The 551,277-nt window shown below is 45.1% G+C and overlaps 1 protein-coding gene across 2 annotated transcripts; it reads right to left on the bottom strand.

Moving 5' to 3' along the window:
• Nucleotides 1-141,250: 141,250 nt before the first annotated feature.
• On the bottom strand, nucleotides 141,251-417,389 carry CHST11 (carbohydrate sulfotransferase 11). 2 transcript variants are annotated; one of them, XM_073651552.1, is made up of 3 exons: nucleotides 416,895-417,389; nucleotides 252,013-252,098; nucleotides 141,251-144,644 (listed from the first exon to the last, which is right to left on the bottom strand). In XM_073651552.1, exons 1-3 carry the CDS (start codon nucleotides 416,995-416,997, stop codon nucleotides 143,790-143,792), a joined length of 1,044 nt encoding a protein of 347 aa, XP_073507653.1. In that variant the 5' UTR covers nucleotides 416,998-417,389; the 3' UTR covers nucleotides 141,251-143,789. The 2 variants fall into 2 exon arrangements, with proteins under 2 accessions (XP_073507653.1, XP_073507652.1); XM_073651551.1 differs by having other exon boundaries at nucleotides 141,252-144,644; nucleotides 416,880-417,388.
• Nucleotides 417,390-551,277: the final 133,888 nt, after the last annotated feature.

Here is a 551,277-nt window from a genome sequence, read left to right as displayed (position 1 = left end):
GAGTCAATGCATCAAAAGAAAATTGGAGAGAGAGATAGCTTGGAAATCAGAGGATTTGAATATGGAATTGTCCGCCCCAGTATCAACCATAAATTTAATCGGGCTGCCTGCCAGGGGTAGGATGATGGATGAACAGTGTCCCTTGGCAGAGCTGACCATTATGGTAGACTCTGGTTGGCCACAACTTCATTGCGGTCCTCGAGGGAAATTCTGGCGATGATACCCTCAGGGAGGGCATTGGGACTGTGGTGTATGACAATCTCTCTGGAAATGGCCTTGGGCTCTGCATCGCCAGCAGACCAATGAAGCATTATTGGAGTGCCTGTTTGTTCTCTGTGGTGGACCTTGATGGGGCGAGGGAGTGGGATACCACATCTGGGGCTGAGCCTGCGGGTTAGTAGGCATCAAAGATGGGTATGGTTGCTGCTGCATCTGTTGGTTACAGGGAGCCATTAATGGTGGCTGTACTGAAGCTAAAGCAGGCACTGGTTTAATCTTGGCCTTGGCGGTCGGCTGTTTGGCCATCATTTTTTGGAAACTTTTAGCAACAGTCAATATATCTTTCATGGGGATGGTGGCAATTTCAGGTCGGGTGAGCAATATAGTTTCCCTGAGCTCTGGACGCAGCCCTTCTATGAAGGCCCCACTCAGAAGCAGTTGCTGGGTGCAGTTATGGGTAGAAAACCCAAGGTCTTTAAAAATCTGCATCAGTCTGGTATAGAATTTTTCAACAAATTCTCCGTTTTCTTGTGTTACATCCCTAAGCATTGTGGATTGTTCAGCAAGTTGGTCTTGCGCCCAAAGCTTAAGGGCGGAGCAGAAATCAGCTCCGTTCTCATAAGTGGTGTCATCTAGGCTGTCATTATAGTATGCTTAACTTTATGGTAAAAAGGCATGGGATGGTGTTCTGGGTCTGGGAGTTGATTGGCGAGAGTGTTAACCTGTGTGGGGGTGAAGGGGACATATCTGGGTGTAGACACAGGCGCTTCCAGCAGTTCTTCGTCTTCTGACTCGAAATCATCCACAGCAGGCGCGATATGCGGAGCTGCTGGCGCTGGAGGGTTGGCAGGAGGTGGGGGCTGGTGTCGTGCAGCTTCCCGTCTCGCATGATGTACTGTGAGCTCTCCATATAACACTAAACGTATTTCTTCCAGCCTGAGGTTACTAGTCTGAATTTGATTTATGTAGCGTCGGCGTCCCTGCCTCCTGCTAGGCAGGGACGCTGTTCCCCTCACCTCTCCGCTCCGTGCCCGGCGTCCTCCTCCCGCTCTGCTGGCAGCGCGCGCTGCTTCCCGGCCACTGTGCTTAGGGCGCGCGCGCGCTCCCCCTCTCTTAAAGGGGCCGCGCGCGCCGTCCTAAGGAGTCCCCGGCCAATGGCTGGAGGACCTCACCATGTATATGGGAACCTCCTCCAAAATGGAGGTGCCCGAGCAATTTTGTTGCAAAGCCTTCACTCTGCTTCAGCCCTCAGGTCCCGTTACCTGTTACCTGCCAGTCACCTGCCAGATTCCTGCTTGTTACCTGCCAGTCACCTGCCAGATTCCTGCCTGTTACCTGCCAGTCACCTGCCAGTTTCCTGCTAGATAGCTGCCTGATATCCGCTTACCTGCTTGTAAGCCTGCGGTCCGACGGTCTGCCTTCCGACACCTGTCAGTCTGTCTATGGACCAGCCTGCCCGCTCACCTGGGAGCGCCCACCTGCTACCTGCCTGCTAGCCTACCTGGAGGCTCTGCCGTCACTTGCCGTGACCACCTGCCTGTCCAGAGACTCTTGCCCGCTCACCTGGGAGCGCCCACCTGCTACCTGCCTGCTAGCCTACCTGGAGGCTCTGCCGTCACTTGCCGTGACCACCTGCCTGTCCAGAGACTCTTGCCCGCTCACCTGGGAGCGCTCACCTGCTACCTGCCTGCTAGCCTACCTGGAGGCTCTGCCGTCACTTGCCGTGACCACCTGCCTGTCCAGAGACTCTTGCCCGCTCACCTGGGAGCGCTCACCTGCTACCTGCCTGCTAGTCTACCTGGAGGTTCTGCCGTCACTTGCCGTGACCACCTGCCTGTCCAGAGACTCTCGCCCGCTCACCTGGGAGCGCTCACCAGCCACCTGTCTGCTGCCCTTCTACCCAGAGACTGTCCCTGTCACTTGCCGTGACTACCTGCCCTTCTACCCAGAGACTGTCCCTGTCACTTGCCGTGAGTACCTGCCCGTCTTCCCTGGGAGCCACCCGCTTCCTCACAAGGACCGCCCCCTTGTAGAGTTGCTCAGAGGTTCCACCTCCCAGACCCGTTACAGTTTGCTCGGGCCATGGAACCCGGTGGCACCCAAGCTCCCTCGCTCTCGGACCTATGTCATGAAGTGTCCCGTCAGAGGTCCCAACAGGAGTCCATCCTGAGTCATCTGCGGAATGTCAACTCTTTCCTGGACACTCTGACTGCTCCACCAGCAACCACCGCTAGTGTTATGACTCGCAGCCCGGCAGCGCCGCTGCCCACCAATACCATGGCATCCTGCCCCGGACCCTGGCTTTCTACACCTCCACGCTTCGGAGGTGACCCCGCTCAAGCTCGGGGCTTCATAAACCAGTGCACCCTGCACTTTGAACTCCTGTCCCACCAGTTTATCTCCGACCGGGCCAAAGTAGCCTTCATCATGTCCCATCTCACGGGGGAGGCACTTGCTTGGCTAAATCCTCTATGGGAGAGAGGAGACCCCCTGGTGTCCAACCTGCCAGCCTTTCTCACGGCTTTCCGGAAAGTCTTCGACGAACCCGGACGGAAGACCTCATCCGCATCATCTCTGCTGCGCCTCCATCAAGGAAATCTCACCGTGGGCCAATATGCCATACGGTTCCGTACCCTTGCTTCGGAGTTGGCCTGGGATAACGACGCCCTGGTGTCTGTCTTTTGGGAGGGTCTGTCCGGCCGTATTAAAGATGAACTCGCCGGTCGGGACATACCTACCACTCTCGACGACTTAATAACTCTTGCCACCCGGATTGACATCCGGTTCCAGGAACGCGCCAAAGAGGTCACCCGTACATTTCAGAAACCTGTCACTTCTCCCGTTACTCCCCAGGCGCACTCACCCGAGCCTATGCAGGTCGACCAGACCAAGATGGTCAAAACCCGTCAAGAGTTACGCCGTGCCGAGGGGAGCTGCTTCTACTGTGGCAGTAAGGAGCACAGGATCCGTTCCTGCCCGGAGAGGTCGGGAAACGCCTGTGTCTAGGATCGCTCAGAGAGGTCGTCCTAGACAAGAGTAAACCCTCTCCATCTCTGTTGCTATCGGTCTCTATCATCTGCGGGGAGAACCGTTATTTTGAACTAGCCCAACTTGACTCTGGAGCTGCCGGAAATCTCATTTCTCAGTCTCTGGTAGAGAAATACCGCATTCCCACCAAACCTCTAGCTGTACCCTTATCTGTCGCTGCCGTGGATGGGGGCCTCTTACCACATCCCATCCAACTCATCACCGAATCCATAACCCTGCAGGTGGGAATGCTGCACTCTGAGAGCATCTTCTTTCATGTTCTGCCTGGACTCTCTCACGCCCTCTTACTAGGCCTACCTTGGCTTCAGAGACATGCTGGGGACAGGACTGCCATAAGACTTGTTTAGTTCCCGTCCATCCTGTCCGTCCTTCTCCTACTCCAGCCAATCTACCTGGTCTTCCGGCTCCTTATTGGTCGTTTGCGGACGTCTTTAATAAAAAGGAGGCAGAGACATTACCCCCTCATAGACCATACGACTGCCCAATCGACCTGATGCCCGGCGCTATTCCTCCCCGTGGGCGCATTTACCCTTTGTCCGCTGCTGAGACCCGATCCATGTCAGAATATATTGAGGAGAATCTGGCCCGGGGATTCATCCGGAAATCTACTTCCCCGGCGGGAGCAGGTTTCTTCTTCGTCAAAAAGAAGGACGGCTCACTCCGTCCCTGTATAGACTATAGAGGCCTTAACCAGATCACGGTGAAAAATAAATACCCCCTTCCGCTCATTCCGGAATTATTTGATCGTCTGAGGGGGGCTAGAATCTTCACCAAGCTGGACCTCCGTGGGGCGTATAACCTGGTCCGTATCCATCAGGGGGATGAATGGAAGACGGCATTCAACACCCGGGACGGCCACTATGAATACCTGGTAATGCCCTTCGGTCTCTGTAACGCTCCCGCCGTCTTTCAGGAGTTGGTCAATGACATCTTCCGGGACCTTCTCTACTCCTGCGTAGTGGTGTACCTGGACGACATCTTGGTCTTCTCTCCGGATCTCCCCACACACCGGAGGGATGTTCGTCAGGTTCTGCTCAGGCTCAGGCAGAACCACCTCTACGCCAAATATGAGAAGTGCCTCTTTGAGCAGACCTCGCTTCCGTTTTTGGGCTACATAATTTCTCAGACCGGCCTACGAATGGATCCTGAGAAACTGTCTGCCATCGAGAAGTGGCCTCGACCAGAGGGGTTGAAGGCTATTCAGCGGTTCCTGGGCTTCGCCAACTACTACCGCCTCTTCATACCGCACTTCTCTTCCCGGACTGCCCCAATCTCTGCGCTCACCCGTAAGGGCACTAATCCCAGAGAATGGCCGCCCGAAGCTGAGGAAGCCTTTCTTTCCTTAAAACAGGCTTTCTCTTCCGCCCCGGTGCTGCATCGCCCGGACGGCAACAAACAATTCTTCCTGGAAGTTGACGCCTCCTCCTCTGGAGCCGGAGCGGTACTTACCCAAAAATCGTCTTCCGGGAGAATGGTAACTTGCGGCTTCTTCTCCAAACTCTTCTCCTCTTCCGAGCGCAACTATTCTATAGGAGACCGAGAGTTATTGGCCATTAAGCTGGCATTGGAGGAGTGGCGTTACTTGCTCGAGGGGGCTCTTCACCCGGTAATAATTTACACGGACCATAAGAACTTGGCTTACCTCCAGAGTGCCCAGAGACTTAACCCGCGCCAAGCCCGGTGGTCCTTGTTTTTTGCTCGCTTTGATTTTGTTCTTCATTTTCGCCCGGCTGACAAAAACATCAAGGCTGACGCCTTGTCCCGATCCTTCCTGGTGTCTGATCTTGACGAGGAACCTAAACACATCATTGATCCCGCCAGAGTAATGCAGGTGGCTCCCGTGAGTCTAAATCGTCTCCCTCCCGGAAAGACGTTCGTAACGGTACCTGATCGGGAGAAGATCCTACACTGGGGTTACTTGTCTAAGCTTGCTGGCCATGCCGGTCAGAAAAAGACCCTCCAGCTTATCACCCGGCACTACTGGTGGCCTACCCTGCACAATGACGTAATAGACTTTGTTTCTGCCTGTGTGTCCTGCGCCCGCAACAAGGTTCCGAGACACCTGCCAGCCGGTCGCCTCCTTCCTTTTCCAGTACCTGCTGCTCCCTGGCAGCATATAGCTATGGACTTTATAACAGATCTCCCTGTCTCTGCCGGTTGTACGGTCATTTGGGTGGTCGCTGACCGCTTTTCCAAAATGGCTCATTTCATTCCCCTGCCAGGCCTCCCGTCTGCACCCGAGCTGGCTAAAGACTTTATCCGCCACATCTTCCGTCTCCATGGCCTGCCCCTCCACATCGTGTCAGATCGTGGGGTTCAGTTCACCTCACGCTTCTGGAGAGCCACATGTAAGCTGGTAGACGTCACCCTGGACTTCTCCTCCGCATACCACCCACAGTCCAATGGTCAAGTGGAGCGGATCAATCAGATCCTGACCAGTTACCTCCGGCACTTCGTTAATGCCCACCATTCAGACTGGGTGGATCTCCTGCCATGGGCCGAATTCTCTTACAATAATCACGAGAGCGAATCTTCCTCCAAATCCCTGTTTTTTGTAGTCTTCGGTCAGCATCCTCGGATCCCATTTCCCGTGTCCACCTCGGTGGACAATCCGGCTGCGGAATCTCTCGTTAGCAAATTTTCCTCCATTTGGGAGAGTACCCGATCCGCACTCCTTCAGTCGTCCGAGCGGATGAAAAAACACGCTGACAAAAAATGCCTGGATCCTCCACAATTCCGTCCTGGAGATAAAGTCTGGCTCTCGTCCAAGTATGTCCGGCTCAAGATTCCTTCCTACAAGTTAGGGCCTCGGTTCATCGGCCCACTAGAAGTTATCAAACAAATCAACCCAGTGGCCTATAAATTGAAACTCCCGGCCAACTTGCGGATCCCTAACTCCTTCCATGTATCTCTCCTCAAACCCGTGGTACTTAACTCTTTTTCCAAGTCTACAGGTACGCCTCCTGCTCCGGTTTCCGCTGAAAACGAGTTTGAGGTAGAGAACATTCTGGCCACCAAAAGGGTAAGAGGAAAAACCTTTTTTCTGGTAGATTGGAAGGGGTTTGGTCCTGAGGAGAGAACGTGGGAGCCCCGGGAGAACATCCATGCCCCTCTCATCCTTGATAAATTTCTGTCTGGCCTAAAAAAGGGGGGGCCTAAAGGGGGGGGTACTGTAGCGTTGGCGTCCCTGCCTCCTGCTAGGCAGGGACGCTGTTCCCCTCACCTCTCCGCTCTGTGCCCGGCGTCCTCCTCCCGCTTTGCTGGCAGCGCGCGCTGCTTCCCGGCCACTGTGCTTAGGGCGCGCGCGCTCCCCCTCTCTTAAAGGGGCCGCGCGCGCCGTCCTAAGGAGTCCCCGGCCAATGGCCGGAGGACCTCAGCATATATAAGGCACCTCCTCCAAAATAGAGGTGCCCGAGCAATGTTGTTGCAAAGCCTTCACTCTGCTTCAGCCCTCAGGTCCCATTACCTGTTACCTGCCAGTCACCTGCCAGATTCCTGCTTGTTACCTGCCAGTCACCTGCCAGATTCCTGCCTGTTACCTGCCATTCACCTGCCAGTTTCCTGCTAGATACCTGCCTGATATCCGCTTACCTGCTTGCAAGCCTGCGGTCCGACGGTCTGCCTTCCGACACCTGTCAGTCTGTCTATGGACCAGCCTGCCCGCTCACCTGGGAGCGCCCACCTGCTACCTGCCTGCTAGCCTACCTGGAGGCTCTGCCGTCACTTGCCGTGACCACCTGCCTGTCCAGAGACTCTTGCCCGCTCACCTGGGAGCGCTCACCTGCTACCTGCCTGCTAGCCTACCTGGAGGCTCTGCCGTCACTTGCCGTGACCACCTGCCTGTCCAGAGACTCTTGCCCGCTCACCTGGGAGCGCTCACCTGCTACCTGCCTGCTAGTCTACCTGGAGGTTCTGCCGTCACTTGCCGTGACCACCTGCCTGTCCAGAGACTCTCGCCCGCTCACCTGGGAGCGCTCACCAGCCACCTGTCTGCTGCCCTTCTACCCAGAGACTGTCCCTGTCACTTGCCGTGACTACCTGCCCTTCTACCCAGAGACTGTCCCTGTCACTTGCCGTGAGTACCTGCCCGTCTTCCCTGGGAGCCACCCGCTTCCTCACAAGGACCGCCCCCTTGTAGAGTTGCTCAGAGTTTCCGCCTCCCAGACCCGTTACAGTTTATAATTGCAGCCGCGATATTTTTGGCAGCCTCTTCCTTTGGGTATCCAAATATTCCACCAGAAATTAAGGGTATAGCCATAGATCTCTGGTGGAGGATCACGGGAGTCATATCAGATGTATATTGTATAGCATTACGTACATCTGTCTCAAGGATTTCTCATGACTCACCGGGATTCTGGGCATTATACCGAGACCCATGGCATGTATCACGTATACAGCAGGGAGGGCACCTGCTCTTGTCACTCCTATCTGTCCTGGAACAATAGGGCCATGTCGTTGTACGTATTCATTGGATTTGTGCTGAATGTTCAGGCCTCCTTGCGCTGATATGGTACAAGCTAGGCCGCTATGGTGCTGCAAAGTGGAGTTAGCAGAATTTTCTATGACTCCTACACACTGGGTGGGAAGGTCACCGATCCCAATCCTGAACAATATTCCAGCCCCATTAGGGCTTCTGAATATCTCCGAATACCGTGATGAGAAATATTCATGGTGCCTGAAATTGTATCCTCGCTATCAGCGGGGTCATGGTATAGAGGGGTGGCGGCAGCACTAGATTCTCGATCTAGAGGGAGGCTAGGCATAGCTGGCACCGGGGGAAGTAGTGGTGGTGGGGGTAATTAAATTTCTCCACTCCCAGGGATCGGGGGTCGGGGCACATAATATCCTCCATCAGGGGCTAACAAGGGAAAGGCAAGGGCTTTTAAGGTTCGGGGTGGGTGTGGACGGTGAGCTCCACAGTTGTAGCAAGTGTCCCGCCAGTCGGCATTCTGGCAGCCACACCTTTCGCGTGTCCAGCCAGCAGGATCGTACGGTGGGGGATTAGGGGCTGGGACTGACGGAGCAGCTGGTATGCTGGGGTACCGGGCGGCGGGCGGAGATGTTGTGGGTGTTGGCTCTAGGGGCGGGTTCACTTTAGGGGCGGGATTTGGGCCGGCAACGTCCACTAAGAGATCAGTGGGCGGATCAGGAGTAGGTATGGGCTGGGCAACAAAGCAACCTGCCTGAAGGTCTTTCTGTTGTCTTCCCCGTTTCCTGCTGCACGTAGTAGTACATGAATACGCCATTTTTGCCTTCTTCCTCAATCTCTACATATCCTTCTCGTTTCAATGCGCGCGCTACGGCAAAGAAAGTCTTCGCAACATCCAACAAACCCTCATCACTTAACTTTCCCTTCTTCTCATTAATGCCATTTTCCCACTCCATAGGTTGTAAGCGGCCACTCTTCGGCATGCCTAATAGTTTGAACAGTTTAGCACTGTTCTTCACCGCTTTCTTCCCCTCTCTATTGGCAACTAGAGTAATTACATCCTGTGGATCCTCTCGCTCGCTATCCCGCTTCTTACGCCACCTAAACATCCTGTCTATTCCTTGACTAAAATGACGATTTGACAAAAACGAAAGACTATTTTGGCGCATGCTACGATCCGGCCGGTACCGGGCGTTCCACCCCTACTCTAACTCCCTTCGCTAGGAAGGCAATCACGGTGGTCCGTGAAAGGAGGAGGAGTTCCTATACAGACATCTCCTCCAGGCGTGGCTAGATACGCCTTTTACAGCCCTTCCCAATCTTCGATCACAGACATCGGCTTGTCTCAAATACAGACAAGGAGAAACAAAATCTCAATGTTGTCAAACCATCAGCTTCAACCTATTACATTCAGAACCAACAACCACCTTGTGATCTTCTGTGACACTGTTTCACGTACACCTCGGGGAGTGTGTTCGTGCTACAGGGCCCCAAGCGGGCACCACGTACCGGGTCACTTCCGGTCACCCTGACTCGGCGAGATACGGTGGGCAGCAGTGTTTCACCACCTCTCTCTAAACCCAACAAACGGCAGTGAATACACAGCATGTAACACTTATCGTAGTTCGGGGGGTTGATCAGTCCCGCTTTGGAGAGAGGAGGCTTACGCCGCTCGACCGCGAGTTTCGCCGAGCTCCCGGGTTTTGGGGTGCTCCTTTTGGGGGCCCCATGTTGGGCGCCAGGCTGTTGGGGGGAACTCCAGGGGGTCCTCAAGGTCATCAAGGTGGTTTCCAGATATTTAGGCTCGAGCAGACAATAAGGAACCAGACAGAGACTGGTCTCAGTTTGGGAGGATCTCCGTGGAAATCCCTAACCCTTGTATTCCATAGGCAGGTTATATAGGTTTACAGACATTCCTTTCTAGTTCCCATCTCCCAATCACAACCCAGAGTTCAGTCCTTTGTCCATATTAGGAACAACAACGAAGCAGTTCATCTGGCTCTGGTGTTGTCTTGTCGTCATCCTGCGTGGTCACATTCCTTTACAAGGTGGATTCTGTATCTGTTAAACTGGTTTAGGCAGAAATATACAGTGCTTATGGAGGGGGGTCCTTCATAGATAAAAATATCGTTATCACCATGGAGAGCCAGTCCATACTTCACAATTAATGAAAGGCTTTTTTCTAGCTTTACATGACTTGAGGCCTGCCTCTAGGAGCCTGTTATGAACTGTTCTTGCCGTGCACTTCACCCCAACTGCAATTGGCCATTCCTTTTGTAGGTCATGAGATGTCATCCTGCGGTTGCTGAGTGACATTCGAATAAGATGACGGTCATCCCGGTCAGTGGAGAGTCACTTTCGTCCTCTGCCAGTCTGTAGCTTTGTTGTCCCCAATGTCTGCTGCTTGACCTTGTTGTAATGGACTGCCGTCTTTAAAATTTTAAGGATGGAGGCAACATGACGCTCACTGTATCCCTCTGCTAGTAAAGCCAGAATTGAGCCTTTCTTTTCCTCACTCAAGACTTTTCAACTCCTTTGGCATGGTTAAAAGTTATTTTTTCATTCAAATTACTTTTGAATGAAACAGTGTGTGCCAACCTTGTGAAGATTTACAGAAAATGTTTGACTTCTGTCATTGCCAACAAAGGATATATAACAAAGTATTGAGATGAACTTTTGTAATTGGCCAAATACTTATTTTTCCACCAAAATTTGAAAAAAAAATTCTTTCAAAATCAGACAATGTGATTTTCAGGATTTGTTTTCTCATTTAGTTGAGGGCTACCTATGATGTCAATTACAGGCCTCTCTCATCTTTTTAAGTGGGAGAACTTGCACAATTGGTGGCTGACTAATTACTTTTTTTCCCCACTGTGTGTGTATGTATGTATATGTACAGTGGTGGCAAAAGTATTGGCACCCCTGCAATTCTGTCAGATAATACTCAGTTTCTTCCTGAAAATGATTGCAATCACAAATTCTTTGGTATTATAATCATTTAATTTGCTTGCAAGGAAAAAACACAAAAGAGAATGAAGCAAAAATCAAATCATTGATCATTTCACACAAAACTCCAAAAATGGGCCAGACAAAAGTATTGGCACCCTCAGCCTAATACTTGGTTGCACAACCTTTAGCCAAAATAACTGCGAACAACCGCTTCCGGTAACCATCAATGAGTTTCTTACAATGCTCTGCTGGAATTGTAGACCATTCTTCTTTGGAAAACTGCTCCAGGTCCCTGATATTTGAAGGGTGCCTTCTCCAAACTGCCATTTTGAGATCTCTCCACAGGTGTTCTATGGGATTCAGGTCTGGACTCATTGCTGGCCACCTTAGAAGTCTCCAGTGCTTTCTCTCAATCAATTTTATAGTGCTTTTGGAAGTATGTTTTGGATCATTGTCCTGCTGGAAGACCCATGACCTCTGAGGGAGACCCAGCTTTCTCACACTGGGCCCTACATTATGCTGCAAAATTTGTTGGTAGTCTTCAGACTTCATAATGCCATGCACACGGTCAAGCAGTCCAGTGCCAGAGGCAGCAAAGCAACCCCAAAACATCAGGGAACCTCCGCCATGTTTGACTGTAGGGACCGTGTTCTTTTCTTTGAATGCCTCTTTTTTTTTCCTGTACACTCTATGTTGATGCTTTTTCCCAAAAAGCTCTACTTTTGTCTCATCTGACCAGAGAACATTCTTCCAAAACGTTTTAGGCTTTCTCAGGTAAGTTTTGGCAAACTCCAGCCTGGCTTTTTTATGTCTCGGGGTAAGAAGTGGGGTCTTCCTGGGTATCCTACCATACAGTCCCTTTTTATTCAGACGCCGACGGATAGTACGGGTTGACACTGTTGTACCCTCGGACTGCAGGGCAGCTTGAACTTGTTTAGATGCTAGTCGAGGTTCTTTATCCACCATCCGCACAATCTTGCGTTGAAATCTCTCGTCAATTTTTCTTTTCCGTCCACAGGGGAGGTTAGCCACAGTGCCATGGGCTTTAAACTTCTTGATGACACTGCGCACGGAAGACACAGGAACATTCAGGTCTTTGGAGATGGACTTGTAGCCTTGAGATTGCTCATGCTTCCTCACAATTTGGTTTCTCAAGTCCTCAGACAGTTCTTTGGTCTTCCTTCTTTTCTCCATGCTCAATGTGGTACACACAAGGACACAGGACAGAGGTTAAGTCAACTTTAATCCATGTTAACTGGCTGCAAGTGTGATTTAGTTATTGCCAACACCTGTTAGGTGCCACAGGTAAGTTACAGGTGCTGTTAATTACACGAATTAGAGAAGCATCACATGATTTTTCAAACAGTGCCAATACTTTTGTCCACCCCCTTTTTTTGGTTTGGTGTGGAATTGTATCCAATTTGGCTTTAGGACAATTCTCTTTGTGTTTTTTCATTGAAGACAAATTAAATGAAGATAATAATACCAAAGAATTTGTGATTGCAATCATTTTCAGGAAGAAACTGAGTATTATCTGACAGAATTGCAGGGGTGCCAATACTTTTGGCCACCACTGTACACTACCGTTCAAAAGTTTGGGGTCATTTAGAAAATTCATTATTTTTGAAAGAAAAGCACATTTTTTTCAATGAAGCTAATGACGCGCCCCCTGGGCCATATTCTTTAGTGGGAATATCCGGAGCCGGATCAGATGGGGGTTGTAGTCTTCCGAGTGGCTGTGACCCGGTCCGTGCCCAGGGTGTCAAGCTCAGTTGTATGTGGCAGTCCTACAGATGTTATAAGTTCTTTATTGTCGACTACGCCACCCGTTGTATTGCGGTCACTACGGCCGCCGCTGCAGCAGGGTCCGCTGAGGCTGATGGTGTAAGTGCAGCTTGTGATGGTATAACCCCCAACGGGTGGGGTATAGCCTCAGGGGGTCAGGTGCAGAGGATGGGGGTTGTGGTGGTGCAGCGTAGATGTAAAATGAAGACAGAGTCGGGTTGTGCAGTTTAGGGTATTTACTCACTGCTGATGTTCCGGTCACTCCAGCTTCAAGTGACCTCCCGAGCCGTGCTGCGTCCACCAGGTCCTGGATCCAGCCAACCCCCAAGCGAGTCCGGAGCGTGACCCTGAGCTCTCCTTCTGTCCTTTCTCTGGCCGTCCCCACTATTGATCCACCCAGGTCCAGCTCCCTCGGGCCTTCTGTTGGGTGACCCTTGGCCTTGGGTTCCCTGACCCTCCACGTGGTATGCCTTCGTGGTGGATGTGGTGGGTGGCCGTGGCAGACGCTGCCCACGGCCTCCGGTCTCTGGCTGGGGTGTGTTTTTGCCCCCACCAGCTTGGGTTCCGGTACCCTAATGCCGGCTCTTCACCCGTTGTTTGAATTTGGGGTCTTAGAGTCCTCTCTTCTGCTTCCCCCTCTGGGTCTCTCTTTCCTTCTCCTCTCTCTCTCTGGATCTGCTCTGCTCCTCTTCCTGTGACTCCTCTGCAAAGGCTGACAGACTGACCCTGTTCTCTGATGGTGCCCACCTTATATACACCCTCTATGTGTGAGCTCAGGTGACCAGCACCCAATGAGCTCCTATCTTTACCCAGGCTGCTCCCCCTATCTGCCCCTACACTACTTGGGATGTTCCACCCCCCTCCCACTCCAGCCAGGAACAGACTCGGTCGTACCTGCACATTTCTAAGTGGGAGTACCGTCGGCCTGTTCCTCGGAAATGGGATGTGTGTAGTGCATGCAGCCTACCGAGCTCAGTTCCACACTCCATCCTTACCCGGGAGTGGAATATCACACCTCTGGGTTGAGGTGCAATACCCCTGTAGCAGCCGAATCCTCAGGGTGCTACATTCCCCCCTGGTAAATCACAGCACGTCCTCGGGCTGTAAGACAAAAACAACACCAAAACATACAAATTTTTGCATAAACATAAACATAATAAAACATATAAAATATCATATATATATCAGCATCATCATAAAACTTTTCATAATAACATTCTCGTCGCCTCTGGCTCCTCCTCCGGTCACTGTGCAACTTGTGACCGGGTAAAGTGCGACAGTCTCTCTGGAAAACTGGTTTTCCCTATAAAACCGGTAGGGGGCGCTTTAGGACGCGCAACTATATACAGGGATATGGCCGCTCTCAGTCCTCGGCCAGGTATTGGGGAGGAATGACCGCTCTCAGTCCTCGGTCAGTGGGAATTAAGGGATAAACGGGTAACAGTTCACACTTGCTGGTCCCAACGGGGACTATATTAGCAGCAGTAACAGTTTCAGTTTCAGTTTCAATTCACTGTGCCCCGACGGGCAACTATATACAGCTCCTGCTTCGCTGTCCTTAGCGACGGCGTCCTCCTGCTCTTTCTTTATTGTTACCTTTAGCTCTAGTTTCAGACCCGTCCGGGTCCTCTTGTTCTTCCTCCTCACACCGCAGCTCTTCCTCCGTCAGGCGATGCACATGGAGGGCGTAGGGACCTTTGGCACACTTGTGCCAGGTGAAGGTGACCTCGTCCCCGATGTAAAGGTCACGACCTCTGTGTCCCTCCGGTAGGTGGGACTCAACGTCTCTCCTCGTCACGAAGACGTCGCCTAGGGTGCGGTGGTCTCGGATGAAGCCCCACCCATGCTGCATGTTAAACTTTATCACAGTCCTGGTGGTGCGGGGACTATGCGCTGCACGGGGGTCCCTCCTGGCCCGGCTCTTCTGCTCCGCGCTCCTTATTTGAGCTTGCTGTTCCCGGACCCGCCTCTCTCTCCGCTCCCTCTCAAAGTCCTCGAGCTGTTGGCGGCAGCACTCAGCACGCTCCGCTGCAGCTGCCCGAGTCTCTTGAGTGAACCCCATGAGATCTTCTCCGGTGGGGTCCCACTCGAACTGCGCTTCCGCTAGCGGGGGCGAGATCCTTATCACGGGCTTCGGAGCCGGAATCAGGGGTGCACACATGGCCCCAACTCTCCTCTGGTGCTCCAGTTCATAATATCTCTGGGGCCAGATGAAAGGCTGCCCGTCCGGCCACGTGTGCTGGGCAAACAAGTCCTCTCCCAGACGCGGCACCCTTGGTTTTACGGGTGCGGGCGCGGTGGTGGTGGCGCCCGGGTTGCCCAGGCCTTGCGGCCAGGCCTGGGGCACCTGGAAGGTGAAGGGCACCGTCAGGACGGCGGCGCCCTGGGCTACCTGGCCTTGCGGCCAGGCCGGAGGCTCCGCGGAGGTAGGGGGCGCTGTTGGTGATGCGACGCCCGGGAATTCTAGGCCCTGCGACCAGGCTGGTGTTACTTCCTGTTTTGCCACGCTCGGGGTCGGTGCGCATGGCGTCACAGGGGTCGCGGCGGCGGCTTCCGGTTGGGGCCTAGTCTGCGTCGGTGACATGGCGTTTTCGGGCACAGCAGGGGGACTTTCGGGCTCTGCGACGGGGAGCTGGGGCAGGTAAGCGGTGTCCTGGTTTGGGGTATAGACGTTCCCTTTACCTGCCTCCATGCGTTCGGCTCCCTTCTCGGCGCCGTCTCCGGCCTTGGGTCCTCCCGCGCCATCCTCAGAGGCGGTCTGTCTCCTCATCTTGGCTGGCGTGCTCCGGGTCTTGGTTTGCTGGGCCATCTCTCGGCTCCACTCCGCCAATGTCTCTCGCTGTACCCGGGCCATCCTCCGTGCGAGGCCCTCCAGGGCAGTCTGTGCACACTCCCGGTCTCGGGGGAGCTGTGCGAGGACCTCCACTAGGCCTAGTGGGGTCGTGGTTTCCAGCAGGCTCCTGACCAACGGGTCGGTGCTGCTCTGCTCTTCTTCCAGCAGGCTCCTGGCCAGCGGGCCGGTGCTGCTCTGCTCTCTGGCCATCTCCGGGTGAGCTTCTCTGCTACTCCTCTCCAGGCTTCTTGCCTCCGGGTGCGCTCGCTCTAGACTGCTCCAGGCGGCACCCATCTTTGTTCTCTCCTTTCGTCTCCTCCCCCTTCGAGGGCGGTCCCGGGGCCACTTGGTGACTGTCAGCTCCAGGGGCTGTTCTTTCACGCTGACAGACACCTCTAGCATCACAGTCTCTGTTGGTGGGGGCGGTTTCCACTTTTGGCGCCATTTTCGGTCCTGGCCCACGATGGGAGGTGGCCTCTTGCCATCCTCTGGCACGCCCATAATGGCGTCCGCTCTGACAAGGCGGGAAACCTTTGGAAATGGCGGGAATCGTCTCCCAGTGGCGGGAAACTCTGCAGATGGCGGGAAAAAGCTGTTAATGGCGGACAACCGGCGGGAATCGACTGGTGATGGGGTCCGATGGCGGGGACCCTCCGGAACTGGCAGGAGACTTCTTTTTGAGGTAAACTTGTCCTTTTCTTCAGGCACGCAGTACCCGGGTGTTGCGGGCACGTAATCCTGCCGACTACGCCAAAGTTGACGCGCCCCCTGGGCCATATTCTTTAGTGGGAATATCCGGAGCCGGATCAGATGGGGGTTGTAGTCTTCCGAGTGGCTGTGACCCGGTCCGTGCCCAGGGTGTCAAGCTCAGTTGTATGTGGCAGTCCTACAGATGTTATAAGTTCTTTATTGTCGACTACGCCACCCGTTGTATTGCGGTCACTACGGCCGCCGCTGCAGCAGGGTCCGCTGAGGCTGATGGTGTAAGTGCAGCTTGTGATGGTATAACCCCCAACGGGTGGGGTATAGCCTCAGGGGGTCAGGTGCAGAGGATGGGGGTTGTGGTGGTGCAGCGTAGATGTAAAATGAAGACAGAGTCGGGTTGTGCAGTTTAGGGTATTTACTCACTGCTGATGTTCCGGTCACTCCAGCTTCAAGTGACCTCCCGAGCCGTGCTGCGTCCACCAGGTCCTGGATCCAGCCAACCCCCAAGCGAGTCCGGAGCGTGACCCTGAGCTCTCCTTCTGTCCTTTCTCTGGCCGTCCCCACTATTGATCCACCCAGGTCCAGCTCCCTCGGGCCTTCTGTTGGGTGACCCTTGGCCTTGGGTTCCCTGACCCTCCACGTGGTATGCCTTCGTGGTGGATGTGGTGGGTGGCCGTGGCAGACGCTGCCCACGGCCTCCGGTCTCTGGCTGGGGTGTGTTTTTGCCCCCACCAGCTTGGGTTCCGGTACCCTAATGCCGGCTCTTCACCCGTTGTTTGAATTTGGGGTCTTAGAGTCCTCTCTTCTGCTTCCCCCTCTGGGTCTCTCTTTCCTTCTCCTCTCTCTCTCTGGATCTGCTCTGCTCCTCTTCCTGTGACTCCTCTGCAAAGGCTGACAGACTGACCCTGTTCTCTGATGGTGCCCACCTTATATACACCCTCTATGTGTGAGCTCAGGTGACCAGCACCCAATGAGCTCCTATCTTTACCCAGGCTGCTCCCCCTATCTGCCCCTACACTACTTGGGATGTTCCACCCTCCTCCCACTCCAGCCAGGAACAGACTCGGTCGTACCTGCACATTTCTAAGTGGGAGTACCGTCGGCCTGTTCCTCGGAAATGGGATGTGTGTAGTGCATGCAGCCTACCGAGCTCAGTTCCACACTCCATCCTTACCCGGGAGTGGAATATCACACCTCTGGGTTGAGGTGCAATACCCCTGTAGCAGCTGAATCCTCAGGGTGCTACACTAACATTAAATGAATCAGAAATACACTCTACATATTGTCAATGTGGTAAATGACTATTCTAGCTGCTAACGTCTTGTTTTTATTGCAATATCTACATAGGTGTATAAAGGCCCATTTCCAACAACCACTACTCCAGTGTTTTAATGGTACATTGTGTTTGCTAAATGTGTAAGAAGGCTAATGGATGTTTAGAAAACCCTTGCACAAGTATGTATGATTTGAGAAGCTATAAAATTGACCTTCCTTTGAGCTAGTTGAGAATCTGGAGCATTACATTTGTTTGTTCTATGAAACTCTCAAAATGGCCAGAAAAAGAGAACTTTCATGTGAAACTCGACAGTCTATTCTTGTTCTTAGAAATTAAGGCTATTCCATGCGAGACATTGCCAAGAAACTGAAGATTTCTTACAACGGTGTGTACTACTCTCTTCAGAGGAGAGCACAAACAGGCTCTAACCAGAGTAGAAAGAGAAGTGGGAGGCCCCGCTGCACAACTGAGCAACAAGACAAGTACATTAGAGTCTCTAGTTTGAGAAATCGACGCCTCACAGCTCCTCAACTGGCAGCTTCATTAAATAGTACACGCAAAACGCCAGTGTCAACGTCTACAGTGAAGAGGCGACTCCGGGATGCTGGCCTTCAGGGCAAAGTGGCAAAGAAAAAGCCATATCTGAGACTGGCTAATAAAAGGAAAAGATTAATATAGGCAAAAGAACACAGACATTGGATAGAGGAATATTGGAAAAAAGTTTTATGGACAGACGAATCAAAGTTTGAGGTGTTTGGATCACACAGAAGAACATATGTGAGACGCAGAACAACTGAAAGAAGCTGGAAGAGTGCCTGACGACATCTGTCAAGCATGATGGAGGTAATGTGATGGTCTGGGGTTGCTTTGGTGTTGGTAAAGTGGGAGATTTGTACAAGGTAAATGGGATTTTGAATAAGGAAGGCTATCACTCCATTTTGCAACGCCATGCCATACCCTGTGGACAGCGCTTGATTGGAGCCAATTTCATCCTACAACAGGACAATGACTCAAAGCACACCTCCAAATTATGCATGAACTATTTATGGAAGAAGCAGGCAGCTGGTATTCTATCTGTAATGAAGTGGCCAGCGCAGTCACCAGATCTCAACCCCATTGAGCTGTTGTGGGAGCAGCTTGACCATATGGTACGCAAAAAGTGCCCATCAAGCCAATCCAACTTGTGGGAGGGGCTTCAGGAAGCATGGGGTGAAATTTCTCAAGATTACCTCAGCAAATTAACAGCTAGAATGCCAAAGGTCTGCAATGCTGTAATTGCTGCAAATGGAGCATTCTTTGACGAAAGCAAAGTTTGAAGGAAAAAATTATTCTTTCAAATAAAAGTATGAGTTTTCATGGAAAACACAAAATTGTCTGGGTGGCCCCAAACTTTTGAACGGTAGCGTGTGTGTATGTATGTATATGTATATGTGTATACATATATATATATATGTGTGTGTGTGTATATATATATATATATATATATATATGTGTGTATGTGTGTGTGTGTGTGTGTGTATATATATATATGTGTGTATGTATATATATATATATATGTGTGTGTGTGCATATATACAGTACAGACCAAAAGTTTGGACACACCTTCTCATTTAAAGATTTTTCTGTATTTTCCTGACTATGAAAATTGTACATTCACACTGAAGGCATCAAAACTATCAATTAACACATGTGGAATTATATATTTAACAAAAAAAGTGTGAAACAACTGAAAATATGTCTTATATTCTAGGTTCTTCAAAGTAGCCACCTTTTGCTTTGATGAGTGCTTTGCACACTCTTGGCATTCTCTTGATGAGCTTCAAGAGGTAGTCACCGGAAATAGTCTTCCAACAATCTTGAAGGAGTTCCCAGAGATGCTTAGCACTTGTTGGCCCTTTTGCCTTCACTCTACGGTCCAGCTCACCCCAAACCATCTCGATAGGGTTCAGGTCTGGTGACTGTGGAGGCCAGGTCACCTGGCGTAGCACCCCATCACTCTCCTTCTTGGTCAAATAGCCCTTACACAAGCCTGGAGGTGTGTTTGGGGTCATTGTCCTGTTGAAAAATAAATGATGGTCCAGCTAAACGCAAACCGGATGGAATAGCATGCCGCTGCAAGATGCTGTGGTAGTCATGCTGGTTCAGTATGCCTTCAATTTTGAATAAATCCCCAACAGTGTCACCAGCCAAGCACCCCCACACCATCACACTTCCTCCTCCATGCTTCACGGTGGGAACCAGGCATGTAGAGTCCATCCGTTCACCTTTTCTGCGTTTCACAAAGACGCGGTGGTTGGAACCAAAGATCTCAAATTTGGACTCATCAGACCAAAGCACAGATTTCCACTGGTCTAATGTCCATTCCTTGTTTTCTTTAGCCCAAACAAGTCTCTTCTGCTTGTTGCCTGTCCTTAGCAGTGGTTTCCTAGCAGCCATTTTACCATGAAGGCCTGCTGCACAAAGTCTCCTCTTAACAGTTGTTGAAGAGATGTGTCTGCTGCTAGAACTGTGTGTGGCATTGACCTGGTCTCTAATCTGAGCTGCTGTTAACCTGCAATTTCTGAGGCTGGTGACTCGGATAAACTTATCCTTAGAAGCAGAGGTGACTTTTGGTCTTCCTTTCCTGGGGCGGTCCTCACGTGAGCCAGTTTCTTTGTAGCGCTTGATGGTTTTTGCAACTGCACTTGGGGACACTTTCAAAGTTTTCCCAATTTTTCGAACTGACTGACCTTCATTTCTTAAAGTAATGATGGCCACTCGTTTTTCTTTACTTAGCTGCTTTTTTCTTGCCATAATACAAATTCTAACAGTCTATTCAGTAGGACTATCAGCTGTGTATCCACCTGACTTCTGCACAACACAACTGATGGTCCCAACCCCATTTATAAGCAAGAAATCCCACTTATTAAACCTGACAGGGCACACCTGTGAAGTGAAAACCATTTCCGGTGACTACCTCTTGAAGCTCATCAAGAGAATGCCAAGAGTGTGCAAAGCAGTCATCAAAGCAAAAGGTGGCTACTTTGAAGAACCTAGAATATAAGACATATTTTCAGTTGTTTCACACTTTTTTGTTAAGTATATAATTCCACATGTGTTAATTCACAGTTTTGATGCCTTCAGTGTGAATGTACAATTTTCATAGTCAAGAAAATACAGAAAAATCTTTAAATGAGAAGATGTGTCCAAACTTTTGGTCTGTACTGTATATATATATATGTGTGTGTGTGTATGTGTGTGTGTATATATATATATATATATATATATATATATATATACAGTCATATGAAAAAGTTTGGGCACCCCTATTAATCTTAAGCTTAATGTTTTATAAAAATTAGTGTTTTTGCAACAGCTATTTCAGTTTGATATATGTAATAACTGTTGGACACAGTAATGTTTCTGCCTTGAAATGAGGTTTATTGTGCTAACAGAAAATGTGCAATCTGCATTCAAACAACATTTGACCGGTGCATAAGTATGGGCACCCTTATCATTTTCTTGTTTTAAATACTCCTGCCTACTTTTTACTGACTTACTAAAGCACTTTTTTTGGTTTTGTAACCTCATTGAGCTTTGAACTTTATAGCCAGGTGTATGCAATCATGAGAAAAGCTACTTAAAGTGGCCACTTGCAAGTTGTTCTCCTGTTTGAATCTCCTCTGAAGAGTGGCATCATGGGCTCCTCAAAACAACTGTCAAATGATCTGAAAACAAAGATTATTCAACATAGTTGTTCAGGGGAAGGATACAAAAAGCTGTCTCAGAGATTTAACCTGTCAGTTTCCACTGTGAGGAACATAGTAAGGAAATGGAAGAACATAGGGACAGTTCTTGTTAAGGCCAGAAGTGTCAGGACAAGAAAAACATCAGAAAGGCAGAGAAGAAGAATGGTGAGATCAGTCCAGGACAATCCTCAGACCACCTCCAGAGAGCTGCAGCATCAACTTGCTGCAGATGGTGTCACTGTGCATCGGTCAACTATACAACGCACTTTGCACAAGGAGAAGCTGTATGGGAGAGTGATGCGAAAGAAGCCGTTTCTGCAAGTACGCACAAACAGAGTCGGCTGAGGTATGCAAAAGCACATTTGAAGAAGCCTATTTCTTTTTGGAAGAAGGTCCTGTGGACTGATGAAACCAAGATTGAGTTGTTTGGTCATACAAAAAGGCGTTATGCATGGTGGCAAAAAAACACAGCATTCCAAGAAAAACACTTGCTACCCACAGTAAAATTTGGTGGAGGTTCCATCATGCTTTGGGGCTGTGTGGTCAATGCCGGCACTGGGAATCTTGTTAAAGTTGAGGGACGCATGGATTCCACTCAGTATCAGCAGATTCTTGGCAATAGTGTTCAAGAATCAGTGATAAAGTTGACGTTACGCAGTGGATGGATCTTTCAGCAATACAATGATCCAAAACACCGCTCCAAATCTACTCAGGCATTCATGCAGAGGAACAATTACAATGTTCTGGAATGGCCATCCCAGTCCCCAGACCTGAATATCATTGAACATCTGTGGGATCATTTGAAGAGGCTGTCCATGCTCGGCGACCATCAAACTTAACTGAACTGGAATTGTTTTGTAAAGAGGAATGGTCAAAAATACCTTCATCCAGGATCCAGGAACTCATTAAAAGCTACAGGAAGCGACTAGAGGCTGTTATTTTTGCAAAAGGAGGATCTACTAAATATTAATGTCACTTTTCTGGTGAGGTGCCCATACTTATGCACCTGTCAAATTTTGTTTGAATGCAGATTGCACATTTTCTGTTAGTACAATAAACCTCATTTCAAGGCAGAAACATTACTGTATCCAACAGTTATTACATATATCAAACTGAAATAGCTGTTGCAAAAACACCAATTTTTATAAAACATTAAGCTTAAGATTAATAGGGGTGCCCAAACTTTTTCATATGACTGTATATGTGTGTGTATATATGTGTGTGTGTGTATATATATATATGTGCGTGTATATATATATGTGTGTGTATATATATATATATGTGTGTGTGTGTATGTGTGTATATATATATATATATATATATATGTGTGTGTATGTGTGTGTATATACACTACTAAAAAAAATAAAGGGAACACTTAAACAACAGAATATAACTCCAAGTAAATCAAACTTCTGTGAAATCAAACTGTCCACTTAGGAAGCAACACTGATTAACAATCAATTTCACATGCTGTTGTGCAAATGGAATAGACAATAGATGGAAATTATTGGCAATTATCAAAACACCCTCAATAAAGGAGTGGTTCTGCAGGTGGGGACCATAGACCACATCTCAGTACCAATGCTTTCTGGCTGATGTTTTGGTCACTTTTGAATGTTGGTTGTGCTTTCACACTCGTGGTAGCATGAGACAGACTCTACAACCCACAGAAGTTGCTCAGGTAGTGCAGCTCATCCAGGATGGCACATCAATGCGAGCTGTGGCAAGAAGGTTTGCGTTGTCTGTCAGCGTAGTGTCCAGAGGCTGGAGGTGCTACCAGGAGACAGGCCAGTACACCAGGAGACGTGGAGGGGGCCGTAGGAGGGCAACAACCCAGCAGCAGGACCGCTACCTCCGCCTTTGTGCAAGGAGGAACAGGAGGAGCACTACCAGAGCCCTGCAAAATGACCTCCAGCAGGCCACAAATGTGCATGTGTCTGCACAAACGGTCTGAATCCAACTCCATGAGGGTGGTATGAGGGCCCGACGTCCACAGATGGGGGTTGTGCTCACAGCCCAACACCGTTCAGGATGCTTGGCATTTGCCACAGAACACCAGGATTGGCAAAGTCGCCACTGGCGCCCTGTGCTCTTCACAGATGAAAGCAGATTCACACTGAGCACATGTGACAGACATGACAGAGTCTGGAGACGCTGTGGAGAGAGATCTGCTGCCTGCAATATCCTTCAGCATGACCGTTTTGACAGTGGGTCAGTAATGGTGTGGGGTGCATTTCTTTGGAGGGCCACACAGCCCTCCATGTGCTTGCCAGAGGTAGCCTGACTGCCATTAGGTACCGAGATGAGATCCTCAGACCCCTTGTGAGACCATATGCTGGTGCGGTTAGCCCTGGGTTCCTCCTAATGCAGGACAATGCCAGGCCTCATGTGGCTGGAGTGTGTCAGCAGTTCCTGCAAGATGAAGGCATTGAAGCTATGGACTGGCCCGCCCGTTCCCCAGACCTGAATCCGATTGAGCACATCTGGGACATCATGTCTCGCTCCATCCACCAACGTCACGTTGCACCACAGACTGTCCAGGAGTTGGCGAATGTTTTAGTCCAGGTCTGGGAGGAGATCCCACAGGAGACCATCCGCAACCTCATCAGGAGCATGCCCTGGCGTTGTAGGGAGGTCATACAGGAACGTGGAGGTCACACATAATACTGAGCCTCATTTTGACTTGTTTTAAGGACATTACATCAAAGTTGGATCAGCCTGTAGTGTGTTTTTCCACTTTAATTTCGGGGGTGACTCCAAATCCAGGCCTCCATTGGTTAATAAATTTGATTTCCATTGATATTTTTGTGTGATTTTGTTGTCAGCACATTCAACTTTGTACAGAGCAAAGTATTCAATGAGAATATTTCATTCATTCAGATCTAGGATGTGTTATTTGAGTGTTCCCTTTATTTTTTTGAGCAGTGTATATAATATTATACACAGTCATGGCCAAAGTGTTGGCCCTTGAAACTGTTCCAGAAAATGAAGTATTTCCCCCAGAAAAAAAAGGCAAATTGTACATCATTTCACATAAAACCCCCAAAATGGGCCTGACAAAATTGTTGACACCCTCAGCTTAATATTTGGTTTCACACCCTTTCAAATAATAATTCCAATCAATTGCTTCCTATAACCATCAACAAGCTTCTAACACCTCTAAATTGGAATTTTGGTACCGCTCTTCTTTTGCAAATTGCTTCAGGTCTCTAATATTTGAAGGGTACCTTCTCCCAAGAGCAATTTTAAGATCTCTCCACAGGTGTTCAATGGGATTTAGATCCGGTCTCATTGCTGGCCACTTCAGAACTCTCCAGCGCTTTGTTTCCATGCAGTTCTGGGTGTTTCTTGAAGTATGTTTGGGGTCAATGTCCTGCTGGAACAGTGCTTTCTGACACTGGGCACTACATTGCAACCCAAAATCTGTTGATAATCTTCAGAATTCATGGCACACAGTGCCAAAGCCAGCACACTTCTTTGAACCTCCACCATATTTGATTGTAGGTACTGTGCTCATTTCTTTGTAGGCCTCAATCCGTTTTTAAGTAAACAGGGGAATGATGTGCTTTACCAAACAGCCCATCATACATTGTGGGGGCATCATCATACTTTGTGGGGGGGGACCTTATTACTGTTTAGGTGGAGGAATGTGTTAATATCATTCTGTGTGGGAGCAATTTTGGAGCTTCATACTTTGAGGGCCATGCTAGGGGTATTTTAGTGGGTGAGAACACTAAGGGGCTTCAGTAGGAGCAAATAGCTGTGTATGTGCCGCCATACATATCCCTCTCCGTGTCTACTGTGACTGCTCCTATGTGCCGTTATAAAACTTTTTCTGAGGGTCCCATTGATTTCTATGTATGTCCCCACTCGGGAGCATTATTACAATAAAGAGGTACTGAGAGTCATTATTCGGAGGTACAATGGGTGGTGGCATTGTTTATTATAAAAAAAAGCACAGGGAAGTGTTTGTATTATCATAAGAAGTTATGGATTCATTATTATTATAAGGGGTCAAAAGGAATTATTATTAAAGGAGGCACAGGGGGACATTTCTATATGGTGCTGAATAATTGTAAGGAGGCACAGTTGAGCATAATTACTATGAAGAAATACAGAAGGAACATTGTTACTGTGTAGGGGTACAGAGGACGCATTGTTATTGTGTGGTTCACAAAAGGAGGGTACTATTACTATACAGAGGGCACAAAGGAGCATTATTACTTTCTTCGGCACTGGTTAAAGCGCTATATGGTTTGTGTAGAGGTGGGGGAATGGTAGGAGGGAGGTGCAAAAATTGAATCAAAGAGGTCTCTGTGTTACATTTTGCACAGACAAGTTATAGATGGTAAAAGGGGTCATGGCGGTCTGGGCCAAATGGAAAAGAAAAGGGAAAATTAATTACTGCAATCACTGGAAACCTCACTGGTGACACCTTGTACAGTACACACATACAAGTGCTTCTCACTAAATTAGAATATCATCAAAAAGTTAATTTATTTAAGTTCTTCAATACTAAAAGTGAAACTCATATTATATACAGTCATTACAAACAGAGTGATCTATTTCAAGAGTTTATTTCTGTTAATGTTGATGATTATAAAGTAGTAAATCACTGCACTTCCTATATGTGGAGCAGGGTCCAACGCCAGTAGATATACACTGCTCAAAAAAATAAAGGGAACACTCAAATAACACATCCTAGATCTGAATGAATGAAATATTCTCATTGAATACTTTGTTCTGTACAAAGTTGAATGTGCTGACAACAAAATCACACAAAAATCATCAATGGAAATCAATTAACCAATGGAGTCCTGGATTTGGAGTCACCCCCAAAATTAAAGTGGACAAACACACTACAGGCTGATCCAACTTTGATGTAGTGTCCTTAAAACAAGTCAAAATGAGGCTCAGTATTGTGTGTGGCCTCCACGTGCTTGTATGACCTCCCTACAACGCCTGGGCATACTCCTGATGAGGTTGCGGATGGTCTCCTGTAGGATCTCCTCCCAAACCTGGACTAAAGCATCCGCCAACTCCTGGACAGTCTGTGGTGCAATGTGACGTTGATGGATGGAGCGAGACATGATGTCCCAGATATGCCCAATCGGATTCAGGTCTGGGGAATGGGCGGGCCAGTCCATAGCTTCAATGCCTTCATCTTGCAGGAACTGCTGACACACCCCAGCCACATGAGGTCTGGCATTGTCTTGCATTAGGAGAAACCCAGAGCCAACCACAACAGCATATGGTCTCACAAGGGCTCTGAGGATCTCATCTCGGTACCTAATGACAGTCAGGCTACGTCTGGCGAGCACATGGAGGGCTGTGCGGCCCTCCAAAGAAATGCCACCCCACACCATTACTGACCCACTGCCAAACCGGTCATGCTGAAGGATGTTGCAGGCAGCAGATCACTCTCCACGGCGTTTCCAGACTCTGTCACATCTGTCACATGTGCTCAGTGTGAAACTGCTTTCAACTGTGAAGAGCACAGGGCGCCAGTGGCGACTTTGCCAATCCTGGTGTTCTGTGGCAAATGCCAAGCATTCTGCACGGTGTTGGGCTGTGAGCACAACCCCCATCTGTGGACGTCAGGCCCTCATACCACCCTCATGGAGTCGCTTTCTAACCGTTTGTGCAGACACATGCACATTTGTGGCCTGCTGGAGGTCATTTTGGAGGGCTCTGGCAGTGCTCCTCCTGTCTCTCCTTGCACAAAGGCGGAGGTAGCGGTCCTGCTGCTGGGTTGTTGCCCTCCTACGGCCCCCTCCACATCTCCTGGTGTACTGGCCTGTCTCCTGGTAGTGCCTCCAGCCTCTGGACACTACATTGACATACACAGCAAACCTTCTTGCCACAGCTCTCACTGATGTGCCATCCTGGATGAGCTGCACTACCTGAGCAACTTCTGTGGGTTGTAGAGTCCGTCTCATGCTGCCACGAGTGTGAAAGCACAACCAACATTCAAAAGTGACCAAAACATCAGCCAGAAAGCATTGGTACTGAGATGTGGTCTGTGGTCCCCACCTGCAGAACCACTCCTTTATTGAGGGTGTCTTGATAATTGCCAATAATTTCCATCTATTGTCTATTCCATTTGCACAACAGCATGTGAAATTGATTGTCAATCAGTGTTGCTTCCTAAGTGGACAGTTTGATTTCACAGAAGTTTAATTTACTTGGAGTGATATTCTGTTGTTTAAGTGTTCCCTATATTTTTTTGAGCAGTGTATGATGCAAAACTCGGCACTCAAGGTAAATTTTCAAAAATTTAATTAACCAGTAAATAAAGAGTGTTTAAACAACAACGTTTCGGTCATATAGACCTTTATTGGTACACTCTGTATGGCTGCGTGTTGAGAGGGATAGGTGTGGGACTCAGTGTCTCACAAAAGAGAAGTAATTCATAAAGAATGTGTCAAGATGCTCTTACATACCCGACGTCCTAACGCTTGATGAAGGGCTATATCACCGAAACGTTGCTGTTTAAACACTCTTAATTTACGGGCTAATTAAATTTTTAATTGGCGTACACATAACGGAACAGGTATACTCTTTATTGGGGACATGCTCTCATGATATTCAGGATGGTTTATATATATTATCAGGTCTCCATGAACAATGCCTAAATATTACAATTGTGATTTACTGATGTCAGTTCAGGCGGCTGTGTATCTGTAGCTATATGTACATTTTACCTGATCCTGAGTCCCTCCATCTAATGTGTGCGCCATTTTAATACTTTGTATCTTATGTGTGTATCTTCACCCCTATTGTTAATAAATTTATACCTTTTTATTATGTTGTTGCTATGGATCATCATTTTTTGTGCTTCGGCCTCCCCCCCTCTTGTGTAGTGCTACACGATGATCCTTTACTGAATAGTCCTTAGGTGGGCAATTTGTTACTGACATGGAATATAGGGTGTGTACAAAGGCCACTATAACTATATTGCCTAAATCTACCAAGCTCTTCTTTCTAATTAAATTTTTGAAAATTTACCTTGAATGTTGATGATTATGGCTTACAGCCAATGAAAACACAAAAGTCATTATCTCAGTAAATTAGAATAATTAACAAAAAACATCTGCAAAGACTTTTGATGTGTTTAAAAAGGTCTCTTAGTCTGTTTCAGTAGGCTCCGCAATCATGGGGAAGACTGCAAACTTGACAGATGTCCAGAAGGCAGTCATTGATACACTCCATGAGGAGGGTAACCCACAAATGGTCATTGCTAAACAAGCTGGCTGTTCACAGAGTGCTATATCGAAGCATATTAATGGAAAGTTGAGTGGAAGGAAAAAGTGTGGTAGAAAAAGGTGCACAAGCAACCAGGATAACCGCAGCCTTGAAAGCAATGTTAAGAAAAGGTCATTCAAAAAAGTGGGGGAGATTCACAAGGAGTGGACTGCTGCTGGAGTCATTGCTTCAAGAGCCACCACACACGGACGTATCCAGGACATGGGCTACAAGTGTCGCATGCCTTGTGTCAAGCCACTCATGACCAATAGACCATGACAGAAGCGTCTTACCTTGGTCCAGGAGAAAAAGACCTGGACTGTTGCTCAGTGGTCCAAGATATTGTTTTCAGATGAAAGTAAATTTTGCATTTCATTTGGAAATCAAGGTCCCAGAGTCTGGAGGAATAGTGGAGAGGCACACAATCCAATATGCTTGAGGTCTAGTGTTAAGTTTCCACAATCAGTGATGGTTTGAGGAGCCATGTCATTTGTTGGTGTAGGTCCACTGTGTTTTATCAAGACCAAAATCAGCGCAGCCGTTTACCAGGAAATTTTGGAGCACTTCATGCTTCCCTTTGGCGACAAGCTTTTCGGAGATGGAAATTTCATTCTCCAGCAGGACTTGGCACCTGTCCACACTGCCAAAAGTACCAATACCTGGTTTAAAAACAATAGTATCACTGTGCTTGATTGTCCAGCAAACTCGCCTGACCTTAACCCCATAGAGAATCTATGGGGTATTGTCAAGAGGAAGATGAGAGACACCAGACCCAACAATGCAGACGAGCTGAAAGCTGCTATCAAAGCAACCTGGGCTTCCATAACACCTCAGCAGTGCCACAGGCTGATCGCCTCCATGCCATGCCGCATTGATGCAGTAATTGATGCAAAAGGAGCCCCGACCAAGTATTGAGTGCATTTACTGAATATACATTTCAGTAGGCCAACATTTCGGATTTTAAAAACATTTTTCAAGCGGTTATAAAGTATTCTAATTTACTGAGATAATGACTTTTGTGTTTTTATTGGCTGTAAGCCATAATCATCAACATTAACAGAAATAAACACTTGAAATATATCACTCTGTAATGACTCTATATGGTGGTAATATCAGTCATAGTACTGTTGTTTTCGTTAATGATCAGTATGGCGGTGTTCTCACTACAGTATATGCTAATAATATTTGTTTATGGTCTGGTGGTATTTGTCTATTAGGCTATGTTCCTTCCATGTGTATTTGGTGAGATTTTGATGTTGCAGATTTTCTGCCGCATTCTTGCACCTATTAGGTCACTAATGCTTTTATTGAGTTTTTGAAACACGCACCGCAGGTCAGTTTATACAGCATAAAAAAAGCACTGTGGTCATGAAATTCCTACAAATCCCATCCACTTTACTGAAATTGAAATTGCTGTTTTTTGTGCAGCGAAAATATGCAGCGTCAAAAGCTCATCATGGGAACTTAAAATAATATTTCAATATTATTATTACGGTAATATTATTATTAAATCTTAGAGTGGTATTATTAGAAATATTGGTCTTATAGTAAATCTTGATTTCCTCCAGACAGGGTAATATTAGTAGTAGAGACCGCAATCTGGGGAAAGGGGGGCAACATGGGCCTGGGTGCTTTCAAATGCCAAGGCTGAATTTTAGTCCTAGTTTGTCTCTAGATAGCGAAATAGATAGATTTCATACATATTTTACCTGCAGCTGTCACGGATCCAGTGCATAGCAGCAATAGACCAAGGATCTGGATCATGGTGGCTCCTTATGTGATGTAATGAGCGTCAGATTCTGCACTTATTATAAACCACCCCAACTCCTCCCTACGTCTTCTGTATAATGTCACTATTAGGGATGAGCAAGAGCAAGCACTAAAATGCTCGTTAGTTGAACCGAACAATTCCAATCAATGATACAAAACCTACATAGTCCAATTGGATAAACAAAAATAACCAGAAAAAAGTTTAACATATAATAATCAAATTATATTGAAGACACCACATGACAGTTAAAAAACATGAAAAGACATAATAAAAAGTGTGTGGTATTACCAGGGGGACTAGGGGCATCTACAATGACATGATCCAATCAAAGATAAAAAATTCATTGTGTGTGTGTTTATACAGTACAGACCAAAAGTTTGGACACACCTCATTTAAAGATTTTTCTGTGTTTTCATGACTATGAAAATTGTACATTCACACTGAAGGCATTAAAACTATCAATTAACACATGTGGAATTATATACTTAAGAAAAAAGTGTGAAACAACTGAAAATATGTCTTATATTCTAGGTTCTTCAAAGTAGCCACCTTTTGCTTTGATGACTGCTTTGCACACTCTTGGCATTCTCTTGATGAGCTTCAAGAGGTAGTCACGGGAAATGGTTTTCACTTAACAGGTGTGCCCTGTCAGGTTTAATAAGTGGGATTTCTTGCCTTATAAATGGGGTTGGGACCATCAGTTGTGTTGTGCAGAAGTCAGGTGGATACACAGCTCATAGTCCTACTGAATAGACTGTTAGCTGTTTTTTTCTTGCCATAATACAAATTCTAAGTAAGGAAAAACAAGTGGCCATCATTACTTTAAGAAATGAAGGTCAGTCAGTCCGAAAAATTGGGCAAACTTTGAAAGTGTCCCCAAGTGCAGTTGCAAAAGCCATCAAGCGCTACAAAGAAACTGGCTCACAGGAGGACCGCCCCAGGAAAGGAAGACCAAGAGTCACTCTGCTTCTGAGGATAAGTTTATCCGAGTCACCAGCCTCAGAAATCGCAGGTTAACAGCAGCTCAGGTTAGAGACCAGGTCAATGCCACACAGAGTTCTAGCAGCAGACACATCTCTACAACAACTGTTAAGAGGAGACTTTGTGCAGCAGGCCTTCATGGTAAAATAACTGCTAGGAAACCACTGCTAAGGACAGGCAACAAGCAGAAGAGACTTGTTTGGGCTAAAGAACACAAGGAATGGACATTAGACCAGTGGAAATCTGTGCTTTGGTCCGATGAGTCCAAATTTGAGATCTTTGGTTCCAACCACCGTGTCTTTGTGCGACACAGAAAAGGTGAACGGATGGACTCTACATGCCTGGTTCCCACCGTGAAGCATGGAGGAGGAGGTGTGATGGTGTGTGGGTGCTTTGCTGGTGATACTGTTGGGGATTTATTCAAAATTGAAGGCATACTGAACCAGCATGGCTACCACAGCATCTTGCAGCGGCATCCTATTCCATCCGGTTTGCGTTTAGCTGGACCATCATTTATTTTTCAACAGGACAATGACCCCAAACACACATCCAGGCTGTGTAAGGGCTTTTGACCAAGAAGGAGAGTGATGGGGTGCTACGCCAGATGACCTGACCTCCACAGTCACCAGACCTGAACCCAATCAAGATGGTTTGGGGTGAGCTGGACCGCAGAGTGAAGGCAAAAGGGCCAACAAGTGCTAAGAATCTCTGGGAACTCCTTCAAGATTGTTGGAAGACCATTTCCGGTGACTACCTCTTGAAGCTCATCAAGAGGATGCCAAGAGTGTGCAAAGCAGTCATCAAAGCAAAAGGTGGCTACTTTGAAGAACCTAGAATATAAGACATATTTTCAGTTGTTTCACACTTTTTTCTTAAGTATATAATTCCACATGTGTCAATTCATAGTTTTGATGCCTTCAGTGTGAATGTACAATTTTCATAGTCATGAAAATACAGAAAAATCTATAAATGAGAAGGTGTGTCCAAACTTTTGGTCTGTACTGTATATATTTATATGTGTATACAACCCCTGGCAAAAATTATGGAATCACCGTGCTCGGGGGATGTTCATTCAGTTGTTTAATGTTGTCGAAAAAAAGCAGATCACAGACATGGCACAAAACTAAAGTCATTTCAAATGGCAACTTTCGGGCTTTAAGAAACACTAAAAGAAATCAAGATAAAAAAATGTGGTACTCAGTAAGGGTATTTTTTTTCAGACCAGCAGAGGGAAAAAATTATGGAATCACTCAATTCTGAGGAAAAAATTATGGAATCACGCTGTGAATTTTCATTTCCAAAACTAACACCTGCATCAAATTAAATCTGATTGTTAGTCTGCATCTAAAAAGGAGTGATCACACCTTGGAGAGCTGTTGCACCAAGTGGACTGACCTGAATCAAGGCTCCAACATTATCAAACTCTTAAATGAAGGTAAATCATCACACAATGTTGCAAAAGATGTTATTGTTCACTGTCAGCTTTGTCTAAAATCTGGACCAAATACAAACAACATGGGAAGGTTGTGAAAGGCAAACATACTGGTAGACCAAGGAAGACATCAAAGAATCAAGACCGGAAACTTAAAACAATATGTCTCCAAAACAGGAGATGCAAAACAATTGGGGAACGAATGAGAGGAAACTGGAGTCAATGTCTGTGACCGAACTGTAAAAAACCGCCTAAAAGAAATGGGATATACATACAGAAAAGCTAAACATAAGCCATCATTAACACCTAAACAGGAAAAAACAAGGTTACAATGGGCTAAGGAAAAGCAATCGTGGACTGTGGATGACTGGCTGAAAGTCATATTCAGTGATGAATTACAAATCTGCATTGGGCAAGGTGATGATGCTGGAACTTTTGTTTGGTGCCGTTCCAATGAGATTTATAAAGATGACTGCATGAAGAGAACATGCAAATTTCCACAGTCATTGATGATATGGGGCTGCATGTCAGGTAAAGGCATTGGGGAGATGGCTGTCATTACATCTTCAATAAATGCCCAAGTTTGCATTGATATTTTGGACAGTTTTCTTATCCCACCAATTGAAAGGATGTTTGGGGATGATGACATCATTTTTCAAGATGATAATGCATCCTGCCATAGAGCAAAAACTGTGAAAACATTCCTTGAAAGAAGACACATAAGGTCAATGTCATGGCCTGCAAATAGTCCGGATCTCAATCAAATTTAAAATCTTTGGTGGAAGTTGAAGAAAATGGTCCATGACAAGGCTCCAACCTGCAAAGCTGATCTGGCAACAGCAATCAGAGAAAGTTGGAGCCAGATTGATGAAGAGTACTGTTTGTCACTCATTAAGTCCATGCCTCAGAGACTGCAAGCTGTTATTAAAGCCAGAGGTGGTGCAACAAAATACTAGTGATGTATTGGAGTGTTCTTTTGTGTGTTTGTTTTTCATGATTCCATAATTTTTTCCTCAGAATTGAGTGATTCCATAATTTTTTCCCTCTGCTTGGTCTGAAAAAAATTACCCTTACTGAGTACCACATTTTTTATCTTGATTTCTTTTAGTGTTTCTTAAAGCCCTAAAGTTGCAATTTGAAATGACTTTAGTTTTGTGCCATGTCTGTGATCTGCTTTTTTTCAACAACATTAAACAACTGAATGAACATCCTCCAAGCCCGGTGATTCCATAATTTTTGCCAGGGGTTGTATATATCATTAATACAAGGCATGATTCCATATAAAGTGCATAGAGCAAAAAGTGACTTTTAATTCATAGGATATGGGAATGCAATTTCATGTATTAATCCATAGGTGGTAGACAACGAGTTAGAGCTGTTATAATAACCAAAGTTCATATCGCTGAGATGCCCATGCCTGCCTCTCACTCCAAAGTCCCCCTCATGATACCACACACTTTTCATTATGTCTTTTCATGTTTTTTAGTTGTCATGTGGTGTCTTCAAAAAAATTAGATTATTATATTTTAAACTATTTCTGGTTATTTTTTGTTTATCCATAGACCCTTGAAGGCAACAACTTGGGGCCACATTAACATATGTTGAAAGTGTAGTTGATGTACTGCCACTAGCATTGTCTGATGGGAATATTTTCAACATATTTTCCACAATGGCCTTCTGGTATAGCACCATTTTAGTAGACCTCTCCACCTCAGGAAGGAGAGATGCAATGTATTCCTTGTAGCTTGGGTCTAGCAGGGTGAACAACCAGTACTCTGTTTTTGGACAAGATGAATATAACGTGAGGGTCACGGGAAAGGCAGCAGTACATAAAGTCTGCCATATGTGCCAAGGTCCCTACATCAAATACTCCCCTGTCTCTACCATGATGACTACTTTCCATCCCGTCTTCCTCCTCTATCTCTTCCTCCTCATTCCATCCACATAGAAGAGATAGGACAAAGCTTGTGTGGGTACTAGCATCTGTTCCGCTACCAGCCAGCTCCTGTTCCTCAGCCTCTACCTCCTCATTGTTACCCAATCCGCGCTGAGCGGATGAGATGACGCTGGGCTGGTTAGTATCTCTCCCTGTCTCATGTCTTCCTCCATCTCCACCTGGTCCGCATGAAAAGCTCCATGTTTAATTGTCAGAAGCGACTGTTTAAGTAGACACAGAAGAGGGATTCTTGTGCTGATGATGGCACCATCACCGCTCACCATCTTTGTGGAGTCCCCAAAGTCTTGGAGAACCACACAAATGTCAGACATCCATGCCGACTCTTCAGTTGTTATGTGCGGAGGCTGACTGTCTGGCCTCTGTTCAGCTGTGTCCTTTTCAGAGGTGAACAAAATTGTGTTTTATGCACGCTTATAAAGACGTACACCACTGTATCATAGGCCACACGGCGTCCACAGTGCCTCCATCTACCTCATTACAGGGAATCTTCCGCAGGTGGTTCTATCTGAATCGCATATTTCAGAGATTTACATGGAAACCCCGGTGTAAGTGCTCAGCGCAGAGCGCAGGATAAATGTGCACTGAGCCTCACAAATATCGGTGAGGCAGAATGAACTAATCACAATCTTATTGTGGTCCGAGGTGAATCCCCCGCAGCCCTATATCCTGATGATGGGACGGACCATAATAAGATGCCCTATCATGAGGCCGGGTCCCTATTGAATTATGTTTGAAAAACAGAAGGAGACAGATAAGTTATAATTTTTGATTATGAAGTCTGCCTAATTGATTACTCCTGATGAACCTTGTAAAAGGAGAAACGCGTCGAGTTGGCATTTGTATTGATTAGTAGTGTTGAGCCACCCCCGTAGTGTTCGAGTTCGGTTCGGTTCGTCGAACACCCGTGTGTTCGTCGAACTGTTCGTCGAACACCTTCGAACACCGTTAAAACCAATGGCAGGCAAACAAAAACACATAGAAACACATAGAAAACACCTTCAAAGGTGTCCAAAAGCTGACAAACTGCTCAGAAGACATAACTAACACATGGAAAAGTGACAAGTACATATAGTCATGCGAAAATAAAAGAGGTGGAGGAGTAAAAGGAGGGGGAGACACAGATATAGGCATGTCATGCCCTTCTAAAATCCAAAAAGTGAGAAGCCGACACGGCCAGTCCGCTCCTGCCCGTGCCACCTCCGTGTCGCCGGGTTTGTGCCAGAGCCGCGGTGAACCCTGACGGCCAGCCCCCCTCTCCCAATACTGGTGCCTGTCCGCTGGTGGGTCGAGCGAGCCCCACTGTGGTGGAGGCAGCGCTAAGCTTTTTAATTTAAATTGTCTCTCTAATTTGAATGAATACACTTTAAATCCATTTACAAGGATCTATTGGAGGGCAAGTCTCATGCCAGCAGCCGCGTAATTCCAGCTCCAGTAGCGTCCACTAAAGCTGCTGCAGTTAAAAAGCTTTTATAAGGATCGAGCTCGGCTGTCCACCGCAAGGCATCCTACTGCCAGTCCCAGCCCCTATGCCTTGGGGTGCCTCCTGATGCTCTTCACTAAGTATCCCATGGTCCCGAATCATTTCCTTTGAAAAAATTAAGTGTCTAAACTACAGGTGGTGTAGCTTGCTTAACAGCCGGGATAATCCACTGACTAGCAGACACTGCTACTAGGCACAAAGTATTTCCTGGGCTAGATGCAGTTAAAAATTTGTAATTAGATACTCTCGTTGGATGCTGAGAAAGCATTCCATAGAGTCTCCTGGCACGCCATATATGATTCTCTTAAAAAGCTTGGGGTAGGGGTCTAGGGGACCCTTTTATAGCCAAAATCACGGCCCTGTATCGCAATACGTCACCTAGGCTGAAGATAAATGGAACTGTAGCACCCTGAGGGCTCGGTTGCTACAGACGTATTGCACCTCACCCAGAGGTGTGATATCTCACTCTCAGGTAAGGATGGAGTGTGGATCAGGACCCGACACCTGCATGCATTACACCACATTGCCGTGGGGCAGGGCGACCAATATGCCCCTGAGATGGGCACGACAGTCCCTGTCCCTGGCTGGAGTGGGTGGAGGGAACACTGAGTAAGGGGAACCCTGTAGTGCAGGAGCAGGGAGGAAGCAGTTCCTGGGTGCATTGAGAAGGGAGTATAAAAGGTGGGCACCATCTTAGTTCAGTGCAGAGAAGTCTGAGCAGAAGTGGCAGGCAGCAGGGGCTCTGCATGAGCTCTGCTCCAGAGGCGGGCCTAGTAACAGAGGCCCAGGCCTGGAAGAGGGAGAAGGAAGGAAGAGGAGCGGAGAAGGCTCCAGGAACGAGGAATGAAGGGATCCCAGGGGTGTGGACGGGCGAGTCGCCACCGCACGCCCAAATCCACCTGCGTGGAGGGGTCAGGCCAAAGGGGGAGACCGGTCCCCGAACTAGTGGAGGCAGGAAACGACCCTCAGCTAGAAACCGGAGGCTCTGACATTTTATGTGGCGCAGCCCCTCGCTACACCCGCTAGGAAGGCACCACATAGGGTCAGGGAAACTGGCGCCAAGTTTACCAAGAGGAGGCCCGAGGCAGCCGGACAGAAGTGTTGGTAAGAAAGGCCAGACAAAGGACACACAAAGGGGGTCCTGTGAAGTGCTCCAAAGTTATCTGGGAGTTGTCTGAGCCCCTCACCTGGTGAGCACAGTACGACGTGGGCAGCCGTTACCTGCAGACGTGGTCTGGATAATAAGAACTGTGAGTAAAGGCCCTGGACTGCATCACTGACTCCGTGTCGTTACTGCTGCTGCCCTGCACCATCACCCCCATCCTCCGCATACACTGCCCTGAGGCTATACTCCTCCCGTGGGGAGTTATGCTACGCTCTGCTGCACCCACAACACCAGCCTCAGCGGTCTGCCCTGTAGCAGCGGTTCACTCTGACCGCAATCCACGGGTGGCGTAGTCGGACATTTAAACATCAAAACCACATAAATAGTTCCGCCACTGGTTTGACCGCCCTGAGCCACGGAACCGGGTCGCCGCCACGAAGACTACAACCACCAGCATCCACCAAAAAGGGTCCGGCTCCGGGTGTCCCAAGGCCCAGGGGGTGCGTCAGAACATTTTCATCACCTTTCACAATCACCAATGGGACAAGGCAGGGATGTCCTCTGTCCCCTCTCTTATACATCCTAGTGACGGAGCACCTGCTCTCATCAATTCGCCATAACCCCAATATTAGGTGGATTGAGGTGGGAGGCACCGAGTACAAGTGCTCTCTATTTGCTGATGATGTCCTAGTATATATCACTCAATCACATATATCCATCCCTGCTGTTATGGCTGAAATAGATCACTTTGTTACATGGTCAAATTTTAAAATCAATGCAGCGAAGTCTGAGGCCCTCGATGTCTCCCTCCCCAAATCCATATAGGATTCCATCCAGTCCAACTTTCCCTTTGCCTGTCCCTCACAGGGTATCAAATACTTAGGAATTCCTATTCATAGAGACCTCTCCCATCTATGTTATCTTAATTTTGGGCCCTTTATTGAACAACTCCATACAGACCACGGTTGGCAAGTTAGAACTGTAAGATTCACTACGTGAACCGCTGGTGTTTTGTGGAAAAGCACATGTACACTGCGTTCCAAATTATTATGCAAAAAGTGTTTAGGAGTGATAAGGGAAGAATTTGTTTCTTTGTCAGTTAAACTCATTGATGGTGATGTGTGTCAGGGCTCTTTATATCACTGTAAGCAATTGCAGACACCTGTGCTAATTAGTTTGGCAGGTGTGTCCAATGAAAGGCAAGACTACTTAAGAAGGCTCTCTCACATTATTAAGCAGCCTACATTTTCTGCCAAAATGGGAAAGAAAAAGGATGTGTCGGCTGCTGAGAAGCAACAAATTGTGGAGTGTTTAGGTCAAGGCATGACTACAATCAACATTGTGCGATGATCAGGATGAAGTGTCTTGGCAATCAAGAAGTATGTAGCTGATTCACAGTACACACGTGTGCGTGCTGATAAGGGCAAATTGAGGACTCTTTCCTACAGGCAATTACGTCAGGTTGAAAGAGCAGCGGCAAAAAAGCCTTGTCATAGCAGCAGACAAGTTTTTGAAGCTGCTTGTGCCTCCAACGTCCCCCGAACAACAAGATGCAGGGTTCTTCAGAGGTTTGCAGCTGTGCATACACCATCCTGTCGACCTCCTCTATCCACTTCACACAAGCAGAAACGGCTCCAGTGGGCCAAACATTACATGAAGACTGATTTCAAAACAGTTTTGTTCACGGATGAGTGCCGTGCAGCGCTCGATGGTCCAGATGAATGGAGTGGAGGATGGCTGGTTGATGGACACCCCACGCAAACACGGCTACAGCGCCAACAAGGAGGAGGTGGAGTAATGTTTTGGGCTGGAATCATGGGGAGAGAGATTGTCGGCCCCTTTAGGATCCCTGAAGGCGCTAAAGATGAACTCCATAATGTATGTGGATTTTCTCAAACAGCACTTCCTGCCATGGTTCAAGAAGAAGAACCGTGTATTTCACAGCAAGATCATTTTTCTGCATGATAATGCACCATCTCATGCTGCACATAAAACATCTGCATCTCTGGCTGATATGGGCATAAAAGGGGACAAACTTATGGTGTGACCCCCATGCTCCCCTGACCTCTACCCCATTCAGAACCTTTGGAGCATCATTAAAAGGAGTGTCTATGATGGCGGGAGGCAGTTCACATCTAAGCAACAGCTCTGGGAGGGTATTCTGTCCTCATGCAAAACAATTGAAGCAGAAACCATCCAAAACCTGACAAATTCAATGGACGAGAGAGTTCAGAAGCTCCTTTCGAACAAGGGGTCCTATGTGAAAATGTAACATCACCTAGAATAAAGTTTTGAGTTGAAAACTGTTTGATTTCAGTTTCTAACAACCTGCTAATGCTTAGAATTTCAAAAATGACCATTTTTTTGGTCTTTATTAAAATGAAAAGGTTGATCGAAAAGTTTGGGGGATCTAAGAGTGTGGCAACCCAGTAGTCATGATTACTTCGAATTCTGACAATATGAGGGTCATGCTGCAGGTAGTGCAGCAAGAAGGCACTTATGTGTCTTGCGCATCTCGGAGCCCCAAAATTATTTTCCGGGCTAGATGCAGCTAAAAATTATTTTTAATTTTAAATCTGGTGAAGCTTTAGTATAGATGGCCTAATAGGATCAGTGCTGCACACTGCTACAAAGCCCAAATTATTTTCCAGTCAAGATACAGATAAACATGATTAGTAATTTGAAAGCTTAAAACGGTTGGTAGGGTGATTTTAACCAATCATCAAGCTTTTACTCTCCCCAGGATGACACAGGGGTAGAAAAGTCGTTTCGGATCCATGATTTGTTCATCTTTATGAACGTGAGTCTGTCTACATTATCAGTGGAGAGCCGCGTGCGCTTATCTGTCAGCACACCACCAGCAGCGCTGAACACACGTTCAGACAGAACGCTGGCTGCGGGGCATGACAAGATCTCCAAGGCGTAAGTGGCTAGCTCCGGCCATTTATCCAGATTGGAAGCCCAAAAAGAGCAAGGGTCCAGTGACACAGTCGTGGCTTCAATGTTTACTTGGAGATACTCCTGTACCATCGTCTCTAGGCGTTGACTATGTGTCAGACTTCTTGTCTCCTGTGGCCTTGCAAAGGATGGGCTAAAAAAGTGGTGAAATGATTCCGCAAAATTGATGTTACCAGCAGATACTGTGGTTCTGTTACGGTTTGAGTGCTGAACACTTGACGGTCCCACGGTTGGCAAGTTGGAACTGTGAGATTCACTACGTGCACCACTGGTATTTTGTGGAAAAGCACATGTAAGATTCTGCAACAGTCTCTGCTGATACTCCTGCATGCGTGCATCCCTTTCTATGGCAGGAATAATTTCTGCAAATTTACTTTTGTACCGGGGATCTAACAGTGTGGCAACCCAGTAGTCAGGATTATTTCTAATTCTCACAATTCGAGGGTCATGTTGCAGGTAGTGCAGCAAGAAGGCACTCATGTGTGTTGCGCATCCAGGAGCACCAAGTCCCTGTTGTGTTGGTGGCGAGGTAACAATCATGCTTCCTTCCTCTGTCCTCTCCCCCCAACCTCGCACAACAGAAATGTGATCAAGGTCTCCCTCATCTGATGAGTCTTCCATCAGTTCGTCCTCCACTTCTTCCTGGGCTCCTGCACCTTCCTCACTAGTATGGCTGCGACCATGCGCCCTGGTAAAACCATCTCCCCCACCCTCACATGCCTGCCGCCTTGGTGCTTCCGACCGTCTGGACCTTGCAGATGTTAGCCCTTCCGCATACAACTCCTCCTCCTCTACTTCCTCCACCTCCTCTTGTGCCACCACCTGACTCCGAATTCTGTTTAACATGTGCTCCAGCATGTAAATCACCGGAATAGTCATGCTGATAATGGCATCGTCAGCACTAAACATCTTCTTCGCCATTTCAAAACTGTGCAGAAGGGTGCATAGGTCCCTGATCTGAGACCACTCCTCCAGCGTGATTTGCCCCACCTCTGAATCTCGTTGGCCCAGGCTATACGTCAGAACGTATTGCACCAGGGCTTGTCGGTGCTGCCACAGTCGCTGCAACATGTGCAGAGTTGAATTCCACCGGGTAGGCACATCGCATTTTAGCCGGTGAAGTGGCAGGCCCAACGACTTCTGTAGAGATGTAAGTCGCTGAGCTGCGGGATGCGAACGGCGGAAGTGAGCACACAGCGACCGTGCCCTCTGCAGAAGGCCATCTAGTCTGGGATAGTGGGCTAAAAATTGCTGGACAACCAGGTTCAACACGTGAGCCATACAAGGCACGTGTGTGACATTGCCCCGGCGAAGGGCCGCACCCAGGTTTGCAGCATTGTCGCACACGGCCTTCCCTGGTTTCAGGTCCAGTGGAGACAACCATTCATGAAATTGGTTCTCCAGAGCTGACCACAACTCCTCAGCTGTGTGACTCACATTTCCCAGACATTTCAATGTAAAAACCGCCTGATGACGTTGAGCCCTACTGCCAGCATAGTAAGGAGGTGTGCAGGATCCCTTCTGCGCAGTTAGAAAGCTTGTGGCATGACCAGACAGGCTTTGGGTGCAGGTGGAAGACCGAGAGGAGGTTGAGGAGGCAGAAGCAGTGGAGGAACTTTGACATAAAGAGGATTGACGCACAACTCGTGGGGACGGCAAGACTTGGACAGCAGCCCCTTGTCCTGCTGTCACCATAGTTACCCAGTGCCCAGTCAGCGACATGTAACGCCCCTGTCCATGCCTACTCGTCCAAGTGTCTGTGGTGAAATGCACCCTGTCACACACAGAGTTTCTCAAAGAAGCGGTGATGTTGTGTGCGACATGCTGGTGGAGCGCAGGCACACCTTTCTTTGAGAAGTAGTGCCGACTGGGCATCTGGTACTGGGGCACTGCGACGGACATAAGGTCTCGAAAATCCTCTGTGTCCACCAGGCGGAAAGGCAGCATTTCTGTAGCCAAGAGCTTGCAGATGGTGAAATTCAACCTCTTAGCTTTCTCATGGCTAGGAGGAAATGGTCTTTTACTTGTCCACATCTGAGGAACCGTGGGCTGGCTATTGTGCTTAGAAGGGGTTGATAAGGGTGTCCCCGGCAAACTGCCGGTCTGTGAGGAAGATGCAGGCGGACATGTTAGGTTGCCTTGATCCAAAGGTGGTGCTATCGATGTTGGACAGCGCTCAACACCAGCTGGTGTTCCCACCTCCAAAGAAAATGATGACCTGCCAATCACGCTGGCTGTTGCGGGTAAAGAGGTGGCAGGTCTGCGCCCCAAAACAGGTGTGACTGCTGTCCCCCCAGTCACAGAGGATGAAGAGGCCGCGGATGCACAAGATATGGCAGACGGTGGTTGGCCCGGCCGGCTAGGCCGCATTGTAGCACACTGAGCTTCCCACTGCAACTTATGCTTCATGTCCATGTGCCGGTTCATGCATGAAGTACTCAAACTATGTATTTTTTGGCCTCTACTTAGCTTTTGCTGACAAATGTTACAGATAACACGAGTTGGGTCATCTTTATCGATCTGAAAAAATGCCCAGGCTATGCAAGGCTTAGCACCCATGCGACCTGAAGAGCCACCACGACTTGTGGTGAGAGGCAGAGTTGTGTTTGAGGATGCAGTTGTTGACGTGCTTCCAGTACTACGTCTCTGTCCAGGAAGGCGCAACCTGACCTCGTCGTCACTAGCATCTTCCTCCACCTCCTCTGCTGACCTCATCTCTTGGCTGACTGTGGGTTGACAGTAAGTGGGATCTCCAACCTCATCATCATCACCCTGTGTGTTATCACACCCGTCGTCCTCAGAGCCAACCTGTTCCTGCCCTGACAAAAAACTAAAGTTGTCGCTCCAATCAGGTATTTGAGTCTTATCATCGTCTTCCTCATTGTCTCCACCAACAGGAGTTACAGTTTGGGAATGAGGGTCTACATTATGGTCAGAACCTTCTGCGTCTGGTCCTGGATCCGACTCATAAAGATTCTGGGCATCAGTGCAGATCATTTCCTCGTCTGGATTCACAGAAGCGCTGGAGTCGACCTCTGATTCCCAGGCTATAGTATGAGTAAACAGCTCTGCAGACTCAACCATCTGTTCTACCTCATACTCAGACGGGCAGCTGGAGATTTGGGAGCTGTGAGGAAGCAAGTGCGATTTGGGTGACACCTTTGAGGACTGGAGTATTTGTGATGTTGAAGTTGATGTGGAGGAGAGCCCACTTAAAGGAGCACTTGATATCCGTTGAAGCACCTGCTGTTTTTGTGCCTCATCTGGAATTTGTAGCGATTGGCGTGGCCGTAAGAAAGGGATCTTATCACATTGTCCGCTAAAAGAAGTAGACATTTTAGTTTGGCTGGAAGATGGTCTTTCTTCTGCAGATGTTACTGTTGCTTTAACACCTACCCCACGGACACAACCTTTTTTCCCCTTCCCAACACGCCTATTCCCCTTTCCACCAGCAGCAGGCCTTTTTCCACTCATTTTGGTGGTTAACTAATTCACAACTCTGGAGTTGTTTGCACAAAAAAACAATGGATGGTAACCGAGCAGAGCTGAGTGGCCAAACTGTGGTATTAGGCCAAAACTAATGGCTGGGTTAGATGCAGAAAAAAATTATATTCAATTTGCAACCTGATGGAGGTCAGTATAGATGGACTAATACAACAAGTCCCACACACAGCTAGAAGCCCAATATTTTTTCAGAGGTAGATGCAGAAAAAAATATATTCAGTTTGCAACCTGATGGAGGTCAGTATAGATGGACTAATACAACAAGTCCCACACACAGCTAGAAGCCCAAATATTTTTTCAGAGGTACTGTAGATGCAGATAAAAATTATTTTTAATTTGCAACCTGATGGAGGTCAGTATAGATGGACTAATAGAGAAAGTCCGACACACTACTAGAAGGCCAAATATTTTTTCAGAGCTAGATGCAGAAAAAAATTATATTCAGTTTGCAACCTGATGGAGGTCTGTATAGATGGATTAATAGAACAAGTCCCACACACAGCTAGAAGCCCAATATTTTTTCAGAGGTAGATGCAGAAAAAAATATATTCAGTTTGCAACCTGATGGAGGTCAGTATAGATGGACTAATACAACAAGTCCCACACACAGCTAGAAGCCCAAATATTTTTCCAGAGGTACTGTAGATGCAGATAAAAATTATTTTTAATTTGCAACCTGATGGAGGTCAGTATAGATGGACTAATAGAGAAAGTCCGACACACTACTAGAAGGCCAAATATTTTTTCAGAGCTAGATGCAGAAAAAAATTATATTCAGTTTGCAACCTGATGGAGGTCTGTATAGATGGATTAATAGAACAAGACCCACACACAGCTAGAAGCCCAATACTTTTTCAGAGGTAGATGCAGAAAAAAATATATTCAGTTTGCAACCTGATGGAGGTCAGTATAGATGGACTAATACAACAAGTCCCACACACAGCTAGAAGCCCAATATTTTTTCAGAGGTAGATGCAGAAAAAAATATATTCAGTTTGCAACCTGATGGAGGTCAGTATAGATGGACTAATACAACAAGTCCCACACACAGCTAGAAGCCCAATATTTTTTCAGAGGTAGATGCAGAAAAAAATATATTCAGTTTGCAACCTGATGGAGGTCAGTATAGGTGGACTAATAGAACAAGTCCCACACACTGCTAGAAGGCCAAATATTTTTTCAGAGCTAGATGCAGAAAAAAATTATATTCAGTTTGCAACCTGATGGAGGTCAGTATAGATGGATTAATAGAACAAGACCCACACACAGCTAGAAGCCCAATATTTTTTCAGAGGTAGATGCAGAAAAAAATTATATTCAGTTTGCAACCTGATGGAGGTCAGTATAGATGGATTAATAGAACAAGACCCACACACAGCTAGAAGCCCAATATTTTTTCAGAGCTAGATGCAGAAAAAAATTATATTCAGTTTGCAACGTGATGGAGGTCAGTATAGATGGATTAATAGAACAAGACCCACACACAGCTAGAAGCCCAATATTTTTTCAGAGGTAGATGCAGAAAAAAATATATTCAGTTTGCAACCTGATGGAGGTCAGTATAGATGGACTAATACAACAAGTCCCACACACAGCTAGAAGCCCAATATTTTTTCAGAGGTAGATGCAGAAAAAAATATATTCAGTTTGCAACCTGATGGAGGTCAGTATAGATGGACTAATACAACAAGTCCCACACACAGCTAGAAGCCCAATATTTTTTCAGAGGTAGATGCAGAAAAAAATATATTCAGTTTGCAACCTGATGGAGGTCAGTATAGATGGACTAATACAACAAGTCCCACACACAGCTAGAAGCCCAAATATTTTTTTCAGAGGTACTGTAGATGCAGATAAAAATTATTTTTAATTTGCAACCTGATGGAGGTCAGTATAGATGGACTAATAGAGAAAGTCCGACACACTACTAGAAGGCCAAATATTTTTTCAGAGCTAGATGCAGAAAAAAATTATATTCAGTTTGCAACCTGATGGAGGTCAGTATAGATGGATTAATAGAACAAGACCCACACACAGCAAGAAGCCCAATATTTTTTCAGAGGTAGATGCAGAAAAAAATATATTCAGTTTGCAACCTGATGGAGGTCAGTATAGATGGACTAATACAACAAGTCCCACACACAGCTAGAAGCCCAATATTTTTTCAGAGGTAGATGCAGAAAAAAATATATTCAGTTTGCAACCTGATGGAGGTCAGTATAGGTGGACTAATAGAACAAGTCCCACACACTGCTAGAAAGCCAAATATTTTTTCAGAGCTAGATGCAGAAAAAAATTATATTCAGTTTGCAACCTGATGGAGGTCAGTATAGATGGATTAATAGAACAAGACCCACACACAGGTAGAAGCCCAATATTTTTTCAGAGGTAGATGGAGAAAAAAATTATATTCAGTTTGCAACCTGATGGAGGTCAGTATAGATGGATTAATAGAACAAGACCCACACACAGCTAGAAGCCCAATATTTTTTCAGAGCTAGATGCAGAAAAAAATTAGATTCAGTTTGCAACCTGATGAAGGTCAGTATAGATGGATTAATAGAACAAGACCCACACACAACTAGAAGCCCAATATTTTTTCAGAGGTAGATGCAGAAAAAAATATATTCAGTTTGCAACCTGATGGAGGTCAGTATAGGTGGACTAATAGAACAAGTCCCACACACTGCTAGAAAGCCAAATATTTTTTCAGAGCTAGATGCAGAAAAAAATTATATTCAGTTTGCAACCTGATGGAGGTCAGTATAGATGGATTAATAGGAGAAGACCCACACACAGCTAGAAACCCAATATTTTTTCAGAGGTAGATGCAGAAAAAAATTATATTCAGTTTGCAACCTGATGGAGGTCAGTATAGATGGACTAATAGAACAAGACCCACACACAGCTAGAAGCCCAATATTTTTTCAGAGCTAGATGCAGAAAAAATTAGATTCAGTTTGCAACCTGATGGAGGTCAGTATAGATGGACTAATAGAATGATGCTATGCCCAAAAGATTTTACTTCACTAGGTGCAGTAAAAAATTGGTATTCTATACACAGGTGGTATATCTTGCAACACAGATAGGCTACTCCACTGACTAACACACTCTGCAATAGGCCAAAAAGGATTAGCTTTGCTAGATTCAGCCAAATGCTGTGAAAAAAACTTGCACAGCACTGGCACAGACCTGCCTGGCAAAAACTGATAGGAACTGATGTAACCTAGTCCTGAAAAGGACTCCAATTACAATTAGTCTTTACTCCCACAACCTATCTATTTAAGAGCACAGACCTGCCTGATAAAAGTCGTAGGAAATGCTGTAACCTAGTCCTTAAAAGGACTGCAATCACAACTATTCCCTACTCCCAAGCTATCTGTATATTTGTGCGAAAATTGGCTTGAAATTAACAAGGTATAGCGCACACAGCAACAGCGGTGCCGTCTAACACGCAGCTGCAGCAGTGAGAAAATGGTGGCGACGGGGAAAATGGCTTGGTCTTATAGGGCAAGGACATGTGACATACACTGCCAATGACACATGCCCTTGCTTGTGTGAAAAAAAGCACTTCGCTCCGTGTGTGCGCTGCTGATAGGCTGACAGATTGCACCTCCCCACTGTAAATGCGGGAAAGAGAAAAAAAAATGGAGATCTTCATTGTTCCTGCAGAGATCCATCCCCTGCCCCTCCCCCCACCCCGCTGTACACTCAAACTGCGTATTAACATTAATTTTCATCATTACTGAGAAAAAATCCAGTTATGATTTTGGTGCACGAACAGTTATCGAACATAACCTCGAACAGCCGAATTTTTCTCAAATTGTTCGTGTTCGCCGAACGGCTCGAACACCGCCCAAAACAGCTCGAATTTGAGATTGGCGAACAGTTCGAGTAGAACAACGCTCATCTCTATTGATTAGGCTACATGTTTTGATTAACCAGATCTGTTATGACACTGAGCCTGTATTTGTATAGACTAGGCTACACTGATCATGTTTTGATTAACCAAATCTGTTATGACACTGTACAGATTATCATTACCCTAAGAAGTATTGATTTTTTCCATGGAGAGTTGATATTTAACATTCTGTGAAGAAATATGTTGGCATTGAAATTTCTGTTATGCATTTGCCTATTATGGGTCTAGATGATCATATTTCTTATATCATTCTTCTGAGAATCTGTACTTAACACTATAACAAGAAATTGTCATTGGCTATATACTGGGGATACAAAGCATTCCCAACATAGATTTCTTCAGTCTCCTTTTTTATGCTGCTTAATTGGACTGATCAGAGCAGCTTATGTATATTTTTTTACCCTACCATTTGCTAATGGTTTGGAAATAGTTCTAATGTTTGCACTTTGCACTTTAACTTTTGGTCACTATAGGGTGATATAGGGAAAGCCGGGTGAGCCGTCGGTGAGCGGGGGCGCCATTGCGCAGGATATAGGGTGCCAACCTCCGCAGCAAGGTAGGGTAAGATAGTGCCATAATAGGGAAAGGCACGCCCCTTCTTTTCTTCATTTGCACTGATAATGTGCTTTGTTGTTTTTATGGTATCTAACGGTGTCTAATTTTAAGATATATATTAAAGGTTAAATTTTATATGCAAGTACAGTAAAGTGAGGGCTTGTTTTTTGCAGATGAGATGATTTTTTTATTGGTACCATTTTCGAGCACAAAACCATTTATTGATCACTTTTCTATTCTGATTTTTGGGAGGCAGAATGAACAAAAAAACAACAATTCAGGGATTATTTTTTTATGCCATTCACCATATGGTAAAATTGATAAAACTGTTTTATTCTTCTGGTCAGTCCGATTATAGCAATACCACATTTATATATATATGTTTTATATTTTGCCGCTTTTACACAATAAAAACTACTATATAGAAGAAAAAAGAATTGTGTTTGTGTGGCACCCCAGGGGTCTGGTTTTCCACAGTAATGTAATGTTATGTCTGAGAGCAGGTGGGAGGTCCTTTGGTCAGGGATCCTGTGCATGCCACACCTCCTGCCCAGTCTTGGGAGGGGAAGAACTTCCCCTGTATAAACCCGGGGCTGAGGCAGGGTGAGTCAGACAAGTGGAGTAGAGACAAGAAGCAGCATAGGAAACAGCAGAGTCACAAGGAGTCAGGGGCTGGCAGCTGCAGAGCTCGCCCTGACTAAGAAGACTTCTTTCCGGACCCGGAGTCCGAGGCTGTGGGGACTAACTCCTACCCAGCAGCAGAATCCGTCAGGCAGGGGATTTCAGGTCCTCTGGCCCAGAAGCCCGAAGGCACGGTCACACGCGTGGGACCAGCACCGCCATCGTGGAGCGGAAGCCATTAGAAGGCCCCGAGTCACCGGCCATACGGGTGAGCACCACACGGTACACTCAGGGACGTGGGCTACTTACATCAGCTTCTAGCAAGGTAGCCAGAAGAGTACAGTCAGTTTGGGAGGCCTACAACTACGCCTGGCCAGGGGAGATCCCATCTGCTCAAGGACTGACCAGGCCCCGTTCGCTAGCAAGTACTCCGGGAGGGTCTATCGTTGTTACCAGTAAAGACCCTGAACTACACCGTACCGTCTCTGAGTGGTTCCTGCTACCCCCATCATCCACGTCGGCTGCCCTGAGGCCATACCCCTCCCGTTGGGGGTTATACTATCACGCTGCATAATCCTACCATCGGCCTCAGCGGTCTGCCCCGCAGCAGCAGCTCTCTGGCTGCACTCAACGGGTGGCGTAGTCATCAACTATTTACTACTAATAGACTGCCGTCCAGTTTGACTCCCTGGGCACGGACCGGGTCACCGCCACGAGACTACAACCCTCCACGGATCCGGCTCCGGGTAAGCTCCCGCGTGCGCAACGCAGCGCGACACAGGCCCAGGGGCGCGTCAACTTTGGCGTAGTCGGCAGGATCTCGTGCCCGCAACCACCGGGTACTGCGTGCCTGAAAAGCAAAGACTGTTCAAACTTACCAGTGGTGAAGATTCCCGCTATCCGTGGAGGTTTTCCCGCCATCCGGCGCCATCTTCTACCTTCTTCCCGCCATCCGCGAAGTTTTCCCGCCATCCGGCGCCATCTTCGACCTTCTTCCCGCCATCCGTGGAGTTTTCCCGCCATTGGACGCCATCTTGAGGACGCCGCGCGGGAAGAAGAGGGGCGTGGACTCCGAAAGCGCGCGAGAACTGAAGCCCCGCCTCACGTCCGGACGTTGCGTAAGGTCCTGGAAGGAGCCCAGCAGACGCCGACGTCACAGGAGCGCGACGGAAGGTCCTCAACCCTGACGATCCACTGCGGAGCCGCGGCCTACGGAAGAGGATCATCGCAAGGTAGGCCACGGTCCACTAGGGGGGAGGAAGATGTCGGATACGGAGGAGAGCTTCACTGCCTCAACCCCCGCCAGCGCTACCGCTGCTGCAGTTATGCCCTTCACCATGCCCTATATCCCGGGAGCAGCTTGGCTACCCCAGTACTCAGGGGAGTCACATACCCTGCATGACTTTAGAGAAAAGCTGGATAGCCTCTTCCAGGTGTACCCCCTCACAGAAGAGCAAAAAGTGAGCATCCTGGTGGCCCAACTAACCGGGGCAGCCAAAAGGGAAGTAAAATCCTGGCCACCTGGGAGGAAGACTGTCGCAGGGATACTAACCCGGCTGAAGGACACCTTTGATACCCGCACCTCAGCCGAGATTAAGCTTAGATTCTACGGGTGCAAGCAGCGAGCGCATGAGAGTATAAGGGACTATGCACTAAACCTACAAGAGGCCCTGAGGGCCATAAAGCAGACCGATCCTGATGGGGTGGGAAACGAGGACAGGCTGTTGACTGAACAATTTATAGAGGGTTTATATTGCAATGCCCACCGAACCCAGTTGCGGGCAATGGCCTTACAGGATCCCCATCTGGACTTTGCACAGTTCAAGGACAGAGCCATCCGGGTGCTCCGAGAACCGGCACCGGGTGGCGTTGTGACCCACAGGCGCCCAGCTATCACTTACCACCAAGAGGCGGCGCCCTTGTCGGCAGGGCCTGTGGGAGCTGATGCGCAGGCTTTGGACAATGACCCGGCTCCAGACCTACGCCATCAGGTCCAAGAGCTAGCTAAGAGCGTTGCTGCGCTAATCCGAACTGTGCAGTCTTTACAGGTTTCCACCCCAGTGAAGATCCAGCTGGCATCCGGACCGGAGGACATCCCGTGGCGTCGACCAAGGAGGACCCCACCGGCCAGAGGAAGACCCAGTGACCGATACAGTGAGGACGGACGACCCATCTGCCGCCGCTGCAATCAACCCGGACATATGGCAAGGTACTGTTCTTTAAACGGGCACAACCTGGGGTAGAGGGCCAACCCCCAGGAAAAAGATCACCAGGCCCATCGAACTGGCGCGACAGATATGTGGGAGGACGTCCAGTCTTGCCTGTGGTACTGGATGGCATTCCCATGAGTGCCCTACTGGACACCGGGTCACAGGTCACCACCATCCCGTACGTGCTCTTCAAGCAGTACTGGAATGACTCGGATATTACCCGCTACCCCGACGACGACTTGAGTATCATCGCCAGCAATGGTCAGCCCGTGCCACAGATCGGATTTAAAGAGGTGACCATCAAAATTGGTAGAGTCGAACTGGCCGCACAGGGACTGATCATTGTAGATATTGATAAACATGAGAGTCACCCAAAAATAACTCTAGGAACTAATGTAATTGAAAATTGTCTTGCAGAGGTGATTTTCCTTTTACAGCAGGTTGCCAAGAATGCCAGCTCCGGCGAGCAGTGGGTGCTCCAGAAAGAGATCCGGGCACTGATGCAACGGCAACAAGTGGAACTCTCCGGCGGTGAGATTGGTAGCGTAAGAATGTGTGACCCTTTTCCTATTGCCATGCCCCCAAAAAGTGAAATGATGATTTGGTGCCGGGCAGCTATTGGTCTGAGAGGTAGAGATTACCAGGCAATGGTAGAACCAGTTTACTCAGACAGTAGGCCCACCATTTTGACAGCACGGGGGGTGGTCAATGTACGCCATGGGAGGGTGCCCGTTCGCATAATAAATATCGGGGAGAGGGAAGTGTACCTGCCCCGGTATGCCACGCTAGCCAAATTATATATCACTAATCAAAATTCTATACAATCTGTGGAACCCTTGCCTCCATCTCACCCGGAGGAAGGTAACGGCTCTAAGAAAGACATGGAGGACTGGTGTCAGCAACTACATCTGGGTACTGACTCCACTCCCTCACATCAGAAACAAGGAGTCTATCGGGTGGTTCAAGAGTATGAGAGAGTGTTTAGTAAACACCCGTTAGACTTCGGGCGAGTCAAGGGGGTAGAACATCGCATCCCCACGGGAGATCATCCTCCCATAAAAGAGAGGTATCGACCCGTACCCCCTGCACATTACCAACACGCCAAGGGGATGCTTAGAGACATGAAGGAGGCTGGGGTAATCCGGGATAGTTGTAGCCCCTGGGCAGCCCCATTAGTTTTAGTCAAAAAGAAAGACAACACCATGAGGATGTGTGTAGATTACCGGAAAATCAACCGTATCACACACAAGGATGCGTACCCCTTACCAAGGATAGAGGAGTCATTGGCTGCTTTAAGATCTGCTAACTTCTTCTCTACCTTGGATCTCACTAGCGGGTACTGGCAGGTTCCTGTAGCAGAGGCGGACCGGGAGAAGACCGCATTCACCACCCCGATGGGACTTAGCGAGTTCACCTGCATGCCGTTCGGACTCTGCAACGCACCAGGAACCTTCCAACGCCTAATGGAGTGTTGTCTGGGCCACAGAAACTTCGAGACGGTCCTGTTGTACCTGGACGATGTCATCGTATATTCCAAGACGTATGAGGACCACCTGAAACACCTGGCGGAAGTGTTCGAGGCTCTGGCGAGTTACGGCCTAAAGGTGAAACCCTCCAAGTGTCACCTCCTGAAACCAAAGGTGCAGTACCTGGGACACGTAGTGAGCGCTGACGGAGTGGCTCCCGACCCTGATAAAATCACCGCAATTAAGGAATGGCCAAGCCCCTCCAGCGTAAAAGAAGTGCGGCAGTTCCTCGGGTTGGTAGGCTACTACCGAAGGTTTATTCCCGGTTTCACCAAAAAGGCAGCACCTATGCAGGACCTCCTGATAGGCCAGTCCCGGAAGGCCAAGAACCAGAAGCCGCCCTTCAAATGGGAAGAGCTGGAAGAAGAGTCCTTCCGCCAGCTGAAGATGGCCCTCACGGGGGACGAAATCCTGGCGTACCCGGATTATAGCCAGCCCTTTATCCTCTACACCGACGCCAGTAACGTCGGGCTAGGAGCCGTACTGTCCCAGATCCAGCAGGGGAAGGAACGAGTAATCGCCTACGCCAGCCGAAAACTGCGACCCACCGAAAGGAACCCCGAGAATTACAGCTCATTTAAGTTAGAGTTCCTGGCCGTAGTATGGGCAATCACTGAGCGCTTTAAGCATTACCTCGCTTCTTCCCGGTTCACCGTGTACACGGATAACAACCCGCTGACACACCTGGACACGGCAAGACTCGGTGCCCTGGAGCAGAGGTGGATGGCCCGTCTGTCCAACTACGAGTTCACAATTAAATACCGGGCAGGACGCTCCAATACCAACGCGGACGCCCTGTCCAGGATGCCCAACCTGCCGGACGGAGGAGAAGATCCGGAGGGACTGGAAGAAGTTGAACTCCCTGCGTTCCACCGTCATGGGACTATTCAGTATTCCCACCGGGTAAGGAGTAAGCAGGCTGCTACGTTGAACCCCTTACCCCACTACAACTGGGCGGAAACGCAAGACAGCGACCCTGCCGTCCGACTGGTGAAGGAGATGCTGACTCGGCCGGAGGCTCGCCTTGAACCAGACGCTCCGGAGGAAGCCAAACAACTATGGGCAGAGAAGAGTCGACTGTTCCTTTACAAAGGGAAGTTGTGCCGCAGAATGGTTAACTCCCGGACGCATGAATTACTCTGGCAAGTAGTGGTGCCACGAAGAGACGCAGCCATGGTGATGGAGGCATACCACGACGGAGCTGGACACTTTGGGTGGAAAAAGCTGGAGTTCCTGCTGCGCGAGCGGTTCCACTGGGTAGGCATGAGGGGAACCATCGAGAAGTGGTGCAGAGATTGTGGCCCGTGCAACCTGAGAAGGAAGGACCAAGCCAGCCAGAAGACTCCCCTGCAGTCCATCGTCACCCGGCAACCGTTGGAACTGGTAGCCTTGGATCATGTAAAACTGACCCCAAGCAGAAGTGGCTACGTCTACGCGTTAACCATCGTGGATCATTACTCCCGGTTCTTGGTTGTCGTCCCCGTCAAGGACTTAACGGCTCAAACAGCAGCTAGAGCCTTCCAGCAGCACTTCTGCCGTCCACACGGGTACCCGGACCAAGTGCTGACGGACCAGGGACCTGCCTTTGAAGCGGAGGTCTTTCAGGAATTCTGCAATCTGTATGGCTGCCGGAAGATAAGGACGACACCCTACCATCCGCAGACTAATGGACTTTGTGAAAAAATGAACCAGGTGGTAATGGATCTTCTAAAAACGTTGCCCCTGGAAGAACGCAGTCTGTGGCCTGAAAAGTTGCCCGATCTGGTGGACCTATACAACCACATCCCGGTAGGTTCCACCAACTGTACCCCGGCTTACCTAATGAGGGCAAGACCTGGTAAGTTACCTGTTGACCTGGAAATGGGAGTCCTGACCCCCGAGGACACTTCACCAGAAACAGACTGGGACACAGAGAGGCAGCAGCAGTACCGGAGAGTACAGGAGAGCGTGGAGCGAAGTCTCTGTCAGGCTAGGGAAAGACAAGAGAAAACTTACAACCAGTATGCTCCCGCTGTTCCCCTGGAACCCGGAGAGCAGGTCTTGAAGAGGAAGAGACGGCTCCACAAGTTGGACGACCAGTGGGAGAAGGACCCGTACACCGTACTGCCCTCAAGCCACGAGAACCCGAAGGTCTGTACCATCAGTAAAGACGGAGGGGAAACCACAGCCATTGTATCCCGGGACCACCTGAAGAAGTGTCCCGAACAACTGAGGAACCCTGAAGAGGAACAAGAAGACCATCGACCTGTGGAAGAAAGGGAAGATATGGTTAGTACCGTGCTCGGGGACTTCCCTCAGTCTTGGACTCAAGTCAATGGTGCAGTTGTGGTACCCGTACTCACCTTCCTCCAACCATCATCCCAAGAACCTACGGAGCAACGGGTAGAGCTGGAAGAACAGCCGGTCCAGGAGGCAGAAGACTCCACACAAGCAGAACAGGAGAATCAACCCTCTGCTTATAGTGAGCCTGCCGTACCCCTAGTGAGACAAAGAGCCGGTAGACAGCTGCCCAGTTTACCCTTGACAGCTCCTACACCCTGTAGTTCAGGGCCAGACAGTCAGCTCCGTAGGTCCACTCGGGCCACTAGAGGCCAGTTACCCGCACGCTGGAGAATTTGAAGTGTATAAATTGTTTTATTTATGTTTTTCTGTGTCTTGTTGCTTGTGTATAATTTTGTGTTTCTAGTTAATTTTAGGGATCCTTGGTGGATTTACCGGGAATCCTTGTACATAGTTGGAGCGTAACCCAGGATGGACTAGAGACTGTTAAGGACTCGGGGTAGGACAGACCCCTACCTGGTTACGTCTCCCTGTGTTGGTGAAATGGACACCTTGCTTTCTTCAGAGACTGCACCCGGTTGCGGACACGCCGTAACCATCTTTATATGTTTTCTTATTGTATTATTAATGTTTTTGCCTTGTTATGTTTTTCTAAATGTGTTTAGTCCCGGAGTACTAAATTTCACTAGGGGGGAATGTGGCACCCCAGGGGTCTGGTTTTCCACAGTAATGTAATGTTATGTCTGAGAGCAGGTGGGAGGTCCTTTGGTCAGGGATCCTGTGCATGCCACACCTCCTGCCCAGTCTTGGGAGGGGAAGAACTTCCCCTGTATAAACCCGGGGCTGAGGCAGGGTGAGTCAGACAAGTGGAGTAGAGACAAGAAGCAGCATAGGAAACAGCAGAGTCACAAGGAGTCAGGGGCTGGCAGCTGCAGAGCTCGCCCTGACTAAGAAGACTTCTTTCCGGACCCGGAGTCCGAGGCTGTGGGGACTAACTCCTACCCAGCAGCAGAATCCGTCAGGCAGGGGATTTCAGGTCCTCTGGCCCAGAAGCCCGAAGGCACGGTCACACGCGTGGGACCAGCACCGCCATCGTGGAGCGGAAGCCATTAGAAGGCCCCGAGTCACCGGCCATACGGGTGAGCACCACACGGTACACTCAGGGACGTGGGCTACTTACATCAGCTTCTAGCAAGGTAGCCAGAAGAGTACAGTCAGTTTGGGAGGCCTACAACTACGCCTGGCCAGGGGAGATCCCATCTGCTCAAGGACTGACCAGGCCCCGTTCGCTAGCAAGTACTCCGGGAGGGTCTATCGTTGTTACCAGTAAAGACCCTGAACTACACCGTACCGTCTCTGAGTGGTTCCTGCTACCCCCATCATCCACGTCGGCTGCCCTGAGGCCATACCCCTCCCGTTGGGGGTTATACTATCACGCTGCATAATCCTACCATCGGCCTCAGCGGTCTGCCCCGCAGCAGCAGCTCTCTGGCTGCACTCAACGGGTGGCGTAGTCATCAACTATTTACTACTAATAGACTGCCGTCCAGTTTGACTCCCTGGGCACGGACCGGGTCACCGCCACGAGACTACAACCCTCCACGGATCCGGCTCCGGGTAAGCTCCCGCGTGCGCAACGCAGCGCGACACAGGCCCAGGGGCGCGTCATTTGCATCTCTATTTTTCAAGAGTTTTAACTTTTTTCTTTCTCTGCTGATGGAGCTGTATGGCGGCTTGTTTTTTTTTTCTGACTTTTTGATCATGTTTTATTCCAATTTTTTTGGTGGTATCATGAAAAAGCATTTTTTTGCCACTTTTTTTATAATTTTTTTACCGAGTTCACTGAAGGGGTTAAATAGTGTAAGGCTGTGTGCCCACGATGCAGTTTTTAAGCGTTTCCGCAGCGGCAAAAACACTGCAGAAACACTTAAAAAACACTTGGTAGAAGGCCTGCCATGTCCCCCAATGATAATCTGCATGTGCTGTGCACATGCTGCGGAAATTTCCGCTGCGGATTATCATTGCGGAAAAAAACACAGCACTACCAATTATTTTGCGGAAGTGCTGCGTTTTCGCCGCCATTGACTTGCATTAGAATGCATGGATTACGCATCACTGTATATGTAGATGTGCATTCCATGCGTTCAATGTGCGGATGGTACCCGGGTGTGGAGGACAGGAGACTCTCCTCCGGACCTGGGTACCATAGAAACTGTGAAAAAAAGAATAAAATAAAAAATAAATATTATACTAACCTTCTGATGGCCCCCGATGCGCTCCTCCTCCCTTGCCGGCAAATCGCGATGGACTGGAGGACCTGCTCTGACGTCATAGTCATGTGACGGGTCACGCAACATTGACGTCGGCAGGTCCTTCAGTGCAGTGTACCGCTATCTGTCGGCAGTCAGCACCGAGCAAAGCAAGACACCGGGGGCCATCAGAAGGTAAGTATAGATTTATTTTTTATTTTTTACCATTCTTTAAGGTCACACTATATAAATCCATGCCGTTTGCATGGATTTATATAGTGTGACCAAGTTGACAAGCACTTTCCAAGTGATGCTAAAATCGCTTGGAAAGCGCTTGTCAACCCGAATGCGGAAATGCATGTGAAGAACGCTTCACATCCGCTTGTCCCTGGCAGGAAAACGCATGTACAATCCGCATGCGTTTTTTTGCCAGGGAAGATGCAGAAACGCTCAGGAAAAATCCGGAGTATTTCTGCATCGTGGGCCTTACAGTTTTATAGGTCGGGTCATTCTGGTGGTGTCAATACTAAATATGTGTATTTTTTTTGCTTTGCATAAATTTACCTATTTATTGATTTAATATTTTTTGTTTATTTTATGATTTTTCTATTCTATATTTTTACAATTTTTTTTTACTTTTTTTCATACTTTTTTACTTAGTCCCTCTATGGGACTTTTTTTATTCTGATCACTAGTATAATGCATTGCCATGCACGAGCATTACAATGCATAATACCTGTCAGTGCTGCACTGGCAGGTTCCGCTTAGACCATGATCTCAGCATGATCTGACAGACTTGCCATAGCTGGCTGACCCAGAGGTCGTCATGACGACCTCGGGTTGCCATGGCAATGATTGGGCCCTCGCGACGACTTGATGATCTACCTTCTAAATGCTGCGATCTCTATTGATGGCTGCATTTAGGGGATTAAATGGTCCGGGGCGGTGCGGGCACCGCTCCTGGCAGAGACCGCCGAGATTCGGCTTTCACTTCTGTCATTCTGCAGGAACCCCTTCTCAACCATGGTGTAAAGTTACGTCAAATCTCGTGAAGGGATTAAAGAGTACCTGTCTTTTGTTATTTTATCGGCTGGTTTGTCAATATAATGTCTAAGAGAATGCTATAAAATAATGAGATCAGTCCACGAGAACTGTGTAGATTAGGTATTCTCTGTATTATTGAGTTTGGGGGTACCCCTCCTTCCAGAACAATAACTTCCGCCCGATATGCGTGCCTAAATTGTAAATATTTATACAATTCAGAGTGAGGTAGCCCATATTAGTTTTGCAGTTGTGAGAATTCCTTAATCACATCACCTATCAGCACTTGATTAAGTCTGTTTAAACCCTTGGAGCTCCAGGAGTGATATCCCACCAGTTGGTATAGATTTGGAAGCCATGGAGTGTTCCAGAATTAAGTAAATTGTGAAACACCTTCTATTCCTTGTAATTTTTTCACCGTCCCCCAAAGTTTGTGACATAACAGCATAATCAGTATTTTGCCTCTAAGTGTCCCAAACTTGTGTGCCTCCAATACCTCATAGAGTTTATCTGATTGGAAATAATGCTGTAGCAACATACGCTGAGCTCCCCCTCCCCCAGGGTCGACCTATCCCTGAATATGTTGAAGCTGAAATGCCACATAATATACCCATGGGTTAGGAATAGTGTTGAGCCACCCCCGTAGTGTTCGAGTTCGGTTCGGTTCGTCGAACACCCGTGTGTTCGCCGAACTGTTCGTCGAACTGTTCGTCGAACACCTTCGAACACTGTTAAAACCAATGGCAGGCAAACAAAAACACATAGAAACACATAGAAAACACCTTCAAAGGTGTCCAAAAGCTGACAAACTGCTCAGAAGACACAACTAACACATGGAAAAGTGACAAGTACATATAGTCATGCGAAAATAAAAGAGGTGGAGGAGTAAAAGGAGGGGGAGACACAGATATAGGCATGTCATGCCCTTCTAAAATCCAAAAAGTGAGAAGCCGAGACGGCCAGTCCGCTCCTGCCCGTGCCACCTCCGTGTCGCCGGGTTTGTGCCAGAGCCGCGGTGAACCCTGACGGCCAGCCCCCCTCTCCCAATACTGGTGCCTGTCCGCTGGTGGGTCGAGAGAGCCCCCCTGTGGTGGAGGCAGCTCTAAGCTTTTTAATTTAAATTGTCCCTCTAATTTGAATGAATACACTTTAAATCCATTTACAAGGATCTATTGGAGGGCAAGTCTCATGCCAGCAGCCGCGTAATTCCAGCTCCAGTAGCGTCCACTAAAGCTGCTGCAGTTAAAAAGCTTTTATAAGGATCGAGCTCGGCTGTCCACCGCAAGGCATCCTAGTGCCAGTCCCAGCCCCTATGCCTTGGGGTGCCTCCTGATGCTCTTCACTAAGTATCCCGTGGTCCCGAAGCATTTCCTTTGAAAAAATTAAGTGTCCAAACTACAGGTGGTGTAGCTTGCTTAACAGCCGGGATAATCCGCTGACTAGCAGACACTGCTACTAGGCACAAAGTATTTCCTGGGCTAGATGCAGTTAAAAATTTGTAAGTAGATACTCTCGTTGGATGCTGAGAAAGCATTCCATAGAGTCTCCTGGCACGCCATATATGATTCTCTTAAAAAGCTTGGGGTAGGGGTCTAGGGGACCCTTTTATAGCCAAAATCACGGCCCTGTATCACAATACGTCACCTAGGCTTAAGATAAATGGAACTGTAGCACCGAGGGCTCGGTTGCTACAGACGTATTGCACCTCACCCAGAGGTGTGATATCTCACTCTCAGATAAGGATGGAGTGTGGATCAGGACCCGACACCTGCATGCATTACACCACATTGCCGTGGGGCAGGGCGACCAATATGCCCCTGAGATGGGCACGACAGTCCCTGTCCCTGGCTGGAGTGGGGGGAGGGAACACTGAGGAAGGGGAACCCTGCAGTGCAGGAGCAGGGAGGAAGCAGTTCCTGGGTGCATTGAGAAGGGAGTATAAAAGGTGGGCACCATCTTAGTTCAGTGCAGAGAAGTCTGAGCAGAAGTGGCAGGGAGCAGGGGCTCTGCATGAGCTCTGCTCCGGAGGCGGGCCTAGTAACAGAGGCCCAGGCCTGCAAGAGGGAGAAGGAAGGAAGAGGAGCGGAGAAGGCTCCAGGAACGAGGAATGAAGGGATCCCAGGGGTGCGGACGGGCGAGTCGACACCGCACGCCCGAATCCACCTGCGTGGAGGGGTCAGGCCAAAGGGGGAGACCGGTCCCCGAACTAGTGGAGGCAGGAAACGACCCTCAGCTAGAAACCGGAGGCTCTGACATTTTATGTGGCGCAGCCCCTTGCTCCACCCGCTAGGAAGGCACCACATAGGGTCAGGGAAACTGGCGCCAAGTTTACCAAGAGGAGGCCCGAGGCAGCCGGACAGAAGTGTTGGTAAGAAAGGCCAGACAAAGGACACACAAAGGGGGTCCTGTGAAGCGCTCCAAAGTTATCTGGGAGTTGTCTGAGCCCCTCACCTGGTGAGCACAGTACGACGTGGGCAGCCGTTACCTGCAGACGTGGTCTGGATAATAAGAACTGTGAGTAAAGGCCCTGAACTGCATCACTGACTCCGTGTCGTTACTGCTGCTGCCCTGCACCATCACCCCCATCCTCCGCATACACTGCCCTGAGGCTATACTCCTCCCGTGGGGAGTTATGCTACGCTCTGCTGCACCCACAACACCAGCCTTAGCGGTCTGCCCTGTAGCGGCGGTTCACTCTGACCGCAATCCACGGGTGGCGTAGTCGGACATTTAAACATCAAAACCACATAAATAGTTCCGCCACTGGTTTGACCGCCCTGAGCCACGGAACCGGATCGCCGCCACGAAGACTACAACCACCAGCATCCACCAAAAAGGGTCCGGCTCCGGGTGTCCCAAGGCCCAGGGGGTGCGTCAGAACATTTTCATCACCTTTCACAATCACCAATGGGACAAGGCAGGGATGTCCTCTGTCCCCTCTCTTATACATCCTAGTGACGGAGCACCTGCTCTCATCAATTCGCCATAACCCCAATATTAGGTGGATTGAGGTGGGAGGCACCGAGTACAAGTGCTCTCTATTTGCTGATGATGTCCTAGTATATATCACTCAATCACATATATCCATCCCTGCTGTTATGGCTGAAATAGATCACTTTGTTACATGGTAAAATTTTAAAATCAATGCAGCGAAGTCTGAGGCCCTCGATGTCTCCCTCCCTAAATCCATATAGGATTCCATCCAGTCAAACTTTCTCTTTGCCTGGCCCTCACAGGGTATCAAATACTTAGGAATTCCTATTCATAGAGACCTCTCCCATCTATGTTATCTTAATTTTGGGCCCTTTATTGAACAATTCCATACAGACCACGGTTGGCAAGTTGGAACTGTGAGATTCACTACGTGCACCACTGGTATTTTGTGGAAAAGCACATGTAAGATTCTGCAACAGTCTCTGCTGATACTCCTGCATGCGTGCATCCCTTTCTATGGCAGGAATAATTTCTGCAAATTTACTTTTGTACCGGGGATCTAACAGTGTGGCAACCCAGTAGTCAGGATTATTTCTAATTCTCACAATTCGAGGGTCATGTTGCAGGTAGTGCAGCAAGAAGGCACTCATGTGTGTTGCGCATCCAGGAGCACCAAGTCCCTGTTGTGTTGGTGGCGAGGTAACAATCATGCTTCCTTCCTCTGTCCTCTCCCCCCAACCTCGCACAACAGAAATGTGATCAAGGTCTCCCTCATCTGATGAGTCTTCCATCAGTTCGTCCTCCACTTCTTCCTGGGCTCCTGCACCTTCCTCACTAGTTTGGCTGCTACCATGCGCCCTGGTAAAATCATCTCCCCCACCCTCACATGCCTGCCGCCCTGGTGCTGCCGACCGTCTGGACCTTGCAGATGTTAGCCCTTCCGCATACAACTCCTCCTCCTCTACTTCCTCCACCTCCTCTTGTGCCACCACCTGACTCCGAATTCTGTTTAACATGTGCTCCAGCATGTAAATCACCGGAATAGTCATGCTGATAATGGCATCGTCAGCACTAAACATCTTCGTCGCCATTTTAAAACTGTGCAGAAGGGTGCATAGGTCCCTGATCTGAGACCACTCCTCCAGCGTGATTTGCCCCACCTCTGAATCTCGTTGGCCCAGGCTATACGTCAGAACGTATTGCACCAGGGCTTGTCGGTGCTGCCACAGTCGCTGCAACATGTGCAGAGTTGAATTCCACCGGGTAGGCACATCGCATTTTAGCCGGTGAAGTGGCAGGCCCAACGACTTCTGTAGAGATGTAAGTCGCTGAGCTGCGGGATGCGAACGGCGGAAGTGAGCACACAGCGACCGTGCCCTCTGCAGAAGGCCATCTAGTCTGGGATAGTGGGCTAAAAATTGCTGGACAACCAGGTTCAACACGTGAGCCATACAAGGCACGTGTGTGACATTGCCCCGGCGAAGGGCCGCACCCAGGTTTGCAGCATTGTCGCACACGGCCTTCCCTGGTTTCAGGTCCAGTGGAGACAACCATTCATGAAATTGGTTCTCCAGAGCTGACCACAACTCCTCAGCTGTGTGACTCACATTTCCCAGACATTTCAATGTAAAAACCGCCTGATGACGTTGAGCCCTACTGCCAGCATAGTAAGAAGGTGTGCAGGATCCCTTCTGCGCAGTTAGAAAGCTTGTGGCATGACCAGACAGGCTTTGGGTGCAGGTGGAAGACCGAGAGGAGGTTGAGGAGGCAGAAGCAGTGGAGGAAAAATGACATAAAGAGGATTGACGCACAACTCGTGCGGACGGCAAGACTTGGACAGCAGCCCCTTGTCCTGCTGTCACCATAGTTACCCAGTGCCCAGTCAGCGACATGTAACGCCCCTGTCCATGCCTACTCGTCCAAGTGTCTGTGGTGAAATGCACCCTGTCACACACAGAGTTTCTCAAAGAAGCGGTGATGTTGTGTGCGACATGCTGGTGGAGCGCAGGCACACCTTTCTTTGAGAAGTAGTGCCGACTGGGCATCTGGTACTGGGGCACTGCGACGGACATAAGGTCTCGAAAATCCTCTGTGTCCACCAGGCGGAAAGGCAGCATTTCTGTAGCCAAGAGCTTGCAGATGGTGAAATTCAACCTCTTAGCTTTCTCATGGCTAGGAGGAAATGGTCTTTTACTTGTCCACATCTGAGGGACCGAGGGCTGGCTATTGTGCTTAGACGGGGTTGATAAGGGTGTCCCCGGCAAACTGCCGGTCTGTGAGGAAGATGCAGGCGGACATGTTAGGTTGCCTTGATCCAAAGGTGGTGCTATCGATGTCGGACAGCGCTCAAGACCAGCTGGTGTTACCACCTCCAAAGAAAATGATGACCTGCCAATCACGCTGGCTGTTGCGGGTAAAGAGGTGGCAGGTCTGCGCCCCAAAACAGGTGTGACTGCTGTCCCCCCAGTCACAGAGGATGAAGAGGCCGCGGATGCACAAGATATGGCAGACGGTGGTTGGCCCGGCCGGCTAGACCGCATTGTAGCACACTGAGCTTCCCACTGCAACTTATGCTTCATGTCCATGTGCCGGTTCATGCATGAAGTACTCAAACTATGTATTTTTTGGCCTCTACTTAGCTTTTGCTGACAAATGTTACAGATAACACGAGTTGGGTCATCTTTATCGATCTGAAAAAATGCCCAGGCTATGCAAGGCTTAGCACCCATGCGACCTGAAGAGCCACCACGACTTGTGGTAAGAGGCAGAGTTGTGTTTGAGGATGCAGTTGTTGACGTGCTTCCAGTACTACGTCTCTGTCCAGGAAGGCGCAACCTGACCTCGTCGTCACTAGCATCTTCCTCCACCTCCTCTGCTGACCTCATCTCTTGGCTGACTGTGGGTTGACAGTAAGTGGGATCTCCGACCTCATCATCATCACCCTGTGCGTTATCACACCCGTCGTCCTCAGAGCCAACCTGTTCCTGCCCTGACAAAAAACTAAAGTTGTCGCTCCAATCAGGTATTTGAGTCTTATCATCGTCTTCCTCATTGTCTCCACCAACAGGAGTTACAGTTTGGGAATGAGGGTCTACATTATGGTCAGAACCTTCTGCGTCTGGTCCTGGATCCGACTCATAAAGATTCTGGGCATCAGTGCAGATCATTTCCTCGTCTGGATTCACAGAAGCGCTGGAGTCGACCTCTGATTCCCAGGCTATAGTATGAGTAAACAGCTCTGCAGACTCAACCATCTGTTCTACCTCATACTCAGACGGGCAGCTGGAGATTTGGGAGCTGTGAGGAAGCAAGTGCGATTTGGGTGACACCTTTGAGGACTGGAGTATTTGTGATGTTGAAGTTGATGTGGAGGAGAGCCCACTTAAAGGAGCACTTGATATCCGTTGAAGCACCTGCTGTTTTTGTGCCTCATCTGGAATTTGTAGCGATTGGCGTGGCCGTAAGAAAGGGATCTTATCACATTGTCCGCTAAAAGAAGTAGACATTTTAGTTTGGCTGGAAGATGGTCTTTCTTCTGCACCTACCCCACGGACACAACCTTTTTTCCCCTTCCCAACACGCCTATTCCCCTTTCCACCAGCAGCAGGCCTTTTTCCACTCATTTTGGTGGTTAACTAATTCACAACTCTGGAGTTGTTTGCACAAAAAAACAATGGATGGTAACCGAGCAGAGCTGAGTGGCCAAACTGTGGTATTAGGCCAAAACTATTGGCTGGGTTAGATGCAGAAAAAAATTATTTTTAATTTGCAACCTGATGGAGGTCAGTATAGATGGACTAATAGACCAAGTCCCACATACCGCTAGAAGCCCAAATATTTTTTCAGAGCTAGATGCAGAAAAAAATTATTTTTAATTTGCAACCTGATGGAGGTCAGTATAGATGGACTAATAGACCAAGTCCCACACACCGCTAGAAGCCCAAATATTTTTTCAGAGCTAGATGCAGAAAAAAATTATATTCAATTTGCAACCTGCTGGACGTCAGTATAGAAGGACTAATAGAACAAGTCCCACACACTGCTAGAAGCCCAAATATTTTTTCAGAGCTAAATGAAGAAAAAAATTATTTTTAATTTGCAACCTGATGGAGGTCAGTATAGATGGACTAATAGACCAAATCCCACACACTGCTAGAAGCCCAAATATTTTTTCAGAGCTAGATGCAGAAAAAAATTATTTTTAATTTGCAACCTGATGGAGGTCAGTATAGATGGACTAATAGACCAAGTCCCACACACCGCTAGAAGCCCAAATATTTTTTCAGAGCTAGATGCAGAAAATTTTTTTATTCAATTTGCAACCTGATGGAGGTCAGTATAGATGGACTAATAGACCAAGTCCCACACACTGCTAGAAGCCCAAATATTTTTTCAGAGCTAGATGCAGAAAAAAATTATTTTTAATTTGCAACCTGATGGAGGTCAGTATAGATGGACTAATAGACCAAGTCCCACACACTGCTAGAAGCCCAAATATTTTTTCAGAGCTAGATGCAGAAAAAAATTATTTTTAATTTGCAACCTGATGGAGGTCAGTATAGATGGACTAATAGAACAAGTCCCACACGCTGCTAGAAGCCCAAATATTTTTTCAGAGATAAATGAAGAAAAAAATTATTTTTAATTTGCAACCTGATGGAGGTCAGTATAGATGGACTAATAGACCAAGTCCCACACACTGCTAGAAGCCCAAATATTTTTTCAGAGCTAGATGCAGAAAAAAATTATTTTTAATTTGCAACCTGATGGCGGTCAGTATAGATGGACTAATAGACCAAGTCCCACACACCGCTAGAAGCCCAAATATTTTTTCAGAGCTAGATGCAGAAAAAAATTATATTCAATTTGCAACCTGCTGGAGGTCAGTATAGAAGGACTAATAGAACAAGTCCCACACACTGCTAGAAGCCCAAATATTTTTTCAGAGCTAAATGAAGAAAAAAAATATTTTTAATTTGCAACCTGATGGAGGTCAGTATAGATGGACTAATAGACCAAGTCCCACACACTGCTAGAAGCCCAAATATTTTTTCAGAGCTAGATGCAGAAAAAAATTATATTCAGTTTGCAACCTGATGGAGGTCAGTATAGATGGACTAATAGAATGATGCTATGCCCAAAAGATTTTACTTCACTAGGTGCAGTAAAAAAATTGGTATTCTATACACAGGTGGTATATCTTGCAACACAGATAGGCTACTCCACTGACTAACACACTCTGCAATAGGCCAAAAAGGATTAGCTTTGCTAGATTCAGCCAAATGCTGTGAAAAAAACTTGCACAGCACTGGCACAGACCTGCCTGGCAAAAACTGATAGGAACTGATGTAACCTAGTCCTGAAAAGGACTCCAATTACAATTAGTCTTTACTCCCACAATCTATCTATTTAAGAGCACAGACCTGCCTGATAAAAGTCGTAGGAAATGCTGTAACCTAGTCCTTAAAAGGACTGCAATCACAACTATTCCCTACTCCCAAGCTATCTGTATATTTGTGCGAAAATTGGCTTGAAATTAACAAGGTATAGCGCACACAGCAACAGCGGTGCCGTCTAACACGCAGCTGCAGCAGTGAGAAAATGGTGGCGACGGGGAAAATGGCTTGGTCTTATAGGGCAAGGACATGTGACATACACTGCCAATGACACATGCCCTTGCTTGTGTGAAAAAAAGCACTTCACTCCGTGTGTGCGCTGCTGATAGGCTGACAGATTGCACCTCCCCACTGCAAATGCGGGAAAGAGAAAAAAAAATGGAGATCTTCATTGTTCCTGCAGAGATCCATCCCCTGCCCCTCCCCCCGCCCCGCTGTACACTCAAACTGCGTATTAACATTAATTTTCATCATTACTGAGAAAAAATCCAGTTATGATTTTGGTGCATGAACAGTTATCGAACATAACCTCGAACAGCCGAATTTTTCTCAAATTGTTCGTGTTCGCCGACCGGCTCGAACACCGCCCAAAACAGCTCGAATTTGAGATTGGCGAACAGTTCGAGTAGAACAACGCTCATCTCTAGTTAGGAACCTCAAGCCCTCCCATTGTTTTGTTTCCTGTTTAATTCTCGGAGTCTGCCCCATATTAATTTTCTAAACTCCTGACTGACTTTAAAGAAAAACCTCTGATTTATCCATATTGAGTTGTGTAGAACATACAGCAATTGTGGCATCCAGATCATTTTGACCAGGTTAGCATGGCCCACCACCGACAACGGTAACTTAGACCAGACGCCTAGTTTACCTCTAAATTTAATTAAGACTAGATCAAGATTCAACTTCTCATAATCATTTATTTTTGCCGATATATTGATGCCTAAATATTTAAACTCCGATACCATTTGTAAACCTGAATGTAGTGGGAAGCATTCTCATCTGTATTATCCAATGGAAGTATGACTGATTTGCTCCAGTTTATCTTCAGACCGGAGTATTTTCCAAATGTTTCTATCATTTCCATTACTATAGGAGGGAACTCAGAAGTTTAAGCCAGAAATAATAAAGAGTCATCATCGTATAACGCGACCTTCCCAATTGCTGAAGTTTTGGGACAGGAATGTCCCCCTCTTGTCTGATGTAGGATTCTAGCAAAACCAAAGAAATGAGCCAGAGCATAAGTTGGTATACTTGCAATGTGTAGGAGCATGTTCACACTGTGGTCATTTCACAGACAAAACCCAAGAAAAAAACAAAATGAGCATATACTATATAGTAAGTAAATAGTAATAGTACATGTAAATAACATAGGGTACTTAGTATATATGTTGTGGTGGGATGGATTTTACTCTTTTTTGATCAAAATAGTGTTAACCAAGTACCCGATGTTATTTACATGTATGGCTATAAGAGCTTTCCCAATCATTGCATTCTTGCTTTCTTTACATCTTACACAGCATTCCAACTTTTTTTTTAAAATTGGTAAGAATAGAAGCATTCTATAAGTGATCAATTTACTATATATAATGATAGATCCTATGTATGCATTACATGCAAATATGCATTAAGTAAATGATAATAATGGGGATCTTCATAATAAGAGCTACCATACAAGATCAATTAGTCATATAATAAATGGTAAATATAACCAAAATACAGGATAATTGTTTGAATAAGCAAGACCTATGTTTGCAGATATAAAGTGATCAGTACATAATATTACCTGTATTGACATTAGATCAGTTCCCCGTGTTGGTGTTAGCTCAAAACGCATCTCGCCATGGCTTCTTTGTGGGACACTTCATGTTTTATGGGGAGATGAGACCAACACTGATTTTTGACTGACAAAATGCTATGTTTAAATTAAGCTCATATAATAAAACATGAGAAAGTCCAGTCGGACGTGAATCATTTATTATTATAGGAACTTTATTTGGCTATATTGAAAAAATATAGACGTATAATGAAAAATCTAGCCATTGCAATATTAAGCTAAATCCAAAAGTAGAGATAAAATTAATGAGTACAATGGTGTCATTAATGATACTTTTGGTATAACAGGCCATTATTTTATGGAGATTCTCACATCATGACCCATATGAGGTGTGCTTTAAAATATCTTCCCTGCTAGGTAGATTGTTAAAGTTGGAGTATTTTGCCTGCACACACAAAATACCAGGCAGATGATTAGTTTAGTAATTTAATACTGTTCGTCCTTCTGCAGCTTCAAAGACTAAGCAGACAGAACGAGTGGTCCTGTCTCGTTACTCGCTGGAGTAAATCATTCCGCAGATGTTGGTGAATCACTGACCTGAACATCATATCTCAGTCAGTCTGCGGGCCATAGTCGTCGGGACCATGTAATGACTAATGTTTTGACAATGGAAGTATAGATAACATGTGGGGAAAATCTGTAGATTATAAACCCCTTGAGGCTGCTATTGCTGTATTCACATTTTCTGTGACTTCACATGTTCATACTAGATTTACGCCAGAGATGAACAAGTGCTTCTTATAGCTGGAAAACCACCAGGATAAAGTGCTGACATACTAGGGGCATTCTGGCATTGTCATCCCATAAGAGCGGCTCAAAAAGTAAATTAAAACCTATTAACTCTTCATTATAAAATAAAAGTTACAGTGTGTGCAGAATTATTAGGCAAATGCGTATTTTGATCACTTTGATACTTTTTATACATGTTGTCCTACTCCAAGCTGCATAGGCTTAAGAGCCAACTACCAATTAAGTAAATCTGGTGATGTGCATCTCTGTAATGAGGAGGGGTGTTGACTAATGACATCAACACCCTATATAAGGTGTGCTTAATTATTAGGCAACTTCCTTTCCTTTGACAAAATGGGTCAGAAGAGAGATTTGACGGGCTCTGAAAAGTCCAAAATTGTGAGATGTCTTGCAGAGGGATGCAGCAGTCTTGAAATTTCCAAACTTTTGAACCGTGATCACCGAACAATCAAGCGTTTCATGGCAAATAGCCAACAGGGTCACAAGAAGCGTGTTGGCCAAAAAAGGCGCAAAGTAACTGTCCATGAATTGAGGAAAATCAAGCGTGAAGCTGAGAATATGCCATTCGCCACCAGTTTTGCCATATTTCAGAGCTGCAACATTACTGGAGTATCAAAAAGCACAAGGTGTGCGATACTCAGGGACATGGCCAAGGTAAGGAAGGCTGAAAAACGACCACTTTTGTACAAGAAACATAAGATAAAACGTCAAGAATGGGCCAAGAAATATCTTAAGATTGATTTTTCAAAGGTTTTATGGACTGATGAAATGAGAGTGACTCTTGATGGGCCAGAGGCTGGATCAGTAGGTGGAGGTGGGGTTCTGGTATGGGCTGGTATCTTCAAAGATGAACTTGTGGGACCTTTTCAGGTTGAGGATGGAGTGAAGCTCAACTCCCAGACCTACTGCCAGTTTCTGGAAGACAACTTCTTTAAGCAGTGGTACAGGAAGAAGTCGGTATCATTCAAGAAAAACATGATTTTCATGCAGGACAATGCTCCATCACATGCATCCAACTACTCCACAGCGTGGCTGGCCAGTAAAGGTCTAAAAGAAGAAAAAATAATGACATGGCCCCCTTGTTCACCTGATCTGAACCCCATAGAGAACCTGTGGTCCATCATAAAATGTGAGATCTACAGGGAGGGAAAACAGTACACCTCTCGTAACAGTGTCTGGGAGGCTGTGGTGGCTGCTGCACACAATGTTGATCGAAAACAGATCAAGCAACTGACAGAATCTATGGATGGAAGGCTGTTGAGTGTCATCATAAAGAAAGGTGGCTATATTGATCACTATTTTTTTTTGTTTTTGTTTTTGCATGTCAGAAATGTTTATTTCTAAATTTTGTGCACTGATATTGGTTTACCTGGTAAAAATAAACAAGTGAGATGGGATTATATTTGGTTTTTATTACGTTGCCTAATATTTCTGTATAGTAATAGTTACCTGCACAAACAGATATCCTCCTAATATAGCCAAATCTAAAAAAAAAAACACTCCAACTTCCAAAAATATTAAGCTTGGATATTTATGAGTCTTTTGGGTTGATTGAGAACATAGCTGTTGATCAATAATAAAAATAATCCTCTAAAATGCAACTTGCCTAATAATTCTGCACACAGTGTATGGTTATTTCACTCTAAAATAGATGTACAGTATATTATAGGAAAACATATGAGTTACTTCCATACAACCGAAAGAGTGAAATTGTATGGTAATTGCCCATTAACATAATTGCTTAAAGATTTACCACCATCTCTTGTGATGGTAAGAGCTGCTTCTGGGCATCATCCTCGAGATCAAGGGCTACTCTACACTGGTTGTATACCATGACTCAAAACGAGCTGCGCTGTTGGCGAAGCTGCTCAGTTGCGGGAACATTGGAAACTCACTGTGTTACAGTGCTTCGGTAACCACCATCCATTTCAATGGGAGGTACACAAATAGCAGAGCACAGCTGTACCGGGCTGTTTTCACAACCCGGTCTCTTGTCCCCGACACCTGCACATAATTTTTACCATCTCTGTCATGAAATCCTTAGATGGGAATAAGGCTTCAAAATCAAAAGTTCCAATCACAAAACAATTACCAATAAAACGGACATTAACGTGACTAATAATTTATGCAGGCATAAAAATTGTCATTAGAACAATGTAATATGCAAATATGAATCCTCTGATTGCTAGTTGAGGTGACATTAGGCACTATTGAAAAGACCTTACAAATGTTGATGAATTTAGAACAATTGTTTAAATATTATTTGTAAATGTTCATTTGTAATAGCCAATAGGTCTCTTATAGTGACCATAATGGTTGATTGCTTACTCAAATATCTGCTTGTGTAAAGGGAATTTAGTCCTTGTGCTCAACTTTAAAGGGGTTCTTTGGGAATAAGAAAAAAATAACTAAATGAAATATAAATGAATTCATAAATAGTTTTAATTAACAAATCACACTGTTCTACATATTTTCAAAAGTTATCAGGTTCAGTTATGAAATGAGCCATTTCTTAATTATTTTGACCTCCTAAATTCACATCTGTCAATGAAATTTTTTATTTGACTTTTGTTTCTGTGATATCAAAGAGTTTTCCTTTTACTGCTACATTGTCACGCTAGGTGAGGGAAGGACCAAGTGTATGACGATGGGAAAAGGGAGAAAGCCCAACAACTAGGGAAAGGGAGATTGAGACCCCTAGGCAGATCTAATATCACCCTGACTCCCCTACCGTTCCTAAATAGGTTCCGCACCTATCGCCGAACAGGATACCTAATCCCTAACTGTCCCTAGAGCTAGGCCCTAAGTAGTGAGGGGGAGGGGTGAGCACTAGTCCGCCCCCATTGCACCTAAAGACAAACAAGAAAAACAGACAAGGGGATACACTTAGCTTGAGAAGACACCAGAGAGAAGACAATAATAATCCACCAAGAAACTCCAAGAAGAAACTAGCCGACTGCTAGTACTCCAGGCCTGAGCAGGGGAAAATAGTTTTATCTCCGGCAACTCTCTGGAGACACTGAGGGGTTTTATATATCAAGCAAAGGTGTTTCAATTAGCAGCAGAAGGTGGAGATCACTGCTGGGTCCTAGCGAAAGAAGGATACCACTGCACTCCAGAGATGAAAGGATTGAGAAGGTGTCTGCAAAGCCAAGCGCAGAGACATTCTACAGCCGGATCCACAACGACTGTCTGTCAAACCTGATACACCGGTGACATACATATAATTAATGCATAAAAGTTTCAGTACTTTGAAACATTATTATTTTTGCAAATATAAAGATGCAGAATATTTTGTTATGCCAATTTTCTGATATTTATTTAGAGGAAACTTAGCAACAATTCAAATAACTAAAACATGTCTAAACACTATTGCAAATTATAAAGTTGCAGAAACTGCACTACAAAATATGTTTCTGATTCAGTGAAAACTCTTTTTTGCTGGTCTCTTGTACTCCTGCATCAGATCATCTCTTACAATTGTCCAACAGTAATCTGCAAACATTGATGGATTCCATTTTCTTTGATATCTTTTCTCCATAGCTGCAATATCTTGGTGAAATCTCTCACTGTGCTCATCGCTCACTGCTCCGCAGTTTGGTGGATGAATCTTTAAGGACATGTTACAGCCAAAATCCTTAAATGTTTTGAGGAGATTTTCCACCAACTCTTCATAGTTATCTGCTCTTGAGTTTCCCAAAAAATTAGTTACCAATAATATAAATGCTACCCATGTAGCCTTTTCCTTGCCCTGCAACAAACTAAGAAGCTCCTCATCTTGAAGAAGCTTACGAATCTGAGATCCAATAAAGACTCCTTCCTTTATCTTTGCTTCACTCAACCTTGAAAATTTATCAAGGAGATACTTGAATGCTTTTGCATTTTCATCCATTGCCTTTACAAAGTTCTTCATTAGGCCCAACTTGGTTTGCAATGGTGTTTACAAAATTTTATGTGGGTCACCAAGAGCTGGATGCAGGACATTTTTACTCTCTAGCGGAAGTGAATGACGGAGAGGGCAGTCTTCTTTATTGTAGTAATAATCTCTTGCATGACTACCCCACTCACACAGAAAGTGGCAGTACTTTGTGCATCCACCCTGGAGACCAAGTAAGAGGGCATCCACCTTTCAGTCACCACAGAGGGGCCATAAATATTGGACATAGTTCAGGCACCTCAACAGCTGTTTCATGTTGTCATAGGTTTCTTTCATGCGCACTGCATAACCAACTGGAATTGAAGGTAGCGCATTGCCATTATGCAGCAAGACAGCTTTTAGGCTTGTTTTGGACAAATCGATGTAGAGCCTCCATTCCTCTGGATTATGACTTATCTTCAGAGCTTTCATTAAACTGTTGATGTTGCATGTCACAAGATTGTCCTCCATGAAGAAGTATTGGATAAGATCTTTATCACTGTTTCAGAACAAACAAATCCGCACATCGCCCATTGGAGATTCCACTGCTGTAGCCTAGAACCTAAGTGCTCAGCCTTACTCTTGGGCAAGTCCAAACTTTGTGTTAAAAGGAGTGGTTTAGATGAGGATGCTGACAGAAAGTCTGGATCGTGAGAGGAAGATGCTTCATGACACCAAGCGCCCTCTTCTTCTTCACTTGACTCGACTGAAAATGTTTCTGGTGCTTTTGGAGCCAGAAGTTCTTCTGTATGTGGTACTGGGTATATTGCAGATGGAATGTTTGGATACTGTAAAGTCCACTTCTACTTCCTTGCAACTCCTTTCCTAATGGGGGGTATGACAACTTGGCGTCAATGAGGAAAATCTGGCCACTTGTGTGGGAGGTGAACTATTCTTAATTATGCCAGACGTACTACTCCTTTGTTCAGTAAGTCAAGGGACATGAGCCATTGTTTCATGTGAGACTGTCCGGTGCCCATTTTTGGTTGCAAATTTGTGGAATGCCTGCTGATTACGGATAATATCAGCCCCCTGTGATGTATTAGTCTGCATCATTTGGAGGACAAATATGCAGTCTATTGAACTAGTGAACAATGAGTGATTATCTCCCCCCAATCCTGAAATAGGAGCTGAGTGATACAAAAAGAGGCTGCTCCTGTCACCGTTGTAATTCTATGGGACTTCAGCCTAAGGGTCATGGTTCCATCTGGTGGATTACAGAACTGCTCCACTGTCCAACACTAAGGCCAAAAATTTGTTTGGATAAGCCAGGTTGGCACAATCCGGTCACCTGGCCACATACCTCACTGTGCTTGGTCAGCTTCCTAAGCTTGCCGCTACTTTCTCTCAGTGAGTACCTGCCAAAAGCGGGATGCTACTGGTTGGGGTAGATGGTTCTGGATGCCATGAAGTCGTGGAGGTTCTAATCCATGCTGAGTCAGCGGAAGGGTGAGACTCTGTCACTTGCACAATCTTGTGTCCTTGCTTTGAATGTAATATATGCTATTAACTATTGGTAACCCAATAAATTCTTAATGGAGTGTGGTACTCTGTGTTGTCTGAGTACTGTTCTGCCCACGGGAAGAAGTATTGGCACTTAATGGTATGAGCCCCGGACAATGTGGTTTTTCTAAAGACAGCCAGGCCAGCGGACGAGAACACTCACTGACCCTCGTGTCTCCACAGTGGCTACCATGCAGAAATAGCAATCGGTAGTGTGAACAGTTGACTCTCTCAAGATCATTGGAATTGCAAAAGGCATAGATTGCCTCTTCCCATGTATCCATTGCAGCATATGTGTGGAGCCCATCTCTTGTCCTGATCTCCTATTCTGCATCCAAAATACAGGTTGTAGGCTTTCCTTATCATAGTAGTTAAGTTTCACATGTTTCGCATTGTGATGTAAAAGTGACTTCTCTGCATATGTCGCAAAAATTATCTTCTTTGTTAATGCAAGAATAACACAATCTGAAAAACATATAGAAACATGTCAATATGCTAAGAAACTAAGCTAAGAAAACCTAAAATTGTATACCTTACACAGAAAGCATTTATAAAAGTAGGTAATGCAAACATAATTAAGATTACGTTAACAGAGCTGAGTTGGTGTTTTTTGATTGGTCACCCTAAGATGATAGCATACTGAAGGCTTAATAAACTAAACAGATGATGTTTGATGACTAGCTACTAACAATGCAATAATGATGATGAAATAATAAAGATACAATTTTTCCATAAGCCTGCATGAAAGATGTCTTAAGTAATTACAACCTCCTCTGGATCTTGAAAATTAGAGTCAACCAGCAAATTTAAGCGCCATATTCATTTTCAGCACCACAAAATTAGTTACGTTCAACTGTTTTCGTCTCTGAACCAATTTGGCTGTAGAACAATATCACACTTGTTTCATCTAGGGAGGTAATCTCCATATAAGTAAAATGGCTGCCGCCTTATTACACTGACAGAAGCCTGTCCTAGAATGTTAGGTGTCTGTGAGCATGTGCAGTAGAATCCCCACTATTGTGGACTTAACATTCTAGGGTAGGATTCTGTCAGTGTAACAAGACGGGAGCCATTTTAATTCTATAGTGATTACCTAGACAAAACAAGTGTGATTTCCTAACAAAGATTAGGATTTTCTTTAGGGCTCGCTCACATCATGGTATAAATCAGATGACTGGTAGCCGATTTTTTTTTATCGGATAGCACTCGGACCAATGACAGAAACAGTCTGTGAAAAAAATCACAGCGCACTCTGATTTCACGCCGAAATCGGATGATTACGATAACAAAAACGGATGCTGCAGAATGGCATCCGATTTCCACGGATACTTTACAATTGTGTAGCAATGCAAACTGTAAATGGTCTGTAAAAGATTATTAGTTGCTGAGTAAAAAAGTGAATTGCACACGGACAGCGCACGGATGATAAGCGAGAAAAAAAATTGTACCACGTTTTTGGATGAAAATCGGACCGTTTTTTTTCATATGCTCATGTGACCCTAGCCTTATAATGACATTTTCTTTTTTTTTTTTCTGTTCTTGGAGAACGCCTTTTTAAAGGGTTTGAACACCTTTCTAGTGATTTGTATTGCTCAAATGAATCTAAAATTTGCTCATTCATTTTTATAGTGTAAATTTGGTTACAGACCAGAAACAAATTCTGTGTAATCTTAGTCATGTGTAATGCTTAATTCACATCTGAGTCACAGATTTTGTAATATATACTGGGAAAAATAGTGCTGCATGCAATACTTTTTAAAGTCATTCAGTCTGTCCAGCACCATTAATGGCCATCATGCTAATCTGTGTTTTTTTTTCAGTTTTGTTAAAAACAATAACAAAACCTGGATATCCATGCCAGTTTTAACCATAGTGTGACAGTGGGCTAAAATTAAAAGTTGGGGCCACCAGTGCTATCATATTGCACCATCACACAGATACATTTAGGGTATATTTACACAAATCAATTTCAGACCGTTAAGCAAGCGCCAATCGATTATATGCCAGTCGATCAGCACTTGTTTTCAACCCTCTTAACTAAGACTGATGGAGACAGAACGATCACTAAGACAATAGTTCTGTCACCATACAGCATAATCGGCAGCACATCCTGTTCACACCAGGCAATGTGCTGCCAAGAACAGTCGATTTTTGTTCCAGCATAATTGATCCAATCACCCAATGAATGAGTGTTTTGCTCATTCATTGTGCAATTGCTGACATGTTTACGCTCCAAATGCTAGTCTGCAGTACCAGTATTTTTGTGGATGCTACACACTGTATGTTACATACAAACTCCATATTACATACACTGTAAGTTACAGTGGTGTGAAAAAGTATTTGCCCCCTTCCTGATTTCTTATTCTTTTGCATGTTCGTCACACTTAAATGTTTCAGATCACAAAACAAATTAAAATATTAGACAAAGGTAACACAAGTAAACACAAAATGCTGTTTTTAAATGAAGGTCTTTATAATTAAGGGAAAAAGAAATCCAAACCAACAGGGCCCTATTTGAAAAAGTGATTGCCTCCTAAACCTAATAACTGGTTGGGCCACCCTTAGCAGCAACAACTGCAATCAAACGTTTGCGATAACTGGCAATGAGTCTTTTACAACACTCTGGAGGAATCTTGGCCCGCTCATCTTTGAGCAATTGTTGTAATTCAGCCACATTGTAGGGTTTCTGAGTATGATCCGCCTTTTGAAGGTCATGCCACAGCATCTTAATCGGATTAAGATCAGGACTTTGACTAGGCCACTCCAAAGTCTTAATTTTGTTTTTCTTAAGCCATTCAGAGGTGGACTTGCTGAAGTGTTTTGGATCATTGTCCTGCTTCATAACCCAAATGCGCTTCAGCTTGAGGTCACGAACAGATGGCCTGACATTCTCCTTAAAGATTTTTTGGTAGACAACAGAATTCATGGTTCCATTTACAACAGTAAGTCTTCCAGGTCCTGAAGCAGCAAAACAGCCCCAGACCATCACATTACCACCACCATATTTTACTGTTGGTATGATGTTCATTTTTTGAAATGCTGTGATACTTCTACGCCAGATGTCATAGGACATACACCTTCCAAAAAGTTAAACTTTTGTCTTGTCAGTCCACAGAGTATTCTCCCAAAAGTCTTGGCGATCATCAAGATGTTTTTTTGGAAAAACGAGATGAGCCTTTACCTTCTTTTTGCTCAGCAGCGGTTTTCATCATGAGCATTGACCTTAACTTAGGCAAGTGAGGCCTGCAGTTGTTTGGATGTTGTTGTGGGGTCTTTTGTGACCTCTTGGATGAGTCGTCAATGCGCTCTTGGGGTAATTTTGGTCGGCTGGCCACTTCTGGGAAGGTTCACCACTGTTCCATATTTTCGCAATTTATGGATAATGTCTCTCACTGTGGCTTGCTGGCATCCCAAAGCATTAGAAATGGCTTTATAACCTTTTCCAGACTGATAGATCTCAATTACTTTGGTTCTCATTTGTTGCTGAATTTCTTTGGATCGCAGCATGATGTCTAGCTTTTGAGGATCTTTTGGTCTACTTCACTTTGTCAGGTAGGTCCTATTAAAGTGATTTCTTGATTGAGAACAGGTGTGCCAGTAATCAGGCCTGTGTGTGGATAGGGAAATTAAATTCAGGTTCCCAAAGATCTGATAAACCACAGTTAGTTTATGTTTTAAGGGGGGGGGGGCAATCACTTTTTTTACACAGGACCCTGTAGGTTCAGATTTACTTTTCTCTTAATAATAAAGACCTTCAATTAAAAATTGCATTCTGTGTTTACTTGTATTATCTTTGTCTAAAATTTTCATTTGTTTTGTGATCTGAAACATTTAAGCGTGACAAACAAGCAAAAGAATAAGAAATCAGGAAGGGGGCAAACACTTTTTCACACCACTGTATATACACATGCACACTCCATGCTACATACACTGCATATTACACACAAACACTATGCTACCTAGTAATGATACCTACACACTAAGGGTATGTGCCCACGCAGCCTTTTTCAAGCGTATATGCTGCGGAATTTACGCAGCGTAAACGCTTGTGAAACGCTATGTAATCCGTCCCCCATGGTCCCCAAGGGGATTCCGCAAGTTCAATGCCCATGCTGCGGATTTTTCCGCAGCGTTTATGATGCGTGGAAAAATCCGCAGCATGTCATTTAATTTTGCGTTTCCGCAAGCGGAATTGCCTTTGCAATGCAATAAAAAACGCAAGGCAATTCCACATGTGGAAATCACGCGATAAACGCGGACGGAATTCCGCATGCGTTTATCCGGGAGAGAACATGCAGAAATGAAGCAGAAAATTTCTGCTTCATTTCCGCAGCGTGGGCACATAGCCATACTGTTTGTTACATATACACACTCAATGCTATATATAATAATAATCTTTATTTTTATATAGCGTCAACATATTCCGCAGTGCTTTACATACATTATCATCGCTGTCCCCATTGGAACTCACAATTTAAATTCCCTATCAGTATGTCTTTGGAGTGTTGGAGGAAACTGGAGTACCTGGAGGAAATGCCACGCAAACACGAGGAGAACATACAAACTCCTTGCAGATGTTGTTATTGGTGGGATTTGACCCCAGGACCCGAGCGCTGCAAGGCTGCAGTGCTAACCACTGAGCCACCGTGCTACTGTTTGTTACACATTGCATGTTAGACCCATAGTGTAAAATACATACCAGGCTCTCTTCCAATATCCAGTTTCTCAATTCCTTGTCAGAAGGATCTGTTACTACATTAATGTTGTCAGTTGCGAATGTAAATTGTCATTTTGTATAGAGACAACCTCAACACAACCAAGTTCCCAAATTATTTATAAGTTTCTTGTAACGATAACAGGGGACCAAGCCAATGTACACTGCTCAAAAAAATAAAGGGAACACTTAAAAGGGAACCTGTCAGGTCCCCAGAACCAGCAGCAGTTGTATATAGGTACATATATATATAAATTCCCTGCCTAACAGTCCTTGTGTTACATTACGTACATGAACAAATCTTTAGAAAAAGTATTTCTATAGTCTGTTTATGATATGCAAATGAGGACTTTGACTAGTCATGGGGGTGGCCCACTTACTATGTTATCACGCACATGTGAGTGTGATAACATAACTTGCAAGCGCAGCGTCATGGCAAGCGCTATACTTACTTTGTGCATGTGCACGGTTTCTTCCCCGCTCGTCATTGCTCCTCTGAAGCCGGGATCAAGCAGGGAATTTATATATACACACGCAACTGCTGCTGGTTCTGGGGCCACTGGGGACCTGACAGGTTCCCTTTAAACAACATAATGTAACTCCAAGTCAATCGCACTTCTGTGAAATCTACCTGTCCAGTTATGAAGCAACACTCATTGTGAATCAATTTCTCCTGCTGTTGTACAAATAAAACAGACAAGAGGTAGAAATGGTAGGCAATTAGCAAGAAACCCCCTATAAAGGAGTGGTTCTGCAGGTGGTAACCACAGACCATTTCCCTCTGTTCTCATACTTTTTGGCTGTTATTTTGGTCACTTTTGCATTGTAGTGGTACAGTAGCATGGGGCAGTGCCTACAATACAACCCACAGAAGTTGCTCAGGTAGTGCAGCTCATCCAGGATGGCACATCAACGCGAGCTGTGGCAAGAAGGGTAGCTGTGTCTGTCAGCACAGTGTCCCGAGCATGGTGCAGATATCAGTAGACAGGCCAGTAAACCAGGAGATGTGGAGGGGGCCGTAGGAGGGCAACAACCCAGCAGCAGGACCGCTATCTCCTCCTTTGTGCAAGGAGAAATTGGAGGAGCACTGCCAGAGCCCTGCAAAATGACCTCCAACAGGCTGCTAACATCCATGTGTCTGCAAAAACTGTCAGACACAGACTCCATGAGGGTGGTATGAGGGCCCGACGTCCACAAGGGGGTGTTTTGCTTACAGCTCAACACCGTGCAGGGCGATTGACATTTGCCAGAGAACACCAAGATTAGCTGACTTTACATTGGCGCGCAGTGCTCTTCACGGATGAGAGCAGGTTCACACTGAGCACATGTAACAGACTTGACAGAGTCTGGAGACGCCATGGAGAACGTTCTGCTGCCTGCAACATCCTCCAGCATGACCGGTTTGGCAGTGGGTCAGTAAAGGTGAGAAGAGGCATTTCTTTGAAGGGCCGCACAGCCCTCCATGTGCTAGCCAGAGGTACCCTGACTGCCATTAGGTACCAGGATGAGATCCTCAGACCCACTGTCAGACCATATGCAGGTGCAGTGGGCCTTGGGTTCCTTTTGATGCATGACAATGCTAGGCCTCATGTGGATGAAGTGTGTCAGCAGACCTGAAGCTGACTCACCCCCTGGGCCGTGGGGCACTTGAGACCGGACTTCAGGGCAATGCTGGGAGTAGTAGTGGCGACCCGGTCCCGTGGCTCAGGGTGGTCAGACCAGTGGTAGTCTATGATGTGTTTTTAGGTAATGTCCGACTACGCCACCCGTGGATTGCGGTTTGGGTGGACCGCCGCTGCAAGGCAGACCGCTGAGGCTGGTGTTGGGGATGCAGCAGGGAATAGTACAACTCCCCACGGGAGGAGTGTAGCCTCAGGGCAGTGTGATAGGATGCTGGGGGTGATGGTGCAGGCGCAGCAGTAACCACACAGAGTCCAATAATGCAGTCCAGGGTCTTTTACTGATCTTATCATAGACCCAACAGGAGTACAGGGTAGGAATGGACCTGGGTGTCTGAGGGCATTCGGGCGAGCTCCGCTGGTCAGGGTGAGTGGGTAAGCCTACCGTTCTCTTTCTGCCCTTGCTGATTATCTCCCCCTTTAGTGGTATGATAGCCCACGTCCCTGAGCTTGCCTTGTACTACGCCTGTATGGCTTGCGACTCGGGCCTTAGGTAACTCTAGCTTCTCCGTGCTGTACCGGTCCCTCTGTGTGGCGGAACCTCCAGGCTTCTTGGCCAAGGGACCTGCAATCCCTTGCGGGTTGGTTTTCTGCTGCAGGACTTGCAACCCTGACAGCCTCAGACCCCAGTGTCCGGTATGTAGTTTCTCTCTGTCAGGACCGGCTCTCGTCGCCTCTGTCCCTGACTTTCTGCTCCTCCTTTGCCTCCTGGATTCCTCAGCTGCGGCTGACCTGTCCCTCTGCTTCTGGGAACCCTTCTGGATACTTCAGAAGCGGGTCCTGGTCTCCCTAACCCTGCCCTCAGTACCAGTTTTTATAGGGGCAGCCTGCTTCCCCTACTGGCCTGGGACAGGAGGTGCGGCATGCAAATGGTCCATGACCAGAGAACCTCCCTCCTGCTCTCAGACACAGCCTTACAAGTTTGTGGCATCCAGGCCTGGGGTGACACATTCCCCCCTAAGAAAGCTTAGTACTCCGGGACTAAACAAGAAACACGATACAGGGTATAAATTACAACATAAACACAACAGGGGAAGAAATAACAAACAACACCACATATTGAGTTCTTTAGGTCACAGTATGGCCTGTGACCGAGTGTCCATATCACCAACACAAGAAGAGGGTCACAGTATGATCCGTGACCGGGTGTCCATTTCACTAACACAACGGGAGCCTTAACCAGGTGGGGGTCTGTCCTTGCCCCGAGTCCTTGACAGTCTTTATTCTTTCCTTTGGTTAGGCTCCGAACATATTTACAAGGAAGTCCTGGTTACTCAAAGTTCATAACCTTTTAGTCCATTTGTCACTATGAAAAACTGGAAAACAGTATTAATAACCAGGGTACAAACATAAAACATTAAATATATACATTATACATTTAGATCTTCCAGCGAGCTGGCATTTGACCCCTAGTGCTCCGGGTTGACCTCCTTAACCCATTGTCTGGTGGTGGTCTAACCTGGCTTTCCCCACTATCATTGAGGGTACAGATACTAGCTGGGTGTACAGGTAGGGCAGGTAGCTGTCTGCGGGTCCTTTGGCTTACCGCAGGCATGGCAGGCTCACTGTCAGTAGAGGGTAGACTCTCCTGGGCTGCTGGCGTGGGTTCTTCCGCCTCTGGGGCCGCTTGCTCTTCTTGTTCTTCCTGTCCTCCTGTAGGCTCCTGCTGGGTAGGCTGAAGGAAGTGTAGGACAGGTACCACTATTGCACCATTTATCTGAGTCCAGGTCCGGGGGAACTCTCCGAGAACTGTGCTGATCATCTCTTCCTTGTCCTCTGCGGGTTCAAGGTCATCTTGTTCTTCACTTGAACTCTGTAGTTGCTCGGGGCACCGTTTTAGGTGGTCTCTGGAGACGGTGCTAGTGGTTTCTCCTCCATCCTTGGTAATCACACATACCTTCAGGTTGTCGTGGTCGGACTGCAGTACTGTGTACGGGTCTCTCTCCCACTGGTCATCCAGCTTGTGAAGCCTTCTCTTCCGCTTCAGGACCTGCTCACCAGGTTCCAGGGGACCAGCAGGGGCGTGTTGGTTGAAGAGCCTCTCTTGCTTTTCTCTCGCTTGAGCCAGACTCCTCTCCACACTCTCCTGTACCTTCTTGTACTGTAGCCGCCGTTCTGTATCCCAGTCTGCGTCTGGGGAGGTGTCCTCAGGTGTCAGGACTCCCATTTCCAGGTCGATCGGCAGCTTACCTGGTCTTGCTCGCATCAGGTAAGCCGGGGTGCAATTTGTAGCATTCACCGGGATATGGTTGTACAAGTCAATCAGGTCTGGCAGCTTCTCCGGCCACAGGCTGCGTTCTTCCAGGGGTAACGTCTTGAGGAGATCAATGACGATATTGTTCATTTTCTCACACAGCCCGTTGGTTTGCGGGTGGTAAGGCGTTGTCCGAATTTTCCTACAGCTGTAGAGGTTGCAGAACTCCTGGAATACTTCAGCCTCAAACGCTGGACCTTGATTTGTCAAGACCTGTTCCGGATACCCATGTGGACGGCAGAAGTGTTGCTGGAAGGCTCTGGCCGCTGTTTGGGCTGTCAGGTCTTTAACAGGAACCACTACCAGGAATCGGGAGTAATGGTCCACAATTGTCAGGGCATAGACGTAGCCCGACCGGCTTGGAGCCAATTTCACATGGTCCAGAGCTACCAGCTCAAGAGGCTGCCTGGTGACGATGGGCCTCAAGGGTGTCTGCTGGCTGGTACGGTCCTTCCTTCTGAGGTGGCATGGGCCGCAGTCCCTGCTCCACTTCTCGATGGCCCTTCTCATGCCGACCCAGTAGAACCGCTCTCTCAGTAGGAACTCCAGTTTCTTCCACCCGAAGTGTCCCACTCTGTCATGGTAGGCCTCCAGGACCATTGCTGCATCTCGCCTTGGGACCACTATCTGCCAGGTTAGCTCGTGCGTCCGGTGGTTGACAAGCCTTCTGCACAGCTTACCCTCGTAGAGGAATAGCCTGCTTTTCTCCTTCCATATCTGCTTGGCTTCCTCTGGAGCGTCCGGGCCAGGGCTAGCGTCTTCCTGGGTTAACATGTCTTTCACCAGGCTTATTGCAGGGTCGCTATCTTGCGTTTCAGCCCAGCTGTGGTGGGGTAAGGCATTGAACATGACGGTGGTTAAGTCCTTGTCTCTTACCCGGTGAGAATGCTGAGTGGCCCCATACTGGTGGAGCGCAGGGAGCTCTATTTCCTCCAGCTCTTCCGAGTCGTCTTCTCCTTCGGGTAGGTGGGGCATTCTTGATAGGGCGTCTGCATTGGTGTTGGTTCTGCCTGCCCGGTATTTGATTGTGAAGTCATAATTGGATAGCCGGGCCATCCACCGCTGTTCTAGGGCACCTAGTCTTGCATTGTCCAGATGTGTCAACGGGTTGTTGTCCGTGTACACGGTGAACTTTGCGGAGGCCAGGTAATGCTTAAACCGTTCCGTGACGGCCCACACCACTGCCATGAATTCTAGCTTGAAGGAGCTGTAGTTCTCCGGGTTTCTTTCAGTGGGCCTCAGCTTCCGGCTGGCATACGCGATTACCCTTTCTCTGCCCTGTTGGCTCTGTGACAGTACAGCTCCCAGCCCCACATTACTGGCATCTGTGTGGAGGATAAAAGGCTGACCATAATCGGGGTAGGCCAGGATCTCATCCCCCCGTGAGGGCCATCTTCAACTGGCGGAAGGACTCCTCTTCCGGCTTGTCCCACTTGAAGGGTGGCTTGTGACTTCTGGATTTAGATTGCCCTATCAGGAGGTCCTGCATAGGGGCTGCCATCTTAGTGAACCCGGGGGAAACCTTCGGTAGTAGCCTACCAACCCGAGGAATTGCCTCACTTCCTTGATGTTAGAGGGGCTTGGCCAGCTCTTGATGGCTGTAACTTTGTCGGGGTCGGGGGCTACTCCCTCTGCACTCACCATGTGTCCTAGGTATTGGACCTTCGGTTTTAACAGGTGGCACTTTGAAGGCTTCACTTTCAGGCCATAGCCTGCCAGGGCTTCGAACACCTCGGCCAGGTGCTTTAGATGGTCCTCGTAAGTCTTCGAATAGACGATCACGTCGTCCAGGTAAAGGAGGACCGTCTCGAAGTTTCGGTGCCCTAGACAGCATTCCATCAGCCTCTGGAAGGTCCCTGGTGCGTTGCAGAGCCCGAAGGGCATACAGTTGAACTCGCTCAGTCCCATCGGGGTGGTGAAGGCGGTCTTCTCCTTGTCAGCCTCTGCCACAGAAACCTGCCAGTACCTGCTAGTAAGGTCCAAAGTAGAGAAGAAATTAGCTGATTTTAGAGCTGCTAAAGACTCCTCTATCCTAGGTAACGGGTATACATCTTTATGGGTGATACGATTGATTTGCCTATTGTGCACGCACATTCTCATGGTACCGTCTTTCTTTTTTACCAAAACTAAGGGAGCTGCCCAGGGGCTACAGCTATCTCTAATGACCCCAGCTTCTTTCATTTCTCTCAGCATACCCTTGGCGTTCTGATAATGTGCAGGGGGTACAGGCCTGTGCCTCTCTTTTATTGGTGGGTGGCTCCCCGTGGGGATATGGTGTTCTATCCCTTTTACTCTGCCGAAGTCCAGCGGGTGCTTACTAAAGATTCTTTCGTACTCCTGAACCACCCGGTAGACTCCTTGTTTTTGGTGCAGGGGAGTGGAGTCAGCACCCACATGGAGTTTCTGGCACCAGTCCTCATTTTGTTTCTGGGAGCCATTACCCTCCGCCTGAGGAGATGGAGGCAACGGTTCCACGTCCCTGATAGCATTGTGTTGGACGGCAAACAATTTGGCAAGTGTAGCATACCTGGGTAAGTGTTCCTCCCTCTCCCCAATGTTGAGAATGCGAACGGGCACCCTCCCATGACGGACATCAACCACCCCCCGGGCTGTCAAAATGGTGGGCCTGCTGTCTGAGTACACGGGTTCTACCATGGCTTGGTAGTCTCTGCCTCTCAACCCGATTGCAGTCCGACACCAGATCATCATTTCACTTTTGGGAGGCATGGAAATGGGGAATGGGTCACTCATTCTTACGCTACCGATCTCACCACCAGACAGTTCTACCTGCTGCCGTCTCATCAGGGCTCTTATCTCTTTCTGGAGGACCCTCTGTTGGCTGGAGCTCGCATTCATCGCCACCTGCTGTAAAATCACAATTACTTCTGAAAGACAGTTTTCAATCACATTAGTACCCACAGTTATTTTATGGTGACTTTCACGACGGTCAATGTCCACATTGATCACTCCCTGTGCCGGCAGTTCCACCTTACCAATCTTGATGGTCATCTCTCTGAACCCCACCTGCGGCACGGGTTGGCCATTGCTGGCAATGATGCTTAAGTCATCGTCTGGGTAGCGGGTTATGTCAGCATCACTCCAGTACCTCTTGAAAAGTACGTAGGGGATGGTAGTCACTTGAGACCCAGTGTCCAGCAGTGCACTCATGGGGATACCGTCAAGCACTACGGGTAAGACCGGGCGTCCTCCCACGTACTTATCACGCCAATTAGACGGACCTGATGACCTTATGCCTGGGGGTTGGCCCTCTGCCCCAGGTCGGACCCATTTAAAGTACAGTACCTTGCTATGTGTCCTGGCTGACTGCAACGGCGGCAAATCGGCTGTCCATCCTCAGCGTAGCGGTCGGCGGGCCTCCCTCTGAAAGGCGGGATCCTCCGCTGTCGACGCCACGGGACATCCTCCGGACTGGAAGCCAGCTCGATTGGTCTTGATGGTTCCACCTGCAACGACTGTACGGTCCTGGTTAATGCAGCCACACTCTTTGTTAGCTCCTGGACCTGATGGTGCAGGTCTGCAGGCTGGGATGGATTTAGGGCCTGTGCATCAGCCCCCACAAGGTCTGCAGGGTAGGGCGCTGCCCCCTGGTGGTAAGTGATGGCAGGGCGCCAGGGAAGCTACAGCGCCACCTGCTGCGGGTTCTCTGAGCACTCGGATGGCCCGATCCTTGAACTGCGCAAAAGTCAAATCGGGGTTCTGTAGGGCCATGAGGAGCAGCTGGGTTCTGTGGGAGCTGGACAGCAGACCTTCTATGAACTGGTCAGTCAACAGTTTATCAGAGTCCTGCACGCTACCAGAGTCAGCTTGTTTGATAGCTCTCAGGGCTTCTTGCAGGCTCAAGGCATTGTCTCTGATACTATCCTGGGCCCGCTGCTTACAGCCATAGAACCGCATTTTTATTTCTGCTGAAGTACGGGTATCAAAGGTACTCCGCAGCCGGGTCAGAATGTCCTTTACTGTCTTTTTCTCTTCATCTGACCATGATTTCACTTCCCGCTGGGCTGCACCGGTGAGCTGCCCCGTTAGAATGCTCACTTTCTGTTCTTCCGTCAGGGGATAAACTTTGAACAAACTGTGCAGTCTTTCCCTAAAGTCAGTTAAGGTATGGGAGTCCCCTGAGTATTGGGGCAGCCAGGCTGCTCCGGGGATGTAGGGCATAGAGAACGGCATCACCGCTGCTGCAGCCCTGCTGGTTGTAGAAGGCCCGTCCATGTCCGTCATCTTCCTCCCCCCTAGTTAAGCGTGGCCTACCTTCCAACGATCCTCTTCTGTAGGCCGCGGCTCCGCTGGTGCTGCTCCGAACGAGGACCTTGCGTCGCGTCTTGGTGACGTCAGCGTCGCTCTCTCTCCCTTCCAGGACCTTGCGCAGCGTCGGTGCGTAGGGCGGGGCTTCAAGTCTCGCGCGCTTTGGACGTCCACGCCCCTCTTCTTCCCGCGCGGCGTCCTGAAGATGGCGTCCGATGGCGGGAAAACGGCTGAAGATGGCGGGAACCGACGGAAGATGGCGGGAGACGGCTGAAAATGGCGGGAAACGGCTCCGGATGGCGGGAAACCTCTTCTTCAGGTACGTGTACAGTCTTTTTCAGGCACGCAATACCCGTTTGTGGCGGGTTGGTCTCAATCCTGCTGACTACGCCAAAGCTGACTCACCCCCTGGGCCGTGGGGCACTCGAGACCGGACTTCAGGGCAATGCTGGGAGTAGTAGTGGCGACCCGGTCCCGTGGCTCAGGGTGGTCAGACCAGTGGTAGTCTATGTTGTGTTTTTAGGTAATGTCCGACTACGCCACCCGTGGATTGCGGTCAGGGAGGACCGCCGCTGCAAGGCAGACCGCTGAGGCTGGTGTTGGGGATGCAGCACGGAATAGTACAACTCCCCACGGGAGGAGTGTAGCCTCAGGGCAGTGTGATAGGATGCTGGGGGTGATGGTGCAGGCGCAGCAGTAACCACACAGAGTCCAATAATGCAGTCCAGGGTCTTTTACTGATCTTATCATAGACCCAACAGGAGTACAGGGTAGGAATGGACCTAGGTGTCTGAGGGCATTCGGGTGAGCTCCGCTGGTCAGGGTGAGTGGGTAGGCCTACCGTTCTCTTTCTGCCCTTGCTGATTATCTCCCCCTTTAGTGGTATGATAGCCCACGTCCCTGAGCTTGCCGTGTACTACGTCTGTATGGCTTGCGACTCGGGCCTTAGGTACCTGTAGCTTCTCCGTGCTGTACCGGTCCCTCTGTGTGGCGGAACCTCCAGGCTTCTTGGCTAAGGGACCTGCAATCCCTTGCGGGTTGGTTTTCTGCTGTAGGACTTGCAACCCTGACAGCCTCGGACCCCAGTGTCCGGTATGTAGTTTCTCTCTGTCAGGACCGGCTCTCGTCGCCTCTGTCCCTGACTTTCTACTCCTCCTTTGCCTCACGGACTCCTCAGCTGCGGCTGACCTGTCCCTCTGCTTCTGGGAACCCTTCTGGATACTTCAGAAGCGGGTCCTGGTCTCCCTAACCCTGCCCTCAGTACCAGTTTTTATAGGGGCAGCCTGCTCCCCCTACTGGCCTGGGACAGGAGGTGCGGCATGCAAATGGTCCATGACCAGAGAACCTCCCTCCTGCTCTCAGACACAACCTTACAAGTTTGTGGCATCCAGGCCTGGGGTGACACAAATCCAATCGAGAACATCTAGGACATCATGTCTCGCTCCATCCACCAACGTCACGTTGCACCACAGACTGTCCAGGAGTTGGCGGATGCTTTAATCCAGGTCTGGTAGGAGATGCCTTAGGAGAACATCCGCAACCTCATCAGGAGCGTGCCCAGGCGTTATAAGGAGGTCATACAGGCACATGGGGGCCACACACACTACTGAGCATCATTTCCTTGTCTTGAGGCATTTCCACTGAAGTTGGATCAGCGTGTAATTTGATTTTCCACTTTGATTTTGAGGATCATTCCAAATCCAGACCTCCATGGGATATTAATTTTGATTTACATTGATCATTTTTATGTTTTATTGCTCTCAATACATTCCACTATATAATGAATAAAGATTTGCAGCTGGAATATTTCATTCAGTGATATCTAGGATATGGTATTTTCGTGATCCCTTTATTTTTTTGAGCACTGCATATTAGAAAAAATGTTCCAGAATTGTTGTTTAATGGGAATGCAATTATTTACTAAAAAGGCAGAAGATGTGATAGATCCTCCCTTCTGTAGAAGTTAGATGTTAAAATAACTTGATATTTGTATTTGACAAGATAAAAATGCATTATCTGAATGATTTTGCTGCTCTTTCTTATCAGTCTAAATCCCATAGACACTTAACTTAGAAAACAGAAGTGAAACGCCACTTTAGATATACCAAGTGTTTTGAGTAAATACTACTCAGTGATGAGCGAATAAATTTGCAGGACCCAGTCCAGCAGCGATATGAATATTCCATATCCACCGGAAGGGAGCACTGGGAACTGTCTTCTACCTGCCAGCATCCCCAGCTCCTCTTTTGATTACTCAGTCTAGCATGACATTATGGTTGCAGCATGACACGACATTTCCAGCTAATCGAATGAGGATCTGGGGATGACGGCAGGGAGGAGGAGGTTCACATGGCTCCCTTTCGGCGACCACAGAATATTGATGAGGCTGCTGAACCAGGATTGTGCAAATTTATTCACTGAATAAAACCTAAAAAATCTAATAAAAAAAAAACGACCCTATAATATTTTTTTTAAAGCAGATAAGAGTTTTATTGAATTTTTCCAAATACAACATAAACAAACATTAACACAAATTCCCATATAACCTCCCCCCACTCTTTGTTCGTTCTAGACCTTGTTGGTATAATTTAATCAATGGTACAAAAAATTAGAGGCTGCAATATTCTCCAAAGTTAATTACACCTATACTATTTATCACATTATCAATACAAAGACAATAAACATGTACATAGAAACGTGGGAGCAGATTGTTGTACTCTAGCATTTTGTGGTGTGCTCACATCCATTTTCCATAGACCCATATTCATCCTGTGTAACTTAGGTTGTTATATATTTAATGTAACATTCCAACGTATAGCAAATTAAAAGTGAGAAATTTACCCACATATAGAACCTAGTAATGATAAAATCAATGCACCATGATAGACTTTCCATCTTCCCCATATCTTATAATATTTGTGCAAAGCTTTGCTTTTTTTGTATACCCCTTCCTCTAGCCGAACCAATAAATACATCTTCTCACTAAATTCTCTACATTTTGGGGGAGAATTACTTAACCAGTGTGCTGCTATAATTTTTCTTATTTGGTAAAGTGCCCTTTTAATCGCCAATTTTTCATTTTCGTCTTCAGTTACTCTGTCTACATACCCCAGGACACAAACTGTAGGTTGCATTGGGATATTTGCATCAAAGACACCATTTAAGTAACCAACAGTGCGTTTCCAAAAATTTTATTTTCAAGAGAGCTACATACCAAAAACATGTGTAAAATATCAGCGGGACCCATCCCACACCTTGGACATACATCATCTGCTCTCACTCCTATTGAGGAGAAATTTAGGAGTTCTATACACCCGGCGTAATAGGTATAACTGTGACAATCTCTGGGCTTCACTAGTGGACAGCTGTGGAACTGAAGACAGTATTATGTCCCAATGATCAGGCTCAATTATACCAATATCCTTCTCCCATTTTTCTTTAAGGCTTAATGGATGTTTTGAAATAAAGTATTCTAGTAGTATTCTGTAGAATCTAGAGATGGCTCCTTTTATATGGCTCTGATTTGTAACCATAGAGAATAATAAATGATTATCTATTTTAAGTTTTTGGATTTTGTCTTGTTTAAGCCTAGAATGTTGTATTTGGAGATTTTGGAAGAAATACTTATTTGGGAGAAGAAATTCCTCTTTTAGCTGTTGGAAACTTTTAAATACCCCACTTAATTGGCGTTGGGCAATAGTAGCCAGACCAGCTTTTCTCCAGGGGCTAAAGCCCCCTAATCTAAACATCTCTGGAAATCTAGGGTTTTGTCATATAGGGGTAAGTGGTGTATATCCATCTATAGCTAACAACTGCTTAGCTTTTTCCTATGTCTTTATCATAACGAGCACTGTTGGAAGCTTCTTTTGCTGCCTCCCCTGGTAACCAACCTACTAAAAGGGGATAATCGGGATGCCTTCTGTATGATCTTCCAGCACGGTCACAATGTTAACCTGCAGTAGTTTGAACTGTTGAAGTTGCGTCGCTAAGAAATACAGCCATGGATTTGGTGCAGCTAGACCCCCCTCCTCTTTTTCCCTCTGCAACGTGTAATATTTAATGCGAGCACTCCCCTTCCTCCAAATCAGTTCCCTAAACATAGCCTGAAATTTGTAAAAGTGATTCAGGGGAAGCCATACCGGGGTGTTGTGGGATAATCTAAAGCAGTTGGGGCATCAGTATCATCTTAACCAGGTTCGTTCGTCCAATGACCGATAAGGGTATTTTGCACCAAGTATTGATTTTTTGTTGAAACTTGGCGTATAAGGGGAGCAGATTCAAAGATACAAAGGCTCTAATATTAACAGATATATGAATTCCTAGATATTTAAATTCCCGTCCCACTGTCAAGCGTGTTTGGTGTACTTTAGAGTTTTGAGATAATTAATTTACCGGCATTAATATAGACTTATCCCAATTGATTTGAAACCCTGAATGATCTCCAAACTCATTTACAATTGCAATAGTGTTTACCAGGGAACTATCAGTATCCCCAAGGAACATCAGAAGGTCATCTGCATGCAGTGCAACTTTTTCCTCTACTGTATTGTAGATAAAGCCTTTCACCTCTCTACTAGCTCGTAATTTAACAGCAAGTGGCTCTATAGCCAAGGCAAATAGCAAGGGAGAGAGGACACCCCTGTCTAGTCCCCCTACACAATTTAAGGGAGTTTGACAAGGAGCCATTAGCTCTGATTGTAGCTCTAGAATTAGAGTATAACAGTTTAATCCATGAGAGGAAGGATGTTCCAAATCCCATAGCCCTCAATACCGACCAAAGGTACTCCCACTCGACGTTGTTGAAAGCCTTCGCTGCATCGAATGAGAGCACAGCCCTCTCTCCCACATTTAGGGGCTGCATCTGGAGGCTAATGTATAGACGTCTCAGGTTTATTGAGGTCGATTTCATGGGCATGAATCCCGTCTGGTCTCCATGTACCAAATGTGTGATGACTTTAAGTTAAAGTCTCAAAGCCAGTGCCTTGGCTAGAATTTTTATTCCACTGACAATAATGAAATGGGCCTATATGAGTCTGTACATGTTGGATCTTTTCCTGATTTAGGGATTAGAACTATTGCTGCCTCACACATGGAATCTGGTAATGTCCCCACTCTGAATGCCTCTTGAAACACCTCCGGTAGCTTAGGCAGTATCACTGTACCCATTTCTTTGTATAATTCAGATGGGATCCCGTCCGTACCCGGGGCCTTAATGTTTTGGAGAGTGCTCAATGCTACTTCTAGCTCCGTTACCGAGAGGGGTGCATGACCCTATAATATTTAACAAAAAAAAACTATGTATACAGAAAAAAATGTGTGAATCATGCATTCAAGGCCACTTTTGCCCTTAATCCTTATAACTGTGGCCATAAATTATTTGTATACAGTGGGTACAGAAAGTATTCAGACCCCTTTAAATTATTCACTCTTTGTTTCATTGCAGCCATTTGGTAAATTCTAAAACGTTCATTTTTTTTCTCATTAAAGTACACTCTGCACCCTATCTTGACTGAAAAAAAACAGAAATGTAGAAATTTTTGCAAATTTATTAAAAAAGAGAAACTGAAATATCACATGGTCATAAGTATTCAGACTCTTTGCTCAGACACTCATATTTAAGCCACATGCTGTCCATTTCCTTGTGATCCTCCTTGAGATGGCTCTACTCCTTCATTGGAGTCCAGCTGTGTTTAATTAAACTGATAGGACTTGATTTAGAAAGGCACACACCTGTCTATATAAGACCTCACAGCTCACAGTGCATGGCAGACCAAATGAGAATCATGAGCTCAAAGGAACTGCCCAAGGAGCTCAGAGACAGAATTGTGGCAAGGCACAGATCTGGCCATGGTTACAGAAGAATTTCTGCATTACTCAAGGTTCTTAAGAGCACAGTGGCCTCCATAATCCTTAAATGGAAGAAGTTTGGGACCACCAGAAGTCTTCCTAGACCTGGCCGGCCAGCCAAACTGACCAATCGTGGGAGAAGAGCTTTGGTGAGAGAGGTAAAGAAGAACCCTAAGATCACTGTGGCTGAGCTCCAGAGATGTAGTAGGGAGATGGGAGAAAGTTCCACAAAGTCAACTATCACTGCAGCCCTCCACCAGTCGGGCCTTTATGGCTGAGTGGCCCGACAGAAGCCTCTCCTCAGTGCAAGACATTTGAAAGCCCGCATAGAGTTTGCTCAAAAACACATGAAGAACTTCCAGACTATGAAAAATAAGATTCTCTGGTCTGATGAGACGAAGATAGAACTTTTTGGTGATAATTCTAAGAGGTATGTGTGGAGAAAATCAGGCTCTGCTCATCACCTGCCCAATACAATCCCAACAGTGAAACATGGATGTGGCAGCATCATGCTGTGGGGGTGTTTTTCAGCTACAGGGACAGGACGACTGGTAGCAATTAAAGGAAACATGAATGCGGACAAGTACAGAGATATCCTGGATGAAAACCTCTTCCAGAGTGCTCTGGACCTCAGACTCTGCCGAAGATTCACCTTCCAACAAGACAATGACCCTAAGCACACAGCTAAAATAACAAAGGAGTGGCTTCAGAACAACTCTGAGGCCATTCTTGACTGGCCCAGCCAGAGCCCTGACCGAAACCCAATTGAGCATCTCTGGAGAGACCTGAAAATGGCTGTCCATCAATGTTCACCATCCAACCTGACGGAACTGGAGGATCTTCAAGGAAGAATGGCAGAGGATCCCCAAATCCAGGTGTGAAAAACTTGTTGCATCATTCCCAAGAAGACTCATGTCTGTACTAGCTCAAAAGGGGGCTTCTACTCAATACTGAGCAAAGGGTCTGAGTACTTATGACCATGTGATATTTCAGTTTTTCTTTTTTAATAAATTTGTAAAAATTTTTACATTTTTGTTTTTTTTTCAGTCAAGATGGCATGCAAAGTGTACTTTAATGAGAAAAAAATATGAACTTTTTAGAATTTACCAAATGGCTGCAATGAAACAAAGAGTGAAACATTTAAAGGGGTCTGAATACTTTCCGTACCCAGTGTATACTTTGTCTTTTATAAACCCTCCAGCTAGTTACTTTTTTCATAAATTTTCATTAATCAGAGAATACATACATTTTCTTATTGTTCACTCTGTTAAAGAAGCACTCCAATCAAAGTTTTTATCATCTTAATATATTGCAATCATCATATTATACAGCACTGCCTACTTACAATTGCTCGTTTTGCCTTTCTTCCCAGCTAATTATTCTCTTTTCTTTGCTCTGTGTAGAAAGAGGAAGCCTCTTTTCCCTGCATTTATCATTGCCTTCTTCAACTCCTGACCCAGCTGCCAGTGCAATTTAAGTGTCTCCAGTAACAACAGCACAATCTCCTTTGCAGCACAGTAGTACACAGCATATCCAGTAGCACAGTACAGCACAGTTTTAATGCATACACAACCACAGGCTTTTCCTTCACAATGACTCAATAGTATACAACATTCTTTAACCTGCATGGAGATGGAGGGGGGGGGGGGTTTGATGAGGGAGATGATTCCTATGAAAGGATTTCTTCCGGTTCTTATCTTTCTGTCTGATAATACTCCACACTGTTTGCTCAGGGAGTCTATCTGACCTGTGTTTAGCTTCCCTCTTGACCTGAATTCTGTTCCCTTGCCTTTTGTGAGATACAGATCATACACCACCTTTCTCTTCAGCTCTAGCCAGACAATAAACAATTTCCCCACAATCCTCCTGGGGCTCTGCTAAACACTCCCTGTCTCCTGTGACTGTGTTAACCCCTCTAGTTGCTGGATGCTTCTGGAGCACAACACTTTCTGTCTCCCGTGCTTGTGTTACTTCTAATAGTTGCTGGATGTTTTTGAAGCAACAGCGCTACTTCTGCATGTCACACTTCAATCATACACCAATCAGTAACCTTATTTTTCCAACTTACACATAATAGCAAGAACGAGGACATCTGCAATGCAGCCATGATTTGAAGTATATAAATAGATGTATACTTGGAGTGAATAGCTCTGTGGTTGCTGAGGCAGGAACCCTGTCTGCACGTCATCAGACTATGACAAAACCAACTTGTGGCATGGTGGTTACCAATCGTTCAAAAAGGAAGATTTCCTAACAAACAGATTTAGTTTTGCGTTTTAGGTCACAAAATGCCTGGAACTGTTGACATCTTTGCCAAATATGTCCAAGGACTCTCCTGGTGAACTTGAAGAATTTGAATGATGACTGTTTTGGAACTGTGAGTCATGTCTTCTGAAAACTTCAGAGGTTTCTTGGATTCCATCCCATACAATGCATAAAATGTGTCATCCTTATAATATGTGTGGAGCAGATAAAGGATATGCAATGAGAACTTGTAGGGAATATGTCTCCTCCAAACAGTGTCTTTAATAAACAGATGGCAACAAGTCCGATAATTTGGCTATTTTACAAACCACTTTCAACATTTCTTCAGGTTGCTTTGTATTATGCTACTGCTTGTATTTCCTCCCATATCAATGTTGCACCGACATGCTTTACACTGGGACAGTAATTATCTGTCTACTCTATAGTATTTATTCAGCGAAATCAAGAAATTATATTTATATTATTAGTTTTATTATGTTCCCTGGTAAAATCATCAGGGGAAATTTACTAACCGAAATTAAGCAAAATCCTTGCTTAAATTGAGCCAAAAACTGGTGTAAATATTGTGGTGCGCAAAATTTATTCTGTTTAAATAAAATCTACCAGGTCAATTTTACAATTAAGTTTCTTGGGGGAAAAATAAAAAGTTATAGCGCTCAAAATATGGCGATGCAAAACTCACAATGTTTTGTAAAATAGTGGCCCTGGTTCATAATTGTTTTACGCTAGAAAAGTGGCTTAAAAAGCTTAGAAAAGTCGCAAAATTTTTGTTCATGTCATTTTTGACAATTAAATGGACACAGCTGGGGTGGGACGGGGGCACGGCGAATCCCCACTTAAAAAATAAATTCATGACACCGATTTTACCTTGACAAGGTTAAGATTTGTGGTGAGCTGTACGCCACTTTGAGCCTTACTTAGTCATTAACAGACGTGCACATCTTAATGAATCAGACACTTCACTCTCCCACTTCATCAACATTGGTGTGAAAAATTATGAATTGGGCCATTGTACCCCAAAATGGTACCAATAAAAACATCAACACATTCCTCAAAAAAAAACAAGCCCTCGTACAGCTCTGTCCGCCAAAAAATCTAAAAGCTATGTTCTCAGAATATAGTGACGAAAAAAAAAAAATTCATTGTGAAGAATATTGGAGATATAATCCCATGTCAATCATTTTATCCTATTTGGCATGGGATTATAAACACTCCTTCAGTGTGCAGTTGTAACAGAACAGCTAGCAGTGGGGGGGGGGGAGTAGGGGAAGGTCAAGAGTCAAAAGACTGTGAGTGATAAATATCACACCTTGAGCCAGCTCAGCTCAGAACAAAGGACTTGTTTGCAATGTGGATACCATGTGGTCTGAGTCAGATAACATTTCATAAGGAGAATATGGACTTATCCTATGTCATAGCCATACATCTTATATGTCAGAGATCCCCAAACGGACTGCACGCCGTCCAGTGTCCCGAATCATTCTGGCCTCACAGGGTGGGGAGATACGTAGAATATCTGATAGGATACAGATAGTACAGTTGTGTTTAGTTTCCACGCGTTTCAGAGGTGCGGCTGGATCCGATGACACCAGAACCGCCTCCCTAGCACCGTCCATTATGGAGTTATGACCCATCTGAAGTTTTGGAGTTATTTTTTGCCAGGGGCATGGGGAGGGTACTCAGGTTCAGCCCAGAGGGCAAGAGGTACCCATAGGAGATATAAGTTAGAGTAAGGCCATGTCACTTTCTCTCTCTGATGCATGGGACCACTTCGAACAGGGGGGCTCACGTCGAGTAATGTGCTGCGAAGGACCCATGAACCCGCTGGTAGCTCAGGGCCCCATCTCCAGTAATTACCAAGATTCATCCGCTTATAGCTTTTGTCCTACCACTATTATATTTGCATCGATGACCATTTTATAGGTATAAATATAAATATCAAAAGACTGACCGTCACTTCCAAAACAGAAATAGTGCTACTTTATTTGTTGGTTACATATGGAGATGGCTACTCTTAGTAAGCACCTGTACACACTAGTTTTCTGTTTTGGAAGTGACGGTCAGTCTTTTGATATTTGTATACATAGGCATTCTGACTGAGCACTGCACCCCTAAGCCTCAGGTAGTTTTAATTATAGCAGGATCTTCCTTCCCATATACATGTAGACTTTAGTCTAAGACAGGATTCACACTAGGCAGGTTCCCAGCAATGAGAATCGCTTTATCACGGTTGCCGGCCAATTTCTGCACTAATAATTCTCATTTATTTCTGTTTTCTAGAGTAACTGCAGTAATGCAATTAAATTTCATATATTTCATGTTTGCATACTATAGCATTACAGAGTGCTGCTTTATTTGTTGGTTATATATGGTGATGGCTACTCTTAGTAAGCACCTGTACAGACCAGTTTTCTGTATTGGAAGTGACGGTCAGTCTTTTGATATTTGTATACATAGGCCTTCTGACTGAGCACTCCACCCCTAAGCCTCAGGCGGTTTTAGTTATAGCAGCATCCTTCCTTCCCATATGCATGTAGACTTTAGTCTAAGAGAGGATTCACACTAAGCAGGTTCCCAGCAATGAGAATCGCCTTATCGCGGCTGCCGAACAATTTATGCACTAATAATTCTCATTTATTTCTGTTTTTTAGAGTAATTGCAGTAATGCAATTAAAATTTCATATATTTCATGTTTGCATACTATAGTGCTACAGAGTGCTACCTTATTTGTTCATTAAATATGTATAATCCTTGTGTATATAGCGTATTGTCTAGTGCGCGCTTAAGGCATAGTTACATTGGGCTTTCATCTAAGTAACAGAATTTCTAGTTTTTGCAGTTAAAAAGGTTCACCATACCCCTAGATGAATTCCTTGAAGGGTTTTTGTTTCCAAAAGGGTTAATTTGTGGGGATTTCAGGGTTCTTTTTTTGGCACTTCAGGAGCTCTGCAAATGCAACATTACATCGGCAATCTATTCCAGCCAAATTTGCGCTCCAAAAATCCAAATAGTGCCTCTTCCTTTTCAAGTCCTACTGGGTGCACAAACAGTAATTTTCTAACACATATGAGGCATCACCGCATTCTGGAGAAATTGTTTAACAAACTGTGAAGTCCATTTTCTTCTATTACCCCTTGTAGAAAATGAAGAATTGTTGGTCTAAAATAACATTTTACTGGAAAAAAAACGTAATTTTTGATTTTCACATAAACATGTTAAAAAGTTCTGTGATGTACCAGTGGGTGAAAAATGTTCAACACACTCCTGGATGAATCCTTGAAGGGACTAGTTTACAGATTGGGCTCACTTGTGGGAATTTTCTGCTGTTTTGGCACCTGTACAGACTTTGCAAATGCAACTTGTTACCTGCAATCTTTTCCACCCAAATTTACGCTCCATGTGCCCAAATAGCACTTTTTGACCACATAGTGGGTATTGCTATGTTAGGGAGAAACGCCCGGTGCGACCGCTCTGGTCACAGGGCGCCTACTGACAGATATCAGAGTGGGGTGCCACAGGGAGACACCAAGACTGTTTCCCTTACTGCTCCTGCTCCACTTCACTGAGCATCTGCCATGCCTCTCACTCTGTTACTTTGCCTGCTGGAGAGGAGTGTGGGGACAGGAAAACCATCCTCCCCTACTTGCTGCGCCCCTGCCGTCCTGCTGCAGATGTAGCCTGTGACAGTCTGTGAGTGACAGGCCGACTGTGACCCAACAGACGCTAACCACACTGCTGGATAGTGTGTACGGTCACTCAGCAGGGGCATTGGGGGGGATGGAGAGGGGTGACATTACTGTCCAGGTAACATACCAATATATGTGCAGTTGTTACAAAGGAGGGAATAACTGCATATGCTTATACCTGAAATGTGGTGAGAGGGGCATTTTATTTCAAGGGGATCATATGAGTATGTTCCTGGAGTGGGGGAGGGGCTTCCTTGTGTGTATGAATCACAGCTAGGACCTACATAGCAGTATAATAACATACACCCATTGTTGTAAAATGACATGCTCCCTAATTAAATTATTAAATTAACCCCCTTTTCATGTAATCATAATATAAGCCCCCTTCCCTGTAGTAATGACATAGAATAACCCCCCCAGAGGAGTATAGTCACCCCCCCCCAGAGAAGTATAATCATAGAATAATGCTGCCACTCCCCGTATTATAATCAGGGCATAATGCCCCCTACCTGTAGTATAATCATGGAATAGCACCCCTTTCCCCTGGAATATAATCATAAAATAATGCCCCCTCTCCTGGAGTATAATCATAAAGTAATGCCCCCTCCCCCTCGTTATTTTTGTTTTTGTTTCGCCGTTTATCAATCGGGTTAATTCACATTAAATTTTGATAGATCAAACTTTTACGGACATAATGATACCACATATGTTTATTTATTCTAAATTGGCGGGAAATAGGGTGTGCTTCAACCTTTTATATTCTTTTTTACTTTTTTGATATTTCTAAAAAAAATATAGTTAAAAGGAAAAAAACGTTAAGTCCCATAATGGGACTTGAACCTGCGAATTGTTTGATAGCTTGTACTATAACCAGCAATACCACAATACTGCTGTGTGTAGGAAAACTCACGCTCTCCTATAAACACCAGCTACAGGCTGGCTTTCCTATGAAAACCGTCATGACAGGCACAGGGGTCTTCAGCAGACCCTTGGCTGCCATGGCTTCCAATCAAACCTGTAGCAGCGGCATACAATACTAACCGCCCACCAGTGCCCCACCACGCATCTGTAAATGCTGCTGTCACTGATTGACAGAGGCATATATCCGGATAGCAGCCATGGGCGGAGCTCTGCTACACTGGTGGCTGTTAGAGGCAGATGATGATAGAATTTCCTCTGGAAGCCAACACATGACGTACTAGTACGTCATATGTCGGTAAGTGGTTAAATAAGCCTCCCCACCACCAGAGTAAAATTATTAAATAATGCCCTCCTGGAATTTAATAAAATAACATCATCCTCGAGTATAACCACATAATAATTTGTCGTAAAAGAACACCCGCCTTGAGTATAACGTGTTCCTTCTGTGGGCATGTGCTAGCCATATTGCTGAGTATAATTCACTGACAGTTATTAGTTTCGCTATAAATATATTCATGAAATTATGTCATAGTACTATTGTACGCAATGTGTACATATATGATTATTGGAGGCAACTTGTGTTTTTAGCTTGATACGCCAGATATTTTGCCGAACGTCATTCACTGACAGCTATACATATATTAGGCTCAGAAAATGGCATTATAATGCTATAGTTCGCAATATGTAAATATATACTTACTGGAGGTAACTTACTTTATATCAAAGATATTGCTAAGTGCCATTAACAGCTTTTAATTTTGCTATGTATATGTAATACCAGCTCTTCTAAGATGTACAGTATATGGTTATATGTGTATGTGTATACATGTACTCAAGGTGGTTTTGGTGATGTAGTCTTATACTAATAGTGGTTCTGGTGATGTACTTTTGAACTGATGGTGGGGCTGGCGATGTATTCCTGTACTGATGGTGGTTCTGGCCATATATTAATTTACTGATGGTGGTTCTGGTGATATAATCCTGTACTGATGGTGGTTCTAGTGCTGTATTCCTGTACTGATGGTCTGATAGTGGTTCTGATGATATAATCCTGTACTGATGGAGTTCTGGTAATGTATTCCTCTACTGTTGCTGGTTCTTTGAACTACAATCATCTGAATCTTTTAGTCTAATGTGTAAGTAGACCGGCAAACTCTAACGCAAGACATGATGTGGGTGAGAATGATCCAGCACCTTGAAACTCTGTTGGCAGCTGTTCTTTCCTTGATAACAGAGGAGTGCTTGGCTGAGCTGAATGTTTCTGTGTATGGGGGCATCAGGGAAGAAAGCTGTTAGCTTTGGCAAACAGCTATTTAATATATATGGAAAGTTTAAAGGGTTTTCTCTTTTCAGAAAAACCTTTTCCCCAGTTCTAGTTCATTGTAAAAAAAAAAAAAGAAAATAAATGCTCCCTATTCACCTTCCCCAGGTCCTGTGTGTGGTGCTGTCGTCACTTTGGCAGTGCTGCAGCAAATCAGTGAGCTCAACTTCTCATGCCATTAACATGGGCAGAACTGCTGAGCTCACCGATTGGGTGCAGTGCTGTCAGTGTGATGTTAGTGCTGCAGACAAAAACAGACACCGGAGTAGGAGCAAAGACTCAGTGTCGGAATTGGGGAGGGTACTTAAGGCACTTTTTTTCCTTTTTTTTTTTTTTTTTAAGGAGATCCTTGCAAAAGATGACCTCAGGTGATGACGTCGAGGCGATTCTGACGGTTTTTGAAAGGGTGGCGGAACGGGAGAAATTGCCTCTGGAGCAGTGGGTGGAGGTTCTGGCGCCATATCTAACGGGAACCACAGAAGGCCTATTATAACCTGATCTTGTAGGACGCAAAAGAGTACGCCAAGTTAAAAACTGAGATCTTGGCATGCTTAGGAGTGACTCTGAATGTCAGGGTGCAACGGGTGCACCACTGGGCCTGTTGCAGTGACAAACCTCCCTGGTCCCAAATGTTCGGCCTCCTACACCTTGTCCAAAATTGGTTGCAACATGAATCTTCCTCCTCAGCACAGATGGTGGAGAAGGTCATCATGGACAGGTTCATACACTCCCTTCCGAGGCCGGTGCAATCCTGGGTCGGTACTGGGGTTCTCAAAGGGTGGATGACACCTAAATGAGGGGAACTAGAGCCAAATTTGGGGGGCGTCCAATAGCCTAGGACAGTGACGGCGAACCTTTTAGAGACCGAGTGCCCAAACTCCAACCCAAAACCCCCTTATTTATATAAAAGTGCCCAACATGGCAATTTAACCTGAATGCTGAAGTTTTATTTTAGAAAAAACAACTCTTACATTAGTACATCACTTGAGCACCCACAATACTCTGTGCATACCCGAGCAGCTGATGCAAACTCGAGTAGCGAGCACCTGCACTCAACACTAGTCGTCATATTGCCATCATTTTTTTTTACTTTTGAAAAAAAAAACAATCCTGACCCCAACCCTAACACAGCCCCAACCCTAAGACAGCTCCAACAGAGCCCTAACCCCAACTGTAACCCTAACACAACCCTATCCCCAACCCAAACCCTACTATAACACAACCCTAACACAGCCCTAACCCTAACACAGCCCTAACCCTAACACAGCCATAACCCTAACATAGCCCTATCCCCAACCCTAAAATAACCCTATCCCCAACCCTAGCACAACACTATCCCCAACCCTAACACAACCATATCCCCAACCCTAACACAACCATATCCCCAACACTAACACAACCATATCCCCAACCCTAATACAACCCTATCCCCAATCCTAACCTCAAAACACCCCTAACACAATCCTAAGACTAACCCCAACCCTAACTGAAAAGAATAAAAAATATATATTTTTTATTTTATAATTTTTACTTGACTAAGGGGATGACAAAGGGGTATTTGATTAATTGTTGCCTTTTGATCACTGTGATATCAATATCACAGTGATCAAAAGGAACCAATAGAAAAAAAAGATCTGCTGTTGCCGGGTACCGGCCAGCAGATCTCGGAGGGCGCACTGCGCATACGCCCATTTTCTTTTTTTTGGATGAGGCATAGCCCAGGGGATGGAGGTGGAGGGCCCAGGGATGGCGGGGGTACCGCAGGGGCATTATTTCTCTCTTCTCTGACATTTATATTATGTCAGAAGAAAGAGAAATCATTGTAACATCTGCACACTTTTTTTTTCTTTACTTGATTGCTGTTAATATCATGTGATCGGGAACTGGAAAAACCGTCCCTGATCATGTTCTCCAGGGTCTCAGCTAGGTAGCTGAAATTCTGGAGATTTTCTTACACTGGGAGGCGCTACAGCCTTATTCTTGATTGCCGTTTTAAAACGGCAATGAGGGAATAAGGTCCCTTAAAGAAGTTGTCCACTACTTTTTGATTAATGCCCTATCCGTATGATAGGGCATCAATGTATGATCGGCCAGGGTCCCGCACCCGGAACCAGCGCCAATTAGCTGTTATGTGTGCCGGCGGCGGCTGCTGCCGGCCGGAAGTGCTTACCCGCGGTGCTTGGCCGTCCATCTGTAGTGCCTGCAGGGGGGTACTGCACATCTGCCTTATATTCAATTGAATGGAAGGCGGATGTGTAGTACCATGCGATACTGGATGCTTTACGGAAGACGTGGTTTTTCATAAACCCGAAGAAATGTGCCATGGGGATGGAGGAAGCTAAATACTTGGGCTATGTCATAGGCAGAAGTGAGATAAAGCCCCAAATAAATAAAGTTGATGTGATCCAGAGTTGGCCACAACCCCTCTCAAAGAAGCAGGTCAGAGCATTCCTGGGCATTGTGGGCTACTAGTGTCGGTTTATCCCTAACTTTGCCATGGTAGCCCCCCCTCTAATGGACCTCCTTAAAGGGACGAAGTCGGCTATGGCTAAGTGGTCTCCAGAAGCTGAAATGGCCTTCCAGGAACTGAAGCCCCCGTCTCACATAGCGAGATCACTGTTTTGGTGACGCAACAGCGACCTCACCAGCGATGTCGCTATGTGTGACACTTTGCAACGATCAAGCCCCTGCTGTGAGGTCGCTGATCACTGCAAAGTGTCCTGGACCATTTTTTGGTCGTTGCTCTCCCGCTGGTCAGCACACATCGCTGTGTGTGACCAGCGGGAGCAGCGATCAGGCTGGTAACTATGGTAAACATCGGGTTACTATGGGCACACGCGCACTTAGTAACCCGCTGTTTATCATGGTTACGAGCCTGCTAAAGTGAGCGGTAACCTCCCGCTCACTGTAGCAGAGTGGTAACCATGATAAACAACGGGTTACTAGAAGCGCGTGTGCCCCTAGTAACCCGATGTTTACCATAGTTACCAGCCTGCTCCTGTTTCAGCAGGCTCGTAACCAGGAGCAGGACATCGTGGAAAGATTCTTTCCACGATGTTGCTGCTCCCCTGATCGTTGGTGAGCCTGCCTGTTTGACAGCTCACCAGCACCACATAGCGACGCAGCAACGATTCCTGACAGGTCATATCGTTGTCGGGATCGTTGCAGCGTTGCTAAGTGTGACGGGGCCTTGAAGATAGCCCTGTGTAAACAGCCAGTGTTGGTGGCACCAGGCTTCTTTAAGGAGTTTGTGGTCCAGACAGATGCATCAGGTGTTGTCCTGGGTGCTGTCTTGTCACAGGAGATGAACGGGGAAGAGCACCCCATAAGTCGAAAGCTGTCTTCCTGTGAGAAGAGCTACTCAATAGTGGAGAAGGAATGTTTAGCCATCAAGTGGGTGTTGGACAATCTAACGTACTATCTTTTAGGCAGAGATTTCAGGCTAGTGTCAGACCATGCCCCGCTGAGGTAGATACAGGAAAAGAAGTGGAACAATATCTGAGTGACAAGATGGTTCCTAGTACTTCAAGATTTTAGCTTCCATGTAGAGCATAGGCCTGGGAAACTACATGGCAATGCTGACGCTCTGTCGAGGGTCTACTGTTTGATGGCGCAAGGTGCCAAGCCCACCGTTTTGGGCAGAGGGGGGTATGTAGATGGCCACTGGACAGGTCCTTGAGGGAAATATGTATCATCGAGGTTGGTAGCTTCGGTGATGGAAGCCCAGGAAAGCAGGTTCCAGCACGTATAGTGCTGAGAGTTAATAGGGGGTATCAGGGCCGGGTTTACGAGCAGTCAAAGAGATGGGTCGGACTGGCTGCTCAGATATCCCCACCTCGGGGGCATGGTATGGCAGATAAAAAGGAGACCAGTTGTCTCATTCAGTGTCATTGGCCTATTTGGCTGCAGTTCTTGCATTGTCCGCATAGGCTTTGTGAGCTTCAGAGTCCCTCCTTCTTAAATTAAACAGGATGTGTCTGACCAAGTCACACACACATCACATGCCCAGATAAGGTAGTAAAATGTTAAAATTACACTTACCGGTGACTACTAGTGGGTGTAGTTTTATTTCCCCCTCTACTATGACATCTACTGTAGTCATAGGCAACGGGGAAATATGGTGGGAGTGCCAGGCTATTAAGGGGTGGAGGAGGCGTTTTTTTTTTCTTTTTAATTTTGCCTTATATACAAGTCATTATACAGGAAAGAATGTTTCCTACCATTTTTTCCTGTTAAATCTATTTGCAAGAACAATGCAAGAACTGAGGCCAAGTAGGTTATTATCTATCTCTATAGCATTCACTCATGCAAAAACACAAGCAAAGAAGCTACAAAAACGCAGCAAATCTGCAATCAATTTTATACCTGCGTTTTTATAGAGTTTTTGACTGACTTTGCTGAAGTCAATGAGTGAAAAAATGTTGCAAAAACGCTGATCGAATTGACATGCTGCGGATTACTTTCTGCACCAAATCTGCAAGTCACAAATAAGCAACATGTGCATGACACTTCAGGTTTCTCATTCTCTTTGCTGGCATCGGGATTCCCGTTAGGTTTTGTGGCAAAAATGCAACATGTGCACACTGCCTTAAATGTTGATGTATAAATACATATGCCACAAGAATGTCCACAATCATAATATACACTGATGGCACATGGAAGAAAATTGTCCGAGCATTGGACAATTTTTTATGTTTCTCTGACCCCGACCTAATAAATATTAGTCAAAATAAATATAAATTGAGTACGCTTGAAACATGCTGAAAAATATAGCTTTTTATGATATGTACTGACCTAGATGCAGATTGCTTTCCAATCATACAACAGTATTTTACTTTGAATGATGTTGATTTTCCTGATTAAATTACACCATTGAGCAGTTGGATACACTTTTCAGCTTGTTATAAAAATATTAATTTTCTTTTTCTGAAAATGAACTGGGATGTCTCCGATGTAATAAAACATTTCCCTTAGCCTTCTGTGGACTCCTTAGTCATCTATCTTGAGCCACCTCTGGGCTTTGCTTGACCTACATAATATATCAGGAGTCAGAACATCCGCTCCTTTAAACTGATATTTAAACCCAGAATTCCCTAACTGTCCCCTTTCAACCACCTATGTATTTTTTAGCATGTACAGTATGTCCCATGTTATTGAGCATGTAAAGTGTCTTGTATAATGGAGATAAATGGAGCTCCCTTCTTTATTTTGGGGCCTGACAGTGACAACTGGGAAATAATGCTTGACATCCAACTTGTAAGATTATTTTGACTGGTATTGAGCAAGTTAATGCCGTGCACAGTCCTTTACAAGTGGAGCTTAGCCCCCTGTGTGCAGCCTCAACAGGGATAATTGCATTACATGCTAGCTGTAATAAATCACATTTTAGAAGTACGATTTATGTTATAATATCCATTATTTAGTGGTTATTTTGTGAAACCCATATAATTTTCTGCAGGATGCAATGGTAATATTTTTTTACACCTTAGAATAGCTTATTTCAGACACTGTGCAGCGTGGTGAGGACTACATTATAACATGGTCTAAAGGGCTTTAGGTTCTCCAATACAGCACACATTAAAATACACTGTGTGCAGAGCAGAATTATGTGAGTATTTTGACCAGATGATCATTTTTATGTAGATTTTCCATCTCCAAGCTGTATAAATTTAAATGCTTATTGGTTTGAACATATCGGGTGATGTGTACTTGCGTAATGTGGGAGGGTGGGAAAACACTTTCTTCACAGTAATGGTCCAGGAAAAAGTCTGAACCTTTCAAGAACATCATGATTTTTATGCAGGACAATGCTCAATGCATCCACTGCTTGGCTGCCAGTAAAGGCATTGAAGGATAGGTGCCATAAAAAATGTTTTTCTTTTAACAATTGAGAAACTGTAAAGTATTAATGTTTTAATTAAAAAAAATTATAATTTGTTATTAATGAAGTCAAATATGTAAAATAATTTAAAAAGGTTTGGTATTTCCACTTTTAAACACTAGGGGGAGCAGCTTCTGAAATTTGCCATGAAATGTAGTGTAAAACTAGCTCACATTACGACTGCAGTAAATGTGGGCGGGGTGTGCTCTCATGTGTGTGATGTCACTCCTCTCATGTGTGTGATATCGCTCCTCTCATGTGTGTGATGTCGCTCCTCTCATGTGTGTGATGTCGCTCCTCTCATGTGTGTGATATCGCTCCTCTCATGCGTGTGATGTCGCTCCTCTCATGTGTGTGATGTCGCTCCTCTCCTCCCCTTCTGGGTGTTTGCAAAAGGATAAGGATGAAGTTTAGGATCACAGTGCGGAGACATTTTGTTGGTGACTGCCAGTGATACTGACAAGTACAGTGTCACCGAGGACGGCGGCAGCACCGATTATGTTAGATGGTGCTGCTCGCTGTATCATAGGCTGGGGTTAGATACGTGGAGCGTATCATGTGCGCGATTAGATACACTTAGAGTAATACATGCTGGGATTATATACAGGGTTCAGTGTAGTTTATCACATGATGGAATTATATATTGAGCTCAGCGAAGTGTATCACACAGGATGGGATTAGATATGCAGTGTCTAATGTATGTAATGTGTGACCCTGCTCTATCCACTTCTATGGGAGCATTAGTGTAATGTGTGTCCCCGCTCCATCCACGACATTACTACTCTCATAGAAGTAGACAGAGCAGGATCACACATTACACCACTGCTCCCATAGAAGTAGACAGAGGGGTCACATATTACACCACTGCTCCCATAGAAGTAGACAGAGGGGTCACATATTACACCACTGCTCCCATAGAAGTAGACAGAGGGGTCACATATTACACCACTGCTCCCATAGAAGTAGACAGAGCGGGGTCACACATTACACCACTGCTCCCATAGAAGTAGACAGAGGGGTCACACATTACACCACTGCTCCCATAGAAGTAGACAGAGGGGTCACATATTACACCACGGCTCCAATAGAAGTAGACAGAGTGGGGTCACACATTACACCACGGCTCCCATAGAAGTAGACAGAGGGGTCACACATTACACCACTGCTCCCATAGAAGTAGAGAGAACAGGGTAACACATTACACCACTGCTCCCATAGAAGTAGACAGAGTGAGGTCACATATTACACCATTGCTCCCATAGAAGTAGAGAGAGCAGGGTAACACATTACACCACTGCTCTGAAAAAAGTAGACGGAGCGGGGTCACACATTACACCACTGCTTCCATAGAAGTGGATGGAGCGGGGTCACACATTACACCACTGCTCCCATAGAAGTAGACAGAGCGGGGTCACATATTACACCACTACTTCCATAGAAGTAGACAGAGTGAGGTCACACATTACACCACTGCTCCCATAGAAGTAGAGAGAGCAGGGTAACACATTACACCACTGCTCTGATAAAAGTAGACGGAGCGGGGTCACACATTACACCACTGCTTCCATAGAAGTGGATGGAGCGGGGTCACACATTACACCACTGCTCCCATAGAAGTAGACACAGCCGAGTCACACATTACACCACTGCTATCATAGAAGTGGACGGAACAGGGTCACACATTACACCACTGCCCCCATAGAAGTGGATGGAGCGGGGTCACGCATTACACCACTGCTCCCATAGAAATAGAGAGCAAGGGGTAACACATTACACCACTGCTCTCATAGAAGTGGAAGGAGCGGGGTCACACATTACACCACTGCACCAATAGAAGTGGACAGAGAGGGTTCACACATTACACCACTTCTCCCATAGAAGTGAACAGAGCGGGGTCACATATTACACCACTGCTCCCATAGAAGTGAACAAAGCAGGGTCACGCAACACACCACTGCTCCCACAGGAGTGAATAGAGCAGAGTCACACATTACACCACTTCTCCCATTGAAGTGGCTGAGCAGGGTCACACATTACACCACTGCTCCCATAGAAGTAGAGAGAGTGGGGTCACACATTACACCACTGCTCCCATAGAAGTAGAGAGAATGGGGTCACACATTACACCACTGCTCTCATAGAAGTATACAGCACTGGGTCACACATTACACCACGGCTCCCATAGAAGTGGACAGAGCAGGGTCACACATTAGACCACTGCTCCCATAGAAGTAGACAGAGCGGGGTCACACATTACACCACTGCTCCCATAGAAGTGGACAGAGTGGGGTCACACATTACACCACTACTCCCATAGAAGAAGAAAGAGAGCGGGGTCACACATTACACCACTGCTCCCATAGAAGTGGACAGAGCGGGGTCACACATTACACCACTGCTCCCATAGAAGTGGACAGAGCGGGGTCACTCATTACAGCACTGCTACAATAGAAGTGGATAGAGTAGGGCCACACATTTCTAAGGGAGCAGTGGTGTAATGATTAATTTTCCGTTTTTCCGGGTGATTTTCTGTTTTTTGTTTTTTCCTCTTCTTCTGAGAGCCATAACTTTTTTTTTTTCCATATAGCCGTATGAGGGCTTGTTTTGTGCGTGATGAGTTGTACTTTTGAATGACACCATTGATTCTGAAACATAGTGTACTGGAAAATGGAAAAAAATTCCAAGTGTGGTGAAATTTTTTAAAAAAGTGCAATTCCACAATGTTTTTTTTTTTGTTATATACCATGTTCAATATATGGTAAAAATGATAGCAATATTATTCCCCAGGTCAGTACGAGTACGTAGATACCAAACATGTATAGATTTTTTTTAATTTAAGGTAGTGAAAAAAAATGTTGCTTTTGTCACCATTTTCTGAGACCCATAACGTTCTCATTTTTCAGGATCTGAGGCTGGGTGAGGACTTATTTTTTGCGCCCTCAGCTGATATTTTTAAGGATACCACTTTGTGGTAAATACAATGTTTTGATCGCTTTTTATTGCATTTTATTGCAATGTTGCATCGACCAAATAAACTTAATTCTGGCATTTTGATTTTTTTCTCGTTACGCCGTTTACTGGTCAGAATAATTTATTTTATATTTTGATAGATCGAACATTTGTGAACGCGGTGATACCAAATATGTGCATTTTTTATTTTTTTTAAATGTTTTTTTTTAATGGGGCAAAAAGGGGTGATTTGAACTTGTGTGGTTTTTTTTTTACATTTTTTTAATTGTCCAGTCACCTGTGCTATACATAGCTCCTTCCTTTCTGAGCTTTCCACTGTGCCTGAAAAGTAGTTCCCAATTACATGTAGGGTATTGGTGTACTCAGGAGAAATTGCACAACCGAGAGGTCCATATTTTCCTATTAGCCCTTATAAAAATTAAAAACTTGTGGCTAAATAACATTTTAGTGGTAACATAGTAACATAGGTTGAATAAAGACCTAGGTCCATCAAGTTCAACCTTGCTCTCCCAATTGTACCTCCTACACTAACTTACTAACTTACTGGGACTAGGCCTCACATTGTATTATTATTACCATTTTTATTATTGCTGCTCTTTTACAATTAAAAATGAACCCGTTTATCATTTTTTAATTAGTTTTATATTTTGTATTACTCTAGTGACTCTAATAATGGTATTACTAAAATCCCTATGCCTAAATCTATTGATCCAGAAGAAGGCAAAAACCCCAGGGCACCTTCAGCCAATTTGTGTCACGGAGAAAAATTCCTTCTTGACCCCGAGAAAAGGCGATCAGTCCTAGAACCCTGGATTAAACCTAATTATGATACTAGTTATGTAATTGCTATTACCGTACTAAATGTACTACTATAGGTGTAACATTGTGTCTAATTTAACTGTAACCCACAATGTTATATGTATCGAGGAAATCGTCCAGCCATTTTTTGAAAGCTGTTATAGTGTCTGCCATCACTACCTCTTGCGGTAGAGCATTCCACAGTATGACTGCTCTGACTGTAAAGAACCCTTTCCTGTTTAGGTGTCGGAATCGCCTTTCTTCCACCCGTAATGAGTGCCTCCTGGTCCTTAGTATGGTCTTTGGAAGGAATAAGTCATGTGCCAGTCCTTTGTACTGACCCCAAATATTTTTATACATATAAATGAGTTCCCCTCTGAGGTGTCGCTTTTCTAAGCTAAACAAGCTCAACTTTTCCAACCTCTCATCATACGAGATGCCTTCCATTCCTTATAATAATCTAGTTGCCCACCTTTAAACTGACTCTAACTTCTGAATATCCTTTTTAAAATGTGGAGCGCAAAACTGGATCCCATATTCCAGATGTGGCCTCACCAGTGATTTATAAAGGGGCAACAGTATGTTGGGATCGCTGGATTTTATTTCTTTTTATACATCCTAAAATCTTGTTTGCTTTTGCGGCTGCTGCTTGACATTGAGTACTGCTCAGCTTACTTGTAACCAGAATACCCAAGTCCTTCTCCTCTTCTGTAGTCCCGAGTATACTCCCATTTAACCGCTTCCCGACCGCCCACTGTAGATAAACATCCGCGCTGCCTGGGCTCTGTGCAGCGCGGACGTTTAAAAACGATGGGTGGTCCCGCAGCGCTCAGGACCCCCAGGGTCTTGCAAGCGCTGCGGGAGCGGTGCAGAGCGATAGCTCTGACAGGGAACATCATCAGGACCTGATTGGATCAGGTCCCAGTGATGTTATCCCTTTGCTGTCTTCTATATGCCGCGATCTATAGTGATCGCGGCATATAGAAGACAGCAGGAGGAGAGGGGGTCGTCCACTTATCTCTCCGACGGCCCCCTTATACCTTCCAGGACCTGATGTTGCTATGGCAGCTGGAGGTCACATGACCGCCTCCAGATCTGCCATATATGGTGTCCTGCCTGGCTCAGCCTGCAGCTGAAGCCAGGCAGGAGACTGACTGTGAAACAGTCAGGGAAGATCTCATGTAATGTAATACATGTCTATTACATTACATGAGATCAGTGATCAGAAAAATAAAAATTAATGTCCCATACAGGGACTAAGTAAAAATGTAAAAAAAAAGTAAAAAAAAAATGTTTTTAAACTGTTAAAAAAAAATTACAAAATAAATAAAAATAAATAAATAAAATATTAAACCGATAAATCCGTATATTTATGCAAAAATAAAAAGAGTACACATATTTGGTATCACCGCGTCCGAAACAACCCGAGCTATAAAACTGTCACACTAATTAACTCCTTCTGTGCACACCGTAATAAAAATAAATAAAAAACGGAGCAAATAACTATGCTTTTTCCTCATATCGCCAAACAAAAAGTGGAAAAAAATGCGATCAAAAAGCAAAATGGAAATAAAAATGGTACCGCTGAAAACGTCATCTTGTTCCGCAAAAAACAAGCCACCATACAGCTCCATCAGCCGAAAAATAAAAAAGTTATACCTCTCAGAATAAAGCAATGCAAAAAAAATATTTTTTCTATAAAATGGTTTTATTGTGTAAAAGCGCCAAAACATAAAAAAATATACAGTAAGTGTAGTATCGCTGTAAACGTACTGACCCGAACAATAACGCTGCCTGATCATTTTTACCACACGCAGAACGGCATAAAAAAACCCTCAAAAAACAATTCCTGAATTGTTGGTTTTTGTTAATTTTACCTCCCAAAAAACGGAATAGAAAGCGATCAAAAAATGTCACGTACCCAAAAATGGTACTAATAAAAATGTCAACTCGTCCCGCAAAAAACAAGCCATCACATGACTCTGTTGGCCAAAATCTGGAAAAATTATAGCTCTCAAAATATGGCGATGCAAAAACTAGATTTTGCAAAAAAAAGCGTCTTTTAGTGTGTGACAGCTGTCAGTCATAAAAACCCAATATAAATCTGGTATCTCTGTAATCGCACCGACTCGAAGAATAAAGTAATCTAATCAGTTATATCACACTAGGAACGGCGTAAAAAATAAATAAAACCAATTCTTCACCTGCTACTGATTAGTTTATTATGTCTCCCAAAGATCGCAGTAAGGCGCAGAGCCTTACATTTATCCTGCGCTCTGCGCTGAGCACTTACCCCAGAGTTTCCGTGTAAATCTCTGAAATATGTAATTCAGCCGGAACCCATGACGGAGGATCACCTGTAATGAGGCTGATATAGCCACTGTGGATGCCGTCTGGCCTGTGATCCCACGGTGTCATTTGTTTTAGGCGTGCATAAAAGTGCGGTTGGCCACAGTTTTGTGCACTTCTGAAAAAAAGGACACCGCTAAACAGAGGCCAGACGGAGTCCAGAGTAACTCTGCTGCCTCATTACAGTGAATGGATCCCACAGGGGTTTCATCTGAATTACATCACTTGGAAATTTAGATGGAAACCCCGATGTAAGTGCTCAGCCTAGAGCGCCGGATAAATGTTATGTAAAATGTTCCCAATAAAAGCTTCAACTCAGTCCTCAAAAAAAGCTAGTCCCCACTCAGGTCCGTCATCTGTTAAAAATATAAGGGACTTCCAAGTTACTGGTAGCAGAAAGGCTCTGGAAAAGCGAAATGGCCCTTGCCCCCCAAAAGAAATTCAGAAAATTTTGTGCTCCCAAATCCAAATGCCTTTTCTACAATAATTTGTTCTCCAATTGTCAAATAGCGCTCCGTCCCCCCCAGATCTCGCCGTATGGCTGAGCGGTACGATACAGCCACATATGGGGTATTGCCACTTTTAGAAGAAATTGTGTGACACATTTCGGCACCATTTTTACCCTTTGCCCTGTGTGAAAATGCAAAATCTGAGGGTAAAACATTTTTTTGTGGTAAAAATATAATTATGCTTTTTTCACTGCCCAATGGTATAAATTTAAAAATTAAAAAATACTCAATACTTCCCTAGATGAATTCCTTGAGAGGTGTAGTTTACAAAATGGGGTCACTTGTGGGAGTTTCTGCTGTTTCGGCATGTCAGCGACTCTTCAAATGTGACATGGTGTCTGCAACCTATCCCAGCCAACATAGCGCTCCTTTCTCTTCCGAACCCTGCCGTACACCAAAGCAGTGGTTTTCCCCCACATATGGGGTATCGGCGTACTTAGGAGAAATTGCACAACAAATTTCATGGTGCAATTTATCCTGTTACCCTTATGATAATGCAAAATTAGGGAATGAAAAACATTTTTTGTGGGAAAAATGTGAAAATTTTATTTTTATGGCTCAATATTATAAACTTCTGTGAAGCGGCTGGGGGTGCAAGGTGCTCACCACACATCTAGATAAGTTCCCTAAGGGGTCTAGTTTCCAAAATGGTGTCACTTGTGGGGGGTTTCCACTGTTTAGGCACATCAGGGGCTCCCCAAATGCAACATGGCGTCTGCTAATTATTCAAACAAATTTTACATTCAAAAAGTCAAATGGCGCTCCTTCCCTTCCAAACCCTGCCGTGTGCCCAAACAGTGGTTTGCCTCCACATATGGGGTATCAGCGTGTTCAGGAGAAATTGCACAACAAACTTCATGGTGCAATTTTTCCTATTACCCTTATGATAATGCAAAATTAAGGGATGAAAAACGTTTTTGTGGGAAAAATGGGAAAATTTTATTTTTACAGCTCAATATTATAAACTTCTGTGAAGCACCTTGGGGTTCAAGGTGCTCACCACACATCTAGATAAGTTCCCTAAGGGGTCTAGTTTCCAAAATGGTGTCACTTATGGGGGGTTTCCACTGTTTAGGAACATCAGGAGCTCTCCAAACGCAACATGGCGTCTGCTAATTATTCAGACAAATTTTACATTCAAAAAGTCTAATGGCGCTCCTTCCCTTCCGAACCCTGCAGTGCGTCCAAACAGTGGTTTTCCCTCACATATGGGGTATCAGCGCGCTCAAGAGAAATTGTACAAAAAATTTTGGGGTCCATTTTTTCCTGTTACCCCTGTGAAAATAAAAAAAATTGGGTCTAAAGTAACATTTTTGTGAAAAAAGTTAAATGTTAATTTTTTTCTTTCACATTCCAAAAATTCCTGTGAAGCACCTGAAGGGTTAATAAAGTTCTTGAATGTGGTTTTGAGCACCTTGAGGGGTGCAGTTTTTTGAATGGTGTCACTTTTGGGTATTTTCTGTCATAAAGACCCCTCAAAGTGACTTCAAATATGATGTGGTCCCTAAAAAAATGTTTTTGTAAATTTTGTTGGAAAAATGAGAAATCGCTGGTCAACTTTTAACCCTTATAGCTCCCTAACAAAAAAAAATTTTGGTTCCAAAATTGTGCTGATGTAAAGTAGACATGTGGGAAATGTTGTTTATTAACTATTTTGTGTGACATATCTCTCTGATTTAAGGGCATGAAAATTCAAAGTTTGAAAATTGCAAAATTTTCTAAATTTTCATCAAATTTCCGATTTTTTTCACAAATAAACGCAAGTGATATTGAATAAATTTTACCACTATCATGAAGTACAATATGTCACGAAAAAACAATCTCAGAATCAGGGGGATCCGTTGAAGCGTTCCAGAGTAATTACTTCATAAAGTGACAGTGGTCATAATTGAAAAAATTGGCCCAGTCACGAAGGCAAAAACAGGCTCTGGTGCGAAGTGGTTAATGTATATGCAGCAATAGGATTACTCCGTCCTAGGTGCATTACTCTACATTTATCTACATTAAACCTCATCTGCCAAATGTTTGCCCATTCAGTCATCTTATCCTGATCATTCTGCAATATCGTAACGTCAAGATCAGTTTTTAATATCCTACATAGTTTCGTGTCGTCAGCAAAGAAGGATACTTTACTCTCAATCCCATCCCCAAGGTCATTAATAAAAAGGTTAAAAACAATCAGTCCTAGCACAGATCCCCGCGGCACACCACTGCTGACTATATCCCATTTAGAGAACGTACCATTTATGATGACTCTTTGTTAGCCAATTCCTTACCCATCAGCATATAGTTCCCTCAGGTCCTTGCTTCTGTAGCTTGAGTATAAGGCTGTTATGTGGTACAGTATCAAATGCCTTTGCAAAGTCCAGATAAATCACATCAGCCGCATTACCAAAATCCAGATTTGCACTTTACCTCCTCATAGAACCCAACATGTTGGTTAAACACAAGCTATTTTTCATGAATCTGTGCTGATTATCATTTATTATATTATTCTCTGCGATATAACTCTGCAGGTCATCTCTTATGATGCCCTCAACCGGACGGTAGTTACCTGGATCCACCTTTTACCTTTCTTAAATATCGGTACCACATCGGCTATCCTCCAATCCTGTGGCACTTACCCCTGTTACAAGAGAGTGTAAGAAAATGGTAAAAATTTAATTATTCTTTCTTCTCTGCCCAATGGTATAAAATTCTGTGAGACACATGTGGTTTCAACATACTCACTGCACCCCTAGATTAATTGGGGAGCGTAGTTTGTAAAATGAGGTCACTTATGGAGTCTTTCTGCTGTTCTGGCACCTCAGGGGCTCTGCCAATGAGACATGGCACTCTCAAACCACTCCAGAAAAATCTGAACTCTAATATGGCGCTTCTTCACTTCTGAGCTTTGCACTGTGCCTCAAAAATAGTTTTTAACCACATATGAGGTATCGATGTACTCAGGAGAAAATGGACCCAAAAATTTGTTGTACAATTTCTCCTGTTACCCTAAATGGGTTAACTTGTGAGGGGGGGGGGGTTTCCACTGTTTAGGCACATCAGGGACTCTCCAAATGCAACATGACGCCCGCAGACCATACCATCAAAGTCTGCGTTCCAAAACGTCACTCCTTCCTTTCTGAGCCCTGCCATGCACCCAAGCAGTAGTTTTCCCCCACATATGGGGTATCGGCGTACTCAGGAGAAATTGTACAACAAAGTTTGGGGTCCATTTTCTCCTGTTATCCTTGTGAAAATAAAAAATTGGGGTTAAAACAACATTTTTGTGGGAAAAATGTGATTTTTTTTATTTTCACTCGTCCCTCAACTGTTCCGAGAATCAACGTAGGGTATTAATAATTTATTACCTAATTGCCTAAGGCAAATGATCCCTAACTAAAGATTCTTATTTATTAATACATGACTTTTATTTAACAACTTAAAATGTATATAAATAGTGCAATATTAAAAAATCAATACTTGCGTCGGTCTATATATAATCTCACTATAAGATGTCCTATATTGTTAATTTATCTCCAGTGGAGAGACTTATGCTGTCACTTAGGGATATCACTAGTTATAATTAATTATTAGTGAACACATCCACTAGAGGAGGTTTCCTCCTAGTGCGACGATGTCTCACTCTCAATATTCAATTTATCCCTTGTATTAATGCGGATTCCGTATTATTGCCCGCACTTGCTGACTGTAGACACTGACACTATGCTCAGCGTTAAACAATTATATAAGTATCAAACGTTATTAAACTGATATCACTCTGTTCAGTGTGGCCACGGACCACTATTACTTTTTCTTAGACCGCAGCCACACTGAATAGAGTGATATCAGTTTAATAATCTCTATTGTCCAAGTTGACAAAGAAAATAGCCAGTGGAGATAGTTAGTCCACATCACAGTTGAGGCTGAACTGTATGTGAATGACTGTATATATATGATTAACGCTGACAATAGTGTCAGTGTCTACAGTCAAGAAGTGTGGACAATAATACGGAATCCACATTAATACAAGGGATAAATTGAATATTGAGAGTGAGTCATCGTCGCACTAGGAGATGTCCTCTAGTGGACTTGTCACCTGTTGAAGCGTTTCAGAGTTATTACCACATAAAGTGACACTGGTCAGAATTTTAAAATTTGGCCTAGTCATGAAAGTGAAAACAGGTGTGTCACCCAGGGGGATATAGGGGGACTAGGTACCCGGGCCTTTTACCGTGCTTAGGATGTCACGGCAGTCGGCTCCCTGGCCCATACTCTGGGGCCTCTCTTGAAAAAGGGGTTTTTAGTGTATAGTTTGTTTCGTGACGCCACCTATGGTTACCGGCGCTGCTGCAGACCTCCGGGGGTGATGAAATAGCAGCTGGGATGTTTCTGCTCCCCACAGGTGGAGCGGACCCCCGGGGCAGAGCTGATGAAAGGATGCAGGTGAAAGATGGCCAGGTCAGGGGGAATGACGGACACTCACACAGGGGATTCGCTTCAGTACCTTTACTGGTGTAACGGCAGGTATGGTCCAGGGTACTTGCTAGGAAGGGTGCACTTCAGGACTTCTCCCCAGTGAGCGGGTATAAGGCCTCCTGATCCGTGTCTCCCTCTCTCTAAGCTTCTAGCCAGCCTGAAACTTGGCCTAGCTTCTGTGTTGTGTTGCTCTCTCACCTGACCGCTTGGTAGTAGGACCTTTCTTTGGCAACCACTATCCCTGGACTCCGGGGCCTTCGTGGTTCCTAGTCCGGTTATTACTGGTAGTTTCAGGATGACCAGGGGTCTAGAAGCCTCCTGGTATGCCGGTAGTCCCTACTGGGTATAGAAGACTCTGTAGGCACGGACCCGGTGTCCGGTTTGTGTATTGGGGTGAGCCTATGATGCTCCTCTGCCCCCTCAACTCCTCTCTCCTTTCCTCTTTGCCTTTGGCCACACTAGGGGCCCTCAGAACACAGCAGCAGACGTGCTGCATCTTCACTGCTCTCAGTGGCAGCACACTCTCTGAACAACTAACTAACTTCTAACTGAACTGCCTGGCTCCACCCTCCATATATATATCCCTAACCGGGCTCCCTCTGGTGGTATGAGGTGGAAGGGTGGAGGTGTTTGTTTGTAGTGAGGGCCTCTTGTGGAGAAGTCCATCCATGCACCCTTTTGGGTCCTGTGGTGCCTATGAACAGCAGGGTGCCACATTCCCCCCTAGTACAATTCAGTACTCCTGGACTGAAGCATTTTGTAACAGGTTACAACAATAACAATAATAAAGTTACAGTAAGTCCCGTAACCCGGTGTCCATTTCACCGAAGAAAGCGTAAAATGAGTAACATGAGGTACCCGCCTGAAAACCCTCAACGTAGGCCCTGGGCGTGGCTACAGGGCATAAGTGATCCAGGTGTTGGACCACGTCTTCGGCCACGCCAAACGGGTTTTTATTCAGTGGTCAAATAAGGGGGCACTCTTGATGAGTGCAACTATTTACAAGGACAGTTTTTGGCTGCTCACAGTCCTCAGCCTACAAGTCTTTGTACCCTTACGGGTAACTAAAGGCACACATTAATTTCAGTTTACACAATAAACAATAGGCAATACCCAACTGGGTAACTATTTATAATGTAGGCACTTTGTACTTATTGCCTAAACCTGGCAGGGAATTGTCCTTGTGTGCTGCGTGTGGACCTTTGTAGCACTGGGGTGATACTGGTGTCTGTGCATGCACTCTCTGCTAACCTATCAGGTATACGTGCTGGTAGATTATAAAACTGCCTCAATCTCTCTATGGGACTGGCAAGTGCACTGATTACTGGGCCTTCAGGCTCTGCCTCAACGGGTGATCCTCCACTGACTGGGGACTCTTCCTGTTCCTGAGCAGGTTCTTCTAGAGCGTTCGCAGGTTCTTCTTGTGGTTGATAGAAGTGTATTACTGGTATAATAACTGCTCCATCAAGTTGAGGCCAGTCTGCAGGGAAATCTCCTAGAACTGTGTGAAGCACATCTTCCTTGGGTTCTTCCGGTGCTATAAAAAGTACTTCTTCCTCCGTTGTCTTCAGTAGACCTCGGCACACTTTCAAGTGGTCTCTTGAGACTGTTGCGGTTGTCTTACCTCCATCCTTACTAATCAGGCAGGTTTTACTGTTGTCAAATCTGAAGTTTAGCACAGTGTATGGCTCTCTTTCCCACTGGTCATCGAGCTTGTGACCTCTTCTTTTCCGCTTCAGCACTATCTCTCCAGGTGCCATGGGTTCTGCTGGTGCATGTTTATAGTACTGCTCTTCCTGTCTTTCCCTCACCTTGTTTAGACTGTCTTCGACACAGGCCTGTACCTTCCTGTACTGCTCTTTCCGACTTGTGTCCCAATCTTCAGTGGAGGTATCTGCAGCAGGTTCTACCACTCCGAGTTCCAGGTCCATGGGCAATTTTCCAGGTCTTGCTCTCATGAGGCACGCTGGGGTACAATTTGTAGAACTTCCAAGGGTAGGGTTTTCAATAGGTCTATAATGTAACGGGTCTGGGAGGTGGAACCTCTGAGCTACTATACAAGGAGGCGGTCCTTGTAAGGGAGCGGGTGGCAATCAGGGATGACGGGCAGGCAGTCACAGCAGGTGACCGGGACAGTCTCTGAGTGGACGGGCTGGAGGTCACGGAAAGTGACCGGGGCAGTCTCTGGATAAACGGGCAGGGAGTTACGGCAAGTGACCGGGGCAGTCTCTGGAAGAACGGGCAGGGAGTTACGGCAAGTGACCGGGGCAGTCTCTGGGTAAAGGGTAGGTACGACCTGTGATGGCAGAGCCTCCGGGTAGGCTAGCAGGCAGATGGTAGATGTGTGCTCCCAGGTGAGCAAGCGAGAGTCTCTGGAATGGTAGGTGGTCACAGCACGTGACGGCGAAGCCTCCAGGTAGGCTAGCAGGCAGGTAACAGGTGGGCGCTCCCAGGTGAGCGGGCAGGAGTCTCTGGAAAGGCAGATGGTCACAGCACGTGACGGCGGAGCCTCCAGGTAGGCTAGCAGGCAGGTAACAGGTGTGCGCTCCCAGGTGAGCGGGCAGGAGTCTCTGGAAAGGCAGATGGTCACAGCACGTGACGGCGGAGCCTCCAGGTAGGCTAGCAGGCAGGTAACAGGTGTGCGCTCCCAGGTGAGCGGGCAAGCTGGTCCATAGACAGACTGACAGGAGTTGGAAGGCAGACCGTCGGACCTCAGGCTAGCAGGCAGGTGACTGGATATCAGGCAGGACAAAGGCAGCAAGCTGGCAGGAATCTGGCAGGTAACTGGCAGGTAACTGGCAACGGGACCTGAGGGCTGAAGCACAGGTGAGACACAGGTGCAAACAACATTGCTCGGGCACCTCCATTTTGGAGGAGGTGCCCTTTATATGGGAGGTCCTCCGGCAATTGGCCGGGGACTCCTTAGGACGGCGCGCGCGGTCCCTTTAAGAGAGGGGGAGTGCGCGCGCGCGCGCCCTAAGCACACTGCCGGGGAAGGAGCGCGCGCCGGAAGCAGCGGGGAGAGCAGCGCTGGAGGACGCCGCGCCAGGAGCGGGGAGGTGAGAGGGACGGCGTCTCTGCCTAGAACGGGTCAGAGACGCCGATGCTACAGTACCCCCCCCTTTAGGCCCCCTCTTTTTTAGGCCAGAAAGAAATTTTTCAAGGAGAAGCGGGGCGTTGATGTTCTCCCTGGGTTCCCAAGTTCTCTCCTCAGGACCAAACCCCTTCCAATCTACCAGAAAAAAGGTTTTTCCTCTTACCCTCTTGGAGGCCAGAATACTCTCTACCTCAAAGATGTCATCAGTGGAAACCGGAGCAGGAGGGGCACCTGGATTTTTGGAAAAAGAGTTAAAGACAACGGGTTTGAGGAGAGATACGTGGAAGGAGTTGGGGATCCGTAGGGTGGCCGGGAGTTTTAATTTGTAGGCCACAGGGTTAATTTGCCTGAGGACTTCGAAGGGGCCGATGAATCGAGGACCCAACTTGTAGGAGGGTATTTTGAGCCGCACATGTTTGGATGAGAGCCAAACCTTGTCTCCCGGACGGAATTGGGGCGGATCCAGACGTCTCTTATCAGCATATCTCTTCATCCGCTCAGAGGAGAGAAGAAGAGCGGACCTGGTGCTCTCCCAAATAGTAGAAAATTCGCTGACAAGAGACTCCGCAGCAGGGTTGTCCACAGAAACGGAGACAGGAAGTGGAATCCGGGGATGTTGGCCACCAACTATAAAGAACGGGGATTTGGAAGAGGACTCGCTCTCATGGTTGTTATAAGAGAACTCGGCCCACGGTAGAAGATCCACCCAGTCCGAGTGGTGAGCATCCACGAAGTGCCGGAGGTAGCTGGACAAGATCTGATTGATCCGCTCCACTTGACCATTGGACTGAGGGTGGTAAGCGGAGGAGAAATCCAGGGTAATGTCCAGCAGCTTACATGTGGCTCTCCAGAAGCGTGAGGTGAACTGAACCCCACGATCCGACACGATGTGGAGGGGCAGACCATGGAGACGGAAGATGTGGCGGATAAAGTCTTTAGCCAACTCGGGTGCAGACGGAAGACCAGGCAGGGGAATGAAGTGGGCCATCTTAGAAAAACGGTCAGCGACAACCCAAATGACGGTACAACCGGCAGAAACTGGAAGGTCGGTGATAAAGTCCATAGCGATGTGTTGCCAAGGAGCAGCAGGTACGGGAAGGGGCAGGAGATGGCCGGCAGGTAGATGTCGGGGAACTTTGTTACGAGCACAGGATGAACAGGCCGCGACGAAGTCTACCACGTCCTTACGTAGGGTAGGCCACCAGTAATGCCGGGCAATAAGTTGAAAGGTCTTTTTTTGGCCAGCATGGCCAGCTAGTTTAGAAGAATGTCCCCAGCGAAGAACCCTCTCCCGATCTGGCACAGCTATGAACGTCTTACCCGGTGGAAGATGAGTTAGATCCAAGGGAGCCACATTCATCACCTTGGAGGAGTCGATGATGCGCGTAGGTTCCTCCTCTTGATCGGAGGACAGGAAAGACCGAGACAAGGCATCAGCTTTGACGTTCTTGTCCGCCGGACGGAAATGAAGAGTGAAGTCGAAGCGGGCAAAAAACAACGACCACCGGGCCTGGCGAGGATTGAGCCTCTGGGCATTTTGGAGATATGCCAGGTTTTTGTGATCCGTGTAGATAATTACCGGGTAGAGAGCCCCTTCAAGCAGATAGCGCCACTCTCCTAGTGCCAATTTGATGGCTAGCAATTCCCGGTCTCCAATGGAGTAGTTGCGCTCCGACGAGGAGAAGATTTTGGAGAAGAAGCCGCACGTTACCATTCTCCCGGTAGAAGATTTCTGGGTGAGCACCGCTCCGGCTCCGGAGGAGGAAGCATCAACCTCCAGGTAGAATTGTTTATTACAGTCCGGACGGTGCAGGACGGGAGCAGAGGCGAAGGCTTTCTTTAGGGAAAGGAAGGCCTCCTCGGCTTCAGGCGACCATATCCTGGGGTTAGCCCCCTTACGGGTAAGTGCAGATATGGGAGCAGTCCGAGACGAGAAGTGTGGGATGAAAAGACGATAATAATTAGCGAAGCCCAGGAATCGCTGTATCGCCTTCAAACCTTCAGGACGAGGCCATTTTAGAACGGAAGAGAGCTTCTCGGGATCCATTTGCAGACCTGTTTGGGAGATGACATAGCCCAAGAACGGAAGGGAGGTCTGATCGAAGAGGCACTTCTCGTATTTGGCGTAAAGGTGGTTCTGCCGAAGCCTAAGCAGGACCTGACGAACATCCCTCCGGTGTGTGGGGAGATCCGGAGAGAAGACCAAGATATCGTCCAGGTATACCACTACGCAGGAGTACAGGAGGTCACGGAAGATGTCATTGACTAGTTCCTGAAAGACCGCGGGAGCATTACAGAGACCGAAGGGCATCACAAGGTACTCGTAGTGACCGTCCCGGGTATTGAATGCCGTCTTCCACTCGTCTCCTTGATGGATACGGACCAGATTATACGCTCCTCGAAGATCCAGCTTGGAGAAGCTCCTGGCGCCCTTGAGCCGGTCAAACAATTCGGAGATGAGTGGCAGGGGATATTTGTTTTTTACCGTAATGAGATTGAGTCCTCTGTAGTCAATACAGGGACGTAGCGAGCCGTCTTTCTTTTTGACAAAGAAGAATCCGGCTCCAGCCGGGGAGGTAGATTTTCGGATAAATCCCCTAGCCAGATTCTCTTCAATGTACTCAGACATGGCTCGGGTCTCGGCTGCAGATAACGGGTAGATACGCCCACGGGGAGGAGTGGTGCCAGGTACCAGGTCGATCGGGCAATCGTATGGCCTATGGGGCGGCAACGTCTCAGCTTCCTTCTTACCGAAGACGTCCGCATAGGGCCAGTAGGGAGCCGGGAGACCAGGTAAATTAGCTGGAGTAGGCTGAGGGCGAAGTGGACGGACCGGAACCAGGCAGGTCCTATGGCAGTCAGGACCCCATCGGAGTACTTCACCGGACCGCCAGTTCAATACGGGTTCATGTGTCTGGAGCCAAGGTAGACCTAGCAACAAGGAGTGAGAAAGTCCGGACAGCACATGGAATGAGATCTCCTCAGAGTGCAGCATTCCCACCTGTAGGGTTATAGGTTCGGTGACGAGCAGGATGGTCTCCGAGAGAAGTCTTCCATCCACGGAAGCAACTGACAATGGCTCCGCCAGGGACTTGGTGGGAATATGGTATCTCTCTACCAGAGACTGGGCGATGAGGTTTCCAGCAGCTCCAGAATCCAGATGGGCGAGTTCGAAGAGACGGTTTTCTCCCCAAGCAATAGAGACCGGTAAGGTCAGAGACGGAGAGGACTTACTTTTGTCTAGGACGACCTCTCCGAGTGGTCCTAGACACTGGCGTTTCCCGGCTTTTCCGGGCAGGAACGGATGAAGTGCTTCTTACTGCCACAATAGAAACAGCTTCCCTCGGCTCGGCGAGATTCTTGGCGAGAACCGACCATCTTGGTCTGGTCGACCTGCATAGGCTCAGGAGAGACGGAGGGAGTGACGGGTTGCTGAAAAGTAGGAGCTAGGCGTGGAAACCTCCTCTCACGGGTGACCTCTTTGGCACGCTCCTGGAACCGCAGGTCAATCCGGGTGGCAAGAGCTATCAGGTCATCGAGGGTGGTAGGAATGTCCCGACCGGCAAGTTCATCTTTAATACGGCCGGACAGACCCTCCCAGAAGACTGAAACCAGAGCGTCATTATCCCAGGCCAGCTCCGAGGCAAGGGTACGGAACCGTATGGCATATTGGCCCACGGTGAGGCTTCCCTGACGGAGGCGTAGCAGTGACGATGCGGATGAGGTCTTCCGTCCGGGTTCGTCGAAGACTTTCCGGAAGGCCGTGAGAAAGGCAGGCAAGTTGGACACCAGGGGGTCTCCTCTCTCCCATAGAGGATTTAGCCAGGCCAGAGCCTCTCCGGTGAGATGGGACATGATGAAGGCAATTTTGGCCCGGTCGGAGTTAAACTGGTGGGACAGGAGTTCAAAGTGCAGGGTGCACTGATTTATGAAGCCCCGAGCCTGAGCGGAGTCGCCTCCGAAGCGAGGAGGTGCAGAAAGCCGGGGTCCGGGGTAGGATACCATAGTGTTGGTGGACAGCGGAGCTGTCGGATTGCGAATCATGGCGCTGGCGGAGGTTGCTGGTGGAGCAGTCAGAGTGTCCAGGCGAGAATTGACATTCCGCAGGTGACCCAGGATGGACTCCTGTTGGGACCTCTGGCGGGACAGTTCATGACACAGGTCCGAGAGCGAGGGAGCTTGGGTGCCACCGGGTTCCATGGCCCGAGCAAACTGTAACGGGTCTGGGAGGCGGAACCTCTGAGCTACTATACAAGGAGGCGGTCCTTGTAAGGGAGCGGGTGGCAATCAGGGATGACGGGCAGGCAGTCACAGCAGGTGACCGGGACAGTCTCTGAGTGGACGGGCTGGAGGTCACGGAAAGTGACCGGGGCAGTCTCTGGATAAACGGGCAGGGAGTTACGGCAAGTGACCGGGGCAGTCTCTGGAAGAACGGGCAGGGAGTTACGGCAAGTGACCGGGGCAGTCTCTGGGTAAAGGGTAGGTACGACCTGTGATGGCAGAGCCTCCGGGTAGGCTAGCAGGCAGATGGTAGATGTGTGCTCCCAGGTGAGCAAGCGAGAGTCTCTGGAATGGTAGGTGGTGATAGCACGTGACGGCGAAGCCTCCAGGTAGGCTAGCAGGCAGGTAACAGGTGGGCGCTCCCAGGTGAGCGGGCAGGAGTCTCTGGAAAGGCAGATGGTCACAGCACGTGACGGCGGAGCCTCCAGGTAGGCTAGCAGGCAGGTAACAGGTGTGCGCTCCCAGGTGAGCGGGCAGGAGTCTCTGGAAAGGCAGATGGTCACAGCACGTGACGGCGGAGCCTCCAGGTAGGCTAGCAGGCAGGTAACAGGTGTGCGCTCCCAGGTGAGCGGGCAAGCTGGTCCATAGACAGACTGACAGGAGTTGGAAGGCAGACCGTCGGACCTCAGGCTAGCAGGCAGGTGACTGGATATCAGGCAGGACAAAGGCAGCAAGCTGGCAGGAATCTGGCAGGTAACTGGCAGGTAACTGGCAACGGGACCTGAGGGCTGAAGCACAGGTGAGACACAGGTGCAAACAACATTGCTCGGGCACCTCCATTTTGGAGGAGGTGCCCTTTATATGGGAGGTCCTCCGGCAATTGGCTGGGGACTCCTTAGGACGGCGCGCGCGGTCCCTTTAAGAGAGGGGGAGCGCGCGCGCGCGCGCCCTAAGCACACTGCCGGGGAAGGAGCGCGCGCCGGAAGCAGCGGGGAGAGCAGCGCTGGAGGACGCCGCGCCAGGAGCGGGGAGGTGAGAGGGACGGCGTCTCTGCCTAGAACGGGGCAGAGACGCCGATGCTACATATAACAATGTTGCTTATTTTCTCGCACATACCGTTGGTCTGCGGATGATATGGCGTAGTCCTGATCTTTTTGCATCCATACAGGTGGCAGAATTCCTTGAATAGCTCAGCTTCGAAAGCAGGGCCTTGATCTGTGAGCACCTTTTCCGGATATCCATGGGGTCTGCTGAAGTAGGCTTGGAACGTTCTTGCTGCAGTTTCTGCTGTCAGGTCCTTGACAGGGGCTACCACCAGGAACCGGGAATAGTGATCCACCATGGTCAGGGCATAGGAATAGCCTGATCTGCTGGGTGACAGTTTGACATGATCCAGAGCGACAATCTCCAGGGGTTGGGTTATTTTGATCGACTGCAAGGGTGCTTTCTGGCTGCCGTAGTCTTTTCTTCTAAGGCTACAGGGCCCACAATTCCGGCACCACCTTTCTATGGAGCTCCGCATTCCAACCCAATAGAACCGGTCCTTCAGCAGGGTTTCCAGCTTCTTCCAGCCAAAGTGACCTGCTTGGTCATGGTAGGCCTCCAACACCATCTGGATATCCGTCCTGGGTACAACAATCTGCCACACCATTTCATGGGTCTTGGGGTTGACATACCTTCTGCACAGCTTCTCTCTGTAGATGAACAGCCGGATTCTCTCATTTCACAGGTGTTTGGCTTCTGGAGGAGCATCCTTCTCCAGGTGAGAACCTTCTTGGGTTATCAGTCTTTTGATGAGGCTGCCAACCAGGTAACTGTCCTGGGTCTCCTTCCAGCTGTGATGAGGTAGAGGGTTTGGCGTCCTACCATGACATCTTCTGGAGGCGTGCTGCTCGTGGACCATTCCATTTCTGTGGAAAGCAGGTAGTTCAATTTCTTCGAGATCATCCACTTCATCTTCGGTGTCTGACTGGTGGGGCATCCTTGACAGGGCATCTGCATTGGTGTTCTTGTGACCTGCCCGGTACTTGGTTGTGAACTGATAATTCGACAGTCTGGCCACCCAACGCTGTTCCATGGCTCCCAACCTGGCTGTCTCCAGGTGTGTCAAGGGATTATTGTCGGTAAAGGCTGTGAATTTAATTGAGGCTAGGCAATGCTTGAATCTTTCAGTGATAGCCCAGACCAAGGCCAGGAACTCCAGTTTGAAGGAACTGTAATTCTCTGGGTTCCTCTCAGTAGGGCGAAGCTTCCTACTGGCATACGCAATTACCTTTTTGCTTCTGGGACTACACAGCTCCCAGTCCCTCGTTGCTGGCGTCTGTGTACAACAGGAAAGGCTGGCTGTAGTCAGGGTAAGCCAGGATTTCTTCACCGGTTAGCTCTTTGCCCCACTGGAATGGGGGACTTTTTCCTCTTTTGGACTGTCCTACCAGGAGATCTTGTAGAGGTGCTACCTTTTTGGTATAGTCCTTTATGAACCTCCTGTAGTATCCGACCAGTCCCAGGAATTGCCGTACTTCTTTGATGTTTCTTGGTTCAGGCCACTTCTGGATGGCAGTGACCTTCTCCGGGTCTGGTGCTACTCCCTCTGAGCTGACTACGTGTCCCAGGTACTGAACCTTCTGTTTGAGCAGGTGGCACTTGGAAGGTTTTAGTTTCATCCCATACCGGGACAATGCTTGAAATACCTCCACCAGGTGCTTCAGATGGTCTTCATACGTCCTCGAGTACACGATAACGTCATCCATGTACAGCAGCACTGTCTCAAAGTTCCGGTGTCCTAAGCAACACTCCATCAGCCTCTGGAACGTCCCGGGGGCGTTGCAGAGCTCAAACGGCATACTGTTGAACTCGCATAATCCCATCAGGGTGGTGAAGGCTGTCTTCTCCCGGTCTTCCTCAGCAACAGAGACTTGCCAGTACCCGCTAGTGAGATCCAATGTAGAGAAGTAATTGGCAGATTTTAGTGCAGCCAGGGATTCCTCTATACGGGGCAACGGGTATGCATCTTTATGTGTTATTCGATTAATTTGTCTATGATCTACACACATCCTCATGCTACGGTCCTTCTTTCTGACCAGGACCAGGGGAGCTGCCCAGGGGCTACAGCTATCCCTTACTACCCCTGCCTTTTTCATGTCATGCAACATTTCCTTGGCTTTTTGATAATGTGCTGGTGGTACGGGTCTGTAACGCTCCTTAATGGGTGGATGATTACCGGTGGGTATGTGGTGTTGTACCCCTTTAACCCTTCCAAAATCAAGTGGGTGCTTACTAAACACTTGTTCATATTCCTGAACCTCTCTGTAAACACCGTGTTTCTGATGGACAGGGGTGGCGTCAGTCCCAACATGGAGCTGTTGACACCAATCCTCCAGCTGAGCTTCGGAGTCATTGTCCTCCACTGTATCTGGTGGGGTCAAGGATTCCACTGTGTGTATGGCATCATTATTCACAGTATACAATCTGGCAACAGTGACGTATCTTGGCAATTTAACTTCCTCCTCCCCACAATTTAGGAGACGTACAGGTACCCTTCCATTGCGTACATCAACTACCCCTCTAGCAGTTAGGAGAGTAGGTCTGTGCTCTGACCTAATGGGCTCCACTACCGCCTGGTAGTTCTGTCCCTTGAGACCTATTCCTGCCCTACACCAAATCAGCATTTCACTCATTGGGGGAATCACAATGGGTATCAGGTCTGTCACCCGTACATTACCAATCTCACCACCTGTTAGTTTTACCTGTTGCTGGTACAGGAGGGCTCGAATTTCTTTCTGGAGCACCTTCCTCTGCCCTGGTTTGGCAGTGTCAGCAATCTGTTGGAGTAAAAACAACACTTCTCCCAAACAGTTACCAACAATATTTGTACCAAGTATCATATACGGATTGGTATCACCAGGGTTAGATTCTATGACAATTAGTCCTTGGTCCTTTAGTTCCGCTCTCCCCACCTTCACTGTCACGTCCTTAACCCCTACTAGGTTAAGAGGAAGGCCATTAGAGGCATACACAGAGAGGTTCGGGGCTGGTGGGTGGAGTTCATCCATGGACCAGTACCTTTTGTAGAGGACATCAGGTATGATGGTTACCTGTGAGCCGGTGTTCAGTAATGGTGGTGCTGCTATGCCGTCCAGCACGATGGACAGGAAAGGCCTTCCTCCTACAAACCGGTTGTACCAGCTGGATGGGCCTGGTTGATCTACTCCTGGGTGTCGGCCCTTGGCCCCAGGGTTTGCCCGTTTAAAGGACAGTTCCGCGCGGTGTGGCCTGCCTTGTGGCAACGGTAGCAGACGAATTCTCCCGGAGGGCGACGTTGGTCGTTGGTCCTCCCACGGGGTGGCGTTGTCCTCCTCCGGGGTGGCGTTGTCCTCCTTCTTCTCCTCATCCAGTGGACATCCTCAGGACTGTCGGCGAGTAGGATCCTTCCTTCTGGCTCGGGCTCCCTCTGTAGCTGCAGGGTGCTCAAAACAGTGGTCAGGGTTTTGCTTAGCTGACGCACTTCAGAGCGCAGACTGTCCAGCTCACTAGGCGGCGCCGTTTGCACTTTAATTTCAGCCGTTAATGAAGGAGCAGTGGGTGCTGCGGGCACTGGGGTGGCTCCACCCTGGTAACGCTGGATAGCAGATCTGATGGTTCCAGGGGCTGCAGACCCTTAATAGCCATGTCCTTCAGGGTGTCAAAGGTGGCATCTGGATGATCTAAGGCCCACCACCGTACAGTTCTGCTCTCTTCCTGGGACCTTAACCCCCGGATGAATTGTTCTGTCAGCATTTTGTTCTCATCATGTATGCTCGCCGGACTAACCTGTTTCCGGGCCTGCAGGGCTTCCTGTAAGCGCCAGGCATAGTCCCAGATACTGTCCTCAGGTTTCTGGGTACAGTGGTAGAACCTCATCCGGAGATCTGTCTCAGTGCGGTTTTCAAAGACAGTTTGCAGTCTCTTAAAGATAATGGATACTGATTCCTGGTCTGCGGCTGGCCAGGTTTCAACTTCCCGCTCTGCGGCACCAGTCAACTGTCCCAGCACAACAGCGGCTCTCTGCTTACCAGTCATTGAGTAGATATCCAGTACACCACATATTTTCCTTTTGAATCCAGACAAGGTGTCTGGTTTGCCGTCATACTGGGGAAGCCATTTTGCTCCAGGGATATACGGCAGGGCCATGGGTATCAGTGGAGTCATGACCCCTGCTGGTGGGGCGGCCGCTCCGGCCATAGCAGCGCCGGGCGCAAGTTGAGCATCAGGAGCGTTAACCGGTGCTCCGGCGTTTTGCTGGTCGTCGGCCATGGTTGCGCCCCCCTAGTAAACCGTAGCCTACCTTCTTTTCCTTTTTCGGGTAGGCCGCAGCTCCGCAGACGACGGTCTCCTTCCAGGACCTGACGCTTCCTGGTGCTGGGTCAGAGCGCGAGGCGGGGCTTGAGCTTCGCGCGCTTCCAACAGTCACGCCTCTCTGGTTTCCGGGGTTACTCCCCTCTTCTTCCCGCGCGGCGACGCGGTAATGGCGGCGATGTTCACCACAGTTTAAACACAGTTCAATTACGGCACACAGTACGCGGTGGCAACGGGCATGAAATCCTGTTCGTGACGCCAAGAAGAGAGATGTGTCACCCAGGGGGATATAGGGGGACTCGGTACCCGGGCCTTTTACCTTGCTTAGGATGTCACGGCAGTCGGCTCCCAGGCCCGTACTCTGGGGTCTCTCTTGAAAAAGGGGTTTTTAGTGTATAGTTTGTTTCGTGACGCCACCTGTGGTTTCCGGTAATGGTTACCGGCGCTGCTGCAGACCTCCGGGGGTGATGAAATGGCAGCTGGGATGTTTCTGCTCCCCACAGGCGGAGTGGACTCCCGGGGCAGAGTTGATGAAAGGATGCAGGTGAAAGATGGCCAGGTCAGGGGGAATGAGGGACACACACACAGGGTATTCGCTTCAGTACCTTTACTGGTGTAATGGCAGGTATGGTCCAGGGTACTGGCTAGGAAGGGTGCACTTCAGGACTTCTCCCCAGTGAGTGGGTATAAGGCATCCTGATCTGTGTCTCCCTCTCTCTAAGCTTCTAGCCAGCCTGAAACTTGGCCTAGCTTCTGTGTTGTGTTGCTCTCTCACCTGACCGCTTGGTAGTAGGACCTTTCTTTGGCAACCACTATCCCTGGACTCCGGGGCCTTCGTGGTTCCTAGTCCGGTTATTGCTGGTAGCTTCAGGATGACCAGGGGTCTGGAAGCCTCCTGGTATGCCGGTAGTCCCTACTGGGTATAGAGGACCCTGTAGGCGTGGACCCGGTGTCCGGTTTGTGTCTTGGGGTGAGCCTATGATGCTCCTCTGCCCCCTCAACTCCTCTCTCCTTTCCTCTTTGCCTCCGGCCACACTCGGGGCCCTCAGAACACAGCAGCAGACGTGCTGCGTCTTCACTGCTCTCAGTGGCAGCACACTCTCTGAACAACTAGCTAACTTCTACTGAACTGCCTGGCTCCACCCTCCATATATATATCCCTAACCAGGCTCCCTCTGGTGGTATGAGGTGGAAGGGTGGAGGTGTTTGTTTGTAGTGAGGACCTCTTGTGGAGAAGTCCATCCATGCACCCTTTTGGGTCCTGTGGTACCTGTGAACAGCAGGGTGCCACACAGGCTGGGGAATGAAGGGGTTAAAAAGTCCTATTACAATTATAATTTGGTGTCCTTACTGCAAATTTAACATATGAACCCACAATGTCATAGTGAACTAAACTTAGATTACAATAGATTTCTATGAGCATTTAAATTTGTTACAGTAGAAAACTGGAGGATCCGAGTTTTGTGACTATAATAAAAGTGTCTAAGATGTGTGGATCAAAGCATCTAAGCCGTTAGTAGACCTCACGTCTTAAAGGGAATTTCCTTTTTTCCATTCTAAAAGACAATAATAATAATTCTGAGAAAACAATAAATCTCAGTAAACGTCCTGTGAAACGTCTTGCTGGCAGTGACTGGCAGGTCTGTGTAGCCAGTGAAAATAATATCACTATAGGATTGCTGTTCTGTGGCCCGGACTCATTAATTACAGAGTAGCACTGAAGACGAATAATGTTATGACCACTCATAACCTGCGTCTAGTACAGTAATCATTACCAGCCCCATAAATCCCCCATTACCAAGAAACATCATGGGGATACAGAACAGAATGAACATTTTCCAATAGGAATGTATTATTGATATTATTTTATTCTTTCTATTTCAAATTGTAACTTTTGTGTTATGTGATGACACTAATATTTCTAGGCTCATTTACTGCCAATCTCCTTAATGGGGGCTTGTAGTTTGAGTACTGTAGATCTCAAATGCTCTTAAATACCTAATATAACAAACATAGAGGGTACTCACCCTCACCAGATCCATCACTGGCTCCTCACCGCTGTTTGGCTCTTGATGTATTGACTACAGCAGTTAAGTCATATCGAAAGCACATCTCCACTGTAGCCAGACACTAAATTCAGTGGCTAGTGCAGTCTACCTCAGCACAGTGGCTAAGCTCAGTGACTACTGTGTGGAGCATACTGCTAACATGGCGTTCCCAGTGAAGCCAAAATACCAAGACCCTAGAAGCGGTGGGGATCTGACTCTTGAGTCGGGTAGGCATACATGTCAAACTCTGGCATGAAGGCCAAATATGGACTGCAGGATGGTTTTATTTGGCCCACTACACAGGAACCAACACCCCTTTGTGGGGCCATTATTCTGTATCGAGGTCTATGTGGGGCCATTATTCTGTATGTAGGACTATGTGGTGCCCATAATACTGTATGGAGGACTATGTGGTGCCCATTATTCTGTATTATTTATTTTATACTTTATACTGGTTGGCCGGTGACTTTGTCCAAGTTTTTAATTTTGGCCCTCTGTGTGTTTGAGTTTGACATCCCTGGGGTAGAGTGAAAACCTGCTGTTTGTTAATTTAGGTATTTTAGATCTTTTGGGATCCACATTCCTGAAAGTGGAAAACCCCTTTAAGATGACCCTCTCCTCTAAGTATAGCATGGAATCACCACCTGGAACCTCCAGCCATGGCTGTAGACCTAGAATCACATGCCACCCATATAAATGAATAGCAAACGATGTAATTCATTGATTTTTAGGCCCACCGGGGCAGAAGCCACTCTTACTGTATCATCTCTCTTATTTGATGCAGTCGTTTTTTTAAATGCATTTTTAGTGCTGAGAACATTGGATTCTGCACTTAGTTCAACAGAGTGAGCATGATTTTTTATGAAATCACATCTATTTTACTTGAACTATTAAATGTAGCAGATTTTCTGCAAAAAATGCACAATCTCTTGTGGGAACATGGCCTCAGGAATCTTCTTATGTGGCAATACAAATAAATGTATCACACCGCTGTGTGCATAAGGCTAAACCGATGCAAAGCCAATCATGGTAGAAGTATATAAAACCATTGTCAAGGCAGGGGAATTAATCAAAATACTAAGATAAGTGAGCTTGTACACATTAGAAATGCTGGACAGCAGAAAACATCATACAAGCACTAGCCTCTATAAGTAAATCCCACTAGCTCACATACCATTAGTGTCATAGAGCAGTGTTACCCAACTCCTGTCCTCCAGGCCACCAACAGATCAGGTTTTCAGGATCTCCTTAGTATTGCACAGATGATGGAATTATATTATCAAGGCATCAGAAATTAGCACCGGTTCTTTCACCTCCTGTGCAATACTAAGGAGATCCTGAAAACATGATCTCTTGGTGGGCCATGAGGACCAGAGTTGTGGAACACTGTCAGAGAAGACATACATGTAGTGTGTGCAGATGACAGGACAAGACTAACTTTACACCCAGAGCAGACAGTCTGTGACTAACGTGTTATTAACTAGTATTGGGGTTAGCAGCTTTTACATTTTTACCTTTTCACCAGTGTTTATAAACAAGGAAATCTAGAAAAACATGAAAGGAGGAATGTCTTCATTGTCCATTGCCAAACAAGCAGCAATCTCTCCAGACCTGCTTCTCTTTCTTACTATAACTTGTCCCAGTTTCTCATTTTTTTAATACTTCCTAGATTGTGGATGAAGAACTTGTCATATTCTGCATGAATTATTATTATTAGTTTCAAAGTTTAAGGAATATGTGGCGCCCTGCTGCGCATTGGTGCCACAGATCCCAGAGGGGTGCATAGATGGACTTCTCCACAAGAGGCCCTCATAGCATTCACACACCTCCACCCTACCACCTCAGACCACCAGAGGGAGCCCGGATAGGGATATATATACTGGAGGGTGGAGTTAGGCAGTCTGTTGAGAGGAGCTCCTGCAGAAGCTAGCCTGCAGTGGAGCTCAGTCAATTCAGTCCAGACTCAGAGAGCTCGAGTTAGTGAGCCTAGGGCGTGAAGACGCTAAAAGAGCGGTGAAGAGTAGCGAGGCCTACTGCCCGTGTGAAGCCTAGTGAGGGCCCCGAGCGTGGCCGAAGGCGAGTGGAAGGAGGGTAACATAGGGGGCAGAGGAGCTTAACCAGCTCACCCCAAAACCATTTACCGGACACCGAGTCCGCATCTGCAGGGATTCCTTACACCCAGCAGAAACAACCGGAACCCCCAGGCGAACTATATGTCCCAGGAACACCAAAAGCTGATTACGTACCAGGGTCAGGAGTCACGGAGGCCCCAGAGACCAGGGAGTGTGAACTCCAACAGAAGGCCCTACCACCAGGTCAGCAGGTGCAAGACAGAGACCAAGTTAGGCCTAGCTCCAGGCAGGTCAGAAACTTATCAAGGTAAGGCAATGAACAGGAGGCCCTACACCCTCTCACCGGGGAGAGTCCTGATATGCACCCTTCACTCTAAAGTGCCCTGGATCGTGCCTGAAACACCACCAGTAAAGTACTGAAGTGAACTGTCGTGCGTGTGTGCCTATTCTTCTTCTGACCCGGCTGGGTCCTCTCTGTCCTGCATCCCCTCACTTACGCTGCCCTGAGGCCCCGCTCCACCTGTGGGGAGCCACACCAACTAAGCAGCCTGAACACCGGCCTCAGAGGACTGTCGCAGCGCTGGTGATCCTCACCAGACACCGCAGATGGCGTCACGAACATTCTCCTATCCCATATAACTTCCCTTTCTTTTTAGAGTGACCCCAGGGTACGGGCCCGGGACCCGGCCACCGCGACGTCCCCCAAGATCAGGCAACAATGAGGCCCGGGCGCCGAGTCGTCCCCTTCCCTTGGGCGCGTCAAATATGTTGTACACCGCTACCTAAATGCATAATAATACAATACTATATGCAAACCTTATATCATAAGACTGTATAAAATATCAGATGTTTCATCTTTGTGTGCAAATTAAGTGGTATAAATTTGCTCATTACTAACTTTTTTTTTTTTAAGTATAGACCAAATATAATGGGAAACTAGGTTACAGGACAAGATGCTTCTCTGTTCATTATCAATCTCTCATATAGGGTCTGTGGTGGGATCATAGACTGAATTCTCTTAATGGTGGCTGTGTTGCAGTCCGTATGCTCCAGCACCATTTGTTGACATGCACACTACTGACAAAAGGGTGGGGACTAGGGAGAGAAGTCTAGTTTTTCCACTGGTTGGCCATGCGGCTCCCTCCCTACCTGCTGCAGCGTGGCCAGCCAGAGGCCTACTCTAGCTTGTGCATGTTAATACTTTTATCTATTTGGTATCCATTTTATGGCCTGGGTTAATATTAATCAGACTTAAATTTTAGGGTGTAATTTAATTTCTTATTTACAGGATTCTGTGGCCTTTTATAATGATCACATTTTGGGGTCCGAGGAAGAGATCATGTGCACCACTAATATGTCTGTAAAACATTTAGGGCTGTTTATGATTTTGAGATAGAGTTGCACATTGATATCTCATTACATTTGTGGCCTATAGAATGGACGTCGTTAAGGAGTCTGGTGATAAAGCTGTCCATATGCAGAATGGTTTTGGTCTGTAAGGCTTTCTTCACAGTAATCATCCGTTAAAACAGATCCAGCAACAATCCATTGACAAAAAGTTATGCAGACACAACTTTTTGGTCCACCTGAAAAACTGATTTTTTTTTTTTTTTAACATTGAAGTCTATGGAAAACTGATTCATTAAGTGGCCATTCGTTTTTCTTCCATTTGAAAAGGATCAGTTTTTTCCTTACTGGATCAGTTTCAAATAAATGATTACTTGAAAGTTCACATGTCGTGTAGTATATGTTAAATATTTATTTTTCCATTTCCAGTAAGCAAAAAAATGGATGGCTATTTAACGGATCTGTTTTTTATTGACTTCAATGTTGACAATATGGATCCAGTTTTTCAGGCGGACAAAAAAGTTGTGTCTACACAACTTGCTTGTCAAGGGCTTGCTGCTGGATCCATTGTAACAGATGCTTACTGGACATGTGAATTTAGCCCTAAGTGGTTTTGAGATCGCAAGATTACAGAAGAACCACTTATATTTCATTATTAACTGGTCATCAAAACACATAGCACAGTGAAATCAATGCCTGGATTCTGCACTTCTCCAACATTTCTTCACATCAATGTAGTTTGCAGAGTTCGTTTTTAATTTGTACTTAAAAACTGCAGCCATTACTCCATGTCATTTTTGTCTGGAATATCTAAAGTAATTAAATAGTAGAAAGCTTCATTTGCATTCATTTGGTAGCAGTTTCCACACTCAGCAGATAGAGAACTTTTGTACTTAATTTAGAGAAGTACCCATCATCAATAATTCACATTTGTTTCATCAAACAGGAAACTCAGGGAAATAAATTAGTTGAGGATTCTTTCTACTCCAGTTCATTTCACCAACATCAAGAAGAAAACTGAGCATTTGTTCTGTTTGTTTGAGGTGGGAAATTAACTTTTTACTTTAAAGAAGAATCTTCTCTTCTTTAACTCTGAATATTCAATGCAGAGAAATACAGAGTTATAAAATCCTATACAAGCTTGAATCGGCTGGCTTTGATAAAGATACACACGTGTCCCCTTAAAAGCAATTACGAGTGTTTGCCACTCTCCAGTTTTTGCCACTTTACACCATATTACACCAAATATATTGGGGTATCAGACTCTTGTGGGACTTTGATGACCTAGCCTAATGACAGTCCATCAAAACAATGAATAATCTGGGAGACGGGTGGAATTTAACCGTTGACACCCCAATCAATCAGCATGATTAAGGGGAATTGGTACTCACTCATGGCTACTGCAGTGATGTCCACGCAAGAATGGCTAAGCCTCGTACTACAGCATAGCCTATACAGCTAAACAGGTCTGATGAGGGCGAGCTACAGGACCAGGCACAACTTATATGGACATTACATTGCTTGGTACTACAGTAAAATGCCTGCCACTGCCCCTCAAATCTGTTATTCCTGAAAGACAGACCCTCATGTTTTACATTAATGACCTAGTCCATCAGTGTAAAATCTTGGAAAAACCTGTATAAGCAAAAGAAGCAGGAGTATTATACGTGAAACAAGGTCAAAGTCTCAGTTATAAAAATGGTCAATGAAAAACTAAGCCCACTATGCATGACCGGTTCTAGAGAATTTGTCCCCGAGAGTGCACTTTAATCCATAGACTTTGACAAACACACACTGTCCATGTAACCCATCATTGCACTCATTTACAGTATTATTTCTCCTAAAACCATTCCTGATCAGCCAATTTTCAGTTTTCATTTTTTTCTCCTCTTCTTCCAAGAGGTATAACTTTTTCATTTTTCCATTCGCATAGCTGTATGAGGGTTTTTTTTTTTTTGTGGGGACGAGTAACAGTTTTGAATGACTCCATTCATTTTACTATACAATGTAGCAAAAAAAATTATTGATTGTTTCAGCATGTTCCAAGATCCGTGACATTTTCATTTTTGGGTTGATGGAGATTTGTGAGGGCTTGTTTTTTGTGCCCTAGGCTGATGTTTTTATTAATAACATTTTGAGGTAGATCTGACATTTTGATTGTTTCTTAATGCATTTTTTTACAGTTACTGATCAACTAAAATTCTGGCACTTAAAATTCTTTCTCATTATGCGGTTTACCAGTCAGGTTAATTCATTTTGATAGATCAACCTTTTCTTAATGTGACAATACCAAATATATATATTTTTTATTTCTTTATTTTTAGGGTAAAACGCAGAGGATTAAAACTTATAAATACACACTTTGAAATACTTACTTTTAAACTTTTTAATTAATTTTGTAGTCCCCTTAGGGGACTTGAGCCTGCAATCGTCAGATCAATTGTACTATATACTGCAATTCCACTGATTATTTTAATTTAGTTTCTGAGCCAGCTTGAAAGAAAGTGATCAGATTTATAACATAAATGTATATAATTTCAAAGACCAATATGCTCTTATGGGTATAATGATGAGGTGGATTGAAGTCAGAATTATTGCTGTTCTCTGTCAATCTATGAAGGATTTGGAGAGGTCTCTTCTGATCTTCTCTGCCATAACATTTGTAGTTATCTAATTTAAGACATTTCTAAATAATTATGCTATACATGGACACAATATGCTTATGAATTATTGAGAGTTCAGTGGACACTAGAAATTATTTTACTTACAATTGTCACTGCATAAATATGTTGTCACCATACTGTGCTTCTTATTCTGGAAGCCATCTTCAAGTCCCAGTGATGACCAGTTTTTCATCTGATACAAAGAAATTAGCAATGATACTTCTTACTTAAAAGGATGTCATGTCTAGAAACACTATCTGCAAATATAAGGTTAATCTGCAGGTAAATAGCAATAAAATCATGTTAGGCTGTTCTATTAAAGCAGTGGCTACAGGGAGAAAATTAAATTATATCCTCTCTGCAGCCCCTCACTTCCAATCATCGGGGTGTTGCAGGGAGCGGATAGAGTCACCGATCACTACACAGTGAGCGTGGCTGTAATCACTCCCCCGCACTTTGACTGACAGCTGCTCTGCAGACACACATGTCAATAAATCAGTGTGCTAAGGAGTTAGTCATTGATCCCTATACACTGAGCGTGGCTGTAATACGAGCTCCCTGCATCGACCCAATGACTGGAAGTGAGCTGCGACAGGGATGAAACAAGTTAATTTTCTCCCTGTACCCGCTGCTCCAGTAAGGTAGCACAACATGATTTTATTTTACCTGCAGATTAACCCTATATCTGCAGATAGACAGAATTTCTGGACAGGACTGATTCCCTTCAAATTCTTTCCCATTAGGATGTCCTCAGTCCTATTCTGAGTGGTTATCACATCTAAATGAAAATATTCCGAGTGTGAGCAGCAAAGTCAACATATCAAGAAGATAGGTTTACCCAAAGTTAAGTAGGATTTTGTACAAAACAAGTTACTTTCATGTACTTGTTCTACAAATAAACTGGGCTTGTCTCATTCAGAAATGCCATGACTTCAAAGTTCCTTGTCGCTGAAATATCACTTAAAATATCACTGAAATATCACTTTTTCTGGTTTTGCATCATGCTTTCCTTTATTTTGATTTGCAAATTAAAGGGACACATAGATTTACTAGACATCTATGCATAATAGATGTCTTCTTCAATGACCAGAGTCAGACAGTGGTCTTCTATCCAATATATTTCTAATTGGAATAGCTTTAATAATATTTTATACAAGCACGACATATTCAGCTCTACCTTGTATATGTGATTTCTTTTTTTTTCTGATGGTATCTCACCAGCTATGAGCCAACTATTTCTTATATGACAGATCTTTAAGTTCCACCCCGTCTTGCCTCTAAATTTTAATGGTGGAAGTACCAGTCAAACCAGAGACGCATTTGTAGACAGCACCAATTTGGGGTTTTAGCCCGTTATCAGCACAGTGCAAGGTACTGGTTGGCTGAATGGGTTGCTCCGTAGATACAGATCAGGAAGGGGGAGTATCGGCTCCTACAGATGTGACCAAACTATGTATGGATAGTTATTTTCAATATAATGCTTCATGGGAAAAATATAAAAAGTGACTCATATAAGCCAAACCAGAGATCCATTTGTGGACAGCACTGTTTCAATGATTTTTTTGGCTCCTCATCAGTACAGGGAAGGATATTGGTTGGCTGAATGAGATGGGAAATATCAGCATTCATTGAAAAGACCCAACTATGTATGGGGACTTATTTCATTTAGCCAACTAGTTCCCTGCTCTGTAATGATAAGGGGCAAACCCCCAAAACAGTGTTGTCTACAGATGGATTGACTGTTGTGAGTTACTTTGCATATTTTTTCCCATAGAGGATAGCCTTGAAAATAAGTCTCCATAGTTGGGTCTCTTCAATGAGAACCACTCTAAGTAAGCATGTCTGCAACACACATTATGCATAATAGAGTGACATAGTCAAAATATACCTGAGCAATGTAAAATCCACAAAACCAATCAAAGACAGCACTCATCAGGAAGTTTCATATAAACGTCCTTTATTTCTCCATGTAGTAATGACAACAGCAATGTTTCGACCTGTATGGTCTTTCTGAAAAGTTGTTGTTGTCATTGCTATATGAAGGAATAAAGGACTTTTATATGAAACGTCCTGATAAGCGCTGTCTTAGATTGGTTCAATGAAAAACAGTCTCCCCCTTGAAATGATAGAAACTCAAATTTGGGAGAAAAGCCCATTATTCTTTATCTTACTCTGCTCCTTTTCCCATAACATAACCTTATAATAGAGGCTTCATCTATTTGCTGCACTTACCTGATTATTAATAAGGTTTCTTGCTCATATGATAGAACATAGAAGAATGTATGCAATTTCCAATTTGTCCTCATTAAGGTCTTCCACCTTTCTGTGTGTTATTAATGACCACAGTTGCAGCTCACTGCATAAGTATTGAATTTATTTTGATCAATAATTTGTACAATTTAATACATCATTAATAAATTATCTTTTGGCCATTCCAGTAGATTACAGTTTTATTTTTTAACCATTTACAGCTTGAGGTGCATGCAAAACATCGCTCTGCAAAGTGATGCACGGACCTGAAGCGGGGACAAACTTTAAAGAACATTATGTACAAAAAGACAACAGTACATCCTCCCCGGAGAGGGAACACACAACAAGTTCAATGTATTATTATCAGCTATATCACAACAATGGTTTTGGAAAAGACCTATAAACATGAAAACACACAAGGGATAAGAATAAGCAAATGAAATAAGCATTTACTGACCAGCAGGAAGACGAAAGGCAAAGCCTGAAGGGACAGAATGCAAAGCCTGAAGGGACAGAATGCAAAGCCTGAAGGGACAGAATGCAAAGCCTGAAGGGACAGAATGCAAAGCCTGAAGGGACAGAATGCAAAGCCTCGAGGGACCGAATGCAAAGCCTGAAGGGACAGAATACAAAGCCAGAAGGGACCGAATGCAAAGCCTGAAGGGACAGAATACAAAGCCTGAAGGGACAGAATGCAAAGCCTGAAGGGACCGAATGCAAAGCCTCGAGGGACCGAATGCAAAGCATCAAGGGACCGAATGTAAAGCATCAAGGGACAGAATGCAAAGCCTGAAGGGACCGAATGCAAAGCCTCGAGGGACCGAATGTAAAGCCTCGAGGGACCGAATGCAAAGCCTCAAGGGACCGAATGCAAAGCCTCAAGGGACAGAATGCAAAGTCTCAAGGGACAGAATGATTATAGTGTTCTACAGCAAAAAAAGAAATGGTGGGCTTTTTAAGGCTCATTCCATTGAGGCAGTGCTGTGCCTTTATTACACCCACTGTAGAATAAGTTGACTATTCTGGGTCAATACTATCACCAGCCTGCAACCAGTGCAATATACATGAAAATGAACTATATTATATTAGGGTTGGAATTTGGACAGTTTATATGGTGAGCTAATAACTAAAATAAAACATAAAACCATAAAGGCTTATTGTAGTCTTATATTGTACGAATAACCAAATAGTCTAAAATGTTTTCTATGGTGGGAAACGACCATTTCTAATGCTGGTTAGCACTTTCCACAGTCACATAGACTAAATACTATTGGTAAACTCACCAACCTGCCAAATTCCTCATTTGCACACAAACTGACAAAGTCCAGGTCACTTTTAACAGAAGCTTAGAAAATACCAAAATAAAGCTAACTCATGTATTAACATACTCCTCTCCAAACACAAAGACAATTTATTCAAGATGAATGGAAATTCTACCACTATTTATACTCCATATCACATTCTAATAAAATAAGGGGTGCAATTATTAACAACCAAAATACAAAAATATTCCTAAATTTCCAGAAAAAAAGTAGGGAACTGCTGTAGAATTTACAGCTTAAGTAAAAGTAAAAAAAGGGATCATTTTACAAGACAAATGAAGGCATTTAAAATGGCGCATAACTCTATTTCCTTCATAAACTACAGATTCCAGATATCCAGGTTCCGCGATTATAATCCCTTCTGCCTACAGAGGTTCAGCTTGAAGTGTTCCTGATGAATGAGAATATATTCTACTGTGATGATACATGACTGCGCAATGAATAAAGCTATATAGTTGTATGCAGCACCTGGAAAAAAAACTAATTGCGCTCAAAATGATCACATTTTGCATAATATCTTAGGGAGATAGAACCAAAAGCCAATGTATATGTCTGAACGGACAGCTAATGTGTTCACTTTAAGTGAATGAGGTTACAGTACTATACAATATGGTGTAAACACTGTTTATTCCGAGTCCAGCCTTCTACAGAGCTACGTACTGCATCTACCACATAAGCAGATGTGTTGGGGTCTGACGTAGGTCAACAACGAGAAGGGACCTATACATAACACTGAAATGACATTTTGTAGTATTCTTCACAGTATGTCTGAACTAATGCAATAACCCTCTTTTATTAAAATAAAAGACATCTATATATGTTCTCGAGTAGAAAAAACCTAACAGCAATGGGTTTCGGCTTTTAAAAAAGGTCACATCATTCAGGTGACACTGGTAATTCATTTATTTACTAACAGAGGAGCAAGGGTTTCAACAAGGAATGTTAGTTACTTAATATTTGGCTCTTAGAATATGTACATATATACATATATATGTATATACACACACACAAATATCTCTACATATAGATATTCTATAAAGAATAAGAAATATCTATATATAAAGACACACAGTAGACTTAATCAGACCAAGAGACATTGTTTAAATAACTATAAATAATTTATAGACAATTTACATACAGAATGAAGGCGCCATGGATATTGAGAACAGCATAGGAGCTTGGGTGTCTTCAGGCTAGCTTAGATTCCATTTACCCTAAACAGCGAGATGTCTTTCCTTATGAAGAAATTGAGTTATTATGCTGGTACTGCTCGCAGTGCAAATGAGACGCCTCGGCCTCCCCAACTCCACTTCTGCCTTCCGATAATTTACAAAATGTCCCTCAACACACGCAGTGACAAACAGACATCCTCTCATTCTAGCTTCAGGTAGGCAGGAGTGGAGTAGTTGAACATTAAGTAATCAAGTTTGTATACTTCATATAGTTGTGTTTGGTGCTCTGAGCTGATGTTTTGGAAAAATTCGGCTGTCATTTCATCAGTAGTTCTCGTAGACTTCGGAAAAGTGGGGAATTTTAAGTAGTTGCCCACCCCGGCCAGCTGTAAGACATAATTGGAGTCCTCCTCTAAGGTTTCATATTTTCCTATGAGATCATAATGAATATGACAGGGGTGGCATAGAGAAAAGACGGTTTGCCAGTGTTCATTGAATGGCTCTTCTCTTTGGGTGTGTGGGTCAATAAGATATGAGACAAACTCCTCAAACTTTACATCGTTGCCATTATGCAGAGCTTCCCGGGTGGCATTTTTACGTTGCCGTCTTACTATTTTGGTTCCATAGCGCTTGTGGAACGAGGTGTTGTATTTCTGGGTAAATTTGTTTCTGTATGCCGAAACCAGCCTCTCAAATGGTTCCCGGACAAACAGGAACTTCATAAAATTTTTCAAGCGATGGTTAATCTCTGGAATGCTGTATTGGTTGAGGGTCTTCAGATTGGATGAAACATGAGCTACATTGGCTGGAATTTCCATTGGGTCGCTATATTTACCTCTTCCTGTAAGGACCATCATTACTCTCTTCCAATTAGTACACGCCACTTTTGGGACATAGCAATAGATCATTTCATGGTATTCGTCTACCACTAAATGTTTCAAGTCATTGGGAGTCAACATTCGACGTTTCTTGCTTGATACATTATTTGCCCGACAAATGTCTGTAACTTGATCCCGTCTCATCTGGTGCAAAAGGACATTACTGGAAACATCCACCTGTAGGGGAAGAGAAAAATACAGTCTAGGTTATTCTTCGCAAAGTAGTAGTGTGTCACTGGAACATTGAATTACTAGAGAAATATTTGAAACATAACACCTATGCCTAATGCCAGAACTTATAGAGCGGTACATGATGCCAGAGCACCAAAGAGAAAATATTCTGCCTTACTAGGCCCTATACTAGCTGTAGCACAGTACTGTATATTAAAAAGAACCTATAACCAAGGCAAAAGTGGCCAGATTTTGCACATTTTAATCCTGCTTCTCCTGAGTATTCCATATTTATTTTTTTTAATCTGAAGAGCCATTAGTTTTAAGATCTTTACCAAGGAGGCGTTGCTCACAAGGTACTTTAGCAGAGCAGCCTAAAGAAGCATGCCCCAGAGAATCGTGTAAGTACCGCCCCATTGGTAACGGACATAAAAATTATGCATGTTGGGTGCACTAAATTAAAAAAAAGCACACGTCTCTGAAACTGTGGTGGATTAAAAAAAAGAATACTCAGGGGAAAAGCAGGAATAAAATAAGTGATAACCTGGCAATTGTGACCTGGTTCTGACACTCTATAAGTTTATATTGTTAAAGCCACTTCTGGATCATGCAGAGCAGAGGAGCAGAACAGTGCTGGATCCTGGAGAGAGTGATGGTAGGGGAGTATATTAACACACACACTACATTACATGCATATATGCACAGTTTTAATGACAAAAAATATTTATGAGAATGCTTCTTTAGCAAAAAAATACAAAGAATAACCACTGAAACAATAGTTGGAATCATGTGTAGGATGAGCAGCATTAAAAAAAAATTGAATATATATACAGTACAGACCAAAAGTTTGGACACACCTCATTTAAAGATTTTTCTGTATTTTCATGACTATGAAAATTGTACATTCACACTGAAGGCATCAAAACTATGAATTAACACATGTGGAATTATATACTTAACAAAAAAGTGTGAAATAACTGAAAATATGTCTTATATTCTAGGTTCTTCAAAGTAGCCACCTTTTGCTTTGATGACTGCTTTGCACACTCTTGGCATTCTCTTGATGAGCTTCAAGAGGTAGTCACCGGAAATGGTTTTCACTTCACAGGTGCGCCCTGTCAGGTTTAATAAGTGGGATTTCTTGCCTTATAAATGGGGTTGGGACCATCAGTTGTGTTGTGCAGAAGTCAGGTGGATACACAGCTGATAGTCCTACTGAATAGGCTGTTAAAATTTGTATTATGGCAAAAAAAAAGCAGCTAAGTAAAGAAAAACGAGTGGCCATCATTACTTTAAGAAATGAAGGTCAGTCAGTCCGAAAAATTGGGCAAACTTTGAAAATGTCCCCAAGTGCAGTTGCAAAAACCATCAATCGCTACAAAGAAACTGGCTCACATGAGGACCGCCCCAGGAAAGCAAGACCAAGAGTCACCTCTGCTTCTGAGGATAAGTTTATCCGAGTCACCAGCCTCAGAAATCGCAGGTTAACAGCAGCTCAGATTAGAGACCAGGTCAATGCCACACAGAGTTCTAGCAGCAGACACATCTCTTCAAAAACTATTAAAAGGATACTTTGTGCAGCAGGCCTTCATGGTAAAATAGCTGCTAGGAAACGACTGCTAAGGACAGGCAAGAAGCAGAAGAGAATTGTTTGGGCTAAAGAACACAAGAAATGGACATTAGACCAGTGGAAATCTGTGCTTTGGTCTGATGAGTCCAAATTTGAGATCTTTGGTTCCAACCACCGTGTCTTTGTGCGACGCAGAAAAGGTGAACGGATGGACTCTACATGCCTGGTTCCCACCATGAAGCATGGAGGAGGAGGTGTGATGGTGTGGGGGTGCTTTGCTGGTGACACTGTTGGGGATTTATTCAAAATTGAAGGCATACTGAACCAGCATAGCTACCACAGCATCTTGCAGCGGCATGCTATTCCATCCGGTTTGCGTTTAGTTGGACCATCATTTATTTTTCAACAGGACAATGACCCCAAACACACCTCCAGGCTGTGTAAGGGCTATTTGACCAAGAGGAAGAGTGATGGGGTGCTACACCAGATGACCTGGCCTCCACAGTCACCAGACCTGAACCCAATCGAGATGGTTTGGGCTGAGCTGGACTGCAGAGTGAAGGCAAAAGGGCCAACAAATGCTAAGCATCTCTGGGAACTCCTTCAAGATTGTTGGAAGACCATTTCCGGTGACTGCCTCTTGAAGCTCATCAAGAGAATGCCAAAAGTGTGCAAAGCAGTCATCAAAGCAAAAGGTGGCTACTTTGAAGAACCTAGAGTATAAGACATATTTTCAGTTGTTTCACGCTTTTTTGTTAAGTATATAATTCCACATGTGTTAATTCATAGTTTTGATGCCTTCAGTGTGAATGTACAATTTCCATAGTCAAGAAAATACAGAAAAATCTTTAAATGAGAAAGTGTGTCCAAACTTTTGGTCTGTACTGTATATATATATATATATATATATATATATATATATATATATATATATATATATATACAGTACAGACCAAAAGTTTGGACACACCTTCTCATTTAAAGATTTTTCTGTATTTTCATGACTTTGAAAATTGTACATTCACACTGAAGGCATCAAAACTATGAATTACCACATGTGGAATTATATACTTAACAAAAAAGTGTGAAACAACTGAAAATATGTCTTATATTCTAGGTTCTTCAAAGCTGCCACCTTTTGCTTTGATGACTGCTTTGCACACTCTTGGCATTCTCTTGATGAGCTTCAAGAGGTAGTCACCGGAAATGGTTTTCCAACAATCTTGAAGGAGTTCCCAGAGATGCTTAGCACTTGTTGGCCCTTTTGCCTTCACTCTGCGGTCCAGCTCACCCCAAACCATCTCGATTGGGTTCAGGTCTGGTGACTGTGGAGGCCAGGTCATCTGGCGTAACACCCCATCACTCTCCCTCTTGGTCAAATAGCCTGGAGGTGTGTTTGGGGTCATTGTCCTGTTGAAAAATAAATTATGGTCCAACTAAACGCAAACCGGATGGAATAGCATGCCGCTGCAAGATGCTGTGGTAGCCATGCTGGTTCAGTGTGCCTTCCATTTTGAATAAATCCCCAACAGTGTCACCAGCAAAGCTCCCCGCACCATCACACCTCCTCCTCCATGCTTCACGGTGGGAACCAGGCATGTAGAGTCAACCCGTTCACCTTTTCTGCGTCGCACAAAGACACGGTGGTTGGAACCAAAGATCTCAAATTTGGACTAATCAGACCAAAGCACAGATTTCCACTGGTCTAATGTCCATTCCTTGTGTTCTTTAGCCCAAACAAGTCTCTTCTGCTTGTTGCCTGTCCTTAGCAGTGGTTTCCTAGCAGCTATTTTACCATGAAGGCCTGCTGCACAAAGTTTCCTCTTAACAGTTGTTGTAGAGGTGTGTCTGCTGCTCGAACTCTGTGTGGCATTGACCTGGTCTCTAATCTGAGCAGCTGTTAACCTTATCCTCAGAAGCAGAGGTGACTCTTGGTCTTCCTTTCCTGGGGCGGTCCTCATGTGAGCCAGTTTCTTTGTAGCGCTTGATGGTTTTTGCAACTGCACTTGGGGACAATTTCAAAGTTTGCCCAATTTTTCGGACTGACTGACCTTAATTTCTTAAAGTAATGATGGCCACTTGTTTTTCTTTACTTAGCTGCTGTTTTCTTGCCATAATACAAATTCTAACAGTCTAGTCAGTAGGACTATCAGCTGTGTATCCACCTGACTTCTGCACAACACAACTGATGGTCCCAACCCCATTTATAAGGCAAGAAATCCCACTTATTAAACCTGACAGGGCACACCTGTGAAGTGAAAACCATTTCTGGTGACTACCTCTTGAAGCTCATCAAGAGAATGTCAAGAGTGTGCAAAGCATTCATCAAAGCTAAAGGTGGCTACTTTGAAGAACCTAGAATATAAGACATATTTTCAGTTGTTTCACACTTTTTTGTTAAGTATATAATTCTACATGTGTTAATTCATAGTTTTGATGCCTTCAGTGTGAATGTACAATTTTCAAAGTCATGAAAATACAGAAAAATCTTTAAATGAGAAGGTGTGTCCAAACTTTTGGTCTGTACTGTATATATATATATCCTAAAATATAGAGTTTATTCTAGAGTACACATAGTACAAATCCTAATGCTGAGAATGCTTCACTGTTAATACTGTATGTAAGACAGGTCCTCAGTGAAAACTTAAAGGGGTTTTCCCACGAACAAAAGTTAATTTTAATCAATAGATCTTGGAATAATAATAATAACTTCCACAATTGAATGTGTGTAAATAAAATGTTCCTGTGCTGAGATAATCTTATAAATGTGCTCCTGCTGTGTACTGTGTAATGGCTGTGTTTGACCGTACAGGAACATGGTCTGATCATACCACAGCTCCTGGGCAGGGGGGGGAGCAAAAGAGTATACAGACAGGACAGCAGGGGATCGCACATTTATAAGATTATCTCAGCACAGGAACATTTTATTTAAACACATCCAATTGTGAAAGTTATTTTTATTCCAAGATCTATTGATTAAAATGATCTTTCGTTCGTGGGAAATCCCCTTTAAGACTTCGAGACCTAATGGAATAAAGAAATGAGCTGGATCTAAGCAAGGAATTCATAACCTGTGGCCCATGATGACATTCTCTGCAGACCCCCTGCCATAATGGATTACTGTGTGTGCAGACCAATTCCTCAGGTATTTCTCAGGTATAGTTCACATATATTACACATTTACAAATCAAGAGCATCTAGATCATTAGCCGACAGAAGCAGAAAGGTACGCAGAACAGCAGGAGATTCTTGAGTTGAGTGCAGCATTTTCTAAGAGTCTTGGCTGCAGGGCTACTCTCCTCACTAGATTACAAGTTATCTTGCTAGAGCACATGTAAATGATAAGCCACTCACTGAATACTGAATACATTTGATCCTCTGGGACAATAGCGGGGCTATAGTCTGTGGTAATCTCCTTTTGGCCACCTTATTGCTATAGGATAAATTTAATGCATCCAATCCATAATCCAGAATTAAAGATTCCCCTTGTGAAAACCTTGATAATACATACGGAATCATGGATTTTGTAATTTGACTTGCAAACGGTAACGCTGACTATAACGTCAGTATAACACACAGTGCATTCTCTAGGAATTTCATTCATTTAGCTCCTGGGTGGGAACTTTCTTTACAAGGAATGTTTGTTACATAAATCATTTATGATCACTTAAATATGCTTCCAGCTGATTAAAACATCATAAAACGAAAATGTTACTTATGGCTAAAGAGGCACATGTAAATACACACTAGGTTCTGTCTTCTGTTATGTCAACAATTATTATCTCAGAAGCTTAACCATGTCCCCCTGCTTCTCCACACAGTCCTGTGTCTGGCTGTCAGACAACTGGTGACAGCAGAAGCTTCCCTGTTGTGCCCTGTCTACAGTAATCCCAAATAATAGTAAGCCCTGCCCATGTGGATGGCTTTACAGACAGCCACTGGCTGAGAATGGGACTAATGAAGAGGAGATTAACCCCTTTGTACTATGAAGAATTTCTACAAGATCACGCAAATAATGCTGCAGACTAAAGGGGCATTTACATTGCAATGTAACTGTGAATCGTTCCCGACGGTGCATAGTCCCGTGTAAACAGGACTCATGCTGCCGAGAACAATGGCAGTCTATGTGCAGGGCAATCTACTATAGTTCACTCAGTGGACATCATTTACTTTGTTCTGCCTATGTAAATAGGCATTTAAACAACCGCCAATCCATATAAAGGACCGTATCGTGCTGCCGGCTGAGCCATGTAAATGGACCCACAAATTATTTTGCCTATTTAATTTAAACATTCATCAACAATGCATAACCATATGGTTGAACCCCTCCCTTTATTCAAAGTTTATAGCAATGATGGAAACAGCTGAGCAAGAACATAAATGTATTACCCACTACTGTTCAGTATTGTTGAAGCAAAAAGAACTGATGCCCTCCTTTTGCTTTGCTATGCCATTATAGGATCTACTCATTTTTCCCCAACATGGGGGGCACGTGGTTCTTACAGTAGCTGACATACAGTGCAGATCATAAGTCTGAGACAGTTCCTCACACTAATGACAGATGGCATTGATCAGTACATTTCACATAGAAATGAACGATACATAATGAAAATCGGAAAGGTAAAACTTGATGGACGTGTGTTTTTAGGTATGTGACTATGAATGGTTTTGATATACTATGACATTGTGGTGTTAAAATTTAAAGCACCACTCCAGCGTTTTTTTTTTTTTATTGCAGAAACGGAGTGGTGTCACTAATGTAAGTTCCCTGCCTCTATTATTTTTCTTATCAGCTGTTGTCTTCATCTGTTATCAGCGCCACTCCGGTCGTCCTCTGCAGTTTGTGACCCGCCAGATCTCGTCACTGTTTGCTGGGTGAGCCAGAAATAACAACTCAATGTAAGTCTATGAGAGACAGAACGAGGCCCTCATAGACTTCCATTGAGATCTTGTGACCGTTGCCTCTGACTTCTGGTCAGTCAGAAGCTGCGGTCACAAGATGGTGTTTAGAGACCGGAGCGGTGTCAAGAAGAACCGAAGACGGTGGCTGTATAATACTAGTGCAGTGGCAGGGAACTTACATTAGTGCCACCACTCCAGCTGACATTGAAAAAAACCCCGCTGGAGTGGTGCTTTAAGGTGAAGACTATTTCTTTTTTTTTACCTACTGACTGTCCATTTATTGAGGCAGATTACCCTACCAAGTAGATTTCAAGAGGAGCCTTTCACTGGAACTTTGTTAAGCAGAATCAAAATCATTTGTAAGAAAGAGAAGCTGGAAAGTGCACTGTAAGTGACTTTTGACACAAAGGGCATATTACTGGGAAACAAAGAAGAGGAAGCACTTACATCCTAAGATACAAACATTTCTGTCGCAAATCTGTAGCTGACATTTTATGCTATTAAATAGTGTACTGAGTGGAAACAATTTTCCACAACACTGCCAATTTACTTCTCTCCCCTGCTGAAACACACAATACGGTAGACGGGTGGAGTTCAGCTGCAGTTTTCAGTTTTACACACAAGTCGGAGATCCAGCTAAGACAAGACTGGCGGAAGTGTTATAAATAAACGGAAATTGGTTTGAAATTGCTTCAGGACTGTTAAGCCGCAAGTTGCAGCTGCAATTTCCTCTAGTAACATTCTGTTATAAGCAGGTGGACTCACATATATATCTCAAAAAGGGCTAGTGTAGACGACCGTATTGTCGGTCCAAGTGCGATCCAACAAAACATCGGATCACACCGGACCAATTTTATGCTATGGGGCTGTGAATGACATGTCCGATTTTTTCCTCGGACAGAGCCGGTCCGGGGAAAAAACATTTGCAGCAGGCCAGAGTCTGATCCGATATTCGGATTGCCCTCAACCATGCAAGTCAATGAGTCCGTGGAAAACATCAGACTGCACTCGGAAGACATATGAGTGCAATTCGATTTCCATGGACTGACTGAATGGAGAAATTTTTTATCTCCATCCTCCCCTCATCCAAGAGAATCGGAGCTCACTATACTCACACTCTGATCAAACTCTGATCAGAGTGTGATCCGATTCTCTCAGATGAGAGAATTTTTGCTCCTGTGACCCTAGCCTAAGGGTGAGAGAGATAATCGGGTCAATTATGCAAATCATGCTCTGATCAGAGTGTGAGCATACTGTGATCCAATTCTCTCGGATGAGGAGAAGATAGAGAAAGGTATTTTTCCATATGTTCCATTCAGTGCGTTCGTGGAAATCGGAGTGAACACAGATGTTATCTGAGTGCAGTCCGATGGTTTCTACAGACCCACTGAATATCGGATCAAACTCGGGCATGCAACAATCCTTTCCTCAGACCGGCTTGGTCTGAGGAAAAATTATGACATGCACAGCCCCATAACATAACATTGGCCCAAGTGCGATATGATGTTTTCTCGGATCGCTCTTGGACTGCAAATACTCTCATCTGCACCTACCTTCCTTAATGCTGGTTTTCTCAGCAGCATACATGCATGTCCTGGGTAGAATGAGGCAAACATAGTAGCAGTTTGGGCATAGGTGAAAGCTGATCTGGTTTGTGATTTGTTTAGTTGTAAAAGCACTCTGCTAAACTAACTTAGCAATACCATTAAGCAATACCATTAGGGAGGCGTCTGATTAGCTGCAAATTTATTCTGCATTAGGACAATGACCCCAAACATACAATCAATGCCATTAAGAACTATCTTCAGTGTAAAGAACAAGAAGGAGTCCTGGAAGTGATGATTTGTTCAAGCCTACATCCACGAAAGATCTGTGATAAGTAGGGATGAGCAGACCAATGGAAGTTTGGGTTTGACAGAACTTTAGTCCAATGTTCGGTTTGGGTACCAGAACCTGAACCCCATAAAAGTCAATAAGGACCCAAACTTTGATGTTGTAAAATTCTCTCTCTCTGGACTTCACCCAGAACTCCGAACACTAAAACGGTCTTCCGGGAGAAGTTTGTTTTCGAAGTTCAGCACAGAACACTAGGAGTCTGGTATGAACCCCGAACTTTATAGTTTGGGTTTGTTCATCTCTAATTAGGACACTAATGTCACAACCTCCTGTTGGCATTTCTAGACATTCAATGCAAATTTTAGACTATAATTCAGTACTCTATGGAGAATCATCTTGCCCATTGTATTGCTGTCAGTATGCTTCCATATGAATGCCATTTATGCGCTGTAGTAGCTCTTAGAAGAGATCAGAACAGATCCTTATGAAGAACAACAAGACAGTATCTTATAAAAGTGATTTAAAAAAAATGTGCGTGAAAACATCTGTGAAAAATATCACAATTACAGAGGTTTCTCAACATGTGCTGTAAAGGATTGAAAAGGAGAAAGAAAAATGGTCATGGTGGGGTGCTGGCTTCAGGCAGTACACGTCAGCAGGGTGATGGGGTCACATTGTTACATGCCTGGTCACTATAGGAGGTTGAGGTTTTTGGAAATTCTCCTGCAATCTAATTGACATCCATCAACCTCCAGCCTACTGTGCTATCAGGTGCCAAATTTGCTACCCACAGGTAAATCTCTATAATAAGCCTCAGGGCCTTTTCTTCCAGCTGTTTGGACACAGCAGGACCAAGTAATATCTGTAAACTTGTCAACTTTTCTGACAAGAAAAATGGACACATACAGTACAACTAAAAGGCCCAAACACCTTTCAATTATTTCTGCACCGCTGGATTTTTTCAGAACATATGTAAGGGGTCATTAGACATTTGCTTAACCCTACTTTTCCTCAGTAATGGAATTATTAAAAATTCATGTGGTTTTGGTAGGGAGAAGTGATTAACAAAGGTAATAAAATACCTGTGGTGTGGATTCCAAAAATAGCAAGCAATCTGTCAGTAATTATGAAGGTCAGTGCTAGAAGGGCCATGTTGTCTTCTATGGCTGGAGATGTGGAGTGAGCAACGTTTATTCAGGGCTCTAATACCTAAGAAGCAATTTGAGAGGAACAAACCCTCTACCTTTCCGAATCAAGTAATACCATCTCATATGTACCTGTAGTACCCCGAGGGCTCGGCTGCTACAGGGGTATTGCACCTCAGACCATAGGTGTGATATTCCACTCCCGGGTAAGGATGGAGTGTGGACCAGGACTCGTTTAGCTGCATGCACCACACACACCCCATTTCCGAGGGACAGCTCAACGGTGCTCCCACAGAAGTGCAGGCACGACAGCATCTGTCCCTGGCTGGAGTGGGGAGGGGGTGGAATACCCAGTGGTGTAGGAGCAGATAGGGGTGGGTCTCTGGGCATAGATAGGAGCCCATTGGTTGCTAGTCACCTGGGCTCGGGTGTCAGAAGGAGGTATAAAAGGTGGGCACCATCTTAGATCAGAGTTCAGTTCAGTGGAGACAGTCTGAGGAGAAGACAGGAAGCAGAGCCCCTGCATGGGCTCTGCTCTGCAGGCAGGCCTTGTCAGGAGGCTGGAGCCTGAGAGAGAGAGAGAGAAGAAGGAACAGAAAGGAAAGTAGGAAAGGAACTGGAACAGAGGAGAAAGGAAGCAAGGAACACAGAGAAAGGCCCAGAGACACGAGGACAGAAGGAACCCCATATGCCCAGAGGAGATACAGGGTGAACGGTTGGCAGAACAGGGTACCGGAACCCAAATTGGTGGAGGCAACAGATTCCTCAGCCAAAGACCGGAGGTTGTTACCACATCTTGGTGCGACCCCTCACTACATCCACCAGAAAGGCATACCGTATAGGGTCAGGGAAACCGGAGAGAGGTTTCGCCAACAGAAGGCCCGAGGAAGCTGGACAAAGGTGGGTCACTGGTGGGGATGGCCAGAGAAAGGAAAGAGAAGGGAGCTCTGAACCACACTCCGGAATTGCCTGGGAGTTGACCGAGTCCCTCACCTGGTGGACGAAGCATGACTCGGGCGGTCCTAACTGCGCACAAGTGACCTGATAAAGAACTGTGAGTAAAGCATTGAAAACTGCAACTGCACGTCTCTGTGGTTCCTCGCCGCACCAGCACCATCAGTACTGGGACACTCACACCATCACCACCATCATCCACATTAGCTGCCCTGAGGCAATACTTCTCCCGTGGGGAGTCATCCCATACTCAGCTGCGCAAACAACATCAGCCTCAGCGGTCTGCAGCGCAGCGGCGGTCCCCACTGACCGCAATCCACGGGTGGCGTAGTCTGACACTTATTACAATACAAATAGACTGCCACTGGTTTGACCGCCCTGGGCACGGACCGGGTCACCGCCACGGAGAACTACAACCCCCAGCGATCCGGCTCCGGGTATCCCCTTGCACATCACAGGCCCAGGGGGCGCGTCAACTTTGGCGTAGTCGGCAGGATCATTACCAACCCGCCACAAGCGGGTATTGCGTGCCTGAAGAAAACTGCACATGTACCTTAAAAAGAAGTTTCCCGCCATCCGGAGCCGATTCCCGCCATCAGACGCCATCTTGGACCGTTTCCCGCCATCTTCATCCGTTTTTCCCACCCTGGCAGAGCGGACGCCATTATGTGCGCACCAAAGGACAGCAGGAAGCCACCTCCGATCGTGGGCCAGGTCCCAGAGTGGCGCCAAAGAAGGAGCCCGCCCCCACCAGCCATGAATGCAGCAGTGGAGATGTCCATCAGCGTGGGAGGGCTGCCCTTGAAACTGACTGTCACCAAGTTGCCCCAGGACCACCCCCAATGGGGGCGGGAAGTGAAGAAAACTGTGGGGCAGGGCGTGGTCTGGATCAGTCTGGACAGACCGCACCCGGAAATGGAGGAAGTGTCCAGCAGTGCCAACACCTTGGTCCGAAGCCTGCTGCAGGCCGCACCGCCGGACAGCCTGGTGGAGATCCTGGCGCAGCTCCCCAGAGACCCGGAGCGTGCACAGGCTGCGCTGGAGGACTTGGACCGGAGGATGGTCCGGGCACAGCAGGATGCGCTGGCCGAATGGAGAAGGGAGATGGCTCGGCAGGCTGGAACCCGCCAGCAGGAGGCGCCACTCGCAACCTGGAGCACGCCTGCCTCTGAGGATGGTGCAGGAGGGACGAAGGCCGGAGACGATGCTGCGGAGGGAGCCGCGAGGATTGAGGCAGGTAATGGGGACGTCATCACCCCGAGCCCAGCAGCTGTAAGCCTGCCCCAGCCTCCCGTCGCAGAGCCCGAAGCCCTACTCACCAAACCCGTTGCCGCGCCGCCACTGCTCCCAACTAGGCCTCAAGCGGCAGGAGCCGCGGTCACGCCCCGTTCCGCGCCACGCCCCTCGACCCCGGGCGCGGCAAAAGAGGAAGTACCACCGTCCTGGTCGCAAGGCCTGGTGAACCCGGGCGCCGCTGCCCCTCCAGCGCCCTCTTCCTCAACAGTGCCACCCCCAGACCCAACCGGAAATTCCCCGGCCTGGTCGCAAGGCCGAGTGCCCCCGGGCGCTGCTCCCCGACCGAGGCCCGTGGTGCCACCCCTGGGCGCAGACCTCTTTGCGCAACATACCAGCCCGGACGGGCTGCCCTTCGTGTGGCCACCGGAGTACGTCAACCCCCGTCTACGGAGGGAACGACCCCTGTGTGAGCCTCTGATCCCGGCTCCGGAGCCACCCAAAATCGCTCCGCTCCCGCTGGAGGACACTCAATTCGCATGGGATCCCACCGGTGAGAATCTCATGGGGTTCACCCAGGAGACCCGGGCGGACGCAGCCCGGCGTGAGGAGAGCTGCCGTCAACAGCTGGAGGTATTTGAAAGGGAACGGCGGGAGAGGCGAATCCGAGAAGAACAGCTGCAGGCCCGGAGCGCGGAGCAGAAGCGCAGGGCCCGACAAGACCCCCGAGCCGCCCGCGGTCCCCGAGTCAACGGGACCGTAATAAAGTTCCAGCTGGAGCATGGCTGGGGCTTTATCCGAGACCATCGAACCCCCGGCGACGTCTTTGTCACCCGCAGGGACGTCGAGAGCCACCTGCCAGAGGGACACCGCGGACGCGATCTCTACCCGGGTGATGTGGTCACCTTCACCCGGCACAAGGGTGCCAAGGGACCGTACGCCCTCCACGTTCACCGGCTCACGGAAGAGGAACTACAGTACCGCCCAGAAACTGAGTACACCGAGGGTCCTTACGGACCAGAAGATTACCCGGAAGAGCGAGGAGGACACCGTTACCAGTGAACGGTAAAGTGGAACTGTATATAGTTACCCGTCAGGGTACAAGAACTGTTGCTGATTGAAGTGTGGTCCCCGTTGGGACTAGTATGGAACTGTTAAAGAACTGTGTGCCCCTAATCCCTAACCAGGCTGAGGACTGTGAGCAGCCATTCCCCTATCCCCACTGGCCGAGGACTGAGAGCGGCCATCCCTTGTATATAGTTGCGCTTCTTAAAGCGCCCCCTACTGGTTTTATACAAAAACTGCAACGCCTACCTCGGAATTAAATGGACTGTTGCACCTTTACCTGGTCGCAAGTTGCACAGTGGCCAGTGAAGAAGAGAATCTACTAAAATGTTTTACCAGAAAAAGTTTGATATGCTGAATAGTTTTATATGCTGCTAGAAAATGTTATATGACAAAAGAGTTCCAGTAATATTAAAAGTGCAGTATAATGTCTAGTAAAGAGAAAGTGTTTCCCATAAAGGGAAGTTGAATAATGCCGGCCGGTTTCTAATGTGAAAAGTTTTGAAAAAGTATTGCATGTTTTTGAATTGTCTTTGCTCTTTTCCAGCCCGAGGAAGTGCTGTGATTTACCAGGGGAGAATGTAGCACCCCGAGGGCTCGGCTGCTACAGGGGTATTGCACCTCAGACCAGAGGTGTGATATTCCACTCCCGGGTAAGGATGGAGTGTGGACCAGGACTCGTTTAGCTGCATGCACCACACACACCCCATTTCCGAGGGACAGCTCAACGGTGCTCCCACAGAAGTGCAGGCACGACAGCATCTGTCCCTGGCTGGAGTGGGGAGGGGGTGGAATACCCAGTGGTGTAGGAGCAGATAGGGGTGGGTCTCTGGGCATAGATAGGAGCCCATTGGTTGCTAGTCACCTGGGCTCGGGTGTCAGAAGGAGGTATAAAAGGTGGGCACCATCTTAGATCAGAGTTCAGTTCAGTGGAGACAGTCTGAGGAGAAGACAGGAAGCAGAGCCCCTGCATGGGCTCTGCTCTGCAGGCAGGCCTTGTCAGGAGGCTGGAGCCTGAGAGAGAGAGAGAGAAGAAGGAACAGAAAGGAAAGTAGGAAAGGAACTGGAACAGAGGAGAAAGGAAGCAAGGAACACAGAGAAAGGCCCAGAGACACGAGGACAGAAGGAACCCCATATGCCCAGAGGAGATACAGGGTGAAGGGTTGGCAGAACCAGGGTACCGGAACCCAAATTGGTGGAGGCAACAGATTCCTCAGCCAAAGACCGGAGGTTGTTACCACATCTTGGTGCGACCCCTCACTACATCCACCAGAAAGGCATACCGTATAGGGTCAGGGAAACCGGAGAGAGGTTTCGCCAACAGAAGGCCCGAGGAAGCTGGACAAAGGTGGGTCACTGGTGGGGACGGCCAGAGAAAGGAAAGAGAAGGGAGCTCTGAACCACACTCCGGAATTGCCTGGGAGTTGACCGAGTCCCTCACCTGGTGGACGCAGCATGACTCGGGCGGTCCTAACTGCGCACAAGTGACCTGATAAAGAACTGTGAGTAAAGCATTGAAAACTGCAACTGCACGTCTCTGTGGTTCCTCGCCGCACCAGCACCATCAGTACTGGGACACTCACACCATCACCACCATCATCCACATTAGCTGCCCTGAGGCAATACTTCTCCCGTGGGGAGTCATCCCATACTCAGCTGCGCAAACAACATCAGCCTCAGCGGTCTGCAGCGCAGCGGCGGTCCCCACTGACCGCAATCCACGGGTGGCGTAGTCGGACACTTATTACAATACAAATAGACTGCCACTGGTTTGACCGCCCTGGGCACGGACCGGGTCACCGCCACGGAGAACTACAACCCCCAGCGATCCGGCTCCGGGTATCCCCTTGCACAGCACAGGCCCAGGGGGCACGTCATACCTACATGTTACATATTTGAAGCCGTAAAATTACTCAACTCTCTGATACATATCATAAATACTATTACTATCAGAAAAAGCCATTTTTATTGCTTCAATTCATTTAAAATAAAATAATAATAAAAACATAATAAACTTTGATTATAGCCGTGAAAGTCATGGCTGAAGAACTAGGCAACACACCGTGGTTTTATAGTCTGTAACAGACACACAGGTCTGCATAGGAGTTGTAAAGTCAAATTGTAGGAGATTTTTCATCAACACTATTTGCAAAGTAAATCCATTTTTTATGCTTTGGAGAAATACAAAAAGTGGTTGCAAAAGTGCACAAAGCATTTAAAGGGTTATCATCATCTTATAAAGTGATGGCATGGCCTTAGGATATTCTATCACCTTACGACCAGTGAAGTTTCAACATCAAGGACCTCCACTGATCCTGAAAATGAAGGGGCCACATTGCTTGATCATTGTTCATTAAGTGCCCCGACAGTCTTTATCTCCACAGCAGTGCTTTGGGACATTCTGTGCAAAGGGTCCTGCAGCAGGGAATCTGGTAGAGCTCCTTACTTCTTAGGCTTGCTTGGGGCCACAGAGGTCCGACACCCAACAATCACTAAGTTAATATCCTAACGATATTCCATCACTTTATGGGATGAAAATACCTTGTTAACATAAATGTTCAGTCCTGGGATCCTGCCTGTGACTTCTGCCAACAGCAGAGTCAAGTTGCTAAGCAAAGATCATTAAGCACCACAGTCTCCATTTCTTTCTCAGCCATAGATTTCCTGCTCATCCTTGCATGAGCATTTGGTTGGCAGGAAAAGCGACACTCCCTCCTGACATTGGCCATGTAGTCAAGCTTTCACTTGATTGCTCTTTCTTTAGTCAATTTATTCTAGTCTTGTTCTTTCTCTGACTATGGATTTGTTAATAAATTTGTCATCCAGCCCCTCCTTTGGAAACAGTCACCTCATACCTTTCATCTTTCTTTAAGTTAAGATCTTTAGCCTGTTTTCTGACTATCTTCTAGTCACATCCATTGGTTTATCGCATCCTGACCACTTTCTTGGTGACAACTTTTGACTATCTAGTGTCAAAATGATTGTGGCTAAGAAGATCCACTTCTCTAGTAGTGAACTATAGAGATCAGTTTTCTAAAACCGTTAAAGAGGGCTTTTCACCAGTTTGAGCATTTTAAACTTGACTCATCATGGAATAGTGGCTGCAGAACAGAATAAAATGTAGTTTTTACTTTTGATTTTTCATCTCCATTATGGATCTATTAGCTTGTAAAATTTAGATTCTAATTTCCATAAAACCCAAGGTGATGTTAACAGAGATTCGTTTTGGGGGGTGTTTAGTTTTTCCCTTGCATACCGTTGACAAATCATAAGCAGGAGGCATAATAAAGGAGGGAACCCCCCCCCCCCTAGAAAGTTTAGAACAGGTTTTTATATTTGTGAGACATGTAATGATACACAGCACTAATCTATTAACAGATCTTTGTACCACCTGTGTAGAGTACAGCAGAGCTTTGCATCATGACAAACATCGCTAGCAGCTTTTATCTTACAGCAGTTAGTATGGAGGGAGGAGAGAGAAGAACCAAAATCTGCAAAGTGTTTGTACTGACACATAGCTCTGCTCTATCCCCCCCTCCCACAGTAACTGCTGTGAGATGAATGCTGCAAGATGTGCTTGTACTGATACAAAGCTCTACACAATGTTACGCTCACGCCCGGACTGTTTGGCGTGAGTGTGGTTAGTGGTCCCACTGGGCCGAGACAGGGAGTGCCAGATCCGACCACGGATGCACGGCGGCTTAATCGACTCCGTGGTCTGAGGAGGGATGAGGGAGGTGGTCCAGGTGCTACTCCAGGTCAGACCCCGGTCACACAGCTGTTGACCCACACCGGGGAATGCAGGAACGGGCAGGTTTGGCTGCTATGCAGACTGGCGGGTACTGACAGGCAAGACTGGTATACTGACGGGCGGGTACTGGCAGGCACGACTGGTATACAGACAGGCGGGTACTGGCAGGTAGGTAAATAGGCTGGATAGGGACCAGTACAGACTGGGATATAGGAACAGAGCCGCAGGTGCGGAGAGGAAGCGGAGCAGGGCAGAGCCGCAGGTGCGGAGGGCAAGCGGAGCAGGGCTGAGCAGAGTATAACCGCAGGTGCGGAGGACAAGCGGAGCAGAGCAGAGCCGCAGAGGACAAGCAGAGCAGGGCAGAGCAGAGCAGCAGGTGCGGAGGACAAGCGGAGAAGGGCAGAGCCGCAGAGGACAAGCGGAGCAGGGCAGAGCAGAGTAGAGCCGCAGGTGCGGAGGACAAGCGGACCAGAGCCGCAGGTGCGGAGGACAAGCGGAGCAGAGCAGAGCCACAGGTGCGGAGGACAAGCAGAGCAAGGCAGAGCAGAGCCGCAGGTGTGGAGGACAAGCAGAGCAGAGCCGCAGGTGCGGAAGACAAGCGGAGCAAAGCCACAGGTGCAGAGGACAAGCGGAGCAGAGCCGCAGGTACGGAGGACAAGCAGAGCAGAGCCACAGGTGCGGAGGACAAGCAGAGCAGGGCAGAGCCGCAGGTGCGGAGGACAAGCGGAGCAGAGCAGAGCCGCAGGTGCAGGCAGACAGGACAGGGCTCTGTTCACATGGAACAGACAGGGAAACACAGGAAGATAGCTAGAAAACAGGAGGTAGATACGGAGGCAGGGAAACGGAACAAGCAGAACCAGATACACACAATGTACTTGCTATGAAGTAGCGAGTGGACACAAAACTCACAAACAGAAGTACAGAGACAACGTGTAGGAGTTAGGTACTGGTTCAGACACTGCAGGAAAAGGGAAGGATCGGACATAAAGACAAACAGGTAATGGGCTAGGACACAGTTCAGACAAGAACTGACACAGGAACGAGATACAGGAACGGGCCTGGGTACTCAGCCCCCAGGGTGGCGGAGATAGACTAGAAGTCACAGATACAGTTAACGGGCCTGGGTATTCAGCCCCCAGGGTGGCGGAAACAGACTAGAAGTCACACATACAGGTAACGGGCCTGGGTACTCAGCCCCCAAGGTGGCGGAAACAGACAAGATTCAGGACAGGACCTGGCAACTCACAGTTTCACAGAACACACTGAAAGAAAGTGTTGCTCAGGCACCTCCCACTGGGTGGAGGAGATTTAAGTATCCAGTGACTCACAGCAATAGGCTGGGGACGCATTAGGACTGCGCACACTGTAACTTTAAGAATCAGGAAGTAACAGCGCCGCCGCCCCAAGCCAGCAGACAAGAGACATGCACATAGCAAGTAGAGAAGCATAGTGCACTGCCTGGACTGGTAGGTAAGTTGGCGGTCTTGCATGGAGAGATCAGTGAGAACAGGGCAGTGTGCCATTACATTTCTCACATAGAGAAAGCCAGTTGTAAGCTTTTCTGGGGGTATGTTTGTTCTTCCCATGATGCCTATTGCTTATGATTGGTCAACATGATGCAGGAGAAAAAGTACATGTCCCCAGAGAAGAATCTCTGTTACGTCCCCTTGGTCTTAGCATAAATTAAAAGCTAAACTTTACAAGCCAATATCTCCTCAAAGAAAATGAGAAATAAAAAAATAAACATTATGTTTTACTCAGCTCTGCAGCCACTATTCCATGATGTGGCCAATTTAACATGTTCAAACTAGTGAAAGGTCCTCTTTAAAAGTGCTGGAAGACAAGGAGGCAATGATGTTTTTACCTCTCACTCGCTATGTCACCTGGATATTACAGTGTAGGAGTAGGAGACTGCACTCACAATCCAACCACCCATGTGTCAATCTTTTACTAATGTTATTTTAAGTTACTCTTCTAAGCTGATTCTCGTGGGAAGGGTGTTGTTACAATTTATCATATCTGCTTAGGACACCAAAATACCCTGTCTCGGAGATGACTACAAATACCCTGCATGGATATAGATTTTATTTTTTTTAAACATGTTTGCCTTTATTTATCACTAGAGGGAGGTTAGTAGCTTACTACAAACTGTTGGGGTTGTATAAAGCCACAAAAAAATTCTTCAGTGGTTTGCAAATGAAAATTAATGAAAGTTGCCAATATACTGGTACTTTATTTCTGAAAACTTTGACACAGTTTCAGTCTCTACTGTATGGCCAGGGAAGCAACGCTTATAAGCCAGTCAACCAGGGGAGACATATTGGGCTATCTGGGTATTTTACAGAATAAAAGTATATTAGTAAGTTTTATTAATTTACATTTGAAATCAGCCAAAGGACACTTTCTGTCATTGGACAACCCCAGTAATAACAGTATGAAGTAAGCACCAACATTCAAAACTATAGTAAGAAATGCACAGTTCTGCTTGCTTTCTATGGAATAAGAAATCAGGACGGAGATACTTTTTCTTACTTCCAAGTTTTTCATTTTAATACATTTTAAATTACTATCTATAAACACCCTCATATAATATCATTTTAGGACTCTAATTCCCATTAATGAAATTGATGGCATATGCTGGAATCAATAATCCTAGAAGACGTTGAGCCTACGGTATATTTTTCAAGGCTTGAAAAAAATAAAAAGGGACATTACTGTGATTATGACTTACATGTTGGCTCATTCTTTAAGCAGCGGCATAAATCAGCATTTTAATTAAGGGGTATGTCATAAAGAAAAATGGCAGACACAAGTAAAGCAGTCTATCCTGCAAATATTGTCACCGGGACTCAGAGGTCAAATCTAACTCAAGTAATCTGTGCTAAATTTGAAAGTCAGCCAGCGCTGCCGTGAAAATGTGCCAACCAGGAGACATGTAGTAGGTGGAGGAAGGTGTATGAAGATGAAAGTGCTTTAAACTTAGATTTTGTGGGTCATATGGAGTACAATTGTATGGAAACATTGAGAACATAGGTACATTTTTGCTGCATACATTCATTACATTATGAAATGTGCGGAGCCCCTGAGATAACAGGGCATGGTGTGAATACTAGACTCTAGGATAAAAACAAAATGAGCAAATACCCTGCAGTAAGTACAGTAGATTAATAAACAGTAATAGTACATGTTAATAACACAGTGTACTTAGTTGACACCATTTTGATCAAAAGAGCGTTTAAGCCACCGTACCACGACAAGGTGTACCCAATCAGTATGGTCACTTTCTTTTGTCGTTCAACTTGCTACCTACCAGCAGGCCCCAAGTAGACGAAAGCAGACCAGGACCCAGGCCTGACTGTTTAAACACCTGCCTGTGGAAAGCTATATATACAAAATGCACAACCCAAAAAGGGGGAGCCACGGCCCTGTATGTACAATGTACAAAAACTAAAGCAAAACCAAAGACATGAAGCAGAACACACTTTGGTTTAATTTTTTGTACTTTGTGCATATAAGGGCGTGACTACCCCTTTTTGGGCTGTGCATTTTGTCTATATATTTTTCCACGGACAGGTGTTGAAAGAGGTCTGGGTCCTGCTCTTCCCCTGTCTATTTAGAGGCTAGCTAGCATGTAGTGAGAGCCTGTAGCTGTCGGCTACAGGCTCTACCGTAGGGACGGGCTGCACCTCAATGGGGAGGGTGCAGCGGTGCTGGGGAAGAAGATGGCTAATAGGTTGGAGGAGTTTTTAAACTAGAGACGGGGGGGGGAAACCAAGGAAATAGGTGGGATGTGAGGCAAGCAAGGGGGAAGGGGAGAAGTGAATATAATGAGGGTGGAGAGGGGGGTGGGGATAGTACAGTTAGATCGTTAGAGAAGAATAGGATGCTAAATATCCCCAAAGTTTTATCTTGCATGCTGACCAACGCAAGAAGCCTGACCAATAAGGCGGATGAGCTGCAGGCGCTTATATCGGAGGAGAGGTATGACATCGTAGGTATAACAGAGACTTGGCTAGACGATAGCTACGACTGGGCGGTAAATTTAACAGATTATAGTTTATTTAGAAGGGACCGGAAACAGGGGAAGGGCAGAGGAGTCTGCTTATATGTAAAGTCACGTCTAAAGCCCAGACTAAGGGAAGATATAGGAGAGGGAGAAGAGGGGGTCGAGTCCATGTGGGTAGAGATAAAGGGGGCAAAAAATAATAATAAAATATTACTGGGGGTCTGCTATAAGCCACCTAATATAACAGAGGAGAATGAGAATCTGCTATTAGGACAAATAGACAAAGTAGCAAAACATAATGAGGTGATTGTAATGGGGGACTTCAAGTACCCGGATATTGACTGGGAAACAGAAACCTGTAGATCGCAGAAAGGAAAAAGGTTCTTGACAAATATCAAGGATAATTATCTCTCCCAACTAGTGCAGGAACCAACGAGAGGGAAGGCCGTGTTGGACTTAATATTGACTAATAGGCCTGATAGAGTAACTGAGGTACAGATAGGGGGGCACCTAGGTAATAGTGATCATAATATTATCAATTTCAAAATGCCCTTCAGTAGGGTTATCAATAAGGGAACAACTAAAACATTAAACTTTAGGAGGGCGAAGTTTGATCAGCTGAAAGAAAACCTTCAACTTATAGACTGGGACAAAGTTCTTAATCAAGGAAATACGAATAGTAAATGGGAAACCTTCAAAAGAATTCTGAAGACTCAGTGCGAGAGGTATATACCGTATGGGAATAAAAGGGCCAGAAATAAGAGGAAACCAATATGGTTGAACAAGAACGTAAAAGGGGCGTTAAATAGTAAAAAAGAGGCATTCAAGAGATTAAAACAGGAAAACAGCAAGGAGGCACTAATGTGTTACAAGGAAAAAACGAGAACCTGCAAAAAACAAATAAAAATAGCAAAGGAGGAAACAGAGAGACGTATTGCTAGGGAAAGTAGATCAAATCCCAAACTGTTCTTTACGTATATAAATAGTAAAAGGATTAAATCGAATAATATTGGACCGATAAAAAGTGATGAAGGCAAAATCATAGAGAAAGATGAGGATAAAGCTAATCTATTAAATAAATTTTTTTCGTCAACTTTCACAAAGGAAAAAGAACTAACAGGAGAAATGAAAAGTGACAAACTTAATCCTCCACTAAGTATGACAAATGTAACCCAAGCTGGGGTACAGAAACGCCTCAGTAACATTAAAATAAACAAATCACCAGGACCTGATGGCATACACCCACGGGTACTAAGGGAACTAAGTAATGTGATAGACAGACCCTTATATCTTATATTTAAGGACTCTGTTGAGACTGGGTCTGTGCCACTTGATTGGCGACAGGCGAATGTAGTGCCAATATTCAAAAAGGGAGAGAAAAGTGACGCCGGAAACTATCGGCCGGTGAGTCTGACGTCCGTTGTGGGCAAAATTTTTGAAAGCTTCATTAAAGAGGCAATTACGGAGCATCTTGATGCTAATAATCTTTTAATCCCGAACCAACATGGATTCATGAGGAATCGCTCCTGCCAAACAAACCTGATTGACTTCTACGAGGAGGTTAGCTCTCGAGTAGATCAGGGGGAACCAGTGGATGTCGTGTATCTCGACTTCTCAAAAGCGTTCGATAGCGTGCCACATAATAGGTTGGTATACAAAATGAGAATGATGGGGCTGGGGGAAAATGTCTGCAAGTGGGTAGCTAACTGGCTAAAGGATAGAAGGCAGAGGGTGGTTATAAATGGAATATACTCAGATTGGGTAAGCGTCACTAGTGGGGTACCACAGGGGTCTGTACTAGGCCCAATGTTATTTAATATCTTTATTAACGACATAGTCAACGGGATAAATAGTAAAATATCAATATTTGCAGATGACACAAAGTTATGTAAAACAATTAATACAAAAGAGGACAGTGCAGACCTACAGAGGGATTTGGATAAGCTGGGTAGGTGGAGCATTAAATGGCAAATGAGGTTTAACGAGGAGAAATGTAAGGTCATACATATGGGAAGGAAAAATGGAAGTCACCAGTACTCACTGAATGGGAAATCATTGGGGAATTCAGAGATGGAGAAGGACTTGGGCATCTTGATTGATAGCAAACTAAATTGGAGTGCCCAAAGTCAGGCGGCTGCTGTAAGGGCAAACAGGGTAATGGGATGTATCAGAAGAGGTATAGCTGCAAAGGATGAGAACATTGTTCTTCCACTGTACAAAGCACTGGTCAGACCACACTTGAAATACTGTGCTCAGTTATGGGCCCCACTATATAGAAAGGATATAAATGAGCTTGAAAAGGTACAAAGGAGGGCAACAAAATTAATAAAGGGAATGGAGGGACTGCAATACCCAGAGAGGTTGGCAAAACTAGGACTATTCAGCCTGGAAAAGAGAAGGTTGAGGGGGGACATAATAAATGTGTACAAATATGTTAGGGGACAGTATAGAGACCTTGGCCGGGATTTGTTCAAAAGGAGGGATATTACGGTAACAAGAGGGCATTCACTAAGACTGGAAGAGAAAAGGTTTCAGCACCAGCATAGGAAGGGGTTCTTTACGGTAAGAGCAGTGAGAATATGGAATTCACTGAGTGAGGAGACGGTAATGTCGGATTCACTAAACCAGTTCAAGCGGGGACTGGATGCATTTCTAGATACCAGGCAGATTTCTGCATATACTTAAAAATAAAATAAAATAGTAGGTTGATACAGGGATTTATTCTGACTGCTGGTTTCAGAGTCGGGAGGGAATTTTTCCTCAGGTGAAGATTGTCTAAATCATTTGGGGTTTTTGCCCTCCTCTGGATCAACTTTAGCAATTACAGAACTAACAGGTCGAACTTGATGGACGCAAGTCTTTATTCGGCTTTACTAACTATGTATACTACAAGAGTTAGGGACCATCCAGATTGGGTATAACTTGTTGCGGTGGGATGGCTTTTACGCTCTTTTGATCAAAATACAGTGTCAACTAAGTACCCTATTATATTTAAATGTACTATTGCTGTTTACTTACTTACTGATTGCAGGGTATTTACTAATTTTGTTTTTATCTTAGGTTCTGTCTGTTAATGACCACAGCTTGGATGTGCACCTACACATTACACTTACAGTATGTGTTCCGGCTCATTTCTATGGCTTTGCTGTAGTTTTTTATTTTACTTGTAGACCCTCAGTAGCCACATCTGGGGTCTATAACTATTATATACACTATGATGTTATTGACATCCGTGATATTGTCCATTTACTTGAAGGACTTTACAAGTTTATTACCAAGTCTGTAGGGAGAACATGTATATATATCAACAAGATCAGCCTAATACCCAGCCATATACAGTTGTGCTCAAAAGTTTACATACCTCGGCAGAATTTTTCCTTTCTTGGCCTTGTTTCAGAGAATATGAATGATAACAAATGAACTTTTTCTCCACTCATGGTTATTGGTTGGGTGAAGCTATTTATTGTCAAACTACTGTGTTTTCTCTTTTTAAATCTTAATGACAACCAAAAACATCCAAATGACCCTGATCAAAAGTTCACATACCCTGGAGATTTTGGCCTGATAACATAGAATAGAATTTTACACAAATGGATTTGAATGGCTACTAAAGGTAACATCCTCACCTGTGACCTGTTTGCTTGTAATCAGTGAGTGTGCATAAAAGCTGAGTGAGTTTCTGGGATCCAGACAGACTTTTGCATCATTCATCCAGCCACTGACGTTTCTGGATTGTGAGTCATGGGGAAAGCAAAAGAATTGTCAATGGATCTACTGGAAAAGGTAGTTGAACTGTATAACACAGGAAAGGGATACACAAAAATATCTAAGGAATTGATAATGCTAATCAGCAGCGTTCAAACTGTGATTAACAAATGGAAAATCAGGGGCTCTGTAAAAATCAAACCACGGTCACGTAGACCAACAAACATTTCGGCCACAACTGCCAGGAAAATTGTTCGGGATGCAAAGAAAAACCCACAAATAACATCAGCTGAAATTCAGGACTCTCTGAAAACTAGCAGTGTGGCTGTTTCAAGATGCACAATAAGGAGGCACTTGAAGAAAAATGGGCTGCATGGTCCAGTAGCCAGAAGAAAGCCATTACTGCGCAAATGCCACAAAGTATCTCGCCTACAATACGATAAACAGCACAGAGACAAGCCTCAAAACTTCCAGTACAAGGTAATTTGGAGTGATGAGACCAAAATTTAACTTTTTGGCCACAACCTTAAACGTTACATTTGGAGAGAGGTCAACAAGGCCTATGACGAAAGGAACACCATTCCTACAGTAAAGCACGGAGGTGGATCGCTGATGTTTTGGGGATGTGTGAGCTACAAGGTCACAGGAAACTTGGTGAAAGTTGAAGGAAAGATGAATGCAGCATGTTATCAGCAAATACTAGAGGCAAATTTGCACTCATCAGCCCAGAAGCTGCGCATGGGACGTACTTGGACGTTCCAACATGACAACGATCCAAAATACAAGGCCAAGTCAACCTGTCATTGGCTACAGCAGAACAAAGTGAAGGTTCTGAAGTGGCCATCTCAGTCTCCTGACCTCAGTATCATTGAGCCACTCTGGGGAGATCTCAAGCGTGCAGTTCATGCTAGACAGCCTAGAAATTTACAGGAACTGGAGGCAATTTTCCATGAAGAATTGGCAGCTTTACCATCTGAGAAAATAAAGAACCTCATCCACAACTACCACAAAAGATTTCAAGCTGTCACTGATGTTAGAGGGGGCAATACACGGTATTAAGAACTGGGGTATGTGAACTTTTGATCAGGGTCATTTGGATGTTTTTGGTTGTCATTAACATTTAAAAGGAGAAAAGACAGTAGTTTGACAATAAATGGCTTCACCCAACCAATAACCATCAGTGGAAAAAAAAGTTTTTTATCATTCATATTCTCTGAAACAAGGCCAAGAAAGGAAAAATTCTGCCGGGGTATGTAAACTTTTGAGCACAACTGTATCCTACCACAAGTCAAACTACAGTGGAGATCCAAATGTTAGTAATTCACACTTTTTTTTACAATGCTGGATCATTCCGTGTGAAAAAAATGAATCTGCTGGTGAACACTGATACTATATTCCTACTGTCTTCTGGGGAACCTCTTAACACAGACCCTCGGTGAGGAAACACAACCCTATTCAAAAGAGCAACCATTCCCATTGTCCACTAAACAGTCGAGGAGAGTTTAGAAACTGGCTTGCACAAGATTTATTATGTGTTTTAGACCATTGCACCTATAGTCAGTTTAAAAAAATGTGCAGAAAAGGGGGTTGGCTTATAATGAGTGAAATTGTTCCAAAACTTTGTCACAAAATATTGATTTAAAGTAAATCCAAAAAGAGGTGGCGTAAGGAAAAAACATTAAAGATAAGCAAATCGTTTGAAATTAGAATTTGCCAGTTTCGCTAAATATTTCCCCCCAAAAAAGGATTTGTAGTGAATCGATTCGCAGGCATTGCCCTGAATAGACATGAGGTCTCCTAGGACTCTATCCAACCTCTTTCAAGCTCTTGAATGCAAACAGAGCCAAAGTAATGTCAAAGTGGCCTCAATATGTTTGGCTATAAGTGAACAAATGATAGTCTTTCTTTACTGCTGTGCTGTCACACACTATCTGTACAGTTTCTTCAGTGTTTTATGGCTTTCTCTCCCCATCCCAATTGCTGAGCTCTGGCATCCTCGCACTATCCAGATTTGCCATAAATAGCTGCTAAATTCCCTGTTTCTGTTATATTTTATAGGCTATCACAATCCTTCATTGTCTGTGCTATACCAGGTAATGTAATAGCAACAATGCATTATGGGGAAGCTTTCTGGAATGCACCCGAAGCCATGTGAACCTTCTCTGGCTTATGTAATCTTCTCCAATGTGTAAAATGGCGACAGCCATTTTGGGTGATTCGTGCGAAGTGCATATAGTTCAAATTGGCCGCATTCCGCGAAATCCCACTCAACACAAATTCAATTTGCAGCAAATCAATTTGCTTGTCTTTAAAATCATCCACTATGCCAAGCAAGATGCACCAAATGTATCAGACAGCCACAACAATAAACATTGCGCATCTTCTCCCTGCCTGGTCAGGTTTTATGCTGTCAGTAATAATAAATAAACCCAAATATGTTATAAATAAAAATCTAAAAATTGAAGCAGCATAATCTGGACTTTGCACCAATGTGTTCTAATTTATTTGGACGTTATGCTTGCTACATTGATTTATCAGCTACAATCCACCCAATGAAGTATAAGCTGCTTGCACAGGCAAGTCAGTCGAAGCAATTAATGATTCTTCGATGTAGAAAATGTAGAACTATGACTTCCATCAATTTTCTTTCTGAGCCATAAATCCATCAGAGCAGAGTGAAGTGATTAATATTTACACAAAAAAAACAGGATTTCTAGTTTAACACTATATCTCGTAGCAATTTTACAGCCTGTAAGGCTGCATTCACACATCCTTGTGAACGCCGGTGTGCTGCCCAATTATTTATCAGACAGTACACGGACCCACTGAGTACATCGGATTAGAATAGGACATGCTCTGAGTTTCACCCATCTCTTTCTTGGATCTATCATTTTCACGGATGTGTGAATAGATCTGTAAGACTATATGACTCCGAGTGGTGTCTAATAAGATATCTGACAGCACTCGGACAAGTTACACGGATGTGTGCATGTACCCCAATAGTCACAAATGTTTTTAACTTCTCTTCTCCTATTGATAAACAACAAAAAAATCCCTAGATCTTCATCTAGATCCTGTAAAATTACGGATCATTAATAGAATAAATTCCACTGAAGAATTAAAAGTTTTATAGTTCATATTAATATTTTAATATTTTTATTTAAATGTAGACAGAGACCTGTCAATCAACTAGAGAGGTGTAGAGAGAAGCCGGCCAGGGATAGCACCTGAGAAGTCTCATCTCTCCCTATTGTTCCCAGCCAGATCTTTCAAGGGAATCTGTCACCCTTTTGAGCGTTTTGAGTTATTTATATGAGCATACAGGTTGTATACAGCTGAAATTAGTCATACCTGTCTCCTGGATGATGTCTTGTTCAGTAAAAATCATATTTTATAGCTTCTATCTTCCAGGCTATGGGGCATAAGCTGCCTGGAAGACAAGACTGCCTTCGGTCTTCATTATACAAGATTTCTCCTCACCTTCTCGTCAGTGTCCCTTTGACGTCATGTTCGCGGCCAGATATCCCACTCCTGTGCATTCTGCCTGCCGTCTGTCCTCTGATCTGTTCCGCCCTTCTGTGGGCACGGCCTTCAATTTGATGTGCACAGGTGCCGGAGAGTCACTAACTACCGATCCCAGTGATCTCCAGCGCACAGGAAAGTCGAATTCCCCAGAATAGTGGAGAGGAGAGACGACAGGCAGAATGCGCAGGTGCAGGATTTCGGGCTGCGCACATGACGTCAAAGGGACACTGTGGAGAAGGGGAGGAGAAATCTTGCATAATGAAAACCGGAGGCAGTCTTATCTTCCAGGTAACGTATGCCCCATAGCCTGGAAGATCGAAGATTTAAAAGATTTTTACTCAACAAGGCATCATCTAGGAGGCATACAGGTACAGGGCCGCCATCAGGACATCACTGCCCTTTCTGCTATATGGGGCCCCGTGAGCAGCAGTACATAGGGGGGCTTGGGTCCAGTCGGGGCCCCCCCTCTTGTGCTTCTGCTCACGGGGCCCCATGCTGTAACAAAGTGCCAAGCACTAGGGCGGAGCTTCACAGCTGCACAGCTCCCTCATACTTCTCCTGACTTCTGGTCAGGTGACAGAGCATACGCGCCATCACCTGACCAGAAGTCAGGAGAACCTGGCGGCGAACCTCTCCTCGGCGCAGGGACCCTAGGAGCGCCAGGATGCTGCAGACTGCTGAATGGATCGTATGAGAGGTAAGTATGACAACTTTACTTTTTTAAATATAATTAATTAAATGGGAGTGGGAGGATGAGCACATGGAGAGTGGGAAGAGCACATGGAGCATTGGGAGTATGGGGGTGAGCACATGGAGGATTGGGAGTAGGGGGTGAGCGCATGGAGATTTGGGAGTGGGGGGGTGAGCACATGGAGAATTGGGAGTGGGGGGATGAGCACATGGAGAATTGGGAGTGGGGGGAAGAGCACATGGAGAATTGGGAGTGGAGGGTGGGAAGAGCACATGGAGAATTGGGAGTGGAGGGTGGGAAGAGCATATGGAGAATTGGGAGTGGGCGCTGAGCACATGGAGAATTGGGAGTTGGGGGTGAGCACATGGAGGATTGGGAGTGGGGTAGTGAGAACATGGATAATTGGGAGGGGAGGGTGGGAAGAGCGCATGGAGAATTGGAAGTGGAGGGTGGGGAGAGCCCATGGAGAATCGGGAGTGGAAGGTGGGAAGAGCAAATGGTGAATTGGGAGATGGGAGTGGGGAGAGCACATGATGAATTGGGAGTGGGGGGGTGGGAAGAGAACATGATGAATTGGGAGTGGGGGAGAGTAAATGATGATGATGAATAGAGGGTGGGGGTGGGGAGAGCACGGACATGACATAATGAATTGGGGCAGAGGGTGTATGTAAATATAATAAATCGGGGAGTAGGAGTTACAGAGTAGGGGGCGTTGATGATGCAGGAGTGTGACTGGTAATAAATTGGGGGAAAGAGTACAGGTTCTAATTAATTTATATATTTATTAGGTGGGGAAGTGGCTATTTACAGTTAGTGGAGGCACAGTGGTGGATTACAATTTATATTTGGAATGGTGGGCTGCATAATGACTAATTATATATTAATGGTGGGTGCACATCTGTATTCAGCTGTGTAATGTAAAAGTTGGGGAATGTGCTCTAGATAACTGTGTTATTTTAAGTAGAGACGAGTCCTGGCTGGAAGAAGTGATGGCGGTCTGTGCTGGATGAAGGAGAAAAGCGAAGATGAAGGACTTCACCTAGAGACGTCACCAGTGAGTCAGTGCTTTATCTGTACACTGACACTATATACTATGTACAGGGCTCCTGTGTATAATATCACTGGGGATCACTGTATTACCTGTACACTATATACAGAGCTTCTGTGCATAATGTCACTGGTGATCACTGCATTACCTGTACACTGACACTATATACAGAGCTCCTGTGTATAATGTCACTGGTGATCACTATATTACCTGTACACTTACATTATACACTGAATACCATGTACAGAGATCCTGCGTATAATGGCACTTATAGTAATATTAGTATTGTGTTTTTTTATTAATGATTAGTATTGTAGTATTCGGTCACTATGTGGTGGTAATATGTGGTCCAGTCATGGTGTGGCGGTATTTGTCCCTTGTATGTGGTATTATTCGGTCACTATGTGGTGGTAATATGTGGTCTGGTCATGGTGTGGTCGTATTTGATCCTAGTATGTGGTATTATTAGTAATTTTAAAAATTCTATATGACACATTCCCTTAAAAAAAAATAAATAAAAATATACCTAAAAAGAGTATTGGATATTTTAAGAAATGTTTAATAGGTGAGAGTAGAGTAGGGCCCGACCAGAAGAGTCTACCTTATCGTGGTGGCGGCTTTAAAAATCTTTTGGCCAAAACAAATACTGCTGGCTATGTGTGTGATCTGGTGTTCGATGGGAAGTGGTAATGTGTGATTGGTGAGGACGTGGTGCAGAAGTGGACTTTTTCCAAGAGTGGGCGGTGAGCCTGTAGAAGGTTTGAGGGATGGAGGCGGAGCTGCAGTGGAGCCTGAGCGGAGTCTCAATGGGGCCCGAAAATTTTGCTAGTATGGGGCCCTGAAATTCCTGGTGGCAGCCCTGTACAGGTATGACTAATTTCAGCTGTATACAACCAGTATGCTCATATTAATAACTCAAAAAGCTCAAAAGGGTGACAGATTCCCTTTAAACTATATTTCCTCTGAAATGCCAGAGTTGCCAGGCTCTGATTCCTGCTGCCCATGGTTTGTGCAGCATGAGCTGATTTACAGCTTTAAGAGAAGGGATTCCTTCTCAGTTCTGATGGGTAAGGATTGAATATTATAGCTTCTCGTAGAAAGCAATGCAAAACAACTTTTCTGGCAATCCAGTAAACTAGATGGGATGGTAATGGAAAAGGCAGGTCTTATTAGCTGGTTTGGCAGACAAAACCCATTATTCTCTAAAAATAGATCAGGATAACGAGTAGAACTCCACCAAACATTGCTTTAATTAGAGGTGATTTAAACTTCAGCAATGAAAAGGTCGGCTCTAAAGTGTTGGTACAAATTCTCTTATGAGATTTAAATGGCAGTCCTCCAGAAATACAGGTTTTTATATGCATAATCGCTTCCATACTGTATGTCTGCAATGCAGTGTACTATTATACAGAAAACCATATTGAACACTGATTAAGATTTCTTGCTACAAGCTTTTTTACCTGTTGCTTTTATAAACTATATGAATATAACTGTAACATGATCTGCTCAAACATCTCCACCGGAGCTAGGATGCTTTTCATAAGGTAACTGGGATAAAACAATTCTCCATGTAAAATCCCAGTTTCGAGAAACATACACAAAAAAAGGTTTCATATTATATGCAATTTATGCATTAAAGGATTTCTTTAGGTTGTAGTTTTTTTTTTTTTTTTTTAGCCCCCCTTATTCCCAAAAAGGTTAAAGCACCACTCCACTGTTTTTTATTTCAGCGCGGGAGTGATGCAACTAATGTAGGTTCCCTGACTCTGGTAATATACTTACCAGCGGCTGTCCTCAGCTGTTCCCAGCACCGCTATGGTCCTGATCCGCCATCTTCTGACTGCAACTTTTGACTGACCGGAAGTCGGAGGTAACAGTCACAAGCTCTCAATACAAATCTATGATAGACTTACATACAGTAGTGACTTCCGTCTCACGAGCAAACACTGCAGTGATCCGCAGAAGACGACTGGAGCAGCGCCGATAACAGAAGAGGACGGCGACTGGTAAGAATATTACTATGGGCAGGGATCTTACATTAATGGCACCTTTCCAGTGGTAAAATAAAAAACCAATGCTGGAATAATGTTTTAAAATTGTGCATAACTTTCAATTTTGGAAATAACTCTTGAAGAATAAATGTGCTTTTTAATGACTTGTGTCCACCTCGCCCCTTGAGAACCTCCTGGCCTGAGTGATTCTCAGGTTTGTACATGGCACTCACTTCTTACTCTGTGCCTTGTACAGGACACATGAAGCTATAGTGTCACAAACTCAGTATGTGCTCATGATGAACAATGTAGTGATCACGAGAGCATAAACTCCTATTTACAGATGAGCGTTGTTCGACTCGAACTGTTCGCCAATCTCAAATTCGAGCTGTTTTGGGTGTTGTTCGAGCCGTTCGGCGAACACGAACGATTTGAGAAAAATTCGGCTGTTCGAGGTTATGTTCGATAACTGTTCGTGCACCAAAATCATAACTGGATTTTTTCTCAGTAATGATGAAAATTAATGTTAATACGCAGTTTGAGTGTACAGCGGGGTGGGGGGAGGGGCAGGGGATGGATCTCTGCAGGAATAATGAAGAACTCCATTTTTTTTTCTCTTTCCCGCATTTACAGTGGGGAGGTGCAATCTGTCAGCCTATCAGCAGCGCACACACGGAGCGAAGTGCTTTTTTTCACACAAGCAAGGGCATGTGTCATTGGAAGGGTATGTCACATGTCCTTGCCCTATAAGACCAAGCCATTTTCCACGTCGCCACCATTTTCTCACTGCTGCAGCTGCGTGTTAGACGGCACCGCTGTTGCTGTGTGCGCTATACCTTGTTAATTTCAAGCCAATTTTCGCACAAATCTACAGATAGCTTGGGAGTAGGGAATAGTTGTGATTGCAGTCCTTTTAAGGACTAGGTTACAGCATTTCCTATGACTTTTATCAGGCAGGTCTGTGCTCTTAAATAGATAGGTTGTGGGAGTAAAGACTAATTGTAATTGCAGTCCTTTTCAGGACTAGGTTACATCAGTTCCTATCAGTTTTTGTCAGGTAGGTCTGTGCCAGTGCTGTGCAAGTTTTTTTCACAGCATTTGGCTGAATCTAGCAAAGCTAATCCTTTTTGGCCTATTGCAGAGTGTGTTAGTCAGTGGAGTAGCCTATCTGTGTTGCAAGATATACCACCTGTGTATAGAATACCAATTTTTTTACTGCACCTAGTGAAGTAAAATCTTTTGGGCATAGCATCATTCTATTAGTCCATCTATACTGACCTCCATCAGGTTGCAAATTGAATATAATTTTTTTCTGCATCTAGCTCTGAAAAAATATTTGGGCTTCTGGCAGTGTGTGGGACTTGTTCTATTAGTCCATCTATACTGACCTCCATCAGGTTGCAAACTGAATATAATTTTTTTCTGCATCTAGCTCTGAAAAAATATTTGGCCTGCTAGCAGTGTGTGGGACTTTCTCTATTAGTCCATCTATACTGACCTCCATCAGGCTGCAAATTAAAAATAATTTTTATCTGCATCTACCTCTGAAAAAATATTTGGCCTTCTAGCTGTGTGTGGGACTTGTTCTATTAGTCCATCTATACTGACCTCCATCAGGTTGCAAACTGAATATAATTTTTTTCTGCATCTAGCTCTGAAAAAATATTTGGCCTTCTAGCAGTGTGTGGGACTTTCTCTATTAGTCCATCTATACTGACCTGCATCAGGTTGCAAATTAAAAATAATTTATATCTGCATCTAGCTCTGAAAAAATATTTGGCCTTCTAGCAGTGTGTGGGACTTTCTCTATTAGTCCATCTATACTGACCTCCATCAGGTTGCAAATTAAAAATAATTTTTTGTCTGCATCTAGCTCTGAAAAAATATTTGGCCTTCTAGCAGTGTGTGGGACTTTCTCTATTAGTCCATCTATACTGACCTCCATCAGGTTGCAAACTGAATATATTTTTTTTCTGCATCTACCTCTGAAAAAATATTGGGCTTCTAGCTGTGTGTGGGACTTGTTCTATTAATCCATCTATACAGACCTCCATCAGGTTGCAAACTGAATATAACTTTTTTCTGCATCTACCTCTGAAAAAATATTTGGGCTTCTAGCTGTGTGTGGGACTTGTTCTATTAGTCCATCTATACTGACCTCCATCAGGTTGCAAACTGAATATAATTTTTTTCTGCATCTAGCTCTGAAAAAATATTTGGCCTTCTAGCAGTGTGTGGGACTTTCTCTATTAGTCCATCTATACTGACCTCCATCAGGTTGCAAATTAAAAATAATTTATATCTGCATCTAGCTCTGAAAAAATATTTGGCCTTCTAGCAGTGTGTGGGACTTTCTCTATTAGTCCATCTATACTGACCTCCATCAGGTTGCAAATTAAAAATAATTTTTTGTCTGCATCTAGCTCTGAAAAAATATTTGGCCTTCTAGCAGTGTGTGGGACTTTCTCTATTAGTCCATCTATACTGACCTCCATCAGGTTGCAAACTGAATATATTTTTTTTCTGCATCTACCTCTGAAAAAATATTGGGCTTCTAGCTGTGTGTGGGACTTGTTCTATTAATCCATCTATACAGACCTCCATCAGGTTGCAAACTGAATATAATTTTTTTCTGCATCTAGCTCTGAAAAAATATTTGGCCTTCTAGCAGTGTGTGGGACTTTCTCTATTAGTCCATCTATACTGACCTCCATCAGGTTGCAAATTAAAAATAATTTATATCTGCATCTAGCTCTGAAAAAATATTTGGCCTTCTAGCAGTGTGTGGGACTTTCTCTATTAGTCCATCTATACTGACCTCCATCAGGTTGCAAATTAAAAATAATTTTTTGTATGCATCTAGCTCTGAAAAAATATTTGGCCTTCTAGCAGTGTGTGGGACTTTCTCTATTAGTCCATCTATACTGACCTCCATCAGGTTGCAAACTGAATATATTTTTTTTCTGTATCTACCTCTGAAAAAATATTGGGCTTCTAGCTGTGTGTGGGACTTGTTCTATTAATCCATCTATACAGACCTCCATCAGGTTGCAAACTGAATATAATTTTTTTCTGCATCTACCTCTGAAAAAATATTTGGGCTTCTAGCTGTGTGTGGGACTTGTTCTATTAGTCCATCTATACTGACCTCCATCAGGTTGCAAACTGAATATAATTTTTTTCTGCATCTAGCTCTGAAAAAATATTTGGCCTTCTAGCAGTGTGTGGGACTTTCTCTATTAGTCCATCTATACTGACCTCCATCAGGTTGCAAATTAAAAATAATTTATATCTGCATCTAGCTCTGAAAAAATATTTGGCCTTCTAGCAGTGTGTGGGACTTTCTCTATTAGTCCATCTATACTGACCTCCATCAGGTTGCAAATTAAAAATAATTTTTTGTCTGCATCTAGCTCTGAAAAAATATTTGGCCTTCTAGCAGTGTGTGGGACTTTCTCTATTAGTCCATCTATACTGACCTCCATCAGGTTGCAAATTAAAAATAATTTTTATCTGCATCTAGCTCTGAAAAAATATTTGGCCTTCTAGCAGTGTGTGGGACTTTCTCTATTAGTCCATCTATACTGACCTCCATCAGGTTGCAAATTAAAAATAATTTTTTGTCTGCATCTAGCTCTGAAAAAATATCTGGCCTTCTAGCAGTGTGTGGGACTTTCTCTATTAGTCCATCTATACTGACCTCCATCAGGTTGCAAATTCAAAATAATTTTTTGTCTGCATCTAGCTCTGAAAAAATATTTGGCATTCTAGCTGTGTGTGGGACTTGTTCTATTAGTCCATCTATACTGACCTCCATCAGGTTGCAAACTGAATATAATTTTTTTCTGCATCTAGCTCTGAAAAAATATTTGGCCTTCTAGCAGTGTGTGGGACTTTCTCTATTAGTCCATCTATACTGACCTCCATCAGGTTGCAAATTAAAAATAATTTATATCTGCATCTAGCTCTGAAAAAATATTTGGCCTTCTAGCAGTGTGTGGGACTTTCTCTATTAGTCCATCTATACTGACCTCCATCAGGTTGCAAATTCAAAATAATTTTTTGTCTGCATCTAGCTCTGAAAAAATATTTGGCATTCTAGCTGTGTGTGGGACTTGTTCTATTAGTCCATCTATACTGACCTCCATCAGGTTGCAAACTGAATATAATTTTTTTCTGCACCTAGCTCTGAAAAAATATTTGGCCTTCTAGCAGTGTGTGGGACTTTCTCTATTAGTCCATCTATACTGACCTCCATCAGGTTGCAAATTAAAAATAATTTATATCTGCATCTAGCTCTGAAAAAATATTTGGCCTTCTAGCAGTGTGTGGGACTTTCTCTATTAGTCCATCTATACTGACCTCCATCAGGTTGCAAATTAAAAATAATTTTTTGTCTGCATCTAGCTCTGAAAAAAATATTTGGGCTTCTAGCAGTGTGTGGGACTTTCTCTATTAGTCCATCTATACTGACCTCCATCAGGTTGCAAACTGAATATATTTTTTTTTCTGCATCTACCTCTGAAAAAATATTGGGCTTCTAGCTGTGTGTGGGACTTGTTCTATTAATCCATCTATACAGACCTCCATCAGGTTGCAAACTGAATATAATTTTTTTCTGCATCTACCTCTGAAAAAATATTTGGGCTTCTAGCTGTGTGTGGGACTTGTTCTATTAGTCCATCTATACTGACCTCCATCAGGTTGCAAACTGAATATAATTTTTTTATGCATCTAGCTCTGAAAAAATATTTGGCCTTCTAGCAGTGTGTGGGACTTTCTCTATTAGTCCATCTATACTGACCTCCATCAGGTTGCAAATTAAAAATAATTTATATCTGCATCTAGCTCTGAAAAAATATTTGGCCTTCTAGCAGTGTGTGGGACTTTCTCTATTAGTCCATCTATACTGACCTCCATCAGGTTGCAAATTAAAAATAATTTTTTGTCTGCATCTAGCTCTGAAAAAATATTTGGCCTTCTAGCAGTGTGTGGGACTTTCTCTATTAGTCCATCTATACTGACCTCCATCAGGTTGCAAACTGAATATATTTTTTTTCTGCATCTACCTCTGAAAAAATATTTGGGCTTCTAGCTGTGTGTAGGACTTGTTCTATTAGTCCATCTATACTGACCTCCATCAGGTTGCAAACTGAATATAATTTTTTTCTGCATCTACCTCTGAAAAAATATTTGGGCTTCTAGCTGTGTGTAGGTCTTGTTCTATTAGTCCATCTATACTGACCTCCATCAGGTTGCAAACTGAATATAATTTTTTTCTGCATCTAACCCAGCCAATAGTTTTGGCCTAATACCACAGTTTGGCCACTCAGCTCTGCTCGGTTCCCATCCATTGTTTTTTTGTGCAAACAACTCCAGAGTTGTGAATTAGTTAACCACCAAAATGAGTGGAAAAAGGCCTGCTGCTGGTGGAAAGGGGAATAGGCGTGTTGGGAAGGGGAAAAAAGGTTGTGTCCGTGGGGTAGGTGTTAAAGCAACAGTAACATCTGCAGAAGAAAGACCATCTTCCAGCCAAACTAAAATGTCTACTTCTTTTAGCGGACAATGTGATAAGATCCTTTTCTTACGGCCACGCCAATCGCTACAAATTCCAGATGAGGCACAAAAACAGCAGGTGCTTCAACGGATATCAAGTGCTCCTTTAAGTGGGCTCTCCTCCACATCAACTTCAACATCACAAATACTCCAGTGCTCAAAGGTGTCACCCCAATCGCACTTGCTTCCTCACAGCTCCCAAATCTCCAGCTGCCCGTCTGAGTATGAGGTAGAACAGATGGTTGAGTCTGCAGAGCTGTTTACTCATACTATAGCCTGGGAATCAGAGGTCGACTCCAGCGCTTCTGTGAATCCAGACGAGGAAATAATCTGCACTGATGCCCAGAATCTTTATGAGTCGGATCCAGGACCAGACGCAGAAGGTTCTGACCATAATGTAGACCCTCATTCCCAAACTGTAACTCCTGTTGGTGGAGACAATGAGGAAGACGATGATGAGACTCAAATACCTGATTGGAGCGACAACTTTAGTTTTTTGTCAGGGCAGGAACTGGTTGGCTCTGACGACGGGTGTGATAACGCACAGGGTGATGATGATGAGGTTGGAGATCCCACTTACTGTCAACCCACAGTCAGCCAAGAGATGAGGTCAGCAGAGGAGGTGGAGGAAGATGCTAGTGACGACGAGGTCAGGTTGCGCCTTCCTGGACAGAGACGTAGTACTGGAAGCACGTCAACAACTGCATCCTCAAACACAACTCTGCCTCTCACCACAAGTCGTGGTGGCTCTTCAGGTCGCATGGGTGCTAAGCCTTGCATAGCCTGGGCATTTTTTCAGATCGATAAAGATGACCCAACTCGTGTTATCTGTAACATTTGTCAGCAAAAGCTAAGTAGAGGCCAAAAAATACATAGTTTGAGTACTTCATGCATGAACCGGCACATGGACATGAAGCATAAGTTGCAGTGGGAAGCTCAGTGTGCTACAATGCGGCCTAGCCGGCCGGGCCAACCACCGTCTGCCATATCTTGTGCATCCGCGGCCTCTTCATCCTCTGTGACTGGGGGACAGCAGTCACACCTGTTTTGGGGCGCAGACCTGCCACCTCTTTACCCGCAACAGCCAGCGTTTTTGGCAGGTCATCATTTTCTTTGGAGGTGGTAACACCAGCTGGTGTTGAGCGCTGTCCGACATCGATAGCACCACCTTTGGATCAAGGCAACCTAACATGTCCGCCTGTATCTTCCTCACAGACCGGCAGTTTGCCGGAGACACCCTTATCAACCCCGTCTAAGCACAATAGCCAGCCCTCGGTCCCTCAGATGTGGACAAGTAAAAGACCATTTCCTCCTAGCCATGAGAAAGCTAAGAGGTTGAATTTCACCATCTGCAAGCTCTTGGCTACAGAAATGCTGCCTTTCCGCCTGGTGGATTTTCGAGACCTTATGTCCGTCGCAGAGCCCCAGTACCAGATGCCCAGTCGGCACTACTTCTCAAAGAAAGGTGTGCCTGCGCTCCACCAGCATGTCGCACACAACATCACCGCTTCTTTGAGAAACTCTGTGTGTAACAGGGTGCATTTCACCACAGACACTTGGACGAGTAGGCATGGACAGGGGCGTTACATGTCGCTGACTGGGCACTGGGTAACTATGGTGACAGCAGGACAAGGGGCTGCTGTCCAAGTCTTGCCGTCCCCACGAGTTGTGCGTCAATCCTCTTTATGTCAAAGTTCCTCCACTGCTTCTGCCTCCTCAACCTCCTCTCGGTCTTCCACCTGCACCCAAAGCCTGTCTGGTCATGCCACAAGCTTTCTAACTGCGCAAAAGGGATCCTGCACACCTCCTTACTATGCTGGCAGTAGGGCTCAACGTCATCAGGCGGTTTTTACTTTGAAATGTCTGGGAAATGTGAGTCACACAGCTGAGGAGTTGTGGTCAGCTCTGGAGAACCAATTTCATGAATGGTTGTCTCCACTGGACCTGAAACCAGGGAAGGCCGTGTGCGACAATGCTGCAAACCTGGGTGCGGCCCTTCGCCGGGGCAATGTCACACACGTGCCTTGTATGGCTCACGTGTTGAACCTGGTTGTCCAGCAATTTTTAGCCCACTATCCCAGACTAGATGGCCTTCTGCAGAGGGCACGGTCGCTGTGTGCTCACTTCCGCCGTTCGCATCCCGCAGCTCAGCGACTTACATCTCTACAGAAGTCGTTGGGCCTGCCACTTCACCGGCTAAAATGCGATGTGCCTACCCGGTGGAATTCAACTCTGCACATGTTGCAGCGACTGTGGCAGCACCGACAAGCCCTGGTGCAATACGTTCTGACGTATAGCCTGGGCCAACGAGATCCAGAGGTGGGGCAAATCACGCTGGAGGAGTGGTCTCAGATCAGGGACCTATGCACCCTTCTGCACAGTTTTGAAATGGCGACGAAGATGTTTAGTGCTGACGATGCCATTATCAGCATGACTATTCCGGTGATTTACATGCTGGAGCACATGTTAAACAGAATTCGGAGTCAGGTGGTGGCACAAGAGGAGGTGGAGGAAGTAGAGGAGGAGGAGTTGTATGCGGAAGGGCTAACATCTGCAAGGTCCAGACGGTCGGCAGCACCAAGGCGGCAGGCATGTGAGGGTGGGGGAGATGGTTTTACCAGGGTGCATGGTAGCAGCCAAACTAGTGAGGAAGGTGCAGGAGCCCAGGAAGAAGTGGAGGACGAACTGATGGAAGACTCATCAGATGAGGGAGACCTTGATCACATTTCTGTTGTGCGAGGTTGGGGGTAGAGGACAGAGGAAGGAAGCATGATTGTTACCTCGCCACCAACACAACAGGGACTTGGTGCTCCTGGATGCGCAACAGACATGAGTGCCTTCTTGCTGCACTACCTGCAACATGACCCTCGAATTGTGAGAATTAGAAATAATCCTGACTACTGGGTTGCCACACTGTTAGATCCCCGGTACAAAAGTAAATTTGCAGAAATTATTCCTGCCATAGAAAGGGATGCACGCATGCAGGAGTATCAGCAGAGACTGTTGCAGAATCTTACATGTGCTTTTCCACAAAACACCAGTGGTGCACGTAGTGAATCTCACAGTTCCAACTTGCCAACCGTGGGACCGTCAAGTGTTCAGCACTCAAACCGTAACAGAACCACAGTATCTGCTGGTAACATCAATTTTGCGGAATCATTTCACCACTTTTTTAGCCCATCCTTTGCAAGGCCACAGGAGACAAGAAGTCTGACACATAGTCAACGCCTAGATACGATGGTACAGGAGTATCTCCAAGTAAACATTGAAGCCATGACTGTGTCACTGGACCTTTGCTCTTTTTGGGCTTCCAATCTGGATAAATGGCCGGAGCTAGCCACTTACGCCTTGGAGATCTTGTCATGCCCCGCAGCCAGCGTTCTGTCTGAACGTGTGTTCAGCGCTGCTGGTGGTGTGCTGACAGATAAGCGCACGCGGCTCTCCACTGATAATGTACACAGACTCACGTTCATAAAGATGAACAAATCATGGATCCGAAACGACTTTTCTACCCCTGTGTCATCCTGGGGAGAGTAAAAGCTTGATGATTGGTTAAAATCACCCTACCAACCGTTTTAAGCTTTCAAATTACTAATCATGTTTATCTGTATCTTGGCTGGAAAATAATTTGGGCTTTGTAGCAGTGTGCAGCACTGATTCTATTAGGCCATCTATAATAAGCTCCACCAGATTTAAAATTACTAATCATGTTTATCTGTATCTTGACTGGAAAATAATTTGGGCTTTGTAGCAGTGTGCAGCACTGATCCTATTAGGCCATCTATACTAAGCTCCACCAGATTTAAAATTAATAATAATTTTTAGCTGTATCTAGCCCGGAAAATAATTTTGGGGCTCCGAGATGCGCAAGACACATAAGTGCCTTCTTGCTGCACTACCTGCAACATGACCCTCATATTGTCAGAATTCGAAGTAATCATGACTACTGGGTTGCCACACTCTTAGATCCCCCAAACTTTTCGATCAACCTTTTCATTTTAATAAAGACCAAAAAAATGGTCATTTTTGAAATTATAAGCATTAGCAGGTTATTAGAAACTGAAATCAAACAGTTTTCAACTCAAAACTTTATTCTAGGTGATGTTACATTTTCACATAGGACCCCTTGTTCGAAAGGAGCTTCTGAACTCTCTCGTCCATTGAATTTGTCAGGTTTTGGATGGTTTCTGCTTCAATTGTTTTGCATGAGGACAGAATACCCTCCCAGAGCTGTTGCTTAGATGTGAACTGCCTCCCGCCATCATAGACACTCCTTTTGATGATGCTCCAGAGGTTCTGAATGGGGTAGAGGTCAGGGGAGCATGGGCGTCACACCATAAGTTTGTCCCCTTTTATGCCCATATCAGCCAGAGATGCAGATGTTTTATGTGCAGCATGAGATGGTGCATTATCATGCAAAAAAATGATCTTGCTGTGAAATACACGGTTCTTCTTCTTGAACCATGGCAGGAAGTGCTGTTTGAGAAAATCCACATACATTATGGAGTTCATCTTTAGCGCCTTCAGGGATCCTAAAGGGGCCGACAATCTCTCTCCCCATGATTCCAGCCCAAAACATTACTCCACCTCCTCCTTGTTGGCGCTGTAGCCGTGTTTGCGTGGGGTGTCCATCAACCAGCCATCCTCCACTCCATCCATCTGGACCATCGAGCGCTGCACGGCACTCATCCGTGAACAAAACAGTTTTGAAATCAGTCTTCATGTAATGTTTGGCCCACTGGAGCCGTTTCTGCTTGTGTGAAGTGGATAGAGGAGGTCGACAGGATGGCGTATGCACAGCTGCAAACCTCTGAAGGACCCTGCATCTTGTTGTTCGGGGGACGTTGGAGGCACCAGCAGCTTCAAAAACTTGTCTGCTGCTATGACAAGGCTTTTTTGCCGCTGCTCTTTTAACCTGACGTAATTGCCTGTAGGAAAGAGTCCTCAATTTGCCCTTATCAGCACGCACACGTGTGTACTGTAAATCAGCTACATACTTCTTGATTGCCAAGACATTTCATCCTGATCATCGCACAATGTTGATTGTAGTCATGCCTTGAACTAAACACTCCACAATTTGTTGCTTCTCAGCAGCCGACACATCCTTTTTCTTTCCCATTTTGGCAGAAAATGTAGGCTGCTTAATAATGTGAGACAGCCTTCTTAAGTAGTCTTGCCTTTCATTGGACACACCTGCCAAACTAATTAGCACAGGTGTCTGCAATTGCTTACAGTGATATAAAGAGCCCTGACACACATCACCATCAATGAGTTTAACTGACAAACAAACAAATTCTTCCCTTATCACTCCTAAACACTTTTTGCATAATAATTTGGAACACAGTGTACATGTGCTTTTCCACAAAACACCAGTGGTTCACGTAGTGAATCTTACAGTTCTAACTTGCCAACCGTGGTCTGTATGGAGTTGTTCAATAAAGGGCCCAAAATTAAGATAACATAGATGGGAGAGGTCTCTATGAATAGGAATTCCTAAGTATTTGATACCCTGTGAGGGCCAGGCAAAGGGAAAGTTGGACTGGATGGAATCCTATATGGATTTGGGGAGGGAGACATCGAGGGCCTCAGACTTCGCTGCATTGATTTTAAAATTTGACCATGTAACAAAGTGATCTATTTCAGCCATAACAGCATGGATGGATATATGTGATTGAGTGATATATACTAGGACATCATCAGCAAATAGAGAGCACTTGTACTCGGTGCCTCCCACCTCAATCCACCTAATATTGGGGTTATGGCGAATTGATGAGAGCAGGTGCTCCGTCACTAGGATGTATAAGAGAGGGGACAGAGGACATCCCTGCCTTGTCCCATTGGTGATTGTGAAAGGTGATGAAAATGTTCTGATGCACCCCATGGGCCTTGGGACACCCGGAGCCGGACCCTTTTTGGTGGATGCTGGTGGTTGTAGTCTTCGTGGCGGCGACCCGGTTCCGTGGCTCAGGGTGGTCAAACCAGTGGCGGAACTATTTATGTGGTTTTGATGTTTAAATGTCCGACTACGCCACCCGTGGATTGCGGTCAGAGTGAACCGCCGCTGCAGGGCAGACCGCTGAGGCTGGTGTTGTGGGTGCAGCAGAGCGTAGCATAACTCCCCACGGGAGGAGTATAGCCTCAGGGCAGTGTATGCGGAGGATGGGGGTGATGGTGCAGGGCAGCAGCAGTAATGACACGGAGTCAGTGATGCAGTCCAGGGCCTTTACTCACAGTTCTTATTATCCAGACCACGTCTGCAGGTAACGGCTGCCCACGTCGTACTGTGCTCACCAGGTGAGGGGCTCAGACAACTCCCAGATAACTTTGGAGCGCTTCACAGGACCCCCTTTGTGTGTCCTTTGTCTGGCCTTTCTTACCAACCCTTTTGTCCGGCTGCCTCGGGCCTCCTCTTGGTAAACTTGGCGCCAGTTTCCCTGACCCTATGTGGTGCCTTCCTAGCGGGTGTAGCGAGGGGCTGCGCCACATAAAATGTCACAGCCTCCGGTTTCTAGCTGAGGGTCGTTTCCTGCCTCCACTAGTTTCGGGGACCGGTCTCCCCCTTTGGCCTGACCCCTCCACGCAGGTGGATTCGGGCGTGCGGTGGCGACTCGCCCGTCCGCACCCCTGGGATCCCTTCATTCCTCGTTCCTGGAGCCTTCTCCGCTCCTCTTCCTTCCTTCTCCCTCTTCCAGGCCTGGGCCTCTGTTACTAGGCCCGCCTCCGGAGCAGAGCTCATGCAGAGCCCCTGCTCCCTGCCACTTCTGCTCAGACTTCTCTGCACTGAACTAAGATGGTGCCCACCTTTTATACTCCCTTGTCAATGCACCCAGGAACTGCTTCCTCCCTGCTCCTGCACTACAGGGTTCCCCTTCCTCAGTGTTCCCTCCCCCCACTCCAGCCAGGGACAGGGACTGTCGTGCCCATCTCAGAGGCATATTGGTCGCCCTGCCCCACGGCAATGTGGTGTAATGCATGCAGGTGTCGGGTCCTGATCCACACTCCATCCTTACCTGAGAGTGAGATATCACACCTCTGGGTGAGGTGCAATACCTCTGTAGCAACCGAGCCCTCAGGGTGCTACAGTTCCATTTATCTTCAGCCTAGGTGACGTATTGTGATACAGGGCCGTGATTTTGGCTATAAAAGGGTCCCCTAGACCCCTACCCCAAGCTTTTTAAGAGAATCATATATGGCGTGCCAGGAGACTCTATGGAATGCTTTCTCAGCATCCAACGAGAGTATCTAATTACAATTTTTTAACTGCATCTAGCCCAGGAAATACTTTGTGCCTAGTAGCAGTGTCTGCTAGTCAGCGGATTATCCCGGCTGTTAAGCAAGCTACACCACCTGTAGTTTGGACACTTAATTTTTTCAAAGGAAATGCTTCGGGACCACGGGATACTCAGTGAAGAGCATCAGGAGGCACCCCAAGGCATAGGGGCTGGGACTGGCAGTAGGATGCCTTGCGGTGGACAGCCGAGCTCGATCCTTATAAAAGCTTTTTAACTGCAGCAGCTTTAGTGGACGCTACTGGAGCTGGAATTACGGGGCTGCTGGCATGAGACTTGCCCTCCAATAGATCCTTGTAAATGGATTTAAAGTGTATTCATTCAAATTAGAGAGACAATTTAAATTAAAAAGCTTAGAGCTGCCTCCACCACAGGGGGGCTCGCTCGACCCACCAGCGGACAGGCACCAGTATTGGGAGAGGGGGGCTGGCCGTCAGGGTTCACCGCGGCTCTGGCACAAACCCGGTGACACGGAGGTGGCACGGGCAGGAGCGGACTGAACGTGTCGGCTTCTCACTTTTTGGATTTTAGAAGGGCATGACATGCCTATATCTGTGTCTCCCCCTCCTTTTACTCCTCCACCTCTTTTCTTTTCGCATGACTATATGTACTTGTCACTTTTCCATGTGTTAGTTGTGTCTTCTGAGCAGTTTGTCAGCTTTTGGACACCTTTGAAGGTGTTTTCTATGTGTTTCTATGTGTTTTTGTTTGCCTGCCATTGGTTTTAACGGTGTTCGAAGGTGTTCGACGAACAGTTCGACGAACAGTTCGGCGAACACACGGGTGTTCGACGAACCGAACCGAACTCGAACACTACGGGGGTGGCTCAACACTACTCCTATTATCTTAGCCAATATTTCTGACAATGCTTAGACGATTGACCAGTGTGAAATAAGAATTAACTGATTGAAATTGCCATAAGAGAGTTTTCTAGTCTTTAATTTCAATCAACACGGACAAGGCTGTGGGATATTTGACAGGCAAATGAAGACTTTAAAAGACAATCACAGTAATAATGAAAACACCAAAATGAGAACAAGAAGGCAATAGTAACAATATGCAACAAGACTGACAAAAGGGATTTTTTTCCTTTAAAGTGGTTGCAGGGTGTCTTTGCTGCAACACTGTTAAAAAAGGGAGCAGTAAAGAGGCTGCGCCGTTGTGTCAAGGGCTTTAGAAAGTGATTTTTTTATTCTGGACAAGTCTGCTAACATCTACATGTATAACACATGTACTTGGTCTTTATGGTTTTTCAAGCTCTAAATCTAAACAAGAATGTTGCCAGTCACTCACAGTGCACAGAGGGGCTCATGGAGGGAGTCCAAAGTGTGGGACCATCTCTCTGTAAAGTCCTTACCTCTAATAGGAAATATGGATGGGATTTTCAAAGTCATCCCCTTTGATATATATTTTATTTCAGTGGGAAATTAAGATAACTTCTGTATGTTTGTAACAGCTAATTTGGAAATGTTACTTGCATTATATAGTAAGCATGCAATGAAATATCTAGGTGCCATGTATATTTTTCTACATCAATACCACTGACATCTGCAGAACTATAATAAGACACTCTGATTGCTAATTACAAAAAGCACCAGGTTTCCCTGCCGTTTGCTGATGTGATACTTTGTGCAGCTCACAGCATTATGTACATGTGAAGGTAAAATAACTATTCCTGGGGTAAAAGAAATCTGTCAGCTGCAGCTCATATTCCCCCGGAGGTGGCTGCCCTCGGTTCCATGTTAAATCCTCTGGGCTGTCTCAATTTATTGCTCATAGATTCGCAGACCATTGCTTCAATTAATAATGTAATAAGCTGCACATGACCCCATGAGTCCTTTCTGTGTTTGGAAGGTTATGCGTACATTGTACGGTTTCCATTTATTTTATAAATAAATTGGATTAAACAATAGGAGATGAAAAGCCACTATAGAATGATAATATACTGTAGTATGACAAAATATGTTCTATAAATCAGAGACATACAGAGAATGAATATTTTCGAAACATTTTAATAAAATAAATGAAAGGGTTTGTTTGTACGAAGTTTGTACCTTGTAGGACAAGGGATAACTTACTGGAGGTCTGATGAATGGGCCCATGACCGATCCACATCTGAATGGAGCAGAGATAGAACATGCGCACCTCCATATCATTCCATTCTATCTTCCGCAGTCCCATAGAGAATAAATGGGGAAGAGGTGCGCATACTCAACCTTTACTCCTTTTGGACAAGGTTCTGCGTAACCCGATTCTATGGATCATTGGGGTCACAGTGGTTAGAACCCCAGAGATCAATAAGTTATCTTCTATCTTTATAGTCCTTGATGGATTTTTGAATGTATTGTAGTTTTATTCACAATTTTAACAGGTGCCTGTGGAAAGTGTGGTCAACAAGTCATGGGTTAAGAATACACCAGTATTAAGAGACACCTGAAAGAAGCAAAGATACAAGTTGGGTTATGAGGCCTCCCATCCTCTATGTAAAGATACTAAATAATGTACTGTAGATTGTGCAATACAAAAAAGCCCAATACACCAACCTGTCATACTTTTAAAGAGGTTGACTTTTGAGCTGTTCTGACAGGAGCTGTGCATTGCTGCCTGTTTAATGTGTCTACATCCAGTCACCACTGGAGCTTATAGCAGCTGATCAGAGGGGGTATTGGGTGTCGGACCCACACTGATCTGATATTGATAACTTATCCCAAAGATAGGTCATCAATATGTGGTGACCAAACAACCCCTTTAATTCCCCTACCTCATCCAAAATTTGTTTTGAAGTTTTATCAAACATTCTGTTTTTCGGTTACTTCACTTTGCCCAAGAAATGTGAAATATAAAATCCTGCTCTGTATCACTAACACTTTGTCCTAGAGATATTAGATTGCAACCTGGGTGCCAGGGTAAGTGTTTTTTTATTATTATTTTTAATAAACAAACATACAACACACATATTAATGTATAAAACTCTTCATAAATTTAAATTGTATTCTGTTATTTATTTACATTCTATTATCCTTATCTTCTCATCCCTCTCCGTCCACTATATTTGATCTACAACTGGTGCACACTTAATGTGAATATTGATTACGATTTATTTAAAAACCTGTTGGGTATTTCAACAGTACACTAGTACAATGTTGTCTCTAGTCTCTATACTATCTTTCATATGCCCCATTACATCATGTTTTTAGCCTCCATTTGACATATACGTCCAAAAAAACTCCCAATGTATACAATAAATGGAAGCCTACAATAGATGCCATACTTGCCATAGTGTCCAACTGAATGAATAAAGGCAAAAGGACACGCTCAGCCGAGCACTACTGTGTTCTCTATGAGAGACATGCTTGTTCACAGCTTATCTCCATAGAAGAAAAGGATCCTTAACTTCCAGTGACAATCAATTGTTGGTGACCACTCATACACATTAGACCAGGGTTCCCCAACTCCAGTCCTCAAGGCCCACCAACAGGTCATGTTTTCAGGATTTCCTTAGTATTGCACAGGTGATGTAACTATTGCCTGTGCTGATGATGGAATTATCACCTGTGCAATACTAAGGAAATCCTGAAAACATGACCTGTTGGTGGGCCTTGAGGACTGGAGTTGGGGAACCCTGCATTAGACTGTAGGCCGAATCCACTAATATCGGTGGAATTGGCTGACATTCTAATGTATATGGGGCCTTCCAACTCCAGATTTTCAATGACTGTTAGTTTTGTTCTTGTAGAAATCACAGGAGCCTTCAGTCAAATGTTCCTGTGTATAGAAAAGTTGGTAGAGATTGTTGTCAGGAGTAGAAATGTTTGGCTGCCAGCTATCAAATGTGTATGTAGGTAATAAAGAAACTGTGGTATTAAATACCAATGCGTCTTAAAGAAAAATTGTAAAATCATAAAGACATCTCCGGAGATGGGACGTATCACCCCCACTTTGAATATATGTGATTAATTATAACTGGGGAAGTGAGATAGAGCTGACACTTCAACCTCCATTGAAGTAGAACCTCCTACTGTGAACAGGTAGGGGATCTGCTGAGAGCCAGCCACCAAGTCTTGGATTCATATACTTAGAGGCGGGGAAGTACACTCCTTGAGGCAAGAGCTTCCTCTGTTCAAAGAAATTATCTCAGACACTCTGGAGCCAGTGACGAATATAGGAGTATGCATAGACCCGATATTTATATGAGATATATTTTCGGTGTCATTGCAAAGTTACGAATATAACGCATTCACTAATGTCACCATAACGTTGGCCTAACACCTCCAACTTAATATAGGTGAGATGGATGATGTTATCCATGCCATGTTTCATCTCTATTGAAAGATAGAATCGTGATAGGAAACATGGCAACAATATCTCCTGCCTGGGATCTCCAGGGGCGAAGATATCCTGAAAGTTGAGGATCTCATAATCTTTTAAAGGCCTAGTACACCCCATGACCAGCCCATATGAGCTCACCAAGGGGAGGTATGTGTGCTTAATCTTGATCTAATAAAAATCAGAGTTTGGGTTTTTGTCATTTGTCATTTCTGAAAGACACAGTGCTCTGTGGTTCTGTACTGTTGCTCTAAGGAGTGCTTCCCTCTGCTAAGCTCTGAGTGATTTCCATGACACAGGTTTAGTACTTTTTCTTTTGTCATCCCTTTTATTTTATGTGATTGTATATATTGTATTGTTTTGCTCCCATTTTGCAACATTTTTGTATATTTTTTTAAAAACAATGCCTACTTTTCCAGATTAAATATCTAAAATTGAATAGCTTCGTTCCTCTTGCTCGGTAAACCGCACCCCTGCCATATACTCACTGAGTTCCCCAGTAACTGGCATAGAAGGGAAAAGTGCCGCGGCCTCATCAATTGCAATTGCATAATTGTCTTGTCGATTGGAGGTGGCGGAGTTGCGTCCCCTGACACAATTTATTCTGCAGATGTTACAAGTTGTAAAAGGAAATTTGATTAGGTTCATTACTATCTGGAACATCCTCTATCTTTCTAGAGTTCTAGAAAAAGTCAGAATAGGCTTTTTCTGCAATCTTTATCTATAATGGAAACCCCAGAATAACGGACTCCCTAACACATAATTATTCGTCCCTTCTGTTTCTTATGCGTGTCCTAAATATGTCCAGGCTGTTGCTCAGCAACACTTCCAGATATACACACTCTTATTGAGATCTGGAAGTATGACCCACATTTAGTTTAAGTGTTAGTGGCAGACATTAATTGATGCTGCTAAGACTTCGGCTCAAGCGCAAGAAACAGAATAAGTATCCTTAATTAGAAGTCTGTTTTTCACGAACGTTTTCAGTGGTTTTCATGGATAGAACTTGTATCCATTATAGTCTATGATGCTGTTGACATGTATGTGTTTTTTTCCCGAAGGAATAAAATAATTGAGATATTTCAGTTTTTTATCAAATTTTTGATTAAAATGAGCACACTGATGTAAATTGGTCCAATTTTTTCACATCCGCGAAGAACCAATTACATCTGAATGAGACCTAGGAAGGCTGATATTCCATGGGATTGAACAAGAACTTGCTGACATGCTCTAATTTCCTAAATAAAGGTAAATCTGTTCCTAAATAAAGGTAAATCTGTTTTCTCCAAAGGTAAAAATCATTTTCAGATGGATCAATGAATGTAATTCATATCAATAGATGAGATCCCTGTGTTTGTGTGGGTTTCCTCTGGGTACTCTGGTTTCCTCCCACACTCCAAAGACGTACAGTCCTGCTCATTGTTATTGGCACCCATGAAGTTTAAGTACATAATGTGGAATATCTCCTGAAAAAAATGAATCAAGTGAAACAGTTTTTTTGTATAGAGCCCTCGTCGTAAATACAAAAGAGCAAATGATAAACAATAATTTGAAACAAAAAACAATGGGAGGGAAAAATAGAAAAACCTAAAGCTTGCCGTGACACTGGTATTGGCAACCTTTACATTAATTAATGGAAACACATTTTGACTCACCTATGGTAAATCAGAAAAGAGGTTCTCCTGTGATTAATTGTTGGTGCCTATGTGACATGAATTAGCCAATGAATGATGACTTCAGTGTTTTAAAAAGCCACATGGTAGGCCCTGTTCCTTTGTCACAATGGTGAAGACAAAGGAGTTGTCTGAGGACATCAGAGAAGCTATTATTAGCAAACACAAGACTTCCAAAGGGTATAAGGCCATCTCCAAAGACCTTGGTATCTCAGTTTCAACAGCGCGCAATGCTATTAAGAAGTTTGCCAAGCATGAAACATCAAGAACCTCCCTGGACATGGGGGAAAGAGGTTAATAGACAAGAGATGTCTTCGAAGGTTGGTGCAAATGGTGGAAAAAAACACCACGTTAAACATCCAAAGACTTGAAGGCCAACCTGGAACAGTCTCGGGTCATAGTTTCAACAAGTACCATATGCCGCACACTAAACCAAGCAGAGCTTTATGGGTGAAGGCCAAGGAAGAAACCATAGCTGAAGAAAAGACATAAAAAGGAACGACTGATCTTTGCCAAAGAGTACCTTGACAAACCACAATCCTTCTGGGAAAATGTTCTGTGGACAGATGAAGCAAAAATAGAGCTTTTTCGCAATGCAAAGCAACAGTTTGTTTACAAACGGCGCAATGAAGCTTATAAATAAAAGAACACCTTACTAATAGTAAACCATGGTGGAGGATCCATAATGCGTCTGGTACTGGAGGCCTTGACCGTATCACAGGAATGATGAAATCAGAATTATCAAGAGATTTTAGAGCGAAATGTCCTACCTAATGTAAGAAAACTTGGTCTGAGTCGAAGACCATGAGTCCTCCAGCAAGACAATGACCCAAAGCACACATCCAAAAGTACACAGGAATGGTTGAAAAAGAAAAAATGGACTGTTTTAAAATGGTCAGCAATGAGTCCTGACCTCAATCCCATTGAAAATCTTTGGGGTGAGCTGAAATCTGTCATTGGGAAAAAGAACCCTGTAAACATTCAAGAGCTTGAACAAACTGCAAAGGAAGAGTGGGAGACAATTCTAGCTGAGAAGTGCAAGAAGCTTATAGATGGCTACAAGAAATGTTTGGAGGCTGTCAGCAATGCCAAAGGCTTTGCAACTAAGAATTAATTAGGGGTGCCTTTATTGCTGCACATGTTGTTTATTCTGCTTTTTCTTTGAAACTGCAACATGGAAGTTGAAAAACAATGTATTATTGTTGTATTACTTTGGACCACTAATTAAAAAATCATGAGGATATAACTTTGGTACATTTCCATTTATTTCTGAAGATATTGTACAATCTATTAAAAAAATTAAGGGGTGCCAATAATGGTAAGCAGCACAGTACTGATAGGGAATTTAGATTGTTAGCCCTAGTAGAGACAGCGATGATAATTTCTGTAAAGCGCTGCAGAATATGATGGCGCTATATAAGAGAGTAAAATAAATAAATTCAATAGGCGCTGAGCGGCAGGACTGCAACAGACTCTATAAGTGATTGGCAGAAGGGTAGGGTGTCTGAATCCCACAGATCTGATATTGATGTCCTATTCTAAGGAATAGATTATCAATATCCTAAGGCTAGACAAACCTTTTAATGAAAAGGGCAAATTGTACAAACCCCTTACTACGTCTAAAGGGTCATGCACACGGGAATGCCATATGCACAGACCTGTATGGTAGCAAATGAAGACATCTAGAAATACTAAATGGATTCATAAAATTCTATTAGTGTTCTATAAAAGATTAATTCCTCAAATCTATAGTCTGGCTTTATGAAAAAAACATAGTGTCAACTAACATTTCACCAATAAGAGAAACATCATCATGGCAGATTCGCTGTGCTTGTGCATAAAGAAATATTTTTTTGTGTGTTTTTATACAAAATACAGAACAAAATGTGATGAAAATGCTGAAAATAAATACAGCCATATAGGTTGAGGACCATACAAGGTTAGCTGGTTGAATTTTGCTCAGCTGGGGTTCCTAACTATCCAATAACCAATAAAAGTGCACCTCAACTGAACACCTTTGGCAGCACTCATATCAGGAGAAAAGTAATGTAACTTTGGCCATATTATATCATTAACAAAGCTATGTTGTTACATTACGATGCAAGTTTTTCCGGTAACATGACTAGAAAGAAAAGCTTTTAACAAATAGGTTCAGTGCATTTATGCCTGGTGCACTAGTATTTTAGGATTGGGTGAATGAAACTTTCTGTAATTCTCTTATAGCAGTCAGATTTACATTATATTAGTTGATGAAGCAGTTGTAAAAATGAAGAGCTGTCTCCCATACCTATGTGAAAGCTGATCCTGAAGCCAATATTTAATTTAATTCAATGCGTTAACAATTAAGGAAAAAAACTATATAGCAACCTGTAAATAACAACAACAATCTGATGGTCTTACTAGAATCAGTTTCAGAATCTTTGACATCTGTAAAATAGTGATTTTCAAGTCATTAATAATATCAAAAAGTATATATTTTGGACTACACTTTAACATATTTTTCTATTAAATAAAGGACATTTTTTTGCTTAAAGCTGAGATATTCAGTAATTAATTCACAGTCTCATTTCTGCACAACTTGTGTTGAGCACACTTCCATAGATAAGAGCTGTTTACTTCTAAGTCCATAGGTTTATCATCAACAGCAGATAGGTTTAGCCACCCATATCCCCCTTAATCCTACTAATCTTCTTGTCTGCTGAAAATACGGAGCTGTTAAGCACAATATGAATTATGTTTTGTTTAATCCAGAGGAAATTATAGATTAGCCTTTACCTAACAAGAAATGGGCAGACTTTAAAGAGACGTGTTTAAAGCAAAGCTCAGATTTAGAGTTACTTATGTTCCCACAACTACCCCATGTTTTTAGGAAAAGTTAAATTAGTTTGCTTCAAAATGTATAGAAAAAAATGATAAAGAATCAGAATAGCAAAAGCCTGTATACCTTTCATTTTTAATTTGCAAAGAATTTTTGAAATAACTTTAAACTTTCACCTTAAAGAAGTTGTCAACTACTTGGACAACTCCTTATCATACCCCACGCTTGGCCCTTATAAAATAAAAAAGTTTATACTCCCCTCCCGTGCCAGCGCTGTTTCAGTGGTGTCGGCACTCGCGTTCCCGGGGCTCTCATGCGGTTGTTGTGACACATGAGCCCGATGCCCAATCAGCGCCGGTGTCACTGTTTCCGCCTTCGGACAAATTTAACATGAAGAGGAAGTCAGAGGTCAGCTGCCCAAACTTCCTCTATATGTTCAATTCGACAGAAGGTGGGGATAGTGATGCCAGAGCTGATTGGGCACCTGGCTCACGTGTCACAACAACCACGAGTGCCGACACCACTGAAACAGCGCAGGCACGGGAGGTGAGTATAAGCTTTTTTAATTTATCAGAGCCAAACATTAAGATCAAGAAGGGGTTGTCCTAGTAGTGGACAACCACTTTAATGTCAAATGACCAGTCTGAAGATATCATATTGAGGACATATTATCAAAAGATTTAAAGTGAACCTCTGATACACGCAGCCCAAACCATGGGCAGGATATATCAGAGACTGGTTGTGCATCTCAACCAAGTATGTTTGACTCTGAAACAAAGCCACCGGGACCAAGCCACATTATAGACTAGTCTGATAGGCGGGTCCCCATTGGTTGCTCCCTGCCCTCTGACAGTGACTGACAGGTCATTGCCTATACGCGCCCGTAGGCAGAGACCTGCCAACCCTGGGCAGCGAGTGGGGAGAAGCTGCCAGGTATACGCCTGTCCGATTAGTGTATAGTGTGGTCTCGGTCGGGCTATTACAGTATGTCTTTCTCTGAAACACCACAGCATTTCAGAGTCAAACATACCTGGCTGAGATTGCATAGCCAGTGCCTGATACATGCTGCCTGTAAATCGGGCAGCATGTATCAGCTGTCAGGTTGCCTTTAAAGAGGATTAGGGTAAACAGGTGCAATATGATTGGATGTCACAAAAATCAAATTGAAATGTTTCACATTTAACAATTATTAGCCAACTAAGATCTCACAATGTCAGAAAAAGAAAAATATAAAGAAAACAATATTCTTGGGAGTATAAAACTATATATGAGATGACAACTCAAAATTGCATTGAATAATAATCTTCTAGAGGGTTGGTCTTCTTAAAAAAAGATGTCCAGTACACATGTACTATGATGGAGCTGAGTATATTTCACAGAAGCTGTGGAATCATTTTAGAGTATAGGTGGTCTTCTGAAAGAGGTGGTCTTCAGGACATGTTCAACTTCATTTTCTAGAAATAAACTTTTCTTACTTATTAACAACAACAAGTACATGCATGTCTACACTAATTCAGGTTTTATGTACCTGTTCTCTTTTTATCTCCCCAAACAGCAATAACATTGTAACAAAAAGTCTTGCTGTTCATGAAATTGCTTTCCTTTCAGAAAAACTTCCAAGACTATGTATTTGAAACCTCCTGTTGCTTCTAACAACTATAAAAGTCTGTAATAGACTTCTGCAGCACATACAATATTGGAGAATACATCACAAGTAAGTGCTTCCACCCATTACAATAAATTACAGCATTATTTCTGCAGATAAAAGGGTACTGCCTTCACTGTATCACCCCAAACACAAGAGAAAAGCAGAAAAAGCACACTCATTCGGACACGATTCAGGTAAACAAGCAATAGGGATACTTGTATAGAGTTCTTATAGAGTCGCCCACTTCTCTCATAATAACAGGGTTTTGGTTAAAAGCCTCTACACTATGGAGGTAACAATGGACTCTGGGTTGACAAATTTGACAGTAAGAAAATCAAAGAAGACAATTACGATGTGGAAAATTCAGCTTGATGTACATTTGTATATTGGAGACCTGCTTATACAATAATTCTTTAGTACTATTCTATTGTAAAAGGGGATCTAGTGGCATGAGTGGTTATCATACAGTACTTCTAATACTTTTATGCAAGTGCTCATTTTACAACTCTTTCAAATAACAGAACAGGGCAGTGTTGAAGGACTCACAGTTCAACTGACTTCTATCACAAAGTACCTACAAGTCCCTATATTAGACCACACTATTGTGTGCCATGAAAGTGACAGTCACTATGAGAGAGCGGGTAAACAAGGGCCAACATTTCATCTTTTTATTTGCCTCATTAAAGAGAACAGATACACATAGAAGCACATTTGAATACTTTTTTGTATATAAATGTAACTCTTGACGTAATGGTTAGCATGAGCTCAATACCATATGATTGGAAAGCCCCTCATACACAGTCTATTTTGGATATATATGTAATATTCTAGAACATAAGTTGCTAAAACAACTTAAAGTATTCTAGAAACTAGCAGCAATGAATTGGTACATGACCATGCATTATTTATGGTCACTAAGTGCACCTAATAAGTTGATTGAAAAGTTCCTATTTTTATAGCATTTCAATAATGCCTCTGTGCTATATCCAATTGTAGAGTACAGTAAATCACATAGACAGGCCACACACAGGGAGGGCTGGATAATATCCAAAGACCTTGACTATGGCAGTACTGACCTTGTTGCTCGATTGAACTGCTATAGTTGTCAATGGAAATTACAGATTGTGATGCCACCGGCTCCATAGCCGAAAGCATCAGACACCACAATACAAATGGCTTCTTTTGTTTTGGCTCTGATATGCTGCTGTTTTTTCTGCTTCAACTGAGATTCATATACTATAATGATTAATGTGTCACGGTTCGCAGAAAGGATCGCTGCTGCACTTTTTCAATGACATATTACATGACTAATAAAGAAAGTATTTTCAAATAAAGTTCTAGACTAATCTGGAAGTAAATATTTACGGGTGCATATAACGTTGCCTTCTTGGATTACTTACATATAGTATAAATATGAGTATTGGCTTGACTATAAGCAACCGGTTAGTTTTTCTGCAGGGCAGCAGGTGGCACCAGTCTGCTGTACCATGTTCACATTTGTAAAACGTGCCATTTTCCCTGCAGCGCAGTATGTGACGGGATGGATACACGCTCAAAAGTTATAGTAAAATAGATCAAAATAGATCAGCAACGCATTACCATAATTTGATTTCTCTATCAAACCCAGGTTTTACGTAAAGCTTTTTTGGTGAATTCTTTAAAGCTATGCTTGGCTTTAATGGGATCCTTCATTGCAATTTGTTGAAACCTTGTTATAAAATCTGATTTGTGAATAATACATTAGTGTAAAGAACATAGCATAACCCAATCTAAGTCTCCACTCCACATAAACCTATTTGTTATAACGTACCTCGCGCTAAGTGATGTTTGTGTTTTTCCTGAAATCAGAATTTCCATTTGCTCAGCAATTCAGGCCATTCACCTTACGTTACTCTGGTTTCTGAGATCACTATTATGGCTACAATCTACTTTTTTTATAAATAATTATTGAAGCAAATTCTAAAATTAGCAAAAGCTGAATTGACAAAGCCAGCCCTGATTTAGCAATAGTGTTGCTGTGCTTTCCTATGTTTTTTCGCTTAGTTTGTGTAAATCAAGTTATATGGTGGTATAAATGATGACATGACAGTTCTGAGTAACGGCATAGCCTCAAACTATTAATGCAGTGTGCAGTCTATATGCTTTAAAGCTCACCTGTCAGCAGGATTGTGCTCAGTAAACTACATACACAGTCAGGTTGGCGACATTACACTGATTAGAATGATACCTTGTTTGATGAAATACATTCTGTGGTTCTTGTGTAATCTTTACTTTCAGTTTGGAGATAATGATATGCTCATGCTTCGGGGCGGCCTGTGGGGGGCGCTCTATCTGGTGCTCTGCTTACATATTCATCTGTATGCTCTTATGACCGCTCACTGATTGTTCACTGACCTGCTTCCTATTTTACCGAGCCCCACACTACTAGATGCATTATGTAAAATAGGAGGCAGGTCAGTGAACAATCAGTGAGCTGTCATAAGAGCATACAGATGAATATGTAAGCAATGCACCAGATAGAGCGCCCCCACAAGCACGAGCATGTCATTATCTCCAAACTGAAAGTAAAGATTACACAAGAACCACAGGACAGATTTCATCAACCCAGGTATCATTGTAATCAGTGTAATGTCGCCCACCTGACAGTGTATGTGGTTTACTGAGCACAATCCTGCTGACGGGTGTTCTTTAAAGGTGTAGTATAGAAAGGCACAGGAAATACAGGAAAATGTAACAATTTCTTTTGCCTCGAGATGGGTCTGACCGTTATGTTCCCATACACATTAACATTGGCCAAATACTCCGATATCAATGAATCCAGCCAACAGTCTGATGTGTATAGGGGTCCCTGACAGATGATTATCAGGGAGGTAAGGATCCAGCGTGTCTGATTTTGGACTGCTGATACTTTAGGTCTCCATGAGATAAGCCACTGCCAGAGACGTCTGCCAGAGGCTCACTCTGAGAAAACACAGCAATGCTCGGCAGGGAAAGCGCTTCTGAATATGGGAGAGTTTGGCAAGATGGTTGCTGGCCAAATGATTGGTCAAACCACTGTTCAGCCAACAGCTATCTAAAGTGTATAGGGGCTTTAGAGGCACAGACAAAAATCACAAAGCTCCATGACAAAAGTTATGAAACTCCACAAACAGAGATTCAAAAATCTAAGGAAGTATGAAAAAGACAGCACTCACCAATGGATGCCAATGAAAGATTCTTTTCTTTTAGATACAGCATACAGACGTTGTGGCTGGTTCAGCGGTGCGGGGGTGAAAGGAGGACGATGGACGTTTCGCGCACGAGCAGCGCTTCCACGGGTCCAGCATCATTGCTGCTCGTGCGCGACACTGCCGTCGTCCTTCTTTCACCCCCGCACTCCTGAACCAGCCGCAACATCTGTATGCTGGATCTGAAATAAAAGGATCTTTTATTGGCATCCATTGGTGAGTGCTGTCTTTTTCATACTTCCTTGGACATTTGATTAGCACTTGTTATTTAGACATAGCACCTCCTGATGTGGATAGCCAAGGGCTAGAAAAACCGTCATAGAGGTTTTTTTGACTAAACAGGCAAGATTTGTGAACTGTTGCCGGCATACTTTACTTCTATGTGGTTCTCAGAGATTCAAAAATGTCATTTTTAGAGGAGGTATTTTTTTAATTCAATTGGCACTCGCATGTCTCTGAAGCCTCGCCAAATTTATTTAATTTGTATTGAAGAGCTTCACATATATGTTGCTCCTCTGGAATACAATATTTTTTATTGTCATTTGTAGCGGACGGTACTCCTCAGATTCCCTATTAACTGTTAATTTGTTGGTATGATTCAATTTTATTGTCATGTTTTATGCCCTTATATTGCCCCATACTTGTTTGTGCACCTGTTTAGATCTTGTGTTGTAAAGGGCTGATATCACCTGATATGCTGATATCACCGGGCATCTAACAGTTTTCTGGCTGCCAGCTTACAGGAGGAGAGCATCTGCTGGCAAGTGTTGTGGCACATAGTGTCACCACAAACCTCTCGTTGACAGGGTGCAGGTCAGGTGTTAATGTTAAAAGTAGCGTGTTCTGACAGCCACAGGAACCTGTTCTTTACGTGAGCAAAACAGGCACGAGCACAACCACCAAGATGTACACGTTCTGTAGGTAGAGGAAAGAAGACAGAGAACTGAAATGGAGTAGTGTAGTGTCATCTACTGGAAAAGGCATTAAATAATTGAAAAGATTAGTCAGAGACTAAGAGATCCAGAGTGTTGTCCTCAAGAAATAAGCAGGCGAGTCAGTAGGGAGAGACAGACTTTGGGGGCCACTACTGGATCAGTATGGGCTGTTCACTGGCGGACACAGACAGAAGTGGGCCCCTGTGCATAAACAATATATGGACCCTTTGCAGTCATCATAATGCACAATTCCACCTGCTTTGGAGATGGATGTGGCCCCTTACCTCTTGGGGCCCTGCGCGGTTGCACACGTCGCACCAATGATATGTCCGCCCCTGGGGCTGTGTATACGCCAATCAAGAGGTAGAGAGTGACCAGTAAAAGACATGTTACCCTCAGGTCTATGGTTGCCTTTATAGTAATTGACCACTGTTAACCCTCTCCTTTACAGTTTATGACATCATCAGCATCTGCATGGAGTCAGAGAAAACAATCTATTCCCTTTAGTTTACTAGTTTTCCATTGTAAAGAATACAGAGAAAATCAATTTACCTGTTGTTCTCTTCAGTTCACCAAAAGCAAATCTAAATCTTGGCTAATTGTTCTGCCAACGCATCCTAATGGCTGGCATATCAGCAACCCCAAATTGGACAAATATATTTGTGCATATCTAGTCATGAGCGATCCTGTATTTTAATAATGAAATATTCTCTCAATAGTAAATACTGAGCATAGAAGTAAATTATGACCGGACTATTCATTTTACAAATTGATATCTATGCTGGGGACTGTGAAAAAAACACTTGAAGGGCAAAAAGATGCTAAAAAACAAACATGTCATGTTGTGGAGGTATAGATAAACTCATCTTGCAGTGAGAATATATACATTTTCCTATTTTGAAATGTTTTATACTGAACACTACAAGCGCAAAGCTACTCATCCACCATGCAACCTATGGGACATTACATCTTTTCCAAAAAGGACCACTTTGTACTAATCCTCAAAGCATAGTTTAAAGGGGTTGTCCAGGACTTACCGTACATATTGATGACCTACAGACAGATCCCAGAGATGACTAATGAAAAAAGGTAAGCTTTGCTCACTTGCATATTTAATAATGCAATTTTCTTGAGTGTCTCCCATTCACTGGAATTCACTATAATAATAATAATTAATAATGTGTAGTTAGATCAGAGCAGTATAGTATTTGATGATGCGCATCTATTGGATTGCCTTCACAACTAAGATCAGGAAGGAAAAGGACTTGGAATAAAATTAGGATTTGCACTCCATCATAGATACACTTAGGAACTGCGGAAATTGAAGCCTATAGTCTCATGGTAAATAATGATTCGTTCTGAGAAATGCCTTCTGTTTAGAATATTTAATATTTGTCTCAAGAAATCAGCATGCTAATCCAGTGCTTGCTGATAGATGAACTTGGGTTTATAAAAACTATCTCCTACTGACGTGATATGATTATGAATAAGAGCATTATGATGCCAGCTTGTGCGGGTGCTACATAGTCAGTGAATATTTAGCTTTATTCAACATATTGTAGCTTTTGTTGGCTTTCCCATAGATATATAGGGTAGTTTAAAGAAAACAAATAAAAAAAAACAAAGTCTGATATAAACAGAGGAGGTTAAGCTATGTTCACAAGTTGCGTTTTTGCAGTGTTTTTTTCTGCAGGCAAAACCTGCTGTCTTGGCAGTAAAGAAGCTGCTTACAAAAAGCAGGTTTTGCTGCGATTTTTGCTGCGTTTTTCAGGATCCCAAAATTTAGCTTAGCTTCCACCACCCACAGAAGCATGAACACAGGTCACCAATGCAAGACATGTGTGAAACCGTAAAACCATTTTTGCAAAAAAGTGCAATTCGATAAAACTATTTAGTGGAAAAATATTTTTATGTCTGAAAAAATAGTGATTATTCTGAAAACAGTTCATATGAGTTCATGAAAAAATACACAATTACAAATTTAACAGCGGGGGAGGTGAAACAGTTTACTTAAGACATTGGCAGAGCATTGAGTTTGTAGGACACCGTTTACTTTCACACTTTGGTCAGCCCTTCAGTTGGTTAGACATTGTTCAATTTCACACCTTGGTCAGCCAATGTTTACTTTACACATATCACTAATTTAATAAAACTGGAATAATCTTAACTGCCATTCTCAGGTGAATACACCAAAACATTATGGTTTAAACTTGGGAAAATTGCAAAAATAAATCGGTTTCACATACTGCTGTTCATGCTTTTTTTTCACTAAAAACACAGCAAAGCCTGATACCTGTGTTTTTTGCTGCGTTTTTGCACTCACTCATTGTTCTCTATGGGTGAAAAAACGCTGCGAAAATGCTTAAAGAAGTGACATGCTGTACTTTTCAAAAACACAACAGTTTTCCAATTCAGACAGGAAAAAACACCAATGTGTGCATGAGATTCCTGAGATCTCAGTTTTTGCTGGTACTGTAAAACACAGCTTTTAATTTGCATAAAAAATGCAGCAAAAACGCAACGTGTGAACATAGCCTAACAGTGGCAAAAGACACAGGCCATGAAAGGCTGTCCCTTCTGGTGGTGCTGCAGAGGGCAATTGAACAGTTTGTGCCCGATGCAACCCACTTTCTTCAATTTCTTTTAACGCAACCCTTTCTTATTCATTTTCGTTTTAATGATTTTTTTTCTTACATATCCAAAAGAAAATGGAATTTATCCCAATCAGCAAGAGTGCAATCTATGGGAGCTTCTGGTCTTGCTCTTAACAAGTCTGACATGGTACCTAGTGTCACAATTTGCTGTTCAAAGGACTTTTGTGTATATATATATATAAAAATACACACACATATATATATTTAGGATGTGGTCAGGCTGGGTTACAAATTTTCGATTTCTCTCTCACACTCCATATCTTTTAAGGGGAATTTCTATTTTTAGAAGTAATATTATTGAACCTGAATGCTGTGCTTTCACAGAGACATACTATGCACATAATTGCACAATTTAACCGTTCTAAATCACAAATGAGCATTGTATGTGAGGTGAAACTTATAGAGTTGTTTGGATCTGTGTGGTTACAAGCCACTTACACAGTGACTACGAAAAAAGAACAACTAACGCTGTATCCTGTTCTAAACATGCAGTTATTGGTCTGGCGCTGCCAGTAGAAAAGATTTGTTGCAGTTCACTGAAAGTTTTCTCAACCATAAACTTGTGCTGGTTTGACAAGTATGTAACAAAGAAGAAAGAAATTGTATGTATGTACAGTACAGACCAAAAGTTTGGACACACCTTCTCATTTAAAGATTTTTCTGTATTTTCATGACTATGAAAATTCTACATTCACACTGAAGGCATCAAAACTATGAATTAACACATGTGGAATTATATACTTAACAAAAAAGCGTGAAACAACTGAAAATATGTCTTATATTATAGGTTCTTCAAAGTAGCCACCTTTTGCTTTGATGACTGCTTTGCACACTCTTGGCATTCTCTTGATGAGCTTCAAGAGGTAGTCACCGGAAATGGTCTTCCAACAATCTTGAAGGAGTTCCCAGAGATGCTTAGCACTTGTTGGCCCTTTTGCCTTCACTCTGCAGTCCAGCTCACCCCAAACCTTCTCGATTGGGTTCAGGTCTGGTGACTGTGGAGGCCAGGTCATCTGGCGTAGCACCCCATCACTCTCCTGCTGGGTCAAATAGCCCTTACACTGCCTGGAGGTGTGTTTGGGGTCATTGTCCTGTTGAAAAATAAATGATGGTCCAACTAAACGCAAACGGGATGGAATAGCATGCCACTGCAAGATGCTGTGCTAGCCATGCTGGTTCAGTATGCCTTCAATTTTGGATAAATCCCCAACAGTGTCACCAGCAAAGCTCCCCCACACCATCACACCTCCTCCTCCATGCTTCATGGTGGGAACCAGGCATGTAGAGTCCATCCGTTCACCTTTTCTGCGTCGCACAAAGACACGGTGGTTGGAACCAAAGATCTCAAATTTGGACTCCTCAGACCAAAGCACAGATTTCCACTGGTCTAATGTCCATTCCTTGTGTTCTTTAGCCCAAACAAGTCTCTTCTGCTTGTTGCCTGTCCTTAGCAGTCGTTTCCTAGCAGCTATTTTACCATGAAGGCCTGCTGCACAAAGTCTCCTCTTAACAGTTGTTGAAGAGATGTGTCTGCTGCTAGAACTCTGTGTGGCATTGACCTGGTCTCTAATTTGAGCTGCTGTTAACCTGCAATTTCTGAGGCTGGTGACTCGGATAAACTTATCCTCAGAAGCAGAGGTGACTCTTGGTCTTCCTTTCCTGGGGTGGTCCTCATGTGAGCCCATTTCCGGTGACTACCTTTTGAAGCTCATCAAGAGAATGCCAAAAGTGTGCAAAGCAGTCATCAAAGCAAAAGGTGGCTACTTTGAAGAACCTAGAATATAAGACATATTTTCAGTTGTTTCACACTTTTTTGTTAAGTATATAATTCCACATGTGTTAATTCATAGTTTTGATGCCTTCAGTGTGAATGTACAATTTTCATAGTCATGAAAATACAGAAAAATCTTTAAATGAGAAGGTGTGCCAAACTAGTGGTCTGTACGTATATATATATATTTATATATATATATATATATATATATATATATATATACACACACAAACACACATGTACACTGCCTTGAAAAAGTATTCATATCCTGTGAACTTTTGCACAATTTTTCATGCTACACCTACAAACTTAAATGTATTTTATTGGGATTTTATGTGATATAGCAACACAAAGTAGCAAGTATTTGTGAATTGTAAAGGAAATGATACATGGTTTTCTAAATATTTAAAAAATATAAATCTGAAAATGGTAATATGATGCACGACTCAGCACGCGGTGACTCCATTTGCACCATTATAGTCAATAGCCCCGTCGGCGCATACACCCAAGTCTTGTTTAGCTGGGGGTTCGGACGAAAGCTCTGATGGGGCCAATGAAAGTAGGAGAAAACGCTGTGCGAAATGGCCCTAATTCTCACTTTTAATTAGGATAGTTTGCCTTCTTGCTGTAATATTGAGCATTAGTTTCAGAACACCTTTATAACACAGTCCTACTGGGATCTCACACAAAACAGTGTGCCCGTAATATAATGTGCTATACAGAGTCATACTGCACACTGTAATACAAAGGTTACTGATATCAGTAACATTACATGAGAATTCTGCTCAATATATGGTATTCAGCAAATTTTTTTCAATACAAATCTACAATAGAGCACTCCTTGAGTTGCATGGGACCTTACTATAAAAACCCCATAAAATACAAAATCAAACCATGTTACCATATTACAGAAGTATTCTCCTCTTCTAGATGAGATTGTTGGGTGGCATATGGCACCCAACAAAGGATTGTAGAGAAGCACACATTTCTGAGGACCACAGGGGACCATGTGCTAGCTAGCAAATCAGAATAAATGGACAAGTGTGAGATATTATTACCCTTATCAATTGACGTGTCCCTTCACAGTATGTCTAATCAGTGCTGACATGCCAGACCATGTAGGAACACCTCATATCGACAAAGAGAATGGTAATGTAGTCCTGGCAGGACGGAGGACAGACCCAGGGACCGTGTTATTTTTACATTTTAAAAATACTCATCAATGTAATCTTGATATATCATATGGGGATACCAAATTACTATATGCTAGAAGATAAAAGGAATGGCATTCTTTACTGGTTCCAGGTGTCATTTTGGACCAGCCATTCATAGGCTCAGATTTTTACTCACAGCTATATACAACAGCCCAAAAGTTAAAAATATGTCACACTGAAACTGACTTACAGCAACAAAAAAAGCAGACATGTAAGGAGTAAAACAACATAAAACATCTAAAAACAGTAACGCATAGTCTACTGTATAATCTACATAATTGTACGGTGGTCTGAAAGAAAACATTACAAAATAGTCACTGTACTCCCAACAATCGCATGCAATATTTCTACACAGTTTTATTCCTTTTGTAAATGTATTTATTAAAGAATTATTTTATTCAGAATTCAATATTACGTATGTAATTGTGATGCCGACCTGCCTCAATGAGGCGAGACCAAGATATGGAAAGTGGGGAGCACAGAACTATTTGCACATACTATATGACTGCAGTGAGTGAAATTTTTAAAATGTACCATTAGGTCACGTTCACACATTCAGTATTTGGTGAGGTTTTTACCTCAGTATTTGTAAGAAAACACCAGTACTGGGTGATAAATACAGAAGAGGTGACATGTTTCTATTATACTTTCCCTCTGATTGTTCCTCTCCTGGTTTACAAATACTGAGGTAAAAAACTGACCAAATATTCAACGTGTGAACGTGGCCTAAAAGAACAGATTGCTCCTGTTTGTTTTTATTCAATCAATGGCACAAAAACAGTGGAAAATAGCACCGCGGATTCTAACATGGGAACATGGCCTATACAGACATTTTACAGTCACACAATTGTACTTGTCAGAAAACACAATTGTGAAGACATATTTCCTCCCTATACTTACACATAAGAGGATTTTCTTTGAAATATAGCCATTATCAGCAATGTTGGAGTCATACAGATGGTTGTGTAGTCACCGAGCCTACACCAAGGTATACACAGATATTCCTATTTCTTTTCTCTCCTGTGTTGTACATGCTTTGTGTGACTTAAGCCATATTCACAAGTAGTATAAATGCTGCCTCTTTTTTACTGCTTTTCTTTGCCGAAAAAAATCACCTGCCTTTAACTTTCCAAGCAAAGTGAATATTATTTTATGGCAACTCAAACCCACAGTGCGTCTAAAGATGCTCTTAAACAATGTGTTTTTATCTCTATAGGCTTCTGTGAGGAGCATGATGAAGAAAAAAACACGGAAAAAAAACATAAGTAAAAAAATGCATGTAAAAAAAGTAAGTTGAAAATGTGTTTTTTTTTGCTGCAGATTTGAAGCGGCTTCTTCATGCATCAAATAAAGGGGAAAAAATCTGCATAACAAGCAATAAGAGATTATTATTATTATTGCGTATATTGGTGCTGACACCTTCAGATAACATGCGGATAAAAAGTAGCAGACAAAAGCGCAGCATTTATGTTATGTGTGAACACAGTCTCAGGGCTCATTCAGACCTAATTTTTTCACGTACGAGAAAAACGGACCTAGTTTCATCAGAGTGTCACCAGAGTTTAGTCTGACTGTCATCAGTTTTTCCCATTTGTTAAAAAAAAAGTTTCTCCCCTATCTTCTATTTGTCTGTAAAAACGGACAGCACTCAATTGGCATCCGAGTGCTGTCCAATATTATCCTGGACCCATAGACTAGTATGTTGATTTTTATCCGACAATCGGATCAATATCAGGCATGTCTTTGCATGTGAATCGCCCCTTAGACTTGTGAGAGCTATCCGTGAAAAACACGGATAGCGCTTGTATAATAAAACTGATGTCTGAATAAGGTCTTAGAATAGTAGACACTACTGTAGAGATTGGAACATCCTCATTACTGTCCACTTGTATTTTTTTCATATCAATGTAGATAGCAACCAGATGAAGCTTGGGAACACACAAGTATACTACTATATTATTAATAATAATAGTATAAACGCTTTCTTCAAGGACTGATTTCCAAGGTCCTGACACACCGGATTGCCATTTCATATAATCGCTGTAAGCACTGTAGCTGCCTAGTTAATACATATCTGTTGTCTGTATCCAGGTTCTGTCACCATGGAAATATACCAGAAGAAGCAAGTTAACAAATTACCTCTGTTTCTGTGCTGCCTTCCCAATCCCTGCTCCTGAAGCTGAAGGAAGGAGGGGATAAAGACTGTCTTTATATTGCTCCAGGCTCTCCTTAAGCCAGAGCAGACACACTTTGCCTATTAATTTAAAGTTTCCACATATGGAATGTGTAAATGTAAGATTACATGTAAGATCTCAAGTGAGTCGCTGAAATATAATGGACTATTGAGCACTTTAACAAGCTCAATTACAAGGCATTATCATAATATATATTATTTACATCACTTCCCTATACTAGTTTACAATTGTCCCAGTTATTCTTCTAGATTTCAGCATGTCAAGAAAATCCTACAGCTTTAAAATACAGTCTTTGTATCTCATAATGTATAGAACATTACATGTATACAGTGGTGCTTGAAAGTTTGTAAACCTTTCAGAATTCTTTATATTTCTGCATAAATTTGACCTAAAACGCGATTCGATTTTCACACAAGTCTTAAATTTGGAAAAGTGATCCATATCAAACATAGGAATCAAAAATATTCTACTTTTTCTTTTTTTAAATAAGAAAAATGATCCAATATGACATGTTTATGAGAGGCAAAAGTATGTGAACCTTTAAGATGAGCATATAATTTGAAGAACATTGGGCCCCGATTCAACATGTTTACACCAGATTATAACATATGCCGAATTCATTAAAGGGGTTATCCGACCTTAGGGTACAAGTCTGCAGTCACTCTATGTGACTGTAGGCTTGTGAATCCTCACAAGTGGGTGGTCATGTGACTGCAAGTATGCGATTTGCATACTTCTGGCCACATGCCGACTAGACGTGTTCAGCCTCGCTCAATTATTCAGCACATGAACAAATATATGCAAATCGCATACTTGTGGACACAAGCCCATCACTCCCGCCGCCAGCATCAGGGAATCCTCACAGCTCGCAGTGTGCGCACTGTGAGGATTAACAAGTCTGCACTCACATAGAGTGACTGCCGACTTGTACCCCAAAGCTGGACAACTCCTTTAAGTGGCGTGCGCCTATTAATGAATATGGCACATCTTATTCCTGCACGTCCCTTGAGTGCTTTAGAGTCTGCTGTTTTCAATCAACAGGATGATAGGTGTAAGTAGTAGATCTGATTTATTTAAAGAACAGAGCTCTGTCAAAGTCTGATCTTCACAACACATTTGTGGAATAGTATCATTACACAAACAAAGGAGATTTCTGAAGGCATCAGAAGAGTTTTTGATGCTCATCGGGCTAGAAAGGGTTACAAAACTATCTCTAAAGACTTTAAGCTCCAATCATCAGATTGTGTACAAATTAAGGAAATTCAAGACCATCATTACAATCCTAAGGAGTGTTCAACCAATAAATATCACTCTAAGAGCAAGGCATGTAATAGGCCATTGGGTCTCAAATGAACCCAAGGTAATCTCTAATAATCCTATAGAAATGTTTTAGAAGGACCTGAAGCGAGCAGATCATGGGAGAAAAGTCACCAACAGAATAGAGTTGATGCTGTTTTGTATTGAGGAATGGGATAAAATTCCTCCTGTAACGATTCCACCCCTCAGTGTGTATTAGGATGCAGTGACAGCTCAGTCGTCCAGTCTGGTGCAGGGGCTTGCTGAGCTGTCTGTGCAGTGATTGACAGCTCAGTTGTCCAGTCTGGTGCAGGGGTATGCTAAGTGGTCTGTCTTTTGATTGACAGCTCGGCTGTCCAATCTGAGACTAGGAGGTGCTGAGCTCTCGCCAGGTGCTCCCTGTTTCATTGATTGCTCAGCTATTTAACTGAGCACTGACAGTCCCAGATAGCTGCCAGCTGTAGCTTCAGCTCTGTGTGGTTTGTTTTCCTTGTGCCTAGTGCCTTGCTTATTGATCTATCACTGCCTGACCTTGGACCCCGTTCTGACCATCCACTTGTCTAATCCTTTGGCTCTGATCCGCTATCCTCCCGGTATATTGACCCCGGACCGTTACCTCACTATGCCTTTATCTCTTCCCTCTTTATGATGTACCCTCCTGGCTATTGACCTCGGACTCCTTGACTATACCGACTCATGGCTTGTGCGTTAGAAGTGACTCAGCGTCACACCTCCAAGCCAAAGTACAGGACTAATCAACAATGACCAGAAAAGTTGCAGTTATTGTGGCATAGGGGAATCAGATACTGAAAGAAAAGGTTCACATACTTTTGGCACTCAAAGACATGTGATATTGGATCATTTTCTTTATTTAAAAATGACAGCCTACTATTTTTAATTCATTTGTTGAATTTGGTTCTCTTTATCTACTTTTAGGATTTGTGTGACAAATCTGCTGTAGTTTTAGGTCAAATGTATGTAGAAATATGGAAAATCCTGAAGGGTTCACAAACTTTCAAACAACACTGTATTTGCATATATATATATTTTATTTAGTCTAGGCTAAACAAGAACATGAATCATGCCCTAAATTCCCTTCAATTACTAATTAGGAATTGTGATAGATAAAGCAGGCATAGATTGCCCTTGCCTGGAGTCACAATGATATACAAGGTTGATCAACAGAGTGGAATGACTTTACCCATCGGATGATATTAAAAGAAAAGTCAGGAAAACTAAACCGAGATGCAGCCAAGCAGACACACTGCGAGAGAAGTGGAGTGAAATCAGAGGGAGTATCCCTCAATCTGATGCTTTCCAGGAGCGACAGAATGGGTGAGGCTAAGTCTAGGTCAACATACTACTTCAATGTGGCATAAGAATGAGAATGACTTAATGACAGCAGATGGAAAATTAAAACTTCATTTGTTAATGGCTGACAGTGCATGCTACTACACCATGTTCTCGCAGTGTAACAACTGTAATGGTGGAAAATGTGGCAAAGAAAACCCCATAAAACGGCTTCCTAACCTGTCATGTGAAAAAAACGCTATTAACTTGCAAAACACTACCTGGAGGAATAAAGTTCATTTCCTCCCAACAGTGGACGTCTAAGTGTCAGCACCAGCCATTTTCAGAGCACTATTAACCTGTAGATTAACCCCATGTCTGCAGGTTAATACCGTTTTTTTTCAGGTAACAGGTCCCCTTTAAGAAAAGCTGTTGCCATGATGTGATTAAAAAAAAAACACCATAATGGATCAAAAAGTGTATTTTGAATCTATGTCAGGATTTAAAAGCAGTGCAACTCTTAGGCTGTGCTCCCATGATAAATATTTGGTAAGTTTTTGATGTTGCAGATTTTCTGCAGCCTTTCTGGACCTATTACTGGGCAGCACAATGGCTCAGTGGTTAGCACACTTGATTTTTAGCGCTGGGGTCCTGGGTTCAAATCCCACCAAGGACAGCATCTGCAAGGAGTTTGTATCTTCTCCCCATGTTTGCGTGGGTTTCCTCCGGGTTCTCCGGTTTCCTCCCACACTCCAAATGCATGATGATAAGGAATTTAGATTATGAGCCCCATTGGGGACAGTGCTGATATAGTCTGTGAAGCGCTGCGGAATTAATAGCGCTATATAAGTGAGAAAAATAAATAAATATTACGTAAATTAGGTTATTTGCTTTTTTACATTACATTTTTGAGTGCGTTTATTTCCATGTGTTTTTATTGCATTTTTGACACTGTGATTTTTGTTTCTTGTTGGTATCCCTTTTTTGCACAGCGAAAGTACGCAGAGTCAAAAACTGGGCAAAAACACATTGTGGTGACCTAACCTTAGTGTCAAAGCTAAACATGGATCCAGGAAGAAGTATGATTCTTTCTTTCATATTTTCCTTTACAATCTACTCCTTTCTTTGGCTCACAAAAACTGCATGTTTGATTCGACACTAATAGTTTATTCTGTTAATGGCTGGATGAAGGAGCCACTTTTTTTTTCTTTTAATAAAGGAAGACTACTTCACAAAAATAAATGAAAATTATACAGCTACAATATACAAGCATTACAAACGGTTGTGCAACCACAACAATAGTCTTTTAAAAACTAATCTAAAAGCGCACAAATACCAATAGTGGTCTTCTCCAAAAAAAAAGAAAAAATACAATGAATAAATAAAGCTAATCTAATAACACACCGGTTCATTGTTCAAATAAAAATGTCATAATATAAGCAGATACAGCTTGAATAACTGTGCTATACAATGGCTACAAATACGAACTAAATTCCGGGTGACTAAACCAAATAGCAGAGATGTGTAGTAGTTGTGAATGGTTCTGACAACAGTCATCAAGAAGATAAAGGGCATGTGCTCCTCGGTCCTTGTATAATCCCATCCTAATGCAATCGTATAATAATGAGCAATATTTTATACTGATTGTTACTCTGTATTTTCTAGAATGATTTTGTTTTTTGTGTTTTTAGACAGTAATACTATTTACTGAATGCTATTGACAATCACAGTATATACAATCATTTACAACAATTTAGAGGCAATGATGGATTTAATAATGTAAACAGTATATAAAAGTGACCGCGAAAGAAAGAGAAAAAAAACTGTGTGTTAAACAAATGTGGGCTTTTTCTGGCTGACTAATAGTAGACATGTTCCCCAAGTGTACCAAGTACTGAAGAAGCACCCTGTCTAGATTTCACCTAGAGTGAAATAACGGAGATATTACATAATGCTGCTCATTGTTAGATCTCAGCGATTAGTTCATTGTGGACGTTCTGCTTATTTAAGGTCTCTTGGGCAAGTCGAATGTTTTTCTTATGAGCTGAATAAATGATCCCAACTGAACTAGGAGTCTGGAGCTCACAAGGAAAACACTGCTACAGTTTCTGGAATAATAACACAAAAAAGGCTACTGATAAAGCAAGCCTTGTTGTTCCTCGTCTTCCGCTTCCATTTCTCAAATTCTGTGGGCTAATTTGATAAATATGTAAAATTGAGAATTGTGACCCAGCCCAAATCACAGATGTCAGTTGGGAATTTGTGACCTTTATGTTAAATGTTGGTTTCTTGGTATAAAATTAATGTTTGCATGCAGTCAGTAAGTGCACAAAATATCCCTGGTGTCCATTTCATCAACAGAAAAGGAAACAATCATATATTATTAGCAAGGCTGTGGCGTCGGTAAGCCAAACCTCCGACTCCTCAATTTACATGACACCAACTCCACGACTCCGACTCCCTCATACATGGCTCATGTGTAACTGATAAATTTACTGTAGCACAGATTCATCTCAGCTAAAAGTCTAGACCCTTAGATCAGGAATAGGACAGACATTTATAGGACATTTCATAACTTTCCCAAATTCTTATGAAAAAATATTCACCACAAACTGCACTGAACTACTGTACCCAATTTATTATATAATTTAGGAGTCGGAGTTGGTCCATTTTATACCGACTCCACCAAAATGGGCTCCGACTCAAGCTCCAAAGCCCTGATTATTAGGATAGATGGATACTTTTATATAATCCAAAAACCTAAATTAAAACCTATTTAAAGTTGTTTGATCAAATATTTATTTATAGATGCAGTTTTTTTTCCTATTTAGCACCAATATATTCAGACAAGTGCATTAATGGGTCTAGCAGCACAGAATCACTGTCCAAACTAAATACTGGCGCTTAGTGCACCCTTGGTGTGGTCAAACATTTAAAGGGGTATTCCCATCTCCAAGATCCTATTACAATATGTAGTAGGTGTAATAATAATAATAATATTAGTAAATACCTCCAATTAGAAATGTAGTATAGTTATTTTGATTAACTATGTTGTTTGCCTCATGTGCAGGGCATTGTAGTGGCTTAGGTATCCATAGTTAAGACCACTCATATAGTGACAGTTAGTTGTCATAACCGTGGATATCTAAGCTACTGCAATGCCTGCACATGGGGTAAGTGACATAGCGAATCAGAAGAACTATACTACATTTCTAATTGGAGGTAAGTAGTAGTAGTAGTAGTAGTAGTAGCAGTAGCAGTAGCAGTAGTAGTAGTAGTAGTAGTAGTATTATACCTACTACATATTGGGATAAGATCTTGGGAATAGGAGATAGGAATATCCTTTTAAGTACACCGTCTCACCTACTTGTTTTCCACCACCCATGTTCTTTGATTGACAGCCCTGGCTTCAGAGAGCCAGTGAAGGGGCGAAAATAGATGGAAACAAAGTAGGTTGGAAGGTGGACTTAAATGTTGGCCATGCCAAGGGTGCACTGAGCACCTGCACTTGTTTTAAACAGTTATTCAGCGCTGACAGACATTAAAAGTCCCTATGCAGTCCATATACAAAAAGAATATCATATGGACATCACTTTACCAATCCAAATCAATATGGTAGTTCACATGACCATTACACACAAACCGATGGACCATTTTTTTCTTCAGACAGAATGATGGTCTGCGTGTAAAAAATTGCAGAATAAACTTCTTTGATTCGTATTTTGGATCTGTCTCGTCCATTATAAAAGTCGATGGATACGCAGTAAACGGATCACATACGGCTTACCATGCATTTTTCATGGATCCATTGCTATTATTAATACAGGAAACTATATTTGGTCTATTGTTATATTTTAAATGATGTATAAAACGAATGTCATATGGAACTAAAAAACTCGCATATGGATGACATACTGAGAAACAGAATCCCATGTCTCAGCATTCATAAAAGGAGCAGGACTTATGCAAATCCCACCTCCAAATGGACATTTTGGGAGGAGTCATGAGCAATTTTGATGCGCATCCTGGGGGTAGCGTTTAAATGTCTCAGTTTTCAGCTAAAACACATTGGTAAGTATAGTTGAGTGACCACAGTGGCAATTTTGATAGCTCCATTTAGCTGGACTATACCTGACTACCTGTCCCCACTTACAAGAAGAACAGCTCCGGAGTACAACTTGCTGCTCTAAAAGCTAAATATATTAGAGAACAGGACCATTCCTCTGCATATATACCGTACGTTTTATATAAATGTGCATTAAGTGCAGTACAATGAATAATATGAATGAGAATAGAACATTGATGAATTATGTGATTTGAAATGTATCACTTGTCATCATAACAGTCGCAATCCAACTTCCCCAGCTGACCTACAGCAAGTGTTTGAAGCTTTTGCCAAGTTTAAATTTTATTAACATAGACTTGGCAGGTCTGCTAAAGTAATAGCAAATTGCTTATTTAAGTAAGGGGCATTTTACTCAGCAGGATATAAAATACAGAGAAGCAGCATCAGTAATGATGTATTTAGATTTTCTGAAAATAGCATTTTAGAGCTGCTGCCATGTAACTAATTATTTCCCTGGTTAATATATTAATAAATGAGAACCTGCCTTTATTAACAGCATTAGTTTCTTCTCTACAAAAAGCTATTCACAGGTATACTGATGTATGTACACAGCAGGTATCTAAGGCTTTCCACGAAAATATATACACAAACCAGCAGCACGGTCATGATTATTTGCAGATACAGAAGAAGCCAGAACTTCCTTATGAGAATATTCAATTCCAGCCAGCTAATGTAAAGTGCCAAGTTATAATATGTAATAAAAATGTAAGATCTGAGTTTCATTTACAGTCATATGGAAAAATTTGGCTGTCAAATTACATGTTCTCAGTCAGGGGTGGATGCGGCCCCTGAGCCTCCGTTGTGTGTCCCTCTGGCCCCTGAGACAATCACATCTAGCGAGCCAGAGGCCGCAGAAGTCAGCGCTTTTTTTCAACTGAATGTGCGTCCAGGTTAACAGTGTTCTGATCTTGCCCAGCCCCCGCACTTAGAGCCCCGCTGCCGGGAGGAAGTTAACTTTATTGCATGCGTGTGACGGGCAAGATCAGAACACTATTAACCTGCAAATTAACCCTATATCTTTAGGTTAATAGCATTTTTCACGTGACAGGTTCCCTTTAAGATTTAGTGTTCACAGTACATTGCTTGGTCACAATGTGACTCCATTGACATGCATTCTAATCTGCTATTCAGATATGCCATACTGCGACAGGGTTGCCAACTGTCCAGAAATTGCTGGACAGTCCTTTTTTCCCCTATCCGTAAAAAAAATTTGATGCATCTGGGATTCTTTTCAAGCTGGAGACTCTTGTACAGAATTTTAAGACTGCATTTATCACCCTTTCACAGTTTACAGTGAATGCAGCTAATGTATTCATATGGGATTTATGGTCTGTAGACATGTATCACTTATAATCTTAATGATTTATTAGTCATTTAATGTGTCCATAAAAAGTAGGCTGTCCATGATTTTTTGAAAAGCTGTCCAGAAAAAATAAAAAATAAAGTTGGCAACCCTGTTTAGCGAGCGATCTTTGGCCGTATGACCTATGTCGAGGCTAAACTCGCTGCATAGACCCAGCTGAAATTTTAAAGTACAGTGGTATTTGTAAGAAAACATGGTTAACAGAATTTATTACATTGGAGTAAAAAAAATGTTAAGATGCTCTTTTAAAGCTAAACTTGAGGATGTAGAAGACTTAAATCTATCAGCCAAAGTAGACAGAGGATTTTGTATACGGTCATGGCCAAAAGTGTTGGCTCCCTTGAAATTTTTCCAGAAAATGAAATATTTCTCCCAGAAAATTATTGCAATTACACACGTTTCGTTATACATGTTTATTTCATTTGTGTGTATTGGAACAACACAAAAAAACTGGGAAAAAAGGCAAATTTGACATGATTTCAAACAAAACCCCAAAAATGGGCTGGACAAAAGTGTTGGCACCCTCAACTTAATATTTGTTTGCGGACCTCTTGGAATAAATAACTGCAATCAATCGCTTCCTAGAACCATCAACAAGCTCCTTACACCTCTCAACTGGAATTTTGGAGCACTCTTCAGCTTTCTGACACAGAGCAGTACATTGCAACCCAAAATCCTCTGGTAATATTCAAATTTCATAATGCTTTGCACAGAGTCAAGGCACCCAGTGCCAGAGGCAGCAGAATAAGTCCAAAACATCTTTGAACCTTCACTATATTTGACTGTAGGTACTGTGTTCTTTTCTTTGTAGTCCTGACTCCATTTTAGGTAATCAGTAGAATGATGTGCTTTACCAAAAAGCTCCATCATGGTCTCATCTGTCCACAAGGCGCTTTCCCAGAAGAATTTTGGCTTACTCACGTACATTTTGGCAAACTGCAGTTTTGCTATTTTATGTCTCTGTGTCAGCAGTGGTGTCCTCCTGGGTCTCCTGCAATAGTGTTTCATTTCATTCAAATGTCGACGGATAGTTCATGCTGATACTGATGCACCCTGGGCCTGCAGGACAGCTTGAATTTCTTTGGAACTTGATTGGGGCTGCTTATCCACCATCCGGACTATTCTGCGTTGCAACATTTCATCAATTTTTCTCTGCTGTCCATGTTTAGGGAGATTAGCTACAGTGCCATAAGATGTAAACTTCTTGATTATGTTGCACAAGATTTCTGGAGATGGACTTGTAACCTTGAGATTGTTAATATTTGTCAACAACTTTGGTTCTCAAGTTGTCAGACAGTTCTTTTCTCCTCTTTCTATCCTCTATGCTTAGTGTGGCACACACAGACACACAATGCAAAGATTGAGTCAACTTCTCCCCTTTTTATCTGGTTTCAGGTGTGATTGTCATATTGCCCACACCTGTTACTTGTCACAGGTGAGTTTGAACGAGCATCACAGGCTTGAAACAAAGTTGTTTATCCACAATTTTGAAAAGGTGGCAACAATTTTATTTGGCTCATTTTTGGGGTTTAGTGTGAAATTATTTCCACTTTGCCTTTTTTTCTCTGTATTTTTTAGGAGAAATTCTTTATTTTCTGGAGAAATTTCAAGGGTGCCAACACTTTCGGCCATGACTGCACAATTAGAGCAATCAAGCAAAAATCAGATTTAAAGGGGATGTCCTATAATCACAAAAAACTCCCTGAATCACAATATAAACAAACTAGCATTAAGTGAGATTATAAAATATAGCTTTTAATAAATAGGTCTTAAAAACAACACTTATTGCCAATACCAAAAAGGCAAAAAAGACAAAGACACCAACTGCAACTGGTGCAATTGACAGTGGTACAGCTCACCCCAGAAATATGCATTGGTGTTGATGCACTAAATATACTGTAGAGACAATGGAGATTCTGCGTATTTAAACGCAATGACAATCCTGAGTGGAAAATTCCGCATCATGTGCATAGCACATCAGGATTGTCATTGCATTAGCTGGCAATAGGATTACATAGAGTTTTTGATGCATTTCAAAGTGGAGAAAACGCAGCGAAAACGCATCAAAAATGCTACGTGTGCACTTAACCTTATTGTATAGGAATTGCTAGCAGTTTTCAGAGAGCCTCATGCAATGATTTCTAACTGGGCCATATTACAGGTTTATAAATTAGAGAGCGGCTAGAAGAATGTGCCAGATTTAATACAACTATGTTTTTAGACATTGTTAACCTGGACTTGACAGTGTTAAAATGCATGAGGCCTTGCTTTTTGAGGTACGGTAAGCCAGAATTCTGGAGTGTTTATCATTTTAAATCTCGATATGTATAAAATTTCCACTAATTTAGAAAGGTAATATTAATTAATGCAGGGTGGTGGTCGAAAAAAATAAAACCCTATACTCACTAATGCCGCTCCTCTGCAGTATGTTCCCTGGCATCAACACCCGGACGGGGTTTTATGTGACAGCTGCAGCCAATCAGTGGATGCTTACTGGCTGCAGCCTTTACTGTCTGGACAAACAGGCACTGATAATGTCACTTAAAGAGAACTCATCAGCTTTTCTGACATGTCTACTTGGATAAATACTTGAATTTTTAATTAAATAATTCTACTTTGCCGTTAATAAGGATTCCGCTGTGCCATCCTTTGTTTTTCCTCCTAGAAATATAACCAGCTGTGTCCAATCATCACAGACAGTATTAGACAGTGGAGTGACACACCCCTTTGACAAGGGGAATGGTGATGCGTAGTTGTCAATTTAGGCATGGTTTACATGGATTTGTTATGTACTGCTACTGATTGATTTTAACTATTGAATGCTGCAGTCCACGCAAATATGCTGTACCTCAACAGTTACCAGTTACCAATCTGCTACCAAAAAAAGTCAATGTACCAAGGCTTATTCCTAAACATCCAGTAGGAGTAACAAAGGAATACATCGCAAAGTTCTAAGAACTGATGTTCCACCATTATTTTATATTGGGGAATACAAGAATTTAGTAAATCAGACATGTCAGGAGAGCCGACGCGTTCTCTTTGAGGATGTTCTCGCATTGAATAGCACTAGTGACGTGAAAAGGCACAATCACTCAATTTTATGCAAAAAAAGACAGCATTTTTTTATTGAGGAGCTTGATGAAATGAAAACTAAATAATCTCAGTTATCATTTATATTAAACAACAAAATGGGAAACCAAACAAACAAAAAAACATGTAAAATAATCTATTTTCTATTAGGCGTAATGTGTCGCTCTAGGGGAAGACTGCGCTTGCTATCTCCTTAAAGCAATAATTCTGTTCACATCATGTTTAGCTGACAATTCTACTTGTTCTTTGCAATGCCTGGAGCTTTTTTCCTAATTGACTCTTAAATACAATGAATTGATTATTTAGTTCCTGAAATAGTTGCAAACAATAGGGAATATCTACAAGCTATAAATAGGAAACCAGTAAATTAAAAGCGGGAGCTGACAGATTTTACATTTGCCTTTTATGCCGCTGTGGTAGAATTGTAGCTTCTGAAAGCCACACATTCTGTTCTGGTATTATAGCATATGTTCTACATACGGATCATGTATTGCTATGGCTTTTATGTGCTTAGAAGAACATTATGGGACAGAAGTGTGGATAATATGTTACCCTGTGCTGCTGAAGAACATCAAAAGGAAAATTCCAGTAGAGATGATAAACCTTGATGCAGTTTTATTATCAACGCGTTTTAAAGTCATCCAGCTTCATCACGAAAAGTCGGATGATTTTGAAACACGTTGATAATAAAAGTGTATCAAGTTTTAGCGTGTCTCCTGGAATTTTGCTTTGAATCTTCTTTAGCAGCGCAGAGAAACCACATATTATCCATACTTCTGTCACTTTATGGTACGTTTACCCATGGATCTGCAGCAGCTGATTTAGTCAAGCTTCATTCTTGTTGTGTGTAACACAACGGCACCAGGTGAGAAATTACCTGCTAATACACCTCCTCTTTAATTGGATAAGACCTTATTGCGCTTCTCTGTCCCCAAGTTGTCTCCTGCATTAAAAGAATATTATGGACGAGACCACGTTGTGCAGCAAAAAATTTATCAAAATTCTATCCATCATTGAAAATTGTGCACCTATTGGCCAGCGCAGGTGGGCAACTGTTGGCCATGAGGCCAGTCGCATTGTGTGATCTCACCATAACGAAAATAAGAATGTGTTCATTTCATCAATGCTGGTTAGGCTGCGAGGCATGCACGATTTCAATGTACTCAACCTCTACAAACTGTGGGCAAAAATGGCATCAGTCAGCAGTAAAACCACACATGGTGCTTACACAAACTAGGTGTCAAGGGTGTGTCAGATGTGACAGACAGTTGCCCTGCAGTTGGTTGCAGAAGATCTCTTTGTTTGACATTACAGATATCGTCTTAGCTGTTTCACTCTAGGAACCAGTCGCTACCTCCTTCCTGCTCTAATTGACACCCTGGTCTAGGTGTTTAAATATTTTCACTTTGCAGCAGGAAGGTGCTGGTGATATTCACGTTTCCTTGTGAAAGCTTGGAGCTCGTGCTGTTCTTGCTTCCTCTCCGGTGCTAAGAGGACGTGTGTGCTTTCTCTCTGAAATCGGCTCAAGTTAAGTTACTTTCCCCCGTGTCTGTCTACCTTGTTGTCTTTAGGCTGTGTGCCCATGATGCTTTTTTTAAGTGTTTCCGCAGCGGCAAAACGGCTGCAGAAACGCTTAAAAAACGCATGGTAGAAGGCCTGCCATGTTCCCCAATGATAATCCGCATGTGCTGTGCACATGCTGCGGAAATTTCCGCTGCGGGTTATCATTGCGGAAAAAAACACAGCACTACTAATTATTTTGCGGAAGCGGTGCATTTTCGCCGCCATTGACTTGCATTGGAACGCTTGGATTACGTATCACTGCATCTGTACATGCGGAATCCAAGCGTTTCAATGTGCGGATGGTACCCGGGTCTGGAGGAGAGGAGGCTCTCCTCCAGACCCGGGTACCATAGAACCTGTAAAAAAAAGAATAAAATAAAAAATAAATATTATACTTACCTTCTGATGGCCCCCGGTGTCCTAGTCTCTGCTTGCCGGCAGCTCGCGGTGGACTGAAGGACCTGCGCTGACGTCATCTAGTCATGTGACGGGTCACGCAACGCAGACGTCGGCAGGTCCTTCAGCGTAACGCGAGCTGCCGGCAAGCCAGGACGGAGCGAAGCAAGACTCCGGGGGCCATCAAAAGGTAAGTATAGATTTATTTTTTACCATTCTTTAAGGTCACACTATATAAATCTATGCCGTTTGCATGGATTTATATAGTGTGACCAAGTTGACAAGCACTTTCCAAGTGATGCTAAAATCGCTTGGAAAGCGCTTGACAACCCGCATGCGGAAATGCATGTGAAGAACGCTTCACATCCACATGTCCCTGGCAGGAAAAACACATGTACAATCCGCATGCGTTTTTTCTGCAAGGGAGATGCAGAAATGCTCAGGAAAAAATCTGGAGCATTTCTGCATCGTGGGCACATAGCCTTAGTTATTAGTGGGGACTGACTAGTGCTCACCCCCCCTTCCCTAGCCAGGGTCCAGCTCTAGGGAAATAGAGGGTTTTAGGTTCCTGTGCGGCAATTGGTGAGGAACCAATATAGGGACATTAGGGGAGACAGGGTGATATCAGATCAGCCTAGGAGGTCTCCACTCCCCCTTTCCCTAGTGTCTGGGCTCCCATCCCCTCATCCCTTCATGTTGCACTTAGTCTTTCCCACACCTTGCATGACACTAGGTGTACAGACTTATTAAAAATATTCCCATAAATATATGATGTCCACTATTTATGGTGATCACCAAGCTACAACTTGCTTACTTTGGATACATCATACGCAGACAAAAAACACTGGAGAAGGACATCATGGTCAGAAGAATAGAAGGAACATGGCGTGGAGGAAGACCAGCAACCCAATGGCTTGATACTATCAAGATAACGTCAGGGAAGACCTTGGTGGATCTATCTAGGCTTGCACAAGAACGATCTTCCTACAGATCTCGTTCAGTCATCAAGTCGCCATGGCTCGAGATCGAGTTGTAGGCAGTTAAAGAAAAGAAAGGGAACTTTTTGCCTAATTTTAGAAAGTGACTAAAGCATGTGTAGCCTGCATGTTAGGTGGACATCCTAGTAGTCAGGCCATGACTGCTAAACATTTTACTATTTATTCAGCATGACATACATTGATAACTTGTATAAGAAGGCAAGAAAGCATTTGACGGCACATTGCACCATCTTTGGGCTCTAAGCAGATAACTATGCTGCATCATTATAACTGAGGTTTTGTTGATTCTATAAGACTCAGTCGGTAATACAGCTGCTAGAATACAATGGAAGCGGGTTAATGAGATTTCTGTGTCTATTAATGTAATAAACCAAACATTTTTGGAACAGATGCTAATGCAAGTCTGAATACCAGATACAGAAATGATGTCTAATTATACTAATTTGTTCCACCTGTCTGCAAATTTGCACTTGCTAATATCGAAATGAGATTTTCAGAGCCTCTTTTCACCTGGGTAATAACCAAATGCCCCCTGTAAATTGATTCTTTGAGTTAGATACATGAATCAGATGCCAGGATCTACGCAGTCAATGTCCCATGTGTGTGTATGCCTGATACAGCTACTTATCACAAGTACAGCTTTTCACAGGAGATCAGCAGGTTAGTTTATATCAGTAAATGGAAGGTCATGATAAAATCTGACAGCAGATATGACTGTGTTTATAAATAATCTAAATTAAAGGGTTATTCTCATGATTGATTTTCAGGAGTGCATGGTTGCCAACTGTTCAGAAATTCCAAGACAGTCTGTAAAAATAGGGCACTTTTTTGCTCTGTCCGTAAATTTTTTTTAAGTCATCCGTGATTTTCTTTAAGCTGACGTACAGTAATTTATACAGATTATTTTGACTATAATTATAATATTTTTAAAGTTTACAGTGAATTCAGCTAATGTCTACAGAACAGAATTATGTCTGTTCATGATTTTTTGATAAGCTGTCCAGAAAAAATGAAAAGTCAAGTTGGCAATCCTGCTCACCAGCCTCCCTGGTCGTCAGGGGCCGTGCACTCCTGAAGATTGACAGTCCGAACAAATGGCATAGTTGAGGTGCTGGCATGAACTGCGCATACTCCAATACTGCTAGCAGAGTAAGCGTTGCCTCCGCAGCATCGGAGGAGCTCTAAAGCTGGTCAGATCCAGACAGCCTCAGAACAGCATTCATAAGCTATATAACAAAGATTTTACAATTATTGCACTCTTTACCTAGGAAACTGGCCACCTCACATGGACTGCAGTGGTGGCCAGTAAACTAGATTTTTAGGCTCACCTGGTGAGGTGAATCCTCTAAACTTCAGATGGGGTGGGCACACGGACACCGGGCGTTTGTGCGACAAGCAGAAAGGTGAGCAGAAAGTGAGGACCTGGCACACTCAGGATTCTTCGGAGCAGCAGGACAGATGAAGTGGAACCCAGTAGGGATTGAAACAAGTTAACGCAAGGTGTGTACAGAAGGTGGACTATACCAAACTAAAATCTGGAATCTAAATCCTAAACCAGAGGTCTGTGTCCTAATGGGCATTAAATAGAATTAGGGAGATCACGTAACTGAGCCATGTGGGCAACCTGCAAAACCAATGGGGAGCAGAACAAAGGGCAACAGACCAAGGTGAAAGAAACAGAGTTTAAAAATGATAGATTAAAAATGTATATGTTCTTGAGAACAGAGAGGATTTTTAATAAAAGGTAAATTGAAAAGTTGCTTGTTTTACAAGCACTTTGCAATTTTATCAATTTAGGATCATGAGAAAACCCTTGTAAATCTGATTACAATGTTTTTCTTAAAGTGATGGTGTTACATGTGACTAAATAGTGTCATCATACAAGATTACGGAATTAGATCAACTCTCTAAATTAATTCCATTGTACCTACTGTAGATAGAGAATCTGAATTGTATTCAAACTTACATTAACATGTGATGAAGATGTTTGGTTTATTAAATTGATAAGACTCAAAAATCGTATTATACTGATTTATAATACTTTCTTGAGCTTTGTTTGCCAACCATAAATGCCACATATTTTTAGGTCGCAGTACTGTCTCTTTCCCGATGGTATAATAATGTTTCTCTGGCTCTGGAATGATAGGCATTAGGCAACCATTAAAATTAACAAACCTGAAAAAAGCATAATATGTAAATATATGATGAGAACAAGGGCAAATCAGATGTCAATAAAAATAGTGTAAAAAAAAAGAAAAAAAAGTTAAGTAAAAGATGAGAGAAAATTGAAAAGATCATCCTTCCAAGCTATAGACATACTAGTGAAAGAAATGAGTTGTAACATTATGTTTCTATAGAAGAGATTTTAGTTCAGCTGTAGCTAGGCTTTCTTTTCCCAAGAGCTAATGTGACGCCCTTGCGGGTCCAGTTGCCACAGAGCCACAGGTGTGGTACCCCACTCTCAGGTAAGGAGGGAGCACTACCCGGGACCCACACACTCACATCCAACACTACACCACTCTATTAGGGAAGGGCAAGATTGCTCCTGAGGGAGAGCACAGACCCGGTCCCTGTATGGAGGATGGAACTAAGCAGAGGAGGTGGGTGGAGGAAGTAGTTTAGGGGAGCACTGAAGGAAGTACTGAAGGTAGAGGGGACCACGTAGAGTGACAGTTGGTGACGTGGGTCACATGACAGAGAGTATAAAAGGAAGGGTAGAAACATCTAGAAAGGCCTAGTGAGTGAGGACCGCTGAGGAGTAGGGTCCAGTCAGAGGGTCCCAGTAGGAGAGTGAAGAGAGAAGAAGGAAGCAGTGAGAAAGGCTCCAGAGAGAGAAAGGATCCTAGGGGCACGGGAAGTGCGGAGTCCACCCGTGCGCCCGAGTTCACGCTGACCGTGAAGGGATCAGGTCACAGTAGGTGACCGGCCCCAGACTAGTGGAGGACTACAAGATTCAGCTAGCAAACACGAGGTTGCGGTATCTTTAAGTGTCGTAGCCAAAAACCACACACATTTGCTGAAAAGGTAGCTATATAGGACCAAGGGGACAAAAAGGACGCCGCCCGACAAGGCCCGGGGCCACTGGCTCAGGACACTGTGTGTGGGGCGCAGGGCAGGAGCCAGGGAGAGATGACCCGGGAAAGGTACACAAGAAGGGGGTCCCGATCAAGTGCACCCAAGTTATCTAAGAGTTGCTGGATCACTTCCCCGGAGGACACAGGACTCAGGGGGGCTGTTATAACCTGCTGGCAGTTATAACCTGGAGCACTGTAAAAACTGTGAGTAAAAACTTGAAGACTTCACCCCGCTGTGTCTTTGACTTAATTGCTGCGTCACCTGCCTTGCACTACAACACTAACATCAAAGATTCCCTCTTTAACTGCCCTGGGGCCTAGCTCTACCCTTGGAGAGCTGAACCAACTCTGCTGCATCACCAACAGCCCCAGTGGATCTGAACAGCAGCAGCGGCCACCTATAGCCGCATACCACGGGTGGCGTCAGGAAACCTTATCCCCAAAACTTTATTCTCTTTTCTTTATTTATTGACTGTCCTGGGCCACAGACCGGGTCACTACCACCGTGACTACCCCAAAAGAGCCGACCGCCCCGGGCACCGAGTAACCCCATGGCCCCCAAGGGGCACGTCACTAAGATGCAGTTCACGGCCTTAAAGAAGTCCTCCCATGAAGTTTGACTAAACCTGTGTACTGTACATGTATATGTAATGTAGTGTGAGTGTATTAATATACTCACCTACTGCCACCTCGCCATCCATCGCCATTCTGTTCCTTTTCTGGGTGACGTCATCGCTCTTCAGAATCTCCGGGTCACACTGTGCTCTGTATGACCCTTAAGCAGCTTTTGCAATGTAAGGCTATGGAGCATCACAATGAGGCTACATGGGCTTACACTGTAAGAGAAACCTCTGGCTTATGCATAGAGCCAGTTAGCCTACATAGCGGTGATGTCACAGAGAAGAGGAGTGGGACGGCGCTAAATACCGGAGAAGGTAGAAAATGATGGGTAAATAGTAGGACAAAGTGGGTAAATAATAGGACAAAGTTAGAATGAGTTGTTGATCCAAAACCCAAACTCTTTCTACCTGGCAGTCCTATAATATCACCACAGTATGATCTTGTAAGACATAAAAAAGTACCATTAGATTTAATAAATGGATACTTATATTTGCATATGATCTTTTATAAAAAGCTACAGATAAAATACATTAAGGCACACATAGCAAAGGCTATTTTTATTTCTTATGCAGTCAATGCCAAATCACTTCAGGTCTACTTCCATATATAATACATAATTTCTACATGTCTCGTAGGTCTGCAAGTAGGATGGTTTAATTAGAGGCTTGGCATAGCTGCAGTAGATGACAAGGTTTCATGTCTCAAAGCATTCTACAAAATGTACACTCCAACATATGCCACATCAATCACACAAATTGTGCTGCGGCATCTACTATTACCGCAAATAAATGAAACACCCAAGACTGAAAGTGAGGGAAAGTAGTAGAGAACGCAGGCTAAAGTATCCCAACAATGCATTGATGAGGTTTCATTTGTTAATTTAGCTTTTTACTTAATTTTCACAATCAAAAATAATACAAATGTCAACCGTCATTTTAATTTTTATATCACAAATCAATAATACTCTTTAGAATAAGCAACTTTGTAAAATATCTTATCAGAGAAATCTGCTTCTTTCTCCTCCTGGACTGATCTTTTTCAAAATTCTCAATTCAAAGATAAAATCTGTATTCAATGAAGGCAGTATTTCCCATTACCGAGATAGGAAATGGCAGTTGATACTGAGAAGATTCTAAATAGAGGGGAGGCGCTAGCGGCAGAGCTCCTGCCTCCTCCTCCCTTCCACATAGATTCTTATCAGGACTTACAATAGAAAACCCATATTCAAAATAATACCAAAATGTAGGCAAAAACTCACAATAACTAATACCAAAATGAGAACCAAGAGTTTAAATAGCCCATAAAAATAATTTTTATTTAAAGATAATTTAAAACCAAATGTTTTCACAGAGCAGAACAGGACGAGGATTGAGTGAAACGTGCTGGGGCAACACACATACTCGCGGGCATCTCATTTAAGTACTCTTCTGAACTATATTATTTACGGTTTTGTCTACTGGCTTGATAAATTAGGGAGAAGCTTATCCCAAGTTATTGGTTTTACATGTGTAGGCATTCTAGATGAATTTCTTTGCAAGTATATGTGATGTACCACTCTGCATATAAGTGTTCAATGTTTCTGCTTTGAGCAGCAGTCTCTATTCTACTCTGTGAAAACATTGGTTTTTAAATTATATTTAAATAAAAAGTTGTTTTATGGGCTATTTAAACTCTTGGTTTTGGTATTATAGGTTCTTATCAGTAGTGACTTTCAACTATCACAGTAATGTAAAAATCTGTTTCACTGAATACAGATTTTACCTATGAATTGAGAATTTTGAGAATGACTGATCAGTCCTGGCGGAGAAAGAAACAGGTTTCTTTGATATTACAAAGTTTTTTATTTTCATGTGTATTATTGATTTATGAAATAAAAATTAAAATGATGATTATTCTTTAACCCCTTTACAGCCCATGACGTATTAATACGCGTCTGTGCCCTGGGCTTTAAGAGCCTGACCCGTATTAATACGTCATCGCGATCGCGTGCGCACACAGGCTGTACGGGCGCGATCGCCGCTGGGTGTCAGCTGATTGTCACAGCTGACACCCGGTACTATGTGCAGGGAGCGGTCCCGCACCGCTCCCGGCACATTAACCCCCGCAATGCTGCGATCGAAGTCGATCGCAGCATTGCGGTGGCAAGGGGAGGTGATCGCAATACTCACCTCCCCTTCCGGCCTCCAGCGCTGTCTGCCGCGGCTTCCCGGGTGTTGCCATGACGACCTGATGTCATCATGACAACCTCCGGGTCACCAGGCAGCAGGAACATTGTTTGGTCATGCGCAGTGCACGACTAAACAATCTTCTCACTGTGCAGCGCTGACTGCCTGCATGGCACAGGGATGGTGCTCCATCCCTATGCCATGCAGGCGATCAGAATAAAAAAAGTGAAAGTCCCAGAGTGGGACAAAGTAAAAAAGTGTAAAAACTGTCAGAAAGTGAAAAAAAAAAATTAAAAAAAAAATGTAAAAATATTTCAAAAATAAATAAATAAAAATAATCCACCAAAAATAAAAATATAATATACCCATCAATAAATATTATTATGAAAAAAAAGCAAACAAACAATTAAAGTACACATATTTGGTATCGCCGCGTCCGGAACGACCTGACCTATAAAACTGTCCCACTAGTTAACCCCTTCAGTGAACACGGTAAAAAAATAAAAAACGAAGCAAAAAACAATGCTTTATCATCATACTGCCAAGCAAAAAATGGAATAACACGCAATCAAAAAGACGAATATAAATAAAAATGGGAGCGCTGAAAACGTCATCTTGTCCCGCAAAAAACAAGCCGCCATACAGCTCCATCATCTGAAAAATCAAAAAGTTATAGCTCTCAGAATAAAGCGATGCAAAAAAATATTTTTTTCTATAAAATAGCTTTTATTATGTAAAAGCGCCAAAACATAGAAAAACGATATAAATGTGGTAGCGCTGTAAATGTACTGACCCAAAGAATAAAGCTGCTATATCAATTTTACCACACGCGGAACAGAATAAAAAAAAACAAAAAAAAACAATTCCTGAATTGTTGGTTTTTGTTTATTCTGCCTCCCAAAAATCGGAATAGAAAGCGATCAAAAAATGTCACGTGCCTGAAAATGGCACCAATAAAAACGTCAACTCATCCCACAAAACACAAGCCGTCACATGACTCTGTCGGCCAAAATATGGAAAAATTATAGTTCTCAAAATATGGCGATGCAAAAACTAGATTTTACAAAAAATGAGTCTTTTAGTGTGTGACAGCTGTCAATCATAAAAACCCCATATGATTCTGGTATCTCTGTAATCGCACCGACCCGAAGAATAAAGTCGTCTAATCACTTATACCGCACGAGGAACGGCGTAAAAAATAAACTCTCGGGTTAGGGTTGTGCTAGGGTTAGGGTTGTGCTAGGGTTAGGGTTGTGATGGGGTTGGGATTTTTTTCAAAAGTAAGAAAAAAAGATGATGATATGGCGACTAGTGTTGAGCGCAAGTGCTCGCTACTTGAGTTTGCATCGGGTGCTCTGGTATGCATTGAGAATCGTGGGTATTTGAGTGACATGCTCGAGTCTCCGCCCCATATGCTCCGCGGCCAAAAAAACTTTGCAGGGATTGCCTGCCATGCACGAGCGATCCCCGCATGTTTTTTTTTGGGTGTCTAATAACCGTGAAACATGCGGGGCAGGGACTCGAGCATGTCACTAGAGCACACGCAGTACATGGTGCATACCTGGGTACCCGATGCAAACTCAAGTAGCGAGCACTTGCACTCAAGACTAATGACAACTAATTCAATATGATGACCTAATGTTATCAAATTCTGTGTCGTACCTCTGGGTTCAAAATGTTCACTATACCCCTTGATAAAATCCTTGAGGGGTCTAGTTTCCAAAATGGGGTCACTTGTGGGGGGTTTCCACTGTTTAGGCACACAGGGGCTCTCCAAACGCAACATGGTGTCCGCTAACAATTTGAGCTGATTTTCCATTCAATTTGTTAGAGGACACAATGTCGCGTTTGGAGAGTCCCTGTGTGCCTAAACATTGGAGCTCCCCCACAAGTGACCCTATTTTGGAAACTAGACCCCCAAAGGCACCTATCTAGATGCATAGTGAGCACTTGGAACCCCCAGGTGCTTCACAAATTGATTTCTAAAAATGAAAAAGTGGAAAAAAAAATACTTTTTCATTTTTACGGATTAATTTGTGAAGCACCTTGGGGTTCAAAATGCTCACCACCCATCTCGATAAGTTCCCAGGGGGGTCTAGTTTCCAAAATGGGGTCACTTGTGGGGGGTTTCCACTGTTTAGGCACATCAGGGGCTCTCCAAACGCAACATGGCGTCCGCTAATTATTCAAGCAAATTTTACAATCGAAAATTCAAATGGCGCTCCTTCCCTTCCGAGCCCTGCCGTGCGCCCAAACAGTGGTTTTTCCCCACATATGGGGTATCTGCGTGTCCAGGGGAAATTGCACAACAAATTTTGGGGTCCATTTTTTCCTGTTACCCCTGCGAAAATACAAAAAATTGGGTCTAAAGTAACATTTTTGTGAAAAAAGTTAAATGTTCATTTTTTTCTTCCACATTCCAAAAATTCCTGTGAAGCACCTGAAGGGTTAATAAAGTTCTTGAATGTGGTTTTGAGCACCTTGAGGGGTGCAGTTTTTAGAATGGTGTCACTTTTGGGTATTTTGTGTCATAAAGACCTCTCAAAGTGACTTCAAATGTGATGTGGTCCCTAGAAAAATGGTTTTGTAAATTTTGTTGGAAAAATGAGAAATCGCTGGTCAACTTTTAACCCTTATAGCTCCATAACAAAAAAAAAATTTGGTTTCAAAATTGTGCTGATGTAAAGTAGACACGTGGGAAATGTTATTTATTAACTATTTTGTGTGACATATCTCTCTGATTTAAGGGCATAAAAATTCAAATTTTGAAAATTGCAAAATTTTCAACATTTTCACCAAATTTCCATTTTTTTCACAAATAAACGCAAGTGATATCGAAGAAATTTTACCACAATCATGAAGTACAATATGTCACGAAAAAACATTCTCAGAATCAGGGGGATTCGTTGAAGCGTTCCAGAGTAATTACCTCATAAAGTGACAGTGGTCAGAATTGTAAAAATTGGCCTGGTCATTAACGTGCAAACCACCCTCGGGGGTAAAGGGGTTAAATGGGTTTTCTGGTGTAAAAAACAAGTGATCTTATAGATCTGTGGGGATCTGACTGCTTTGAACGCACCAATCGTGGAATTTTTATACCCGCAGAGGAGTTTGCATGCCTGACGCAGCCATTAATTTTGCCGAGTGCTGCCCTGTAGGGAAAGAATGGAAGCCGTGTTCCAGTATACTACAGTACATTCTAATGAGGACTAAAGTGCCCTGTTCTGTCAATCGGTCTGGGTCACACTGCTCAATAAGGAATTGCTTATTTTGTGAATAGTTGCTAACTTGTTTTCACTGGACAACCCCTTTAAAGAGAAACTGGTAAAACAGAATTATGTACGTATAATGGTAATCAATAGGACGTGCTGGGAAATATCAGTAGCTGTCTTTGAAATCACAGTCTCCCTGAAATCCTCTTATACATTTGATATACTGCAGTATAATGATTTATATGAAATTCCTCTAATCTGATAATGCTTGACCTGAGTTACTGGAACAAACCGCTCATACGTGCAGCATTTCAGGTATGTTGCAATGTGGAATCTTGTCACAAAGGATTTATTGAAAGCACAGATTAAATATATTCTGATGAGCCTACACATTTGCTTTTATGAAACATTTACAGTGAAAACTGAGCAAGCGTAACAGTATAAGATACAGTTTCTCATTTTTGTATTGCGGTGGCTTGCATATGCTACAGTATAGTAAAGAGATGGACATGCCAGTGGTGCAACCTGTGTAGCCTCATGGGGTCCAAGAGATAAGGGGGCCACTTCTACCTCCAAAGCAGGTGGAATTGTGCATTATGAGGAGCTATTGGACTACAAGGGGCCCTATTCTGTCTGTGTCTGCTCCTGGTATAGTATAAGAGACCGGAATAGCAGGTAATCGTAAGGAAAGCACCGTAATTACAACAGTAGCATCTGGAAGACTTTGATCCCCCTACACCAGTATATTTTGGCCAGCATTCTGCATCACCAATATGTGTAATCCAAAGCTGTTGAAAGTGTATGTGTTTTGCCACTAAATTATCTCTCTATGAAGCTCCTAAAACTTCATGTCACAGAGAAGTAAAAGCTGTGAGACCCCTTTTATTGTGTGAGTGTGTCCCTCTTTACAGCTTTAAACACTGGGATTTATTATTTTCCCATTGCCAGCTTTGTCAAGTACGTGGCCGTATTGCAAATGTGATATTTTAAATGATTAATCAGAAAATATGGCAAAGTAGTAACATGTCTAATCACTTAATGGCAGATCTCCAGTTGTCTTAATCTTTTAATGTACACTCCTTCCCTTGATAGAACAATAATTGCCAGTTGTCTCATAGCAGTCATTTCACCAAACCGGCACGGAGACTCGCGAGACGGCACCTGGCATTCCCAAAGTTATCAGTGTAATGCCATGGAAGACAACAGTGCATGGTTAAACAGGGAATCTCAGTCCTTAGAAGAAATAAGTACTCTTCGATCATCTTCTCATGTAATGATAGTGATAGTATCACATTGTCATATATACTGTATATTGCTGGTCATACAACATTTAGAGAGGCAGTTCAAAGTCAAAGGGTGGCTAAAGTGCAACTTCAGATATTAAGGGGTTATTTCACATTATGTCATACTACAAGGATATGCCATCACTTGTTGAGTAATAGGGAGAGCCCCATCCTGGGGATTAATGTATACTGTGGCATACCCATATGTTTATATAGACAACAAGATGCTAAAAAGTCTCCTTTTGGCACATGCTTGCCATATAGCAGCTGTAAACAGGTTTTCGACCTTACAAAATGTGCAAACATTAGTTGACTTCTCCTTGAAACAAATGTGAATCCCACAGAAATAAAAGTACAGTATTTGTTTTTCACAATGGAAGTCAATGGCTGACCTATGTAGGGAACATATGATTATTAATTCAACTCCATCATTATTGCTTTATGTTGCTCCTCCCACCCAAAAAAATCTAAAAACATTGCATATGGTCCTTAGAAAAGGTTCTTATCTCAGTGAATCAACATATAATAATTATTCAAATGGCCATACACATTAAAATAATTCAGGCCGAATCTTTTAATTTTGTTTTGTTGGTACTGGCTACGCATCTAAAGAGTAAGGATCCCCCATCCCCTATCCTCCCCCCAATTCCTTCCTGACCAGTAATGTTAGAGACTAAATGAAGGGTTGAATAGGCATGTTGAATTTCAATGCTTGACCCTTTTGTTATAAGGGGAGAGGTGTCACCATTCATCTGTATGGACAGGTCAGGAGGGATAGTTGTCTTACCAACAGGCTTTAAGAATGACAGCTTTCTGATGTGTAAGGTTGACATAGGCATTAGAGCAAGGGTCAGGGCCCGCGTCAACACCCTCGCTATCTGGAACACCGGAGCGTTATGGGGCCCGTAAGCGGGGGAGTCATGGCACAGCGCCCGCGAGTGGGATTCCCTCCACTTGCCCAGGGCCGTGGCACAATACTTATCTCTCCCCGTTCCTCCATAGGTCCTGTCTCTTCTGTGTCTCCTGACTGTGACATCTCAGGTCAGAGAGCGTGATGACGTCTTTACAGTGCGCCCTTTGCTGAGCAGTCACAGCGCAGAGAGCGGGAAGACGGTGACGCTGAGGAGTCCGGAGCTGATCAGCGGCAGCGAGGAGAGGTGAGTATTTGATTTTTTTTATGCATGGAGGTATGGATCATTATATGGGGCCAATATAGCATGGAGCATTATTTAGTGTCCATTATGTAGGGAGCATTATATGGGGCCCATACAGCATGGAGCATTTATATGGGGCCCATACAACATAGAGCATTTATATGGGGCCCAAACAGCATGAAGCATTTATATGGGGTCCATACAGCATGGAGCATTATATGGGGCCCATACAGCATGGAGCATTATATGGGGCCCATACAGCATGGAGCATTATATGGAGGACCAGTATTCTGCATGGAGCATTATATGGGGGCCGGTCTTCTGCATGGAGCATAAGGGGACCTGTATTTTGTATGGAGAATTATATGGGGTCTATTATTTTATATGGAGCAATATATGGGGCCCATAATACTGTACTGAGGACTATGTTGTGCCCATAATACTGTATAGAGGACTATACTGTCCAGTCTGCACTGTGCGCTGCGAGGATTCGCCGGTTTCTGAGATGTTGTAGAATTTACAATAGATATCACTCATGTAATGTAAGAAGTGAAATCTTTGTCATTGCACTATATATAAATATATATATTTCTCTGCCGTATCTTTGCATCATGAATTGTGGTATGTGTTAAAGGGGCCCACTGAGACTCTTTCTTCTGAGGCCCACGAAAGCCTGGAGCCGGCCCTGGAAGGGGTGCACCACTTTTTTCAGTGTAAGGGATGCATTGTCATGTTTTTCTACTTTAAGGGATGACAAGAAAACTTTAGCTGCTATGTATCATGCTAATATGGCATTGTAGTCACGTGGCGGCTAAATAATGAAATTCTCATATACAGTATACTGACTTTTAGAAATGTGCATTATTCCCTAGCTGCTGATGTTCAAGTCCTATTCTGTTTAGTGCAGAGAATGGGGATTCCAGCTCATCAGTCTTGCAGTAATCCTCCTACAGGTGCACAGGCATATGAACTTGTCAGACATTAACAGCGAATAGATATCTGGCACTCCGTGAGTGGACTAAACTCTTCAAATGCATTTCAGGAACATAAATATAGACAGGACCGCCCACTCAGCAACACACATACACCACTGGCATATTAGACACATGCAGCACACACAGCTCACATAGCTCACATATCAGACACACACAGCACACGTAGACCGCTGACATATCAGTCACATGCAGCACACACGGCACACAAATCAGACAAATACACATCTCACATATCAGACAAATGCAGCACACACACCGCTGACATGTCAGGCACACACAGCACACATATGAGACATATACACGGCTCACATATCAGACACATGCAGCACACACACTACTCTGCTGACATGTCAGACACATGCAGCACACACAGCTCACATATCACACACACACCGCTGACATGTCAGACACATGCAGAACACACAGCACACATATCAGAAATATACACAGCTCACATATCAGACACATGCAGCACACACACTGCTGACATGTCAGACACATGCAGCACACACAGCTCACATATCACACACCGCTGACATGTCAGACACATGCAGGACACACTGCTCACATATCACACACACATATAGACCGCTGACATATCAGACACATGCAGCACAAACACTGCACACACATCAGACATATACATCGCTCACATATCAGACACATGCAGCACACACACCGCACACATATCAGACATGTACACCGCTTACATATCAGACACATGCAGCATACACACCACTGACATGTCAGACACATGCAACACACACTGCTCACACATGACACACACACATAGACCGCTGACATATCAGATACATGCAGCACACACACTGCACATATAGCAGACATATACAACACTCACATATCAGACAAATGCAGCACACACAGCTCACATGTCAGAAACATGCAGCACACACAACTTGTTCAGATCACGTTTGCCCCTACGTTCAGTGGATCCGTAGAGGCTTAAGTCTGAACCCCCACGAAACTAGATTGCAGCGTAAGTGCTAATGAGTCATGGTGTGCTCTGTCGTGCATCATTTTCGGCCGTATACGCCTAGTTGAGGCAGTAAGATGTAGTTGACTTTATAAACTGTTATGTCATATGACTACAGTCATGGCCAAAAGTATTGAGAATGAGACAAATAGTAATTTTTCCAAAGTTTACTGCTTCATTTTTTGTAATGGCAATTCGCATATACTCCTGAATGTCAAAGAGTGAACAGCTTAACAGCAATTACTGTACTTGCAAAGTCAATATTTGCCCAGAAAATGAACTTTAACCCCCAAAACACATTAGAACATCATGGCAGTCCTGCCTTAAAAGGAGCAGCTAACATCGTTTTAGTGATTGATCCATTAACACAGGTGTGGGTGTTGATGAGGACAGGGCTGGCGATCAATCAGTCATGATTACGTAAGAATGACATCACTGGACACTTTAAAAGGAGGCTGGTTCTTGGTATCATTGTTTCTCTTCAGTTAACCATGGATATCTCTAAAGAAACACGTGCAGCCATCATTGCACTGCACAAAAATGGCCTAACAGGGAAGAGTATCGCAGCTACAAAGATTGCACCTCAGTCAACAATCTATCGCATCATCAAGAACTTCAAGGAGAGAGCTTCCATTGTTGTCAAAAAGGCTCCAGGGCGCCCAAGAAAGACCAGCAAGCGCCAGGACCGTATCTTAAAACTGTTTCAGCTGCGGGATCGGACTACCAGCAGTGCCGAGCTTGCTCAGGAATGGCAGCAGGCTGGTGTGAGTGCTTCTGCACGCACTGTGAGGCGGAGACTCTTTGAGCAAGGGCTGGTTTCAAGGAGGGCAGCAAAGAAGCCACTTCTCTCCAGAAAAAACATCAGGGACCAACTGATATTCTGCAAAAGGTACAGGGAGTGGACTGCTGAGGACTGGGGCAAAGTCATTTTCTCTGATGAATCCCCTTTTCGATTGTTTGGGACATCTGGAAAACTGCTTATTCGGAGAAGAAGAGGTGAGCGCTACCACCAGTCTTGTCTCATGCCAACTGTAAAGCATCCTGAAACCATTCATGTGTGGGGTTGCTTCTCAGCCAAGGGAATCGGCTCACTCACAGTCTTGCCTAAAAACACAGCCATGAATAAAGAATGGTTCCAGAATGTCCTCCAAGAGCAACTTCTCCCAACCGTCCAAGAGCAGTTTGGCGCCCAACAATGCCTTTTCCAGCATGATGGAGCACCTTGCCATAAAGCAAAGGTGATAACAAAATGGCTCATGGAACAAAACATAGAAATTTTGGGTCCATGGCGTGGAAACTCCCCAGATCTTAATCCCATTGAGAACTTGTGGTCAATCATCAAGAGACGGGTGGACAAACAAAAACCAACAAATTCTGGCAAAATGCAAGCATTGATTATGCAAGAATGGACTGCTATCAGTCAGGATTTGGTCCAAAAGTTGATTGAGAGCATGCCAGGGAGAATTACAGAGGTCTTGAAGAAGAAGGGGCAACACTGCAAATATTGACTTGCTGCATTAACTCATTCTAACTGTCAATATAACCTATTGGTACTCATAATATGATTGCAATTATATTTCTGTATGTGATATAAACATCAGACAAACACTAATAAAAACCAGAGGCCAGCAGATCATGTGAAAATATAATTTTGGTGTCATTCTCAAAACTTTTGGCCATGACTGTATATGGAAGACATAAGACACTTATTTTGGTCCCTGTAAAAATAGATAGAAATCAACATTATTGAAAACAGAATTATACACTAATCCAATTAAATATCCCTACTGTACAATGTTCATACCATGGGTGCTCACATTCCTAGTTTTAAAAGCATTTTTGATATACTGCCAATCTTTACGTGACCTAAGGCAATGAATGGAGGGCTATCACCTACACAGGACTGCCATTAAGCCATAACGGAGGAGCTCTATTATTAACACGGCTCTTGTAGAAAGCTGACAGAATAGACTGATGGCTTAACAGTTGCATAGATATTATCGGACAGGTGTAGGGTACCAAAGATTTTCTTTTGTCTGATTAGTTTTGTGGAATTCAACCTGAAGCGCCATTTCACCTGCTGTGTATCAAATTCTAGGTGGCTGAAACTCAAAGCAAGGTCTTTGTATACATTTCAGTTGAAAACTTCTGTTAGTCATCTGCTAATTAACTTGTGATAGAGATTACCATCACAGCAGATAGTCCAATGAAGCTGGAAACAAACATAATTGCTAAAAAGTAATTTTCTCAAAATCTACAGAAAAAAAGTCCTTTCTTGTTTACCGAGAAGATTAGACAATGAACACGAGATGTGAATCCTCTCTAGAACACATACAGAGTATACCAATGACCAGAAGGTTTCAGTAAACTTGCTGAAACTTGAAATACAAATGAATGCATTGAAATGTATTCAGTTTATTTTAAACAATGTTATTTCAGTATGAATCCTGATTAATTAAAGCTCTGGAGTTTAAAAAACATAGACTTTATCCAAATGGCCTGCCTTAGGCAACAGCTGCAGTGGCACTTTTGTCTTCTCATATGCCATTAAACATGATACATACGGTTTGTTAGTTCATTCAACTTCCAACATCTTGATTGAAGGACATAATATAAAAGAAAATAGATTTAAGGAAAATGACAAATTTTAGCCACTAGCTTGCCCTTAGGCATGAGCTGAAATGTCAATTTTTACCTTTTCTAAATTACTATAGACTTGTTGGTGGCACTGTAGAATACCAATAATCTCTACATAAAAATATATTAGAAAAGTGTCTTATTTTATAGTAATCATGGCTGAGGAACCATGAAGCACCTTGGCAGGGGAGTAACTATAGTGGTGCAGAGGTTTCAGTCACACCCATGTTCAAAAAGTTCCTTTGGTTCTTACGAGAAAACCAATTCTATGGAAAACATGTTGGGGTCTCAGTGGTTAGGCCATTTGAAAAAATTCTCACACTTTCTAAGGGCTCATGCAGACATCCATGCAATACGGTACGCGCACTGATCGCAATTAATGGAATGGCCATGGGTCTCCTGACCTAAGGATAGCTGCTTCATATATTTCTATGAGCGGTCACACTTGGGTCGGAAGACCTGTGGCCAGTCCGTGCAGGTTTGTTTGTAGTCTGTTTTCTTGGATGCAAATAGGATCTGCAGCACAAAATAGTAGATTTTTTTTTGTTATCGAGAAAATTTGCTTCATGTCTTATTTGATATCCATTGGAATAGTACAAAGTGCATAAAGCCTTTTAGGCGGTAATAAATAAAATGTTAATTGCAAATGATTTTATCTCTTTGAGTTATTTTAAATGTTAAAATTAAATTATGGTGTACCACCATAAAGTGTGGATGATTACTGAAGTGGACAGGGTGTCTAAAAAAAATTGTAGGGAGTGTCCTGTGTAATACAAAACATGTCAAGGGTGTCAGATACAAATAAATCAGTGAACAGCCAGTACTAAGGGCATAGGACAGGTGTGAAAAGACAGTAGTAAGAATATAGAATATACAGGGGCATCTCACTAAATTAGAATATCATCAAAAAGTTAATTTATTGCAGTTCTTCAATACAAAAAAGTGAAACTCATATATTATATAAAGTCATTACAAACAGAATGATCTATTCCAAGTGTTTATTTCTGTTAATATTGATGATTATGTCTTACAGCAAATGAAAACAGTCATTATCTCAGTGAATTAGAATAACTAACAAAAAACACCTGCAAAGGCTTCCTAAGCTTTTAAAAAGGTCCCTTAGTCTGTTTCAGTACGCTCCACAATCATGGGGAAGACTGCTGACTTAACAGATGTCCAGAAGGCAGTCATTGACACACTCCACAAGGTCCCGGAGTTCCAATTTTCATTTGGAAATCAAGGTCCCAGAGTCTGGAGGAAGAGTGGAGAGGCCACAATCCAAGCTGCTTGAGGTCTAGTGTGAGGTTTCCACAATCAGTGATGGTTTGGGGAGCCATGTCATCTGCTGGTGTACAGTCATGGCCAAAAGTATTGAGAATGAGACAAATAGTAATTTTTCCAAAGTTTACTGCTTCATTTTTTGTAATGGCAATTTGCATATACTCCTGAATGTCAAAGAGTGATCAGCTTAACAGCAATTACTGTACTTGCAAAGTCAATATTTGCCCAGAAAATGAACTTTAACCCCCAAAACACATTTGAACATCATTGCAGTCCTGCCTTAAAAGGAGCAGCTAACATCGTTTTAGTGATTGATCCATTAACACAGGTGTGGGTGTTGATGAGGACAGGGCAGGCGATCAATCAGTCATGATTAAGTAAGAATGACATCACTGGACACTTTAAAAGGAGGCTGGTTCTTGGTATCATTGTTTCTCTTCAGTTAACCATGGTTATCTCTAAAGAAACACGTGCAGCCATCATTGCACTGCACAAAAATGGCCTAACAGGGAAGAGTATCGCAGCTACAAAGATTGCACCTCAGTCAACAATCTATCGCATCATCAAGAACTTCAAGGAGAGAGCTTCCATTGTTGTCAAAAAGGCTCCAGGGCGCCCAAGAAAAACCAGCAAGCGCCAGGACCGTATCTTAAAACTGTTTCAGCTGCGGGATCGGACTACCAGCAGTGCCGAGTTTGCTCAGGAATGGCAGCAGGCTGGTGTGAGTGCTTCTGCACGCACTGTGAGGCGGAGACTCTTTGAGCAAGGGCTGGTTTCAAGGAGGGCAGCAAAGAAGCCACTTCTCTCCAGAAAAAACATCAGGGACCGACTGATATTCTGCAAAAGGTACAGGGAGTGGACTGCTGAGGACTGGGGCAAAGTCATTTTCTCTGATGAATCCCCTTTTCGATTGTTTGGGACATCTGGAAAACTGCTTATTCGGAGAAGAAGAGGTGAGCGCTACCACCAGTCTTGTCTCATGCCAACTGTAAAGCATCCTGAAACCATTCATGTGTGGGGTTGCTTCTCAGCCAAGGGAATCGGCTCACTCACAGTCTTGCCTAAAAACACAGCCATGAATAAAGAATGGTACCAGAATGTCCTCCAAGAGCAACTTCTCCCAACCGTCCAAGAGCAGTTTGGCGCCCAACAATGCCTTTTCCAGCATGATGGAGCACCTTGCCATAAAGCAAAGGTGATAACAAAATGGCTCATGGAACAAAACATAGAGATTTTGGGTCCATGGCCTGGAAACTCCCCAGATCTTAATCCCATTGAGAACTTGTGGTCAATCATCAAGAGACGGGTGGACAAACAAAAACCAACAAATTCTGGCAAAATGCAAGCATTGATTATGCAAGAATGGACTGCTATCAGTCAGGATTTGGTCCAAAAGTTGATTGAGAGCATGCCAGGGAGAATTACAGAGGTCTTGAAGAAGAAGGGGCAACACTGCAAATATTGACTTGCTGCATTAACTCATTCTAACTGTCAATATAACCTATTGGTACTCATAATATGATTGCAATTATATTTCTGTATGTGATATAAACATCAGACAAACACTAATAAAAACCAGAGGCCAGCAGATCATGTGAAAATATAATTTTGGTGTCATTCTCAAAACTTTTGGCCATGACTGTAGGTCCACTGCGTTTTATCAAGACCGAAGTCAGCGCAGTCGTCTACCAGGAAATTTTGGAGTCCTTCATTCTTCCCTCTGCCGATAAGATTTTTGGAGATGGAAATTTCATTCTCTAGCAGGACTTGGCACCTGTCCGCACTGCCAAAAGTACCAATACCTGGTTTAAAAACAACAGTATCACTGTGCTTGATTGGCCAGCAAACTCGCTTGACCTTAACTCCATAGAGAATCTATGGGGTATTGTCAAGAGGAAGATGAGAGACACCAGACCCAACAATGCAGACGAGCTGAAGGCTGCTATCAAAGCAACCTGGGCTTCCATAACACCTCAGCTGCGCCACAGGCTGATCGCCTCCATGCCACGCCGCATTGATGCAGTAATTGTTCCAAAGGAGCCCTGACTAAGTATTGAGGGCATTTACTGAACATACATTTCAGTAGGCCAACATTTCGGATTTTAAAAACATTTTTCAAGCTGGTGTTATAAAGTATTCTAATTTACTGAGATAATGACTTTTGTGTTTTCATTGGCTGTAAGCCATAATCATCAACATTAACCGAAATAAACACTTGAAATAGATCATTCTGTTTGTAATGACTCTATATAATGAGTTTCACTTTTTGTATTGAAGAACTGAAATAAATTAACTTTTTGATGATATTCTAATTTAGTGAGATGCACCTGTATGTGAAAAGACAATACATAGGACAGGAGTGAAAAGACAATAGTAAAATAAAAGTAAATCATTGCAGTTGCTCTGTGCTCTGGTTAACAAATCTGGTTCATCCCATAATTCCCAATAATTAAGTGGGGCTTTATGTGTATAACAGTGGTTATCTATGGAGATACAATATAAAAGAGAAAGCACATGTGATATAGAGCTCATAAAGTTTTGCAACTTTACTGTATTTTTTTAACTGTACAGTATGTAATATATAAGTTAAGGTCACTACATAATAATACCCTATCAGATTTAATATCTAAAAATTCAGAATAGCTACTAAATGAACATAACATGTATATTTTTAAGTGGGTAAGGCTGTTTGTCACTGATTGCATAGAACTTTTGTCCTTTTTGTTTGGCGCATACTCTTAGAAAATTGTTCTGTTGATGTGACAAACATAAGCCTTTGCCATTTGCAACTATATACCATACATTTGCATACGTCATCCATCAGGTCCAACAGAAGATTATGAGCCAGCAGTATTTACTGGAGCACACATGGATGTTACATCAGTAAAAAGCATCCTCAGCCTGTTGCTAGGCAGCTGTTGCCTAGCAAGCTTAATATGAAGAATTCATTCGAGAGCCCTGATAAATATAATAGGGCTATATGGAGTTCATTAGTGTCCCTTTAAAGGCAATCTGTCACCAGGTTTTGCCACCTAATCTGAAAGTAGCAAAATGTAGAGACAGAGACCCTGGTTCCAGCGATGTGTCACTTACTGGGTAGCTTGCTGTAGTTTTGATAAAATCACTGTTTTATCAGCAGTGGATTATTACTGGAGGACTAGTAAACCTGCTGCAATGTAGTCCTCCATATTTATGAGCTCTGTATAACCCCACCTTCACCACTGATTGGCAGCTTTCTGCCTATGCAGTGTACACAGAAGCTACCAATCAGTGGTGTGGGCGGGGTTATACAGAGCTCAGCATTCCAAGAACCAGAAGATCTGCAGCAGATAAAACAGGAATTATGTTAAAAAAATAGAGCAAGCAGCCCAGTAAGTAACACATTGTTGGAATCAGGGTCTCTGTCCCTATATTATGCTGTTCTCAGATTGGATTGCAAAAACCTGGTGACAGATTCCCTTTAAGCTCAAACTCTGAAATATCAGTCATGCTGTATAGACAAGATACTTGTCAGGTACTAAAAGCGGCATGTAAACAACATAAGGATAAGACCATGTAGTTCTTAACTGTATGATGGTTTCCCAACTAGAGTAAGCACAGCCCCCTGGGCTACTGGGGAAGAAAGCATTACAGGACATAAGGCCAATATGGTAACATACTGGAACTTACCTGTCCTTGCATATAATGGTGAGATAGTTAATAATCGTGCCATCATAGACGCCGCAGTACTCTGTTTCTCATTATTTCTGAACTGCTTCTGTCAGCAATTTCCCATGGTACTTACATTTCAGAAGTAACATACAATTATAAAGCACATTTCCCTCCTTTCTCGAAGATATGTTCTCTAGAAATAGTTACATAAGAACTGTGTAATTATCACAGATTAAACCATTCACCTAAGATGCCACTCTGGTGTCTCCCCATTACAGCGAATAGCGAAGTACTTGTCAGATACTTTTCTTTTGCAGCTGCAGATTGCAATTCATACAACTGAACACATCTCTAAATAGCCGGCATCTGAGATATATTCAGGCACAGTAGAAAACATATTAAATTCTAAGCAATTCAGATCACTGGATCATCTATTATGAAGCCTGCCTTGTGCATTTTGTAGTCTTTGCTACTTCAGTTTGCTTGTCAATTAAGGCCATGTTCACACATTCAGTATTTGGTCAGTATTTTATATCAGTATGTGTAAGCCAAAACCAGGAGTGGTATAGTCCGAGGAAAAGTATAATAGAAACAAGTCACCACTTCTGTATTTATCACCCACTCCTGGTTTTGGCTTACACATACAGATGTAAAAAACTCACCAAATACTGAACATGTGCACGTGGCCTTAGGCTAGGGTCACACCACTGTTTTCTCCACATCTGAGAAAATTGGTCCAATTATGCTAATCACACTCTGATCAGAGTCATCTGAGTATGGTTTGTTTTTTTCCACTGACCCATAGAATTGAATGGGCGAGTTCCTTCCGGTTCTCGGAGTCAAATCGTACATGCTGCGATTTTCTTCCTTGGACCAAGAAAAAAAATGAGACATGTGCATGGCCTCCTAGAATAATATGGGAATTAGTGCTAGCAGTCAAAATTGATAACACTTGTCTGAGCTATACGATCATCTGTACGAGCCCTTACAGAAATTGTACAAATTTCCATAAAATTGCCCATCCTCTCCTATCAGAAGTGGCCACATGCAATAGCTGTCAGCCAAGAGTTTGTGTGATGATTGACAGCTATCCCTCCCATGCTTTCAGCCAAGCTTGTATGCAGAGAGGGGAATGTGCCTCTGCCAGTCACTTCTGGAGGCTGTTTACCTCCCTTGATAACAAAAGCATAGAGCTTGACGTTTAACCTGCCCCATTCTTCTTTTCCTGCCATTGGGCATTTTAATGCTATCTAATTAGACAATGCAAACTTAGAGTGAACAGTCTTAAAATGCACTATTCCTCCCGGATAGCAGGATGCCAGGAGGAAGTGGGGACCAAACCTCATTGTTGCGCACGCCGGAGGTCACTGGAGCGGAAGTCACAATGACTACCGGCACCTGCGCACTGTGGCAGATCAGTAAAATAGGGCAGGGAGAAAAAAAATGCGCCCTAAGCTATAGGCGCATTGCGCATGCGTGGGATGTACAGCCCTAGACTGCACGTCACAAGGCCCTGTGACGTGCAGGGCGGGCAGGGGAGGGGGGGAATATTTAAATTAAGCATATAGGCGGGTATTTCTTGGCTTCCCCCGGTTGCCAAGCCTAGGAAAAAGAATTTTAGAAAAAGCAATTTCACAGCCACATGATTGCTACGATGGGACATACAGGTAAGTATAAATTTACATATCTATAACCTGTATGCCCATATTAGCACTCTGATAGGTCCCAGGGGGTGACAGATTCCCTTTAACAGACCGATCAGGTGCTTATCCTGTCCCTAGAACTGACCTGACTCCAGTTATCAGCGCCATTCACACCAGGTAAGCCATGAAACTGTAAGTGAGCATAATTGAAGGTAACAAGGACCTCATTCAGACGTTTACTTTTTTTCTCATACATGAAAAGCTGTCCAGTTTTGTCATTATATTTTTTCCATTTTTGGTCCACGTGTCAGTTTTTTTAGCATTTGTGTAATTTCTATAAACAACAAAACAAAAAATCCAAAGCTTCTTTTTATCAGCTGCTCAGTGAAAAACAGACAGCAGTCAGGTGACACATGGATGATATCCTAGTCCTATTCATATTTTTAACTGATCCACTGATTAGAATGATTGAGTATGAACCCCAAAGCAGATCATAAAGTGAAATTTGATCACTTTTTAGGACATGAACTGTGCAAATAAATAGTATTTCTGGATTTTTCTTATTTTTTTTTTAAACAGCCTTCACAGCCTTCACTAGTCAGTAGTTTACTGAAAAGAAATAAAAAATAAAATAAAAATCCCCCATGATGAAGCATAACATATGAACAAGCGAAACGCGCATCGGGGATTCTCTCTCTTGCTGGCCTCTTCTCTTGTGCCCTAACATTGGTATGTTATATCAGGCTAATGTATATTTGTAACACTTACCTGCAGATATTTTCTTACTTTGCATTGACTATGATGTCATGATTGCTATTCATCTTATGTGGGTTTGTGTCATTAGATCCTTGCTTGATGTAGGGCACCGAATACTTGGCAAATCTTTTACTGTTGTCGTCATTTTATGCTTTTTCTAATGTATGTTTCTACTTGTAATTTTGTATATCAATAAAATGTAATGCATCTTTTGAAGCATTTCAAGACTGCACTTTTCCTCATTTATTTTTAAAATAAATGGTAATTCTGTATTTTTTTAAACAGCCTTCACTATTCAGTTTATCTGACATATTTACTTTAGTCAAACGAAATAAAAAATTAAATACATTTTTTGAGGGGGTAAAGGGATGGGCATCATATTCTGAAACCCATAACTTTTTTTTTCTTAACACAGCTGTATCCGGGCTTATATTTGCAGGATAAGTTGTAGTTTTCACTGGCGTCATTTTCGAGTACTTAAGACTTAAAAGTATTGTCCACTTCCCAGACAACCCCTTCTCAGACACTGTGTTTGCCCCAAGTAAAATAATAACACCTATACGCACCTCCGATGCCAGCACCATTCCAGCGGTGTCAACATTGGCTCTCCCGTGGGCCCACGTGGCATCATTGTGTCACGCGATCCCTGCGGCCAATCAGCAGCAACTTCACTATACTCTCTTTTGGACAAATCAGACATCTGGAGAGAGCAGCCACAGCTTTCACTTCCTCTGAATGTTAGTTACCTCCGAAGAAGGGGACAATGAAGCTGCTGCTGATTGTCCATAGGGATTGCGTGACACAATGATGTCACATAAGCCCCAGGATTGCTAGTGCTGACACCGCTGGAACGGTGCCGACACTGGAGGCGAGTATGGATGCTATTATTTTACTTGGGGGAAACATAGTGATTGAGAAGGGGTTGTCTGAGTAGTGAACAACTCCTTTAATTATTACTTTTTGTTGAATTTTTTTGTGAATTCGAATGAGCATAAACACCAATTCTGGTATTGTTTTTTCAAAATGTTTTTCTTATGGCATTCACTGCAGGTATAAATAATTATATAAATTGGGACACATAGTATAAAATTATATTTTCTTTATGTTTTTTTGCACAAGAAAATAATTAATTTTTTCTTTTTGCATCATGTTCTGAGAGCGATAATTTTTTAATTATTTTCATTTACAGAGCTCTATGAGGGCTTTTTTTAGCACAATAAGCTGTAGTTTTTATTGGTACCATTGTTAACTTATTAATCACTTTTTATTTAATTTTGAGTGAGATAGGATAAAAAAAACAGCAATTCTGGTATTGTTTTTTTTTTGCTGCATTCACTGTGTGGGTTAAATAATAATATAGCGTTATGGTACGCATCATTACAGATGACAATACCAAATATGTGAGGGTATTTGGGCTTTTTTTAGGGATGTTTATTTTTTCTTGAATAAACAACTTTCTTTATTGGGAAAACTGGGATTTTATGGAGGCTGTTTTAGCATTTTTTGATACAATATTTATTGTATAAAACCAATGAATCCATGCGAACCTATGATAATGTAGGTAATAAACTACACAACAATGCATTACCTGGCTCTTCAGTGTTTGACCCTGCCTCCGGTTGATCTGATAGGCTGTAGTGTATGGTAGATATAGAGGCTACTATCATTACTTCATTAGTTACTTTTTTAAAACAAATATATCATGCACATGACAAAATCATGTACACAGAGACGGCGAGTAAGTACTCAGTGTGCCTATGGCTCAGTAATATGAGACTAGTGACTCCCTGTGCCCCTATCTGGTGCCACCACGTAGGACCATAGTCTTCCCTAGAAGAATTTATTTTCACCGATATGCACACGATTATCACATGGCTCTGTCAGTGGTCACCTGATAGCTCAAAAAATGGCAACCGCTGACAGCTACTCCATTTACCAGACTCAGCGTTCACCCTTTAACACCTGTACTGGGACCTGGACTTACACAGTGGCCCCTGGGCTGAAGCCATGGAGTCAGCAGCTAGCCAATGGTACTGGCTGGCAAGAGTGGTCAGAACCAGGAGGAATAAAATGGATTTCCTCCCGGTTGCCGCACTTTCAGGGTACAGGCACCCTCCTAACGCTATTAACCTGCAGATTAACCCAACATCTGCAGGCTAATAGCGTTAGCCGACATGACCGGTTCCCTTACCATATTTTTCTTTTAGAGTTGTCAATGACTGAAATCAAGAGACAAGAAGAAGACAGCAGGTGTGTGACATAAGCTCCATACGTATAACCACGGACAAAGTCATTGACTGGATGGGGACAATTCAATGTCAACACTTGGGTAGGATTGCAGTATCATAAAGCCTGGATAATTATATTGCTAGAGGTGTCTGGTGAAATCATTATTTAGCTGGTCCTTGGTCATAAAAATAAAATGCCTTTTTGAGTAGAAACTGATGTATTTCTATGTTTGATAGCTGTGAGTAGAGATACATAAAAGCTTTTACTAGAGCGAGACATTTAATTCTATCGCAGCCAGAATAAATGTTTTCTAAGCAAAAAGGGCAACAGAAGGTTACAATAAAACAAATGTAATGTATTGTGGATCATTAGTGACTCATGACTGGTTATATTACTACTTAGAAGAACATATAAATTGATTTTATAGTTCACCTGTAACCATAAAAATAATACTGTTGGTTACTGCATAATGCTTCGATGCTTATATATTTGATACAGTCCCTGTCCTTGTGGCTTACAATGAAATCTCCCTTCCTAAAACTGGTCATCCATATGAAATAAAGGTCTCTGATGCCACCATAGACATGTATGATCTGCTTGGCCGGGCAAGCATGTTCATTTTGATAAGGCGAGGGGAATAAGTCACTGCCAGTCTCCTTGGGAGAACAAAGGATAAGGGGCAAGTTAATATCAATTTGGGGTGTATATTCAACAGAGGCTACAGTAAGAGACCACGAAACACATTGGACTGTCCTCCAATCTAAACAAATGCTGTTTTAATAGATATATGTCTGACATCTCGTATGATAGGCATTTAATTACCTACCTGCGTTGGATTGTAGAGTTGCTGGAGTGGACTGCGTGAACCCTTCCGACAACAGATGTCCATCCCAAACGGATTTCTATGCATAACTGTAGAGAGAGAAAAAACAAAAAAACTTATTATAAAGCAGACTCTATACACAACATTTCTAAGTCATTATACAGGAGGTAACAGACCCATGAAAACTGATATATTGTAATTTTTTTATATAAATGTAAATATGCGCGGAAACCATAGCTAGCAATGTAGTTCTCTAATTTACTAAAGTTTGTCCTTTGTCTCACTTAGAAAAACACTGAAGGTTTTCTACATCAAAAATATTATGCAACGATAATTTACAGATCAAATGTAAGAAAACAGGCCTAGACGTTCACCAGCAAAAATTACTTCAATCTTATACAGTGCTGGCCAAAAGTATTGGCACCCCTGCAATTCAGTCAGATAATACTCAGTTTCTTCCTGAAAATGATTGCAATCACAAATTATTTGGTATTATTATCTTCATTTAATTTGCTTGCAAGGAAAAAACACAAAAGAGAATGAAGCAAAAATCAAATCATTGATCATTTCACACAAAACTCCAAAAATGGGCCAGACAAAATTATTGGCACCCTCAGCCTAATACTTGGTTGCACAACCTTTAGCCAAAATAACTGCGAACAACCGCTTCCGGTAACCATCAATGAGTTTCTTACAATGCTCTGCTGGAATTGTAGACCATTCTTCTTTGGCAAACTGCTCCAGGTCCCTGATATTTGAAGGGTGCCTTCTCCAAACTGCCATTTTGTAACGGGTCTGGGAGGCGGAACCTCTGAGCTACTATACAAGGGGGCGGTCCTTGTAAGGGAGCGGGTGGCGACCAGGGAAGACGGGCAGGCAGTCACAGCAGGTGACCGGGACAGTCTCTGGGTGAACGGGCTGGAGGTCACGGCAAGTGACCGGGGTAGTCTCTGGATGAACGGGCAGGAGGTCACGGCAAGTGACCGGGGCAGTCTCTGGGTAAAGGGTAGGTACGACCTGTGATGGCTGAGCCTCCAGGTAGGCTAGCAGGCAGATGGTAGATGTGTGCTCCCAGGTGAGCAAGCGAGAGTCTCTGGATAAACGGGTGGTCACAGCATGTGACGGCGGAGCCTCCAGGTAGGCCAACAGACAGGCAGCAGATGAGCGCTCCCAGGTGAGCGGGCAGGAGTCTCTGGAATGGCAGGTGGTGACAGCACGTGACGGCGGAACCTCCAGGTAGGCCAACAGACAGGCAGCAGATGAGCGCTCCCAGGTGAGCGGGCAGGAGTCTCTGGAATGGCAGGTGGTCACAGCACGTGACGGCGGAGCCTCCAGGTAGGCTAGCAGGCAGGTAGCAGATGTGCGCTCCCAGGTGAGCGGGCAGGAGTCTCTGGAATGGCAGGTGGTCACAGCACGTGACGGCGGAGCCTCCAGGTAGGCTAGCAGGCAGGTAGCAGATGTGCGCTCCCAGGTGAGCGGGCAGGCTGGTCCATAGACAGACTGACAGGAGTAGGAAGGCAGACCGTCGGACCTCAGGCTAGCAAGCAGGTAGGAGGAATGTCAGGCAGGAAACAGACAGCAAACTGGCAGGTTTCTGGCAGGTAACTGGCAGGTAACTGGCAACGGGACCTGAGGGCTGAAGCAGAGTAGTGAACAGTGCAACAACATTGCTCGGGCACCTCCATTTTGGAGGAGGTGCCTTATATATGGTGAAGTCCTCCGGCCATTGGCCGGGGACTCCTTAGGACGGCGCGCGCAGCCCCTTTAAGAGGGAGGGAGCGAGCGCGCGCCCTAAGCACAGTGGCCGGGGAGGAGCGCGCGCTGCCAGCAGAGCGGGAGGAGGACGCCGGGCTCGGAGCAGAGGGGTGAGGGGAACAGCGTCGCTGCCTAGCAGAGGGCAGGGACGCCGGCGCTACAGTACCCCCCCCTTTAGGCCCCCCCTTTTTTAGGCCAGAGAGAAATTTAGCTAGGATGAGAGGGGCATGGATGTTCTCCCGGGGCTCCCACGTTCTCTCTTCAGGACCAAACCCCTTCCAATCTACTAGAAAAAAGGTCTTCCCTCTTACCCTTTTGGTGGCCAGAATGTTCTCTACCTCAAATTCGTTTTCAGCGGAAACCGGAGCAGGAGGCGTACCTGTAGACTTGGAAAAAGAGTTAAGTACCACAGGTTTGAGGAGAGATACATGGAAGGAGTTAGGGATCCGCAAGTTGGCCGGGAGTTTCAATTTATAGGCCACCGGGTTGATCTGACTGATGACCTCCAGAGGACCGATGAACCGAAGCCCTAACTTATAGGAAGGAATCTTGAGCCGGACATACTTGGACGAGAGCCAGACCTTATCCCCTGGACGGAATTGAGGAGGATCCAGACGTTTTTTGTCAGCATGTCTTTTCATACGCTCAGAAGACAGAAGGAGTGCGGACCGGGTACTCTCCCATATGGAGGAAAATTTGTTAACAAGAGATTCCGCAGCCGGATTGTCCACCGAGGTGGAGACGGGAAATGGGATCCGAGGATGCTGACCGAAGACAACAAAAAACGGGGATTTGGAGGAAGATTCACTCTCGTGATTGTTGTAAGAAAATTCGGCCCATGGCAGGAGATCCACCCAGTCTGAATGGTGGGCATTAACGAAGTGCCGGAGGTAACTGGTCAGGTTCTGATTGATCCGCTCCACTTGACCATTAGACTGTGGGTGGTAAGCGGAGGAGAAGTCCAGGGTGACGTCTAGCAGTTTACAAGTGGCTCTCCAGAAGCGTGAGGTGAACTGTACCCCACGATCTGACACAATGTGGAGGGGCAGTCCATGAAGACGGAAGATGTGGCGGATAAAGTCTTTAGCCAGCTCGGGTGCAGACGGGAGGCCTGGCAGGGGAACGAAATGAGCCATCTTGGAAAAGCGGTCAGCGACCACCCAAATGACCGTACAACCGGCAGAGACGGGGAGATCAGTTATAAAGTCCATTGCTATATGCTGCCAGGGGGCAGCAGGTACTGGGAGCGGAAGGAGGCGACCGGCTGGCAGATGTCTCGGAACCTTGTTGCGGGCGCAGGACACACAGGCAGAAACAAAGTCTATTACGTCCTTGTGCAGGGTAGGCCACCAGTAGTGCCGGGTAATAAGCTGGAGGGTCTTTTTCTGACCGGCGTGGCCAGCTAGTTTAGACGAGTGACCCCAGTGTAGGATCTTCTCCCGATCAGGTACTGATACGAACGTCTTACCGGGAGGGAGACGATTTAGACTCACGGGAGCCACCTGCATTACTCTGGCGGGATCGATGATGTGTTTCGGTTCTTCCTCGAGATCAGACACCAGAAAGGATCGGGACAAGGCGTCCGCCTTGATGTTTTTGTCAGCCGGGCGAAAATGAAGAATAAAATCAAAGCGAACAAAAAACAAGGACCACCGAGCTTGGCGCGGGTTAAGTCTCTAGGCATGCTGGAGGTAAGCCAAGTTCTTGTGGTCAGTGTAAATTATTACCGGGTGAAGAGCCCCTTCGAGCAGGTAACGCCACTCCTCCAATGCCAGCTTGATGGCCAATAACTCTCGATCTCCTATGGAATAGTTGCGCTCAGAAGAGGAGAAGAGTTTGGAGAAGAAGCCACAAGTTACCATTCTCCCGGAAGATGATTTTTGGGTAAGTACCGCTCCGGCTCCAGAGGAGGAGGTGTCAACCTCCAGGAAGAACTGCTTGTTGCCATCTGGGCGATGCAGCACCGGGGCGGAAGAGAAGGCCTGTTTTAAGGAAAGAAAGGCCTCCTCTGCTTCGGGCGGCCACTCTCTGGGATTAGTGCCCTTACGGGTGAGCGCGGAAATTGGGGCAGTCCGGGAAGAGAAGTGCGGTATGAAGAGGCGGTAGTAGTTGGCGAAGCCCAGGAACCGCTGAATGGCCTTCAACCCCTCCGGTCGGGGCCATTTCTCGATGGCAGACAGTTTCTCTGGATCCATTCGTAGGCCGGTCTGAGAAATAATGTAGCCCAAAAACGGAAGCGAGGTCTGCTCAAAGAGGCACTTCTCATATTTAGCGAAGAGATGATTCTGCCTGAGCCTGAGCAGGACCTGACGAACGTCTCTCCGGTGAGTCTGGAGATCCGGAGAGAAGACCAAGATGTTGTCCAGGTACACCACTACGCAGGAGTAGAGAAGGTCCCGGAAGATGTCATTGACCAACTCTTGAAAGACGGCAGGAGCGTTACAGAGACCAAAGGGCATTACCAGATATTCATAGTGGCCGTCCCGGGTGTTGAATGCAGTCTTCCATTCATCCCCTTGACGGATACGGACCAGGTTGTACGCCCCACGGAGGTCCAGTTTGGTGAAGATTCTAGCCCCCCTCAGACGATCAAATAATTCTGGAATGAGCGGAAGGGGGTACTTATTCTTCACCGTGATCTGGTTAAGGCCTCTATAGTCTATACAGGGACGGAGAGAGCCGTCCTTCTTTTTTACGAAAAAGAATCCTGCTCCCGCCGGGGAGGTAGATTTCCGGATGAATCCCCTGGCCAAATTCTCCTCAATATATTCGGACATCGACCGGGTCTCAGCAGCGGACAATGGGTAAATACGCCCACGGGGAGGTGTAGTACCGGGTAACAGGTCGATAGGACAGTCGTATGGTCTATGAGGGGGTAATGTCTCTGCCTCCTTTTTATTAAAGACATCAGCAAATGACCAATAGGGAATCGGAAGTCCAGGTAGATTAGTTGGGGTAGGAGAAGGACGGGCGGGATGAACAGGAACCAAACAAGTCTTATGACAGTCCTGTCCCCAGCGAAGGACTTCTCCGGTCTGCCAGTCAAGCATGGGTGCATGTCTCTGGAGCCAAGGTAGACCTAGTAAGAGGGCGTGAGAGAGTCCAGGCAGAACATGAAAAATGATGCTCTCAGAATGCAGCATTCCCACCTGCAGAGTTATGGATTCGGTGATGAGTTGGATGGGACGTGGTAAGAGGCCCCCATCCACAGCAGCGACAGATAATGGTATAGCCAGAGGTTTGGTGGGAATGCGGTATTTTTCTACCAGGGCCTGTGAAATAAGATTCCCGGCCGCTCCAGAGTCAAGTTGGGCTAGTTCGAAATAACGATTCTTCCCGCAGATAATTGAGACTGACAGCAGCAGAGATGGAGAGGATTTATTCTTGTCTAGGTCGACCTCTCTGAGCGAACCTAGACACAGGCGTTTCCCGACCTCTCCGGGCAGGTACGGATCCGGTGCTCCTTACTGCCACAGTAGAAGCAGCTCCCCTCGGCACGGCGTAAGTCCTGACGGGTTTTGACCATCTTGGTCTGGTCGACCTGCATAGGCTCAGGAGAGTGTACCTGGGGAGAAACGGAGGGAGTGACGGGTTTCTGAAAAGTAGGAGCTAGACGTGGAAACCTCCTCTCACGGGTGACTTCTTTGGCACGCTCCTGGAACCGTAGGTCAATCCGGGTGGCAAGAGTTATTAGGTCATCGAGAGTGGTAGGAATGTCTCGACCGGCGAGTTCATCTTTAATACGGCCGGACAGACCCTCCCAGAAGACAGATACCAGAGCGTCGTTATCCCAGGCTAGCTCCGAGGCAAGGGTACGGAACCGTATGGCATATTGGCCCACGGTGAGACTTCCCTGACGGAGGCGTAGCAGAGATGATGCGGATGAGGTCTTCCGTCCGGGTTCGTCGAAGACTTTCCGGAAAGCCGTGAGAAAGGCAGGCAAGTCGGACACCAGGGGGTCTCCTCTCTCCCATAGAGGATTTAGCCAGGCCAGGGCCTCCCCGGTGAGATGGGACATGATGAAGGCAATTTTGGCCCGGTCGGAGTTAAACTGGTGGGACAGGAGTTCAAAGTGCAGGGTGCACTGATTTATAAAGCCCCGAGCCTGAGCGGAGCCGCCTCCGAAGCGAGGAGGTGCAGAAAGCCGGGGTCCGGGGTAGGATACCATAGTATTGGTGGGCAGCGGAGCTGCCGGATTGCGACTCATGGCACTGGCGGTGGTTGCTGGTGGAGCAGTCAGAGTGTCCAGGCGAGAATTGACATTCCGCAGGTGACCCAGGATGGACTCCTGTTGGGACCTCTGACGGGACAGTTCATGACACAGGTCCGAGAGTGAGGGAGCTTGGGTGCCACCGGGTTCCATGGCCCGAGTAAACTGTAACGGGTCTGGGAGGCGGAACCTCTGAGCTACTATACAAGGGGGCGGTCCTTGTAAGGGAGCGGGTGGCGACCAGGGAAGACGGGCAGGCAGTCACAGCAGGTGACCGGGACAGTCTCTGGGTGAACGGGCTGGAGGTCACGGCAAGTGACCGGGGTAGTCTCTGGATGAACGGGCAGGAGGTCACGGCAAGTGACCGGGGCAGTCTCTGGGTAAAGGGTAGGTACGACCTGTGATGGCTGAGCCTCCAGGTAGGCTAGCAGGCAGATGGTAGATGTGTGCTCCCAGGTGAGCAAGCGAGAGTCTCTGGATAAACGGGTGGTCACAGCATGTGACGGCGGAGCCTCCAGGTAGGCCAACAGACAGGCAGCAGATGAGCGCTCCCAGGTGAGCGGGCAGGAGTCTCTGGAATGGCAGGTGGTCACAGCACGTGACGGCGGAACCTCCAGGTAGGCCAACAGACAGGCAGCAGATGAGCGCTCCCAGGTGAGCGGGCAGGAGTCTCTGGATTGGCAGGTGGTCACAGCACGTGACGGCGGAGCCTCCAGGTAGGCTAGCAGGCAGGTAGCAGATGCGCGCTCCCAGGTGAGCGGGCAGGAGTCTCTGGAATGGCAGGTGGTCACAGCACGTGACGGCGGAGCCTCCAGGTAGGCTAGCAGGCAGGTAGCAGATGTGCGCTCCCAGGTGAGCGGGCAGGCTGGTCCATAGACAGACTGACAGGAGTAGGAAGGCAGACCGTCGGACCTCAGGCTAGCAAGCAGGTAGGAGGAATGTCAGGCAGGAAACAGACAGCAAACTGGCAGGTTTCTGGCAGGTAACTGGCAGGTAACTGGCAATGGGACCTGAGGGCTGAAGCAGAGTAGTGAACAGTGCAACAACATTGCTCGGGCACCTCCATTTTGGAGGAGGTGCCTTATATATGGTGAAGTCCTCCGGCCATTGGCCGGGGACTCCTTAGGACGGCGCGCGCGGCCCCTTTAAGAGGGAGGGAGCGCGCGCGCGCCCTAAGCACAGTGGCCGGGAAGGAGCGCGCGCTGCCAGCAGAGCGGGAGGAGGACGCCGGGCTCGGAGCAGAGGGGTGAGGGGAACAGCATCCCTGCCTAGCAGAGGGCAGGGAAGCCGGCGCTACACATTTTAAGATCTCTCCACAGGTGTTCTATGGGATTCAGGTCTGGACTCATTGCTGGCCACCTTAGAAGTCTCCAGGGCTTTCTCTCAAACCATTTTATAGTGCTTTTGGAAGTGTGTTTTGGGTCATTGTCCTGCTGGAAGACCCATGACCTCTGAGGGAGACCCAGCTTTCTCACACTGGGCCCTACATTATGCTGCAAAATTTGTTGGTAGTCTTCAGACTTCATAATGCCATGCACACGGTCAAGCAGTCCAGTGCCAGAGGCAGCAAAGCAACCCCAAAACATCAGGGAACCTCCGCCATGTTTGACTGTAGGGACCGTGTTCTTTTTTTTGAATGCCTCTTTTTTTATCCTGTACACTCTATGTTGATGCTTTTTCCCAAAAAGCTCTACTTTTGTCTCATCTGACCAGAGAACATTCTTCCAAAACGTTTTAGACTTTCTCAGGTAAGTTTTGGCAAACTCCAGCCTGGCTTTTTTATGTCTCTGGATAAGAAGTGGGGTCTTCCTGGGTATCCTACCATACAGTCCCTTTTCATTCAGATGCCGACGGATAGTACGGGTTGACACTGTTGTGCCCTTGAACTGCAGGGCAGCTTGAACTTGTTTGGATGCTAGTCGAGGTTCTTTATCCACCATCCACACAATCTTGCGTTGAAATCTCTCGTCAATTTTTCTTTTTCGTCCACATCTAGGGAGGTTAGTCACAGTGCCATGGGCTTTAAACTTCTTGATGACACTGCTCACGGAAGACACAGGAACATTCAGGTCTTTGGAGATGGACTTGTAGCCTTGAGATTGCTCATGCTTCCTCACAATTTGGTTTCTCAAGTCCTCAGACAGTTCTTTGGTCTTCTTTCTTTTCTCCATGCTCAATGTGGTACACACAAGGACACAGGACAGAGGTTGAGTCAACTTTAATCCATGTTAACTGACTGCAAGTGTGATTTAGTTATTGCCAACACCTGTTAGGTGCCACAGGTAAGTTACAGATGCTGTTAATTACACGAATTAGAGAAGCATCACATGATTTTTCAAAGGGTGCCAATACTTTTGTCCACCCCTTTTTTAGGTTTGGTGTGGAATTATATCCAATTTGGCTTTAGGACAATTCTTTTTGTGCTTTTTTCATTGAAGACAAATTAAATGAAGAGAATAATACCAAAGAATTTGTGATTGCAATCATTTTCAGGAAGAAACTGAGTATTATCTGACAGAATTGCAGGGGTGCCAATACTTTTGGCCAGCACTGTATGCATTTTCTATTTTATCAACTTCTGCACCACTTCAAAAGCCGTGAAAGCTTGCAACAATCTGTCATACTTAGAAAGCACCTTAAAGGGGTCTTCCCACAAACAAAGTACATTTTAATCAATAGATCTTGGAATAATAATACGTTCCACAGTTGGATGTGTTTAAATAAAATGTTCCTGTGCTGAGATAATCTTATAAATGTGCCCCTGCTGTGTACTGTGTAATGGCTGTGCCTGACTGTACAGGAACATGGTTTGATCATAACACATCTCCTGGGCAGGGGAGGAAGCAAAAAAAGAGTATACAGACAGGACAGCATGGGATCACAGTTGATTATTTCTGCAAAGCCACATTCAAACGTTCAGTATTTGGTCAGTATTTTACATCAGTATGTCAAATCAGTGGGTGATAAATACAGAAGTGGTGATGTGTTTCTATTATACTTTGCCTCTGATTGTTCCACTCCTAGTTTTGACTTACATATACTGAGGTAAAAAACTCTCCAAATATTGAATGTGTGAATGTGGCCTAAGAAAAAACATCTCCTTGCCTGTTTAAAAACTTGTTTTACCTCACAAAAAGAATCAGCTGTGATCCAATACTGTCCTGTCTGTATACTCTTTTGCTTCCTTCCCTGCCCAGGAGATGTGGTATGATCAGACCATGTTCCTGCTTTGTCAGACACGGCCATTACACTATACATAGCAGGGTTGCAGTTGCACTAGGGCCCTGAAGCCTCGGAAGCCCAAAAGGTTGAAAGACCTAAGAGCTCACATGAAAAGACCCATACTATTATAAATCCATGATAGTTGGGGGTCTTGTTGGGAGATTGTGCATTGGGGCCCACAAGTTTCAAGTTACGCCACTGGTGACATCTGAGGTGAAAATCCACTTCTTTTCCATAACATAAAGAACGTAGTTTGACAGTATATTTTTTGTGAATATGCCAACAATGTCCAGACCTCTTATGATTCCAATGACAACCATAGGTTCCATTAGCAATCGGGGAACCATAGATTTCATTAGCATCGTAGGTCAGGAAGGCTGGAAATTTCAATAGCAATATAGTCTCTATAATGTGACCACATTACAGCCGCCCGAGAGCAGTCTAAGTCTACATTCACACTTCCATTTTGACGTTCTGCTTGTCTGTTAGAGGAACAGACATATGGAATTAATGTCCAAAATGGATCCGTTGCATAACAGATGCAAACATAAGCAAAGGTCCAGCAGTGATTACTATGGGTTCAGTCTGCGTTCCTTTACATTTCCATTTTTAAAGCAGAAGTGTATCATACAGAACCTTGATTCCTTTTTAAAAACGGACAAATATTGGGATTCCCGCTGCTTCCATTCACAGCAGTTTTACAAATCTGGTTTTGACATCAATTCCGCTTTTCTGTTCTTCTAAAGGGAACACACAGACGGAATGTGGAAGTGTGAACGTAGCTTTAAACTTTAATCATACATGACTACCCGTTGAAGCGCAGGACTCGTGCGAAACGGCCGTTGTCCTCTTACCCCCCGCACCCCAGAACCTGCACCACCCCTCCGCATGTGTAATCCCGAATAAACAGGACTATTATCAAGCAACACTGTTGGTGAGTGCATTATCTGTTCCATTTCTATAGCTTTTATGGCTTAGGTTTCACTATATATGAAATTTGCACCACCTGGCTCGCATGCACACGGCTAGTGCCCTGTCTACCTGGTTTCCAGGCTTACACTCTTTCATATGCAGAGTGCAGCGATTAGTGCTCGACAATTGAAAGCTGCATAGTGTGACTGGTGCCTTACTATCTCTTTTCATATGCTGGATATTTATATTTAGGCAGTAGGCTGAATTAAAAGAAGGGACTAGCCAATAGCTTTCATTTCCAATATAGGTTTTATCCATACAGAGGCAAGCTGACATAGAGATTTCAAAAGATTACTTTAATTAAGAAATGGAAGTATTTTAAACTGTAAGTAACCCCGGATACATGCTGATGTATATAGGAATAGATGAAGATCAAAATTATTGCACAGTTAGAAAGCACAATGGATTTTATTCTGTGCTCAGGTTTTATCTCATATCACATATCTTGCTTTTGAGGAAGCTTTCTGCTCTGATACGTCAGACCTGCCATTGTCCATCATCATGATGTTCTTCTTCTCAACTGTGGTGCCCCGTCATTTCAGGAAATGTGTGCTAGAAATGACAGCACCCCCAGGAGCAGCATAGAGAGCGACCTCTGGGTGGATATAATTTATATATAATCTTGCCAGTCGCAGGCCCTGCACTTTACTTGCCCTCTCCCCCACTGTAAGATTTCTAGTGATGGGTAAAATGCGATTTTTTGGTGAGCCGGCTCTTTTGGATCGGCTCACCAAAAAGAGTCGGCTCTTTTGGCTCCGAAAATGGCTCTTCATTTCCTATTACCTTTGGCTTTAAATTTGAAGCCAAATTCTGGTATGTTTTAACCCATGATTGTATACCTTTTAGTAAAAATCTACACATGTGCCAATTTATGACATAAAACAGAATAGTTTCCAGAATAACCAGATTTTATATTATTTGCTGTAAAAACTTTAACAAACACAAAATGAACATGCAAAATACCAACAAGATACTAATTATCAGTGCCACATTTTAAAGCTACCTTCACACTTGGCGAGTTCGCTGTGGGCTGTCTGCTGCAAACAGTCTGCAGCAAAACTGCAGTGTCAAATGTCGCATCTGCATCCAGGCGGATTTAGATAAGGAATTTGCTGCGGAATTCACCCGTCCATTGACTGCAATGAATTTCGCATATCGGATATTCTGCACATACTGACATGCTGCTGCTGAAGCCAATTTCACACCTCATGTCAGATTCTGAATTTTTCCACGAAGTGAGAATGTGTTTTGGATAAAAACCATTGCCACTGTTGGCTTCTGTAAATGCCATGGAATTTCCACGCTGATGATCTGCATGGAAACTCCGCTGCAAATCCACAAAGTGTGAAGGCAGCCTAAAATTGTCTTTAGGGCCCATTGGATAGATAAACTAAGTGCCATAGCTTGGATGGACTGATTCAGTTTATTTCTTCTGTTATTATCTGTTTTGGAAAAGACTGTTTTTTTGGTGTCCCATCAAGGACCAATGTCTTTTGCCATCACTAATATAATGTCATTAAAGGGGTTGGATCACATGGGCATTAGTGCCATTAACTGAAGAGAACTTTTTAAAATAGGTATATTCTCCATATACTTATTTTAAAAATTCTGCTTCAATCCTGCTGGTATTCCATAAAAACCTATGTAACTGTTTACATGGGTTTCCATGGAAGTTGTCCTGTGCCGGAGCCCTATTCAGCAAAAGACACACAGGATGCGACCATGTTGTCGGCCAGCGCTCGCTGACTGACCGCATGGACCATGCAGCACCAGAGCCTGCGATCCAGTGATGCTCAATCCAGCGATGGTATGTTTGCAGAGGAGATCCTTATCTGCCCTGCCCATATGCATCGCTGGATCATTTGTTCTCTTCCATTCAAGTGAATGGGAGAGAACAAGGGATGCACATTTACATCCGCTGTTTCTCCCTCGCTCAGCGAGGATTTACAAGCTGGCGGTAAATAACTATAATCAGGCTAAATCCAGATGTCAGTGTTCCTTTAATAAAGTGCCTGACTGCCTGACTGCTGCTTGCTTGTCACAGATTGGAGGGGGGCGGGGCTGTGAGTCAGTGCTATGTGCGGCAGCAGGAGGAGCAGGCATTCTCAGTCTCCTGGATAAGATCAGAGTGACTACTGCCGGGAGGGAGGGGCCGGGAGGGGCGGGGCCCAGAGGGGAGGGAGGGGCGGGGCCAGAGGGGACTGACTGTGGAACGTGAACTGGCAAAGAGCCGTTTAAATTTCAATTGGCTCCCTGCCAGGAGCCGACTCATATGATTCACTATAAAGAGCCGGCTCTTAGAGCCGGCTCGTTCAGGAGCTACCCATCACTAAAGATTTCAGAAGCACAGCTTGGAGCTCACACCTTTCTATGAACCAGAAATTTCATTTCTTAATATAACACTATGCGGAGCGCTGGTGACGCGCCCCCTGGGCCGTGTTGAGGGGAAACCCGGAGCCGGATCTGGATAGGGGTAGTAGTCCTTGTGGCGGTGACCCGGTCCGTGCCCAGGGTGTCAAACTCAGTGTGTGGCAGTCTTGATAGGTGTTATTTGAGTGTCGACTACGCCACCCGTTGATTTGCAGCTATGGAGCTGCCGCTGCAGGGCAGACCGCTGAGGCCGGTGTAGAATTGTGCAGCGTGATAGTATAACCCCCAACGGGAGGGGTATGGCCTCAGGGCAGCCGACGTGGAAGATGGGGGTAGCAGGAACCACTCAGAGACGGTGCGGTGTAATTCAGGGTCTTTACTGGTAACAACGATAGACCCTCCCGGAGTACTTGCTAGCGAACGGGGCCTGGTCAGTCCTTGAGCAGATGGGATCTCCCCTGGCCAGGCGGAGTTGTAGGCCTCCCAAACTGACTGTACTCTTCTGGCTACCTTGCTAGAAGCGGATATAAGTAGCCCACGTCCCTGAGTGTGCCGTGTGGTGCTCACCCGTATGGCCGGTGACTCGGGGCCTTCTAATGGCTTCCGCTCCACGATGGCGGTGCTGGTCCCACGCGTGTGACCTTGCCTTCGGGTTTCTGGGCCTGAGGACCTGAAATCCCCTGCCGGTTGGCTTCTGCTGCTGGGTAAGAGTTAGTCCCCACAGCCTCGGACGCCGGGTCCGGTAAGAAAGCTTCTCAGTCAGGGCGAGCTCTGCAGCTGCCAGCCCCTGACTCGTAGTAGTATTGCTCCCACTGAGCTTCTGCTGTTTCTTCCTATGACTGTTTCTCGTCTCTACTCTCCTTGACTCCTCACCCTGCCTCAGCCCCGGGGTTTATATAGGGGAAGTTCTTCCCCTCCCAAGACTGGGCAGGAGGTGTGGCATGCACAGGATCCCTGACCAAAGGACCTCCCACCTGCTCTCAGACATAACATTACATTACTGTGGGAAACCAGACCCCTGGGGTGCCACATTCCCCCCTAGTGAAATTTAGTACTCCGGGACTAAACATATCTTAGAAAAACATAACAAGATATAACAACAATAATAGTACAATAAGAAGAAACACATAAAGGTGGTCACGGCATGTCCGTAACCGGGTGTAGTCTTTGAAGAAAAGCAAGGTGTCCATTTCACCAAAACAGGGAGACGTAACCAGGTAGGGGTTTGTCCTGCCCCGAGTCCTTAACAGTCTTTAGTCCGTCCTGGGTTACGCTCCAACTATGTACAAAGGATTCCCGGTAAATCCACCAAGGACTCCTACAAATAACTAGAAACACAAAATTATACACAAGCAACAATACACAGGTAAACATAAATAAAACAATTTATACACTTCAAATCCTCCAACGTGCGGGTAACTGGCCTCTAGTGGCCCTAGTGGACCTACGGAGCTGACTGTCTAGCCCTGAACTACAGGGTGTAGGAGCTGTCAAGGGTAAACTGGGCAGCTGTCTACCGGCTCTTTGGCTCACTAGGGATATGGCAGGCTCACTGCAAGCAGAGGGTTGATCCTCCTGGTCTGCGGGTGTGGGGTCTTCTGCCTCCTGGACCGGCTGTTCTTCCAGCTCTACCTGTTGCTCCGTAGGTGCTTGGGATGCTGGTTGGAGGAAGGTGAGTACGGGTACCACAACTGCACCATTGACTTGAGTCCAAGACCGAGGGAAGTCCCCGAGCACAGTACTAACCATATCTTCCCTTTCCTCTACGGGTCGATGGTCTTCTGGTTCCTCTTCAGGGTTCCTCAGTTGTTCGGGACACTTCTTCAGGTGGTCCCGGGATACAATGGCTGTGGTTTCCCCTCCGTCTTTACTGATGGTACAAACCTTCAGGTTCTCGTGGCTTGAGGGCAGTACGGTGTACGGGTCCTTCTCCCACTGGTCGTCCAACTTGTGGAGCCGTCTCTTCCTCTTCAAGACCTGCTCTCCGGGTACCAGGGGAACAGCGGGAGCATACTGGTTGTAAGTTTTCTCTTGTCTTTCCCTAGCCTGACAGAGACTTCGCTCCACGCTCTCCTGTACTCTCCGGTACTGCTGCTGCCTCTCTGTGTCCCAGTCTGCTTCTGGTGAAGTGTCCTCGGGTGTCAGGACTCCCATTTCCAGGTCAACAGGTAACTTACCAGGTCTTGCCCTCATTAGGTAAGCCGGGGTACAGTTGGTGGAACCTACCGGGATGTGGTTGTATAGGTCCACCAGATCGGGCAGCTTCTCAGGCCACAGACTGCGTTCTTCCAGGGGCAACGTTTTCAGAAGATCCATTACCACCTGGTTCATTTTCTCACAAAGTCCATTAGTTTGCGGATGATAGGGTGTCGTCCTTATCTTCCGGCAGCCATATAGAGTGCAGAATTCTTGGAAGACCTCCGCTTCAAAGGCAGGTCCCTGGTCTGTCAACACTTGGTCCGGGTACCCGTGTGGACGGCAGAAATGCTGCTGGAAGGCTCTCGCTGCTGTTCGAGCTGTTAAGTCCTTGACGGGGACGACAACCAAGAACCGGGAGTAGTGATCCACGATGGTTAGTGCGTAGACGTAGCCACTTCTGCTTGGGGTCAGTTTTACATGATCCAAGGCTACCAGTTCCAACGGCTGCCGGGTGACGATGGACTGCAGGGGAGTCTTCTGGCTGGCACGGTCCTTCCTTCTTAGGTTGCACGGGCCACAGTCTCTGCACCACTTCTCAATGGTTCCCCTCATGCCTACCCAGTGGAATCGCTCGCGCAGCAGGAACTCCAGCTTCTTCCACCCGAAGTGTCCAGCTCTGTCGTGGTATGCCTCCATCATCATGGCTGCGTCTCTTCGTGGCACCACTACTTGCCAGAGTAGTTCATGCGTCCGGGAGTTAACCATTCTGCGGCACAACTTCCCCTTGTAAAGGAACAGTCGACTCCTCTCTGCCCATAGTTGTTTGGCTTCCTCCGGAGCGTCTGGTTCAAGGCAAGCCTCCGGGCGAGTCAGCATCTCCTTCACCAGTCGGACGGCAGGGTCGCTGTCTTGCGTTTCCGCCCAGTTGTAGTGAGGTAAGGGGTTCAACGTAGCAGCCTGCTTACTCCTTACCCGGTGGGAATACTGGATAGTCCCATGACGGTGGAACGCAGGGAGTTCAACTTCTTCCAGTCCCTCCGGATCTTCTCCTTCGTCCGGCAGGTTGGGCATCCTGGACAGGGCGTCCGCGTTGGTATTGGAGCGTCCGGCCCGGTATTTGATTGTGAACTCGTAGTTGGACAGACGGGCCATCCACCTCTGCTCCAGGGCACCGAGTCTTGCCGTGTCCAGGTGTGTCAACGGGTTGTTATCCGTGTACACGGTGAACCGGGAAGAAGCGAGGTAATGCTTAAAGCGCTCGGTGACTGCCCATACTACGGCCAGGAACTCTAGCTTAAATGAGCTGTAATTCTCGGGGTTCCTTTCGGTGGGTCGCAGCTTTCGGCTGGCGTAGGCGATTACTCGTTCCTTCCCCTGCTGGATCTGGGACAGTACGGCTCCTAGCCCGATGTTACTGGCGTCGGTGTAGAGGATAAAGGGCTGGCTATAATCCGGGTACGCCAGGATTTCGTCCCCCGTGAGGGCCATCTTCAGCTGGCGGAAGGACTCTTCTTCCAGCTCCTCCCATTTGAAGGGCGGCTTCTGGTTCTTGGCCTTCCGGGACTGGCCTATCAGGAGGTCCTGCATAGGTGCTGCCTTTTTGGTGAAACCGGGAATAAACCTTCGGTAGTAGCCTACCAACCCGAGGAACTGCCGCACTTCTTTTACGCTGGAGGGGCTTGGCCATTCCTTAATTGCGGTGATCTTATCAGGGTCGGGAGCCACTCCGTCAGCGCTCACCACGTGTCCCAGGTACTGCACCTTTGGTTTCAGGAGGTGACACTTGGAGGGTTTCACCTTTAGGCCGTAACTCGCCAGAGCTTCGAACACTTCCGCCAGGTGTTTCAGGTGGTCCTCATACGTCTTGGAATATACGATGACATCGTCCAGGTACAACAGGACCGTCTCGAAGTTTCTGTGGCCCAGACAACACTCCATTAGTCGTTGGAAGGTTCCTGGTGCGTTGCAGAGTCCGAACGGCATGCAGGTGAACTCGCTAAGTCCCATCGGGGTGGTGAATGCGGTCTTCTCCCGGTCCGCCTCTGCTACAGGAACCTGCCAGTACCCGCTAGTGAGATCCAAGGTAGAGAAGAAGTTAGCAGATCTTAAAGCAGCCAATGACTGCTCTATCCTTGGTAAGGGGTACGCATCCTTGTGTGTGATACGGTTGATTTTCCGGTAATCTACACACATCGTCATGGTGTTGTCTTTTTTTCTGACTAAGACTAGTGGAGCTGCCCAGGGGCTACAGCTATCCCTGATCACCCCAGCCTCCTTCATGTCTCTAAGCATCCCCTTGGCGTGTTGGTAGTGGGCAGGGGGTACGGGTCGATACCTCTCTTTTATAGGAGGATGGTCTCCCGTGGGGATGTGGTGTTCTACCCCCTTGACTCGCCCGAAGTCTAACGGGTGTTTACTGAACACTCTCTCGTACTCTTGAACCACCCGATAGACTCCTTGTTTCTGGTGTGCGGGAGTGGAGTCAGTACCCAGATGTAGTTGCTGACACCAGTCCTCCATGTTTTTCTTAGAGCCGTTACCTTCCTCCGGGTGAGATGGAGGCAAGGGTTCCACAGATTGTATAGAATTTTGGTTAATGGTATATAATTTGGCTAGCGTGGCATACCGGGGCAGGTACACTTCCCTCTCCCCGATATTTATTATGCGAACGGGCACCCTCCCATGGCGTACATCAACCACCCCCCGTGCTGTCAAAATGGTGGGCCTACTGTCCGAGTAAACTGGTTCTACCATTGCCTGGTAATCCCTACCTCTCAGACCAATAGCTGCCCGGCACCAAATCATCATTTCACTTTTTGGGGGCATGGCAATAGGAAAAGGGTCACACATTCTTACGCTACCAATCTCACCGCCGGAGAGTTCCACCTGTTGCCGTCGCATCAGTGCCCGGATCTCTTTCTGGAGCACCCGCTGCTCGCCGGAGCTGGCGTTCTTGGCAACCTGTTGTAAAAGGAAAATCACCTCTGCAAGACAATTTTCAATTACATTAGTTCCTAGCGTTATCTTTGGGTGACTCTCGTGTTTGTCAATGTCTACAATAATCAGTCCCTGTGCTGCCAGTTCGACTCTACCAATTTTAATGGTCGCCTCTTTAAATCCGATCTGTGGCACGGGCTGACCATTGCTGGCGATGATACTCAAGTCGTCGTCAGGGTAGCGGGTTATATCCGAGTCATTCCAGTACTGCTTGAAGAGCACGTACGGGATGGTGGTGACCTGTGACCCGGTGTCCAGTAGGGCACTCATAGGGATGCCATCCAGTACCACAGGCAAGACTGGACGTCCTCCGACATATTTGTCGCGCCAGTTCGATGGGCCTGGTGATCTTTTTCCTGGGGGTTGGCCCTCTACCCCCAGGTTGTGCCAGTTTAAAGGACAGTACCTTGCCATATGTCCGGGTTGATTGCAGCGGCGGCAGATGGGTCGTCCGTCCTCGTTGTACCGGTCACTGGGTCTTCCTCTGGCCGGTGGGGTCCTCCTTGGTCGACGCCACGGGATGTTCTCCGGTCCGGATGCCAGCTGGATCTTCCCTGGAGTGGAAGCCTGTAAAGACTGCACAGTTCGGGTTAACGCAGCAACGCTTTTAGCTAGCTCTTGGACCTGATGGTGCAGGTCTGGAGCCGGGTCATTGTTCAAAGCCTGCGCATCAGCCCCTACAGGCCCTGCCGACAAGGGCGCCGCCTCCTGGTGGTAAGTGATAGCTGGGCGCCTGTGGGTCACAACGCCATCCGGTGCCGGTTCTCGGAGCACCCGGATGGCTCTGTCCTTGAACTGTGCAAATCCCAGATGAGGGTCCTGTAGGGCCATTGCCCGCAACTGAGTTCGGTGGGCATTGCAATATAAACCCTCTATAAATTGTTCAGTCAACAGCCTGTCCTCGTCTCCCACGCCGTCAGGGTCGGTCTGCTTAACGGCTCTCAGGGCCTCTTGTAGGTTCAGGGCATAGTCCCTTATACTCTCATGGGCCCGCTGTTTGCACCCGTAGAATCTAAGCTTGATCTCGGCTGAGGTGCGGGTATCAAAGGTGTCCCTCAGCCGGGTTAGTATCCCTGCGACAGTCCTCCCCCCAGGTGGCCAGGACTTTACCTCCCTTCGGGCTGCTCCGGTTAATTGGGCCACCAGGATGCTCACTTTTTGCTCTTCTGTGAGGGGGTACACCTGGAAGAGGCTATCCAGCCTTTCTCTAAAGTCCTGCAGGGTATGTGACTCCCCTGAGTACTGGGGTAGCCAGGCTGCCCCCGGGATATAGGGTATGGTGAAAGGCATGACCGCGACAGCGGTGGCGCTGGCGGGGGTTGAAGCGGTGAAGCTCTCCTCCGTATCCGACATCCTTCTCCCCCCTAGTGGACCGTGGCCTACCTTGCGATGATCCTCTTCCGTAGGCCGCGGCTCCGCAGTGGATCGTCAGGGTTGAGGACCTTCCGTCGCGCTCCGGTGACGTCGGCGTCTGCTGGGCTCCTTCCAGGACCTTACGCAACGTCCGGACGTGAGGCGGGGCTTCAGTTCTCGCGGGCTTTTCGAAGTCCACGCCCCTCTTCTTCCCGCGCGGCGTCCTCAAGATGGCGTCCAACGGCGGGAAAACTCCACGGATGGCGGGAAGAAGGCTGAAGATGGCGCCGGATGGCGGGAATCTTCACAGATGGCGGGAAGAAGGCTGAAAATGGCGCCGGATGGCGGTAATCTTCACCACAGGTGAGTTTGAAAGTCTCTTTTTCAGGCACGCAGTACCCGGTGGTTGCGGGCACGAAATCCTGCCGACTACGCCAAAAGTTGACGCGCCCCCTGGGCCGTGTTGAGGGAAAACCCGGAGCCGGATCTGGATAGGGGTAGTAGTCCTTGTGGCGGTGACCCGGTCCGTGCCCAGGGTGTCAAACTCAGTGTGTGGCAGTCTTGATAGGTGTTATTTGAGTGTCGACTACGCCACCCGTTGATTTGCAGCTATGGAGCTGCCGCTGCAGGGCAGACCGCTGAGGCCGGTGTAGAATTGTGCAGCGTGATAGTATAACCCCCAACGGGAGGGGTATGGCCTCAGGGCAGCCGACGTGGAAGATGGGGGTAGCAGGAACCACTCAGAGACGGTGCGGTGTAATTCAGGGTCTTTACTGGTAACAACGATAGACCCTCCCGGAGTACTTGCTAGCGAACGGGGCCTGGTCAGTCCTTGAGCAGATGGGATCTCCCCTGGCCAGGTGGAGTTGTAGGCCTCCCAAACTGACTGTACTCTTCTGGCTACCTTGCTAGAAGCGGATATAAGTAGCCCACGTCCCTGAGTGTGCCGTGTGGTGCTCACCCGTATGGCCGGTGACTCGGGTCCTTCTAATGGCTTCCGCTCCACGATGGCGGTGCTGGTCCCACGCGTGTGACCTTGCCTTCGGGTTTCTGGGCCTGAGGACCTGAAATCCCCTGCTGGTCGGCTTCTGCTGCTGGGTAAGAGTTAGTCCCCACAGCCTCGGACGCCGGGTCCGGTAAGAAAACTTCTCAGTCAGGGCGAGCTCTGCAGCTGCCAGCCCCTGACTCGTAGTAGTATTGCTCCCACTGAGCTTCTGCTGTTTCTTCCTATGACTGTTTCTCGTCTCTACTCTCCTTGACTCCTCACCCTGCCTCAGCCCCGGGTTTATATAGGGGAAGTTCTTCCCCTCCCAAGACTGGGCAGGAGGTGTGGCATGCACAGGATCCCTGACCAAGAGACCTCCCACCTGCTCTCAGACATAACATTACATTACTGTGGGAAACCAGACCCCTGGGGTGCCACACTGGTCTCAGGCAATACATGGAATTTGCTATAATTATCATAGGATGTCAAAATGATTCCTCTGTCAGCTATTATAACTGCACATCCTACTGTGATATCAATGCTATATGATCCCCACATACACTAATGATATAAGAATATCAAACCAATTAAAGGGCATGATAGAAATATCAGGCTCTGCATTGGTTAGAGACTGGCTGTAATTGAGACATACCACTTAATTTCAGGATTAGTACAAAAAAATATCTTACACTTCAAATGTATAGTGGAGACATACAGTACTTCTTTAGTATTTTGATTTAGAAATTATGAAATTCCCTATACCAGTGATGGCGAACCTTTTAAAAACTGAGTGCCCAAACGGCAACCCAAGACCCACTTATTTATCACTAAGTGTCAACACGGCATCCTAACCTGGGGCAGGTGTGGACATTACAGGAGACTTGCAAAATACACACACGCACACACACAGCCCCTCTGCAAAATACAGAATATACACACACACGGCCCCTCTGCAAAATATATACACACACTGCCCCCAGTATGCAGACGTGTGTACACACACAGTACACTGACATGCATGCATGGTACACAGACATGAACATACACAGATACACATACAGGCATACATACATATACATATTTGAAGACAAATTCACAAAAACACATATAAATAGACAAATATATGCACAGTCATACACACTGACATACATAGATATACACATCATACATGCACACACAGGCACATTAGACATTTTTTTTAATATGGTGACTCTGGCAACAAGCCCCGGCTTGTCTCCCTTCCAGCTCCTGAGGCATGTGGCTGTGGAGGGTGCGCTTCTTGATTGCCGTCACTTAAACAGACATGGCAGCGTGCAGTGCACCGTGCGCGGCCATCTCTGTTTAAGTGACAGCAATCAAGCAGCGGCGGCGGCCCTGCACAGCTGCTGAGGAGCGGCCTAGGTCCCGAAGGCGACTGGCCCCCCCTTTGTCCAGGGCCCTGGCACTTTAGCGGGTGCTGACGTCGGCCCTGCACACACAGACACAGCCCCTCTGCAAAATATATGTTTTTTCATTGAAGACAAATTAAATGAAGATAATAATACCAAAGAATTTGTGATTGCAATCATTTTCATGAAGAAACTGAGTATTATCTGACAGAATTGCAGGGGTGCCAATACTTTTGGCCACCACTGTATATATATACACACGAAGCCCCTCTGCAGCACATACACACACACACTATGACTAAAGTAGCCCCCAATCCCCACACACTGCCTCAAGCAGCAAGATTGTGCCTCCTTTCACATTAATGCATATAACACACACAACTTACACACACACACACACACACACACACACACACACACACACACACACACACACACTCTGACTACAGTAGCCCCCAATCCCCACACACTGCCTCAACTGTGCCCCCTTTCACATTGATGCATATAATGTAATGTTCGGCTCCTCCTGGAGCTCTCACCAGTGCCTGCGCTCAGCGCGCTGTCTCTGCTCCTCTGCGGCCCGGCAGCAGTGTGATGAGGTCAGTAGCTGGATGACGTCATCACCCACTGAATGTCGGACCCGGAGCTGACAGGTGCTCGCTCCTCTGCCTCAGTCCCAGCGCAGCACTGTTCAAATGTATTTGTGTCTAAAAGATGCAAATGCATTTGAACATGGGAGCGGAGCGGGGTGTAGGTGGCGGCGGTCCTGGCGTGCATGCCCATAGAGAGGGCTCTGAGTGCCACCTCTGGCACGCATGCCATAGGTTTGCCACCGCTGCCCTATACAGAACAATATTGTAACATAAGTAACCTTCTCATGCATATGGTCATATTACAGACCCTGTAAAACCCATAATAGGGTTTGTGAAAGTGGGCTTAAATACAGTGGCATGTAAAAGTTTGGGCACCCCTGGTCAAAATTACTGTTAATGCGAACAGTTAAGCAAGTTGAAGATGAAATTATCTCTAAAAGGGCTAAAGTTAAAGATCACACATTTCCTGTGTCACATGACCGTGGGTCGCTATTGAGTTGGCATGACAACCCGGGGTCTGCAGGAGACCCCTGCAGTTGTGATTGCCAGGAGGCTATGAGCGCCGCCCAGCGGTCGGCGTTCATAGCAAGTAAGCATTTTTGCTACATACAGCAGGGCTCAAGCCCTGATCGCAGTTTCTAGTCTCCTTTCGCCCCATTCAAAATAAAGCAATAAAAAAAATTAAATATACACATATTTTGTATTGCCGCGTTCAGAATCGCCCGATCTATCAATATGTAAAAAGAATTAATCCGATTGATAAACATCCTAATGAGAAAAAACGTCAGAATTATGTTTTGTTGGTCGCCGCAACATTGCAATAAAATGCAATAACAGGTGATCAAAAGATCGGATCTACCCCCAAATGGTATTAATAAAAACATCAGCTCGGTGCGCAAAAAAATAAGCCTTCATCCAGCCCCAGATCCCGAAAAATGGAGATGCTAAGAGTCTGGGAAAATGGCAACTTTTTTTTATTTGCAAACTTTGGATTTTTCCCACCAATTAAATAAAAAAGAATCTAAACATGTTTGGTATCTACGAACTCGTAATGACCTGGAGAATCATAATGGCAAGTCAGTTTTAGCATTTAGTGAACATTTTGAAAAAAAAAAACAACAACTGTGAAATTGCACTTTCTTTGCAATTTCACAGCTCTTGGAATTTATTTTCCTGTACACAATATGGTAAAACCAATGGTGTTGTTCAAAAGTACAACTCGTCCCGCCAAAAATAAGCCCTCACATGGCTATATTGACATAAAAATAAAAAGACTGTGGCTCTGGGAAACAAGGAGCAAAAAACGGAAACGCAAAAACGGAAAAACCCAAGGTGGTAAAGTGGTTAATACAAGTGAACTGAGCAAGGCTGGACACGTTTAGTCTAAATGTGGCCGGAGGTATGCAAATCACATACTTGTGGTCACAAGATCACCAGCTCCTAGAGAATCTGGATACTGTGAGAATTCACAAGTCTGTAGTCACATACATTCAGCTTAATTTGCATATTAATTAAAAAGCTGATTTCTCAGCAAAAGAGAACGGACTGGCCATGTAAAGGTATTGCTAGACTTATTTTGAAATACAGTTGTGCTCAAAAGTTTACATACTCCGGCAGAATTTTTCCTTTCTTGGCCTTGTTTCAGAGAATATGAATGATAACAAAACAACTTTTTCTCCACTCATGGTTATTGGTTGGGTGAAGCCACTTATTGGCAAACTACTGTGTTTTCTCTTTTTAAATCTTAATGACAACCAAAAACATCCAAATGACCCTGATCAAAAGTTCACATACACCAGTTCTTAATACCATGTATTGCCCCCTCTAACATCAATGACAGCTTGAAGTCTTTGTGGTAGTTGTGGATGAGGTTCTTTATTTTCTCAGATGGTAAAGCTGCCCATTCTTCTTGGCAAAAAGCCTCCAGTTCCTGTAAATTCCCGGGGCTGTCTAGCATGAACTGTGCACTTGAGATCTCCCCAGAGTGGCTCAATGATATTGAGGTCAGGAGACTGAGATGGCCACTCGAACCTTCACTTTGTTCTTCTGGAGCCAATGACAGGTCGGCTTGGCCATGTGTTTTGGATTGTTGTCATGTTGGAACGTCCAAGTACGTCCCATGCGCAGCTTCCGGGCTGATGAGTGGAAATTTGCCTCCAGTGTTTGCTGATAACGTGCTGCATTCATCTTTCCTTCAACTTTTACCAAGCTTGCAAAACATGTTGCGGATTTCAAACACGCATAGCAGGTCCGTTTACACAGCATGAAAAAAGCACAGTACAGTGCTGCTCGCCATTATTGGCACCCCTTCATTTTTTTGTAGACTGTACAATATCTTCAGAAATAAATGGAAATGTACCAAAGTTATATCCTCAGGATTTTTTAATTAGTGGTCCAAAGTAATACAACAATAAAACATTATTTTTCAACTTCCATGTTGCAATTTCAAAGAAGAAACAGAATAAACAGCATGTGCAGCAATAAAGGCACCCCTAATTAATACTTGATTACACACCCTTTAGCATTGCCGACAGTCTCCAAACGTTTCTTGTAGCCATCTATAAGCTTCTTGCACTTCTCAGCTGGAATTTTCTCTCACTCTTGCTTTGCAGTTTGTTCAAGCTCTTGAATGTTTGCAGGGTTCTTTTTCCCAATAGCAGATTTCAGCTCACCCCAAAGATTTTCAATGGGATTGAGGTCAGGACTCATTGCTGGTCATTTTAAAACAGTCCATTTTTTCTTTTTCAACCATTCATAAGTATTTTTGGATGTATGCTTTGTATCATTGACTTGCTGGAGGACCCATGATTTTCGACTCAAACTAAGTTTTCTTACACTGGGTAGGACATTTCGCTCTAAATTTTCTTGATAATTGTCTGATTTCATGATTCCTGTGATATGGTCAAGGCCTCCAGTACCAGACGCAGCAAAGCAACTCCACAGCATTATGGATCCTCCACCATGCTTAACTGTTGGTAAAGTGTTCTTTCCTTATAAGCTTCATTGCACCGTCTCTAAACAAACTGTTGCTTTGCATTGCCAAAAAGCTCTATTTTTGTTAAATGTGTCCACAGAACATTTTCCCAGAAGTATTGTGGTTTGTCAAGGTACTCTTTGGCAAAGATCAGTCGTTGCTTTTTATGCCTTTTCTTTAGCAATGGTTTCTTCCTTGGCCTTCGCCCATAAAGCTCTGCTTGGTTTAGTGTGCGGCGCATGGTACTTGTTGAAACCATGACCCTAGACTGTTCTAGGTTGGGCTTCAGGTCCTTAGATGTTTAACCTGGTGTTTTTTCCACCATTCGCACCAACCTTTGAAGACATCTCTTGTCAATTTTCCTCTTTACCCTACATCCAGGGAGGTTCTTGATGGTTCCATGCTTTTAAACTTCTTAATAACATTGCGCACTGTTGAAACTGGGATACCAAGGTCTTTGGAGATGGCCTTATACCCTTTGGAAGTCTTGTGTGTGCTAATAATAGCAGTTCTGATGTTCTCAGACAGCTCCTTTGTCTTCACCATTGTGAAAAAGGAACAGGGCCTACCATGTGGCTTTTTAAAACACTGAAGTCATCATTCATTGACTAATTCATGTCACATGGACACCAACAAGCACAGGTGAATCTCTTTTGTGATTTACCACAGGCAAGTTAAAATGTGTTTCCATACTAAATTAATGTAAAGGTGCCAATACCAGTGACACAGCAAGGTTTAGGTTTTTCTATTTTTCCCTCCCATTGTTTTTTGTTTCAAATTATTGTTTATCGTTTGCTCTTTTGTATTTAACACGAGTCTCTATACAAAAAAACTGCTTCACGTGATTCATTTTTTTCAGGAGATATTCCACATTATGTACTTAAACTTCATGGGTGCCAATAACAATGAGCAGGACTGTAGGCAGCTCAAATATGCAGTGTGAAAAACTCACTAAAAATTCATTGTGGAAACTGAACCTAATTGGAAAAAAATGCTGCAACATTAAGTCTGTGTAAAGGAACCCTAAATGTAACTGCAGTTTCTTTCTTGCTTTCATCCTTGCTATGTGTCATTGCCAGGACAGAAGACTGATTAGCCAGGAGCAAGTAATAAAATGGCCTGGCAGCAATGAAGCGCTTCGAGTGAGACTAGGAGAATGATATTTATGACAAGCAAGCTACTGCCTACAACAGTAATAGGTAGTATAGTAGTATATAGGTCAGATTTAGTCAAATAAAAATCACACTGCAAATTGATTTCATAAACAAAATGCATCTATAGTTAGCAGCAAGGCTGGCATTAAGGGGGGAGCTACGGGCAATGGCCCAAGGCTTCCACTCCCTCAGGGGCCCCCAGCATCTAAAGCAGGAGCTACACTGATAATAGGATTATCAGTGTAGCGTCCGATGTGGAAACTGCTACAGGACCTTTGGTAACATCACAATCATGTGACTGGTCATGTGACTGTGATATCACCACAGGTCCTGCACTCAGAAGAACTGAAAAGGAGACAGACTGGTGGTAAATTACTTCTCAGTGTGTCTGTGTCTCTATCTATGTGTTCTAAGTATACACATATGTCTATGTATGTGCTCTGTGTATACATATATGTGTGTGTGTGTAACATACAATGTGTGTGTCACAGACAAGAGTTCATAGGTGTAAACATTGGCAATTGCCCAACGAACGAGCAAAATGCTACTCATTCATCAGTCATTTGGACTGTTTATACTGGAACAAAAATCATTGTTCTTAGCAGCACATCGCCCGGTGCAAACTGCAGATGTGCTGCTGATAACATGATACTATATGGAGACTGACTGATTCATTAGTGATAGTTCTGTGCCATCATTCTTCATCAGCCTGTATAAAGAGGAGGGGAAACAAGCGCTGAATGACTCAGCCCATATAAATGCAACCTAAATATTTCTGTGTGTTGGTGCAATATGCTAGCATTTAGGGCCCCACTTTAAATTTTTGCCCAGAGCCCCACTTTGTCTAAAACCAGCCATGGGGAGCGGAACTCCTCAAAAATATGCCTGACAAAAAAAAAAGTAAACATTTGAAAGACTCCTATTCTATTCGTTTTTATAGTAAAACCATTCTGCTGATTACATGTTCAGTGTTTTGAGTGTTTTTTTTTCCTATTCAAGTCTTGAAAATCGTCTGATTGATATAAAGAGAGTGCATGTCATGTCTTTAAAACAGTTCCTGGTGGAATCTGCTCTGATTAAGCACTGTCCAATCAAAAGGCTTCAAACCTGCTTCAGGAAAAAATGCTTTAAAACCACTTCAGGAAATACTTTGGGCATCAAAAAAACAAGAAAAAATCCTCGAAAAGAAGTAACCTTTCTTGAAGTAGTTTCCACCAGAAAAACTCATCATATTTGACTGTCTCAAAAAACTCAATGGAAGTGATTCTTCAAAGATTTTATGCCAGAATACTGGTGTGAAAAGCTTTGAAAACTCTGCAAGGTGGATCTGCGCAAAATGTTTGAGACTTTTGCCATTTTCACAGCAGCTCTGCCAAAATGGGTAGAGATGAGGAGAAACCAGGGTAGGATATGATGTGGCTACGCCAACATGTCAATTTTAGCAAAAGTGCTGTCGTTTTTTTACACGAGAAATGCTACTTAGAGTAGCATTTCTGCCGAGGGCACGCCACAAAGAAGATGCACCTAATTCATTAAAAAAACACTCATCAAAGTTTTTATCATCTTAATATATTGCAATCATATTGTATAGCACTGTGTACTTACAATTGCTCATTTTGCCTTTCTACCTAGTTATTCTCTTTTCTCTGCTCTATGTAGAAACAGGAAGTCTCTTGTCCCTGCATTAATTGTTCCCCTCTTCAACTCCAGACCCAGCAGCTCTGCTCCTCCCCATGCCATAGACTTTTGCAGTGACTCATGACTTGTGCAGACAAAATTGACCTCCTGTTTCTACAGAGATAGATTAGAAGGATTCATCTAGTCAGTTTTTAATCACGTGATGTCATTGACCTAATGGAAAAGAGAAGAATTAACTCGGTAGAAGGGCAAAATGAGCAATTATAAGTAAATTTTGATGGGAGTGCTTCTTTAAGGGGCATGCGCCTTTCAATGAATGCGGCAGTTTGTACTTCAGCGAGCCCTTCATTAAACAGAATCTGTCAGATGGTTTTTGCAGTGTAATCTGAGGGCTGCATGAGACACTGGGCTGAGACACTGATTTCAATGATGTATCACTTATTAGGCTGTGTGCTGTTGTTTCAATACAGTGAGTGTTTTATCAGCAGGAGATACAGTACAGAACTACAGCTCATGTGCATCCTGGTCCAACTCCCATCACTGATTAGCAGCTTACTGTCAACATACAATGTACATAGAAAGCTGCTAAGCAGGGGTGTGGGCGGGGTTAGCTGTCTGAACTCTGTTACTAGCTACATCTAAAATCTCTGATTGTTTCACAACTGCTGCACCCAGTAAGCTAAGTGATACATCACTGGAATCAGGGTCTCTTCCCCTACATTATACTGCTCCCAGATGAGGCAGCAAAAACCTGGTGACAGATTCCCTTTAAGACTGGTGTGCGCAACGCCAGCCTTAATGAATCAGCACCTATGTGATCAGAGCTTTATACTAACATGTATACTTGTATGGTTATAAACCTGCAGCATCTATATAATGGTATCCTATTATAGATTACATATATTTCCCATGTTAAAGAAATGCATTATTACTGAGTACTGTATTAGTCCTTCTATCCCTGCAGTCTAAACAGTTGCATTATAATTGCCAATTCCATTATCCCAGATCATAAAACTGCATACCCAAAATAGAAAAGCCAAATGCTCTAATCAAGGTGCTGCTCTAAAGGTTTACCACTGATACTGCACTCAGTTTTATTATTTTCCTCGGTAGGAAAGCGGAAATGTCATATCAGAAGCGGCAAAGGAGGTGGAATTACTCATTATAACAGACAGCAAGTTCTACTAATACAGAAAATGGATTCTAAGAAGCCATTGCCTATAAACACATGCACAAAAAGAGCAATACAAGTGCATTACAATATCCTGCAATGTCTGTTTCAGCTAGATAACACACTAAAAGGGACACCCTAGCTGCCTATAATAAAGATAGGTTAGAAATATATATTCCTGGAAAATCTCTGACAGCTGAAGACCATATATGTATGGCTGCTAAATACCTGATTGGTCTGGCTAGTATAAATTATAACCTCATACTAATGTTTTATGGCATAAGTGAAAAAGCTAAGACTGCGATATGACCATTAAAAAAGTTAAAAGTGCAGTCCAGCCAATAAAAAATATTTTTAATTGGCTCAATCTTATATAAAATAGAAGTGCTTTGATATTCACCCTTACTGATCCCCCGAAGCTCCTATTCCAACAATTATCTGGTGCCTTTTTTTCTGTCCCTGTCTCGACACACCAGAAAAGCCAAGTTAGACAATCACAGGATTAGAAGCTACTCTTGCAGGTTGTTGAGTCTTTACTTAGATCAGTCTGTACCCTTTTAAATAATATTGTTATCAGCTGGATAACTCCTTTAATTGAGTTATTTTCATATTATAGCACTTTTTGAATAGTCAGACAGATGTTAGTAGGGCCTTGGTGGAATGTTATAGTCTCCACTACTATCCAGGTCCATGCACTGATAAATATAGACATGTAACTACCCATTATATAAAGAGACAACCATAAAAGCAAAATTAGCTATCTAGTAAATTACTGTCTGACGGATAAGTCACAGGACACTATAATTAGATAAATTCTTTAACTACATAAAGAGTTTCTATGACGTGTTCACTTATCAGCACAATCTGACAGTTACTTTGAAAATCAGGACTGAACACCATAAACCTGACAGTCTGGTTAGAAAGATTACCTTTTCCTTACAATCTAGTTACTCTGCAATAACTAGAAGAGAAATGTGGTCGGATAACTGCAAAACTGTCAACCGAAAAGGAAATAACTAGTAAGCCTCACAGTGGTCACACGAGCGTATATTCTCTCATGCGAGAGAATCGGATCGACTATGCAAATAACGCTCGGATCAAACTGTGATCAGAGTTTAATCAGAGTGTCTTCTTAGTGTGATCTGATACCCTCGGATGCAAGAGTCGTAGCACAGGTGAGGAGAAGAGAGAGAACAAAATTTCTGCATTGTGTGAGTCTGCAGAAATCAGACTGCACTCTGATATCATCCAAGTGCAGTCTGATATTTTCCATGCACTCAGACATGAATGGGTGAGTGTGATCAGATTTGTGTAGCAACTTGCAGCATGCTTTAATTTTTTTCTCATGCCAAATCGGCATGAGAAAAAAAACGCTGATCAGCACTGTCCCATAGAATAACATTGGTCCGAGTGCTATCCGATAAGACATCAGATAGCACTCGTCCGATGTATGCACTCGTGTGAACGAGCCCTTATGCAAAGTATTTTGCAATTCTCAGACCTTACTATTGAGGGCAATAGTACACCAGACACTCATGGTACATACAAGTATACCATCTAAGCTTCCCCCATCACCACATGGACTCGTGCATACTACCGTTTTAATCGAACAAGTGCATCTGATTCAATGCAGCATGCATGACTTGCATGCAAGAATCGGGTGGCACTCGCCCATTCATGTCTATGGCTCCATAAAAAAAAAATCTGACAGCACATGATTTTCACGGACTGACATAATGGGGAAGGTGGAGAAACTTTATTTTTTTTCTCCACCTCCGAGAAAATCGGATCCCAATCTGATCACAACCTGATCACAGTGTGATTAGCATAATCGGACCGATTTTCTCGAATAGAGAGAAAACTGTTGTGTGACACTAGCCTAAGTGAATCCTGAGGTCAAAACCTTCCCTTTTTATGTTTCCAATTAGATTGTTACACATAATAAAAGCACTACTATACTGAGATAGTCATTTACACGACATCCAAAATACACCCCCTCATAGCTACCAGTGCCAACTGCAATATTTCAAAGGACTGTCAGTAGGATCAGCATCCACAGACGTCTGAATGAGCCCTTAAACATCATTTTGATACATGAGGACTTTGTCACTTACCCAGTGGGGTTACAGTATTAAATTTCCCTGTTATAAGGTACTATTCTGAATATATTTTTTTGTTTTGTTCCGAGCTGGTGCTGTATGCTAAATGGGTAAGAAGAAGTAAATTATACATAAGCACAGATAAGCTGAGTTAGTATATTATATTACATTAATATTTCATTGTATATAGGAAAAGGCTGCCCAGTACAATATTTTTACTGGAATTCCAGACAATGAAAAAAGCCTTTTAAACGAGGCTGCACTTCCTCTGTGACACAGATAGCTATTACAGCTGAAATGTGAAGAACATCAACATGTACTGTATGCCAATGAGAATGCTACTAAATAAAAAAAGGCCTACAGGTTAAAGCAATGTTCCCCAACTCCGGTCCTCAAGAGCCACCAACAGGTCATGTTTTCAGGATTTCCTTAGTATTACACTGGTGATGGAATTATTACCTGTGGAGATGATGGAATTATCACCTGTGTAATACTAAGGAAATCCTGAAATCATTACCTGTTGGTGGTTCTTGAGGACCGGAGTCGGGGAACAGTGCCTTAGGACACGGCTCCACTATCAGTATTTGGTCAGTATTCGGTCAGTATTTTTTCTCAGGAGTGGGAGCCAAAACCATGTGAGGAACAATCAGAGAAAAGGTATAATAGAAACAAGTCACCAATTCTGCATTTATCACCCACTCCTGGTTTTGTCTCCCACTCCTGAGAAAAAATACTGACTGAATACTGATAGTGGGGCCGTGGCCTTAAAGAGAATACCTGTTCTGCAGCAGCCCCCTCCCCTGAACACAACTAAGGTATTATAAACAAAATAAAATCCAGTTCCGACCATTTGGCCGTGGGCAATGTAAGAGGCATGGAGGTGCTTGTAGTAAATATAAAAATGATTGATCAATTCTCTTTCGGAACAGTCAATGACAATAAATCTGAAAAGCGGTATGGATATTCGTTTGAACGTAAAACCTCCACTACTACTAATTTTGAGTTAGATATTTTATTCTTCATTTATGCCCAAAACTAAATTCAGAATTCAGTTGGTTTCCTGTTAAGAGACTGTGATGTCAAAACAGTCAAACTGGCTATACACATAAGATCAGGGGTCCCCAATCTGCGACTCTGGAGCCACATGTGGCTTGCTGGCCCATGATGTGTGGCTGGCGGCTATCTGTCAGCTTGGTGCATTAGAACCAGGTCTAGCAAACAGCTATGAAGAGAAGGTCTCCAGATGGTGACTTTGGAGAGTATCCTGGCACACAAGAGCAAATAAAAATGCACTCATAATGGCTGAAGGGTTAGAGAGATAAATTGAGTAAAGTGAGCTTTAGATAGGATGATACTGCCAGTTAAAGGGTTGCTTGAAGAAATAGTGTGCTAGGAGTGCCTGATGTGAGATTACCAAATGGGGGTAAAGTGGGGATACTGCCTCAGTGTGATTTCGATGGAGATGTTTTAGGGTGTTAGGGGAGAGCAGTATCTGGATGTCACATCTCGGGGAGGGGGTGGGGGGGGCCTCTAAATGTGGCTCACGACCCTATCTTTCACGACCTTCTCTCAAGGTAAGAAAGGTTGGAGACCACTGCATAAGATCACTGCTGATCTTGATAATTGGATTGAGTAGCCAAGTGTTCAAAATGTGTGGAAGTCTTCTGATTCTCATCAGAAGGCAAGTGCAAAGTAAAAATATCAGGCATGTCGGATTTCAGAATATCTGTTCCTTCGTTCTTCTGGAAGATAAGCCACTGTCAGAGGACCAAGTCAAATGTGCATGTTTATCATGGAGTTAGGTGTAGTGGGTGTCAGCCAAAGAAGCATTCGGTTGACCTCTTAAAAGGAGCATTACACCCAGAAATAAATGTGATAAATAAAAAAAGAAATTGAGCTTTACATACTAAGAACTAAACGGTTAGATTACAGTGTAATGGCTCCTTTAGACTGCTCAATCTAAACCACTAAGAGAATACTAGTCAGCAATATACAAGCCAAAGGGCGGTCGTTGAATGGCCTGTATAGACATACTGATACAGGAAGATCACTAATACAATCATTCTGTGTGCATAGATTGTCATAGTTCTCGGCAGCACATCACCTGTTTTCACAGGACTATATGCTGCCGATAATTACGATTTTTATGTCAACAAAAAAATCATTGCACCCGACAAATGAGCATTTTGCCAGTTCATCAGGTGATTGCCAGCCTGTTTAGAGAACGTGAGATTTCCAATAATCACTCATTTGTTAATTATTTGCTCATCTAATCTAATGAGGCCATAATGGAGCCATTGTGCTGTCAGTTTCTAAGAACAATTTATACAAGTACATATGTAAAATGGAAGAAACATCAAGAAAAGAAAGCTACAAAATGTACACTTTTGCTAAATTACTAACCATTTTAAAAGGAGGAATAATGATTTACATTTCCCTATATTAACAAAAAACAAAAAAAGACGCTTCTACCCAATCCTATCAACTGATTGACATTAAAGAAACATTTTCTCCTAAAACAGAAAAAAAAACACTTGGAGACACGAGCTGTTACTTTTCCCTGGAGCTTTTTAATATTATGTCTTGGTGTCTTTTAAAAGGAACAGATGCTGGGCAGCTCCATCAGTTATTAAGAAGTCATTACCTTGTCCATAGTTGTCACTGTACTGTAGATGGGCAAATAATTCAGGATCTATGGAAAACTGTCAGAAGCCATAGAAAAGGTGGTTCTGCAGCCAAAAAGCAGAATGGGCCTGTTAGGCTATGTGCCCACGATGCAGAAATGCTCCGGATTTTTCCTGAGCGTTTCTGCATCTCCCTGGCAGAAAAAATGCATGCGGATTGTACATGTGTTTTTCTGCCAGGGACAAGCGAATGTCCTACATTTTTCACATGCAATTTCGCATGCGGGTTGTCAAGCGCTTTTCCAAGCGATTTTAGCATCACTTGGAAAAGTGCTAGACAACTTGGTCACACTATATAAATCCATGTAACCGGCATGGATTTATATAGTGTCACCAAGTTAATAGTTAAAAAGAATGGTAAAAAAATAAACATTATACTCACCTTCTGATGGCCCCCGGTCTCCTTAGCGATGCGTCCTTGCTCCCCGGCAGCTCGCGATGGTCTAAAAGGACCTTCCATGACGTCATTTAGTCATGTGACAGGTCACGCGACCGCCGACGTCAGCATGGAAGGTCCTTTTAGACCATCGCGAGCTGCCGGGGAGCAAGGACGCATCGCTAAGGAGACCGGGGGCCATCAGAAGGTAAGTATAATGTTTATTTTTTATTTTAAAATCTTTTTTTTTAGAGGTACTATGGTACCCGGGTCTGGAGGAGAGTCTCCTCTTCTCCAGACCTGGGTACCATCCGCACATTGAATCACTTAATATCCGCATGTGCACATGTAGTGATGCAGATATTATGCGATTCAATGCAAGTCAATGGCGGCGAAAACGCTGCGATTACGCAAAATGGTAGTGCTGCGGATTTTTCCGCAATGATAATCCGCAGCAGAAATTTCCGCAGCATGTGCACAGCACATGCGGATTATCATTGGGGAACATGGCAGACCTTCTACCAAGCGTTTTTTAAGCGTTTTCACGGTGGAATTGCCGCTGTGGAAACGCTTAAAAAACGCATTGTGGGCACACAGCCTTATTGCAACCATACTGCTACCTAATAAAAATGGCCAAAATGTGTGCCCCTTTACTAATTGTGTTCTTACTCATTTCCAGTATGAAAGACGAGTGATATGGCTCATCATCTTCCTAGTTTGCGAACCTTATAGGCAGTTGTGTAACTTGAAGCTCATAGGCCCCAATGCAAAAGTTCCAACAGGGCCCCCAATTATTGCAAGTTTTTAATATTATTGGTCTTTTCCTATAGGCCAAAAAGACTTTCGGAGCCCCTTAGGCCCTGATTGCGAAGCCTGGACCTATTGTAGTTAAGCTCCCGCTTAAGGGACCTGTAAAGAGAGTGAGGATTATATAGGTTAAAACTGTCTATAAGGGAAGGTAACAAGACTACTTTGATTAGCGCTCTCCTGTTCTTGGGACCAGGCTTGGACAGGCCCACAGGAGAACAGGAGAATCCTCCGGTGGGCCTCTGTGCAAGAGTGGCCACCACCCACTTACATAAGCAGTACTTGGCACAATATACTTGAATCACTATGTACAGACAAAGGCAGCATCTTATTCATTTAACAATCTACCCAGTTCATTGTTATATAAATTTGTGATTGAGGATAAGGTCATATTTGCAAGTAGTTGAAAAATGGGGTCCTGGAGTTGGTTACTGGTGGGTCCTTGGCACCACAGACTGACACTGCTTGAGACCCAGACTGCGGGGACCGCAACCAAACCCCGACATGTGTTTAGACCCCCCACCACCCTCTTCCCTTGCCAATAATACACCAGGTACAACTTGATGGGTGAAGATCGGTCACAGCTTTATCAAATTATCTGTTTATTTTTCGTTAGAAAGGCATTTAACTTCTCAAACCAATTCGTTGCCAAATGCGCTGTGTGTCTCGTCACAGGCAAGTCAGCCAACAAGCGGAACTTTCCCACATGTCCTTTCTTTATTTCCAGGCTGCTGTGATTTGTAAAGTCTAAAAATAATCCATTTTGCCGTGTTCTCAAAGGGGAGGGAGGGTGGGACCACAGTGGAAAGGAAGGAGGTTGGGACTTCTCTAGGGTTATATACCTATGGGACGGCTTATGCCGGCCGTCCCTCTTACTTTAGTGGTCCCTTCGGGGACTTCCTATTTCTCTCTGGCCAATAAGGGGCAGCAGAGGGGACCACGAATCGCCACAGCCTGACGGAACTTTCCCACATGTCCTTTCTTTATTTCCAGGCCACGGAGGATCCTGCATACCTGTATGCAGGATTCCGACCCCCACCCATCTCGCGTAGTGCTTGTTCGACTCCGTCTTGGAGTCAAGACAAGAATATGTCGAGCCCAATATCCGTGGGGTGCACTCCATCGGGCCTTAGAAGGTTTCCGTTGTCCCCTTCTAGTTGGCAGTGCCGTATCACCACTCCGCCTCTGTCCCTTACCAATTTTGCCATCCGTGCATTGATTGTCCGCCTCGTGCGTTCGATGGCCGTTCTGTCTTGTGCTCCTCGCCACACTGCTCAGACCACACTATTATCAGTTTGGGGAAAAATGCTCTGAAATGCTCCGTATCTAACTTCATTATTGTGATCAATTCTGCGATTTTGTGATGGCAGAGGTTGTTTCCCCCTGCATGTATAACCAGGATGATCAGACCTTTTGCTTCTCTCCCTATGTTGACCACCTCCAGGTGTACCTGTGGCCACCGCAGGCCTCTTATGCCTCTCCAATTAAATTTGGTTTCCCAAAACCCCAAATTCTTCCTGCCTGGGTGGCCTTTTGCCCGTTGTTCTGCCCAGTATATGAATGAGTGGCCTACTACCCAAACTGTTGGCTTTGTGTCACCTGGAAAAAAAAAAAAACGCGTTAGGTTAACAAGTCCAGTCTTATGTATCTCGCGAAACACGCAGATCGCCATCGCCCTATCCTCTGAACTTCCGTTACTGGCAATCCTGCTTTTGTTGCTTCCGTGGCTGCGCCTATGCGGAATGAGTGTGTTCCGTAATCTTTGGGGTGGTTCCCTGCTGTTGTTAAGCATTTATTAAATATTGATTGGAACTGGTACCTCGTTAGTGGAGAGCCATCGAGGTGGGATAGGAAGAAACTCCCTTGTGGCCTAATAGCTAGATATGTTTTGACTAGTTTGACCAGACAAACAGCCCCATTTGTGGGGTGTAATAACACCCAAGTGCCCTTGCCGGATGGATCTACGTTGGATTTGCGTATGCGTATAATGTTATTGGCTATGACTACGTCTTCGTGGATTAACCCTCTGCTGGCGCTGTCGAGGGACTAATTCGCTTATGCGTAACGTCGCGAAGAAGGTGGTCGCAAAGGCGACAGCCAGGAGTGTCGCTTCAAATTGGGACACCCTTTTAAGGCTTGTCTGATGATGAATCTTTTTGTCACGTGTCCCCAATTCAGTAGCTGAAAATGAAATGCCACTCCGGACAGCCACTGCTGTGCCGACGCCCCTGATATGCCTCTATTCACTAGCTGGGGGAGAAATTCGATGGTGACTTCTAATCTGGCTTGGTCACACTGGTCAACTCGTCTGCCTGCCACTAATCGTGTCCACTCTTCCCATGCCTTACCGTATGCATGCCACGTCGATGGTGCGACTGAAGCTCGGATTAGTGGCATCAGTTGTTCGCCACTAGATCTCAGAGGGAGGGGGGGCAGAGAGAGCCCGACGGATGGGCGTTGGGGAGGAGTTCTCTGAAAACCTGCCAATTAAATTGTGATAGTGCGTTAGCAATAGCGTTATTTCCCTCCGGGCCTTGCGCGGAGCCATCTATTGTGGTTTAGGCACAGGAGTGCTAGCCGGCGAAGGAGGCCTAGCACTGGAGGGGACGATGATGCCATCTTGTTTATGCAGTGTGCTAGGCTGGCATTTTTTGTTTGAAAACGTATGTTTTTATTAGCCAGGTGTGTGCCCTTAGTTCTAGCACTGCTACTATCAGAAAGAGTTCAAGGAGCATCTGTTTTTTTGTCAGTCCTTGCTCTGCCCAATAGGGGGGCCAAAGGCCTGTGTTCCACTGGGTGTCTAGTATCGCTGCGTAACCCCCCTGATTCTTCCGCCCCAGTGAATAGTTTTAGGTCATTGTTGGATGTTTCTGCTGACATGAATAACTTGTGACCATTGAATGACTGTAAGAAGGTTTTCCATACTTCTAAGTCTGCCCGTAGCTGCCTGTTGATTCTGATTTTATGGCTCGGTTTGGATGCGCCTTTTGTTGCAAGTGATAAGCAACGAGAAAAGACCCTGCCGACTGGAATCACCCGGCTCGTGAACACGAGGAGCCCTAACAACGCTTGCATCTGCTGTAGGGTTACTTTCCGTACTGCGCAAAAACCTTTGATCAGGTGCCATGTTTTTTGTATTTTTTCCATGGGGAGGCGGAACAACCTTGCCTTTGTGTCAATTTCAATGCCTAAGAATGACAGCTTTGTTGTGAGGCCTACGGTTTTTGTTGGGCAGAGTGGAACTCCGAACCATCGCAAGATGTTTTTAAATGCGTTCAGTAGTGATTGGCATTGGTTTGAGTCTTTGGGTCCGACAAATAGGAAGTTGTCTAGGTAATGGGTGACGGACCTATTGCCGGTTTCATGCATCCGCATCCACTCCAAGAAGGAACTGAAAAGCTTGAAGTAAGAGCAAGATATTGAACAACCCATTGGGAAGCAAGTGTCGTAAAAGTAGTCGATGTCCATTTGGCATCCCAACAGGTGGTAGCAATCTGGGTGTACCGGTAGTAGGCGAAAAGCGGATTCTATGTCTGATTTTGAAAGCAGCCCCGCGTCGTGTACTAGTATTACTGCTCTGTCGAAGGATGCATAGGAGACCGAGGTGTCCCGTCGTTCACAGAATCTCCTTTGGTGTACGATAGATGGTGGATCAAGTGGAATGAACCTGGCTCTTTTTTGGGGACTATTCCCAATGGGGAAACTCTGAGGTTGCTGAAGGGTAGGTTTGGGAAGGGGCCCGCTATTCTGCCTAGGGCTACTTCTTTTTGGATTTTTTTTATATGTATTTCGGGGTGTCCTTGTGCAAATTTTAGGTTATTTGTGAAGGTGGGCGATTTATTGAGCTTGAATAGGATAAAAAAAACATGTGTGAAGCCAAAGCGTAACTGTCCCGCCGCATCTTTTTTAGGATATCGGTCTAACCAGGGGCCCATCGCGGTTATGCTCATCGGTGTCCTTGGATTCTGACTGTGGGAGTTTGGTTGATAATTTGTTTGAATTTGCATTATCCGAAAAAATGACAGTGTCCCTCGTTATACTGCCAGCAGGCCCCTGGTCTACGTACCATCACTGAATTTTGACCTGCTGTTGTCGGTTGTCCAGTAGCTGCTGTTTGAAAGGGATGGTGCTTTTGTGACAACATCAGTCGCAGCCAAACGTCCATTGCTTTTGCCCCCCAGCCCAACTTTGGTTGCAGGGCCAACCGCCTCCGGAACTTTTCATCGTAGCGCCACATGCAGAACAGCCATGGGTTTTGTATGAGCTGTACACCGTATCTTGGTATATAAAGTGTTCCGAACAGCGCTCCAGATGCTTTTGGCCCATAATGCAACCCAGCACAGAGAACGCCTGTAACGAGTTGCTCACTGTTTTTGCAACCTTTTGTCTGTGCTTTTCCAACGGTCTGTCGGCTATCTTTCTCTCTTTGTCGATTGTATGCTGGTCAGCGGATACGAGTGACCATATGTCGATGTACTCGTTGTTCTATATTTTAGTTTTGGTTTCCTCATCTATGTGTGATCCCAATGGGCTAATCCCGCAAAAGAATGCGTCCTTATGCACGCCTGCTAAGGTCGGTGTCACTTTCGTAGTTTTATTTACCGTGCCTGGTGGCGTGGATAGTTGGTCCACTAGGGCCTTAAGGGCCGTTACCAAGTAGGTGTTGCTATTTTCCGTTCCCATCATCATCGGCTGGAGGAGGGACTCCGACGTGTGGAGGAGCTCCAGCACCAGTATTGTTTGAAATGTGCGGCGTGCCTCGGCTTGAAGTCCTGCATGATGTCGGTGGCTCGAGCAAGCTGGTAGCCCTGGAGGGTGCCCTCTGCTCACTTCTGTCCCCCGAAGTACGGGATCAATGCGACCGGTTGTTGGGGCTCGCCGATGTGCTCGACATCTCGGATGGTGAAGATGGAGAGCGCCACCTCGAGGACAGAGATCTGTGACCCCTCCTGTGGGATGCCGATCTCCTCCACGAATGTGACGAAAGCCTCCCTCGCCGGCGTGAGCGCCGGTGACGTATGTGTGAGGATGTGAAAGTATCTTCAGAGGAACTGTGGCGAGTGCGCCTGTCGTGTTTCTCTCAGTGAGGGGAGGGGGGGTTCCGCAACGTTTATGGGTATCCCGCTAGGGCATGTGGGTATTAATTGTCGACAGATTGGGGGTGTAAAGGGCACGTTGCAGCTGAGGTGATCGGATGGGGGCTGGGCTGCTATAGTTGCAGGGGGCGTGGGGTTAAATGCGTCCCCTGCAGCGCATGCCGGTGGGGTGTTGTGAAGTGTGCTGTTTTGGGGACTTTTCTTTTTACTTTTATGAATGGTGGATTTTGTTAGTGTGGACGGTTGAGGGAGGGCACAGTGCCTGGCCGGCCGAGCATTCCCAGCCGGCGCTCTGCCCTGCCTCAGCTTCTATAGTGTGCTGCAATGGAGGGAGCGGAGACTTTTCACTGTGTGGGTGGCGGCTTTGTCGAGAGCTTCCTGGCAGTGGCGTGCTCTGCCTGAAACGCTCTGGAGGGCGGGAGTGCCTGCTGGACCGCCGCTCTCCAGGACGCGCTGCCGCGGCTGACCGATGCAGGATAGTTGAGGCCGCCATGGGAGGGTTGCGGTGACGTCTGCCCCTGGACCGCCGACGGAGGGCCTGGAGCCGGTGCCGTGCTGGCTGTCAATACCGCCGCGTGAGAAGCAGCCTGAGACGCCGGGCAGGGGGGCGTGGGAGGCGGCGTTATGCATGCGATCCACGTGGGTGGCGGGACGGTCGCATGTGTGAACGGCAGGGGGCTGTGTGGCACGGTGGGAGCGGGCGCAAGGACTGGGGGCGGCAGGACTGTGAGTGGCGTGGGTGGCGGGGCAATAGCATGTGGATGCAGCGGGGGACAGAGTGGCGCATTGGGAGCGGGCACGAGGTGCAGTGAGGCTGGGGAACCCGAAGGTTGAGCACTGGGGGCAAGGGGATGAGCGCTGAGCCCATAAATGAGGGCCTGTAGCCAGCGCTCGCCCCCCTGTGCTAACCCAGCCCGCATGGCCTCTAACAGCTAACCGGAATTCTCCTTTTTTGCAGCAGCACTTCCAAGCGATACAAGCGATTCCAGGACCGTCAGTCTATAAAACCATTCTATGTCCGGCTTTTGGAAGCAATTTGACCATTTAGGTTTTCACATCACGACTACACCATAGAGACAGGCATGCGTCTGTAAGGAAGGTCAATAAGTGTAATTGCTGTAGAGATTATTGTGCATTTACCTCTCACTGGGAGGAGAAGGGACAAGGGAAAGCTGGTTATAAGGAGACTTCCTTGTGATGGGTGACAGCAGAATGAACATGTAGCAACCTCTCTCCAGTGTCAAGCTCCCTAGTCAGGCGCATTGCAGGAAATATGAACTAATTAGCCATCACTTTGCTGCATTTCCATCAAGGACACCATATAATGCACACCAGGGTGAGCTCACCGGGGACCAACAAAGTCTCAAGGAAAAAGTGAACAACACGACACACGTCCACTATCGAATGAATCAGTACATCATTAAAACAACTTGCACAGTTCAGAATATCGAACAGATGCTTCTCACGTTTCAATCAATTTATGTGAGAACATTGGTAAAGAGAAGGAAGAACTAATAAAAAAAAAGCTGCAGTCTGTATCTAAGGTAATTGGACTAAATTTTAATGTCCGGTAAAAAAGCTTGTATGTATGTAATTTTCTCATGTACCTATCATCCATGTAGGGTATGCATCAAAATATTGACAGCCTGATGTGTCAGAGACGCAACCTGCCAGTGACAGATACCGCTCATCCCCTGCGATGCGGTCAATAGTGCTTACATATAATAACCCCCCTAAGACCTGTCAGCTCTTCTATTATATCCATCGTATTGAACATTACTAATGAAATTATGATTATGGAGCACGTTTTCATAGGATTATTTCTCCGTTATTCCTCCTGGAAATTTAGTATATGAATTCTTCCTAGAAATGTATCAATTTCTTTGTTATTCCTCTGGAAAATACAGTATATGAATAATCTGGGTCTTGTCAAACATGCATATGTCAATACAGAATAACACTAGCAGCTCTGTTACCAGCAGACTGTCTAACCACTGCTGGGAACACCGGGCTGTTAATTTAGTCATCAATTTGTAACGGAACAGCACAATGCAGAATTTTAAGAAAAGGTTTTCCATAAGTGTTACATTATGGCAATTACGGGTACTATAAAGGGTATGTCATGAGTGGTAGTGTGTCTTTTTTAAAGGGGGTGTCTCATCTTCATAAATGGGTACAATTTTTATAATGCTTGTAAAACCAAGCAACTTTACAATTTATCTCTTATTATAATTTCACTCTATTCTCAAAACTGGAGAGATTTGTAATTCTATGGTTTATAGTTTGTTGCCTAGGTTATTGGCCACCTTTGCAGTTTATCAGTGAAGGCCGGTCTCCTAGGCAAGGAACGCGTGCTTGCAAGCTCTTTCCGATATAGTCCGCAATTGCTGCTCTGAAGCTAGCAAGATCACTGGATCCATCCAGCTTCAGCGTGATTGTGCTCCTTCGATGCTGCCGATTCAGCGCCATCTCTGCTTGCTGACTGGAAGAGCGCACAATTCGGAACAGCGGTGCAGTCATGCCACTAGTCTAAACTGGCAAGTGTCAAGAGCAACCAATCTCCAGCAAAGAGTAAGACTGGCAAATGGTGGCGACAGGGACGGACATATCATTGGTGCACAGTGGTGAAACCTGGGCAGCTGTAGAGGGGCCCAAGAGGTAAAGGGGGCCACAACCACCCTTAAAACAGGTGGAATTCAGCATTACGATGAGCTATTGTTCTGCAAAGAGCTCTTTTGCTGTTCTTGCCCAGGGGCCCTCTTCTGTCTGTGCCCACCAATGGGTGGAAGGAGTAAAGCAATACATCTAGAAGTCATATCTTGCACCGAAGGAAGTCTTACAGAGGTACTGCTAACCAGGATTTGGCCTATTTCATTTTACCCTTGTGGCCAATACAGACCATTATTAATATAATATGGTACTGATGAGTTTGTGCATTTGTGACACCTCCTTCATCTGAGGCATGTTTTTCTGCAGTGCCATTTACACTTCTTTATATAGGATGGATGTGCTCTGAAACGCACAAGAAGCAGTCAGGTTCTCCCTTATAACAGTCTATAATAACCTATTCCGCTCAAAGATATTTAATTGCACACATTTGGCTATTGTCCTTTATTTCCACTCCTGTTTTATGGGCTGTAGAGATTTTTGACACTTGAAAGGTCCCTGAATTTTGGCATTGACCACTATTGCTCTTTTACTGCTTATTGAATCTTAATATGATCTACTCTTATTCCAAAGGCTGGCTAAATAAAATAGAGTTTTATAAAGATGCAATGGAGCTGTACTGAAGTCGAGCAACATTATTCTGCAATTATTGCTTTGTATCAGCTCAAAAAGAAAAGTTAGTAACTTAGACTTTCACTTCCCATTGCACTAAATAATGCGCAAGAGATGAGTAGATACAATCTGGCCATTTTACAGCCTTCTTCTCATTTTTGCACCCTCCGGTGACCTATCACCAATGGCTGCTAAAACCGTTTACGTTTAATTTATCTTCATACCTAGATGAATTTAGCACCCTATAGTATGAACATCTGCAGCTCTTGCATTCTTGTACATTTCATTTAGCTTTGGGCACTGTCATATATTCATTAGATAATAATATATGAAAGCGTCCAGGGCTTCACAGAGTGTTTTTGTTTGTCTTGTTTTATTATCAACGCCACCTTTGGAGATCTTGAAACCAGACTAAGGCTATGTTCACATGCAGCGTTTTTGCTGCTTTTTTTCTGCAGCCACAACCAGTTCACTTGGCTGCAGAAAACCTGTTCAAACGCTCGTTTTGTGATGTTTTCCTGCAGCGCTTTTTGGGAGAGGATTCCGTATGGTTTGTCTATAGTACATGTCTAATAAAGTTAGTTTTATTCACCAAAAACACTGCAAAAAATATTTGTTGTGTTTTTTTTGCATTTTATGGGTGAAAAAAAGGCTGCAAAAGACTGAAAGAATTGACATGCTGCAGATTTTAAAAAACGCTGCTATTCTCAAATTCAGTCAGGGAAAAAAAAAAACAGGAGTGTGCATGAGATTTCTGAAAGGTCAAAGCTTTTGCTTGTACTATAAAAAGTAGCTTTTAATTTGCATGAAAAAAAAATGCAGCAAAAAATGCTGCAAAAACGCTGCATGTGAACATAGCCTAAGGAATCTTCATTGTGTTTATTTGCTTAGGTGAATGTAACGTGCATCAATATTTGCTATGATCCTACACATGTAAGCATTTTTTTTTTGCATATTCTCATGAATTTGACACTCAGGGCTTTCAGAAAGCTGGATAACAACCGCTGTAGGAGCCGCAATGTTGGCTGTAGTATGGACCATTTACTTTTTACTGACAGAGAAGAATGCTCACTAGCTTGGCAGAAGACGACAAGCCAATCATCTCTGTTATCTTATGATTTTTGTTTGTCTCTTTCACATTTTAGGGTGAAATATTCTTACACTATTCTTTCTGGGGGTCTTGATTAGCTCAAATCTGCACATGTGTATGATTAAGTGAATTATGTGGCCTATCAGCCCTCCAAATTCTTTGGTTTCCTGTAAATGTAAAGAACTCAAATAGAAGATAACAAAAAGTTGAGGTCACACAACGTAAAGGCTGAATGAGTCAATTCCTTCATGGAGTGGATGGCCTCATGAGAGTCTTATATGACTGTTTTGACATAGGAGCTCTGCGGTATGTGGCCACAGTAAAACTCTATTTCTGTCTAGGAGGTGGCTGGAGTCGGGCGTAGCTAGAGGGAAGCCCCCATGACTGGAATTGGCTGGGAGGATTTGAGTTTGGAAGATGCGGGGGTTTAGGATTGGGTATGGAAGTATAGGGGCGGGCACCATAAGGATTGAGGGGTGGCTATGGGGAATAGTGTGGGAAGGGCCGGTCTTCTGTAGGACTCGGACAGAGAAGAGCAAATCCCTACCTCTATGGAGTCCGTGGAAGCATTGGTGGCCTAGCTGCGGGACTCGGCCCGTTATAGAGATCCAGGCTGGCTGGCGTCCCAGCTGTCATCCTTGCTGGGGGCAGCACGTGCGGAGGAAGAGGCACCGGGTCCCAGCGGGAGATCCAGAAGATTGCGGCCTCCGGAGCGGCTGTCGCCCGATGTATTTGCGGGCAGCAGGCAACGGCTGCGGAGCCCCTCACAGGACCCTGCGGGTGGCGAGCAGTGCAGTGCCACGCCGCCGTGCTCGTACCGGCAGGAATCCGCACAGCCGGCCTGCGGGCCCTGGACGGTGGGGAGCGGGGACCGGCGCTGAAGCACAGGCTGCACAGGAAGTGCGGCCGGCGTCAGCAGCGCTGCCCAGACCGGAAGTCAGGGCAGCGCCTAGCAGGGACATCCCTGCATCAGGCGGATCTGCCTGCACACGGCGGAACATTGGCGATCTGAGGCGCGCAGCAGTGGAGCCGGCCGGACGGACATCCGGAACGGCAGGTATCCCTGGCAATGCTCCTGTCCTGTCGGGGTACCTGCCAGACGGAGCGGGAGACTCAATATACGGCGGCGATCGGAGGGCAGGCAGCAGCAGGGAGAAGCAGCACTGTCAAGCCCAGCTCTTCAGTCCGCACCTTTGAGGGCACATTTAAAAAAAGAGGTAAGGGAAAAAATTTGGCGGGACGAGTATGTCTAAATCATCTCCCTACTCCCCTTGGAAAAGTTCAATTTAGATAAGGGAAAGAAGGACGATAGCAAGAAGGAGGAGGAAGAAAAGCGGAGGTGGCGTTTGATTCCCCAGACGTTTGTAAAATGGTTACAAGCGTTTGGAATATTGGCTAGCGTTACTGGGGAGAAGTTTCCGGATAATTGCTCCGGTTTATTTTGTTATTTGGATTCTATAGGGGAGGCCCACCGTACATACGGCAGGCAGACATGGTTACGTTACGACGAGCAGTTCAGGCAGAGGAAGGCGGTGAGGACAGAAATTAAGTGGGATCAGAAGGACATAGGGTTGTGGCTTAAGGCAATGGCTCCGGCCAGGTACGAGCAGTCCTTTTACGGGAGCGGAGGCAGCGGTAGTCAATCATCTGGACACCGGGGGGGGGTAACGCGGGGGCGCAGGGTGGAAAAGAAAAATCGGGAACGTGTTGGCAGTTTAATGATGGTCAATGCACGTACGTGAACAGTTGTAAGTTCAAACACGTGTGTTCCCATTGTAAAGAGAGTTCCCACGGGGCCTCTAAATGTTTTAAGAAAGGAAAAGGGAAGCCTTCAATGGGTCCTGGTCAAGGGGGAGACTCCAGTGAAACTTCCCCGGATGGCCCCCTTTCTAAGTAGATATCCAGATCGGGAAAAAGCGGATGTTATTAGTTACGGTTTTTTAGAAGGTTTTAGGATTCCTCCACCCGCGTATAAAGTTCCTTTTTCACTTAAAAATTTGAGGTCGGCCCAGTTGCATCCGGACGTGGTCAGTGCAAAGTTGTCTAAAGAGGTGGAGTTGGGCCATATAACTGGTCCTTTTCGGCGTTTGCCAGGTGAGGGTGTGATTATTTCTCCTTTGGGAGTTGTGCCAAAGAAGGAACCGAATAAATTTCGCCTGATCCAGCACTTGTCATATCCAAAAGGGCTTTCGGTGAATGATGGTATTGATCAGGAACTATGTTCGGTGGAGTATGCATCATTTGATGCGGCAGTAAAATGGGTGCGCAGGTATAGGCCAGGGTCGTTGTTGGCTAAGAACGACATTTAGTTGGCGTTCAGATTGCTTCCGGTGCACCAGAATAGCATTCCGTTGTTAGGGTGTTTTTGGTGCGAGGAATATTACCTAGATAGATGTTTGCCCATGGGTTGTGCAATTTCTTGTTCGTTGTTTGAAACTTTTAGCACTTTATTGGAATGGGCGGTACAGGACGTTGCAGGTGTACAGTCGGTCATTCATTATTTGGATGATTTTTTGTTTATAGGTCCTCCAGAATCGTTAGTTTGTGGAAACTTGTTAACATCTATGTTTTGGGTGGCTAAGCGTTTTGGCGTTCCGCTGGCTGAAAATAAAACAGAAGGGCCTTGTACTGTGTTGAGTTTCTTAGGTATTCTGATTGATTCAGAAAAGATGGAATGTTGTTTACCGGAGGATAAATTGCTCATGCTAAGGCAGGAGGTGGACAGGGTGTGGAGCTTGCGTAAGGTAACGTTGAAGGAGTTGCAATCCCAGTTGGGGAGGTTGAATTTCACTTGCAGAATTATGGCTATGGGCAGGATTTTTTGTCGCAGGTTGTCCAGGGCAACTGCAGGTGTGAGGGCACCGCATCATTTCATTCAGTTGAATAGGGACCACAGAGATGACTTGGAAGTGTGGAAACATTTTTTGGAGAATTACAATGGGAGGTCGTTAATTCAGCAGGATTTCGTTGACAGTTTTGATTGTGAAATCTATACGGATGCAGCTGGCAGTGCAGGTTTCGGAGCTTACTGTAAGGGGAGGTGGAGTGTTGGAGCGTGGCCAACATCGTGGAAACAGTTGGATTACACAAAAAACTTGGCCTTGTTGGAGTTGTTCCCTATAGTGGTGGCGGTTTCTATTTGGGGGGAATTTTTCTTGAATAGGAGAATACGCTTTCATTGTGACAATATGGCAGTGGTGGCGGTGATTAACAGTTTGTCAGCCTCATCCCCTCCGGTCATTAAGCTGCTCAGGGAACTCGAGCTCAGGTATCTTTAAGTTAATGCTTGGATTTCGGCTGTACATGTTCCGGATGTTCAGAATTCTATAGCGGATGCATTGTCTCATTTTCAGTGGGACTGTTTCCGGGCTCTGGCGCCAGAGGCGGAGGACGTGGGAGACGAATGCCCTTTGCACTTGTGGCGACTGATTACGGAGGAGCAGGAAGGCTAATTTGGGAATCTATAGCGAGTAATTCCTGGTCTGCTTATGAGGCATCATGGCGAGTATGGCAATCTTGAGTGGCTGAATGGGGGCCAATTGTAAGTGACGAGGATAGAAGTTTGGCGGTTTTGTTTCTGATTGGTAAGGCAGCAGAGATTGGGTGGTCCGGATCAAGGGTAAGTTCATGGCTGGGCTGGCGTTCGGTTTTAAATTGCAAGGAGTAGGGGACGCTACAAAATCTTTTTTAGTCAGGCAAGCTTTAAAGGGTTTCAGGAGGGGCAGACACATGCCGGACAAACGGAGACCTGTGTCGTTTACTACGTTAGAGGGTTTGAGTGCAGTATTAAGGATGATTTGTAGTTCTAGTTTTGAGTTGGCATTGTTTAGGCTGGCTTTTTCGTTAGCTTTCTTTGGCGCAATGCAAGTTGGGGAGTTGGTGGCTCCAAGTAAAAGCAGGGTGGGGGGACTTCGGGCCAAGGATGTGGGATATTGGCTTGGGGGCATTGATTTTTGGTTAAGACACTCTAAGACGGATCAAGCTGGAAAAGGCAGATGTGTGGTGTTGGGCAAGGTGGACGGGGCAATGAGGCGCCCAAGGAGATGTTTGGAAGAATATTGGCAAGTATGGTCGGGTAGAGTTGGCCCGCTTCTATGCCATGAAGACGGAATGTTTTTGTCCCGTTTTCAGTTTACTGCAGTACTTAAAAAAGGGATTATCAAGTTGGGGCTTAGCCTCAAATTATATGGCTCACATTCGTTTAGGATTGGCGCAGCGTCAGAGGCAGATAGGTGCGGTTTGGGTGCTGAGGAGATAAAGCGCATCGGCAGGTGGAATTCTGACCGCTATCTTACGTATGTGAGGTATTAATTATGATAAGGCAATGGCAAAAGTAGTTCGTCAAGTTGGTTAATATGTTTTTTTGTTAATCATTTTAGGTGCGGGTCCATTGTTAGCCTGGATTTTCGGACATTCGTTCATGCATTGGGGGGCACTGCGGGCCGATGTAAGGCCGGACGGTAGGCAACTGGGTTTTGGTAGGGAGCAGATTGTTGTCCGCTGGCTGGGTTTTAGAGGGATGGTGGGTCGTTTTTTGTCCGAATTCCACAAGGCGACCCGGTTAGATAGAGCACCTGATATCTTGGTGGTTTATATAGTTGGGAACGATTTGGGAACAAGGCCCATTAGGGAGTTAATTCGCGACATTCGGTTTGATCTTTTGAGGTTATGGACAACTTTTCCAGGGTTGCTGACGGTGTGGTCAGACATCGTGCCTAGACAGAAGTGGAGAGCGGCGAGATCTTTAAAAGGGATCAATAGAGCGAGGGTGAAGTTAAATAGGGCCATAGGGGCCTTTGTATCCAGGAATGGAGGTGTAAGTATTAGACATTTAGATTTAGAGTCTGGAACGGGGAATTTTTGGATGGCGGATGGTGTTCATTTGAATGCCATCGGAATTGATCTCTGGGCTTTGGCATACAGGATGGGATCGAAAGGGCATTGTTGGGGTTGGGGCACTCATGAGCCTGAGGTGTCAGGGCTGTGCGTGATTGGCGGGGGGGTGGGGTTCTTGGAGTTGGTACGGATTAGTTGATACAAGGAATTTGCGAGAATTCCGGGTAATTTGAAGTTACATGGGGGGTGGTCTGGCAATTTTTGGTCAGGGCTCTGGGTGGGGTTTTTACCCTGGGAGCTCTAAGGTGATTAATCTTTCACGTATTGTGGAAGTATGGTGCCCTCGAGCTGGTGGTGCACGGCTGAGGGTAAGATGGCGGTTGGATTTCTTTCGTGTTATAAAAGCCAGACCTATTATCTCCAAGAACCCTCCCCTCTTAATTTATCTGGTATTATTATTATAGTTAATATGTTAATGTTTGTTTGTTTGTTAATAAAATGGCCGCTGTGGCCAAATTTATCCAAAGAATCCTGTATTGAAGTGTTTTTATTCGTGGGGGTAAGGTGTAGCGTTGGAGAAGGTGGAACCAGTTAAATACTGTAAGAAAGCCGTACTGGCCGTACCCGTTCAAGTATTCAACACATACCATCTGAATTCAGCTAAACACTAGCGGTTTTCTACTGTAACTGGCATTAGTTTTATTCTTACATTAATAGTGAAATATGAGTCACTTTACATTTACAAATTATAAACTCTACATTTGGTTCTTTGTTTTATATAAATTCACACAACATATGCTGCACACAAAAGGCATACAATGTTAAAGGATTGTTTAGGTTCTAATATATTAAAGGGGTTTTTCGTGACTATTTTAAGTTTTTCCTATTGGGCTAAGAACTGACAGGAGGTAGTTGCTAACAACCTGCTGGTTTTGCCCAGCACTGTCTTAGACCGCTCATGTTAGCGATTCCGCTGCTTCACACCAACAGAGCAGCTCTTGCTCTTCTAGGCTCCTCTGTCGACAGGGCGTGACTACTGACATCATGCTCATTGACAGCCATCTCCCCCCAGTTATGCAGTAGGGAGCCGGCTGTCAATCAGCATGACATTAGCAGTCAGTCGTGCCCCGTAAACAGAGCAGAAGAGAAGCAGCTGCTCTGTCGACATGACGTTACTGGAAGCTGCAGAATTGAAGGCAGGAGCGGTCTGTGACCACTCTGGGCCAACAGAGATTGGCAATGGGGACAACAGGCATGTAGTTACCAGCCTGTTGCTTCTATGGCTCTTAAGAAAAAAATTAAATAGTCCAGGATAACTCCTTTAATGACCTATGCGTAAGATAGATAATAACAGATAGCTGGGGTCTGACACCTAGCACCCCCACCGCTCAGCTGTCTTATGCTAAGGACGAATGTGAGGAACTGGAACATACCCTGGTCGCTCCAGGGAATTGAATTTTATCTATCATCCCAGTTGAATAGGAGTTGATCTGAAGTATCCGGTAGCCGCCACTAAACAAGATATGACGTTGCGCTGTTCCAGCTCCACACATTGCCTACATGCGGCCATTGCTGGTACAGCTGATCGGTAGAAGTGCCAGGTTTCAGACCCGGACAACCCCTTTAATACAAGAAGGTGGTCTATACACGTTACTGTATAGAAGCTTGGCACTAAAGCTGTGTAGATACATACTAAACATATAGATGGCCTTTGATGGGCATGATGTATATTTGCTAAAAATGAAGTGTAGTCAATAAAATAGCAGATTCCGTACAAAAGCGTACTCCATGTTACATATGCTGGAGCTAGACATCCAGTGTATACATTAAAAGTGAGTTCATATATCATGGTGTGAATTGAGTCTACACATCATGTAACTAAAGTTTATGCACTTTTGGTACGGAATTAAATAAACATTGATGGAAATAAGAAAACCCTATAAATCACACAAGGTAATGGGGTCTACTTTCAGATTATGTGCTGGAAATCATTTTGCGGTAAGTCTGTAATGCACAATTTAAATATTCCATTCAACAGCCCCAAGCCCTATAAACTATATGGTCTTTGTCTGCATTACTTTTACAAGCAAAGCCGCAAAACAGTTACAGCCTTGGCAAAGTCATGAATGCAATGCTAATGATAAGGAGAAAAGTGATTTACTACAATAACATTGGACATAGGATCGGAGATAGTTTCCATCAAAGTCACAAAGGAAACAATTCTCTCAACCACAACCTTAGAATGCGCAATTATCTTTGGATAAATAGAAAGAAACCACCTATAAGCGCTACATGCTTCACAAGTACAGGTTTTCCAATAAAAGTGGTTGTAGGTACAAAGAAAACTTTCCCACAATAACAAACACATATAATATGTCTGGCAAAAATCTGCAGCCCCATGTAAATCTATATGAATTCTTTTATTAGACGTTCTGTGTCCAGACCGTGAATGTTGCAGCTCTTTCTTCCTTCATCCTAGGATTATTGATTTCTGAAGATTACAAGTTAAATGACATGTAAAGTTGGGAGCAAGGATTCTCCCTTCAGTTCTTGTCATCACCTCCCACATTAAACAAGCGTTGGCAGTAGTAGGCAGATGGCATACACGTCTGCGGTGGCACGTTATATGGATTAGTGACAAATGGAAACATTATTTATAAAAAAAAATGTTTATGTTAAAAAAGTGAACATTGTCCTACAGAGACACTGGATCCTAAGGCTGTGTTCACACATGTTGGTTTTCTTTTTTACGGCACAAATCTGCAGCAAAACTCTCTGGCAGGAAATTAGCTTTTGGTTTTGCTGCGTTTTTTGTGCGTTTTTTCAGCGTTTTTTTCACTGTCCTTCTGACTATTTATGCATGTACATAAAATTCTGTGAAAAAAAGAACCCCATTCTATTTTGCCATCAAAAACGCTGATGCAAAATTTGGTGCGTTTTTGATGCGTTTTTTCACCAACCCAATACTTCCTGTGGGTAAAAAAACACTGAAAGAAGTGAAATGCTCTATTTTCCAAAAACCCAACAAAGGCACAAAATGCCCAGCAAAAAAAAACCCAAGATGTGTGAACAGAGAATTCTGATTTCTCATAGACTTTGCTGGTACTGCAAAATGCAGCTGAAAATGTGCATTAAAATCTGCAGCAAAAAATGATGAAAAACCCAACATATGTGAACATAGCCTTACATATTTAGGCACTGTTCACATTAGCATTTTTATCTGTTCCACTAGGATTCTTTGGAATCTATTTGATAATAGATCAATCAGAACAACCAACCGTCACTTAGCAAAGAAGCCATGATGTCAGTGGAAGCATTAATTTATGACCCTTACAGAGTAGAAAATATTGGGGTGCGACCAAATTTTTAGATCAATAATTCATATTAAAAAAAGATAATCTGACAGATTTACCAAATATGTTTGATGATGGTTCTTCATTGCACAGACATCAGAGAACACGAAACGTTTCACACGAATCCCTGAACTCTGATCATTCACATTACAAGCTGGTCCATTACAAACTATTCCCCCCAGCCAGACGTCAGGCGCATTGTTCCAATGTTTGTGTATTGACTTGGCCGGCTGTATCCCCAGCAATAAAGTATGAGTAACATTTTCCAATTTGTGCTGAGCTTTAGCTGTAATGTTTGGCAGTGGTCACAGTCTGTTATATAGGGGTAGTATTAGTAGGGCTGCGCTGCCTGAAGTTTAACCAGGTAATCCATGTTCACACTATATTTGCCAAACACATCACGTGTATACTGTATTCTAAGCTAATGTATGCTGAAAAGTATCCGTAGCTTCCTATGGCAAACATATGCCAAAATTGTATCATTTTAGCATAAATATGAGAGCTTGTCACTAGGCATAGGCTGCAAATATATCCTTTAGAGCAAAAAAAAAAAGATACATTTAAGTCTATTTCTTTGCCTTAAAAGTTATATTTACATATCCACCGATCAGCCATAACCACAGACAGGTACCTGTCAAGGGGAGGGATATTTTTGGCAACAAGTGCACAGTCAGTTCTAGAAGTTGATTCATCATGTTCACACTTCTCTTAATGAGGGGGCATGCTTGGGTCAGGCACTGTGATTCATTAAGAGCAGCACACTTCTTAATCAGTTGGGTGTATCTAAAAAGTGACGTACATCTCACCACAAATCTGACTCCAGTCAGGGACTGGAGTAAGATTTCTGCTGTTAAGGAATTAGATGAGCTGTGGCGACACATCCCCCCCCCCCCACCACCACCACCATCGTGTCCCAGTTAAGCCTATTCGGCGGTGAAAACGGCAAAAGTTGTAAAACTGTTGCGCAACTTTTTGCAGCTTTTCAAAACAATTAATGCAAGAATTCTGGCGTAATCGTTTTGCTGAATCAGGGTCTATGTATTGAAAGCGGGAAAAATGGCCAAGTGTAAGGACCGGAGTAACCATGACAAGAGACAAATTGTGATGTGTAAGTGATTGGATAAGAGCATGATTATGGGGTGATTCCAGTATGTATTGGACAGTACCTACCAAAAGTGCTCCAAGGAAGGAAAACAAATGAACCAGTGACAGGGTCATAGGAACCCAAGTCTTATTAAAAAGGGTGAGCAGTGATAGCTGGCAAGTCTAGTCTGATGCCTCAGAAGAGATACTGTAAAACAAATTCTAAAAACACTTAAAGGGAATCTGTCACCAGTTTTTTGTTACCTCATCTGAGAGCAGCATAATGTAGGGAAAGAGACCCTGATTCCAGTGATGTATCACTTAGTATACTGGATGCAGCAGTTGTGATGCAGAGTTTTTAGATGTAGCATGTAGCAGAGCTCAGAAAAGTAATCCCACCCACACTACAGCTTTGTGTGGGTGTGGTTGGACCAGGGCTCGCGTGCACTGTAGTCCAGGCGGTGATAATCTTCTGGTGATAAAACTTTCATTGTATGGAAACAACAGCACAAAGCCTAAAAAGTTGCATAGCCCTGAAATCAGTCTCTCAGCCCCTACCTCATGCTGTCCTCAGACTACATAGTAACAACTTGCTGACACATTCCCTTTAATGCTGGGTATAATAGAAAGGTGCAGGAACAAACAGTGCCTCATAGCTCCATACAATATGAGAGTGCATAGCCGCATACTACTCAATATTAGGCAGTGAATTCATGTTATTGCTGACCGATGCATATTCAGCTGCATCGCTTACTGGCAGATATGCACTTTGAACGCAACTGGCAATATGTTTGTTAGGAAGAAATATGAAAAGTACATTTACATCTAATATATTTAATAAACGATTACTAAACCTGGTTACGATATGCTTGTTTTAGCAATTTTAGCCTCATTTTGGAGTTTATACTGGAACTGCTATGTTCACCCCTCTATGTAATGAGACACTGATAAAGCCTTCAAACTCCATGAACCATAGAGCTTATCTCAATATATGCTTATGGCTATTCACATATCTCTCAACCACAGGCTGTGTCGGGGCATACGAGATCGCAATCCAGCAATGATTGACTCCTGTTCTTGACATTAAAGTGCTTGGATTTTATAAATGCCCTTTTATGTCATAACTTGATATAGGAAACTCCAGAGCTTGACAATATAACCTATATGGCAATTTCCTGGTAGAATATCATTACTGTAATGATAAATTGGATGGAACATTTATAGGAGGAGGTGTGGTGCAGTAACAACTGGAATGAAATCTCTTCCTCCGAAGTATAGGAATACTATGTAGAAAACGCTTTCTAATACTGAGACTAAATGTGACACGTTTGATTTACTGTGCTCATTACATCTGAATATAATTGTTATGCTAATTGGCAAACAATTAATGTAGATTACACTCTTGTCCCACAGGACATTATAAATGGAAGCTTTTTCATACATTATAAATGTCAACCATTTTTATACAACCAGTCTATCACACATTACAAAATAAGATTTCTTACACTATAACAATGGCAGATATCTTATATATTCTTATAACAAAAGTGACCAATTAAAGCAAGTGGTTCTCTGATTCCTGAGCAGTTTTTTTCTTTTACCCTTCCTATTTCCCCACAATTGGCAATCTATTAGGATATGATAATGAATGATGAGATTGATTGCAGCAGGTCTGTCTCCACTACGCAATGTCAAAGGGGCATGAACCATGACAAATTAGCGCAGCCATTGATAAGCTGCAGCAACGTGGTTATATGGGACGTACACCATTTCAGAAGACCATGCCATGTTCTAACAGTGGACTGGATTGAGTAGCAGAGCAACAGCGGAGGCATCAATATTCGGATGCTGCCAATGTGAACTCTGTGCCCTGAATCCCATTAAGTATTGCAAACCACTACATCCCCCCTTCCCACTGTTCTTCTGAGCCGCTAGTCTGCTTGTACACAATGTGTTTTTCCATCAGGTCATGATCTCGCGAGATAGTGTGGTCTCACGAGATCACAATGTAGATGGGGACTAAAGAGGAAAAGAAGCTGTTCAAAAATCAGGGGACCCCAAGCTATGAAGCTATGTATCAGTCTTAGTTTTACACGATTTAAAGGGTTGCCCACAATTACAAAAAAAGAAATTGCTATTTTCCAGAAACAACACTACTTGCCTACATGCTCTGCCTCATATTGCTGTTTTTCCTCAATCAAATGTCTGGAACCTGCTGTAATACCAGGCAAAAAACATGGTCAACAAAGGCTATGTCTTTAGGAAAAAATCAAAGCCTTTGTATTATATTAGGCATCTCTGGAGTATTAAAATGTGTTACTACAAGCCAAAAAAACATAATAAATTAACTAAAGGTATAAATCTTACAGCATGGAAAACTCTTCTCCATTCCATGTAGATGTAACACTATATGTACCCGTCAAAGCTCACTTGTCTTTTCATAATATTCTAATAATTGTGATTTCTCTGTACAAGAACTTCAGCAATCAGTCACTTATACAGTTACATACGATGGTCCAGCTTTACCATAATATGGAAGAAAGCAGGGCTGTGGAGTCGGTAAGCCAAACCACCGACTCAGACTCCTCAATTTCCCTGACTTCCGACCCAGACTCCACAGCCCTGGTAGGAGGAGCTTCACTACTGAGCGTGTACATAAAGTGCAGCACAGATTGATCTCAACTAAAAGCCGAGACCCTTAGATCAGGAACAGAACAGACATTCATAGGACATTTAATAACTTTCCAAAATTCTTATGAAAACATTTACAGTGATTCCATATTTTTTTCCCTCTGCTTGGTCTGAAAAAAATTACCCTTACTGAGTACCACATTTTTTATCTTGATTTCTTTTAGTGTTTCTTAAAGCCATAAAGTTGCCATTTGAAATTACTTTAGTTTTGTGCCATGTCTGTGATCTGCTTTTTTTCAACAACATTAAACAACAGAATGAACATCCTCCGAGCCCGGTGATTCCATAATTTTTGCCAGGGGTTGTATCTATCTATCTTTTTTATGTGGATTCAAATAGGTTTAAATGGCTTTTTTTCCAGAAAAAGCGTCACACCTGAGCACAGGATGTGACTGGTATTGCAGCTGAAATCAATTAATAAATTAGTTAGTTAAACAAGGGCTAAGGAACCATGCACACAGAGACAGCTTTCCATTGTATTTTCCATCCAATTTTGTATACTAAAAGGCCTGACTGATGGGAACTGACTGATGTTCTCCTGTATCTGGCATTGTTTTTATTTTGATCCATTCTAGAGATATGGCCCTCTATTCCCTGAATATAAAATCTTTTTTATCTATGTGGGCATGGTTGTCAAGAAAATGCTCACAAAGAATTGTTGAGGACCATGCCCACTTGGCTAAAAAGACTAGATTTACATATAGGATAGAGGGGGTCATATCTCAGGAACAAATGAGAAACAGTGCCAGATTCATGAGAATAGTGGTATTTACACCAGGTAAAAAAATTAAGTGAGAGGTTTTCTGGATATTCTCAAATAAAACGCATCCAAACATTGGACCGGAATGTGCAATAAACATATTGTGTCACAAATAATTCCAGCACCGGTAAAAGTTGAAGTCATTAAAAAGTCGGGAAATGCAGTCATTTTGGCACATGAGAAAGCACAAGTTCATACTTTCTGTAAACTTTAACTATAGTGATGACTTATTACAGATGCACTATGACAGCAAAACAACACCAAGTCATACATGAAAAATAGGTTATATGTTTATTGGCCACACCTACAGTAAAGCTGAAAGGGGGGGGATTCCACATCAAGCTCATATTAAAAAAATCCAAAGATTACTAACTACTATTTTGAAGGACTTTGCACTGTTTCCATAGAAAATTCCATGTTTCTATGTGCTCTTCAGTACCACTGCTAAGGTATGCTATTGTGGGCAAGCTGATGGGCAGTGCCACATGACCCATTTCTCTATTTTCTGCTTAAAATTCCTAAACCCCCTCCATGCACCCCTGCTTCAAATCATCACCAATAAGTCTCCTTTTCTCTTGAGTAGCTGTTAATATTGTACCCAGTAAGCTTCCTAGTCAGTCTGCTTCCCCCTCTGGCAGCCAAACACAGTCCAGTAAGTTTTCTTGCAGACAGCTAGATAACAGCATTAAGGCTGGGGTCACACGAGCGTTTATTCTCTCTGATCAGAGATTGATGAGAGTGTCAGTTTACAGTGATCCAATTCTCTCGCATGAGAGAATCGTATCACAGGTGTGGAGAAGACGGAGAACTTAATTTCTCCATCTTCTCCATAGTCTGTGTTCGCGTAAATCGCACCCATAGAGTCGAATGGGTGTGCGTGCTCTGCTTGCAGAGCCACTCGCGGCATGCTGAGATTTTATTCTTATGCCGGAACGGCATCAGAAAAAAATAGCCAAACTGCACTGCCCCTTAGAATAACACTGGGCCAAGTGCTAACTGATAAAACATAGGATAGCACTTGTCTGAAAAATACGCTTATGTGAGCGAGCTCTAACACAAAGTATGGGCATTGAAAAAATAGTACCGGCTTGCTCACAATTCAATTCTCAAATGCAGCCTTCTCAGCTTTGCCGTATATAGGTTGTCCTTCTGTGACCATCAGTGTAGAAGCAATTTCATGTTCACCAGTACTCAGATTATTAGGTGGATGTGCACATTAACAAATTTGAAAAGTAGGTGGCATCATAATTCGAGATGGTGCAAATATATTCACAGGACCCGGTCCAGTAGCTGTGTCAGTATTCTGTTGCCACCAGACAGTGCCCTGCGAGCTGCCTCTCACCTGACGGCATCCGCGGCTCTTATTTTGATTAGTCTGCCTAGCGTGATGTCACATGTGCGTCAACCCGCAAGAATGGTGTCACAGCAGGCAGGCTAATTAAAAGAGGAGCTGGGATGCCTTCACAGAGCACTTGATCAGGGCAACTAATTACTAATAGTGCTGCTGGACCTAGTCCTGTGAATTGATTTGCACCATCTCTAGCCATAGTGTATAAAGTTAATGTTATAACTCTTTAATAGATCTTTTTTTAAGAAAGTAAATGGAAAAACAAAAACAATTTTCGCTGTCTGTACAAATAATTATAATATATTTTATAAACTACGAAATCCTCTAATGGTTCTCAGTCTCACCGCTGCACAAAGGCCACAATTACTCTACTTTTACTTTATGTTCATATCATTGTAGACCGCATGTTCAAACACCTCCACGGTTTTTATTCGTTTTAATATGCAGATTTATGTAGTAAAAGTAACTAGTTTATATTAATCAATACTATTTTAGATGAGGTCGCATGTGACTTTTATTAGCATTACATGACAACATAAAGCATTAGGTCTCGGAGCTATTGCCTCTTTATAGAGTGCCAAAGTCCAAGCTGACAATTTATGTACTTGCCATTGTACACTAATTGGTCGTAAATGTAAATTAAAACAACCATTTGTGCATAAGATGATCTTCAACTATAAATGATATGCTGATCAACTATATCTTCTCATGATGAAAAGTCTCACAAAATATGAATACACTGCTACAGACCTACAATAATGACCTTTTCATCCCATTTTACTGAATTAAATACTTGAAAATCATTCCTCATTAATGCCACTTTAACGGGCCTGCAGTCTGCTATTTTCTTGCTTTACAAGCCATATGAGTATTGAGAAACTCTACTGCAGACTGCCTGCCTCCTTGAGCTTCTTATCACACAATCCCGCTATTACTCACATTCAATTATTTTGTTTATATAGAGTATACAGGATATTTATGCACAGGGTCAGCTCCAGTTTTATGTGGTCCCTTGCTTCGATTAGGACATACTAGGCCACATTATGTGACAGCTTCTACCAACCATTCAGTATACCATACAACAATAATGTTCCTAGGGATACTCAGAAAAACTGATACCCCTTCACTGGAATGAGCTATTGTGCCCCAATTTTCTTCATGTCTCCTGATGAACCCCAGATATAGAGATAGCAGGGGGAAAACGCGTTGAGAGGAAGAGCTATATATCAGAGCCATGGCGGGTGGATGGACCAAGGCTCTATGGTACTGATGGGGATATCATTCGCCATATCTATGCAGGTTGACCCTTGATGCATGAGATAAGTACAACAATATTTTAATTTTCGCATTTAAGGGTATTTTTTGTTTGCCTTTCTTTACGACATAAAGAAAGGAAAATTGTAGATGTTCTGCGGTGCGGGTGGGTGGAATAGCAAAAAAGGCAAACAAAAAACCCTTAAATGCAAAATGAAAATACTGTTGCACTTATCTCATGCATGGATATGTTTTTTTGTCCTGAAGAAGTAGGTAAACTTTGAAACGCGTCGACAAATAAAAAAAAAAGCATACCATTCCGGTGTGGACCTAGATCTGCTATTCCACCCACCAGCAACGCGGAACATCCACAATTTTCCCTTCTTTACGTTCACGTCTGAACGTGGACCTGAAGCAGTTGGGATCACATACTCTAAAACTGTTGTGTGCTCACAACTTAACCAGGTTAGCATAACTTTTATATATATATATTTATTTTTAACCGCATAAGACCCTATTGCGCTTCTCTTTCCTGCCTTATAGCATTTCTTTAGGTCAGGGACTCCATATAGGGGCTTTATTAAGGGTTAGCCATCGTTGAGTGGAGGCGCCATATCGTATCTTAGGGCGTCAACCTCCACGGCAAAGCAGGAAACAGCTCTAGGGACTTTAACAGGGCTATTAGGCATTTCGTTCTGCTTGGGTTATTGTGTTCCTTCTCCCCCTACTTTTCATGGTCCTTATTTCTACTGGGGATAGGTCAACTGGGTACATTTTTTTGCTTTGTGTGCATTTGAACTGGGTGTCGTGGGATATTTTTAGTGTTTAATTAATAAAATTATTGGGTTTAATAGGGTAATATTCAGTCAATACAAACTACAGGTTCACATGTGTCCCACTGTCTTCCAACCATTAAGTATACCATACAATAATGTCCCTACGGGCATTTAGGGCAGGTTTCCCTGTTTATTTTTTTTAATGACATTAGCAAACTTATTAAAAATACACCTAAAAAGTGCAATTGAAATATAGCGCCACGTGTAAACCTATGCAAGGAGAAAGAAGGGTATGTCACAGGGTTTCCAAGTTATCCCTGTCTATGTGTGGGAATTTTGGATGCCGTATTTGTTTAGCTGGATTTTTCTTTGATTTTGGCTTCTCACATTGTAATGGACACATATTACTTTTATACCAGACCTATTTGAGGTCTTTTTTTTGCATGCCTCGATACCTTTGAGTGACATTTTGGCACACATTAATTTATATTAAAGGAGTTGATCACTTTAAAGCAAATATTAATGAATAGTTGTAAAGATGTATTTATGCAAGTCCCTATTATATCTTTTATTAAAGTTATTGGGCATTTTCTTTATTTTAATTATGTCTTTATTGTCTGTACAAGTACCAAAGGTAATGTAAAGTGCTCGTGAATATTTTGTCACTATAGAAATAAAAATTATTAAAAGTATTCTAGGAGTGATAATTTTAGATACTTTTACCCCCTAGAATACTTTTGTCATTTTTGGGCATAAAAGTATTTACATCGATTTTTCTGGCTAGCGGTACCACCATGTAATTTTTTATTGTACAGCCATGTTCATTAGAATTTATACAATATAAGCAAATTATTTCTAACATAGCAGATATGAATGAACTATGTAACTATAACAATAAAGCATGAGCAATATCTAGCAGAAACATAACACAAATCTAAATAAACCAGATACTGAATTCCAACTAGATGAATATGCTTCACAAAAACAACTTCCATCCTGCTACATGTAATGCTCAGCTGCTTGGAACCTATTCACAAAGCTCGACAGAAATCTTATAGCTACAAAAGGCACAGACATCAAAAGGAAAAGTAATAAGAGCGACTTATGTCAGCAATGACAATGATGCAAAGCAAGCTGTGAATGGCACCGTATCAGTAAGGTGACTCAGGCTATTTTGATCTGATGACCACACTGTAGAGAGACCCCTGCTAGAGCTGTGCACAACACACGCTGATTGACGCTATACAGACATACTTTCCTATGTTTCCAGACATTGGCCCAAGGTTACCAAACCTTGAAAATTATTAATATATTTACATTTTATTCATATTAGTACTATTAATGGTTACTCTTTTCATTAAAGTGGTTTTCTCATATTGTATCTTCAGGAGCACACAGCTCTTCTACCTCCAAGCTTCCTGGTAGCCTGGAGGCAGTGTGCTCCTGAATAATGACAGTTCAGACCAGCAGCATTGTTGCCGACTGTCCGAATTGTGTGCTCTCCTAGGCTGCTTGCAGAGGTGGCTTAGCTCTGCAGCATGGAAGATGCGCAGAGACATTGAAGTTGGTCAACTACAATGATCCGGCCAACTACAGAGCGGCGTGAGAAGGCTCTAAAACAGTATCCCCCAACCTGTATTACCTTGAGAGCCACCATCAGAGAATCCCCTCCTCCCACAGTAGTGACACCCAGAGCCCACATTATTGGTATAATGACAGCCAAAGCTTCTTCACCGAAATTACACCAAGACAGAATACTTATGTCCAGGGATTCCCACCTTATCCTCTTTCGACATTTTTACATCAAGCTAACCATCCAGATTCAAGCACCCCCTCTATCTGACAGTGTCATCCTATGTCCAGTTTAGACTTAATTTGTCTCTCCAATCGCAAGGCCAATATATGCATATCCAGATCTGCTCTTCTGTGTGAGGCTATTCATGAAAGATACCATCTGAAGACCTGCCCTTCATAGCTGTTTTGTACACCTTGTGCTAATGCACCAAGCTGGAAACAGTCGCGAGCCACACATCATGTTCCCGCGAGTCACATATGGCTCCTGAGCTACAGGTTGGGGATCTCTGATCTAAAACATAGACCCTGCTAGTGACTCACCCTCCGTAGAATGGTATGAGGTCTTTATTAACCTAGGCAACAAGCTTTAAACTATAAAATTTAAAATCTCTACATTTTTGAGAATGGAGAGGAAGAGCTCGAGACAACCCCGTTAATATAAGTTGTAATGCTAAACTGATTCATGGGCTAAATAAAAAAAAATTTAGTTATTACTTGGTGAAAGTCATCTTCTACCTCACAAATCCTTATTTACACCAATGTGAGATGGCCAAAATAGAGCCATATTTGAGATGGCCATAATAGAGCAATATTTGAGATGGCTATAATAGAGTTATATTTTAGGGTCAGAATAGCATTAGCAAGAATTGGAGACTATTTGTTCTACTGAACTGTGCATGGTGGTTCAGTGGTTTGCACTGTTGCTTTGCAGCGCTGGGGTCCTGGGTTCAAATCCCACCAAGGACAACATCTGCGAGGAGTTTGTATGTTCTCCCCGTGTTTGCGTAGGTTTCCCCCGGGTTCACCGGTTTCCTCCCACACTCCAAAGACATACTGATAGGGAATGTGAGTCCCAATGGGGACAGTGCCCATAATGTCTGGAAATTGTCTGAATTGTAAAGAGCTGAGGAATATGTTGGCGCTATATGAAAAAACAAAAACTGTAAACCAGATTAATGTTAGGGTAACAAAGAAGAATGATTTACAGTCTGAATATTATCCCTAAAATAAACCTAAATTGAGGGTTCACAGCCCTTGGCATGTCAGCATTTCCTCTTTTGCCTGATTGAAGTTTACACTAAATTGCCTTCTACATCTTGAAATTATGCAGAGTGATCCTGGCACATGGGCATTTCAGAGACACCAGGGAGGAGATAGAAACGCAAGTGGCTCTGAAGACAAAAATGCTCAATTTACGGTTACAGGAAAGGTCTTCTACTATTTTTTAATCCCCAGATAAAAGTATGTTGATATTCGGTGTACCAATTGAAAAAAGTTGAAATCTCCAAATAGAACAATGGTCTGCAAGCCGAGCTTTTCCTTTTTTTCCCCACTACTTTATAACAAGAGACTGTTTCTTCTGGCTTAGACAACATGTGAAGGCTAAAGCAGAATAGTGGCCACTGACTGGCTGTAGTGGTCACCTGACATTCACTGCCATGAGATCGGCAGGGGACATTCACAGCGGTGCAGTGGAATGGCAGAGGTCCAGTAGATGTGTAGAAGAAAGTAGTGGAAAAACCCTTCAACTTATATACACCAGAAAACAGAGAAAAATGTGACAGTCTTAATTAAATTTTTCTTTTGCAAAAGGTAATGTGCTGTTTTTCTGTTGACTTAGCCACACTGCTGGTGCATCCCTAGTGATGTCATGACATATGACCTCATCATCCAATAGCAGTGATCTCATCATCCACAGTGACTTAACAGTCAGTCAGTCTTTAGATGATCCAGTCACCTATTACAGACTAGTCAACATATGGAACTTATAATGACTAACGCTGAAAGGCAGCAGAGAATGGAATTCCAATGGTATAAAGTATATTACAGTTTTTTGTTTTTTTTACTTTTTACAGTTTCTGGCAAAGGTTACTAAAGTATAACTCCATAGAACAGTAAGCTATCACCTTGTAAGGACTGACTAATAATTTTAACCAATTCTACAGATTTTTTTATTAGCTGGTACCTTGATTAGAGCAGGCCAAATGGCATGGAAGCATTTTTTGCAAAATGTAATGTTAGAAGTTAGGAGTCTTAGATTTTTGAGATATAATGCAAGGTGTTGAGCCAGGGATTTTATCTAATAATATATATTTGGAGTTGGGAAGGAATTCCCCCCTTATTATAGGGTAATTGGTATTCATCTTTTTGCCTCCTTCTGAATAAGCGCAGGATGGACCTTTTTTTCAATCATATCAACTATATAACATTCTCACCAGAAGAGAATCTGTAGCCTGACAAGTCACGGTGCCCATTTCTCTTCTACAGAATATATTAATTACAAGTAGAAAACAAAAGACATATCCTTTCAAAAGTCATAAGCCTAATAAAACTGTCACAGACACATCTATATACTTATTTTACACTAGATGCGAGAATTCAAGGGGAGGAAGCCTTGTTGATCCATGTGCTTTATAATGTATAAGAAAGCAGTTATATCTTCTCTTGGCATCAAAGAAAGTAGCTGTTCCTTCCATTCCTTGTAGCCATTGAGTCTGACACGTTTATTAACACATGCAGCTTCAGTTACTGCCTGTGGCAATAATATTGTCAGAAATGTAAAGGTAAAATGGGACCAATCTATAAAGCCATCTCTTGAGAGGGGACCTGCCACCCTACCATTGAGGATTGAAGCGTGGCTTCATCATAAATTGAAGGGAAAAAGGGCTACCACTTCATTCCAACCCTTTGTTCTACAACCTCTAGCTGTGAACTGGTAATTGAAGTAGGTCATCTGATGGAGAGCAGACACGAAGTTCAGGCACAGTGTGTACAACAGAATGTGAGGCAACATTTTTAGCATCTGTGGAGATAACTCTTCCTGTCTTCAAAAGGATACAGATGAATGCTCTGGCACAAAATTTCAGTTATGAATATATTTATTTTTTTGTGACAGGTGTAGGTCCTACAGTTATGGGAGACCTATTTTCAGTGTCACTGCTCATCAGCCCCAAAATAATATTGGGCAGTTGGACAAAGTTGGATATGCCATGTCTGCTATCTATAGAAAGTCGATCGCAGCATTGTGGGGACAAGGAATGAGGTAAGCGCGATACTCACCTCCTCTCCCGGCCTCCAGCGATGTCTGTGGTGGCTTCCGGATGTTGTCATGATGAACTAATGTTGTCATGACAACATCCAGGTCACTAGGAGGCAGGAAATTACTTTGGTCATGCGCAGAGCATGACCAAAGTAATGTCTCCCCTGTTTGCAGTGCTGACAGGCTGCATGGCAAAGGAAGATGCTGCTCTCTATGCTATGCAGCTGACTAGGCTGCAAAAAGTGAAAGTCCCATAGTGAGACATAGTGTAAAAGTAAAAAAAGGGTAGGAAAGTGAAAAAAAAAAAGTAAAAACATTAAAAAATATATATATATTGTACACATAATATTTATTTATTATGAAAAAAAAAATAAACCAATAAAAGTACACATATTTGGTAGCGCCACGTCTGGAACGACCTGACCTATAAAAATGTCCCACTAGTTAACCCCTTTAGTGAACATGGTAAAAATAATAAATCAAAAACAAAGCAAAAAACAATGCTTCATCATCATACCGCCAAACAAAAAATGGAATAACACGCGATCAAAAAGATGAATGTAAATAAAAATGGTACCGCTGAAAACGTCATCTTGTCCCGCAAAAAACAAGCTGCCATACAGCTCCATCAGCCGAAAAATAAAAAAGTTATAGCTCTCAGAATAAAGCGAAGCAAAAAAATTATTTTTTCTATAAAATAGTTTTTATTGGGTAAAAGCACCAAAACATAAAAAAACGATATGAATGCGGTACCGCTGTAAACGTCCTGACCCGAAGAATAAAGTTGCCTTATCAATTTTACCACACGCGGAACAGCATAAAAAAATTAAACCGGAATTGACGGTTTTTGTTTATTCTGCTTCCCAAAAATCGGAATAGAAAGCGATCAAAAAATGTCACATGCCCGAAAATGGTACCAATAAAAACGTCAACTTGTCCCGCAAAAAAGCAAGCCATCACATGACTCTGTTGGCCAAAATATGGAGAAATTATAGCTCTCAAAATATGGCGATGCAAAAACTAGTCTTTGCAAAAAAAAGCGTCTTTTAGTGTGTGGCAGTTGTCAGTCATAAAAACCCGATATGAATCTGGTATCACTGTAATCACACTGAACTGAAGAATAAAGTTGTCTAATCACTCTCATCACACGAGGAACGGTGTAAAAAAAATAAACTCTAGGGTTAAGGTTGTATTAGGGTTGGGGTTAGGGTTGTGCTAGGGTCAGGGTTGGGGTTGTATTAGGGTTGTGCTAGGGTTAGGGTTGGGGTTGTATTAGGGTTGGGGTTAGGGTTGGGATTTTTTCAAAAGTAAATAAAAAAAAAATGATGACGATATGGCGACCAGTGTTGAGAGCAAGTGCTCGCTACTTGAGTTTGCATCGGGTGCTCGGTTATGCACTGAGTGTCGCGGGTGTTCGAGTGACATGCTTGAGTCTCTGCCCCACATGCTTCGTGGCCAAAAAAAACGTTGCTGGGATCGCCTGCCATGCACGAGCGATACCCGCATGTTTTTTTTGGGTGTCTAACAACCGTGAAACATGTTGGGCAGGGACTCAAACATGTCACTTGAGCACCCGTGATACGTGGTGCATACCCGAGTACCCACTGCAAACTCAAGTAGCGAGCACTTGCGCTCAAGACTAATGACAACTTATTCAATATGATGACCTAATGTTATCAAATTCTGTCGTACCTCTGGGTTCAAAATGTACACTACACCCCTTGATACAATTCTTGAGGGGTCTAGTTTCCAAAATGGAGTCAATTGTGGGGAGTTTCCATTATTGAGGCACATCAGGGGCTCCCGAAATGCGACATGGCGTCCGCTCTTGATTCTAGCCAATTTTGCGTTCAAAAAGTCACACAGTGCTCCTTGCCTTCTGAACCCTGACGTGTGCCCAAACAGTGTATTTTCCCCATATATGTGGTATCGGCTTACTCAGGAGAGATTGCACAACAAGTTGCATGGTGCAATTTTTCCTGTTACCCTTATGAAAATGCAAAACTGGGGGCTGAAAAACATTTTTGTGGGAAAAATACGAAAATGTTATTTTCACGGCTCCATGTTATAAGCTTCTGTGAAGCACCTGGGGGTTCAAGGTGCTCACCACACATCTAGATAAGTTCCCTGAGGAGTCTAGTTTCCAAAATGGTGTCACTTGTGAGGGGTTTCCACTGTTTAGGCACATCAAGGGCCCTCCAAACGCAACATGGAGTCCGCTAATTATTCAAGCAAATTTTACATTCAAAAAGTCAAATGTCGCGCCTTCCCTTCCAAACCCTGACGTGTGCCCAAACAGTGTTTTTTACCCACGTATTGGGTATCTGCGTGCTCAGGGGAAATTGCACAACAAATTTTGGGGTCCATTTTTTCCTGTTACCCATGCAAAAATAAAAAAATTGGGGTCTAAAGTAATATTTTTGTGAAAAGAGTTAAATGTTCATTTTTTTCCTTCCCCATTCCAAAAATTCCTGTGAAGCACCTGAAGGGTTAATAAACTTCTTGAATGTGGTTTTGAGCACCTTGAGGGGTGCAGTTTTTAGAATGGTGTCACTTTTGGGTATTTACTGCCATAAAGGCCCCTCAAAGTCATTTCAAATATGATGTGGTCCCTAAAAAAATGTTTTTGTAAATTTTGTTGTAAAAATGAGAAATCGCTGGTCAACTTTTAACCCTTATAGCTCCCTAATAAAAAAAAATGTGGTTCCAAAATTGTGCTGATGTAAAGTAGACATGTGGGAAATGTTATTTATTAACTATTTTGTGAGATATATATCTCTCTGATTTAAGGGCATAAAAATTAAAATTTTGAAAATTGCAAAATTTTCCCCAAATGTCCAATTCTTTCACAAATAAACACAAGTGATATCGAAGAAATTTTACCACTATCATGAAGTACAATATGTCACGAAAAAACAATCTCAGAGTCAGGGGGATCCGTTGAAGCGTTCCAGAGTAATTACCTTATAAAGTGACAGTGGTCAAATTTGCAAAAATTGGCCAGGTCATTAACGTGCAAACCACCCTCAGGGGTAAAGGGGTTAATCTTTGTAGATATAATTGAGTTTAGTATAGTCCTAGAAACACCTTATTCCTAGACTGTACAGTCCATTTACTTTACAATCAAATGCAGCCTCCCTGGCAGTAGAAAATCTCATATGATCATTCCAACTTTTTTTTTTCAAAGCAAGAAATGTTACTGTAGCTTGTTTGTACAATGGTTTCCATGTGTGACGGAGCAAAGCGTTAGGTCATCAGTTACTGAACTGTGAAATGTGGCCCAGCCCTATATAGGACTGCATTCTTGAGGAAGAAAGGCAGAATTTAGAATTTCTAGGTTGTGTATAGTATATACGTGTACAAAGGGGACATAATGCACTTAGTAACTGATTTAACTGATACTCAAAAAAGGAACACAAATGAAAGGGCTTTCCTATGTTACACATTTAATTTATTTCCTGAAATACATTGATCCACCTCTATCTCCATCATTCCAGCTGTCTTTTCATTCACTTTTGCAAGTCCTCCAACCACATCCCTCCTGGTCTCTGCAGAAAAAGTGATTGGGAAGATGTCAGAACTGCGAATACTGACAAGTTTGCTGTGCTACATTGTTTCATAACTCCCATAGAAGGGGAGTTCATGAAACAGTAAAGATTGCCTTTCTATTTCTGTAACTTCGAAGTTACCTAGAAAAAAGTGCGTGATTTTGCACCTAGAAGACATTTATTACATATATGCCAGAAATGGTTAAAATGAGGATACCCCGTTAAGAGAAAAAATATGTTCAATAATCTACTCTTTAAGCTTTTTGACATTATGAATTGTGTGCCTTAGGGTTCGTATTGGTGAATACTAGAAAATGAGTGCAGCACAAAAAGAAACCCTAGAGCTACGCAAGGGAGAGGGTGAATAAAATGTACTAGATCAGCTGCAAAGCATACTGTATGAATTCACTGGAAACAACAATCATTTGAAGATTTTTTTTTTTTAAGTAAAAAAAATCTTTCCACGTGACTCCCAATATCCCATGACAAACAAATGTCCAGGATTCAGTGGGATTATTCCAAAATACCACTCTGCTGCCCTAAAAAAGGAAATCAATAACATGTTGAATAGTCTGACGGTTCCAATTCTCCAGTGGACATTGTGCACATGTTGATATCTTGTGTGGTCAAAGTTTCATGACTGGCATACATCTTGGATAATTCTGTGTGGTGGGCAGAGATATATATGGCACTTCCAAATGGACAATTCCACATTCATGTTACTACTATTTGGCTTCTTCTACTTCAAAGGAATCTGTCAGCACAGAATGACTGTTCAAACCAAGTACAGGTGCTCGGTGCACCCTTGGTGTGGCAAAGAATTAAATGCACCATCCCACCAACTTGTTTTCATTTATTGCTGCCCTTCTGTGGCTTTAGAAAGTTAGAGCTGTCAAAAGATATAGGGGGCATAGGTAGAGGGAAAACAAGGAGGTGGGAAGGTGCACTAAAAGGGGTTGTCCAGTTTAAAGCTACAAGTCTGCAGTCATTCGTCTGCAGTCATTCTATGCGCACTGTGAGGATTCTCCGGTATCGGGAGTGGACAGAAATGTGCGATATGCATACTCCTGGCCACATTCCGACTAGATGGGAGCAGCCTCTAGTTGGATTGTGGCCAGGAGTATGCATATCACATAGTTGAGGTCACAAGACTGTCCACTCCCGGCAGTGTAGAATCCTCGCAGTATGCAGTGCGAGCAATGTGAGGATTCACAAGAGTGACTGCAGACTTATAGCCTAAGGCAGACAACCCCTTTAAGTGTTTGGTCGCACCAAGGGTGCACCAAGCGCCTGTGCTTGGCTACTTGGTTTGAACAGTCATTCTGTGCTGACAGAGCCCCTTTAAATGTAGTGTGGGGACAGATAGCTGTGCACATTACAATCCAGGGTGTAAATGGCATCAGTAGGAGTGGGCACTCACAGAACTCTGGCTACTAAGAGTTGAGAATTGGAGTTTTACACCTAAAATTCTTTCCGCTATGTTTCCTTTGTGGAGAATTCTGAATGGACGCTGACTATTATTGTAGCTCCCAAAGGGCTCGCCTGTTTTAGATAAAGTAGCATAGGCTATCAATTGATGCAGAGACAAATAGGTCCCTTGTTCTTGACGTTACTCATAACTAAATTTGTATTACATGAGCAAAGAAAAGTCATACATTTTGTATTAGCTGCATATACGGTAAGTCTGTCCTATGTATATAGGAGATGACAGGTCTATAGAGTCTAGAATGATGAGTGCATTTTACTTCTTTGTCCTGGAAATACTATGAAAATGACTGGGGAAATAATAGATTCATCAAACCACAGACATGTAATTAAGCTAGTCTTCACAAGCACACGACACAATGCAGAAATGTGATGATGCCTGCTCAGGATTGTGGGGGATTTGTCCTGTATTATAAAACGGCATCAGTGCATGAAGTGTTAAATGTCCACATTTTATCCTAATACAGGGGTTACCAAATTACAACTAAAAATAATGTGCGAAGGTATCAAATAAAATATGTCAAGAAAGCTGGAAATTCCATAGATATCTACATTGATGCAAAAACAGCCGCAACATATGATATACATAAAGTGTGACCTCAGAATAATATATTTTTTCAAACAGTAACTAGACATCCTGCTATACTTACCCACCACCATTCCCACATGAGCTCAATGCTGTAGCCTCTAATCTTTGTTGATATGGCTGGAGAGGTAATATGTAATGGCCACTGCAGCCAATCACTGGGCTTAGTGGTCATACCGATGTAAGCCGCATGAGTCCAGTGATGGGTTGCAGCGGTCACATGATGTTAAAGCGGCAGCCTTATCAACAAAGACCAGGTGAATCAAACTGTCTTTCTTATTTAAGTATAGGATGCCAACAAAGTAAAAAAAATAAAAAATAAAACTTGACAACCCATTTAAAGGGTTATTTTCATCTTATGCCTTTACGGCATATCTACAGTAAATGCCGACAAATACAGGTTTCATCTCTGGGTCCCCATCTCAAAATTCTCATAAAAGTTAACAGATAAGCATATGTACCTCTTCACTCAGTTTATTTATTTTACTTGCTTATATGGCGCTATTAATTTCCATAGCTATTAACATACATCATCACTGTCCCCATTCGGCCTCACAATCTACATTCCCTATCAGTATGTCTTTGGAGTGTGGGAAGAAACCGGAGAACCCGGAGGAAACCCAGGCAAACATGGGGAGAACATACAAACTCCTTGCAGATGTTGTCCTTGGTGGGATTTGATCTCAGGAGTCCAGGACCCCAGTGCTGACAAAACAACAGTGCTAACCACAGAACGATCGTGCTGCACAGTTTCCACAAAATAAGAGACCTAGAACTGAATGGTTACAAATGTCGTCATCCTGATATCTATTTCTAGCAAAGTTGGGTGACAATCAGTATAGCAGCCATATCAGTTTCCACAAGACATCATCAAGATATTTCACAGCAACAGGTGCATAACTAAAGTCTGTGCAAGCAGTATGGACAGCTGTAAAGAAAATTTTCCTGAAACAGACATAACTAATAGTGATGAGCAAGCATGCTCGTTACTCGAGATTTACGAGCATGCTCAGGTGTTTTCAGAGTATCTTCAGCGTGCTCGGGTGATATGTTTGAGTCACGCCCAGTGCGGATGATTTGCGACTGTTTGACAGCTTTAATACATGTGAGGAATGCCTGTTTCTTAGGCATTCCTCACATGTATTAAAGCTGTCAAACAGTCGCAAATCATGCGCACTAAGTGACTAAAACATAACGGCCGAGCACTTCAGCGAGACCCGAGCATGCTCGCCGAAAGGGTTAACAGAACATACTCGCTCATCACTAATAACTAACAAACAACTGGCTTTATTAACAAGCCAATGAGAACCATTTTTATATATCCTTTTCATTATTTTATTATTATTTTATTTAGTGACTGTAATGAATCGATCCTGTTCACTATATATCCTAGTGTAGTCGTATCTTACACTTTACCGTACTGGACTATATACAATCATGACACCACATACTGACAAGTACTATACATAAAACCCTGCACAAGTTCCAGTGTTCACATGTTTAACAGCAAGCTTAGACTTCACAGTCCATTAAGAGGGAGTTCGCACTATGGTGTTGTAACTGGCATTTGGTGCTATTACGTGGCAGACTTTAATGTGTCCTGCTTTACAGACTTTCCTGTGGGGGCAATCATACACTTGGTTAGCTTTTAAAGCGTCGGTGTGTTTATAGTGTATAAACAGAAGGGTTTCAGTCCTGTTTGTAGCCTGTTCAAGAAAACAAACACTGACATTAAAATCTACAGTCAGTTTGGACAGATCACCTCTCTGCTCCATTCGCTTTTATGGTGTGTCAGATCAGATACCATTTCTTTCCAGATCCCAGTCCTTGGGCAAACTGCTGGCACATCATTACAATCTATCAAATAGAAACCATTACAACTGGCAAAAGTGCAGCAGGAACCTATCCAGTGTACCCAGAATATGAATTAAGCACTTGGTGAGTTAATTCCCATTACATATGGTGAGAGGTGCATAAAATAAATTGGTTAGGAGTCCTTCACACAGTGTTACTTGCTTGTGTTTTAAACAATGTCACCTTTTTTTCATAAATAGGTGACACTAAGTTTTCTGTTCTTTTCCTCTTTGAAGAGGATATTTGCAAATTTAAGTTCCCAGATGAGCATTGTGTAGCCTACAAGTCTCCTTACATCAGCGTGGCACTCTCTAAGGAGAAACTTCACCCCTTAGGGCAGAGACAGACTGCCGTATAACTCATGCGAGGATCCCATCACACTCAATGGACTGGCCACAGCGTGATGTATTTCTATGCCACTTTCAAGCTCAGGTCAGGAGAGTTGTCGGTTAGTACGAGGTTTATGATGCGATCCTCGCACGAGAAATACGGCAGTGTGTCTCTGCCCTTAGACTACCTATCCGAGGTTTCCCACATAGCCAAACCAGATCTCTTGCTTTGCACTGATGAGAGGCAAACATCCTGAAATGTTTCTGCAAATGGAGTTTCTAGTTTGGCTACATATACAGTACAGACCAAAAGTTTGGACACACCTTCTCATTTAAACATTTTTCTGTATTTTCATGACTATGAAAATTGTACATTCACACTGAAGGCATCAAAACTATGAATTAACACATGTGGAATTATATACTTAACAAAAAAGTGTGAAACAACTGAAAATATGTCTTATATTCTAGGTTCTTCAAAGTAGCCACCTTTTGCTTTGATGACTGCTTTGCACACTCTTGGCATTCTCTTGATGAGCTTCAAGAGGTAGTCACTGGAAATGGTTTTCACTTCACAGCTGTGCCCTGTCAGGTTTAATAAGTGGGATTTTTTGCCTTATAAATGGGGTTGGGACCAGGGCCGGCTCCAGGTTTTTCTGGGCCCCGGGCGAAAGAGTCTCAGTGGGCCCCTTTAACACATACCACGATTCATGATGCAGAGATTTCACTTCTTACATTACATGAGTGATATCTATTGTAAATTCCACAATAGCTCAGAAACCGGTGAATCGCTGCACACAGAATACTGGCCCCCATATAAGGCCCCATACGGAATACTGGCCCCCATATAAGGCCCCATAAGGAATACTGGCGCCCATATAAGGCCCCATACGGAATACTGGCCCCCATATAAGGCACCATGCGGAATACTGACCCCCATATAAGGCTCAATGCGGAATACTGGCCCCCATATAAGGCTCCATACAGAATACTGGCCCCCATATAAGGCTCCATAGGGAATACTGGCCCCCATATAAGGCTCCATACAGAATACTAGCCCCCATATAACGCTCCATACAGGATACTGGTCCCTTTATAAAGCTCCATACAGGATACTGGCCCCCATATAACGCTCCATACAGGATACTGGTCCCCTTATAAAACTCCATACAGGATACTGGCCCCCATATAACGCTCCATACAGGATACCGGTCCCCTTATAACGCTCCATACAGGATACCGGTCCCCTTATAACGCTCCATACAGGATACTGGCCCCCATATAATGCTGCATGCAGGCTGTTACCCCCCACATAATGCCCCATACAGGCTGTCCCCCCTAATAATGCTCCATGCAGGCTGTTACCCCCCACATAATGCCCCATACAGGCCCCCCCCTTTTAATGCTCCATGCAGGCTGTTACCCCCCACATAATGCCCCATACAGGCTGCCCCCCGCCCTTATAATGCTCCATGCAGGCTGTTCCCCCCCACATAATGCACTATGCAGGCTGCCCCCCCCCTTTATAATGCCCCATGCAGGCTGTTCCCCACCTTATAATGCCCCATGCAGGATGTCACCCCCCCCTCTTTATAATGCCCCATGCAGGATGCCCCCCCCTCTTTATAATGCCCCATGCAGGATGTCCCCCCCTCTCTTTATAATGCCCCATGCAGGATGCCCCCCCCATATTATGCCCCATGAAGGATGCCACCCCCCCTCTTTATAATGCCCCATGCACGATGCCACCCCCCCTCTCTTTATAATGCCCCATGCAGGATGTCCCCCCCTCTCTTTATAATGCCCCATGCAGGATGCCCCCCCCCTTCTCTTTATAATGCCCCATGCCTCCATACATTAAAAAAAAAAAATCAAATACTCACCTCCCTTCTCCTCACCTGCTACCTGCTGCCCGCTACCTGCTGCCCGCTGCTCGGGTCCGAACTCCAGCGTTGTCGGTGTCTTCCCGCTCAGCGCTCCCTGTGACGGCTCAGGCGAGGGCGCGGTGTAAAGACGTCACCGCGCCCTCAGACCTGAGACATCACAGGGAGCGCAGAGCAGGAAGACAGCTGATCTGCGGAGGCACGGGGAGAGGTAAGTATCTAGCTGCCGGGGCCCTGAGCAAGCGGCGGAGAAGGGTGGGCGCTGACACCGCCCATAGCCCAGCGGGGTGCGCGACCGCCAGTGGGCCCCTCTGCCTGCTCAGGGCCCCGGCATTTGCCCGGGTGCGCCGGGTGCTGACGCCGGCCCTGGTTGGGACCATCAGTTGTGTTGTGCAGAAGTCTGGTGCATACACAGCTGATAGTCCTACTGAATAGACTGTTAGAATTTGTATTATGGCAAGAAAAAAGCAGCTAAGTAAAGAAAAACCGAGTGGCCATCATTACTTTAAGAAATTAAGGTCAGTCAGTCCGAAAAATTTGGAAAACTTTGAAAGTGTCCCCAAGTGCAGTTGCAAAAACCATCAAGCGCTACAAAGAAACTGGCTCACATGAGGACCGCCCCAGGAAAGGAAGACCAAGAGTCACCTCTGCTTCTGAGGATAAGTTTATCCGAGTCACCAGCCTCAGAAATCGCAGGTTAACAGCAGCTCAGATTAGAGACCAGGTCAATGCCACACAGAGTTCTAGCAGCAGACACATCTCTTCAACAACTGTTAAGAGGAGACTTTGTGCAGCAGGCCTTCATGGTAAAATAGCTGTTAGGAAACCACTGCAAAGAACAGGCAACAAGCAGAAGAGACTTGTTTAGGCTAAAGAACACAAGGAATGGACATTAGACCAGTGGAAATCTGTGCTTTGGTCTGATGAGTCCAAATTTGAGATCTTTGGTTCCAACCACCGTGTCTTTGTGCGACGCAGAAAAGGTGAACGGATGGACTCTACATGCCTGATTCCCACCGTGAAGCATGGAGGAGGAGGTGTGATGGTGTAGGGGTGCTTTGCTGGTGATGCTGTCAGGGATTTATTCAAAACTGAAGGCATACTGAACCAGCATGGCTACCACAGCATCTTGCAGCGGCATGCTATTCCATCCGGTTTGCGTTTAGTTGGACCATCATTTATCTTTCAACAGGACAATGACCCCAAACACACCTCCAGGCTGTGTAAGGGCTATTTGACCAAGAAGGAGAGTGATGGGGTGCTACGCCAGATGACCTGGCCTCCACAGTGTAACGGGTCTGGGAGGCGGAACCTCTGAGCAACTATACAAGGGGGCGGTCCTTGTAAGGAAGCGGGTGGCTCCCAGGGAAGACGGGCAGGTAGTCACGGCAAGTGACAGGGACAGTCTCTGGGTAGAAGGGCAGGTAGTCGCGGCAAGTGACAGGGACAGTCTCTGGGTAGAAGGGCAGGTAGTCACGGCAAGTGACAGGGACAGTCTCTGGGTAGAAGGACGGGTACTCACGGCAAGTGACAGGGACAGTCTCTGGGTAAAAGGACAGCAGGCAGGTGGCTGGTGAGCGCTCCCAGGTGAGCGGGCGAGAGTCTTTGGACAGGCAGGTAGTCACGGCAAGTGACGGCAGAGCCTCCAGGTAGGCTAGCAGGCAGGTAGCAGGTGAGTGCTCCCAGGTGAGCAGGCAAGAGTCTCTGGACAGGCAGGTGGTCACGGCAAGTGACGGCGGAGCCTCCAGGTAGGCTAGCAGGCAGGTAGCAGGTGAGTGCTCCCAGGTGAGCAGGCAAGAGTCTCTGGACAGGCAGGTGGTCACGGCAAGTGACGGCGGAGCCTCCAGGTAGGCTAGCAGGCAGGTAGCAGGTGAGTGCTCCCAGGTGAGCAGGCAAGAGTCTCTGGACAGGCAGGTGGTCACGGCAAGTGACGGCGGAGCCTCCAGGTAGGCTAGCAGGCAGGTAGCAGGTGTGCGCTCCCAGGTGAGCGGGCAGGCTGGTCCATAGACAGACTGACAGGTGTCGGAAGGCAGACCGTCGGACCGCAGGCTTGCAAGCAGGTAAACGGATATCAGGCAGGTATCAAGCAGGAATCTGACAGGTGACTGGCAGGTAACTGGTAACGGGACCAGAGGGCTGAAGCAGAGTGAAGGCTTTGCAACAACATTGCTCGGGCACCTCCATTTTGGAGGAGGTGCCTTATATATGGTGAGGTCCTCCGGCCATTGGCCGGGGACTCCTTAGGACGGCACGCGCGGCCCCTTTAAGAGAGGGGGAGCGCGCGCGCGCCCTAAGCACGGTGGCCAGGAAGCAGCGCGCGCTGCCAGCAGAGCGGGAGGAGGACGCCGGGCACGGAGTGGAGAGGTGAGGGGAACAGCGTCCCTGCCTAGCAGGAGGCAGGGACGCCGACGCTACACACAGTCACCAGACCTGAACCCAATCGAGATGGTTTGGGGTGAGCTGGACCGCAGAGTGAAAGCAAAAGAGCCAACAAGTGCTAAGCATCTCTGGGAACTCCTTCAAGATTGTTGGAAGACCATTTCCGGTGACTACCTCTTGATGCTCATCAAGAGAATACCAAGAATGTGCAAAGCAGTCATCAAAGCAAAATGTGGCTACTTTGAAGAACCTAGAATATAAGACATATTTTCAGTTGTTTCACACTTTTTTGTTAAGTATATAATTCCACATGTGTTAATTCATAGTTTTGATGCCTTCAGTGTGAATGTACAATTTTCATAGTCATGAAAATACAGAAAAATCTTTAAATGAGAACGTGTGTCCAAACTTTTGGTCTGTACTGTACATATTATATATATATACACATATATTTTTATATATATATATATATATATATATATATATACATATATACGCATATACAGTACAGACCAAAAGTTTGGACACACCTTCTCATTTAAAGATTTTTCTGTATTTTCATGATTTTGAAAATTGTACATTCACACTGAAGGCATCAAAACTATGAATTAACACATGTGGAATTATATACTTAACAAAAAAGTGTGAAACAACTGAAAATATGTCTTATATTCTAGGTTCTTCAAAGTAGCCACCTTTTCCTTTGATGACTGCTTTGCACACTCTTGGCATTCTCTTGATGAGCTTCAAGAGGTAGTCACCGGAAATGGTCTTCCAACAATCTTGAAGGAGTTCCCAGAGATGCTTAGCACTTGTTGGCCCTTTTGCCTTCACTCTGCGGTCCAGCTCACCCCAAACCATCTCGATTGGGTTCAGGTCTGGTGACTGTGGAGGCCAGGTCATTTGGCGTAGCACCCCATCACTCTCCTTCTTGGTCAAATAGCCCTTACACAGCCTGGAGGTGTGTTTGGGGTCATTGTCCTGTTGAAAAATAAATGATGGTCCAACTAAACGCAAACCGGATGGAATAGCATGCCGCTGCAAGATGCTGTGGTAGCTATGCTGGTTCAGTATGCCTTCAATTTTGAATAAATCCCCAACAGTGTACCAGCAAAACACCCCCACACCATCACACCTCCTCCTCCATGCTTCACGGTGGGAACCAGGCATGTAGAGTCCATCCGTTCACCTTTTCTGCGTCGCACAAAGACACGGTGGTTGGAACCAAAGATCTCAAATTTGGACTCATCAGACCAAAGCACAGATTTCCACTGGTCTAATGTCCATTCCTTGTGTTCTTTAGCCCAAACAAGTCTTTTCTGCTTGTTGCCTGTCCTTAGCAGTGGTTTCCTAGCAGCTATTTTACCATGAAGGCCTGCTGCACAAAGTCTCCTCTTAACAGTTGTTGAAGAGATGTGTCTGCTGCTAGAACTCTGTGTGGCATTGACCTGGTCTCTAATCTGAGCTGCTGTTAACCTGCGATTTCTGAGGCTGGTGACTTGGATAAACTTATCCTCAGAAGCAGAGGTGACTCTTGGTCTTCCTTTCCTGGGGCGGTCCTCATGTGAGCCAGTTTCTTTGTAGCGCTTGATGGTTTTTGCAACTGCACTTGGGGACACTTTCAAAGTTTGCCCAATTTTTCGCACTGACTGACCTTCATTTCTTAAAGTAATGATGGCCACTCGTTTTTCTTTACTTAGCTGCTTTTTTCTTGCCATAATACAAATTCTAACAGTCTATTCAGTAGGACTATCAGCTGTATATCCACCAGACTTCTGCACAACACAACTGATGGTCCCAACCCCATTTATAAGGCAAGAAATCCCACTTATGAATCCTGACAGGGCACACCTGTGAAGTGAAAACCATTTCCGGTGACTACCTCTTGAAGCTCATCAAGAGAATGCCAAGAGTGTGCAAAGCAGTCATCAAAGGAAAAGGTGGCTACTTTGAAGAACCTAGAATATAAAACATATTTTCAGTTGTTTCACACTTTTTTGTTAAGTATATAATTCCACATGTGTTAATTCATAGTTTTGATGCCTTCAGTGTGAATGTACAATTTTCAAAGTCATGAAAATACAGAAAAATCTTTAAATGAGAAGGTGTGTCCAAACTTTTGGTCTGTACTGTATATATATATTATATGACAAATTCATTTTTAGTGGTGTTTTTGGTATATACAGTACAGACCAAAAGTTTGGACACACCTTTTCATTAAAAGATTTTTCTGTATTTTCATGACTTTGAAAATTGTACATTCACACTGAAGGCATCAAAACTATGAATTAACACATGTGGAATTATATACTTAACAAAAAAGTGTGAAACAACTGAAAATATGTCTTATATTCTAGGTTCTTCAAAGTAGCCACCTTTTGCTTTGTTGACTGCTTTGCACACTCTTGGCATTCTCTTGATGAGCTTCAAGAGGTAGTCACTGGAAATCGTTTTCACTTCACAGGTGTGCCCTGTCAGGTTTAATAAGTGGGATTTCTTGCCTTATAAATGGGGTTGGGACCATCAGTTGTGTTGTGCAGAAGTCAGGTGGATACACAGCTGATAGTCCTACTGAATATACTGGTAGAATTTGTATTATGGCAAGAAAAACGCAGCTAAGTAAAGAAAAATGAGTGGCCATCATTACTTTAAGAAATGAAGGTCAGTCATTCCAAAAAATTGAGCAAACTTTGAAAGTGTCCCCAAACGCAGTTGCAAAAACCATCAAGCGCTACAAAGAAACTGGCTCACATGAGGACCGCCGCAGGAAAGGAAGACCAAGAGTCACCTCTGCTTCTGAGGAAGTTTATCCGAGTCACCAGCCTTAGAAATCGCAGGTTAACAGCAGCTCAGATTAGAGACCAGGTCAATGCCACACAGAGTTCTAGCAGCAGACACATCTCTTCAACAACTGTTAAGAGGAGACTTTGTGCAGCAGGCCTTCATGGTAAAATAGCTGCTAGGAAACCACTGCTAAGGACAGGCAACAAGCAGAAGAGACTTGTTTGGGCTAAAGAACACAAGGAATGGACATTAGACCAGTGGAAATCTGTGCTTGGGTCTGATGAGTCCAAATTTGAGATCTTTGGTTCCAACCACCGTGTCTTAGTGCGACGCAGTAAAGGTGAACTTATGGACTCTACATGCCTGGTTCCCACCGTGAAGCATGGAGGAGGAGGTGTGATGGTATGGGGGTGCTTTTCTGGTGACACTGTTGGGGATTTATTCAAAATTGAAGGCATACTGAACCAGCATGGCTACCACAGCATCTTGCAGCGGCCTGCTATTCCATCCGGTTTGCGTTTAGTTGTACCATCATTTATTTTTCAACAGGACAATGACCCCAAACACACCTCCAGGCTGTGTAAGGGCTACTTGACCAAGAAAGAGAGTGATGGGGTGCTACGCCAGATGACCTGGCCTCCAAAGTCACCAGAACTGAAGCCAATCGTGATGGTTTGGGGTGAGCTGGACCGCAGAGTGAAGGCAAAAGGGCCAACAGGTGCTAAGCATCTCTGGGAACTCCTTCAAGATTGTTGGAAGACCATTTCCGGTGACTACCTCTTGAAGCTCATCAAGAGAATGCCAAGAGTGTGCAAAGCAGTCATCAAAGCAAAAGGTGGCTACTTTGAAGAACCTAGAATATAAGACATATTTTCAGTTGTTTCACACTTTTTTGTTAAGTATATAATTCCACATGTGTTAATTCATAGTTTTGATGCCTTCAATGTGAATGTACAATTTTCAGTCAGGAAAATACAGAAAAATCTTTAAATGAGAAGGTGTGTCCAAACTTTTGGTCTGTACTGTATATTTTTTTTTTTATCACTTTAATTTTGTGTATTTTTCCTAGGGTTTGACGACAAGACTTCTAGACACGCCAACGTCAAAAATACAAAGCTTACAATGTGTTTATACTTTGAACACATACTTTAATGGAACACTTGGCCGCACCATTTTGTTCAAGAAAAAAAATCACATTATCAAGACTAGCATTTTGTACATCAGTCTTGATGCAAAATCTGCTGGATTAAGATACATCAAATTCACCTCAATTGGAGATAAACAGCAGATCTCGGCAGTAGTCGCTAAACAATGTATAGAGCTGCATACATTGCTTACATCCAGCTGCTGACAGATCAGATGTCAGCTGATTGGTGGAAGTGGTGGGTGTCGGACCCCCACTGATCTCATATTGATTTACCTATCATACAAATAGGCTATCTATATGTTAGTCCCAGATAATCCCTTTATGGACTGGCTAGTAGTCACCCAGTAGCTATTACCACCAGTATAGGAGATGAAATGGAACAACTCACAGACCAGTATTTCCAGTTTTCTTTCCTTATTCTCTTCTGTCATGCTAGTTCTCAGCCTTCCAGTGAAGTATTAACCATTTTCCTGATAATGCATATGTTCCACTTCGATGTAATATAGAGGGGAGGAGTCCTGAGGAGATAATTTGCATATTCCCACTGCATTTTGGGGTAAGTGAAGAGTCTCCGCGAGCTCAAAGAACACTGGATTTTGGCTGTTGGAGCTGAAAAGAGGACATCGGTAAACCAGGGGAGGAGTCCTGAGGAGATAATTTGCATATTCCCACTGCATTTTGGGGTAAGTGAAGAGTCTCCGCGAGCTCAAAGAACACTGGATTTTGGCTGTTGGAGCTGAAAAGAGGACATCGGTAAACCAGGGGAGGAGTCCTGAGGAGATAATTTGCATATTCCCACTGCATTTTGGGGTAAGTGAAGAGTCTCCGCGAGCTCAAAGAACACTGGATTTTGGCTGTTGGAGCTGAAAAGAGGACATCGGTAAACCAGGGGAGGAGTCCTGAGGAGATAATTTGCATATTCCCACTGCATTTTGGGGTAAGTGAAGAGTCTCCGCGAGCTCAAAGAACACTGGATTTTGGCTGTTGGAGCTGAAAAGAGGACATCTTGAAGCTTTTTTTTTAAGCTTTTTTCACTGTTTTCAGAACATTAACAATAAGAACATGGAAGAGTCCAGGAGCCATTTGGTGAGCTGCATATCCTGCTACATGTTCACAGACTTGCCAGTGGAAAAGCCGAACTTCACATGCCAGAAATGCAAGCTTGTGTCCCTGTTGGAGGAAAAGTTGCGAAATCTAGAAGAGAGGTTAACTACCTTGAAAATCATTAAGGAAGGTGAAGAGTTCTTAGACAGAGCAGAATTATCTCTTCATGATTCAGAAAGAGAAGAAATTCGAACTGCACCTGACGAAACAGAGGAATGGAAGCATGTGACCCACAGAAGCAGGAGGATCGAGAGGCAGTCAGCACCCATACTGCTCAGGAACCAGTACCAGGCTCTCACGCAGGAGAACCATGAAGAAATACAGCAAAATAAGACTTTGCCAGCAATGAATAACCTTGTAAGCCCTCAGAATCCTCCTGGATGGAGAAAGAAGAATGTTGTGAAGAAAAAACGGAGAGTGGTGGTCATGGGGGATTCCCTGTTAAGAGGAACAGAGGCCGCTATCTGCAGACCAGACATAACCTCAAGAGAAATGTGCTGTCTTCCAGGAGCAAAAATTAAAGATGTGTCTGACAGGATATCAAGACTCTTCAGACCTACAGATCACTACCCATTCCTGCTAATACATGTGGGGACAAATGACACCGCAAGAAAGGACCTGGAAACCATCTGCAGTGACTTTGAAGACTTAGGCAAGAAAGTGAAAGAATTGGGAGCGCAGGTGGTCTTCTCATCCATCCTCCCAGTGGATGGCCATGGAACAATGAGGTGGAATAAGATTCTACAGGTAAACAACTGGCTACGTCGATGGTGCCGTCAACAAGGATTTGGATTTCTGGATCACGGAATGAATTACCTATACGATGGACTACTTGCTAGAGATGGGGTGCACCTTACGAAGACTGGAAAACATGTATTTGGAAGTCGCCTTGCTACACTCATCAGAAGAGCTTTAAAATAGAACAATGTGGGAAGGGAAGCAAAAGGCCAGAAAAAGCCATACAGCTGACAAATACTATTGAGATCTCTGCTACTGGAAGTGGAAAGGAAGAACAAACACAAAACAATTTAAATAATAAAAATATGGGAGGAAGAGAAACCAATCACAAACTAAAATGTTTTTATACAAATGCACAAAGCATGGGCAACAAACAAGGAGAATTGGAACTACTAATGCAGGAAAAGGAATATGATGTCATTGGAATCACTGAAACTTGGTGGGACGATACACATGATTGGAATAAAAGGCTAAAAGGATACAACTTATTTGCAAGAAACAGACTTGATAAACGAGGAGGAGGTGTTGCATTGTATGTTAGAAAAGCGTATATCTGCACAGAGATTGAAGCTTCAGAGACTGGGAGTTCTGTGGAAACTGTTTGGGTAAGAATACAAGGAGAGAACAACGGAAAGGACACCATTGTAGGCATTTATTACAGGCCACCTGGGCAAGCTGAAGATATGGATGAACTCTTTATGTATCAAATGACCAAGTTCTCCAAAAAATATGACGTAGTGGTCATGGGAGATTTCAACTATCCAGACATTTGTTGGGAATCTCTCTCAAGTAAAACTAACAGGTCAAGCAAATTCTTATCCTCTCTTGCTGACAACTTTATCTTCCAAAAGGTAGGGGAGAAAACAAGGGGATCTGCTACTTTGGATCTAATCCTTATAAACAGGGAGGAAATGGTTGAGGAGGTAAAGGTGGCTGGGACCCTAGGAGGCAGCGATCATGCTATTATAGAATTTTGGATAACTAGAGGAGGAAGACATGTGAAGACTCAAACTTCAAGGTTAGATTTTAGAAAGGCAGATTTTAAGAGACTCAGAAAGAGAATAGGAGGGATCCAATGGCTGGATGTCCTTAAGGACAAAAATGTCCAGGAAGGATGGAAAATTTTTAAAAATGAGATTCTCAAAGCACAATCGTTAACAATCCCGAAAAGTAGGAAGAATGGGAAGCATTTAAGGAAACCAGGATGCATGAACACAGAACTTAAACACATGCTAAAAAGAAAGAAAGAAATGTTTATTAAATGGAAAGAGGGAGGCATATCTAAAGAAGATTATAATGCAGTCTGCAGATCCTGCAGGGCACGTATCAGGTTAGCTAAAGCTGACAATGAATTAAGGCTTGCAAGAGATGTCAAAAGCAATAAAAAAGGATTTTGGGGGTATGTCAAAAGTAAAAGAAAAGTCAAAGATGCTATAGGATTTTTACAGGATGAAAATGGAGAAATGGTAAGAGAGGATGTTGAGAAGGCCGAACTTTTTAATTCCTATTTTGCATCTGTTTTCTCTCAGAAAGAAAATGTAACATCAACTGATCTTCACTGTCCTTTTAAAGGAATAGAGGAATCCAAGTTATCTGTAAACAGAAAGATTGTGAGGGAATATTTAGCTAACATAAATGAGTTCAAGTCTCCAGGTCCAGATGAATTACACCCCAGAGTACTGAAGGAGATCGTAGAAGAAATTTTAGAACCACTCTCCATAATCTTTGAAAATTCTTGGAGAACAGGAGAAGTCCCAGAAGACTGGAGAAGAGCAAATGTTGTTCCTATCTTCAAAAAGGGGAAGAAGGTGGACCCAGGGAACTATAGGCTGGTGAGTCTGACTTCTATACCAGGAAAGATCTTTGAACAAATTATTAAACAACATGTATGTAAGTACATGGATAAGAATAAAGTGATTAACCAGAGTCAGCATGGATTTGTAACTAACAAGTCATGTCAGACTAACTTAATTTCCTTCTATGACAGAATCACTGACTGGGTGGATCAGGGAAATGCTGTAGATATAGTATATCTTGACTTCAGCAAAGCATTTGACAAAGTATCTCACACCATCCTTATTGAAAAAATGACCAAGTATGCAATGGACCAGGCAACTGTTAGGTGGATTCATAACTGGCTTAGTGATCGGACTCAAAGGGTGGTTGTAAATGGCTTCACATCCAGCTGGATGAATGTCTCAAGTGGGGTACCACAGGGCTCCGTCCTGGGACCTGTATTGTTCAACATCTTTATCAATGATTTAGATGAAGGAATTGAGGGTAAACTGATTAAATTTGCTGATGACACAAAGCTAGGAGGGATAGCTAATACTAGAGAAGAGAGAGAGAGGATTCAAAAAGACCTAAATAAACTGGAACAGTGGGCAGCAACCAACAGAATGGGTTTTAACAGGGAAAAATGCAAAGTACTGGGCAATAAAAATGAAAAAAGCATATACAGAATGGGAGGAATAGAGCTAAGCAACAGTACATGTGAAAAAGACTTAGGTATACTAATAGATCATAGACTGAACATGAGTCAACAGTGTGATGCAGCAGCAAAAAAGGCAAATACAATTCTGGGATGTATTAACAGAAGCATACAGTCTAGATCACGTGAAGTCATTATCGGTCTTTACTCCTCTTTGGTCAGACCTCATCTGGAATACTGTGTACAGTTTTGGGCACCACATTTTAAAAAAGACATAGACAAACTGGAGCAAGTTCAGAGAAGAGCGACCAGAATGGTGACTGGTCTGCAAACCATGTCCTATGAGGAACGGTTGCAGGATTTGGGAATGTTTAGCTTGCAAAAAAGAAGACTGAGAGGAGACTTAATAGCTGTCTACAAATATGTCAAGTGCTGTCACATTGTAGAAGGATCATCTTTATTCTCATTTGCACAAGGAAAGACTAGAAGCAATGGGATGAAACTAAATGGGAGGAGACACAGATTAGATATTAGAAAAAACTTTTTGACAGTTAGGGTGATTAATGAGTGGAACAGGCTGCCACGAGAGGTGGTGAGTTCCCCTTCAATGGACGTCTTCAAACAGAGGCTGGACAGACATCTGTCTGAGATGATCTAGTGAATCCTGCTTTGAGCAGGGGGTTGGACCAGATGACCCAGGAGGTCCCTTCCAACTCTACCATTCTATGATTCTATGATAGAGGAAGTGATTTTTTTTTCGAATTTCAACTTGAAACGAAAACTTTACCAAGAGAATCCACGCTTTAATCTGTGTTTCAATCTGAACATTCATGTTCACAGATGTGTTTTTGTTAACATTACAACCCAGTACATGGGCATGCAAATACAATACACAGATGTCTGGGCAAAAATTAACATATAATACAGCATATTAACAAATGCCACAAAGCTGTACAACCTCCAAGATGATTTAAAAAGAAAAAAAAATAATTTTCTTACATTCTCCATTAGACTTCATGTACACAGGGGAGGTTAGAGAACACGAAAATGAATGGCAGATTAGATCTAATGGTATATACCCACACAGGGTATCACTATACTAGAAAGAAGATCAGCAGCTTTGGTCTTCCCTATATCAGCCTCTTGAATGAGTATTCATCTTTGGGAGACATGTAAACTGGAGCTGTCAAATAAATTCCTGCTGGTTAAGAGAGTTTATGTTATGAAAGCCGGCCGGTGGGTGCAGCTCTCTGGCGCCCCCTTACCTCTCAGGTCAGTCAAGGTACTGCACCTAGAGAAAGTAGTGCCAGGGAGCTGCAACCAGCGCAGGGAACACGGTAGTGTGTTATCCCTTCAACGTCACTAAACCGTAACGTCACTACACAGCACAACTCGCTAGCGCCCTCTTAGCCTCAGGTCAGTCAAGGAACTGCACCTAGGATAAGCGGTCGCCAGGGAGACTGTCCTGTAACCTACTGGGTATCGGGGCCCTCTGTAGTGAGGGCGGTATATATATCTTCCTTGGCCGCGCCAGGAATATATATATCTGAACCTCCGACCGTCACTACCAGCCTTCCCCAATCCCCAGTTGGTATGCTGCCACCAGTCCCTATTTTAGATATACGCCCAGTCCGTGAATGGGCCTATATCGGGTCAGGAACCAACCCTGGGTAGCGTTTTTGGCTTGAGCCGAGCTCACACGGACGTGCGTTCGTTATGCAGAATAAAAGGCAGGCCCACAATTACTTGAGGTAATTGATTATAATAATACACTAGATACACGATATACAACTAAATATACACAGGTATAAGGTCAGGCTAAACTATACAACAATGGAATACAACACACAGAATCACCACAGCATATCAGTTACCGGTTTCTTGATTTTCTTGTGACGCAGGGAGAGGATTCTGCGGTCGCAGGCACGGTTCTTTGTTACAGGCTGAGGCCTACCACCGCATGGTCAAACTGCTCCTCCCCTTGGTGGCCTCAGCTGGTGCTCAGATGTTCAGCACACCACTCTTGGGTCAAAAACTGACTTGTCTCTTGTCTGTCCTGCTATCTTACCTGCCCCGTCCCGCCCACTGCTGGTGAGGTCAGCTGGCTCAGTCTCCACCCTCAGGTCTAACTTCGATCAGAAGCCCAAATTCTATGGAACCCAATAACTTCTTCTGGGATGGTCTCATGATACCCCCAGGGGTTCCCATGGATTCGGGCCGCCGTAACCGACCTTTTGATATCAATTATGATACCATACGGTCCTCAGGAATGGCTCCGCGCTATATCTTGGCTTCCAGAGCACGTACAAACGTCTACCGCGGAGGCTTGTGTGCGCAATGGCTCCGGGACGCCGTGATATTTTTTTATTGGCCCATCCCATGCAACATGCGTGTACTTTTCATGTTTCTATATCTTATGCCTCCATGCTTGTGACAGACAAAGAAACTAGTCCTATGGGACAAATGGTCAGGTACAGATAGACGAAGCACCCCCCCCTGCTGGCTGTGTTTCCTCTCGAAGTCTTTGAAGCTCCTAGCATTCAAGTGTTAAGTAGGCTTCTTATCTTACAGGAGCCTGGATGGGGGGAAACTATCTAGTTGACGTTTTAACAGAAGGTCCCAAGGGTGGGGGCTGCTGAAGTGTGGCCATCCCTGGATATGATTTATCATTACCAAGATGGCGGCTACAGGTTCATCACACCTCCCCCTATACGAGGGCGCGAGGGGGTAGCACATTCCTGTGTTCCCCCGTGCGTCCTTCTGCACCCTCCCCTTGCCGGGATAACCCGTCAGCGTTACCGTGGTCACGGCCTCTTCTGTGGCGAATGGAGAAGTGGTACTGCTGGAGAGCGAGGCTCCAGCGTAGCAACCTGCCATTCGACCCAGAGACCGTGTGTAACCAGCTGAGGGGGTTGTGGTCCGTCTCCACGGTGAAATGGCTCCCGTACAAGTAGGGCTGCAGACGCTGCAGGGCCCATACAATTGCCAGGCATTCTTTTTCCACCGTGGAGTAAGCCACCTCCCGGGGCAGTAGCTTCCTGCTCAGGTACAAGACAGGATGTTCCTGGCCTGTCGTGTTGACCTGACTTAGCACAGCACCGAGGCCAAAGTCACTGGCGTCGGTCTGTACCACAAACGGCCGGTCGAAGTCGGCAGCTTGCAGTACAGGGGAGCTACTTAGGGCGGCCTTGAGTGCCCCGAAAGCTGTCTCGCAGGCGACTGTCCAGTCGACTGCGACGGGCAGCTTCTTCTTGGTGAGGTCCGTCAGGGGCTTGGCCAGGGTGCTATAGTGTGGGACGAACCTCCTATAGTACCCGGCGGTCCCCAAGAAGGACATCACCTGCTTTTTGGTCCTAGGAGTGGGCCAGGATGCGATGGCATCCACTTTCCCCGGTTCTGGCTTCAGAACCCCCCCGCCTACCCGGTGACCCAGGTAGAGGACCTCACTCATGCCCAGCTGGCACTTTTCCGGCTTGATGGTCAAGCCTGCCCGGTGGATCCGACCGAGCACCTGCCGCAGGTGCTCTAGGTGATCCTCCCAAGTGGGACTGAAGACTGCAATATCGTCCAAGTACGCAGCCGCGTACCCTTCAAGTCCCTCAAGCAGCGTATTGACCATCCGCTGAAAAGTGGCAGGGGCATTCTTCATGCCGAATGGCATCACTGTGGACTCGAACAGTCCAAAAGGGGTGATAAAGGCAGAGCGTTCCCTTGCCGCGGGGGTCAGAGGAATCTGCCAGTACCCCCGGCTCAGATCCATGATGGTCAGGTACTTAGCCCCGGCCATCCGATCGAGCAGGTCATCGATGCGTGGTATGGGGAACGCATCGGTGGCCGTTACAGCGTTGAGCCCCCGGTAGTCCACGCAGAACCGTGTAGTTCGGTCCTTCTTTGGTACGAGGACTACAGGCGAGGCCCACGCGCTGCTGGATGCCTGGATCACCCCCAGCTTCAGCATCTCGTCTATCTCTTGGCGCATGTTTCCCTGCACCTCGAAAGAGACCCGATATGCTGAACGCCGGATCGGCGGGTGATCGCCAGTGTCCACGTCGTGGACAGCCATCTCAGTCCTTCCGGGCAGGCTGCTGAACAGCCCCCGGAAGGGGTGCAGGGTGGTCCCCAGCTGGGACCGTTGGTCCTCCGTGAGCTGGTGGCCAACCCCCACATCCTCGATGGACCCACCCGCCTTGGCTTGGGTGAGCAGATCCAGGAGGGTTTCTACCTCTCCTTCCTCGGGAAGGTTGCACACTGGGTGGGCAGTCGCTTCCCGCTCATGATGAGCCTTCATCATGTTCACGTGGAAGGCCTTCCTCCTTCCACGGGCGTGATCCAGGGTGACCAGATAGGTGACGGCATTGAGTTTCTGGTGCACGAAGTAGGGACCTTCCCAGGCTGCCTGAAGCTTGTTCTGTGGTACGGGGACCAGTACCCACACCTTTTGACCCACCTGGTAGGTCCTCTCACAAGCATTCTGGTCGTACCACCGCTTCTGGTCGGCCTGGGCCTGGGCCATATTGTCCTGCACCAGCTTTGCCAAGGCCATCATCCTGTCCCGGTGGCGCACGACATACTCGATGACCGACACCTCGGGGGTGGCCAAATCCCCTTCCCATGCTTCCTTCACCAGAGCCAGGGGGCCCCGTACCCGTTGCCCGTACAGGAGCTCAAAGGGGGAGAACCCCGTTGAGGCCTGCGGAACCTCCCGGTAAGCAAATAGGAGGTGTGGGAGGTAACGCTCCCAGTCTCTCCCGTGGGAGTCGACCAACATCTTAAGCATCTGCTTTAAGGTGCCATTGAACCGCTCACACAGGCCATTAGTCTGTGGGTGATACGGGCTGGCCACCAGATGTTGCACCTGCATTTGCTTACAGAGGGACTCCATCAGCCGCGACATGAACTGGGTCCCTCGGTCGGTGAGCATTTCTTGGGGGAAACCCACTCTGGAGAAGATCTCCAGTAAGGCGGTAGCCACCTTGTCGGCCCGAATGGACGACAAAGCTACCGCTTCCGGGTACCGGGTGGCATAGTCCACTACCGTGAGTATGAAGCATTTCCCGGAGTGGCTGGGAGTGGACAGAGGTCCAATAAGATCCACAGCGACCCTCGAGAAAGGCTCTTCGATGATTGGCAGAGTTACCAGTGGGGCTTTGGGGCGCGGCCCCGCCTTCCCCACCCTCTGACAGGTGTCACACGAACGGCAGTAGGCACCCACCGCGGCTCCCATCCCAGGCCAGTAGAAATGCTGAGCTATCCTGGCCTTGGTTTTAGCGATCCCTAGGTGTCCGGCCATCGGAATCTCGTGTGCGATCCGCAACAATTCCGCCCTGAACGGATAGGGTACCACTAACTGTCGGTCCCTGGGCCACGCCTCCGGTGAACCCTGCTGGACCGTTACCCGGTACAGCCGTCCCTGGTCCCAGACCACACGCTCGCAGTCTGACTCCATGGGAGGCTGTGCCGCCTGTTCCTTGAGAGCTTTCAGGCTGTCGTCTGCTTCTAACGCAGCCTGAAATTCCTGACTTGATGTGGCCAGAATCGACGAAACTGCCACATCCTCTGTCAGCCCCTCCGGGCATGTCACCTGGCCGCTGTCTGACCCGGCAGACACTTGGTCAGAAGTGGGGAAGCCGTCGGACCTCTGCAAGGCTCCTTGGGCTCCGGCGCTCCCACTCCTGGTGACAGCGGCTATGACCGCTGTGACCGTGGGTAGTGCCCGCTTCCCCTCTGTTTCTGACCAAGCCGCCCGATCAGGCAGGCTTCCTAGGCCTTTGGACATCTCGGATGTGGGGAACTCCTGCCCTGGGGTCTTACCTGGCGGCTCCTCTCTTGGGACACCCCCACCTCCCATGGCCTGTTCCTCCCCCCGCAGTGGGCCTATACTCAGCAGCCTGGATACCCCTGGGAGCCCTACACTGCCGGTAGCTGCCCCCCTCTCCATCCCTGAGCTTCCCTCTACAGAATCCTGCCCGCCCCCTCCCTCACCGGAGGACAAGAGGTCACGGCACGCCGGCTGAGCACCTCTGCGGGCATCCCCACACTCCCCACCTGCTTTCACTAACCCTGTTTGTGTTGTGTCTGTGCAGGTGTTACCCTCAGGTTTCACTCCCTCCTCCTCAGCAGGACACACACTACATACAACATGGTTGGCATTAGCAGCAGACAAATCAATACACTCTTGGGGGGCCGAACTTGGGGGTTCAGAGGGTACATACTGCGATACTAGACGCCCCAAGTCGGTCCCTAATAAAACATTTGCGGGAATATTTGGCGTTACTCCCACCTCCCGCATCCCCCTTCCGGCACCCCAGTCCAAATACACCATGGCAACGGGAAGTGCCGGCTCCACGCCTCCAACCCCGGAGACGGAAAGAGTCTTTCCTGGTACCAAGTCCTGGGGGGACACCACCTCAGGCCGTACCAGTGTTCGTTCAGCGCCCGTGTCCCGCAGTCCCATGACCGCAGAACGGCCTATGGTGACGGGTTGGATGTTGTCCAGGGACCTACCACCACCCCCTCCCACACACAAAACATTGGGCGCTCTCTGGGACTGGGATGGGGTCTTTTGGCGCTGGGGACACTCAGCCCTAAAGTGTCCTGGTTTGTTGCATAGATGACAACGTCTTACGTCTGGTCCTTGCCTGGAGAGGGCAACAGGGGGATACACCCCTTGTGTTCTAGGGGCCGGGGAAACAGGGGCATGACTGGGCTTACCCCCTCTCCAGGTGCTGCTGGCAGACTTCTTCAGCTCAGGCGCCCTGTTATTGGCATACTCGTCTGCCAGGGCGGCTGTAGCAGAAGCCCCTGTTGGTTTTCGGTCACGGAGGAACTGTCGGAGGTCCTCTGGGCAGTTCCACAAGAACTGCTCCGTGACGAACAGTTCCTGGACCTCCTGGCGGGTAGTAAGCGCTAGACCCGAGGTCCAGTGCTCTGCGGCTCTCAACAGCGCCCGCATATGATCGGTCCAGGTGTCCTTGGGGCCACGCAGCAGGCTCCGGAACTTCTGGCGGTACGACTCGGGAGTGAGGTTGTACTGCCGGATCAGGGCCCGCTTGATGCAGTCGTAGTTCTGTACCTCCCCGGCAGGTAAGTCCCCCAAGGCATCCAGGGACTTACCCCTCAAACGGGGGGTCAGGTATCTGGCCCACTGATCCCGGGCCAGATGGTGCTGAAGACAGGTCCGTTCAAATGCCACCAGAAAGGAGTCCAGGTCCCCATCCTTCTCCAGTAGAGGGAAGTCCTCAGCTCGGACTTTGGACGACTTGGTCTCCTGATGGGTTGGTTGCTCTAGCGGAAGCCCCCGCTGGGCCAGGTCCAGTTGGTGCTGGCGCTCCGCAGCTCGCTCTGCACGCTCCGCAGCCTCCCGGCGCTCTGCAGCTTCACGCTCCGCAGCCTCCCGGCGCTCTGCAGCTTCACGCTCCGCAGCCTCCCGGCGCTCTGCAGCTTCACGCTCCGCAGCCCGCTCCGCAGCCCGCTCCGCAGCCCGCTCTGCACGCTCCTCCTCCGCTGCCTTCTCTGATGCTGCCAGGAGGGTTTTGTAGACGGCATCGCCATGAGACTGGAGACTTGCCATAGCCGCTTGTAAAAGGGCTTGTGATCTGGACAGGCTGGGCTGGGTAGGTGGTGGGCAGCCCACTGCGGGACCGTATACTGGGGACTGGCTCCCTGAGGTGCCCGGGCTGGACTCCTCCTCGCCATGAGTAACAATGTCCTCCCCTCCTGCCACACGGACCGTAGCATTAGCCTCTTGCAGGGTCTTGCTCCTGGTGCCGTCTGCCATCTTGGTAACCGACACCGCTGCAACCCTGAGTTTGCACACACCTTGTTATACTTTTAGCCTGACCGTCTAACGTTGGGCTGACCTTAAGACTCCAGCAGTGGAAGTTACCACTGGCAGTCTTTAGTGCCTGGGAGTAGGGGTCCCACAACACTATTATTCTGCAATCCCACCGCTCTGCCACCAATGTGATGAAAGCCGGCCGGTGGGTGCAGCTCTCTGGCGCCCCCTTACCTCTCAGGTCAGTCAAGGTACTGCACCTAGAGAAAGTAGTGCCAGGGAGCTGCAACCAGCGCAGGGAACACGGTAGTGTGTTATCCCTTCAACGTCACTAAACCGTAACGTCACTACACAGCACAACTCGCTAGCGCCCTCTTAGCCTCAGGTCAGTCAAGGAACTGCACCTAGGATAAGCGGTCGCCAGGGAGACTGTCCTGTAACCTACTGGGTATCGGGGCCCTCTGTAGTGAGGGCGGTATATATATCTTCCTTGGCCGCGCCAGGAATATATATATCTGAACCTCCGACCGTCACTACCAGCCTTCCCCAATCCCCAGTTGGTATGCTGCCACCAGTCCCTATTTTAGATATACGCCCAGTCCGTGAATGGGCCTATATCGGGTCAGGAACCAACCCTGGGTAGCGTTTTTGGCTTGAGCCGAGCTCACACGGACGTGCGTTCGTTATGCAGAATAAAAGGCAGGCCCACAATTACTTGAGGTAATTGATTATAATAATACACTAGATACACGATATACAACTAAATATACACAGGTATAAGGTCAGGCTAAACTATACAACAATGGAATACAACACACAGAATCACCACAGCATATCAGTTACCGGTTTCTTGATTTTCTTGTGACGCAGGGAGAGGATTCTGCGGTCGCAGGCACGGTTCTTTGTTACAGGCTGAGGCCTACCACCGCATGGTCAAACTGCTCCTCCCCTTGGTGGCCTCAGCTGGTGCTCAGATGTTCAGCACACCACTCTTGGGTCAAAAACTGACTTGTCTCTTGTCTGTCCTGCTATCTTACCTGCCCCGTCCCGCCCACTGCTGGTGAGGTCAGCTGGCTCAGTCTCCACCCTCAGGTCTAACTTCGATCAGAAGCCCAAATTCTATGGAACCCAATAACTTCTTCTGGGATGGTCTCATGATACCCCCAGGGGTTCCCATGGATTCGGGCCGCCGTAACCGACCTTTTGATATCAATTATGATACCATACGGTCCTCAGGAATGGCTCCGCGCTATATCTTGGCTTCCAGAGCACGTACAAACGTCTACCGCGGAGGCTTGTGTGCGCAATGGCTCCGGGACGCCGTGATATTTTTTTATTGGCCCATCCCATGCAACATGCGTGTACTTTTCATGTTTCTATATCTTATGCCTCCATGCTTGTGACAGACAAAGAAACTAGTCCTATGGGACAAATGGTCAGGTACAGATAGACGAAGCACCCCCCCCTGCTGGCTGTGTTTCCTCTCGAAGTCTTTGAAGCTCCTAGCATTCAAGTGTTAAGTAGGCTTCTTATCTTACAGGAGCCTGGATGGGGGGAAACTATCTAGTTGACGTTTTAACAGAAGGTCCCAAGGGTGGGGGCTGCTGAAGTGTGGCCATCCCTGGATATGATTTATCATTACCAAGATGGCGGCTACAGGTTCATCACAGGAGGAGACACAGATTAGATATTAGAAAAAACTTTTTGACAGTTAGGGTGATTAATGAGTGGAACAGGCTGCCACGAGAGGTGGTGAGTTCCCCTTCAATGGACGTCTTCAAACAGAGGCTGGACAGACATCTGTCTGAGATGATCTAGTGAATCCTGCTTTGAGCAGGGGGTTGGACCAGATGACCCAGGAGGTCCCTTCCAACTCTACCATTCTATGATTCTATGATAGAGGAAGTGATTTTTTTTTCGAATTTCAACTTGAAACGAAAACTTTACCAAGAGAATCCACGCTTTAATCTGTGTTTCAATCTGAACATTCATGTTCACAGATGTGTTTTTGTTAACATTACAACCCAGTACATGGGCATGCAAATACAATACACAGATGTCTGGGCAAAAATTAACATATAATACAGCATATTAACAAATGCCACAAAGCTGTACAACCTCCAAGATGATTTAAAAAGAAAAAAAAATAATTTTCTTACATTCTCCATTAGACTTCATGTACACAGGGGAGGTTAGAGAACACGAAAATGAATGGCAGATTAGATCTAATGGTATATACCCACACAGGGTATCACTATACTAGAAAGAAGATCAGCAGCTTTGGTCTTCCCTATATCAGCCTCTTGAATGAGTATTCATCTTTGGGAGACATGTAAACTGGAGCTGTCAAATAAATTCCTGCTGGTTAAGAGAGTTTATTCTCCGCTGCCTAGGCTTGTGCAATTACATAAGATTTAGCCATCAATCTGACAGGGAAAGTACAGCCAGACAAACGAAAGCGGATGTATAAATCTTTATTAACAAATTATATCAAGTGATATCTGCCTGTTATGCCCATGTGCTCGCTATTAATCCTGCAAGTGTATTTTAACATCAGTTCCTTCAGGTGATAAAAGGTGGAAATTAATTACAAAATACTTTATCATTTGAAATACCCTCCGGTCAATTTCATTGCATCAGGTTGTTTTTCTATTACATAGGATGTACCCCCAAGTACCATCACCTGTGTTTTATGACAGCATCAATAACTCCAATAGTTCTGATGGATCGCCTTACATTCCATTGCTTTTGACAGCAAGAATTTCACTACGTGATTCTTAGCAACTAAAAACCATTGGAAATACAACAGAACTAAAAGAAACATCAGTGAAAACAGTGTCTGAGAACAAGATTTTTTCCTATTATTCTATGTAAAAGGTAGATACACCTTTGCAACATTTTTTTTTAAAATATAGTAACTTTGCAAATAACACTTATTAAGCAAGAATCCTAACATCTATAGCAACTTTCCAATCCATGGGCAACACAGTGGCTCAGTAGTTAGCACGGTTACTTTGCGGCGCTGATGTTCTGGGTTTCAATACTACCAGTGTTTGCGTGAATTTCCTCCAGGTACTTAGATTTTCTCCCACACTCCAAATACACTGTGATAGGGAATTTACATTGTGATCCCCAATAGGGGCAGTGATGATAATGTCTATAAAGCGCTGTGAAATTAATGGTGCTATAAGCCAGTACAATAAATAATATTTACTTCAATTGTTATAGTCTACAAACTGTGCACAATAGATAGGTTAGTAGGAAGTGGAGATAAGTGCATATGACTGCATGATCTGACTACACAAAGTTTGTAGTCTGTTACTATGGAGACATGTAGATCTGCACAGGAGCTGTACACAGAACAGAAGGATATTTTAAATTAAGACTCTAAAATACAAACAATGTAGATAAATACTTGGTCGCACTAAAATATGCCATCCCAGGTAAAAGTATTGGTCTGGTTTCATTAACAGCTGATGCTCAGAACCTTATTGGATGGCATTGGATATGACTGGATGTGTAAATCTATGGAGCTTAATCAGTTTAAAATGAGAGCGCTAGAAATATAAATAAAGATAACATATATATACATATATCAAAAAATCAGATCCCCAAAAAATTGTCAAGAATTGCAGCACTCCAGTAGTATTCCAGTAAAAATGGTAGATTATTTATCTATATTTAATGCGAAGTTCCAGTCCTCTCACATAAATAGAAATGCACAATGTTTCAGGGCATATTTTTTGTAAAATCAGAGGTGGTTACTGAAAGAGTCAGTGACAGCACATGACACAGCTATAGCGACCCTAATCTAACATTTACTGATTTATTATTGAAAAAACACAAGATAAAGTCAAGTGATCACAGTCCCCATATCAGCCTTTGGTTAAGGCTATGATGAATCACAAGGTGGTATTTCTGCACTGTTGACATTCTGAACCTCTTATAAGATTAAACTGTTAGTTAGACCTGCATCAGATTTTTTATTTTTACTATCCTTTCTTTGCACTGTATGACCTCACTTTTCTTCTTTTTAGTGTGATGCAGCCTACATGGATCAAAATGTCATCTTTTGTTACTGTCCTCCAACGCCCTTGCCCTCACTCATTAAAAAATTATTTTAAAGACCTCTGGTCCAGCAGGACATTATTTGGTTGCTAGACACCTGCTGGGAAGGCATTATAAATGAGTAAAGTGATAACTGCTGTGTTATAACTCAGCATGAAGCCATCTTTGGCTTCTGTCCTGAACAAGAGAAATTGCCCAGAATTAATTTACTGGAAGATTCTAGTTTCTGGAGTCCATAATCCGCATTTGGCTTTGTACTAAATGGCCAAGTAAAGAAAACATTAGCAAAAACACAGACATATGTATTCAAGTAGCACCCAGTTGCTCATTTAAATAGTGAATTAATTATGTACCTTGCCAAAAAATAATAATCAATCTGTCATCATAAAGCGCAGCCTACTAAAAATATCCAAATTCAATTTATTCAGAAAAAAAACGGAACCTTTGGGAGCACCACAATATTTATCTTGTAATCACTGATTTGCTTTATTTATTCAATTTGCTTATATAGCACCATTACTTTCACTGCGCTTTACAGACATCATCATTGTTCCCAGTTGGGCTCACAATCTAAATTTTGCTTCAGTCTGTGTTTGGAACCCAGAGGAAGCCCACGCAAACACGAGATCATACAAACTCCTTGCAGATGTTGTCCTTGGTGGGATTTGAACCCAGGACCCCAGCGTTGCAAACCTACAGTGCTAATCACCGAGTATGTTTATCACAAAATCTAACTAATAGCTTTTATTAAAAATAAAAAAAACTCCTGTAGAAAGAAGTTCCATCCAGTGCTCCTCCACAGGCTTCAACACCACACAATAGTAAAGTAAATGAAACCGGTCATGTCTAGAAACACTATTTACCTGCAGATATAGGGTTAATCTGCAGGAAAACAGCGATAAAATCCTGTCTGCATTACTGGAGCAGCGACAACAGGGAGAAAATGAATTTATTATATTCTCCCTGTAGCCGCTCGCTGTCAGTCATAATAGCGGTCAAGGGAGCAGTTACAGTCACTGCTCACTATACAGTGAGCGCTGCTGTAATCAATGCTCAGCACTTTGATTGACAGGTCAGCTCTGTGTATACACTTCAGAGCAGGCTGTCTGCTGCGGGAAAATGTAACTTCTTTTTCTCCCTGGCTCCAGGAAGGCAGCCAAAGGTGTGTATATATATAAGGCTGTTGAGTTCGGGTCAGGAGTAGGGATGAGTGGACCCGTGGAAGTTCAGGTTCTGGTACCTCACCTGAACTTTATTCCAAAGTTTGGTTCGGGTACCAGAACTGTACCTAAACTTGAACCAGAACCCAACCCCATTGAAAAGAATGGGGACCCAAACTTTTGAGCTGGAAAATTCTTCTCTCTCGCTTTCTGCAACGGACTTCGCCCGGAACTCCGAACATTGCAACGGAGTTCTGGGAGAAGTCTGTGTTCGACAATAATTGTCCGGTTTTAACCCCGATTTTTTAAGTTCAGGATCGCTCAGCTCTAGCCAGGAGGTCTGCAGCCAGTACATCATGCTTGGCAATACCAAAAATTATTTTTATACAATTAGCATTTTTATTTTTTATTTTTCCATCAATGTTGCTGAATTTGGGCATGTTTATTAGCACCTTCTGAGGTGCATATAACTGATTTAGGTAGTGCTATAATTTTGTCCTCTTATGAATGCAGTAAATAACACAGCTAATAAAAAAACTTTGATCACAGACATAAATCCACTGGCTAATTTCTCGCTATATAGCACTGTTAATAACATGCAGAGGGCGATAAGAAAACGGTTAATTGTAGAGCGACTAATTAAGTTTGTGATGGCTGCCTAGCAACAGGCTCAACTGCTAAAGGTGACCAAGGTGGACCTCAACATACACTTTTTATTATAGATGTGCAAATATTGCTACCAAGAGAGTCAAGTGTCTTCTTACCAGCTGTGGATAATGAAAAACAATCAATACATGGAACATACTTCTAATAGGATGTGCAGCCCCTTTATACCATCTGTCAAAGTAGTTAGGAGGTTGCTTTGTAGACTCACAGTGTATGCTGTCAAAAAGTAACAATATTCAGCATGTAAAATATTCCATGTATTACAATAGTGCTTGAAAGTTTGTGAACCATTCATTTTCCACTTTTCTGCATATATTTGACTTAAAACTGCAACAGATTTTTCAAATCTTAAAAGTAGATAAATAAAATCAAATCAAACAATTAAGTCCAAAATAGTAGACTGTCATTTTTTTTTTTATTGAGGAAAATTATCCAATATCACATGTCTATGAGTGGCAAAAAATGTATGTGAACTTTAAGGCTATGTGCCCACGATGCAGAAATGCTCCAGATTTTTCCTGGCAGAAAAAACGCATGCGGATTTTACATGCGTTTTTTCAGCCAGGGACAAGCGTTTGTCACGCGTTTTGCACATGCGATTTCGCATGCGGGTTGTCAAGCGCTTTCCAAGTGATTTTAGCATCACTTGGAAAAGTGCTCGACAACTTGGTCACCCTATATAAATCCATGCAACCGGCATGAATTTTATACAGTGTGACCAAGTTAGTTAAAAAAAAAAGAATAAAAATGATAAAAAAAAAAAAAAAAACATTATACTCACCTTCCGATGGCCCCCGGTCTCCTTCTCCGGTCTCCCCGGTGGCCCGCGGTGGTGTAAAAGGACCTTCCATGACATCATTTAGTCATGTGACAGGTCACGCGACCGCCATGCCGGAGAAGGAGACCGGAGGCCATCGGAAGGTGAGTATAATGTTTTGTTTTTTTTTATCATTTTTATTCTTTTTTTTTAACTAACTTGCTCACACTGTATAAAATTCATGCCAGTTGCATGGATTTATATAGGGTGACCAAATTACCTATATGAATTGCAGTCATTGTAATTTTACAGTCAAATAACTATTAGAGTACAATTGAAAGGTTTTTGTACAAACTGCCTATGATAACAGTATATTTTTAAAAAATAAAAACCTCAAACTGCACTCAAAATGCATGTTCCAAATTATTATGCACAGCAGAGTTTTCAACCTTTTCATTTTAATAAAGAACAAAAAAATGGTCATTTTTGAAATTATAAGCATTAGCAGGTTATTACAAACTGAAATCAAACAGTTTTCAACTCAAAACTTTATTCTAGGTGATGTTACATTTGCACATAGGACCGCTTGTTCGAAATGAGCTTCTGAACTCTCTCGTCCATTGAATTTGTCAGGTTTTGGATGGTTTCTGCTTCAATTGTTTTGCATGAGGACAGAATACCCTCCCAGAGCTGTTGCTTAGATATGAACTGCCTCCCGCCATCATAGACACTCCTTTTGATGATGCTCCAGAGGTTCTCAATGGGGTTGAGGTCAGGGGAGCATGGGTGCCACACCATAAGTTTGTCCCGTTTTATGCCCATAGCAGCCAGAGATGCAGATGTGTTATGTGCAGCAAAAAAATTGACGTGGGGCTTCGCACTATATTTGTATCCAGCCAGGTACAGCAGGCAGGAACGGGCTGCCCCCAACCACCAGCTGCCTATTTGTACCTGGTTGGATACAACAATATAGGGAAGCCCTTTTTTTCTTAATTATTTCATGAATTTCATGAAATAATAAAAAAAAATAAATACGTGGGGCTTCGCCCTATTTTTGTGTCCAGCCAGGCACAACTAGGCAGCTGGGGGCTGGAATCTGCAGCACAGGGAGGCCCAAGCTTTCTGCCCCCCCCCCCCCCGCTGCAAATTGCAGTCCGCAGCCACCCCGTAAAATGGCGCGTTCATAGAAGCGCCATCTTCTGGAGCTGTACCCAACTCATCCAGGGCCCTGGTGCGGTGGCTCACTGGGTAATAAAGGGGTTAGGGCCAGCTTGGTATTATTAGCTGGCCCTAAACCCGAAATTCATGGGGTCACGCCAATATTAGACATGACCGCCATGAATTTCTAGTAAAGTATTTAAAAAAATACACAACACCCAGAATAAAGTCCTTTAATTGAAATAAACACACAATTCTTTATTGTTCTAAATTAAACCATACTTACCGTCAACGCCCATTCCAGCTGAAGCCAACGATCTCCTGCAATAAAAGAAAAATAATAAACCAACATCATCCTTACCTTTCGATGGTTCCCAGGACAGCTCCAGCTCTGCTACATCGAGATGAGCCAAGTCTCTCACGCTCACCGCATGCGCAGGAGAATTCTCCCACGCTGTCAGTGACGTGCATGAGGTGAGCTGAGTTCATTGTCGGCTCATCTGGATGCCGTCACAGCCAGACACTGAGGAGCGCAAGCATGCCTGCGCTTCTCAGTGTCTGCGGGATGACAGGCTGGATGGCAGCTTTCTGCTGCGATCCAGCCTGTCATCTCGATGTAGCAGAGCTGGAGCTGCCCTGGGAACCATCGAAAGGTAAGGATGATGCTGGTTTATTATTTTACTTTTATTGCAGAAGACATCGGCTTCAGCTGGAATGGGCGTGACGGTAAGTATGGTTTAATTTAGAACAATATAGAATTGTGTGTTTATTTCAATTAAAGGACTTTATTCTGGGTGTTTGTGTTTTTTTTTAACTTTCACTATGGGGTTAGTAATGGGGGTGTCTTATAGACGCCTCTCCATTACTAACCTGGGCTTGATGTCAGCTGGCATTATAAGCTGACATCAACCCCAACCCTATTACGCCACTGCCACCGCTACAGGGCAGTGGGAAGAGCGAGGCTAAGTGCCAGAATTGGCTCATCCTATGGATGCACCATTTCTGGAACGACTGACGGCTGGTGTTTCTAGCCTGGGAGGGGGCCAATATTCATGGCACCCTTCCTGGGCTATTAATATCAGCCCCCAGCTGTCTGCCTAGCCTTTGCTAGCTATTAAAATAGGGGGGACCCCACGTCATTTTTTTTTTGGGGTCCCCCATTTTAATAGCCAGTAAAGGCTAGGTATTCAGCTGGGGGCTGATATTAGTAGCCTGGGAAGCTCCGTGGGTATTACCCCCTTCCCAGGCTTCAAACATTTGCCCCAGCCGTCTGCTTAACCTCCGCTAGAGACTAAAATTACGGGGAACCCCACGCCAATTTTTTTTTTAATAAATCCTTTATTTTAACACTAAATGACAAGTACAGTAATCAACACTATCACTGTACTTCTTATATATGTGACTGACATGTTTCTATCTATCTAATCTATGTGTGATGCTCTATCTTTCTGTTCTAAATTGTTGGGTACCGCTGCTGAATTGCCGGCCGGCTTTTTTAAAGAGACGGTGCATGAAAACACTATTATTTTTTTAAATAAATCCTTTAACACTAAATGACAAGTACAGTAACCAACACTGTCACTGTACTTCTTATATATGTGACTGACATGTTTCTATCTATCTAATCTATGTGTGAAGCTCTATTCTTTCTGTTCTAAATTGTCGGGTACCGGTATATGCCGCTGAATTGCCGGCTTTTCATGTTTCACTGTGAGCACTGTTCCCATCGATTTGGGCAACCACCTCCCCCAATACATTCTACATTATTGTTAGTTGTTTTCCTTCATGTAGAATTAACCTACAAGGAAAGAAAGGGTTTATTTTCATTCCGATATTTGTGTCCCATTGACTTGCATTGGTTTCCGGTATCGGAATCGGCGATATCCGATACTTTTTGGGTATCGGCCCGATCCAATCCGATCCGATATTTCCTGATATCGGAAGGTATCGCTCAATACTAGTCATAGCACAACAAAGGGAGATTTCTAAGGACCTCAGAAAAGTTGTTGATGCTTATCAGGCTAAAAAAGATTGGAAAACAATCTCTAAAGAGTTTGGGGATAACCAATCCACAGTCAGACAGATTATGCACAAATGGAGGAAATTCAAGACCATTATTAACCTCCTCAGGATTGGTCAACCAACAAAGATCACTTCAAGATCAATGCATATAATAGTCTGCAAAGGTCACAAAGGAACCAAGGAAACCTCTAAGCAACTAGAGGCTTTCCTCACTGTAGCTAATGTTAATGTTCATGAGTTCAACATCAGGAAGACACTGAACGACTTGTGTTTATGGCTTGTGGATTTTCGGCGTGTATGCCTACTGGAGGTGGACACTCAGACATAGTAGACTGCGTCTGGGTGTCCGCCTCCTGTAGGTGTACACGCCTGAAAATGATGCACAGCCCAGCGAACATTCGCTCTGTCGGCATCATTATAGCCTATGGCCGCGTCAGCGCATAAGTCCAAATCCCATTTTGCAGGGGGTTCGAATGTAAGCCCGATGGAGCCACTGAACGGATGCCTACACGCAATGTGAAAGCACCCTAAGCCTATTAGGTAAGTAATCAGTGACAAGTTCTCCAAAGCTACCCTGAATCTACTAAAATGTTAGTGCATGCTGTAGCATCGGCGTCTCTGCCTCCTGCCGGTCTCGATCCGGCGTCTTCCTGGTCCCCTGCTGCTAAGGCGCGCACTGCGCGCAGCTTCCCGGGATCTCTGCTTAGGATGCGCACGTGCTCCCTCCCTCTTAAAGGGGCCGCGCACGCCGTCCTAAAGAGTCCCCGGCCAATGGCCGGAGGACTGCCCCTATATTAAGCACCTCCTCCAAAATGGAGGTGCCTGTGCAAGGTTGTTGTTTGTGTGCTAACACTCTCCTCAGCCCTCACGTTCCTTGCCCGAGAGTCTAACAGTCCTGCCCGCCAGTCTGCCTAACAGTCCGCCTGCCAGTCTGTCTAACAGTCCTGTCCGCCAGTCTGTCTACCAGAGCACCTGCCAGTTACCAGCTGTGCCCACCAGCCTGCCTACCCGGAGCACCTGCCAGTTACCTGCCGTGCTCGCCAGCCTGCCTACCCGGACCACCTGCCAGATTACCTGCCGTGCCCGCCTGCCTGACTACCCAGAGCACATGCCAGTTACCTGCCGTGCTCGCCAGCCTGCCAACCCGGAGCACCTGCCGGTTGCCTGCCGTACGTGCCTGCTCGTTTACCCAGAGTACCTGTCTGGCTTTCCGCCATACCCGCCTGCTTATCTACCCTGATAACCCGCCAGCCTTCCTGCCGTGCTCATCCGCTGTACCGGTAAGTTCCTGTCATCTGACCCATGGGAGTCACCTGCTCTCACACAAGGTCGGTCCCAGAGTGGCACCTGGTTCACCTGCCCGGTCCCTCCTTGGTTCACGGAGTTGACTAAGCCGCCGTGTGACCTGGGTCGGTCCGAGTAGGCACTTAGTTACGCCCCTCTGGTCCCTCCTTGCATCAAAACACAGAGGTTCCACCACCCGGACCCGTAACACATGCTCTCATAATCTCCCGCCTCGACTATTGCAATATCCTCCTTTGTGGCATCCCTACCAAAACTCCCGCATCTCTCCAGTCCGTCATTATCTCGGCTGCACAACTGATCAGCTTCTCCCCTCTGCAAATCCCTTGACTCCCAATTCCCCAACGTATCCAATTCAAATTATTAACATTGACCGACAAAGCCGTCCATAATCAGTCTCCTCTAAATATCTTCGAACTAATCTCCAGTTACTTTCCAACACGTAATCTCCAGTCCTTTCAAGACCTTCTTCTCTCCTACACACTTAAACTTTCCTCACCCAATCGCCTTAAAAACTTCTCCCGAGCATCCCCCATACTCTGGAATTCTGTGTCCCAATACGTCCGAATATCCGCCAGTTTTGAAACTTTCAGATGGAACTTGAAAACGCATCCTTCAAGCAAGCTCACAGCCTGCAATAAGCCTGCTGCCTCCTCACCACCACTGGAGCTGCCACAACCCCCCCCGAACCTACGGTCTCCTTCTCCATTTTCCGGTAGACTGTAAGCCAGCAAGGGCAGGGCACTCTCCGCTCTGTATCTGCCTGTCATTGGTAGTTCGTTCTCTGTAATTTATATTTGTATGTAACCCTTTGTCATGTACAGCACCATGGAATCAAAGGTGCTCTAAAAATAAATAATAATAATAATAATAATAAAGCGAAGACTCTCCGGTATATTCTCCACAAGGGGCACAGAAATGAAAATCTAAGGACATTTTTAATGTAATGATTTGTAAAGTTTTAAAACTAGATCCAAGTCCTTTCAGATTTCAATCAGATGAAACCTCCTCGACACACATCCATCCATATACCTACAAACAGTGCACCATTCATTTATAAATTAGAAACAGACGCTGCTCTGTGCCTACCGGTGCCATGCACCAGCCTTTTTCACCTCCCGTTTGTAATTCAGCAAAAAGACAGCAGCCGGGTCTAGGTGGCAACAATACCATTGATATTGTTAATCTTTGATGTCCAAATTATCAGCTGGAGACAGATTCAGACGAGAAAAAGAGCTAGACATAGCAGTCAATGTCCCCGGGAATGATGGCAGAAATGTCCCTTACCCTTGCCGACCTTCAGCTTTACTCCAAATAATCTGCTTCCGAACACAGCAAAGATCACAGCTGAGAAAAAGGATGATGCAAGGTGATCTCTGCAGTTTCCATTTTGATAATAGAATAAATATATTTTACTTACGTTCTTTCGTGCTGGGTTAGTGTTTTAGGCTTGATTGGGCCTAATGTAAATATAGTAATTTTACAAAAATGTAATAAATGTAAAGTGAAGCACCACATTTATCATAAATTTGATAGACAGGAAATATCAAGCATTTTTGTAATAAATAGCTACCAATGTGGGGGAAACAACTACTTTGTCTGGAAACAAAAAGGAAACATGCTGGGTCCTATCCAAGTAATGATTATGCATTACTGGTACTATTTTATTCTCAACATTAGAAAAAGAACTATTTAAAGCAAGATGCCATTGCAGAGTACTATTGTTGTACGAAAAAAGGGTCTATATCTACAGTACAGACCAAAAGTTTGGACACACTTTCTCATTTAAAGATTTTTCTGTATTTTCATGACTATGAAAATTGTACATTCACACTGAAGGCATCAAAACTATGAATTAACACATGTGGAATTATATACTTAACAAAAAAGTGTGAAACAACTGAAAATATGTCTTATATTCTAGGTTCTTCAAAGTAGCCACCTTTTGCTTTGATGACTGCTTTGCACACTCTTGGCATTCTCTTGATGAGCTTCAAGAGGTAGTCACTGGAAATGGTTTTCACTTCACAGGTGTGCCCTGTCAGGTTTAATAAGTGGGATTTCTTGCCTTATAAATGGGGTTGGGACCATCAGTTGTATTGTGCAGAAGTCTGGAGGATACACAGCTGATAGTTCTACTGAATAGACTGTTAGAATTTGTATTATGGCAAGAAAAAAGCAGCTAAGTAAAGAAAAACAAGTGGCCATCATTACTTTAAGAAATGAAGGTCAGTCAGTCCGAAAAATTGGGAAAACTTTGAAAGTGTCCCCAAGTGCAGTTGCAAAAACCATCAAGCGCTACAAAGAAACTGGCTCACATGAGGACCACCCCAGGAAAGGAAGACCAAGAGTCACCTCTGCTTTTGAGGATAAGTTTATCCGAGTCACCAGCCTCAGAAATCGCAGGTTAACAGCAGCTCAGATTATAGACCAGGTCAATGCCACACAGAGTTCTAGCAGCAGACACATCTCTTCAACAACTGTTAAGAGGAGACTTTGTGCAGTAGGCCTTCATGGTAAAATAGCTGCTAGGAAGCTTGGCAACAAGCAGAAGAGACTTGTTTGGGCTAAAGAACACAAGAAATGGACATTAGACCAGTGGAAATCTGTGCTTTGGTCTGATGAGTCCAAATTTGAGATCTTTGGTTCCAACCACCATGTCTTTGTGCGACGTAGAAAAGGTGAACGGATGGACTCTACATGCCTGGTTCCCACCGTGAAGCATGGAGGAGGAGGTGTGATGGTATGGGGGTGCTTTGCTGGTGACACTGTTGGGGATTTATTGAAAATTGAAGGCATACTGAACCAGCATGACTACCACAGCATCTTGCAGCGGCATGCTATTCCATCCGGTTTGCGTTTAGTTGGACTATCATTTATTTTTCAACAGGACAATGACCCCAAACACACCTCCAGGCTGTGTAAGGGCTATTTGACCAAGAAGGAGAGTGATGGGGTGCTACGCCAGATAACCTGGCCTCCACAGTCACCAGACCTGAACCCAATCGAGATGGTCTGGGGTGAGCTGGACCGCAGGGTGAAGGCAAAAGGGCCAACAAGTGCTAAGCATCTCTGGGAACTCTTTCAAGATTGTTGGAAGACCATTTCCGATGACTACCTCTTGAAGCTCATCAAGAGAATTCCAAGAGTGTGCAAAGCAGTCATCAAAGCAAAAGGTGGCTACTTTGAAGAACCTAGAATATAAGACATATTTTCAGTTGTTTCACACTTTTTTGTTAAGTATATAATTCCACATGTGTTAATTCATAGTTTTGATGCCTTCAGTGTGAATGTACAATTTTCATAGTCATGAAAATACTGAAAAATCTTTAAATGAGAAGGTGTGTCCAAACTTTTGGTCTGTACTGTATATCCTGTTCTTCATTCAGTAGGACAGATAAAATCAGCCTTTATCAGTTTTGCATCCCATTGCTGTATTTAATTGTAAATTTGAAACAAAAAGAACAGTAACTTTCAAGAAGATACCAAAACATGTTGTGAAAGGTGACCAGTCAGAAAGGAAATACTGGGCAATCTAAGGGCAGCATGTTATAAAGCAGACGCTGAACAGATTGATATATGCAGTAGATTTCTGAGAAAAGTAGCAGCCTTATATTCACCAAAATCCCTGCTCATTCTGGTCTTAGAAGTCAAGGAGGTGATCCCAATCAGTGACTGACAGCCTTCCATGTTTTCATACAAAGATATGATGGAGAACTAGAAATCCACCTCGGCACAAGTTAAGGTGTTTTCCAGACAAACTTATTCTCTGAAATGGTCTCAAACCAGTTTTTAAAAAGAAAAAAAAAATGAAATAATTCTTACACACACAGTACCCCCGCAACTTTTGTTTTAACACTTATCTTGTCCCCCTACCTCGCTGCTCTGCGCTTCCTGGTCCTATCCTTGACATGCTGGCATTGACAGTAAATGCCTGCTCAGTCTATCACACACTAAGACGAATCACTGCTGCAACCAATGACTGGCAAAGAGGGCATTTTCTGCTATCGAGGATGAGACCACTGATGATCTGGTAAGTGCAGGAAACAGGACCTGCGGGTATTGGGGTGGGTAACGTTTCTTTTATGTTTAACTTCTTAATCACTGAGAGATGACCGCCCTCTGGACTCATACATACAAACACCAGGGATGTCAATGGATAAAACTCAAGTTAGGGCTAATTTACTGTACTTTCAGTCCGAGTGGAAAAAACAGACCACACTCGGACCAATGTTATTCAATGTGGGCAGTACAGATGAGCCATACGGAGACACAGCATAGCATCAAATTTTTATGGATACATTGCAATTCTGTAGCATAGAAAACTCTATTAACTAATCATTTACAAGAATGTTTACCGTTTCCTATGTTACAAAATTGCAATGTATCCATAAATATACTAGATACTAGACTGTAGCATCAAATTTTTTTCTACGCAACTATAGACATGAATGAGTGAGTCACATCCAATTTATGGAAGAAACTAGCGCATCCTTTTTTCACAGACAGATTCCGTCAATGAAAAAAAAATGTTAATTTACACTGCCCCATGGAATAACATTGGTCCGAGTGTGGTCCAATTTTTCCACGGACACTAAATAGACCGAAAATACAGTCGGGTAAGCGAGCCCTTCTACTGAAACTTTTCTAACAAAGCTATACAGCATTCTGCTCAGTTTCTCCTCCTCTATGCCATGCGTTCCACAGATCACACTGTTTGTACAGGTTCCCTTTAAAGGGAACCTGTCACCAGAAAAAAAAGCTATTAACTTGCAGGTGTGGACTGAAACCAGAATGCTGCGGGGGGGGGGGGGGGGGATAAAGTCAATTTTCTCCCCGCAGTGTTCGGCTAAGTGCAGGTTAATAACGCTATTAACCTGCAGAATAACCCCATATCTGCAGGTTAATAGTGTTTTTTTCTGGTGACAGGTTCCCTTTAAAGAGGACATGTCACCAGGTCAAAATGGCAAGTTTTTGTCTTAATTTATTCCCTTTGCTCCCCTAGGTTTAACTTTTTAAAAAAAAACAAAACATGTGGTTCCACATATATTGGCCTCATTATTGTGTTCTAATTTTAATGCTCATCATTAAGGGGGCATGGCTCACAGGGAAATTGTGCATATCAGCCTCAAAAGACACCTCCAGATAATCCTGGAAGCAATGCTCCCTTAGTAAGGGCCAGAAAAATTAGCACTAAATAAAAAGGAACCATATTCAGGAACCATATGGCGGATTTTTGTTAAGAAAAGGACAAAAAACGAAATACTTAGGGGAACAGTGGGAGTAAAATAAGTACAAAAACTGGCCACTTGCGACTTGGTGATAGGTCCTCTTTAAGAAACTGTATGGGCAAAACTAAATAGGAAAGAAGGAATGAAAGAAGAAATGACGTGCGAGTCATAGATATGTATTGTTACTTAGACAATGTTATATATGACCTGTCAGCAAGACTAATAATAAACTGGAATGACAATTAAGTACATAACATAGCTCCATGCTCCACCCCACCATCATTAGGAAATCATTAGGAAATACAGAAATCAGACCATTTAACATCATATAGTCACATGTGGAAATATGAGCCAGTCCAGGCATAATCAGGGACTATGGATATTCTATCTTTACACGGCCATAATAATGTGGATGGTTCATCCGGTATGACCATGAACTCTTGCATTGCTCATATGGGTTTGCTGAGATGCAGTGCTCCATATAGTATTTGCATACATAGAAATGAGTTGTTTGTGGTGTATAATATTTTAACATGACTGAATCGTAGCCATCTGCTCCAGAGAAAATCATCATCTGCTGTCTAGTGCAGGCATACAGCTATTTTTAGCCATACTGTGGATGTGAAACAGATCAAGGGTTATTGAGGGATTTTACAGGTGATCGTGGGAGTAGAAAGATTTTTATCTATATGGAAATTTTTTCCAGTACTCATCAGAAGACATTCAATACATTTCCAAAGACTGGTAATCCTGACACCCTGTGCAGGCTCTGACTACATGGCCTTAAGAAACAGGAACGCAAAATTGTACTAAAAATGTTTGACGATGTAAAATATCTTCCCATAAAAATTTACGCACCATCTAAAAAATAATAATGTCACGTCTCTCTCCCATTCTCTGTGACAACGTCCCATGACTCTCCATTGAAAGAGAGTTGAGTTAAGGCTCCTACACAAACATTTCTTAATATATGTTAAAAAATGCATCAATTTCAAGTATTGTTTTACAAGAATTGTTGATAGTGCTTGTTTAATGTCATTTTGTACATATTCTTTTTATTAGAACACACGGTCAGCACGGGCCCCTAAATTCATCAACTGGAGCTCCACTCACCAGGGTGAGGTTGGTTTTGTACATCAATGGTTCTCAGCATACACAAAAAATAGTCTATAAATGCTTTCCAGAAAGAATAAATACGTTGTTTTAAAATCCGTGAAGATATTTATTTATTCCATGTGTAAAACAGTCGGGAGGTATACAGTGATAATAGTCAGGAGGTTACTCCCGACTGATTGCTTTACACATGGATTAAATATCTTCACGGATTTTAATACAATGAGGTGAGTGGCGTATATTTATTCTCTGTGGAATTCATTTTGTACATGTGTTTTTCTTAGCGTTTTTCAAGTCTTATAGAAAAGCCTAAATAAAAAAAGACACAAAAAGCAAACATCACCAGACCCAAAACATACTGCGCCTTAGAAAAGACAAGCCACTCATTCTAAGAGTAAATTCACACAAGTAATTCTCACCGTGTGCTCTTAATTTTTAACACAATTCAGCACGCTGACCCATAGAATTTAAAGGGAACCTGTCATGTAAAATAACGTTATTAACCTGCAGATGTGGGGTTAATCTGCAGGTTATTAGCGTTCTGACACCGTATGGCATTGAAACCGAGGGAGGAAATTAACTTTATTACTCCCGGCAGCGTTTGGCTTCCAGTCACGGGGGAGGCACCGGAACGGTTTCAGTCACCGATCTGTGTATGGAGAACAGCAGTTGTAACTGCATCCCCCGCACTGACTGACAGCCGGCTCTAATGTTGAACCTCCTGTCATTCAGTGCGGTTACAGCCACCGCTATTTATATACTGAGCAGTGATTGAAACCATGCCGGTGCCATCTCTATGACTGAAAGAGTGAGCCTGCCCAGAAGAATAAAAGAATAAAGTTAATTTCCTCCTGGCAGTGGGGCTCTCAATGCTGGCAGCGGGGCTCTCGATGCCGGCAGTGGGGCGCTTGGTGCCACCACCGCACAGTGTCAGAACACTATTAACCTGCTGATTAACCCCATATCTGCAGGTTAATAGTGTTATTTTACATGACAGGTTCTCTTTAAGTGTTGTGCATTTGTTAGTCAATCAGGAGCCTTGGACTCCATCCTGCCCCTCAACAAGATCGGTGTGAAGATAGCTTTATGAATAGGGGGTATTATGTTTAATTCATATTTTTATATAGACATTAAAGTAACTTCTAGCCAGAGATTTTTAGCTGCAGTGTTTTTAGTTATAAAATACGCTGTTAACAATACCAGATAGAAAGTTATGGGCTCCAATTTGTCAAGATTGGTGTTTTATACTGCAGTCTTGATGAGGTATGTGTTGGAGTAAGATATGCCAAATTCATCAAGAGGCACCTCTGAAAGAATTTGGTGCATCAGGGTCTGCCGTACATTTCTGTCACAATTTACACCGCTTTTGATAAATTATGATGAATTTGTCAAGCACGTTTGGCTATGTATCCTTTCCCCAGATCTCCTCCCACTTTTCAACAAGTAGGTGCAAGTGGCAGGACTGACGTAAAAATGCCAAAACTAGGCCATTTTTTGCATAACTAGAAATTGATCTTTTTCACAAAAACCACTGTTCAAAATAGTCCTTACAACAAATTCAGATGGCTGTTTTTTGGCCTTATTTTAGCATGTGTTTACAGACAATTCCCAGCCTAACCACAGGTCTCATGACCTGAGCTAATAGCATCATAAGCACATGAGATCAGTTGATGGACCAGGGGACTGTTGTCGTAATATGGATGTTAAAATGCGACCACATTGCGATTATCCGTTTTTTATAATTTTTTTGGAATAGTTTAACGTGGCGTGGGGTGGTAGATGTGGGCGAGGTATTCGTCTGTTGCGCCCCAGCACGTTACATGAAGGTGGGGGTCCTGGCTAGATGTGTGGACTTGTGCTGTGAGGGTGATAAGCCTGTGTAGGAAGCAAGTAACCAATGACGCTGCTGGTTTGCCAGGACCACATGTTAATCAGTTCATGAAAGGAGACCACCAGTTCTTAACAAACACATCTTTACTAAATAGCCATTGCATGGCAATTATGTACACAGGATAGCGGGTACAAAACTTCTCACACGTTTCTTCATTAATGCAGAGCAACTCAATACACAGTCTCCTTACTTCCTTGGTCTGACACATTCCTGCCTGGTCTCATTTCCTTCACCACCACCCAGCTTAACACCACAGTACAGTCCGTGAAAGTCATTTCCACTTCTCGTGGTTCCATGTCTGAATCTCCTCGTAGAGGAAAGGGTTTGCCAATGTGGCCGGATTCAGCTTCAAGCTCTCTGATGCTGATGAGAATTCCTGTCCGGGACAATCACTTCCAAGGCTGTGGAGTCGGTAAGCCAAACCTCCGACTCCTCAATTTCCCTGACTTCTGACTCCGACTCCAATTCCACAGCACTGCCTTACTACTGAGCATGTACATAAAGTGCAGCACAGATTCATCTCAGCTAAAAGCCTAGACCCATAGATCAGGAATAGAACAGATAATTATAGAACATTTTATAACTTTCCAAAATTCCTATGAAAAAATTCACAGCACATACGGCATTGAACTACTGTACTAATTTATTAAATATTTTAGGAGTTGGTCTATTTTATACCGACTCCGACTCCACCGAAATGGACACCGACTCCAACTCCAAAGCTCTGCTCACTTTGTCTCATGTTCTATTCCATTCTGGCCCATTACCTTTAAGAGCTGTAAGTTACTCGGGGACTTGCTGCTAGGCGTACTTTCTCCGGACCCATCTCACTTGGTCACTCTGCTCTCTGGCCAGTCCTCTGAGCTGGCACTGTCCTTGTCTCTGCCTCTCTGTAACTGTAACTCAGCCTCGGTGTGTTCCTCAGGATCACGCTATCTCTGTTCCAATCTCCTTTACTCTTGCCACAAAACATCCACTGCATGCCACCTTGCTGAGCACTCAGACCAAACATCTGATCTAGCTGCAAGCTAAGCCCTGTCTCAGTCACTACCAGGAAATCCTCTCTGATCCTGCTACGTAGCCCCTCCATCTTTGGGCTAGTCACAACACTTAAAGGGGTTTTCCCACAAGCAAAAGTTAATTTTAAAAATTGTCTGTGTCTGACCATGTACGGAACATACTACATCTCCTGTGCAGGGGAGGAAGCAAAAGAGTACACAGACATTGCAGCAAGGGATCGCAGGCGATTCATTTTGTGATCCCCTGCTGTAATGTCTGTATTGTCTTTTATTTCCTCCCCTGCCCAGGAGCTGCAGTCAGACACAGACAATTTTTAAAATGAACTTTTGTTTGTGGGAAAACCCCTTTAACTATGTCTTATCCTACTGTCTGTTGCTGGGCAGAACACTACAATGCATCACAATATAATTCACATTACACATCACCCTCACAATAACACATGACATTGTACACATTACGCTTTACATTGTACACAGCACTGACATCTTCAAGGGGGAACAGGGCAATATGTCCATCTCCTTACAATAGGAACAGATAAAATAGGGAAATGTAGTTAAAAAAAATAGATGTATGAAATTTTGTTTTTGTATTGCTGACATTTTTATATAGCACATCCCACTCAAATACACGCACAGCTGCGTTTATTTCATGTATGTAGCATAGTCTCAACGGCAAAGTCTGTCACATAAATGTACTGTACATAGCAGCAAACAGGATAAAAGAAAAAAAAAATCTGTATAATATCCATATTTAGATATAACAAGCAGTTCGTTAATGTATTATGTGAATTTCTCCCTTTACAAGCAACATTGATCCCAATAATAACCTGCCAGGAATATTAAATTGTCCACTTGCTCACCTGACACCCTTGCTTACAACAGCCTGTATTCAATATAATACTGACAATGATCACCGCAACGTCGTTCCTTACAACAGTCTGTCTGAGCACTGTATTATCTCCTTTGGAAAAATTAGTTACGGGATTTTCTAATGCCATCAACTTCACATTTAATATACTCTGTGAATGGGATTTTTGCTATGTTAGAGTAATAGAAAATGAACTTGATCAAGCACAGAGAACAGAATATCTTTCCAGTTAGGAAGGAAGGACATAACTAAATGATGCATTCACTAAGCACCAATAATACCTGGAAGACGTGCAGTCAGCTAACAGAAGGCCTAGTGTATTACAGTGCCTCTCGGAGCCAGTGGAGCAGTGGGCAGGCTGTCTATAACCTGACCAGTGATGCAGGCAGAAGCTTAGGCGGCACAGCTCAGCATTAAAAACAACCTTACCTGTGTTTCCTAGAATTTTGAGCCTTGGGTGCCCATGGCTCAGTTCATCAGTTCTCCTTCTTTAGGCCACTTTTGCTAGATATTAATCATTGCATACCAAGAAAACTCCACAAGACCTGCCATTTTGTAGTTTCTCTAACCCGGTTAATGAGCCTTCACAATTTGGTCCGTATCAAAGTTGTTCAGATCCTTACGCTTACTAATTTTTTCTGCTTCCAACAAGAGATGGTGCAAATCAATCCACAGGACCTGGTCCAGTGGCCAGGCCAGTAATATGTTGCCATCAGATGGGAACAAGTCAACTGCCTCCTATCTGCTAGCATCCACGGTTCCTCTTTTGATTAGCTAGCCTTAAATGACATCACGTGTGTTAAAACGCAATAATGAGATCGCACCAAGCTGGCTAATCAAAAGATGAGTCAACTAGGAGGTGGTTCTCAGGACTCCCATCAGGAATGGCCACAAATTATTGACCTTGCCACTAGACCAGGATCCCGTGAGTTGATCCACACCAACTTCAAGAAATGATTTGATGCCAACACCTGACAGGCACCATTCTAATGAGATAATCAATCTTATTAATTTCATCATTTTTAATGTTATGGATGATCAGTGTAATAGATTCATATTACAAAGTTTTGTAATAGGATTAAATTCTCATAGCACTTTTTCACGTACAAATGGTTTAGGCAATTCAGTCCTGCTGCTAGAAATTCCTTTCTATCCAAAGCTCACGGCTTTCAAGAGATGCAGATTGCCCTTTGTGTTGGCGTTGATGGCTGTCTGACGAGATCCTGCCCAATGACTCACAAAAAGCAAGACCTTTACGGAATATGTGACAAGAACATACTAGAATTCAGCAACATAGCTCAAATGTGCTCCAGCCTTCCACTGAATAGATATTCCACAGTGATGGACAGAAATGCAGTTGCAAACAGTTGAACATTATTTATTCCGCTTATTTGGAGACGTTTCGTCTACAATCAGATATGATCGATAAAATCAATAATTTATCCCAGGTGGGCTCACTGGAAATGAATTCAGCCAGCATAAATATAGAGTATTAGTAGATGGCCCGTCCCAGGACGCCCACATTCATGTACAGTGCTTCAATGTGGGCACTGAATGCAGCAGGAACTGGAGTGCACAGAAGCAGGTAAGCAAAAATTAGCCAAGATGCAGGGATGAAGTTGCAAAAAAGAAATAATTTCATGTTGAGCATGTCTTAACCACACAGGAGACTTTACGTTATGCCAACACACAAGCGTATCAAACGAGTGCTAACCAATTTTTTTTATCAGTTTGAACTTGGAACAATGTTATACTATGAGGCAGTGCTGATCAGCATTTTGCTGTGAGTTGCTGCACAAATGGGATTGCACTCACCCGTTCAAGTCTATGGGTGTGTGAAGATGACATCCAAGTGCAGTCCAATTTCTACGGACACAGACAATGGAGAAGATGGAGAAATTAAGTTCTCCATCTTCTCCTCACTTGTGCTAGAATTCTCTCATCCCAGAGAATCGGATCACAGTAGACTCACACTCTGATCAGAGTTTGAGCCAAGTGTCATTTACATAATCGATCCAATTCTCTGGCATGAGTGAATCTATGTTTGTGTGACCGGGGCCTAACACATGGTATACTCACATATTTATCAGATCTGACATGTATAGAACTTTTTGGCATTTTACTGATTCCATACTTCCGCATTTAAATGAAAAACCAAATTATCCAACACCCACATCAATGAAAATAATGTCACCCTGGCTACCCAAGAAATTGATTGACCTAATAAAAGTAGTGATATATACTGGAACTTGCCATGAAAGTGGTCATTTGTTTACAAGGAACCTAAGTCACGGTGACATCTGTCAGTAAATATGAAAATTTGCATAGAAATCAGTCTTAAAACTCTTTACAAAGCCAATGAAAGACATTTTCTAAATCTGACAACTATTAAATACAAGCTAGCCTATAAGAATTCATTAAGTCACACAGAATCTTATAGAAATGTAAAAAGTTGCAGCCTTATCAGCATGAGGATGTATGGGATTCATGGGAAACGGGTCTCATTTACACTAAGTGTTATATATACGTGATGTGTGTTTTCATGTATCCACTACACTGTGTGCAGAATTATTAGGCAAGTTGTATTTTAGAGGATTATTTTTATTATTGATCAACAACTATGTTCTCAATCAACCCAAAAGACTCATAAATATTCAAGCTTAATATTTTTGGAAGTTGGAGTGTTTTTTTTTTTAGATTTGGCTATCTTTACCTTCAGGATATCTGTTTGTGCAGGTAACTATTACTGTGCCGAATTATTAGGCAACTTAATAAAAACCAAATATAATCCCATCTCACTTGTTTATTTTCACCAGGTAAACCAATATCAGTGCACAAAATTTAGAAATAAACATTTCTGACATGCAAAACCAAAACCCAAAAAAATTAGTGATCAATATAGCCACCTTTCTTTATGATGACACTCAACAGCCTTCCATCCATAGATTCTGTCAGTTGCTTGATGTGTTTTCGATCAACATTGCGTGCAGCAGCCACCACAGCCTCCCAGACACTGTTCCGAGAGGTGTACTGTTTTCCCTCCCTGTAGATCTCATATTTTATGATGGACCACAGGTTCTCTATGGGGTTCAGATCAGGTGAACAAGGGGGCCATGTCATTATTTTTTCTTCTTTTAGACCTTTACTGGCCAGCCACGCTGTGGAGTAGTTGGATGCATGTGATGGAGCATTGTCCTGCATGAAAATCATGTTTTTCTTGCACGATACCAACTTCTTCCTATACCACTGCTTGAAGAAGTTGTCTTCCAGAAACTGGCAGTAGGTCTGGGAGTTGAGCTTCACTCCATCCTCAACCCAAAAAGGTCCCACAAGTTCATCTTTGATGATACCAGCCCATACCAGTACCCCACCTCCACCTTAATGGCGTCTGAGTCGGAGTGGAGCTCTCTGCCCTTTACTGATCAAGCCTCTGGCCCATCCATCTGGCCCATCAAGAGTCACTCTCATTTCATCAGTCCATAAAACCTTTGAAAAATAAGTCTTAAGATATTTCTTGGCCCATTCTTGATGTTTTATCTTATGTTTCTTGTTCAAAGGTGGTCGTTTTTCAGCCTTCCTTACCTTGGCCATGTCCCTGAGTATTGCACACCTTGTGGTTTTTAATACTCCAGTAAAGTTGCAGCTCTGAAATATGGCAAAACTGGTGGCGAATGGCATCTTGGCAGCTTCACGCTTGATTTTCCTCAATTCATGGGCAGTTATTTTGCGCCTTTTTTGGACAAAAAGCGTCTTGCGACACTGTTGGCAATTTGCCAGGAAACGCTTGATTGTTCGGTGATCACACTTCAAAAGTTTGGAAATTTCAAGACTGCTGCATCCCTCTGCAAGACATCTCACAATTTTGGAATTTTCAGAGCCCGTCAAATCTCTCTTCTGACCCATTTTGCCAAAGGAAAGGAAGTTGCCTAATAATTAAGAACACATTATATAGGGTGTTGATGTCATTAGTCAACACCCCTCCTCATTACAGAGATGCACATCCCCAGATTTACTTAATTGGTAGTTGGCTCTCAAGCCTATGCAGCTTGGAGTAGGACAACATGTATAAAAAGTATCATGTGATCAAAATACTCATTTGCCTAATAATTCGGCACACAGTGTATAGTTTGTTAGGCTGTCTAGCTTTTTGCAGATCAGGTATCCACAAAATAACAAAAAAAAAAAGCACGTCGGTTTTTGATCAATCCCAGTTATGGATCAAGTTCCCCCAATCAAGTCTATGGGTCCGTTAAAACTCAGACAGCATCTAGCCGCATCTACATGCTGTCGGTTTTTCACTGACTGATTTGTAGGAGAAGCTTCAGAAATCTCCATCAGTTTTTTTTGTATTCGAGAAAAACTGATTAAACTCTAAAGGTTAAAACTGAAATACTGATGAAAATTGTCCTGTTTGTTTCACATATATGAAAAAAACACTGGACAGCCGAACGAGACCTAACAGGGGAAACATGGCATAGCCAGGCATATTTATGGTTTAAAGAGATCAGTATAATAGCTAGGGAACCCTCATCAGTTTATTTTTGTAATCTTTTTACATTCAGAAGTGCGTCTTTCATGGCCCATTCATGGATCACAATGCATGGCCTGGTCTTGGGTCTCTTAATCTAATCTTGACAGCCTCAGTCATATATGAGACTGTCAGGTTCTAGTTAGGAAAGCTGCAACTAGTCTATGCATTATGGTCCGCATACCCGGATCATGATACATAGACATCTGAATTTGACCTGATAGTAAAACGTCATACACTACATAATCTGATAAAAATCTGATCCAAAACACTGGTGAAAAACAGTCAGTTGTTAATATATGCAGAAAAAACAAACAAACAAAATATACATCTGAATGAGTCCCTAAAGAGGAGCAATGAAGCATCCATAGAAAATGGGTTATCTAAGTAACACACAAACAAGCCAGGTCCTGCAGAGGAAGGGCTACGTTTGTAGAGACTCACCACTCTGACTTTGCACCCCTCTGGAAGACCCTTATTATTTTAAATGTATGAAAATGTATTGTATTATATGTGTTATCCTCCTGGAGGCCACAGTTTCTACTAGTCAGGCGTGATAGGGTTAACTGTAGGGCCGGCCCATAGTTGGGGAGGAGGATTGGGGACCTGTGTGTCGGTCCCTGTTTAGTAATTATAAGTGAGTATCAGAGAGCGAAAAAAGTCACACAGTGAGTGGAAGGTGATCATCACCGAGTGTGTGTGTGTGCTCCTTTAAGCAGGCAAATCGGGGGACCTACAGCATGAAACTTCTAGAAAGGTCATTAAGAAACTATTGGGAACGTCTTAGTGTTGGCCAGACCTTGAAAGCTGCGGTCAGAGAGACAGAGTAAGCAAGACTGGGGCACGTTTAGTAAGGTGTCAGCCAGAGGCTCGTCCTTACATGATTCTCAAGAAGCGCCTACTGAAGAGTAGTGATCACAACGAAAAGCACTGCTTTAGGTGGGTGCTATACTGGGCAAGAATGGGGGTCCTCAAAGTAACCTGCAATTCCACCATAACCTCTATTTCACCAACTTTGATGCTGTCCGTAACCAAAGGGAAGGTGCTACTGTATTGTACAGAAGAACACGGCGAGCTCATTTCCTGCTACTCTATGTATATAAGTTTGATTGTCAGTAAAAAAAAAAACTTTGTTTTTATGAACTCATGTGGTATCCTTATTGTGGGTCAAAGGGGACCGGTGTGGGCAAAGTGTGCAGAGCGGAACCTGAAGGTTTCTGCAGCAACATCACCACACACAAACCCAGGGACTATTTTTTTCTGTCGTTTGTTGGAGCGTGGAAGACGAGTACCTCGACCACGGCTACCACCCCAAAGACACGTTACACTCTTATTACATCCTTGTTAATAGGAAGTATGAACAGGTAGCCTAAAGTAGAAATTTTTTTTTTAAATGTAATTCGTTTTATACAAAGCACAACATAACTCTCCATGTAAATGGTCTGTAAGAGGCAAAAAGAACTGGGTTAAAGTCCTGACTTCCTGCTATCAGGGATTAAATAATATCGGGCATTTGTACTCTGCGCAATAATTTATGTCATGTAGGAATTCCAAAGAATCTCTTTAATCATGACATACCATCGGATCCTCAAAATCATCCTATTAAAAATCTGAAACAGAAGCTCAGATGAAAGGATGAGTTTGTGCTGTTTATACTGTTTAGGCATCCTGGGTGCAACATCCATGCGTCTATGGCAGGCACGCTACAGTGAATATCGGATATCTGGCTCAAGTTGCATTTCCTGACTCCTGAGCATGTGAAACGTTCCAGAGCGATTCAGACAGCAGACAACAAACACTCTCATGAGCTGCGGTGCACGACTAGAATGAGATGCTGGATGAAAACTGAAGGGCACACTGAGTGGTGCAGACGGACAAAACACAAGACCACAAACCTTACAGATACATTACAATGCAACTGGTCAACAAAACAGGGGACACTGAGAAACATCATGTAAAATGCACAACTTATGAGGCCCATTTCACACAATGAGGATTACCTATCATGAGAAATTGTATATTAATTTACTTTAAATCATAATTGGTAAGCACCAAAATGGGATTGGACTATTTTTTAATTTTTACATTTTGTTTTTTTTTCCTCCTCTCCTTCCAAGGGCCATAACTTTTTTTTATTTTTAAGTCAAAATACCTGTATGAGCGCTTGTTTTTTTGCAAGACAACGTATAGTTTTGAATAACACTATCCATTATACCTTATCAGGAACTAACCATTGTTGTTTAGTTTATATTGTCTTGCCATTCTTTGAGACCGGTAACTTTTACTTGCCAAGCTGTAGTTTTCATCATAATATTTTGGAGTATAAACAATATATTGAATTTTTGGGTGAAACTGTGGTGACTGAACAACTGCAAATCTGACACTTTTTTTTGTCTTCAACATTCAACACGTTTAAGAAATTTTACATTTTGCTTGATCAAACTTTTACAGACGTAGCAATGCCAATTATATTTAGTAGTATTTTTTTTATTTTAAAACTAAGAAAACTTTTACATATTTTATAAAACTTTATCTTACTTTTCAGTCCCCTTAGGGTTGATTGCTAATACTATATACTGCAGTGCTGCCATAGTAAACCATTGGTCTCTTGTGAGGGGTATATAAATGCCGCTGTCAGTGATTAAATAGTTAAACAACAGCAATCGACAGTATCTCTGATCACTGCTGTTACAGGCAGATGCTGGCTATGTATTACAACCAACATATTCCCTATAACAGTGATGGCAACCCTTTTAGAGACCGAGTGCCCAAACTGCAACCCAAAACCCACTTAATTATTGCCAAGCACCAACACGGCAAATTAACCTGAATATTGAGGTTTTAGTTTAATAAAAACAACTGATACAGAGAGCAGGCGAGGGGGTTAAGAGAGCAGACGAGGGCAGCATAAAGTAGCCACAGAAAGGAGCAGAGGTATGAGACTGCAGAAATAAAGAATATGCTCAGTCCTATCCTGGTATATGCTCCCCCAATCCTTGTATATGTCCTTCATCCTTGTATATGCTCCCCAAATCCTGGTATATGCTCCCCCCAACCTGGTATTTCCCCCATCCTGGTAAATGTTCCCCCAATCCATGTATATACCTCCCCAATCTTTGTATATTTCTCCCCATCCTGGTATGTTTCCCCAATCCATGTAAATGCCTCCCCAATCCTTGTACATGTCCCCCATCTATGTATATGTTCCCCTAATCCATGAATATGCCCCCATCCTTCTTATATACTCCCCCCAATCCTGGTACATCTCCCATCCTTGTATATGCCCTCTATCCTGGCATATGCTCCCCCAATCCTAGTATATCCTCCTTCCTTGTATATGCACCCCCATCCTGGTATATGCTTCCGAAATCCTGGTATATCCCCCTTCCTTGCATATGCACCCCCATCCTGGTATATGCTCCCCCATCCATGAATATGCCCCCCATCCTTGTATATGCTGACCCCATCAATGTAGATGCACCCCATCGTAGCATATGCCCAATCAGTGTATATGCGCCCCCATCCTGGTATATGCCCCATCATTGTATATGCGCTCCCATCCTGGTATATCCCCCATCATTGTATATGCGCCCCATCCAGGTATATCCCCATCATTGTATATGTGCCCCCATCCTGGTATATCCCCCATCATTGTATATACGCCCCCACCCTGGTATATATCCCATCATTGTATATGCGCCCCTATCCTGGTATAGCTCCCATCATTGTATATGCGCCCCCATCCTGGTATATCCCCCATCATTGTATATGAGCCCCCATCCTGGTATATCCCCCATCATTGCATATGACCCCCATCCTGGTATATCCTCCATCATTGTATATGCCCCCCATCAGTGTATAGACTCCCCAAATCATGGTATATCCCCCATCTGTGTATATGCTCCCCCAATCCTGGTATATTCCCCATCAGTGTATATGCTTCCCCATCCTGCCGGCACCGCTGTTCATGCATATAAAAAAAAAAACATAATAAACACTCCTACTCACCTTCCTTCCTCTCCTGCGCTGCGTCCTCTCCTGTAGCTGGCAGCTGACTTCAGCGTCCTAACGATGGGGGCGCCCAGTCGCGTGTACGCTGACGTCAACTGCTGGCCTCTGATTGGCCAGCAGCTTGTATTGCGGTGCATGGGCCCGGCAAGTTAGTGCTACGCAATACACTTCAGCTAGATGTGTGTCAGAGAAAGTATATCTAGCTGAAGTAGCGGGGCTGGCTTCGGCGGGCTCAGAGTGCTCACCCGCTGGGCCCAGTCCGGGAGCGCTAGTGCTGAGGCGATGGCATGCATGCCCTTAGGGAGGCCTCTGGGTGCAGCCTCCTGCACACGTGCCATAGGTTCGCCAGAACTGCCCTATATGGAGCAGGCACAGCTCCTGTGCCTGCTACACACACACACACACCCTAGCCTTGATGAACATGAATGGAAGAATACGTGAAGGGGTTAATTTTTCAATTATATATTTTTTCATTATAGGAAAGATTGAAAAATAAAGTTTTACAGGACTTAAAGTACCCAACTCTTCAGCAGGAGTCAGGTCCAAATGTCCGGGTTATGGCATCCTTTATTGCTAAGCGGCCTCCAACAACCCATCAGACAGCAGTAGCACTTGCATTTTTGACCAAAGGAGCACGGCCTTCAGCATTTAAACAGTTACTGATTATGGCCTATTCATATAACATTTGGGTGATTGACTCTTCCATATGTATTTTTAAATCCTAAGGATTACATCTCAGCAAAAAGGAGTGCGTTATCATTCCATAATACTTCCTTAGGGAACATTTCCTCTCTTTCTTGTATGCATCAGACTTTACTTTTGAATTACAATAGCATATGTGAGCATGCATGTTATGTGAATAGGGCCTTAACCTAAAGTCTTATTGACAAGCTAGCTGCCTCAATGTTTTTTAGTTTACATGATAATAAACTGGAAGTGCATGTTTGTGAGTCACTGTGATAATGTTCATCAGCATTTTATTCCTTTACTAATTATGACATGTGATGAAAAATCCAGCACCTGGCCTAAGGTCCCCATACACAGTAGACTAACAGCTTAATCGACAAAATCAGCCAAAAGTCAAATATGTATGGGTGCCTCCCGGCTCTCCAGTGAGAGTCCTCTGGGAGTCATGCCAGTGTCAGAGGAGTCTGGTAGCAGCTCTCTCATGGAGGACATAGAAACGATCGGCCGAGCTGAGTGTTCCTGTGTATGTGGGGCCCTGAGCAGGGGGGGGGCCCACTCGCGGTCGGGCACCCCGCCGGGCTATGGGCGGAGGAGAGCGGTGCCAGCGCCCGCCCTTCTCCCCCGCTTGCTCAGGGCCCCGGCAGCCGAATACTTACCTCTCCCCGTGCCTCCGCAGATCTGCTGTTTTCCTGCTGTACGCTCTCTGTGACGTGTCAGGTCACAGGGTGCAGTGACGTCTTTCCACCGCGCCCTCCCCTGAGACGTCACAGGCAGCGCAGAGCGGGACGACGCTGGCGACACTGGAGTCCGGACCTGAGCAGCGGCAGGAGGTGAGGAGGAGTGAGGTGAGTATTTGATTTTTTTTTTTTTTAATGTATGGAGGCATGGGGCATTATATGGGGGGGTGACATCATGCATGGGACATTATATGGGGGGGTGACATCCTGCATGGGGCATTATATGGGGGGGGAGAAGTGATATCCTGCATGGGGCATTATATGGGGGGGGAGTGACATCCTGCATGGCGCATTATATGGGGGGGGGGGTGACATCCTGCATAGGACATTATATGGGGGGTGACATCCTGCATGGGGCATTATAAGGGGGGAACAGCCTGCATGGGGCATTATAAGGGGGGAAAAGCCTGCATAGGGCATTATGTGGGGGGGACAGCCTGCATGGAGCATTATATGGGGGCCAGTATCCTGTATGTAGCGTTATAAGGGGACCAGTATCCTGTACGGAGCGTTATATGGTGGCCAGTATCCTGTACGGAGCGTTTTATGAGGGCCAGTATTCTGTATGGAGCATTATATGGGGGCCAGTATTGTGTATGGAGCGTTATATGGGGGCCAGTATTCCATATGGAGCTTTATATGGGGGCCAGTACTCCGTATGGAGCATTTTATGGGGGCCAGTATTCTGTATGGAGCATTTTATGTGGGCCAGTATTCTGTATGGAGCGTTATATGGGGGCCAGTATTCCGTATGCAGCGTTATATGGGGACCAGTATTCCGTATGGAGCGTTATATGGGGGCCAGTATTCTGTATGGAGCATTATATGGAGGCCAGTATTCTGTATGCAGCGTTATATGGTGACCAGTATTCCGTATGGAGCGTTATATTTGGGCCAGTATTCTGTATAGAGCATTTTATGGGGGCCAGTATACTGTGTGGAGCGATTCGCCAGTTTCTGAGCTATTGTGGAATTTACAATAGATATCACTCATGTAATGTAAGAGGTGAAATTTTCGGCGTTGTACTATATATATATATATTTCTCTATGGTATCTGTGCATCATGAATCGTGGTATGTGTTAAAGGGGCCCATTGAGACTCTTTCACCCAGGGCCCAGAAAAACCTGGAGTCGGCCCTGATCAGTACACAAATTTAACAAGCAGGATGGTGAAGAATTGTAATTAAATATGTACTTCATCAATAAAAGAAGGTCATTCTAATTTATTTTAATTTGCAAAATTCACGGGCAGTACGGTGGCTCAGTGGTTAGCAGTGCAGCATTGCAGCGCTGGGGTCCTGGGTTCAAATCCCATCAAGGACAACATCTGCAAGGAGTTTGTATGTCCTCTCCATGTTTGCGTGGGTCTCCTCCAGGTTCTCCAGTTTCCTCCCACACTCCAAAGACATACTGATAGGGAATCTAGATTGTGGGCCCTAATGGGGACAGTGATGATGATGTCTGTAAAGTGCTGTGGAATTAATGGCGCTATATAAGTGAGTAAAATAAATTAATAAATAATAACCCACATTAAAATATGACAGCAAAATTGTATATTGACATTTGCAACATTTTATGGGTATATCAAGGAAGCTTGTAGTGCATGAGTTTAATTAGCGTTCTCATATTTCCACGACTGGACTAATGAAATAATTCTCAATTAGCAACATGAGTTAAGTATGATCTCATAAAAGTGGACAGACAATGCAAATAGGATTTTGATCAATGGTTTCCACTGTTCCTGTATTGTGTAGGACAGCTAACAATATTGTTATCAAATATTATAATTAATAATAATAATAAGGGTCTCAGGTATATAAATCATGTGAGGAACATCATGGCTGCCCAGGAGATGAAGGATGTGGCTATGTTATAAATAATCCCAAGACATTTTAGGGGACACCACTATTGTAACCCGAATTACCTAAAAATCAGAGGTATAGATAGGGTATGCAGTGGTATTAGGGGTGGAAATCTCAAGCGGTCACTGGCACAATTAGAATGCTGGTGGATCACCATTTTGGGTACTATGGTACTGGCAGGTCTATGAATACTTAAGCTCCTTGATTTGGATGTTATTGTGTGTGTGTCCTTCTGTTGTCTAATTTATTATTTTTAATATTTAGTGCTTTCGATAAATATCGATCTTGTGAAGTCTCCTCCATCACAGCAAGTGTATCCCGTGGATGTGACCACCATGCTATATGGGCATCTCTCCTCCATCTCCCATGAATGGCAGAATATGGTGAAAGAGAATCATTACTCCATCTGGACATACTTTTCATAATGGCTACCTTAATCAGTCTAATATGAGTATACTAGATGGTGGTCCAATTCTAACGCATCGGGTATTCTAGATTATGTATGTAGTTAATTTATGAAGATTTAAGAATAATGCAATGAATACGCAGGATTTTCCGGGTAAAATATATACATTAAACGTGACTGAACTACATCACACTGTAACTGACAGAACTTGTTCAGTAAACGTGAGTGAACTACGTTGCGCTGTGACTGGGGGTTAAATTCCGCGCCAATATCTCTGATTGGTTGCGGCCAATCCACGAAGCGGGGTTTAAATTGCGCATCAATATCGCTGATTGGTCGCGGCCGGCCAAGCGCGACCAATCAGCGAAGCGGGGTTTAAAGGGGTTGTCCACTACTTTAAATTAACCCCCCAATGTATCCCCCCAGGGCCCCTAATGAATTTCGCAAACACCTCATGTTGCCAATACTGCCTGTGCACGGCGCTATCGCTGACCGCGCACAGGCAGCACGTGACCCCCGGCTGCAGCCGGCTCTTGCTTCCACTTACGTCACGACTATCTGCGGCTGCAGCCAGGGGTCTCCTGTTCCGCGTTCCACGGTGAGTGACAGGTTGTGGGCGGGGTTATCCCCAATCGCGTCACAGCCGGAATCCACCGCGCGCCCATTCATCTCACATTTATTGTTTGGTCTGTAACCCTTATATGTCGTGAATTGTGTTTCATATAATGTTCCCCATTATTTGGGCTCTATGTATGTTTATTTATCGCACTATGCACTTTTCTTTGAGCATATATGTATCCACATATGATACTGTCAATATTTAATTCCCAGATGTTTCATTGGTATGCTGATATGGGGTAGAGACTTGTGATATCTACATATCAGTATTTGGGAGATGGGTGGGATCTGTTTTAAGTAATTATGGTGTGTTGATGGTATCTATGCCCTTTATAGATCCTTCCCTGTAGTCTGGATTAAGTCCGGAATATGTGGTATTCTCGCCCACATCTAAAATGGCGCCCGACATGTGCGCATGCGCGGTGTGCGCACTGATATGGAGGCATCGCCAATGGCTCTCAATAATGACGAGAGCAGGTGGGGACTTCCCCCTGACCCGCGTCGCCAGTGTGAGTGCTGGAAGCGATTCTCTACCGGGTGTGAGACACTGCGCATGCGCTGTTTAAATCACTGAACACCGAATAGCTGTGGGGATGCATATTTAGGAAACAGGATATTCAGTAATTTACAGCCCCCTGAAGGAGCCCACGCAAAACGCGCGTTGGGACTGCTGGCATTGTTGGTCCACACAGGTCCAATATGGGTAAGATGATTTCCTCTGTATATCCCTTGTTTTGATATTCCATGGTCCATTCCTTCTGTAGCCAACTTACCCTTATACTCAGTGGGCTATGTTAGCCTAGCTGGTTACACTGGATGGATAAGATTGTATTGCCATATAGCCATTAGATCAGACTTTATTCCCATATTGGAAATTAATGTGGAGATTATGCACTAGCACTTTATGTACTCTTTTATCTATAGATACTATATAGTACCATTATCATGGAGGATAGGAACATCAGCATACACCCTGTTTGACTTTTTTGAGGATTTCTGTAACCCTGACCTGTTATCTGATTGTGGGCCTTCAGCCATAAATACCTGTGTTCTTGATGGCTGACCTTTTTAATATTTATGTTTATGTATGTTAACCTGTTTTGTATATCCAATAAAAAGTTTTTGATGTCATACGTACTCTTTTGGACTTTGGCTCCATGGTTTCTATAGGAATTTATTGCTAAGGAGTGTCCATGTGGATCATTGATTCTGGCCACTTAGTTAAGAGGTCTGTATCATCCTAGTGCAGTGAAGAGGGGTCTCACTTGTGCCCATCTTTTCCATATCCATCCTTAAGTTTCGATCTTTGAAACAAGGATATAGAAATTGTTGGATGAATGACTAATATGAGCTACAATGGTTGTTTTACATCCCAAATAGCTTCATGACTCATACCTGCCCAGATGACAGAGACTGAAAGATACTAGTGCCAATAGAAGAAATTATATTCCGGCAAGAAAAAAAAGGGGGAAAACATGACTTCCTGCTTCTCATTTTTATTTTTAATATTGATCATTTGATTCATCACAGACATGCAAATCCTGAAACTCTGTTAAAAGTATGTGGCAGTCCTTAAAAGAGACCGTGTCAACTCTCCTGCATCTGTTTCAGTAAATATCTGCATTTCCTGTGAAAAAAAACTGTTCTGCAGAACCATCTCTCCTGACTCCTTTGTGCCGTTCCTCTGCTATAGCACGTAGAAATTTATGAAGTGACAACTAGATGTCACCATCCCTCTAAAATAGGATGTGTCCCTGCACAGTCTAATACTGGCAGCACTGATTGGACAGTGTCAGTGTGTAAGGACACGCCCCCAACTGGTAACACCCAGTTGCCAATCTCTTTATATATTTCTATTAGATGCTCCAGAATTGTTATGTTCTAGGGAAGTGGTCCTCAACCTTTCTTACTTTGTGAGCCACATTCAGCTCTGATAGATGGTCGCGAGCCACATTAAGCTCTGATAGATGGTCGCGAGCCACATTAAGCTCTGATAGATGTCACGAGCCACATTAAGCTCTGAGAGATGGTCACGAGCCACATTCAGCTCTGATAGATGGTCTCGAGCCACATTCGGCTCTGATAGATGGTCGCAAGCCACATTCAACTCTGATAGATGGTCACAAGCCATATTCAGCTCTGATAGATGGTCACGAGCCACATTCAGCTCTGAGAGATGGTCTCGAGCCACATTCAGCTCTGACAGATGGTCTCGAGCCACATTCGGCTCTGATAGATGGTCGCAAGCCACATTCAGCTCTGATAGATGGTCACAAGCCATATTCAGCTATGATATATGGTCACGAGCCACATTCAGCTCTACAGTGTCCATTTCAGGACATGATCAGATATCAAAATCAAACATCAGAATGATGCAGTTTGAGGCTAAATACCCTGTCTGAGAACTGATTCTGACAAGTGATTTTGACGAGTGATTCTGACGAATGATTTTGACAAGTGATTCTGACGAATGATTCTGACAAATTATTTTGACAAGTGATTCTGATGAATGATTCTGACGAATGATTCTAATGAATGATTCTGACGAATGATTCTGACGAATGATTCTGACGAATGATTCTGATGAATGATTCTGACGAGTGATTCTGATGAGTGATTTTGACAAGTGATTCTGATGAGTGATTCTGACGAGTGATTCTGACGAGTGACTTTTACAACTGTAATAATAATAATAATGATTCGTCAGAATCATTCGTCAGAATCACTTGTCAAAATCATTCATCAGAATCATTCGTCAGAATCACTCGTCAGAATCACTCGTCAAAATCACTTGTCAAAATCACTTGTCAGAATCAGTTCTCAGACAGGGTATTTAGCCTCAAATTGACATCATTCTGATGTTTGATTTTGATATCTGATCATGTCCTAAAATGGACACTGTACAGCTCTGATAGATGGTCGCGAGTCACATTCGGCTCTGATAGATGGTCACAAGCCATATTCAGCTATGATAGATGGTCACGAGCCACATTCAGCTCTGATAGATGGTCGCGAGCCACATTCAGCAGGACCCCTTTTACTTACACCATAGGGATATCAGAAGCCCAAGAGTGATACCAATATATTGACAACCTAAGTTTTCCATAAAAAGCACACCGATTTCGGTATTCTTGCATCAAGCACACTCACCATACTATTGCATATAGCTTCAAGGTATCATTCTATATTCAGTATATTTATCCTCCCCTCTCCAACCACTATATGCACATCCAGATCTGCTCTTCTATGTGGGGCTACTCATAAAAGTCACCATCTGGAGACCTTCTCTTCATAGTTGTTTGCTAGACCTGGTGCCACACAACATGGACCCATGACCCACAGGTTGGGAACACCTAGGGTATACAAGTAGTTACTAATACATCAGGAGACCTGACGGGTCCAATTTTAACCAGCCTCTCTTTTCTCTATGATGTAGCAGATACTCAAAGAAAGCCAATGTGTGCTATGGGCTGAACAAAATCCACAGGGAATTTGATTTCAGCACTGCTTTCTTGCTCTATTACTAAATCAGTTCACAAAGCCATTCAGCTAACAGAAATACAATAGGGAAATGTTATGCAGGCAATGTTCTGATATTTTACTAAAAGATCACAAAACTGTGAAGCAGCTTAATACATTTCCTTGACTATTTCAACACTAAGCAAGACTAAAATTAGTAAAAAACTCACTTTGCCCATCAAATATTTGGCATATACAACAGCGCTAACACAACCAAGCAGCAATCAGACTTGTTAATTGTATACTCCCCAGAAGTCAAAATCTCAGTGGGACCCACTCATAATTCTAAAAGCTGACATTTATTTGGTTTATTAGATTTACTGGGGAATTACTATTTTTTCTATCAACAAATGCTGTGTACGTTACATTACCTGCTGTCATTATTGAAATGTGGACCAATATTTCTTAGGTTCAGTTTAGGAAAGCAAAGTCCAAGCTGCATTGCCGACTGCCAGACTTAATTAATGTTAATACTAAAACAGCATACGGCATTCCAGCATAAGGAACAGCTGGACCAGTGAAGCGCTGCGACTGGGACACAAGGTGCCCATGACTTCCAGCAGGAAACGGCATTTTCTACTTTACATCACAATTATTGTTATGTGGCTTGCAGCCTTAAAGTGCAGAAGATACGCAGTACAAACTGCTTGTTTCCTGGAAGACTGGACCGGAGGGTTGAGAACACTAGAGTATGGTCTAAGCTGTACAAAGACATCTCACACTGCCCCGTTACCACACTAGATAGGACATTCTTGGGATTTCTCAACTCCGTTGACTTCAAAGCAGCAAGTCTTCCAGACACCGGCTCTCTTCAGCTATCCTGGCCTAGGCACACACTGACCCTGTGTATATTTTTATTTCTGTTGGTGCGTGAATCTTAATGCTATCCAAACATGCCGAAATTCTTGACCTCCTCACTGGAATATTTCAGGGAAGTCTTGTGGATCTTACGATTAAAAAGCAACTCTAACCTTGCATGAAATAGGGCGATGTTCAGCTACATAATGACACCTTTGACAGGGAGATACAGTTCAAATATTCATGTGCTGCGTCTTGTATTTAGACTTGAAGGACGTTTCCTCCTAAAATCTTCATGACCTGATTTTTTAATGTACCCTATTTATGTTTTATAAAGTAATGGATCCAATTTGTTTCAGTGGAATAACAAGGATGCTCACTTGTCATAACTGTCCTACTATGTTCCAAGTGTCGTATTATTTCCAGAAAAAAATAAAAATAATAATAAAAAAATGCCCAATCAAAATATTTGTTATCATTGACATTAATTAATAAAAAGAGCAGCTTCTACGGAAAAAAAATGTGCAGGCGGGTATCATCCAGACTTAGTAGGACGGCTATATGGCCATTAATTGGATAAACTCTTCTCAGGGACAGAATTCTACTCCATAATTTAACTACCTAAAATGAGCTCTATGACAAGTATGTAACTTTGGCTGTCTAGCAAGGAAGAAATGATTATTTCCTAACTCCGGGAGCAAATGGAAAATGTCACTTCTTATTGCAGATATGCAAAAGCGGATGAGAAAAAGTAACGTCTGCAGTGAATAGTTTTTGGAAAGAAATTAAGCACTTAAGAAGATATTAAGAAATTCATCCTATTAGCCTCAAATCCAAATATTCTGCTGAAAAAGAAAAAAAAAGTGTGAAAGTATAAAATCAGCCTACATTTACAGACTTTAATGCACACGCGTATGGTGAGAGCAAACAGGAATATGTCTTCCTCTTGGGTACACCCTGTTTTTCCCAACTAACGCAGATGTATGGAAAAAGACACTGAAGGATTTTGTTGTGTGCAGAAAGGAGAAGTTGTTCCCATCACTGGAAGATATTTGTCAGCCACTTGCTCACAAGTCAGTACTGTCCTCAGACAGGTTAACACAAGGAAGACTTTATATAACCTTAAGTGCCTACTAAACAGGTTCTTAATATATACAGTAAGCCTAAGAGTCTGGGTTACCTAAAAAAGACAATTAACAAGGTTACATATTTTAGGTTCATAGTTTTTCAATTACACTGGCAGTACCAGCTTAGTTTTTAAAAGTACCAAGGAGTCCATTGAGTTGTAATGGACTTGTAAGGTTTCTGTCATCATTTTTCCGAACAATGCTATTGCACCCATAATAATAATTGTATTTATATAGCGCCAACATACATTACAATTAAGTAGGGACATGTACAGACAATAAAGACATCACACACTTCAACAGTTACAGGAGCAGCGAGGGTCCTGCTCGCAAGCTTACAATCTATAAGGAAATAGGGGGATACAATAAGTAATAAGTGCTTGTCGTGTATGGTCCAGCCATCAATATAAAAAAGAAGGGTTTTCATATAAAACTGCATGATACGGTCACCAGCCAGTATCTAAGTGCAGACACAAAGTGCTAATGGGTGCATGGAGGAGGTGGAGACAGATGAATAGGAGGGAGCAGATTATAATTAACATTTAGAAGCAGGGAACAGGGGACAGTTAAGTTAGTGAATTGAGGTAATAGGCCCAAACAGATGAGTTTTTAAAGCATGCATAAAAACCTGGGGGCTACATATTAGTAGTATCGTTTGGGGTAGTGCATTCTAGAACACTGGCGCAGCACGAGAGAAGTCTAGTTCAGCAAATAGTACTCATCATCTTGCTCTATAAAGTGAGTGCATAATGTAGTTTCCTAATAATTTAGCCAAGTTTCTCCAAAACTGAATGTACACTTGAAAGACCTTAACGCCTTGATAACTCATTCTTTTTTTTAGGGGGGACTAAAAGGCATTTTTGTGCCAAAATCATAACAGGTTTTCCATCAATTTTTATGATAGTTATTTCAGTCCTTGTAATTTTTCATATTTGCTTGACAGTGTCCAAACATTTTCACCTAATTTATCATTTGTGATTTTTCTAAATGTCGCCCATTCTTTGCACAAAGATATTCTAGTACCCTAGTGGAGTACAAAATCTGTCTAAGGGCTCGTGCACATGACTCGGATCAATGTTATTCTATGGGGCCGTGCACAGGTCTGACTTCTGAGTCAGTCTGAGGAAAAAAAATACAAAATCGCAGCATACTCGATTTGCATTCAATATTCTGATCGCACTCAGCCATGCAAGACAATGAGTGCATGGGAAAAAAAGCACAACACTTGGGTGACATTTGAGTGCAGTTCGATTTTCACAGACAGACAGAATGGAGAAGTTTTTGTTTTCCCTCTTCTCATCAGAGAAAATCGGAGCACACTTATAAAGTCTGATCAGAGTGTGATTAGCATAAACAGTCCGATTTTGGATTAAATAAAATGCTGTCGTGTAACTCTAGCTTACTTTTTTATTTTTTAGTTGAAGACTAACATGCAACAACGAGCTTCTTAAAAGGATTGTGTAACAATTTTAATTCTAAAAAAGGCAAAAAAAATATATAACCTTTCCATTTGCGCCAAAATCATCAATCATTGTGTGCTATTTTAATGAATTTGACATAAAGTCCAAGAACAAAAGACAAAATCAATGCTAAACTTATAAGATAGATTTTAGATTCTACACTTTTTTCTACAACATTTTTGGTAACCGGCTGAGGATGGATTCTAAGCAATATTGAACCAGAAAATCCTAGAAAACTCTGTAGCTACAATAACATACGTTGTTAGGAAATCAAAGCTATTTGCATGCGCCACACGCACATGCAGATCAATATAGACCTCCCTATGTCTAAGGTTCGCGGGTTTGTGGTCAACTCAGCACGCTTGAAAAGCTTATGGAAAATTGAGACTTTACTTCTTTGTATAGGCTTTATAGTTAAATAAAGGCATCCCGCAGAATAGCCTGGCAAAGGGCTTTTGATATGAAGATTGGTAAGGGCAGCTTGTTCAGCCCAAGAAAATAACTGCACGCCTCAACATAGAACTCAAAGGAGAAGCCATGCAGAACTGGATTAGGAGACAAACTAAAGGAATCTCACTGCAATGCTGTTGGATAAAAACAAGTTATTGACATGGTAACTGAAGGTTTAGCATTGTGTTTTCAGGTTATTGTAGACACCAATGTTTTGTTACAATAATAACCATTAAAGTGTGAACCACAAAAATAGGCAAATCTCACGGTATTGTATATTACACTAGCTGTATCTTAGATTATTATCTGCTTTGTAGACTACTGTACAACGTTAAATAGTATAGTCATTTCCAAGTCCCTTTACTTATGCAAATTTTTTTCTCACCCTGTATCGATTTCAGAGTGACATTGCAGCATGCTGCGTTTTTTTTTCCCATGCCCAATACAGCTGACAAAAAATATGCAGATCTGCACTGCTTCACTGAATAACGCTGGTCCGAGTGCAATCCGAATTTTTATCAGATTGCACTCGTTGATTTATATGCCAGTGTGAGCGAACCCTTAACCCTTTTACCCTGAAGACTGTTTTCACCTTCCTTACCAGGTCAATTTTTTTTTTAATTCTGGCCACTGTCACTCTATGAGGTAATAACTCAGGAACGATTCAACGGATCCCATTGATTCTGTGACTGTTTTTTCGTGACATATTGTACTTCATGATAGTGGTAAAATTTCTTTGACATAACACATTTATTTGTGAAAAAATCAGAAATTTGGTGAAAATTTTGCAATTTTCAAACTTTTAATTTTTATGCCCTTAAATCAGAGAGTTATGTCACACAAAATAGTTAAAGGGGTTGTCCACTACTTTTACATTGATGCCCGCCAATTGAATGGGAGGCAGATCTGCAGTACACCGCAGCGGCCACTACCACTTGACGGCGGAGCCCCGCAGGTGAGCACTTCCAGCCAGCGGCCGCCACCGCACCGATAACAGTTGATCGGCGGGGGCGCCACGTACGGGACCCCGGCCGATCATACATTGATGCCCTATCCTACGGATAGAGCATCAATGTAAAAGTAGTGGACAACTTCTTTAATAAATAACATTTCCCACATTTCCTACTTTACATCAACACAATTTTGGAAACATAATTTTTTTTTTTTGTTTGGAAGTTATAAGGGTTAAAAGTTGACCAGCAATTTCTCATTTTCACAACAAAATTTATAAAACCATTTCTTTATGGACCACATCACATTTGAAGTCACTTTGAGGGGTCTATATGACAGAAAATACCCAAAAGTGACACCATTCTAAAAACTGCACCCCTCAAGGTGCTCAAAACCACATTCAAGAAGTTTATTAACCCCTCACATGCTTCACAAGAATGGAATGTGGAAGGAATAAACATTTAACTTTTCGCAAAATTTTTACTTTCACAAGGGTAATAGGAGAAAATGAACCCCAAAATTTGCTGTGCAATTTCTCCTGAGCACACCAATACACAATATTTGGGGGGAAAACCACTGTTTGGGCGCACGGCATGGCTCGGAAGGGAACGAGCGCTATAAGACTTTTTGAATGTAATATTTGCTGGCATAATTAGCGGAAGCCATGTCACATTTGAAGAGCACCTGATGAGCCTAAATAGTGGAAACCCCCCCCCCCACAAGTGACCCCATCATTCTGGAAACTAGACCCCTCAGGGAACTTGTATAGATGCATAGTGAGCACCTTGAAAGCCCACGTGCTTCACGGAAGTTTATAATGTTGAGCCATGAAAATTCAAAAGAAAAAAAATCACATTTTCCACAAAAATGTTTTTTAGCCCCAAATTTTGCATTTTAACTAAGGTAATAGGAGAAATTGCACAATACAATTTGTCGTGCAATTTCTCCTGAGTATGCACATACTCAACATGTGGAGACAGAACAAAACAAAAACCAGCAATTCAGGAATTATTTTTCGTATTTTTTTTATGCCGTTCTGCTTGTGGTAAAATTGATATGGCAGCTTTATTCTTCAGGTCAGTACGTCTACAGCGTTACCACATTTATACAGTTTTTTATGTTTTGGCGGCGCTTTTACACAATGAAAACTATTTTATAGAAAAAAATAATTATTTTTGCATCACTTTATTCTGAGAGCTATAACTTTTTTATTTTTCCGCTGATGGAGCTTTATGGCGGCTTGTTTTCTGCGGGACAAGATGACGTTTCCAGTGATACCATTTTTATTTACATTTGCCTTTTTGATTGTGTTTTATTTTTGTTTGGCGGTATGATGATACAGCATAGTTTTTTTCCTTGTTTTTCATTTATTTTTTTACAGTGTTCACTGAAGGGATTATCTAGTGGGTCAGTTTTATTGGTCGGGTCATTCCGGAGGCGGTGATACCAAATATGTGTACTTTTTTGTTTATTAATTTATTTTTTTTACACAGATAAATGTATTTATTGGATTAATAGCTTTTCTTTGTTTTTGTTCTTAATTTTGTGATTTTTTTTAAGATTTTTATAATTTTTATTAACTTTATTTTTACTTTTTTACATTGTTCCATTATGGGACATCAACTTTCCCTGCCCTGATCGCTGATCTGATACTGCAGAGCATAAGATCAGCGTCTGACAGGCAGGAAGTAGGTGTCTCAGCTCCTGTTCTTGGAGCAGGTGCTGGCAGGCCATCCTTCCCTGAAGACCCTGAAGGATCCCGTGGCCATCTTGGGACCGGAAGTCACCAGGGAGACCATCAGCACATCACAGCCCACTCCCCCTGCGATGCCCTGCGATGTTGCTGTCACTATTGACTGCAGCACCAAGGGTTAAATGCCCGCGATCGGTGCTAGCACCGATCGTGGGCATAGATGCGAGGTGTCAGATCTCAGGCAGAGCTGACACCTGCACTCGATTGTGGCGGCACTCTGTGTGAGCCCACGCTTTGAGGGAACACAGCTCACGCATCGCCATATGGCGCATGTCGGGGGAGGGGAGTTAAAGGGGTTGTGCCACCATAAAGAATACATATAACTAAGCAGAAAACGTGGAAATAAATGTTTTTCATCGCAAATGCTTGTCATCTGCAGAGATGAAAGGTTGCGAAAAGAGAACTGTACTGCATGACAGACTGGAGAGCATTAAAAGACCGAAAAAATAAGGGAGAGAAGTCTAACTGGCTTCCTAAGTCAACAGTAGTTTTCCCACCCATTACTGTACTGCATAACTCATCATAGAATAAAGAGAAAGTAAAATGGTGTTTATTGACTTTCAAAGTCTTCTTTTCTCAGTCAAACTTGCCAGTTATGTGATATCATGTTAAATTTCCCCAGTCTTTCATTATAGCAAAATCTACTGTATTGTTTTACAATATTATTATATAATGTTTATATAACTAATAAACCAAACATGAACTTAAGAGCGAAAAAGTGCCTTTCAGACCCATCAAATCAGTTTGTTACTTTAAGAAGTGTGCTCGACTATTCCCGACAGTCCCATAGACAATAAATGGCGTGGAGGTGGAGCATCTGAACATACACTTCATTAAAGGGAACCTATAACCAGGTTTTCCCCATGTGAAGTACAGCCACCACCGTTAGGGCCTTTCTTACAACAAACTGTAATGCTGTAAAAAAGTTCAGCCTGCAGATCCCAAAAAAGAGCTCTTATTATACTTACAGATGGGGCTTTTTGGTCTGATGGGCATCTCTGGTCTTCTCCCTCTTTGGTTCATGTGGCTGACGTGTCCTACGTCATCCACACAGTTTCTTCCATCGTGCTCCTGCGCAGGCGCACTTCTGTCTGTCCTACTGATGGCAGTACAAAATACTGCAGTGCTCGTGAGTTGGGAAAGGCCATAGGGCAACGATGACCCATAGGTAGAGCCACATGCGCACTACAGTACTTTGCTCTGCCCCCAACAGGGCGATAGAAGGATCCCTTTTAAAGGGAAATTGATCAATAGGTCAACCACCGGAATTTCTAATTAGTCTTTAAGCTATAGACTGATTACTAAATGTGCCCAATCTGCTGCTAAAAGGGTTGTCCAATTTTCTGGTAAAAATGTCTACAGTCTCTATGCGCGTGTAGCACACTGTCAGGATTCTCCTCTGTTGCGGGCAAGAGCGAGCGGTCTTGGATATGGAAAAAAATTGCTGACAGTATTAATACACACAATTTGAAATAACACACCCTGGTGAAGGAAAAGAGTGTCTTTTCTGAGATGCGTTGTTTTTTGTAGTCTTCAGGCTACTTTCTAGCGAGTGACATCACACACCATCAACTTCAATCTGACTGGAGTGCTGTGCATCATACCTCAAATGCACAGGCTATATAACAGTCTCCCTAATAATGTCAGTGACCGCAGCCTCTGCCCCTGATGACGCTTCATTTGAGTTCCCAGCATGCAACGATATTCTCAAACGAAGCATCATCAAAAAGGAAGTAGGGGAAAAAAGTAGAATAGCAATTAGAGAGTGTACTGAAGGAACAGTAGGGATTTTTTTTAATACAAGTATATTAGAAAATAGTTTGGATTATGGCACTAAATAGATAGTGATTTAGAATGAAATTTATTTTGGACTTCGGCCACCCCTTTAAGTATGCACAGAATTAGCTGTAGTTCATATCTAACAAATATGTCAAGAGGTTTAATAATTTATTTTTCTTCTTTCCTATTCTCAGACATTGAGGCTTGGAATACTATGGGCCTGACAAGTTTGAATAGATATGTTTTCATCTGAAATATTGACTGCAATGGGTTAAAAATAAACTATCTGCCTGAATATTCAAAGAGTCAACCTTTAATAAAACAGGTGGGGAAACTGTGCACTGGCTTATTGTTGGTTAAGATGGCTCGTCAGCAGATTTGTCTTGTTTACCCCTGAGGCATCAGTTTTCCATTCACAGAGAGCGGCTCTGCTGAACGCTGTGATTATTATTGGCTCCATCTTTCTATTGGTTTAAATGGATTTGCTCCGTTCATGGCTAACCAAAGGCAATGGTATTAGATAAGGGAAGCATACAGAGTCTAAGCATTAATGAGTCCAATATACATTGCTTGTGTAGATAAAATTGCTTTTCAGCATGTTTATTAAATATTAATTGCATTGCAAGACACCTTCATCCTGCTGCCTTCTCGTACAAGACAGTCATGAGAGCTTGAAACAAAGCACAGACTCGGCACACCACATCAAAGCGCCTGAGTAGAGATGGAAACCCATTCTTCAAGCAGGACTCCATTCTAGAAGACCAATTTCACATTAAGGCTATGTGCCCACGATGCAGAAATGCTCCGGATTTTTCCTGAGCGTTTCTGCATCTCCCTGGCAGAAAAAACGCCTGCGGATTGTACATGCGAATTGTACATGCGGATTGTACATGTGTTTTTCCTGCCAGGGACATGCGGATGTGAAGCGTTCTTCACTTGCATTTCCACATGCGGATTGTACATGCGGATTGTACATACGTTTTTTCGGCCAGGGATAAGAGTTTGTCACACGTTTTTAGCATGTGCTTTTGTCAAGCGCTTTTCCAAGAGATTTTAGCATCACTTGGAAAAGTGCATGAAAGTTGGTCACACAATATAAATCCATGCAACCGGCATAGATTTATATTGTGTGACCAACATAATGTTAAAAAAAAGAAATAAAACGTAAAAAATCAAAAATAACCTTATACTCACCTTTCCGGCAGCCTCGGTCTGCTCCCGGCGTCGCTGCTGGCTCTGTGGCGGGTACCAGTAATATAAAAGGACCTTCCATGACGTCAGGTGATGGTCGCATGACCAACAGCTGACTAAATCACGTCACCGAAGGTCATTGCAGATCACCGCTGGGAGCCGAGGAGAGCGCATCGTCACCGGGAGGACACTGGGAGGAGACCAGGGGCGCTGGAGAGATGAGTATGATTATTTATTTTTAACTTTATAACTCTTTTTTAACTTGTAGGTACTATGGTACCCGGGTTTGGAGGAGAGTCTCCTCTTCTCCAGACCCAGGTACCATCCGCGCATTAAATCACATAAGATCCGCATGACTACATGTAGTCATGCGGATCTTATGCGATCCAATGCAAGTCAATGGCGGCGATTTCGCAGCGGAATTGCACTAGAATTGGTCTTGCTGCAGTTTTTGTACAATTTGTTTGCATATTTGATGATTTGTGCTTTTGAATGACACCATCCATTTTATCATGTAATGTACTAGAAAAAGGGGGGAAAAAAATCCAAGTGCAGCGAAATAGTGAAAAAAGCACAAATTTACAATAGTCTTTTAGTTTTTATTTACAGAGTTCATTATATAATAAAAATGAACCTGGTAATATGATTCTCCAGGTCAGTATGATTATGGTTATACCAAACACGCATTTTTTTTTAAATTGGTGAAATTTGTAAAAAAATAAATAAAAAATTTGTTTGTATCGCCATTTACCGATAACCATAGCATTTTCAATTTTTGGGTGTTGGTGCTGTGGGAGGGCTTGTTTTTTTGCACACTGAGCCGCTGTTTTTATTGATACCATTTAGAGGTAGATACAATGTTTTCATCGCCTCTTACTGCATTTTTGTGCTGTTGCGGTGGTCCCACAAAATGCAATTCTGGCAATTTTTTTTTCTTATTACACCGTTTACCGATAGAATTTTATATTTTGATACATCGGACTTTTACAAATGTAGAAAAGTCGCATACTGTATGTGTATTTTTTATTATTTTTAATGGAGGAAGAAAGGGATGAATTCAACTTTTATGATTTTTATCTATATATTTTTTTTTTTAAATTTTTTTTACTCTGTATTGTACGTGTTAGTGGGATATTTAGTATCCATTTTTAGATAATTAGAACATATTACAACATTGCTATAACTGGGTACACAAAAAAAATGTTACATGCCATAAAGCCCACTTGTCCCCAACTCCCTGCTCCTCACCCATCGTACATGCTAGCATTCCCTAGCAGAGGCACACTGCCGCTATAGAAAAAGCCACCCCTCTAGATAAGACCCTGGTACAAGGTTCCTTAGTTATAACTGTAATTTCCCAGTGGAGCTAGTACAGAATAATGATAAAACAAATCTTTCCTCATTGTTCATAATATAGCATGATTTCCCATATACTCTACATAGTCTTCACAAACTGCATAATTATCATAAATTCCTCCATCGTGCTGGATCTCACTCTACATGGACTCATGTCTCAGATGGCACTATGGCTATCAATCTGTGCATCGCCGAATTCACACCTGACCAGTTTCATTACTGTGCATTTTGGATTTATTAAATTTGCCATACCAGATTGCCTGTAATAGGAAGAATCAGGCCACAGTTATTAAACGTGACAACAGCACAGTAAATTTCATTATGCAAACATAATTATGTTTAGTGACAACAAAGCTAATTATTAAATCACTTGGGCTCCTAGCAGTCTGTGCAGTTTGGAAGTGCCCTGTAGTCATTACAGGAAGCCATGCACAGTGCAGATGTCTAGCCGTCATCACGCAGCCAGCAGAACTGATTAAGAGCAATACAATTTATTTTTAGGAACGTAAGACAGATGCATTGAAGCAATATAGCTATTTATTGCCTTGAACACCTACAATAGATCTATGATCATGTTAATAAACTTGTAGGAAAACTGCCAAGGCGTTAATATCTTGTCTGTCATTTCTGATAAATAAGGTTGCTTTATTTTATAATGCGGAAAAATGCTAAAATGACACTTGCTGCCGCATACTTACTAGCACTGAAAACAGAATATGTATGGTGAACAAGCTAGATCAAAACACAAAGAAATTGTCCAACTTGATATTTCATCTATTTATGCCATGTTACTCTTTACATAGAAAAAGGAAGAACTGGACCTCTGCCTAATTACCATAGAGGAAGATGAAGTTGGAGAATGTGGGGTATTTCACTCTCCCATATCATATGATGTAATTTCCCATTTTTACAAGTAAGTAGCCATCATATGGTCAAATAAACCACCGTAAAGACTATCTTGTCAGGCAGACTCGTGTTAGGAGACAATATGGCCGATCCTAAAAGGTGGCCATACACATTAGCTTATGGTGGGTTTACACTATCAAATTCACAGTGTTAAACGACAGCCGGCTACAGTCACATAATAGTCTGTTTAGACTGTGCAATCACACTTCAATGTGCACAGAGCTATTGTGCATACAATTAATACGATCGTTCGGTATACAATACACAGAACATGTTCTTCACATGGGTTACACAGGATGATGTGCAGCTGAGAACGATAATTTTTAGGCAAGCTTAAAAAACAATTCACCCAACGAATGAGAGTTTTGCATGTTTGTTGGGTGGTCGGCAGCCCATCTACCCTGGACGATTACCAGGAAACAAGCATTCCTAAGGAAGCTCATTCATTATATTTCATCAGTGCAAATACACCCATAGGATAGGCTATCACGGCTATGAGCAATCCCACCATCACAAGTCAGACTGAGCTGGAAGATCAGAGTAATGCATTCATAGAAAATATAAGAAATTTCAAATACAAACATTTATTTTTTTTATGAGCTATCCTTCAGTTGAACAATCTCTTAAAACTTTTGGCCAAATGTTTTCATGGTTTACAAGCTGCAGGAGATTAAACCAATTATCTAATGCATAGACATACACTATTAGAGTGGTGAGGTGATGATGTGATCACACTTAGCTTTACTTGCTGAAGTTGTAACACCACAGTAAATATACTAGATTTGCTCTTTTATCTTAAAGGGAACCAGACAGCTATGCCACGGAAGCATGTATGAGGCAGTGGCTTCATGATTTTAGTCATGTATGTTTAATCCCTTTACAACCCAAGGTGGTTTGAACGTTAATGACCAGACCAATTTTTTCAATTCTGACCACTGTCACTTTATGAGGTAATAACTCTGGAACGCTTCAACGCATCCCGCAGATTCTGAGACTGCTTTTTCGTGACATATTGTACTTCATGATTGTGGTAAAATTTCTTCGATATCACTTGCGCTTATTTGTGAAAAAAAAATAAATTTGGCAAAAATTTTGAAAAGTTTGCAATTTTCAAAATTTGAATTTTTATGCCCTTAAGGGTTAATAGCAAATTAAATTGGAGTGCCCAGTGTCAGGCAGCAGCTGCGAAGGCAAATAGAGTCATGGTATGCATCAGAAGAGGAATAGGGGCATATGATGAGAACATTGTTCTTCCTCTGTATAAAGCGCTGGTAAGGCCGCACTTAGAATACTGTGCACAGTTCTGGGTTCCGGTGCTCAGGAAAGACATATTGGAGCTAGAGAGGGTAAAAAGAAGGGCGACTAAGGTAATAAAGGGAATAGAGGGACTAGAATACCCAGAGAGGTTGTCAAAATTAGGCCTATTTACGTTGGAAAAGAGAAGGCTTAGGGGAGACCTCATAAACATGTATAAATACATCAGGGGGCAGTACAGAGATCTCTCCCATGACCTGTTTATACCAAGGATGGTGACAAAGACGAGGGGGCACACTATGCGTCTGGAGGAAAGGAGGTTCCTGCACCAGCATAGAAGGGGATTCTTTACGGTCAGAGCCGTGAGACTCTGGAACTCTCTGGGAGAGGAAGTGGTGATGTCCAACTCACTTAATGAGTTCAAGAGAGGCCTGGATGCCTTTCTTGAGAACAATAAAATTACATCTTATGCTTAGTTAATTAATCCAGGGATTTAATCTGACTGCCAGATTGGTGTCGGGAAGTGAATTTTTCCTCAATGATGTAAATTGGCCTATACCGCATGTTGTTTTTTTTTGCCTTCCCCTGGATCAACGCTGCGGAATAGCTGCAGTGCACAAGAAATAGGCTGAACTGGATGGACGCTTGTCTTTTTTCGGCCTTATAAACTATGTAACTAACAGCATGGATTTATATAGTGTGACCCTGCGCATGACCAAAATATCTTCCTGCTGTCTGGTGACCCTTATGTTGTCATGACGACATCGGGTCGTCATGGCAACATCCGGGAAGCCGCGTCAGACAGCGCTGGAGGCCGGCAGGAGAGGTGAGTATCCAGATCACCTCCCCTTGCCTCCGCAATGCTGCGATCGACTTCAATCACAGCATTGCGGGGTTAATGTGTGTGATGAACCTGTAGCCGCCATCTTGGTAATGATAAATCATATCCAGGGATGGCCACACTTCAGCAGCCCCCACCCTTGGGACCTTCTGTTAAAACGTCAGCTAGATAGTTTCCCCCCATCCAGGCTCCTGTAAGATAAGAAGCCTACTTAACACTTGAATGCTAGGAGCTTCAAAGACTTCGAGAGGAAACACAGCCAGCAGGGGGGGGTGCTTCGTCTATCTGTACCTGACCATTTGTCCCATAGGACTAGTTTCTTTGTCTGTCACAAGCATGGAGGCATAAGATATAGAAACATGAATAGTACACGCATGTTGCGTGGGATGGGCCAATAAAAAAATATCACGGCGTCCCGGAGCCATTGCGCACACAAGCCTCCGCGGTAGACGTTTGTACGTGCTCTGGAAGCCAAGATATAGCGCGGAGCCATTCCTGAGGACCGTATGGTATCATAATTGATATCAAAAGGTCGGTTACGGCGGCCCGAATCCATGGGAACCCCTGGGGGTATCATGAGACCATCCCAGAAGAAGTTATTGGGTTCCATAGAATTTGGGCTTCTGATCGAAGTTAGACCTGAGGGTGGAGACTGAGCCAGCTGACCTCACCAGCAGTGGGCGGGACGGGGCAGGTAAGATAGCAGGACAGACAAGAGACAAGTCAGTCTTGACCCAAGAGTGGTGTGCTGAACATCTGAGCACCAGCTGAGGCCACCAAGGGGAGGAGCAGTTTGACCATGCGGTGGTAGGCCTCAGCCTGTAACAAAGAACCGTGCCTGCGATCGCAGAATCCTCTCCCTGCGTCACAAGAAAATCAAGAAACCGGTAACTGATATGCTGTGGTGATTCTGTGTGTTGTATTCCATTGTTGTATAGTTTAGCCTGACCTTATACCTGTGTATATTTAGTTGTATATCGTGTATCTAGTGTATTATTATAATCAATTACCTCAAGTAATTGTGGGCCTGCCTTTTATTCTGCATAACGAACGCACGTCCGTGTGAGCTCGGCTCAAGCCAAAAACGCTACCCAGGGTTGGTTCCTGACCCGATATAGGCCCATTCACGGACTGGGCGTATATCTAAAATAGGGACTGGTGGCAGCATACCAACTGGGGATTGGGGAAGGCTGGTAGTGACGGTCGGAGGTTCAGATATATATATTCCTGGCGCGGCCAAGGAAGATATATATACCGCCCTCACTACAGAGGGCCCCGATACCCAGTAGGTTACAGGACAGTCTCTCTGGCGACCGCTTATCCTAGGTGCAGTTCCTTGACTGACCTGAGGCTAAGAGGGCGCTAGCGAGTTGTGCTGTGTAGTGACGTTACGGTTTAGTGACGTTGAAGGGGAACACTCTACCGTGTTCCCTGCGCTGGTTGCAGCTTCCTGGCACTACTTTCTCTAGGTGCAGTACCTTGACTGACCTGAGAGGTAAGGGGGCGCCAGAGAGCTGCACCCACCGGCCGGCTTTCATCACATTGGTGGCAGAGCGGTGGGATTGCAGAATAATAGTGTTGTGGGACCCCTACTCCCAGGCACTAAAGACTGCCAGTGGTAACTTCCACTGCTGGAGTCTTAAGGTCAGCCCAACGTTAGACGGTCAGGCTAAAAGTATAACAAGGTGTGTGCAAACTCAGGGTTGCAGCGGTGTCGGTTACCAAGATGGCAGACGGCACCAGGAGCAAGACCCTGCAAGAGGCTAATGCTACGGTCCGTGTGGCAGGAGGGGAGGACATTGTTACTCATGGCGAGGAGGAGTCCAGCCCGGGCACCTCAGGGAGCCAGTCCCCAGTATACGGTCCCGCAGTGGGCTGCCCACCACCTACCCAGCCCAGCCTGTCCAGATCACAAGCCCTTTTACAAGCGGCTATGGCAAGTCTCCAGTCTCATGGCGATGCCGTCTACAAAACCCTCCTGGCAGCATCAGAGAAGGCAGCGGAGGAGGAGCGTGCAGAGCGGGCTGCGGAGCGGGCTGCGGAGCGGGCTGCGGAGCGTGAAGCTGCAGAGCGCCGGGAGGCTGCGGAGCGTGAAGCTGCAGAGCGCCGGGAGGCTGCGGAGCGTGAAGCTGCAGAGCGCCGGGAGGCTGCGGAGCGTGCAGAGCGAGCTGCGGAGCGCCAGCACCAACTGGACCTGGCCCAGCGGGGGCTTCCGCTAGAGCAACCAACCCATCAGGAGACCAAGTCGTCCAAAGTCCGAGCTGAGGACTTCCCTCTACTGGAGAAGGATGGGGACCTGGACTCCTTTCTGGTGGCATTTGAACGGACCTGTCTTCAGCACCATCTGGCCCGGGATCAGTGGGCCAGATACCTGACCCCCCGTTTGAGGGGTAAGTCCCTGGATGCCTTGGGGGACTTACCTGCCGGGGAGGTACAGAACTACGACTGCATCAAGCGGGCCCTGATCCGGCAGTACAACCTCACTCCCGAGTCGTACCGCCAGAAGTTCCGGAGCCTGCTGCGTGGCCCCAAGGACACCTGGACCGATCATATGCGGGCGCTGTTGAGAGCCGCAGAGCACTGGACCTCGGGTCTAGCGCTTACTACCCGCCAGGAGGTCCAGGAACTGTTCGTCACGGAGCAGTTCTTGTGGAACTGCCCAGAGGACCTCCGACAGTTCCTCCGTGACCGAAAACCAACAGGGGCTTCTGCTACAGCCGCCCTGGCAGACGAGTATGCCAATAACAGGGCGCCTGAGCTGAAGAAGTCTGCCAGCAGCACCTGGAGAGGGGGTAAGCCCAGTCATGCCCCTGTTTCCCCGGCCCCTAGAACACAAGGGGTGTATCCCCCTGTTGCCCTCTCCAGGCAAGGACCAGACGTAAGACGTTGTCATCTATGCAACAAACCAGGACACTTTAGGGCTGAGTGTCCCCAGCGCCAAAAGACCCCATCCCAGTCCCAGAGAGCGCCCAATGTTTTGTGTGTGGGAGGGGGTGGTGGTAGGTCCCTGGACAACATCCAACCCGTCACCATAGGCCGTTCTGCGGTCATGGGACTGCGGGACACTGGCGCTGAACGAACACTGGTACGGCCTGAGGTGGTGTCCCCCCAGGACTTGGTACCAGGAAAGACTCTTTCCGTCTCCGGGGTTGGAGGCGTGGAGCCGGCCCTTCCCGTTGCCATGGTGTATTTGGACTGGGGTGCCGGGAGGGGGATGCGGGAGGTGGGAGTAACGCCAAATATTCCCGCAAATGTTTTATTAGGGACCGACTTGGGGCGTCTAGTATCGCAGTATGTACCCTCTGAACCCCCAAGTTCGGCCCCCCAAGAGTGTATTGATTTGTCTGCTGCTAATGCCAACCATGTTGTATGTAGTGTGCGTCCTGCTGAGGAGGAGGGAGTGAAACCTGAGGGTAACACCTGCACAGACACAACACAAACAGGGTTAGTGAAAGCAGGTGGGGAGTGTGGGGATGCCCGCAGAGGTGCTCAGCCGGCGTGCCGTGACCTCTTGTCCTCCGGTGAGGGAGGGGGCGGGCAGGATTCTGTAGAGGGAAGCTCAGGGATGGAGAGGGGGGCAGCTACCGGCAGTGTAGGGCTCCCAGGGGTATCCAGGCTGCTGAGTATAGGCCCACTGCAGGGGGAGGAACAGGCCATGGGAGGTGGGGGTGTCCCAAGAGAGGAGCCGCCAGGTAAGACCCCAGGGCAGGAGTTTCCCACATCCGAGATGTCCAAAGGCCTAGGAAGCCTGCCTGATCGGGCGGCTTGGTCAGAAACAGAGGGGAAGCAGGCACTACCCACGGTCACAGCGGTCATAGCCGCTGTCACCAGGAGTGGGAGCGTCGGAGCCCAAGGAGCCTTGCAGAGGTCCGACGGCTTCCCCACTTCTGACCAAGTGTCTGCCGGGTCAGACAGCGGCCAGGTGACATGCCCGGAGGGGCTGACGGAGGATGTGGCAGTTTCGTCGATTCTGGCCACATCAAGTCAGGAATTTCAGGCTGCGTTGGAAGCAGACGACAGCCTGAAAGCTCTCAAGGAACAGGCGGCACAGCCTCCCATGGAGTCAGACTGCGAGCGTGTGGTCTGGGACCAGGGACGGCTGTACCGGGTAACGGTCCAGCAGGGTTCACCGGAGGCGTGGCCCAGGGACCGACAGTTAGTGGTACCCTATCCGTTCAGGGCGGAATTGTTGCGGATCGCACACGAGATTCCGATGGCCGGACACCTAGGGATCGCTAAAACCAAGGCCAGGATAGCTCAGCATTTCTACTGGCCTGGGATGGGAGCCGCGGTGGGTGCCTACTGCCGTTCGTGTGACACCTGTCAGAGGGTGGGGAAGGCGGGGCCGCGCCCCAAAGCCCCACTGGTAACTCTGCCAATCATCGAAGAGCCTTTCTCGAGGGTCGCTGTGGATCTTATTGGACCTCTGTCCACTCCCAGCCACTCCGGGAAATGCTTCATACTCACGGTAGTGGACTATGCCACCCGGTACCCGGAAGCGGTAGCTTTGTCGTCCATTCGGGCCGACAAGGTGGCTACCGCCTTACTGGAGATCTTCTCCAGAGTGGGTTTCCCCCAAGAAATGCTCACCGACCGAGGGACCCAGTTCATGTCGCGGCTGATGGAGTCCCTCTGTAAGCAAATGCAGGTGCAACATCTGGTGGCCAGCCCGTATCACCCACAGACTAATGGCCTGTGTGAGCGGTTCAATGGCACCTTAAAGCAGATGCTTAAGATGTTGGTCGACTCCCACGGGAGAGACTGGGAGCGTTACCTCCCACACCTCCTATTTGCTTACCGGGAGGTTCCGCAGGCCTCAACGGGGTTCTCCCCCTTTGAGCTCCTGTACGGGCGACGGGTACGGGGCCCCCTGGCTCTGGTGAAGGAAGCATGGGAAGGGGATTTGGCCACCCCCGAGGTGTCGGTCATCGAGTATGTCGTGCGCCACCGGGACAGGATGATGGCCTTGGCAAAGCTGGTGCAGGACAATATGGCCCAGGCCCAGGCCGACCAGAAGCGGTGGTACGACCAGAATGCTTGTGAGAGGACCTACCAGGTGGGTCAAAAGGTGTGGGTACTGGTCCCCGTACCACAGAACAAGCTTCAGGCAGCCTGGGAAGGTCCCTACTTCGTGCACCAGAAACTCAATGCCGTCACCTATCTGGTCACCCTGGATCACGCCCGTGGAAGGAGGAAGGCCTTCCACGTGAACATGATGAAGGCTCATCATGAGCGGGAAGCGACTGCCCACCCAGTGTGCAACCTTCCCGAGGAAGGAGAGGTAGAAACCCTCCTGGATCTGCTCACCCAAGCCAAGGCGGGTGGGTCCATCGAGGATGTGGGGGTTGGCCACCAGCTCACAGAGGACCAACGGTCCCAGCTGGGGACCACCCTGCACCCCTTCCGGGGGCTGTTCAGCAGCCTGCCCGGAAGGACTGAGATGGCTGTCCACGACGTGGACACTGGCGATCACCCGCCGATCCGGCGTTCAGCATATCGGGTCTCTTTCGAGGTGCAGGGAAACATGCGCCAAGAGATAGACGAGATGCTGAAGCTGGGGGTGATCCAGGCATCCAGCAGCGCGTGGGCCTCGCCTGTAGTCCTCGTACCAAAGAAGGACCGAACTACACGGTTCTGCGTGGACTACCGGGGGCTCAACGCCGTAACGGCCACCGATGCGTTCCCCATACCACGCATCGATGACCTGCTCGATCGGATGGCCGGGGCTAAGTACCTGACCATCATGGATCTGAGCCGGGGGTACTGGCAGATTCCTCTGACCCCCGCGGCAAGGGAACGCTCTGCCTTTATCACCCCTTTTGGACTGTACGAGTCCACAGTGATGCCATTCGGCATGAAGAATGCCCCTGCCACTTTTCAGCGGATGGTCAATACGCTGCTTGAGGGACTTGAAGGGTACGCGGCTGCGTACTTGGACGATATTGCAGTCTTCAGTCCCACTTGGGAGGATCACCTAGAGCACCTGCGGCAGGTGCTCGGTCGGATCCACCGGGCAGGCTTGACCATCAAGCCGGAAAAGTGCCAGCTGGGCATGAGTGAGGTCCTCTACCTGGGTCACCGGGTAGGCGGGGGGGTTCTGAAGCCAGAACCGGGGAAAGTGGATGCCATCGCATCCTGGCCCACTCCTAGGACCAAAAAGCAGGTGATGTCCTTCTTGGGGACCGCCGGGTACTATAGGAGGTTCGTCCCACACTATAGCACCCTGGCCAAGCCCCTGACGGACCTCACCAAGAAGAAGCTGCCCGTCGCAGTCGACTGGACAGTCGCCTGCGAGACAGCTTTCGGGGCACTCAAGGCCGCCCTAAGTAGCTCCCCTGTACTGCAAGCTGCCGACTTCGACCGGCCGTTTGTGGTACAGACCGACGCCAGTGACTTTGGCCTCGGTGCTGTGCTAAGTCAGGTCAACACGACAGGCCAGGAACATCCTGTCTTGTACCTGAGCAGGAAGCTACTGCCCCGGGAGGTGGCTTACTCCACGGTGGAAAAAGAATGCCTGGCAATTGTATGGGCCCTGCAGCGTCTGCAGCCCTACTTGTACGGGAGCCATTTCACCGTGGAGACGGACCACAACCCCCTCAGCTGGTTACACACGGTCTCTGGGTCGAATGGCAGGTTGCTACGCTGGAGCCTCGCTCTCCAGCAGTACCACTTCTCCATTCGCCACAGAAGAGGCCGTGACCACGGTAACGCTGACGGGTTATCCCGGCAAGGGGAGGGTGCAGAAGGACGCACGGGGGAACACAGGAATGTGCTACCCCCTCGCGCCCTCGTATAGGGGGAGGTGTGATGAACCTGTAGCCGCCATCTTGGTAATGATAAATCATATCCAGGGATGGCCACACTTCAGCAGCCCCCACCCTTGGGACCTTCTGTTAAAACGTCAGCTAGATAGTTTCCCCCCATCCAGGCTCCTGTAAGATAAGAAGCCTACTTAACACTTGAATGCTAGGAGCTTCAAAGACTTCGAGAGGAAACACAGCCAGCAGGGGGGGGTGCTTCGTCTATCTGTACCTGACCATTTGTCCCATAGGACTAGTTTCTTTGTCTGTCACAAGCATGGAGGCATAAGATATAGAAACATGAATAGTACACGCATGTTGCGTGGGATGGGCCAATAAAAAAATATCACGGCGTCCCGGAGCCATTGCGCACACAAGCCTCCGCGGTAGACGTTTGTACGTGCTCTGGAAGCCAAGATATAGCGCGGAGCCATTCCTGAGGACCGTATGGTATCATAATTGATATCAAAAGGTCGGTTACGGCGGCCCGAATCCATGGGAACCCCTGGGGGTATCATGAGACCATCCCAGAAGAAGTTATTGGGTTCCATAGAATTTGGGCTTCTGATCGAAGTTAGACCTGAGGGTGGAGACTGAGCCAGCTGACCTCACCAGCAGTGGGCGGGACGGGGCAGGTAAGATAGCAGGACAGACAAGAGACAAGTCAGTCTTGACCCAAGAGTGGTGTGCTGAACATCTGAGCACCAGCTGAGGCCACCAAGGGGAGGAGCAGTTTGACCATGCGGTGGTAGGCCTCAGCCTGTAACAAAGAACCGTGCCTGCGATCGCAGAATCCTCTCCCTGCGTCACAAGAAAATCAAGAAACCGGTAACTGATATGCTGTGGTGATTCTGTGTGTTGTATTCCATTGTTGTATAGTTTAGCCTGACCTTATACCTGTGTATATTTAGTTGTATATCGTGTATCTAGTGTATTATTATAATCAATTACCTCAAGTAATTGTGGGCCTGCCTTTTATTCTGCATAACGAACGCACGTCCGTGTGAGCTCGGCTCAAGCCAAAAACGCTACCCAGGGTTGGTTCCTGACCCGATATAGGCCCATTCACGGACTGGGCGTATATCTAAAATAGGGACTGGTGGCAGCATACCAACTGGGGATTGGGGAAGGCTGGTAGTGACGGTCGGAGGTTCAGATATATATATTCCTGGCGCGGCCAAGGAAGATATATATACCGCCCTCACTACAGAGGGCCCCGATACCCAGTAGGTTACAGGACAGTCTCTCTGGCGACCGCTTATCCTAGGTGCAGTTCCTTGACTGACCTGAGGCTAAGAGGGCGCTAGCGAGTTGTGCTGTGTAGTGACGTTACGGTTTAGTGACGTTGAAGGGGAACACTCTACCGTGTTCCCTGCGCTGGTTGCAGCTTCCTGGCACTACTTTCTCTAGGTGCAGTACCTTGACTGACCTGAGAGGTAAGGGGGCGCCAGAGAGCTGCACCCACCGGCCGGCTTTCATCACAATGTGCCAGGAGTGGTGCGGGACCGCTCCCTGCACATAGCACCGGGTGTCAGCTGTGACAATCAGCTGACACTCGGCGGCAATCGCACCCGCACACCGTGTGCGGGCGCGATCGCAAAGACTTACTAATACGTATCAGGCTCTTAAAGCCCAGTGCGCAGATATGTATTCATACAGATTTCAGTGATGCCTCCCTTATCAAGCTCCAGGTTTTGTTTGCTTACAATGATTGTTTTAGCACTAGCTTACCATTGCTTGGACACAGCACATGCCTCCTGGTCTGGCAACGCCCCCTCCTGTGATAAGCACCTCACTGAGTATGTACTTTGTATATAACAGAGCCTGGTGGGGGCGGAGTTAGCTTTCTCAGCTCTGCTTCATTCGAAATCTAAAAACTCTGATTGTGTCAGAACGGCTGCACTCAGTAATTTAAGTGATACATCATTAGATTCAGCTTCTTTTTGCCTACATCAGGCGGCTCTCAGATGACATAGCAAAAACCTGCTGACAGATTCCCTTTAACTCTGAAATGCTGAGGTGTTTCAGAGAGAAATGTAGTTTAAAGGGAACATGTCATGTAACATAACGCTATTAAGCTGAAGATATGGGGTTAATCTGCAGGTTAACAGCATTCTGACACCGTGCAGCACCTGCACTGACAGCCCCGCTTCTGGGAGGAAATTAACTTTATTCCTTCTGGCAGCCTTACTCTTTCAGTCATATGGGTGCTGCCAGCATGGTTTCAGTCACCGCTCAGTGTACAGAGAGCGACGGCTGTAACGAAATCCCACAACACTGACTAACAGCTGGCTCAGAATAAAGTTAATTTCCTCCCGGCAGCGGGGTTCTAGGTGTGGGCATTGCTGCGTGTCAGAACGCAAATAACCTGCTGATTAACCCCATATCTGCAGGTTTATAGCGTATTTTACATGGCAAGTTCCCTTTAATAGCCACTGGGGACTGAGTTGCACAGGGGACTAGTTGAATAGGTGGATCCCAGCAGTTTCTCTTGGCCATCCCCTTTAAATGATAGGTTTTTCTCGTTACATGCAGGCAGGGAGAGACCTGTCACTCCAGGGGAGCAGGCAGAGAGAAGCTGCCAGCGCCAGGGACCCGCCTGTCAGACGAGCCTCCCATGTGGCTGGGTCTCAGGCAGCTAATAAACTATGTTTTTCTCTGAAATGCTGATACTTAAATCAATAAGACTAAAATCATGCAGCCGGGATCTGATACATGCTGTCTGATCCACAGCAGCATGTATCAGCTGTCAGGTTCCCTTTAAAGGAGTTATTCATGTTGAACAGGAACGCCTCTCAGCTTTCAGATTGCCGAGCTGAGGTGTGTTGTACACCTGATTAACAGTTTGGCGTGGTTGTGCCGCTGGCCGAAACTGTACATTGTCAGATGATGCAAGCAGAGGCAGTTTTGGCAGTGTCAGAGGAGCACAGTTGCACTAAAGGTAGACAGATTCTGTGTTAGAGCAAGATTCAGACCAGCGCTTGTAGACTCTATAGCAGTGTTTCCCAAACCCCATACTCACGGACCCCAACGCATCATGTTTTCAGGATCTCCTTAGTATTGAACAGGTGAGAGAACCTGTGGCAGTTTCTGATGCCTTAATAATAATTCTCTCACCTGTGTAATACTAAGGAAATCCTGAAAACATGACGTGTGGGGGGCCGTGAGGACTGGAGTTTGGGAAACACTGCTCTATAGCAAAGAGCTTATATGTGCTGTGCTTCTTCCTTAGGAAACAATAAGAAAATCCCTAATTTCTTGAGAATGGAGAGGTTTTTTAGTAAATCGCAAAGTTGTTTGCTTTTACAAACACTTTTGCAATTTTACCCTATAAAATGATGCAACCCGTTGAACGTTTTTTTCTTCTGCATTTTTTTGTTAAAGTGAAATAAATTAGAAAATAATTAGGAATCACTACACTCACCACTGTAAAAAACGAACAACGTATTTTACTACATGGAGCGATTATCCTTGACCAGAGCCATTAAATAGGACACACTACAATTAAAATGAAATGACCTAAGACTATTTTATAGGTCACTAAATGGTTGCAGCATGCATGGTTTTTTTTGCATAGAAGGAAGTAAGCTGGAGAACACATTCTTATATTCCAGAATTAGAAAACTAAATTTCAAAATGAAAATTTCAAGCTTACAATTCAAACCTGTGAATTAAATCTAATTCTTTTTTTTGATCTGGGTTTTATGGAATGAGTCTCTTTGTCCTTTTGATATTTTTTTAATATTGACATAGCCTAATGGGAGATTTTCTAACAGGCTGTAATCTCATCAATTCAAGAATATATAGCTTTAAATAACATTCTACATTATATATTTTAATGGTACTTTTAAATCAAATTTTCTTAAAAAATCATCAAACTTTTAACAGCACTTCAGCCAGATACCAGAATATACCGATGCATTTTGTGCCCAGTTATTCTAAAAAAGTAATTTAAAAATTTGCCCCTTTCTCATATAATGTTCAAAACTACAGATTTTTACTTCTACAAAGTAAACAGTCAAATTATGACAATAATTTATTCCAGAGTACTGGCTGGGGAAAAAAAAATCCAGTGAATTTTATAGACCATATATATTTATTAACACTACCCAAATAAGTGCGCCAATCCTGCTGATAAAGGTTGGCACACCTGCCAGTTGTTGCATATAATTTAGAAATGTGAATGGTCTGCCAGTGTGACAGGCATGTCTCTTCAGCTATAGCCCTGACTTAAAAATAATTGACATATTCTTACTGATAAATTTTTATTTTGTATTATTTCCACTGAGATGCTTTGCTTAGGTTTCCCTTTTGTTGTGCTGGGGATGAATTTCTTGAATTGATTAATACTTCTTTATATGTTTTTTGCGGAAAATTTGAATCTGTCCATCATGAAAAGGGGCTACACGAGCAATTAATATTAATTTACAAACAAAACTTAGTGTCTTTTGCATGATGAATTGGTAAAAATGAGAACCAATCAGTGATCGCATGTTGCTAAAGTTTGTAAAGCATGCATTCATATTTAACAATAATTAAAATGTCTCCAAAATGTTGACTGTATTTGTGATTACTTGTCTATTCTACTCTCCTTTAGTCTTCACTGCTAACAACTAGCATATAGTTGTTTATATAAGAGATATATTGCCAAAAAAAATATTCTTTTTAGGTCATGATATTTATGCTGATTATGCAATCACTGAGGACATTTATATTAGCCCATGTTTGTAGACTTTTACTAGATTTTCTGATATTTTAGTTGATCATCACATGTAAAAGGCCCTTAAAAGGGAATCTGCCACCAGGTTTTTGCTACCTCATCTGAGAGCAGCATGATGTAGGAAAAGAGACCCTGATTCCAGCGATGTATCACTTAGTTTACTGGGTGCAGCAGTTGTGATACACTCAAGAGTTTTTCGATGTAGCAACTTTCTGTATATTGACTGTAAGCTTCTAATCAGCAGTGGGGGCAGAAGTGGACCAGGATGCAGGGTGGGCAGCTAATAATCTAGTGATAACCTCCTGCTGATAAAACACTTATTGTATTGAATCAATAGCACACAGCCTATGTGTGCTTTCACATTGCGTTCATGTGTCCTGTTGGAGCTTACATCTGAACCTCCCTTGCAAAACGGGGCTTGGGCGTATGCGCCGAAGGGCCATAGACTGTAATGGTGACGGCAGAGCGAACGTGCGCCTCCACGTGCATCATTTTCAGGAGTGGACGCCTACAGTAGACACCTAGACTCAGTCTACTATGTCTGAGTGTCCGCCTCCTGTAGGCGTGCACTCCTGAAAATGATGCACGACAGACCGCATGTTCGCTCTGCTGTCACAATTACAGTCTATAACCCCCTCCGAACCCCGTTTTGCAGAGGAGGTTCGAACGTGTGCCCCGACAGGACCCATGAGCACAATGTAAAAGCACCTTAATAAGTGACACATCCCTGGAATCAGAGTCTTAGCCCCTTTCTCATACTGCCCTCAGATTAAATAGCAAAATCCTGATGACAGATTCCTTTCAAGTGGGGCGAGTGTTTAAATATTCCAACGAGACAGTCATTTATGATTAGGTGGTCCGAAATTTACGAATACTCATCATGAAGCAAATATATGTAAACATTAAGCTACATAGAACTAAATCATAAATCTAAACATTTAGCTGTATGGGGCAATAACATAATTACTGTACATACAGTCACCACAGAGCTACGTCCTTTTTTATATATGATGCCTAGTGCCTATATTTTTGAGAGGACCACCCTCGCAGAAGACCATTTTGAAATGCATTTTGAGAGTTCGTATTAAAGAAATTTTACTGTGTATTGCTTTATATTATGTAATGGAAGAACAGAATTACATTCCAATACAATTGCTGGAAAACAAAAGAAATGTAATTATTTTTAACTCGAATTACATTGCATATAACAGTTTTTTTCAGTGAAGGCTTTGTTGCTTAACCCTCCGTCACATACAATATCGGTTCTAACGAGTTCACATACAATGTGACTGTCAGGCGCAGGCTAGAAAAATACCTATAATATCTAATGTTTGCAATTTCAGTGCTCTAAAAGTGATCAGTGACCTTCATAGGGATGTAATAAAAGAGACTACACATAATCAGGTGCAAAAAAAAACCATTTACTTAACATAAAACTAATAACTCTGAAATACAAACATTTCAAAACTCCCGCCAAATAAAAAAGATGTGCCTGTCAGGCCTATTGTATGTGACGGAGGGTTAAAATGATTTTTTATTGGTTTTTCATTTGATTTTTGTTGCTTTATCACGGTGACATCTATAGCTGACATCTTTAGTGAAGAGGTTTATGTAAAATCCAACCTCAGCGACTCCTCACTCCCCTTCCCCCCGAATTCTCATACATTCATACTGATTTACACCGGATAATCAGCACCTTTTAGTTCATCCTCTACTATTTTCTATATATTCATCATCTCGATAACAGGCTGGCCTTCTTTTTATGCAGAAAATACAATAAGGCTACCTCAGCTCTTATTGATAGACATGGTGGGTGGTGATTAATCAGCCCCCTGCCAGAAAAAGGGGTTGTATAACATTAACCCTTGTCAAAGAGGCAGCTGTATAGTCCTCCATTATAACTGCCTACTGCCACACATCCAATGAGGAAAGCTCTACTTTGTGAATTTAACAATTTAGTTTCTTGATGTTGGGGGAGGAAAATAGTGAGGTTTGCTGAAGGGCTCTAAACCTTGTCTTGTTTTAGAAGGATATGGGCACAAAATGTAATATTAGCTATATATTAATACATTAGAATACAGTTTGGTAATTGAGTTTTATTCACTTTCATAGAGGCTGATATTTTTCTATTCAGTTGTAATGGCCATTTTTACAATTCCAAACACAGTAATGGCAGTCATATTGGTTGTCTCATTTATATTATCTGCTGAGAAACAGAGTTTCTTGTATAATTACTGGAGTTGGTGCGAGTCGATTGGCAGGACCACATCATTAGTCTTGTGACCACGTCACGTTGCGAGAACTGCCCCCTACCTGACGACATCCAGCCTGACGTTGCGCCAGGCCTTGCTAATCACAAGAAAAGCTGCAGATGTCGTCAGATCTCGCAACTCCCTTTCAGCAGCCAGAGATTACGGTTGTGGTTGATGGACTGGGTGGTGCGAATCAATCCCCACAAACTCTAATAATTACTATATGAATTATATAACGAAGCAAAACGATCTGCCAAAATGGAGACCAAGTTTTCAGCTTGGAGCAGGAATGTCCATATGGTACAAATGTGATGGGTTGGTAATATTTGGAGTAGTGGTCTTAAACACTACTCCAGCATATTTTTTTTATTTTACCACTGGAGTGGTGCTTCTAATCTAAGGTCCCTGGCCCTACTCTTATCCTCACCTGCCACCATCTTCACCTCGTATCACCGACGGTCTCCAGCAGTTTGTGACCTGCAGGATCACTCCTCGTTCTGGCTCTCATAGACTGGCATTGAGAGCTTGTGACGTAATTTCTGACTTCGGCCAGTCAGAAGTTGCGGTCACAAGAAGGCGCCACAAGACCGGAGTGGCGCTGAAAAAAGGTGAGTATAAGACTCAGTGCAGGGACCTTACATTAGAATCACCACTTAAATTCACCACACGCTGAAAAATACCCAAACTGCTGGAGTGGTACTCCAAGAATGCTAGAAGCTCGGAAAGCTATGAAATGCCATATCTGAGGTACATCTCTTTCCCCATGTGAAACTTGTGTATCAGATTTGGATAGTATACACAACAGTATACAGGATAATATGGATATTTTTTTTTAAATGGGGTATTGTGCCCATACTGACATATAAAGATATCAGAATAAAGTATGGGATGTACGTGCATAGTCTCATGCACTTTACCCCAGTCTTTAGGAAACATTTGTTTGTGTTGTATGCTTCAGCAAAAAGCAATGAAGTGAGGCCGAGTGATATTCAGCGCACAAGAGAATACAATTTTGTAAGAAATTCCATGTCATCCTTATTTTCTATGCCTCCTGCTGATGACTGAAGAGAAATCATGCAGTCACTTGTACATTATCCATATTTTTCAATTAGATTTGGGTACAAGTTCAATGTCCTCTAAATGATAAGAGCGATCCCGCCATTAAATACCCAAAGGCTGCCTAAAAATATCTTTTTTACCTCACAGTTTTTTCTGTTAGGGTATGTACACACTGAGTCTTTTTGCCGAAATTTTTGGAACAGAAACTTAGTTTCTACTTCAAAAACGAGTCAGTGTGAACATACCCTTGAAGTGTTTTTTCCAAACTGAATACATAAAAAAAATGTTTGCTAGGAACCAAAACCTGTCGTTTGATCAGATGACACAGCCACCATGTCCAGGTAGAAACTGAATGGAGAGGTGGCCGCACATGTACAGGTGTTTCTCACAAAATTAAAATATCATCAAAAAGTTAATTTATTTCAGTTCTTCAATACAAAAAGTGAAACTCATATATTATATAGAGTCATTACATACAGAGTGATCTATTTCACGTGTTTATTTCTGTTAATGTTCATGATTATGGCTTACAGCCAATGAAAACACAAAAGTCATTATCTCATTAAATTAGAATACTTTATAACACCAGCTTGAAAAATGATTTTAAAATCCGAAATGTTGGCCTACTGAAATGTATGTTCAGTAAATGCAATCAGGGCTCTTTTTGCATCAATTACTGCATCAATGTGGCGTGGCATGGAGGCGATCAGCCTGTGGCACTGCTGAGGTGTTATGGAAGCCCAGGTTGCTTTGATAGCAGCCTTCAGCTCGTCTGCATTGTTGGGTCTGGTGTCTCTCATCTACCTCTTGACAATACCCCATAGATTCTTCATGGGGTTAAGGTCAGGCGAGTTTGCTGGCCAATCAAGCACAGTGATACTGTTGTTTGTAAACCAGGTATTGGTACTTTTGGCAGTGTGGACAGGTGCCAAGTCCTGCTGGAGAATGAAATTTCCATCTCCAAAAAGCTTGTCGGCAGAGGAAAGCATGAAGTGCTCTAAAATTTCCTGGTAGATGGCTGCGCTGACTTTGGTCTTGATAAAACACAGTGGACCTACACCAGCAAATGACATGGGTCCCCAAACCATCACTGATTGTGGAAACTTCACACTAGACCTCAAGCAGCTTGGATTGTGGCCTCTCCACTCTTCCTCCAGACTCTGGGACCTTGATTTCCAAATGAAATGCAAAATTTACTTTCATCTGAAAACAACACCTTGGACCACTGAGCAACAGTCCAGGTCTTTTTCTCCTTGGCCCAGGTAAGACGCTTCTGGCGTTGTCTATTGGTCATGAGTGGCTTGACACAAGGAATGCGACACTTGTAGCCCATGTCCTGGATACGTCTGTGTGTGGTGGCTCTTGAAGCAATGACTCCAGCAGCAGTCCACTCCTTTTGAATCTCCCCCAAATTTTTGAATGGCCTTTTCTTAACAATCCTTTCAAAGCTGCAATTATCCCGGTTGCTTGTGAACCTTTTTCTACCACACTTTGTCCTTCCACTCAACTTTCCATTAATATGCTTGGATACAGCACTCTGTGAACAGCCAGCTTCTTTAGCAATGACCTTTTGTGGCTTACCCTCCTTGTGGAGTGTGTCAATGACTGCCTATGGACATCTGTCAAGTCAGCAGTCTTCCCCATGATTGTGGAGCCTACTGAAACAGACGAAGGGACCTTTTTAAACGCGCAGGAAGCCTTTGCAGGTGTTTTTTGTAAATTATTCATATTTACTGAGATAATGACTTTTGTGTTTTCATTGGCTGTAAGCCATAATCATCAACATTAACACAAATAACCACGTGAAATAGATCACTCTTTTTGTAATGACTCTATATAATGTATGAGTTTCACTTTTTGGATTGAAGAACTGAAATAAATTAATTTTTTGATGATATTCTAATTTTGTGAGAAGCACCTGTATAATACTTTCTTCTTGTACACATCTATGAGAGTTAGGCCTCATTCACACATCCATGTTTAACCATGTATGTGAATAAAATGGAACTGGTTTCATCAGTGTTTTGTATCAGTGTGTCATCAGTGTATGGTTCGTGTGTCAGTTTTTACCATCAGTGTTTTTCTTGGATGGAGAAATAAATGACAAAGCTTCTCCTATACTCTGCAATGTTAAATACGGGCAGCACACGGATTTATAGACTTGCATTGGTAATTTTCATCCATGATCCCGGAAAAAAAAGGACATGAGGTTTAGGCCACATTCAGTATTTGGTCAGTATTTTACATCAGTATTTGTAAGCTAAAACCAGGAGTGGGTGATAAATACAGAAGTGGTGATGTGTTTCTATTATACTTTTCCTCTGATTGTTACACTCCTGGTTTTGGCTTACACATACTGAGATAAAAACTCCCCAAATATTCAACGTGTGCACGTGGCCTTATACAGACACGCAGTCCATGAAAAAACACGAACATGTGAACAGCACCATAGATTAGAATGGATACATATTATATCAGTGAAAGAAACGGGTAGAACACAAACGTGAAACTTGGGCGTCTGAATAAGGCCTTAGACTTCATTCAGATGTCAGTTTTCTGCGTACGAGTGCTATTTGAGGTTCTCACGGATAGCACTTGACAGTCTATGGAGCCACTCGCATATCCGCAATCTTTTGCGGACAAAGCGTGGAAAATGTCTGATTTTCGTCAGCAGGTCGGATCAAAGTCAGCAATGCAAGTCAATGGGTCCGTGAAAAAAAGCAAAAAAAAAGAGACCGCACTCTGATTCCATCCAAGGACTATCAGGAAGAAGAAGGTTGAGAAACTTATTTTTTCCCTCCACGTACAAGAGAAAAGACTGATGACACTCAAACTTATCGGTTTGTTTTTCTCATACGTGAGAAACCGATGTGCAAATATTTTGAATTTCCTTTTAAATCTTATTATAAACCATATTTCAAGTGTATTTTCAAGTAGAGAAAAAAAGGTGTACATTGATTGAACACTGTAGGTTAAACTGTTACATGAAGTCAATGCTAAATCATAATGTGCTGTCGTGTCCCTTCTTACATACCACTATGTACATTTATATAATTTAACTGGTACAATATATTAGAACTGCGTGTCAACCACTACTTAGAGGATGATGCCAGCCTTAAAGAGTGGCACTCTAAGTTACATGGTCAATTTACGACTTTTGACAAATAACATTGTTCATCAGCTGCTCTACATAGAACTATATGGAATCTTCTAGCTGGCAATGCCTCCCTTTCAAGTGTGCTCATGTGTCACGGCAGTACAGGAGAACTCATCCCAAGGTTAGCATGTTCATTACAGGCTGCCGAGACTAATCCCGATTGTAACAAACGGCTCTACGACTTACCGCACCATTACCTTGCTCTGGGCATTTTCTTGTCCAATCTGCTATATAGACTACCTTCAAAAAGCAATAATGGAGTGATGTGCAAATCACTCAGCACCAACAAGAAGTGTGATCTCAGATTACTGTACCGGGCACTTGCTCCTATTCCCAAGAGCAAAGCAATAGTCAGGGGTGCACAGTATGCAAAGAAGAGTGATACTTACATATAATAAACTCATATATCGGATTCAATGCCTACTTCAAAAGTGATTATATCAATTAATAACGGTTTCCGAAAATGTTAGAGATAACATATACCAGGTATATATGTATAAAGTTTCACATTCTGATGTCAGAACCTTACGATTATACAGAAATGAGCGGTGCTACGTGGACATTACTTATCTCTGCTTGCATTTTGTAGAAACATTCTCCTGTGCCAATCACTGACTTACATATAGAGCTTGTTCTCTCATTAAAAAGAAGTTCTTCATCATCTGTGGTGTGTTTTATACAGTACTGTGCCCCAGCAACTCCAGAACAACATTATACACAGCTTTTGGGCAGAAACCCCAGATAGATCCCCATTGGAGTTAAAGGGCTCACTCGGGTGTTACTGGCGTCTGGCTGGAGACGGATCAGCACTGCCATTGCAGATCTGCACTGAACCATTGAATAAACTACTTTTAAAAAAACAATTTGAAAGGAAGACACTGACTTGTAACATATATTGATCTATTGATTATGGCCACGTATAATACAATATATATATATACAGTATGTGCATATATATATATGGACTTGAAAATCTAGATGTCCAAAGTACTTTCAAGAAACTAATTATATATATATATATATATATATATATATATATATATATAAAAACTTGCAAATCTAGATGTCCAAAGTATTTTCAGCAAACTTTAGCCACAAAATGATAGAAAGTGTGAACGACAGTATTACTCAAAAGCCATGTTGTCATGTTGCTTGCTCTCAATTAAGAAATTTCCAGGAATGAACTATCAGAAGTACTTTGATAACCCAGAATGATACAGATTTAATGGGGGTGCACATTAAGCAGTGTTACATGTGTCCAGACATTGTCAAACATTTATAATGAAATGAGCAGCACATAGCCTTTATAATTAGCTAACACAAAACAATCAAATGCTCTATGAACCCAATTATTTTCCCATGAAGCTTAATTAACAAGAAAGGAGGCATATAATGGGTTTCAAAGATCACACTACAAGTTCCACTTATGAAGAATTGACCCTTCCAATCCAGCGCACTGCTTTGTACATGTACCACTGATCGCAGACATCCCATACAGAACACGCCAGCCGGGGACGGAATACAGTATCCCATCAGAACATTGAATATTAGGACAATATCAGCCTCCAGAATTTATTATAATAGTAAACAGAGAAAAAAAAGGGACAATACCAATCCTGTATTTTTTTCCTGCATATGCCAATGACATGCCAGCCACGTGCCACAAGAGGGTCTCACAATTAAAGGAGAAATTTTGTAGTTGACCAAATGATTTTTCTCTGAACTTTCCTATAACTCGTAGTCTTACCCAATCTTTTATGCCTATGTGTCACTGTCAGTAACATATGACTATACAAAGTTTGTGGTGCCAGGAAACCCAGCAAAACATGTCTTCTATTATACAAATGTGAGAAGTGTAGAAGTCAAAGACTCAACTGTGACATTGAGAAGATGAAAAAGATGCAAGCTGTAATATATCTGCTTGTATACAAACAATATAATAATAATGAGATAAAAGCCAGCAGGAGGTGTAGGAAGATCACAAGTCATAGGGCAAGCCCTAGAATCAGCGGGCACATCCACTCTCCTGGCACCAGGTGGGCACAGGGGGGCGCCTCTCTTACCTGGGTGCAACATACTTTGGAAATAAAAGATGACCAGGACGAAGGATCCCAGGCAAGTGACCAGCACCATCCTGCAGATGCGGTTCATCCTCATCACCTCCATCAGCGCCTGCTTCATCGCGATGTGCTGCCGCCGCCTGCTCTGCTGTAGGGTGTGGATGGCGCACTGGGGGCTGGTGGAAGGGAACTTGCCAGGTTATTGTATGGGCATTCACACAGGAAAGGATGCAAGGTACAGGCTACCCAGATCAGACATTGGCATCAGCCGCTGGCAGTCCGGGGAGATGCTCCAGCATCACTAGCCTATAGCATGCAGTCTGCTAGTGGCCGGCTCCCGGGTCTGGTGCTCTGCTCCGGTGATGTCTGCATGAATGTGGTGGGAGCGTGGAGGGAGGGATGAGAGCAGCTGCCAGGCTGTCTGTGCACCGGCCGGAGCTACTCTGACAGCGACGAATGGATGAGGCGAGCCTGACGCCGGGCACCACAGCCGGCTCCTCCTTCTTTTGTTTGCTGCTGAGAAAATGGAGCTTCTGCACTGCCACCTGCTGTCCAGTAGCTGTAACTACACGTTATCCCTAGAATCACCGCGCGGTATGTCGGGACAGGCAGGATGATCTGCGGGAGCTCTGCTGGGTGAACTTCCTTCCTCTGTGGTCACTGAATAATGGTGGAATAAATCTGAGGGGTTTATAACACTGATTTGGAGAAATGACCTGATGGGCAAAGCTTCACCCACTAACCTACAATGAGGTTTTTTTGGGGCACATTTTACTAAGAGACTTCAGAGAGATGCTAGAAGGGAAAGTAAGGCTTTATCCCCCAGCCCTTTGTTTAGTTTTGATGTTGCAGAATTTCTGCACTTATTATGTAAATTAGGTTACTTGCGTTTTTTATTGCGTTTTTATGTGGTTTTTATCATGTTTTTGACGCTGCGGTTTTTGCCTTCGTGACCGGGCCAATTTTTACAATTCTGACCACTGTCACTTTATGAGGTAATTACTCTGGAACGCTTCAACGGATTCCCCTGATTCTAAGATTGTTTTTTCGTGACATATTGTACTTCATGATAGTGGTAAAAGGTTTTGATATTACTTGCGTTTATTTGTGAAAAAAACAGAAATTTGAAATATTTTTAGCAATTTTAAAACTTTGAATTTTTCTGCCCTTAAATCAGAGAAATGTCACATAAAATAATTAATAAATAACATTTCCCACATGTCTACTTTACATCAGCACAATTTTTTAAACATAATTTTTTGTTTGTTAGGAAGCTATAAGGGTTAAAAGTTGACCAGCGATTTCTCATTTTTTCAACAAAATTTACAAAACCATTTTTTTAATCTATATGATATTTAGCTATATTATCATTTTTTTGTCTATATGACAGAAAATACCCAACAATGACACCATTCTAAAAACTGCACCCCTCAATGTACTCAAAACCACATTCAAGAAGTGTATTAACCCTTCAGGTGCTTCACAGTAATTAATGGAACATGGAAGGAAAAAATGAACATTTAACTTTTTTTTTCACAAAAATTTTACTTTAGACCCAATTTTTTTATCTTCACAAGGGTAACAGGAGAAAATTGACCATATAATGTGTTGTGCAATTTCTCCTGAGTAAGCCAATATCCAATATGTGGAGGAAAACTACTGTTTGGGCTCACGGCAAGTCTCGGAAGGGAAGGAGCGCCATTTGACTTTTTGAATGCAAAATTTGCTGAAGTCATTAGCGGACGCCATGTCGCGTTTGGAGAGCCCCTGATGTGCCTAAAGAGTAGAAACCCCTCACAAGTGACCCCATCTTGGAAACTAGACCCCTCAAGGAACTTATTTAGATGTGTGGTGAGCACCTTGAACCCCCAGGTGCTTCACAAAAGTTTATAACGTTGAGCGTGAAAATAAAAAATCAAATTTTTCCAAAAAATGTTCTTTTAGCCCCAATTTTTATTTTCACAAGGGTAACAGAAGAATATGCACCATATAATTTGTTGTGCAAATTCTCCTGAGTACACAGGTACCCCATATGCGGAGGAAAATTACTGTTTAGGTGCATGGCAGAAAGGAAGGAGTGACGTTTTGGAGCACAGATTTTGATGAAATGGTCTGCGGGTGCCATGTTACGTTTGCAGAGCCCCTGATGTGCCTAAACAGTGGAAACACCCCACAAGTGACCTCTATTTTGAAACTAGATCCCTCAAGGAATTTATCTAGACATGTGGTGAGCACCTTGAACCCACTGAGTTACTCTGGACTCCGTCTGGCATCTGTTCAGCGGTGTCCTTCTTTTCAGAGGTGCACAAAACTGTGGCAGATGGCACTTTTATGCATACGTAAAAAGACGGACACTGCCGCATCATAGGCCAGACGGCATCCACAGTGACTCTATCTGCCTCATTACAGGGAATCTTCCACCGGGGGTTCCGTCTGTATCACATATTTCAGAGATTTGCACGGAAACCCCGGTGAAAGCACTCAGCGCAGAGTGAAGGATAAATGTGAGCCAAGTCATGCTGCAGAATGAACAAATCAACAGCAGGTAAAGAATTGGTTTTATTTATTTATTATGCCGTTTCTCATGCGGTATAAGTGATTAGACGACTTTATTCTTCGGGTTGGTGCAATTACAGAGATACCAGATTTATTTGGGGTTTTTATGTTTGGCAGCTGTCACACACTAAAAGACGCTTTTTATTGCAAAAACTTTGCATCGTCATATTTAGATAGCTATAATTTTTCCATATTTCTGCCGACAGAGTCATGTCAGGGCTTGTTTTTTGCGGGACGAGTTGACGTTTTTATTAGTACCATTTTTGATCACATGACATTTTTTTTTGATTGCTTTCTATTCTAATTTTGGGGAGGCAGAACAAAAACCAGCAAATCAGGAATTTTTTTTTTTTTTTTTTTTCATGCCATAGGGTAAAATTGATAAGGCAGCTTTATTCTTCAGGTCAGTATGATTACAGCAAAACCACATTTATATTTTTTTATGTTTTGGCGCTTTTACACAATAAAAACTATTTTATAGAAAAAAAATAATTATTTTTGCATCGCTTTATTCTGAGAGCTATAACTTTTTTATTTTTCCGCTGACGGAGCTGTATGGTGGCTTGTTTTTTGCGTGACCAGATGTAGCTTTCTACTGTACCATTTTTATTTACATTTGTCTTTTTGATCGTGTTTTATTCCACTCTTTGTTTGGCGGTGTGATGATAAAGCATCTTTTTGTGCCACATTTTTTTTAACGGTGTTCACTAAAGGGGTTAACTAGTGCGACAGTTTTATAGGTCGGGTCGTTCCAGACGTGGTGATACCAAATATGTGCCTTTTTTTTTGTTTACTTTTATTTTTACATAAATAAATGTATTTATTGGATTAATATTTTTTCTTTTTTTTGTTCTTTATTTTGTGATTTTTTTTATATTTTTACAATTTTATTAACTTTTTTTAAACTTTTTAACATTGTCCCAGGGTGGGACATCAACTTCAAACTGACAGCTCGCTGATCTAATACTTTGTAATGCTACTGCCATTGCAGAACATTAAATTAGCATCAGGGAGACATGCAGGGAGGAGGTGTGTCAGCTCGTGCTCTGAGCATGAGCTGACAGGCCACAGTCCCTGGGTGATCCCGCGGCCATCTTTCACCCCAGGGTCCCCATGGAGACCATCAGCACAACGCGATCACATCACGTTGTGCTGATGGGTGCACAGAGGGAGCTCCCTCCCTCTAAAATGCCCCGCGACGTCACTGTTACTATTGACAGTGGCATCACAGAGGTTAAATGCCCATGCTAGCACCGATTGTGGGTGTTGCTGCAGGGTGTCAGCTCTCATATAGAGCTGACACCTGCATATGTAGCGACCTGAGGGTTCGGTCCCTACAGAGGTGTTGCATCTCACCCAGAGGTGTGATATCTCACTTCCAGGTAAGGATGGAGTGTGGCTCAGGACCCTAACACCCACATGCACTACAACACATTTCCGGGGGACAGGGCGACAATGCTCCCAAGAGTGAGCACAACTGTCCCTGTCCCTGGCTGGAGTGGGGGGAGGGAACACCTAGAAAGGGGGAACCCGGTAGTGTGTGGGTGGGGAGAGTAGATCTCGGGTGCACTGTATAGAGGAGTATATATGGTGGGCACCATCTTGGAGTCAAGGAGAAAGGAGTAGAAAGTGAGAGGGAGCAGAGGCTCTTCATGGGCTCTGCTCCACAGGCAGGCCAAGTCTTAAGGCCTGAGCCGGAGGGAGGAAACAGAAGGAGAAGGAAGGAAGGAAGAAGAATGGAGGAAGCTCTAAGAGAAGACTGAAGGGACCCCAGGGGTGCGGACCGGCCAGCCGCCGCCGCACGCCCGCCGCTACCAGAGTAGGGGGGTCAGGCCAAGAAAAGGGAACCGGATCCCTCATCTAGTGGAGGAGAGCAACTACCCTCAGCTAGTAACCGGAGGCTGTGGCATTGTACATGCACGGCCCCTCACTACACCCGTTAGGAAGGCACCACATAGGACCCAGGGAAACGGAACATACGTTTGCCCACCAAGGCCCGAGGCAGCTGGACAGAAACGTGGTCACTTGTGGGGTATGACAGGCCAGAGAAAGGACACACGAAGGGGGTCCTGAAAAGCGCTCCAAAGGTACCTGGGAGTTGGCCGAGCCCCTCACCTGGTGAGCACAGCACGACGTGGGCAGCCATCATCTGCAGAAGTGGCTTGGAGTGTAAAACTGTGAGTAAAGACCCTGAACTGCATCACTGGACTCTGAGTCATTACTGCTGCTCCCGCGCACCATCACCCCCACCATCTGCACTCACTGCCCTGAGGCTATACTCCTCCCGTGGGGAGTTATACTACACCCTGCTGCACACACAACATCAGCCTCAGCGGTCTGCCCGCAGCGGCGGTTCTCAGTGACCACAATCCACGGGTGGCGTAGTCGGACATTTAATCATAAAAAACCACATAAATAGACTGCCACTGGTTTGACCACCCTGAGCCACGGGACCGGGTCGCCGCCACGGAGACTACAACCCCCAGCGTTACACAGAGGCCCGGCTACGGGTATTCCCCTACACACACGGCCCAGGGGGCGCGTCACATATGATCGTGGAGGTGCTCAGCGTGAGCATGCACGTTCACGGTGCCGTATATATATACTTCGCTTTACAGGAATGCAACTCCCACAGCGCATGACGGGAAGGGGTTAAAGAAAAACTATACTTATCTCACGGATCAGTCGAGTGCTGTTGCACCACTCTGAGCTCTGTGTCTCCTGCCATTCTATTGACATAACAATGACATTTCCATCATAACCGTTGTTTTAATTTCTATACCATAAATCAAAATTATACATTAAAATAAGCAACTTTGTAATTTATCTTATAGAAATTTTCTTCTTTCTCCTCCTGGACTCATCTTTCTCTTGGTTCATGGGTAAAATTTGTCTTCAATGAATATAGACTTTCCCATAACTGAGATAGAAGATGACAGTTAGTGTTCATAAAGTTCTACGGGGAAGGGAAGGGAAGGGGGAAGAGCTAGGGGAAGACAAACATTCTGCTACAAGTTCCTGTGTGATGGCAGTTAACAGTGCTCCATAGAGCTTTGTGAGCATCTGCTGTCATCTCCTATCTCAATAATGGGAAAATTTGTATTCAATGCTGTAATGCTGAGCTTCTGTCGGGCAGTGCAGGGGGCGCAGTTACGGCTCCCGCTCACTATGCACTGACTGGTGACTGAAGCCTCGCTGGCCCACTGCTATGACTGAAAGCCCAAGAATGCGGGGAGGAAGAAAATTAATTTCTTCCCAGCGGTGGGGATCTCAGTGCATGCACCGGAATGCTATTAACCTGCAGATTAACCCCATATCTACAAGTTAATAGCATTTATTTATATGGCAGGTTCCCTTTAAGAATGAATGGGAGGAGAAAGAAGCAGATTTCTCTGATAACATATATTACAAAGTTTCTTATTATTACTATTATTGTACTATTGATTTACGAAATAAATAAAAATGATGTTTAAGTCCATGTACATTGCCAGTTGTAAGGAGTACAGTGTCCTGAATGCTCAACAGTCACCATGCAAACATTGAGCCAGCAAGGAATACTATAAATTTCCAGCTCCGGAGCCAGGAGAATTGTGACTGAACCATTATGCTATAAAACAGACTGAACACTATGATCAGTAAGGCTCTTTTCACATGTGCACCATGGTTTCCATCAAACAAAAACCCACACAACACTATGCTGGTTCAGTTGTATTCCAGCCACTAAAGATGCCAGTGTAGTGTCTGTCATTCTCATAGGTAAGAATAGCGCTATATACTGCACCACTCCATCTATCAAATATATGGAATCTGCAACAAAGACTAACAGCATCTGCAAAACAGTTGTGAACATAGTCTTAAAGAGAACCTGTCAGCAGGATTTATCACTATAAAGTAAAGGTATGGCCATAATGGTGATATTACACTGATTAAATTGATACCTTTGTTGAAGGAATCCGATCAGTGATTCTTTTTTAATCATGGCTTTAAGTTTTCTTCTGATGACTTCTTTTGTGCATCAGGGCGGGTCTGGGTCGATTGGGCCTTCTTCTGCTCTGGCCCCTCTGCCTGCCTCCTGTGTTTCTACAGGTCACTGATTATTCACTGACCTGCCTCCATTTTGAAATTTCGCACCGCTGCCATAATTTGGTGTGCGGCACTTGTCTGGTCTTCGATAAAACGGCTCCGGAGTCGGCACATGCTCAGATTGAGATCTCGGCCCATATCTCTTTCTTAGCATGCGCCAATGTCAGTGCCATTTTATTGAAGACCAGACATGAAATCTCACAATGCGCACGTGCCGCCCACAGAATGATGACAGCGGCGGCGTGAAATGTCAATATGGAGGCAGGTCACTGAATAATTAGTGACCTGTGAAAACACAGGAGACAGGCGGAGGAGTCGGAGCAGAAGACCCAACCTCCACAGGCCACTCAGAAGACTTGATCAGAATAAAATTTAAAACCATGATTAAAAAAGCCACTGATCGGATTACTTCAACAAAGGTATCAATTGAATCACTGTAATAGCGCCATTATGGCTATACTTTTACTTTATAGTGATAAATACTACTGACAGGTTCCCTTAACCCCTTCACCCCCGAGCCTGTTTTCACCTTCATGACCGGGCCAAATTTTACAGTTCTGACCAGTGTCACTTTATGAGGTAATAACTCTGGAACGCTTCAACGGATCCCCCTGATTCTGAGACTGTTTTTTTCGTGACTTATTGTACTTCATGATAGTGATAAAATCTCTTTGATATGACTTAACGTTTATTTGTGAAAAATTTGGCAAAAATGTTGAAAATTTTGCAATTTTCAAACTTTTAATTTTTATGCCCTTAAATCAGAGAGATATGTCACACAAAATAGTTAATAAATAACATTTCTCACATGTCTACTTTACATCAGCACAATTTTGGAAACAACATTTTTTTGTTAGGAAGTTAGAAGGGTTAAAAGTTGACCAGCGATTTCTCATTTTTACCACAAAATTTACAAAAACATTTTTTTTAGGGACCACATCACATTTGAAGTGACTTTGAGGGGACTATATGACAGAAAATACCCAAAAGTGACACCATTCTAAAAACTGCACCCCTCAAGATGCTCAAAACCACATTCAAGAAGTTTATTAACCCTCCAGGTGTGTCACAGGAATTAATGGAATGTGGAAGGAAAAAATAAACATTTAACTTTTTTCACAAAAATGTTACTTTAGACACTAATTGTTTATTTTCACAAGGGTAACAGGAAAAAATGGACACCAAAAGTTGTTGTGCAATATCTCCTGAGTATGCTGATACCCCATATGTGGAGGAAAACCACTATTTGGGCACACTAAAGGGCTCGGAAGGGAAGGAGTGCCATTTAATTTTTTCAACGCAAAATTGGCGGAAATTGAGATCGGGCGACATGTCGCGTTTGGAGAGCCCCTGATGTGCCTAAACGGTGGAAACCCCCCAAAAGTGACCCCATTTTATAAATTAGACCCCCCAATAAACTTATCTATATGTGTGGTGAGCACTTTGAACCCCTATGTGCTTCACAGAAGTTTATAACGTAGAGCCGTGAAAATAAAAAATCTACTTGTTTCCACAAAAATGATCTTTTAGCCCCAAATTTTTTATTTTCACAAGTGTAACAGGAGAAATTAAACCCCAAAAGTTATTGTGCAATTTCTCCTGAGTACGCTGATACCCCATATGTGGGGGAAACCGCCGTTTGGGCGCACGACAGCGCTCGGAAGGGAAGGAGCACCGTTTTACTTTTTCAATGCAAAATTGGCTGGAATTGAGAGCGGATCTCATGTCGCATTTCGAGAGCCCCTGATATGCCTAAACAGTGGAAATCCCCCACAAGTGACCCTATATCTGAATTGATCTAGTGTTTTCCTAATATGTGAATTTTTTTATGTGGTGGCATGCGTGAGTTATGTAGTGTACATCAGGTTGGAATACATGAGAAGAGTAGAGTGCATCAGGTTGGCATATGAACTGTTTAATGTACATCAGGTTGTTATATGTGAGTTGTATAAGTCAGAAATAAATTTATTAGTCCATGGATGAGTGGTAGACTCTGAAACAGTCTTTGATACACAGACCAGGTTTGTCAGGGCAGGTGTCACACTGATAAATGGTATCCTTTGTATCAGGGCCGGCTCCAGGTTTTTGTGGGCCCCGGGCGAAAGAGTCTCAGTGGGCCCCTTTAGCACATACCACGATTCATGATGCACAGATACCACAGAGAAATATATATACATATACACTGTGTGCAGAATCATTAGGCAAGTTGTATTTTAGAGGATTATTTTTATTATTGATCAACAACTATGTTCTCAATCAACCCAAAAGACTCATAAATATCCAAGCTTAATATTTTTGGAAGTTGGAGTGTTTTTTTTTTAGATTTGGCTATCTTAGGAGGATATCTGTTTGTGCAGGTAACTATTACTGTGCAGAATTATTAGGCAACTTAATAAAAACCAAATATAATCCCATCTCACTTGTTTATTTTCACCAGGTAAACCAATATCAGTGCACAAAATTTAGAAACAAACATTTCTGACATGCAAAAACAAAAAAAATAGTGATCAGTATACCCACCTTTCTTTATGATGACACTCAACAGCCTTCCATCCATAGATTCTGTCAGTTGCTTGATCTGTTTTCAATCAACATTGCATGCAGCAGCCACCACAGCCTCCCAGACACTGTTCCGAGAGGTGTACTGTTTTCCCTCCCTGTAGATCTCACATTTTATGATGGACCACAGGTTCTCTATGGGGTTCAGATCAGATGAATAAGGGGGCCATGTCGTTACTTTTTCTTCTTTTAGACCTTTACTGGCCAGCCACGCTGTGGAGTAGTTGGATGCATGTGATGGAGCATTGTCCTGCATGAAAATCATGTTTTTCTTGAACGATACCGACTTCTTCCTGTACCACTGCTTGAAGAAGTTGTCTTCCAGAAACTGGCAGTAGGTCTGGGAGTTGAGCTTCACTCCATCCTCAACCCGAAAAGGTCCCATAAATTCATCTTTGATGATACCAGCCCATACCAGTACCCCACCTCCATCTTGCTGGCGTCTGAGTCGGAGTGGAGCTCTCTGTCCTTTACTGATCCAGCCTCTGGCCCATCTATCTGGCCCATCAAGAGTCACTCTCATTTGATCAGTCCATAAAACCTTTGAAAAATCATTCTTAAGATATTTCTTGGCCCATTCTTGACGTTTTAGCTTATGTTTCTTGTTCAAAGGTGGTCGTTTTTCAGTCTTCCTTACCTTGGCCATGTCCCTGAGTATCGCACACCTTGTGCTTTTTGATACTCCAGTAACGTTGCGGCTCTGAAATATGGCAAAACTGGTGGCGAATGGCATCTTGGCAGCTTCACGCTTCATTTTCCTCAATTCATGGGCAGTTATTTTGCACCTTTTTTTGCCAACACGCTTCTTGCGACCCAGTTGGCTATTGGCCATGAAACGCTTGATTGTTCGGTGATCACGCTTCAAAAGTTTGGAAATTTCAAGACTGCTGCATCCCTCTGCAAGACATATCACAATTTTGGACTTTTCAGAGCCCGTCAAATCTCTCTTCTGACCCATTTTGCCAAAGGAAAGGAAGTTACCTAATAATTAAGCACACCTTATATAGGGTGTTGATGTCATTAGTCAACACCCCTCCTCATTACAGAGATGCACATCACCAGATTTACTTAATTGGTAGTTGGCTCTTAAGCCTATGCAGCTTGTAGTAGGACAACATGTATAAAAAGTATCATGTGATCAAAATACTCATTTGCCTAATAATTCTGCACACAGTGTAGTACAATACAAAGATTTCACTTACTACATTACATGAGCGATATCTATTGTAAATTCTACAATAGCTCAGAAACCAGCGAATCCTCACAGCGCACAGTGCAGACCGGAAAGTATAGTCCTCCATACAGTATAATGGACCCCATATAATGCTCCATACAGGATACTGACCCCCATAAAATGCTCCATACAGGATACTGGTCCCCATATAATGCTCCATACTGGATACTAGCCCCCATATAATGCCCCATACAGGAAACTGACCCCCATATAACGCTCCATACAGGATACTGGTCCCCATATAAATCTCCATACAGAATAGTGGCCCCCATAAAATGCTCCATACAGGATACTTGTCCCCATATAAAGCTCCATACAGGATACTGGTCCCCATATAACGCTCCATACAGGATACTGGTCCCCATATAACGCTCCATACAGAATACTGGCCCCCAAAAAATGCTCCATACAGGATACTAGTCCCCATATAAAGCTCCATACAGGATACTGGTCTCCATATAACGTTCCATACAGGATACTGGTCCCCATATAACGCTCCATACAGGATACTCGTCCCCATATAAAGCTCCATACAGAATACTGGCCCCCATAAAATGCTTCATACAGGATACTGGTCCCCATATAAAGCTCCATACAGGATACTGGTCCCCATATAACGCTCCATACAGGATACTGGTCCCCATATAACGCTCCATACAGAATACTGGCCCCCATAAAATGCTCCATACAGGATATTAGTCCCCATATAAAGCTCCATACAGGATACTGGTCTCCATATAACGCTCCATACAGGATACTGGCCCCCATAAAATGCTCCATACAGGATATTAGTCCCCATATAAAGCTCCATACAGGATACTGGTCTCCATATAACGCTCCATACAGGATACTGGTCCCCATACAACGCTCCATACAGAATACTGGCCCCCATAAAATGCTCCATACAGGATATTAGTCCCCATATAAAGCTCTATACAGGATACTGGTCTCCATATAACGCTCCATACAGGATACTGGTCCCCATATAACGCTCCATACAGGATACTGGTCCCCATATAACGCTCCATACAGAATACTGGCCCCCATATAACGCTCCATACAGAATACTGCTCCATGCAGGCTGTTCCCCCCTTATAATGCCCCATGCAGGATGTCACCCCCCTTATAATGCCCCATGCAGGATGTCAGACCACCCCCTCCCTTATAATGCCCCATGCAATATGTCACACACCCACCCTCCTTATAATGCCCTATGCAGTATGTCACAAACCCACCCTCCTTATAATGCCCCATGCAGGATGTCACCCCCCCTTATAATGCCCCATGCAGGATGTCAGACCACCCCCTCCCTTATAATGCCCCATGCAGTATGTCACACACCCACCCTCCTTATAATGCCCTATGCAGTATGTCACATACCCACCCTCCTTATAATGCCCCATGCAGGATGTCACCCCCCCCTTATAATGCCCCATGCAGGATGTCACCCCCCCTTATAATGCCCCATGCAGGATGTCACTTCCCCCCTCCCCCTCTTATAATGTCCCATGCAGGATGTCACACCCCCCCCCACCATATAATGCCCCATGCCCCCATACATGAAAAAAATAAAAAAATCCAATACTCACCTCACTTCTTACCTGCTGCTGGCGCTGCTCCAGACTCCAGTGTCACCCGCGTCTTCCCGCTCTGCACTGTGACAGGTCAGGAGAGAGCGCGCGCGGTGTAAAGACGTCACTGCGTCCTCTGACCTGAGACGTCACAGTCAGAGGACGCGGAAGACGCTGCGGAGGCACGGGGAGGGGTGAGTATTGTGCCGGCTGCCTGAGCAAGCGGGGGGGGGGTGGCGGGCGCTGACACCGGCACCGCACCACTCACGTGTCCCATAGCGCGGCGGGTGCCCAATGGCAGTGGGCCCCTCCGTTTTCTCAGGGCCCCGGGTGCTGACGCCGGCCCTGCTTTGTATCCCCCTTCAGTAACACACTTTGCACCTTTTTTGTGTCCTTCCTCTCTTTGCAGTTTGAGGGACAAAGAGGGACCGGGGAAATGTTGGCCTGGTACAATACGGGCACCTTCAGCTCCGGAAGTACTGGGGGCCGCTCCTTCCTGACTACCAAATATCAGGGCCTTAATCACTATCTCATGGAATTAAAGGAAAGTCCCAGTCTGGCCTGCACATTGCGATAGCATGAAAGGGTTGTACATTGCCATCTGTACGATGTGCATGGCCAGCTTTTGTACCACTACTTGGACTTTCTCATGGCACTGTACGGCTAGAGGACTTGATCAGAGAGATCAACTCTCCCCATGTACTTGTTTTACCCCAGTACAGTGTGGTTTGTGGACCTGTGAAGAGCTACCTCATAGAGTGCTCGGAGTGCTGCCATCACCATGTATGGTGGTCAAGAAAAACACATCCCTCTTTTCCTTGTACTTGACCACCATCAGGTTGTTGCTACATTGGGCTCTGCTCTCGACCTTTCTGAGCAGCTGCCCAATTAGCGTCCTAGGGAGGCCTCTCTCTGATTTTTGTGGACAGTCTTGCATGCTGCGATAGCTTGCGCAAGAGGGACTTGAGGAGTGGGATGCTGGTATAAAAGTTATCCACGTAGAGGGGATAACCTTGATCCAGCAGTGAGTGCACCAAATCCCACACAATATTCCCACTCACTCCCAGGACAGGGGCCATTCAGATGGTTGAAGATGGGTATCCTTCCCTACATAAACTCTAAACATGTGGGTGTACCCTGAGATACTCTCACACAGCTTATAGAGTTTATCCCCTTCGCAACCTTGGGTTTTGTCGTTTTTGCTTTTTCGTTTTTTGCTCCCCTTGTTCCCCGAGCCATAGCGTCTTTATTTTTTGGACAATATGGCCGTGTGAGGGCTTATTTTTTGCGGGACAAGTTGTACTTTTCAACGCCATTACTAGTTTTACCATATCGTGTACGGGAAAACGGGAAAAAAATTCCAAGTGCGGTAAAATTGCAAAAAAAGTGCAATACCACAGTTGTTTTTTTTTTTTTTTTTTACCACGTTCACTGAATGCTAAAACTGACTTGCCATTCTTATTCTCCAGGTCATTATGAGTTCGTAGACACCAAACATGTATAGGTTATTTTATATTTAAGTGGTGAAAAAAAATTCCAAAATTTGGTAAAAAAAACTAAAAAAAAATAGCGCCATTTTCCGAGACCTGTAGCGTCTCTATTTTTCGGGATCTGGGGCTGGGTAAGGGCTTATTATTTGCGCGCCGGGCTGACGTTTTTATTGATAACATTTTGGGGTAGATCCAATGTTTTGATCGCCCATTATTGCATTTTATTGCAATTTTGCGGCGACCAAAAAACGTAATTCTGGCGTTTAGAATTTTTTTCTCGTTACACCGTTTACCGATCGGATTAATTCTTTTCTTATATTGATAGATGGGGCGATTCTGAACGCGGCGATACCAAATATGTGTATGTGGGTTTTTTTTTTTTATATTTTATTTTGAATGGGGCAAAAGGGGGGTGATTTAAACTTTTATATTTTTTTTATTTTTTTTTATATTTTTAAAAACATTTTTTTTCACTTACTGCATGCTTCAATAGTCTCCATAGGAGACTAGAAGCAGCAGTTGTCTGATCCTCTCTGCTACATACAGGGGATCAGCAGATCCCCTGCATATAGCAGAAATGGTCCTGTGCTATGAGCGCCGACCACTAGGTGGCGCTCATAGCGACGAGATCATGACAACCCAGGCGTCTGCTGCAGACCCTGGGTTGTCATGCACGCCCATCGGTGACCCGCGATCACGTGACGGGGTCGCCGGTGGGCGGGGCTTATGACGTGCAACCCGGAAGCGCGCGTTAAATGTCGCAGTCGGAGATTGACAGCGGCATTTAACATGTTAACAGCCGCGGGTGGATCGCGATTCCACCCGCGGCTGTTGCGGGCACATGTCAGCTGTAAGAATCAGCTGACATGTGCTCGGTTCAGTGAGGGCTAAGCGCAGCAGCCCTCACTGAACCGGGGGTACGCAAATGTGCGTACTAAAACGGCATGGGCTCTAAAGGGGTTAATTCCGTACCGGCCCTCTTATTGGGCAGATACTGCCGGAATTTGAAATGGATTAGGGACTTATCCACACAGATGTCCCTTTGGGGGTGTCACGCAAGGTGTAGGAAAGACTAAGTGCAACACGAAGGGAAGGGAGAAAGGGAGCACAGACACTAGGGAAAGGGGGGAGTGGAGACCTCTTCTGCTGATCTGATATCATCCTGTCTCCACTAACGTCCCTATATTGGTTACTCGCCAATCGCCGCACATGAACCTAAACCCTGTATTTTCCTAGCGCTTGGCCCTGTATAGGGAAGGGGGATGAGCGCTAGTCAGTCCCCACTACATACTAAAGACAGCAAGGGGAGACAGACACGGGGGAAGTAGCTTAGCTTGAGTCGACTTCAGAGAGATTGCAACACGTCCTCTCAGCTCCAGGAGGAAGTAAGCAGACTGCAACAGCTCCAAGACTTCACAAGGCGTCATGTGAATATCACCGGCACCTCTGTGTAGCAGCCAGGAAGTATTTAAATACCCAGGTCTGATTGTCAATGAGATCAGGAGGGAGGTAGCCACTGAGTCCTAGACTGAGACAGCTAAGAAGGTGTCTGTAATGCCAAACAAAGGGATCTCCTGCAACCGACTGCAGGGCGACTGTCTGTCACATCTGAGACATCCGTGACAGGCGGTTGTACACCTCAGCAAACTTGTTGCTGAAGTGCTGAATGACCCACCGAACTTTGAAAAGTCAATCAAAGTTGGGGTCATTTCAGGGAGGACACCATGCATTATCATTATAATGCAAGAATTTGTGGATGGCCTCAAAGCATATCCGGGGCATAGCCATGTGGAACACTGGAGTGTTATGCAAAACACTCCAATATTGTCAAATTTCTGGCTTTTTCACTATCCCCATGTGAAGAACCCGGGCCCCAAAACTTCATCATTTCTATGGCGTCTACAAGGATCCAGTTGGCAAATGATGAAGTCAGATTTTGGGATAAAACTTGCTGGGCATACAAATTTGTCTGAGCCACCATGAGGTTTACAAAATCCTCAGACAAAAAGACTTAGAAAAAGTCAATTTCTGTGATGCCGGTGGTATCAAATTGGATTCCTGATTGTGCCACAAAATCAGGAATCTGTGGCTCATAATTTTTGGGAGGTGAAGTCCATACAAGTCAGTAACGGTAGCCGCTGGTTCATTTTCTGTCCTGGGACGTCTGCTTGGCGGTTCGGTATCACTAGAGGAAGAGGAGCCGGAGTCGGAAAAATAAAGGAAGGTGGGATCCTCTCTCTTACTGTCAGTTTGGGAGGCAAGGAAAGCGTATGCCTCTTCCGCTGAATACCGAGTTTGGGACGAGTGGGACGACATTTTTTCACGTATAGTACAGACCAAAAGTTTGGACACACCTTCTCATTTAAAGATTTTTCTGTATTTTCATGGCTTTGAAAATTGTACATTCACACTGAAGGCATCAAAACTATGAATTAACAGATGTGGAATTATATACTTAAAAAAGTGTGAAACAACTGAAAATATGTCTTATATTCTAGGTTCTTCAAAGTAGCCACCTTTTGCTTTGATGACTGCTTTGCACACTCTTGGCATTCTCTTGATGAGCTTCAAGAGGTAGTCACCGGAAATGGTCTTCCAACAATCTTGAAGGAGTTCCCAGAGATGCTTAGCACTTGTTGGCCCTTTTGCCTTCACTCTGCGGTCCAGCTCACCCCAAACCATCTCGATTGGGTTCAGGTCTGGTGACTGTGGAGGCCAGGTCATCTGGCGTAGCACCCCATCACTCTCCTTCTTGGTCAAATAGCCCTTACACAGCCTGGAGGTGTGTTTGGGGTCATTGTCCTGTTGAAAAATAAATGATGGTCCAACTAAACGCAAACCGGATGGAATAGCATGCCGCTGCAAGATGCTGTGGTAGCCATGCTGGTTCAGTATGCCTTCAATTTTGAATAAATCCCCAACAGTGTCACCAGCAAAGCACCCCCACACCATCACACCTCCCCTCCATGCTTCACGGTGGGAACCAGGCATGTAGAGTCCATCCGTTCACCTTTTCTGCGTCGCACAAAGACACGGTGGTTGGAACCAAAGATCTCAAATTTGGACTCATCAGACCAAAGCACAGATTTCCACTGGTCTAATGTCCATTCCTTGTGTTCTTTAGCCCAAACAAGTCTCTTCTGCTTGTTGCCTGTTCTTAGCAGTGGTTATGTAGCAGCTATTTTACCATGAAGGCCTGCTGCACAAAGTCTCCTCTTAACAGTTGTTGTAGAGATGTGTCTGCTGCTAGAACTCTGTGTGGCATTGACCTAGTCTCTAATCTGAGCTGCTGTTAACCTGCGATTTCTGAGGCTGGTGACTCGGATAAACTTATCCTCAGAAGCAGAGGTGACTCTTGGTCTTCCTTTCCTGGGGCGGTCCTCATGTGAGTCAGTTTCTTTGTAGCGCTTGATGGTTTTTGCAACTGCACTTGGGGACACTTTCAAAGTTTACCCAATTTTTCGGACTGACTGACCTTCATTTCTTAAAGTAATGATAGCCACTCGTTTTTCTTTACTTAGCGGCTTTTTTCTTGCCATAATACAAATTCTAACAGTCTATTCAGTAGGACTATCAGCTGTGTATCCACCAGACTTCAGCACAACACAACTGATGGTCCCAACCCCATTTATAAGGCAAGGTTTAATCCCACTTATTAAACCTGACAGGGCACACCTGTGAAGTGAAAACTATTTCCGGTGACTACCTCTTGAAGCTGATCAAGAGAATGCCAATAGTGTGCAAAGCAGTCATCAAAGCAAAAGGTGGCTACTTTGAAGAACCTAGAATATAAGATATATATTCAGTTGTTTCACACTTTTTTGTTAAGTATATAATTCCACATGTGTTAATTCATAGTTTTTGTTATGATCTGCTACAGGGACTAAGGAAAGACAGGAGAACTGTCCCTACAATAGAACTAAACTAGATCCCTACGATGTAACGGGGAACCTGATCCTGCGATCAGACCCGCTAAAGTCCTCGGCTAGTCTGAACGAAGACCTATAGATGTGAGGGAGGGATCCCTACAAGAACTAGGGACTGGGATAAGTTGGACACCTCCTAGCAGAAATAGTAGCAGTCAAAGACAAACACACAACAAAAAGCATAGAGGTCAGAAGACCTAGCAAAACTAACAGAGAATGGCAACAGAGCACCAAGCTAGCTCAAGAGTAGTAAATACAATGAAGTCCAGCAAGACCAGGAGGGCGGAGCCGGATTAAATAGGCAAAAATGGTCATGTGACCAGCAAAATAAAAATAACCTAACAGGAGAGTTCTAACAGTACCCCCTCTTCTAAGAGGATCCTCCAGATCCCCTAGGCCCAGGCTTACCAGGAAACCTCCTGTGAAACGCTCTGACAAGTCTGGAAGCAGAAACATCATCCGCCCTCACCCATGAGTTATCCTCATGTCCGAAACCCTTCCAAGCGACGAGATACTGCAAACTCCCTCTATACCGTCTAGAATTTAGGATGCGGGAAATTTCATATTCTCCGTCCTCCACCACCGGAGGAACAGTGGCAGAGGCGTCACCATCAGGCACATCAGCTTTTTTCAACAGAGAAACATGAAACACCGGGTTAATTTTCCAGGGCGTAGGAACCTCCAACCTAACAGCAGATTGGTTAACTATCTGAAGCACCTTAAAGGGCCCTACGAACTTGGGACCCAATTTTTTAGAAGGAATCCTCAATCGCAGATTCTTAGAGGACAACCAAACCATGTCACCAACAGCAAACAAAACCTCTTGCCGTTTCCTATCAAAGTACCTCTTAGATTTTTTGTTAGCCTCCTGAAGATTACCACGCACATCCGTCCAAACTCTCTCCAAATCACCGGAAAAACTCTCCTCCTCAGGCACAGCCGAAACCAATTTGGAGAATGACCCAAAAGACGGATGTCTCCCAGAATAACAAAAAAAAGGCGAACACCCAGCAGAAGAGGATGTATGGTTGTTAAGAGCAAATTCAGCAAGTGGCAGAAACTCAGACCACCCCTCTTGATTGTCTGCCACAAAACAATGCAAGAACTGCTCAACATCCTGGTTCTTCCTTTCTGTCTGGCCATTAGACTCAGGATGATATCCAGATGAAAACGACAAATGAACTCCCAACCTGTCACAAAAGGCATGCCAAAAACGAGCCACGAACTGAGGTCCCCTATCAGAAACAATGTCAGTAGGAACACCATGTAGTCTGACAATTTCCTTGACAAAGGCCTTAGCGAGTGTCTTAGCGCAAGGCAGTTTGATGAAGGGAACCAAGTGACACATCTTGCTAAAACGGTCCATGACCACCCAGATGACCGTGAAACCTTCAGAGGGGGGAAGGTCAGTAATAAAGTCCATAGCCAGATGTGTCCAAGGTGCACTAGGAACCTCCAGAGGGCAAAGCAACCCTGCAGCAGGAGCATGCGAAGACTTGGATCTAGCACACACAGTACATTGGCGCACCCACTTAATGACTTCTTTCTTCCATCCAGGCCACCAAAAACTGCGACCCACAAGTCTCTTGGTGTCAGAAATTCCTGGATGACCTGCCAACCGAGACTCATGACACTCAACAAACAAATCTCTCCTAAAGGTCCTAGGCACAAACAACCTCCCATGGGGAGTGTTAGATGGGGCATTCTCCTGAGCTTTAAGAATCTCATCCTCCAAAACGGAGTCCAAAGCAGCAATCACAACACCTTCTTGTAAAATGCTCTCCTCTTCCTCCTCAACACCGACCATGGGAGAAAAGCTGCGAGACAAAGCATCCGCTTTAACATTCTTGGTACCCGGGATGTAAGTAACGGAAAAATTAAACCGCGAGAAAAAAAGTGGCCACCTAGCCTGACGGGCATTCAAGCGCTTGGCAGCATCAAGATAGATCAGATTTTTATGATCAGTGAAAACCTGAATGGAAAATTCAGCACCTTCCAAGAGGTGACGCCAGTGTTCAAATGCGAGTTTAATCGCCAGCAATTCCCGATTACCAATATCGTAATTAAGTTCAGTCTCAGAAAATTTTTTTGAAAAAAAGGCACAGGGATGTACTCCATCCTTGTTTTCCTGAGACAACACCGCACCGACCCCCACCGAAGAAGCATCAACCTCAACCAAAAACGGCTTAGTCACATCAGGCTGCATAAGGATGGGAGCAGAGGTGAACCTCTCCTTTAGAAACACAAAAGCTTCAATGGCCTCAGAAGTCCACTGAACAGCATTAGCACCTTTCCTGGTGAGATCGGTCAGCGGTTTGACAATAATAGAAATTTTTTTTATGAATTTTCTGTAATAATTGGCGAAACCCAAAAACCTCTGTATCGATTTCAAACCAATAGGCCTAGGCCATTCCTGCACAGCTTGAACTTTAACCGGGTCCATCTCAAAACCTTCACTGGAGATAATGTAGCCCAAAAACTAATTCTCTGTACAGCGAACTCACATTTCTCCAGCTTAGCAAAAAGCGAATTGTCCATTAATAACTGTAATACCTCACGTACGCTCCGCCAATGAGACTCCAGATCAGGCGAATAAATCAGAATGTCATCCAAATACACAACCACATTTTTGCCGATTAAAGGTCTAAGGATGTCATTAATAAGATTCTGAAAAAATGCTGGAGCATTGGTAAGACCAAAAGGCATAACCAGATTCTCAAAATGACCCATAGGAGTGTTAAAAGCAGTCTTCCATTCATCACCCTCCTTCATGCGCAACAAATTGTATGCCCCCCGGAGATCAATTTTAGAGAACCACTTGGCCCCCACTAACTGGTTAAATAAATCAGGAATCAATGGCAGTGGGTAAGGATTGCGTACAGTAATTTTATTAATCTCACGAAAGTCCAGACAAGGACGTAAACCGCCATCTTTTTTTTTTACAAAAAAAAATCCAACAGCCACAGGAGACTTGGAAGGCCTAATGTGACCGGCGGCCAAGCTTGTCTGTATGTATTCCTCCAAAGCCTTTCTCTCAGGAATAGTAAGATTAAATAAACGACTTTTAGGAAGAGTCGCTCCAGGGACAAATTCAATGGTACAATCATAGTCTCTATGGGGAGGCAAAATTTGTGACTCCTCCTCAGAAAAAACTCTCCAAAAATCCTGAATAGGTACAGGCAATTCCCCTTTATCCACAGCAGCAATACGTCCGTTACAACACTTGTCATAACACTTAGGGCTCCAGGACTTAATTTCATTGGTAGGCCAATCCAGTACAGGATTGTGCAATTTTATCCAGGGTAACCCCAATATTACTGGAAAAGGCAAATTATCCAATACCACCAAATCCAAATTTTCTTGGTGAATACCATTAATAGTGAGGGGAAATTCACAGACCTTATGAGTAACACTCTTCAAGGGAGAGCCATCAACAGAAACCACAGCAATAGGGGATGACAAAGTTTTAGGTTCTAATCTAAGTTTTTCCAAGAATCCCCCATCAATCACATTCAGAGTAGAAGCACAATCCACAAATACCCGAAATTCAATTAATTCATCCTGAGCAGCGGTAGTGGCAGATAGGAATACTCCCTTAGAAATTAAACAGGCAATACGGGCATAACTGACCATTTTTTTTTCTTTCTTCAAACGAAGCACACAGTTCTTAATAAAATGACCAGAATTTCCGCAATAGAAGCACAAGCCTTCAGAAAGCCTGCGATCTTTTTCCTGAGAGCGGGGTGCCATCGCCCCAATCTCCATCGGCTCTCCATTGTCAGCACAGACCCTCTCAAGACTCGGAGCTGACATAGCAGAGGATTTGCTCTCATTAACCCTTGCACGCAGTCTCCTGTCCACCCGTATAGCTAATTGCATTGCCTCCTGCAAGTTTCCAGGTGTGGGATAAGCAATCAGTAAATCCTTAACCCTTTCACCTAGCCCTGCAAGAAACAAGCTTTTCAAAGCTGAATCGTTCCATCCCACCTGGGCAGACCACCGACGGAAGTGAGAACAATATTTTTCCACATTACCTGATCCATACCTCAAACGTCTCAATTCAGACTCAGCAGATGAGACACGATCAGGATCATCATACAACAAACCCAAAGCAGAAAAAAAGCTATCCACTGATCTAAAGCACGGATCACTAGGTTGGAGAGAGAAGGCCCATCCCTGAGGATCTTTGCGCAAAAGTGACATTATGAACCCTATGCGCTGTGATTCATCACCAGAGGATCCGGGTCTCAAACGAAAATACAATAAACAAGCATTTTTAAAAGAAAAAAAATCTTGTTGTTCGCCAAAAAATAAATCAGGCAGACGTACCTTTGGTTCCACAAAATGTGCTCCAGAACAGCTACTCACGTGTTGTTGGAGCTTGGCCACCTCCAGAGAGAGTCCCTGCAAGCGTTGAGCCAAATCTTGAACCGAGACCATGATGGAAAACTGGAGGTCTTTCCTTAGAGAAAATTTTTTTTTTTTTTTCTTTTAGGGCTGGACTTACTGTTATGATCTGCTACAGGGACTAAGGAAAGACAGGAGAACTGTCCCTACAATAGAACTAAACTAGATCCCTACGATGTAACGGGGAACCTGATCCTGCGATCAGACCCGCTAAAGTCCTCGGCTAGTCTGAACGAAGACCTATAGATGTGAGGGAGGGATCCCTACAAGAACTAGGGACTGGGATAAGTTGGACACCTCCTAGCAGAAATAGTAGCAGTCAAAGACAAACACACAACAAAAAGCATAGAGGTCAGAAGACCTAGCAAAACTAACAGAGAACGGCAACAGAGCACCAAGCTAGCTCAAGAGTAGTAAATACAATGAAGTCCAGCAAGACCAGGAGGGCGGAGCCGGATTAAATAGGCAAAAATGGTCATGTGACCAGCAAACTAAAAAAAAACTAACAGGAGAGTTCTAACAGTTTTGATGCCTTCAGTGGGAATGTACAATTTTCAAAGTCATGAAAATGCAGAAAAATCTTTAAATGAGAAGGTGTGTCCAAACTTTTGGTCTGTACTGCACATCAGTGATCAGCACTTTACAGCTGATTCTTTTTTTCTGCACTGACACTAACTCAATTCACTAAAAAATACCATAGTAGATGACGATCACTACGGCATATTTTTACTGTCCCTAATCTAATTTTTTTTCAATTATTTTTTCAATGAAAAAAAAAATCAACAACTGGAGGCCATTGTCACGGGTGTGTCAGAGGTGATAGACAGTCACCCTGTAGTGGTCTGCAGGAGATCTCCACGTTTGGCAATGCAGACAGCTACCTAGATAGGAGGCTGTGTTTAGGACCCAGCGACTACCTCCCTTTAGTCTGGGTGTATATATACCTGGTGTGTCTAGGTGGGGGTCACCAGTTATACTCTTTTCTACTTGGAACTTGGCTGAAGCAGCATAACGTCCTGTCTGGAGTCTTGAGGCCGTGTGCCCTGTTGGAGTTCTTCTAAAGCTGAGTTGTTCCCCTGTGTTGTCTTCCCCTTTTGTCATTAGAGTGCTAGCGGAGGTTGACTAGTGCTCATCTCCTTCCACCCCCAGCTATAGCCTTACGCCAGGGATAGTAGAGCGAGGCACGTGATCGGCGACAACTGCGGAGGCTTTATAGGAACGTTAGGGGGAGACAGGGTGACGCTAGTCTAGATTAGGAGGTTACCTCTTCCCACTTTCCCTAGTGTTTGGGAACCCTTTCCATTTCCCCTCTGTTGCACTCACACTTGGCGTGACTCTCTGTGTTGCACTCACACCTGGCGTGACATTATAACCGGCCGAGCACCTTTTGGAAAAAAGAAAAACGACTCAAGATTGACATTTTGGTTTTTTTTCTTTGTGTGTTTTTGAGCGTGCACCTTTTTTTTTCCCTTTAGTATGGGATCAGTTGCAGAGCAGTTCCGCTGTAGGTGAATGACTTCCGATAGTGAGGTTCAGCAGCAGTATCACAGGTTACAGGCCGCCAATGTGGGGGTCTCTGCAGGTAGGCCTGTCCAGCCTGAACAAAAGGTTGCCATCCCGGACAGGTTTTCAGGAAGTAGGGACAGGTTTTTTGTGTTTAAGGAGGCATGCAAATTGTATTTCAAGCTTCGTCCCTGCTCCTCCGGTAATAATGAGCAATGGGTTGGCATTGTGATCTCTCTACTGTAGGGAGATCCTCAGTCGTGGGCGTTTTCGTTAACACAGGATTCGGTTTGTCTCCAATCAGTGGAGGGGCTTTTTGGAGCAGACTCGATTAACTCTCGGTAGTCTGGAGTTGGATAAACAGGGGGTGCATTTGTGTCGCCCAGCTGCGCTTGGTACCACAGATCCTAGAAGTGTGCATTAATGGGATCCTCCACAAGAGGCCCCCATACACATTCACACATCTCCACCTTCCACCTCAGACCAACAGAGGAAGCCCGTTAGGGATATAAATAGGGAAGGTGGAGCCAGGCAGTTTAGTCTAGTTCAGTCTAGCCAGAACAGAGTTCCTGCTCACAGCCAGAGAGGGACAGAGTTCTCAGTTCGGTTCCTGCAGAAGTTTGTCTGCAGAGGTAGGCCAAGCTAGACTCAAGCAGCTCAAGTAAATGAGCCCAAGGTGTGAAGACGACTGTAAGAGCGGTGAAGAGCTGCAAGCTGCCGTTAGTGTGAGTAGCCTAGTGAGGGCCTGAGCATGGCCGAAGGCAAGTGGAAAGTGAGTATCAGTGGGGGCAGAGGAGCTTACCCAGCTCACCCCGAAACATATACCGGACACCGGGTCCGAGCTTACCGGGATCTCTACGACCCAGTAAGGCATAACCGGAATCCCTGGAGAACTACAGGTCCCAGGATCACCAGAGAGCTGATACGTAACAGAGCCAGGAGACACATAGGCCCCGTAAGCTGGGAGCGTGCACTCCAAGAGAAGGCCCTACCACAACGTCAGCCGGTGCAGGACAGAGATAAAGTTAGGCCTAGCTTCAGGCAGGTCCGAAACTTACTAGTCAGAGGCAAGAAACAGGAGGCCCTACACCCGCTCATTGGGGAGGATCCTGATATGCAACCTTCACCCTACAGTGCTCCGGGATGTGCCTGAATTACCACCAGTAAAAGGTACTGAAGTGACTACTGTGTCCGTCCCCGTTCTTGCTCTGACCCAGCTGGGTCTCGCCTGTCCTGCATCCCCCTCTCCGTACGCTGCCCTGAGGCCTAGCTCCACCTGTGGGGAGCTATACCATCGAGCTGCCTTATCACCGGCCTCAGTGGACTGCCGCAGCGCTGGTGATTCTCACCAGAAACCACAGGTGGCTTCACGAACTTTCATTGAGTTAACAAATAATCCCCTTTTAAAAGCTGACCCCAGGGTACGGGCCCGGGAGCCGACCACCGCGACATCCCCAAGGCCAGGCAAAGGCCCGGGTACCGAGTCGTCCCCATTCCCCTGGGCGTGTCATCTTTCCTCGCGTCACGAACAGGATCGCGTGCCCGCTGCAACGATGGAGTGTTATGCCCATTGCCACCGGGTACTGTGCGCCTTTAATTAAAAACTGTGTATGTTAAACTGTGGTGAAGATTGCCGCCATTGTTGGGCCGCCGAGCGAGAAGAAGGGCGTAACCGCGGGAAACTGAGGGGCGTACCTGCAAAAGCACGCAAAGCCCCGGACACGCCCCATGCCTCGATGTCAATCCAAGAAGCGCCAGGTCCTGGAAGGAGCGTCGCCGAAAGCTCTGACGTAGGACGCAAGCGACGCAAGGTCCTGAAGGAGACCGTCACCTGTGGAGCTGCGGCCTACCGGAAGAAAAGAAAAAGAAGGTAGGCCACAGTTCGCTAGGGGGCCGTCAGAATGTCCGAGGAACAGCACGACGCCGGAATACCGGTTAACGGCCCTGATGTTCAACCCGCGCCCGACGCCGGGCAGGCCGAGGCGGCCGCTCCACCTGCAGCGCCTGTAACTCCTGTCATCCCCATAACTATACCGTACATTCCTGGAGCAAAGTGGCTCCCCCAGTACAACGGCAAACCAGATACCCTGTCTGGATTCAAACGGAAGATATGCGGTATCTTGGACATGTACTCTATGACAGGCAAGCAGAGGGCCGCTGTTGTATTAGGACAACTGACTGGTGCTGCGGAACGGGAAGTGGAAACATGGTCAGCCGCAGACCAGGAGTCAGTGTCCGCAATCTTTAAGAAGCTACAGACTGTTTTGAGGATCATACTGAGGCGGACCTCCGGATGAGGTTCTACAACGGTTCCCAACAGCCGGAGGACAATGTTCAGGACTATGCCTGGCGTCTACAAGGGGCCCTGCGGGCTCTGAAGCAGGTTAGTCCGACCAGCATCGAAAATGAAAACAAAATGCTGAAGGAACAGTTTGTCCGGGGACTGAGGTCTCCAGAGGAGAGCAGGACTGTGCGTTGGTGGTCCTTAGATCATCCAGATGCCACCTTTGACAATCTTAAGGACATGGCTATAAAAGGACTGCAGCCCCTGGAAACAAATGCCATTCAATGTTACCAGGGTGGAGCTACCCCAGTGCCTGCTACACCCACCTTTTCCAGAGTGGCTGCTGAAGCCAAGGTTCCAGCAACGTCCCCTAGAGAGCTGGACAGTCTGCGCTCTGAAGTGCGCCAGTTGAGCAAAACCCTGACCACTGTGCTGAGTGCTCTGCAGCTGCGGACGGAGCCCGAGGAAGGAGGGAAAATCCTGTTAGCCGATAGCTCTGAGGATGTCCCCTGGATGCGAAGGAGGAGGAGGACAACACCACCCTCTACGAGGATCAGTGACCAGCGCCGTCCACAGAAGGACCCTACCTGCTACTGCTGCAGCAAGACCGGACACACCGCCCAGAATTGTCCTTTAAACGAGAAAACCCTGGGGCCGAGGGCCGACACCCAGGAGTAAAGTCCCCAGGCCCTTCAGACTGGTACAACAGGTTCGTCGGAGGAAGACCTTTCCTGACCATTGTGCTGGACGGCATCCCAACGCATGCTCTGCTGGACACAGGATCTCAGGTAACCATAATGCCTGACGTCCTCTACAAGAGGTTCTGGTCCATGGACGACCTAAGTCCGCCAGCTCCAAATCTTTCTGTTTATGCCTCAAATGGACTCCCCCTTAACCTAATTGGGGTTAAGAATGTGACTGTAAAAGTGGGGAGAGTGGAGCTGAAGGACCAGGGACTAATTGTAGTAGAGACTAATCCTGATGATACCAATCCGTATATGGTACTAGGCACTAACATTGTTGGTAACTGTTTGGGAGAAGTTGTGTTCTTGCTCCAACAGATAGCTGACACTGCCAGACCAGGACAGAGGAGGACGCTGCAGAAGGAGATCCGAGTCCTGATGTACCAACAGCAAGTAAGGTTAACAGATGGTGAAATCGGTAATGTGCGGGTGACGGACCCCATACCCATTATGATCCCCCCAATGAGTGAAATGCTTATCTGGTGTAGAGCCGCCATAGGTCTTAGAGGACAGAGCTACCAGGCGGTAGTAGAACCCCTTTGCTCCGAGCACAGACCCACGCTCTTAACCACCAGAGGAGTGGTAGATGTACGCAATGGGAGGGTGCCCGTCCGTCTTCTCAACTGTGGGGAAGATGAGGTCAGATTGCCACGTTATGCCACTGTTGCCAAATTACATGCTGTAAATAACAACTGCATTCACAAGGCGGAGTCCTTAACCTCACCAGACGAAGTGGAGGATGATCACCCTGCAACCCAGGTGGAGGATTGGTGTCAACAGCTCCATGTTGGGACAGACACCACTCCTGCCCATCAGAAACAGGGTGTACACCGGGTGGTTCAAGAATACGTGCAGGTGTTCAGTAAACATCCACTTGACTTCGGGAGGATTAAGGGGGTTCAACACCATATCCCCACAGGTGACCATACACCCATCAAAGAACGCTACAGGCGGGGGTAGTAAGGGATAGTTGTAGTCCCTGGGCAGCTCCTCTAGTGCTAGTTAGGAAAAAGGATGGGAGCATGAGAATGTGTGTAGATTACCGACAAGTAAATTGCATTACACATAAAGATGCATACCCTTTACCACGCATAGAGGAGTCCCTAGATGCCTTAAAGTCTGCAAATTACTTTTCCACCCTTGACCTCACCAGTGGGTACTGGCAAGTAGCTGTGGCTGAGGAGGATCGGAAGAAGACGGCCTTCACTACCCCGATGGGACTCTGCGAGTTCAACAGTATGCCATTTAGACTCTGCAATGCCCCTGGAACGTTCCAGAGATTGATGGAGTGCTGCCTGGGACACCGCAACTTCGAGACTGTGTTACTATACCTGGATGACGTGAACTGATAATGTACTCCAAAACGTATGAGGACCACTTGAAGCACCTGGCAGAGGTATTTGAGTCACTGTCCCGATACGGGATGAAGCTGAAGCCCTCAAAGTGCCACCTGCTGAAGAGAAAGGTACAGTACCTGGGGCACATTGTCAGCCCAGAAGGGGTAGTACCAGACCCGGAGAAGATCACTGCCATCCAGAAGTGGCCGGAGCCGAAGAACCTCAAGGAGGTGCGTCAGTTTCTGGGACTAGTGGGGTACTACCGGAGGCTCGTAAAGGACTACACTAAGAAAGCAGCTCTTTTGCAAGACCTCCTGGTAGGGCAGTCCCCCAAAGGCAGAAATCCCCCATTCCACTGGGGTAAGGAGCAAGCCGAGTCGTTTCAGGAGATGAAGGAGATCCTGACAGGCGATGAGATCCTAGCCTACCCTGACTACAGCCAACCGTTCCTGCTGTATACTGATGCCAGCAACGAAGGACTGGGAGCTGTCTTAAGTCAGAAGCAGAATGGCCAAGAGAAAGTGATCGCATACGTAAGCAGGAAGCTCCGTCCGACTGAGAGGAACCCAGAGAACTATAGCAGCTTTAAGTTGGAGTTCCTGGCCTTGGTCTGGGCCATCACTGAAAGGTTCAAGCACTAACTAGCCTCCAGTAAGTTCACTGCCTTCACTGATAACAACCCCTTGACCCATCTTGAAACAGCTAAGCTAGGAGCACTGGAACAACGATGGATGGCTCGGCTGTCAAATTATCAATTCACAATTAAATACCGGGCGGGCCGCAAGAACGCCAACTCCGATGCCCTGTCCAGGATGCCTCACCAGTCAGACACAGAAGAAGAAGTGGATGACCTGGAAGAGATTGAGCTACCTGCCTTTCACCGCAATGGGATGATCCATGAGCAACGAGCCTCCAGGAGGCCGCGTGGAAAGACGTTAAACCCCTTGCCTCACCACAGCTGGAAAGAGACTCAGGACAGTGACCCAGTTGTCAGCCGCATCAAGGAGCTGATAACCCAAGAAGGTTCCTCTCTGGAAAAAGAGGCGTCTCTGCAAGCAAAGCAGCTGTGGAACGAGAGAAGCCGGCTGTTTATCTACCGTGAGAAGCTGTGCCGGAGGTACGTCAATCCAAAAACCCATGAGATGGTATGGCAGATAGTGGTCCCCAAGACAGACATCCAAATGGTGTTGGAGGCCTACCATGATCAGGTGGGGCACTTTGGCTGGAAAAAGCTAGAGACCCTGCTGAAGTGTCGATTCTACTGGGTAGGAATAAGCAGCTCCATTGAGCGGTGGTGCCGGGACTGTGGACCCTGTGGCCTCAGAAGAAAAGATTACAGCAGCCAGAAGGCACCCCTGCAACCCATCAAGACGACCCGACCCCTGGAGATCGTGGCCCTGGACCATGTCAAGCTGTCCCCCAGCAGGTCAGGGTATTCTTATGCTCTGACCACGGTGGATCACTACTCACGTTTCCTGGTGATCGCCCCTGTCAAAGACCTGATGGCAGAGACGGCAGCAAAGACGTTCCAAGCGTATTTCTGTAGACCCCATGGTTATCCTGAGCAGGTGCTGACGGACCAAGGCCCGGCCTTCGAGGCTGAGTTGTTCAAGGAGTTCTGCCATCTATACAGGTGTAAGAAGATAAGAACTACACCGTACCACCCACAAACCAATGGTCTCTGTGAGAAGATGAATAACATCATCATCGACCTGCTAAAGACCATACCACTTGAGGAGAGAAATCAGTGGCCAGACCTACTACCTAACCTAGTAGATCTGTACAATCACATACCAGTAAGTTCCACCAACTGTACTCCGACATATCTCATGCGAGCAAGGCCAGGAAAGCTGCCCATGGACCTGGAGCTTGGTGTTGTAGAACCAGAAGCGGATGTGACCACTGAGGACTGGGACACGGCCAGACAGGAGCAGTACAGAAGAGTACAAGCCTGTGTTGAAGAGAGTCTCACTCGGGTGAGGGACAAGCAGGAAGCTGAATACAACAGAGGGGCCCAAGCAGAACCCTTCACACCTGGTGAAATAGTACTAAAAAGGAAAAGAAGAAACCACAAACTTGATGACCAGTGGGAGAGGGAACACTACACTGCGTTGAATTCAAGATTTGATAATAAAAAGACCTGCATAATTAGTAGAGACGGAGGAAGGACGACTGCAACAGTATCCAGGGATCACCTAAAGTTGTGTCCAGACCTGCTAAAGCCCCAAGGAGAGGTGCCTCTCATTATCCCGGAGGAACCTAAAGAAGCAGTAATACACACTGACTTAGGAGATTTCCCGGCAGATTGGCCCCAACTAGGAGGAGCAGTAATCTTCCCTGTAATCACCTTCTACCCAAAGCAAGAAGAGCCTGTAAGTGCTGAAGAGGAGCCAGCTCAAGAAGAATCCCCGGATGAAGGATCCCTAGTAGGAAAAGAGCAAGAAGGCCCAGCCAATGGTGAACTTGTCAGTCCTGTAGAGAGGTCAATGCAGCCTTGTAGCCCCTCCACACCTAGTACTGACATATTGGGAGGTAGAGCACCTATTAGTGCCTCATGCATTCCAGTACCACGCAGATCCACGCGTAGTACTAAAGGTCAACCCCCTGTCAGATATAATCAGTAAGATAGCTAAACTCTGAAAAATGTAGATAGTTACCCCTGGGGTATTATATAGCATTGTATTAAATTGTATTTCTGTGTGTTTTCATGCATATGTAGATTATTTTGTGCTTTGCTTTATTACGGAACAGTTTAAGTGATATGGACACTTCCTTTGTTACATACAGAACTTTGTGGCTGAGGACTGTGTGCAGCCCAAAAACTATTTATTGTATATAATTGCACTCCCTGGAGTGCCCCTTTAGGTGACCTCAGAAGTAAAACCTGTCTGGAGTGGCTCTAATGGAGGTCCAACGCAGGATCTTCATGCCCTGCAGCCACCCCAGGGCCTACGTTGAGGGTTTGAGACAGGTCCCTCAAACCACCAAGTACTCTACCCTGTGAGATGGACATCCTGTCTGGGAACCTCACCACAAGAGACTTGAATTCTGAGGACGCTTTGTACCTGTTTATGTTATTATGCAACATTTAAGAAATGTGCCTCCCATAAAGGGAAGAGTTATTGCATTGTTAATGTTTACTAATGTTGTTTTAAAATGTACTTCAGCCCGGGAGTGCTGAGCTTTGCTAGGGGGGAATGTGGCGCCCAGCTGCGCTTGGTACCACAGATCCTAGAAGTGAGCATTAATGGAATCCTCCACAAGAGGCCCCCATAAACATTCACACATCTCCACCTTCCACCTCAGACCAGCAGAGGGAGCCCGTTAGGGATATAAATAGGGAAGGTGGAGACAGGCAGTTTAGTCTAGTTCAGTCTAGCCAGAACAGAGTTCCTGCTCACAGCCAGAGAGGGACAGAGTTCTCAGTTCGGTTCCTGCAGAAGTTTGTCTGCAGAGGTAGGCCAAGCTAGACTCAAGCAGCTCAAGTAAATGAGCCCAAGGTGTGCCGACGCCTGTAAGAGCGGTGAAGAGCGGCAAGCTGCCATTAGTGTGAGTAGCCTAGTGAGGGCCCGAGCATGGCCGAAGGCGAGTGGAAAGTGAGTATCAGTGGGGGCAGAGGTGCTTACCCAGCTCATCCCGAAACTTATACCAGACACCGGGTCCGAGCTTACCGGGATCTCTACGACCCAGTAAGGTATAACCGGAATCCCTGGAGAACTACAGGTCCCAGGTTCACCAGAGAGCTTATACGTAACAGAGCCAGGAGACACATAGGCCCCGTAAGCTGGGAGCGTGCACTCCAAGAGAAGGCCCTACCACAACGTCAGCCGCTGCAGGATAGAGATAAAGTTAGGCCTAGCTTCAGGCAGGTCAGAAACTTACTAGTCAGAGGCAAGAAACAGGAGGCCCTACACCCGCTCATTGGGGAGGATCCTGATATGCACCCTTCACCCTACAGTGCTCCGGGATGTGCCTAAATTACCACCAGTAAAAGGTACTGAAGTGACTACTGTGTCCATCCCCGTTCTTGCTCTGACCCGGCTGGATCTCGCCTGTCCTGCATCCCCCTCTCCGTACGCTGCCCTGAGGCCTAGCTCCACCAGTGGGGAGCTATACCATCAAGCTGCCTTATCACCGGCCTCAGTGGACTGCCGCAGCGCTGGTGATTCTCACCAGAAACCACAGGTGGCGTCACGAACTTTCATAGAGTTAACAAATTATCCCCTTTTAAAAGCTGACCCCAGGGTACGGGTCCGGGAGCCGACCACTGCGACATCCCCAAGGCCAGGCAAAGGCCCGGGTACCGAGTCGTCCCCATTCCCCTGGGCGTTTTACATTTGTTGCCAAACTGCAGTTCCCGCTTTGTCCTGACTGCAGAGGTGGTGATAGAGAGGAAAATCGAAAAATTTCTGTGATTGTTGACAGCATGGTTGATGCTGAGTTTGTGAAAACTCATGGTCTCGCTTGCTGTGCTTTAGCTGAACCTATTTCCATCTTTGCCATTGACTCGGCGCCACTTGCACAGAAAGCATTTACTCAGATTGTACATAATGTGAAACTGAGGGTGGTTCATTGTGTGTTCATTGTGAAATCATTCCTTGTTATGTTTTGGAGAATCTCCCTACTCCGATTGTTTTAGGTATCCCCCGGTTTGTTAAACATAATCCATTGGTGGATTGACAAGCAGGGAGATTATTGAATGGGGAGATTACTGCGACGAGAACTGTCTGAATGTTTCCATTGCTACTGTCTCTACGGAGATTCTGCCTGCTTTTCTGTCTGGTTTTGAGGACGTTTTTTCTGAGAAGGGGTATGTTAAGCAGGTGCTCCAGATATTAAGGGATAACAAACTCTATGCCAAACTAGAGAAATGTGTTTTCGCTGTTCAGGAGGTGCAGTTTTTGGGGTACTTGTTGTCATCTTCACGTTTTCGGATGGATCCGGATAAGATCCGTGTAGTCCTTGACTGGGAATGTCCCGAGAACCTGAATGCTCTACAACGTTTTCTGGGCTTTACTAATTTTTACAGGAAATTCATCCAAAATTACTCTGTTCTAGTGAAACCCCTTACTGATATGACTAAGAAGGGGTCTGATTTTTCCAAATGGTCGGATGCTTCCCTCCATGCTTTTTCTTCCTTAAAGAATAATTTTGCCACTGCACCTATACTCAGTCAACTTAATGTTTCTCAACCCTTTATTGTGGAGGTCGATGCTTCGTTTGTCGGGGTTAGGGCTGTGTTGTCTCAGGGTTCGTCCCCTGGTAAATGGCGTCCATGCGCCTTGTTTTCTAAAAAATTGTCTTCAGCTGAGAGAAATTATGACGTGGCTAATAGGGAACTTTTGGCAATCAAATTGGCATTCGAGGAATGGCGGCACTGGTTGGAGGGGGCTGTCCATCCTATTACTGTTATTACTGACCATAAGAACCTGTCATATCTCCAGTCAGCTAAACGTCTCAACCCTAGGCAAGCCAGATGGTCCCTGTTTTTTACTAGGTTCAATTTTGTTATCACTTTTCGTCCAGGGGTCAAAAACGTCAAGGCTGATGCTTTGTCCCGGAGCTTCCCTGGTGGTGGTGACCATGAGAACTATGCCCCGATATTACAGAAAAGGGTATCTATTTCGGCTTTTTCCTGAACTGGAGGGTGAGGTGCCCTAGGCTCAGGGGGACGCCCCTGCCTCCTGCCCTTCAGGAAAGTTATTTGTACCACCTCATCTGCGCCGTAAAGTAATCAAGGAACATCATAACTCTGTGCTTGCTGGGCATCCAGGTGATAAGGCAACCGCGGACCTCCTCTATCGTCGTTTTTGGTGGCCAGGGTTGCATCAGGATGTAATTGAACACGTAGCTGCTTGTAGTATTTGCGCGCGTTCTAAGGTTTCACACACTCGTCCGTCTGGTACTCTTCTTCCGCTACTTATCCGTAGCAGGCCATGGACACACTTGTCCATGGATTTTATTACTGACCTACCGGTTTCTGCAGGCAAAACAGTGGTTTTGGTAGTACTAGATAGGTTCAGTAAAATGGTTCACTTTGTCGCTTTACCTGCACTTCCCAATGCTAAGACACTTGCTCAGGTGTTCATAAATGAGATTGTGAAGCTTCACGGGGTTCCCTCTGATGTGGTGTCTGATTGGGGGACCCAGTTTGTTTTCCAAGTTCTAGAAGACATTCTGTTCTCGACTGGGTATGCAGCTGTCCTTTTCCTCGACCTTCCACCCTCAGTCGAATGGTCAGACCGAGCGGGTCAATCAGAACTTGGAGACATACCTCAGGTGTTTTGTTACCGAAAATCAGGAGGATTGGGCATCCTACTTACTGCTGGCAGAATTTGCCATCAATAATCATCGTTAAGAATCCACTGGCAGGTCACCGTTTTTCGGTGCATACGGTTATCATCCACAGTTTGGTACTTTCAGTGGGGGAGGAGCTTCAGGGGTTCTTGAAGAGGAATAGTTTGCTTCGTCGCTCTCCTCGGTGTGGCAGGGTGTTCTGTGTAATTTGAAGACCATGGGTGACAGGAATAAACATATGGCTGACAGAAAACGCTTGCTAGGTCCGGACCTGAATGTGAATGACTTTGTGTGGTTGTCTACCAAGAATATAAGATTGAAAGTTCCTTCTTGGAAGCTGGGACCTAGGTTTATTGGTCCCTACAAAATTACCGCCGTCATTAATCCAGCAGCGTTTCGTCTTGAACTTCCTCGGGCTCTTAAGGTTCACAATGTGTTCCACAGGTCCTTACTCAAAAGGTACGTAGAACCTCTTGACCCCTCACCTCTACCACCGCTCCCAGTAATGGTTGATGCACTGGAGAGGCTAAGGTCCGGAGGACAGGACATGTGTTTCAGCATCAGAGGTGAACGCTCCCAGATTGGTTCTCTCTTTTCACACCTCTTTTCCTGAGAAACCCAGTCCAGAGTGTCCGGAGGCCACTCGTAGAGGGGGGAGGGTGCTGTCACGGGTGTGTCAGAGGTGACAGACAGTCACCCTGTAGTGGTTTGCAGGAGATATCCATGTTTGGCAATGCAGACAGCTACCTAGATAGGAGGCTGTGTTTAGGACTCAGCAACTACCTCCCTTTTGTCTGGGTGTATATATACCTGGTGTGTCTAGGTGGGGGTCGCCGGTAATACACTTTTCTACTTGGAACTTGCTGAAGCAGCATCATGTGCTCTCTGGAATCTTGAGGCCGTGTGCCCTGTTGGAGTTCTTCTAAAGCTGAATTGTTGTTCCCCTGTGTTGTCTTCCCCTTTTGTCTTTAGAATGCTAACAGAGGTTGACTAGTGCTCATCTCCTTCCACCCCCAGCTATAGCCTAGTGTCTGGGCTCCCTTTCCCCTCTGTGTTGCACTCACACCTGGCGTGACTCTCTGTGTTGCACTCACACCTGACGTGACAGCCGTTCACTGATTTGTGTCATCAATCAGTGCTCGACGGGCGTAGGAAACATGCACAGATGTGATTTGTTTCCACGCTGACACTAGCCCTAACTAAATTCAGTAAAAAATACTGTAGTAGTCGGCGATTACTATGGTATGTTTTTACTGTCCCTAATCTAATTTTTTTTAAATTCTTTTTTCATTCAAAAAAAAGCAACAACCGAAGGCTTTTCACTGATGTGCGTCAGTGACTTGCCCTAACTAAATTCAGTAAAAAATACTGTATTAGACGACGATTACTACAGTATATTTTTACTGACCCTAATCTAATCCTATCATCTAATCTAAATGATTTTTTTAATTCTTTTTTCGCAAAAAAACCCAAAACAACCAGAGGCCGGTCAGTGGTGTCACCGACTAGCGCTAGACAGTTGTAGAACGCACACACAGGTGGGGTACAAAAAGGGGATAAAAAGAAAAAGACAGCAAAAAAAAGTCCTTGCCAAAAGTGAGCAGAGGTGCTAATCAGTGGTGTATGTCTGATCAGTGGCTTGGCGGCTGCAGGACACACACACAAAGTGGTTCAAAGGGGTGGGGAAGAAAAAATAGTTAGTGAAAAAAAAGTTGTGCAAAACAGCGAGTACACTTGTGGATCAGTGATTTGCGTCACTGATCAACATTCGGCGGCTGCTGGATTCACACATGGAGGTGGTGCAAAGAGGGGGAATGGGTGGAGAGAAAAAAGTAGTGGAAAACAACGAACACTGACGTTGATGAGGAATTTGCGTCACTGATCAGCGTTCGGCTGCAGGACGCACGAAAAAAAAATACTGCCAAAAATCGAGAGATCAAGTACTGATCAGCGCTGGGTGGCAGAAAGGGGGATGGGGAAGGGGGGAGAGGGGTAAAGGAGGGGGGAGGTATGGGGAAGGGGGGAGAGAGGGATTGCGGTGGATGAGGAGAGATCAGGCAAGGATCAGGGATCAGGAACTCCTCTTTATTCTTTACAGCAAAAGCAGGCAGCAGGTGCAGCAAAGCAGCACCAGCTGTTGTGATGTCACAGGCTTCTGTGGCAGCACAAGGCTCAGCACGGTGCAAATCAGACAGTGTGACCGCCCTGTACAAATCTGCAGCTAAAATGAGGAAGTACATGGTGGTCACCCTGAGGTAGGACCACGTCTGTACCCTCTGATTGGTGCGATCAATGTCATCGTTGATCTCACCAATTAGAGCTGGCTGACGTTGCCAGGCATTAGCTTATGATCGGTGCTCTTACAGCACTGATCCTATTGCCTGAAACACTGAGAAATGCTGCAATTGACTGTTCACAGCCAATCACAGCGATCGTAGTTGCGGGGGGGGGGGGGCGTCGCCACCCTCTGGGACAACAGAGCCATGGTCCCTGCTGTGAGAAACAACAAGGAAAATCACTGTGCGCTTAGACTTATATATACTACAAATGTCGGGAAGGGGTTAAAAAGGAACCTGACAACAAGATATATGCTGCCTGATCCACATGCAGCATGTATCAGATATTGACTGTATAATTTCAGTTAGGTATGTTTGGCTAAGAAAAACATACTTTAAAACTGGCCGGAGACCGAGCCACACAGGAGACTAGTTGGACAGGTGGATCCAGGATGGCCAGGTGGGACTTGGATGGCTATTAAAATATGTTTTTCTCCAAAACATGACAGCGTTTCAGAGTCAAACCTACCTGGCTGACATCATACATCATGTGCCTGATACATGCTGCTTTCGGATCGGGAAGTTGTATCAGCTCTCAGGAAAACAAGTTTTTGCTATGTAATCTAAGGACAGAGCAGCATGGTGCATGGTGTATGGATAGAGACCCTGATTCCAGGAATATGTTACCTTCAGGTCTGATTGGTGCAATTTCGATAAAAACAGTGTTTTAACTAGAGGACTGGTTGCCATGTACTCCTCCTGCTCTGTATAACGCTGCCCCCTCCTCCTCACTGATTAGCAGCTTTCTGCCAATTTACAACATACACAGAAAGCTGTCAATGAGTGGTGTATGCGGGGTTATACAGATCTCAGAATTTAGTGAACTGCTAGATCTACAGTAGAGGGAACCCAGGATTTCATCAAAATGACCACTTGCAACCCATAAAGTGTAAACAGGGTCTCTGATCCATGCTATGCTCAGATGGGATGGCAAAAACCTGGAGACCGATTCCCTTTAAATTATATTCCAGCCTCAATAGTATAATAATAAATATGTAATATCGATGATATTATTATTGTTATTAATATTATTGAATAAAATCCACTGGATAGATTCTAAATGTTAGAACAGTAGGGGACTGACCCAAAGTGGATAGGTGATAAATTCTTCAGGTTGTAATTTCCCCATAAACATAAGGAATGCATTGTAAACAGAAAGTTACTATTAGGCTGAGTTCACACGATGCGTTTTTCATGCGTTTCCGCGGCGTTTTTTGCAGTTGCGTAAACGCCGCGGAAACGCATGAAAAACGCATGGTAGAAGGGCAGCAATGTTCCCCAATGGAAATCCGCATGTGCTGTGCCCATGATGCGGATTTTTCCGCAGCGTAAACGCTGCGGTCAAAAATCCGCAGCATGTCAATTAATTTTGCGGAAACGCTGCTCTTTTGCCACCATTGACTTGCATTAGACCGCATGGAATCCGCATCACTGTATATGTTGATGCGCTTTTCATGCGGTCTAATGTGCGGATGGTACCCGGGTGTGGATGAGAGGACTCTCATCCAGACCCAGGTACCAAAAGAATAAAATAAAAAATATATATATTCTCACCTTCTGACGGCCCGCGCTGCGTCCTGCCGGCTTCCCGGGCACTTCGCGTTTGAATGAAGAAGGACCTTCGCTGACGTCAGAGTCATGTGACGGGTCACGTGACGCTGACGTCGGAAGGTCCTAAAGTCTTCACTGCCGGCAGCCGGGACCGATGAAGCAGGACATCGGGGGCCATCAGAGGGTAAAGTATAGATTTATTTTTTATTTTTTGACATCACACACTATATAAATCCATGCCGGTTGCATGGATTTATATAGTGTGAAGTTGACAAGCACTTTCCAAGTGATGCTAAAATCGCTTGGGAAGCGCTTGTCAACCCGCATGCGGAAATGAAAGTGAAGACCGCTTCATTTCCGCATGTCCCTGGCAGGAAACCGCATGTACAATCCGCATGCGTTTTTTCCTGCCAGAGAGATGCAGAAACGCTCAGGAAAAAATCCTGAGCATTTCTGCATCGTGTGCACATACCCTTATGCTTCATAAGAAATACATCTTTTTCCGAACAGTGACTTCTACCTACAGAGAGTCGGGAAGTGTTGGGATACCCTAAAAAGAGGGTACTGATAAAAGAACACTGTAAATAAGGTTTAGTAATAGAGAAAGGCTCCTAAAATGAAACAATGTATAAACTAGTGATAGTAGGATGACTATGAGGCTAAGTGCCCACGTTGCGGAACTGAAGCATATTTTTTACGCTTCTCCCTGGCGGGAAAATCGTATGCGGATTTTACATGCAGTTTTCCCGCCAGGTAGAAGCGTTTGTGAGGCGTCTTTGCAGCGTCTTTGCATGCATTTCCGCATGCGGGTTATCAAGACTTCTCCAAATGATTTAAACATCACTTGGAAAAGTGCTTGACAACTTGTTCACACTATATAAATCCATGCAACCGGCATGGATTTATATAGTGTGACCAAGTAATAGTTAAAAAAAAAGAATCAGAATGGTAAAAAATAAAAAAATAAAGTTTATACTCACCTTCCGATGCATTCTCTGCCCCGTCCGGAGTCTTGAGCGGCTCACGCTGTTGTGTGCAGGACCTGCGGTGAAGTCATTGAGTCATGTGATGGGTCACATGACTCAATGACGTGGCAGGTCCTTCACACAACAGCGCGACGGAGGGAAAACATCAGAAGATAAGTATAAACTTTATTTTATTCTTTTTTTTACAGGTTCTTTGGTACCCAGGTCTGGATGAGAGTCTCCTCTCATCCAGACTTGGGTACCATCCGCACATTGATTCCGCTGCGCTTCCGCAAAATTAATGAACATGCTGCGGATTTTTGACCGCAGCATATACGCTGCGGAAAAATCCGCAGCATGGGCATTGACATTGCGGAATGCCATTGGGGACCATGGGGTGTGGATATACATGTGTTTTACAAGCGTTTACGCTGCGGAAATTCTTCAGCATATACGCTTGTAATACGCAACATGGGCACGCAGCCTCAGGGTACGTTGTACATGATCTCTAGTAATAGGGAAGTGGTCCTAATTAGTGATGAGCGAGTATGTTTTGTTAACCCTTAAGCCGAGTATGTGACACGCCCCCTGGGCCGTGTGTGGGGGGGAATACCCGGAGCCGGGTCTCTGTGTAAAGCTGGGGGTTGTAGTCTCCGTGGCGGCGACCCGGTCCCGTGGCTCAGGGTGGTCAAACCAGTGGCGGATCTGTTTACTTGGTTTTGTAATGTTTAAATGTCCGACTACGCCACCCGATGATTGCGGTCACCGAGAACCGTCGCTGTGGGCAGACCGCTGAGGCTGATGTTGTGTGCACAGCAGGGGGTAGTATAGCCTCAGGGCAGTGAGTGCAGATGGTGGGGGTGATGGTGCGCGGGAGCAGCAGTAATGACTCAGAGTCCAGTGATGCAGTCCAGGGTCTTTACTCACAGTTTTACACTCCAAGCCACTTCTGCAGGTAATGGCTGCCCACGTCGTGCTGTGCTCACCAGGTGATGGGCTCAGCCAACTCCCAGGTACCTTTGGAATGCTTTTCAGGACCCCCTTCGTGTGTCCTTTCTCTGGCCTGTCGTACCCCACAATTGACCACGTTTCTGTCCAGCTGCCTCGGGCCTTGGCGGGCAAACGTATGTTCCGTTTCCCTGGGTCCTATATGGTGCCTTCCTAACGGGTGTAGTGAGGGGCCGTGCACGTACAATGTCACGGCCTCCGGTTACTAGCTGAGGGTAGTTGCTCTCCTCCACTAGATGAGGGATCCGGTTCCCTGTCTTGGCCTGACCCCCCTACTCTGGTAGCGGCAGGCGTGCGGTGGCGGCTGGCCGGTCCGCACCCCTGGGGTCCCTTCACTCCACTCCTGGAGCCTCCTCCATTCCTCTCCTCTCCTTTCTTCTCCTCCAGGCTCAGGCCTTAAGACTTGGCCTGCCTGCGGAGCAGAGCCCATGCAGAGCCTCTGCTCCCAGCCTCATTCTCTTTCTCTGCTCTCTCTGACTGAACTGAACACTGATCTAAGATGGTGCCCACCTTATATAGCTTCTATCCAGTGCACCCAGGATCTACTCTCCCCACCCACACACTACCGGGTTCCCCCTTTCTAGGTGTTCCCTCCCCCCACTCCAGCCAGGGACAGGGGCAGTTGTGCTCACGCCCGGGAGCATTGTCGCCCTGTCCCCCGGAAATGTGGTGTAATGCATGAGGGTGTTAGGGTCCTGAGCCACACTCCATCCTTACCTGGAAGTGAGATATCACACCTCTGGGTGAGATGCAATACCTCTGTAGCAACTGAACCCTCGGGGCGCTACATTCCCCCCTGGTAAATCACAGCACGTCCGCGGGCTGGAACAGAGCAAAAGACATGCAAAAACATTTTAAATGCAACCATATAAAAGTAATTCAACATTTTCTTTTTCCCTTTATGGGAGACAACTTTTCCTGTTACTTTAAACATTATTAAACTTTACTTTCTAATATACATGAAATTTTCTTTTAAATATATAACTCGGCATATAGATGTATATAAAACACTAGATGGTGGCCCGATTCTAACGCATCGGGTATTCTAGCATATGTCTCCCGACTAGTGTTGAGCCACCCCCGTAGTGTTCGAGTTCGGTTCGGTTCGTCGAACACCCGTGTGTTCGCCGAACTGTTCGTCGAACTGTTCGTCGAACACCTTCGAACACCATTAAAACCAATGGCAGGCAAACAAAAACACATAGAAACACATAGAAAACACCTTCAAAGGTGTCCAAAAGCTGACAAACTGCTCAGAAGACACAACTAACACATGGAAAAGTGACAAGTACATATAGTCATGCGAAAAGAAAAGAGGTGGAGGAGTAAAAGGAGGGGGAGACACAGATATAGGCATGTCATGCCCTTCTAAAATCCAAAAAGTGAGAAGCCGAGACGGCCAGTCCGCTCCTGCCCGTGCCACCTCCGTGTCGCCGGGTTTGTGCCAGAGCCGCGGTGAACCCTGACGGCCAGCCCCCCTCTCCCAATACTGGTGCCTGTCCGCTGGTGGGTCGAGAGAGCCCCCCTGTGGTGGAGGCAGCTCTAAGCTTTTTAATTTAAATTGTCCCTCTAATTTGAATGAATACACTTTAAATCCATTTACAAGGATCTATTGGAGGGCAAGTCTCATGCCAGCAGCCGCGTAATTCCAGCTCCAGTAGCGTCCACTAAAGCTGCTGCAGTTAAAAAGCTTTTATAAGGATCGAGCTCGGCTGTCCACCGCAAGGCATCCTACTGCCAGTCCCAGCCCCTATGCCTTGGGGTGCCTCCTGATGCTCTTCACTAAGTATCCCGTGGTCCCGAAGCATTTCCTTTGAAAAAATTAAGTGTCCAAACTACAGGTGGTGTAGCTTGCTTAACAGCCGGGATAATCCGCTGACTAGCAGACACTGCTACTAGGCACAAAGTATTTCCTGGGCTAGATACAGTTAAAAATTTGTAAGTAGATACTCTCGTTGGATGCTGAGAAAGCATTCCATAGAGTCTCCTGGCACGCCATATATGATTCTCTTAAAAAGCTTGGGGTAGGAGTCTAGGGGACCCTTTTATAGCCAAAATCACGGCCCTGTATCACAATACGTCACCTAGGCTGAAGATAAATGGAACTGTAGCACCGAGGGCTCGGTTGCTACAGACGTATTGCACCTCACCCAGAGGTGTGATATCTCACTCTCAGATAAGGATGGAGTGTGGATCAGGACCCGACACCTGCATGCATTACACCACATTGCCGTGGGGCAGGGCGACCAATATGCCCCTGAGATGGGCACGACAGTCCCTGTCCCTGGCTGGAGTGGGGGGAGGGAACACTGAGGAAGGGGAACCCTGCAGTGCAGGAGCAGGGAGGAAGCAGTTCCTGGGTGCATTGAGAAGGGAGTATAAAAGGTGGGCACCATCTTAGTTCAGTGCAGAGAAGTCTGAGCAGAAGTGGCAGGGAGCAGGGGCTCTGCATGAGCTCTGCTCCGGAGGCGGGCCTAGTAACAGAGGCCCAGGCCTGCAAGAGGGAGAAGGAAGGAAGAGGAGCGGAGAAGGCTCCAGGAACGAGGAATGAAGGGATCCCAGGGGTGCGGACGGGCGAGTCGCCACCGCACGCCCGAATCCACCTGCGTGGAGGGGTCAGGCCAAAGGGGGAGACCGGTCCCCGAACTAGTGGAGGCAGGAAACGACCCTCAGCTAGAAACCGGAGGCTCTGACATTTTATGTGGCGCAGCCCCTTGCTCCACCTGCTAGGAAGGCACCACATAGGGTCAGGGAAACTGGCGCCAAGTTTACCAAGAGGAGGCCCGAGGCAGCCGGACAGAAGTGTTGGTAAGAAAGGCCAGACAAAGGACACACAAAGGGGGTCCTGTGAAGCGCTCCAAAGTTATCTGGGAGTTGTCTGAGCCCCTCACCTGGTGAGCACAGTACGACGTAGGCAGCCGTTACCTGCAGACGTGGTCTGGATAATAAGAACTGTGAGTAAAGGCCCTGAACTGCATCACTGACTCCGTGTCGTTACTGCTGCTGCCCTGCACCATCACCCCCATCCTCCGCATACACTGCCCTGAGGCTATACTCCTCCCGTGGGGAGTTATGCTACGCTCTGCTGCACCCACAACACCAGCCTTAGCGGTCTGCCCTGTAGCGGCGGTTCACTCTGACCGCAATCCACGGGTGGCGTAGTCGGACATTTAAACATCAAAACCACATAAATAGTTCCGCCACTGGTTTGACCGCCCTGAGCCACGGAACCGGATCGCCGCCACGAAGACTACAACCACCAGCATCCACCAAAAAGGGTCCGGCTCCGGGTGTCCCAAGGCCCAGGGGGTGCGTCAGAACATTTTCATCACCTTTCACAATCACCAATGGGACAAGGCAGGGATGTCCTCTGTCCCCTCTCTTATACATCCTAGTGACGGAGCACCTGCTCTCATCAATTCGCCATAACCCCAATATTAGGTGGATTGAGGTGGGAGGCACCGAGTACAAGTGCTCTCTATTTGCTGATGATGTCCTAGTATATATCACTCAATCACATATATCCATCCCTGCTGTTATGGCTGAAATAGATCACTTTGTTACATGGTAAAATTTTAAAATCAATGCAGCGAAGTCTGAGGCCCTCGATGTCTCCCTCCCTAAATCCATATAGGATTCCATCCAGTCCAACTTTCCCTTTGCCTGGCCCTCACAGGGTATCAAATACTTAGGAATTCCTATTCATAGAGACCTCTCCCATCTATGTTATCTTAATTTTGGGCCCTTTATTGAACAATTCCATACAGACCACGGTTGGCAAGTTAGAACTGTAAGATTCACTACGTGAACCACTGGTGTTTTGTGGAAAAGCACATGTACACCGCGTTCCAAATTATTATGCAAAAAGTGTTTAGGAGTGATAAGGGAAGAATTTGTTTGTTTGTCAGTTAAACTCATTGATGGTGATGTGTGTCAGGGCTCTTTATATCACTGTAAGCAATTGCAGACACCTGTGCTAATTAGTTTGGCAGGTGTGTCCAATGAAAGGCAAGACTACTTAAGAAGGCTCTCTCACATTATTAAGCAGCCTACATTTTCTGCCAAAATGGGAAAGAAAAAGGATGTGTCGGCTGCTGAGAAGCAACAAATTGTGGAGTGTTTAGGTCAAGGCATGACTACAATCAACATTGTGCGATGATCAGGATGAAGTGTCTTGGCAATCAAGAAGTATGTAGCTGATTCACAGTACACACGTGTGCGTGCTGATAAGGGCAAATTGAGGACTCTTTCCTACAGGCAATTACGTCAGGTTGAAAGAGCAGCGGCAAAAAAAGCCTTGTCATAGCAGCAGACAAGTTTTTGAAGCTGCTTGTGCCTCCAACGTCCCCCGAACAACAAGATGCAGGGTCCTTCAGAGGTTTGCAGCTGTGCATACGCCATCCTGTCGACCTCCTCTATCCACTTCACACAAGCAGAAACGGCTCCAGTGGGCCAAACATTGCATGAAGACTGATTTCAAAACTGTTTTGTTCACGGATGAGTGCCGTGCAGCGCTCGATGGTCCAGATGAATGGAGTGGAGGATGGCTGGTTGATGGACACCCCACGCAAACACGGCTACAGCGCCAACAAGGAGGAGGTGGAGTAATGTTTTGGGCTGGAATCATGGGGAGAGAGATTGTCGGCCCCTTTAGGATCCCTGAAGGCGCTAAAGATGAACTCCATAATGTATGTGGATTTTCTCAAACAGCACTTCCTGCCATGGTTCAAGAAGAAGAACCGTGTATTTCACAGCAAGATCATTTTTCTGCATGATAATGCACCATCTCATGCTGCACATAAAACATCTGCATCTCTGGCTGATATGGGCATAAAAGGGGACAAACTTATGGTGTGACCCCCATGCTCCCCTGACCTCTACCCCATTCAGAACCTTTGGAGCATCATTAAAAGGAGTGTCTATGATGGCGGGAGGCAGTTCACATCTAAGCAACAGCTCTGGGAGGGTATTCTGTCCTCATGCAAAACAATTGAAGCAGAAACCATCCAAAACCTGACAAATTCAATGGACGAGAGAGTTCAGAAGCTCCTTTCGAACAAGGGGTCCTATGTGAAAATGTAACATCACCTAGAATAAAGTTTTGAGTTGAAAACTGTTTGATTTCAGTTTCTAACAACCTGCTAATGCTTATAATTTCAAAAATGACCATTTTTTTGGTCTTTATTAAAATGAAAAGGTTGATCGAAAAGTTTGGGGGATCTAAGAGTGTGGCAACCCAGTAGTCATGATTACTTCGAATTCTGACAATATGAGGGTTATGCTGCAGGTAGTGCAGCAAGAAGGCACTTATGTGTCTTGCGCATCTCAGAGCCCCAAAATTATTTTTCGGGCTAGATGCAGCTAAAAATTATTTTTAATTTTAAATCTGGTGAAGCTTATTATAGATGGCCTAATAGGATCAGTGCTGCACACTGCTACAAAGCCCAAATTATTTTCCAGTCAAGATACAGATAAACATGATTAGTAATTTGAAAGCTTAAAACGGTTGGTAGGGTGATTTTAACCAATCATCAAGCTTTTACTCTCCCCAGGATGACACAGGGGTAGAAAAGTCGTTTCGGATCCATGATTTGTTCATCTTTATGAACGTGAGTCTGTCTACATTATCAGTGGAGAGCCGCGTGCGCTTATCTGTCAGCACACCACCAGCAGCGCTGAACACACGTTCAGACAGAACGCTGGCTGCGGGGCATGACAAGATCTCCAAGGCGTAAGTGGCTAGCTCCGGCCATTTATCCAGATTGGAAGCCCAAAAAGAGCAAGGGTCCAGTGACACAGTCGTGGCTTCAATGTTTACTTGGAGATACTCCTGTACCATCGTCTCTAGGCGTTGACTATGTGTCAGACTTCTTGTCTCCTGTGGCCTTGCAAAGGATGGGCTAAAAAAGTGGTGAAATGATTCCGCAAAATTGATGTTACCAGCAGATACTGTGGTTCTGTTACGGTTTGAGTGCTGAACACTTGACGGTCCCACGGTTGGCAAGTTGGAACTGTGAGATTCACTACGTGCACCACTGGTATTTTGTGGAAAAGCACATGTAAGATTCTGCAACAGTCTCTGCTGATACTCCTGCATGCGTGCATCCCTTTCTATGGCAGGAATAATTTCTGCAAATTTACTTTTGTACCGGGGATCTAACAGTGTGGCAACCCAGTAGTCAGGATTATTTCTAATTCTCACAATTCGAGGGTCATGTTGCAGGTAGTGCAGCAAGAAGGCACTCATGTGTGTTGCGCATCCAGGAGCACCAAGTCCCTGTTGTGTTGGTGGCGAGGTAACAATCATGCTTCCTTCCTCTGTCCTCTCCCCCCAACCTCGCACAACAGAAATGTGATCAAGGTCTCCCTCATCTGATGAGTCTTCCATCAGTTCGTCCTCCACTTCTTCCTGGGCTCCTGCACCTTCCTCACTAGTTTGGCTGCTACCATGCGCCCTGGTAAAATCATCTCCCCCACCCTCACATGCCTGCCGCCCTGGTGCTGCCGACCGTCTGGACCTTGCAGATGTTAGCCCTTCCGCATACAACTCCTCCTCCTCTACTTCCTCCACCTCCTCTTGTGCCACCACCTGACTCCAAATTCTGTTTAACATGTGCTCCAGCATGTAAATCACCGGAATAGTCATGCTGATAATGGCATCGTCAGCACTAAACATCTTCGTCGCCATTTCAAAACTGTGCTGAGACCACTGATCTGAGACCACTCCTCCAGCGTGATTTGCCCCACCTCTGAATCTCGTTGGCCCAGGCTATACGTCAGAACGTATTGCACCAGGGCTTGTCGGTGCTGCCACAGTCGCTGCAACATGTGCAGAGTTGAATTCCACCGGGTAGGCACATCGCATTTTAGCCGGTGAAGTGGCAGGCCCAACGACTTCTGTAGAGATGTAAGTCGCTGAGCTGCGGGATGCGAACGGCGGAAGTGAGCACACAGCGACCGTGCCCTCTGCAGAAGGCCATCTAGTCTGGGATAGTGGGCTAAAAATTGCTGGACAACCAGGTTCAACACGTGAGCCATACAAGGCACGTGTGTGACATTGCCCCGGCGAAGGGCCGCACCCAGGTTTGCAGCATTGTCGCACACGGCCTTCCCTGGTTTCAGGTCCAGTGGAGACAACCATTCATGAAATTGGTTCTCCAGAGCTGACCACAAGTCCTCAGCTGTGTGACTCACATTTCCCAGACATTTCAATGTAAAAACCGCCTGATGACGTTGAGCCCTACTGCCAGCATAGTAAGGAGGTGTGCAGGATCCCTTCTGCGCAGTTAGAAAGCTTGTGGCATGACCAGACAGGCTTTGGGTGCAGGTGGAAGACCGAGAGGAGGTTGAGGAGGCAGAAGCAGTGGAGGAAAAATGACATAAAGAGGATTGACGCACAACTCGTGGGGACGGCAAGACTTGGACAGTAGCCCCTTGTCCTGCTGTCACCATAGTTACCCAGTGCCCAGTCAGCGACATGTAACGCCCCTGTCCATGCCTACTCGTCCAAGTGTCTGTGGTGAAATGCACCCTGTCACACACAGAGTTTCTCAAAGAAGCGGTGATGTTGTGTGCGACATGCTGGTGGAGCGCAGGCACACCTTTCTTTGAGAAGTAGTGCCGACTGGGCATCTGGTACTGGGGCACTGCGACGGACATAAGGTCTCGAAAATCCTCTGTGTCCACCAGGCGGAAAGGCAGCATTTCTGTAGCCAAGAGCTTGCAGATGGTGAAATTCAACCTCTTAGCTTTCTCATGGCTAGGAGGAAATGGTCTTTTACTTGTCCACATCTGAGGGACCGAGGGCTGGCTATTGTGCTTAGACGGGGTTGATAAGGGTGTCCCCGGCAAACTGCCGGTCTGTGAGGAAGATGCAGGCGGACATGTTAGGTTGCCTTGATCCAAAGGTGGTGCTATCGATGTCGGACAGCGCTCAAGACCAGCTGGTGTTACCACCTCCAAAGAAAATGATGACCTGCCAATCACGCTGGCTGTTGCGGGTAAAGAGGTGGCAGGTCTGCGCCCCAAAACAGGTGTGACTGCTGTCCCCCCAGTCACAGAGGATGAAGAGGCCGCGGATGCACAAGATATGGCAGACGGTGGTTGGCCCGGCCGGCTAGACCGCATTGTAGCACACTGAGCTTCCCACTGCAACTTATGCTTCATGTCCATGTGCCGGTTCATGCATGAAGTACTCAAACTATGTATTTTTTGGCCTCTACTTAGCTTTTGCTGACAAATGTTACAGATAACACGAGTTGGGTCATCTTTATCGATCTGAAAAAATGCCCAGGCTATGCAAGGCTTAGCACCCATGCGACCTGAAGAGCCACCACGACTTGTGGTGAGAGGCAGAGTTGTGTTTGAGGATGCAGTTGTTGACGTGCTTCCAGTACTACGTCTCTGTCCAGGAAGGCGCAACCTGACCTCGTCGTCACTAGCATCTTCCTCCACCTCCTCTGCTGACCTCATCTCTTGGCTGACTGTGGGTTGACAGTAAGTGGGATCTCCGACCTCATCATCATCACCCTGTGCGTTATCACACCCGTCGTCCTCAGAGCCAACCTGTTCCTGCCCTGACAAAAAACTAAAGTTGTCGCTCCAATCAGGTATTTGAGTCTTATCATCGTCTTCCTCATTGTCTCCACCAACAGGAGTTACAGTTTGGGAATGAGGGTCTACATTATGGTCAGAACCTTCTGCGTCTGGTCCTGGATCCGACTCATAAAGATTCTGGGCATCAGTGCAGATCATTTCCTCGTCTGGATTCACAGAAGCGCTGGAGTCGACCTCTGATTCCCAGGCTATAGTATGAGTAAACAGCTCTGCAGACTCAACCATCTGTTCTACCTCATACTCAGACGGGCAGCTGGAGATTTGGGAGCTGTGAGGAAGCAAGTGCGATTTGGGTGACACCTTTGAGGACTGGAGTATTTGTGATGTTGAAGTTGATGTGGAGGAGAGCCCACTTAAAGGAGCACTTGATATCCGTTGAAGCACCTGCTGTTTTTGTGCCTCATCTGGAATTTGTAGCGATTGGCGTGGCCGTAAGAAAGGGATCTTATCACATTGTCCGCTAAAAGAAGTAGACATTTTAGTTTGGCTGGAAGATGGTCTTTCTTCTGCACCTACCCCACGGACACAACCTTTTTTCCCCTTCACAACACACCTATTCCCCTTTCCACCAGCAGCAGGCCTTTTTCCACTCATTTTGGTGGTTAACTAATTCACAACTCTGGAGTTGTTTGCACAAAAAAACAATGGATGGTAACCGAGCAGAGCTGAGTGGCCAAACTGTGGTATTAGGCCAAAACTATTGGCTGGGTTAGATGCAGAAAAAAATTATTTTTAATTTGCAACCTGATGGAGGTCAGTATAGATGGACTAATAGACCAAGTCCCACACACCGCTAGAAGCCCAAATATTTTTTCAGAGCTAGATGCAGAAAATTTTTTTATTCAATTTGCAACCTGATGGAGGTCAGTATAGATGGACTAATAGACCAAGTCCCACACACTGCTAGAAGCCCAAATATTTTTTCAGAGCTAGATGCAGAAAAAAATTATTTTTAATTTGCAACCTGATGGAGGTCAGTATAGATGGACTAATAGACCAAGTCCCACACACCGCTAGAAGCCCAAATATTTTTTCAGAGCTAGATGCAGAAAAAAATTATTTTTAATTTGCAACCTGATGGAGGTCAGTATAGATGGACTAATAGACCAAGTCCCACACACCGCTAGAAGCCCAAATATTTTTTTCAGAGCTAGATGCAGAAATTTTTTTTATTCAATTTGCAACCTGATGGAGGTCAGTATAGATGGACTAATAGACCAAGTCCCACACACTGCTAGAAGCCCAAATATTTTTTCAGAGCTAGATGCAGAAAAAAATTATTTTTAATTTGCAACCTGATGGAGGTCAGTATAGATGGACTAATAGACCAAGTCCCACACACCGCTAGAAGCCCAAATATTTTTTCAGAGCTAGATGCAGAAAAAAATTATATTCAATTTGCAACCTGCTGGAGGTCAGTATAGAAGGACTAATAGAACAAGTCCCACACACTGCTAGAAGCCCAAATATTTTTTCAGAGCTAAATGAAGAAAAAAATTATTTTTAATTTGCAACCTGATGGAGGTCAGTATAGATGGACTAATAGACCAAGTCCCACACACTGCTAGAAGCCCAAATATTTTTTCAGAGCTAGATGCAGAAAAAAATTATATTCAGTTTGCAACCTGATGGAGGTCAGTATAGATGGACTAATAGAATGATGCTATGCCCAAAAGATTTTACTTCACTAGGTGCAGTAAAAAAATTGGTATTCTATACACAGGTGGTATATCTTGCAACACAGATAGGCTACTCCACTGACTAACACACTCTGCAATAGGCCAAAAAGGATTAGCTTTGCTAGATTCAGCCAAATGCTGTGAAAAAAACTTGCACAGCACTGGCACAGACCTGCCTGGCAAAAACTGATAGGAACTGATGTAACCTAGTCCTGAAAAGGACTCCAATTACAATTAGTCTTTACTCCCACAATCTATCTATTTAAGAGCACAGACCTGCCTGATAAAAGTCGTAGGAAATGCTGTAACCTAGTCCTTAAAAGGACTGCAATCACAACTATTCCCTACTCCCAAGCTATCTGTATATTTGTGCGAAAATTGGCTTGAAATTAACAAGGTATAGCGCACACAGCAACAGCGGTGCCGTCTAACACGCAGCTGCAGCAGTGAGAAAATGGTGGCGACGGGGAAAATGGCTTGGTCTTATAGGGCAAGGACATGTGACATACACTGCCAATCACACATGCCCTTGCTTGTGTGAAAAAAAGCACTTCGCTCCGTGTGTGCGCTGCTGATAGGCTGACAGATTGCACCTCCCCACTGCAAATGCGGGAAAGAGAAAAAAAAATGGAGATCTTCATTGTTCCTGCAGAGATCCATCCCCTGCCCCTCCCCCCGCCCCGCTGTACACTCAAACTGCGTATTAACATTAATTTTCATCATTACTGAGAAAAAATCCAGTTATGATTTTGGTGCACGAACAGTTATCGAACATAACCTCGAACAGCCGAATTTTTCTCAAATTGTTCGTGTTCGCCGACCGGCTCGAACACCGCCCAAAACAGCTCGAATTTGAGATTGGCGAACAGTTCGAGTAGAACAACGCTCATCTCTACTCCCGACCCTCCTTTATGATGCCCCATGCAGGAAGTCACATTCCCCGTATATAATACCCCATGCATATAATACCCCATGCAGGATGTTACATCCCCCGTATATAATACCCCATGCAGGATGTCACATCCCCCCTATATAATGCCCCATGCAGGAAGTCACATCCCACTATAGTGCCCCATGTAGGATGTCACCTCTCCCCCCATATAATGGCCCATGCAGGCTGTCACATCCCCCCTATATAATACCCCATGCAGGATGTCCCATCCCCCCATAGTGCCCCATGCAGGTCCCCTATGGCCCCATACAAAAAAAAAAATCCATTACTTACCTCACTTCTCAGCTGCTGCTCCGGACTCCAGCGTAGCCGGCATCTTCACGCTGTGCGCTGTGATCGGTCAGGAGAGAGCGCGGTGTAAAGACGTCACCGCGCCCTCTGACCTTGAGACGTCACAGAGCTGCAGCGGAAGACACAGGAGCTGCTGCGCAGGCACGGGGAGGGGTAAGTATGACGCCGGGTGCCGGGGTCCTGATCGAGCGGGGGGAGGGACGGGAGGAGAGGAGAGGGGAGGGGAGAGGAGGGGAGGGGAGGGGTAAGTATGACACCGGGTGCCGGGGTCCTGATCGAGCGGGGGGAGGGACGGGAGGAGAGGGGAGAGGAGAGGAGAGGAGGGGAAAGGAGGGGAGGGGAGAGGAGGGGAGGGGCGTCACACTTGTCCTCGGGAGATAAGCGGCCGTAGCCGCTGATCTTCCGACGATAGCCGCATGTAGGTCAGCGGCGCCTGCGGTCGGGGGACTTATGCTGCGAGCAGCCGGCTGCATCTCCCGGCTGCATCGCCGCTGACCTCCGTGCCACACATGAGCCGCTAATGGCCGCCATGTTTTTCTGAAATGCCGCGTCGCTGATTGGCTGCGGCCAGACCAATCAGCGACCCGGGATTTCCAGGACAGACAGAAAGACAAACAGAAAGACAGACAGACAGACGGGATAAGACCATTATATAGATAGATTTCTTCCAGTAGAAAACACAAACTATTCTCAGCAGCATTCTTGCAACGAAGTCTCTTTAGCAGGTCACGGTCCTTGCCGCGACCAGGTGTCCATGTCACCCAACAATGTGCAATTTTTCTAAGTGCAACAAACACCTTTAGGTATCTTCGGAGGTAGGTGTGTATAAAACCAGTAGGGGGCACCTTAAGAAGTGCAACTATTTACAAAATTTGGCTGCTCCCAGTCCTCAGCCGGATAGAAAAGGGTTGGCTGCTCTCAGTCCTCAGCCGGATCGAAAAGGGTTGGCTGCTCTCAGTCTTCAGCCCGATAGTTCACAGACCCTTTTCGGGCAACTTGAACAAACAAATGGACAATAACCCCTAACCGGGTAAACTTTTTGTAATCCGCAAACGGCGTGTCACGAAACTTCTTCACCCTGGCGGGTAACTATATACAATTCCTGCTGGTGTTCTTTAATAGCGGTCTCCCTGCGCCTCAGGCTCGTCCAGGTCCTCCGCGTAGCAGGGTCCAGGGTAGCGGTGCCCCTCCACCCTCCAGACGTTAAGAGCATACCACCCTCGCAGACCTCGGTGTCGGGTGTATGATACTCGATCCACCGGGAACAGATCCCGTTTCGGGTGACCCTCGGGCAGACAACTCTCCACATCCCTCCTGTTGACAAAGAGGTCAGTGTCGGTTGTCGGGTCCCGAATAAACCCCCACCCCTTCTCCTTGTGGAACTTGACCACGATCCCGGTGACTGTGGGACCGCGTGCAGTTTGGGGGTCTCGGCGGGTCCGGGTCTTTTCTTCCGCGCTCCGGGCCTGCAGCTGTTCCTGCCTCTGGCGCCGCGCCCGCTTCTCCTTCTCCAGTTGCTCTATTTCACGGCGGCAGAATTCCCGCCTGCGAGCTGCGTCCGCCCGCGTCTCCTGTGAAAACCCCGTTAGGTCCTCCCCGGTCTGATCCCACTCTATCTGGACCTCTTCATCCGGGAGCTGGGGGATGGTGCCTGGCTGTGGAGCGGGCAGGAGCGGAGAAAGCGGGGCTTCGGCCCCTGCGGACAGGTCCCTCCAGTGGCAAGGGTGAACCCATCCGCGCGGCAGGGGGACCGGCTCTCCCTCAGGCCCGGCGAGCTGACTGTATAAGTCGGTCCCTAGGGATGGTAGTGTTGGGACCGCGGGCGCTCGCTGTTGGAAGGCGCCTGGGGACATCAGGCCTTGCGACCGGGCCTGGAGCGGGCCGCTTCCGGCCGTACCTGGGAACAAGGGGCACGGCGTGAGACATGGTCCGGCAGCTGCGCTTGGGACTTTGGGCCTAGGTGCAGGCGGCGGGAGCGGAGGAGGAGGTGCAGCAACGTCCGGGGCGATCGGCTCCGCGATGGGGTCCAGGGGCAGGTTAGTGGCGTCCTGGCTGGTATCAGGGGCGTCCCCCTTACCTGCTCCCTTCGCAGCGCTGCTCTCAGCCTCCACTGGTCTTCCTCGGTCCTCAGGGGCAGGCACGGCGTCGGGTGGTTGCAGCGCCACTTGCTACCGGGCCGCGACCGGCCAGCCCATCTCTTCTCTCCACCCCGCGATGGCCTCCCGCTGCGCCCGGACCATCCTCCGGTCCAACTCCTCCAGTCCAGCCCCGAGGAATTCAGGGTCCTCTCCGGGGAGCTGGGCCATCAGCTCCGTGAGGCTGCACGGAGCCGCTTCGGCCTGCAGTAGGCCACTTGTCAGGGCACTGGGACTGGCGCTCCCCGCCATCTCCGGGTGTGGTCTGCCAAGACTGATCCAAACCACACCCTGCCCCTCGGTTTTCTTTTCCTTCCGCCCCTGTTGGGGGTGGTCCAGGGGCAATCTGCTGACAATCACTCTCAGGGGCAGCCCCCCACGTTGATGGACATCTCTACAGCCGCACTCATGGCTGTTGGGGGTGGGCTCCGTCTTTAGCGCCATTCTGGGACCTGGCCCACGATGGGAGGTGGCTTCTTGTTGTCTTTTGGCGCACACATAATGGCGTCCGTTCTTCTGGGGCGGGCGCCACATTCAATACAGTGAAACAGTCTCTAGGCACACAATACCCGATGATAACGGGTTGGTTTTGATCCTGCCGACTACGCCAAAGTTGAAGCGCCCCCTGGGCCGTGTGTGTGGGGGAATACCCGGAGCCGGGTCTCTGTGTAAAGCTGGGGGTTGTAGTCTCCGTGGCGGCGACCCGGTCCCGTGGCTCAGGGTGGTCAAACCAGTGGCGGATCTGTTTACTTAGTTTTGTAATGTTTAAATGTCCGACTACGCCACCCGTGGATTGCGGTCACCGAGAACCGCCGCTGCGGGCAGACCGCTGAGGCTGATGTTGTGTGCGCAGCAGGGGGTAGTATAACTCCCCACGGGAGGAGTATAGCCTCAGGGCAGTGAGTGCAGATGGTGGGGGTGATGGTGCGCGGGAGCAGCAGTAATGACTCAGAGTCCAGTGATGCAGTCCAGGGTCTTTACTCACAGTTTTACACTCCAAGCCACTTCTGCAGGTAATGGCTGCCCACGTCGTGCTGTGCTCAACAGGTGAGGGGCTCGGCCAACTCCCAGGTACCTTTGGAATGCTTTTCAGGACCCCCTTCATGTGTCCTTTCTCTGGCCTGTCGTACACCACAATTGACCACGTTTCTGTCCAGCTGCCTCGGGCCTTGGCGGGCAAACGTATGTTCCGTTTCCCTGGGTCCTATATGGTGCCTTCCTAACGGGTGTAGTGAGGGGCCGTGCACGTACAATGTCACGGCCTCCGGTTACTAGCTGAGGGTAGTTGCTCTCCTCCACTAGATGAGGGATCCGGTTCCCTTTCTTGGCCTGACCCCCTAACTCTGGTAGCGGCAGGCGTGCGGTGGCAGCTGGCCGGTCTGCACCCCTGGGGTCCCTTCACTCCACTCCTGGAGCCTCCTCCATTCCTCTCCTCTACTTTCTTCTCCTTCGGGCTCAGGCCTTAAGACTTGGCCTGCCTGCGGAGCAGAGCCCATGCAGAGCCTCTGCTCCCAGCCTCCTTCTCTCTCTCTGCTCTCTCTGACTGAACTGAACACTGATCTAAGATGGTGCCCACCTTATATAGCTTCTATCCAGTGCACCCAGGATCTACTCTCCCCACCCACACACTACCGGGTTCCCCCTTTCTAGGTGTTCCCTCCCCCCACTCCAGCCAGGGACAGGGGCAGTTATGCTCACGCCCGGGAGCATTGTCGCCCTGTCCCCCGGAAATGTGGTGTAATGCATGTGGGTGTTAGGGTCCTGAGCCACACTCCATCCTTACCTGGAAGTGAGATATCACACCTCTGGGTGAGATGCAATACCTCTGTAGCAACCGAACCCTCGAGGTGCTACATATGCTCGGGCCAAGCACGGAGTAGTTACAACTGCTCGGTGTTATGTTTGAATCACTCCCGTGTGCATGATTTGCGACTGTTTGACAGCTTTAGTACATGTGAGTAGTGATGAGCGAGTATGTTTTGTTAACCCTTTCGCCGAGTATGCTCGGGCCGAGCACCGAGTAGTTACAGCTGCTCGGTGTTATGTTTGAATCACTCCTGTGTGCATGATTTGCGACTGTTTGACAGCTTTAATACATGTGAGGAATGTCTATTTCTTACACATTCTTCACATGTACTAAAGCTGTCAAGCAGTCGGAAATCATGCACACGGGAGTGATTCAAACATAACACCGAGCAGCTGTAACTACTCGGTGCTCGGCCCGAGCATACTCGGCGAAAGAGTTAACAAAACATACTCGCTCATCACTACATGTGAGGAATGTGTAAGTGACTCGCCCCCTGGGTCGTGGGGCACTCGGATCCGGGCAATAGGGGAACGATGGGGGTAGTAGTGGCTACCCGGTTCCGTGGCTCAGGGTGGTCAGACCAGTGGTAGTCTGCGAAGCGCTGTTGGTGTGTCCGACTACGCCACCCGTGGATTGCGGTTATTATGAACTACCGCTGCAAGGCAGTCCGCTGGGGCTGATGGTATATGCAGCTGAGGTAGTGTAACTCCCCACGGGAAGAGTGTAACCCCAGGGCAGTGCAGGGGACGGTTTGGGTGATGGTGACGAGAGTCCCTGTACCATTAGTGCTGGAGGAGCAAGGAATACTCAGACAACGTACTGCAGTCCAATGTCTTTTACTCACAGTTCATGTGCTCCGGGTCACTTCTGTACAGGTAGTGACCGCCCGAGCCGTGCTGGGTCCACCAGGTGTGGGGCTCGGTCAACTCCCAAGCAATTCAGAAGTCTGGCTCAGGACCCCCTTTTATCCTTTCTCTGGCCTGCCTCACCAGTGAGACACTTTTGCCCAGCTGCCGCGGATCTGCGCGGGTAAACGTGGGCCCCGTTCCCCGCTGTCCTATATGGTGCCTTCCTAGCAGGTTTGATGAGGTGTCGCACCAATAAATGATCACGACCTCCGGTCTTTGGCTGAGGGTTGTTTCTCCTCCACCAACTTGGGATCCGGTACCCTTAATCTGCCTGACCCTTCACCCTGTATTCTCATGGGTTCTTAGGGTCCCTTCCACCTTCTTGTTTCTCAGCCTTTCCACACTTTGGATACTTCTCTTTCTGTTTCTGTTCCTTGCTGTTCCTTTCTGTTCCTTTCTTCTACTCCGGCCTTCACTCTAGGCCTGTCTCATGGAGCTGGGCCGAGGCTGAGCCACAGCTCCCTGTCACATCTCCACTCTGCTCCTTCTCTGACTGAACTGACCCAGAACTAAGATAGTGCCCACCTTTTATACCCTTCCCTAGTGTGTGAGCTCAGGTGACCAGCAACCAATGAGCTCCTATCTACGTTTAGGAACCAACCCCTATCTGCTCCTACACCACTGGGTATTCCTCCCCCCTCCCCATTCCAGCCAGGGACATGGTCTGTCGTGCCTGCATTTCTGTCTAATGGGAGCACCGTTGAACTGTCCCTCGGAAATGGGGTGAGTGTGCTGTGTGCAGCTAACTGAGCCCTGGTCCATACTCCATCCTTACCCGGGAGTGGAATATCACACCTCTGGCAGAGGTGCAATTACCCCTGTAGCGGCCGAACCCTCGGGGCGCTACATTCCCCCCTGGTAAACCACAGCACGTCCTCGGGCTGGAACAGAGCAAAAAACAATTAAGTACAGGATATGCAAAACTTTTCAAAACTTTTCACATTTGAAAACGGACGACAGTTCAATTCCCTTCAGGGGAAACACTTTCTTCACTTGTTACACTATTATAAAACACTTTACTAACACTTCTGGAACTCTTTTGACATATAAACATTATAGAAAACAGTCACAGTACTATTTAGCAGCATATAAAACTCTCTTTACATAAAACATTTTTAAGCAAAACACATTCTTGGATCCTGGCCATGGTGCAACTTGCGACCAGGTGTGCATTCTTCTTTTAAGTGCTGAAACTTTGGCAAACTTTTAGACTTGAGGGACTCTCTGTCCCGAGGTAGACGGTGCAGTCTTGTTATAAAACCAGTAGGGGGCTCTTTAGGAAGCGCAACTATTTACAGGGGATTGGCCGTTCCCAGTCCTCGGCCGGTTAGAAAGGGGGAGTGGCTGCTCTCAGTCCTCAGCCAGGTAGGGGATGTAGGGGGGGTAACGTTCACACAGTCAACAGTTTCACAACACTTCGTGTACCCTGACGGGTAACTATTTACACATGTACTTTGCTACTCACTAGTAGCGGTGTCCTCCAGATGCTCCTTCCTCCTCCTCATACTGTTCTTCAGACCCGTCCGGGTCCTCTTGGCTTTCCTCATAGCCATAGTGCTGCAGCTTCTCCTCTGTAAGCCGATGGACATGGAGGGCGTACGGTCCTTTTGCGCCCTCGTGTCGGGTAAAGGTGACCACATCACCTGGGTAAAGGTCACGTCCACGGTGTCCCTCAGGTGTTATGATCTGCTACAGGGACTAAGGAAAGACAGGAGAACTGTCCCTACAATAGAACTAAACTAGATCCCTACGATGTAGCGGGGAACCTGATCCTGCGATCAGACCCGCTAAAGTCCTCGGCTAGTCTGAACGAAGACCTATAGATGTGAGGGAGGGATCCCTACAAGAACTAGGGACTGGGATAAGTTGGACACCTCCTAGCAGAAATTGTAGCAGTCAAAGACAAACACACAACAAAAAGCATAGAGGTCAGAAGACCTAGCAAAACTAACAGAGAACGGCAACAGAGCACCAAGCTAGCTCAAGAGTAGTAAATACAATGAAGTCCAGCAAGACCAGGAGGGCGGAGCCGGATTAAATAGGCAAAAATGGTCATGTGACCAGCAAACTAAAAAAAACCTAACAGGAGAGTTCTAACAGTACCCCCTCTTCTAAGAGGATCCTCCGGATCCCCTAGGCCCAGGCTTACCAGGAAACCTCCTGTGAAACGCTCTGACAAGTCTGGAAGCAGAAACATCATCCGCCCTCACCCATGAGTTATCCTCAGGTCCGAAACCCTTCCAAGCGACTAGATACTGCAAACTCCCTCTATACTGTCTAGAATTTAGGATGCGGGAAATTTCATATTCCCCATCCTCCACCACCGGAGGAACAGTGGCAGAGGCGTCACCATCAGACACATCAGCTTTTTTCAACAGAGAAACATGAAACACCGGGTTAATCTTCCAGGACGTAGGAACCTCCAACCTAACAGCAGATTGGTTAACTATCTGAAGCACCTTAAAGGGCCCTACGAACTTGGGACCCAATTTTTTAGAAGGAATCCTCAATCGCAGATTCTTAGAAGACAACCAAACCATGTCACCAACAGCAAACAAAACCTCTTGGCGTTTCCTATCAAAGTACCTCTTAGATTTTTTGTTAGCCTCCTGAAGATTACCACGCACATCCGTCCAAACTCTCTCCAAATCACCGGAAAAACTCTCCTCCTCAGGCACAGCCGAAACCAATTTGGAGAATGACCCAAAAGACGGATGTCTCCCAGAACAACAAAAAAAAGGCGAACACCCAGCAGAAGAGGATGTATGGTTGTTAAGAGCAAATTCAGCAAGTGGCAGAAACTCAGACCACCCCTCTTGATTGTCTGCCACAAAACAACGCAAGAACTGCTCGACATCCTGGTTCTTCCTTTCTGTCTGGCCATTAGACTCAGGATGATATCCAGATGAAAACGACAAATGAACTCCCAACCTGTCACAAAAGGCACGCCAAAAACGAGCCACGAACTGAGGTCCCCTATCAGAAACAATGTCAGTAGGAACACCATGTAGTCTGACAATTTCCTTGACAAAGGCCTTAGCGAGTGTCTTAGCGCAAGGCAGTTTGATGAAGGGAACCAAGTGACACATCTTGCTAAAACGGTCCATGACCACCCAGATGACCGTGAAACCTTCAGAGGGGGGAAGGTCAGTAATAAAGTCCATAGCCAGATGTGTCCAAGGTGCACTAGGAACCTCCAGAGGGCAAAGCAACCCTGCAGCAGGAGCATGCGAAGACTTGGATCTAGCACACACAGTACATTGGCGCACCCACTTAATGACTTCTTTCTGCCATCCAGGCCACCAAAAACTGCGACCCACAAGTCTCTTGGTGTCAGAAATTCCTGGATGACCTGCCAACCGAGACTCATGACACTCAACAAACAAATCTCTCCTAAAGGTCCTAGGCACAAACAACCTCCCATGGGGAGTGTTAGATGGGGCATTCTCCTGAGCTTTAAGAATCTCATCCTCCAAAACGGAGTCCAAAGCAGCAATCACAACACCTTCTTGTAAAATGCTCTCCTCTTCCTCCTCAACACCGACCATGGGAGAAAAGCTGCGAGACAAAGCATCCGCTTTAACATTCTTGGTACCCGGGATGTAAGTAACGGAAAAATTAAACCGCGAGAAAAAAAGTGCCCACCTAGCCTGACGGGCATTCAAGCGCTTGGCAGCATCAAGATAGATCAGATTTTTATGATCAGTGAAAACCTGAATGGGAAATTCAGCACCTTCCAAGAGGTGACGCCAGTGTTCAAATGCGAGTTTAATCTCCAGCAATTCCCGATTACCAATATCGTAATTAAGTTCAGTCTCAGAAAATTTTTTTGAAAAAAAGGCACAGGGATGTACTCCATCCTTGTTTTCCTGAGACAACACCGCACCGACCCCCACCGAAGAAGCATCAACCTCAACCAAAAACGGCTTAGTCACATCAGGCTGCATAAGGATGGGAGCAGAGGTGAACCTCTCCTTTAGAAACACAAAAGCTTCAATGGCCTCAGAAGTCCACTGAACAGCATTAGCACCTTTCCTGGTGAGATCGGTCAGCGGTTTGACAATAATAGAAAAATTTTTTATGAATTTTCTGTAATAATTGGCGAAACCCAAAAACCTCTGTATCGATTTCAAACCAATAGGCCTAGGCCATTCCTGCACAGCTTGAACTTTAACCGGGTCCATCTCAAAACCTTCACTGGAGATAATGTAGCCCAAAAAACTAATTCTCTGTACAGCGAACTCACATTTCTCCAGCTTAGCAAAAAGCGAATTGTCCATTAATAACTGTAATACCTCACGTACGCTCCGCCAATGAGACTCCAGATCAGGCGAATAAATCAGAATGTCATCCAAATACACAACCACATTTTTGCCGATTAAAGGTCTAAGGATGTCATTAATAAGATTCTGAAAAAATGCTGGAGCATTGGTAAGACCAAAAGGCATAACCAGATTCTCAAAATGACCCACAGGAATGTTAAAAGCAGTCTTCCATTCATCACCCTCCTTCATGCGCAACAAATTGTATGCCCCCCGGAGATCAATTTTAGAGAACCACTTGGCCCCCACTAACTGGTTAAATAAATCAGGAATCAATGGCAGTGGGTAAGGATTGCGTACAGTAATTTTATTAATCTCACGAAAGTCCAGACAAGGACGTAAACCGCCATCTTTTTTTTTTACAAAAAAAAATCCAACAGCCACAGGAGACTTGGAAGGCCTAATGTGACCGGCGGCCAAGCTTGTCTGTATGTATTCCTCCAAAGCCTTTCTCTCAGGAATAGTAAGATTAAATAAACGACTTTTAGGAAGAGTCGCTCCAGGGACAAATTCAATGGTACAATCATAGTCTCTATGGGGAGGCAAAATTTGTGACTCCTCCTCAGAAAAAACTCTCCAAAAATCCTGAATAGGTACAGGTAATTCCCCTTTATCCACAGCAGCAATACGTCCGTTACAACACTTGTCATAACACTTAGGGCTCCAGGACTTAATTTCATTGGTAGACCAATCCAGTACAGGATTGTGCAATTTTAACCAGGGTAACCCCAATATTACTGGAGAAGGCAAATTATCCAATACCACCAAATCCAAATTTTCTTGGTGAATACCATTAATAGTGAGGGGAAATACAGACCTTATGAGTAACACTCTTCAAGGGAGAGCCATCAACAGAAACCACAGCAATAGGGGATGACAAAGTTTTAGGTTCTAATCTAAGTTTTTCCAAGAATCCCCCATCAATCACATTCAGAGTAGAACCACAATCCACAAATACCCGAAATTCAATTAATTCATCCTGAGCAGCAGTAGTGGCAGATAGGAATACTCCCTTAGAACTTAAACAGGCAATACGGGCATAACTGACCATTTTTTTTTCTTTCTTCAAACGAAGCACACAGTTCTTAATAAAATGACCAGAATTTCCGCAATAGAAGCACAAGCCTTCAGAAAGCCTGCGATCTTTTTCCTGAGAGCGGGGTGCCATCGCCCCAATCTCCATCGGCTCTCCATTGTCAGCACAGACCCTCTCAAGACTCGGAGCTGACATAGCAGAGGATTTGCTCTCATTAACCCTTGCACGCAGTCTCCTGTCCACCCGTATAGCTAATTGCATTGTCTCCTGCAAGTTTCCAGGTGTGGGATAAGCAATCAGTAAATCCTTAACCCTTTCACCTAGCCCTGCAAGAAACAAGCTTTTCAAAGCTGAATCGTTCCACCCCACCTGGGCAGACCACCGACGGAAGTGAGAACAATATTTTTCCACATTACCTGATCCCTGCCTCAAACGTCTCAATTCAGACTCAGCAGATGAGACACGATCAGGATCATCATACAACAAACCCAAAGCAGAAAAAAACTATCCACTGATCTAAAGCACGGATCACTAGGTTGGAGAGAGAAGGCCCATCCCTGAGGATCTTTGCGCAAAAGTGACATTATGAACCCTATGCGCTGTGATTCATCACCAGAGGATCCGGGTCTCAAATGAAAATACAATAAACAAGCATTTTTAAAAGAAAAAAAATCTTGTTGTTCGCCAAAAAATAAATCAGGCAGACGTACCTATGGTTCCACAAAATGTGCTCCAGAACAGCTACTCACGTGTTGTTGGAGCTTGGCCACCTCCAGAGAGAGTCCCTGCAAGCGTTGAGCCAAATCTTGAACCGAGACCATGATGGAAAACTGGAGGTCTTTCCTTAGAGAAATTTTTTTTTTTTTTTTTCTTTTAGGGCTGGACTTACTGTTATGATCTGCTACAGGGACTAAGGAAAGACAGGAGAACTGTCCCTACAATAGAACTAAACTAGATCCCTACGATGTAGCGGGGAACCTGATCCTGCGATCAGACCCGCTAAAGTCCTCGGCTAGTCTGAACGAAGACCTATAGATGTGAGGGAGGGATCCCTACAAGAACTAGGGACTGGGATAAGTTGGACACCTCCTAGCAGAAATAGTAGCAGTCAAAGACAAACACACAACAAAAAGCATAGAGGTCAGAAGACCTAGCAAAACTAACAGAGAACGGCAACAGAGCACCAAGCTAGCTCAAGAGTAGTAAATACAATGAAGTCCAGCAAGACCAGGAGGGCGGAGCCGGATTAAATAGGCAAAAATGGTCATGTGACCAGCAAACTAAAAAAAACCTAACAGGAGAGTTCTAACATCAGGTAGATTGCTTTCAACGTCCCTGCGGGTTACAAAGACGTCGCCGACGGTGTCCGGATCTCTTATAAAGCCCCAGCCGTTCTCCATGTGGAACTTGATCACGGCTCGGGGACCGCGGGCGGCCCTGGGGTCTTGACGGGCTTTGCGCTTTTGCTCAGCGCTTCGGGCCTGGAGTGTTAGAACTCTCCTGTTAGTTTTTTTCTATCTCACTGGTCACATGACCTTTTTTGCCTATTTAATCCTGCTCCGCCCTCCTGGCCTTGCTGGACTTCATTGTAATTTCTACTCTTAAGCTAGCCTGGTGCTTAGTTACCTTTCTCAGTCAGTTTAGCTAGGTCTTCGGACCTTTATGTTCTATGTTGTGTGTTTGTCTTTTACTGCTACAATTTCTGCTAGGAGGTGTCCAACTTTATCCCAGTCCCTAGTTCTTGTAGGGATCCCTCCCAATGTATCTATATGTCTTCATACAGACTAGCCGAGGACTTTAGCGGGTCTGATCGCAGGATCAGGTTCCCCGTTACATCGTAGGGATCTAGCTTAGTTCTATTGTAGGGACAGATCTCTTTTCTTTCCTTAGTGCTTGTAGCAGATCATAACACTAAGTCCAGACCAAAAATATCTCTAAGAAAAGACCTCCAGTTTCCATCATGGTGTCGGTTCAGGATTTGGCTCAACGCCTGCAGGGACTCTCTCTGGAGGTGGCCGAGCTCCAACAACACGTGAGTAGCTGTTCTGGAGCACATTTTGTGGAGCCAAAGGTACGTTTGCCTGATTTATTTTTTGGTGATCAACAAGAATTTTTTTCCTTTAAAAATGCTTGTTTGTTGTATTTTCGTTTGAGACCCAGGTCCTCTGGTGATAAATCACAGTGCATAGGGTTCAAAATGTCAATTTTGCGCAAAGAACCTCAGGGATGGGCTTTTTCTCTCCAACCTAGTGATCCATGCTTTAGATCAGTGGATAGTTTTTTTTCTGCTTTGGGTTTGTTGTATGATGATCCTGATCGTGTCTCATCAGCTAAGACTGAATTGAGACGTTTGAGGCAGGGATCAGGTAATGTGGAAAAATATTGTTCTCATTTCCGTCGGTGGTCTGCCCAGGTGGGGTGGAATGATTCAGCTTTGAAAAGTTTGTTTCTTGCGGGGCTAGGTGAAAGGGTTAAAGATTTGCTGATTGCTTATCCCACACCTGGAAACTTGCAGGAGGCAATGCAATTAGCTATACAGGTGGACAGGAGACTGCGTGCAAGGGTTAATGAGAGTAATTCCTCTGCCATGTCAGCTCCGAGTCTTGAGAGGGTTTGTACTGACATTGGAGAGCCGATGGAGATTGGGGCGATGGCACCCCGCTCTCAGGAAAAAGACCGCAGGTCTTCTGAAGGTTTGTGCTTTTATTGCGGGAAATCTGACCATTTTATTAAGAACTGTGTGCTTCGTATGAACAAAGAAAAAAAAAGGTCAGTTATGCCCGTATAGCCTGTTTAAATACTAAGGGGGTATTTCTTTCTGCTTCTACTGCTGCTCAGGAAGAATTCATTGAATTTCGGGTATTTGTGGATTGTGGTTCTACTCTGAATGTGATTGATGGGGGATTCTTGGAAAAACTTAAATTAAAACCCAAACCTTTGTCATCCCCTATTGCTGTGGTTTCTGTCGATGGCTCCCCCTTGAAGAGTGTTACTCACAAGGTCTGTGAATTTCCCCTCACTATTAATGGTATTCACCAAGAAAATTTGGATTTGGTAGTATTAAATAATTTGCCTTCTCCAGTAGTTTTGGGGTTATCCTGGTTAAAATTGCACAATCCTGTACTGGATTGGTCTACCAATGAAATTAAGTCCTGGAGCCCTAAGTGTTATGACAAGTGTTGTAACGGACGTATTGCTGCGGTGGAAAAAGGGGAATTACCTGTACCTATTCAGGATTTTTGTAGAGTTTTTTCTGAGGAGGAGTCACAAATTTTGCCTCCCCATAGAGACTATGATTGTACCATTGAATTTGTCCCTGGAGCGACTCTTCCTAAAAGTCGTTTATTTAATCTTACTATTCCTGAGAGAAAGGCTTTGGAGGAATACATACAGACAAGCTTGGCCGCCGGTCACATTAGGCCTTCCAAGTCTCCTGTGGCTGTTGGATTTTTTTTTGTTAAAAAAAAAGGACGGCGGTTTACGTCCTTGTCTGGATTTTCGTGAGATTAATAAAATTACTGTACGCAATCCTTACCCACTGCCATTGATTCCTGATTTGTTTAACCAGTTAGTGGGGGCTAAGTGGTTCTCTAAAATTGATCTCCGGGGGGCATACAATTTGTTGCGCATGAAGGAGGGTGATGAATGGAAGACTGCTTTTAACACTCCTGTGGGTCATTTTGAGAATCTGGTTATGCCTTTTGGTCTTACCAATGCTCCAGCATTTTTTCAGAATCTTATTAATGACATCCTTAGACCTTTGATCGGCAAAAATGTGGTTGTGTATTTGGATGACATTTTGATTTATTCACCGGATCTGGAGTCTCATTGGCGGAGCGTACGTGAGGTATTACAGTTATTAATTGACAATTTGCTTTTTGCTAAGCTGGAGAAATGTGAGTTCGCTGTACAGAGAATTAGTTTTTTGGGCTACATTATCTCCAGCGAGGGCTTTGAGATGGACCCGGTGAAAGTTCAAGCTGTGCAGGAATGGCCTAGGCCTATTGGTTTGAAATCGATACAGAGGTTTTTGGGTTTCGCCAATTATTACAGAAAATTCATTAAAAATTTTTCTATTATTGTCAAACCACTGACCGATCTCACCAGGAAAGGTGCTAATGCGGTTCAGTGGACTACTGAAGCTATTGAAGCTTTTGTGTTTCTAAAGGAGAGGTTCAGCTCTGCTCCCATCCTTATGCAGCCTGATGTGACTAAGCCGTTTTTGGTTGAGGTTGATGCTTCTTCGGTGGGGGTCGGTGCGGTGTTGTCTCAGAAAAACAAGGATGGAGTACATCCCTGTGCTTTTTTTTCAAAAAAAATTTCTGAGACTGAACTTAATTACGATATTGGTAATCGGGAATTGCTGGCTATTAAACTCACATTTGAACACTGGCGTCATCTCTTGGAAGGTGCTGAATTTCCCATTCAGGTTTTCACTGATCATAAAAATCTGATTTATCTTGATGCTGCCAAGCGCTTGAATGCCCGTGAGGCTAGGTGGACACTTTTTTTCTTGCGGTTTAATTTTTCCGTTACTTACATCCCGGGTACCAAGAATGTTAAAGCTGATGCTTTGTCTCGCAGCTTTTCTCCCATGGTCGGTGCTGAGGAGGAGGGGAGCATTTTACAAGAAGGTGTTGTGATTGCTGCATTGGACTCCATTTTGGAAGATGAGATTCTTAAAGCACAGGAGAATGCCCCATCTAACACTCCCCATGGGAGGCTGTTTGTGCCTAGGACCTTTAGGAGAGATTTGTTTGTTGAGTGTCATGATTCTCGGTTGGCAGGTCATCCAGGAATTTCTGAGACCAAGAGACTTGTGGGTTGCAGTTTTTGTGGCCTGGATGGCAGAAGGAAGTCATTAAGTGGGTGCGTCAATGTACGGTGTGTCGTAGATCTAAGTCTTCACATACTCCTGCAGCGGGGTTGCTTTGCCCTCTGGAGGTTCGTAGTGCACCTTGGACACATCTGGCTATGGAATTTATTACTGACCTTCCCCCCTCTGAGGGTTTCACAGTCATCTGGGTGGTCGTGGACCGTTTTAGCAAGATGTGTCACTTGGTTTCTTTCATCAAACTGCCCTGCGCTAAGACACTCGCTAAGGCCTTTGTCAAGGAAATTGTCAGACTACATGGCGTTCTTACTGACATTGTTTCGGATAGGGGACCTCAGTTCGTGGCTCGTTTTTGGCGTGCTTTTTGTGACAGGTTGGGAGTTCATTTGTCGTTTTCATCCGGATATCATCCTGAGTCTAATGGCCAGACAGAAAGGAAGAATCAGGATGTTGAGCAGTTCTTGCGTTGTTTTGTGGCAGACAATCAGGAGGGGTGGTCTGAGTTTCTGCCACTTGCTGAGTTTGCTCTTAACAACCATACATCCTCTTCTGCTGGTTGTTCGCCTTTTTTTTGTTGTTCTGGGAGACATCCGTCTTTTGGGTCATTCTCCAAATTGGTATCGGCTATGCCTGAGGAGGAGAGTTTTTCCGGTGATTTGGAGAGAGTTTGGACGGATGTGCGTGGTAATCTTCAGGAGGCTAACAAAAAATCTAAGAGGTACTTTGATAGGAAACGGCAAGAGGTTTTGTTTGCTATTGGTGACATGGTTTGGTTGTCCTCTAAGAATCTGCGGTTGAGGATTCCTTCTAAAAAATTGGGTCCCAAGTTTGTAGGGCCCTTTAAGGTGCTTCAGGTAGTTAACCAATCTGCTGTTAGGTTGGAGGTTCCTACCTCCTGGAAGATTAATCCGGTGTTTCATGTTTCTCTGTTGAAAAGAGCTTATGTATCGGATGGAGACGCCTCTGCCACTGTTCCTCCGGTGGTGGAGGACGGGGAATACGAAATTTCCCGCATCCTAAATTCTAGACGGTATAGAGGGAGTTTGCAGTATCTCGTCGCTTGGAAGGTTTTCGGACTCGAGGATAACTCATGGGTGAGAGCGGATGATGTTTCTGCTTCCAGACTTGTCAGAGCGTTTCACAAGAGGTTTCCTGATAAGCCTGGGCCTAGGGGATCCGGAGGATCCTCATAGAAGAGGGGGTACTGTTAGAACTCTCCTGTTAGGTTTTTTCTATCTTGCTGGTCACATGACCTTTTTTGCCTATTTAATCCTGCTCCGCCCTCCTGGCCTTGCTGGACTTCATTGTAATTTCTACTCTTAAGCTAGCCTGGTGCTTAGTTACCTTTCTCAGTCAGTTTAGCTATATCTTTGGACCTTTATGTTCTATGTTGTGTGTTTATCTTTTACTGCTACAATTTCTGCTAGGAGGTGTCCAACTTTATCCCAGTCCCTAGTTCTTGTAGGGATCCCTCCCTTGTATCTATAGGTCTTCGTACAGACTAGCCGAGGACTTTAGCAGGTCTGATCGCAGGATCAGGTTCCCCGTTACATCGTAGGGATCTAGCTTAGTTCTATTGTAGGGACAGATCTCCTTTCTTTCCTTAGTGCTTGGAAAAACAGGCATTCCTCACATGTATTAAATCTGTCAAACAGTCGCAAATCATGTTCACGGAGCGACGAAAACGTAAAGCCCGAGCACGCTATAAATACTCGGTGCTCACCCGAGTATACTCGGCGAAAGGGTTAACAAAACATACTCGCTCATCACTAGTCGCAAATCATGCACACAGGAGTGATTCAAACATAACACCGAGCAGCTGTAACTACTCGGTGCTCGGCCGGAGCATACTTGGTGAAAGGGTTAACAAAACATACTCGCTTATCACTAGTCCTGATCAGTATACCTTAGGCCAAATTCACATGTCCTTGAAACACAGAGTGAGCTTGGATTGCAATACCCAGCCTGACCAATGTGTCTCCTGACCTGAGCTGGCTGCCTCCTTCAGTATATGCTATTGAGGCAGTTAGCTCAGGGCAAGAGGCAAGGTGTGATTCGATTGCAATTGTGTTTCACATGTGTGTGAATTCAGCTATAAGATAAAGCAACACACTCAGGTTTTCTTCATGTTTTCTGAAACAATTTTAAGGCGAAAACCAGGTGTGGTTCTTAAAGGACAGATGCTATGACTCCTGTTTTTTCAAGCAGGTCTTGATCTTATCTACAGCACCTGCTTCTAAATCCAACAAAACCTGCATGGACTCACCCTTCTACACTGTGGGCCTGATTAATAAAGACTGACATTTTGAGCGACATTCTTAGTAATGGGCATGCAGAAGTAAGATGTGCCTAATTCACTAAGGCGCACACCACTTAATGAATTAAGCACATCTTATCACTAATGTGTTCCTCACCAAAAAATCTTACTCCAGCCTGAAGTACATATCTGGAGAAAGTCCAAGGCTGCCGAGAGGAATAAAGCTAATTTCTTCCCGGCAGCGGGGCTCTCAGTGCGGGCGTCGTGCAGCTTCATAACGCTATTAAACTGTAGATTTACCCCATATCTGCAGGTTAATAGTGTTTTTTTATATGACAGGTTCCCTTTAAAATAGTAATTAGAATGGGATACTAAACTGGATACTTCTTAAATGTTTTCTTATCGAGGAGGTGTCCGAAGAAGAAACAAGAATGTTGGCAAGCAATCATCTCAAAAGCTGGCAAAATAGTCTCACAGCGTCAGAACTGATGGAAAAGTGTAGACTGTGTAGGGAAATGGTAACACGCAGTAATCAAGTTATTCATACACTTCCAAGAAGATTAACATAAGAATGACAGACAAACTGATAAGAAATGATGCTACATATCTATTATTTCAAAGGCAATACAAGTAAAACTGAAAGGTCCTCATAGTCTGGCACCTTTAATTTGCAATGGAAGGACTCACACTAATGGCACATTTGCCTTCAGCATTGGATTAGCTTTTTCTTCTATTTTTACTTTCAAATCTAGTATACAGTATGCAAACTAGGAGTTTTCAATGAGCAATAAATCAAGGTGCATCAAACTTTTTTTTTTTGCATAAGTACTCACCATTTAATATCAAACACTTTGTGACAATAGAAAGAGTATATATAGAAAAACACTGGCGCTCTTCCTAAAACAACTGTAGGATACAGCTGCTGGTAGAGAGACTGGTTCTGTATGCTAACCTGCTAAAAAATGTAAGATCTACCGTGCTAGAAATAAAAGGAAACGAGGGACAGGGATGTGTAAAAGGATGTATGGCGAAATAAATGTGTAAGCACAAAATGATGGAATAAAAATCCAAACACAACCCCCGTAGGAAACCTGTTCAAAGTCAGTTGTCAAACTATGCTACATAAAGTGTGGGCTAACAGATTATCTAGACTAGCTGGGTGAACATTCACAGTGCCAAGTGTGCACTGGGATGGAGGCTGGTGGCTCCAAGAATGAATGAATGTGCCTGAATGTGGAACAAAATAGTGGCACAATGGTGATTGTATCCGAATAGGTAATGAAATTGTGAACGAGTCTGAACCATTGAACCCTCTCAATGTCGGCTGACCCTGAGCGTCCTTAACTGCACCCTCAAACACAGATTGTAACCCAAAACAACAACAGGACATAGTGTACACAGACAGAGGGTGAGACACAGGGTTAAAGATGTGTTCACACAATCATACATAAAAGACGGAAGAAAAAGAAAGGAACCCAAAAAGACCTTCGGTTTACATGGAAACCCCCTGACCCTGCATGTAACAAAATGGGAGAAGTGCTGAGAAGGGGAACACACAAACAAACCGCAGGAGAAGTGTAAAAAAATACTTCTTTCTGTATATTTTTTTCTATCAAGCACTTCTTATCAGATGCGATTAATCAAAGTATCAATATCACGATATTCTTATAAAAAAAGTATCAATTTATTTTTGAATTGTCCATTAAAAAGAATGATTGCAGTAGTTACATATAATAGTTATATAGTTACAGTGATTGTCCATTTGTCCATAATTAGCTTAATTGTTGAGATTCACCCATCTTTTCTTGGGATCCTGGATGGTAGATTGTTCTGTCTGTGTCCAGCACGTGTGTCAGGATGACACCATGTGTCCGGGTAAAGGACGTGTCTCCTTGGGCCTACATCAGCACCTGTTTTCTTCACACATAGATTCTCGTCCTGTGAAATGGCAAGAGCGCGCCCCCTGTCTCTAACATGAGATTATATAGCACCTGTTCTTCTGCATATAGCACTGAACTAAAAATACACAAATAGCGCATGTCATCTAGAAACCCTAGCACGATGGCTCATGCAATCTTATGCAATGTATGGTACAGAATTCAGAATAAAATGAATATCCGTAATTAATATTTAACAAGAAGCAATACAGAAAACCTTTGAAAGATAATGCTTCACTGGGAAGCTGGGACTCCAAACATCCATTTAACTTGGAATATAGCCAACAAAGACTACATGTGCCAGGAGAGTATAAATAGCCCCTCCCAAGATGTGATAAGTAGTGTTGAGCGATACCTTCCGATATCAGGAAATATCGTATCGGATTGGATCGGACCGATACCCAAAAAGTATCGGATATCGCCGATTCCGATACCGGAAACCAATGCAAGTCAATGGGACACAAATATCGGAATGAAAATAAACCCTTTCTTTCCTTGTAGGTTAATTCTACATGAAGTAAAACAACTAAGAATAATGTAGAATGTATTACATGAAAAGCCGGCAATTCATCAGCGGCATACACCGGTACCCGACAATTTACAACAGAAAGAATAGAGCTTCACACATAGATTAGATAGATAGAAACATGTCAGTCACATATATATGAAGTACAGTGACAGTGTTGCTTACTGTACTTGTCATTTAGTGTTAAAATAAAGGATTTATTTAAAAAAAAATTGGCGTGGGGTTCCCCTTAATTTTAGTCTCTAGCGGAGGTTAAGCAGACGGCTGGGGCAGATGTTTGAAGCCTGGGAAGGGGGTAATACCCACGGAGCTTCCCAGGCTACTAATATCAGCCCCCAGCTGAATACCTAGCCTTTACTAGCTATTAAAATGGGGGACCCCCTCAAAAAAATGACGTGGGGTCCCCCCTAATTTAATAGCTAGCAAAGGCTAGGCAGACAGCTGGGGGCTGACATTAATAGCCCAGGAAGGGTGCCATGAATATTGGCCCCCTCCCACGCTAGAAACACCAGCCGTCAGCCGCCCCAGAAATGGCGCATCCATAGGATGCGCCAATTCTGGCACTTAGCCTCGCTCTTCCCACTGCCCTGTAGCGGTGGCAGTGGGGTAATAGGGCTGGGGTTGATGTCAGCTTATAATGCCAGCTGACATCAAGCCCAGGTTAGTAATGGAGAGGCGTCTATAAGACACCCCCATTACTAACCCCATAGTCAAAGTTAAAAAAAAAACCACAAACACCCAGAATAAAGTCCTTTAATTGAAATAAACACACAATTCTTTATTGTTCTAAATTAAACTCTACTTACCATCACGCCCATTCCAGCTGAAGCCAACGATCTCCTGCAATAAAAGAAAAATAATAAAGCAACCTCATCCTTACCTTTCCATGGTTCCCAGGACAGCTTCAGCTCTGCTACATCGAGATGACAGGCTGGACCGCAGCAGAACGCTGCCATCCAGCCTGTCATCCCGCAGACACTGAGAAGCGCAGGCATGCTTGCGCTCCTCAGTGTCTCTCTGTGACGGCATCCAGATGAGCCGAGTTCATGTCCAATGAACTCAGCTCACCTCATGCACGTCACTGACAGCGTGGGAGAATTCTCCTGCACTCAGCGCTTCAGCGTGAGAATTTTCCCACGCTGTCAGTGACGTGCATGAGGTGAGCTGAGTTCATTGGACATGACCTCACCTCATTCACGTCACTGACAGCGTGGGAAAATTCTCACGCTGAAGCGCTGAGTGCAGGAGAATTTTCCCACGCTGTCAGTGACGTGCATGAGGTGAGCCGAGTTCATTGGACATGACCTCGGCTCATCTTTATGCCGTCACAGAGAGACACTGAGGAGCGCAAGCATGCCTGCGCTTCTCAGTGTCTGCGGGATGACAGGCTGGATGGCAGCGTTCTGCTGCGGTCCAGCCTGTCATCTCGATGTAGCAGAGCTGAAGCTGTCCTGGGAACCATGGAAAGGTAAGGATGAGGTTGGTTTATTATTTTACTTTTATTGCAGGAGATCGTTGGCTTCAGCTGGAATGGGCGTGATGGTAAGTAGAGTTTAATTTAGAACAATAAAGAATTGTGTGTTTATTTCAATTAAAGGACTTTTTTCTGGGTGTTGTGTTTTTTTTAAATACTTTACTAGAAATTCATGGTGGTCATGTCTAATATTGGCGTCACCACATGAATTTCGGGCTTAGGGCCAGCTGATAATGCCAAGCTGGCCTTAACCCCTTTATTACCCAGTGAGCCACCGCACCAGGGCCCTGGATGAGTTGGGTACAGCGCCAGAAGATGGCGCTTCTATGAACGCGCCATTTTACGGGGTGGCTGCGGACTGCAATTTGCAGCGGGTGGGGCCCAGAAAGCTTGGGCCTCCCTGCGCTGCGGATTCCAGCCCCCATCTGCCTAGTTGTACCTGGCTGGACACAAAAATAGGGCGAAGCCCCACGTATTTTTTTTTTAATTATTTCATGAAATTCATGAAATAATTAAGAAAAAAAGGGCTTCCCTATATTGTTGTGTCCAACCAGGTACAAATAGGCAGCTGGTGGTTGGGGGCAGCCTGTTCCTGCCTGCTGTACCTGGCTGGACACAAATATAGTGCGAAGCCCCACGTCAATTTTTTTTAAATTATTTCATGAAATAATTTTTTTAAAAAAGGGCTTCCCTATATTGTTGTGTCCGGCCAGGTACAAATAGGCAGCTGGTGGTTGGGCGCAGCCCGTTCCTGCCTGCTGTACCTGGCTGGACACAAATATAGGGCGAAGCCCCACATCAATTTTTTTTTAATTATTTCATGAATTTCCTGAAATAATTAAAAAAAAATTGACGTGGGGCTTCGCACTATATTTGTGTCCAGCCAGGTACAGCAGGCAGGAACGGGCTGCGCCCAACCACCAGCTGCCTATTTGTACCTGGCCGGACACAACAATATAGGGAAGCCCTTTTTTTCTTTATTATTTCATGAATTTCATGAAATAATTAAAAAAAAAAATACGTGGGGCTTCTCCCTATTTGTGTGTCCAGCCAGGTACAACTAGGCAGCTGGGGGCTGGAATCTGCAGCTCAGGGAGGCCCAAGCTTTCTGCCCCCCCTCCGGTGCAAATTGCAGTCCGCAGCCACCCCGGAAAATGGCGCGTTCATAGAAGCTGGATGCTGTACCTGGCTGGCATACAAAAATATGGCAAAGCCCACGTCAAAATTTTTCGGAAAAATTAATTAAAAAATAAATAATAATTTAGGGACTGCATCTTTATTAACTCCTCAAATGTAATTTAGTGTTAAAATAAAGGATTTATTTAAAAAAAAATTGGCGTGGGATCCCCCATAATTTTAGGCTCTAGAGGAGGTTAAGCAGACGGCTGGGGCAGATGTTTGAAGCCTGGGAAGTGGGTAATACCCATGGAGCTTCCCAGGCTACTAATATCAGCCCCCAGCTGAATACCTAGCCTTTAACAGCTATTAAAATGGGGGACCCCCCCAAAAAAATGACGTGGAGTACCCCCTATTTAATAGCTAGCAAAGGCTAGGCGGACAGCTGGGGGCTGATATTAATAGCCCAGGAAGGGTGCCATGAATATTGGCCCCCTCCCAGGCTAGAAACACCAGCCGTCAGCCGCCCCAGAAATGGCGCATCCATAGGATGCGCCAACTCTGGCACTTAGCCTCGCTCTTCCACGCTGCCCTGGTGCGGTGGCAGGGGGTAATAGTGGTGGGGTTCATGTCAGCGCCAGCTGCCATGAAGCCCTGGTTAGTAATGATGGGCGTCTATAAGACACCCCCATTACTAACCTACAAAGTGTTAAAAAGAAAAAACACACTACACCCAGAAAAAAAGAATTTATTTGAAATAAAACACACAATTTTATTTAATTCTTAGTTTACTAAAAAAAAATAGTTACCTGTCCACGTTCCTGCGCTGATCTCCCATGCACAGCTGTCACATCTGGAGATGGTGACAGCTGTGCATGGCTGCTGTAAGCTCACACTGCCGGGAACACGTCCGCTCCCGGCAGCGGGAGCCACTGACTGAGGTCACCGGAGTGCATTCAGGCAGCGCAGCTCTGGAGACCTCCTTTACGGCACTGCTGTACCATGGGAATTTCTCACGATACAGCAGGGCTGTAAAGGAGCTAACCGGAGCAGCGCTGCCTGAACTCCGGCGAACCCGCTTATGCAATGACGGGGCTGCTTTACGGCCCCGTCATTCTAGCGGCGGCAGCGGTTCAGAGCGGTCACATTCTATGTGGCTGCTCTAAACTGGAGATCATCGTGGGACACTCGTGGACTACTACGGAGGGGTAAGGATAAGGTTGTGGTTTATTATTTTATATTTTATTACAGGAGATCGATGGCTTCGGGGAATTAGGTGTGTAGGTGAGTATAGGTGTAGTTTTTTATTTTTTACTTTATTTTAGGTGGCGATCGGCGGGGACAGGTAATGTATAAACTAATTTATTTTAGGTAACCACTGGCCACCAATGACATGTATTTAAAATTTATTGGGGACACAGTAGGGCAATTTAAATAGCAGGATCAGGCTGATGGGAACTACTGCTCCCATCGAGCTGATCCTGCTGGCACGAGTGGACGGGGGACAGACATAGGCCGATGGGAGTAGTAGTGTCACATCGGCCTATGTCTGCCTGCACGCACACACCCGCAGACATCGCACAGACACCGCACACACTCGCAGACACACGCACAGACACCCCGCACACACTCGCAGACACCGCGCACAGACACCCACACAATCATGACGGGCTGATCGTCTGGGAGGTGAGGCTGACCTGTGCGGCCGTGGGAAAGTTCATGTGAGTTCATGCAATGCAGTCAAGCATGAACTCACGTGAGCCCTCTGAGGGCACCGCGGCGACTTTAAATGAACAGCTGATCAGCATCACCTGATACCTCAGCTGTTCATTTGAAATAACCGGCGGGAAAGCGCAGCACAGAACGGGAAAGCCGGCGGTGAAGTCTTTTCATTGCCGGCTTCCCCGCCCGGGTCCTTCGCTCCCCGCTCCTTGGTGCTGCGCTCCCCGCCCGGTCCTAACTTACGATCGGGATGGGAGGTGGCGAGGGGAGCGGAGGATCGGGGTGGTAGGCTGCGGGGAAGCAGTATGGGGCTGTGTGATTGTTTAAAAGCCGGCGGCTTTTTACCGCCCGCCGGCTTTTAAACGATCAGGAGAATTCTCCCACGCTGGGATGGCATTCTGATGACAGGCTGGATCTCAGCTGAGCGCTGCCATCCAGCTTGTCATCCTTCAGAGATACTGCAGAGCGCAGGCATTATGGGAACTTCCGATTCCGGTATTCGATATTGTAAAAGTATCGGAATTAAGTATCGGAATTCCGATACCGCGAATATCGGCCGATACCCGATATTTCAGTATCGGAATGCTCAACACTAGTGATAAGACAAACCAAAGGAGGAAGTGAGAACACTTGCAGAGAAGCAACAAAGCAAAGACAAGAACATTATCAGCAGTTGGACTGAGACAACACAGACTGTCATCTATCTGTAAGACAGGTGCTGGAATGCAAGGACCACAAGGCGGAAACAGTCATGGATTGATATAACCACTTTATATATAACAATGACTTTAAACGGTTAGTAACAAAGCAAATCAATAGTAAACTTGAAATAACAAAGGGAGTCTTTCACAAAGTAACAGTAATGTTCTTTTCATAAATGTGGTGAACCCAGTTGTGGAAGTTCTCTTTCTCTCTATATTGCCCTACCGTTGGTCACCGGGTTTTCCCGCTGGCCCGCAAGTCTCTTTCTGATGTAATCGACCAAATCCCGTTGAGTCTCCCACGCACCAACCAGCCCCCTCCCTACCTGAAATCCTAATCCCAGCTGTCCCTGGTACTGTAGGTGAAAGTTGAAAGTGACAGCCCTGCTCACTCGCGCTCTTCCTCCGCTATTGCTGGTGTGCCTCTCCTGCAGCAGTCTTCTCACAGCATTTCTCGACTTGATCGTCGGCGGTAGTCTCTTAGGCTTGGGGCACAGAGGACCAGGCCTCGACTCTTGACATGTGACGTCGGGCATTGCAAGCTTAATCAGCGCAGGGTGCAGGTCATGGCCCTGACCAGAGTAGGCGAAACTTGGAGTTCTTCTGTGAGGGATCCGGACCTCACCAGGTGGTGTCCGGCACCTGAGTGACGCAAGCTTCCTGCTGAGGCCTGTCACATTGGACTCTGGGCATCTCTAGAGCATGTTTGCTCTGTTCTGTTGCTCTGTTATGCTTCTGGGCGCCAAATCTGTCTGCGGTTTGGCACGCATTGTTTTTATATCCAGGAAGTCCCTCCTGTGGGTCACCTGATCAGGGAGGGCATCTGAATTTACTCTCCCCTCAGATCTTCCAGCACAACCTGTTTCCGCTTGATTTTGCCTGGCCAGCAGATGGCAATCTTTCCTCCCCAGTGACACACTCTGCAAGATTTCATCAGGAAATTTACTGCTTCTTATTACACATCAGAGAGGGAAACTGACCCACAGCCAGAGGTCAATGGATAGAGCCCCAGAGTCGAGCCATGATAGATGTGTTCAGTGTATATTAGGCGAGCCATATACAGAAATGCATGCTCTTGCATGTCATGGCATGCTAACTGTGTGGTTATTAATAGTTGCCTGAGGACTGTGCTGCTATGCTGAATGTATTTGGGCACGCAAATCATCAAGATCCGATGCTGCCAGCTCCCTTTGCAATTCTTGATCAGTGAAGTCCCAGTTGTGCTCAATGGGAGACAAGTCTGGAGACACTGTAGGCCATCGTAGCACAGTTAAGCCATGTAGGCTGCTCGCAATAGCATGAGCAATATGCGGCACTGGTTCTACTACCAAATCAATGTAATATTGAGCTGTTAGTGTACCTGAAAAAAAGACTAATGGGTCCAGTTACCATACATTATAACATGGCATGTCATAATAGAAAGAGTGGGACCAGTATGATGTTCCTCCGTGAAAGCCTCTTCATGGCTTTGTCCATGTGGTCTTCAGTCCAATCTGTGGCTATCATTGCATATTAGACAAAAGTGGGACTCATCGCTGAAGAAGATAGACCTCCATTACTGTTATGATTGTGTAACAACTCACACCAAAAAATAGGTAAAGCTAAACAAAACTGCAACTGACCGTGCCGATTCCCGCACAGACTAGAGATTCTGACACCACAGTCCTTAGTGGTTCCTGCGTGAGCAGAGATAGCCCTAACCACAAACTAGAAGAAGGCAACGTGGACCTATGCTGCCTGGAAGGCTGTCGAGCGTTTCACGTTCTTCCTAAAAAAACAGAGGGCAGAGCAGAGTATGAATTACCAGCAGATGTTGATGATTTACATTCAGCATGGTTGAACATTCATCAGCAACCATTAGTAACTTCATTGAGCATTGATCGCATTTGTACAGTATGTGTGTGTATTTCTGTGTGTGGCTTATACTCGATACTGAAAATGTAGTTTTGATTTGTCCTCCATTTGCTCTTCATTAACTTGTCTATCCTGTGATTTACATAATTCCATGGCTTTTCCTTCTTAGTGTTGCAACGTCAGTGTTTTGGAATGTATGTTCAGTGATACAAATTTTTACTTGATGTAACAGTGGCAGCAGAGCTGAATAAAATCTTTATTTTTATTTTTTTTGCTTTACTTTCTTTAATTTTGCTTCTCCTTTGTGGAAATATTAGCTATCAAATTATTTGGCACCTAATGATTTACCTTTTGTTAAGTCCAAGTGGATGTTATCAATAGGGGCATGTACTTCTTCTCCCTCCTTGATGTTGACCAATCATAAACAGCAGAAAAAGAATACGCCCCACCATAGTATACAGCAGGTTTGTCAGTATTTGAGGTGTATAACCTACAGCCCTGATCTCTTGGTGTGACTTTCTGCATGATTAGAAAGTGCTGGGAGTAGACCAGAAGTGACTAACTCCTTTCCTATTAGGTTCCTGTATTGGAGTGGAGCACAGCTGAGTATAGCTGTGTCACATTTCACACCGTTCTATAAGCTCTCCTCCTCTCATAGTATGGTTAGTTTTGCTGTACTGACCAATCCCCCACTGCCTGTCCAGAGATGTGTCAGTAATCACACTTATGTCTGTTGTGAGATTAGAGCTGTCACTATATCTCAAACAGGAGTTGCCCAGAGCAAGTGCTCCTGTGTGAGATGTAAATGACAACCCTAAACTCAGGACTGAGTGATTACAAGTTGCCTGAGCACAACAGACCTTAATGGGATTCCATCTCACACACTGAGAAACCTGCTCTAAGCTATGGTGGTGTTCTTTCTCTAGTGTATGGCTACCTGCTTATGATTAGTCATACAGGAAAAGAAGTACACACCCCTGGTGAAAACTTTCTGATAACATCCACTTGACTAAACAAATTGAAACTCATTAGGTGCCAAACACTGCCTGCTAATATCTCTGCAATGATGAGATGAAAATAAAAACATAAAAAAGTGTTATTCCACTTTGCAGCCACTATTACATCATGTGGCCAGTTTAACATGACAAATTTGGTTAAAAAAGACCAGTAAAGGCGTTACTACCATTATTATGAATAAATGCCAATATTAGACTGAGGCAGCTACTCAGCTTCCTGACAGTAACATTTTTCCTTAAGCGGCTTCGCTGGCGATTCTGCCATCCATTTTTGTGGCATCTTTTCCTTGTATTTTCAACTATAAAGAGAGGGCGGTTCAAAACTAACCTGCTGGAAGAATGAATATGTTACTTCTTTTAACCACTTCATGGTTTCTCAACCATGAAGCTAAGAAAAGAAGAAACAAAACGCTGAACATAAGCACAACAATTGTTATTTTTACATTGCTGTGCATTATGTTCAATTATCAGATGGTTTAACGGCGCTCTTTCAGGTGGATTCCAAGCAGAATCCACCTTAAAAATAAATTGTACCCTTAGAGAGATTCAAGAAATACTTGAAGAAGCTATATCATTAGGGGTCATTATTAGTGATTTGGAAAGCTTTGATCAATAAAATGCTCTGGTCACTATTTTGTTATGTTACTCCAGTCCAGTCAGGGACTGGAGTAACATATCTGGAGTTTCCAAATATCCTCTCTGAACTCTTTTATTCCCAATCTTCGCTCTATGTATAACATGCTAGACATCAGTACTACAAATCCGATGACCCTTTGCAAATTGCTCTTTTGGAATTCCTTTAAAGAAATTGTCCACTACTTTTACATTGTTGCTCCATCCGTAGGATAGGTCATCAATGTCTGATCGGCCACTACAACTAGACGGCCAAGCTCCACATGTAAGTACTTCAGGCCAGCGGCCGCCGCGGTCGGCACGGGTGCCAGGTTTGGGACCCCGGCTGATTAGACATTGATGCCCTATCCTACGGATGGGGTATCAATGTAAAAATAGTGGACAACTTCTTTAACCCCTTTCTGACATTGTCCGTTATAGCCAAAAGGTATGAATGGGCCAAAGGGTATGAATGAGGCCGTTAATTTTGGTGCCTTCTATAGTGTTTTCATTATGAAATATGCATCTGAAGCTGTTCCCACTAAAGAGATTTGTATTGCCATTTTGTAATGATGCACAAGTGCTTCTCACTAAATTAGAATATTGCCAAAAACTTAATTTATTTCAGTTTTTCAAAACAAGAAGTGAAACTCATATATTATATAGAGTCATTACAAACAGAGTGATCTATTTCAAGTGTTTATTTCTGTTAATGTTGATGATTATGGTTTACAACCAATGAAAACACAAAAGTCATTATCTCAGTAAATTAGAATAATTAACAAAAAACACCTGCAAAGGCTTCCGATGCGTTTAAAAAGGTCCCTTAGTCTGTTTCAGTAGGTTCCACTATCATGGGGAAGACTGCTGACTTGACAGATATCCAGAAGGCAGTCATTGACACACTCCACAAGGAGGGTAAGCAACAAAAGGTCATTTCTAAAGAAGCTGGCTGTTCACAGAGTGCTGTATCCAAGCATATTAATGGAAAGTTGAGTGGAAGGAAAAAGTGTGGTAGAAAAAGGTGCACAAGCAACTGGGATAACCGCAGCCTTGAAAGGATTGTTAAGAAAAGACAATTCAAACATATGGGGGAGATTCACAAGGAGTGGACTGCTGCTGGAGTCATTGCTTCAAGAGCCACCACACACAGACGTATCCAGGACATGGCCTGCAAGTGTAGCATGCCTTGTGTCAAGCCACTCATAACCAATAGACAATGCCAGAAGTGTCTTACCTGGGCCAAGGAGAAAAAGACCTGGACTGATGCTCAGTGGTCCAAGGTGTTGTTTTCAGATGAAAATAAATTTTGCATTTCATTTGGAAATCAAGGTCCCAGAGTCTGGAGGAAGAGTGGAGAGGCACACAATCCAAGCTGCTTGAGGTCTAGTGTGAAGTTTCCACAATCAGTGATGGTTTGGGGAGCCATATCATCTGCTGGTGTAGGTCCACTGTGTTTTATCAAGACCAAAGTCAGCGCAACCGTCTACCAGGACATGTTAGAGCACTTCATGCTTCCCTCTGCCGACAAGCTTTTTGGAGTTGGAAATATCATTCTGCAGCAGGACTTGGCACCTGTCCACACTGCCAAAAGTACCAATACCTGGTTTAAAAACAACAGTATCACTGTGATTGATTGGCCAGCAAACTTGCCTGACCTTAACCCCATAGAGAATCTATGGGGTATTGTCAAGGGGAAGATGAGAGACACCAAACCCAACAATGCAGACGAGCTGAAGGCTGCTATCAAAGCAACCTGGGCTTCCATAACACCTCAGCAGCGCCACAGGCTGATCGCCTCCTTGCCACGCCGCATTGATGCAGTAACTGATGCAAAATGAGCCCTGACCAAGTATTGAGGGCATTTACTGAGCCTACATTTCAGTAGGCCAACATTTCAGATTTTAAAAACATTTTTCAAACTGTTGTTATAAAGTATTCTAATTTACTGAGATAATGACTTTTTTGTTTTCAATGGCTGTAAGCCATAATCATCAACATTAACAGAAATAAACACTTTTTGTATTGACGAACTGAAATAAATTAACTTTTTGATGATGTTCTAATTTAGTGAGAAGCACTTGTATATATTCAGATGTTAGCTGTTTGTACTTGACCTTTTGAATGCTAGTAATGGGAGTAATACTCATACCTGATGAAGGGGAGTGTCCCCCAACACTTGTTCTTCCTCTGACCTGTGTCTCCTGCATGGACGTATCATGGAATGATACTATTAAAAGACACAAGTTTTGGACAATATATTACCTTTGTGTTTGTAAGTGATGTTTCTTTGTATTATACAAAAAAAAAATATTGCTTATTGCTATGTGGAGCTTTACATACACTCATTTAATGTGACTGTACTGAGGACTTTGGGAGAGTCATATACACATAATATACAGACATCCAGTATAGTCCTTCGCGCTGTGTATTTGTGATACTCTTGAATTAAGAGGTTTCACAAGTGCCACTCAGTAACCAGCAAAAAAGGAACAATCTTTAATCTTCACAAAATCATTATTTCCAGCATTCTATAACATGACACAGAACATTTTGGATAGGTGACCATCTGAATGGTCAGTGCAATGTAGGTCATTTTAGGCTGCTGATGATGAAGCTAAAGACGCTCTCATCTGAGGATCACTTCAACCACCACTGCCAAATATAGCAAAGAAAACAAGTTGTTTCTTTTCCGTAAGTGCCAATTACATTCACATAAAGACTGAGCTGGCAATCCAGATTTTGGAGAATCATAAGATTTAGAACTTGTGGGTATAGGATGTGAATGTTAGTCTAAAATAAAACCCATAATTGGAACAGTTTTACATTATATGTCCTGTATATTTAATTACAAGAAGCATAACAAATATAGATCCCCAGCGAGTAAATTATTGCCACTTAACTCTTTGTAGACCAAGCCAACATCCAGAGGTATAGATACTTACATAAAAAATGTACAGTGAAATCGAGCTGCTGCAAACATCACAAGACCTGCGAAATCAGTTAACAGGGGGTGTAGCCTACTACATTATGCTTCTGAAGGATTGGCAATATACCGACCCATTCCTGCACAATTTAAGGTGGCCTTTGGCCTTTTAAGTCAGCAGTTTAGGTGGCCAGAGGTGGTCTGGAAGCCTCTAGTCTTGGGGAGCTGTTAACATTCTAAGCCTATACTTTGGTCCTGAACAATTACAGGGGGACCATCCCAGGGGGCACATGCATGCCCCCTGTACACTGACCCAGCCTGCCTTTGCATTCTATATAGATACAGTATCAGAGCCTAACAATAACCAAGCATATTACATAGATATGGTACCAGAACCAGACTTAAAACAAAGATACAGTACTAGAATAAACCTTACTACACAGATGCAGTACTACAACCCCATGCAAAAATTATGGAATCATCGGGCTCGGAGGATGTTCATTCAGTTGTTTAATGTTGAAAAAAAGCAGATCACAGACATGGCACAAAACTAAAGTCATTTCAAATGGCAATTTCCTCCTCAATTCTGAGGAAAAAATTATGGAATCATGAAAAACAAACACACAAAAGAACACTCCAATACATCACTAGTATTTTGTTGCACCACCTCTGGCTTTAATAACAGCTTGCAGTCTCTGAGGCATGGACTTAATGAGAGACAAACAGTACTCTTCATCAATCTGGCTCCAACTTTCTCTGATTGCTGTTGCCAGATCAGCTTTGCAGGTTGTAGCCTTGTCATGGACCATTTTCTTCAACTTCCACCAAAGATTTTCAATTGGATTCAGATCCGGACTATTTGCAGGCCATGACATTGACCTTATGTGTCTTCTTTCAAGGAATGTTTTCACGGCTTTTGCTCTATGGCAGGATGCATTATCATCTTGAAAAATGATGTCATCATCCCCAAACATTCTTTCAATTGATGGGATAAGAAAACTGTCCAAAATATCAATGTAAACTTGGGCATTTATTGAAGATATAATGACAGCCATCTCCCCAGTGCCTTTACCTGACATGCAGCCCCATATCATCAATGACTGTGGAAATTTGCATGTTCTCTTCATGCAGTCATCTTTATAAATCTCATTGGAACGGCACCAAACAAAAGTTCCAGCATCATCACCTTGCCTAATGCAGATTCGCGATTCATCACTGAATATGACTTTCATCCAGTCATTCACAGTCCACGATTGCTTTTCCTTAGCCCATTGTAACCTTGTTTTTTTTCTGTTTAGGTGTTAATGATGGCTTATGTTTAGCTTTTCTCTATGTAAATCCCATTTCCTTTAGGCAGTTTCTTACAGTTCGGTCACAGACCTTGACTCCAGTTTCCTCCCATTCGTTCCTCATTTGTTTTGTTGTGCATTTCCTGTTTTGGAGACATATTTCTTTAAGTTTCCGGTCTTGACGCTTTGATGTCTTTCTTGGTCTACCAGTATATTTGCCCATAACAACCTTCCCATGTTGTTTTTATTTGTTCCAGATTTTAGACACAGCTGACTGTGAACAACCAACCTCTTTTGCAACATTGCGTGATGATTTACCTTCTTTTAAGAGTTTGATAATCCTCTACTTTGTTTCAATTGACATATCTCGTGTTGGAGCCCTGATTTATGTCAGTCCACTTGGTGCAACAGCTCTCCAAGGTGTGATCACTCCTTTTTAGATGCAGACTAACGAGCTGATCTAATTTGATGCAGGTGTTAGTTTTGGAAATGAAAATTTACAGGGTGATTCCATAATTTTTTCCTCAGAATTGAGTGATTCCATATTTTTTTTCCCTCTGCTTGGTCTGAAAAAAATTACCCTTACTGAGTACCACATTTTTAATCTTGATTTCTTTTAGTGTTTCTTAAAGCCCTAAAGTTGCCATTTGAAATGACTTTAGTTTTGTGCCATGCCTGTGATCTGCTTTTTTTCAACAACATTAAACAACTGAATGAACATCTTCCGAGCCCGGTGATTCCATAATTTTTGCCAGGGGTTGTAGAATCAAGATTACCAAATAGATGTGATACCAGATTCAAGATTGCCACATAAATACAGTACCAGAACCAAGCTTATTGCATAGACATGGCACCAAAACTAACCTTATAAATTTGGTACCTGTACAAATGTTACGTGTACACCGCTAATGCTTAGATAGGGGCGAGACAGGTTTCATGAATTCTTTGAATCCTGGGGGAACCGTTACTCAGGGCGACCATAAATTGCAGCTTTCTCAGTAATAAAGGAGTATTGACTCCTTGGCACAGACACACTTGACAGAGTCCTTATGAACAGTTCAACAATGGTATTTAATGCAACAGCACGACCAGCACAAAACATCAGTCTTTTAAAGCAACAGGCTTTCCATCAATAGTAACAGTCTCTTTAACAAAAATAAGTAGAAAGATAGGGGCGCAATAGCGCTGTTATCCAACAACAACCAAGTAGGTAAAAAGAAAATGTGCTCACCTTTATGAGTTGTGTAATGCACAACTCATGTAAGAATTAGTAACGAAGGGCTGCAGCCAGCACAGAATCCCTAGGGGTCTTGTAGGTAGTCTGTAGTAGGATGAAGTAGGTGCCGGAAAAAAAAAAAAATCCGCGCTCCTCCGTAGTGAAGAAATTTGACGAGAGATTGTATAATTAAACAATCTTGTAGTTTATTGTTAAAAGCTACGATTACTACGCGTTTCGTGGACGTCCCGTCCACTTCCTCAGGTACATAGCTTTCTTCACTACGGAGGAGCGCGGATTTTTTTTTTTTTTCCGGCACCTACTTCATCCAGTCTCTTTAACAACACAGTTCAGTGCACCCCCAGCAGTCCCTGTCCACAGTGCCACACTTTACCTTCTATGCAGTGAGGTACTGGGGTGGGGGAGTAGAAAAGAAGGATGAGTCCAGTCCTTAGACGTGGTGTTCAATCCTTTTCTTATGCTTGAAAACAGTAAACTCCCGTTTCGACTTCATTACGGTGTAGTTACTCCTAGCAACTATCAGGCAGTCACATTAAGAGAGTTCCAGGACCCTCATCAGCCTGGTGAAGACATCTGCATCCTTCCAGGTTGCTCTTCAGCTCAGCACTGAATCTAAGTCCAACTGAGGCAGGCCTGACCACCATGTTAACCCCTTTAGTTGCTGGATGTTTAGAAACATCTGACGCGCCCCCTGGGCCGTGCCGTACTCGGTGCCCGGCCGGTCGTTGCTAGGGGAGATGTCACAGTGGCGGTGACCTGGTCCGTGACCCAGGGCAGTCAATCAAAAAGGGGAATATTATTTACAGGGGATTTATAGTTCTTATATACAGTTCGTGACGCCACCTGTGGTATGTGGCTATATGGAGCCGCCGCTGCGGAGCAGGTCCTCTGGAGCTGATGTTAGTGCAGCAGAGTTGGTTTAGCTCTCCACAGGTAGAGCTTAGCTCCAGGGCAGTGTAGATGTTGCTGTTATGGAAGTAGCACTCGTGGTGCAGTGTAGTGCAGGGGGTGATGGCGCAGCAATAATTTCACAGAGGCAGTGGGGTGCAGTCCTCAGAGTTTACTCACAGTTGTTACGTTCCTCAGGTTACACTTTCCGGATTGCGACCTCCCACGTTGTGCTGCGTTCACCAGGCAGGGGTTCAGCAAACTCCCAGGTGTTTCAAGAGTGCGTGACAGGACCCCCTTCTATATGCCCTTCTCAGCCGTCTTCCTGCGCTGGCCCTCACCCTTCTTGCCCAGCGCCTTGCCAAACAATGTCCCAAGCCGGTATCCTTGGATCTTTCTGGGCAACCTGGAGTTCCCTGGATCCTATGTGGTTACCTTTTCCAGTTGAACTTTGTAATTCTCACTGATTAGGGGCCGGTCCCCTCTGCGGCTTGATCCCTCCACCGCCTGGCAGATTCGGGCGTACGGGTGGCCTCCAGCACTGCCCGTACCCCTGGGATCCATTCTTCGTTCCTGGAGCCCTTCTCCTGCTCCTCTCCTCCTCAGTCTGTCCTGGGCCTCTCTGGCTAGGCCCTCCTCCTCCTGAGCAGAGCTCCTGCTCCCTCTACTTCTCCTCCCAGACTGCTCTGACTGAACTCCCTCTAGAATTTTCCACCCTCTTTTTATATCACTTCTTACAATGCTTCCCTGATTTACTTCCTCCACCCACACCCACTACATGGTTCCCCTCTCTTGGTTCCCCCCACTCCAGCCAGGGACAGGGCTCAGCAGGAAAGCGACGCATCTTGCCCCTCCTGCTGGTCTGGAGTAGTGTAGTGTTGGATGCAGGTGTTAGGGTCCCGGGCAGCACTCTATCCTTACCTGAGAGTGAGATCCCACACCTCTGGGTGAGATGCAGTACCTCTGTGGCGACTGAACCCGCAGGGGCGCCACACATCTATACAGTTTCTACCCGTCACACAAAGCTTCATATGGAGTAACAAAACCAAGCTGAGCCAAGATATTTGTAAAGTATTGGAAAAAAAGTGTCTACCATAAAAATTGCAAGATGTCCTCATAGATGCCTGTGTTAATACAAACTATGAATTCTGTATGAAAGTTACATAGTACAGGCTCTTTCACACTCCTGCTTTTTGAATTAATTTCAAAACTCTTTTTTTCACTGCTCAACCCAAAAAAAGACTCAAAACTGTATGTGAGGGGTATTGATGGAACTCAATGTGTGGGATTATACAAACTACACTTGGCTGAATACATATCTAGTAGTGTTGAGCGAGTATGTTCTGTTAACCCTTTCGCCGAGTACGCTCGGGCCAAGCACCAAGTATTTATAGCTGAACACGGTAAAAAAATAAAATAAAAAACTAAGCAAAACACGATGCTTTATCATCATAGCGCCAAACATAAAATGGAATAAAACATGATCAAAAAGACGAATGTAAATAAAATGATACTGCTGAAAACGTCATCTTGTCCCGCAAAAAACAAGCTTCAATACAGCTCCATTAGCCAAAAAATAAAGTTATAGCTCTCAGAATAAAGCGATGCAAAAAAAATATTTTTTCTATAAAATAGTTTTTATTGTGTAAAAGCGGCAAAGCATAAAAAAATTATATAAATATTAGTGATGAGCGAGTATGTTTTGTTAACCCTTTCGCCGAGTATGCTCGGGCCGAGCACCGAGTAGTTACAGCTGCTCGGTGTTATGTTTGAATCACTCCTGTGTGCATGATTTACGACTGTTTGACAGCTTTAATACATGTGAGGAATGTCTATTTCTTACACATTCCTCACATGTAATAAAGCTGTCAAACAGTTGCAAATCATGCACACGGGAGTGATTCAACCATATCACCGAGCAGCTATAAATACTCGGAGCTTGGCCCGAGCCTACTCGGATAGAACATACTCGCTCAACACTAATATCTACACATCAAAACAGCATGCATTTTGCATACAGTTGTGTTTCCTTATTTGAAGTATACCTGGATATGAATCTAACCAAAAGGGTTGTTCACATTATGTTCTTTGCATGTGTTGAGCGACTGCATTTGAAAACCATAAATTACGTTTTCAAAGATAGTGTCACGGGTGTGTCGCCACGAAGATCGTCACGAGTACACAGCCTGACTTCTCGCAGCTGACTTGTTGGTGCTTTGTGTTTTTCGGCAGTGAGGGAGTTAATTCTCTCTCTCTCTGTGCTAGACGAGGTCCAGCCTCGCCCAGCTGCAATCAATACTGCTGTAGTGAGACTCCTTCATATGCCTGCTGGTCTGTTTGGGAAGCGTCGGTGAAAGCATTTCATTCTGACTAACAGAGCGGATCGTGGTGTTTGGAGTTTCTGAGATAAGTGTATTTGGAGTGTTCTTTCCCTTCCTCGCTTTATCATTTATCTCCTTTCCCGTTGTTGTTCCCTCTGTTGTAGTTGTGTAGTTGTTGTATGCAAGGTGGTTTTGGTTTTTCCCTTGTACTGTCTCGTTCGTCTAAGTACTGTGTGTGGGCATATTATTACTTGTCCCCTTTTGTTGTGATCGGGGTCCTTCTCAGGACTAGATTACTTAGGTGCAGGGATCCTCAGGAGGTAGGGGTTACGCTGGCGGCCTGGACCTCTGTACCTTTAACAGTACCTCCAGGTTGAGGGATTAGTCAGGGCCCCAGCTTAGGGTCAGCTTAGGCCCCCTACCTCCAGTATACAGAGACAGCGTGACATTTTCACCGACCAACTTAGTTTTTCTCCAGCTACCATGGATCCAGTAGCCGGTCTAGCTCGGCAGTTGCAGAGTTTGTCCATGGAGCTGGCGGACGTTAGGTCCAAGGTTTTGCATCCTATGGAGCAAGCCGGACCAGAACCTAAAGTAGCTCTCCCTGACAGGTTCACTGGGGGGCGGGACAAGTTTTTTGTTTTCCGGGAGGCATGCAAGTTGTACTTTCGGCTGCGGCCTCGGTCATCGGGGAGTGAAGAACAAAGGGTGGGAATTGTCATCTCGCTCCTACAAGGGGACCCACAATCTTGGGCGTTCTCTCTTCCCCCGGCTCCCCGGCTCTCCAGTCAGTGGATAGGTTTTTCGCTGCTCTGGGACTCGTATATGATGACCCAGATCGGATCTCCCTTGCTGAGTCTAAGTTACGTAGGATCCAGCAGGGAGATCGTCCGGCGGAGGAATTCTGTTCGGAGTTCCGTAGGTGGGCCACGGACACCCAGTGGAATGACCCGGCTCTTAGGAGCCAGTTTTGTCATGGTTTATCCGACAAATTACAGGATGTGTTGGCACAGTATGACTCTCCCGCGTCACTGGAAGCCGCTATGGCCCTTGCTATTCGCGTTGACAGACGGCTTCGGGAGAGGTGCGGGATAACTCTACCTCCTGTGAAGACTCCACCTCCTACAAGGTCCCCTCATATGGTGGTTCCCCTGGTCAGTCCAGAGGAGCCTATGCAATTAGGAGGGACATCATTTCGGGGGAGGGGACCGGTGGTGCGCCATAAGACAGGAAGGTGTTTCTTCTGCGGGAGAAAGGGACATTTTATTGGGGGGTGTCCATCCCGTCCCTTGCAGAGTGAAGAGTCGTCGGAAAACTGTTGATCCCAGGTTGTGTGGTGGACGGCAATCTGGGAGTAGGTATTTCGTCCCTAGGTTCGTCTCAGTTTCTCGTACCGGCGGAGGTGGTGGTGGGTACGAGAACTGAGAGGATATCTGTTCTTCTGGATAGTGGGGCCGGGGCTAATCTGGTTGATGCTCGGTTTGCCCGGGTTCAAGGTATGCGATTGAGTGAGTTGGCTAAACCCATCCCCATATTCTCGATCGATGCCAGGCCTCTTGGTCAGGGAAGTTTTTTGCAAGCTGTGCATGACGTAAAACTTCAAGTGGGGGCGATACATAAAGAACTGTTGTCTTGCTACGTGTTGGAGGGTCTTCCCACTCCTATAGTGTTGGGCCTTCCTTGGTTAGCTAAGCATAACCCGGTTATTAATTGGCAAACCAGAGAGATAAGCCAATGGAGTAAATTCTGTAATAAAAACTGCATGAACATGGTCATCGGTGCGGTTACTCCTTGGGTCTTACCTCCATTTCTGGCGGACTTTGAGGATGTATTCTCGGAGAAAGGGTGTCAGGAACTACCTCCTCATCGCGAGTATGACTGTTCTGTAAAACTGCTCCCTGAGGCCAAGTTACCTAAAGCTAGGTTGTATAACCTTTCTGGTCCTGAGAGGCAGGCCATGAAGGATTATATTTCAGAAAGTCTGGCTAAGGGGCATATTAGACCTTCATCTTCACCGGTGGCTGCGGGGTTCTTCTTTGTTAAGAAGAAAGATGGAGGCCTACGCCCTTGCCTGGATTTCCGGGAACTTAATCGGATTACGGTCCGAGATCCGTATCCGCTCCCACTTATTCCCGATCTCTTTAATCAGATCGTGGGCGCCAAATGGTTCTCTAAGTTGGATCTCAGGGGGGCGTACAATCTGATTAGGATGAAGGAGGGGGATGAGTGGAAGACGGCGTTTAACACTCCGGAGGGGCATTATGAGAACCTTGTCATGCCATTCGGTCTGACTAATGCCCCGGCGGTGTTCCAACACTTTGTTAATGACATTTTTCGCCGCCTGGTGGGACAGTTTGTTGTCATATATCTGGATGATATCTTAATTTACTCGCCGGATCTGGTGTCTCATCAGGAGCACGTTAGGCAGGTGTTACAGATCTTGCGGGATAATAAACTGTATGCCAAATGGGAAAAGTGTGTGTTCGCCGTACAGGAACTCCAGTTTTTAAGCTTCCTGGTTTCAGCGTCCGGTTTTCGTATGGACCCTGGGAAAGTGCGGGCAGTTCTTGAGTGGGATCGGCCAGAGAATCTTAAGGCACTACAACGTTTCCTGGGGTTTGCTAATTATTACCGGAAGTTCATTCGTAATTTCTCGTCCATGGTTAAGCCTCTCACAGACATGACTAAAAAGGGGACGGATTTTTCTAGGTGGTCTGACAAGGCTTGTCAAGCATTTTCCTCCTTGAAAAAATGTTTTGCCTCGGCACCCATACTCATTCAACCTGATGCGTCTCAGCCATTCATTGTAGAGGTAGACGCTTCCGAGGTAGGGGTGGGAGCAGTATTGTCACAGGGTTCGTCCCCTGGTAAGTGGCATCCGTGCGCCTTTTTCTCTAAAAAATTGTCGTCCGCTGAGAGGAATTACGATGTCGGCAATAGGGAACTCTTGGCCATTAAGTTAGCTTTTGAGGAGTGGCGCCATTTTTTGGAGGGGGCAGTCCATCCGGTCACCGTCATCACCGATCACAAGAACCTGCTATATCTGGAGTCCGCGAAACGTCTGAATCCCAGACAAGCTAGGTGGTCATTGTTTTTTACCAGGTTTAATTTTGTCGTTACATATCGTCCTGGGTCAAAAAATGTAAAGGCGGATGCCTTATCTCGTAGTTTTCCTGGGGCCGGGAATACGGACGACCCGATTCCTATCCTTCAGGAGGGGGTGGTGGTTTCGGCAGTATGCTCTGAGCTGGAGGAGGAGGTATTGGAGGCTCAGGGGGACGCCCCTGTTGGACCTCCGGGGAGACTGTTTGTTCCAGATCAGTTGCGACAAAAGGTGATCGAGGCACACCATAACTCAGTTTTTGCAGGACACCCGGGGAGTAAAGCAACTATGGATCTCCTCTCGCGTCGGTTTTGGTGGCCTAACTTACATAAGGAGGTGGTAACTTTTGTCGCGTCCTGTGGGGTTTGTGCGCGCTCTAAGACCTCACATACCCGTCCGTCTGGGGCCCTCTTACCTTTGAAGATCCCGGAGCGTCCTTGGACTCATCTGTCTATGGACTTTATTACGGACCTCCCTCCGTCTTCGGGTAAAACGGTCATACTCGTTGTAGTGGACAGGTTCAGCAAGATGGCACATTTTATCGCTCTTCCGGCTCTCCCTAATGCTAAAACTCTTGCGCAGGTGTTCATTGGGGAGATTGTGAGGCTTCACGGGGTACCCTCCGAGGTGGTGTCTGATCGGGGGTCTCAGTTTGTGTCCAAGTTCTGGAAGGCGTTTTGTGCATGGCGGGGGATGCATTTGTCATTCTCATCGGCTTTTCATCCTCAGACCAATGGTCAGACAGAACGTATGAACCAGAGCTTGGAGACATATCTCCGGTGTTTTGTGTCAGAGAACCAGGAGGACTGGGCTTCTTTCTTACCTCTGGCAGAGTTTGCTCTTAATAATAGGCGGAGCGAGTCCACTGGTAAGTCCCCGTTTTTTGGGGCATATGGTTTTCACCCCCAGTTTTGTACTTTCAGTAGGGGGGGCTCTTCGGGGGTTCCTGAGGAGGAACGATTTTCCTCATCACTCGCTTCAGTATGGAGAGGGGTGCTGAAGAATCTGAATACTATGGGGAACCGATACAAACGTATGGCTGATAGGAGGAGAGTGTCTGGTCCGGACCTAAGTGTGAACGATCGGGTATGGTTGTCTACCAGGAATATTAAACTTAAGGTTCCCTCCTGGAAACTGGGTCCCAGGTTCATCGGGCCGTACAGAATCAGTTCTATTATTAATCCGGTGGCATTCCGTCTTGACCTCCCCCCTACATTTAAAATTCACAACGTGTTCCACAGATCGTTGCTTAAGAGGTATGTGGCGCCGGTGGTACCGTCACCTTTACCTCCCCCTCCAGTGGTGGTCAATGGTAACTTGGAGTTCCAGGTATCGAGGGTCATCGATTCACGCTTTAATCGCCGGTCCCTTCAGTACCTGGTTCATTGGAAAGGGTATGGTCCTGAGGAGAGGATGTGGGTTCCTGTGTCGGATATTAACGCAGACCGATTAGTTCGGGCCTTCCACACGACTCACCCGGATAAACCTGGCCCTGAGGGTCCGGAGGCCCCTCGTAGAAGGGGGGGTACTGTCACGGGTGTGTCGCCACGAAGATCGTCACGAGTACACAGCCTGACTTCTCGCAGCTGACTTGTTGGTGCTTTGTGTTTTTCGGCAGTGAGGGAGTTAATTCTCTCTCTCTCTGTGCTAGACGAGGTCCAGCGTCGCCCAGCTGCAATCAATACTGCTGTAGTGAGACTCCTTCATATGCCTGCTGGTCTGTTTGGGAAGCGTCGGTGAAAGCATTTCATTCTGACTAACAGAGCGGATCGTGGTGTTTGGAGTTTCTGAGATAAGTGTATTTGGAGTGTTCTTTCCCTTCCTCGCTTTATCATTTATCTCCTTTCCCGTTGTTGTTCCCTCTGTTGTAGTTGTGTAGTTGTTGTATGCAAGGTGGTTTTGGTTTTTCCCTTGTACTGTCTCGTTCGTCTAAGTACTGTGTGTGGGCATATTATTACTTGTCCCCTTTTGTTGTGATCGGGGTCCTTCTCAGGACTAGATTACTTAGGTGCAGGGATCCTCAGGAGGTAGGGGTTACGCTGGCGGCCTGGACCTCTGTACCTTTAACAGTACCTCCAGGTTGAGGGATTAGTCAGGGCCCCAGCTTAGGGTCAGCTTAGGCCCCCTACCTCCAGTATACAGAGACAGCGTGACAGATAGTGGTCAGGCGAACCATACATGGTGAGAAGGTATACAACTTGTGCTTACATCTGACCCACAGTACTCTGGGTATAATTTTTTTAGACATGCAGAAAAGCACAGCATGCCACACTAATCTATACTTCTAAAAAATGTATACATGGAGTCAGAGCTGGCATTAGCACCCGGGCAAGTGCTGGGGTCCTGAGCAAGTGGGGGGGCCCACTCACCGTTGGGGACATTGGCATGCTATAGGGACCATTAGTCGGGGCATCCCATGCTTTAAACTGTTTGAAATACTCACCTCTCCTCGTTCCCCACTGGCCGCACTTCCTGTCTCTTCCACGTCTTCTGACCCTGACATCTCAGGGCAGAGGGCGCAACAACGTCAATACAACGCGCCCTCTGCACTGAGCAGTGCAGAGAATCGGAAAATACCAAAGAGACAGGACATGTGGCCAGTGGGAAGTGAGTATTTCATTATGTATTTTTTATGTATGGAGCCCATTCTCTCGAGTATTATATGGGGCCCATTCTCTATGGAGCATCATATGTGGCCCATTTTCTATGGAGCATCATATGGGTCCCATTCTCTATGGAGCATTATATGGGGCTCATTCTCTATGGAGCATTATATGGGGCCCTTTCTCTATGAATCATTATATGGGGCCCATTCTCTATGAAGCATTATATGGGGCCCATTCTGGATGAAGCATTATATGGGACCCATTCTCTATGGAGCATTATATGGGGCCTATTATTCTGTATTCAGCATTATATGGGGCCCATTATTCTGTATGCAGAATTATATGGGGTCCATTATTCTGTATGCAGCATTATATGGGGTCCATTATTCTGTATGGAGCATTATTGTAGCGTCGGCGTCCCTGCCCTCTGCTAGGCAGGGACGCTGTTCCCCTCACCTCTCTGCTCCGAGCCTGGCGTCCTCCTCCCGCTCTGCTGGCAGCGCGCGCTCCTTCCCGGCCACTGTGCTTAGGGCGCGCGCGCTTCCTCCCTCTTAAAGGGGCCGCGCGCGCCGTCCTAAGGAGTCCCCGGCCAATGGCCGGAGGACTTCACCATATATAAGGCACCTCCTCCAAAATGGAGGTGCCCGAGCAATGTTGTTGCACTGTTCACTACTCTGCTTCAGCCCTCAGGTCCCGTTGCCAGTTACCTGCCTGATTCCTGCCAGAGTCCTGCCAGTTCGCTGTCTGTTTCCTGCCTGATATTCCTGCTACCTGCCTGCTAGCCTGAGGTCCGACGGTCTGCCTTACTACTCCTGTCAGTCTGTCTAAGGACCAGCTTGCCCGCTCACCTGGGAGCGCACATCAACTACCTGCCTGCTTGCCTGAGGTCCGACGGTCTGCCTTCCAACTCTTGTCAGTCTGTCTATGGACCAGCTTGCCCGCTCACCTGGGAGCGCACATCTGCTACCTGCCTGCTAGCCTACCTGGAGGCTCTGCCGTCACGTGCTGTGACCACCTGCCGTCCAGTGACTCCTGCCCGCTCACCTGGGAGCGCTCATCTGCTGCCTGTCTGCTAGCCTACCTGGAGGCTCTGCCGTCACGTGCTGTGACCACCCGCCTGTCCAGAGACTTCTGCCCGCTCACCTGGGAGCGCTCATCTGCCGCCTGTCTGTTGGTCTTCCTGGAGGCTCCGCCGTCACATGCTGTGACCACCCGTTTATCCAGAGACTCTCGCCTGCTCACCTGGGAGCTCACGTCTACCATCTGCCGCCACAGGTCGTACCAACCCTTTACCCAGAGACTGCCCCGGTCACTTGCCGTGACCTCCTGCCCGTTCATCCAGAGACTGCCCCGGTCACTTGCCGTGACCTCCTGCCCGTTCATCCAGAGACTGCCCCGGTCACTTGCCGTGACCTCCTGCCCGTTCATCCAGAGACTGCCCCGGTCACTTGCCGTGACCTCCTGCCCGTTCATCCAGAGACTGCCCTGGTCACTTGCCGTGACCTCCTGCCCGTTCATCCAGAGACTGCCCCGGTCACTTGCCGTGACCTCCTGCCCGTTCATCCAGAGACTGCCCCGGTCACTTGCCGTGACCTCCTGTCCGTTCATTCAGAGACTGTCCCAGTCACCTGCTGTGACTGCCTGCCCGTCTACCCTGGTCGCCACCCGCTCCCTTACAAGGACCGCCCCTTGTATAGTAGCTCAGAGGTTCCGCCTCCCAGACCCGTTACAATTATTTGGGTCCATCATTCTGTATGGATCAATATATGGGGCTCATTATACTGTATGGCTCAATATATGAGGCCCATTATACTGTATGTAGCAATACATGGGGCTCATTATTCTGTATGGAGCAATATATGGGGTCCATTATACTGCATGGAGCACTATATGTGTTCCATTATTCTGTATGGAGCAATATATGGAGTCCATTATGCTGTATGGAGCACTATGTGGTGCCCATAATACTGTATGGAGGACTATACTGTCCTGTCTAAAATTAAAATTTTTGAATCCACTGGCACGCGCTGTGCGCTGCGAGGATTCGCCGGTTTCTGAGCTATTGTAGAATTTACAATAGATATCACTCATGTAATGTAAGACGTAAGTGAATTCTTTGGCATTGTACTATACCTATATTTCTCTGCTGTATCTGTGCATCATCAATGGTGGTATGTGTTATAGGAGCCCACTGAGACTCTTTTGCCCGGGGCCCACGAAAACCTGGAGCCGGCCCTGCATGGAGTACAGATGGCAAACGTAAGTACAAGTTGTACAACATGTCTATGGTTCCCATGAGCAACAGTCGCTTAACAGATGCTGAGATCATCATGTGAACTAATTTACAGATTTAGTTAAAATGGAGCTGTAGCACCCTGAGGATTCGGCTGCTACAGGGGTATTGCACCTCAACCCAGCGGTGTGGTATTCCACTCCCGGGTAAGGATGGAGTGTGGAACTGAGCTAGTAGGCTGCATGCACTACATACATCCCATTTCCGGGGGACAGAACTACGGTACTCCCACCAGTATATGTGCAGGTACGACAGCGTCTGTCCCTGGCTGGAGTGGGAGGGGGGTGGAACATCCCAGTAGTGTAGGGGCAGATAGGGGGAGCAGTCTGGGTAAAGCTAGGAGCTCATTGGGTGCTGGTCACCTGGGCTCACACATAGAGGGAGTATATAAGGTGGGCACCATCTTAGATCAGGGTGAGTTCAGCCTGAGGAGAAGCAGAGCAGAGGAGCTCAGCCAGGAGGGCTGACAGGGAGCTGTGGCTCCGGCTGGGCCCAGCTCCAGAACAGAGCCTGCTGAGAGAGAGAGAGAGAGGAGCAAGAAGGACCCAGAGAGGAAACAAGAAGAGAACCCCAAGATCCCAGAATAAGGACAGAAGGGTGAAGGGTTGGCGGACAAGGGTACCGGATCCCAAGCTGGCAGAGGCCAAAACAAACCTTAGCCAGGAACCGGAGGTCGTGGTCAGGATCTGCCACGACCCTCACCAAATCCACTAGAAAGGCATACCAAGTATAGGGTCAGGGAGCCCAGAGGAGGCTTGACCACCAAGAGACCCGAGGGAGCCGGCCAAAAGTGGATCCCTGGTGGGAACGGCCAGAGGAAGGGAGAGTCAGAAAGGAGCTCAGGACCACGCTCCGGAATTGCCTGGGGGTTAGCCGAGTCCAGGACCTGGTGGACGCAGCACGGCTCGGGTGGTCACTCAAGGCCAGAGTGACTAAAGCAACATCAGTGAGTAAAAACCCTGAAACTGCATCTCCTGACTCTGCCTCTCCTTCCTGCATCATCACAACCCCCATCATCCACACCTGCTGCCCTGAGGCCATACCCCTCCCGTTTGGGGTTATACCATCACTGCTGCACATATACCACCGGCCTCAGCGGACTGCTCTGCAGCGGCGGCTTCAAAGCCGCACTCAACGGGTGGCGTAGTCGACACTTAACAACATCTACAAAGACTGCCACACACTTAGTTTGACACCCTGGGCACGGACCGGGTCACCGCCACAAGGACTACTACCCCCATACAGATCCGGCTCCGGGTATCCCTTGCACACGGCCCAGGGGGCGCGTCAACTTTTGGCGTAGTCGGCAGGATCACGTGCCCGCAACCACCGGGTACTGCGTGCCTGAAGAAAAGTTGGCATTTACCTCAAAAAGAAGTCTCCCGCCGATTCCGGAGGGTCCCCGCCATCGGACGCCATCTCGGATCGGTTCCCGCCATTTGCCCGTCATCTGCAGTCTTTTCCCGCCAGCTGCAGTGTTTCCCGCCACTGGGAGACGATTCCCGCCATCAGAGAAGATTTCCCGCCTTGGCAGAGCGGACGCCATTATGGGCGTGCCAAAGGATGGCAAGAGGCCACCTCCCATCGTGGGCCAGGACCGAAAATGGCGCCAAAAGTGGAAACCGCCCCCACCAGCAGAGACTGTGATGATTGATATGTCCATCAGCGTGAGGGAACTGCCCCTGGAACTGGCAATCACAAAGTTGCCCCAGGACGACCCCCAATGTGGGCGGATACAGAACAAAAGAGTGAAGATGGGAGCAGCTTGGAGGAGTCTGGAGGAGTCGTACCCGGAGATGGAGGGGGAGGCAGGCAGCACCGACCCAGTGGTCAGGAGCCTGTTGCAAGCGACAACCCCAGAAGGCCTGGTGGAGATCCTGGCGCAGCTCCCCAGAGATCGGGAGCATGCACGGACCGCACTGGAGGGCTTGGCTCAGAGGATGGCCCGAGTACAGCGAGACGTACTGGCCACATGGAGCAGAGAGATGGCCCTGCAGGCAGGAACCCGCCAACGGAGCACGCCACCCGAGACGAGGAGTCAGACCGCCTCTGAGGATGGCGCAGGAGGAATCAAGGCCGGAGACGACGCCGAGGAAGGAGCTAAAGAAACGGAGGCAGGTAAAGGGGACGTCACTACCCCGAGCCGAGAAGCCGTGAGCCTGCCCCAGCTCCCCGTCGCAGAGCCCGAAATTTCCCCTGCCGTGCCCGTCGTTGCACCGTCACCGCTCCCGACTAGGCCTCAAACAGAAGCCGCGGCCGCGCTCCTCGTGACGTCACGCGCCTCAAATCAGAGTGCGACCAAACAGGAGACGCCACCGGCCTGGTCGCAGGGCCGAGTACCCCCGGGCGCCGCAGTACCAACAGCGCCCTCTACCTCTGCCGAGCCACCGGCCTGGTCGCTGGGCCAAGTAACCCCGGGCGCCGCCGTCTTCACGGTGCCCTTCACCTTCAGGGTGCCCCAGGCCTGGTCGCAAGGCCTGGTAAACCCGGGCGCCGCTACCACCACCGCGCCCTCAACGTCCACAGCGCCACACCTGGGTGAAGACCTATTTGCCCAGCACACTCGCCCGGATGGGCAGCCCCCTGTGTGGCCACCGGAGTACCACCATCCCCGACTCCGGAAAGAAAGACCCCTGGATGAGCCCCTGATCCCGGCTCCGGCGCCCGCCAAGATCACCCCACTCTCATTGGAGGAAGCCCAGTTCGAGTGGGACTTTACCGGTGAGGACCTAATGGGATTCACCGAGGAGACCCGGGCAGCTGCAGCCCAGCGTGCGGAGTGCTGCCGGCAGCAGCTAGAGGTCTTTGACAGAGAAAGGAGAGAGAGGCGGGTCCGTGAGCAGCGGCTGCAAATAAAAAGTGCAGAGCAGAAAAGCCGGACCCGAAGGAACCCCCGTGCAGCCCACGGTCCCCGTGCCACCGGGACTGTAATTAAATTCCAGTTGCAGCACGGTTGGGGCTTCATCGGAGACCATCACACCCCCGGCGACGTCTTCGTGACCAGGGGAGATGTCGAGTCCCACCTGCCGGAGGGACACAGAGGTCGTGACCTTTACCTGGGTGATGAGGTCACCTTTACCCGGCACCAATGTGCCAAAGGACCCTATGCCCTTCATGTACACCGGCTGACAGAGAAAGAGCTGAGGTGTCAGGAGGAGCAAGAGGACCCGGACGGGTCTGAAGGGTACACGGAGGAAGTATTAGGAGGACGCCGCTACTAGAGTACGGTAAAAAGAACTGTGCATAGTTACCCGTATGTTCCTTCTTCCCACTGACCGAGGACTGAGAGCGGTCATTCTTTCCTTAATCCCACTGGTCGAGGACTGAGAGCGGTCATTCTTTCCTTAATCCCACTGGTCGAGGACTGAGAGCGGCCATACCTCCCCTTGTATATAGTTGCGCTTTTTAAGGCGCCCCCTACTGGTTTTGTAGGAAACTGTGTTTTTTCCAGAAGAGACTGTTGCACTTTACCCGGTCACAAGTTGCACCGTGGCCGGAGGAACAAGAATGTTTACTATGAAAAGTTTTATATGAAAAGTTTTATGCTGATGATATATATAGTGTTTTATATGTTTATGATGTTTTTGAAAGAAAATTTGTATGTTTGTGGATGTTTTTATTCTTTTACAGCCCGAGGACGTGCTGTGATTTACCAGGGGGGAATGTAGCACCCTGAGGATTCGGCTGCTACAGGGGTATTGCACCTCAACCCAGAGGTGTGGTATTCCACTCCCGGGTAAGGATGGAGTGTGGAACTGAGCTAGTAGGCTGCATGCACTACATACATCCCATTTCCAGGGGACAGAACTACGGTACTCCCACCAGTATATGTGCAGGTACGACAGCGTCTGTCCCTGGCTGGAGTGGGAGGGGGGTGGAACATCCCAGTAGTGTAGGGGCAGATAGGGGGAGCAGTCTGGGTAAAGCTAGGAGCTCATTGGGTGCTGGTCACCTGGGCTCACACATAGAGGGAGTATATAAGGTAGGCACCATCTTAGATCAGGGTGAGTTCAGCCTGAGGAGAAGCAGAGCAGAGGAGCTCAGCCAGGAGGGCTGACAGGGAGCTGTGGCTCCGGCTGGGCCCAGCTCCAGAACAGAGCCTGCTGAGAGAGAGAGAGAGAGGAGCAAGAAGGACCCAGAGAGGAAACAAGAAGAGAACCCCAAGATCCCAGAATAAGGACAGAAGGGTGAAGGGTTGGCGGACAAGGGTACCGGATCCCAAGCTGGCAGAGGCCAAAACAAACCTTAGCCAGGAACCGGAGGTCGTGGTCAGGATCTGCCACGACCCTCACCAAATCCACTAGAAAGGCATACCAAGTATAGGGTCAGGGAGCCCAGAGGAGGCTTGACCACCAAGAGACCCGAGGGAGCCGGCCAAAAGTGGATCCCTGGTGGGAACGGCCAGAGGAAGGGAGAGTCAGAAAGGAGCTCAGGACCACGCTCCGGAATTGCCTGGGGGTTAGCTGAGTCCAGGACCTGGTGGACGCAGCACGGCTCGGGTGGTCACTCAAGGCCAGAGTGACTAAAGCAACATCAGTGAGTAAAAACCCTGAAACTGCATCTCCTTAGTCCTGACTCTGCCTCTCCTTCCTGCATCATCACAACCCCCATCATCCACACCTGCTGCCCTGAGGCCATACCCCTCCCGTTGGGGGTTATACCATCACTGCTGCACATATACCACCGGCCTCAGCGGACTGCTCTGCAGCGGCGGCTTCAAAGCCGCACTCAACGGGTGGCGTAGTCGACACTTAACAACATCTACAAAGACTGCCACACACTTAGTTTGACACCCTGGGCACGGACCGGGTCACCGCCACAAGGACTACTACCCCCATACAGATCCGGCTCCGGGTATCCCTTGCACACGGCCCAGGGGGCGCGTCAGAGCAGATGTAGGAACAAGTTTTTACACAAGTATGTGACGCGCCCCCTGGGCCGTGGGGTACTCGGTGCCGGGCCGGTCGTTGCTAGGGGAGATGTCACAGTGGCGGTGACCTGGTCCGTGACCCAGGGCGGCCAATAAAAGGGGATATTTACAGGGGATTTATAGTTTTTATATACAGTTCGTGACGCCACCTGTGGTATGCGGCTATATGGAGCCGCCACTGCGGTGCAGAACCTCTGGAGCCGTTGTTAGTGCAGCAGAGTTGGTTCAGCTCTCCACAGGCAGAGCTTAGCTCCAGGGCAGTGTAGATGTTGCTGTTATGGAAGTAGCACTCGTGGTGCAGTGTAGTGCAGGGGGTGATGGCGCAGCAGCAATAATTGACAGAGACAGTGGGGTGCAGTCTTCCGGATCTACTCACAGTTCTCACTTTGCTCCTGGTTACAACTGCAGATCATATCTCCCCACGTTGTGCTGCGTTAACCGGGCAGGGGCTCAGCCAACCCTCAGGTACCTCCGGAGTACATAACGGGAACCCCTTCTGTGTGTTCCTTCTGGCCGTCTTCTTGGTGACATCTTCTCTGTCCCCTGGGTCCTCTATGGCCACCTTCTTGGTGAGACAGATGTGGCTTGTGGCTGCAGTACCTGAAATACTGCAGCCTCCGGTTTCCTAGTTGAGACTTAAAGAACTCTGCTAGTTTAGGGACCAGTCCCCTCTGTGCGACCTGACCCCTCCACCTCCTGGCAGATGCGGGCGTACGGGTGGCCTCCAGCACTACCCGTACCCCTGGGGTCCGTTCCTGGAGCCTCTCTCCTGCTCCTCTCTCTCTTCAGTCTTGGGCCTCTCTGGCTAGGCCCTCCTCCTGAGCAGAGCTCCTGCTCCTCTCACTGTCCTCCCCTGACTGAACTCAACTCCCAAGATGGCTTCCCTCTTTATGCTATTCCTAACAAGTGCTCCCCTGATTTACCTCCTCCACCCTCACCCACTACATGGTTCCCCCTACTTTGGTTCCCCCCACTCCAGCCAGAGACAGGGCTCAGCAGAGAAGCGATGCATCTTGCCCCTCCTGCTAGTCTGGAGTAGTGTAGTGTTGGATGCAGGTGTTAGGGTCCCGGGCAGTACTCCTTCCTTACCTGAGAGTGAGATACCACACCTCTGGGTGAGATGCAGTACCTCTGTAGCGACTGAACCCTCAGGGGCGCCACATATGCTTTTACATACTGTGGTAAAGCGACTTGCTCTGCTCTCCGGAGGCAGACACAGGACACATGGTTCGAGTAAAACTTTCTGTGGGTTTATTATGCGACATAAACTCCAGCTGTGTCCCATAAAAAAATAAGCAGGCCCTTTCGGGTTAACGGTAAAACAAAAGAGAAAGTATAACAGAGTCTATTTGCAAGCAAGGCTCGGCCTGCTCTAGGTAGCACAGAGAAGTCTCTAGCAACACCTGTCCTGGGTGTTGCTCTCCGGCTTCAGTCCAACACAGTCTGGAGACCTCCCTCTTCAGGCCACACACTACACAGAGCAAACTACTGACTGAGTATTTAACCCGCCTCAGCCACACCCTGAGGGGAGGTAGGGGAATGGCCTCCCACCCTCTTTGCCATTCCCATAAAACCACACCCTTTAAGAGAGTTAACTCCCAGCATATAACATGCTGGCATAAATTTTGTAGGTTTCAGTTCACACAGGAGAGCAACCTGAGTGACACATACCTCCCCTCGTATATCTTACCAGTGACTCCGTCACAATACACATGCAAACAACAATATGATAGACAGATGCACATCTTATAAACATGAGTACATTTTTCTGTATACCACACATTGGCTTGTGTTTACATTCAGACATACATGGTGTACACAAACTATACACACAGGAGCTGGATGGCAAATTTGAACCTGGATGGCAATCACACAACGGTATTACGTTAATAGTAGAAAAAACATAAAAGACGTCCCCGACATTTACTTTGGGCTCCATTTGACCTTCTTTCCAGCAGTATTCTTTATTTTTGCCAGACACAATAACCCTGTAGTCACCTTAAAATCTACTATGCTATTGACGCGCCCCCTGGGCCATGTTGGGCAGCGTTGCGCATGCGGGGAATACCCGGAGCCGGATCTGATAGGGGTAGTAGTCCTCGTGGCGGTGACCCAGTCCGTGCCCAGGGTGTCAAACCAAGTGGCAGAACTTAGAATAAGATGTTATAGAGTTCGACTACGCCACCCGTGGATTGCGGTCAGTGGGGACCGCCGCTGCACTGCAGACCGCTGAGGCTGATGTTATTTGTGCAGCTGAGAGTGGGATGACTCCCCACGGGAGGAGTATTGCCTCAGGGCAGCTATTGTGGAGATGATGATGGGAGTGATGGTGTGGGTGTCCCAGTACTGATGGTGCAGGTGCGGCGATGAAACACAGAGGCTTGAAGTGCAGTTTCCAAAGCTTTACTCACAGTTGTTGCTCCGGTCACTTCGGCCAAGAGTGACCACCCGAGCCGTGCTGCGTCCACCAGGGGAGGGACCCGGTCAACTCCCAGGCAATTCCGGAGTGTGGTTCAGGGCTTCCCTCTCTTTCCTTTCTCTGGCCGTCCCCACCAGGGACCCACCTTTGTCCAGCTCCCTCGGGCCTTCTGGTGGCGAAACCTTTCCCGGTTTCCCTGACCCTATCCGGTATGCCTTCCTGGTGGATATGGTGAGGGGTCGCGCCAAGACTTGACCACGACCTCCGGTTCCTGGCTAAGGATAATTGGCCTCCACCAGTCTGGGATCCGGTACCCTGTTCTGCCAACCCTTCACCCGTTATTCCGTGGGATCTTAGGGTTCCCTCCTCTCTTGCGTCTCTGGGCCTTTCCTGGTGTTTCTTGCCTCCTTTCTCTTTCTGCTATCTCAGGCCTCCACTCCAGGCTTGCCTCTGGAGCTGGGCCCAGACTGAGCCACAGCTCCCTGTCAGCCCTCTGGCTGAGCTCCTCTCTGAACTGCACCGGACTCGACCCTGTCCTAAGATGGTGCCCACCTTATATACTCCCTTCTGACACCCGAGCCCAGGTGACCAGCACCCAATGGGCTCCTACCTATGCCCAGAGTCCCTCCCCTGTCTACTCCTACACCACTGGGATATTCCTCCCCCCTCCCCACTCCAGCCAGGGACAGACGCTGTCGTACCTGCACATCTATCTGGTGGGAGTACCGTTGATCTGTCCCCCGGAAATGGGGTGAGTGTGGTGCATGCAGCCTACTGAGCCCCGGTCCACACTCCATCCTTACCCGGGAGTGGAATATCACACCTCTGGTTCGAGGTGCAATACCCCTGTAGCAGCCGAGTCCTCGGGGTGCTACACTATTGTGTCCAGCAAAACACAAAGGCACTCCCAGACAGGCGGTCAAACCAGGTACAGAGTTTATATTTTAGACTCTTTTTGAATCCTTCGAGTGAATGGCTGTGCTGGGGGAACATCTCAATACTGTTTTTCAGCTTTTCAGATGGAATACCACAACCAGTGCTTAGCAGGGACAAAAATGAGATGTGAATCCTCTGTAATGACGGCCATAAGCAACACAGCAAGTGACTAAATGAAGTAAGTGTTTTACCTCCTACCTGTATTTTGAAGAGCCTTGCATCTTGCATGCAAAGGAACTGTACACCTAAAGGCACTTGGAGATGCTTCAAATAGGATTTATTGTCAGTATTTCATATCCATTGGTCACACCTCTGTAAGTACAGTATTACGTAATGTTTCGGGTGAAGACCCTTTTTTAGACGTATAGGCTATGTTCACTGTATACAAAACCTAAGATAGAAACAAAATGAACATATACCCTGCTATAGTGCATATAAATAAAAAAGGGTACTGTAAACACTGTTTTTACTAAAAAAAAAGTGTAAAAGCCATCCCACCAGTGACAAAGTGTACCCAATGGTCCTATCCTCTAGTATTAAAACTTTACCATGTGTAACAAATGACCTCAATATGTCTAAGGGCCGAGCAGGACCGGGGACCTATCATGAACACCCAGCCATGGGAAGCTATTTACAGTGCGTACAGAAAGTATTCAAACCCCTTTAAATTTTTCACTCTTTGTTTCATTGCAGCCATTTGGTAAATTCTAAAAAGTTCATTATTTTTTTTCATTAAAGTACACTCTGCACTCCATCTTGACTGAAAAAAACAGAAATGTAGAAATTTTTGCAAATTTATTAAAAAAGAAAAACTTAAATTTCACATGGTCAGATGTATTCAGACCCTTTGCTCAGACACTCATATTTAAGTCACATGCAGTCCATTTCCCTGTGATCCTCCTTGATATGGTTCTACTCCTTCATTGGAGTCCAGCTGTGTTTAATTAAACTGATAGGACTTGATTTGGAAAAGCACATGACGCGCCCCCTGGGCCGCGGGGTACTCGGTGCCGGGCCGGTCGGTGCAGGGGATGTCACAGTGGCAGTGACCCGGTCCGTGACCCAGGTCCGTGACCCAGGGCAGTCAATAAAAGGGGATGATAGTTTTTATAGTTCAATGTTCGTGACGCCACCTGTGGTATGCGGCTATGTGGAGCCACCGCTGCGGAGCAGGTCCTCTGGAGCTGTTGGTAATGCAGCAGAGTTGGTTCAGCTCTCTACAGGTAGAGCTAAGCTCCAGGGCGGTGCCATGATGGTTAATGAGGTAGCTTTTGTTGTGCAGTGTAGTGCAGGGCTGGTGATGGCACAGCAATAATTCACAGAGACAGTGGGGTGCAGTTTTCAAGGTTTACTCACGATTATCACATTGCTCCTGGTTGCAACGGCCAAATTATCACTACCCGCGTCGTTCTGCGTTCACCGAGGCAGGGATTCAGCGATCCCTCAGGTAATTTGAGAGTACTTAATGGGACCCCGTTCTGTGTGCCTTTCTCAGTCGTCTTTCTGCGCTGGCTTTCACCCGCCTGCCCTGCTCCTCGCAATCAGTGTCCCAAGCCGGTAACCTCAGATCTTGGCGGGCAACCTGGAGTTCTCTGGATCTTGTGCAGCTACCTTTTCGGTGATTTTCGGCTGTGGGCAACTACACCCTGAAAATGTAGAAGCCTCCGGTTTCTAGCTGAATGTTGTAATTCCCACTAATTAGGGGCCGGTCCCCTTTGCGGCCTGATCCCTCCATGTCCTGGTAGATTTGGGCGTACGGGTGGCCTTCTGCACTTCCCGTACCCCTAGGATCCCCTCTTTCTTTCTGGAGCCTTCCTCCCTGCTCCTCTCTTCTCTTCAGCCTCACCTCCTGGGCCTCTCTCACTCAGGCCCGCTCCTCCCTATCAGAGCTCCTGCAGAGCTCCTGCTCCGTTCACTGTCCTCCTCTGACTGTTCCCTCAGACTGTTCTGACCACTCCCAAGATGGCTTCCCCTTTTTATACTACTCCTGAAGTGCTCACCTGTGCGTCTTCCTCCACCCACACCCACTACATGGTTCCACCCTCCAGCCAGGGACCAGGGACTGTGCTCTCCCTTAGGAGAAATCTCGCCCTTCCCTTTGAAGTGGAGTGTAATGGATGCAAGTGGGTGGGTCCCGGGCAGTACTCCATCCTTACCTGAGAGTGAGATACCACACCTCTGGGTGAGATGCAGTACCTCTGTGGCGACTGAACCCTCAGGGGCGCCACACTCACACCTGTCTATATAAGACCTCACAGCTCACAGTGCATGTCAGACCAAATGAGAATCATGAGCTCAAAGGAACTGCCCAAGGAGCTCAGAGACAGAATTGTGGCAAGGCACAGATCTGGCCAAGGTTATAAAAGAAGTTCTGCATTACTCAAGGTTCCTAAGAGCACAGTGGCCTCCATAATCCTTAAATGGAAGAAGTTTGGGACCACCAGAAGTCTTCCTAGACCTGGCCGTCCAGCCAAACTGAGCAATCGTGGGAGAAGAGCCTTGGTGAGAGAGGTAAAGAAGAACCTCCACCAGTCGGGCCTTTATGGCAGAGTGGCCCGACGGAAACCTCTCCTCAGTGCAAGACATAAAAAAAGCCCATATAGAGTTTGCTCAAAAACACATGAAGGACTCCCAGACAATGAGAAATAAGATTCTCTGGTCTGATGAGATGAAGATAGAACTGTTTGGTGATAATTCTAAGTGGTATGTGTGGAGAAAACCAGGCACCTGCCCAATAGAGATGAGCGTTGTTCGACTCGAACTGTTCGCCAATCTCAAATTCGAGCTGTTTTGGGCGGTGTTGGAGCCGTTCGGCGAACACGAACGATTTGAGAAAAATTCGGCTGTTCGAGGTTATGTTCGATAACTGTTCGTGCACCAAAATCATAACTGGATTTTTTCTCAGTAATGATGAAAATTAATGTTAATACGCAGTTTGAGTGTACAGCGGGGTGGGGGGAGGGGCAGGGGATGGATCTCTGCAGGAATAATGAAGATCTCCATTTTTTTTTCTCTTTCCCGCATTTACAGTGGGGAGGTGCAATCTGTCAGCCTATCAGCAGCGCACACACGGAGCGAAGTGCTTTTTTTCACACAAGCAAGGGCATGTGTCATTGGCAGTGTATGTCACATGTCCTTGCCCTATAAGACCAAGCCATTTTCCCCGTCGCCACCATTTTCTCACTGCTGCAGCAGCGTGTTAGACGGCACCGCTGTTGCTGTGTGCGCTATACCTTGTTAATTTCAAGCCAATTTTCGCACAAATCTACAGATAGCTTGGGAGTAGGGAATAGTTGTGATTGCAGTCCTTTTAAGGACTAGGTTACAGCATTTCCTACGACTTTTATCAGGCAGGTCTGTGCTCTTAAATAGATAGATTGTGGGAGTAAAGACTAATTGTAATTGCAGTCCTTTTCAGGACTAGGTTACATCAGTTCCTATCAGTTTTTGCCAGGCAGGTCTGTGCCAGTGCTGTGCAAGTTTTTTTCACAGCATTTGGCTGAATCTAGCAAAGCTAATCCTTTTTGGCCTATTGCAGAGTGTGTTAGTCAGTGGAGTAGCCTATCTGTGTTGCAAGATATACCACCTGTGTATAGAATACCAATTTTTTTACTGCACCTAGTGAAGTAAAATCTTTTGGGCATAGCATCATTCTATTAGTCCATCTATACTGACCTCCATCAGGTTGCAAATTGAATATAATTTTTTTCTGCATCTAGCTCTGAAAAAATATTTGGGCTTCTAGCAGTGTGTGGGACTTGTTCTATTTGTCCATCTATACTGACCTCCATCAGGTTGCAAACTGAATATAATTTTTTTCTGCATCTAGCTCTGAAAAAAATAATTGGCCTTCTAGCAGTGTGTGGGACTTTCTCTATTAGTCCATCTATACTGACCTCCATCAGGTTGCAAATTAAAAATAATTTATATCTGCATCTAGCTCTGAAAAAATATTTGGCCTTCTAGCAGTGCGTGGGACTTTCTCTATTAGTCCATCCATACTGACCTCCATCAGGTTGCAAATTAAAAATATTTTTTTGTCTGCATCTAGCTCTGAAAAAATATTTGGCCTTCTAGCAGTGTGTGGGACTTTCTCTCTTAGTCCATCTATACTGACCTCCATCAGGTTGCAAACTGAATATATTTTTTTTCTGCATCTACCTCTGAAAAAATATTTGGGCTTCAAGCTGTGTGTAGGACTTGTTCTATTAGTCCATCTATACTGACCTCCATCAGGTTGCAAACTGAATACAATTTTTTTCTGCATCTACCTCTGAAAAAATATTTGGGCTTCTAGCTGTGTGTGGGACTTGTTCTATTAGTCCATCTATACTGACCTCCATCAGGTTGCAAATTGAATATAATTTTTTTCTGCATCTAACCCAGCCAATACTTTTGGGCTAATACCATAGTTTGGCCACTCAGCTCTGCTCGGTTCCCATCCATTGTTTTTTTGTGCAAATAACTCCAGAGTTGTGAATTAGTTAACCACCAAAATGAGTGGAAAAAGGCCTGCTGCTGGTGGAATAGGCATGTTGGGAAGGGGAAAAAAGGTTGTGTCCGTGGGGTAGGTGTTAAAGCAACAGTAACATCTGCAGAAGAAAGACCATCTTCCAGCCAAACTAAAATGTCTACTTCTTTTAGCGGACAATGTGATCAGATCCCTTTCTTACGGCCACGCCAATTGCTACAAATTCCAGATGAGGCACAAAAACAGCAGGTGCTTCAACGGATATCAAGTGCTCCTTTAAGTGGGCTCTCCTCCACATCAACTTCAACATCACAAATACTCCAGTCCTCAAAGGTGTCACCCCAATCGCACTTGCTTCCTCACAGCTCCCAAATCTCCAGCTGCCCGTCTGAGTATGAGGTAGAACAGATGGTTGAGTCTGCAGAGCTGTTTACTCATACTATAGCCTGGGAATCAGAGGTCGACTCCAGCGCTTCTGTGAATCCAGACGAGGAAATGATCTGCACTGATGCCCAGAATCTTTATGAGTCGGATCCAGGACCAGACGCAGAAGGTTCTGCCCATAATGTAGACCCTCATTCCCAAACTGTAACTCCTGTTGGTGGAGACAATGAGGAAGACGATGATGAGACTCAAATACCTGATTGGAGCGACAACTTTAGTTTTTTGTCAGGGCAGGAACAGGTTGGCTCTGAGGACGACGGGTGTGATAACGCACAGGGTGATGATGATGAGGTTGGAGATCCCACTTACTGTCAACCCACAGTCAGCCAAGAGATGAGGTCAGCAGAGGAGGTGGAGGAAGATGCTAGTGACAACGAGGTCAGGTTGCGCCTTCCTGGACAGAGACGTAGTACTGGAAGCACGTCAACAACTGCATCCTCAAACACAACTCTGCCTCTCACCACAAGTCGTGGTGGCTCTTCAGGTCGCATGGGTGCTAAGCCTTGCATAGCCTGGGCATTTTTTCAGATCGATAAAGATGACCCAACTCGTGTTATCTGTAACATTTGTCAGCAAAAGCTAAGTAGAGGCCAAAAAATACATAGTTTGAGTACTTCATGCATGAACCGGCACATGGACATGAAGCATAAGTTGCAGTGGGAAGCTCAGTGTGCTACAATGCGGCCTAGCCAGCCGGGCCAACCGCCGTCTGCCATATCTTGTGCATCCGCGGCCTCTTCATCCTCTGTGACTGGGGGGACAGCAGTCACACCTGTTTTGGGGCGCAGACCTGCCACCTCTTTACCCGCAACAGCCAGCGTGATTGGCAGGTCATCATTTTCTTTGGAGGTGGTAACACCAGCTGGTGTTGAGCACTGTCCGACATCGATAGCACCACCTTTGGATCAAGGCAACCTAACATGTCTGCCTGCATCTTCCTCACAGACCGGCAGTTTGCCGGGGACACCCTTATCAACCCCGTCTAAGCACAATAGCCAGCCCTCGGTCCCTCAGATGTGGACAAGTAAAAGACCATTTCCTCCTAGCCATGAGAAAGCTAAGAGGTTGAATTTCACCATCTGCAAGCTCTTGGCTACAGAAATGCTGCCTTTCCGCCTGGTGGACACAGAGGATTTTCGAGACCTTATGTCCGTCGCAGTGCCCCAGTACCAGATGCCCAGTCAGCACTACTTCTCAAAGAAAGGTGTGCCAACGCTCCACCAGCATGTCGCACACAACATCACCGCTTCCTTGAGAAACTCTGTGTGTGACAGGGTGAATTTCACCACAGACACTTGGACGAGTAGGCATGGACAGGGGCGTTACATGTCGCTGACTGGGCACTGGGTAACTATGGTGACAGCAGGACAAGGGGCTGCTGTCCAAGTTTTGCCGTCCCCACGAGTTGTGCGTCAATCCTCTTTATGTCAAAGTTCCTCCACTGCTTCTGCCTCCTCAACCTCCTCTCGGTCTTCCACCTGCACCCAAAGCCTGTCTGGTCATGCCACAAGCTTTCTAACTGCGCAGAAGGGATCCTGCACACCTCCTTACTATGCTGGCAGTAGGGCTCAACGTCATCAGGCGGTTTTTACTTTGAAATGTCTGGGAAATGTGAGTCACACAGCTGAGGAGTTGTGGTCAGCTCTGGAGAACCAATTTCATGAATGGTTGTCTCCACTGGACCTGAAACCAGGGAAGGCCGTGTGCGACAATGCTGCAAACCTGGGTGCTGCCCTTCGCCGGGGCAATGTCACACACGTGCCTTGTATGGCTCACGTGTTGAACCTGGTTGTCCAGCAATTTTTAGCCCACTATCCCAGACTAGATGGCCTTCTGCAGAGGGCATGGTCGCTGTGTGCTCACTTCCGCCGTTCGCATCCCGCAGCTCAGCGACTTACATCTCTACAGAAGTCGTTGGGCCTGCCACTTCACCGGCTAAAATGCGATGTGCCTACCCGGTGGAATTCAACTCTGCACATGTTGCAGCGACTGTGGCAGCACCGACAAGCCCTGGTGCAATACGTTCTGACGTATAGCCTGGGCCAACGAGATCCAGAGGTGGGGCAAATCACGCTGGAGGAGTGGTCTCAGATCAGGGACCTATGCACCCTTCTGCACAGTTTTGAAATGGCGACGAAGATGTTTAGTGCTGACGATGCCATTATCAGCATGACTATTCCGGTGATTTACATGCTGGAGCACATGTTAAACAGAATTCGGAGTCAGGTGGTGGCACAAGAGGAGGTGGAGGAAGTAGAGGAGGAGGAGTTGTATGCGGAAGGGCTAACATCTGCAAGGACCAGACGGTTGGCAGCACCAAGGCGGCAAGCATGTGAGGGTGGGGGAGATAGTTTTACCAGGGCGCATGGTAGCAGCCAAACTAGTGAGGAAGGTGCAGGAGCCCAGGAAGAAGTGGAGGACGAACTGATGGAAGACTCATCAGATGAGGGAGACCTTGATCACATTTCTGTTGTGCGAGGTTGGGGGGAGAGGACAGAGGAAGGAAGCATGATTGTTACCTCGCCACCCACACAACAGGGACTTGGTGCTCCTGGATGCGCAACACACATGAGTGCCTTCTTGCTGCACTACCTGCAACATGACCCTCGAATTGTGACAATTAGAAATAATCCTGACTACTGGGTTGCCACACTGTTAGATCCCCGGTACAAAAGTAAATTTGCAGAAATTATTCCTGCCATAGAAAGGGATGCACGCATACAGGAGTATCAGCAGAGACTGTTGCAGAATCTTACATGTGCTTTTCCGCAAAACACCAGTGGTGCACGTAGTGAATCTCACAGTTCCAACTTGCCAACCGTGGGACCGTCAAGTGTTCAGCTCTCAAACCGTAACAGAACCACAGTATCTGCTGGTAACATCAATTTTGCGGAATCATTTCACCACTTTTTTAGCCCATCCTTTGCAAGGCCACAGGAGACAAGAAGTCTGACACATAGTCAACGCCTAGAGACGATGGTACAGGAGTATCTCCAAGTAAACATTGAAGCCATGACTGTGTCACTGGACCCTTGCTCTTTTTGGGCTTCCAATCTGGATAAATGGCCAGAGCTAGCCACTTACGCCTTGGAGATCTTGTCATGCCCCGCAGCCAGCGTTCTGTCTGAACGTGTGTTCAGCGCTGCTGGTGGTGTGCTGACAGATAAGCGCACGCGGCTCTCCACTGATAATGTAGACAGACTCACGTTCATAAAGATGAACAAATCATGGATCTGAAACGACTTTTCTACCCCTGTGTCATCCTGGGGAGAGTAAAAGCTTGATGATTGGTTAAAATCACCCTACCAACCGTTTTAAGCTTTCAAATTACTAATCATGTTTATCTGTATCTTGGCTGGAAAATAATTTGGGCTTTGTAGCAGTGTGCAGCACTGATTCTATTAGGCCATCTATAATAAGCTCCACCAGATTTAAAATTACTAATCATGTTTATCTGTATCTTGACTGGAAAATAATTTGGGCTTTGTAGCAGTGTGCAGCACTGATCCTATTAGGCCATCTATACTAAGCTCCACCAGATTTAAAATTAATAATAATTTTTAGCTGCATCTAGCCCGGAAAATAATTTTGGGGCTCCGAGATGCGTAAGACACATAAGTGCCTTCTTGCTGCACTACCTGCAACATGACCCTCATATTGTCAGAATTCGAAGTAATCATGACTACTGGGTTGCCACACTCTTAGATCCCCCAAACTTTTCGATCAACCTTTTCATTTTAATAAAGACCAAAAAAATGGTCATTTTTGAAATTATAAGCATTAGCAGGTTATTAGAAACTGAAATCAAACAGTTTTCAACTCAAAACTTTATTCTAGGTGATGTTACATTTTCACATAGGACCCCTTGTTCGAAAGGAGCTTCTGAACTCTTTCGTCCATTGAATTTGTCAGGTTTTGGATGGTTTCTGCTTCAATTGTTTTGCATGAGGACAGATTACCCTCCCAGAGCTGTTGCTTAGATGTGAACTGCCTCCCGCCATCATAGACACTCCTTTTAATGATGCTCCAGAGGTTCTGAATGGGGTAGAGGTCAGGGGAGCATGGGGGTCACACCATAAGTTTGTCCCCTTTTATGCCCATATCAGCCAGAGATGCAGATGTTTTATGTGCAGCATGAGATGGTGCATTATCATGCAAAAAAATGATCTTGCTGTGAAATACACGGTTCTTCTTCTTGAACCATGGCAGGAAGTGCTGTTTGAGAAAATCCACATACATTATGGAGTTCATCTTTAGCGCCTTCAGGGATCCTAAAGGGGCCGACAATCTCTCTCCCCATGATTCCAGCCCAAAACATTACTCCACCTCCTCCTTGTTGGCGCTGTAGCCGTGTTTGCGTGGGGTGTCCATCAACCAGCCATCCTCCACTCCATCCATCTGGACCATCGAGCGCTGCACGGCACTCATCCGTGAACAAAACAGTTTTGAAATCAGTCTTCATGTAATGTTTGGCCCACTGGAGCCGTTTCTGCTTGTGTGAAGTGGATAGAGGAGGTCGACAGGATGGCGTATGCACAGCTGCAAACCTCTGAAGGACCCTGCATCTTGTTGTTCGGGGGACGTTGGAGGCACCAGCAGCTTCAAAAACTTGTCTGCTGCTATGACAAGGCTTTTTTGCCGCTGCTCTTTTAACCTGACGTAATTGCCTGTAGGAAAGAGTCCTCAATTTGCCCTTATCAGCACGCACACGTGTGTACTGTGAATCAGCTACATACTTCTTGATTGTCAAGACACTTCATCCTGATCATCGCACAATGTTGATTGTAGTCATGCCTTGACCTAAACACTCCACAATTTGTTGCTTCTCAGCAGCCGACACATCCTTTTTCTTTCCCATTTTGGCAGAAAATGTAGGCTGCTTAATAATGTGAGACAGCCTTCTTAAGTAGTCTTGCCTTTCATTGGACACACCTGTCAAACTAATTAGCACAGGTGTCTGCAATTGCTTACAGTGATATAAAGAGCCCTGACACACATCACCATCAATGAGTTTAACTGACAAACAAATTCTTCCCTTATCACTCCTAAACACTTTTTGCATAATAATTTGGAACACAGTGTACATGTGCTTTTCCACAAAACACCAGTGGTTCACGTAGTGAATCTTACAGTTCTAACTTGCCAACCGTGGTCTGTATGGAGTTGTTCAATAAAGGGCCCAAAATTAAGATAACATAGATGGGAGAGGTCTCTATGAATAGGAATTCCTAAGTATTTGATACCCTGTGAGGGCCAGGCAAAGGGAAAGTTGGACTGGATGGAATCCTATATGGATTTGGGGAGGGAGACATCAAGGGCCTCAGACTTCGCTGCATTGATTTTAAAATTTGACCATGTAACAAAGTGATCTATTTCAGCCATAACAGCATGGATGGATATATGTGATTGAGTGATATATACTAGGACATCATCAGCAAATAGAGAGCACTTGTACTCGGTGCCTCCCACCTCAATCCACCTAATATTGGGGTTATGGCGAATTGATGAGAGCAGGTGCTCCGTCACTAGGATGTATAAGAGAGGGGACAGAGGACATCCCTGCCTTGTCCCATTGGTGATTGTGAAAGGTGATGAAAATGTTCTGATGCACCCCCTGGGCCTTGGGACACCCGGAGCCGGACCCTTTTTGGTGGATGCTGGTGGTTGTAGTCTTCGTGGCGGCGACCCGGTTCCGTGGCTCAGGGTGGTCAAACCAGTGGCGGAACTATCTATGTGGTTTTAATGTTTAAATGTCTGACTACGCCACCCGTGGATTGCGGTCAGAGTGAACTGCCGCTGCAGGGCAGACCGCTGAGGCTGGTGTTGTGGGTGCAGCAGAGCGTAGCATAACTCCCCACGGGAGGAGTATAGCCTCAGGGCAGTGTATGCGGAGGATGGGGGTGATGGTGCAGGGCAGCAGCAGTAACGACACGGAGTCAGTGATGCAGTCCAGGGCCTTTACTCACAGTTCTTATTATCCAGACCATGTCTGCAGGTAACGGCTGCCCACGTCGTACTGTACTCACCAGGTGAGGGGCTCAGACAACTCCCAGATAACTTTGGAGCACTTCACAGGACCCCCTTTGTGTGTCCTTTGTCTGGCCTTTCTTACCAACACTTCTGTCCGGCTGCCTCGGGCCTCCTCTTGGTAAACTTGGCGCCAGTTTCCCTGACCCTATGTGGTGCCTTCCTAGCGGGTGTAGCGAGGGGCTGCGCCACATAAAATGTCACAGCCTCCAGTTTCTAGCTAAGGGTCGTTTCCTGCCTCCACTAGTTTCGGGGACCGGTCTCCCCCTTTGGCCTGACCCCTCCACGCAGGTGGATTCGGGCGTGCGGTGGCGAATCGCCCGTCCGCACCCCTGGGATCCCTTCATTCCTCGTTCCTGGAGCCTTCTCTGCTCCTCTTCCTTCCTTCTCCCTCTTCCAGGCCTGGGCCTCTGTTACTAGGCCCGCCTCCGGAGCAGAGCTCATGCAGAGCCCCTGCTCCCTGCCACTTCTGCTCAGACTTCTCTGCACTGAACTAAGATGGTGCCCACCTTTTATACTCCCTTCTCAATGCATCCAGGAACTGCTTCCTCCCTGCTCCTGCACTACAGGGTTCCCCTTCCTCAGTGTTCCCTCCCCCCACTCCAGCCAGGGACAGGGACTGTCGTGCCCATCTCAGAGGCATATTGGTCGCCCTGCCCCACGGCAATGTGGTGTAATGCATGCAGGTGTCGGGTCCTGATCCACACTCCATCCTTACCTGAGAGTGAGATATCACACCTCTGGGTGAGGTGCAATACCTCTGTAGTAACCGAGCCCTCAGGGTGCTACAGTTCCATTTATCTTCAGCCTAGGTGACGTATTGTGATACAGGGCCATGATTTTGGCTATAAAAGGGTCCCCTAGACCCCTACCCCAAGCTTTTTAAGAGAATCATATATGGCGTGCCAGGAGACTCTATGGAATGCTTTCTCAGCATCCAACGAGAGTATCTAATTACAAATTTTTAACTGCATCTAGCCCAGGAAATACTTTGTGCCTAGTAGCAGTGTCTGCTAGTCAGCGGATTATCCCGGCTGTTAAGCAAGCTACACCACCTGTAGTTTGGACACTTAATTTTTTCAAAGGAAATGCTTCGGGACCACGGGATACTCAGTGAAGAGCATCAGGAGGCACCCCAAGGCATAGGGGCTGGGACTGGCAGTAGGATGCCTTGCGGTGGACAGCCGAGCTCGATCCTTATAAAAGCTTTTTAACTGCAGCAGCTTTAGTGGACGCTACTGGAGCTGGAATTACGCGGCTGCTGGCATGAGACTTGCCCTCCAATAGATCCTTGTAAATGGATTTAAAGTGTATTCATTCAAATTAGAGAGACAATTTAAATTAAAAAGCTTAGAGCTGCCTCCACCACAGGGGGGCTCGCTCGACCCACCAGCGGACAGGCACCAGTATTGGGAGAGGTGGGCTGGCCGTCAGGGTTCACCGCGGCTCTGGCACAAACCCGGCGACACGGAGGTGGCACGGGCAGGAGCGGACTGAACGTGTCGGCTTCTCACTTTTTGGATTTTAGAAGGGCATGACATGCCTATATCTGTGTCTCCCCCTCCTTTTACTCCTCCACCTCTTTTCTTTTCGCATGACTATATGTACTTGTCACTTTTCCATGTGTTAGTTGTGTCTTCTGAGCAGTTTGTCAGCTTTTGGACACCTTTGAAGGTGTTTTCTATGTGTTTCTATGTGTTTTTGTTTGCCTGCCATTGGTTTTAACAGTGTTCGAAGGTGTTCGACGAACAGTTCGACGAACAGTTCGGCGAACACACGGGTGTTCGACGAACCGAACCGAACTCGAACACTACGGAGGTGGCTCAACACTACTGCCCAATACAATCCCAACAGTGAAACATGGTGGTGGCAGCATCATGCTATGGGGGTGCTTTTCAGCTGCAGGGACAGGACAACTGATTGCAATTGAAGGAAACATGAATGCGGCCAAGTACAGAGATATCCTGGATGAAAACCTCTTCCAGAGTGCTCTGGACCTCAGACTTGGCCGAAGGTTCACCTTCCAACAAGACAACGACCCTAAGCATACAGCTAAAATAACAAAGGAGTGGCTTCATGTGACCATTCTTGACTGGCCCAGCCAGATCCCTGACCTAAACCCAATTGAGCATCTCTGGAGAGACCTGGAAATGGCTGTCCACCAACGTTTACCATCCAATCTGACAGAACTGGAGAGGATCTGCAAGGAAGAATGGAAGAGGATCCCCAAATCCAGGTGTGAAAAACTTGTTGCATCATTCCCAAGAAGTCTCGTGGCTGTACTAGCTCAAAAGGGTGCTTCTACTCAATACTGAGCAAAGTGTCTGAATACTTATGACCATGTGATATTTGAGTTTTTCTTGTTTAATGAATTTGCAAAAATTTCTACATTTCTGTATTTTTTCAGTCAATATTGGGTGCAGAGTGTACTTTAATGAGAAAAAAATAAACTTTTTCGAATTTACCAAATGGCTGCAATGAAACAAAGAGTGAAAAATTTAAAGGGATCTGAATACTTTCCGTACCCACTGTAAATGTAATGCTCAGCTCAAAGAAGGGAGACCATGCTCTAGCTTGCACTGAGTGCAAGAACCTAAAGCAAAACCAAAAGAAATTAGCTGGAGTATAAGTTGGTATATATGAAATATATAGGAGCATGTTCACACTGGCCATTAAACAGGCAAAACCTAAGATGGAAGCAAAATTAACATATAACCTGGTGTAAGTAAGTAAAAAGTAATAGTGCATATAAATAAATAGGGTACTTGGTAAACACTGTTTTTGATCAAAATAAGCATAAATCCATCCCACCAGCAACAAGGTTTACCCAATCATATGTCCTAACCTCTAGTATTAAAGCCGTACCACGTATCAAAAATGACTTTAATTTGAATAAGGGCAGAGCAGGACCAAAGCCCAACTATGGACACCCAGCCATAGGAAGCTATAGAAATATAATGCCCAGCTCAAAATAGGGAGGTCATGCTCTAGCTTGCACTGAGTGCAAGAACATAAAGCAAAACCATAAGAAATTAGCTGGAGCATAAGTTGGTATATATGCTACATAGGGGAGCATATTCACACTGGCCATTAATCAGACAAAACCTAAGATGGAGAATAATGAACATATACCCTGGAGTAAGTAAGTAAGACGCAATAGTGCATATGAATAACATAGGGTACTTACTAAATACTGTTTTTGATTAAAAAAAGTGTAAATGTCATCCCACTAACAACAAGGTACCCAATCGGGACGGTCCTAACCTCTTTGTTCACTGCCTATAAGTCAAGGGATTCCAGGGTGCTGGTGGAATTCCTTCAAACAGGGACAACCAGGATGCAGCTGTATCAAGGCCCTGGGTGGTTGGTACCCTTCTCAAGCTAACTCTAATTCACTGTGTGTGCCACCTACCGGTTTGATTATTGTATCTTGCATGGTCACCTTTGTAATTGGGCTGCTGTTTTCCTACCTTTGGTGATAGAGCAGAGCTGAGAAGAGGTGCATCCTGGAGGCAGAGACAGCAGATAAGAAATATAGGGGCCTATACTAGCAGAGCCAACTTAAATGCTTACAAGACATATCTGGCCGTTAGCCATAGCTGCTCTACTAATTAGCCAGCTGAAGACATTCAGGATGCCTGGTTCTTGACCATTCCCCGTGGCTCCTTTCATTACATTCTGTCACCCTTTTCTTGCCCACTTTATAGCTCTTGAGCTGACTACCCCTGCTAAGTGCCAGCCATAATGCATCATACCAATTACACTCTGTAACTTCCAGGTCATCCTGCAGATCATATGTATCAAACTCTGGACCTAATCTGGCTTGCAGGGTGGTTTTATTTGGCCATCGACACCAGCACCACCACTCCTATGTGGGGCCATTATTCTGTATGGTGGAATATGTGGGCCCATTATTCTGTATGGAGGACTTTGAGGGGCCCATTATTCTGCATGGAGGACTATGTGGGGCCCATTATTCTGCACGGATGACTATGTGGGGCCCATTATTTTGTACGGAGGACTATGTGGTGCCCACAATACTGTATGGAGGACTATGTGGGGCCCATTATTCTGTATGGAGGACTTTGTGAGGCCCTTTATACTGTATACTGGTTGGCCTGCGAATTTGTCCAAGTTTTTCATTTTGGCCCTCTGTGTGTTTGACTTTACAAGCCTGCTGTAGATTGACTCTCAAAATGTTCTGGCCTATTTCAGTCAGATGCACCACATGTTCCCAAAAAGTGTTCAGATGCATTGCTGTCTTGCAGTGTACAGACAGGTGTACATTGGTCCCATCAGCGTAACAGAATGGAAATCCCACCTTCTATTTATACAGTATGACTGCATGGTAATTTATATTTTTGCATTATGATTAAAGAGTAACTAAACTTTATTTTTTTTATAATTGTGTCCACCATGGAAAGTTATGACACTTTTCAATTCACTCTATTAGGGGATTTGTCTTCATTCCTTTAAAAAATTGCATACAAGTTGCTTCCAAATCTCTTCTTTTCCTCAGTCTATTTGCAGAATGTACAGATGCATCTCACTACATTAGAATATCATCATAAAGTTTATTTATTTCAGTTCTTCAGCACAAAAAGTGAAACTCATATATTATATGGAGTCATTGCAAACAGAGTGATCTATTTCAAGTGTTTATTTCTGTTAATGTTGATGATTATGGCTTACAGGCAATAAAAACACAAAAGTCATTATCTCTGTAAATTAAAATAATTAACAAAAAACACCTGCAAAGCCTTCCTACGCATTTAAAAAAGTCCCTTAGCCTGTTTCAGTAGGCTCCACAATCATGAAGAAGACTGCTGACTTGACAGATGTCCAGAAGGCAGTCATTGACACACTCCACAAGTTCTAAGAGTTCCAATTTTCATTTGGAAATCAAGGTCCCAGAGTCTGGAGGAAGAGTGGAGAGGCCACAATCCAAGCTGCTTGAGGTCTAGTGTGAAGTTTCCACAATCAATGATGATTTGGGGAGCCATCTCATCTGCTGGTGTAGGTCCACTGTGTTTTATCAAGACCAAAGTCAGTGCAGCCGTCTACCAGGAAATTTTAGAGCACTTCATGCATCCCTCTGCCGACAAGCTTTTTGGAGATGGAAATTTCATTCTCTTTCAGGACTTGGCACCTGTCCACACTGCCAAATGTACCAATACCTGGTTTAAAAACAACAGTATCACTGTGCTTGATTGGCCAGCAAACTCGCCTGACCTTAACCCCATAGAGAATCTATGGGGTATTGTCAAGAGGAAGATGAGAGACACCAGACCCAACAATGCAGACAAGCTGAAGGCTGCTATCAAAGCAACCTGGGCTTCCATAACACCTCAGCGGTGCCACAAGCTGATCGCCTCCATGCCACACCACATTGATGCAGTAATTAATGCAAAAGGAGCCCCGAACAAGTATTGAGTGCATTTACTGAACATACATTTCAGTAGGCCAACATTTCAGATTTTAAAAACATTTTTCAAGCTGTTGTTATATAGTATTCTAATTTACTGAGATAATAACTTTTGTGTTTTCATTGGCTGTAAGCCATAATCATCAACATTAACAGAAATAAACACTTGAAATAGATCACTCTGTTTGTAATGACTCTATATAATATATGAGTTTCACTTTTTGTATTGAAGAACTGAAATTAATTCACTTTTTGATGGTATTCTAATTTTGTGAGATGCACCTGTACTAACTTAAAGTACTTAAGATGGCAGAGATAGGTTCAGCACCTGTTTCCTCCTCTGAGTGTCCTGCTCAGGCCTCACTCCCACTTGCATATAAAATCGAGTAGTACAATGCAAGAAAACATCACATTGCACTCGCACCAATGTTATTGAATGAGTCAGTGCTCGTCTGCGAGTTTTTCCTCAGCTGTAATCATAGGAGACTCGCCAATGCAAGTCTGAGGGTGTGAGAAAAAAATCGTACGGCACACAGACCATGTGCATACCGCCCGATTTTTACGCACACATCTCAAAGGAAACCCGAAATTTAATCAGCCAAGTACAGTAAGTTCACAGCCAGAACCCTCAGAATAGAGAGATAGAATAGATAGATAGATAGAATAACTAGATGTCCTGTAGTCCTGTAGCTATATAAGGTCACAAGCCCCTATATAATGTTACAAGCCCCCCTTAACGTTCATCTTTTATTGCCTTTCATGTGGAACTAAAGGGTGTTTAGCCTTATTTAACCTATTAAATAAATAATTTAAAAAATGTGGGGTCCCACCTATTTTTGATAACCAGTGAAGGTAAAGCAAACAGCTGTGGGCAGATATTATCAGGCTGGGAAGGTTCCTGGTTATTTTGCCCTTCCCAGCCTAACAATACAAGCCCACGGCCAACCCAGAATTAGTACATCACATTAGATGCACCAATTCTAGCGCTTGGCCCGGCTCTGGGGTTGATGACAGCTGTGATTTGTCAAAAATAACAGCTGCCATCAAGTCCTGGTGTTAGTAATGGAGAGGTGTCTATCAGACACCCCCATTACTAATCCAGTAATAAAAATTAAAAACACACACTGAAAAAATACTGAGCGCAGCGTGAGCCAGTGACGCTGACGACCATGGTCTTCAGTATCCGGTGCCTATGAATAGCAGGAACTTTACTTCTATTCACAGTCGAGGCGGAGCCAGATTCGCGGAATGTGGACTATATCGAAGCTTCGTGGAAACAATTTTTCTATTAAATTGGTGCACGAGGGACTTTCTTATGTTTATCTTTCTATCTTTTTATGTTTTTCAAGTATCCATTTCTGGACTACATCGGATTTGGTGGATTGTTTTTTCCAACAAATTGGTGAATGAGAGATAGTGTGAGGGAGTCTTTATTCAAGTAAAGTATTTTTTTCTGCTTGTGTGTTTTTAATTTTTATTACAGGGTTAGTAATGATAGGCACCTCACCATTACTAACTCCAGGGCTTGATGACAGCTGTCATCAACCCCAACTACCTTTACCCTGATTGCCACCGCACCAAGGCAATCAGGAAGAGCTGGACAAAGCGCCAGAATTGGCATATCTAATGTGATGCGCCTTATCTGGGTGGCTGTGGGCTTCTATTTTTATGCTGGGAAGGGCTCAATATCCAGGGACCTTCCCAGCCTGATAATATAACCTCACATCTGTCTGCTTTACCTTTGCTGGGCATCAAAAATAGGGGGGACCATACGTTGTGTTTTTTAATTATTTATTTATTTACTAGGTTAACCCCTTACTGACATTGTCAGTAATAGTATTTCCCTGTGCCCTAGGCCTTATGGACCAGGTACGTACTATTACGCACTTTTACACACAAAAGCTGTGGGGGGGGGCTGATTCTCACAGCTGACACCCAGTACTATGTGCCATGAGTCATCATGCACTGCTCCCAGAACATTTACCCCCAAAATACTGTGATTGAAGTCAATTGCAGCATTTCCGGGTCAGGCAGCGGTAAGAGCGCCGCTCTTACCTTGGATCGGGACCTGCGGGATCCCGATCGTTGCCATCGTGACCCGATGACGACATCCGGGTCACCAGGCATCAGCAAGTTAGATAGATCGTGCTCAGTGCAGGATCTGCAGGGCTGACAGCCTACATAGCATAGGGGATGCTGCTGCATCCCTATGCTATACAAGCGATCAGCCTGCAAAAAATGAAGGTCCCATAGTGGGACAAAAAGTATAAAATTAAAATAAACAGTGTAAGAAAGTGAAAATTTTTTTTTAAAAAATATTTCAAAAAAAGATCCCCAAAAAATTAAAACATACTGTACCCATAAATAAATATTACTATGAAAAAAAAGCAACAAATCAATAAAAAGTGCACATATTTGGTATCACTGCGTCCGGAAAGACCTGACCTATAAAACTGTCCCACTAGTTAACCCCTTTAGTGAACACGGTAAAAAAAATAAAATAAAAAACTAAGCAAAACACGATGCTTTATCATCATAGCGCCAAACATAAAATGGAATAAAACATGATCAAAAAGACGAATGTAAATAAAATGATACTGCTGAAAACATCATCTTGTCCCGCAAAAAACAAGCTTCAATACAGCTCCATCAGCCAAAAAATAATAAAGTTATAGCTCTCAGAATAAAGCGGTGCAAAAAAATAATTTTTTCTATAAAATAGTTTTTATTGTGTAAAAGCGGCAAAACATAAAAAAAATTATATAAATATTAGTGATGAGCGAGTATGTTTTGTTAACCCTTTCGCCGAGTATGCTCGGGCCGAGCACCGAGTAGTTACAGCTGCTCGGTGTTATGTTTGAATCACTCCTGTGTGCATGATTTGCGACTGTTTGACAGCTTTAATACATGTGAGGAATGTCTATTTCTTACACATTCCTCACATGTACTAACGCTATCAAACAGTCGCAAATCATGCACACGGGAGTGATTCAAACATAACACCGAGCAGCTGTAACTACTCGGTGCTGGGCCCGAGCATACATGGCGAAAGGGTTAACAAAACATACTCGCTCATCACTAATAAGTACTGTATAGTATCGCTGTAAACGTACTGACCCGAAGAATAAAGCTGCCTTGGCAATGTTACCACACGTGGAACGGCATAAAAAACAAAACAAAGAAACAATTCCTGAATTGTTGGTTTTTGTGTATTCTGCCTCCCAAAAATTGGGATAGAAAGCGATCAAAAAATGTAATTTGCCTGAAAAAGGTACCAATAAAAATATTAACTTGTCCCGCTAAAAACAAGCTCTTACATGACTCTGTCGCCCGAAATATGGAAAAATGATTGCAAAAACTAGTCTTTGCAAAAAGCTTTTAGTGTGTGACAGCTGTTAAACATAAAAACCCGATATGAATCTGGTATCGCTGTAATCGCACCAACCCGAAGAATAAAGTCGTCTAATCACTTATACCGCTTGAGGAGCGGCGTAAAAAGAAAACTCAAGGGTTATGGCTGTGTTAGGGTTGTGCTACGGTTAGGGTTGTACTAGGGTACGGGTTGTGCTAGGGTTAGGGTTGTGCTAGCGTTGTACTAGGGTTAGGGTTAGGTTTGTGTTAGGGTTGTGCTGGAGTTAGGGTTGTGCTAGGGTTAGGGTTGTGCTAGGGTTGGTGTTGTGCTATGGTTGAGGTTGTATCAGGGTTGGGGTTAGGGTTGTATTGGCTTTGGGATTTTTTCAAAAGTAAAGAAAAAAAAATGATGACAATATGGCGACTAGTGTTGAGCGCAAGTGCGTGCTACTTGAGTTTGCATCGGGGGCTCGGGTATGCATCGAGTATCGTGGGTGCTCAAGTGACATGCTAGAATCTCCGCCCCATATGTTTTGGCGCTGTTATATAGCCAAAAATACCTCACGGGAATTGCCTGCCATGCACGAGCGATCCTCGCATGTTTTTTTTGAATATCTAACAACCCTGAAACATGCGGGGTGGGGACTCAAGCATATCACTCGAGCACACGCAATACATGGTGCATGCCCGAGTACCCGATGCAAACTCAAGTAGCAAGCACTTGCGCGCAAGACTAATGACAACTTATTCAATATGATGACCTAATGTTATCAAATTCTGTTTCGTACCTCTGGGTTCAAAATGTTCAATAAACCAAGAGCCGGCGTCAGCACCCGGCGTAAGTGCCCGAGCTCTGGACCATCAGAGAGGCCCATTCGCTGGCGGGACCCGGGCTGCTTCCCCAGCATCTGTGCAGCTATGACTGCCGGTGCTGCTTGATTGCCGGCACTTCACCAGACATGGCCGCTCGCAGTGTGCTGTGTGGCTGTGTCTTTTAGTAATGACTGCCGCCTCATTACTACCAGACTCAGCTGCACAGCCCACTGCGCGCGGCCATGTCTAGTGAAGTGCCGGCAATCAAGCTGTGCCGGCGGTCCTGAACAGGTGCCGGGGAAGCGGCCCGGGCCATGACAGCGAGTAGGCCCTTCTAATGGTGCAGGGCCATGTCTGTGACATGCTGGCGGCCCCGCACAGCCACATACCTAAGGAGCTGGTGGACTGGACACAGGCAGGGGGCAGGTGAGCGAGGCTTCCCCAATCCCCATATTAAAAATATTTCTAATGTCTGTGTGTGTGTGTGCATGTATGATGTGAATGCCTGTGCATGTCAGTGTGTATGACTGTGTACATATATTTATGTCTGTTTTATATTTGTTTTAAGAATTTGTGTTCAAATATACAGGTATATCTGTATGTGTAGGTATCTGTGTATATGTTTGTGTATGTGCGTGTCTGCGTATTGTGTGTGTGCATATCTGTGTACCATGTGCATGTGTCTATGTGTGTGCATGCCTGCATGTGTGCGCATGTCAGCGTACTGTGTGTGCATGTCTGCATAATGTGTGTGTGTATGTCTGTGTACTGTGTGTGTGTGCATGTCTGAGAACCATGTGTTTGTGCATGTTTGCATATCGTGTGTGTGTTTATGTCTGCGTTCGGTGTGTGTGCATGTCTGCGTACCATTTGTGTGTTCATGTCTGCATACCATGTGTGTGTGCATGTCTGCGTACCATGTGTGTCTGCATGTCTGCGTACCATGTGTGTGCGTGCATGTCTGCGTACCATGTGTGTGTGTGCATGTCTGCATACCACGTGTGTGTGTGCATGTCTGCGTATCATGTGTCTGTGTGCATGTCTGCGTACCGAGTGTGTGCATGTCTGCGTATTGTGTGTGCATGTCTGCGTACTGTGTGTGTGCATGTCTGCGTACTGTGTGTGCATGTCTGTGTACCGTGTGTGTGTGCATGTCTGCGTACCGTGTGTGCATGTCTGCGTTCTGTGTGTGCATGTCTGCGTACCATGTGTGTGTTCATGTCTGCATACCATGTGTATGTGCATGTCTGCGTACCATGTGTGTCTGCATGTCTGCGTACTATGTGTGTCTGCATGTCTGCGTAACCATGTGTGTCTGCATGTCTGCGTACCATGTGTGTGTATGCATGTCTGCGTACCATGTGTGTGTGTGTATGTCTGCGTACCATGTGTGTGTGTGCATGTCTGCGTATCATATGTCTGTGTGCATGCCTGCGTACCGAGTGTGTGCATGTCTGTGTATTGTGTGTGTGCATGTCTGCGTACTGTGTGTGCGCATGTCTGCGTTCTGTGTGTGCATGTCTGTGTATCGTGTGTGTGTGCATGTCTGCGTACTGTGTGTGCATGTCTGCATAATGTGTGTGCATGTCTGCATAATGTGTGTGCATGTCTGCGTACTGTGTGTGTGTGCATGTTTGCGTACTGTGTGTGTGCATGTCTATGTAATGTGCGTGTGTGTGCATGTCTGCGTACTGTGTGTGCATGTTTGCGTACTGTGTGTGTGCATGTTTGCGTACTGTGTGCATGTCTGTGTGTATGTCTGCGTACCGTGTGTATGTCTGCATACTCTGTGTGTGTGCATGTCTACATACTCTGTGTGTGTGCATGTCTGCATACTCTGTGTGTGCGCATGTCTGCGTACTGTGTGTGTGCATGTCTGCATATTGTGTGTGTGCATGTCTGCGTACTGTGTGTGTATGCATGTTTGCGTACTGTGTGTGCATGTTTGCGTACTGTGTGTGCATGTCTGCATACTGTGTGTGTGTGTGCATGTCTGCATATGTGAAGGATGAGGGGACCTGCTGGGCCCTGTGTTGTATACCTATATTTCTCAGCCATATCTGTGCATCATGAATGGTGGTATGTGTTAAAGGGGTCCGCTGAGACTCTTTCGCCCGGGGCCCATGAAAACCTGGAGCCAGCCCTGACTATACCCCTTGATAAAATCCTTGAGGGGTGTACTTTCCAAAATGGGGTCACTTGTGGGGGGTTTCCACTGTTTAGGCGCATCAGGGGCTCTCCAGACGCGACATGGCGTCCACTCTCGATTCCAGACAATTTTGCATTCAAAAAGTCACACAGTGCTCCTTCCCTCCTGAACCCTGCCATGTTCCCAAACAGTGTATTTTCCCCACATATGGGATATCGGCGTACTCAGGAGAAATTGCACAACAGTTTTTGGGGTCCTTTTTCTCCTCTTACCCTTGTGAAAATAAAGAATTTGGGGCAAAATGATAATTTTTGTGGAAAAAGTTAGATTTTTTTATTTTCACGGCTCTACGTTATAAACTTCTGTGAAGCACCTGGGGGTTCAGTGTGCTCACCACACATCTAGAGAAGTTCCCTGAGGGGCCTAGTTTGCAAAATGGTGTCACTTGTTGGGGGTTTCCACTGTTTAGGTACTTCAGGGGCTCTCCAAACGCGACATGGCGTCCGCTAATTATTCAAGCAAATTTTACATTCAATAAGTCAAATGGCGCTCCTTCCCTTCCGAATCCTGCCATGCGCCCAAACAGTGGTTTTCCCCCACATATGGGGTATCGGCTTACTCAGGAGAAATTGCACAGCAAATGGTATGGTGCAATTTCTCCTGTTACCCTTATGAACATGCAAAATTGGGGGCTGAAAAACATTTTTTGCAGGAAAAATGTGAAAGTTTTATTTTTACGGCGCAATGTTATAAACTTCTGTGAAGCACCTGGGGGTTCAAGGTGCTCACCACACATTTAAAAAGTTAAATGGTGCTCCTTCCCTTCCAAGCCATGCCTTGTGCCCAAACAATGGTTTTCCCCACATATGGGGTATCGGCGTGCTCAGGAGAAATTTCACAATAAATTTTGTGGTCCATTTTTTCCTGTTGCGAAAATAGAAAAAAAATTGGGCCTAAAGTAAGTTGACCCAAAAGTTACTGAACAAAAAGTTCAGTAGCAAAAAGTTAAATGTTCATTGTTTTCTTCCACATTCCAAAAATTCCTATGAAGCACGTGAAGGGTTAATAAACTTCTTGAATGTGGTTTTGAGCACCTTGAGGGGTGCAGATTTTAGAATGGCGTCACTTTTGGGTATTTTCTGTCATAAAGTCCCCTCAAAGTCATTTCAAAAGTGATGTCGTCCCTAAAAAAATGGTTTTGTGAATTTTGTTGGAAAAATAAGAAATCGCTGCTCAACTTTTAACCCTTATAACTTCCTGAATCCTAACCCCCAAAAAATTTGGGTTCCAAAATTATGCTGATGTAAAGTAGACATGTGGGAAATGTTATTTATCTATTTTGTGTGACATATCTCTCTGATTTAAGGGCATGAATATTCAAAGTTTGAAAATGACAAAATTTTCTAAATTTTCGGCAAATTTCAGATTTTTTCACAAAGTAACGCAAGTCATATTGAAGAAATTTTACCAAGTTAAGATAGCTGCTGACAGCAGACCATACCTGCACGTCGCCCCGGGGCGCTGTACCGCCCCTCGCATCAGTGTTCGCTGTGATTGGCTGATCAATTCTGACCAGCCAATTACAGCGTTTTACAATAAAGTTGTAAAAAAAAAATCAATGTGACCTGATGTGACAGCGCTTCCAGTAGTGAAATTGAAATGGGGTGATTGCTACATCATAAATGTTTGTTAATCTTTTAAACTCCGCTTGGCTGATCATTAGTTACTCACCAGTTGGCGCCAATCCTGCGTGCACATCCCAATTTCATTTTGCGCTGAGCATCTGTGCTCAATTTTTGGCACACTTTTTTTTACACTAATGTGTGCACTTCCAGCTGTATTTCGGCTAATCAGAGTCTGCGCCAAGGGATTTTTTCCTATAAGTAGATTAGCGGACGTCGCACTGCTTGTGACGTTCAATTTTTTTAGTAGAAAAAAAATAATAGTAGTTAGTACTGAATAGCTTCTTAAGTAGGAAGGTAGCGGATGCCTTAGGAGATGTCCGTTTTTATTTTGCAGAAAAAAAGAATAGCTGAGTAGCTTCATAGGTAGCGCATCAGGGGCGCGGATGTCGCAATGTCAATAACATCCATTTCTCTCTTGCAGAAAAATAATAATACTGCTGAGAAACTTCATAGCTAGTGCATTAGGAGACCAGATGTCACAGTGTTAGTGATGTCCGTTTTTCTTTTGCATTAAAAAAGAATAGTTAGCGCCGAGTAGCTCTATAGGTAGAACATTAGTGTAGTGAATGTCACTGTCATTTTTTTTATACAAACTTTTTTTTACTTCTATTTATTTTTCTTTTCATTTCTTTTTTTTCTGTTTCTTTTAATTTTTACTTTATACTCTTTTTTAGCTCTATAGGTAGCGCATTGGTGTAGTGAATGTCACTGTAATTTTTTTATACAAACTTTTTTTTACTTCTATAGCTTTTTCTTTTCATTTCTTTTTTCTTCTGTTTGTTCTAAATGTTTCCCTTTTATTTTTTTTCCTCTACTTTTTCCTCTGCTTTTTTTTCTCTACTTTTTATAGTAAATTTAATATTAAATAGTATCCTTTATACTTGTCCCACACAATACACATGTAAAAGTTCCTCTTACACATACATCCCCACTGGTTAGAAGAATAAAATAAGAATGACCCATTCATCAAGAAGATGTTATTCATCAAAGGAGGCATACGCTTTCCTTGCCTCTGACACAGATTCAGGCAGTGAGGAAGATCCCACATTCCTCTTTCTTTCTTCCTCCTCATCTACTGAGGAGGGACCCCCAGCAAGGCGCTCTAGGACCTAGGCAACCCCTTCAGCAATTGATCCCATATGGACTCCACACTCTGAAAATTAGCAGCCTGTTATTCCAGATTTCATGGGCAGCTCAGGAATCCAATTTGACCCTAATGGCCTCACTGAAATTGACTTTTTCAAATTATTTTTCAGTGAGGATATAATAAATCTTACGGTGGCCCAGAAAAATTTGTATGATCATCAATTTATCACCCAAAATCCCACGTCATCATACGCCAGATGGACCTCTGTAAATGCAGCAGAGATGATGATATTTTGGTGCATTATGCTGCATATGGGCATAGTGAAATAAAACATATCTTCCTCAATACTGGAGTACTGATATACTACACAGCACACTAGTATTCCATTTGGCCATGACAAGGACACGATTTGAAGCAATCCAAAAAATTTTTGCCTTATAGTAATAATGCGAAGTGTCCTCCCCGAGATTATGCCAACTTTGATCGTCTATATAATATTCAGCAAGTAGTTGAACATTTGCTGAGGTGTACAATCACCAAAGGGACATCTGTATAGATGAGTTTCAGGTTAATTTGAAAGGGAGGCTAAAATTCCAATAATACTTGTAAGAGGGTAAGGTACTGAATTAACCTGTAAAGCTGTGCTAAAGTACTTAGGTGTACACGCACAGATTTAGGGTCCACAAAGGGAAGGACACCTGTGGCGCCCCTGAGGGTTCGACCGCCACAGGGATGCTGCACTTCTCTAATGGAGTGTAGTGTTCCTCCTCTGAGGTAAGAACAGTGCGATGGTCAGGACCCTTCCTTCACATCCAACACTACACTTCTCCCACCAGAGGGGGCTAATAGGCACTAGGTGCTGCCCCTACTGGCACTTGGGAGACTGGGGAACCAAGAGATAGGGGAACCAATTAGTGGGTGAGGGTGGAGGATTCACATTTTAGTGACACTTTAAATTTCATATTTAATACACAGCCATCTTGGCCCTTGGTTCTTTGACTGTCTTTTGATCGTGATCTCCCTCCCTGAGAGTGGATCCTGTGTGGACCTGCAGAGGATGGAGACACGGCCCTCGTACCCTGGCCTTGGAACGAGGGGCAGGTTGTAGATAATGTATGTCTCAACCCGGTCGAGGACCATGACCAAGAAGGCCCGGAGCTTAGGAGTGTAGCTCCACCGCAAATGGATCCCAGGGAGGATGCAGACGGAGCGGTATACGCCACCTGTCCTCGCCAACCTGATCTATTCAGAGGGATTCCGGCTGAAAGAGGGGTACCGGCCCCCGATACCTGACCTTGCTACTCCACGTCCTGGTCAGGGAAGCACGGTAGGCCCTGAGGATCCCACCGGGTAACGGAAAGAGCGGAGCTGCCTCCCGTACCCTTTTTCTGAGTGAAGTTCAGAGGGAGACCCGGCCTATCTACACACACACACGGACAGGAAAGGACCTGGTCTGAAGTCTAGGAACACTCTGTTGCGGGGTCCTGATTTAACACTGGACTTACTCGGAGGTTGTCGGACCCCCGTCTTTGGTGACCGCAGAACTCCGCGAGGAGTAGGGAGACGCCTTCCTACTGCCATCTCCATCGTGAGTAAAAACCCTGGAAGTTAACCCCTATGGCCTCTGGACTCTTATTCTGCTTTGCACCTCACTACGCAGCACCAGACCTCCTAGACTACTACCCCCCTCCATCCTGTCCCTCTGCCCTGAGGCCCTGCTCCGCCTGTGGGGAGTAGTAACAACGATGGCTGTGATAACACCATGCCTCAGCGGACTGAAGCAGCGCTGGTGGCCTTCACCAGGTGCCACAGGTGGCATAGTCGAGATCAGCCACTCAACCCGGATAAGCCCGTACCATCTCTTTTCTTTTAGTGTAAAGGCCCTGGGCACAGATCGGGTCCGGGCCACGGCTGCACCCCATCTACATCACAGGACCCGACTCCGAGTCCCCCATCTCCCAGGGTAGGGCTTACAGAAGGCGAGCGTGAGTCACACACACCCAGATTGAATGTCCTCTTGTCACGGGGGTAAGTGGAAAAATTGTGTGGGAATTGGTGCATCCACTGCTGGATAAGGGTTATCATCTCTACATAGATAACTTTTACACCAGCATCCCACTCTTTAAGACCTTCTCTGCCAGAGGTACAGTTGTATGTGGCACCATGCGAAAAAATCAGAGAGGCTTTCTTAAGCTGCTAATTGGGCAACTGCTGAGAAAGGGCGACAGCAGAATCTAATGCAGCGACAACATGCTGGTGGTCAAGTATAAGGACAAGAGGGATGTCCTTATCTTGACCAACATACACTGTGATAACAGCTCCCTTGTCACTGTCCGAGGCACCATAACAGAAGTCTCAAAGCCAGTTTGTATCCTGGATTATAATAAGATCATTGGGGGTGTAGATCTCTAAGATCTGTTCCTCAAGCCATACAGTGCCATGCAAAAATCAAAATAATGGTACAAAAAGTTGGCTGTGCACATTGTACAGATGGAACTGTACAATGTTTTTTGCTGTTTGATGATGTGCAGGCAATATGGGGAGCTTCCTTCAGTTTTTGGAGGTAATCATGAAGGCACTAATGTTTGGCAGACAGAAAGGTGAGGGTCCCAGTACTTCTGAAACTGATGGTGACCATATTGTACCAGGTCAACATTTTCCCGGTGAGGTTCCCCAAACTGCGATGAAGTGAATAACACAAGAAAGGTGCAGTGTGAGCTCCAAGAGGGGAATACGAAAGGGCACAATTTACCATTGTGAAACCTGCCCTGAGAAACCTGGTCTTTGCATTACCTGAGAAACCTGGTTTTTGCATTAAGGATTGCTTCAAAGTGTACCACACTTCCATGAATTGATAACATTTGGTTTTACCCTGTAGACACAAAACCCTTTTATAGTCTGATGTACTCCACACAACTTACATATACCACCACATTATTAATTTGTGTACCCGTAAAACCAAAACCATTATTATCACAACTATAACTATGCCTATAGATAATTCCTTGAGGGGCGTAGTTTCCAAAAATGGGGTCACTTGTGGAGATGATTCCACTCTTTAGGCACATCAGGGGCTCTCCAAATGCGACATGGTGCCTGCAGACCATTCCATCAAAGACTGTGTTCCAAAAAGTCACTCCTTCCTTTCAGAGCTTGGCAGAGTGTCCAAACCGTAATTTCCCACCACATTTGGGCTTATTGGCATACTCAGGAGAAATTGTACTAAAAATTTTGGGGTCCATTTTCTCATGTTACCCTTGTGAAAATAAAAAAATTGGGGCTAAACAAATATTTTTGTTGGAAAAATAATTTTTTTCATTTTTACGAATCAACATTGTAAAATTCTCTGGATCACCTGGGAGTTCAGAGTGCTCACCACATGTCTAGATAAGTTCCTTGAGGGGTGTAATTTCCAAAATGGGGTCACTTGTGAGGGGTTTCCACTGTTTAGGCACATCAGGGGCTCTGCAAACACGACATGGCATTCACTATCAATTCCAGACAATTTTTGAGTTCCAAAACTCAAATAATGCTCCTTCCCATTCGAGCCCTGCCGTGTGCCCAAACAGTAGCTTTCCAACACATATGGGGTATCGGCGTGCTCAGGAGAAATTGCCCACAAATTTTGTGGTCCCTTTCATCCTGTTATCCTTGTAAAAATAAAAAAATTGAGGCTAAAACAACATTTTTGTGGGTAAATGTAAAATTTTTATTTTTTCCTTCCGCATTACTTTAATTTCTGTGAAGTACCTGAAAGATTAATAAACTTCTTGAATGTGGTTTTGAGCAGTTTGAGGGGTGCAGTTTTTAGAATAATGTTACTTTTTTGTATTTTCTGTCACATAGGCCCCTCAAAGTCACTTCAAATATGATGTGGTCCCTAAAAAAATAGTTTTCTAAATTTTGATGGAAAATTAGAAATTGCTGATAAACTTTTAACTCTTTTAACTTCCTAACAAAAAATGATGCTGATGTTAACTAGTTATGTGGTAAATGTTATTTATCAACTATTTTGTGTGACATAACTCTCTGGGTTAAGGGCATAAAAATGAAAAGTTTGAAAATTTCAAAATTGTCGCCAAATTTCTGATATTTAAACAAATAAACACAAAATTTTAACACTAATATGAAGTACAATATGTCACAAAAAAACAGTATCAGAATCAGTGGAATCTGTTTAAGCGTTCCAGAGTTATTACCTAATAAAATGACACTGGCCTGGTCAGGAAGGCGAACACAACCTGTGGGGTGAAGGTGTTAACCATAGGCCAGGCTGAACAATGAGGACTGAAGTTGATGGCAGATCAGGCAGGCCTTTTCTTGCCGGATCCATTAGAAATGGACGAGAACAGATGA

The sequence above is a fragment of the Phyllobates terribilis genome, unplaced genomic scaffold (assembly GCF_046119375.1).
Source record: "Phyllobates terribilis strain yellow unplaced genomic scaffold, ASM4611937v1 Scaffold_11__3_contigs__length_659146591, whole genome shotgun sequence".
Classification (NCBI taxonomy): Eukaryota; Metazoa; Chordata; class Amphibia; order Anura; family Dendrobatidae; genus Phyllobates; species Phyllobates terribilis.
Note: the sequence above shows the minus strand (reverse complement) of the source record. Positions and strands in the feature narration are given on the sequence as shown.

What these genes read in the sequence shown, in the direction of transcription:
- CHST11 (XM_073651551.1), bottom strand. Translation starts at nt 416,997, where the DNA reads ATGAAGCAGGCGCTGATGGAGGTGATGAGGATGAACCGCATCTGCAGG. An exon ending in CCAAAGTATGTTGCACCCAG is followed by an intron (nt 252,099 to 416,879) that starts GTAAGAGAGGCG and finishes CTCTCTCTACAG; the next exon opens with TTATGCATAGAAATCCGTTT. An exon ending in AACTCTACAATCCAACGCAG is followed by an intron (nt 144,645 to 252,012) that starts GTAGGTAATTAA and finishes CTTCCCCTACAG; the next exon opens with GTGGATGTTTCCAGTAATGT.